The following is a 576,716-nucleotide window of genomic DNA, read 5'->3' on the forward strand; positions in this document are numbered from 1 at the left end:
GTGGGCACTCTAGTAAGAGGAGAAGAGACATTCTCTGACATGAACTTGGTTGCCTGATCCTTGATCACTTCTCCTGGTAGGGAAACCAAGATAGCCTACAGAGGAAGAGGATCCAGGCAGACCTGACAGGACTTGATAGACAAGCTTCAGACATGAGTGGAGGAGAACATCTCGTATCAGTGAACTAGGGAAGAGGGATGGGGAGGAAGAGAGAGGTAGGGTTAAACTGGGAAGAGATGAGGGAGGGGACTACAACTGAGCTACAAAGCAAATAAATTGTAAATAATAATAATAAGAAGAAGAAGAAGAAAAAGAGTTCAGTTCCCATAATATAGAGACCTACAGCCAAACACCATGGAAAATAAAGAGAGGGAGAGGGGAAGGGAAATGGAGATAGAAAGAGAGAGACAGAGGGAGGGAGAGCAAGAGAGGGAGAGAGAGGCTGAGAGACAGAGACAGAGAGAGATTTGGAGACAGACAGAGACCCCTTGGAACACAGCTCTATATGAGATATTTCCACCTGTTTTCTTTTTTCAATGCCCAGGAAACATTGTTTGAAAGGAGACAGAAGGATTGTAAAGGCTAAAAGGGATAAAGACACCAGGAGAACAATATCTACGAAGTCAACTGGGCAAAACTCATATGGACTCGCAGAGACTGAGGCAGCAAGCCCATGGCCTGTGTGGGCTGCACAGGTCCTCTGTGTGTGTAGTGTGACTCTAAGTTTAGTTTTTTATATGACTCCTGGCTGTGTGAATGGATGAGTCTCTGATTCTTGTGTCTTTTCTTGGATCTTTTTCTTTCTGTTGGTTTGCTTTTTCCAACTTCGATGTTATTGTTATTATTTTTTTATCTTTCCTTTACATTTTACATTTTGTTTTTATCTTGTAGAAGCCTGATATTTTCTTTTTTTTCTCACTTTTATTTATGACAAATATTCCCGACCTCTTCTGATCAAAAGTTCTTTGAGACAATTCCACTAGCTTTAGAATCATCTGACTCGCCCACCCTGCGAATGGCCCGGCAGATAGCGTAGGTTTTATACTGGCCGTTAAGCCGGCCTGTGACTTTGTCAGCCTCGGCCATGTTCAACTGGATGAACGCGTGGTCCTGGGCACCAATGATGTGCTCGCGGAGCATTTCCGCTGCACATACAGGTCCAGGAACTCACTGGCGTTGTTCTGCCTGTCGGGCCACGCCTGCTAGCTGGTTCAGCGGCAGTGCAGAAAGAAACCCTGATATTTTCTAATGAGAACTAGAAAGGGAGTAGATCCAGATGAAAGAGAAGGTGGGAAGACACTGGGAACCCAGAGTAGAAGGAGAAGAATCAGAATATATTTTATGAGAAAAGAATCTATTTCCATAAGAGGGAAAAAAGAGTTCAGTTTCCTGCTGCAATTTCAGGTGCAGAAAACTGCCTTTAACTCTAGCTGTAGGGCATCTTTGTCCTCCACACCATCATCACTCACATAACAGCATCCTCACTCAGACACTCCTCAGGCTCACTCATGGATACACACACACACACACACACACACACACACAAACACACACACCACTTAAAATCATTAAACACAAACATTTTAAAAGGAAAATATGAACGTACAAATCCAGTATTACCTTATTTTCAGACAGTAATAAAAACTCAAATCAGTGTATTTTTTGTGAAAAATTTGAAAAAACCTAACCCCCAAAAAATGTACAGAAACATGATATATTAATACATACACGAAGACATACACACATTTATACAAGATGATTTTTGAATCATGAGAGGAATAAAGAGTCCATTTCCAACCTGAAAAAAAAATGAGGAAAGTTTTTTTTGTCCATCAATAACTGAAAACTGAAATGGAAAACTCATATGTCAGCATTGACAGCTGACTGGGCTTCCATGAAGGATTGAGTTCTGCTAGGCCCCATGATGGGACAGCCGCAGAGAAGGGATATAAATTGTACCAGCCCAGGAAAAATTGTCCTTGAATTGTGGCTGACTCTATCACAGTGTAGATTGTTCCCGTCTATGTTCATGCAGGTTTTCTAGCTCTTTTACTATTCACATGTTAAATAAAAACTCACCCCTTCCAAGTTTCCCGACAACTAAGTTCAAATTTCTTTCAAGATCTTTTTCTTAACTTACTTCATCCTCCTTAAAGTATTCTATATTTTAAAACATTAATGGTGCTTTATAAATGTGTGCTTGCTTATTTTTAATTAGAATGTACTATAACTCATTAAATGTTCACTGTGTCAGGATCATTTGAGGGATATTAACCTACATGATCTTCCCATAAATTCTGTAAGTTTAATGAATGAAGACACCTTAACAAAATAATGTTATGTAACTTGATTAGTGTATTCTGTTAGTAAGTTCCCATGATAATAATTTACTGACGGTCCACTCTCTGACGCATAATATACTCAATGATATACAGTATCTCAGAATCTTGAGACCCAACACTTTACCCTGCATCAGTAAATATCAATTTCTACTTCAAAAAATTTTATATGTTTACATTAATACTCAAGAATCCAGATGTAAGTACAATGACCTTTAGCCACCTGATTTTTGACAAAAATACAAAAAATAACCATTGCAAAAAAGTCAATTTTTTAATAAATGATGTTGGGGAAACTGGAATCTGGATGCAGAAAAATGAAATTTGACCTTTCACTCTCATCTCACCATGAGTGCAAGGAGAACAAAGATCTGAACGTAAGACCTGGAAATCTGAAATGTTTAGAATAGGAAGTACCTTACGAATAGAGGTTTATATATGTGTGGCTTCAGGCTTCCCCAGAGAGTCTCCTTTGTGCAGTACACAGTGGTGAACCAAAACCTCACCACTCCTCAATGTACAGATGGGAAGTGTGAGAGTTTTGTGAGTGTGCAGACATCCACGTCAGATCCTCCCCACACGCAGAGGGAAGCTGAGAACATCTGGAGCAAAGCATTCGCTTCTGGACATGATAAGAGTTTTGCACTCATGACCTCACAGCAGTTGTGGTTGACTGCATGAGACCTACGAACGATCAAGCCAATCAGTTCTCTAGCATGAAGAGGGGAGGAGGTCTTGGTATGCTGACCATAACCAAGAAACTTTGCCCAGTTGGTGGTTCCCAGGACAGGTAGATTCCCAGAGTGTGGATCCTGGTAGGGTGGACACGCTCCATTGTGACCCCACATCCAGGAGTACACACACAATACAAAGTGGTCCTGATGGGCTAGTGATGTGGAAAGGGACAAGAACGTAAAGTGGATTTGGATGGAGTGAAGGTGAGAAATAAAGGGTAAATATAAAAATTATTTGTATGAAATACACAACTAATGAAAATATAATTTTTACTTTTGTGTTTTAAATAAGAATTTTTGGAAAAAAAGATCCTTTATACAGTGAAAAATAACCCCAGCCAACCCCAGCGTGCCACGTGGGCAATGCAGATAGGTCCACATACACGGAAGCAAGACAGATCCTCATTTTAATGTTATTTGTTCTAAGTGAAGTAGTGAGTTATAGTTATAATTTCATTTAACATAATGTCATACTATAGCTAAACTTCAGTTCCATGAAACTTGAGAAGATAAATGAACCTGGAGTACATCATGCTAAGTGAAAGAAGCTTGGCATAAGAAGATAAACATTGGATACCCATGTGCTGATGTACACTTCCTTTTCCAGCTACGCAGGAGTCTAAGGCAGGACTATCAAAAGTTTAATGTCATACTAGGATATTTTGAGGAAACTGCTCAAAAAAAAAGAGTTGGGGGAACTTGAGATATCTGTCAGAATTCTTGGATTTACCTTTATTTGTTTATTTTTCCATTGGAGAAGGGAGGAGGGAGAGGAAGGAGAAGGATGAAAAGAGAGGAGGAAGGAAGGAACAAAGGAACACAGGAAAAGAGGATGTAATTAAAATGCTGTATGGTCCAGGCTCTTCCCTATCGTTTCTTCTAACATATTTAGTGTGCCTGGTATTATATTAGGGTCTTCAATCCACTTGGACTTTACTTTTGTGCAGGGTGGAAAATATAGGTCTATTCTCATTTTTCTACGTGTAGACATCCAGTTAAACCAGCTCCATTTGTTGAATATGATATCTTTTGTTCACTTTATGGTTTTGGCTTCTTTGTCCCTTAACTGAAGAATGGATACAGAAGTTGTGGTACATTTCCACAATGGAATAGTAACCAACAATTAAAAACAAGGAAATCATGAAATTTACAGGCAAATGGATGGAATTAGAAAAGGTCATTCTGAATGAGGTAATCCAGAAGCAGAAAGACACATATGGTATATGCTCACTTATAAGCAGATATTAGCCATACAGTATAGGATAAACATACTAAAATCTTTATAGTCCTAAAGAAGCTAAAGAATAGGATGACCCTAGGGAAGAAGCTGAAACCTCACTCAGAAGAGCAAACAGGATAGACATCAGAAGTAGGTGAAGATAAGGAAGAGGACAGAAGCCTTCCACAGGGGGGCTCTGAAAGACTCTACCCATACTGCGACTCATAGTCAAACTTTGGGAAGAATGCAGACTTTATGGAAGAAGGGGGAGAGAGAAATCGGGAGGTAACAGGAACTCCGCAAGGAAACCAGAGCCAAAAAACCTGGGCCCTGGGTGCCTGCAGAGACTGATACTCCAACCAAGGACCATGCCTAGAGAGGACCTAGATTCCCTGCTCAGAGGAAGCCCATAGGCTGCTCAGTTTCCAAACAGTTTCCCTAGTAAGGAGGGCAGAGGCTGTCTCTGACTTGAACTCAGCACCCAGCTCTTTGATCACCTCCCACTGCGGGGGTTGGGGGGGGTTTCCCTGGTAAGGAGGGCAGAGGCTGTCTCTGACTTGAACTCAGCAGCCAGCTCTTTGATCACCTCCCACTGCGGGGGGGGGGGGGTCAGCCTTGCCAGGCTACAGAGGAAGACAATGCAGACAGCCCTGATGAGACTTGAAGGCTAGGGTTAGATAGAAAGGGAGGAGGACCTCCCCTATCAGTGGACTAGGGAAAGGACATAGGGGGAGAAGAGAGAAGGTGGGTGGGACTGGGAAGAGATGAGGGAAGGGACTACAGCTGGGATATAAAGTGAATAAATTGTAATAAATAAATTAATGAATGAGTGAATAAATAAATAAAATATTATATAGTTTTACCTATCACAAATCACAAAGCATGGAACAAAATATTGTTTACTGGTCCTGATAATGAAAAATGGAAAAGTGTTAGAAAACAGCCTAAAATTTTATTTACAGGATGAATAAATTTTGGATATCTATATATTGTTTGACTACTAAAATTGATTATTTGCACCTTATGCTTTTTTTTAAGCAGATAGTACTGTGTTTTCACACAATGGTACACAAAGATGAAGATAGTAGCTATAGACAGTGCTATGTGTTAAATAGCTTGATTGTGGTGATCTTTCATTAAAGTGTCAATCTCAAGTTTTATGCTTTAACTACACACAATTTCAGTTCATACAGCTGAATAAATAGACAATGTGAGTAGAACAGTATAATATCCTCAGAAGACATGTTTAAGAGGAATTGAATTACAAAAATTCAGTCTAAAATATAAGTAATAATATATAGATTTTTTTCTGAAATATTTGGGAATATTTATGCATTTACATGAGTTTTCAACTCCAATCCCTTAGATACCTCATCTTGTGAAAGTAGGAGATTGTTCACAAATGGTTAAGAACTGGTAATGAGGACACAGAGAGCTTGTGGCTGAAATAGCTACTTTCTTATTTCCAGCTTTCTGACCTTAGACCAATCACTGGAATTCTCTTGGTACTTTTTCCCATTTTAGAAATGTGTTAATAACAGCTATTCTTCCTGACTTGCTGAGAAAGTTTGAAAATGAGGCAACTCAACTAAGCACAGAGCAAGACTAAAGGATTAACAACTAATCTTATTATACATAAAAGAATGCTATTGTTAATTAAAAGGTTAAATTTACAGTTATTAAATATGAATGGATTAAGATATTACTTAATCTAAAGACATAATTATAACTTTTTAAATTTCTCTATCCAAACTGGGATATAAATATATATATAGATATATATATATACACTCATATATGTATACATTACATATTCCTATATTGTATATATAATATCAATCTTTGTCTTAGTAATTCTATTTAGATTGATATATTTTGGTATATGCAGTAAGTGCTTGTATGCATATTGAGTTTAAAACTCTGCATAAGGTATAAGTTCTATGATGCTGTTAAGGATCACACACCTTGCTAGTGTGTGATACTTATACATATTATTAACTGAAGTCTTCCAGGTGAATTCTGATGGAAAATGCAACTAATGACTTGAGTAAATAAAGAAAGCTAGCCAATGGTTTTACAGGTGTTGAAAGATAAAAAACAAAAACAAAAACAGAACATGGCTTAAATTCATATAGAATATAGGTCTGCACCGGAGAGCATATTTCCCAGTTTATTCTGTACTTTCTCTTTTAAGTATTTTTTATTTATAGTTTATTCACTTTGTATCCTCCCTGTAGCTCCCTCTCTCTTCCTCTTCCAATCCCACCCTCCTTCCCTCTTCTCTACCCATGCCTCTTCCCCAATCCACTGATAGGGGAGGTCCTCCTCCCCTTCCATCCTAGTCTATCAGGTCTCAACAGGAGTGGCTGCTTTGATTCCTCTGCAGCCTGATAAGGCTGCTCCCCCTTGAGGGAGAGGTGATGAAAGAGCAAGCCAATCAGTTATTGTCAGAGACAGCCCCTGTTCCCCTTACTAGGTTATCCACTTGGACACTGAGCTGCCATGGACTATATCTGTGCAGGGGTTCTAGGTTATTTCCGTGAATGGTCCTTGATTGGAGTATCAGTCTTAGAAAAGACCTCTATGTCCAGATTTTTTGGTTCTATTGCTCTCCTTGTGGAGCTCCTGTCCCCTCCACATATTTCTATCTCCCCTTCTTTCATAGGATTCCTTGCACTCTGTACAAAGTTTGGCTATGAGTCTCAGCATCTGTTTTGATATCCTGCAAGGTAGTCTTTCAGAGGCCCTCTGTGGTAGGCCGTTGTCCTGTTCCTTATGTTCTCCCTCTTCTGATGTCTATCTTCTTTGCCTTTCTAAATGAGGATTGAACGTCTTGCCCAAAGTCCTCCTTCTTGATTAGCTTCTTTAGGTGTACAGATTTTAGTATGTTTATCCTATATTATATGTCAAATATCCACTTATAGCTGAGTATATACCATGTGTGTCTTTCTGTATCTTGGATGCCTCACTCAGGATAATATTTTCTAGTTCTCGCTATTTTCCTGCAAAATTTCATGATTTCCTTGTTTTTAATTGTTGAGTAGTATTCCATTGTATAAATGTACTATAATTTCTGTATCCATTCCTCAACTGAGGGGCATCTGAGTTGTTTCCAGCTTCTGGCTATTACAAATAAAGCTGCTATGAACATGGTTGAGCAAATGTCCTTGTTGTGTACTTGAGCCTCTTTTGGATATATGCCTAGGAGTGGCATGGCTGGATCTTGAGGAAGCACTATTCCTAGTTGTCTGAGAAAGCACCAGAATGATTTCCAAAGTGGTTGTACAAGTTTACATTCCCACCAGCAATGGAGGAGGGTTCCCCTTTCTCCACATCCTTACCAGCATATATTGTCACTTGAATTTTTGATCCTAGCCATTCTGATGGGTGTAAGGTGAAATCTCGGGGTAGTTTTGATTTGTAGTATATTTTTTTAATTTACTTTTATTTTTCCAATTATTTATTAATTTAATCTCTTTACAACCTGATTCCAGGCCCCTTCCTTCTCTCTTCCCAGTCCTTCCCATCCCCAACCCCCACCATATTTGCCTCTTTCCTTTTTTTTAGAGAAGGGGAAGTGCACACACACACACACACACACACACACACAAACCACACCATGACACCTCAAGTCTCAGCAGTACTAAGTACATCCTCTTCCCCTGGAGCCTGAAAAGACATCCCAGCTAGTAGTCTGGGATCCAGTGGGGGGCAACAGAGTCAGAGAAGGCTCTACGCCCATTGTTAGGGGACCCACATATATAGGGGATCTATCTCCAGCACCCCTTTGGTTGGTGGTTCAGTCTCTGTGAATGTGAACCCCCATAGGTCCTCATTAGCTGACTCCATATGTCTTCTTGTGATGTCCTTGAACTCTCTGAAACCTTCTCTCCTTCCTGTCACACGTTTATAGAAATTCCCAAGCTTGGCCTATTGTTTGGTTGTGGTTCTCAGCATCTGTTTCCATACACTGCAACATGACGCCTCTCAGAAGCAGTCAGCAATCAGCAGAGTATAATAAATAGTGACAGAGGTCAGCTTTCTCCTATCGTCTCAATTTAGGCCAGCTCTCCATTTGTTGTTCCCTCAATCTTTGCTCCATCTATATGCCTACACTTGTAAGCTAGAAAAATTTTGGCTCTAAGATTTTACAGGTGGTGACCATTCGCTCTGCTTGAAGACCAACCTGACTACAGTAGGTGGCCAGCTTAGTTTTCTTATTCCCCACTGCTAGAAGTCTCAGCTAAAGTCATTCCCATAAACCCATGGGAGCTTCCCCTGTCCCAGAGAGGCCCCCTCAGTGAACTCCATTCTCTCTCCATCCTCCCCCAACCCCCAGCCCTGCTCTCTGCACACATGGTCCCTACCACTCTTATCCTTCCCACTCCCTCCCTGTCCCAGTTCCCTCCCTCTACCCACTTCAGGTATTTTCCTTCCTGTTCTGAGTGAGATTCATCATCTTCCCTTGTTCTCTCCTTGAATTCTTTGGGTCTGTGAATTATAGCACGGTTATCCAGTACTTTTTGGCTAACATGTACTTATAAATTAGTACACACCATTTGTGTCCTCCTGGGTCTGAATTGTATGATGTCTTTGTTTTAATAGGTGAGTAGTATTCCATTGTGCAAACGTATGAAATTTTCTTTATTCATTCAGTCGAGGGGCATCTAGGTTGTTTCTAGTTTCTGACTATTACAAATAAAACTGCTATAAATATAGCTGAGCAAGTGTACTTGTGGTATGGTGGAGCATCTTTTGGGTATATGCTCAGAAATAGTATAGTCAGATCTATTCCCAATATTCTGAGATACTGCCAAATTGATTTCCGAAGTGGTTGCACAAGTTTGCACTCCTACCAGCAATAGAGGAGTGTTCTCCTTGCTCTGCATCCCCTCCAGCATGTACTGACACTTGAGTTTTTATTCACTTTTAAATTTGTTTACAATTTATTCCCTTTAAATCCTGATCGTAGGTCCCTCCCTCATCTCATCCCGGTTCCACCCTCACCTGCTCTTCCTTCTTATTCCCCACTCCTAGAGCATTGAGAGAGGGAGCCGTCCTCCCCTACCTTCTGACTCTAGCCTGTCAAGATCCAAGCAGACCTGATGAGACACTTGAGGTTTTGGTCTCAGCCATTCTGATGGGTGTAAAACGAAATCTCTCAGTCTTTTTGATTTTCGTTTACTTGATGACTAAGGATGCTGAGCATTTCTTGAAGTGCTTCTTGGCCATTTGAGAGTCCTCTGTTGAGAATTCTTTGTAGCTCTGCATCCCAATTTTAATCAGTTCATTTGTTTTGTTGGTTGTTAACTTCTTGAGTTCTTTGCATATTTTGGATATTAGCCCTCTGTCAGATGGAAGGTTGGTGCAGATCTTTCCCTATTCTGTAGGCTTCCATTTTGTCCTATAGATAGTGTACTTTGCCTTGCAGAAGCTTTTCAGTTTCCTGAGGACAACATTATTTTATTTATTTAATTTTGAGTTTTTCAAGACTTATCCTTGGCTGGCCTGGGCACACCTTTGTTGGTATAATGTTCTTTTAAAATGTATATGCCTTACCCTTGTTAATTCAAATGCTGATTTCCCCACCCCCAACTCTCTGGTTTCAATTTGGATATTGCATTGTGATACACACTGTGGGCATCCTGTCCCAACTCTTGTGTAAACAGGACACAAATAAAGCAACTGGATACAATGTTGTACAATGGGAGGAGCCAGAGGACAGGAAAGAGGGGAGGAGCTAGAGAACGAGGAGGAGCTGGAGGAGAGGAGGAGCACGAGGTGAGCAGAGCGGGAGGAGAGAGCTTGGAGGACTTGGAGCATGAACCAGACCTAAGATTTCACAAAAAGCAAGTATAATGTGGGAAATCTAAATGTTAGGAAACTGAGGGCTTGGAGGTTTAGGAGGGAGTAAATATTGCTCAGCATTGTGTTCTAGATTAACTAAAAACCCAGTCTCTGTGTGGTGATTTGGTTATACAGCAGCTGAGGATTAACAGCAGTGTTACCAGAAGTTAAACCCATAGTAAATATTAATAACTTCCTACAACACACCTTGTAGTCCAGGCTGGCCTCAAGCTCACAGAGATCCTCCTGCCTGTGTCTCCCCAAGTCCTGGGATTACAGGCCTGCACTACCACACCCACTGAGGTCCCATTTATTAACTGTTGGTTTTAGAGCCTGTGCTGTTGGTGTTCCTTCAGGAAGTTGTCTCCTGTGACAGTGAGCTCACGGATTTCCCCTACATTCTCTTCTATTAGACTTAGTATATTTTGTATTATGTTGAGGTTTTTGATCCACTTGGACTTCAGTTTTGTGCAAATATACATAAATATGAATATGAATCTATTTGCCTTCTTCTACATGTAAACATCCAGTAAGACATCACCATTGTTTAAAAATGCTTTCTTTGTCCACTGTGTAATTTTGGCTTCTTGTTAAAAATCAGGTGTAAATGTATGGTTTTATTTCTGCGGTTTTAATTTGATTCTATTGATAAACCTGTCTGTTTTTAGGCCTCTGCCATGTTTTTTATTTTTTCTTCTTATTTGTATTTCTATTGCGCTTTACTAAAGTTTTGTACCTCCAGAAGTTCTCTTATTGTACAGAAATGTTATAATTATTATTTTTTATTTTTTGAAATGAAGATGGTGACTGTTATTTAATGCCTGTAAATAATTGTGTTGGAATTTTGAACAGGATTGTGTTGAACCTGTAAGTTGCAATAATCTCTTATCAATGATTTTATTTAATTCCTTAATCATCCCATGAGTTGGTGATTTATTATTTGGCATGCATAAATAAATGTACTTCATTCTTCATAGAGCAGGTGTCATTTTTTTTTTCTAAGAAATCACCATAAAGTATGTCTATTTGAACACAGTTCAGGATTCCATAAGTCTAAGGGCTCAAGGTTTGAACTCTTCTTGTTGCTTTCAGTGTTTTATGGCTTCAGGTAATTTATAGGTGATGGCTTACAGTGCAGAGCAGAATGTAACATGAGTTAGGTTTTTTTTACATTAAATTTTTATTTTTTATATTAATTAGAGTTTATTCACTTTGTATCCCACCTGTAGCCCCCTCTCTCCTCCGCTCCCAATTCCACCCTCCCTCCATCATCTCTTCCTATGTTTCTCTCCAAGTCCACTGATAGAGGAGGTCCTCCTCTTCCCTCAAACCCTAGCCTATCAGACCTCATCAGGATTGTCTGCATTGTCTTCCTCTGTGGCTTGGTAAGGCTGCTCCCCTATCAGGAGTCGTTAATCAAAGAGCCAGCCACTGAGTTCATGTCAGAGCCAGCTCCTGCTCTCCTTACTAGGGAGCCCACTCGGAAACTGAGCTACCATGGGCTACACCTGAGCAGGGGTTCTAGGTTATCCCCATGTATTGTCCTTGATTGGAGTATCAGTCTCATAAAGGCCCCTGTCCCCAGATTTTTTGGTTCTGTTGCTCTCCTTGTGGAGCCCCTGTCCTCTCCAGGTCTTACTCCCTCCCCCTTCTTTCCTAAGACTCCCTTCACTCTGCCTAAAGTTTGTTTATGAGTCTCGTAAGTTAGGTTTTTAAAACTAAAGAAAGATCATGAAAGAAGCAATGTTTAAAGAGTTAGCAGAAATGAATACAGGAAAGCATTAAGGAAGGAGAACTTAAGCACATCCCAAACTGATTCCAAAGAATACAGACCTCTAGTCTTCATTTCTGTGGACACCCAAAATGACTGGATGACAATGTTATGAGATACTCTTCAGAGGCTACTACATTCTTGTTTTATAGATACTTTCACTTCATATAGTCTTTATTTAAAATTAGATTATTTTATTTTATGACTGGTGTGACAGAAAGTGTTCATGTCCCCCGTACGTATACCGGGTGCCTGCATAGGTGGGAAGAGATGATAAGATCCCCTAGAACTGGAGTTGAGTGTAGATATGAAATATGGTGTAGGTGCATGAAACAAAGCCAAGGTTTGGCAAGAGCAACAAATGCTCTTAAACCCTGAGCCATTATTCCAGTCCCTTCAAATATACATGTCTGTTTCTTCTTTGGTGTAATATACATTGCAAACTACATATTAAATTATATATGCACTTATATTATTTGGTATGTAATAACATATATTTTGTCAATCATATAACCTCTGTTGTAGAGACCTTATTAATCCTCACTTAGAAAGACAAATGGGATGGACATTGGAGGTAGGAGGAAACAAGTAACAGGACAGGAGCCTACCACAGAGGGCCTCTGAAAGACTCTACCTAGCAACGTATCAAAGCAAATGCTGAGACTCATGACTAAACCTTTGGCAGAGTGCAGGGAATCATGAAAAAAGGGGAAGTTAGTATGACATGGAAAGGACAGGAGCTCCACAAGGACCAAACATATCAGGGCCCAGGGGGCTTTTATGAGTCTGTTTCTCCAACCAAGGACCATGTATGGATATAACCTAGAACCCCTGCTTGGATGTAGCCCATGGTAGCTCAGTATCCAAATGAGTGTCCTAGTAAGGAGAACAGGAACTATTTCTGACATGAACTCAATGGCTGGCTCTTTGACCTTTGCTCCTCCTCCCCAAAGGAGGAGCAGCCTTGCTAGGCCACAGAGGAGGACATAGCACCCAGTCCTGAAGATACTGGATAAGCTAGGGTCAGATGGAAAGGGAGGAGAACCTCCCCTATCAGTGGAGTTATAAAGAGGCAGGGAGAAGATGAGGGAGGGAGGATGAGATTGGGAAGGAATGATGGAGGGCCTATGGCTGGGATACAAAGTAAATAACCTGTGATTAATATAAAAAATAAAAATTATAAAAAATAAAAAATAATTATTTAATAAAGCTTTTGTAGAAAAGTTTCTTCTTTGTTGTAAATATACATTGCTTGCCTACAGACTATCTTACTTTTAATTCTGCTTTGCATCATGAATTACAATAGTTCCTGCTATAAATAAAGTCTACTTATATTTATAGTCTATGGTTCATATATTTTGGATACGAAATTATTATTTGGTATGTAATTTGCAAATATTGTTTCCCACTGTGTAGACTGTCTCAGCTAGCTATTACCTCAGATCTGTACATTTTAACTTTGATGTAATCCATTCAACTGTATTTTCTCTGCATTAGAGATATGCACAGACACAGGAGATTGTCTTCATGTTTTTGCAGGTATTAAACTATAAAAATTGCTTTCTCTGATCTGGCTTTAAAAATATGAACGTTATCTTTAAGGCTAAGGTTGATCTCGATCTATTATGAAAAGTTTAATCTTATCCCTGCCAGAGTTTCTCACCAGTCTCCTTGCTTGAGCATACATCTCTGCAACTTATTTTCACCTACCTTGTCAGCATGACTGCCCCCCCCCTCTCTCTCTTTTTCTCTCACTCCCCTTTCTTGGATGACCTTCCTGGACATGACTTCTGGACCTGCTGACATCCAGAATTTGCCAGTTTTCTCACTTTCACTCCCCTTTCTAGGCTGGCTTGTTATATTTAGATGAGTCTGTAACTTTCAGAGCGCCTGAAGGATATCTGACTGAAAAGCTTTGGGTTTAAAACAATCCAGTGAATTTATCTGCCAAAAACTAAAAGAGAAATCAGGAATTTCATATCAAGTGCTAATTTAAAAAAAACAATATTCATCTTATGGTATTTGAATAAGAAAAATCAGGAACATATGCATAATTTAGAAAGGAGGAAATACTTGAATTTTATCTCAAAGGTAATAATCACGTTTTATAACCTGTGCTTAGATTTCCATGAATTCACCTAATCAATTTATGGAAGATTTTTTTTTTGTTCAAATTCAAGGAATTTATAGAGTGTCTCTCAAGAAGTTCAGAATGGATAGAAGTTGACAATAAAGAACTATGAGTTCTGACTTCCTATTAAGTTTTACACAATTAGGTGCACATATTTTAGTATATTTAGCCTATCATATAGTACTATATAAGTGAATATATACCATGAGTGTCTTTCTGCTCCTGGGATACCTCACTCAGGATGATTTTTTTTTCTAGATCCCACCATTTGCCTGAAAATTTCATGATTTTCTTGTTTTTAATTGCTGAGTAGTATTCCATTGTGTAAAAGTACCACAATTTCTGTATCATTTCTCTGTTGATGGACATCTGGGGTGTTTCCAGTTTCTAGCTATTTACGAATAAAGCTGCTATAAACATGATTGAGCAAATGTCCTTGTTGTGTACTTGAGCTTCTTTTGGATATATGCCTAGGAGTGGTATAGCTGGATCTTGAGGAAGCACTATTCCTAATTGTCTGAGAAAGTGCCAGATTGATTTCCAAAGTGGTTGCACAAGTTTACATTTCCACCAGCAGTGGAGGAGGGTTCCCAATTCTCCACAACCTCTCCAGCATGTGTTGTCACTTGAGTTTTTAATCTTTGACATTCTGAGGGGTGTAAGGTGAAATGTCAGAGTCCTTTTGATTTGCATATAGTAGATAAACAAGAAAGAAGACCAGGGGTAAATGATCAATCCTCACTTAGAAAGACAAATAGAATGGACATGGGAAGTAGAAGAAAACAAGGAACAGGACAGGAGCCTACCACAGAGGGCCTCTGAAAGACTCTACCTAGCAGAGCATCAAAGCAGATGCTGAGACTCATAACCAAACCTTCAGTCGATTTCAGGGAATCATATGATAAAAGGGGGAGTTAATATGGCCAGGAAAGGATGGAGCTCCACAAGGACAAAATATATCTGGGCACAGGGGTCCTCTATGAGACTGTTTCTCCAACCAAGGACCATAGATGTATATAACCTAGAATCCCTGCTCGGATGTAGCCCATGGTAGCTCAGTATCCAAGTTGGTACCTTAGTAAGGGGAACAGGAACTATTTCTGACATGAACTCAATGACTGGCTCCTTTACCTCCCTTGTTCCCTCCCTCCCGAAGGGAGGAACAGCTTTGCTAGGCCACAAAGGAGGACATTTCAGCCAGTCCTGAAGATATCTGATAAGCTAGTGTCACATGGAAGGGGAGGAGGACCTCCCCTATCAGTGGAGTTGTAAAGGGACAGGGAGATGAGGGAGCTATGGTGGGACTGAGAGGGAATGAGGGAGGCAGCTAAGGCTGGGATGCAAAGTAAATCACCTGTGATTAATATAAAAAAATAAAAATTAAAAAAAAGTTTTACACAATTAGAAAGTATGCAGAGGTATAAACTGGAAGGAAAGAAACAGAGTCATGGTAAATTGAAGCAAGGGAAATTAATGTAAAGAATAAAAGTGTCAAATGCCTTGAACTCATAAATTAATCTCACCAGTCTCCCACAATTGGTTCCTAAATTCTTGCAATGTTTTCTCAACACTATTTTTATAAAATTTTATTTTTAAAAGCAATATACTGATATCAATAACAACGGTTAATTTTACATTAAATGAAAAATTATCTGATTATCTTAAGTGTGACCAATTTAATCTGAATTTATTCTCAACCAATATAAATGTCTCCCTCTTAGGAAAACTTGAGAGTTAAAACATGTACCAAGCCCTGGCTGTCATTCCACAGAGTAAAAGCTTCATACAGAAGACTGCAATTCGTATCCACACTCACTGTGAGATTGGCTCTTGATTTAATAATAATAATAATAATAATGCATGAGGAACAGCTAATGGATATTAATCACTTGATCTAATTTTCAGGGTTGGTTGTTTTTCAGATTGTTTCAATGACTCCTATAGATACAGTTTACTCTCTTTCTCCAGCACTGGCTGGAATCTTTATAAATATAAGGTAATAAAATAAATCAGAAGAGTTACACACAAATATTAATGCAATGTGCTCTTGAGTGCATTATTGTATGTGGGAAGATTTAGATGATGATACGGGAATTATGGGCAGCGCCAGCCAGAGGGAAATACTGCCTCACTTGTGTCTTCTTCAGTGAGCTCCCAACTGCTGTGCATCCTCATTCTCCAGCTGCTGTCTTGTATTTCTATCTTCTCTTTCAAATGTGGACGTATTTTGCTCCCGTGTCTTAGAGTCCCTAAGCATAGTGCACTCTCAGTGCTATGTCACCTCAAACCCACCCATGATTTTGCTTTTAGTTTTGTGCTCAGATATTAGAAGAAGAATCTTTCTATTTAAGGGGAGAAAAAAAAAATCAGCCTGACTCAGTATCTTCAAGTGACAGGGATCTCAACCCTGTCTGGTAATTTATATCTTTTTATCCAGCTGTTGGTGTGTGGCGACGGATGAAAGGATGAACGCGTCTGCTTCCATCATCTGTCTAAGTTTGTGGGAGGCAGAGGAGCTGACTTGCATCCTGTCACCTCTCCTTGACACAGGGCATTGTTGTCCCGCTGCCCTTTCGAAGAGCAGACCCAGCAGCGAGTGAACATTGTGGAGGGTCACGACAATGACAGATTAGTGCTTTTCAAGATAAATTATACTTTTAATTTTGAAAATGCATCTGGAACTATAAAGTTGTACACATCTAAAAACAAAATTAAAAGCAAAGCCTGAGATTAAGTACCTCCCTGATTTGCATTCTGCTGAGCAGGACCAATGGATACAAAATGGGCTGAGTCTCCCATTTTCTGCTATTTAACATTCTGAGTCCCAGTGACTATGCTGCTCTGCTTATTTCCCAAGCCACAATGAAAACACATTTATTTATTTTTAATTAAAAAAGTATCCCAATCAGTAATATGTGAGGACATAGATCAAAAGATTTTTGCTCTACAAATATCCCCCAAGGCTAGAAAATATCATTTTGAGAATATCTAAAAAGCAGTAGGATTCTTTTAAATCTTGTATTTTATTTTCTAGGAAGTTCATAAACAGCAGGAGATATAACATCAACCTCAAAATCTGTTTGTTTATTTTCTGGTTGCTACAAAAATATGTTAAAACAAGAATAAACCATAATGGCAAATAACTGCGTTGGTAGAAATAGAAATATTATTTTCTTCCTATTTTATTTTCTTAATTTTTTCTTGTTTGAATTAAAATTGAGGTGAAAAGAATCAAATCATAGGCACATTTGGCAATACACATTCATACATTCATGTATTAATTTACCATATTTATGTATATCACATACTCCAAACATCTATGCTCATAAAAATTTAACACCTGATTCATGTGTTTTACATATCCCCAGATCACACATAGAAATTCTGAGACATGAAGGTATGTAAACATGTTCACAGACTTCAGACAGAAATATTCCTCTCGATTTAGATACTCAATCCCAATTCAGAAAATCTACTGATGAAAAGTCTAAGTCAGACACTGATTATCAGAACACTAATTACAAATCCTCTCTCTTCCCATTTGTTTTCAGTGTATGTCATCCAATGTGGAAATAACCTCTTTCATTGAGTATTCAAATTCAACTTTTCATACTACTATTGATGATCCATTTCTTACTAATATGAGTGAATCATCTTTTTATTTTATATATTGTTATACAGGACCATACTATATGGCACTGGCTGGCTTCAAACTCAAGGATTTACCTGTCTTTGCTTCTTTAGTTCTAGAATTAAGGGCATTTGCTATCACTCATGCCTGTGAGCCATGTTATGACATGAATCTTGCAACATTATATGAGAGGTGATTAAATACTTTCTTGTAAGTCATTTATCACTATTGTGCTAAAAGATTCCTCAGTACTACAAGAGGCAAATTTCTGTCTGTGATCTCTAATTATATAACACAAATAATGATAAAATTCTCACTAGATGTGTGTAACCCTATGTTGCTACAATCCAGATCTGGTCTAACACTCATTGGTTTGACCTTGTTTCTGTGTTGTACTGAAATTTGCAAACATTTGTGAACATGGAATTTGATGTGTTTTAAAATAATAATAGTAGTAGTAGTAATAGTAATTTCTGTGGGTCTGGGGGGCTGCGCGACCCTGGGAGCCAGCCTGGAGCAAAAGTAAAGTTGAGTACAGGAATGTTCCAACCCCAACCATGCCTTGTTGAGATCTGCAGGAATAGGACCGTTCGTTCCCTCCCTCTACGGAGTCTGCATATCCTTGTGCATCCATCCCTATAGCCCCTACTGCTGCACCTTTGAGGTGTTCACTAGTCTGGTGCCAGGTTAAGGTTAAACTTTCTTTCCTCTTAGAAGGCAGTGTCTAGGAACTTATACAAGTGAAACATCTTCAGTCCTTGGCCCCAGCCAAAGGGCTAATAATGGACACTCACCCCAAAAAGGGTTAGATAGATTTAAAACGGTTCTTCCTCCCCCCCCCCCAGTTAAATGAGCTGCCTCTCTGAAGCTGTCTCTCCAGATGTCTGTTTCTGGTGCTATCACTGTCACTGCCTGAGGTCTCTGTCCCTGGCTGTTCCTGCCTTGCTTCCCCTCCCAAGATCCACTGGGTGTGATCATAAACAGTCACATCATTAAGGGTGAGAAAGTGGGACCAGAAACAGCTCATTTCTAGAAAAAAATTGAAATATTTTTTCTCTATAGTAAACATAATCCTTTTCGCCAATACCTATTAAGTTCATTACTTGATGAATGTCTATTCTTTGTTATGCACTGCACTGTTAAGCCAAAAGTTGCAACTGATATTAGAAACAGTCATGCTGTTTTTTGTTATTAAGTTTTACAGAGAAAGATTAGAAGGTACAAAATCAATAATTATAAAAGCAAATGTAATATTGCTGTAAGAAAATGTACGCTAGAGTTGTCTGTTTGTACTTTGTATTCCTTTTTTTTTTTTTTTTTTTTTTTTGAGACATGGTCACACTGTGTAGCCAAGGCTGGTTTAGAATATGTGTCCATTTTCAGATTCTGGGGAGATTAAGAGTGTAGGTCACCACACCCATCCAGAAACAGTATTTTGAAGGAAAACTAACTTGGAAGAGATTAGCTTCAGATTTTAGGATGACCTTTGGAGAAGTGACAATTGAAGCGTTTAATGAAAGAATAAGTTAGGAGTTGGTCCAAATGTGGCAAACACAGAACTTTTTCATACAGTTCTATATATTCTATGATGTGCAACAAAATGCAAACCTCATGTTATCAGGAACGTCACTGAATTCCCACGTACTTCCATGAAGTTGCAACATAAGGCACTTAGCATATACTAAATGTTTGTAATATTTGTTTGAGGCATGTCTTCTTGTTTAATGCATAAGCAACTAAAAAGTTTGATAGTATTATAAAATCTAGCTTTGAAAACCATTATGTCCTAATATGGATAAGTAGTATACCAGAAAATTCAGGATTCAACACATGTGTCTCGGCCTTTTAGTTATTCTGTTTTCCAGTCCTTGCATCTACATCACTAAATTCTTTGTATAGCAGTACAGTAAGAACTGATCCTCGCAAAAGTAGGAGGTGAGCCAAGCGTAATACACAGCAATGATTCTCATATACAACGTGCTAAGTAATCCTGGGTCAATATAATATTATCAGAATTGGTGAGTAAAATCTCCAGTGATTATTGCAGACCCAAATATGTCTTATAAGGTGTACGAAAACAATTCTACTAAAATTCATGGGTATGCATGATGCTAAATATGCAGACTACAACAGGATGTGTGGAACTGATACTATAATTTTGATGTGGATCCTATTTTTACTCACTATTCATTTTTGATAGTTTCATCTATGTATATGGCATATTTTTCTCACATACAGAGCTTATCCTCTCTTCTGCCTTCTTCCTCTAAGTGAGTTCTTTCTTCTTCCCAATAAATTCAAGTTCTCATACTTTTTCATATTTTCTCAATCTGTCCCTCTCCTTCTCACTATTGTTTTCTACGTCTATATGTCTGTCCCTGTGAGATATTAATTTAGTTAGGATTGCTTAGATGAGTAGGTGTGAGGAATCCGTAATGAAACACAGGCAACTAACCGTTGGCTATAACAGTGCAAACAATTCTCCCGCCACTGGTAGCCATTAACTGTCAGTGAGTCCACAGGATGGCGGGGAGGCCATAATCACAATTTAGACTGTGAAACTCAATTATCTTTCATTATTTAATAGTGATAGAACTTCAACAAGGCTCTGTTGTGATTTAGATTTTATCTTCATTAAATACATATTAGACAAAGCTCTCCTCTAGAGTTGTGTGATCCCTGGAAGTAACAATTATAAAACTAATGTTGGTTGATCAATTAATCCCCTCAAAGATCATGAGAGCAGTGACAATGATAGTTTCATTATGATGACAATCCTTGAACTGATAATGATTATAGATATCCATATCTGTTATACATTAATTTAAAACAGGATGCTGTGTACATCTTTATAAAGTATACACATTGTACATGATAAGCTTGAAAGAAATAGATATGTTTTATACATATTGTAAATGGAAAGAACTTATCATAACCAATAAAATAGGAACATAAAATAACAAATGTATGCATCAATTGAAAATATGTAAATCACATAAATATGAAATAGTCCATATGAAGGCACTGAGGTGATTTATATATTTTCATAATTATTAGAGTCTATAGTAAAACACATAAAAGTGTGGATGCACGTACTTGTGTGCTCACACTCTCACATAGCACACTTTTTTTTAATGTCGTGACTGTTCTGTTCACACTAACTGTGGCCTTGAGAGTACAGACCTCATTATTGGTGAAGGTTCCCTTGAGAGTTATGACAAACGATTCCTTGGCTTTGGTCCAGTTTCTAATGGACACCTTTCACAGTCCCAGTGACAAATACCCACTTATTAGATTACTATGAAAGCACAGCGAATCAGTAAAACGTCATCTGCTTTTAGGAAGCTGAGGAAATCTTTGTTCCTTATCAGGAAGCCCTGGAAAACATATACACATTAAGTATGAATGGAAATCTATACATGGATGCTCAAACAGTCCCATATTGCACAAACTACAAATACCAACAAGATGCACATTTAGATTTTCAGTCAACTTCTTCCTCCCCCTTTGGATATAAACTGTGATCATGACTTATTTTGAAATGTATGAGGTCACAAACAGGAAAGTGTAAAAGAGGATCATGTATGAATTCTACAAGTCAGAAGAAAATAAAGAGCAGCAGTTTAGAGTTTACAGCTATCAAATAATTAAGTATATACGTCTTGGACCTTCAGACTGAGTAGAACTGAATGATTATATCACAGGGAAAACCATCTTGAACAAGCACATGAACTGAGAGAACTAACAGATCAAAGCTGTTTTAAATCACTGGTTTAAAACAGTGGTTTCATATCACACAGTAATGGATGACTAATGCATTTGGTGACTGGGATTCTTTAAATATCTTACCGATTTCTATCCTAAAGGAGATATTATTAAGAAGATTGGGAGTGATTACCTTTGACAAACATGATGTCATAAGGTGGACTTCCCAGTAGCTATGGATTGCACAACTAAAATAGCTATACTTTTTGAAGAGCTGTGGGGAAAATCTTTAGCACCTTTGTCTTTTAGGGCTCTTTGTCTTTTAGCTCAGCACATTATGTTTTCCTTCTTGATCACCACATGTCTTCTCACTTTTCCTATCCCACGCCAATTATGGAAATACAGAAATTTTCCCTCATATTCTTTTACTCTATATGACTTCATCTCTTTGCACAGTTATTTCCCTGTCACTATCAAATTTATTGTTTATTCCCCATGAGGTTATACGCTTGAAATATAGTAGTAAGGTACAATAAAAAATACACTTATGAAACACTTAAAAGTTGTAAACTTCTTTGGGCAGAATGCAGGGAATCTTATGAAAGATCTGGAGAGGACAGGAGGTCCAGAAGGAGAGCAACAGAACCAGAAAATTTGAGCACATGGGTCTTTCCTGAGACACATAGTCCAACCAAGTACCACACATGGAGATAACCTAGTACCCCTGCACAGATGTAGCCTATGGCAGTTCAGAGTCCAAGTGGGTTCCATAGTAATGGGAACAAGGACTGCTTCTGACATGAACTGATTGGCCTGCTCTTTGATCACCTCCCCCTGAGGGGGAAGCAGCCTTACCAGGCCACAGAGGAAGACAATGCAGCCACTCCTGATGAGACCTAACAGACTAGGATCAGAAGGAAGAAAAAGAAACCCTCCCCTACCAGTGGACTTGGGGAGGGGAGTATGTAAAGAAGGGAGAGGAAGGGAGGGATTGGGAGGGGAGGAGGGGGGGAACTAGAGGGGGGACAAAGTGAGTAAACGTAAGTTGTGTACTACAAAACCATCAGTGTGCCAATCAGGAGCGATGGACGTTTCTTCCATTTGAAAGCACTCACAGCACTGGAGAGACAGCTCCAGTTATGAAGTTTGAATTTTCTTTCCGTGCACATACATGTATCTATGTGTAAGTGCGGACATTTTAAATTCATTGTGTAGAAGATGTTACTCAGATGTGTTTTTCATGAGTCTCCAGTAGTTATTTGTGCCAGTTTGTAAGTGTGGATGTCAAAAATCTCTGATTCTTTATGCCAGTGGGTGTATAATATTTGTTTCAGATGTTCTGATGTTTTCATGTGTGCTTGTATATACACTTGTGCTTAGAAATAGACATATATGTATGTATACATAAAATATACATACAGAGAATATGCTTACAATATTGTCGAATTTATGGTTTGAGCATACATATGTATGGACGTTTTAAATATATGAACATACATATTATGAACATACATATGTACATATATGTATATGCATGTATGTATGTATACATACATACATATATATGTATGGACATTATAAATATACATATTTGATAAAGAAGTTGTTTAAAATAGGTATGATGCTAGTGAGCTGGCTCAGTAAAGACACTTGATACCAAGTCTGATAACCTGAACTAGATCTCAGGACCTATAAGGTAAAATGAAATAACCAGTTCCCTCAAGTTTCCTTTGACTACTACAAGGGGTTCCCTATACTAAATAAATAAATGTAATAAAATTACAAAAGTAGAACAAAATAAAGATGGTTATATTGAGCAAGTTAAAGTACCACAGGTTGAAGTGTGGTCTTCAGAAGCCACAGTAGAAGGAGACATTCTGAAGTTGTCTGATTTCTGCTTTTATACATGGCACATGCAGCACCTTATACAGACACACTTACTTTTAATAGTTTATAAAATAAAAAATAATGCTATATTTTCACCAAGTACAGACTCCTTTTCTCAACATGAGCATTCTTGCTTGGGTTCAATGTTCTATGTATTCACGTACAAGCTTATTTCTGGTCTGTGATATTACTACAAGAAGACAGCAACAATCATTTAAATAAATGGATCAGGCCCATCAGTATCATTATGAAGCCCTTAACAAGGAAATACTGGCAAGGGAGATGTAAATAAGTTAGTATTTAACAAAACTGAGCTTTGATATTTTGGTTTGCCTTTACAGAGACAATGAAATCACCAATCAAAGGCTTGACTAAAACCATTTGACCTCTGAAAGGTGCCACATGAGGTCCACTAATTAAATACGAGGGGATTTCTATAAAGCCATTGATGACATAGTTTGCTGACAGAATACCCTTTCTAGACTGCTAAATGAGCAAGCTCTGGGCTAACAGTCATCATCTGTTTGCAGTCAATTACTTGCTTCCTTTCCACACTGCACCCTTAGGATGTCATAATGGGTGATGCGCTTTATTTTTCTAGGTTTAACAATCACACAAGATAATGATGCTGCAAAGTTTCCATTGTCATACCTTGGAGACTCCTGCTTGCTCAATATGTTCCAACAGTTATGTTTGGGAGGTCCCAAGCTCATCAAGAAATTCCAACTTCAAACAAACCAGCAACACTTTTCTGTAATTTGTTGTTTAATCCTCAATGCAAACTTGTAAAGCATCTGAAACACACTCAGAAATCTCCCAGTTTACTAATCAGCCTTGTTACAAATACCACATAATGCATCATTAAGAGAGCTGTAAAAACAGAGCATCTTCTTGTTGCCAGTTCCACATATTTTAGATCATTTTCTCTTTTCAAGATGGATGGTGGGTCATTGTTAGCATTCATATTTCAAAGATAATAAAATGAGGGCTTAGGGTAGATTAAAATTTTCACAATGGGGAATATCTGGACTCGACTCTGATTCTGCCTTACATGAATATTCTTTAAAGATTTATTTGATGTTTTTCTTATGTCTGCCTTTGTTTGTCTGTGTGAGTATACACCACATGTGTGTCAGTATCTGAGAAGGTGGAAGAAAGTGCCAGATCCTTGGGAGCTACAGTTACAGAGGTTTGGGAGTCATCCAACTTGGGAGCTTGGAACCAAATTTGGGTCTTCCTGAAAGCAATCGCTGTAGCCCTATTTTGCATACATTTTTTCACTCAAGTTTTTGCAACCTATATGTTAGGACATACACTAGTTGCTTGGACTCTAGAATTGCACAAAATCATCCAAAGACAGATGATACTTTAATTTCATACTTTGAATGTCATTGATGACCTTCATGAAATAAATTTAATGATCAGGAGGAATTGAGGTACTTCAGGAGAGAACAGCAGTGATGGATTAGAGAAAAGAAATTAAGTAACTTTTTTTCAAATAAACATTGTAGAAATGGGTAATAGCAGAGAAAAAGGACCAAAATTAAAATAACATAAAATACCAGAATTTTTTTTTCTCTAACTATCTTAACTAGATGAAACTTCTGTAAAAGTGGAAGTGTTGAGAGCAGACAAGGAAAGGAACAATGACAAAAATCTCAGTTATTTTTTTTCCCTCAGCTTAGATGGTAGAGGTCAAACACTACACAAGTATACAAATATAACAATAGAGAAGTTGTAGCTTAAGGGAACTCATTTCTATTATTGTGATATTTTTCCTTTTTTTAGAGGTATTTTATTTTATTTTAATTAAATTTTTATTGTTTATATTAGTAACAGCTTATTAACTTTGTATCCCAGCTGTAGCCCCTTCCTTCAAATCCTCCCATTCCCACCCTCCCCCCCTCATCTCCTCCTTGCCCTTCTCTAAGTCCACTGATAGGGGAGGTCCTCCTCTCTTTCCATTTGACCCTAGCTTATCAGGTTTCATCAGGACTGGCTGCAATGTCCTCCTCTGTGGCCTAGCAAGGCTGCTCCTCTGGGGGTAGGGGGGAGATCAAAGAGCCAGCCATTGAGTTCATGTCAGAAAAAGTCCCTGTTCCCCTTACTAGGGAAAACCCACTTGGATACTGAGCTGCCATAGGCTACATCCGAGCAGGGGTTCTAGGTTATCTCCATGCATGGTCCTTGGCGGGAGAAACAGTCTCAGAAAAGACCCCTGTGCCCAGATATATTTGGTCCTTGTGTAGCTCCTGTCCTCTCCAGTTCATACTAACTCTCCCTTCTTTCATATGATTCCCTACACTCTACCCAAAGTATGGTTATGAGTCTCATTATCATCTTTGATACACTTCTAGGTAGAATCTTTTCAGAGGCTCTCTGTGGTAGCCTCCTGTCCTGTTTTATGTTTTCTCCTACTTCCAATATCCATCCCATTTGTCTTTCTAAGTGAGGATTGATCATCTTTCTCCGGATCCTCTTTTTTGTTTATCTTCTTTAGGTGTAAAGATTTTAGTACATTTATCCTATCTTTTAGGTCTAGTACCCACTTATAAATGAGTATATACTGTGTATGTCTTTCTCTTTCTGGTATACCTCACTCAGGATGATCTTTTCTAGATCTCATCATTTGTTATTGTGATTTTTTTTTCTATGCAATAAAATAGCACATAAAATAAATGCATGAATCTAATAATGGTTATGAAGGATGTGGAGGCTTGTGTAAAACTATAAAAAAGACAGGAAAAAATAAAAATAATTTAATACACATTTTTAACAACAGTCTTTTTCCAAACATTTAGATATTAGTTTTAATATACTTCATTAAATGCATTCTGACTCTAGCTTTGGTAAAGTTAGGCTTTTGTTTTCTAATTTTAAAAATGTACTAATTTTTTTTTCATGACACAGCTTTAAAGTGCAAAAATTATTTTCAGTTCACACGCATCATTTATTTAACATGTCACGTTCATAGTTGTCTCTAACGTGTTTATCTCAAGTGTATTTGATGAGGTATCCTGACTATTTTATTAGTTATGTATATTAACAAACTGTTTATTCTGTTTTTTTTGTGTGTGTCTACCACATCATTGCATACAGTATTATTACAATTCAACCTTTTTCTGGCTTTGCAGAGAAGCAAAGTTTTAATAAATAATTTAAATTTGCCAAGACTACTTTCTCTCCCACAGAAGAGCAGGGCAGTTGAGTTATCAAGGAAAAATATATTGAAATGGAAAGAAAGCAAATAGACATTCAGAAACAACATTATTCTCTAGTGTTTCTATGAGAATTTAAGTCTAATGACTTTGGTGGATGTTAGATCTCAGGGTCCTCTGCATGAAGAACTGCCAGCCATAAGAACTAAAAGAACTAAAGACGAAAATTTTTAGGGCACACAGAGGTCCCAAATCAAATAGCAAAGAGAAATAAAGAATGTTACAACTACAGGTAATATGCATGTTTTTCTAAACCACCTAAGAAATTGCAGGCAGGCAGATGAAGATACACAGTCTTTCTTTAAGACAAAAAAAAAAAAAAAAAGCTGAGATAATAGGCACTTGTTCAAACCTTGAATCTCACATTTAAGTATGCACAACACATTTTAATTATCATCACTGTTGTAGCATCCATCACCAGGCTACATTGTAATAAGAGGTAATAGGATGCATTGTCCCTTTCTTACATTAAAAGTGTCAAGTACCATAAATAGGACAATTGGCATAATTGCTATAAATCCCGGGATGTGTGTGTGAGTGGGTGGTAGTGGGAAAAACGTTCACCCAACCCTCACTCACAATATTGCAGGATGAATTTACATAATTGGGTCTAAAAATGGTATGTCACCATTAAATGTTCTCACGGTTCTTGCTCTGCCTCTATCATTCGCGCCTCCTTTTGGAGGGAGGGGGGCTGCTGCCATTTTCATTAAGTTCATTTAAGCCTTTTTTTTTTTTTTAAACTCTGGGAGCTCCTTGGACACTAAATAGGGCTGACATTATTGGAAGCAGAGTGATTAAAATTGTTAAAATAAACCTTCTTTAATTACCTTGAAGTGAGAAAGGAGGTCAGGAGATACCACATTTCTTCCTGACAAATGAATGAAGAAGTGAAATAAAAATATCAACTTAATATTGATATTTCAGAAAATGCCTCAACATGTTGGAAGAAGGAGGCCAGAAAAACCTATTTGACAGAGATTTCAACCACTGTTCTCTTCGGAAAGGTATGGTAAATTTAAAGCACCCTAAACCTAACATAGAGGGAAGTATACAAAGTACAATAATCTCTAATTCCTGAGCAAAAAATAAAATAAAAAGGTAGAGTCAGTGGAAATTTAGGATTTTTTTCTAAACAGAGGAAAGTTATGGAACCAATGAAGACCTGTCCACTGTGGTACAGTCCTGTAGTTAATCTCTCACCCCATAAAGTTTCTCTAAGCAGAGCATTCTCATCTCCAAAACATGTGAGAACATTCATGGACAAGCCTATCTCATGGTGCAACGCCGAATCATTTATCCTTTAAGTGCATTGCTACACAAACTTCTTTTCTTGAAAATCGTGTTAATACCCAGCCAAGCTATGGCCTGTCCTCCATTAGGTTTCTGAAATGGCCAGCTTGTCGCAAGTGTTTCATTTTGAACACAAATATTATTGAAGTCCTCGTGCTCATTTGCATTAATTTTTTCATAATTTATTTATTTATTTATTCACTTTACATCCCAATAGTAGCATCTTCCCTCCTCTCCTTCCAGTCCCACCCTCATTTCCTCCTTCAGGTGTCCCCCCTCCCCCTCAGAAAGAGGAGCTCCACCCACCCACCCATCCCAGTACATAAGGTTTTATCAGGACTGAGCACATCCTCTACCATTGTGGCCTGACCAGGTAGCTCAGCCAGAGGGAAGTGATCCAAAAGCATGCAAAAGAGTCCTATTCAGAGACAGGCCCCACCCCCTTCCTAGGGAATCCACATGAAGACCAAGCTGTCCATTATGTACATGATATGTACATATGTGTTGGGGGCCTAGGTCCGGTGCACCCATGTTTCTTGGTTGGTCTTTCAGTCTCCAGAAGTCCCTCTGGGTCCAGGTTAGTTGGCTTTGTTAGTCTTCTTGTGGAGCTCCTGTTCCCTGAGAGTCTTTCTATCCTTCTTCCTATCTTGTACTGGGCTCCCTGAGCTCCGCTGAATGTTTGGCTGTGAATCTCAAAATCTGTTTCCATCCACTGCTGGGTGGAGCCTCTCAGACAACAGCTATGCTAGGCTTCTGTCTGCAGACATAGCAGAGTGCCATCATTGTTGGCTGTCTCCCATGGTGTGGCCAGGCATTGGTTGGAAATTCCCTCAATCTCTGCTCTGTCTTTATCCCTGCCCATCTTGCAGGCAAGGTAAATTTTGGGTAGAAATTTTTGTAGGTTAGTAGGTGTTCCTTTTCCTCTACTTGGAGTCCTGGTTGGTTAGATGGTGACCTCTTCAATCTCTACGTCCCCCACTAATAGGGGTCTCTGCTAGAGTCATCTGCAAATCTCTCCAGAAGCTTACCCTGTCATAAGTCTCCAGCCTTTCTCAGAGATGTCCCAGGCCAAGGATCTCTTCTCTCTGCAGGCCCTCTGTTCTCCTTCCCCTCTCTCCAACTCTGTCCATATCAGATCCCCACCCTCATTTCCCTCAGCACTCCCTCTCCTATCCTGTTCACTCCTCCATGATCGGTGGGAGTACAAATTAGTACAACCACTTTGGAAGTCAATCTGAAGGTTTCTCAGAAAATTGGGAATAGTTCTACCTCAAGACCCAGCTATAGCACTCCTGGGCATATTCCCAAAAGATACTGAACTGTACCACAAGGACACTTGCTCAACTATGTTCATATCAGCTTTATTTATAATAGACAGAAACTGGAAACAACCCAAATGTCTCTCAACCAAAGGATGGGTGAAGAAACCGCTACATTTACACAATAGAATACTACTCAGCCATTAAAAACAAGGAAATCAAGCAATATGTAGGCAAATGGATGAAGCTGGACAAGATCATCCTGAGTGAGGTAGCCAGACCCAGAAAGACACACATGGTGTATACTCAACGTATAAGCAGGCGTTAACCATGCAGAATGGGGTAACCATGCTACAGTTCACAGACACAAAGACACTAAGTAACATGAATCTCACTGAGAAGGGTAAATACAACAGACAGTGGAAGTGCAGTAATCTTCTTTTATTAATTACACTTTATTCATTTTGTATCCCCCCATAAGCCTCTCCCTCCTCCCCTCCCGATCCCACCCTCCCTTCCATTTCTGCATGCATGCCCCTCCCCAAGTCCACTGATAGGGGAGGTTCTCCTCTCCTTTCTGATCTTAGTCTATCAGTTCTCGTCAAAAGTGGCTGCATCCTCTTCTGTGGCCTGGTAGGGCTGCTCCCCCCTCAGGGGGAGGTGATCAAAGAAGAAGTGCATTAATTTTCAATAAAATTTCTAGAATATTTTTTCTAAAAGCTTTAACAGTACTCTCTAGTTAATTGCTAAACCAGCTTTATGATTTTCTTAGTGCTGATAAGATAGAATCAAAACATTACAGCAGATTTTAAAGGCTCATTTTAATCTTGGTATTGTCTAAGGTACCCACTTTCCTGCTCATCTCTCCTCATATCCTACTTTACACCTAAGCATCTTTTATCTAATCTCTCTACTCTACGGGCTTTACCAAGCCTCTATCTTCTGTTCCCATTAAAAATCTTGTCAGGACATCCGGTGAAAAAATGGGAAGGATTGTAGGAGCCAGAGAGATAGAAGCCACAACCCACAGAATTAACTAAGCAAGGCTCATAGGAGCTGACAGAGAATGAGGCAACAACCATGGAGACTGTATGGCTCTGAACTAGATTGTTTGCCGTAATGTTATGGTTGTGTATCTTGCAGTTTTCGTAGGACTGCCAACCGCGGGAGTGAGGGGTTGCACTGACTCTTTTTCCTGCTCTTGGTACTCCTTTTCTCATGCTGGGTTGCCTAGCCCAGCCTTGATATGAGGGTTGGTGTTTAGGTTTCTTACAACTTTTTATGCTCTGTCTTGTTGATTTCCCTGGGAGGCCTACTCGTTTCTGAGGGGAAATGGAGAAGTGTGTATCTGAGAAAGAAGGGGCGTGGGGCAGGAGAGTGGAAGGAGTAGAAGCTGCAGTTGGGACATAGTATATGAAAGAAGAATAAAATAAAGAAAGACAGAAAGGAAGGAAGAAAAGAAGGAAGGAAAAGAAAAGAAATAACTCTTCCATGAGGCCATGTAGAAGAGCTAATTTACTTAGGAAAACCTTTCACATTATTGCATGACTAATTATTATCACAAAATATCTGAAAACAACTTAAGGAAAGCTTATTTTGGTTCAACATTTGAACATGCAGTCGATTGTGATGAGCACAGCATGACACTAGATACCCGAGAAAGGTGTCATATGGCATCCACAGACCAGAAGCAGAGGGAGAAATGAATGACATGGTCAGTCCACTTCCTTTTCATATGTAGTCTTAGGGCCATAACCTAGGGAAGAGTGATACTTACATTGCGACTTCAATTAACCTAATCTAGTAATCCCTCACAATCATGACCTAGTCTGTTCTCCAAGGAGATTCTAGATACTGTCATGATGATAATCAGCACTAATAACATATATACATGTATGCATACATATATATTATATACTTTAGATAGTATCCACTTCCTGGCTTCCTGAAGTAGAATAAGTTTCAGTGTTGTGGTAGCTAAACCTCATCAAGAAATCAATTTTTCATATACTTATCAAGTAGACTTTTGTGTCTAACTCACTCTATTTTTTTCTTTTACACACCAATTTTCCTGTTTCAATTATAGAATTAATGAACATTACCTATTTTATGTAACGGCAATTGCTTGTTGATTGCATTTCTTCACAAATAAACTCATTCTGTTGGCAGAATCAGAGAAAAGTCAACATTGTCTTAGAGCATAGATTTTTATTATTTATTAGCTTATTAGTTAATATTTATGAGATGAACTTTGTCTTAATCATCTACCCCAATATTTATTTAATTGTAGTTCAATAAGCCTTTAACACAAATAAATAAACACTTAAAGTAATCAGCTTTCAATCTCTATGAGTGATTTCAAAGTAGATAAGAAGATATCGTTGAGGAACACGTGAGAAGGGTGTGTGGTCTACAGTCCTAGCATTGAAATTCTTGTTTCGAATAACCTTAATGAAGGTTTTGAGATTTTAAATCGTCCTTAAAGATTTCTCTAGTCAACAATAATTTTTCTTGTTCATTTAATTTTGACACAATGCTTTGGAAATAATATTGAGGGAAAAAGAACAAGGGGCGTGAGGAAGAAACATGGTTACTTAATAATTGCATATTTTCTGGCTATCATTTGAAAGGGTTTAACATAGTTAATTTCACTGCAACTTACTTTCTTGTCTTTTCAGTAGGCACATAGCTGCTTTTCTGTTAGAATTATTGAGGTGATATTGTAGATCTTGGAATACAAGAGGCATTAGAGGAGGCTGTTTCCTATGTAATTATTTACCACCCAACATTCTCTCACCCGGTATGTGAGAGTGGTATCATTTTGTTGTGACAATTGTTATTTTCTTTCATTACCACAGTAGAGAGGATTTGGCTCTGACTCAGAGTTGCCTTGCTGTGGCAGCTGTCAGCACTCTATGGAGTCAGGGATCATATAGTAGTTGATTTTGACCATACATATATTAGCAGCCGTGAAGACACACTTCTTCAATCTTGCCTGGAACTGCAGATGGCCATGTATCCATCTGTGCCTTGGAGATTGGGTCAATCTTGGGGAAAATGAAGAAGGCAATAACTGTTAGCTAACTAACATAAAAGTTTTATGCTCATGAAAGATAATGAATCTTTTCCAATATACCTTTGGGACTTTTGAAGTTTATTCTGTTTCTGATCTTCATGTATGAAGGCCATATTAGTGAGGATATTCACTTACATTCATATAGAGCTGGGTAACATTTCCAGTAGTCAGGTACTTCCTAGCAGTCCAAATGGCATTTGTGAATCTCCAGTTATGTATCTGGCTGTGCAGATGGTAGAGAACTTTTGATAAGAAATCTACTCTTTAGAGCTCATATAAAGGTCTGTGTTTGCAAAGATAACAAATGCAGAACAGAGACCATTCATTGGCAGTAAGGTTAGATTCATATATGGTGGCCATTCACAGATTAGTAACCTGATCTACAGAGATGCTGCATAATCTTTTCAGTACTTCATAACCTGGGCTCTGTCATGACTTCCCAGACTTTATTATTTGTAAAAACAAACAAACAAACAAAACAACAACACAACAACAACAAAAATAAAACTTGCTTTGAAGAGATAAAGCACCGAGAATGGTGTTTTTAAATAAACACATTTGTATTATTCTATAGAAGACAAAACGTGATCATTTCTATAAATGCTAGAGAAATGTGAAGAAACTCAATAGACTAGATACATCATTACCACAACTCATGTGATTTAAAGTCATTCTAATGGAGTTATTTAAGCATTTTAAATGTTACGACTTTGAAGGGAAAAAAAGTTTACCTTTTTAGTGTGCTCAGAAATTAATATATTTATGGTAGGAATGATGTCTTTGTGTCTTTCTTTATCTTGACCATACTAGGTTGTTTTATTTTCTATGACATGAGGTTTGCGATTATATCTTTATGCTATAGCAGGAATTCCATTGTCTTCTTGAACACAAGGAAAATGTCACTCTGTTTGTAACATAGTCTTGTAGTAACAGCTGTCTTTGGTATTTTAGACAGAATTAATTGAAAATCCATTCATGTTCCCACCATACTATGCAAATATTTCCACCACTGAACTCTAGTCTATAGTATTGTAACTATGTAAGTGATTTTTTTCTGTGCAAAATGTGTATGTTTATATTCCATGATTTGTCCATCACCATTATTGATAAGAAAAATGAGCAGATAATCTATAGACTGGTAAGTTCACTTTTCTTACAATTTTGATATCAAAGCTTAAAAATTCAACTCGTAGCAACTCAGTTATTATTTCTCTTTTAATAATTGAAAAGTACTGAGGATTAGGCAAGTTCATCCACAAATGAGCATGGCATTCACAGGATTTCAATCAAGGTAAACATGACTTTTGAAATTCTAGTCTTTTTAATTATCACAACAGAGCCTATTATCATCATTTGTTTGATACACAGGCTTTTAACAAATATTTTTTGAACAGTATTAAAAATTAAACCTGGAGATCACATGGCAGAGTGCTTTGGTCTAGTTATAGTCAAATAACTACACACTGCAAATTACTGGGGTCCAGATTAATAAGGCTCATGCAGGGTTTTGTTGGTGCTGCTTGCAGATGCTATTATGATCTATTATTATAGCTAATAATAATCATAATTATAATCTGAACTATGTGTCTTGGTTACATAATTTTCTCTGCTTCAGCTCTGAGCAGAAAGATATGATATTACTTGCTACTGCTACTCACATTTACTTTAGACAAATTGAATAGTTGAAGGAAAATAAAAAGCTTTGCACCAGACTCTATTTTGGGGTGATATGAAATGAAATTATAGAAGCTAAAAAGTGATTTCAATATCATACCTCAGATCCATATCTTTTAGAAAAAGACAAGCTTATTTGGCACCTACTATGTGTTAAGTGACTGATATTTCATTCTCCAGGACATCAACAGGGCTGGCAATCATTGTGACCTATGTACAAACTAAATACTCCAAGGTCTATGAGTAAGAAAAATATAAAATCATTTAGGAGAGAGAGAGAGAGAGAGCATAGTTCAAGGAAACCTGGCAGAAAGTGCTGCTATTGTGTGGTCCAGAGAGAATGCTCTTGCAACTGTATGGTAGGGGAACACAATACTAAGATTGGGACCTATCTTTATTCCCTGAGAAACACTCTTGAATGCTAGTAAACAGGGTCACCTTAGGTTCATGTAGTATCTGCTCTATCTTTTTTCACTGCCACTTAATCAAAAATCTTGGTGTTCAATATTTACTTACTGCTCCATTTCCTATTTACTCCTGAATTATGATATGTTCTTTTATTTGTGTAAATATTACAAGTACGTGGTGGAAAAATTAGACACTGGGAGAGGCAGAGTATTATTGTCAATAATGTATGGACAGAAGCTTCTGTTCATACACACATATACATGCACAAACACACACACACACACAAACACACCCACACAGAGAGAGAAGGGGGAGAGAGGGAGAGAAAGATAATATCACACTGACATTGGATGGATTTGAGGAATTCTTTTGGAAAGGAAGTACTAGCTCCAAAGAGTGAATATACTTTTTTTTTTCCTCCTACAAAAAAAAAAAAAAAAAAAAAAAGCATACAATAGCATAGCAAATCCAATTCCCATCCCATAATCTTATCAAATTTTACAACTAGAGCTACCACATCATGGTGAGGCCATACCACTCCCTTTCTCCCAATTATTATAAAAAACTTATTTGTTTCTCACACTTTTACTCAGTCTTCAGATCCCACTCAAATGAGTGATTGGCATTTTACTTTTAGTTGTTAAAAATTTGATTTATAAATGTGTTAACTGGGACTTGTGATTTCAAGGCACTGAAGAGCAATTTGTGAACACCAACAAATATTAGGCGTATTGGGAAACTCTAACAAGCTCAAATAAGTGTGATGGGGTTTGTATCAATTGGATAGGGTTTGTTCTCTGTGTTTTCAAATGAGGAAGGGGAACTTTTAAGAGTTAGTACACAATGGAATAATTCTCAGCAATTAAAAACAAGGAAATAATGACATTTTCAGGCAAATGGTGGGAGCTAGAGATCATACTGACTGAGGTATCCTAGAAGCAAAAAGACACACATGGTATGTACTCACTTATAAGTGGATATTAGACATAAAATATAGGATAATCATACTAAAATCTATATACCTAAAGAAGCTAAGGAAGAAGGAGGACCCTGTGTAAGATGATCATTACTCACTCAGAAAGGCAAATGGGATGGACATCAGAAGAGGGAGAAAACAGAAAACAGGACAGGAGCCTACCACAGGGGGCTTCTGAAAGACTCTACCCAACATGGTATCAAAGCAGAAGCTGAGACTAATAGCCAAACTTTGGGCAGAGTGCAGGGAATCTTAAGAAAAAAGGGGGGTATAGAAAGATCTGGAAGAGACAGGAGCTCCATAAGGAGAAAAACAGAACCAAAAATTCTGGGCAAAGGTTATTTTCTGAGATTGATACTCCAACCAAGGACCATGCATGGAGATAACCTAGAACCCCTGCACAGATGTAGCCCATGGAAGCTCAGTCTCCAAGTGGGTTCCCTAGCAATGGAAACAGGGACTGTATCTGACAAGAACTCAATGGCTGGCTCTTTGATCACCTCCACCTGAATGTGGAGCAACATTACCAGGCCACAGAGGAAGACAGTGTAGCCAGTTCTGATGAGACCTGATTGGCTAGGGTCAGAGGGAAGGGGAAGAGGGCCGCCCCTATCTGAGGATTTGGGGAGGGACATAAGGAGAGAAGACAGAGGGAAGGTAGAATTGGGAGGGGTCAAGGAGGGGGTTACAGCTGGGATAAAAAGTGAATTAATTGTAATTAATGAAAAAATTAATAATTTAAAAAATAAATAACAAAACAAAACAGGAAAAAAGTGTTAGGATCTATTGAAAAGTAACTAGATTAGAAGAGTTCCATATCCTGGGATGGGTTAATAGCTCTCAAACTAATAGTAGAGAGGTTTACTGTGCCTGAGTAAGTTATTGTAATTATATGAAATTATAAATCAATGTTACCTACTTACTAGGTTGGCTTCTTCTACACAAGGCTTATTTCTATTCTGATTTTGCGTTATACTAATGCAGGTACAAAGGCCTTGTATCATCTCAGAGAATTGCTATCTAGATGTCTTTGCCACCACAATTATGAGATAGCTTCATTTCTATGTAAATTCCTAGCATCCAGTATTTTGTTGCAGCAATGCCAAGTAGACAGACAAGTATGAAGATACAGAAACATCTAAGTTTCTTTATGAGCAAACCTGGAGTTTCTTTCCAATAAGACATTTCTCTTTATATATCTTTTTTCTTCCTTTAGATTTATATATTTTATTTGTTATATAGCACTGGAGAATACTATTGTATTGCATCCCTTCCCCTCAAATAGCAAGAATTTCATTGATTTCATGTACTTCTAAATGTAAAAACAAAGCACAATGAAGGTTAGAGCCTGGCACTTCTCTAGTTGTAAAGGAGTTCATTATCAAAGAAAGATGAACTTGTTTCCTAAAGTAAGTCCATATATTTTATTTCAAAACTACTTAGTTTATTAAAACATGACTTTGATGGACATTCTGAATTAACACAACATGGGTAACATGAAGTAAATAACCAAATGTATGGCAATTTCTGTGCAAACACAGAATTTGAGTGGAAGGAAAAAAGAACTATAAGAACTTAGATCACAGCTATCTATTTTGGGAGGTTTAGCTAAGTTATTTTCAAGGCATATCATCAGTACTTAATAAAGAGTTTAAAGCCAAGGCTTTTTCTTCCAAATAACTCTACTCTCATTGTTTCATGCAATTCCTTTTCATTCTGAGAGACACCTCATCATTTGACAGGCTGAAGGTGATAACGTATTGTTCAGATGAGAGCCTCAGCTTTTTCCTCAAGCCATCACCACTGTGGTCCCCTGGACTTTTAATTAGTAGCAGCACTTCTTTACTTATCTTGATCATGGGTCACCATAGATTTTCAGGTTGCTTTATTTTTTTAGTTTAACCCATTAGCCACGGTTCTTTTTCTTATATTTTATAGTAAGTGTAACTAACTACTATGTCTTTTTGCATTTTTGATAGGAATTTGCAATCCCAAATTTTGGTTGTTTGTGGCTACATATTGTCTTCTTTTTTTTTTTAAACTGTCATAAACTTTTGAAGTCAGGAAACACACCTTAAATGTTCATGTCTGTAACAAGATTTTTAGGTGAGACTAAAGTTCTTATAAAGAAACAGGTGACACAACCACCTTTTAAGAGTGACACATCGGTTTATACCCAAAATTTTAGAACTTGGTAGTGTAGATCTTAATCTTCAACTGGAATAAGAATGGAGACAGTTAAATCAGAGATCAAACATCAACAAATATTCCTAGAGCTCTCGATGTGAGCAAGCCTCTCTTCTAAGGAGTGTGATAATTGTTTGGTTTTGTTTGTTTCCTCTAACATGTATCAATCATATGCAGAAGTGAAAATAATCAAACGAGATTTTGCTCTCTGTTTTATCCCTAATCTATTCTTACTCCCTAGCTTTCACACCTCACCCTAGTCAAGCCAATTTCCTTCTTCGTTTAAGAACTGGTAGTTCTGCTTGAAGATTTCAAAGAATAAACATTCTATTCCCTCATTTGAAATAGATTCACATTCTTTTAAAGTGAGACCTGATTGGTCTGGGTCAGAGAAAAGGGCAGGAGGACCTCCCCTATCAGTAGACTTGGAGAGGGGCATGGGAGGAGAACAGGGAGGTAGGGTGGGATTGGGATGAGATGGGGGAGGGGTCTACAGCTGGGATAAAACGTAAATAAACTGTAATTAATAATAATAAATACATTTTTATAAAGATAAATTTAGCATTGGCTTAATAAACTCTCCGAAATCAAGTCACTGATGCTTTCTATAGCAGTTTAAGTAACTACTCTTTTAGTGCACAGCAGACAACCTCATGTTATATCTATGCATAGAGAGCCTATATGCTTATAATTTGAAACAGTGGCTAGAGAAAGGAAGGTTCATTTTCTAGTATGTGTGAAAAAAAAGTTAGTGAGGAAGTAGCACTAGCTACCAGCTCATAAATAAAAGAAAAACGCCATTCTCAGGGGATCAGCCTTTCAAGAGAGACAAAGAAGAGCAGTGTTTGACCAACTACATCTTACTGCTTGCTAGACTAGTACCTGCTGAACTTTCCCCTTTTCTTTATGAGTTTCTCTGCTGCTCACAAGCACCTTGGGGAATAAATATGAATACCTTATTACTGAAATATAGTGACTGGGCTTTCTTCTTTCTCTATACTTTTGTTTTTGGGAGGAAAATGATCATGACAGAGAAACTACAGACTTCGATATGATCAAAATACTCTCAAGATGGCCACAATGTCTTTTTAAGTACTGTGTCACAGGCATTTTAATTCTACCAGCAACCTGACAGATAAATCTTTCTTTTTCTAATTTGTTTCTTTTATATCCAGTAGATAGAGATCATTATAGAGATCTGATGGAAATGGGCAAGATAGGCAGGGATAAGAAGATAAGAACAAAGGAAGAACTTGGTGACTTTAGTACCTCAAAGCCTAAGCATGCCATATAGAGCTGCCTCCATGCTTTTCAATCAGTAGACATTCTCTACATTTCTTTGAAACATTTTGAGGTTGTTTTCCTCATATTGTACCTCTAAATATAATATGAATCTTTTGAGTCCCCCTAATAGAAGTCAGAAGACATGGAATCCGGCTCCATTCCATTGCCTTGTAGAACTGGAACTTCTTTACTGCACCATTGGCTTTCTCTTCTCTTATTTTGAAAGTGATAATTAGCTTATAGAATAAACAGCAGTGTATACATCAGAAGCCTGTGGAAAACTTCAAGTGAAAGACTGTTTGTGCTGAGTGAAATCAAGAATAAATAAGGAGTTTTGAACTATTTTCTTCACTATGGTGACTAATTTTTCTCACTATAGATATTAATTACAAGGTATATGTCTGTTTAGAACCATCAAAGGAACTTTCAATCATTCTCTCTACTCTAAATTCTCATACTTTATAGTTTCTCATTGTTGTCTAAAATTGTAGACTTGTAATAGATGTCAAGGCATGGGTGTGGACACTTGGATATAAACGAAAATCAATTGTGACAGCATTTACAACTGTGCAAGCCCATACAGACCAATCATAGCACGAAGGTCAGACTTGTGCATAAAACTGTATTACTAGATACAAAACTGCTGGCAGCTCTTAGCTTCTTGGAGGGATTTTTATGGTCTTTTCTGTATCTTCCTTCCTTCCTTCCTTCCTTCCTTCCTTCCTTCCTTCCCTCTTTCCTTCCTTCCTTCCCTCCTTTCTTTTTTTAAAATGTAGGCTCCAGGAAGTCAACCACACTATTCCAGTGAAAGACCACACATCAAAGAATTTTTGTGCAGTAAAAACTTGTCATAAATGACTAAATAATTAATCAGGCAGCAATAACAACAAAATATACAGCATTGTAGGTGGAGGGAAGAGAATAGATCTGGGAATAGTTTTGCCTAAATATTCTCAACACACTCTTAAATACTGAAAAAAATTAATAAAAAATTATATAATAAAAACATAGACAAGTGATGCATTTTCTCATTAATTTTTTAGTATGACTGGAATCAGGAATGATGAGGGATCGGGACACGGCTGGGATACAGAGTTAATAAAATGTAACTGATAAAAAAAATAAAAAAAAATTCCAGGATAAAAAAAAAATTTATGATGAATTTCAAAAATACAACACTGAATTTGCTGATGTTCAACATTAGCTAGACAAATATGAATTTGTAGGGATTAAAATGAATGGTAGGATTCACAGGCACTTTAAACATCTAAATAAAGTAAATATTCAGTCAGTTTTTCCAAATCACTATTTCCAAAAATTTTAAAGCAACATTTTTAAATTTTTGAAGTAAAACCATGCTCTTCTTTTAAGGTGTTATGAAAGATACAAAGCAAATATTATGGGAACCAAATTATTCTTCATCCATTGATTTCCGGCCATGATTCTGTCAACATATAGTCTCACCATGATGCATGGCCTCACCATAGCTCAATGCAGCAGAACCACCTCTTGTCAACTAGGAAGCTAATGAGATTAGACAATAAGTTATTTTGTAGAAATATCAAATCTAACTACCATCTCCCTAATAAACAGTATATGGAACTAAATAGGTGCTCAGTAATCATTTGGTGAATGAACAAATTGATGTAACAGCAAAGCAACATTTAAAGAAAGACTATTGCCAGTAGGGTTAAACTGTTCTAAGTTGAAGAACACAGATTAGATGTCAGTGATTCTGAATGAGTGGAAAAGGGAGAAATATTGTGCACTCACTGAATAAGGAGACATGGACCCTATGTATCAGTTTACTTTAAAAGTACATCACAAGTAATTTGCGGGTCAGAAGAGTTGGCTCCATAGCGGAGAACAACTGTTGCTCTAGCAAAAGACTGAAATTTAATTTCTAAAACTCAGGTTGTGGCTCACATCCTTCTATAACTCTAATCCAAAGATTCCTACCCTCTTCTGAACTCCTCAGATACCAAGTACCCATGTGGTATAGATATAAACATTCATGCCAGGCATTCATACAAATAAATAAAGTAACACTTTAAAAACTTATAAAGTAATTTTAAATTGCAAGGTTTTTTTTTTTTTTTTTTTTTTTTTTTTTTGGCAGTATTACCATTACCTTAACACAGTGCATATCTGAAGGATAATAGGTTGCCAGCTGGAAGGTCAGTTTGTGTCAGAGAGCAAAGACAGCAGCCTGAAGGATGGTTTTCTTCTCTGGGTTGAATGAGCTTATTGGAGTTTTTAAGAAAAGAAAAACCAAGGGCCACAGTCCAGAAAAAAAGAGATTCTTCATATAGAAATTTAAGCTGATTTTGTAAAGTAAAAGGTTTCAAGCTTCAGCAGTTTATGACAAAGAGACCTACACATTTTATAAAGGAAGATTGTCTAGAAATTATATATTTGTTTGTTTCTAACAAGGGCCATAAATCTTATTCCTGGCTGCTGTCTCTAGGTGTGCAATTTATTTTTATTTAACTTTATTTTCATCTTAAAAAATCATTTTTCTTATAACAGATGGGAAAAACAATGCCCTATCCTTCAAAGATCACTGTGAGCATTACATGACACAAATGCATAAAACCGTTTGGCACAGTTCCAACTACACCATAAGTACAGAATGCAAGAGGCTGCTATTATCAGTGCAAATACACTTGAATTTAAATTCTGTGGGGTGAAGCTGCATAAACTTGGGGTAAAAAGAAGCCATAAAATGTGGACTTTAGAATCAGCTTTGTTTTTGAATAAATGAACAGAGTGTAGATGTAAGAATCACATGGATGAGGGTACAGAACACAGCTCTAAGGATTCAATGCTTTAATGACCAAAGTGCAAAATAGAGATGTTTTCTTTTTCTGTTTTTTTTTTTTCTTTCTTGTCATTCAGAGGGGCTTATGTGGGTTTTTCAATCCCTGTAAACCAATTCATAGAGGTGACCTGGCCCAAATTCTCTATCTGAGAAAGAAATGTTGCTTGTGGCATGATTTATTCCCTAGCCAATCTTGCCCATTTCCCTGCCAAAATGAGGGCCTTTTTCATGGTGTGATGGAAAGAGAATGCCACATTTAATTAGAGAGAATGAGCAGAGAGGAAGAGAAAAGGCAGTGAGCATGCCACCGTGCTGGCAGAAGTCTCACAGGAACAGAAGGCGATGCGTTGTGACAGATGCCTTTGTTATGTTGTTTGTTAAACACGGTGTGGTTGCATTTCACAACAATTCTGAATCTGCCCCTGCATTCCTGGACATTTTGACAGTAGAGAATAGAAACTATTAGGGCTTGGGACAGAGAGTTAGGGCTAGACTCAAGGAAGGGACAATAATATTGATGCAGTGTGATTCGTGTTTGAAGTCACCACACTCATAGTCACTGATTGGATCTGTGAGTCACAACTTCTGAGGTATAAGCACTGTGTCCCTTTACATTCAAATCATATGAATATGTGAGTATCTGACATGTGCCTAACTCTGTTATGTAGTGTCTCTGGACAGAAATGCTATAAACCACTGTCCAAAGGCTCTAACAATTCACAATCTAGTGGAGGAAAGGAACATACATTAAATATGTACATATGCATACACATGTATTTGGCAAAGATATTAAGACTCAATGGAATCCAAAAGTTTGAAATAATAGATGGTATCAGGAAATGGTGAGAGAAATAAATTCAGTTACAAAAGAACAAAGAAATAAGTTTAAAATTTGTCACGTGACATTGATGAAGTCTGAGGTGAGGTAAAAGTAGAATGCCAAAATGAGGAAATGCTGTTTGGACCACAGCAAAAGACCTGATGTCACAGAGGATTTTACAGCATGAAAGACCATGAAAAGGTAAAATGCAGGTTTGATTAGGATTGTAGAAACTCTCAAATAGGAAAGAGAAGGCGAGAAGGGAGGAGGGATGACAGAAAGGAGGGAAAGACATTAGGTGAAGTGTCATGATACATTTCTGGAAGATTGTTACACCTCAGGATATGATTTGAGATATTACTGAAATTTTCCCAATAAAAATCTTAAGTAAGAAATATTATAAAATTCTGCTATCCTTGTCTGATTGCATGCGGGTTGATGCCCCAGGTCCCGCCTCTGAGAAAAAGGTATCAGACGGGTCTGATGCTCTTTGGGTGGATGACACCTAAATGAACATCGGTACAAAGTCCCAATTTATTTCTAATATCAGAGATCAGACCTCTATTCTTGCCTGATGCGTCTAAAACAAAAAGGGGGAACTGTAGAGAGCTGCGGAATGCTATGCCTTAAAGATGGAGCTGGTTTCCGCCTTCCACCTTCCCGATGATGAGTGCTCTCTGTCATGAACAATTCCACATTTGGCTAAGGCTGAGGATCTGGCTTGCTTCCATGTATGTGGACCTATCTGCATTGCCCCCGTGGCACGCCTGGGTTGGCTACCCAGAGGCTATTTAAGCTGTGGGCTGGCTTTCCCCAGGGTCCGAGGATTGTTCAAGGTTCCTGAATAAACTGCATTGAAAAAAAAATTCTGCTATCCTAACTTTTATCTCAGATGCCCTCTGTCAGCCTTAATCTAGGTGCTCGTACTGTGCCCAGCACTTACCAGGGATCATGGGAAGCTAAATGTAAGTACATTTTTTAACCAGAAAAGAAAATCCAAGGAGGTCTACTCTGCTGTGTGACAGAAAAAGTCTGGAGACCGATTCTGTAACTTATTATCCTTAAACTGAAAATTCCCTAACGGCTGACTTTCAGAGACCGTGAGCTTTGATGGAGGGGCTGGGGCTCCAGGGCCAGGAGGGTGAGCTTACTTTCCTGGCTGTGAGGCTGGAGCCAAGGGCTAAACAGACCTGAATACTACCACATCTGCTACATGCGCAGGACAGAGGGACACTAGTGGCCCCAGGAGTACAAATTCTTTTCCTCCTGAGACTTTAAATGCCACAAATGGACCACACTTTGTTTTCTGTGATGTGAAATTTCTATCATTTAAGTTGACTGAAATATACAAAAGAGAGATCCATGAGCTAAAGCAGGAAGATTGATAAAGGTCTTGAGCAACCCACAGATGGAAAAGGGCTTTTAAGTACAAAGTTCTAAAGATCACTTTACAGAATTAACAGAAATAATAACAAACACAATAGAAAATATTCTTAATTTTTGGAGGTAAATTTATGAAATTAATATTAGATAGTACTTCATATATTAGTAAGTAATGTATTTATTAGCCATACATTAGGGAAGGCTAAAATATCGTGTCATGTATTTTTCAAGTGCCAGAAGAAAAGCAGCCATCAACGTTACCTGAGAACCCTGTGAATTATAATCAGAACACTTTGATAAATATATAACCCTTGGTTCAATAATAGTAGGAATATTAGAGGCTGACTGGATATTAAGTCTGTTCCTTGAGATAGAGCCCATACCTGGCACCATTACTGTGGTCAGAATCTGTCCCTACACAGGCCATATGCTCAAAGGGGGAATAGACCACTATTACTGCGGTATATGGACATAGAATTAAACCAACCCCTCATGACTTATGGCCACAGATTAGCACACTGGTCAGTGCTCATCAGAGGAAACCATCTGCAGTAGATGGTGATTGACACAGAGATCCACAACTGCTCAAAGTGATAGAATAAGAGTCTACAGAGTAGTCATCCCTAACTAAGACAGCTGTATCAAAGGTCCTCGTCAGGAATCATGTAGAAGAGTGCAGCAAAAAGCCGTAAGAGCCAGAGGCAGTCGACAGCTCTAAGCAAACCGTTTTCTGGACACAAAAGGGCAGTTACATAAATGACCTTACAATGTTTGTGGAAGCTTGCCTAAGAACTGTGCAAGTTCAAGCCAGAGAAAACCCAGCAGGAAGAGATGACATGCTTCTGGAATCTCACCACTAGCTGAGGAGCAATTAACTTTGACTGGAAGAAAGAAAGTCAGTTTTCATAATCATACCTACCCCACTGTTCCAGTGGGTAACCACACATTCAAGGTTATATAGGCAGGACGAAAGGACTGGATAGGTTAAAAGTAAAGGAAAACCGAGGACAGAGAATGATCAGTAGGGAACAGGTAGAAGAATATGGAAGAACGAGGTAGGAATGTGATCTAACTACATTTCCTGAAATCCTCAAAGATGTATTTCAAAGAGAGTCATAGAGTTCCAAATAAAATGTGCTCAAGAGCAAGTGCTTAAGTTTTACACTAAAATTTTGGATACCATAGAAAAAGATTATTTTCTAGAATTGTGTAAATTCTTATAATTAGCCCACAATAGAACAGATAAGTAAATCAAGTCTAATAAGTAACATACGGATTCGAGTCTAGACAGGTAGCTGTGGTGCACACCTTTCATCCTAGTACTGGGAGCCAGAGATAGGCGAATCTCCTAAGTGCGATGTCAGCCTGGCCAGCAGATCCACAGAGTGAGTCCCAGACACCCAACGCTGCACAGAAAAAATCTGGCCTCAAAATTCCAAATACCCACCTACCTAACCCACCTACTTACATACATACATACATATTCTAGAATGTTGTATTAAAGCAGTAACCCGGAAACAACAGGTTCACAGCAGAGTCTGTACCGTTCTAAGAAAAAGAATTCCAACACTGTAAACTAAGTCTCTCTCTTTGAAAGTAATTAATTAAGGTGTTTGGGTTATTTTGTTGTTTTGTTTTGTTTTATTTTGTTTTGTTTTGTTTTGTTAAGAAAGTGCTTTTTTGTGTAGCCTTGGCTGGACTCACTTTACACAGCAGTTTGGCCTGGAACTCACAGAGATCTCCTTCCTCTGCCAGGACAAGGGCAGGATTACAGGTGTGCTTCCTAAATTGATCCTAGAACCTAAATTGATTTCACGAGAGCAGTAGGATTTACAAGTTGAAGTCTATCAGAAAGCTAATAAGGAAAATGTGATAATGCATGTATTCACATATGAAATAGACATTTTACAGGAATCCTATCTTGAATTGTTCTGTAGAAATTTATGAGTGGGTTAACTCTTTTTTAATATAATATTACATCATGTAAAAAATATAGTACAGTTGTATCAATATTTGCAGAAAAGGCATTTGATAAAAACCAGCAGGCATATTACATAAAGTTAGCATAAAATAAAACAATTTACATTTCATAAGAATAGTTTACAAATTTTATATTACCTATTATCTTAAAGGGCCTAACACAAAATAGCTTAGTTTAAATAATGTACATTCCATATAAATAATGTTTTATCATGTCTTAAATTCTTTAGCAGATTAAATATGACAAATCAATATAACTGGTTAACAATGAAAATAGTGTAAGAAAAATATAATAATGGAATCAAGTGAAAACTGAGTAAGGTTGTAGGTTCCAACCTAAGCATCCACACAGAGAGCCTGCGTTTGTTATGGTTCTTTATGCTAGCAAAAAGCACTATTTAGGATAGACAAAGTTCTCATTAACAACAGGTACAAAAATAATATCTGCACTATTACAGATCCATTTGATTACGTTTAATTAAATGTAAAATTAAATTACAGCATTTAGTTAAAATAGAAAGTACTGTATTACAGTATCTGAGCATAAATTGTGTTTCAAACATTTAGTTTATGATGGAGAAGAAATGTCAAAGAAGACTCAAAACTTGCAGGAAAGCACAGCAGAGAAGACTGCATTACAGATCGCAGAACACATAACCAAGCAATGCAATCAAATGGATCAGAAATAGGGCAGAAAAAAGGGAAAGTCTTCAAATACAATAAGAGAAGATACCATTATATATATACCATTATATATATATTCCAACCATATAAATTTGCTGCCCCAAGAAATACTAGTGGAATTAACATATATTTACAGAACATTTTACCCAAATGCAAACACACAAAAAAATACCTTCTTCTGCACCCCTCAGGGAACTAACTTCAAAATTGACCACATACTCAGTTACAAAGCAATTCTCAATAGAAACAAGAAAATTGAAATAACCCCCTGTATCCTATCAGGCTACCATGGATTAAAGTTAGAAATCAACAAAAACCAGAAAGCTTACAAACTCATGGACACTGACCAACTGAAAAATGGACCAAGACAGAAATAAGAAAAAAAAAATTGAAGACTTTTTAGAATTGAATAAAAATGAATACAGGAAAGTGGACACGGGGTAAGATGATCAATCCTCACTTAGAAAGACAAATGAGATGTGCATTGGATGTATGACAGGAGTCTACCGCAGAAGGCATCTGAAAGACTCTACCTAACAGTGTTTCAAGAGATACTAAGACTCATAACCAAACCTTTGACAAAAGGGGAGTTAGTATGACATGGAAAGGTCAGGAGTTCCACGGGCCAAATATATCTGGGCACAGGGGTCTTTTCTGAGACTGACACTCCACCAAGGACCATGTATGGATATAACCTAGAACTTTTGCTCGGATGAAGCCTGCGGTAGCTCAGTAACCAATTGGTTCCCCATAGTTAGGGGAACAGGGACTATTTCTAACAGGAACTCAATGGCAGGCTCTTTGACCTCCCCACCCCCAAGGGAGGAGCAGTCCTGCTAGGCCACAGAGGAGGACTTTGCAGCCAGTCCCCTGAAGATACCTGATAAAACAGGGTCAGATGAAAGGGGAGGAGGTCCTCCCCAATCAGTGGACTTGGAAAGGGGCAGGGAGGAGATGAGAGAGGGAGGGTGGGATTGGGAGGGAATAAGGGAGCTGGATACACCTGGGATACAGAGTTAATAAAATGTAACTAATAATAAAAAAATAAATTGAATTTAAAAAGTGAATACAGAACACATGTAAACTTATTTAATGAAATAAAAGAGGTTCTATGAGGCAAGTTTATAGCTTTATGTGCCTACATTAAAAAAAAAAAAACTGGAGAGATTTCATACAAGCAACTCAACAGCACAACAAAAATTTATACCTCACAGGAGGAGATACCAAGGAAAAATCAAACTGAAGCTGAAATCAGTAAAAGAGAAGCAAAGAGAATAATAAGAGAATCAATGAAACAAAGAATTGGTTATTTGAGAAAATCAATAAGATCGACAAATCCTTATTCTAATTAACTAAAAAGCAGAGCTAGAATAACCAAGTTAACAACTTGAAATGAAAAGTGGGAATCATGAAGATATGGAAGAAAATGAGTAGGTCTGGGTTGGAGGGGAAGTGGGGAAGAACTGGGAAGAGTAGAGAAAGGGACTCTGTAATTAGGATATATTGTGTGTGAAAAGAATCTGTTTTCCATAAAAGGGGAAAAGAAAAAAGAAAAAGCAAACATAGGGAATTTTTACAAAGAAAGTAGTGACATCACAGATTCATAATTTGTGATCATTAAAAAGTGCATTTATGCTGCAACCCAGAGACCCAAAGGAGCTAAGTAACAAGGAAGGCCCAAGGGAGAAAATGTGACTATCACTGAGAAAGGGAGCTAGAATAGACAGTGGTTGGACAGAGGGAGGAAACTGAGTGAGGAAAGGGTTGGGAGCAGAAGGGAACAAGTGACAGGAGGACAGAGGAGATAAACCGGGAGAGAGAACTGGAATGGGGAGGGGAGGCATCTCTTGGACTAGCTAGAAACCTAGGACAATGGAGGCTCCCAGAAGTCTGTGAAGAAGACCTTAGCTAGGACTTCTAGTGGTAGGAGATATGGAACCATCTCCTGTAAACAAAAGACTTCCAGTGGAAGGATTCGGACACAAACCACGCCACAAAACCTTCAACCCACAATGTGTCCAGCCTACAAGTTGTGCAGGGGTAAAGATGCAGCAGAAATTGAGGAAGTGACCAACCAATTACTGGCCCGATGGAGACAACGACCACACAGTGAGAGAGAGAGCCCAGCTCTGACTCCATTAATGATACTCTGCTTCCTTGCACACAGGAGCCTAGAGTAGTTATCTAAGAGGCTTCAGCGAACAATTGAAAACAAATGCGAGACTAGCAGCCATACATCAGGCAGAGCTTGTGGATTCCCATGGAAGAGGGGGTAGGGAGAATTGAAGTAGCTAGAGAGGTCAAGGACACCACAAGAAAACCTACAGAATCAACTCAGCTGAGGTCATAGGGCTACAGAGACTGAACCACCAACCAGAAAACATGCCTGGGATGAACCCAGGCCCTCTGCACGTATGTAACAGTGGTGCAGCTTCATCTTTATGTGGGACACCTAACAGCAAGGGCAGAGGCTGTTTCCCTCTCTGCTGCTTGCCTTTGGTTCAATTCTCCCTAACTGAGCTGCCTTGTCTAGCCACAATAGACGAGGAGCTTAGTCCTTCTGCAACATTTTATGCCAAGTTGGTTTGATATCCACGGGAACTCTCCCCTTTTCGAAGGAAAAATGGGGGACGAGAGGATGGAAGGGACAGGAGGGAAAGGGACAGGGAGAGACTGGAAGGAGAGAAAGAAGGAAAAGGTGCAATCAAGCTGTAAGTTTATTTATTAATTAGTAAAAAGTGAATTTATACAGAATATAATATACAGAATAGGAGTGTGCAGTGTAACAAATTTCAGTATGGAAACTCATGTTAACTTTATATTATAGACACACACACATAAAATTACATAACCCAGAAGACTCAGATGGGCATGTTCCTTAATTCTATCTCCTAATCTGATCTGTTCTAGGAGTATAACTTATCTTGATCCTTACAATACAGATCGTTCTTCAACAGGAATTTCGGAATAGCCTTTTCTTCACCCTTATAGTTTTTTTAAAAAATATGTTTTTAGACCATCAGTTTAAATAAAGCTTAGATTAGCAACAAATCCACCTTCTCATAAAAAAACTACGCAGGGTATATGACTCAGCAATTAGTAGCACTTGCTCTTCTTGCAGAGGACCTGGTTTTTCTTTCCAGAACCAACTTTTTAGTTCACATCTATCAGTCCAGCTTCAGGGAATATGCTGATGCCTAATTTTGGTGCACATGCATCTATGAAGGCAAAACACTCATACATGTAAATTAAAAAAAATAATAAATAAATCTAAATCTCTTAAAAAAACTAAGTAGATTTTGAGTACTGTGTAACTCAACTACATGTTACTTCAATTTAGTTTACTTCAAATTTTCAAATTTCAGTCATATAGTACTAATTTGAGTAATTAATCTGTTTTCATTAAAAATAACAAATTTGCCAGTAGCAAAGTAGGTCCCTATGAAGGGGAACAGGGACTATCTCTGACATGAACTCAATGGTGAGCTCTTTGACCTCCTTTCTCCCCGAGGGAGGAGGAGCCCTGCTAGGCCACAGAGGAGGACATTGCAACCAGTCCTGAAGATACCTGATAAACTAAGGTCAGATGGAAGGGGAGGAAGACCTCCCCTATCATTGGACTTAGAGAGGGGCAGGGAGGAGATGAGGGAGGGAGGATGGGATTGGGAGGGAATGAGGAAGGGAGCTACAGCTGGGATACAAAGTAAATAAACTGTAATTCATATAAAAATAAAATTTAATTAAAAAATAACAAATTTGAGATGGAGAAAATAGTAAAATGTATACAGCTAGAAAAAAATAGAGATTCAAAATTCCAAATTATTTCCATGGAATTATTGCACAGCCTCATGCTCCCCACTATAAGTTAGTGATAGGACTAAATAAAATATTACCTACTAAGTGTTTAAAACTTTATATGCTCCCAAATGTATGTTTTATAAACTATTACTCCAATAGTAACATGAAAGCCATTCATGTACTGCTGCCAGGCAGAGCCAGTCTTTCTAATCATTTCGTAAACTAAGTTCATCTACATCAATGCTGACCTCAAATAATCTACCTAACCCCTCTCTGCTGTGGTTGAATAATCCGTACTTTAGAGATTCATACCTACTGCTCTATTTATTTCTGGGGATAGTGCATGAAAGATGAAAGGCTTTGAAGTGATAAAACCATAAATAGATTATTGCTTATTTCTCCCTTAGCAACGCAAGGCAGCACACAGAACAGTCAGGTCATTATTACCTTCAACAAATAGTCATTTCAGAATAAGAAAAGACCACTAGGCTTTGACATAACCTCCCATTATGATTTCATAAAATGTTTAATTTTTCTGGAAATGGGCTATTATCTGCTTGGTGAATGGTTTTTGTTTCCTTATTTCATACATTATTGATACACTTTCAGTCATTTTGGAGGATAGGGATTGTGTAGCCAGCTGAGACATAGAGAGAGATAGTAGACATCTTCACAAGTCCATTGTGAAGTAAAGTCAGCAAGCTGTTGACCCCAAAGGCAAACGTCTCCCTGACAGGGAGGGGAAATCACTCCAGAGGATACTGAAGATATAACTGGGCTGTCATCTGCTCACGGGCCTTGTGAACATTGCTGAAACTTTAGTCAGCTCACCTCAAAAGGGATTCCCAGAAAGAGGTGGTGAGAAAGTTTCCTCAGCTTTCCTGCTCAGAGGGTGTCCTTCCTTTCTACGACTCTCCACCAGGATGCAGTCCTCTGCCTTGACCATTACTGACAGAGGAAGACAAGCATAACTCTTGCGCAGTATCATGTCATGCTTCCTCATAGTATCTCACATGTCACATGCCCCTGAAGTCTCCACGTAGGGTGCATATTTTACTGTTAATAAGATAAAAATCAAGAATGCTTCTGAGTATAGATTTTTTTCCTATGATGTGTGGGTGTGCCTGAGTGTATAACTTTCATTTATTTTACTTTATAATTTTCCAGTATTATATATATATATATTTAAATGTTCCAGTTTGTCTTCATGCGCTTTAAAATGAAAACTATTACTCGGGCCATAGATAGACTGTTAGATGGTAACAGCAGCTATAAAAAAATCGAAGTCAGGAGGTAGTGTTGTTAATAACAGAATCCACCTGGAGAGGTAACTGATAGCCACGTAATGGAAGCAGCAGCATTGCTGGGAGTAAGTTACAGTTCAGAATAAAATGCATTGTGAATCTTTGGGAAGCAGGACTGCTTTAGAGTGGCAGTCAGCCATGCCTCTTGGCACTGTGGAGGCTTTCAATTTGACTTGAGGTGCTCAGGAAGCACAGGCAGAAGTTCTAAGGGGCAAACTGGGAGGAGAGCCATGATTTTCCACCTTTCTTATGTCATCCCCTGCCAAGTCATCACCACTCTGCCTCAGTGGTACTTCTCTGGATTTACTTCATCACAGCTTACAGAAGTACATTCAACACATAGTAAACACCTGTTGAATATACAATCAGATGTTATTCATTTTATTTGTTATTCATTATATATATATATATATACACCTAATTACAAACACATACATTTATCTGAGTCTATATGTATTTTACAGAAGTATATTTTCCGTCACTGATATTTTCTAAACTCTGAATATTCCCTACTATTAAAAGGTCCCTCATTATTTTTGAGAAAGTTACTCCAGTGCTTCTCAAGGACGCCCAGATTTGCGATGGTTTGAGTAACATATACATTAGTGTATGCTTTACATGCTGAGCCTTTGTACATCACATACTGACATTATCTTTAGGTTTTGTAGAATACGTAACACAGTGTGTACAACATTTAGAATTATTAAACAGTGTCATTTAGGGAAATATTGTAAGAAAATATGTTTTTTCATGTCCAGTACATGCATAGTTCCACATAGTTTAGAATGTCTTTAAGTTCAATATCAGGTGCAGAACTATGTCAGAAGCCCCAATTCTGGTCATGTATTAAACCTTCCAGGTTTGTCCTGGGATACATTTTTTTTCATGTTAATGTGTCTTTGTCTTATAATGTAACTTTGTAAGTAATTCAACCCAATATACCTCTTATCCAATGGAGAGAAGCAGAAAGTCAGACACAGCCTAGTGTGACCTACGGGCTCCGAAAGGAAGAATCCAAGTGCTCTTAGATCTTGCTGCATGGACAAATTTGGTTGCTCTCAAGTTACATCTCCAAAGTTTGCTGAGGAACATTTTCCCTCCTTTTCTTTGACATGTGAGATTAAAGGGAGTTTCTGCGGGGAACGGGTAAAATTCTAATCTGGAGAGGTATATCCAGGAGCTATCAGAGTTATGCAGTGGGTTATTACATATCTGTCCTTTCCCTAAGAATATTGTTTGTAGAAATAGAAATGTAAAAGTTTATAACCAGGAAGGAATAGAAACCGTAAGAAGTTCTTGATTGTGCTGAAGTTCTTACTTTTCTGGTGGTAAGATGCTACAAACAAATTTTGGGATTAGGGGCTCATTTTTTTCTTATTTCCCCATTATTTCCTCTTTCTTCAATACTGCCTCATTTCTACACCGAATACCACTAGAGTAAAGAAAAAAAGAACATTTCAGCCAGTCCTGAAAATACCTGATAAGCTAGGGTCTGATGGAAGGGGAGGAGGACCTCCCCTAGCAGTAGACTTGGAAAGGGACAGGGAGGAAATGAGGGAGGGAGGGTGGGATTGGAAGGAAATAAGGGAGGCGACTACAACTGGGATACAAAGTAAATAACCTGTGATTAATATAAAAAAATAAAAAAATATTATAAAAATAGCAAAACATCACAAAAAAGAAAAAAAGAAAAAATAAGTTGTTAGAATCTTTAATGTTAAAATCTGTTTCCACTTAAGGCATACCCATTAATCAGAGAAAACTTAGTACTTTGCTATGCTCTGTTTTCTTTCTGATATGCTATTATTAGTAAAATTCACACTTCCACATTCTGATCTGCAGCTAATTTTCATCACAATTTCACTGTAGTTACATTTTACTTGGAATTTGTGTTCATGGCTCTTCCTGTTCTCATGACTTCCTCTTTCAATAAATCTGATATCATTGATGATTTCTTTGCATAAATCTATCCAATACTTTTAAGTTCTACAATTTTAATATTATACTTCATTTAACTCTAATGGATCAAAACATCATCATTTCAATATATAGGCTCTTTTTCTTTGAATAAAAAAGATATATATATATATAATATTTGTGTATGTAAATATAGAAGTATATACAAACATATTAATACAATCTGTTCAGTCTAATGTTATTGTTTGTGTGAATGTGGTTTTGTGGCTGATATTATTTTATTATAATCAGGGTTATCCCTGGTAAAACCATTTCTAAGAAAAGCAGTCACATAGCAAATTCTAGTATTCTGGTACTTGTACTCTTTCAAACATCACTCCTTTTTTTTGTGATGTTCCTGAGTCAAATCTATACTTTGCACTCTGTCCAATTGTGGTTTTCTGTGATGGTCTTTTGTTAGGTCTAAAACCTCAAACAAATATGGCTAACTCAAGTGCCTATTTAACAAATCAAAGTAATCTTGTAGCCAGTTTCTCCCAGTATCCCTCAGTCAGACTTGTTACAGGGTATGGCTGACATATCCTAAGCCCTCCCTTAAACTTCTACAGCCTGGGAGCTGTGTATTGCAACATTTTAGTTGCTTAGCCACTTTTATTAATCTTGTACTTACCATGACAGTTAGTTTCCTGGTCTCCTGGCTCTTCCCTCTTCCTTCCCCATTGTCCTCTCATGGTCTGGCTCAAGGCCGTGTTTGATTTGAACTCTCCCAGATGTTTCCACATCTGAATATGCTCGCCCTTTGATATACAATAAACTTTCTCCTCCATTATACCTAGGAAGACTCAACTCCTTTCTTTTTTTACTTCTGTTTTTCGTTTACCTTTGCTATAGAAGTATAATTGCTTGATGAGGGGTGATAGCTACACTTGTCTGTGAGTATAAGCAAATATTTAGAATACAATTAAGGAGTTGGGCTGCTCTAGTCAAATGGTTGTAGTGGATTCTCTTTTAAGCACCATGACCTTGTTGCCTAGATTTCTAGTTAATACCAGGAACAATTTTCTTCCTGTCGATTAATATTTGAGTATGCTTAGAGGGACCTTAGTTACCATCAACATACAAGTACTACTTTTGCATCTCATGGATCTTTCCCTTCTAGTTATGGTTGTGGTTCACAGGTGTCACATGTAGTGAGGCAAGTAATTGTTTCCATCATTTACACCCAGCAGGGCATTTTACGGAAGGAGGAGAGCCAAACCACAGGAAGAAGGAATTTAGATTAGATTCAACTTGAATGGCTGGAGTCCTGTGTCCTGCATCCTAAATGTGTGCAGTCTTCAGCAATAGGAGCTTATTTCATCCTGAGGGACACGCAAGTTAACATCATCTGTCTCTGTTTGTTGGAGTAATTGAGATGCCTCAACTAACCACTCAAAAGATATTTCTCAACACTGATACTGATGCACCCAACTCTAAATCCGTGACTCCTTCCTCTAGTTAGAATTATCTCTATAACTTCTTTCAAAATTTGGTCCGAACTTCAGCTCACTGAGCCCTTCTTACATCACTCTATTTAAAATGACATCTTCATCTGCTGAGCATTCACAAAACCTGCCATATAATCATGTTAATTTCCTTTATTTCAAAACATTTAAAATTTTCCCTATGTCATGTAGCTTAATATATATATGTATGTATGTATATCTTGTATTTGTTTAGTTTGACAGTCAGAATGAAGTTCTGTCAATAACTTACTTGTAACCATAGAAGTTGGTTTTCTCCATAGTAAATTTTGCTAAGTTTTTCACATAGTAAAATTTAAAAAAGAATAATTATTCTAATTTATTGAGTGGCTACTGTGTTAAATGAGCTGTGATATTGTCTTGATATCTAATTTGTTTTATATACACTATAACCACTTTCAGGAAAGAAAAGACTGGTTGCCTTGAGCAAAGGTTTCAGTTAACAATGAAACAGAGTAGACTGTATTGCACAGCTGAGGAACCTTCTCCTTTAAAATTCCCAAAGGAATGCTTACCTAAGTATTTTTACTTTTATATTAAACCCCTTTTAATATCACTTCTACTGACTCCCATTTTCCAGATGAAAAAATTAAGTCAACCTAAGGTTAATAGATTTGTTGATAAGATGTCTGATTATGGCAGCTGGACTTGAAATCTGGTTATTCTTGCTACAAGGCTTATTGTTTTTACTTCTGAAGAGTGATCAAAATTTCCTGAGTTAAAGAGCACATGAAAGTCAGAATTATCTTTTGCTTATTTCTTGTTGCATTTGGTATACCCTTGTTCTTGAATACCTTTTTTCCTTTTTAAAATTTATTTATAATTTATTACAATTTATTCACTTTGTATCCCTGTTGTAGCCCCCTTCCTTGGCTCCTCCCAGTCACACACCCTCTCCCCCTTCTCCTCTTATTCCCCTCCCCTATTCCACTCATAAAGGAGGTCCTCCTCCCTTTCTATCTGGTCTCACCAGGATTGTCTGCATTGTGTCCTCTGTGGCCTGGCAAGGCTGCTCCCATGGGGATTTGATCAAAGAGCCAGCACTGAGTTCCTGGAGGAGGCCACTCCTGCACTCCGCACTGGGACACCCAGACTGAGCCGCTTATGTGGGAGGACTGCTAGGTATTCCTTATGCATGGTCCTTGGTTAGAGTATCCGTCTTTTCAGATTCCTCTTAGCCCAGATTCTGGGCTCTGTTGGGCTCCCTGTAGAGTGTAGAGCTCCTGTCCCCTCCAGCACTTAAACACACATAATTTGGTTGGGTCTGGATATAATTTTAACAAATTTAGGCAGTGGTGAATCAGCATCATTTTAATAAACCTGACACTTATTTTAGGAAATGCTGTCTATGCTATTCCCATTTACAGGGTAATCGGCCCTGTGTCTTATAATGCTTGCGGTCTCCCACCACCGTCAATCATCCTTCCTCCACACAATCTACTACAGGGCCTCAGCTCTGACATAAATGGTCGCTTAATGGCCCTTTACTCTTTTGAGCACCATCCAAGGCTCCTCTTCAATCAGCTTCCCAGGGAGAGATTCAGGTGGGGCCAATAAGGTAGGTCATTTCAACTCTGTTTCCATGGTGACCCATACATGAATGTGATCTTAGCCCAGGACTTTGGACCTAATGACCCCTAATCACATCCTCTATACGGTTGAGGACCTAGTCAGTGTGATGGCAATTTCCTGTGACTTGCTGTAATGGAATGGCTTTCAGAATGGTAGACTTCCTGCCTCAAGAAGGCAGGACAACCAGCAATTACTTTAGGGCAGAAACTTAGAACAGACACTCTTTGTAGGAATGCTGTGACCAAAGTTGGTAAAGCATTAGTAGGATCAGAGTTGCCAAACAGACCACTCCTGTTGGAATATCTTAGCTCCTAGTTAACCTGATTCAGTTCAATTCTAACCTACTCCATTCCTAAAATCCACATAAAAATAGTGTGGAAAAAGAAAACTATCTACAAAAGAAATCTTTGAAGGAACAAAGTCGGCAGGGATAGGAAGGAAGAGGAAATACTATAACATTAAAGATTAAATAAGTCACATGTTGACATGTTGAAACATAAGTCAGGGTAATATCTGTGAGTACAGATAGGAAGTAAGACTTGGCAGGTGTCCTTCCTTCAGTGGATCATGTAGTCAGGTTAAAATTTGAATCACAACTTTTGTTTGAATTAAGTCTTCACCCTTTTAAAAATCTGGGCTTTATATGTGTGTGTGTGTGTGTGTGTGTGTGTGTATGTGTATATATATGTATTTTATTATATAAAATTAAAATGATGGTAATACTTTTTACTCAGTATTTAGATGATGTTTTATAGTATCACAGATATGCTGCTGTAATTGGTAGAGTAATTTACAGAAAGCAATTATATTAGTGTTAGGCATATGCAGATTATCAATTTAGATGTTACTGTCAGTTTTACTATTCAATCAATTATTAAAAGGAAATTTCTGAAGATCAGAAATGCTGTACAGGACAATATTCAACATTATTAATCAAACTTTTGTCCCTGGCAAAATTCTGTATGGACATGTAGGAAAAGAGAACTTGAGATTAGTCTAGAGCAAAGGACTAAGCATTAGAAGGTTAACTAAAATACGTATTTCGGATTTATATATTTCCAATTGGAAGTTACCCTATATGCTGTTATGTTTTAGTCTGTGTTAAATGCCGGTTATCCTAATCTGTTGTGTTATTTTGAAAGCTGTTGAGCCTTTAAACGGTATAATCTTTAAAAATAGGAGCCTGCAAAATATGCTTGGCAGTGGTGGCACAAAGAATGCAGAAGTAAACAATCCACGTCTATTTGACTTAAGACCAGCTCCATGAGATGAGACCCGTACTGTATGTTGCTTCTGTAACCTAGAACTAGAGACTAGCTAGCCCATAGGACTCAAATGACAACACATGCTGGAGAGGGTATGGGGAAAGCAGAACCCTCCTCCATTGCTGGTGGAAATGTAAACTTGTACAACCAGTTTGGAAATCAGTCTGGCACTTTCTCAGATGATTAGAATAGTGCTTCCTCAAGATCCAGCTATAGCACTCATAGGCATACATTCAAAAGATGCTCACGTATACAGCAAGGATATTTGCTCAACCATGTTCGTAGCAACTTTATTCATTATAGCTAGAATCTGGAAACAACCCAGATATCCCTCAACGGAGGAATGGATACAGAAATTGTGATACATTTACACGTTGGAAAACTACTCAGCATTAAAAACAAGGAAATCATGAAATTTGCAGGAAAATGATGGGAACTAGAAAAGATCATCGTGAGTGAGGTATCCCAAAAGCAAAAAGACACACATGGTATATACTCACTTATAAGTGGGTATTAGACATATAATAATAGGATCATCATACTAAAATCTATAAATCTAAAAAAGCTGAGCAAGAAGGATGACACTGGGTAAGATGATCGAGCCTCATTCAGAAAAGCAAACCTGATAGACATTGGAAGAGAGTGAAAACAATGAAAAAGACAGGAGCCTACCACAGAGGGCTTCTGAAAGATTCTACACAAAAGGTTATTAAAGCAGATAGTAAGAATCTTAACCAAACTTTGGGCAGAGTTCAGGGAATCTTATGAAAGAAGGGGGAGATAAAAAGACATGGAGGGAACAGGATCTCCACAAGAACAACAGAATCAAAATATCTGGGCCCAGGGGTCTTTTCTGAGACTGATACTCCAACCAAGGAGCATGTATGGATATAACCTAGAACCCCTGCACAGATGTAGCCCATGGTAGCTCAGTCTCCAAGTGGGTGCCGGAGTAATGGGAACACAGGCTGTCTCTGACATGAAGTCAGTGGCTGCTCTTTGATCACCCCCCCCCGAGGGGAGGGAGAGCCTTACCAGGCCACAGAGGAGGACAGTGCAGCCAGACCTGATCTGCTAGGTTCAGTTGGATGAGGAGGAGGACCTCTCCTGTCATTCATTGGACTAGGGAAGGGACATTAATGAAAGGGAGGGCAGGCAGGATTGGGAGGGGATGAGGAGGGGGCCACAGCTAGGATACAAAGTGAAAAAACTGTAATTAATATAAAAAATACAAATTAAAATAAAGGAAAAACAAAACAAAAACAAAATACTACTTGTCTAAAATCATAAAGTAAGAATAAAATGACTCCTAAGGATATCCTGTTATGGTCATAAGTTAGTGTCTTTTTCAGTTGTCATCAGAGAGGCTTCTTTCTATAGCAGAAGGGAACAAAATCAAAGATCCACATCCAGACATTGCACATGCATACAAAAACGTGCACACACACACAAGGAGTCAGGGCACCCTGCTCTAATCAGAATGCCTCCATCACATTTTTTCTTCAAAGTTCAAGAAACCTAAGAATGAGGAGGCAGAAAGAGTGTGGTAACCACAGGAAATGGAGGACACCTCCATATCAACTGAGCAAACATTATATGAAATCAGAAAGATGAAAGCAGTAAGCACAGGGATAAAATGGGTCTCTACCAGGTCTTCTGGGTCTGTATTATCACTTTGTGATTAGCATTTTTATGGGACTGTGTGAAGGTGTGGGTCTTTTGCCTTCTCTTGAGTTTTTTTTAAATTTTATCTCATTATTATTAATTATATTTATACACTTTGTATGGCAGCTATAGCCCCCTCCCCCATCCCCTCTCAATCCCACCCACCCTCCATCTTCTTATCCTATGCCCTTCCACCAGTCCAGTGAAAGGGGAGGTTCTCCTCCCCTTCCATCTGACCCTAGCCTATCAGGTTTCATCAGGACTGGCTTCACTGTTTTCCTCTGTGGACTGGTAAGGCTGTTCCCTCCTCGTGTGGAAGTGATAAATGAGCCAGCTCCTGAGTTCATGTCAGAAACAGTCCCTGTTCCCATCATTTGGGAACCCTCTTGGACACTGAGCTGCCATGAGCTACATCTGTGTAGGGTTCTAGATTATCTCCATGCATGCTTCTTGGTTGGAGTATCAGTCTCACAAAAGAATCCTGTGCCCAGATATTTTGGTTCTGTTGCTTTCCTTGTGGAGCTCCTTTCCCCTTCAGGTCTTTCTATCTCCTGCTTCTTTCAGGAGATTCTCTGTCAGATATAGGGTTGGTGAAGATGTTTTCCCCTTGTATAGGCTGTCCTTTTGTTCTTTTGACAGTGTCCTTTGCTTTACAGAAAATTTTCCGTTTCATGAGGTCCCATTTATTGATTTTTAATCTTAGAGCCTGTGCTGTGGGTGTTCTGTTCAGGAAATAGTCTCCTATGCTAATGAGTTCAATGCTCTTCCTCAATATTTCTTTTAACAGGTTTTTACTGTGTCTGGTGTTATGTTGAGTTCTTTGATACACTTGGACTTTAGTTTTGTGCAGGGTGATAAATATGGATCTATTTGCAATTTTCTCCATGTAGACATCTAGTTAGATCATCACCATTTGTTGAAGATGCTGTCTTTTTTTCCATGGTTTTGGCTTCTTTGTCAAAAATCAAGTACCGTAGGTATGTCGGTTTATTTCTGGATCTTCAATTTGATTCTATTGATCCACCGGTGGGGTTCAGAGCTAAACAGAGACTTCTCAACAGAGGAATATGAAATGGCAAAGAAACAGTAAAGTCTTCTGGGAAATGCAAATCAAAGGGACCCTGAGATTCGACCTCACACCCATTAGAATGGCTGAGATCAAAACCTCAAGGGATGACACATGTTAGTGAGGTTATGGAGAAAGGGGAACCATCCTACATTGCTGGTGTACAACCACTTTGGAAGTGAATCTGGACCTTTCTCAGAAAATTAGGAATAGTTCTACCTCAAGAACTGTACTACTCTTGGGCATATATCTATAAGATGCTCAACCACAAAACTAGGACATTTGTTCAACTACATTCATAGCAGCTTTGTTTGTAATAGCCAGAATCTGGAAACAACCTAGATATTCCTCAAATGAAGATGGATACATAGGGGGAGGGGCAAGATGGCGGCGCCGGGAGGACTCTTATTTTTAGCAGCAGCAGCAGGATCAGCACAGTGTCAAGTAATCAGAACTCGAGGCCATAAAACACAGTCATTGTGTTTCCCAGGTGAGAAGATACCCCATGGTGGGGGATTCAATTAGCTTTTAACTCACCCAGCTAAACCACGGAAGAGATCCCGGTTCCGCCAGATGCTTGGCTGCCAGCCAACATCCCCAGCCCCAGCCCAGAGCCACAAGCCAGTGTCTCTGGTCACGGTTCTAGACAGAACCATGTGCACCACACTATCAGAGACTGGAATTTTCAGTCAAGAGATAACCCCAGGGTACAGGAAACGATTGGGACCGATCTTAGGTCACCCAGACATCCCCTGGAAAAGACTCGGGTTCCACGGGCACCCAAGGAGCCAGCCCAGAGCCAGAGCCGGGGACCGAGGCTCCGGCACCACAGAGCTCTGCCTGCCTGCGCGCCTGATTCGCCGCCTGAGATAGAACTGTGGGCACCAGGGCACCAGCAAATGAGTTTCACTGTCCGGTGCAAACACACAGGGAGGGAAACGGCTGGTCTGATCTCAGAGCATTCAGCCGACACCCCTAGCCTGAAAAGGTCCCCAGAAAATTACCTAGCTTAGGGAGGCACCCAGGGTCCCAAAGGCCACAAAGGCAGACACAGGCAGGTTCTGCACACCAGAGAGCTGGCAGAGACTGAGCCGCCATCACTCAGCTGTGCTCCAGACACAGGCAGTTTCTGTGGCCAGCCAGCTGCTGGACAATGAGCACTGTGCACCAGGGCAAAAAAAGACACTGGGAGTCCGTGTCTCCAGAGAATCCACAGGGAAGGAAGGAAACTGTACTGACTTAAATCACCCAATCCTTCCCTAGAAAAAGTCTAGCAGACCAGTGGGGCCAAGGCACCATCACACAGCTGTGCTCCAGTCACAGGCACAAACAGTTGCTGCTCGCCTGATGTCCAACTGGGTCACAGCAGCTGATCATTAAATTTAAAACAAGAAACCCAGAAACAGGACAGCTACCCTCAGGACTTCCCTGGGCGAGAGGAGAACCATCTCAACTAACAAAGACCACAGTTACCACTCAGGTCTATATCCCTGAGGTGAGCAACTCCTGAAAAAACACCAGCCATCCAGGGACTATACCCAAAAAGCCGAGAAGACATCCCTAAGGAAAAACCAGCTTTCTGCAAAGAGGATTTTCTCCACCACAGGATCCCCAGGAACCACTAGAAAATAACCCCAAACACCTAAGATAACACAAAGGGTAGAGGCCAGCGTAAAAGCTCAAGCAACAAAAGACAGAGCAATATGGCATCTCCAGAACCCAGTTACCCAGGGGCAAGTAGCACTGGACACCCCAGCATAACTGAAATCCAAGAAGATGACCTAACAACTATGCTCATGAGGATGATAACAGAGGAAACAAATAAGATACGTAAAGACGTAGAGGAAGATAAACTCAAACAGAATATTGCCATCCCTAAAGAAATAGAGGAAGCTGCAGCCAAACAGTTTATGGCCTTTAGAAAGGAAATGCTTAAAGCACTGAATGAAATAAAAGAAACAGAGTTGAAGGAACTAAAAGAAAAACAGGAAAGTACAATCAGACAGGTGAAGGAAGTAAACAAAACAACTCAAGACCTGAAGATAGAATTAGAAAAATTAAAGAAAACACAAATGGAAGAAATAATGGAAAGGAAGAATCTAGAGAAGAAAGCAGGAACTACAGAGGTAAGCATAACCAACAGACTACAAGAGATGGAAGAAAGAATCTCAGGTGTAGAAGATACAATGGAAGAAATCGATGTATCTGTCAAAGAAAATGTTAAATCCGAAAAATTCCTGACACAGACGGTCCAAAAAATCCAAGACAATATGAAAAGACAAAACCTAAGAATAATAGGTATAGAGGAAAAAGAAGACTCCGTTCTCCAAGGCCCAGAAAATATTTTCAACAAAATCATTGAAGAAAATTTCCCCAAGCTAAAGGAGAGGCCAATTAGAATACATGAGGACTACAGAACACCCAACAAATTTGACCAGAAAAGAAAATCCTCCTGCCACATAATAATCAAAACAGTAAGTATACAGAACAAAGAAAAAATACTAAAAGCTGCAAGGGAAAGAGGCCAAGTAACATATAATGGCAAACCCATTAGAATCACACCTGACTTTTCAACAAAGACTATGAAAGCCAGAAGGGCCTGGACAGATATCATGCAGACCCTAAGAGAACACAGATATCAGCAAAGGCTAATATACCCCGCAAAACTCTCAGTCCTCAAAGATGGAGAAAACAAGATATTCAATGACCAAAACAAATTTCAACAATACCTACAAACAAATCCAGCATTACAGAAGACACTAGAAGGGAAAATACAACCCAGGAAAACTAGCTACATTCAAGAAAACACAGGAAATAAATAACCTCACTTCAGTAAAACAAAAAGCAACCAAGCACACAACCTGATGACCACAGCCAACATCAAAATCAAGGGATCTAACAGCCACTGGTCATTAATCTCTCTCAACATCAATAAACTCAACTCTCCAATAAAAAGACACAGATTAACAGAATGGATACGTAAACTAAACCCAGCAATCTGTTGTATACAAGAAACACACCTAAGACACAAAGATAGACATTACCTGAGGGTAAAGGGTTGGAAGACGACTTTCCAAGCAAACGGACCCAAGAAGCAAGCAGGAGTAGCCATTCTTATAGCTGATAAAATAGACTTTCAACCAGAATTAATAAAAAGAGATGGGGAAGGACACTTCCCAAGGGAAGTGTCATCAAGGGAAAATTACACCAGGAATACATCACAATCCTGAACATCTATGCCCCAAATACCAGGGCACCCACATTTGTGAAAGAAACATTGATAAAATTTAAAGCACATATAGATCCCCACACATTAATAGTGGGAGACTTCAACACCCCACTCTCAACAAAGGACAGGTCAACAAAACAGAAATTAAACAAAGAAACAATGTCTCTGACAGAGGTCATGAATCAAATGGACCTAACAGACATTTATAGAACTTTACACCCAAACACAAAAGAATTTACCTTCTCCTCAGCACCTCATGGAACCTTCTCCAAAATAGACCATATAGTGGGTCACAAAGCAAGCCTCAACAGATACAAGAAGATTGAAATAATCCCTTGTATCTTGTCTGATCACCATGGAATAAAGCTGGACCTCAACAATAACAGAAATAGCAAAAGCCTATACACACATGGAAACTGAACAACTTGTTACTAAATGACAGCAGGGTCAGGGAAGAAATAAGGAAAGAAATTAAAGTCTTTCTAGAAATCAATGAAAATGAAGACACAACATACCCAAACTTGTGGGACACAATGAAAGCAGTGCTAAGAGGAAAGTTCATAGCACTAAGTGCCTTCAAGAAGAAATTCGAGACAGCTCATTCAAGCAACTTAATGGCTCACTTAAAAACCCTAGAAAAACAAGAAGCAGACACACCAAGAAGGAGTAGACGGCTGGAAATAATCAAACTCAGGGCTGAAATCAATCAATTGGAAACAAAACAATTCAAAGAATCAATGAAACCAAGAGCTGGTTCTTTGAGAAAATCAACAAGATTGACAAACCCTTAGCCAAGCTAACTAAAAGGCAGAGAGACACCACCCAAGTCAACAAAATCAAAAATGAAAATGGGGATATAACTACAGACACTGAGGAAATCCAAACAATCATTAGGACTTACTTCAAAAGTCTATGTGCCACAAAATTTGACAATCTAAATGAAATGGACAATTTTCTTGATCGATTTGACTTACCAAAGCTGAATCAGGACAAGGTAAATCAACTAAATAGTCCTATATCCCCCAAAGAAATAGAAGCGGTCATCAAAAGTCTCCCATCCAAAAAAAGCCCAGGACCAGATGGCTTCAGTGCAGAATTCTACCAGACCTTCAAAGGAGAGCTAACACCAATTCTCTTCAAACTATTCCACAAAATAGAAACAGAAGGAACATTACCAAACTCATTCTATGAAGCCACAGTCAACTTGGTACCTAAACCTCACAAAGACTCAACAAAGAAAGAGAATTTCCGGCCAATCTCCCTTATGAACATTGATGCAAAAATACCTAATAAAATACTTGCAAACCGAATCCAAGAACACATCAAAGATATTATCCACTATGACCAAGTAGGCTTCATCCCAGGTATGCAGCGGTGGTTCAATATATAGAAATCCATCAATGTGATCCACCATATTAACAAACTGAAAGAAAGAAACCATATGATAATCTCCCTAGATGCTGAACAAGCATTTGACAAAATCCAACATCCATTCATGTTTAAAGTATTGGAGAGATCAGGGATACAAGGCACATATCTAAACATAGTAAAGGCGATATACAGCAAGCCTATAGCCAACATCAAACTGAATGAAGAGAAACTTAAAGCAATCCCACTGAAATCAGGGACAAGACAAGGCTGCCCACTCTCTCCATCTCTTCAACATAGTTCTGGAAGTCCTTGCTAGAGCACTAAGACAGTTGAAGGAGATGAAGGGGATACAAATTGGAAAGGAAGAAGACAAATTATCACTATTTGCAAATGATATGATACTATACGTGAGTGACCCCAAAAACTATACCAGGGAACTCCTACATCTGATAAACACCTTCAGCAATGTGGCAGGATACAAAATTAACTCAAAAAAATCAGTAGCCCTCCTGTATACAAAAGACAAAAGGGCTGAGAAAGAAATTAGGGAAACAACACCCTTCACAATAGCCACAAATGACATAAGGTACCTTAGAGTAACCCTAACCAAGGAAGTCAAAGACTTGTATGAAAAAAATTTCAAATCTCTGAAGAAAGAATTAGAAGAAGATATGAGAAGATGGAAAGACCTCCCATGCTCATGGCTTGGCAAGATTAACATAGTAAAAATGGCCATCTTACCAAAAGCAATCTACAGATTTAATGCAATTCCCATCAAATTACCAACACAATTCTTTACAGACCTGGAAAGAAAAATTCTCAACTTCACATGGAATAACAAGAAACCCAGAATTGCTAAAACAATCCTCTACAATAAAAGATCTTCTGGAGGTATCTCCATCCCTGATCTGAAGTTGTACTGTAGAGCAACAGTTTTAAAAACTACATGGTACTGGCATAGAAACAGAATGGTGGATCAATGGAACCAAACAGAAGACCCAGAAATAAACCCACACACTTATGGACACCTGATCTTTGACAAAGACACCAAAACCATTCAATGGAAAAAAGATGGCATCTTCAACAAATGGTCCAACTGGATGTCTACATGTAGAAAAATGAAAATAGATCCATACTTATCACCCTGCACAAAACTGAAGTCCAAGTGGATCAAAGACCTCAACATAAAACCAGACACATTAAATCGGCTTGAAAAAAAAGTGGAAAATACCCTAGAACTCATTGGTACAGGAGGAAACTTCCTGAACAGAACACCAACAGCACAGGCTCTAAGAGTAACAATCAATAAATGGGACCTCATGAAACTGAAAAGCTTCTGCAAAGCAAAAGACACCGTCATCAAAACAAAGCGACTGCCTACAGATTGGGAAAGAATCTTCACCAACCCTTTATGTGACAGAGGACTCATATCTAGTATATATAAAGAACTAAAGAAGCTGAAAAGCAGCAAACCAAGTAATCCACTTAAAAAATGGGGAACAGAGCTAAACAGAGAATTCTCTGTAGAGGAATACCGAATGGCAGAGAAGCACTTAAAGAAATGCACAACCTTACTAGCCATTAGGGAAATGCAAATCAAAGCAACCCTGAGATTTCACCTTACACCCATGAGAACACATGCTGGAGATGCTGTGGAGAAGGGGGAACCCTTCTCTACTGCTGGTGGGAATGTAAACTTTTAAAACCACTCTGGAAATCAATCTGGCACTTTCTCAGACAACTAGGAATAGTGCTTCCTCAAGATCCAGCCATACCACTCCTGGGCATATATCCAAGTACACAAAAGGACATTTGCTCAACCATGTTTGTAGCAGCTTTATTTGTAATAGCCAGAAGCTGGAAATAACCCAGATGCCCCCTACTGAAGAATGGATGCAGAAATTGTGGTACATCTACACAATGGAATATTACACATCAATGAAAAATAAGGAAATCATGAAATTTACAGGTAAATGGTGGGATCTGGAAAGGATCATCCTGAGTGAGTTGTCCCAGAAGCAAAAAGACACACATGGTATATACTCACTCAGACATACAACATAGGACAAACCCACTAAAACCTGTGCATCTAAAGAAACTAAGCAAGAGAGAGGACCCTAACTAAAATGTCCAATCCCCATCCAGAAAGGCAAAGAGGATGGACATCAGAAGAAGAAAACAGGAAACAACCTAGGAACCTACCACAGAGGGCCTCTGAAAGCCTCTGCCCTACAGACTATCAAAGCAGATGCTGAGCCTGATGGGCAACTGTTGGGCAGAGTGAATGGAATTTTAGGTAAGAACTGGGAAATAGTAAGAGCTGGAGAGGACAGGGTCTCCACAAGGAGACCAATAGAACAAGAAAATTTGAACACAGGGAATTTCCCAGAGACTCATACTCCAACCAAGGACTATTCATAGAGATAACCCAGAATCCCTGCACAGATGTAGCCCAGGGCAGTTCAGAGTCCAATTGGGTTACATAGTAATGTGAAGAGGGACTGCCTCTGACATAATCTGATTGGCCTGCTCTTTGATCACCTCCCCCCTGGGGGGGGAGCAGCCTTACCAGGCCATAGTAGAGGACAATGCAGCCACTTTTGATGTGAACTGATAGACTAAGATCAGAAAGGAGAGGAGAACCTCCCCTATCAGTGGACTTGTGGAGTGGCATGCATGCAGAGAGAGGAGGGAGGGTGGGATTGGGAGAGGTGGAGGGAGGGGCTTATGGGGGGATGCCGAATGAATAAAGTGTAATTGATGAAAAATTAAAAAAAAAAAGAAATAAAAGATGGATACAGAAATTGTGGTACATTTACACAGTGGAATATTAGTCAACAATTAAAAAGAAGGAAATCATGAAATTTGCAGGCAAAAGATTTATACAATCTAAAGGGGAGGATTTCCTCCCCAGTCAGTGGACTAAGGGAAGGGCATAGGGGGAGAAGAGGAAAGGACAGTGGGACTGGGAGGAGACCAGGGAATCCTACAGTTTGGATACAAAGTGAATATATTGTTATAAGTAAGTAATAAATAAATTAATTTAAAAAAGAAAAAAATGCAGACAAATAGATGGAGCTAAAATATCATCCTGAGTGAAGTAACTCAGACACAGAAAGACACATATGGTCTATATTCACTTATAAGTGGATATTAGACATATAATATAGGTTAATCGTACTAAAATCTATAATCCTAAAGATGGTAAACAACAAGGATGACCCTAGGGAAGAGGCTTAATTCCCATCCAGAAGAGCAAAGAGGATAGACATCTAAAGTTGGAGGAGACAGGGAACAGGAAAAGAGCCTATCACAGGGGCTTCTGAAAGACTCTACCCAGCAGGATATCAAAGCAGTTGCTGAGACTCATAGCCAAACTTTGGGCAGAGTGCAGGGAATCCAATGGAAGAAGAGGGAGATAGAAAGACCTGGAAGAGACAGGAGCTCCACAAGGAGGGCAACATAGTCAAAAAATCTGGGCCCAGGGGATTCTACAGAAATTGTTGAATCAACTAAGGACCAAGCATAGAGAATACCTAGACATCATGCTCAGATACATCCCATGGGCAACTCAGTCTCCATGGGGATTCACAAGTAAAGGGTGCAAGAGGTGTCTCTGACATGGATTCAGTGTGTCCTGCTCTTTGATCACCTCCTCCTGACAAAGTGGCCTAATTAGGCCACAAAGAAAGAGGATCCACATAGCTCTGATGAGACCTGATAGGCTAAGCTCAGATAGTAGGGAAGGAGGACTTCCCCTATCAGTGGCCTAGGGGAGGGATAGAGGGGAGCAAAGAGAGAGGAAGGGTGTGAAGGGGATACAAAGTGAACAAATTTTAATTAATAATAATAAAGAAAAAAGTAAAAAAAATTTAAAAGATTGAAAAAATTATGGAGAGTATAATTAATTTTAAAGTTTCATTGTCAACTGTCAGATGTATCTTCATAATCTTCATATCACATTATATTACATATTATATTATATTACATTACATTATATTATATTGTATATGCTAGATTAATTTCTATCCATATTTAGACATATATTTAATATTTGTGCTCGCAAGTATGATAGGACATGGTTGGAATATACATACATAATTTTTGCAATATGACTTTAAAATGTATCTTCAGTTAATCATCTTTTGTTATACATGATTATGTATAATGTTCCATTTATAAAGCCATTTATTAAGCTTAATTTGAAAAATAACATAGAAATAGGAGCCAGTCTTTTAGAATTAGATCGACAGTTACAAGTCTTTGAAAGTTTTACCCTACTCCTGCTTTCCACTCCACATGCATCGCTTCTTTGTTCACTAGTCTGTGTAAGCAGGCTTTGTTACAACAGTCTACAATCTTGAGCTAACATGCCTTCCAAGGCAAAAGAGACTTACGTAACTCTGAGACTGAGAGCAAAATAAGTAAATAAATAAAGACCCCTCTTGTGTTTGCTGGGTAGTGATCAAGGTTGCGTACAGCAGCTAATATGTCTGTGACGTCTGGGCTTCTCTAATTACTGAGGAGTAGTAGGGACATAACTTTTTTCTCTGAGCACCACGATGTATGGAGATGTATAAAGTGAGAACAGCCAATGTAACAAAAGGAAACTGATTGGTAAATCAACGTCTTCATTTTTCTGCTGTTCATTTTAAAGCTTCTCCCAACCCCACCCCACCAGTTCTCTAAAGTGACTCCAGTGCTATATTATGACCTATGTATAGGTCATTTTCCAGCCATTGTTCTCCATCTAGGCTTCCAGTTTACTGTCTTCATGGCTTTTATTTATTCTATATCTATAGCTTCGAAGGATGAAAATTCTCATAAGTAGTGAACTATAAATGAACCCTCTTCTTGAAATTCCTACATGGAATATATTTCTTCTTTTGTAGACAAACCGCAAGTTGCTGAAGCTCCTATCATTTTCTGAGTGTTATACTTTGCGCTGTGAATGCAGAGGCAGGACAACCTACAGGGGCTCTGATTTCAGTGCATGGCGCACATACCTCTAAATTTCAGAGAAAACCAACCTTGCTCACACAAGGATAGCAAAAATGAAAGGGCTAATGTTATATTTGCCATTACATTAAAAACATCCATTAGGATGTGTTGTTTAAGTATATTCTATTAGTGTCTTACATTCAATTCATACCTATAGATAGAATAATAGTAATAAAATTTACCTAATGCTAACTTCAGCCTGGAACAGTGATTAATGGAATCTAATAGTCAAATAGGAGAGATTTAGATTTAATCATTCTGGTAAATTGGCTTTCTTTTTTGAAGGGAAATATCTAAAAATAATGTTTATGGAATAAGTCATAACATATTCCAACTAAAAGATATTGCAGTCTGTAAAAATGTGATTTAAATGGGACTGAGATATTAAATCAAGGTGGGAGTCTTTGATTTACAAGGAGCTTGTGACAGGAATACCTTGTCTTTGTACCTGTGTAAATAGCCTAAATCAAAAGTAGCCAAGAAAGTGGGAGATGAGAGTAAAATAGGATCAAAGCTCAATTTACCTTTTTCTCTGACTTCGTTTTTATTTTACATATAAAATTCCAAAATAAAAGCAGTTCATCTCAATTAAACCACAAACTCTTGGGGCCCCGAGTCTTATGCATTTTCACTAAAATAACGTGCATATTTTTGATATATGAAATATAAGTGAAGGTCTTGGACCTCCCATAACTTGATAATCAGAAATATGCTAAATGTTGAAACATTTGTAGTTTTATCTGTGACTCAGTATCAACTAGCTAATATGGCATTCAAAGGGAACATATTTTAGATTGTTTATCTACTTATCACCTATATTGTCATGTGCATTTCAAAAAAAAGATGAAGATAATTCTTGAACCATGCTCATGATATTTCTTCCGTCACTTTCCCCATCATCTTTCACTTATCAGATTAAATCTCTTTCTCCCTCCCTCTCATATCTGTGTATATGTACGTGTGTATATGTGCAGATGGACTTGTACCTCTGTGTATTGTGGAAACTCAGAAGCTGACCTTTAATATCTTTCTCTGTTTCCACTAACCTTAATTTTGAGGATGATTTTCTCATTAAACATTGTGCTCACTGGTTCAGCTAAACTCACTGACCAGTTAGTTCCTAGGCTCTGTCTGTCTCTGTTTCCTTATTCCAGGATTAAATAGCCTCATTGTTATTCCTGGCATTTTGCATGTGTGCTGAATAACCTACCTCAGATGCACATTTATCCACTAACACATCACCCCAACTCCTCAATACGGTGTTCTTTAAGTTTATGCTTTTTGTCTTAATGGGAATCTTTACAACAAATTCAGTATAAAGACTTAACTCCTTCCCATAAAGTTTTTTTTTTTTTAATTTTGTGACACCCCTTGCCATTAGACTGCTAGATAAGCATGAACATTGTACATATTCCTTATCAGAAAAAGAAGAAAGAAACAGGTGCAATGCTCTTCAGTTTAACCAAACTGCGTCTGACTTCACAGAATAATGCATTCCTATTACTAGGGAGGAAACAGTTGCTCACATATGAAAAGTTACAATGAATAGATAAATCTTTGAGCTAACTATCATAAATAATTGTATTTGTCTATCCAATTGGAGATCTCAGTCTTGTAAATATCTACCTTAAGCCCCAAGGGGTAGAATTATATTTATTATTTGTGTAGGATAGTGCTTTGACAAATGAATAGAAGTCTGAGCTGGCTTCATTAAGAAGGATGGTTATAAAGCAACAACATGTCTGTGCTGAGCCATTGAAAGTGAAATGGGATAATTGCCGTGGTTACAATGAAGCTGATCAAGCTGAGAGAAACAAGTTTCAAATTGTTACAATCAGTCCTAATCCAGCAGAGTTATTAACAGTGCTCTATCCTGGTGCGGCTGCATCTGCTAACTGGAGATAATGATTTATATCACAGTTTATGAAAGTCCCAATTTGTCCTAATTCAATAAGTGAAATCTAGCAGGGCAGGCAGGAGACATACATCTTGCTATGCCTGGAATCCCCATTTCTTTTTCTTCTCCCTACCACCCCCACCATCATGGCTGGAAGTACAGCTGTTTGCCAAGCATTTTGCCTTGTTGTCCTAGGCAGAGGGAGGTGCATCAGTGAATTGGAATAGGATTTCTCAACATACCACCCTCAGGATCTAAAAGACTCAGTAGGAAAAAAATATTTTAAGCAAAATCAACATAGTAGAATCATAAAATTAACTACAATTAGATAGAAAGTATATAAAACATTTTATTAAGGATATGAAAATATGTAAAGAGAAAATATGGATAAAATGATTAAATTTGTCCCTGGAGTTCAGTTGAGAGCTCTGTGGCTGAGTAAGAATTGTGTATAAGGTGGGGAAAACAAAACAAAACAGGAGATGACCCTGAGGGACTAAGTAATTTATTTATTTTTATTTGATGAAAATTCTAATGTTCTAAAGCCAATTGTGAAGATTCCACAACTCTTTGAATGTGCCCATTGGATTTTACTCCTAAATTAGTAATTATATATGAATTGTTATCTCCGTAAAGTGGCTTTAAAATAAGTAACTATATAAATATAAAATCAAAACAATAAACCAGTTTCTAAGAGCTTTGAGTCTATTAGCTCATATTTTTTAAATTTTTTGAACAAGTTAATGAACATATAATTTTTTTTATCATTTGCATCCCAGTTACTGCAACTTTTGACATATTGTTATGTACCTCTTCCTAGCTACACCCACTCTTCCTCGTTCCTTTATACTTTCATGCCCTTTTTGTGGGGAGAGAGTATAGGTCCTGTTAGGTAGCTACTGCCTCTGTGTGCTTAAGACTGCCATACCCATGCTGTATCCAGAAGACAGCATTTTCTATCATTCCTGCCCATCTTTTACTCTTTAGAAACATTCTTCTCCCTTTTCATGATGTTCTCTGTGCCACAGAGGGGTGATACAGGTATCCTATTTACATCAGAGCAATTATAAAGTACATATTTTCAGTTATTTGACCAGTTATGAGTCTGTGCACTAATCATTCATTGTCCACTGCAGAAAGAAACTCTCTGGACTCAGGTGGCTATCAACATTAGTTCTGGTGAATAAACACAAACATTTAGAAGACAGTTACCTGGTCATTGAGCAAAATGACAGTAGTAAATTTCTCTTTGGCTTACAACCTCCCCAAACATAGGAATTTGACCAGGCTTACAGTGTTGTCAATCTGCAGATCATGGTCTCTCAATAAGAAATACTGACTCCATGTATGCAACAATACTGTCTATTTGCATACTAAGCTTGAGTGGGTGAAATTGTCCCTCATGGGGAGGAAATTAAGAGATCTCATTAGATCTTAAATTGTTTTTGTGACAAATTTATGAACTATTGCCAGGTCTATTCCACTCAACTATAAAAATGAGAAAGCAGAAAATGGGTCATTAAGACAATTTCTTTAAATTATGCTTAGAAAGAATTCTCACTGTAAGTTACAGACATCTTAAAGGCAGTCAGAAAGTAATGTTCTTGTTTGGCGACAAAAGAAAATTTGGATTTAGCTAAATCTTTGTCTATAGATGCCATTATTCCTTTCCATTGCAATGAAATTTCTACTGGGTCAGCAAGAACTGTAACTTGTGAATAGAACAAAATACACAAAGGCAAGTAAGCATTTGCACATGGGCATGTATATGACAGAATTCATAGGAAGGACACTTAACTAGGTTCACTTTCTCCTTGAAAGCCAGGCACGGCATAATTGCATATTGTTGAATGGATGAGTGACCTCAAAGATCCAAGATTGTCCCTGTGGCTATTAACATTCATTTTGATACTCCAGAAAAAATAATTGGTTAATAAAATGCTGTCATTATCTTTGATTTAATTTTGACACAATATGGCAACTGACTTGAGACATAATATTTCATCCATCTTCTTTCTCCCTGTGTAGGAGCGTCCCGTCTGGATTTAAGCTGAAGCCTGAAGAATGCCATGTTACCCTGAATTGAGTTGCAAAGTGACCATGCTGTATCATATCCAGCATTCTATATCCTATTTCCTTTTATAATATACCCTTTGCTTTTAGTTAATAATTAAGTACGTGGATTTTAAAGTCATTCTGCAGTCAAAGACTCACTCAGAGTCTGGCTATGTGGCATTAGAAGAACATCTCTCTTCCTTTCTGAACCTCAGAAAGCCAATCTACAAACATAAGAACCAGAGCAAAGCTGAGCATTTTGGCTGCCAAACAGAAGAACGCAGCCCATCAAAAGTCTGGGATTGAGAGAAAGCTTAGTAAAGATGTGCAACCACCCAAACATGGTTAAGAATTATGATTAGACACAAGGATAAGGTCTTTAGTAAGTTATTGCCAAATATCAGAATCAATGTGAAATGATTTTGATATATACATGAGTCCCTATATTACCTTTATAATAGCAGAGCCTTGAATCTGAGCTAAGTGAAAGGACATTGTCTATTTTCAGGTATATACTTTAATAACTAGATGCTGTCATTCTTGGTGGGTAGAATTTGCTTGTTCTGTACAGAGGTTCACTGAAGTGATTAGACTGAATCTCAAAAGAGAGTACCAGTGCTGTAGGAACTGTGTGTTATACTACAGAGCATTTAGAATTTATGTAGTGTAGATAACCAATTGTGATATAACTGTATAAAGTATTTTATCTTAGGCATAGCCGAAGATAATACTCTATCAAATAGACTCTTGTGTCACAGGCTATACCATCTAAGTTTATGTAAACATCACCTAGATGATCCTGTAGTGGTTAAATCATCTGACAACATGTAACTGAGAATGCATACCATCACTAAGGAACTGTGAGTGAGTGTAGGTTCCTATCAACATTTCTTCATCTTCCTTAGTCTTACATGTGGTAGCTCACTTTTTTCTTTTTAAACTTAAGATAATGTTTTATTCAACATTAGAGGTTATAGTCCATTCCTGAGGGAAGTGAAGGCAGAAACATCTTCACAGCTAACAAATTCCAGCAGAAACCATGAAGGAATGCTCCTTGTTGGCTGACTCACAGACCTGTGCTTATTCATTTTTTTCATATGAAAAGTTTGTTATGTATTTTGAGGTAAATGCCTTACAATTTCTTTTTTTAATTTTATTTTTTTCTTATCAGTTACATTTTTTTCTTTTTTTTAATTTTTTATTTAACTTTTATTAATTACACTTTATTCATTTTGTATCCCCCCATAAGCCCCTCCCTCCTCCCCTCCGGGTCCCACTCTCCCTCCCCTTTCTGCATGCATGCCCCTCCCCAAGTCCACTGATAGGGGAGGTCTTCCTCTCCTTCTTTCTGATCTTAGTCTATCAGTTCTCATCAGAAGTGGCTGCATTGTCAGGGTTCTAGGTTATCTCCATGAATAGTCCTTGGATTTCAAGAAAACAATGAGTCCAAAATTTACTCTTTGAAAGGTACATATCTTCATAGTTTACTTACCAGTTTTTAAGTTAGGGTTTTTTGTTTTTTTGTTTTTTGATTGCAGAGTCCAGGCTAGTCTCTAACTTATTTTTCTACTGTAGGGATGTCCTACATGTTAATACAAATACACGAAAACATACAAAATTTGATGCAGATGGGACAATAGAGTACACTATCCAATACATGTATGCATTGTGTGAGTTGTAAACTGGATTAAATTTATCTCTCAAATAACTATTTCTTCTTCTTTTTTTAATTTTCAAAATTTTTCCTTCCAGCTCTGAAAACATAGTGTGTTATTAACTTTACTCATTATGTTATGCAAAACTGGCACCTGCTCTTACCTAAACATAACCCTTTACCCACTAACCCCTGACCTCTTTCCAATCCACACTTGCCCAAGACTCCAGGAACCATTCTACTCCCAATTTTTCTTTAAGTGTTTGCTCCAACTTTTTTTTTTTTATCAGTTACATTTTATTAACTCTGTATCCCAGCCGTGTCCCGATCCCTCATTCCCTCCCAGTCCCTCCCTCCCTCCCTCATCTCCACCGTGCCCCTTTCCAAGTCCACTGATGGGGGGACCTCCTCTATCCCTCATTTTCTCCCAATCCCACCCTCCCTCCCTCATCTCCACCGTGCCCCTTTCCAAGGGACTATCTGTTCATGGAACAGTGTCACTCACAATGGACTGTGGCCTTCTCTATCAATTAGCAAGCAAGGCAATCTAATACAACCAAGAGTTACCTTGTGAGAGGAAACAGCAACTGAAAATTTTACAAATTATATTGGCCAATTTCCATCTCTCCAAGAGGTTCTCTGCATGACTGATGTTGAAAGAGCCAGCCCAGTGTGGGCGGCACCATCCCTAGGCTAGTGGAAGTGGAGTATATAAGAACTCTCCTGTCAGAGCCAGCTACGGAGTTCCTGTCAGAGCCAGCCCCTGTTCCTCTTTCTAGGGACCCACCTGAAGACCGCAGCCTTACCAGGCCACAGAAGAACACAGTGCAGCCAGTCCTGAAGAGACCTGATAGGCTAGGGTCAGAGGGAAGGGGAGGAGGCCCTCCCCTAGTGCACTGGGTGGGAGGCATGGAGGGAGAAGAGGGAGGGAGGGTGAGATTGGGAGGAGATGAGGGAGGGGCTACAGCGGGGGTGCATAAAGCAAGGAGATAATAATCTCTGTTCTTTTCTGGTACATATTTGAGCTCCTGTCCTGACGTCTGTCAGTGCTGTGCTGTGACTTGAAAAGTAAGATAAATTAAACTTCCTCCTCCCTGGTTGCTTTTAGTCAGTCTTTTGTTACAATATCTGGGAAGTGAACTAGAACAAAATTGCAGACAAAATTAATTTTAAAAAGTTATAAAAATAGAAAATAAACTGGGCAGTTGTTGTGTATGCCTTTAATCCCAGCACTCCGGAGGCAGAGGCAAAGAGTTCTCTATGAGTTCGAGGCCAGCCTCGTCTATAGAGGGACAGCCAGGGCTACACAGAAAAAGCCTACCTAGAAAGAAAGGAAGGAAGGAAGGAAGGAAGGAAGGAAGGAAGGAAGGAAGGAAGGAAGGAAGGAAGGAAATAAAATCTGAATATGTGCCTATTTTATAATTTCTACAATTTTCATATTATAGTCAACTTCTATCACAGCAACCTATTTGCTTTGCAACAAATTCCATTTCATACATTATATCATAGGTGCTTAAATATTTTGCTTAGATTTATAAAGAAAAAGATTCCTTAACTATCCCCACCACTGCTGGGTGCTTTTGTCAGTTAACACAACCTGGATGTATTTGGGAGAAGGGTATCTAACGTGAGAAAAAGCCTCCATGAAAGTTGGTCTGTATGAAAGCATGTCTGTGGGCACATTTCCTTGATTTGGTGATTGATGTGGAGGGCCCAGGCTGAAGTATGTGCTACCACCCCTGGGCAGGTGGTCCCTACCAGTGTGAGAAAGCAGGCTGAGCAAGCCACAGAGAACAAGCCAGTACGCAGCATTTGTCCATGGCCTCTGCTTCAGTTTCTACCTCCAGGTTCCTTCCTGACTCTCACACTGGTGACCTCTGACCTGAGAACTGTTAGATGAAATAGACCCTTTCATTCCCAAGTTGCTTTTGTTCATGGTACTTTATTTTTAACAGCAACACACATTAATAATAACTAAGACACCGCACAATTTGGATTCTTAAAATTAGGAGTTTTTTATTATTACAGTTATTTTATGTAGTGTGTGTGTGTGCGTGTGCACATGCGTGTGTGCTTGTGCTGCCATGACTCAAGTCATAATCTCTTTTCTTACACATGGCATTCAAAACATCACACTTGGCTGTAATTGTCTTTACCCATTGAATCACCTCAGTGGTCCCAAATTAGAATTGCTTAAACCACAGCCTGGTCCTACCCAATTTGATTATGCTTTTAGATATAGAAGTAGAACATTTGTATAATTTGACAAAAATATTTCAAAAGAATATTTCATGAAAACTGGAAATTATATAAGGTTCAAATGCCTTTGCCCATTAGTACAGTTTTATAACAGCTTATTATTTCCTGTGTTTCACAGGCAGGATTTTATACTATAGTGTCTAAACTGTGTAGTGTTGGAAAACTATAAAACATATTAGTACCTGTGCAAAAACTTCAATTTTACTTCTAGCCTGTAGAGATTGAAAATTTTTAATACTGATGATAATTACCTGACATTCTTCTGAAAACACATTTCTGAAACCCAGCTTAAAGACACTGGTTTATAAAGTTGTGTGGGTCTGTGAGTTCTAATGACTCATAAATTCTTAAGTAGAGTGGATATTATTGGTTGGAGTTCTCTAGCTTAGTAAGAAAGTCAGCATGAATTACAGGCAATTGGAATGATGAGATTCTAGGTTTCTTCCCTGAGTTATTATCTAAGTACTGCTTCTGAGGCCTGAGCCTTGGCTAAGCCCAGGACCACAATCCAGCCTGACCTATACTAAACCTGTCATTACGTTTTGTAGGACATGAGGGATTCTGACACAGGAAGCTCTCATTAGCTGGGCGTATTTAAAACATTTATTATAAGTTTGGATCTCAAACTTGAGATACTGAAATTGTCCAGTCATGACAAGCACTACTTTGAACTGGGTCTTTGTACAAGACCACGGAGGACACGTTGATGACAGTATATAAAATAAATAAATAAATAATAAATAGAAAGAAAAGGAATTGTTAAAAGTTAATAGTGACGGTGCCCTTTTAGAACACTTGAATGCTGATTTTCCAAAATGAAGCATTCCACCGCTTTGCTTTCATCTCTGGACAAACTGCAATGTGCTCCTGGTACTGCCGTGCCTTGGTGTGTCCTGCCACTGGCGCTGCTGTCTAATGGGGTAGCCCTGGGTGTAGCTGAAGGAATCCTAGTCCGTGGCTGCAGATGGCTCCCAAGCAGCAGATGCTTACAACCACGTCTGACACCTGAGCGCAGTCTCCCAAATCCACATAGTGGAAGAACAGACTGCCCTGACACCAGTGCCTTATGATCTCCACATAGACCTCGGCACGTTGTATGGAGGGAAGGATGAATCCTGGCTCTTCTCCTCCCAGCAGTGTGAATTCGGCCAAGTTGGCCCTGTAAGCTCATGTGCTAGAGTAATTCACTAGTTCCTTTTGCGTTGCTTTGGCATCAGAAGTACTGTCTCAAGAACTTCGTAATTCTGTTCAAACAAGTTATGGATCATCCTGACTGCCGCCCCATAATAAGTAAAACCCAAAACAAAAAGGAAAGGACCATACTAAACAGATAAATGTGTTATTTTGTGGGCTGAACTCTGCAGCATAAGCACAGCACACTTGATTGTTATTAATCCTTCTGTCCCCTGGACTCACACTATGTATTCCAGGATCTGATATAAATTTCTTCAGGAACAATCCGCACTCTGCTCACTGGAGTCTTCAGAAAACATCTTCCACCTTGCTTACCATCTTTACTTTCATACTGCACAGATTCATGTGTATGTGAGAAACAGTTCGTTTCATCAAAAGGAACTCTTGAATTGTTGAAATGAAGCCAAGCAGTTTATTCTGTGACTTTGCAATGACAGATATTACCCCGGAAGTGCAGACACATCATCAGAGAGCAGTGAGCACATTCTTTTCAATATAATATTTCTGTTGATTCTTTGGGAATTTTACATCATGCACCCAAATCACATTCATTCCCCAGTTCCTCCATGTCCAGAGCCCTCCACCCAAAATGAAATAAAACAAAAACAAAAGGAAAGTATCAATAATAGTAACTAACAAAAACAAAGTCGAATTTGTGATATATGCCCCTTACCTAGAACTGTGTCCTTCCTCCCTGCAACCTCACTGGAAACCATCAACTGTGGAGAGCTGCACTCCAGTGTCCTTGTCACACTTTTTAAGATCACCCCCCCCACACACACACACACACACTGGCTTTCTGTTTACGCTGTTACTTGTTTTGGAGGGAGGAATTGGGAGTAGGGATGGTCACAGAAGCTTGTCATGCCCCTCTTTCTCAACTATGCCTCTGCAGTCATCACTGCCACCGCAAAAGCAGCTTCCTTGCTCTTTACTATAGAAGGAATGGAGCACAGATCATGGGCTTCTATATGGATTTTGATTGTAGCAGAGACCACAGATATGGCCCCAGGCTGCAATAGGCCCACAGAAAAGGTGCTTGGGGTCAGCCCAGACTGTGGACATTATCATGACCTCAGATGTCAGTACTTACATCAATGTGACCCCTGGTTGCAGGATGTCCCACAGACATTAACAAAGCTACAAGCTGCGGCACAGACCACAGACATCTGTATGGGTTTCCACAGGTCACAAAGACCATAGAGGACCATGGGCCCAGGCAAGGCCTTAAGCAGCAGCATAGACATTTAAATCACCATGACTTCAGAGGGCAGCAAGGGCCACTCAAATCAGTATGGCCTCTGTATGCATGATGCCCCACAGACATCACCATACCCCCAGGTTACAGCACAGAACACGGAAATGTGCATGGGGTTTGATGGTAGCACAGGCCAAGAACAGCAGCAAGGACCCAGACGTGATCACGGCCTTGGGTGGCCATACAAGCCACACACATCAGACTGGACCACATGGTCTTTGCATCCTGTGTAGTCTCCAGTTCCTCTTCTCTTCACAGTATAGGTACCTCTACTTTTTAAAATCTTTTACATCTCGCTGTTACGTTGTTCATCATGTAGTGGCCATGATGGGGATAGACTCATGTCTTCTGCTGTCTGTGCCATGAGGGCAGGAATGGCCTCCACAGAATACATTTTAAGCCACAAAAGCAAGTCCCTTCCTACTATACCTCATTGGCTGAGTTATCAGGAAGGTACATTCTTACATATTGCCTAGCTCTTAGCTTTTTCTGTGGTGCTTATATTTCTCTTCTCTCCACAACATTTTATGCGTGAGTTTAACTCTACAATTTTACATTCTCTTTATCTTTAAGCTTATCAGATGGATCACCTTGCAGACAAGCTTGTTGCCTGCTAGTACTTTTCTACTATGAACTTCTAGTTTGTATTGGTACATAGCTCAGCAGAGTTGTGGGTAGTGGCTACCAGGCATTTGGAGGAGCCCACTGATTCCCTGGCTACAAACTATGCCTACTATGACAAAAGACGCATTTGAAAAAGAAACATCTGATTTTACTTCTGATACGTGTGACCATTTCTAAGCTCTCACCTGATCTCTTAGCTGGACTTCCATTCTATATTCAGGATGGGACACATCTCACAGAAGTCCACCTGAAACTATCAAACAAACCATGTGATTTGAAAAGATAGCTGTTTCAGGGACTCATTTGCCTAGCCAAAGCTGAAGCCTTAGCTGCCCTCCAGGTAACTAAGATACCTGAAAAGTAGTGATCAGCTACCTGAAACACCCTTGCTTGATGTCTTCATTCCGGTGTTGTTTTGCTGTTTTGAATGAGATTCAGATCTTTGCTTCTTTTATCAGAAGCATCCTACCCTACATCCCCGATCCAAAGCATATATTCTTACCTGTATCAAATACAATAATTTATGCCTGGATAATTATTTTCTGTGGGGTGTTGATAACTAATAGAAAGTATTTACCAGAATCACTGTCTTCTATCTCCAACTCACCAGAAATTCATATCAACCTTATCTTCTGTTATTATGACAACTGGAAATCTCAGTCCACAGGGTACAAAACTGTCTGGTTTTGAGAGTTGTTGATGCCCAACTCTGTTTACCATCCCAAACCCAGTGCTTGGCATTTATCATATCATCCAAACATTTCTTAAATCTCACATCAATTGTTTATGAATGCATTGTCCTCCCTAGTGGTACTGAGATGTCTTTTACAGAAAGATCTATTTTTCACTCTTTTCATCTTCCTGGATAAATGCTTTATTAGCAAGTTTCTAGTAAGTATTGTTCAACGGACAATAGTGTCACCTAGCTGATTCTTTTGCTAATGTTATGCATTTCTTAATGCAAGTGAACCCAGGATTCCATAGCATTTTGAAATCAGATAATGTTATCTCCTGCTTTTAAGTAAATATATATGTACATGTAAGTAAGCTCTCATTGTTAAGTTTCTAAAGACTGCTTTTATAAGAATTCTCTTAAGTCATAAAATCGGTGCAAAGAAAAAGGGTTGCTAGCCTTCTCCTAGCTACATTATGTCTTCATTTGTGTTTTCCCTGACCTTGCTTTCTTGAATCCTGCTCCCATTTTATTGAGCTTCACAACCTTTGCTTAGCTTGCAAAGCTGTGCTGCTGAATTAGCCAGTTACATTGTCACATTTGCTTCTTTTTCTCTCCTGTCTCTTCTAATCAGCTGCCCTGCTAACTGGCAAGCTAGCATAAAGAAGTCATGCTATGAGTACATCTGTTCACATCTGGTACATAAAGGGTGGTAGGTCACATCTGTAGAGGCAACTCTCCTGATTTCATAGCAGTTTGGTAAGAGAAAAAGATGAAAGTCCAACCTGAAAGTTTCTGGAACTTGACTGACCACAATAATTGGGGCATTTCCAGCTGGCATTCAGCCTGGCACAGAGACCAAAGAATGAGGCAGGTTGGGATTAGGGGGCTGGCAATTGCCAAGTCCTTTTCCCCTTTCGTTCTTTCTGGACTGTGACATTAGATTGTGAGAGGGATGCTTTATCTTCATTCTCTTTTGTATTGTGCCTATCTGAGTTTATGAAGCCAATCAGTGTTACCCCATTGTTTCTAAGCAACAACCTTAACTGTCCTTAGCTGGCAAGCAGTAACAAAAGTGAGTGTTTCTACAAATAACAGCCCTGTGTGATTATCTCTTCTTAGTCTTGTCCTTACTGGAGAATGGCAGCCAAGATTCTTAGTTGCTTTCTGAGTTATTGGATGACTTCCTGCCTGAAATCAGAGGCAAGAGGGCACATTGGGAAATAACCAAGAAATTACAGGCTGGTATAGATGGAGTAAAGACTGAAGTGCTAAGCAAATTATGAATACACTAATAGAATGAATTATCTGAGGTTCAAAATAGGCATCTATGTAACTTCCACCAGATATTTAACAAGGAAAATTTAAATACTGACAAAGTTAGAGACATCTCTACATATGTATATCTCCCTCCAAATACTACTGTTCTTTAGTTGGCATCAAGTAGACCTTTCTATCTATTCTTTTCTCTCCCATTATTACAACAGGTGTAAGGTAGCTAAATTCCTGAGATTATGAGTCCAACAATCCCAGGTAAAAAATCAAATATCTCTCTTAGATGTAGAACGATTTGTTCTTGAGTGTCTATTGTACCTCGTAAGATACTTTTATTATCAAACATTTTCTTTGGAAATATACATTCAAGTGTTTTATTGACAGTTTGCTAGAGTTTCATGCATGTTGAGAGACACGCTATTCCTGGGGGATGTGAACAAATGTTGACTCACCACAGATAACACAACTGATGATCGACAGATGGTATTAAAGATATCCTCAAGGTCCACCTTGGTGAAACAATTAGTGTTATTGGAGTTGCTTACAGGACTATGGGTGAGGGATCACTTACAGAAGCACAAATAACGGAAAAACAGCTGCATCACCAAAGCCTGCCCCAGCATGTGCAACAACTCACAAAGCTAGAGACCTAGAACATACTGCAGAGCCTGCAGGGAGCTCAACAAATTAGAGAATTTTTTTTAATTTTATTCAGGTGGTTCAGTTGCCTTGATCCTCTTCCAGGCAAGTCATCTAACTCTGCTTATTTCATACAAAGCCTGCTTCATCCAGGTGGCTTGGAATGTCTGAGAGTCCTCTTTGCAGCCTTACTATTTATTTGCTCTTGGGGAGGGAGAAAACTAGTAGATCTAGTTGCTTCTTCTCCTCACTTATTTATTTTATTCACTTTACACCCTTGTAGCACCTTCCCTCCTCCCCTCCCAGTTCCACCTTCTCTATTCCCCCCTCCCCCCTCTTTTCCTGAGAAAAGGGGAGCTGCTTTTCCCACCCATCTCAGCTGATCAAGTTGCATAGGGATTGAGTTTGACCTCTTCCCCTGTGCCCTGTGTAGGCAGTCCCACCTGGGGGAAGTGATCTATCTAAAAGCTAGCAGGTGAGGCCCTGTCTATGTAGTCCTCACTTCCCTTGCTGGAGGACCCACGTGAAGCCTCAGCAGCCCATCTGCTACATCCAGCTTCGGCATTGTCCTTGGTTGATGGTTCAATCTCAGCAAACCCATCGGGGCCCTGGCTAGTCGGCTCTGTTGTCTTCCTTTTAGAGGTCCTGTCACTTCCTAGTCCTCCTCTCTTTACTCCCACTATTCCCCAAGGCTCCCTATGCATCACCCAATCTTTGCCTGTGTTTTGAGGCACTGCTGGGACAGCCTCTCAGAGGACAACTCTGACAGCCTCCTGTCTGCAGGCTTAGCAGGATCTAGTTGCTTCTAAGGGACTGGTAAATTTCAGGGACTTCCTGAAGCTATTGTGAGTTGAGAGACTTCCTGTCAAAATAAGCTTCCCTGCAGTAAAAGGGATAAAAGAAACAAAGAGCTTGCTAAGTAAACATGTACTCTATTGAGCTGCTCCTAACCAAACTTACACTTATTATGTGGGGATAGACATCCATACAGAAGAGGGAAGAGACGGTTTCTGGGACAAAATCTATTACCTTGCTGAATCTGAAAACCTTTCTCTTTGTTTGTTTGTTTGTTTGTTTGTTTGTTTTAAGAAACTTTTGTTTATACTATTTGCCAAATACTTGGGGAAGACAGTTTTGGAGTAAAATAAAATGAGAGCAAAATGCTTTTCAAATGTGAAGTTAATAAATAGCTAAATATATAATATTGTGTAGATTGCTAAGGAATTTTATTATGTTGCTATATACCTCACTTGAAAATACGAAATATAAAACAGATGAGTATGATTAGCCTTTGTATCAGGATATACATATGAGATCATTAAATACATAAAGCAACAAAAGAACTAATGTGACATGATCCAGAAGAATATGCTCTACCTCACTAGTCATCAGGAAAACACATATCAAAAGCGTAAAGCAGTACCATTACATCGACACTTAGACATGTAAAAGGTAAAAATAGCATATATGCTAAATATTAGCAACAATAAAGACAAATTCAAGCTTAGGCTCCTTGCTTCTGAGAGTGTACAGTGTTTTGACTGCTTTGACAAACATTTAACCTTGCTTGATGAAGCACGTGCACACATGCACATATGTAATTATACATATTCTAGGACCCGGTATTTCACTGCTAGGAACTAAACATAACTAAAATGTGAACATTTGTAAACTCTCAAAAGACATGCAAATACTATTCATAGCTGAGAAATGTTTAAATCTCAGTGTAATAAAAAATGTAGAGGATACAATGGGTAAAATACTACATATTGGCACAGTGGGATACTAAGATATGCCAAAAATAAACTTTTGGTAAAAACAATAGCACAAATGTCCAAACAAGGAGCCAGAGAGTTGAGGGTTCAGCAGCTCACAGCACTTTCTGCTTGTGCAGAAGACCCGGGCTCAGTTGACAGCACTTACATATACAGCACAGAAACATCTGAAACTCCCATTTCAAAGAACCCATTCTGTTAGCCATCATCATTGGCATACACATGGTGCATATACAGAAAGACAGTCAGACCACACACATTTGAGAAAAAGTTGCCAGAGAGAGATATTTTTAAAAGGATCTAAGCAACAATAATTAATATGGAGTAATAAACTATTGCTTCCTGTATAAAAAATTAAAAACCCATTTATCATAACTTAGAAGCAGACAAAATAAATGCATAGAGGAATTTCAATCTAGCACACATTTAGTCCCTCTGACTGGAATACAGACCCTTAGCCCACACCTTTAACCCCAAACAATGTTGGTAAGATTGGTTTCTGGAAGGAATCCTCCATGTTTGAAAGAGACGTCTAATTGAAAGGCGGTGACAAATGCCTGAAAATTTTGACAGAATAAGATATGCCCAACTCAAATGGGAACATAGAGGAAAGATAAGCATTGCCAGGGAGGGCAGCTCAGAGAGAGGGAGACAAGAGGCAGTATTACTGCACGGTTTTGCAGAGACAGGTTGCAGAGAACACGCAAGATAAACACTGTTGAAGACAAAATGAGCCAGAGAATGAGAAGAATCCAGGAGATTAGAACATATTGCCAAAGTTAGCATGAGGCTAAGCAGAGTAATTTATTCAGAAGCTGAGAGGAATCAGTTTGAATCAGTCATCTTCACGAATATTTTGAGACAGAATAGCTGAGTTAAAACAGCCATCCAGAGCTCAGAAAGAGCTAGAAAGGTTGATCTTACTCAGGAGTAAGTCTCAGAGGCTGAAAACATTCTAGGCCTAGAGTAGATTGTATAGAGAATAGAAGCTTCCAGGACAAAGCACAGGTTAGCAGCCACCCTCTGAGAAGACAATTATATCTGGGGAATAAAAGTTACTTTTGCATAAATGCATGATGATAGCTGTTAATATCAATGGTTTTGGAGTAAATAAAGGAAGGAATGGGCAAAGGACATGAGGGCTGTTCCTGGAATATGGTTTATGTCCATCTTCCTCAACTGATGATGGGTAAATGTTAGAGATGAGGGTTTTCTGTCTAAAATTTTAAATCATATTTTCAATTCAATATGTTCTACTTAGACAGCCTTCAAATTGTGGAGATAAATCTCAGTTTTTTAAGCAGTTCAATCATATGGATTCTATGTACATGATTATAAGTATCAGCTAATATTTGAGAAGCAAGCCTTATATTCAATATTATTACCCAAATGGGAAATGGATAACTCTGAAATAGCCAAAGTAGAACATAATTACTTACTCATGAAAATTTAAGTATAAATCTTATGTCTATTATTAATAAAACCTGGGTTTCATAAGTCCTAAGGGTTTCACTGAAAGAGTGTTTTTTCACTGAAAGCCAGTGTTAAGCCTGGACAGTTTTGTGAAACACATACAAAATGAAGTCTGGTTGTAACAATAGGGAAACATCCTGTTTGGGGTTGCGGTTCCCAGCGTTGACTGTCTTGTTCTTGGCTCCTCTCTTTCCTTCTGCTCTTAGGATATACTCACTGTCCACCTGCTTATGCAGTGTGGCCCAGGTGTGAAACATTCAACTTCAAGACATCAAGCTATGAAAACAGAAGGTATTAAATATTTACCAAGATCATCTCTCTCTCTTTTTTTTCCTGCAGTTTGTTTGCAGGCCAGGACTGGAGCTCAGGGTGACTGGACCACACAGCCTGCTCACCAGCACACTGCCTTTGCAATCAGAACCAACTGCTTTTATTTCTGCTCAGCTGTTTACCAACTGGCTCTGGAGAAGTCAGTCTAGCTCTCTGCCTCACGCTCTTTTCATATGCTGAGGGTAGTGACAGTAGTGCCCTCTGTCTGCAGTAATCTCGAGAATTTATTGAGAGCCTTCTTGGTTCGGGCCTTAAGAAAACGATCATTTTTATTCCCATTTCTTCCACTATTTACTATATAATTTTGAAAATTGAGATAATTTCTATGCAATGAATCCTGTCATTTAAAAATGTGTGATTTAGTGATTATATAGTCATATAATCTGGAGTACTATGTAACTCCAGATTGTTATTTTACATTTGTAAGAAACATCACACATGTTACATCTTACTAACAACTCCCTTTCCACTCAACTACAAAAGCTGCTCCGTGAGTATATGTACCTGCTTTTTTATAAATTCTGATTAGTTTGAATATGTAAGTATGGTATTTCCTTTCGGTCTCATGCTTCTCGTCTGTTTAATAGGGATAACACTTCTTTAATAGGGATAACAGTCTTATGGTACAGATAAAATTAAATCTTTTCTGGTACACAATCTCATGTTTCTGTTTGTGAGAAATAGCTATTTTTTCCTTTGCTATGTGTTATTACTTCCACTATTAGTAAAAATGAATGATTCTGTTAACCCCTGGCATACACCTACCAATTTAGCAAATATCAGCATTAAACAGTATTTAGTACGCTACCATCACACCCCATGAGATATAATTAAACAATGGTCTACCCAGGACCATGATAACTAACTCAAAAAAAATAGCAACTAGGCTTTAAATTTTATTACTAATATAATTGTATGGTCTAATTTTGGAATAATACAATGTAAAGAATATTTATTTCAAAGTGTTCTGGGAGAAAATACATTGATGATATGGATAATGCTATCTATTTATATGCATAAATTAAACTTGTATATATACATGGAGATGTAAAGCTATCTAATTTACACACACACACACACACACACACACACACACACACACATTGTCCCATACCTTCAATGGAAACCACTCATCAAATCTTCTGAAATCAATTGAAAAAGCCATTGAGCAACAGTATAGGAGCTGTGTAGAGTCCTTGTGCATGATGAATCTGAGAATGGGCCTCATCTATTCCCTTTCTTTCCAGCAGCTTGTTTCATTGGTCTAGATCACCAGCTTGAGACTAGGTATCCTGAAGATCCATTTTCTGCATTCATCCATGGAGGAAGCAGTCACCTGTTAAATTTAGATTTCTTGAATGTGCCAAGAGTGTGACACAATGATAAACAGCTGCCGCTTCTAGGAAAGGTTGAGAGAGCTCACTCCTTTATTGTTAATTGCTTTGTGGCACTGAACCATAAAAATGGCAGCAACTGGATCCATAACAACACGCAATCAGATAGGGGTTGTCACCCATCTTGGTGACAGTAAAGCCATTTCATTCATCTCCAGTCTGCGGGCTTACTGGTTACCACTGGTGTTAGTATGTGACTCTCCAAGTGAAAACAGGTCTGTGGAAATTTTTGGGGGAAATTCTGTTTTTATGAAATTTTTATTTCTTATATTAGTTACAGTTTATTCACTCTGAATCCAGCTGTAGCCCCCTCCCTCATTCCCTCTCAATCCCACCCACCCACCTTCATCTCCTCCCATGCTCCTCTCCAAGTTCCTCACCCCCTTCTATCTGACCCTAGCTTATCAGGTCTCATCAGGACTGACTGCATTCCTTAAATTACTTTTGTGCTGTTTATTCATACCCTTTAAGTTCATAAAAGAAGAAGACATGCCAATATAATTGATGGGTAGCCACTTGTTTGGTAGTCTTCACTGAGCAGTGTTTGAAGACTCAGTGCTACTAAGATATATAGAGAGGCTTACTCTTTTTCACTTTCATGGCCTGGATCATATTGGTAAGGTCAAAGACCTTATTTAACAGCATCAGCAGAAGAGTCTTGGTCCTAAAAAAGCTCAAGTCTTAGTTTTAGTGGTCAGAGTTTTCATTTAGAGTAAGGTTCTGCATTGTTAACTATTTGAAGATGGTTGTTCTTGCTGCCTTTTTATGAATCTCATTATGAAGAATTTCTATGGCATTGAAAAGTATTAAGTTGTTTCTACATCCTTTGGCTTTGTTCCATAATTCAGCAGTCCTTCATACCATTTTACTTTGATTTCCAAAACTAGTTTCTTGGGAAGTGTCATTAGACTATTTCACAGTGAGCAGTTTTGTAATTTTATTTGATATGGATTGAAAACACTTGTAACAAAATAGAATATGAATACATTAAATGAATTGGTTTTGTAACAGAAAAAAAATGGTCAAGTTACAATGTCTATACATCTGTGGGAAATTACTCACTCAGCACCTGTTTTGTGTGCACCCTTGTTCTAGGAACACTAGCAGGCAGTAATACTGAAGAAAATAAATGGTCTCTGGCCATTTATCTGAAACTTCGGTGGTGTAGAAAGATAAGCAAGTTTGTAGCATATTTAGCATGTGGGATGCTAAGAACCATGGGAAAAAATAAATTGGAAAATGAGGTTAGAATAATTTTGGTTCAGGAAGTGGTTGTATATCTTAAAATGGGTTTCCAAGGTTGAGTGCTCAGTCAGAAGTAACATTTGGAAGAAGTTCTAGAAGGGATATGAAAAAGAACCAGATCATCTCTCTGGCAAAAGTAATGGCAGATAAAAATGCTACAAGGCACATTTTTCTGGCGTGTTGGAAAGCAGCATCTGAGAGGACAGAATAAAATGGGTTGTGAAAGGGACAGGAGACTGGCTGGGACTGGGGAAACGGTGTACTGTGTTGGATAGAACAGTATTTATTAACATTAGGTAAGATTAATTTATATATCAGAGAATGCTCTTTTTAATTTATTAATTTATATATCAGAGAATGCTCTTTTTAATTTATTAATTTATATATCAGAGAATGCTCTTTTTAATTACAGAAGTCTCAGGGTTTTGACGGATGTTAGTCATGTGCTGGATGACACAATCATGACAAAATATTTCCATTATCTATGTATGTCTTCTATGTTACTTTCCTTGTTCACTGTTCCTGGCAGTGTCTAATATACTTTCAGACAAAAGAGATTATGTTCATTGACATGTGGATCAGAATTCTTTCAGTTAGCAATGAAACAAGTGATCATGTGGCAACATGTACGCGACACTGATGTGTCCTGCAGAACTGATGTTCACCAGAAGACTGCACACAAAAAGGTGCATATCCAAATTCAGCTCGATGGATGTTTAGTGTATCTCTATACATCTACTTTTTATCTTGTAAACATGTGGATGTTTAGTGTATCTCTATACATCTACTTTTTATCTTGTAAACATGTGGATGTAATCATATTTTAATTTTTCCCAAGTAAATGCCTAACAGTGAAATGGCTAGGTAGTATGCTACATATGTGCTAACCACGTAAGAAAATGCATGGCTGTTTTTAGGAAAAAGATGTGTAATTTTGCATTCTCAATAGCAGTCTATGATATTTCCAGTTACTTCACAGACTTGAGAATGTTCAATAGTGTAAGTTTTTATTTTTACAATATGACTTTTCTGCAGTGTTTTTTTCTCATTGCCTTTAAAAGGCACTATTCAGTGCTGATAGATGAGCTTGCCTCTACCCTTTATTTACTTGTTAATGATTTGTGTTTTCGTTTCTGTGAAAACAGCATTCAAATCATTTTATAAGACCACAATACATTAAAGTCCTGTATAAGACCTCTACCCCAGGAAAATGCAGGAGGTTGCCATTGTTCGTGGTTGGCATTCAGAAGCTGACGGTTCATTTCTATTGCTGAATACACCACACATTTCACATAGAGCTTGGAGGAATTTTAGTTTGAACTGATCTGGAAGCCTCCTCCATGAGGTGTGGTGCTAACTGCATCAGATGGAGCTGTATAAGCAGCAAAGAAAACAACAACAATAGCAAAACAACAACCAATAGTCTTCTTCAGCTTAAAACAAACCTATGAACCAGAATGACTACCTGGCCAGGTATCCCCCATTGTGCAATAGTGTTGATTAATAGGAGCTAATCAACAGTTACTTAAATATAAATAATACCTGTTCAGTAGGAAGGAATCATGCTTGATACTGTAACTAGGAACCTACCTGTAGCAGCTAATGTATCAGACCCTTGAGGAAAATGTACTACTGTTACTTCAAAAGCATAATAATTTTAACTATTTTAAAGTATTTATTCCTATATTCAAAGATAATATAGCTCCTCCCAATCATCAAAGCAACCTTCAATTGTATCTGATACGTTTATAATACAACCCTATTCCTAAGGCTCCGGTTACTTATAGGAAGAGTAGGCTTAAATATTTAAAGAGCTAGGATGCCTGCTACAAGATAGTGTCTTCCAGACATGACAAGGCAACTTCACAAATGAAATCTCAGCAGTGTGGTTGCCTTCAAAAGCCCTTCATAATAACAACACCAGCCAACATGCCAACACAGATGGGAGGAAATTTCACAAGTCCTGCCACTAAACGAAGACAGGAAGGCTCACTCACAGAGTTAGAAGCTGCTGAAATAGAGAACAGTTGTTTTTTCTGGGGATGCAGCCTCTGATAGGTTATCTGATTCCAATTGGTCAGCCCAAAATATACGTATATATAAGCAACACTAAATAGGATTCAGTAGTTTGCATGTGAATTTGTGTGTGTGACAACATACATGTAACAATAACATTATGTAACTATCTATATATGTAGGATTCATCAGTAAAGAGGAGGATGTTCTGGATTTGAGAGAAAAAGGGATGGAACAAAGCAAGAATTAGAGGAGGAAGGGTGGCAATGTTGTAAGTGTAGTTCTCATGCCTGAATTCTCTAAATATTAAAAGACCCTTCTCACTTTTTTAAAAATCACATATAGGTGTGTGTGTATTTTCACATGGGTGCAAATGTGTGTGTGTATTTGCAGACGAGTGCAAGTATCAGCATTAAACTTCCTGTAGCAGAAGACACGGCAGCAGGGATAGTTCTGATGTGTTCTGGGAACATAGCTCTGACCTTCTTTAAGAGTCACAAGGGATCTTCACTAACCCTTTATCTGACAGAGGACTAATATCCAGTATATACAAAGAACTAAAGAAGCTGAAAAGCAACAATCCAAATAATCCAATTAAAAAATGGGGAACAGAGCTAAACAGAGAATTCTCGACAGAGGAATATCGAATGGCAGAAAAACACTTAAAGAAATGCTCATCCTCATTAGCCATCAGGGAAATGCAAATCAAAACGACCCTGAGATATCACCTTACACCCATCAGAATGGCCAAGATGAAAAACTCATGCTGGAGAGGTTGCGGAGAAAGGGGAACCCTCCTCCACTGCTGGTGGGAATGTAAACTGGTACAGCCACTCTGGAAAGCTATCTGGCGCTTTCTAAGACAATTAGGAATAGTGCTTCCTCCAGACCCAGCTATGCCACTGCTAGGTATATACCCAAAATTTGTTCAAGTACACAAAAAGGACACTTGCTCAACCATCTTTATAGCAGCTCTATTTGTAATAGCCAGAACCTGGAAACAATCCAGATGTCCATCAACGGAGGAATGGGTACAGAAATTGTGGTACATTTACACAATGGAATACTACTCAGCAATCAAAGGAGGAAATCATGAAATTTGCAGGCAAATGGTGGGACCTAGAAAAGATCATTCTGAGTGAAATATCCCAGAAGGAGAAAGACAAACACGGGATATACTCACTTATATAGACCTATAAGATATGATAAACATAATGAAATCTATACACCTAAAAAAGATAATCAATTGAGCGGACATGGGGTAAGATGATCAATCCTCATTTAGAAAGACAGATGGGATGTGCATTGAATGTATGACAAGAGTCTACTGAGCGCATCTGAAAGACTCTAACTAGCAGTGTTTTCAAAGCAAAGACTCATGACTAAACCTTTGGCAGAGTACAGGGAATCATAAGAAAGAAGGGGAGTTAGTCTGATGGGGAAAGGATAGGAGCTCCACAAGGACCAAATATATCTGGGCACAGGGTCTTTTCTGAGACTGACATTCAACCAAGGACCATGTATGGATATAACCTAGAACCTCCACTCAGATGTAGCCTGTGGTAGCTCAGTAACCAATTGGTTTCCCAAAGTGAGGGGAACAGGGACTATTTCTAACAGGAACTCGATGACTGGCTCTTTGGTCTCCCCACCCCCGAAGGGAGGAGCAGTCCTGTCAGGCCACAGAGGAGGGCTTTGCAGCCAGTCCTGAAGATACCTGATAAAACAGGATCAGATGAATGGGGAGGAGGTCCCCCCTATCAGTGGACTTGGAAAGGGGCACGGTGGAGATGAGGGAGGGAGGGAGGGACTGGGAGGGAATGAGGGATCGGGACACGGCTGGGATACAGAGTTAATAAAATGTAACTGATAAAATAATAATAATAATAATAATAATAATAATAATAAAATTAAAAATAAAAGAGTCACAAGGGCTCTTCCCTGTTGATTCATGTCTTCCATCCTCACCAGTTGTTTTGTAACATCTATCCTTTGTCATCTCATCTACTGTCATTTAGTAATATTTGAGAAATGGGTTTTCATGCTGCTGAATTTTGACTTTTTAAGTTTCTAAAAAAGAAAAAGAAGGAAAAGAAAATTCTAAATTTGTTAAATTACTGAGAATTCCTCGTTGAAATTTCATAGTTTTAATTTTATGTAAAAATCTGTAACCTTTTTAAGTTTATTAACTTTAATGTTGTATTGACAAATTATGTTTTCTCTATTCTATAACAATTATAGCCAGACATGGTGGTGCATGCCTGTGATTCCAGCACACGGGAGGCAAAGCTGTGTGAATTTTGATTGAAGGATGAGCTACAAAGTAAGTCTAAGACAGCCAAGGCTACACAGAGAAACCTTATCTTGAAAAATCAAAACCAAAACAACAAAAAAATGTTTTTATAAGGAATAACAAAATTTCATCATTTAAGTAGTCCAGCAAATTTAGAAAATTTAATTGACTATATACTTCATGTCTCTGTTTTATTATTATTTTTCTGTTCTTATGTGAATTACACATGATTTTATTTATTGTAAATTTGAAATTGGATACTGCAAATTTGATTTCGATTTTGGATGTTTGTGCTATTTTCATGCTTTATTCAACTGTAAATTTCATTGTCAATATGTCAGTGCCTACTGTAGAGTTTGTTGGGAATTTTTATTGGAATTAAGTATTATATGTGAAATTTAGAATGAATAATGCTGTAAGAGCAGTTCCTCCTAATCTGTTAGAACCATGCTTCTATTTCTGGATGTACCTTGCACTGTTTTAGTAATGTTTTATGGTTTTACTCTTAGTTTTTTCTTTTCTTTCCTTGTTTAACTTTTCATCCTGATCACAGCTTCCCCTCCCTACTTTCCTCCCAGTGCCTCCCTATCACTTCTCCTCCCCTCCCCCAACTCATCCCTTTCTTCTCAGGGCGCTCACTGGGAGAAGTTTTGGATTCACTCATGTTTACTGTGTTCCATCTGCAAACAGTGGTACTTTACCTCTTCTACCTCTCTGCTATGTATCAATGACGGTCTCACAAACCACGGGGTTACTTCAGTTTTCTTGTGTCTGTTGAGGCTTGGGGAATGTTAAGTGTTGAAGTCTTCCACTATCGATGTCTGTGGTTCGATGTGTGTTTTAAGCTCTAACAATGTTTAACTAATTTGAGTGGTCTTGATTTGGTGCATAGATATTCAGATTTGAGACAGCATGTTGATGGATTTGTCCTTTTATTATTATTTTCTTCCACATATCCTTTGATTGATTTTGGATGAAAGTCTTTTTTATTAGCTATTTGAATGAGTACTCCTCCTTGTTTCTTGGATCTATTTGGTTGGAAAATATATTTCCAACCTCCTTACTCAGAGGTAATGTCTACCTTTGTTGATGAGGTGTGTTTCTTATATGCAAAAAGATGGTGGATTGTATTTTTATAACCCTTCTGTTATCTGTGTCATCTTATTGGGAAATTTGGTTCATTGATTTTTGAGAGATTTTAATGACCAATGATTGTTAATTCTTGTTATTTTGATGTTTGTGGTGGTAGAGTGTGTTTATGTGTGTGTGTGTGTGTGAGAGAGAGAGAGAGAGAGAGAGAGAGAGAGACAGACAGAGAGAGAGAGAGAGAGAGAGAGAGAGAGAGAGAGAGAGAGGCTCCCTTCTTTTGTTTTTGATGAAAAGGTTGTGGAGAAAGGGGAATCCTCCTTCACTGCTGGTGGTAATGTAACCTTGCACAACCACTTTGGAAATCAGACTGGCACTTATTCAGAAAATTAAAAATAGTACTACCTCAAGATCCAGCTGTACTACTCCTGGGTATATATCTGAAAGTTGCTCAACCTTACAGCAAGGACATTTGCTTAACTATGTTTCCAGTAAGTTTATTCATAATAGCCAGAATCTGGAAACAACTTAGATATCCCTCAACTGAAGAATGGATACAGTAATTGTGGTACATTTACACAATGGAATACTACTCAGCAATTAAAGACAAAGAAATCATGAAATTTTCAGACAGATTGATAGAAGTAGAAAAGATCATCCCAAGTGAAGTAACTCAAAAGCCCAGAAAGACACATAGGGTATATACTCAGTTGTAAATGGCTATTAGCCATATAATATAGGATGAACGTACTAAAATATATAGTCCTAAAGAAGCTAAGCAACAAGGATAACCCTCGAGAAGAGGTTGAAACCTCATTCAATAGGGCAAACAAGATACACATTGGAAATAGGAGGAGAGAAGGAACAGGAAAGGAGCCTTCCACAGGGGGCCTATAAAAGACTCTACCCATCAGCATATTGAAGGAGATGATGAGACTCATAGCCAAACAGTGGGAAGAGTGCAGGGAAACTTATGGAAGAAGGAGGAGATAGAAAGACCCATAGGCAACCGGAATGCTGAGTAGAATTTTTGGGAAAACACTATTTACATATGTTATAATCTCTTTTTTATATAAAAATAACTTTTTAGTTTACTATTTTTGTTCTCTTCACTGTTTTCTAGATTTCTAGTTTTCCTTCTCTGTTCTCTTGATTCTGAGAAAAGAAATTATGTTTAATCAATCTTTCTTTTTTTTTTTTTTCTGCAAATACAACAACCCTTTATTCAAGAACCTCTAATTCAGGTATACATGTTACTTCTATCATGTATGAGACCAAGCGTTAATCAATCTTTCTAACCATGACTGCTGGCATATATTAAGGGAGGGAGCAGGGCCAGAGGTATTTGCTAGTCTCAAAGACCTCTTTATTTTCCTAGAACCCAGAATTTACATTTGTTTAGTTTTTGTTTTCTCAATTTTGTTTTTGAAACAGGGTTTCTCTATGTAGCTCTAGCACTCCAGGAACTCCCTCTGTAGGTCAGGCTGGCCTTGAACTCTCTGAAATCTGACTGCCTCTCTCTCCTGGGTGCTGAGATTAAAGGTGCACATCACCACCACCATCCTACTGAGACTGGAGATTCTTAATTATCTTATGTTTTCTTTCTGTGTTTCATTTTATTTTACTTTAGAGATTATAATATAATTACATTATTTATCTCCCCGTCATTCCTCCCTTAAAACACTCCTATATACCCATCTTTATGAACCTTTAAACTCATGGGCTCTTTTTTTCACTACTTGTTAATGTATGCATATATGTATACACATATATGTATATACACATCTAATATATATATATATATATATATATATATATATATATTCCAAAAACTATAGTCTATATGGTTCATATAAAGTTACTTTTATATATGTTTTTACAAATGGCCATCTGTTACTGTACAGTTAATTGTTATGTTTGGCCCTGAAAAAGATCACCTTTCCTATTCATAGTTTTCCTCTGTTGTTCATAGTTCTTTGTGTAGGATTTAGGTCCCAGGGTTTTCCTGTTCACTTTGGCATATGCATTGGTCTTATTCTAGTTCAGTTCATATTTGGACAGTTACATTGGTGACACTTTATAGATGGTGCTTCTGATATTGCTAGGAGACTTTATTTTACAGTAACCTCATTGTTATCTGGCTCTTACAATCTTTCTGCCAAATCTTCTACAATATTTCCTGAGCCTTAGTGGTAAGGGCTAGTTTGTAGACAAATCCGCTGGGACTGGACTTCCCAATGCCACATTTACTTGGTTGTGGTTTTCTATAGTCATCTGTGTTGGGAACAAAAAAAGAAAAGAAAAAAAAATTTTCTTGATGAAGGATGAGGACTACCCTTCTCTGTAAATGTAAGGACAAACACCTTTAGATTGTTTTTATGGGTTGTGTTGGTTTAGCAAGTTGTACGTGGTAACTCTCCTTATAACTGCGACTACATTAGCACTGAGTAGTGAGCAGTGTTTCCAGTAACAAGCATGATTGTGAGTGGGCGTTATGTCCAATTAAAGAGATCTTGGTTCCCACAAATGTGTGCCTCTGCTGTTGCACTCTTCAGGTCATCATACCATGCTGGTCCTTGATGTGGTGCATCAAAGAGGAGGTGACTCAGTGAGTCAAGATGCTTGCTGTGTATATGCATGACTGACATCCTGAACCCCACACATGCACTCTGGTAATCATTTACACACACACTCACACACAGCCAATATATCAGTAATGCATTTAAAGATAAATAAAATATCATTGTCTGGTCCCCTGTCTAATCCCCTTGCAGTCATTTGTCTTTAAATTTTAATGTCTCTGTGGATAACTCAGTCCAATGGCTTGTGTAAATGGTTAGAAATTTTTCCCAAACATAAATTCTTAGTGGTCATAGATCTGAGCTTATTGGTTTATTTCTCAAGTGTCATGACTTGTTTTGTTTCTTTGTCCAGGATCTGAAAAAAGTTCAGTTTTCAGGTTTCTTAGAGTAGGAGGGGAAATCTGCAGTATTTATTCTCTCATGCGTAAAAAATTCAAACCCTTAATGTAGTTCACATTTTAAAGTTATTTGAACCCATGAGGACTGCCCACAGATATTTGTAGGGTGTAAATGGTCATCTTTGTCATCCCATCATGGATTGCCTTGTTTCTTGGTAACTGTAGTTCAGCACATATAGGATGAAAATGTGATAAGAAGTGTAACTTGAATTTTTGGCTAAGATATTTTACACTCTGAGGGGAAAAGCCTGCTAAAGAAACCAACAGACCCACAGGCAGATTGTCCACGGGTGGGAATAAATAAGGCAGTCAGGACATTTTTGACATTTCACAGAGAAATCCATTACGATTCATAGGTACAAACTTAATGACCTTCAAATGTCTCATATTTTCTCCAAACACGTTACTCTGAGACGTCCCAAAGGGTAATGGGAAGTCTCACAGATTACGTTTTTGCTATGTTCTATCCACAAATGGATAGCCAGTGTCAGTTCATATTACACATCAGTGATGCCTTGGCATATGCAACACTGATCGAAGTAAGGGCTATAAAAAAATAGTGCTGAACTTATGCTGCATTAAGCACAGATCTAGAGCTTACCACAGGAGAACTAGTTTATCTTCTAAGTCTCAGTTTCTCCAACTACATAAGAAACAGAAAGATGTCCTTAACTAACCTCAAAATTACTACATTAAAGAAAAACAAATGAGTCACTGAGCACATAGCTCAGTGGCAATGTGTTGCAAGCACTACAAAAAGAAAATATAAGATAAATGTGTACCTTTTTCTAAACTGTAAGGATGTGTATAATGTACAACCTTACATGTCTGTAAAGTATGATGTGTATAACACATAGGATCTGTTATGTCTGCTTTGCTAAAAGATATGCTTCTGAGTGTGTCTCCTGTTTTTGCAGGAAAAAAGAAACTACAACAGGTCTTCATTGTGTTGTAGAGATATCTCAAGCCTTTGCACTCTGCAAATGTCACCAGTGCACAAGCACCTGAAAGTCGTTGTATGTGTGATGTGAGTGCCTGTGTATGCCCAAGTGCTTATCTCATAGCTCACATTGGCTAAACCTCTACTAGAAGAAAAATCTTTGACAAAAGACAGCTACCTAAATATGCTAGTATTATTAGGTGAAAAAGAAAGTAAAAATGTATTTGCAGCTAATCTAAAATTAGACCTAATTGTTTAAAAAGAGATTTGTTCCAACAGAGAAATGGCCTGGGGCGATGATTGCTAATGCTTTGGTTCTGCTGTGTGTTATATACAGTAAAAAAAAAAACAAACCAAACTTGGAATAGGACTATTGTTAAGAAAAGTTGGCTGGGGGAGGGGCATAGGAGAGGAAAAGGGAGGGAGAGTGGGACTGGGAGAGGATGGAGACAGGGCTACAGCTGGGATTCAAAGTGAATAACTGTAGTTAATAAAAATAAAATAAAAAATTAAGAAAAGAACTGTTTGTGTAATTGAAATTTTATTCTGCATATGACAATCAATATATTACAATTAAGACTAGGAGAAATCCTTTCTTTGTGGCCAGTGCCTAAGATTGATGGTCAACAGAGTGTGACAGTAAAAGCAAAATTCAAAGGTCAGTAGTATTGCAACAACCCTGACAATTTACCTGTTACACTTTTGAGGATGTCCAGGGTCTCATGTGCCCAATAATTCATCTTCTTTTTTTTTTTTTTTTTTTTAGAGTGGAAGAGTGAACTAGGTGACGCAGAACTTACCTTACTCAGGATGGCCTTAACCCCTGAGCCAAACTCACAGAAAGGGTTCTTTGGAAGCACAGACCTAGATAATCAACATCACAGCAATTTCTATCTGAGATTTGGAATTGCTGTTGTTTACAATGCTGAGGATATAACATGTAGATAGACACCTTCCAGTTTTAAATACAGCAGGCATGGCTAGCTGCTACCCAGGCATTAGCATGCTTTGTAGACACTTGCTTGTAACAGAGAATACACAGTGTCACACCTCAGTTCACCGGAGACCTGAGACGGGGTTATCACTGCTTATATGTTGCTGCACAGTGTTCCTGCCACCCGGGTTCGCAATTCACTAGTTCACCTCACAGACTTGGTTTCAGTTCATCCATGAAACTCCTAATCATGCTCATTAAATAAGATAATATTATGAATGTTATGAATGAATATTGTAATATAAGGAATGTTGGGAAGAAAGATATCACTGAGATAAGATAACATTAGGCATCACATCAATTGGGACTAAAAACTGGTTATAGAAGGAATAAATCTGACAATTTTCTGCTTTTCTAAATGGTTAAGAAAACCCAGCAAAAAACATGGCTATTTAGCAGTTGTATTTACAGATGGGCTACGTGTAGTATGTCATTAATATAATTTGTTTGTAGGGTGTTTGGCATTAGACTCACTAATGGGAATTTCTACATGATCAGAAGTTATTGAAACAGGTAACTGCAAAATATAAGAAAATCTCACAGCCTCGGTGTAAGGATGACGGCAAAGTAATCAACGACAATATATGGCATTTCCTGTTAAATGTCATAAGTATAGTCCATACTGGCTTATAACATCGTATACAAGTGACTTTATTAAGTATATGTAAATATATATATATATATATGAATTATATCTTAAAAGAATCTATGCCTCTTTATCTGACAGTGTTCCACATAAGAACCATAGATTAACAACAACAACAAACAAAGAGTTTCAGGCACTAGAAACCTCTTTCCAATGGTCAGGGTAATCTAAGTGTACCCCAAACAACATAGATGAGTGATATGGCTCTTCATTGCCTTTGAGAAGTTTAAGTTAAGATCCTATTGCTTAAGAGACTTTATATGTAGGACATAGGGCTTGGATGATTCAAGCTAAATCTAACCTGAAAACCTTCTTCCTGTGATCTACCTTCCATAGTACCAGAAATTACCATGAAAGGTGCTAAGGTTCAGGCATAAATTAATGGTCTTTTATAGCTTTGCCATTTAAGTACTATAACAGTGACCACATGGGAAGATGTCTATAAAGATTCAGTAAGTAGTGCTCAGATGTGGGTGGTTACCTATAACTGTTCAATTGTACATAAGGCCACACAACACGAGAGAAATCAGGCCTGATACTAGAACCCTAGCCTAATATTGGGGCTTGTGAGTTCATAGACCCCGAGGAAGGATAAACTACCACCTTTTACTAGATCTTTCTACAATCTAAAGCATATACTTTTACCCTCATATAAGTGTACCTACCACTCCTTTTCAAAGAAGCTCCTCTTTACAGCAAATGGAGACCATTGCAGTAAACTACAGCTGGATAAATCTCAGAGGTCAACACATTATAGGGATCCCAGTCCCACTAAATATATTTCTACATATCAGTTCCTACATCTATGGCTAAGGTAAAATTGCAAATGAGGCTGCAGAAATATTTTAAGTGTCAGAACACCAGAAAGCCTGCTATGAAACAGATCTTCTAGACATAGTTGAATAATGAATACCGGAACAATCCTAATGTCAATAGTCATGCTAATGTTGAAGGAGAAACTTTTATAAGGCTCCACCACTAGACAAAGAAATACAGGCAACCAATTAGATGACTGAAAGGAAAATTAGCCTCTCCAAAGGATGAGACCCATAGTTGATTATCCACTACAAACTGGTCAGCCCTGAAATCATTTACACAAACAACAAAAATGGGCTAAGCTGGTTGTATATGTGTGTGTGTGTGCAATGCATATATCTAAGTGTATATATGTACATTCAATATTCAAATATGTACATATATTTAATAATAATTGAGTATATATAATATTAATGATCAAATAAAGAAGGTAATAATCTAAACTGGAAGACTTGGGAGGCGTAGGAAAAAGGGTATCTAGTAGATGCTGAAAGGAAGAATGAGAAGAAAGAAAGTGATGTAGTTTTATTTTAATTATAGTGTATTGATTTTTAAAATCCAAACTGAACAAAAAAGAATTGAGGTCTATAATTAGCATGATGGAAATACACTCAAAGTGTGTTCACAAACTACCATCATTCAGCTGTGACCACTGTGATCTACTTCACCATCTTCTGTATTCTAATTCATTGCAAATGCTCCAAAACACTTTCTCTGCTTCCTAGCAGCATGGGTGCTCCTGTTGGGGTGATAATCCCATCAAGGGCTTTCCTTCCTGCTGTGTGGAAGTGCCCACAGTCTAAGACTTGCACTAAATGGCTGTTGATGGACTTGTCTGACATTGTCTGCAAATCCTTTTAGAATGCCTACACTTGTGCAAGCAATGAGTCTTTTTAAAAATTAATTTGTTTATTCACTTTACATCCCAATTGTAGCCCCCTTCCTCCTCTCCTCTTGTTCCCATCCTCTGTCATCTTTCCCTTATTCCTGTCCTCTATCCCTTATGAAAGGGATGTCTCCCCCATCAACCCACTCTGTCTAATCAAGTCGCATCAGGACTGAGCACATCTTCCTCCATGGTAGCCTGGCATGGCAGCCCCATCAGAGGGAAGTGACAGAAAAGCATCATAGCCAAATATTGGGCAAAGCAAGGGGTCTACTGGGAAAGATGGGGGAAGGTAAATGGACCTAGAGGTGACAAAAACTCCACCGTCAGAGCCAATCCAGTAGGGCCCAGAGAGGCCTGAGGACTCTGAGGCCCCAACCAAGAACAACACATGGTCTGGACCTAGGTCCTCTACTTCTAAGAAGCTGATGGGCATCTCAGGTTTCATGTGGGCCCAGTAATTAGGGGAGTGGGGAATATCTCTAACGTGGACTGTGATGCCTTCTTTATGATCACTTTCCCCTAATGTTACTACCTTACAAAGCCATAGGGGAAGAAGACAAACTTAGTTCATGTGAGTAGATGACATGGGGTGTCTGGGAAGGGGAGCTCCCCTATTCTAAGGAATGGGGGGTATGTGGGAGGGAGGGTGGCACTGCTAAGGGAGGAGAGAGACCTATGACCGAGATGTGACTTCAATTAATTAAAAAATAGAAAGAAAAAAAAAGAAAGAAAACATGCAACAGAGTACTTGTTAGAGATAGCCCATGCTCCCCTTACTGGTTTTCACCTACCTGAAGAGAAAGCTGCCCATTGGGTACATTTGTGGGCAGAGATTGAGGGACTATCCAACCAAACCCTGGCCCAACCTGAGACACCAAAGGAGAGAGCCAAACCTTGACACTATTAAAAGAACTGTAGTCAGCCCCCTGCAGACATGTAGCTGATGGGCGGCTTGGTCTTCATTTGGGGCGTCTTGCAAAAGGAGGGGCTGTGCTGCTTCTAACAGGGACTCTCTTGCCTGCTTTTGGATCACTATTGCCTGGCAGTGGCTGCCTTGCCTGGCCTCGGGGGATGAAGATATGCTCAGTAGTCCTGAGGTGACTTGATGAACTGGGAAAGGTTGATCCAATGTGGGGGGGCTCCCCTTTTCTGGGGGGAAAGGTAGAGGGGAACAGGGATGGGGGAAGGAGGAAGGGGAAAGGAGGGACTATAGGAAAGGACAGAGAGGTCACCCTTGGATAAACAAAATGAAGTGAAATAAAAAAGAAACAAAAAGAACAATAGAAAGACTCAAAATTAAAAATAAAAGTTAGAACACTAAGGTATGCTTGCAGATGGGAGCCTAGGATACTTGTCCTCTTAGAGGCTCCATCCAAACAATGGATCCAAACAGATGCTGAGACTCATAGCAGTGTCTTTTGTCCTGTTGCCAAAGATACTAATGCATGTATGATGTATGTATATGTGTACATATGTATGTACTTACTCATCTGCAAGGACATATGCAGAGGTTAGAAGCTGACATCCGGATTCTTCCTCATCATTTCTTATATTTTGAGAGTCTCTACTTGAGTCCAGTGATAACCAGCTTGGCTAAACGAGCTGGCCAACAAACTTCCTGGCCACTGGAGTTATAGGTCTGTCCTACCATGCCCAGTGTGACGGGTAGTCGTCCTTGTCAACTTAATGAAGATTTAGAATCACCTGTAAGATGGTTTTCTGTGCTTGCCTATGGGTTAGGGGTATTGATTAAGCTAATTGGGGTGGGAAAAGTGTACCATTATCTCCTCTGGGATGATGAACTGTATAAAACAAACAAGATCACCTTGGTGCTAGCATTCACTCCTGAGAGTGAATGCCATGTAACCAGCTGCCTCAAGTTTTTGTTGGTATGAATTTGCCCAGATGATAACACTACAACTTCAAATTATGTGCCAAAATATACCTCCCTTCACCATACTCTTCATTCTTAGCTTGCTTTATCACAGTAGTGAAAAGAGTAAGTATAGCAGTGAGATTTTATTTAATTATTATTTTATTTATTTTGCTTGGCATCAGAACCAACTTCCTCATGCTTGAACCGCATGTCATTTTCATACTGAGGCTCCTCCCTAGACCACACTAACTGCTCCTTAAAAACGTAGAGATGTTCTACTTAGAATGTTGTTGTCCAGATTTGCTTATGTCATGCTGTTCTCCTTGGGAGTCTATTTATTCTATCAACCTTTCACTCCCTATGAGCTTAACATGTCCTTCATTTTCCACAGTCCTCATAGCCCTTGCTGTTTGCAAATTTCCTATCTCCCTCAAAGCATTCTGAAATATATTTTAGTCCTGTGTTTTTCTTTTTAGTTATGTTCTTGTAAATAATAGAATATTTAGAGTCCATTGAAAAAGATAAGAACTTAGAGTTCTGTTCTTTTATTTTTAGTGGCCCTAGTGTTTAGAGAAATTACTAACTGGGGAAAGATACATTTTGAACAATCGGGTGAGTGGAAAGGAAAAATGGAAAGAGCAGGAACAAGGCAAGATAAGTGACAGTTTCTGGAACTAGCACTTCAAATAACTCCAAGAAGAGAAAGCTTTAACCTGGGAACATAAAGTAATATAGTTATTGGGCCAGTGCCCTACTAGAACAGGGCCATATCATTGCAGTCAGAAGTTAAGTGACTTGTTTGATGTCACTGAGTGATTTGGAGGCAGAACCTGGCTCATAACCAGCTGTTATTGGTCAGCATCACTGCCCACTGAATCACAGAGACACAAAGACACATACCATGAACAATCAGCTACTATCTTCTATAGACTTCTAGAATGTATGCCCTTCTCAATATGCATTTAGAAGTAAAATGTAAACAGATATTCAGTATGTAGAAATTTATGAATATGAAATACCAATTAAGCAAAACCTATGGCATTTTTCAGGCTTTGCTTTGGGTGACATAAGGGACATTTTATATCTTTTCCTTTTAGTAATAGTATCACATGCCGAGTTTCTGTAGGCACCCAGCTGATCCTAATATGGAGCTTATAACCCTAAAGCATGTTGGGGATAACAACGGAACTTAGTGGCTTGTTTCTTGTCCTTTTAAAGTTATAGATGAGCAAAAATAGTGTCAGGGGTAAGACTGACTCCTCACATTCTACAAGTACATAGCAAGGGTGGGGACAATGAATGTGAAATATTTTAGAAGTATTGATTGTTAATAATTGGAAGTATTGGGTCCATCCTGACCCTCCAGTCCAGCACTTCATTTCACAAATCAGTCATGAAAGCAAAGGACAGTGGCACCACCAGTTGCCACACACCTTCAGAGAAAAGTCATGCTTTTCAGTTTGAGACCGTTCCCCAATTTCCATCTGCATTTAATTTTTAAAAAGTACTATTGGTCACATGTAGTGAGAATTTCATTTTCTTTAAAAATCCAGGAATACTATGTGAATATGTATTTGTTTTAATCTCAGGTGTGGGATATGGGGCTGCTTCAAATTGTTTACAGCAGCTGACTATGATTTGCCTCATGCTCTGGCAGCAGCATGATTTTGCCAGCTGAGACTAGTTTTGGTTTGAAATTCTGGGAATTCTTGATAGAGTATAATGCTAGAGTTCCAAGAGGGCCTGTTGTGGCTGCTCCTGCTGCTGCCACCCTCTGCTGCTTCTGTCCCTACTACTGCTGCTCCTGCTGTTGTTGCTGATCCCTGTTAGGTCCTGTTGCTGCTTTCTCTCTCTCTCTCTCTCTCTCTCTCTCTCTCTCTAGTCTGCTGGATTGCTGGATGAAAGATATAATGAAAATAGACATCAAATTCACCCAAAGAAGGAATTTGACCTTAATCAGCAGCAGGTTGCATAACAATATCAATGTCCTCTTTCCCTCTAACCTTTTTTTGCTCCTACCTAGTTTTGAGGGGTTGGAAGGGATAAGGGTGGAAAACAGTGATAGATAAAAGAAACACATAAATAGCTGATTTTCTGGCTACAGATACATCCAAAGAAGTGTGAAGATGCTGCAGAAAATAACCAAGCATGTTATTTCAGTAATACAACTGAATATTAAAGAAGAAAGAAAGGATAGGAATTGAGCATTTTAGCAAGAGTCCTCCCTCTTGATTAGTTGCTTTAGGTGTACAGGTTTTAGTAGCTTTATCCTATATTATATGTCTATATGAGTGAGTATATACCATGCATCTTTCTGCTTCTGGGATAGCTCACTCAGGATGATCTTTTCCAGATCCCACCATTTACCTGCAAATTTCAAATTTCATGATTTCCTTGTTTTTTTATTGCTGAGTAATATTCCATTGTGTTGATATACCACAATTTGTGCATTCATTCCTCCACTGAGGGGCATCTGAGCTGTTTCTAGCTTCTAGCTATTACAAATAAGGCTGCTACAAACACCGTAATCCTATCCAGAAAGGCAAAGTGGCTGGACATCAGAAGAAGGAGAAAAGAGGAAACAAGTCAGGAGCCTGACACAGAGGACCTCTGAAAAGCTCTGCCCTGCAGACTACCAATGTTGATGCTGAGACTTATGGGTGACGTTTGGGCAGAGTGCAGGGAATCTTAGGAAAGAAGTGGAAAACAGTAAGATCTGGAGAGGACAGAAACTCCACAAGGAGAGCAACAGAACCAAAAAACCTGAGCACAGGGGTCTTTCCTGAGACTGATACTCCAACCAAGGACCATGCATGGAGATAACCTAGAACCCCTGCACAGATGTAGCCCATGGCAGTTCAGTATCCAAGTGGGTTCCATTGTAATAGGAACAGGGACTGTCTCTGACATGAACTGATTGGCCTGCTCTTTAATTACCTCCCCCTGAGGGGGAAGCAACATTACCAAGCCACAGAAGAAGACACTGCAGCCACTCCTGATGAGACCTAATTGACTAGGGTCAGAAGGAAGGAAAAGAAGTCCTTCCCTATCAGTGGACTTGGGGAGGGTGAAGGAAGGGAGGGATTGGGGCGGGAGGAGGGAGAGAACCACAGGGGGGATACAGAGTGAATAAAGTCTAATTAATAAAGAAAAAAATACCCTTAAAAAGAGATAAAATAAACAACAACAACAAAAAAAAGATGAAAGAAAGGGTGTTACATGAAGGTAATATGGGAGTGCATCATGGTAAAGCACATATATTGGCCATGTGCTTCTAGAAACTGTTCTTGATTCAAAATACAAAGTCTTTAATCACCATTACCATTTTTAATCATTTTTTAAACTATATTGCTATTTCATTGGTGTTAGCTTAACCAGAAACTCTTGGAGAAGGCAATTGAGAGGCTGCAAAAGAGTTTGGGGAATTTGATCTTTCCAAAGTGTTGTGTTACTGTAGAACTGTTTTTCAGAGAAGGAAATTTAGGTTCCTGGTGTTATATGAAGAACAAAGGAGTGGGTCTGAATTTACATCTGTACCCTTCAATGCCCAAGTCTCTACAAAAATAACATAGACTGCCCTTAACAAGAAACACCATGAGTGAAAGAACTATTCAAATTATTCCAATCTGGAATAGCCAAAGCTCACTCAACTATGTGCTTGGGATCATAGTTTGTATGAACTTTTCATGAATGTAATGCCTTCCTCTGGCAGATAACTAGAATGTTCAGTGTGCACTGTGAGCTGAGATAACATTTATTAAAATGAAGTAGAAAATATTATGATTAAGTAAAAGTTATATTAATACATGAAGTAGATTAATATTGACAATTATATTATTAAATAACTTTCACACAGTCTCAGAGCACTATCTTTAGAACCTTAAATTATTCTAGTTATGTAATTTATTTGCATATTATATTCCTAAACTTGAAATCTCTTGAGGGCAAAGAGAATGATATATTTCTGTCTAAATAGGGTGTTAAAGTATATGCTCTTGTAGTAAATAGTTAAGAGACAAATGAGTTCATGCTCCATGATATAGTCAGAAAATATTATTTTTAGAAAACAGGTTCTGAGTGATGAGTTTTATGCTACGCCAGCAAGTGGTAAAGTTAATATTTGAATTACTTTTTATTAGTTAATTTAATTTTACACAATTTTTATTCTATATACCACAACATCCTTTATTACATTCCCAATAAAATGAGAGTATTTTTCTCTCCTTCATACCTGGCTATTTAAACTTCTAGTCAACTGGGTAATTTTTGAAAATATGCCTGGACACTGTATGGCATTTAATTCCCTTCTGTCCCCTTTCCAAGTCTCTCAGGTCAAAGATTTTTGCAAAGCCCCTATAATTGTCAGATAAATAAAATCACATTGCTCATAATTAGCAGGGACAATTCTGTGTAATTAGATGTTAACTCTAGTGTCCCCTCTCCTTTATGACTCGGAATAAACACCCCTTCTTCTCTCAGTCTGGGAAAAAGCTCCCTTGCAAATGTAGCTGCTTTGTTGCTCTCTGTGTAATTAACTACCATTAAAAGTCACTAATTAGATCGTAAGTTTTAAATAAGTTGCCCTAATTACCTTTGGTACACAGTGGATTGAGTCAGGAGGGCAAGTCCTTCAGAGCCAGGAAAACTTGGTTGTGTCACTAAGAGGATTAATAGGGCTATTGGGCTTTTTTTTTTTTCCATTCATAAATGGGAGAATGAGAACATGGGGAATGGGCTAGTTGGAAGCAATGGAAGGGATTATGGGTGAACATGGACTCGTAATCCAGGAAAACCAGAGCTCATCACAGACTGCATCTCAGGGAAACTATTCGACTATGGGCAAATATGGAGTGCTCCTAAACATTGATTCAGGAAGCCCTCCTGAAGACCGAGAACTCAAAATCTCTGGATAAGTGAATAAAAAGAACAGGCAACTAGAAGCAACATAATGTAGTGTTAAAATGGAAATTTTGTAGCACAACAAATTGATCTTTTTTTCAATTCTAAAAAATAATGTTAAGTTAGAAAACCTCTATAAAAGTGCATGTTCTTATTTTTAATGGAAGGACAATGAGTCTTAACACCCCACTTAGGATAACATGAGACTAATAGTTTTAATCTCTGAGTTAATGTTAGCAGTAGTGTTAATGGCAGAGAAAATGATAATGCAAAGGGTGCTGTTCACTGTTTAGATGTTCCTGAATCCTGCTACTGAACATATCATTAGAAAATTTATTTTCACTTTTCTTCTCTCTGTCTCTCTCCTCATCTCTCCTTCTTTCACCTATCTCTCTCTGTGAGTGTGTGTGTATGTGTTATCTATTATACCAAAAGAACACGCCTATGAAACTAATATGAGGAGAACTTCTAGTGTCTTACTTATTTTCATGGTGCTTAAAAATGAAAATACATTCCTTTCCTTGTGTAGCATACCTTCTGCTGAGTCTACTGACATGTGAAGAATGTACTGTTTTTATTATAATATCATTTACAAAATATCATTTAGAAACTGACTCAGGAAAACCACATGGAACCTGTACTGTCAGTGATCCATTTGTTGAATCAACGTATCTGATCAAATATTTACAAATAGCCATTGTCATAAGTAATTATAAGAATAATAATGATAGTATTAAAGAGCAGTATCTCTCAGTAATTGATATTCTAGACTGTGGCAGAATCTTTTTTTCAGTACTTTATGCTTAGTAAGAATTACCATAGTAAACCTACAGGTAAAGAATAGCAAGTGGAGATACAGAGAGATCCATCACTTGTTTGGAAACATAAAAGCTTGAAAATGATGGAGTCAATTTTCAAATATAAAACTTAGGCTGCAGAACTGGGGTTCCCAGATCCTACACAATAGCTTCATGGTTGCCAAGGGAAATAATTGCAGTGTCTTATATCTCAACCCACAAATCTAAGCAACTCGGTGTCTTTTGAGTATTTCCCGCTCTCCCGTTCTTTCTTCCTGCATCAAGACTCTTCAATTATGTTTTTATTTTCCTTATAGTAGTGAAGAGCTATAGGCAACCAGGGACTGGCGAGACAAGGACGATCCGTCCTCTCTGGGGACAAGAACTATAGGCAACCAGGGACTGGCGAGACAAGGACGATCCGTCCTCTCTGGGGACAAGAACTATAGGCAACCAGGGACTGGCGAGACAAGGACGATCCGTCCTCTCTGGGGACAAGCCCTAATGAGCTATCCAGTCCCATACAGTTAACAGTAACGCATATGCCTATGAGCAACGTGAATGAATTCAGCAGATATTTATTATTTATGTATACCTATATATGCAAGTAAATATAATATGTACAGAATAAAAACCAATAAATTTGATCAGGAGTGGGAGAACTCAGGGAAGGCTGGAGGGAGGAGAGGAAAATGTATAAACAATATATATATATATATATATATATATACACTTTAAATTATATATATACACTTTTAAATTTGGCAGTTTTTTTATTTTTTTTTTGAGGTACATTTTATTAACTTTGTATACCAGCTGTATTCTGCTTCTTCATTCCCTCCCAATCCCACCCTCTGTACCTCATCTCCTCCCAGCCTCTTTACAAGTCCACTGATAGGGGAGTGGACTTCTTCCCCTTTCATCTGACTCTGGTTTATCAGGTATATTCAGGACTGGCTGCAAAGTCCTCCTCTGTGTCCTAGCAAAGCTGCTCCTCCCTTGGGGGGTGGGGAGGTCAAAGAGCCAGCCATTGAGTTCATGTCAGAAATAGCCCCTGTTCCCCTTACTAGGGAACCCACTTGGATACTGAGCTACCATGGGCTACATCTGAACAGAGGTTCTAGGTTATATCCATACATGGTCCTTGGTTGGAGAAACAGTCTCATATAAGATCCCTGTGCCCAGATATACTTGGTCCTTGTAGAGCTCCTGTCTCCTCCATGTCATACTAACTCCCCCTTCTTTCATATGATTCCCTGCATTCTGCCGAAGGTTTGGGTATGAGTCTTAGTATCTGCTTTGATATACTGCTAGGTAAAGTCTTTCAGAGGCCTTCTGTGGTAGGCGCCTGTCCTGTTACTTTTTTTTCTCCTACATCCAATGCCCATCCCATTTGTCTTTCTAAGTGAGGATTGATCAACTTACCCCAGGACCTCTTTCTTGTTTATCTTCTTTATGTGCATAGATTTCATTATGTTTATCCTATCTTATAAAATCTTAATAAAGAAAAATAATCCATTTAAGATAAAATTATCAAACATATTAAAATTTCTAAAACAATTGGATGGGACAAAATGCAAAATTGAGAGGTTATCTTCAATTCCTGTCTCTGCTTTTTCTTGGTCATTCCCTCCTACAGACCACATATGTGTGTGATATGAGGTAAATAAGTACTAAGTACTTATATCTTCATTTATGCATACATTTCCATGGATAAGAACATGTATAATTAACATTCAAACATACATACAAATGTATTCACATATGAAAATATATTTGTATGTTTTATATAAAATGTATATACATTATGTATACACAGTTGTATTTTTTAAATTTTAATATTCTATCATCAATATGAAAACTGCTGAGAGAACACAGGAAATAAGATCTTCCCTAAAATTCCAACTTAATGCCATCCTCCTATGACAAGCATGTTTTTGCACTATCCTAATAGTGTTTTAATTTTGCTTATGCCTTCCTTTGCAGCCTCTACCTCAGAGCCTGTACCATTGCAATGTTGATGCCTAAAAAAAACTGTATTGCCATCTATGTATCCTTTTTAAAGAAGGAATGATGGTTGTCAAGAAAGATGTCCATATGCCGCAAAACCCCAAGCTGGCAGACAGGAACGCACCCAACCATGCAGTCTCTCAAGACTCAAGGCTGTGTAAATTAACAGCTTTTCTGGAGACCTTTCTGTTGGTGCCTTACAGAGGATGACATCTAGTATCTTTGAGAGTACCTCCATCACCCTACGTGGCATCCCTTCTGAAAATGGCCTGCCTTGGCCCAAGGTTCCGGTGGGTGAGCAACTGGAAAGAATCCTAAGAGGAGAGGCAGACAAAGACACCTACAGAAGGAGTGCTGTGTCCCTTGGTGCTGACAAGAAAGCTAGGCTGGGGCTGGCTCACAACAGAATTCTAGTTTAGAGTCTTTGGTGTGGAAGTGTCCAGCCACCTCAGTGAAGCTGCAGATTGTGTTGTACTGAATAAACTTTAAAGAAAAAAAAACATGAAAAATTGTTTACTTCCACATTTGACAACAGAATTTATATTTTATCCCAGTTCTTTTCAAAGATGAGTGTCCTTAAAATTGCTCTATACAAAAGTGGGGAATAACCTTGAACTAATTGGCAGAGAGATGACTTTTGAATAGAGTACTGTTAACACACATATTATGATCAGCAATGAATAAGTGGGACCTCATGAGACTGAAAAACTTCTCCACTGCACTGAAAAGTAAACTGTCATTTGGACAATGCAGCAGCCTATATTATAGGAAGAGATTTTTACCCTTTCCAAATCCAATAGAAGGCTAATACTTAAAATATACAAAGAACTCCAGAAACTGGATATCAAAGAAACAAATAATCCAATTTAAAATTGATTCTCAATAGAGGAAACTCCAGTGGATGAGAAACACTTAAAAAAACCAATAACATCCTTAGCTATCGGGAAAAGGCAAGTCAGAAATACTTTGAGATCCTATCCTACACCTATCAGAATGGCTGAGATCATTAATACAAGTGACTGTTCATGCTGGCCAGGATATGGAGAAGGGGAAATACTCCTCCATTGCTGGTGGGAATGCAAACTTGTCCAGCTACTATAATAATTAGTGCGGTGGTTGCTCATAAAAATGGGAATTGAACTACGTCAAGATTCAGCTATGCCACTCCTGGGAACATACTAAAGGGGCACTTCACTCTCTCACAGGGACACTTGTTCAGTCATTGCTACTCTAGTCATAAAAACAAATGCAAAATCCTCCTAGGTGCTGCTTAACAGAATGGGTAAAGGTATTTTGCACATTTACCAAATTGTTAAAGAATGTAATTATGAAATGTGAAGGAAAATGCATGGAACTAGGAAAATATCATCCTGATCTTTTTCTGTGGTAACCCAGTCCCAGAAATAAAATTATAGCATGAATTCACTTGTATATGGACGTTAGTCATTAAATAAGTGATAACAAAACTACAATTAATAGATCCAGAGAAGTTAGACACAGAGGAAGGGACTAGAAGATACACATAGATTTTGCTGGGAGTGGGACATAGAATATATTTTATGGTTGTACTGGAGCCAGGGAACAGAAGGGACAAGAACAGGAAGATTGAGTGGGAAAAAGGAGGGGAGATGAGTTTGAAGAAGAGAATGAGGGAAGTGACAGCTAGAAATAAAGGGCATTTGAGAAGGGGTACGCGAGCCTAGCACTGTGGAAACATCCTATAATATACAAAGACAAGTTTAATGAAGTCTCCACATAATGATGGAGACAGAACCCCAACTGGGTCATCATCTCTTTTCACAGAACAAGGCTTCTGATGTTGAGACTTGATTTCAAACAATTGAGTTGTTGGCTGAAAAGTCCCATGGAAATCTCCAAACCAACCAGGCTGTTGTCAAGGCAATAGGTTGCTTTTCAGAAACTGATATTAAGGCAGCATTGCTGAAGATAACACCCACACAACTCATTGGAGATAGAAAGGTTGGGTTGGTGCCTACGTGTAACCTCTGTGACAGTGTCTTTGGCATGGGAAGTTACTCTGAAGGTTACAAAAAGAGACACATAAACAGCAGTCCAACCACAAACCCGTTGATCTACAACCTGTCTCGCCTGCAAAATATGCTAGGGCAATGGTGGCACTAAGCTAGCGAGAATAACTAACCAATGTCTGATTTCACTTATTCCACTCTGTGAGAGGGAACCCATTAACTGAGTTAATGGTTGCTTGGCTGACCAAGAACCAAAGACTAGATATCGAAAATACCGAATAAAACCACATATTTATGGTTTAAAAAATGGTAAAATTACTTCTAATGTTATTCTGCTACACCCATAGTTCAGTGCTTTATCCAGCTATCATTATCAAGGCTTCTTCCTGCAGCAGATGAAAACAAATGCAAAGACTCACAGTCAGATATTACGAAGAGAGAGGGAGACCTGGCAACACTTGTTTTAATCACATCCCTCCCCTGTGGAAGAGGACATAGAGGTAGTGATAAAGAACAAAGAGTAATAAAAACAAAGAGGACCAGGAAGAGCAGGAGAACAAGACTCTCTAAGACAACCAGGAAAGGTTCCTATTAATTTACAGATTGAAGCAATAGGAATGACAGAGCCTACAAAGGTCTTCACCAAGTCCTCTGCATATATACTATAGTTTTAAGTTGAGTACATTTGTGGGACTCCGATTCTATGCCTTCTCTTGGGGCTCACTTATTTTATATTGGCTTGGCTTGTTCAACTTCAGTATAATGCCTTTTTTATTTCTTTTTTTGCTTTATCTTATTACATTTTTCTTTTCAAAATAAAGCATGAATGTATAATACAATACAATGAAGGTAACTTTGGTAGACAGTGAAGAGCCACGGCTATTCTTAAGAGCAAAGTTCACTGATTGTAAAGATGCTTCTAGCAGATGGATTTCAGACCTACTGGAAACTTAGAAATCAAGTATGACCCATTGGATTAGTAGAATATGCCACTCATGCATTTGATCTTTATAAAAGTTTTCATGACAATGTTGCTTCTTTGAAGATAGTGTACATGCTGTCTTTCAATTTGTCTAATGTTATTATTTAGTGTTTTTCATAAACTCTAGCCATTTGTTCAAAATAAGCCCTTCAACTCAACAGCTCTCTACACTTCAAATGGAGAGTCACATGGCCCCTGCCACTCTGCTGAGTGTAGTACTAGGTCACGATGACAAGGGTTTTCTTGCAACATTCTATGGCCCACTGTCTTCCAGCGTTGTAACACTCTTCCCTAGAGCCGTTTTAGAGAGACTGTGGGTAACTGTTGACAAACTTCAAATTCGAGGTTTCGGGGTTTCTAATCACACTAATTAAGTGGACACGTTAAAAAATCTGCATTGCCCACGTGGCACGCCTGGGTTGGCTACCCAGAGGCTATTTAAGCTGTGGGCTGGCTTTCCCCAGGGTCCGAGGATTGTTCAAGGTTCCTGAATAAACTGCATTGAAAAAAAAAATGTTCTTTGTCTTCCTTTGTTTCAGAGTTAACATATTTCTAACAGCTTAGGCTATGCTCATGAGAAAACAAATTGGAATATAGTTTGACTTCCTGGAGATGAAGGGTTGCCTCCTCTGATCTCCAGGAAGTACTAATTCTAAATGGAGTTAAAATACTGAACACTAGGATCAGAGGGAAGGGGAGGAGGGCCTCCCTTATCAGTGGACTGAGAGAGGGACACTGGTGGGAAAGAGGGAGGATGGGATTGGGAGGGGAGGAGGGAGAGAGGTACAAGAGGTATACAAAGTGAATAAACTGTAATTAATAAAAATAAAAATAATTAAATAAAAAATACTGAACAACACAGTCTCACAAATTGTCTGTGTGAGAACTTTCTACTTTAATGAAGTCTCCACATAATGATGGAGATGTTTCAGTCCTGTTCTCTGAAAAGGGAGGACCACCGCATCACACTGGGAGACGGTGTGACAAAGGCTGCCCTTTCTTGATTTCTACATGAATGCTCACCTCAGATAGTATATAGAAGTTAGGTAGGATGTCTGACATTACATTTGCAGGTCCTACGGGAAATTATTAAATTGTCTGTGGTATTGTCTTGTCTCCATTCCCAGAACAGTGATAGTTATAACTTTGCATTTTCTCCTCTCTATGAGAACAAACTTTCTCTAATCATTTTCTTCTAATAAACATACTCACTGGCTTGATTTTAGAATCCACCTGTCCAATATCACTTTATCAGGTCCTGTAGGGGCACATTTATTTTGGAGAAGGCACATACACACATACACACACCATAGTTATAAATGTACTTTCATTATTCAACAATTATTTAATAAGTAAAAAAGTAAGCCAGTAAGCTAAGTGAGAACAATTTATAGATTCTATTTTTAGTGCACAAATAGAACGTAATGTGATAAGGTTTTCTTAGTCATGTCTAAGTTCTTAATTTAGAATATAAAAGAAACTCAATTTGACCAAGATTTGACCAGAACAAGAAAAAAATTATGCAAGACATGATTACTAGCTAATTCTAAAAATAAAAAAATAAGAAGAAAATAGATTGAGACAGGAAGAAATTTAAGAGAAACAAAGAAGTATTTATAGATGATATTAATGGATTTTTGTATTGGAAAATATATGCATAAGTTGGAAATAATAAAACCTTTATTGAAAGTGTCTTTGTAACACTACCACATATTAAAGTTTCAGCATTCATCTTAAAGCTATGAGTGGACAGCTTGTTGTCTCTGCCTATTTTATATAAGCTATCCAGAAGTGGGGGATAAATTATTACTTGACAATGCGAGCTTTGGATTCATCTATTTCTTTTAATTTTATTAAGACATACAACATTTATTAAGACATTAAGTGTGAAATAGTGTAGATGTTTGTTTAGGGTATACAACTTAAAGGGTAAATATTCAAACATAATTTAGTGGGAAACTCCCAACTAAATCCAGAGATACTTCTTCATTTATGACCAGAGTTGGGGTTCAGAGTGTGTTTGTTTTTCCAATTCTTCCCTTCTTTTCAGGACTTGCAACAAAACTTTGAGAATATTTTTGATGGTCTATCTGTCTCTCTATTCTTTTCGAGGTCTGAATGACAAGTCAAGCAGAGAAATTGAATTTTTCACTTCTCTAAACACTTTTGGCCCCTAGGAACACTGGAAAAGGTCAAGATTTTTGCAGCACGTTCTTCCCCAGGCTACAGGATCAAAACTTCTTTTTAAAAAGGTTGTTCCAGGCCCAATGAGACAGTCAGGCATGATATAGAATATAAACAGTAAGGTGTATTCTCTGCAGCTGCACATTCACTGCTTGGGAAATTAATTTTGATGCCAATTACTCCCAAGCCTTTTCTCACTGGGGTGACTTTGGGAATAAAACTTAGTTTGACATAAAGCAGAAAGAGTGTGTGTTCAGAGATATGAAGCTCATACCTGTATTTGTTTTCTGGTTTTACTTTGCTTTCAGGCTACCATTTATTTTCTGGTTTTATTTTGTTCTTGTCTTTCTGTTGTTCTTTTCTTATGTTTGCTTCTTTTTATCAGCCACTTTTGGCATCTTTTTCTTAAGTTTTATGAGCATTCTTGTTAGAGTTTTTGCGTTAACAGATTGCAAATACTGTTCTCTCAATTTATTTCAGTGTCTCGAACTCCCAATAAATATGTCCTAGTTTCTCTTATGGATTGTACATTGAACTTCCCAACTTGCTTCTCAGAGGCAGACTGTGATGGCATCCTACAATGTCTGTCATGATGGAGGTTCATTTTGCTCAGAAACCTTTCATCTATTGAAGGAGAGTCATGCTTGATGAAGAAATGACATCTCAGGATACTGCCCATCAAATATATTACCTTTAAATACCCAGTTAGTGAGCTTGGAAGGCTCTTCTCCATTTCAGTCTCGGAAAGGAAGATATCAGGTTCTCAGACTTTCTAGAGGATTCTACTAAGTTTGCCTAGATACTTAACCCATAGAACCATGACATGTTGACATGTTTTGTTTTTTTTTTTTTAAATTCAGACCACCAAAAACTCAATGACATGTTATACAACCATAAGTAATTAAGGTAACTTACAAGCTTATATGTCTCTTCTTTTTTATTGACATCTTGTTTAAAATTCCCTAGTTCTTAGGCAGAATTATTCTAATTTTTATGTGATACTGTAAGCTATGGATATCTGTCTGTAACCTCCAAACCATATATGCATCGGAAAACAAATAATAGTAATTCATAATAGTAATTCCAGTATCCATGGTTTTCACTTAATAATTTTTTGAAAAATATGCATTTACTGATCATTTTGTTAAAGTCGGTTAATTGATAATAACTGTCTTTAATGTATTATTTCTGGGACCATGTAGATAAGACAATCTCTTCATCACTACAAATACTGATTAAAAGATGTTACTCAAATCAGTCAAAACTCATTCCAGGTTTCAATATTAAGTAAGAAAATCTTTTCAATAGTTGAAGCTTTCAACAGCAATTATGTTAATGAGAGTGATTTACATCCCTGGACTCTGCCAGAATAAGTCAGAATAGAGCAGTGTGTTGAAAACTGGCATCAAAGGTACATGGAGTAAATACAAAAAGTAGGAAATTACACAGCGCTCAAAAGGGGAGACTTCATTTGTTGCAAAAGAGGGAGAGATGGCTTTCAGGCAACACTTTCTACATGAAGGACTTTTGGCTACATCTTGAAGGCTCCAATATATTTTTGCCTGTCCATTGAATGTCCTCTGCACTTCCCTTAATTTAAGAACCCAGTTTTATATTTGTTCCTATAATCAATACCTTCTCTACATGCAAGGCCTAGCCAAAATTCCACTACTCCCGTCACCATATATCATCCTTCTAGAGAGACAACTGCTGTCTTCCTTCAGTCATCATTAAATTCACTCTCTTTATGTAACTAACGTGCTTCTTAGATCACCTATTTGGCTTGTCCGTCAATCAAGGAGATAAATACAAGTCAAGAGAAAAGAGCAATGCACTGTGTTTTGTTGTGAGTGCTCTACTAATTTAGATGGTGAAGGTAAGAGGGGGAGATAGAACAATGAGAAGTAAAAGTACAGTTTTTTTGTTGTAACAAAGAAGTATTGCTGGGAAAAGTAGCTTCTGTCCAATGTTACTTCATTATTCATTTCCAAAAAGAGTGCTGAGATGATTTCCAATTCTCTATTTTTTTTCTGCTTCCTTCCATTTTTTTTGAACTTGAAACTATATTGTTGGGGTGTTTTAAACTACTCACAAACTATTACAGCCAGTTCTGATTACTTTTTGAACTTGTAATCTATGTTTTTATGGAAAATTAGTAACATGGGGAAAGTGATTGAAGGATAGCTTTTCTTTTGTTTGATAAACATAATTTTAGATTTCTACAGAGATGATAATACAAGGTTTTGGTTTATTCTTTAAGATTGTGTTGACTATGAAACACATGAGGAAAGTATCTTCATAGAAATCATGCCATTGTAATAATTAAAAACATAATGTTGGCCAAATCTCTGATAATATACAAAATCTATTATGAAAAATATTTGTTTATATCCCCCATTTTTATTCATTATTAGCCAGATAGAGCCAAGTAATTGTGGTAATGATACTTGCTTTTTTGCCCAACTCTGGAATGCTAGTAAATTTACTAGCTGGTTACTCACATGCCTCACTGGGTGCCTGTGCCCGTTGATGCCCCTCACGCTATGACTCTCTTCAGACAGAAAAGGGATCTTGGAATTACAACCGCCATTGTGACTGCCATCTCATTGGTGGCTGTTGGAGCTACCACCGCAGCATTAGCCAGGAGTCATACTATGCAGACTGCTCAGACCCTGAATAATCTTTTAGCCGATGTAGCTCATGCCTTAGATGTACAAAAAGGAATTAATGCTCAACTAAAAGGAGGCCTGATGGTGTTCAATCAGAGGATTGACCTCGTGCAGGAGCAAATTGATACCCTATGGCAAATCACTCAACCTGGCTGTCAATGAAAGTATGCTGGACTTTGAGTCACTAGCATACAACATGAGAATTTTCCCTGTGCTGCAAATCTGTCTAAACAATTGTCTAGCTATATTTTAGGTAATTGGACTGGAGAATTCGATACTACGATGGAGCAGTTGAGAGTGGCCATTGTCACGGTAAATTCTACCAGAGTGGACACAGGACTAGCCACAGGATTATCATCATGGATTGCTGCAGCCATGAATCATCTGAAGGAATGGGCAGGCATGGGAGCGTTAGCAGGCCTTCTGGTGTTGGTCTCCTTGGTTTGCCTGTGGTATATATGCAAGATTAGAGTCTCACAACAGCATAATGCAGCCATGACCATTCAGGCCTTTACAGCCATTGAAGCAGGACAGTCTCCCCAAGCATGGTTGGCTACCATAAAAAGCTAAAATGTTATGCTCAGGATGCGAGGCTAAGCACTGCACTCAGGGTCAGCCGCTTTGGACCCAGAGAAGAGCATGTCTGATTGCATGCGGGTTGATGCCCCAGATCCTGCCTCTGAGAAAAAGGTATCAGATGGGTCTGATGCTCTTTGGGTGGATGACACCTAAATGAACATCGGTACAAAGTCCCAATTTATTTCTAATATCAGAGATCAGACCTCTACTCTTGCCTGATGCATCTAAAACAAAAAGGGGGAACTGTAGAGAGCTGCGTAATGCCGCGCCTTAAAGATGGAGCTGGTTTCCGCCTTCCACCTTCCCAATGGTGAGTGCTCTCTGTCACAAACAACTCCATATTTGGCTAAGGCTGAGGATCTGGCTTGCTTCCATGTATGTGGACCTATCTGCATTGCCCACGTGGCATGCTGGGGTTGGCTACCCAGAGGCTATTTAAGCTGTGGGCTGGCTTTCCCCAGGGTCAGATGATTGTTCAAGGTTCCTGAATAAACTGCATTGAAAAAAAAAAAAAAGAAAAATATTTGGAAGACCAAAGCTCTCTATTTCAATCATAAGCATGCCATGGCTCCCTTAAAAAATCAGCCCTATTAATTTGTTGAAAGTGACAAAAAATTTTGAAAAAAGCTTTAATGTTTTTAATTAATTTTAATTTTTATAATAATTACAGTTTATTCACTTTGTATCCCAGCTGTAGCCCCCTCTCTCATTCCCTCCTAATTCTGCCCACCCTCCCTCATCTCCTTCCTGTCCTTCTCTAAGGCCACTGATAGGGGAGGTCCTCTTTCCCTTCCATCTGACCCTAGTTTATAAGGTCTCATCCGGATTGGCTGCATAGTCTTCCTCTGTGGCCTAGTAAGGCTGCTCCTCCCTCAGGGGCTGGAGGAGGTCAAAGAGCCAGCCACTGAGTTCATGTCAGAGACAGTTCCTATTCCCCTTCCCAGGGACCCACTTCGATACTGAGCTACCATGGACTACATCCAAACAGGGGTTCTGGGTTATATCAACGCATAGTCCTTGGTTGGAGAATCAGTCTCAGAAAATACTCCTGTGACCAAATATATTTAGTCCTTGTGGAGCTCCTATCTTTTCCTCTCCAGGTCTTACTAACTCTCCCTTCTTTTATATGATTCCTTGCAATTTTCCCCAGGTTTGGTTATGAGTCTCAGCATCTGCTTCAATACACTGCTAAGCAGAGTCTCTATACCACTTTGATACACTCGAGGCAGAGATCCTCTACCACTCCTAGGCACATATCCAAAATATGCTCAAGCATACAACAAGAACAGTTGTCCAACCATGTTCATAGCAGCTTTATTCGTAACAGGCAGAACGTGGAAACAACCCAGATGTTCTTCAACAGAGAAATGGATAGAGAAATTGTGGTACATTTACACAATGGAATAGTACTCATCAATTAAAAACAAGGAAATCATGAAATTTGCAGGCAAATGGTGGGATCTAGAAAAGATCATCCTGAGTGATGTATCCTAGAAGCAGAAAGACACATACAGTATATACTCACATATAAGTGGATTTTAGACCTGTAAGATAAAATAAAAATACTAAAATCTGTACACCTAAAGAAGCTAAGCAAGAAGGAGGACCTGGGGTAAGATGATCAATCCTCACTTAAAAAGATAAATGGGATGGACATTGGAAGTAGGCGAAAACAAGAAACAGGACAGGAGCCTACCATACAGGGCCTCTGAAAGACTCTACTTAGTAGTGTATCAAAGCTTTAATGTTTAACAGCAATCACATTGCATTGAGTATTTAAGCAGGACAGCCCACTGCCCACATCATTAAAATCATAAATAGAAATACAGTAACATAATGGAAGAATTTAGAATGTGTTGCCAATAAAAGTAATGGAGTCAGAAAATATAGGTAAATTTTCATTTTACTTATATAAGTCATAACATTCATAGTTGCTAGAAAAGAAGACAAGAGTAACAAGAAAGTTAAATCAGATGCTATGCATTTGGTTTGCATATGCATGTAAACATATGTGTGTGTATGTGTTTGTTTTGAGGATTTTGTTCAATTACTAGTTTAGGCTCTGGTTACTCCTTTGGTGGAGTGAGATTTTCTTCAAGCTCATGATACAATTCTTAGTCATGTGTCTAATCTTCACTTTTCCAAGTAAAATATCTCAGTGTTGACAATATTTACCCATGCACTGTCAAATCCCAGAGGCTAAAGTCACCCCCAAATGTTTATATCTATTTTAATGAAGTGTGTTTAAAGTTTTTCAAATATTAACTTTTAGAGAAAAAAACCTCCATGGATAAAAATGAAAATATATAGGCTTTTTTTTTATCCTTGACCTGGTATTCATTCAGTAACTTACACAAAGAACAGTTGAAATCAGCAATGTTCTGCTTACATCAGACAAAGGCGTAAAGCATTAATGCGTGTTGACCTGTTTGAGGATGTCAGCAAACCCTATCATTCTGAGTAGTTGCAAAATAGGGGAGAGAAATCAGCGTGTGTTATATAAGAATATCTTTTCCTGACACTGCAGAGTATTTTTATCCTGGTGGAAGTTGCCTCTGGGCTCCGAAAACCTCTGACAGGGTGCAAAGAGAACTAATTGCAGTGAGATATCTTTTTAGGCAATCTGCCCATCATCAAATTCTATACGTAGGGGGAATGCACACATACTTTAGAAGATGTTTCAGTGGAAGGCAAGTCCCAGAGGAATTATTTTTAAGGTCAAGGAAACTTCTACAGAGCATAGGACTCAAGTTCAATGCAGAAAGTGGTAGGTTTTGAGGAGTCATTAAAAATCTTCACCAAAAAAAATTCAAGGAGCCATATCCTCAATAACCTGGCTTGACTGCTTATTTTATATTCAGGGAAATGATATCAGCAGAGTTATGCTACCCATCCTTCCAGTACAATTAATTAAATGCACATGATACCATGAAGTCAGATCATCCTGAAGTTTCTTACCTTTAGGCAAACATATTTATAAAGAAGTATTTCCACCTTAGACTTGTGACTCATGTTGACATCTGGTGTCCTGCAGATATGGAAAATACCACTGGAGATCTCATCAATAAGTCTGAGCAAAAACAGGAAGGACAGAAGTGAGTAGATACCTATCCTCTGTTTAGGAGGAAAGAAGGGCAGATGCAAAGAATAAGATCAGAGATTCAGGAGTGGGTGCACTAGCAAGAAGGCTTCCTCTAGCAGCTTAGGGGTAGGCTATAATTTATTCCTAATTTCAGTAGGTTCATGAACAGGTTCATTTAGCATCCCAAGATGAATCACTCCTTTTTGGCTGTTTTTATGGCAAGTGTATCAACAAACCCCTCGACCTCCAGTTTGTCCACAGTGCCATACACACTAATTGTACCCAAAGGAGAAGCTCTCAATGACTAGAAACGCTTACATTGTGAGGGGAGGCCTCTCTGTTAGTTTCGCTGTAGTAAGATACACTGCGATTTGTCTGCCTTGAGTTGTCAGTTTTTTCCTTAAATGTTATGTAACCTGTTTGTGTCTTTGTGTGGTTAGTTGTTCTGGGACAAGTCGGAAGGCAAGAGCCAATAGCAATAGCATTTGCTGAGAAAGAGAAATGATATTGTGGACATAACTTGTATAATGACTAGATACAAGTCACCCATCCTGAAGTGTTCGTGGTCAAACTGAAGGCTTGGAACTATCAACCAAGGGGCAGCACCTAGGAACCCATATTTAGAACTGAGAGTGGTGAGATTATGTATCAGGCATTTAACAGCAAAGCCTTTTGCTTGGATATCTGTCAAATTTCTTCTCCAGTAAAGTACTCAAACTTTAAATCTCTTATTCTACCCATTGTCTCTTGATTTTTTCCTCAAAAAGGCTAATTCCTTCTGCCACCAAAAAGACCTCGACAGAGCACCCCAAACATGTCTGCTGTTGTTACAAGGCACTATGATCATATCCAGATCTACTGGAAGCCAAAGACCTACTTCCCTATCTGTGACTTCTGATATGGGCAGACATTCATGATATGGGCCCTAAGAGAACGTATAGGTCACTGAAAAGATACACACTCAATAACAATGGACACACAGCCTCATAAAAATTCTAAGTGTCATCTTTCATGAACTTCAGTGGCTGGGAATGATGGGAAGCACAGAAAGAATGAATCTTCTAGTAATACCGGCTGGAAAGTGGGTTTTTTATATCTGACTTAAATAATTAAAATATAGAAAACAGCTCAGGGTAAAGTGAAAGTGTTTATTGATAAGCATTAGGGACTCCAGTGATAGAAAAAGAGACCACCAAGATGGAGAAATCACTGTCCACAAAGAGCCTGTGTTTTCACGTTTTTGCTCAGCTAGAGTATTCCATTCCTGATGTTTTTCATTCTCTCTTCTACTGTTTGAAGATATTCATGAGTCTGTTCTAGTATATGAATTTGTTCCCCTGTTTTCTTTGGGAAGTACAGAAATAGCTGCTGAATACTTGGGTTCTTTCTTTCCATCCCTCATACCACAAACCTAATTAGAGTTACCAAGGCTTGGCAAGAATGGCAGCATGCACACAAAAGAGGCACAAAAAATAGCAGTGAGAATTCTAAAGCACAAAAATTTCTGATTGGAAAAAAATAATAGAACCTTATCCATTTCTCCAATTGTATATCAGTGGAGAGTAATTCACTTATTGCTCATTTATTTATTTTGTGATCACTATATGTTACACTGTTTAACAATAGATTTGTTTTCACATACAAGGAAAAAAATTTAGCATTCAGTTAAGAAGCATTTGTTGGATATTACGTCCCTCTCTTGTGCCACAGTGGGGATTGTGAAATCAGAATGAACTTTCTTATCCTTCACTTGTCAAAGTCCATTATTCTGGTAGATAAACAAAGAACATTCAACTCACACTGACTGGGAACCTAGACAGGAATTAGCATGCCTCTGAATTCTTAAGGCACCCACCCATACTTCTTGGAAAAATTCCCTTACTGTCCTTTATCTAATATTACTAGGTTCTCAAATAATCACAGGCAGCATGTATTCTGATGCATATGCAGTAAAAAGGTACAAAACACTTGTTTAATTAAGAACAAACATATATACTCACTTATAAGTGGATATTAGATGTATAACATAGGATAAGCATATTAAAATATGTACACCAAACAAAGCTAAGCAAGAAGAAGAACCCTGGGTAAGATGACCAATCCTCACTCAGAAAGGCAAATGGGACAGACATTGGAAGAGGGAGAAAACAGGGAACAGGATAGGAGCCTACCACAGAGGGCCTCTGAAAGACTTCACCAGCAAGGTATCAAAGCAGACGCTGAGAATCATAGCCAAACTTTGGGCAGAATGCAAGGAATCTTATGAAAGAAGGGAGAGATATTAAGATCTGGAGAGGACAGAAGCTCCACAAGGAGAGCAACAGAACCAAGAAAGCTGGGCCCAAGGATCTTTTTTGAGACTGGTACTCTAACCATGGGCCATGCATGGAGATAACCTAAAACTCCTGCACAGATATAGACCATGGCAGCTCGGTGTCCATGTGTGTCCCTTAGTAAGGGGAACACGGACTGTCTCTGATATGAACTCTGGCTGGCTCATGATCACCTCCCCCTAATGAGGGAGCAACCTTATCAGGACACAGAGAAAGGCAATGCAGCCAGTTTTGATGAGACCTGATAGGCTAGGGTCAGATAGAAGGGAAGGAGAACTTTTATCAGTGTACTTAGCAGGGACCTGGGAAGAGATGAGGGAGGGAGGATGGGATTGGGAGGGAGTGAGAAAGGGGGCTACAGCTTGGATCCACACTGAATAAACTGTAATTAATATAAAAAATTAAAAATAGAACAAACATAATCCAAAGAGCCACCAAGTAAAAATTAAAAAAAATATTCTGCACACAGTAAAGTGGACAGTAAAACTAAATCACAGTCATTGTCTAATATCTGCTAACGTTACCTATTGGATGCCAGTTTTTGCAATGGATTCTCATGAAATAATTTTCTCTTTCTTCCTCTTTCTTCCTCTATCTCTCTCTATTTCTCTTTCTTGCCATTTTAAGTGTAATAGATGTCCATTGAAATCAGATTTTTAAATGTGTCTCCAAATTAGGTTCTTTCCTGTTGCATCTAGGGAGCAGAAAACAAGACTAACTGCTTGTTTGGGATGCCATATATTTTTTTTAGAAACAAATAGTACTGTAATGCTGTGTGACAATGTTCCTGGATGGTATGAACAAATATTTACTCACCTCATATGGGTAACTGATGACACACCAATGTACAGATACCAACAAAGTTCAACTTTTTGAACCAATGATTTTTTATTGAGATTTCTTATAGTAATATGAGTAAGAGATTTCTTATAATAGGAAAAATGACCCAAAGATAGTTACATCACCATAGCCCACTCAAGCATGACTCACAATTACAAAAGCTGCAAGGGTGAAACTCCCTGCACAGCACAGACTATACACTGATCAATAGGTTGTATAGGCTCTTTTCCAGGCAGCTCTGATGGCCTTTAATTTTTCTGGGCAATTTGTCTTGCCTATCCTTCTGTCAAGCTGGTTGGCTGGTCTCCTCTTCTTCATAGACTCTTGTCTAGGAGTCTTATTTGCAGGTGGCATGTCCAAGAGTGAGCTCATTTGTCATTCTTCCTTATATCTTTTTGGGAAGAGAAGGACCTAGTGAGTCTCGTCAGTTCAGGGGATTTGTGGAGATATATTGAGTTGTTTAGTTCCTATTTTAATGATTTCCCTGCAGGATAGAATACTTCAATCTCAGAGGAAATGGTTAGACCACATAGGTGAATTTGTATTTGAACAGAATATAATATCTCTTAACATATACCAAAATACAGGCAGGGACAAGCATGAGGGGCATGGTATGTTCAGCAATATGGAATTAACATTCTACCTTTCTGGGGCTAAGATAACAGCAGTAGCTAATAATGCCTTGAGGGCTTCTTTGACAACAATGACCAACAAGTCAAAACATGTACTTGTGTTGGAATTTTGGTTAATTAGTTTATTGCCCTTAGATTGAGCGCTTCAGCCCAGATGGAAATGAGATGCAATTCAATCATTAAAAAACGAAAATTTAAAAAAAAAATGAAAATTTCAGGTGAAGGATAATAACAGAGAAGATAGCATTGAATGAGGTAATTCAGACCCAGAAATCCATAACTTTCATCTTCTTTTGCATCTGAGGTTCTGAGTTCCAAGCAGTAGTAAGCACAAAACCCAGGAAAATAAAAAGAGATCATTACACGAGTGTGGATAGAGGGAGATTGAGAGAAGGCAAGAGGAGGGTACAAGAGACAAAAAGGGTCTATAAAAAGGAGGCTGTAATTAGGGACAGAAAAGGAGATAAATACAGATGAAGGAATGTGGAAAATAAGAAAGATGTCTGAAAAAGTCTCAAGGACTCATACTATTATCTATCTATCTGAAGAAAAAAAAACCTTTAATTAATAAAAGTCACAATGCTTTCTCAAATAACGCAGGCTCATCTGCTCAGGGAACGCACCACACACAGTTGAATGGGCCAAACCACATCAATCATTAATGAAGAAAATGCCCATTGACCTGTCTGAAAACAACAACAACAACAACAACAACAACAAAAAACCAACTACTAAATGAGGTCACTTTTTCCCAAAGACTCTAACTCAAGTCAAGTTGACAAAAACCAAGCCTTCCAAGCTCAGATACCTAAAATAGATGCTCCTCCCCTTGAATACCATTGTACAAGTTCATTGTTTCATACAAGGTGCATGTAAGGGAACTTGGAATATAGCTTTCAATGAGTGTTAATTTTACTTTCTGCTAAAAAGAAAACAGGAAGATTTTAATACAGTAAAATACTCTCAGAACGCTGGGTAAGATGCCGATCTTCATTCAGTAAGGCAAACAGGATAGACATCAGAAGAAGGTAAAAACAAGAAACAAGACAGGAAACCTACCACAGAGGGCCTCTGAAAGACTACCCAGCAAGATATCAGAGTAGATGCTGAGAATCATAGCCAAACTTTGGGCAGAGTGCAGGGAATGTTATGAAAGAAGTGGAAGATAGAAAGACCTGGAAGGGTCTGGGGCTCCACAAGGAGAACAACAGAACCAAAAAAATGGGCCCAGTTGTCTTTTCTGAGATGGATACTCCAACAACGAAGAACCATCCATGGAGTTAACCTTGAGCCCCTACAGAGAGGTAAAAAAAAAAAAAAAAAAAAAAAAAAAAAGTTTACATTCCCACCAGCAATGGAGGAGGGTTCCTCTTTCTCCACAACCTATCCAGCATGTGTTGTCACTTGAGTTTTTCATCTTGGCCATTCTGATTCTCAGGGTCATTTTGATTTGCATTTCCCTAATGGCTAATGACATTGAGCATTTCTTTAAGTGTTTTCCTGCCATTCGATATTCCTGTACAGAGAATTCTCTGTTCCCCGTTTTTTAATTGGATTACTTGGTTTGTTGCTTTTCAGCTTCCTTAGTTCTTTATATATACTAGATATTAGCCCTCTGTCAGATAAAGGGTTGGTGAAGATTCTTTCCCAATCAGTAGGCATTCCTTTTGTTTTGATGACTGTGTCCTTTGCTTTACAGAAGCTGTTCAGTTTCATGAGGTCCCATTTATTGATCGTTGCTCTTAGAGCCTGTGCTGTTGGTGTTCTGTTCATGAAATTGTCTACTGTACCAATGAGTACTAGGGTCTTCCCCACTTTTTCTTCTAACAGATATAATGTGTCTGATTTTATATTGAGGTCTTTGATCCACTTGGACTTTAGTTTTGTGCAGGGTGATAAGTATGGATCTATTTTTATTTTTCTACATGTAGATATCCAGTTAGACCAGCACCGTTTGCTGAAGATGCTATCTTTTTTCCATTGTATGGTTTTGGCATCTTTGTCAAAGATCAGGTGTCCATAAGTGTGTGGGTTTATTTCTGGGTCTTCTGTTTGGTTCCATTGATCCACCATTCTGTTTCTATGCCAGTACCATGCAGTTTTTATTACTGTTGCTCTATAGTACAGCTGAAGAAATCTCAGGAATGGAGATACCTCCAGAAGATCTTTTATTGTAGAGGATTGTTTTAGCAATTCTGGGTTTCTTGTTATTCCATGTGAAGTTGAGAATTTTTCTTTCCAGATCTGTAAAGAATTATATTGGTAATTTGATGGGAATTTCATTGAACCTGTAGATTGCTTTTGGTAAGATGACCATTTTTACTATGTTAATCCTGCCAAGCCATGAGCATGGGAGATCTTTCCATCTTTTGATATCTTCTTCTACTTCTTTCTTCAGAGACTTGAAATATTTTTCATACAAGTCTTTGACTTCCTTGGTTAGGGTTACTCAGAGGTACCTTATGTCATTTGTGGCTATTGTGAAGGGTGTTGTTTCCCTAATTTCTTTCTCAGCCCTGTTTGTCTTTTGTATACAGGAGGGTTACTGATTTTTTTGAGTTAATTTTGTATCCAGCCACTTTGCTGAAGGTGTTAATCAGCTGTAGGAATTCCCTGGTAGAATTTTTGGAGTCACTCAGGTATACTATCATATCATCTGCAAATAGTGATAATTTGACTTCTTCCTTTCCAATTTGTATCCCCTTGATCTCCTTCAACTGTCTTATTGCTCTAGCAAGGACTTCCAGAACTGTGTTGAAAAGATATGGAGAGAGTGGGCAGTCTTGCCTAGTCCCTGATTTCAATGGATTTGCTTTAAGTTTCTCTCCATTTAGTTTGATGTTGGCTATAGGCTTGCTGTATATTGCCTTTACTATGTTTAGATATGTGCCTTGTATCCCTGATCTCTCCAATACTTGAATTAGGATTTTTAATGACTAGTAATTATTTATTATAATAATCACAATTTTCTTGAATTTAGTCATAGTCTTTCCATCTTTCAGGTAAGAAAACTACTCTTTTATTTAGAATTGAAAAATGTCAGGATAGCCAGGGTTCAAAGTCATCAAGACAGTCATCTTCTCACTGAGCTTGCTGTCTCCAGGGTCTGCACTTCTTAGTGCCTGCCTGAAACAACTAATATGGGAGGGACTTCAAGGACAGGGTTTTAAACTGCTGAAAAATCAGCTCTTTTTGCATGTTGTTTTCCCACACTGAGTCATAATAGTTTCCTCTCTTAGGAGTCCTCTTGTACAAGTCACCTAGAGACCATCAATAATTATCTAGAAGTCACACATAGCTTTATTTTCTCTCTTTGCAGTGTCTGCTTGTTAACTGGGGCACCATTTGGAAAATCTAAATTTGAGGGTACATAGGGACACAGAGGTTGTGCTAAGTCCTGGCTTGAGCGTGCTCCTTGGAGCAATCATTGAACAATGTTTTTGGCTTTAGTTCAACCTGCCTATGTGACAGTCTATTTTCCCTGACTCAGCTTGCTCTGTCCAGACAAATAATTCACTCCCAACCCATTTTTCTGGTCTTACTAAATAGGCCCTCTCACCATTACTGTATCTTTCAATTCCAGCTAGAAGTTTGGACAGCAAGTTTCTCTTTCTTTCTTTCTTTCTTTCTTTCTTTCTTTCTTTCTTTCTTTCTTTCTTTCTTTGTTTCTTTCTTTGTTTCTTTCTTTGTTTCTTTCTTTGTTTCTTTCTCTGTTTCTTTCTTTCTTTCTTTCTTTCTTTCTTTCTTTCTTTCTTTCTTTCTTTCTTTCTTTCTTTCTTTCTTTTTGTTGTTTGTTTGTTTTTTGTTACTAACCTAGCATGCTTGGCCAGAGAAATTGTGCAGACCCTTCTGTGAATGCTTGTTCATATCCTCTGGGCTTCAGGAGATTGCTGCTGTCGCTAAACTCAGGACAAAATCCATCTCATGCATTCTATTCCTAGATACATTGTTTATCAGCATTGCCATTTCTTGATTTTTTTGCCCAAGCTTATTACACTTTAAATGTAGGCCAAATATTAGAATAAGTAGATTCTACATGTCTTTTCATTTAATTTCATCCATGCCTCTTTGAGATGAGAATTCAGAGCAATTATTTACAAAAGAGGAAAATAAAGCTACAAATACCTAGTTTGTTTGTCCAAAATCATATCAGTAGTGAATGAAAGAAAATTATTGACACCAGACAATGAACCACTTGCTGAAGCAACTGTCTTAACATACATTTAATAATGCACATTATTGATTGATATCTGCCTTTAATTTATTTTATTCCCTCTGCCATTTTACCTCAAGTCTTTAGTAGAATTTTTTTTTAACATTAAAAAGAAATTGCATAAGATTCTTTGGTGCATGTAATACAATCAGTTGCAAGTAACAATTCAATGCTTTAGATAAAATTAAATGCGGTGGATAGAAAGATGAGAGAGTGGAATGGAGAAAAATCTTGCCTCCAGTTAGAGATGGGCATCAATGAAAGGGCAATCTGGCGACATCAAGAAAAAAGTAATTTTTTGATATCTTCAATAGTGAATTCAAGAAATTACCCAGAAAAGTCATTATCATCCATATTTAGGTTACCAAATTCTTAGTAATGACCTTTACCACAGTCTGTAGAACAAAACATATCATAAACTTTGAAATGAAATAAGCTCATTAAAAAAAAAAAGTTTTAAAAGAGCTGCAGAAAAATATAATGTGTAAAGAAAGATGTATATAAATAGAGACTTATAACTCGTGCCCCCACTGATTTATATGTTACCTGTGTATCCTGAATTGATGGTGACTCATTTCTCCAATGGTGGATTATAGCTTTGTTCTAGTTGCTAACTCCAATGGCAAAACATTTCCAAAACCATACATAAATAATGTTTTATCAAATTTCTGGGCCTCTGTAAACCTTGTCAAGTGGAGATACAAAATGAAACACGTCAAAGACTATTAGAAGATAAACACTAGATAAGATGTGAAAAGATACAAAGAGAAAATTAAATAATAATAAAATAAATGATGAGAAGCAAACAGCACAACAGTTCCCAGTATTTTCTGTGAGTATGCAGCATATACATGTGTATGTGAATACACACATGAACACATGTGCAGAGGCATATGTGGAGTAGAGGTTGGCCTTTTTCATATCACCTGCCACCTTATTTTCACAAGACAAGGTTTTTCATTGAACCAAGAGCTCACACATTTGACTAATCTGGCTAGTCGGAAAGTTACAAAGATCTGTGTTTCCCTGCACTGAAATCTCTGATATTCCAAAGTTTAATGACAGTTCAACAGTTAATGTGTGTTCTTTATTTCTGGAAGTTTTCAGGTCCTATATCTACATGCTGAGTCACATGAAAAATTCGTTGTTAGGGTTAGAAGTTTTTGTACTTCTAAAATTTCTCTTAAACCTAAGTATTTGATTTGACCTATTGCCCAATTCGATTGTCGTGGGAAGCTGGACGCTTGGGAAGGGCTGTGTCTTAGCGGTACCTGATTATTCTGAGGCCAGTCAGACCACAGTCTTTCTGCCCTCATTTGACAACTTCCATTAACTAGTCTTTAAACTTGAAATCTTGTTCTTTGGTGGAAAATGAATGCAATGGATACACAATTAGAAGATAATTCAGAAAGAAAGTATGCCAACAGGCTTCATGAATCACTGATTTTGATTTTCTTCCTATATGCCCTATATGCCAAGTCTGAGTAATTTTTCAGAAACGAATGCAATAGGATACACACACACACACATATATATGTATGTATATATATATATATATATATATATATATATATATTTCTCCTAACATAAATATATATATATATATATATGAGACCAGAATTCTAGAAACAGAGCTTCCGGAACAATTATTGGCTATCTGGATTATATTCTGTATTTCAGATGTTCAGATATTTTACCTAAACAGGGAAGATTTGAGTTTTCTAAACTTACCTTTAATATTTGAAAAATTTCATAAATGTATGTAATGTATCTTGATTGCCTTTGCCACTGGATATGCTCCAGGACCCTTCATCATAGTTCCTTCCCAACTTCATGCCCTCCTTTTATATTTTGATTAGCTTTTAAATGTTTTTATTAAAGAATGTCACATGACACAGCAAGATTTCCATTTTCTGTCCTTCCTCGCGATCATCAGAAGTCTCCAATTTCTATTTCGTGTACTTGTGACCTTTTTTTCTGTTACAGGTTAAGAAAATTTCAAGTCAATGCACACTCCCCCTGATCACATCAGTGTCCTAACAGAAGGGAGGTCAGCCTTGCCAGTTTTCCCAGACATTGACTCTTCAAAAGGAAAAGGAGTTTCCTTTAAGAAAGTAAAGATGGATGAGATCTCGGAGAAGGAACTCAAGTTTAAATTCAAGTTACTGCTTATTACTTAATAACTAGATAATCTTTGTCACATTATTGCATAGCTAGAAGCTCCAGTTCCTGAACTCGAGAAATAATGAAATAAATAATACAAACTGTGCTATGTATCATAAGCCTTTTTGTAAGGGAAAGTAAGATAGTATCTGTAATATGTTCAGAAAGAGTTTGCAGAGAAGAATTTGATAAATTATAGTTAGTTCATTTTAAACAATGCTCACATTCTTGAGCAAGTTGGTCAAACAAAAACTTTCCCCAGTTAAATAATAGCTTCTTCAAATATAAGTATATATAGTTCAAAAGTTAGATCTCTGTTACTCTAGGTATATCTAACTCCATATCACTTGAATGTGGACAAAGAGATCTATCATTGAATATTTCCTGACTTTGAGGAAGATGGTATTCAGTTGGGAAAAAACAATATTTCTTGGCTGTTTGGGCAGTCTTATTCAAAGATACAGTGTTTGCATTTGTATTTACTTTTTGAAGTTCATTTAATAAAAAATAAAGTAGAAGCAGAAGAAATAACCTATCCATCTAAAAATATCACCTTCTTACCTCTGGAGTGAACTTGAGGGTAAGATAGCATTCTGTAGTTACTTTAAAACAAGCATTGTTTGATTTTCAATAACTTAGAAAAAATTGTACATTGCAGCTTCTTGCTCAACAAATATGTTCACTATATATATCCGTTGAAGTAAAGGTGATTTCTACTAATAATTCTGTAAGGAATTTTTTTATAAATTTGGGATATCATCGAAAATAATTTACATATAATAACCAAGGAATTGACATTTCTCTATTAATTTCAATTGCACTGTGTTGCCCCAAACACATGTCAATAAGTGAGACTATAAAACATAATTTCATCAGTGCTGAATATAAGCCAGGGGAAAAACTAGTAAGGAGACAGCATCTATCATTAGCAGGAAAAAAGTGGGAATGGGTTGAGAGGGATATATTTTCATTGCTAGAGCCCATTTTACCTGCCTTCCAGGTGTCCAGGTATAATCCACACAATCCCATTGACCCATGGGAGAATTCTTCAGCTAAAAATTATTTTACTATAGGATCACTTTCTTTTATTTCTGTGTAGCTTCTGAAAGTCTAAGGACTTATTAATTAATGTATAAACATCTCCTGTAGCCAGCGAGACTTCTGGTGAAGGGAAGGGGCATGAACCCACCCAAAACTTTTAAACAAAACTTTATCCTGCCCACAAGAAGTGTAGGGATAATGATGGAGCAGATATTGGAAAAAATGGCTAGCCAACGAGTTGCCCAAATTGAGACCCAACCCATGAAAATAACAAAAACAAAACAAAACAAACCAACCCCTGACAATATTAATGATACTCTGCTATGCTTGCAGACAGGAGTTTATCATAACTGTCCTCTGATAGGCTTCATCAAGAAGCTGATGGAATCAGATGCAGAAACCCACAGCCAAAAAATAAGCAAAGCTCTGGAAGTCTTGTTGAGGAAGTGAAGGAAGGATTGAGGGAGCTGTAGGGGTCAAGGACACCAGACCTATGGAGTCAACTAGCCAAGGCCCATGGGACTCACAGAGACTGAACCACCAACCGAAGAGCATGTATGGGCTGGACCTAGATGCCCTTACACATATACGGCAGATGTCTGCCTTGGTCTTCATGTGAGTCCCCTAACAATTGGGGTGGGAGCTGTCTCTGACTCTCTTGCCTGACTTTGGATCCTTTCCCTTTGACAGGCTGCCTTTTCTGACCTCAGTAGGAGAGGATGCCATTAGTTCTTCTGTGACTTGATGTGCCAGGGTGGGTTGGTACCTCTCCCTGAGGAGAAAGTAAAGTAGATTGGGGAAAGGGAATGTGAGGGTGGGAATCGAGGAGAGAAGGGAGGGAATCTGCGATCAGATGGTAAAGTGATTGAAAAAAATGAAATAATGAAGAAAATATGGTACAGCCTCTATAAATCTGGTGCTTTCTCAGAAAACTAATAGTGCTTACTCAAGATCCAGCTATATCCTAGACATATATCTAAAATATGCTCAAGTATACAAGGACACTTGCTCTGCCATATTCATAGAAACTTTATTCCTCAAATGAGGAATGGATACAGAAATTGTGGTACATTTACACAATGGAATACTACTCAGCAATTAAAAACAAAGAAATCATGAAATTTGAAGGCAAATGGTTGGAACTAGAAAAGATCATCCTGAGTGATGTATCCCAGAAACAGAAAGCAATATATGAATATTAGACATATATGGATATTAGACATATAATATAGGATGAACATACTGAAATCTGCACACCTAAAGAAGCTAAGCAAGAAGGTGGATGCTGGGTAAGATGATCGATCCTCATTCAGAAAGACAAATGGCGTGGACATCAGAAGAGAGAGAAAACAGGGAACAGAACAGGAGCCTACCGCAGAGGGGTTACCCAGAAAGGTAATACCCAGCAAGGTATCAAAGCAGAAGCTGAGATTCATAGCCAAACTTTGGGCAGAGCGCAGGGAATCTTATGAAAGAAGGGGGAACTAGAAAGATGTGGAGGGGACAGGAGAGCAACAGAACCAAAAAATCTGGGCACAGTTGTCTTTTCTGAGATTGATACTCCAACCAATGACCATGTATGGAGATAACCTAGAACCCCTGCACAGATATAGGCCATGGCAACTCAGTCTCCAAATGGGTTTTGTAGTAATGGGAACAGGGACAGTCTCTGACATGAACTCACTGACTGGCTCTTTGATTACCATCTCCTATTGGGGGAGCAGCCTACCAGGCCACAGAGGAAGACAATGCAGCCAGTCCTGATGAGACCTGATAGATTAGGATCAGAGGGAAAGAGAGGAAGACCTCCTCTATCAGTGGACTTGGGGAGGGCCATGGGAGAAGATGGGGGGGATTGGGAGGGGATAAGGGAGGAGGCTACAGCTGGAATTCAAAGGGAATATACTGTAATTAATAAAAAATTAAAAAAGGAAAAACATTGATTTCATACAAACTGCAGACAAATGGATGGAACTAGAAAATACCATCCTGAGTGAGGTAACCCAGACCCAGAAAGACTCACATGGCATGTACTCACTTATAAGTTCATATTAGCCATAAAGTATAGGATAGCCATGCTACAATCCACAGACTCAAAAAAGCTAAGTAACTTACCCCATGTCCGCTCAATTGATTATCTTTTTTAGGTGTATAGATTTCATTATGTTTATCATATCTTATAGGTCTATATAAGTGAGTATATCCCATGTTTGTCTTTCTCCTTCTGGGATATTTCACTCAGAATGATCTTTTCATTCAACCAAGGACCATGTATGGATATAACCTAGAACCTCCACTCAGATGTAGCCTGTGGTAGCTCAGTAACCAATTGGTTTCCCAAAGTGAGGAGAACAAGGACTATTTCTAACAGGAACTCAATGACTGGCTCTTTGGTCTCCCCACCCCCGAAGGGAGGAGCAATCCTGTTAAGCCACAGAGGAGGGCTTTGCAGCCAGTCCTGAAGATACCTGATAAAACAGGATCAGATGAATGGGGAGGAGGTCCCCCCTATCAGTGGACTTGGAAAGGGGCATGGTGGAGATGAGGGAGGGAGGGAGGGAGGGACTGGGAGGGAATGAGGGATCGGGACACGGCTGGGATACCGAGTTAATAAAATGTAACTGATAAAAAAAAAAAAAAATAAAAAAATAAATAAATAAATAAATAAAAGCTAAGTAACAAGGAGGGTCCACAGAAGCATGCTTGAATCTTACTCAGAAAGGGAAATAAAATAGAAATCAGAGGTGGATGGATGGAGGAAACTGGGTGGGAAATAAGGTGGGGAGGGGATCAGGAGTGGGGATCAGTCCTGGGGAGAACTGGATGGGGTTTGGGGGCTTTTCAGAGAGAAGGAAAATCAGTAGGGGGTGGCATCTCTCAGGGAGCTAGAAATCCCTAGGGGAAGGTACTGGGAATCTATGGGGGGGGGAGCTTGGCTGAGACTCCTAGCACTAAGGTGAAATAGAGGCTAAACTATCTCGGCAGGATTTCCAGTGAAGGGAGGGAAACACCAAAGCTTTTACAGAACCTTTGACCCAAAATCTGTCCTGCTTACAAAATATGCAGGGATAAAGATGCACAGAGATAGAGATGATGGCCAACCAATGAGTTGCATAATTTGAGATCCTTCCCGTGGGAGAAAGCCAACCCCTGACACTATTAATGATACTCTGCTATACTTAGAGACAGAAGTCTAGCATCACTGTCTTCTGAGAGGCCCTACCCATCAACTGGAAGCAGAGACCCAGTCAAACAATAGGCAGAGCTAGGGAATCTTGTGTAGGAGTAAGAGGAAGGATTGAGTTGGAGAGGTCAAGGACACCATAAGAAGCCCTACACAGTGAATTACCCTGGGCCCTTGGGGGGCATAAATAGACTGAAACACGAAGCAAAGAAAATGAGATTGACTGAGGTGCCCTAAACATATGTAACAGCTATGCAGCCTGTTCTTCATGCGGGTCTCCTAATAATTGAAGCAGGGGCTCTCTCTGACTCTGTTGCCTGCATTTGGATCACTTTTCCCTAGCTAGGCTGCCTTTCTGGCCTCAGTAGGATAACATGCCCTTAGTCCTGCTGTTACTTGATATGCCAGAGTGATTTGGTACACATATGGGACCTCTATTCTCTGAGGAGAAAAACGGGGGTTTGGCAGAGGAGGCTATGAGTGTGAGAGGGAGGAGAGGAGAGGATGGACAACTGTGATCAAGCTATAAAGTGATTAAATAAATAAATAAATGAAAAATATTTACTTTACCATGAAATGCCATAGTAAGATCTCGATAACCAAATATAACCCAAATGGAAAGGTAGAAAGCATGGCAGTTACCCTCAAGCAGTAATGAAATCATGTCAGAAATGGCAAATATGCCCTTCTCTGGTAGCAAAGTAGTATTTTGTTTTGGATCTTGCCTTTGCTTTCTGACTGTTCATTTGCTCAATGTATTCTACAGGGAATTACACTCTATCTTATGAATGAACTTCCTTCTTTTAAATGTTCTCTATGTTCATGTATGAAAGGAAAGTTGAAGAGCAAGTCTCTGTTTTGGTTTTTTTTGTTTTTGTTTTTTGTAGTTTTAACCACTTCCTTCATCCCTGTACATGCTTATAGCTTAAGTGGTTGAGAAAATGCAGTGGGTCTCTCTCACAACAAAATACAGGAATACAAAAAGAACAGCTCTAAGGTAGATGAAGAGTCTATGCTTTATATTTAGACATGTGTTTACACCCTCAACCATACAATCTTTATATTTGTATATTTATGCAGTACATATTGTTTTTTAACTTGTTGATTCTGTGATTATATTATGTTCTTTCACTTGATTCTGTGCACCTTGAAAGAATGAGCACAGCTGAGTGTATGAAAGCATTTAAGCATCACTTATAATCTGATTTTTGCTCATGGAAATTACTTGGTGACAAATATATGTGCCTTAGGATATAGATACAATTGACTTTTCAGCTCGAGATCTCTGAGTTCTTTTGGTTCTCAACTTAAATCACATCTTGTAGATAATAATGTGTGTAGGCATTAGTCAGCAGAAATGTTTTCTGGCAAAGCTAAGGCTTTTCTGAAGAAGATCTTTTTTTTTTCTTGTGGACAGGAGTTTCATATACTGCTTAAGGGTTTCATCCTGTAAATAGTGATGGTTTCAACTACCTGCCTGATGTATTTTGAAGTTTATTAGCAAATAACTACAATCATATAAATAGATTCAATAAAGTTAACATTGTTTTACATTTAGTAATTTTATACTTTTTACATTTTTGTGCTAGATATGGGCCAAATCACAGTTACTGGCAATGAATTCCTTATTATGATTATATTAAAGTCATTTATATCTATTTCTATATGTGTAACACATTCCTATAAGCTTTATTCATCATTTTGAGCTATAGTCAGAACTCAGAAGGGATGTTTTCTATTCTATTACTCTGGCTGACCAGCCTGTCCACTTGATTCCAGTTGGTTAAACGCTGATTAAACTCTGCCTAACTGTCTTCCTAAATGTTATACAAAGCACCAATTAGAAAAGAAGAAAAAGAAAACAGAGGACTGAAGGATTAGAAGAGGACTTATAATTTTTTTCTAAATTGGAATTTAGGTTTACTGTTATCAAGTATAAAGCTAAAGAAAACTCCTAATGGAAAGTAATGAGCTGACTTAAGAATGTGTTTGACAGTCACACGATTGAACAGCAGGAGTTGCTTCCTCTGAAACAAGGCAGTTGGAGGAATTTCCACATATGATCAACTATTTATCGAAGTTTAAAACTCAAATTTCTGCAATATATTATTTCTGGGGAGCAGAAACAGAAAGATGAGAATGTCATACAGATGTTGCAAAATCAAAAGTGAATATACACATCTGAGTTCAATTATTTTCAAGAAATGCTCAAAGACCATTTAATAGAAAAAACAGAATATAGCACAATTTTTTAAACATTTACTCACATTAAAACAAAATTAACTGTAACATGATCTTAAACTTTAATTAAATGTTTAAAATAATGTGAAATTTGATAATGTCCCTCACTAACTAATATTTGCTATTGAACATGTAATTTAACGCTATAATCTTTAGGAGAAATCTAAAAGGCAAAATTTTCATTACGTCAGAAAAGCCTCTGGAAAAGCCTCATTGGTGAGGTTTTCTTTATTTTTTTTTTAATTTATTTTTATTTTATTTTATTTTTATCAGTTACATTTTATTAACTCTGTATCCCAGCCGTGTCCCGATCCCTCATTCCCTTCCAGTCCCTCCCTCCTTCCCTCCCTCCCTCCCTCATCTCCACCGTGCCCCTTTCCAAGTCCACTGATAGGGGGGACCTCCTCCCCATTCATCTGATCCTGTTTTATCAGGTATCTTCAGGACTGGCTGCAAAGCCCTCCTCTGTGGCCTAACAGGACTGCTCCTCCCTTCACCCCGTGTATGAATACCATGCCAACACAAAGCTTGTGGGAATAACGAACTAATTTAATTTTGTTTAGGTCTGCTGCATGAGATACAGCACATACCCAGCACTGCTTAGGTGACTAAGAATCTAAATCCCAGATAGCTCAGGAGCCTAGAGAAAAACAAAATATTATCTCTGACATGAACTCAGTGGTTGGCTCTTTGACTACCTCCCCCACCCCACACACACACACATCCAAGGGAGGAGCAACCTTGCTAGGCCACAGAGGAGGACATTGCAGCCAGTCCTGATGAGACTGGATAAGCTAGGGTCAGATAGAAGGGGAGGTGACCTCCCCTATCAGTGGACTTGGAGAGGGGCATAAGGGGAGAAGAGGGAGGGAGGATGGAATTAGGAGGGAACGAGGGAGGGGGCTAAAGCTGGGATACAAAGTAAATAAACTGTAATTAATGTAAAAAATAAAAATTGAATTAAAAAAATCCACCATTAGAATAGGTCTTAATGACATTCTTATATTCCCAAACCAGTGCTTTGCTCAGCCATCAACAGAGAAGCTTTCTCCTGCAGTGGATTGGAACAAATGCAAATACTCACAGGTAGAATGAAAGATTTGGCAGATCAGCCCTTAAGGACATGTCTCCATCAAGCCCTAACCCTAGTGTTCAGTGAACCCTGCAAGAGGAGGAGGGGAGAGTGTATGAAGCGGTGGGAGTGGAGGGCACCTAGGAAGCAAGGCCTCTAAACACAGCGGAGCCTATGGACATAGGAACTCAGGAGACTGATAGCAAGCACAGGACCTATAGGGGTTCTAGAGCTGAATGGAGAAGTAGACTCATGCTCCCATCCCCCACTCAAGAGTTCTGTCCAGGTGATAACCACTTGCTATTAAAAGTTTAGTTTCCTCCAAGGGAGTTTCTCTGGGGAAATGAAATACTCTTAAGGAGAGGCTGCATGTTCCACAGTAGATAACAACAGAAAACAAACTCAATGGCGTCTTTGGAGATTTGTCTCATAACTTTGTTATTATTCATTATTATTATTATTATTAATTATTATTTTACTATCCTAAAGGTTTTGTGTATATACAATGGCTTCTGGTTTTGTGGTTTTGAATTCCTGAATGTACAAACAAGTGTGTTTCTGTGTCTATCTGTTTCTCGTGCCTTTTCTTGGGCTCTTTTTCTTATGCTTGTTTTTTTTCCCCTATTAAAAATAAAAAAATAAGGATGTTGAGAATTTCTTTAAGTGTTTCTCTGCCATTCGATATTCCTCTTTTGATAATTCTCTTTTTAGCTCTGTACCCCATTTTCTAATTGGATAGCTTGGTTTGTTGGTGTTTAACTTCTTGAGTTTTTTATATATTCTGAAGATTAGCTGTCTGTCAGATGTAGGGTTGGTGAAGATCCTTTCCCAGTCTGTAGGCTGTCATTTTGTTCTGACGACAGTGTTCTTTGCTTTACAGAAGCTTTTCAGTTTCATGAGGTCCCATTTATTAATTGTTGACCTTAGAGCCTGTGCTGTTGGTGTTCTGTTCAGGAAATTGTCTCCTGTGCCAGTGAGGTCAATGCTCTTCCCCACTTTTTCTTCTGACAGTCTTGTTGAGGTCTTTGATCCACTTGGACTTTTTCTTTGTGCAGGATGATAAATGTGGTTCTATTTTCATTTTTCTACATGCAGACATCCAGTTAGACAAGCACAATTTGTTGAAGATGCTGTCTTTTTTCCATTGAATGGCTTTGGCTTCTTTGTCAAAAATTAAGTTTCCTTAGGTATGTGTGTTCATTTCTGGGTCTTCGATTCAATTCCATTGGTCCACCAGTCTGTTTCTTTGCCAGTACCATGCTGTTTATTATTATTATTATTATTATTATTATTATTATTATTACTGCTGTTGTTGTTGTTGTCGTTGATCTATAGTAAAGCTTGAGATCTGGGATAAAGATACATCCAGAAGATCTTTTATTGTATAGAATTGTATTAGCTATTCTGCTCTTTGTTTTGTCTTTCTGTATGAAATTGACAATTGTTCTTTTACAGTCTGTAAAAAGTTGTGTTGGTAAGACCTAGACCCCCTGTTCAAAGGAAGCCCATTGGCTGCTCAGTTTCCAAGTGGGTTCTCTAGTAAGGGATACAGGGACTGTCTCTGACATGAACTCAGTGGCTGGCTCTTTCATCACCTCCCCCTGGTGAATGCAGCCTTGCCATGCCACTAAGAAAGATGAGGTAGCCAGCCTTGGTGAGACCTGATACACTAGGGTCAGATAGAAGTGGAGGTGGTCCTCCCCTTTCAGGAGTCTAGGGAAAGGGCATAGGGAGAAAAGAGGGAGGATGGGTGGGGCTGAGAGGAGACAAGGGATGGGGCTACAAAGATGATACAAAGTGAATAAATTGTAGTAAGTAATCATATAAATAAGTTTTTTAAAAAGTTAAAAAAAATAAAAAATAAAGAGAGGAGGTTAATTTATCCTAATAGAAAGCTCCTAAAATCTCAAAAATTAAACAGCTTAATACCTTCAGGAAATCCCTGAAACTATATAGATTCACTAGGCTCCTCCCTCTCCTACCAAGAATAAGCATGAGAATGGCTGATACTTTCACATCAGCTTGAAAGGCTCAGACACAGAGAGGTATCTGGAGGAGATATTCTCCAATGTATTGAGTTACCTCAGTTAGTGCAATATGATCCAGGTTAGCAGCTTCCATAAGCCACCACCTTTCCTGGAGTGAGCTTCTGGCAATGCAGCTATGTTTGAGTGATTTCTGCTCTTTAATAAGCCCTTATCTCTACTTCTGGTAAGCAACCCTAATAAACTCCTTGGTTCACAACAAACAAGTAAACAAGCAAATGACAATAGAGACGGTTATAAAAGGAAATGTTACACTTTAGAATTTATAAAAACAAACAAACAAACAAACAAAAAAAGCAAACACTGAGACTCTTTCAAAGGTACCAGTAAGGAAATAAAAACCCACATCTGTGGTTTTCTGACTGACATAATCGGTAGTTATCCAAAGCAGAGTGGTCAACCTTGAAATCACACATACACAAACCAGAAAAAGCAAACTCAGGAATATATATATATATATATATATATATATATATATATATGTATGTATGTATATCATGTGTGTATAGTGTGTGTACACATATTCATAATACATATATCTTTGTAGGTAACAGTAATAATCTACAAAATGAGGCAATCAACTTGAAAGTGGGGTTCATGAAAAAATTTGGAAGAACAGTACCTGGCAGAGGCTGGGTGAAGGAAAGGGAGGGGAAAGTAATGTATTTATGACTCAAATAAAATGTATTTTAAAATTTTTGAATAAAAATATCTAATAGTGAAACATTTTTGTAATACACAAAGATTTTTTTTCAGCTCAATGATAACTTAATAAGAAATCCAACTAGGGAAAAGTCAAAAAGTAATTTGAACAGTTATTTTGTTAAAGAAGCACATGGAAATAGGCAAATTATCATCAATTGTTATTGAGATCATTTTAGAGCACAAAGTACTAGTATTGTATGATTATTAAAATGGATGAAATGGGGACTGGGGAGATAATTCAGAAGATAAAAATATTTCTCTTACAAGCTTGACTACCTAAGACTGATATCTGGAAACCCACGTAAAGAGCCAGATCCAGGAGAACATATTTGTGATCCCAGCATGCCTATGACAAAATAGAAGACTGGGGACAGGAAAATATCCAGAAAACTGAAGCCAGCTAGTCTGGGATACATGTCACAACAGCACATCACATTGGGCTAACAATGTGGAAGGAGACAACCAAGTTCCTTATCTGTACCACGGCATGGGTGTGCCACGGCATGGGTGTACCACGGCATGGGTGTGCCACGGCATGGGTGTTCTCATAACTGTTCACACTTGCACTTGTTATTTTAATTTTTAATCACTAGTATTTATATGTACCTAACTTTGAAAAGGTTGGCCAGAGATAAATAAAATCTCTAGTCAGGAAAGTAAAAGGAAAAACTCTGAATCTGTTAGAAAAATATTATGAATATTTCAATGATTTTAAACAAGACCCAGTTAACAAGACTGATCATTTAGCTACATTAAAATTGAGATTCCTATTTGTCAAAACAGATCAAAATGTCAAGTGGCAAACTACCAACTGGAAGATGTATGCTGAAGGACTGCATGAAGCATTTCATAAATCATTAGAAAATGAGACAAAAATGTACTATTATTATTGACAAAAATTCAAGAACGCATTTTACAGAGGATAAAAAATGATGTAAAACAATTATGTAAAGATGTTCACCCCTCACAATGATGAATTGCTAAGTCTGAGATAATTTTACATATATTATTACATATTGGTGAGAACCGGCACAATTCCTATAATCCTGTCATTCAGTCCCCATATGAACTCTTGTTAGTATGGCTAGTCATTACATAAAAGAATTTTAGATACACCATTTTGAATGGGAACAACACACTATAAGTTTTTTAAAGGATGAGTCTGTGTTCATGATGTGTGTACATAGGGAAAATGTAGAAATGGAGAAAGTGTTTATGTACCAGTAACACAGAACAAAATTTACTGCTTGATAGTAAGGACAGAGAAGAAACAGCTCGATGAATTTAGACATGTTTTAAGTGACATGTTTTAAGCCATGGATTGTTCCTGAAGGTAACATTATCATGCATTAATGTGTGATTATATTTGTGTGTGCTTGTATGTTTGCAAAAACATGCATTTTTAATTTATTTGTGACTGGGTACAGGCTTGTTGGTGGTACCACATACATGTGGATGTCAGAGAAAATCTAGTGGGTTCTCTTTTGCCTGCATGTAAGTTTTGGGGATTAAACTTAGGTTGACAGAATAAAAACAAGTGTCTTTATTCAATGAGCCTTACTGCCAACCCTATACATACAATCTTTCATGACTATGAAATTCTACATGATTGAAAAGTGGTGCCATGACTAGACTAGGGATATTGAGATCTAAATATTGCTAGGAGTAAGTAGAGCTGGAATGGTGAGAGCTAGGAATTGGATCTCTTAATTTCTACATCTCCAATAAGGATATATGGAATGATTAATCTGGATGGTAAAGCATCAGGTAAATTCTTATTTGATGTTAACTTAGGGTGATATGAAGTTTTAATGATGTAAGAAAGCACCAAGTAGTCAAGAATTGTGGCTAGTTCTCTGTAAATTCTGAAAGTTCTAAAATATCATGTAATAACAATCAGTACCTATAACGCCATGAGTTGGATAATTTAATGGCAGTAGATGACAACATCAAACTGACCATTCCCAGCATTTGTGGAATTTAATTCAAAGGAAGAATTATTTTGCATAATGAGCACTAAAAATAATCAAGAGGCTCTTAAACAAAATGATAAAAACAACAACAACAACACATGGACCCCCTAGCCATAAGGCTCCTTGCACAATTGATAAACACATGAATCAGACCTTGAATGAAATGTCTAATAGAGGGTTTCTAATTTTTTTCTTGTATGTGTGTATGTTTCTGTATATATTTGGGGATTTATAGATACATGTTTTCTGCTGTGTATAAATATGAATGAATATGTATGTTTTAAGCAGAGGTCAATGTAAGAATTATTCTTCAGCGAATCTCTACCTCATTTTTGAGACAGGCTCTCTGACTGAATCTGGAAGTCACCTGATTTATCATAATGTCCAACCTGCGAACACAAAGATCTTATGGTCCTCGTTTTTTGATAACAGTTCAGCTACCATGCAGCCATGCCCAATTTTCAGGTGAGTGTGAGAAACTAAATTCAGACCCTCAGAACTGTTTTACCACAGAACCCTCAGCAAATATTTTACCACAGAACCATCTCCACAGTTACTTGTGATTTGTTTAAAAAAATCCATTTTGGAAATAGCAAAAATATGGTTGAAGTAGACAGAAAATTATCCAGACCCAACCATATCTAAAATACTTGTGGAGGAATAACAAAGTATTCTTAAAGAAAGACTGTTGCACCAAATATCATTTAGAAATGAAAATGAAAATAACATTCAAGCAGAGACCAGAGTGGAAAGGGAATCTGGCTATAAGCACACAAAGAAGTTGAATATGGGTAAGGTTAGTGAACAACAAAACCAAGTCTAATTGATAACAGGTACAGGTTTGTACTCCTGATGATATATGCATAAAACAAATGTTACAGCCTACACATTCCTCAATAAAAGTGTATGTTATGGCCTCTAATGTAAATGCACCCCCAACATGTGAACATTAACACCATAACTATCACATTGGCTATCTCAGAAGAAATGTGGTAAAGCTAAATAAAGTCAGAAGATTAAGGATCCTATATGAGATGATTAATATCCTCATAAAACACCTCTGTTTTCTTCTTCCTCCTCTTCCCATCCCTCTACCCAAGCACCAAAGCAAATCTTGCTGAAACAAAGACAGCTATGTACAAGGCAGGAACAAGTCTATCACCAGAAACTGAATCAGCAATCAACTTAATTTCACAATTTCAATCCACAAAACTGTTAGAAAAATACATGTATGTTGCTTAAGCCTACTTTCTTGTAATATTTGTCACAGAAGCTTCAGGGGAATAACTGAAAACTACCATGTAATTATTAAATTTTCTATCTTTTAGCCAATATCCTACTAATAACATCAGTCTTGAAACTACAGAAAATGTGAAGGCATGCCTAACGATTAAGATGAGTCTTTAAGGCTGTCCTTCTTTAACCAAGTGAAGGAGTGGGTTGGCTTTATTAAGAAGATGTGTGTCTGCTGTCTCCCAATCCTGGAGTGATGGTCATCTTGGACATACACAGGGGACAATGGGTGCTTATCTTTATTTTTTATTGGCTGAATGAGTTTTTTTTTCTTAACTACCAATTCCAAAACTCAGTGTTTCTGTTAGTATATGTAGTCAGGTATACTCTTGAAATCCTATTGAAAAGAGGTGATTTCTGTTTGTTTGTTTGTTTGTTTTTTCAACTACATCTAACAATGAAAAGAAAAAAAATGCAGTTGCAAAGTTTACAGTCAGATATGGCCAACAGAAATCCATTACTTTGCTGAACAAAAATATTTTCTATTGACTCAGTTGGTCTCCTTCTATCTCCCCCTTCTTTCATAAGATTACCTGCACTCCCTTCAAAGTTTGGCTGAGTCTCAGCCTCTTCTTCAAAACCTCAATCAGTAGAGTCCTTCAGAGGCCGACTGTTGTAGGCTCCTGTCTATTCCCTGTCTTCTCCTGCTGCCAATCAGATGTAACCCATAGACTCAGTCTCCAAGTGGATTCCCTAATAAGGAGAGCAGGGGCTTTCTCTGGCATGAACTCAGTGTCAAGCTTTCTGACCACCTCCCCCTGAGGGTTGCAGCCTTGCCAGGCCACAGAGGAAGACAACACAACCAGTTCTGAAGAGACCTGATGGGCTAGGGTCAAATAAAATTATTGTGATAGCACAGGCAAACCAAGGAGACCAACACCAGAAGGCCTGCTTACGCTCCCATGCCCGCCCATTCCTTCAGATGATTCATGGCTGCAGCAATCCATGATGATAATCCTGTGGCTAGTCCTGCGTCCACTCTGGTAGAATTTACCATGACAATGGCCACTCTCAGCTGCTCCATCATAGTATCGAATTCTCCAGTCCAATTACCTAAAATATAGCTAGACAATTGTTTAGACAGATTTGCAGCACAGGAAAAATTCTCATGTTGTATGCTAGTGACTCAAAGTCCAGCATACTTTCGTTGACAGCCAAGTTGAACGATTTGCCTTAGGGTATCAATTTGCTCCTGCACGAGGTCAATCCTCTGATTGAACACCATCAAACCTCCTTTCAGTTGAGCATTAATTCCTTTTTGTACATCTAAGGCACGAGCTACATTGGCTAAAAGAGTATTCAGGGTCTGAGCAGTCTGCACAGTATGACTCATGGCTAATGCAGCAGTGGTAGCTCCAACAGCTGCCAATGAGATGGCAGTAACAATGGTGGCTGTAGTTCCAAGATCCCTTTCTGTCTGAAGAGAGTCATAGCGTGAGGGGCATCAATGGGCACAGGCACCCAGTGAGGCATGCGAGTAACCAGGGCATACCTAATTTCACTAGCATTCCAGCGTTGGCAAAAAAGCAAGTATCATTACCACAATTACTTGGCTCTATCAGGCTAATAATGAATAAAAATGGGGGATATAAACAAATACGTGTGGGCTTATAGAAAATATTATGAGAAGCCTTAACCCCCTCGTTGGAACATCCTGCATCAGTTCTAGAACTAGCAGTGGTGGTGTCTGAGGTCTGAGTAGGTTCAGGAGATTAGATTAGAGTCTCACAACAGCGTAATGCAGCCATGACCATTCAGGCCTTTACAGCCATTGAAGCAGGACAGTCTCCCCAAGCATGGTTGGCTACCATAAAAAGCTAAAATGTTATGCTCAGGATGCGAGGCTAAGCACTGCACTCAGGGTCAGCCGCTTTCGACCCAGAGAAGAGCATGTCTGATTGCATGCGGGTTGATGCCCCAGGTCCTGCCTCTGAGAAAAAGGTATCAGACGGGTCTGATGCTCTTTGGGTGGATGACACCTAAATGAACATCGGTACAAAGTCCCAATCTATTTCTAATATCAGAGATCAGACCTCTACTCTTGCCTGATGCGTCTAAAACAAAAAGGGGGAACTGTAGAGAGCTGTGTAATGCCGTGCCTTAAAGATGGAGCTGTTTTCCGCCTTCCACCTTCCCGATGGTGAGTGCTCTCTGTCATGAACAACTTCACATTTGGCTAAGGCCAAGGATCTGGCTTGCTTCCATGTATGTGGACCTATCTGCATTGCTCACGTGGCACGTTGGGGTTGGCTACCCAGAGGCTATTTAAGCTGTGGGCTGGCTTTCCCCAGGGTCAGATGATTGTTCAAGGTTCCTGAATAAACTGCATTGGAAAAAAAATCAAGGGAGAAAAAAAAATTATTGTGATAGACTAATGAAAAAAATAAGCCATGGCCTTTAAATCCTATCACATACATGTGGATCGGTATGATGGTAGTAGTATCTAGGGCTGAAATACTATGAATTTTTATGGATATTCGATTTTCTGTACACTTTACACCTGGGAGAAGGATCATGAATGCCTTATTATAGATTGCTCTTTGGTTTCTTAATATTTTTACTTTTTGAAAGCTTCTTATATTTATATAATAAATCTCAGTTCTTTTACCAATAATACCTCTCACTCTTCCTCCTCCCACTGCTATTAGATTCTGTCTTTTCAATTAGTCCGCTCTATTTTTGTGTGTGGTGCATTATATTTAATTAGAGTTTCTTGCTCCTGTATAGGTAAGAGGTTATTAATGGAATCAGGGAACTTTTTAGTGGCCACACCACTGAAGAAAATGATCCTCACTCCTCCCAACCATTAACTGTCCATAGTCCCTCAGGGATGGGTAAAGACTCATTTATTTATGATAAAGTGTTGATGGGCTTAAACTTACACATCTATTAAGCATATTTAGTGAACAGATTTAATAACAATTGATGTCTACAATGACTGTGCCATCCCTTTGTTGTGGCATCTCCTTCCACGCACTAACATTCTTTCATTCCTCTCTTCTGTGGTGTCCCTTGAAACTTGGAGGAATGAAAAAGCTTTCCTATCTAAGTTTGAGCCCTACACCTTCACTTTTCTTTGTACTTTGGCTAATTATAAGTTGATGGATTTTAGTTTTTATTTCTTGTTTTCAGTTTATGAATCTGATTAAGTGGGCCAGCTCAATCTCTTTAAGGGACATTTTTAGGTAGGAGAAATAATGTGATTGCTGTAATGTAGATGACATAAAATGAATGATTTGCATATTTCATTATGTTAATGGAGTCTTATGGAGAAGGGAAGGACTTGTTTTACAATATTTTAATCCACTAAATTCATTATTGTTTGGAACAATGCAGCTGAAATCTGAAGGGGGAGAACATAAGGGATAACCATGAGCTGAATTCACAGTTGTGCTCCGCTCCCAAAAGGAACCGTAGCCATGAGAGGGGACACGATCAGCTGGCTTGACCCTGCTGAACTCCTTTCCCTAACCTCTCTAGAAGACTGTATATAAACATGACATGTGTATATCAAAAGGAACACCCTTCACTGTTGGGGAGGTCATTAAAAGAAAGGTGAGGCACTCTTCACATTGAGATTTCCCTTCATTAGTCATTCTACAGCCAGGAAATATTGCAACATTTAAGTTATTGAAACTGTTCACTATTATGAAACTATGACAGAAAACAACATGAAATAGTTCAAGTTTTTTATTTTTAGTTTTTTATTTCTATTGTTTTTACAATTTCTGTTCTCATCATTTAGTACTCTATTTAAATAAAACATTTGACTTTAATTTCTTCTCTGACTCTCCTTGGATCTGAGTTTGTGCTGTCTATCCTTCTGTTGTGGATTTTGAAACAAGGCCTCACTGAGTTGTCCTTGGTGGACCGACATTGCTGTCTTCCTGCCTCTGACTCCAAGTGCTGGGGTTCGAAGCATGTACTTTCACCCTTAGCTCCTATGCTTTCTGTTCTAGCAACCTTTAATGGAGATGCGATTTATAGGCGTTAGATTATGAGGTAAATATATGCTATTGGCATCTTAAACTTTAGAGTGTTATTAAGATAACAGTTAACCTTCTATTGGTGAAAGGTCAATTTCTACAATAAAGTTTAATAAATGAGACAAATGAAATAAAACAATTAAGTTTTTAAAGATGCTGACAAAAAAATAATTCCAGATGTCCTACTGCGTGTGCGTTGTTTTATGCTGTTTACGTGTACCTAATAGTGGAGGAATGTATCATGAGCTTTTGTCACAGAAACATATTCTTGTGACTCACATATGGCAAACACATAGTTGCTGCTATTAATTAGTCCCTGTACTACTAATGCACCATGTTCACCGTGAGAAAACGGAGGTGCTAGGACAGCGAATTTGCATAGCCTTCTGCGAATCAAAGGTGAAGTGTGAACTTGTGACATTTGCCTCAAAGGCTTACATTCTTTGCCGTAACTCTGTACGTCTTCATGGAAGACTTCCTATTGTAGTCTAGGGTTAGTCCACTCTAGAGGAGCCTTTTAAAACAAATATATTGACACCCAAACTCAGATTTTCAAACTCCATTGCTCATTCTAACACAGAAGACAACATTCTTTTTGTTTTAAATAATGTGGTGCTTTCTACCTGTTGGATAAGAAAGAAGATGTGCGTCACTGAAGCTGAGTGATTTGTGTATAAGCTTGGTCTGTTCCCAGATAGAGAGCCTTAATTAAGCATCAGGGTTGATTCTGGCCACCAAGGAACTGTTAAATCATCTGTCTTTTTCTACAACTGGTTGAATGCTATGATGATCCAGTTTTCTCTGAAATAAATTAATGTTAGGAAATGGGAACCCAGTGTCTAAACAAAAGTGTTAGCTTACAACAGTGGTCCCAGGCTTGCCCTAGATCTTGGCCTGCATGTCACATCCAGTATCATATGGCATATATACTTGACATCATAACTGCTCAAAAGAAGGATATGCCATTTTTTGGAAAGCCAGATAAAGCTTCACTCACAATCATACTCCTTTCCAAATGGTTTCAGGTACGACAAGGAGAGACTAGCAGCTTTTACAACCAGAGTATAATATAGAGCCAGAATACTGACTCATCTCATACTTGTGGAGCAGCCCTTCCCCCGCCCAGTTCACCAAGGCTGCTGCAGCACTGGAGTGAGATGAAGGCATCCCGTCTGTCAGATTTTGGAGGTCACAATCCATCTTAGAGCGATGATAAATTGCAGTTAATTTACAGAAGACTATTTGAGAGCAAGTTGACACAGAACTGATCAAATTAAGATTTTTGCCCACAAACAGGCGTCTCTTCCATCCAAATGTGCAGGCATTTTTCAGACCTTAATGTCACTTTTGCAAAGTTGCTTGAGACCGCCCTGGTTTCGTTGTCAAATGACTTAGTTCCAGTTGAAATCCTCTGCTTAAGCCCTTAAACAAATGAAAAGCAAAATTGTCACTTTTAAATAGAGTCCACACATAATCACATTCTGAAACGGTGCTCTTCTGGCTGAGGAGAAGTTGTGTGCATGATAATATTGAATTTTAAATAATATATTACACAAAATAGTTTCCAATTTGATTTGGGGGGATATATTTTCATGAATTATTGAGTATCTGATTATTGTAGAAAGCTTCAGCCATTATGCACTGAAACTGTCTTTCTCTCAGCTCTGTGATATATGAGCCTACTTATCAATATTTAAAAGAACAGTTAGCTCACTGTGTGGCAGCAGAAAGCCTAGACCAGACAGGAATTCTTCAGCAGTGACTCAGACAGGACTTCTGCCAGATGCAAAGGTGCTTAGGGATTCTTTCCTACCCAGTCTTTCTAGCTGATGTTATGACACCTGCTAGGCAGCAAACAGTTCTTAGCAGTAGGTGGAGGTAGGAATCTTACATTAAAACAAACTTTCATCTATATTTAGGCTTTAGTATTCCTCTGGATAACATTTACTGGTAGCACAACTGAATGATGGTGAACAAATGAGCTTCCGTTGGTCTCATTCCTGTAGCTATGGAGTAAGCTCCCTGAAGAGAGTGCTGCTGCCTGTCTTGTTGAGGATTTGGCGCAGTATTTATTGAAGTGTTATCATATGAAACAGAAGCTCACTCACCGGTTTGTTTTTTAAATTGGCTCTGTATTAAGAAATGGATCAATGAATGAATTAATAATAGGTTTTTTAGTCAGTAATCATTCTTTCCTTCCTCCTTCCTTCCACCCACCCTTTCTCTCTTCCCTTCTTTTCTTCCTCTCTTTGTTCTGACTGAGAGAGTCTTACTCACTAGCCCACGTTATCTTAGAAAGTAGTATGTAGCTCAGCTTGCCATCAAAATCATGGCAAACTTCCCACCTCAGTTTCTTAAGTACTGGGATTGATTACATGTGTGAGTTGCCCTAGTTAATTATTGGTTGGCTAACTTTACTTAAGATAGAACAATTTAATAATATATAACTGTACGATCCTAATGTACTATGATTGTGTTTTTGCCAAAGTTTAACATGGTACATAGATATAAGCATTCTTGAAATATAGACTTGAACTTGATAGGCATTTTTCTTGTCCTTGGGGATTTTTCACACATATAGAAATTTGAAAAAAAATATTAGTATGTTAAAATGATAACTAAATCTCCCTTTCAGTGGACTAGGGGAGAGGGATGGGGGGAATGAGAGAGGGAGGGTGAGAGCAGGGGGAGATGTGGGAGGGAACTACAATCAGGATATAAAGTGAATAAACTGTAAAAAATTACAATAAAATAAATAATTTTATAAATATAACAATAAAAAATACAGGACATGCTAGAACACAATGGTGGAAAAGTGATATCCCTTGTAAAGAAATTATGCTTTTAAACTAAATCAAAGACAAGGTACCAACAAAGATAGCAGTGACCCTGTTGGTAAGGGAAAGCTGAGAGTGTTCCCTTGGGACAGGGGCAGAACACACAGTTGCCCAACCTCAGTACAGCACGTAATCATGTATTACACAAAAAGTTAATGCTAGTTGACAGTAAACCTCCTGCTCCAGTGTTTTAACCAAAAAATAAATAAAACTTAACAAGTACTAAAAATAAAGCATAGTGAGAGACTTGATATTCCAGGAGGACCCTGAACTTCTCTCCTAGGTAAGGAAAAGATGAACCTCTTTCCTTCCCTAGGTTGGCCAAGGTGTGTGCCTTACTTTCAGTGAACTTCCTCTGTCAAAAACAGGTATGAAAGAAAGCAAAGGGTCTCATATCCAGAATTGCATGAGGGTCCTAGAACATCGCAGTCTCCTTAGTCTGTCTTATCTGTTGTTCCTTCTCTCTTTCTTTCTGTTTTTTCTTCCCTTTCCCCTCTTCCTTCTCTTCTCTGTCAATACCTGCCATTTTCTCACATAATAGGGCAAAGACACTAAACATACATAATTTTGTCTATTATTTCAGGGGATATGAATCACTGTAAAATAAATCTCATGCTGATTTCACTCTTCATGCTCACAGATCTGAGTGCCAGAGCACATCACCACCCATAGATAATTACCATAACACTCTATTTGAAAGACATCAGTATATTTCAAGGCATATTTGAATAGTTTATCTTTGAAGCAGAATTTGCTATGCTAACTAATATGTTTCTCATTTATATAAAATAATTGAAAATGATTTTTTAACAGACACATATTGCTGTTCTGTGTGCAAAATTCTAGAATTCCTTTACTCACTTGGCCTTTTGACCCGTATGTGTCTTGATCTCAGGAAAGCTTGCCTCTGTATCTAATTCTCAGTGGTTCTGTAATATCTCTTTCCATATACAGTCTGTTCCCATGGTACACTTTTACTTTCTCTTTTATTTTTATGTATGTTCAAGGCTTTCAGTGTTTCAAATCCAGAAGACTCCAGCCATAGCTACCTTCATGGTTCTAGTCCACTTGCCAACACATTTCAATTCTTTCATATTTCAGACATCAGACAACATATGCCATTTTTTTACCATGTGCAATTTACATTTCTGATGACTTCCATCTGAAAACAACATGAGAATTAAGCCCTGTTGCCCATACTCACAAGATTTACATGCTTATACTCTGCTCTAGAAGTAAATTACCTTTATAGACATCAGTATATACGCACACTGGGCTAATATAAATATGAAAGTATTTTTTCAAAGACAAACAGCAAAATATATCATAAGGTATCATCTTCTATTTGTAAAGAGTGTTCTTTAAAATATTAACCAACCTCATTTCACTTTGTTACTTTGCTTTCTTTAGTCATTTGAGGATTGTTGCTGCTGATGCAGGACTCTGGATTTGTTTACCCTTGAATCCCTTTTCCTTCCTTAGAGCATTCTTCCTCTTAAGTCTCCACCTGCTGTTACTGGATTATGTTTCCTCACAATGCAGAAAATTCCATTTTTGCCTTTTCTTGATTGCAGTCTTTATTTTCTGGGTCCCATATCTCCTTTTTAAATCTTTGTTTTATTTTTTTCTCTGTGTAAAGTGTTCCATAGTAACTTTTCAATCAAAGAATATTCAAAAAATTTTTAAGCACATCTTAAAGGATTTTTGTTTAAAATTAATTTATAGTTTGACAGTCTAGCTTGAAAATCATTTTTCTTCAGTGATTTCAAGCCATTTATTCAGTGTCTCCTCCTGAACCTGTTATTCTGGCATTTGATTATTTTATGTAATTTCCTGTATTTTTTTTAACCAACAAGGACTATTTTAAACTTTAAATATAAGTAATATAAGTAATTAAATATAAGTAATAAAAAACATAACCAAGCTGCTTGATTAATTATTCATTACCTTGATACCAAAGTCAGATAAAAACACTTAAAAGGCTAAATTATGTCAATATTAATGATAAAAGAGATGCAAATGCTTATTGTTTTGTATAGTTCAGTCATCTTTGTACTCTAGGATCCCATTCTCACGTATGTGAGTCTTTCACTGATATAGTTACTGGTGATAATCATCTCATCTGTCTGCACACCAACCCGGAAGATGCGTTGGCCACACCAACCCAGAAGATGCGTTGGCGTACACTGTGTGCCTCAAGTGTTTACAGTTATTTCAGCTGTATTTCCACACAAGAGGAAAACACAGATTTGAATGAAAGAGAACTACACTACACTTGGACTTTTGAAGCTCAATGCTTATTTTTAAGAAACAGAAGAGAAAGAGCACAACAAGGACATTTGCTCCACCATGTCTTAGCAGCTTTATCCAGAATAGCCAGAATCTGGAAACAACCCAGATATCCCTCAGTGGAGGAATGGATACAGAAATTGTGATAGATTTACACAATGGAAAACTACTCAGCGATTAAAAGCAAGGAAACCATGAAACTTGCAGGCAAATGGTGGGAACTAGAAAAGATTATCCTGAGTGAGGTATCCCAGAAGCAGAAAGACACACAGGGTATATACTCACTTATAAGTGGATATTAGACAGATAATATAAGATAAACATACTAAAATCTGTATACCTAAAGAAGCTACGCAAGAAGGAGAACCCTGGCTAAGATGATCAATCCTCACTTAGAAAGACAAAAAGGATGGATATCAGAAGAGGGAGAAAACAGGGAACAGGACAGGAGCCTATCACAGAGGGCCTCTGAAAGACTCTACCCAACAGTGTATCAAAGGAGATGCTGAGAATCATAGCCAAAGTTTGGACAGAGTTCAGGGAATCTTAAAAGAAGGGGGAGATAGAAAGACGTGGAGAGCACAGGAGCTCCACAAAAAGAGCAACAGAACTAAAACATCTGAGCACAGTGGTCTTTTCTCAGACTGATACTCTAACAAATGACTATGCATGGTGATACCTAGAACACTTGCACAGATGTAGCCCACGGCAGCTCAGTGTCCAAGTGGGTACCCTGGACAGGGGAACAGGGACTGTTTCTGACATGAACTCAGTGGCTGGCTCTTTGATCACCTCCTCCCCGCTGGGAGGTGAGCAGCCAGGAAGACAATGAGGCCAGTCCTGATGAGACCTGATAGGCTAGGTTCAGATAGAAGGGGAGGAGGACCTCCCTTATCAGTGGACTGGGAGAGGGGCATGGAAGGAGATAACAGAAGGAGGGTGGGATTGGGAGAGAATAAGGGAGTGGGTTATACCTGGGATACAAATTGAATATACTGTAATTAATATAAAAAATTAAAAGAGGAAATAAAAAAGAGAAGAAAGAACAAGGAGAGACAAACATGAATTTCCTGTTTCTTTTCTGATGTTCATAAGTGAGAGTATAAGATTTGATGACAAATCCATACTAAGAGAAAGCATACAGATGATGTTTTTGTTTTTCTAGGTGTGAGTAATTGGTTATTTACTCTATAGCAGCATATCCCTTCCTGCTGAAAAAAAAAAAAAAGTTGTCCGTATAGTTCTGTACTTCATATCCTTTATTTTCTTTCTCAAATCCTGTGGATAGATTCTGATTATTCTATAGTGTAGCTCGGGATTTTCTTCTATCATATCTTTATTCTTATTTCATCACTATAGTTATGATAAATGTTCATGGTCAATGAATAATTTAAAATGATCAAGAAGCTAATGTTTGAGCCTGTCAAGGTGTTTCCAGAGAATATTAACTGAGTGGAAAAGTCCTGTACTGAAGGCAGTAGACACCCTCCTACAGGTTGCTGGTCTGAAGTGAATAAAGCAAGAGGAAGAAGAAAGCCAGCGAGTTAAACATTCTCCTGGTTCTGCTCCCTGGACCGACACGTCATGGAATGGCATGTTCCAGCACATCTTCATTGCTACAATGGATGAACGCCCTAAAACCAGTTTCTTTATTTAAAAAATGTGTGAATTTAGCTCTTAAGAGTTCTTATTTCTTCATGTATTAACTGCATTATTTTCCTTCAGATAAATCTCTAATCTCCAATTTGGAAACATTCCTGTTTATCACATGTCAAAAGACTCTTGGAGGAAAGTAGCTGCATGGCTGGCTTATTCATTATGAGCATTTCCACATGTACAGCACTTTCTTTCATGTTTTTGTTTCCTGCTGTGCCAGTTAATGTCTACTTCCCCTCATCCCTATTCCTTTCATTTTTATGAAGAAATGAAATTTCCAGTTGCATAAGCTGTGTGTTGCTTTTTTTTTTTAATTTTATTTATTCACTTTACATAGGGATCATATCTACCTCTTTCCTCTCCGACTAGTCGGTCCTCCTCTCTCTCCCTCTTTCCCCTGTCCCCTACCAACACTCTTCAGAGAAGGGGAGTCCCCTACCAAGCCACACCAGTACATCAAGTTCCATCAGATTGAGTGCGTCCACTTCCATTAGGGCAGACAAGGCAGCCCCACCATTGGGTCATGACTGGAAAGCAGGCAAAAGAGCCTATGTAAAAGATAGCCCCTGCTACCATTATGAGAGGAGCCACATGAAGATTAAACTGTCCATTGGCCACATATGTGTAGAAACCCTAAGTCCAGTCTATCCTTGTAGAGTCCTTTGTTGGTGCTTCAGTCTTGGTGAACCCCCCTGGGCCCAGGTTATTTGACTTGGTTGGTTTTCTTATGAACTTGTAAAGTTCTTGTCTCCTCTAGGTCTTTCTACCCCCTACCTCCATCCACTACCCCATATAGCTCTGCGTTTCAGTGTCAGTAGGTATCCTAGGCCCAGAAAGACATGGCATGTACTCATTTATAAGCAGATATTAAACATATAGTACAGGAGAACCATATGACAATTCACAGACCCAACACAGCTAAGAGACAAGGTTTCCAGTATGTAAAGTGGGGGAGTTTAGGATTAATGATGCTTCATTCATAGTTCAATCTAATCTTATTCATTTCAGTTTTCTGGGAATTAAATGTTTAAGACAAGGTTTTCCCTAGACTTGTAGTTTGGGTTCATCTGTTGCCTGTTTTTTTCTGTTGTCGCCACCTTTTATGAAATTGAGTTTTTATGATATTTTAAACCAAGTCCTGGTTATTCAGCATTATAAAATATAAATAAATATATTACGTAAATTATAAATATAAATTATACATAGGTATATATGAAATAAAATTATTTGTTAAAATTGATCTCATTTTTGATAAAATTATGAACATTTAAGAAACAAACACTTTGAAAATTCTTGTATTTCAAGTTTCTTATTCTTTGTTTTCCTCAATTCATCTTTTGCCTGTTAGTTTGGTGTTGAAGTTACAAAATTGCTTTCAAATGTTCTTCCCTGTTTGTCCTTGTTATTAATTTCTAAGTCATAACTGCTCTTAGAATTTGAAGTACATAGAAATCTGCAATTTAACTAGTACAGGTTCTATTTTTTTATATAAGCTCTATTTATAGAAAAGAGTTCATGCGTAGCTTATGGAAGAACAGTTATTTAACTAGTACAGGTTTTTTTTTCACATTTTCAAAACAAGCAAACTTCTATAAGTTTTATCATTTCCCCACAATGAGAGGAGCTGACAAAGATATTGGGAGGAGAGTCTGTTTTTACCTAAACACAGAGTCTAGTCCACACAACAGTAGAATTATGAAAATGTCACCTCTTGAAATCTTTCAGTGATTTTACATGTGAGTATGGTATGTGGCAATGAATCTGACAACTTTAATTATGTTTTGGTATGGTGATCAGGTGTTTGTTTATGTACCAAGAGTTTTACTTCATGTTTCTAAGATCAATATCACACATATCTGCTCAGGCATCTCTGCCAGCATAGTACAACAGGCGTCTTTATAGGACATTAAGTCAAGAGATCGATGCACTGTGTTCAGTGTGAAAGTTGAGAAGACTCACTTCAGATACACATAAAAATGAGATAGGGAGGTGGCCAGTTTGATATCTGAACTATGTCCCTGAAGGGAGATTACACATTTTTGGGGGGAGGAGGTTAATTTTTATTTTATTTTATTTAGGTTGTGTTACATGTATGAGGACTTGCTTGCATTTGTGTCTGTGCACCTTGTGTGTACCTGGTTCCTGAAGAGGTTGGAAGAAGGCATTGTCTTCCATGGAACTAGAGTTAACTGTAGTTGTGAGTCACTGTTTGGGTGCTGGGAATTGAACCCATGTCCAGTATAAGAACAAGTGATTTCATGACAGAGACAACTCCTGCTCCTTTTTACTCACTTGCCCCTAGTGATGTGGCCTTGCCAGGCAACAGAGGAAGAGGATCCAGGAAGTCCTGATGAGTCTTGATAAGCTATGGGCAGATGGTAGAAGAGGAGAACTGCCCTTTTCAGTGGGCTATGGGTAGGTGATGGGGGAAGTGAGAGGGAGGTGGGACTGGGAGAAGTTGAGGGAGGGGGCTACAGTCAGGATATGTAATGAATAAATTGTGAAATAAATAACTAAAAATAGAATGTTAAATTTTTTTTATTTTATTTTATTTTATTTTATTTTTTTCTTATCAGTTACATTTTATTAACTCTGTATCCCAGCCGTGTCCCGATCCCTCATTCCCTCCCAGTCCCTCCCTCCCTCCCTCCCTCATCTTTAAAAAGAAAAAGAAAAATATATAAAAAGAATAAGTGAGTTTTAATTTTTTTTTTAATTTTATTTTTGTGACAGGATTTCTCTGTAGCCTTGTCTCTACTTTGCTTATTTTGTAGACCGGGCTGGCCTGGAACTCACAGAGATCCAATTGTTCCTGCTTTCCTGAAAGGATGTTAACACCATGCAAAGGAGAGTCAGGTAGATATTGCATTGACCAACCATATTTTGACCCAAGGGGTTGAGCCAGGACATAGATGGGTGACTGGGCCTTATCCAGATCACTGTGTTTCAGAACCCTTGGCATCAGCTTTTTGCAGTCAAGCCTCTTTTCGACTTTAGCCAAGAATTTAGAATGATAAAGTAACAAAGGAGTAGGCAAGCTGTAAGTCAAGACAGCAACACATTTATGACTTGTGTGCCTCACTTTAGTTAACGGGATTCCCTCCTTACATCCTTTACCAGTCAACAGACAAACATGAAACATCTGAAGCAGCAGAGCAAAAGCCAGTTCTGGAGCCTTGTCTTTGTCGTAGGTAGAGGTTGGTCCTCAGATGGCTGGACTCAGGCAGCTGACTCCTAACATTTGTAGCCCATATTAGCTAGGGAGACAGTATATTTCATTTTATGAGAGAAGCACAACCAAACTACCTCTATTTCTGCTCAGTCTCGATGGGATGCTGTAGCCAACACCTCTTGTTTTACTGCAGTCCAGGATTCGCTCTCCTCTGTTACATTTCTCTCCCCTAAATGTCCTAGCACATAAACATAAATCATCAGGATCCAAACCATGAAAATACCAGTTTTACTGTGATGAGCTCTGAGGCAGACACTGGCCCTAGGAGGTGTGGCTGACAAGAATGTTTAGGATGGGCATAGATATTGCTGCCAATAATTTTGTTTTCAGTTTGTGAGAGTTTCTGTTTACAACTACCATTATAGTAACATTTTTATTTAGAAATATGTCTCCTCAGGAATGATTTATTGAGTCTTTTACTCAAAGCAGTTGTGGTCATTACATCATTGATGAGTGAACTCAGACTTTGTAGATCATTGTAACAATATATTACTAAACATCATTATTATTGGAATAAAACCACATTGATTTTAAACTTATTGTTTCAGTACCTCCGAATGCATAGATTTTTGCATGTTTTATAGTTTGTAATAATTTAGGAAAATAAATATCCCATTTTATAATTATTCATAATTACTAAGATCAGTGACAACCATTCTTAATATCACATAAACTCATTCTATCTATTTAATGCCTAAAATTTAGTAATTTTATCTTTTACACTTTCCCACTTCTATAATTAGTATAATTCACGGTAACTGAACTTTTTATTTTAAAACAATTACTGTTTCTATCAGAAGTAAAGCAATCCCTTCTCTTTATGTTTTCTTAAAAAATTGTTCAATATTTTCTAATTACTTCAGTATAATTGTAATATTCTTATTGTTTAAAATCCACATATTTTTGAACAGGATTACACTAATGATTTGAATTAAGAATCATACTGACATATAAACTATGAAAATAAAAAAAAAAACAGTAAAGACAAATGCTTACACAGATGCATGCCTGAGGCCAGAAATAAAATCAAACAGAATTTCTTTTTAAAAACTGCCTTGAACACCAAGAATATAAAACATTCCATATTTATTTAAAACTATATGTTATACACTATTATGTATGCATGCAATTTGATATACTTTTTAAAAGTTTATTATTTCTAAGTGTAATGAAGTTTTATTCTTTTTAAAATTATCTCTTTCATTTTTTCCCCTTCTCCCTTCAAAACCTCTCTCATCTGCTCTTTTCTCTCTTGCAAATTCATGGTCTCATTTTTATTATCAATTGTTATTACATACATATACGTATAAGTCACTAACAAAACAGAATTCTTAGCTACCATAATAAATATTTATTCTTCAACTGACATAGATGAGTGTAGTCTTCACCCTTCAGTAAGGAAACTTGTCTTTTTTTTTATATATTTTTTCATTTATTGCATTTTATTCACTTTGTATCCCAGCTGTAGCCCCACCTTCGTCCCCTCCCAATCCCTACCTCCCTCCATCCCTTATCTATTTCCATGCCTCTTCTGCAGTCCACTGATAGTGGAAGACATTCTACCCTTTCCTCTGATGCTAGCCTATCAGGTCTCATCAGGACTGGCTTCATTGCCTCACTTTGAGGCCTGGTAAGGCTGCTCCCCCACTCAGGGGAGGTGATCAAAGATCAGGACAGTCATTTCATGTCAGAGACAGTCCCTGTTCCCATTACTATGGACCCCATTGGGAGACTGAGCTGCCTTGGATTACCTCTGTGTTCTGGGTTATTTCCATGAGTGGTCCTTGGTTGGAGTTTCAGTCTCAGATAAGACCCCTGGGCCCAGAACTTTTTGTTGTTCTGCTTGCGGAGCTCCAGACCCTTCCCGGTCTATCTCCCCATCAGGGGAGGAAACATTCTTAGCAGCAGATCATTGCCAATAGTTCAACCGACTGAAATGCGTAACTGTGGAGCCCAGTCTGAGTGGATATATCAGCAATACAAGTCCAGCACCTAAGGTCCGCATGCGTAGTATGCACGCACATGTGTGTATGTACGTGTTTGAGTGTGTGTAGTGTCTTGTAGAGTCATGTGAGTGCAGATGCTCACAGAGGCCAGTGCCCTTGGAGCCCCTGGAACTAAGTTACAAGTGATTGTGAGCCACCCACCTGCTTGCTGGGACTGAATTCCCACTTACAGAGTAGGATGTGCTCTTAAATGACGAGCTATCGCTCCAATCCTCAATTGAAACATGTTTTTAAAATATTATGAATTTTTAGAATATTTTAAAAGTAAACATATAATAATTTTTCAAATAAAATTGAAGTGCATATTTTTTCATGTATTTCATAATTGCATTTTCTTCCACATAATTTATTTATTTCAGATAATAACGAGAAGTGTGTAAAGGAGTACTCCTTTTACCAATATACAGGGAAAATGTGTTATTAAATAAAATACAGTGCAGTGTTTTAGACTACGTGCAGTTACTATGGAGTATTATACATATAGCAATTTTAAAGAATACATAAATTAATGTGTCTATAAATGGATAATTAGAACAACAACCAAACTTTCTAAATTTTATTAGCATACATACACATAAATGAATAAACATTCTACTAAGTACCTAGAACAATATGTGCTGGTTTATCAGGGAAATTCAGGTGAAGGAATAAATGATGAAATGAATGTTGAAGATTTCCAACTTTCATCACTTGTCTCTTTTGCACACACACACACAAAATATCACCTGAGTTGGAAGTTAAAAAAAAAAAAGATGATGATTAAAAAAAAAAAAAACAAAAAAGAAGAAGTAAAGAGGAATCTATTCCTAATAGACGAGAAACCAACTCTAAAATCAATTGTCATGAATTTGGGTTCAATGAAGAAATTTCATAGAATTTTTCTTTAAGTATATAAGTTAAACTTGATGCCCGTTAAGCTTACAATTGATGCTTTAATTTTATGAACATATACAAATGCACTGAAATAAGATACTTTATGGAGCAGAGAGAAAAAGAGACAGAGATGCATACATAGAGAGTATCTACAATAGCAGATAGTGCTAACATCAATTCAGTTCTGCCCCTAGAGAAAAAGGTAATTGATTGATCACAGTGGTGAGTGAAATAGACAACAAAATCAACTATTTTTTTAGAATGTTCACTGTGTGTCTGTTACTACCCTGCTCTCGTTGTAGTACTTCATAGACTATTGGTGACACCGCTCTGGGGCATCTCCCATTTAACAGATGTAATGTCCGAGGCATGAAATGTTGGGTACATTGTAGGACATAATGTTAGCATAATGAAAATACCATTGGAAAACATATTTTCAAATCCTTTCATAAGAGCAATAGGATGTGAAATATTGAAACACAAATTAAAGTTGCAATATGAAAGCATAAATAAAAATGTAAAGTCATATTACAGAGAACTTAAAAGAAGATTTGATTAAATGCTTGGAGAGAGTACATTTCTAAATGACAGAAAAATATTGAGAAATTTTCTATTAACCTTGTGGATTTTAAGTATTTAATTCAAGTTAAAATCTTAACAGTTTTACTTTTAAAACACAACTAAATAATTTAATATTCTTTTAGAAATGTAAGCAGGTGAAAGGTTCAATATTTAATGAAAGGAAAAAAAATCAATGAAAATAGTTCCAGTCTTATCAGAAAAAAAATAATGTTTTTGGCAATAGAAGACATAAAGCAATAAACTTAGAAAGAACCATTATCACAGAGGTAGTGATAACAGATCCTCAAACGCAGTTTTGTTTGGCTGTTGCTATACTCACTTGTTGAGTCAGTCATAGTGAGTGTAATTACAACACACAAAGCATTCAGAGCATTGGGTTCAGGTGGTTGCCTCAAGGCTCTCCATTCATGTCCATGCAGTTTTTCTGGTATCTTAGACTGGTCTCTGCTGTTTCTATGGTATTTAATTTGGTCTTTGTAGCACCGTGGCAAACCAGGTGGATCACACCAGGATCAAAGAAGCCTGTATTATGACAAAGGGAGGCCACCAACCTTACACAGCATTAGCATGTACGTCAGTATTTCTCCTCTGTGGCTAAGCAGTAGGACAGCTTAACTTCCCAAAGAAAATGCTGTGGCACAAAGAAATCAAAAGACTTTGTGATGATCAACGAGAAAACAAGTCTCAGATCCAACTGAACAGTATGTGCACATAAATAGTCACACACACCTGAAATGTTGGAATTCATCAATTCTGTGCTGACTTCCTGGAATTCATCAATTCTGTGCTGACTTCCTGGAAATTACTGTGGTACTTGTACTGTTTAGACAGCAGGATAAGTAAAATGACTGTGAGAGAATGATGGGATGAACAGGTCTCACTTTTTTCATCTGGTAGCAATTGGGACCTAAACAATTGGGACCTAACACACGGTAATCAGACACTATAGAATCCTAGCAGTGACTAAGAATTACCTTTGTTAGCTCTCATGGCATATGGATACTTGCTTAACTTCAGTGTTACGGTCTTTAACTCTCCTGGATTTTGAATACGACTGGGTACCATCAGCCTGAGTGGCATTCCGAGATCTTATTGCTTTCTTAGAGGATGCAATGCGTATTTTCAGTAAGATATTGTATTTTGCAAGTGCTCCCATTTTAAACTAATCTCTCTTATCATAAAAGTAAAGTATAAGACAATTTGAAAAACCGAATCACATGAACTCAGTGGCTGGCTTTTTGACTCCCCCCACCCGAGTGAAGCCTTTCTGGGCCAAAGAGGAGAACAACAAAGCCAGTCCTGATAAGACCTGATAAACTAGGCTCAGATGGAAGGGGAGGAGTTAGGAGAGTGATGTAATTCCTTATCCACATGTGTGTTTTTACCATTTCCTCTGTCAGGTTTTCCTCTTGAATTTTGGAGGTACAGTTTGTGTCTATATCATGAATCACTTTTGTCAAATTAGCACCACACACACACACACACACACACACACTTTTTCTTTTTTCATAGTCTGCTTTCCTACCAAGGATATAAGTTCAGTATTGAAATCACTAGAATAACTCTGTACTTAGCAAAGAGAAAGCGCCGAATTAGGAACACGTCATCTGAGAACATGGAAAAATCACTGATCTTGCTAAACTTCAGTTTACTTAAACTTAAGATCAAGTTATTAACCCCCACCATAATGGGCTGTCATGAGTGTTAAGTGAGAAAATATATGTAAAATGTCTAGCACATTTCCCAGCCCATATGGACACTCACCAGATGATGGGTTTGTGATCCCATGAATATAGATATGAAGATTATGAATTCAGATTTATGCCTGAGCTCAGCTCTAGAAAGCCTTATAGTGTGCTGTTTTACACAGGCTAAAAGTGAAGGAAGGGTGTAGGAATTGAATTCTTAGTAGCAGAAGTATTAACTCAACTTGTAGCTGATTCTGGCTGCTTTTGGATGGAAGTATTCCAGCTAAAGGATTAAAAATACATGATTCTCTGTGTTTCAAAATACCCTGAGACTGATTAATTGTTGGTTACTGATAGGCAAAAGGGTGTGTATACTACTTAACACTCTGACCCTATACTCAAAACAAAATAACACACCACTTGATTTTTTCTCCCTCTCATTAGCAGTTTTGTAGACATTGTAATTATATTAATGAGCATTTTATAACACTTTAGAATATAGACAGTACCTTCTCACGAATTATCTCATCCAAATTATTTCACAATCCTTCAAATGTTGAAATGAGATTCATGTAGGCAAATAATTGTAGTTGCATAGTAATTAAAAACATTCTGGAATAACAGAATAATCACATTTTCCCATGAGCATCTTCTTCACCATGTATATGGACTAGCTAGCTATGCTAAAACAGGGGTCAGTTGACTAATGGCTCTCAGAAAGTACGGGTTAAAGGCAGTGCCACATCAAAGAGCTGAGCTTCTAGAGCCACTTGCTATTATTCGGGTTGCTTTCAAAGTATACCTCAAGCCAAGGACAAATAAGACTTTTCCTGCTCATATATCTGGTTACCAGACTGTCTACGTACAGGGAGTAAATAAATCAACATATCTAGTGAGAACAGACAGCAGTCTCCTTCTGATGGCATCCTTTTGTGGCAGAGAACAACTAATCTACAAAGGCATTAAACCCCATTCATGAGATTACTTAATGACCTAGTTACCTCCAGAACTCACATGGGAAAATAGGCTTCAGTGTATGAATTTTGGAAGAAACATGAAGTCCACAGCACCATTCATCACCTACTTAATTGTATGGTTTAGGATGTTGAAGTAGGTTGCTTTATATCTAGGTTTTTATTAAGGAGGATGTGTGAGTTTTCCAGGGTTGCTATGGTACAATAGCACAGAATGGGTGGTTTAACAATAGAAACTGGATTCTACACGTGGTGGTATCTCTTTGAACTCTCTCTTAGTGTTCAACTTATTGTCCTTTATGTGACCATTCTGCAAATACACTGGACTTTTCTGTTTTCTGTTTAAATTTCTCATATAAGGAGATATTTAAGGAATATCTTAACAGCTATATTTTAACTTAATGATTACTTTATATGTCATGTATCCGAATATCAGTACATGTGAGAAACTATGGTTTATAGCCCAAGATCTTTTTTTTAAGTTTGTTGTTAAAATACATTTGTTTAAATTAACTAAAAAAAAATCAGTAGACCTCCTGTATACAAAAGACAAAAGGACTGAGAAAGAAATTAGGGAAACAACACCCTTCACAATAGCCACAAATGACATAAAGTACCTTGGTGTAACCCTAACCAAGCAAGTCAAAGTCTTCTTTGAAAAAAAACTCAAGTCTCTGAAGAAAGAATTAGAAGAAGATATCAGAAGATAGAAATATCTCCTATGCTCATGGCTTGGCAGGATTAACATAGTAAAAATGGCCATTTTACCAAAGGCAATCTACAGATTCAATGCAATTCCCATCAAATTACCTACACAATTCTTTACAGACTAGGAAAGAAAAATTCTCAACTTCATATGGAATAACAAGAAACCCAGAATTGCTAAAACAATACTCTACAATAAAAAATCTTCTGGGGTATCTCCATCCCTGATCTTAAACTATACTATAGAGCAACAGTAATAAAAACTGCATTGTACTGGCATAGAAACAGAATGGTGGATCAATGGAACCGAACAGAAGACCCAGAAGTAAACCCACACACTTATGGACACCTGATTTTGACAAAGATACCAAAACCATACAGTGGAGAAAAGATAGCATCTTCAACAAATGGTGCTGGTCTAACTGGATGTCTACATGTAGAAAAATGCAAATAGATCCATACTTATCACCCTGCACAAAACTGAAGTCCAAGTGGATCAAAGACCTCAACATAAAACCAGACACATTAAATCGGTTAAAAAAAAAGTGGGAAATACCCTAGAACTCATTGGTACAGGACACAACTTCCTAAACAGAACACCAACAACACAGGCTCTAAGAGCAACAATCAATAAATGGGACCTCATGAAACTGAAAAGCTTCTGTTAAGCAAAGGACACCATCATCAAAACAAAACGACTGCCTACAGATTGGGAAAGAATCTTCACCAACCCTTTATCTGACAGAGGGCTAATATCCAGTATATATAAAGAACTAAAGAAGCTGAAAAGCAGCAAACCAAGTAATCCAATTAAAAAATGGGGAACAGAGCTAAACAGAGAACTCTCTGTAGAGGAATATCGAATGGCAGAGAAAGACTTAAAGAAATGCTCAACCTCATTAGCCATTAGAGAAATGCAAATCAAAGCAACCCTGAGATTTCACCTTACACCCATCAGAATGGCCAAGATGAAAAACTCAAGTGACAACACATGCTGGAGAGGTTGTAGAGAAAGGGGAACCGTCCTCCAATGCTGGTGGGAATGCAAACCGTACAACCACTCTGGAAATCAATCTGGTGCTTTCTCAGACAATTAGGAATAGTGCTTCCTCAAGATCCAGCCATACCACTCCTAGGCATGTATCTAAAATTTGCTCAAGTACACAGTAAGGACATTTTCTCAACCATGTTTGTAGCAGCTTTATTTGTAATAGTCAGAAGCTGGAAACAGCCCAGATGCCCCTCAGCTGAAGAATGGATACAGAAATTGTGGTACATCTACACAATGGAGGATTACTCTGCAATGAAAAATAAGGAAATCATGAAATTTGCAGGTAAATGGTGGGACCTGGATAGGATCATCCTGAGTGAGCTGTCCCAGAAGCAGAAAGACACACAAGGTATAAACTCACTCATATAGACCTATAACATAGGATAAACCTACTAAAACCTGTACACCTAAAGAAACTAAGCAAGAGAGAGGACCCTGACTAAAATGCTCAATCCCTATTCCGAAAGGCAAAGAGGATGGACATCAGAAGAAGAAAACAGGAAACAGCCTAGGAACCTGCTACAGAGGGCCTCTTAAAGCCAGAAGAGGAAAACAGGAAACAACCTAGGAACCTGCCACAGAGGGCCTCTGAAAGCCTCTGTCCTGCGGACTATCAAAGGAGACACTGAGACTTATGGCCAACTGTTGGGCAGTGTGCAGGGAATCTTATGTAAGAAGTGGGAAATAGTAAGATCTTGAGAGGACAGGAACCCCACAAGAAGAGCAACAGAACCAGAAAATTTGAACACAGGGGTCTTTCCAGAGACTCATACTCCAACCAAGTACCAGGCATGGTGATAACCTAGAACGCTGGCACAGATGTAGTCCATGGAAACTTAGTGTCCTAGTGGGTTACACAGTAATGGGAAGAGGGACTGCCTCTGACATAATCTGATTGGCCTGTTCTTTGATCACTTCCCCCTGAGGGGGGAGCAGCCTTACCAGGCCACAGAAGATGACAGTGCAGCCACTCCTGATGTGATCTGATAGACTAAGATCAGAAGGAAGGAGACGAGGACCTCCCCTATCAGTGGGACTTGGGAGGAGCATACATGAAGAAGGGGGAGGGAGGATGGGACCCAAAGGGGAGGAGGGAGGGCCTTATGGGAGGATACAAAGTGAATAAACTGTAATTAATAAAAATAAATAAATTTAATTATAAAAAAGATAAATTTGTTTATATTTCATGAATAAGCATTTTGCCTTCATGTATGCATATATATGTGTATATGTTTATACATATATACATATGTATATAAATATGTGTGTGTGTGTGTGTGTACTCTGTGCATATCTGGTACATGTGGAAGCCATAATATGGCATCAGATTTCCTAAAACTGGAATTACATTTAGTTATGTCATACGATATGACTTTGGGAACAAAACACAGGTCCTCTTAGCACCATGAGGCTCTAATACTTTCTCACTTTTGAAAAAGATGTGGATGAGAAAAGCCTGTTGCACTCAGTTTCCAGAGAGAGTAGGATATTTGGGTTTACACACATAAATTAATGTGTGTCAGTTCTTCTTGACAGACCCTGAGCAAGGGTCCTATATCCTCTACGTGCACTGTCCTTGGTTGGTGCATCAATCCCCCATGCTCATGGATCGGCTGGATTCACTTTGCAAATATTGCTACTTCTAAAAAGCAATAAACAGATTCAGTTCAATTCCCATCAAAATGCTAACACAGTTCTTTACAGACCCTGAAAGAACAATTCTCAAATTCATATGGAAAAAACAAAAAACCCAGAATAGCTCAAACATTCTTGTATAATAAAATACCTTTGGAATCATTTGTTGGAGTATCAGGCTGAGAAAAGACCCTTGTGCCCAGACATTTTAGATCTGTTGCTGTCCTTGTGGAACTCCTCTCCTCTCCAGGTCCTTCTAGCTCCCATTTCTTTCATAAATTTCCCTGTCCTCTGCCCAAAGTTTGGCTATGAGTCTCAGCATCTGCCTCGATACTTTGCAGGGTAGAGCCTTTCAGAGGCCCTCTGTGGTAGGCTCCTGTCCTGTTCCCTGTTTCCTCCCTCCTCCAATGTCCATCCTCTTTGCCTTTCTGAATGGGGATTGAGCATCTTAGCCAAAGTCCTCCTTCCTGATTAGGTTTCTTAGGTGTACAGATTTTAGTATGTTTATCCTATATTATATGTCTAATATCCACTTATGAGTGAGTATATACCCTGTGTGTCTTTCTGCTCCCAGGATACATCACTCAATATGATATTTTCCAGTTCCCACCATTTACCTTTCTGAAACCAGTATCAAGAGATTTTTTCCTATTTTAGCTATTATCAAACATGTTTCTGTGAACAACAGTAGGGCATGCTTATCGCCCAAATGGGCTAACTTCTCTCTCATGAACCAGAAGGGAATGACCTAGTTAAATATGAAGTTGGTAATAATTTTGTGGCCTTTCATAGAAAGAATGTTAGCTGGAAAAAGGTTTCAGAGTTAAGATCCCTGAAAATTTAAAGGATGTTCCTCACTTTTATCTATCTGCTGGTATCCCAGGTTATACTTTTCACTCATTTAAATAATCTGTCCCTCAAAAAACAGACCCAGGCTGAAGTAACGTGGTTAACATGGTTCTTTTACAACTTAAGTCTGCTTCTTCCTTTACTATAGGCACCATACATGACCGAGGCAATCAATAATGTCCTACTTTACCTTTTTACTTCATGCATCCTGTATGCTTATGAAGAAAATATAATTATTCTAACAGGTGGTAGCCAAGTGTGTATAATACACAATAACAGTATCAATTCTAATTATTTTAATAATAATACTTACAGATGGCCAAATTATGCGGTTCCCCACTATGTAAAATGCAGTAACAGTTATAGAATAGCTATGTTTGTGTCTGTTGTAGTGTTAAGAAAGATTTGTAGAAAATAATTAATTTGGTGGCAAAATGAAAAGTAGCTTAGGCTGAGAGATTTCTCCTTGCCATGCCTGTGCTGCCTTCCTGTCATATTGTGGTTTAAGCCTCCTACAATCCTCAGCAGTTTCATTTTGACCTTTGGGAGATTGCAGAAGAGAGGCTCTCAAGTTCAAACAGCTACTGTATTAGTTCTGCATAGTTCATGCCCACACACCCATGTGAAAATCAAGCTAGGCTTTTCTAGGGTATGTCAGTTATCCCAAGATAACCATGTGGTAATAGAAGGCTAAAGCCTTGGGATATCTTTCTCTCTTAACCTGGTAAACCTTTCTAAATTGGTGTTTTACAGGTTAAAGGTCAAAGCACTGTTACCAGATACTTGATTTAATATAGGGTTTTTAAAATAATGTGTAGAATATTACTCTATATTGTTACATGCATGCAGAAGAATAACAGTTCATATGTGGCAGCCTATTTGGAGTTAATGGCAAATTTGGAGTTTGCATCTGAGCAGTGGAATTCAGCCTCTTGGCTATTTTCCAAAGTCCAGTTTCTCATAAACTGACCTTGGTGGTCCTACAGCAGACTGCTCTGACCCTGAGAAACTCTGTGCAACCATAGTAACCAGACAGCAGGCTCTGTGTAACCTTGAGTGAGCTCTCCTATGTTTTGACCAAGTAAAGCTCCTACGTGAGAAACTGCTTGTACTTTTTTGCCTATTTAAGTGTTAACCTGACGTCCATTAAATTGACACTTTGATCAGCATGTAGACTTGGTGTCCTTCTCTGTGTCGCCCTGTCTCTCTCTCTCCCCAGCCCTCTCTCAGGTGGTATTCAGGTGTCACTGCTGGTCGGCGACATTCATATATCTAAACTATCGCTTCTTTCCCTTTATAAACAGGGGTTAGTAATCATCAAACCCACTCTTTTCCAGTCCTATTTTTATTTGCTGAATGTAATGAGTTTTGTGTTGACTGCTCTTTCTTGAATACAGTTGAATTATTCTGAAAATATTCTATTCAAACCCCAGGAAGGTTTAAGTCCTCTAAGAACACAAAGCATCTGCACTCCTCTTCACCCCCTTCTTCCTCTACCCTCCCTTTTGTGTTTTGTTACAAGGGAGAAATGGATCTTTCCAAGCATCTGGTGTGTTTTCCCTGGACCCTGAATTTTCCTATTTATAAATGGCAGCCAGCAAGTGGAATGCCTTCCTTCCTAATCAAAGTACCATCCTCAGCATCCTATCCATAATAGCTACCACTCTCCAACTTCCACAGTACATTTCTCTGAATGTTCAGGGCCATTACAATAGGTTACTACTGGAGAGACTGAATGGGGAGCTCATATGTCCAAAGAGAGTTTGTGTGCAAGCCCTACAATTTTCGTTTGTTTGTTCTTTATTTTGTACTCTCTTTGGCTGAAGTTGATTACACTGGAATCACTGACTCAAACAAAATGGAAGATGTCCTCAGGGAAGAATCATCCCATCTCAGGCCCCAGAGAGGAAAAGCATAACAGCTCCTATTTGTCTCCAATGAATACTTATAATTAATGAGTGGTGATAAGGTTTTAAGTCTCTTCCTACTTCACTACACCATCAGTGCCTTAAATACGGAATAAAGATGCTTAAAACCCACCTTATAGATAAAAACTCTTTCTCTCTTTTTGTAACCTTCTATTGAACTGGATTATCCCATGCTTTCTTAGTTACCAAGAGATACCCTAAGGGCATTTGGAGATATCCCAAGGATAGGACCTAAAAACAATTTCAGAACCAAAGACGCTCTTAGACCTTCAGTCTCGCTGCCACTCATTTTTTTTCTCTAGAAGTAAGCCATAGAGACTAGAATTATTCTTTTCAATGTGAATCACAGAAATTGTTGTTTCTTTACCATCAAACCAGGTATAACGTGCAATTGAAAAATTGAATTTCCTCCTCTTTCTTGTTTTAGTGCTAAACATGATGAAATGATCTGATGGATTTTGCTTGGTTATAGGTCAAAAGACTCCTAATCTATAAAGAAATGTTCACTGTACAGAGGTGGAAATGAACATTGTACATGAAAAGACAAAAAGAGCCAGAGCAGAATTTCCTTTGTGTTTTGTTACCTGGTCTATCACTGTTTGACCCTTCCCACTCAGTCATATTAAATAGTTGTCCATGACTTTTCAAACAAGATGGAGCTGGTTTCCACCTTCCACCTTCCCGATGGTGAGTGCTCTCTGTCACGAACAACTCCACATTTGGCTAAGGCCGAGGATCTGGCTTGCTTCCATGTATGTGGACCTATCTGCATTGCCCACGTGGCACGCCTGGGTTGGCTACCCAGAGGCTATTTAAGCTGTGGGCTGGCTTTCCCCGGGGTCCGAGGATTGTTCAATGTTCCTGAATAAACTGCATTGAAAAAAAAATGCTAGGGGAAGGAATACTTTTGAATGCTTTCACCTTGCAGTTTAGATAATCTCAGAAGACAGAGGGCTTAAACTTGATTTAAATGTTGTACAATGTACAAATGTAATAAAATATCATAATAATCCACAAAAAAAATGGATAATGTACCCAGAGTCTTTTGTTAAGTCTGAGAATTGCAATAGAAATTCCAAATCCACATTTTTTGAGACAAATATGAAGCAAGCATTGATTAAATACTACCTGGAAGAATGGGCTCTGGCCAGGAACATCCCACAATTCCTAGAAAATGGTGAAGAGTCACATTTTGCACAGGCTTAAAAAGGCAAAGCCTTAAGGCAACCATAGTTCCCATCAAGGCCAATCAAGAGCAAGCAAACATCCTGATTTAACATCCTGTGTACCTCCTTCCTACATCTAATTAAGTACATCCAGGGTAGTTGAATCAAACACACTTGTTTAAGAGAACAAAAACATTTAGCTTGTTATTTCCAAAGAACCACTGCCCCCTACATTCCAAAAAATTATTTGTGATAGGGATAGTAAGGCTTACATTTTAAGTTTCTTCTAGAAAAGTGTTTCTCAACCTTTCTAATTTTGTGACACTTCAACACAGTTGCTCGTATTGCATTGAATCCAAACTCTAAAATTCTTTTTGTTACTACTTCATAACTGTATTTTTGCTACTGCTATGAATGATAATATAAATAATTTTGGAGACAGAGGTTTGCCAAAAGTGTTTATACGCACAGGTTGGGAACCATTCTGGACACATATAACTGTTTTGCCTTTTCCACTTGCTCACCAGCCTTTGTTGTTTGTTTTCTTGGAACATTCTGTCTAAGGTGATAGGGAATCTTATAAATGTGTTGACTAGTACTTCATTGATGAATAATAATGTTCAACATTGTTTTAAATATGCATAGGATATATATGTTTCTTCTTTCGATAGCTTTATTTTTTCTTCCTTGGCTTACTTATTTAATGAAAAGATTGTCCTTTGCTGTTTATCTGTGTAGTTCTTTATATCCTAGTTATGAATCACCTAAAGGATGTATACTGGATGAGGACTGTCTTCTTCCATGATGCAAGCTGTCTATTCACTTTGGCATAGAGATTCTTTGCTCAGAGGAAGCTGGCAAGTTTCACAGGATCCTGTTCACCAATTCTCAGACGTCATTTTTATACACTTGGAGTTCTTTTCAAAATATTCTTGCCTTTATCTTTATATTTAGTGTCCCATGTTTTCCCCTGATAACTTCAAAGTTTTGAAGTTTTATATTAAGGTTCTTGATACACTTGGATTTTTAGACAGGATGAAAGAGAGACAGATTGAATTTCATTCCTCTACATATGGGTATCTTGTTTCCCCAGAACCCTTTATTGAAAATGTTGGCTCTTTTTCCACCAGTGCATTCTTTCATGATGTTTGTCAAAACACACATACTGAGAGCTGATGCATATATATCTGCATCCACCTCTTTTACGTTACTTTATATATTTTCTGAATCCCTGTCACTAGGACGCTCTAGTGAAGTTTAAAAGCAGCTATTTTGATTCCTTCATTTCTATTTTTGGTAACCAACATTGCATTTGCAATTTGGGGTCCTTTGGTGTTTCCATATAAAATGAATTTTGAGATTGAGTTCTTCTAGTCCTATGATGGATGTCATTGGACTTTTCCTGGGAATTAGATTTACTCTGTACATAAGTTTTGTTTTTTTTTTTTTTTGTGGGGGGGAGGAAGGGTTAAGAAATAACCATTTTTCAAAACATTAATTCTACAAATGAATGTGCAGTGGTCTTTCTGTCTTGCAGTATCTTGAATTGTTTTTCTTGCTGTGTTAAAATGTAAAGATTAGCTCAGTTGCACATGTGCACGCACATGGGTACGCAGACATGTGAGAGTACTTGGGTTGTGGAGGTTATCAGAAGGCGTCAGAATCCATGGAACTGAGAATAAAGGTGTTTGTGAAACTGCTGATATAGGTACTAGGGACCAAGTTCTGGTTCTCTGAAAATATCAGCACTTTAACGTGCAGTGACAGCTCTCCACACGCTTAAAGTTGTTGTTTAGATGTTTTACACTTATCAAGTAGTGTTAAGAATCAAAATTTTAAATTAAAGTGTACTCATTTAAGACACAGAAAGTGCCTGGCATGTACTTGGTGCTTCGAGGCCCCTCCTTTATTGAACTTTAAAACATCACATTATCATATTTGAATTATTTTATTAAAAAACAAAACAAAGATACTCAATCCTCATTCAGAAAAGCAAAAAAGATGGACATCAGAAGAGGGAGAAAACAGGGAACAGGACAGGAGTCTACCACAGAGGGCCTCTGAAAGGCTCTACCCTGCAGGGTAGACTGAGACTCGTAGCCAAACTTTGGGCAGAGTGCAGGGAACCTTATGAAAGAAGTGGGAGATAGAAGGACATGGAGGGGACAGGAGCTCCACAAGGAGAGCAACACAACCAAATATTCTGGGCACAGGGGTCTTTTCTAAGACTGATACTCCAACCAGGGACCATGCATGGAGATAACCTAGAACCCCTGCACAGATGTAGCCCATGGCAGTTCAGTGTCCAAGTGGGTTCCATAGTAATGGGAACAGGGACTGTCTCTGACATGAACTGATTGGCCTGCTCTTTTATCACCTCTCCCTGAAGGGGGAGCAGCCTTACCAGGCGACAGAGGACGACAGTGCAGCCACTCCTAATGAGACCTGATAGACTAGGATCAGAAGGAAGGGGAGGAGAACCTCCCCTATCAGTGGACTTGGGGATGGATGTGGGTGGAGGAGGGAGAGAAAGGGTGAGATTGGGAGGGGAGAAGGGAGGGAGCTACAGGGGGGATACAAAGTGAATAAACTGTAATTAATAAAAATTAAAAAATTAAAAAGAAAACTAAGCAAAACACTGTAGATATTCAAATGGCTCAAATACAATGAAAAGATCCAACACAATACAACAGCACAACACAGATAAAGGAGAAAGATTTTACAGCCCAGTAGAACAGCAAAATTTGCATATATGCTGTCAACTCAAGCCTGATATTAATGAAAATGTTCCTATTAGTCTATAGGAACTAGACTATAGTTTAGTTCTGCTTCTGTGATGACAATTAATGACAATGACGAATGCTTTCCATGAGCTGTATACATGGCCAAAACTTAATATTTGCTTATCCAACAATCCTTATTAACTTCTTTTATAAAATGAAGAGAAATAGACTTTTAAAGTAAATTGACCTAGATGATGAGTTGAAATTTAAGGAAGTCAAGATATTAAAGAAGATGAACAAACCCAAGGCTCATGGATGCAATTGTTCTACTGCTTTCTAACCAACTGCTTCTCACTGTTTCCTTTTCTTTATGATCTTGCTCTTTCTTTAAATACCACTATTCAGGCTTTAAATCTAAGTAGATGGGAATAAATGTTTGGTGGTTTTTTGACTAGACTATAGATGAAGGGCTAAGGAATTATTTAATATGCTTGAGCTGAGATCCTAGGGACATAGCTGCCAGTCAAAGTGACACTCTCTCTAAGTCTCTGACCCTTCATCTGTAAAATGAGCTTAATAAACATGAAATAATATTGTGTGACTATTTAAAAGATGAAGCCATTTGTGAGTTAACTCATCAGTTTCATAGCACAGTGTCCAAGAATTAGTAAGAATTCAATTTTTGTTAGTTGCTGCTACTACTACTATTAATAAGTCAAAGTACACTGACATTTCCTGACCTCCACCTGCATTTCTGGCTTTTATCAGACAAACATCCAATTAAGGCTAGGCAGGTTGATTTAAAAACTAATGTATGGGAGTAAGATATATGATAGCCACCTCAGAAAATTAAGTTCTATTGCAAAAACATCCTTGATTACTTCTTTACTTTTGTTGTTTTATTTTTGGATGTTTTTTATTGTCGTTGTTTGTTTTATTTTGATTATTTAAAATTTATTTTGTTTCTCATTTGTCCCTTTGAGCAAAGGTTCAAAGCCTTTTTTATCTAATGCAGAATTATTTTTAAAATAATTTATTTAGTTTTATTTTATGTGCATTGGTGTAGAGATGTCAGCTCACGTAGAACTGGATTTACAGAGAATTATGAGCTGCCGTATGGGTGCTGGGAATTGAACTTGAGTTCTTTGAAAGAACAGCCAGTGCTCTTAACACTGAGCCATCTCTCCAGCCCCAGAATTATTTATATAAGAACAAGATGAATAAGTACAGAACCTGAGCCATTGGCTCAGACCTTTATGGGAGTTAATTTTGTGCATTAAATATTATTGCGCTCATAGTAGTATTTGATACATAGTAGATACTTTATTGATGTTCAAGGTACAGATTCTATAAAGCTCTAATAAAAGCATATTAAACAGCAAATACATATGTCATGCAGTTAATGAATAATATTTTTCTGGAATTCCCATTTTCAGTACAATGGTGAATAAGAATATAGATTTGGTTCTAAAAATTGTAATTGATGGTGGCATTTCAAATATTTTCATATCAGTATAGAGGAAGCAAAATCTTAATTAGCAAAAGCCATCTCTACTGCTACCTTTTCTGCTCCTATCATTTACCCTAGAATACTTAAATACAGTAAAGAAAACAGTAATTTTTATATTGACTTTTTAGTTGTTCCTTTGTTTTGTGCTATTTCTTTATATAGAGAAACTAATTATATAATTCATAATATAGAATTCATGTCAGAAAACTATTTTTTATAACTCATGGGATCGCTTTGAATCCATGGGAGGCTTTTGATATCAACTTCTTTTCTGATGATATATATAGCACACTTAATAGCCAGAAGAGAGAACAGCAGTTGAACAAAGTTTTGTCCAAAGTGACAACCTGATGGAAATTCAAAATCATTATCTCATGTCATACTCATCTCCTCCCTGAGGCTAAACATAACTCAAACAGAGCCAAGATATACTAAGCTTTTAGGATAACAGGAACATATGCACATGTATGTATATGTATAATAGTTTGTGTCTTCCATGTCTAACAGCTGAGGAAATTTGACATTAATCACCTTTTTATTTGCTAATATCATTTGGCTTTCTCTCCAAATGAGGTTTAAAATTCAACATTTGGTTGCCCCCATTAGCCCCATCGAGCTCCAATCTCATGTTGGTTCTACTGCAGTTTCATAATTTACAGACTCAATGGGCTGACTGTGTCTTGGCATGGTTATTAAATTCGATGCTTCTCAGGCCTGGCTGAATATCAGCATCTAATGGAGATCTATGAAAACACAGATTCCTGGGCACAAAGTTTTGGTGATACATAGGTTAGGGTGCAGACAAGTGGTACCTAGAAGATTTAATCTTAACAAAGCCTCCCAAAGTTCTCCTAGGATTGGCTAAGGTTGGAAATCTAATTTGTGTCCTGTAGTCTGCCAAAATACTGAAAGCAGTCTGTTTACAGGTGTCCTGCTGCATAATAAACTGTCACCAAATACTGCAGTGAAACACTGTAACCATTTCATTTGTATGTTTATTTTGTTCATTTGTCCATTCATTTATTTCAGTGAAGAATCTCAGACAGTCCAACACTGCAATTACCAACTTTAATTCTCAGACTATGTGACCAGGATGTGCTGTGATTAATTCTAAACACAAGTGCTTAGAAAGGCTCTTTAAAGAATAGATGCTTTGAGAAGTTTGCCACCAAAAATGTATCTTCTTTGGTAAATTCATTATACCAAAACCACACGCTTTTCCTTGTTAGCGTGTTTGATCTATTTCTAAACTCTTGATGTCTCCAGGATTTGAATGCTTCCTCTAAAGCAAGGGATTGGTTAAATTTTGTTAATGTCCATATTTCTTAATATGATCATTTTATTCTTAATTTAAAAATCATAGTCAAAGAGAAAAGGATGTCTGATATTGAAACATTTCCCCCATTTAAAATTCAATGGTTTAAGGACTATGCAAAGATTGTATTTAGGCCCCCTACACAGACTTAGCAGATGGGCAGCTCAGGCTTCATGTTGGTTCCTTAGGAAGGGAGCAGGGGCTGTCTCTGACTTGGTGGACTCAGTTGCCTGCTTTCTGATCTCTCCCCGCTGGTGGGACTGCCTCACCAGACCACAGGGGGAAAGACTCACTCTGTTCTGATTTGACTTCATGAACAGGTTTGGGAGAGATACCCTTATCTGAGAAATAGGAGAGGGGGGAGGGAGGAAGGCTAAGGGAATTTAGGACTTGGAGTAGAGGAGGGTGGAGGCTACTGTTAGGATGTAAAGTAAATAAATGAATAAATTACTTAAAAAATAAAACTCAGTGGTATTTTGTGTCCTTTGCTTTGGAATTATCTTGTCCTTCTTTTTTTTTTTTTTCCCCTTTTTACAACATTATATTTATTCCATTATTCCATCTTGTTTTCTACTCTGAAATCCTCCATCTCTTTCTAGGTTCATGTACTTGAACCTTTCTGCCTCTGGACCTTTTTTTCCTGTCTTGTATATTCTTCTAAGGGAACTTAGCTAAGCTTCAGTTTTAGCTTGCTATCTCATCGTCTAAGCAATACTTTTTGACTACCTTGGTTTCTAATATCCTTCATAATTTTTGTCATTTAAATTTATTATCTACTATGTTTTCTTTGCAGCACTAGTTGGAAGCAGTTTTTGTAGAGGAATTTTAATCTACCAATATGGCTACTCTGACAAGGGGTCACATCCAAAGACTTAGGCCTGTGTGATCTAACTGGAATACAGACATAACCTTAGTACACACCTTCTATTGCTCTGCCTAAAATACTTACACATCTGTAATACACACATTTAATCCAAACAATGACTTCTAATTGAAGGGCAGACAAACTGCCAATCAGAGAAAGATTTGACAGAATGACTCAGAGATAGGATTCCTCCAACTCTCAGTGGAACAGGAAAGGAAAGACCTGTAGCTCAATTCAGTTTTGCTAAGTTTGTGCAGTCAGAATTTTGAATGATGGAGAAATGTGGAGAGCTGCTTGTTTGTCAGGATGCTTTATTATTGAGCTCTCAGTGAAAAACATTTTTCACCCTGGCCTTCACTTGGAGTCAGGGATAGAGAGGATGTGTTGCCAAGTTTACTTCCTTTTGTTTGTGTGAGGATCACAGACAGATGGTGCAGGTAAACAAGTTTGACTTCTTGATGAACTTTATTGTATCAAAGTGCTTTGCTCTGACTATAAAAAGGGACTGTGTAACAAACCAGGTGCCTAGTTTTTACTAGAAGCCCTCTTGAACAGATTCCATGTGTAGTGTCTTGTTTGTTTGTTTGTTTGTTTTTCTTTCTTTCAATCCTCACTCCCCACTCAAGAACTGTTTGACAATGCTGGCGAGCTCCAGCAAGAAACCTTTAAAGAAATGCTTAACATCCTTAGTATTCAGAGAAGGGCAAATAAAAAACGGCTATGAGGCTCTATCTTACACCCATCAGAATGGCTAAGATCAAAAAACTCAAGTGACAACACATGTTGGCAAATATATTGAGAAAGGAGACCCTCCTCCATTGCTGGTGGGAGTGCAAACTTGTACAAACACTTTGGAAGTCAATTCGGCACCTTCTCAGAAAAGCTACCACAAGACCCAGCTATTCCATTTCTGGGCATATATCTGAGAGATGCTCTACCATACAAGAAGGGCACTTGTTCAACTATGTTCAGAGCAGCTTTATTCATAATAGTCAGAAACTGGAAACAACCCAGATATCCCTCAACCAAAGAATGAATGTAGAAATTGTAGGCTATTTACACAGTGGGATACTACTCAGCTATTAAAAACAAAGACATCTGAAATTCGAAAAGATCATTCTGAATGAGGTAACCCAAAACCAGAAAGACACATGGTATATACTCACTTATAAGCCATATAATACAAGATAAACATACTAAAATCCACAGACATTTTAGTATGGACTCTAGGAAGGATGCTTAATTTTCATTTAGAAGGACAAATAGAATAGACACCAGAAGCATTTGAAGCATCGAACAGGATGAAAAACTACCATACATGTCCTTTGAAAGACTCCACCCAACACAGGATCAAAGCATATGCTGACTCAGCCAAACCCTGGGAAGAGAACAGGGAAGCTTATGGAAGAATGGGAGAATAGAAAGACCCGGAAGGGACAGAGCTCCATAAGAAGATCAGCAGAGCCAACAAATCTGGGCCCAATTTCTACAATCAGTGTAGTCAATGCAGTTCAGTTTGTGGAGTTCAGAAGCAGTTTTCCCAAAAGGAGCAATTGAGACACAGAGAAACCCATATGAATCAATCAGCTTGGAGAGGAGTTTTGAAACAGAACAGCTTAGTTGAACCATCCAGCCAGAGTTCATGAAGAAATAGAAAGGGTCTGTCTATTCATCAGTAAGTCTCAGAGGCTGAAAACATTCTGGGCCTTGTTTAGTAGAGGGAGCCTGGAAGCTGAAGTCTTTTTTTGTTGTTGTTGTTTTGTTTTGTTTTGGGTTTTTTTGTTTTTGTTTTTGTTTTTTTTTTTTTGAATTTTATTTTTTTCTTATCAGTTACATTTTATTAACTCTGTATCCCAGCCGTGTCCCGATCCCTCATTCCCTCCCAGTCCCTCCCTCCCTCCCTCATCTCCACCATGCCCCTTTCCAAGTCCACTGATAGGGGGGACCTCCTCCCCATTCATCTGATCCTGTTTTATCAGGTATCTTCAGGACTGGCTGTAAAGTCCTCCTCTGTGGCCTAACAGGACTTCTCCTCCCTTGGGGGGTGGGGAGGCCAAAGAGCCAGTCATTGAGTTCCTGTTAGAAATAGACTTTGTTCCCCTCACTTTGGGAAACCAATTGGTTACTGAAGGACCATAAAAACATTTACAAGTTTTGATCTTGTTTGCTGTGATCCATTGTCTTTGTTGTGCAGCCAAACTCAACATGTCTTTTCTGAGGATAGGCAGTTGTACTTCCTGCCCGTGGTAAAGTCCTAGCCGTTAGCATAGAGCCTGGCGCTTGCATACTGTCTACTCATACATATACTTACGTGTATATGCATGTATACACGTGTTTATATACAGAATTGTATATGCATATGTAAATGATGTATATGCATGTATACACACACATGCATACACACACATATACATCTTTGTTAAATTAGTAACTTAGCCATGAAATGATCAGTTTCAGTCTGAACTGGAAGCAGATAGTTGGGCACTCTATAATGAATAAGAAACCTGCTTTATTTTGACATCACAGTGAGAATTTGCTTTATGGAAAGCCACCACTTTGTAAATTATTAGATAGATTAAAAAATTAAAAAAAGAGAAATGATTACTGAAGATGGTACCCTGAATGGATGGGTGGATACAGTCCTTAAAACCCTGAGATAACAGACAAAAGGCAATGGATGTCTGTAGCAAGAGTATTTTCCAGACATGACTGGTTCTTTTTACACAGGACTCACATAGGCTACATGTAAAAGACCTGCATATGATCAAGACAAACAAGATTATCATGGATGGAGAAATGGCCCAAGGTTTACCTGTCATAGCTAAGGAGTTATTTGTAATTGATGGCTTTGTAGAAAGGGGACTCAGCTTATTCAGAGTGGGGGCCCCCAAAAAATACCTTAGGTCCAACAGGTTGTCATATAGCCATTCACATACTGGCAGCATTCAGTGAACTTAGGGAATAATAAAACAAAACAAAATAAAGCAAAAACAATGCAATTAGGGCCAAAAAAGTGATGGTGTAAGGAAGGAAAAATGGAGATGTGGGAATGTGGACTGGATTTGATTAAAATCTAGTATAAGATTTCCCAAAAATACTAGAAAATTAAAGGTTACAGCTAAATATCATAACAAACTCCTAGTGGTCAGTGTGGAATTTTTCTCTAGTTTGTTATCTGTGAGGACACACAAACCCCTCAAACAGTACAGAATGTTGCTGTTGTTCTTCATCTCTTCTCAAAACTAGAAAGACCCTATGACTAGAAAAACCAAACACGTTAGTTGCACCAATAAAGAAGTAAGTCAGAACAGGCCTGGAAGCTGCCTCCCTGAGACTAGCTTTCACGATGCTAGCTGGTGCTAGAAAACTTCTGGAAAGCCAGAGTCACAGAGGTTAACTCATGGTGGGCTCTGCATTTCACAAGAGCCATATGTTAGGCAAGGAGTAGCTCGTGGTTCAAGAGCAGCATGAATGCGCTGAGGGATACTAGCCACATTTCTAGTGGGCTTACAGGCCTTGTACTGTGAACCTTAGAAAAATGCCATGACTGAATAAAATCACAGGGCCTAGGAAGGAAACAACCATGGTCATTTTGCTAAATGGACATATTCCGAAACTGATTTTTTCAATATTCATATTCATAGCCATATATTAATGCTGGATACTCACTTTGCCAGAGGTTTTACTTTCTGCTCTGGGGCAGTGTTAAGTATAGATTTATAAGTGGTCAAATCACTTAGGAAAAGTGACTGTTTTGAGTTCATCCCTAACCAGGGCAAGTATCTCTCAGGCACACATAAACACACACACACACACACACACACACACACACATACACACACACACGCACACACATAAACACACACACACACACAAAGAGGCTCAAGAAATAATTTAGAAGAAAAGAGGAGTCAAAAGCAAAATTAAAAGGTTACAGCTAAAACGGGGGATGAAATGGAGTGTGGAGAACAGTGCCTGGTTATGAGAGGCTATAGCACTCATGATTGGACAAACGCTGTTGGTAGAGATACAAAATCTGTGAAAGATTTCCATCAGCAGAGTAGCATGGATTCAGGAACATGAAGCCTCAGCCCCAGCTAAAGGTCTATTTCCAGTGATTGCTGAGCTAGGAGAGATTTTCCTCAGTGTTTTATGCACTGGTTATCCAAGATTTAGTAAATAACATATCCTTGAAAATATAAGCAAATTTAATTAAACTCAGTTGGCAATTTTTTAAACAGACACGAAACTATGATGAGAACATATGGGAAAGAAGAATTCAAGAGACAGTGAGGTAGAAGTAAAATAAAAATGTTATACATATGTATAAAATTGGGAAAGAATAAAAAAAATTCTAAAAAGGAGTTAAATCTTCTTTTAGTCACAGTGTTGTTTAAGAGTCCATCATCAAGGGCTACATCTGAGCAGGGGCTCTAGGTTGCATCCATACATGGTCTTTGTTTGGAGAAACAGTCTCATAAAAGACCCCTGTGCCCAGATATATTTGGTCCTTGTGGAACTCCTGTCCTCTTTAGGTCATATTAACTCCCCCCCCCATTTTTTTTTTATTCCCTGCATTCTGCCGGAGGTTTGATTATGAGTCTTAATCTCTCCCAACTCCCCCAGGGAGGAGCAGCCTTGCTAGGCCACAGAGGAGGACATTGCAGCTAGTCCTGAAGACACCTGTTAAACCAGTATCAGATGTAAGGGGAGGAGGTTCTCCCTTATCAGTGGACTTGGAAAGGGAGGAGATGAGGGTGGGAGGGTGGGATTGGGAGGGAAAGAGAGAGTGAGATATAGCAGGGATACAAAGTTAACAAACTATAACTAATAAAAATTAAAAAAAAGAGTCCATCATCATCTTCATTATTAATCAGAATCATTCCTCATCCAATATCAAGCTCATATATATATATATATATATATATATATATATATAGCCAGTTGTTTGGAGAGAAATCCATAATACTTTGGACTCTGAACAAAAAAGTCACCACAGAAATTGAAATAGACCATCCTGTAAAAATGTATCATTGCTTTAATATTTGTTTACAGCTTTCTTACAGTCTTATGAACTACCAAGCCCGGAAGCATTTAAAAAGTTTTTAACCTTTTCATACTGATGTTTATAGGACTCTAAACTTGAAGAATGACATTATGGAAACAGCACCAAGGAAAACTGTGGGCTGTAGTAATTATTTCATTCTCTTCAATGGTCTTGGAAATGTCACATCACAGATTTGAGCTCAAGTTTTCTCCCCAATAAAATAAAGATAAAATTTAATATACAGAGTTAACATGACATTCAACATCCAAACAAAATATTGCGTGAGATATTTCATAATTACTAAAATTTATTCATTCATGAAGTGGTAATATATGAAGGGGATTGGCAGTCCCTTCAAGAGGGCTTACTCAAGCACCTACTATGCAAAATATTTTTGCTAAGAAAGATGCAATGACACACCTTAGCCATGAGTCTGGTCTATGGTTTAATGTTAGGGTCCTTGCTCAGCATGTAGAACGGCCGAGTTTGGGGAAAAGTAAAAAGCAATTTTTGTAAAGAGAAGAATCATGCACAAATTCCTAGTTCCATAGCTCTGTTAGCCTTGGGATGTTATCCTTAATAATTTCTAGGTACACTCTGCTTTTCCTAAACAATGCCTTGTTTGTTTGTTTTTATTAAATCATATACATATAATTCCTTCTCATAGAATTTCCTTCTCATTTATCTTCTTTTCAAATCACCTTGTTCACTTATTAAAGTCCCCATAATCCTCAGATTATATTTTTTTCTATACTTTTCTTTGCTCATTCTGCTATTTGCACTTAAGGATTATTTTGTTGGCGATAATTGTACATACATTAATGTTTGTTAAAGATAATTGGAATTTTTTCACATGTCAATTAACTAAAAAAACAAAAATTCCTAAATTAATCAAATATTAGTAATAATTGGAGAAATTATCCATAGTGCATAATACAGAGAAATCCCAAATACTTGATTAATACAAAAAAGCTTTTAAATATCAATAATGGAAAAGACAAATGACCCAATATAAGAATGAGAAAAAAATTGAACAATTACTCTGCTAAAAGAATCATGCAAATGCCCAATAAACAGGAAAGCAGCACCTTCTAACACACAGTAAAGAAAATGCAAACTAGGCTTAATAAATTGTTGTTTGCCACTTGAGAATACTAGATTTGGGAGCTGTTAAGAGAACGATGTCTGTCTTAATTATTTATGAAATAGTAAATTTGTGAAAGACATCCTAAGAGTTACTTTAATTCCATCATTGCTAGCTAGAATGCACCCCCTTTAAATGAGCACTATGCTTTTTATATAAACGCTACACACACACTACATAAATACATTACATATATACTCACATTTTCTGGCTGTACTCTCAACTTTTTGTGTGATAGATCATAACTATATGTGTACATATACATACATTTATATGCATATATGTATATTAAACCAACAATATTTGCCATCTCAGTATGCAGACTTATTGAGAAAACACTTAAAACAATATTCCATCTCCCTTTCTAAGTTCAGCAAATTTCTAAGTTGAAGAAAGGGAAAAAGCATACATAGGAAGCAAATGCACTTCCAAATTTCAATGAGAACTCTCAAAGATAGTAAAGCTGGCATCTAAAGAGAAATTGGATTCCTTCAGTAGCCACTGCATAGCTTTGGCCCATTACAAGGCAAATTTTGCTCTTTCTGGGACTGTGTACCATGTGTAACCCTTGGGATAACATTATTTAAAGAGCCAAAACAAGTAAGATTATATATACAAGCATGGGGAACTTATGCTGAACCTTTTTAGTCTTTAAGGTCAGCCCATTTAAAGTCCTATGCAAGAAAGTAAAGAAAGGAAGGCTACTTTTGTCTTCTATTGCCTATCGCTGTGAAAGGTAGAAAATCCAGAACATGATTCATATGTGTTCCTCTCCTACAACACACACATCACTCCATATACGTACAAAACAGAATTCCAAGAATTATTATTTTTTTAATTTTACTTTTTTATATTAATTACAGCTTATTCACTTTGTATCCCAACTGAAGCCACCTCTTTCATTCCTTCCCAATCCCCCCTCCCTTGGTCAACTCCTCTCATGCCCTTCTCCAAGTCCACTGATAGGGGAGGTCCTCCTCCCCTTCCATCTGACCATAGCCTATCAGGTCTCACCAGGATTGGTTGCATTGTCTCCTTCTGTGGCCTGGTAATGCTGCCTCCCCATCACAGAAGAGGTGATCAAAGAACCAGCCACTGAGTTCATGTCAGAGACAGTCCCTGTTCCACAAACTAAGGAACACACTTGAAGACTGAGCTACTGAGACTGGGCTGAGAGCCTGAGAGTGGGCTACATCAGTGCAGGGGTTCTAGGTTATCTTCGTGCATGGTCCTTGGTTGGAGTATCAGTCTCAGAAAAGATCCAGGGGCCCAGATTTCTTGATTCTGTTGTCTTTTTATCCCCCCCCCTTTCAAAAGATTCCGTGCACTCTGTCCAAAGTTTGGATCTGAGTCTCAGCATCTGCTTTGGTACCTTGCTAAGTAAAGTCTTTCAGAAGCAGTCTCTGGTAGGCTCCTGTCCTGTTCCCTGTTTTCTCCCTCTTCCAATGTGCATCTCATTTGCCTTTCTGAGTGAGGATTGATCATCTTAGCCAGGGTCCTCCTTCTTGCTTAGCTTCTTTAGGTGTAGAGATTTTAGCATGTTTATCTTATATTATCTATCTAAAATCCACTTATAAGTGAGTATATACAGTGTATGTCTTTCTGCTTCTGGGATACCTCACTAAAGATGATCTTTTCTAGATCCCACCATTGTCCTCAAATTTCATGATTTCCTTGTTTTTAATAGATGAATAGTATTACATTGTGTAAATGTACCACAATTTCTGTATCCATTCCTCAGTTGAGGGACATCTGTTTTGTTCCAGGTTCTGGCTATTATGAAAAATGTAGCTACAAACATGGTTGAACAGATGTGCTTGTTGTGTACTTGAGCATATATTGGACATATGCCTAGGAGTGGTATAGCTGGATCTTGAGGAAGTGTTATTCCTAATTATCTGCGAAAGTGCCAGATTGATTTCCAAAGTGGTTGTACAAGTTAACATTCCCACCAGCAGTGGAGGAGGGTTCCCCTTTCTCCACAACCTCTCCAGCATGTGTTGTCTCTTGAGTTTTTCATCTTGGCCATTCTGATGGGTGAAAGGTGAAACCACAGGGTTGTTTTGACTTGCATTTCCCTGATGGCTAAAGATGCTGAACATTTATTGAAATGTTTCTCTGCCATTCGATATTCCTCTACAGAGAATTCTCCTTTTAGCTCTGTACCCCATTTTTAATAGGATTACTTGATTTTTTTTTTTACTTCTTGAGTTCTTTATATATTCTAGATATTAGCTCTCTGTCAGATATAGGGTTGCTGAAGATCCTTTCCCAGCCTGTATGCTGTCGTTTTGTTCTGATGACTGTGTCATTTGCTTTACAGTTTTCAGCTTCATGAGATCCCATTTATTGATGGTTGACCTTACAGACTGTGCTGTTGATGTTCTGTTCAGGAAGTAGTCTCTTGTGCCAATGAGTTCTAGGGTCTTCCCCACTTTTTCTTCTAAACTGATTTAGTATGTCTGGTTTTATGTTGAGTTCTTTGATCCACTTAGACTTTAGTTTGTGCAGCATGATAAATATGGATCTATTTGCATATTCTACATGTAAGCATCCAGTTTGACCAGCACCATTCATTGAAGATGTCTTTTTTTTTTCTGTTGTAAGGTTTTTGCTTCTTTGTTGAAAATCAACTATCTGTAGGTGTGTGGGTTTATTTCTGAGTCTTCTGTTTGATTCTATTGATCCACCATTCTGTTTCTATGCCAATACCATGTAGTTTTTTTTTTCATTATTATTTTTTTATCAGTTACATTTTATTAACTCTGTATCCCAGCAGTGTCCCAATCCCTCATTCCCTCCCAGTCTCTCCCTTCCTCATCTCCACCATGCCCCTTTACAAGTCCACTGATAGAGGGGACCTCCTCGACATTCATCTGATCCTGTTTTATTAGGTATCTTCAGGACTGGCTGCAAAGCCCTCCTCTGTGGCCTAACAGGACTGCTCCTCCCTTCGGGGGTGGGGAAACCAAAGAGCCAGTCATTGAGTTCCTGTTAGAAATAGTCCTTGTTCCCCTCACTTTGGGAAACCAATTGGTTACTGAGCTACCACAGGCTACATCTGAGTGGAGGTTCTAGGTTATATCCATACATGGTCCTTGGTTGAATGTCAGTCTCAGAAAAGACCCTGTGTCCAGATATATTTGGTCCTTGTGGAGCTCCTGTCCTTTCCCCATCAGACTAACTCCCCTTCTTTCTTATGATTCCCTGTACTCTGTCAAAGGTTTGGTCATGAGTCTTTGCTTTGAAAACACTGCTAGTTAGAGTCTTTCAGATGCGCTCAGTAGACTCCTGTCATACGTTCAATGAACATCCCATCGGTCTTTCTAAACTAGGATTGATCATCTTACCCCATGTCTGCTCAATTGATTATCTTTTTTACGTGTATAGTTTTCATTATGTTTATCATATCTTATAGGTCTATATAAGTGAGTATATCCCATATTTGTCTTTCTCCTTCTGGGATATTTCACTCAGAATGATCTTTTCTAGACCCCACCATTTGCCTGCAAATTTCATGATTTCCTCTTTTTTGATTGCTGAGTAGTATTTCATTGTGTAAAAATACCACAATTTCTGTACCCATTCCTCCATTGATGGACATCTGGGTTGTTTGCAGGTTCTGGCTATTACAAATAAAGCTGCTATAAACATGGTTGAGCAAGTGTCCTTTTTGTGTACTTGAACAAACTTTGGGTATATACCTAGCAGTGGTATAGCTGGGTCTTGAGGAAGCACTATTCCTAATTGTCTTAGAAAGTGCCAGATAGCTTTCCAGAATGGTTGTACCAGTTTACATTCCCACCATCAGTGGAGGAGGGTTCCCCTTTCTCCACAACCTCTCCAGCATGTGTTATCACTTGAGTTTTTCATCTTGGCCATTCTGATGGGTGTAAGGTGATATCTCAGGGTCACTTTGATTTGCATTTCCCTGATGGCTAATGAGGATGAGCATTTCTTTAAGTGTTTTTCTGCCATTCGATATTCCTCTGTTGAGAATTCTCTTTTTAGCTCTGTTCCCCATTTTTTAATTGGATTACTTGGTTTGCTGCTTTTCAGCTTCTTTAGTTCTTTGTATATACTGGATATTAGTCCTCTGTCAGAAAAAGGGTTAGTGAAGATTGTTTCCCAATCTGTAGGCACTCGTTTCGTTTTGATGACGGTATCCTTTGTTTTACAGAAACTTTTCAGTTTCATGAGGTCCCATTTATTGATTGTTGCTCTTATAGCCTGTGCTGTTGGTGTTCTGTTCAGGAAGTTGTCTCCTGTGCCAATGAGTTCTAGGCAGTTCCCCACTTTTTTTTCCAATTGATTTAGGGTATCTGGTTTTATGTTGAGGTCCTTGATCCACTTTGACTTTAGTTTTGTTCAGGGTGATAAATATGGATCTATTTTCATTTTTCTGCATGTAGACATCCAGTTGCTCCAGCACCATTTGTTGAAGATGCTGTCTTTTTTCCATTGAATGGATTTGGCTTCTTTGTCAAATATCGAGTATTCATAGGTGTGTGGATTTATTTCTGGGTCTTCTATGTGGTTCCATTGATCCTCCTTTCTGTTTCTATGCCAATACCATGCAGTTTTTATTACTGTTGCCCTGTAGTACAGCTTGAGATCAGGGATAGAGATATTTCCAGATGATCTGTTGTTGTACAGGATCGTTTTGGAGATTCTGGGTTTTTGTTTCTCCATATGAAGCTGAGAATCTTTTTTTTCAAAGTCTGTAAAGAATTGAGTTGGTATTTTGATGGGAATTGCATTGAATCTGTAGATTGCTTTTGGCAGTATGGCCATTTTCACAATGTTAATCTTACCAATCCATGAGCACAGGAGATCTTTCCATCTTCTGAGATCTTCTTTGATTTCTTTCTTCAGAGACTTAAAGTTTTTCTCAAACAGGTCTTTCACTTGCTTGGTTAGAGTCACACCAAGGTACTTTAGGTTATTAGTGGCTATTGGGAAGGGTGTTGTTTCCCTAATTTCTTTCTCAGCCTTTTTGTCTTTGGTATATAGGAGGGCTTCTGATTTTTTTTGAGTTGATTTTGTATCCTGCCACTTTGCTGAAGGTGTTTATCAGCTGAAGGAGTTCTCTGGTTGAATTTTTGGGGTCGCTCATGTATACTAACATATCATCTGCAAATAGTGACACTTTCACCTCTTCCTTTCCGATTTGTATCCCCTTGATCTCCTTTAGTTGTCTTATTGCTCTGGCTAGGACTTCAAGTACTATGTTGAAGAGATATGGGGACAATGGACAGCCTTGTCTTGTCCCTGATTTCAGTGGGATTGAATTAAGTTTCTCTCCATTGAGTTTGATGTTACCTATAGGCTTGCTGTATATTGCCTTTACTATCTTCAGGTATGTGCCTTGTATCCCTGATCTTTCCAAGACTTTAAACATGAATGGGTGTTGGACTTTGTCAAATGCTTTTTTGGCATCTAAGGAGATGATCATGTGGTTTTTCTCCTTCAGTTTGTTTATGTAGTGGTTTACATTGATGGATTTCCGTATGTTGAACCACCCTTGCAAGCCTGGGATAAAGCCTACTTGGTCATGGTGGATGATATCTTTGATATGTTCTTGGATTCAGTTTGCAAGTATTTTATTGAGTATTTTTGTGTCAATGTTCATAAGAGAGATAGGCCTGAAGTTCTCTTTTTTTGTTGGGTCTTTGTGTGGTTTAGGTATTAAGGTGACTGTGGCTTCATAGAATGAGTTTGGTACTGTTCCTTCTGTTTCTATTTTGTGCAATAGCTTGAGGAGAATTGGAGTTAGTACTTCTTTGAAGGTCTTGTAGAATTCTGCGCTGAAGCTATCTGGTCCAGGGCTTTTTTTGGAGGGGAGACTGTTAATGACTGCTTCGATTTCCTTGGGAGATATAGGGCTATTCAGTCTTTCTACCTGATCTTGACTTAGTTTTGGTAGATGGAATCTTTCAAGAAAATTATCCATTTCATTTAGATTTTCAAATTTTGTGGCCTATAGGCTTTTGTAGTATGACCTAATAATTGTTTGGATTTCCTCAGTGTCTGTGGTTATGTCCCCATTTTCATTTCTGATTTTGCTAATCTGGATAGTTTCTGTCTGCTTTTTAGTTAGTTTGGCTAAGGGTTTGTCTATCTTGTTGATTTTCTCAAAGAACCAGCTTTTTGTTTCATTGATTCTTTGGATAGTTTTATTTGTTTCTAATTGATTGATTTCAACCCTTAGTTTGATTATTTCCAGCCCTCTGCTCCTCTTGGGTGTATCTGCTTCTTTTTTTTTTTCTAGGGTTTTCAGTTGGGCCATTAAGTTGTTTGTATGTGATGTTACGAATTTCTTCTTGCAGGCACTTAGTGCTATAAATTTTCCTCTGAGCACTGCTTTCAATGTGTCCCATAAATTTGGGTATGTTATGCCTTCCCTTTCATTGAATTATAGGAAGTCTTTGATTTCTTTCTTTATTTCTTCCTTAACCCAGCTGTCATTGAGTAGTAAGTTGTTCAGTTTCCATGTGTGTGTCGGCTTTTTGTTGTTTCTGTTGTTGTTGAGGTCGAGCTTTAGTCCATGGTGGTCAGATAGTATACAAGGGATTATTTCAATCCTTTTGTATCTGTTGAGGCTTGCTTTGTGACCCACTATATGGTCTATTTTGGAAAAGGTTCCATGTTGTGCTGAAAAGAAGGTGTACTCTTTTGAATTTGGGTGAAACGATCTGTAGACGTCTATTAGTTCCATTTGATTTAGGGATTCTGTGAGTGCTTTTATTTCCCTATTTGGTGTCTGTCTAGTTGATCTGTCCCTTGGTGAGAGTGGAGTGTTGAAGTCTCCCACTATTAAGGTATTAGGATCAATGTATGATTTAAGCTTTAATAATGTTTCATTTACGAATGTCGGTGCTCTTGTATTTGGGGCATAGATATTCAAGATTGTGATGTCCTCTTGGTGGATTTTTCCTTTGATGAGAATATAGTGGCCCACCTTATCTTTTCTGATTAACTTGGGTTGAAAGTCTATTTTATTAGATATTAGGATGGCTTCTCCAGCTTGTTTTCTGGAACCATTTGCTTGAAAACAGTTTTCCAGCCCTTTACTCTGAGGTAGTGTTTACCTTTGTTGCATAGGTGTGTTTCTTGGATTCAACAGAATGTTGGATCCTGTTTCCTTAACCATTCTGTTAGACTGTGTCTTTTTATTGGTGAGTTGAGTCCATTGATATTGATAGATAATAGTGACCAATACATGTTAGTTCCTTTTGTAAAGGAGTCGATGATCTAACCCTGTTTCATTGCTTGTTTTCTTTTCATTTTTGTTGGGATATTATCTGTATGCCCTGTTTTCTTGGGTGAATTTGTTTTCATTGGATTGGAGTTTTCCTTCCAGTATCTTCTGTAGGGATGGTTTGCTGTGTAGATATTGTGTAAATTTAGTTTTGTCATGGAATATTTTGTTTTCTCCATCTATGTTGATTGAAAGTTTTGCAGGGTATAGTAGTCTGGGTTGACATTTGTGATCTCTTAGAGTCTCCATGATACTTTCCCAGGCCCTTCTGGCTTTCACAGTTTCTGATGAGAAGTCCGGTGTGATTCTGATAGGTCTACCTTCATATGTTTCTTGGCCTTTTTCCCTTGCTGCTTTTAATATCTTTTCTTTGTTCTGTAGATTTAGTGTTTTGACTATGATGTGACGTGATGTGTTTCTTTTCTGGTCTAGTCTATTTGGAGTTCTGTAGGCCTCTTGTATATTTATGGACATCTCTTTCTTTAAGTTGGGAAAATTTTCTTCTATGATTTTCTTGAAAATATTTTCTGGACCTTGGAGTCTGGAGTCTTCTTTTTCATGAATTCCTATTATTCTTAGATTTTGTCTTTTCATAGCATCCTTGATTTCTTGGATATTTTGTGATTGGAACTTTTCTGATTTTACTTTTTCTTTGAGAGAAGTATCCATTTCTGCAAGTGTGTCTTCAGCTCCAGAGATTCTCTCTTCCATCTCTTGTATTCGGCTTGTGATGCTTACTTTTGTGGTTCCTGATCTTTTCTCCAAGTTCTCCAGCTCAAGGGTTTTCTCATTTTGTGTTTTCTTTATTGATTCTAATTCTGTTTTCATGCCTTGCACCATTTCTTTCATGTGTTTGAATTTGGATTCCTGTCTCTCTACGATGGCCTCTATTTCTTTTTTTCATTTCCTTTTTATATGCCACTAATTTTTCCTCTACTTGTGTATCTATTTGTTTGGCTATGTTTGCCTGTGTTTCTTTAAGGATATTGTCTATTTCTTCTTTCTTTGCCTCCAATTGACTGGCCATCTCTTTGAAAGACTTGTTCATTTCCTCCTTATGAGCCTCAAATAATTGGGCAAGCATGGCTTTAAAATCATTTTCCTGTGCTTCTGCTGAATTGGAGTATCCATCGATTTTGGGGTTTGCTGGTGAAGTCATGATGTCCTGATTTATGTTGGAAGTGTTCTTTCACCTACCTCTGGCCATTGGCTTATCTGAAACCTTCCCTGTTTGTTTTTGGATTCTGCAGATCAGACTGGTACTGTTTCTCTCTGGGATCTGGAGAGTTCTTCAGGAAGCTGAGAACTCTCAGCCTCTCCCATGTAGTTTTTATTACTATTGTTCTGTAGGACAGCTTGAGATCAGGAATGGAGATACCCCCAGATGATCTGTTTTTGTACAGGATCATTTTGGCAATTCTAGGTTTTTTTGTTTTTTCATATGAAGCTGAGAATTGTTCCTTCAAGGTCTGTGAAGAATTGTGTTGGTATTTTGATAGGATTTGCACTGAACCTGTATATTGCTTTTTGCAGAATGGTCATTTTCACTATGTTAATCCTACCGATCCATGAGCATGGGAGATCTTTTCATCATCTGATATCTTCTTAGGTTTCTTTCTTTGAAGACTTGAATTTTTTTTTTCTAACAGGTCTTTCACTTGTTTAGTTAAAGTCACAGCGAGGGACTTTATGTTATTAGTAGGTATTTTGAAGGGTGTAATTTCCCTAATTTCTTTCTCAGCCCTTTTGTCTTTCATATACAAGAGAGCTGCTGATTTTTTTTTTTGAGTTAATTTTGTATCCATCATCTTTGCTAAAGGTGTTTATTAGCTGAAGGAGTTCTCTTGGTGAATTTTTTGCTTCTCTCATGAATACTATCATATCATCTGCAAATAGTGACACTTTGACCTCTTCCTTTCCAATTTGTATCCCCTTGATCTCCTTTAGTTTTCTTATTGCTCTAGCTAGGACTTCAAGTACTATGTTGAAGAGATACAGAGAGAGTGGGTAGCCTTGCCTTATCCCTGATTTCAGGGGTATTGATTTAAGTTTCTCTCTGATTAGTTTGATATTGTCTACAGACTTGCTGTATATTGTCTTTACTATGTTTAGGTAAGTGCCTTGTAGCCCTTATCTCTCCAAGAGTTTAAACATGAACTGGTGTTGGACTTTGTCAAATGCTTTTTCAGCATCTAAGGAAATGATCATGTGGTTTTTCTCCTTTAGTATGTTTATATGGTGATTCCATTGATGTATTTCCTTTTATTGAACCACCCCTGCATGCCTGGGATGAAGCCTCCTTGGTCTTAGTGGATGATATTTTTTATGTGTTTTTGGATTCGTTTTGCAAGTATTTTATTGATTATTTTTGCGTCAATGTTCATAAAAGAGATAAAAATTATTATTTAATACAAATTTTAAATAGAATCTTCATTTTTCTCTGTTTTGTTATATGACAGCAGTTTATAGGAAAGATGAGTCACCTTGATTGATGAATTGATTACATCTGTGGATGTAATCGGCAAAACTGCTTTTCCTGAATGATCTTGTACATTCATATTTATTTTGTGACATACATAGAGTATTTCAGTAATAATAAAGCAATAAAAATTTAAATTTGTAATTGGTGTTAATATTTTTAAAGAAGCTTTTGATTTTTTTCTCATTTGCACCAACTCATATTTTTCGTTTTCTCTCTAGCCAATAGCCAGATATGAAGCATGAATGTCTCCAAATATTTACATTACAACTAAGGATAACTAGTCCTTGAATAGCCATGCCTCATTAATGTTGCTTGTCAATAAACTGTCTATAAATCATACCGCTATGCTACGCCACTGCTAGGCAGACAGACTGAAGGATCATTTCTCATACACAACAGTGAGATATCTCTCCACATTAAAAAACAAACAAACAAACAAACAAAAAACAAAACCCAAGAACTCTTAAATTGATTACTCCAGTTTTAGGAATTTATTCTAAAGCAATCATCATGCCCGTGAGGAGATAGTAACTTTTTAGAGTGTTCATTAGAATAAGTTCATACTGAAAAGGCCATTAATCATGCTGCGTCAGTTTTAGAAAATTGGCAATATAAAACATGAAATATTTCTTCAATGAAAATGTTTTAGTCATTAAAGAAATAATGTATAATGATAATAAAATGAGGTTCCTGACATATCTCTAGGTGAAAATCTGATATAAAATAATATAAAAATTATATGTGTAAAATTAAAATAAAAATAGAAGAAGATCTACAACAGAAACAGTAACATTAGTAACAGTTATCATTGTGTCAGATAATGGCTTGGTTTTCATATTTTTTAATTTACAGCACAGCTTTTTAAAAATGTCCCCAGTAAGTACCTTGCTTTGGTCCCAGGAGAAATTCAGCATCTTAATGTAAAAATAAAAAAAGAAGAATCTTAGTAATATCTACAATTAGGTAAGGAGTTGTCTATCCAATTGTGTTGCATTTCATGGTTGCCAATATTTCTTATCTCCATGGAGTGTCCAATTGTGTGTGTTTAGACTATCATACTGTATTATATTTGTTGTATTACATTTATTGATTGTATTGTGTTTTGACTCCTGTGTAAAGCATAATTCTTTCATGGTAGGGTTCATGGTTCATCAACTGAGAGAGACCATCCTCACTCTAAAAAACAAAAACAAAAAAAAAGGAATTTTGAGACTTGTTACTTGTTGATGTGAGTGGAACTCTACCTATTGATGTTGCCTATAGAGGGGGTTCTAGGGCCATTGAGATTAGCAATAAGTAAAGGTGGCTGCTACCAAATCTAATAACCTGAATTCAGTTTTTGAAACATACATGGTGGAAGCAGAAAACTGACTCTTCAAGATGGTCTCTGATGTCTGAGCCCACATAATAGCAAATTCAGTTACCACCCCTGAGACAAAAATGCATAATTAAATAAGTAAAAATGTAATAAAATAAACAAATAGGGATATTTTAATTTGTTTTATAAAACAATCATAAGCTCCCATCCTCTCCAGGTCTTACTAACTCTCCCTTCTTTCATATGATTCCCTGTACTCTGCCCAAAGTTTGTTTATAAGTCTCAGCATCTGTTCTGATACACTGCTAGGTAGAGTCTTTCAGAGGCCCTCTGTGGTAGTCTCATGTCCTGTTTATTGTTTTCTCCTACTGCCAATGTCCATCCCATTTGTCTTTCTAAGTGAAGATTGATCATCTTGCCCTGGAACCTTTTTTCTGTTTAGCTTCTTTAGGTATACAGATTTCAGTATGTTTGTCTTATATTATAGGTTTAGTATCCACTTATAAGTGAGTATATACCTTGTGTGTCTTTTTGCTTCTGGATACCTCACTCAGGGTGATCTTTGTAGATCCTACCATTTGCCTGTAAATTTCATGATTTCCTTGTTTTTAATTGCTGAGTAATATTCCATTGTGTATATGTACCACAATGTGTCCAATCCTCAGTTGAGGGACATCTGGGTTATTGCCGGGTTCTGGCTATTATGAATAAAGCTGCTAAAAACATGATTGCACAAAAGTCCTTGTTGTATACTTGAGCATATTTTGGAAGAATGCTTAAGAGTGGTATAGCTGGATTTTGAGGAAGGAAAGGACAGGAGTGCCACAAGGACCAAATATATCTGTGCATAAAGGTCTTTTCTGAGCCTGATTCTCCAACCAAGGACCATGCATAAATATAACATAGAACCCCTGATTAGACATATCCCATGGCAGCTCAGCATCCAAGTTGGTTTCCCTAATAAGGGGAACAGGGACTGTTTCTGACATGAACTCAGTGGCAGGTTCTTTGCCTCCCCCCAACCCCCCGGCAAGGAAGGAGCAGGCTAGCTAGGCCACAGAGGAAGACATTGCAACCAACAACCGATGAGACCTGATAAACTAGAGTCAAATGGAAGGGGAGGAGGACCTCCCTATCTGTGGACTTAGTGAGTGGCAGGGAGGAGATGAGGGAGGGAGGGTGGGATTGGTAAGGAATGAGGGAGGGGGCTACAACTGGGATACAAAGTAAATAACCTTTAATTAATGTAAAAATAAAAATTATGTATTAAAAAGCAATTATAAGCAATGCCAAACACTGAGTATACCATTTAAGAATTATTTAGTGGCTGCAGCAATCCATGATGATAATCCTGTGGCTAGTCCTGTGTCCACTCTGGTAGAATTTACTGTAACAATGGCCACTCACAGCTGCTCCATCATAGTATCGAATTCTTCAGTCCAATTACCTAAAATATAGCTAAACAATTGTTTAGACAGATTTGCAGCACAGGGAAAATTCTCATGTTGTATGCTGGTGACACAAGGTCCAGCATACTTCCATTGACAGCCAAGTTGAGCGATTTGCCATAAGGTATCAATTTGCTCCTGCACGAGGTCAATCCTCTGATTGAACACCATCAAGCCTCCTTTTAGTTGAGCATTAATTCCTTTTTGTACATTTAAGGCATGAGCTACATTGGCTAAAAGATTATTCAGGGTCTGAGCAGTCTGCACAATATGACTCATGGCTAGTGCCGCGGTGGTAGCTCCAACCAATGAGATGGCAGTAACAATGGTGGCTGTAATTCCAAGATCCCTTTTCTGTCTGAAGAGAGTCATAGCGTGAGGGGCATCAACGGGCACAGGCATGGGAGCGTTAGCAGGCCTTCTGGTGTTGGTCTCCTTGGTTTGCCTGTGGTGTATATGCAAGATTAGAGTCTCACAACAGCATAATGCGGCCATGATCATTCAGGCCTTTACAGCCATTGAAGCAGGATAGTCTCCCCAAGCATGGTTGGCTACCATAAAAAGCTAAAATGTTACACTCAGGATGCGAGGCTAAGCACTGCACTCAGGGTCAGCCGCTTTCGACCCAGAGAAGAGCATGTCTGATTGCATGCGGGTTGATGCCCCAGGTCCCGCCTCTGAGAAAAAGGTATCCGATGGGTCTGATGCTCTTTGGGTGGATGACACCTAAATGAACATCGGTACAAAGTCCCAATTTATTTCTAATATCAGAGATCAGACCTCTACTCTTGCCTGCTGCGTCTAAAACAAAAAGTGGGAACTGTAGAGAGCTGCGTAATGCCATGCCTTAAAGATGGAGCTGGTTTCTGCCTGCCACCTTCCCGATGGTGAGTGCTCTCTGTCACAAACAACTCCATATTTGGCTAAGGCTGAGGATCTGGCTTGCTTCCATGTATGTGGACCTATCTGCATTGCTCATGTGGCATGCTGGGGTTGGCTACCCAGAGGCTATTTAAGCTGTGGGCTGGCTTTCCCCAGGGTCAGAAGATTGTTCAAGGTTCCTGAATAAACTGCATTGAGAGGAAAAAAAAAATAAAGAATTATTTAGTTCAATAACTGATTCTACTTGTGTGGAAACATGGGTAGGTAATTTAGGGTAGTCAATTTTCAAGATAAGACAGTACATCCCAAGATGATCAGATCATGTTGAACAGAGGCATTGATATGCATAGTAAAATTCTGAGGTTGGAAGATGGGAATGAAGGTGCACAGGAAGTCTCAGTGCCTACAAGCTGGAAACCACAAGGTTACACATTACAGTGCACCTGCATCTACCCAGGAGGTTCCAGGTCAGCCCTGGATGAACATTAAAGCACTGTATCAAATATATACATATTAAACTCATAGACCCGTGAAATGTGCTCAACCTGGAGAACGTTCTGAGGGCTCCATCAATCCAACACTTACACAAGTCTGGAATTATGAATAAAGAGTCTGTAATACAGCAGCAGCTCTCATTCTTGCCTGTTGAAGGAGCAATATCTGTAAGATAAGTCTTGGCAGTTTTGTATCTCTCCAGGACTTGTGAAAGTTTTCTCTCCCTCTTCTCTTATCTCCTGAAATCTTAAGCGCTGATGCTTTATGTTCTGGCTTGTAAATGAAGCCTGTTATTATCATTGAGATAGTGTTTTTATGGCATAAATAATGAGCTCAAACAGGGAAAGCGGCATTGGGTGGAATTACTGCCTGAGCTGAGATGGAAATAATCAATATGTCCTCACTTACAAATCTCATCTGCATGTCAACTCCATCCTGCTGGCTGTCTCCCTACAGATTCATTTCACTGGAGGCCCAATAAAACATGCGGGTGGCATTGATCTGTTTTATTCATAGCCAGAGATAGAAATGCATCATTTGAAATTAATAGGAGGACTTGTGTTTATAGCTCAACCCAAAATGAGTAGCTTGCAATGCAGACCATTAAGAGAAGTCTCGTCCACTCAGAGCATGAAGTGACCCCGGGGATGAGGGCTCAGGGAATTGTGTTTGAACTCCTCTGTGATATCATGCCTGCAAGCACTCAGCCTGCTGCATGGTTTTGTAACTAGAACATACACTTACTCATTAGAACAACTCTTAAATCAGAAAAATACACTATCTTTGGTTTCCAAATGTCATCTCCAAACTGCCTTTTCCCCCAGTCCTGTCAAAATGAATACTATGATCTTTCACCCTATAATGGTAAAAAACTTAGAATCTTTCCTAATATCAACTTGTTCATACTCACTGTATATGTCTTTCCATACGGGGGCCAACTGAACTGAACATAATAGATATGAGAATTTAACACATCCCTGTATGAAAAAGAACTTAGAAAGCCTCCTCTTCCTTGTGCCATGTTTTCAGTACAGAAGTCCATTAAAATTAATCTCCTTCATTTATCTTGGGACATAGTTTGAATTCTTGCCATAATCTGTGATGTTACCTGTTGAATAGTATGATAGAATAAAGAATTCTTCCTGAAAATGTCTTGTAATAACATCTCAAAGAAGATGTCCATTGCTTTTTTCCACAGCCCCTTCTGTGATCACTCAGTTTTGTGAAAAGGGAGTATTATGGGAGACAGATATTTGATTTAGAGCCGGCAGTCTCCCTTCTTTTCTGCAGGTCGGCAGTAAATGGTCCTACACCCATATAAATAGAGGAACAACCATGGATTTACTAGAAAAGTAGACATGACATGTAGGAATTGAAAAAGCAAGGGGTGAATGAGGGTGAATTTACTCATCACTGCCTAGTATGAACATATACATGTATATAATTCTCTATATTTTTTCTATAATTTGTTCAATACAAGGCACCCCAAATACATATTTTGTTTACTATGTATTATTTTATATTGATCTGTAGTAAACTTCTCTCATTTGTTGGGATCATTATGTCTCCTTCTATTAAAATCTTTTCATTATTTGGCTAATAATATACACTCTTTCTTCGGTCCTTAGAGGAAATGTCATATGTGCAGGAAAGATATTTCTGCATGTGAACTATTAAATCAAATCTGTGAAATAGACCTTGATTCTATCAAGTACACTTCCTTATAGAGCACATTATGTTTTTTTTTATTTTTAAATTTGAAATAATTATATATATATATCAACACATAGTTATAAGAAACAGTACCATTCTTCCACTGAGGGGCATCTGGGGTGTTTCCAGTTTCTGGCTATTACAAATAAGGCTGCTACAAACATGGTTGAGCAAATGTCCTTATTGTGTACTTGAGCCTGTTTTGGATATAACCCTAGGAGTGGTATAGCTGGATCTTGAGGAAGCACTATTTTTAGTTGTCTGAGAAAGTGCCAGATTGATTTCCAGAGTGATTGTACAAGTTTACATTCCCACCAGCAATGGAGGAGGGTTCCCTTTTTTCCATAACTTCTCCAGCATGTGTTGTCACTTGAGTTTTTTTTTCTTTATTAATTATACTTTATTCACTTTGTATCCCCCGTGTGATTCCCTCCCTCTTCCTATCCAAATCCCTCCCTTCCTCCACCCTCTGCATGCATGCCCCTTCCCAAGTCCACTGATAGGGGAGGTCTTCCTTTCTTTTTTTCTCATTCTAGTGAATTAGGTCTCATCAGGAGTGCCTGCATTGTCTTCTTCTGTGGCCTGGTAATGCTGCTTTCGTGTGAGAGGCAGTCCCTGTTCCTATTACAATGGAACCCATTTGGATACTGAACTGCCATGGGCTACATCTGTTCAGGAGTCCTAGGTTATCTCCATGCATAGCCCTTGGTTGGAGTATCAGTCTCAGGACAGACCCCTGTGCTCAGATTTTTTGGTTCTGATGCTCTCCTTGTGGAGTTCCTGTCCTCTCCAGATGTCACCTGAGTTTTTTATCTTAGCCATTCTGATGGGTGTAAGGTGAAACCTTAGGGTCGTTTTGATTTGCATTTCCCTATGACTAAGGATGTTGAACATTAAGTGTTTCTCTGCCATTCTATATTCCTCTATTGAGAATTCTTTATTTAGCTCTGTACCCCATTTTTTTTCATCAATTACACTTTATTCATTCTGCATCCCCCCATAAGCCCCTCCCTTCTCCCCTCCCAATCCCACCCTCCCTCCTCCATCTGCTTGCATGCCACTCCCCAAGTCCACTAATAGGGGAGGTTCTCCTCTCCTTTCTGATCTTAGTCTGTCAGTTCACATCAAAAGTGGCTGCATTGTCCTCTACTATGGCCTGTTTTTTAATTGGATTACTTGATTTGTTGCTGTTTAACTTCTTGAGTTCTTTATATATACTGGATATTAGTTCTCTGTCAGATATAGGGTTGGTGAAGATCCTTTCCCAATCTGTAGGCTGTCCTTTTTTTCTTAGGGCACTGTCCTTTGCTTTGCAGAAGCTGTTCAGTTTCATGAGGTCCCATTTATTGACTGTTGCTCTTAGAGCCTGTGCTGTTGGTGTTCTGTTCAGGAAGTTGTCTCCTGTTCCAATGAGTTCTTTTTCTTCTAAGCAGTTTAGTGTGTCTGGTTTTATATTGCGGTCTTTGGTCCACTTGGACTTTAGTTTTGTGCAGGGTGATAAGTATGGATCTATTTTCATTTTCTACATGTAGACATCCAGTTAGACCAGCACCATTTATTGAAGATGCTATCTTTTTTCCATTGAATGTTTTTGGCATCTTTGTCAAAAATCAGGTGTCCATAAGTGTGTGGATTTATGTCAGGGTCTTTTATTCAATTCCATTGATCCACCAATCTGTTTCTAGCCAGTACCATGCAGTTTTTAGTATTGTTGCTCTATAGTACAGCTTGAGATCAGGGATGGAGATACCTCCTGAAGATCTTTTACTGTAAAGAAGTGATTTAGCAATTCTGGGTTTCTTGTTTTTCCATATGAAAGTGAGAATTATTTGTAATAGCAAGAAGCTGGAAACAGCCAAGATGCCCCTCAGTGGAGGAATGGTTATAGAAATTGTGGTACATCTACACAATGGAATATTACTCAGCAATAAAAAACAAGGAAATCCTGAAATTTACAGGTAAATGGTGGGATCTGGAAAAGATCATCCTGAGTGAGCTGTCCCAGAAGCAGAAAGATGCACACAGGTATATACTCACTCATATAGACATACAATGTAGGATAAACATACTAAAATCTGTATGCCTTATGAAACTAATCAAGAGGGAGGACTCTTGCTAAAATGATCAATTCCTATCCACGAAAGCAACGAGAATGGACATCAGAAGGAGAAAAGAGGGAGTAAGTCAGAAGCCTGACACAGAGGACCTCTGAAAGGATCTGCTCTGAAAACTACCAATGCAGATGCTGAGAATTATAGGCAACCTTTTGCCAGAGTGCAGAGAATCGTGGGAAAGATTAAGATCTGGAGAGGACAGGAACTCCACAAGGAGAGCAACAGAACCAAAAAATCTGAGCACAGGGGTCTTTCCTGAGACTGATACTCCAACCAAGGACTATGCATGAAGATAACCTAGAACCCCTGCACAGATGTAGCCCATGGCAGTTCAGTATTCAAATGGGTTCCATTGTAATAGGAACAGGGACTGTTTCTGACATGAACTGATTGGCCTGCTCTTTAAGTACCTCCCCCTGAGGGGGAAGCAGCATTACCAGGCCACAGAAGAAGACAATGCAGGCACTCCCGATGAGACCCAATTCAATAGGATCAGAAGGAAGGAAAAGATGTCCTCCCCTATCAGTGGACTTAGGAAGGGGCATGCATGCAGAGGGTGGAGGAAGGGAGGGATTGGTATGGGAAGAGGGAGGGAAACACACGGAGGATACAAAGTGAATAAAGTGTAATTAATAAAGAATTAAAAAAAAACAATACAGTTAGCTCAGCTCTTAAAGGCTAAGCTCACAACCAAAAACCTAAGAAAGAGTGCAATGAACTCACATGAATCTTTTACTCAGTAACCTAGTGGTAGTTATGCAGTATAAATTTAGTCACAGCACCACACTAAATCAGCCGTACTAGAATTATATTTGGGGCTTGTTAGTAAATACATGTATATAAATATAGTTATTGGGATATGTACCATCAGTGTTGTCCAATAGCCCAAGTGTTTAAAAAGCAGAGTCCATTGGCAGGTCTTTCATCAAAAGGCAAATGTTCACAAAGAATGCTTACTTATTCTCTTCCATCCTCTTTTATATTCTGACTATGAGGTCAGCAGCTTTGCATTCACTTTGACCTGTTTCCAAAATAGACTAGAACAAAAACAGTGACACTCCTTCTTGGAAAGGAGCCTCCTGTTGTGTGAACAGAGGTAAACATTTTTTTTCTTAAAAATTGATTACTCATATAATTATTAGACTGACACATGTGAATGCCTGAGTGTGTGTAAACATTTTTCTCAGTGGTACAGATGTTTCATAATATCATAAGTTCTTTGCCCTGAAAGCCTCACTGAGCATTATGAGTCATGCCTTCCGTTTCTAAAGTTTGTATGTTTCCAGAGATCATATAACTGAAAGTTCAGAAGGATCAGTACTTGTTAGGATGGCACCCCGAAGCCTTTCTTTTAGATCATTTTTCACCCCAGGATCTAGTGCTGACATAGATTCCCAAATGACCCCTTGATTCTAGGAAGTTCACAATGAAGAACTTATGAAAAGCAGGAAAATAATAATTAGATGCAGCCAGTATATTGATCTTTTCTTTTTTTTTTTCCTCACTTTTTTTTTATTTTATTTTTTTTATCAGTTACATTTTATTAACTCTGTATCCCAGCCGTGTCCCGATCCCTCATTCCCTCCCAGTCCCTCCCTCCCTCCCTCCCTCATCTCCACCGTGCCCCTTTCCAAGTCCACTGATGGGGGGGACCTCCTCCCCATTCATCTGATCCTGTTTTATCAGGTATCTTCAGGACTGGCTGCAAAGCCCTCCTCTGTGGACTAACAGGACTGCTCCTCCCTTCGGGGGTGGGGAGACCAAAGAGCCAGTCATCGAGTTCCTGTTAGAAATAGTCCCTGTTCCCCTCACTTTGGGAAACCAATTGGTTACTGAGCTACCACAGGCTACATCTGAGTGGAGGTTCTAGGTTATATCCATACATGGTCCTTGGTTGAATGTCAGTCTCAGAAAAGACCCTGTGCCCAGATATATTTGGTCCTTGTGGAGCTCCTATCCTTTCCCCATCAGACTAACTCCCCTTCTTTCTTATGATTCCCTGTACTCTGCCAAAGGTTTGGTCATGAGTCTTTGCTTTGAAAACACTGCTAGTTAGAGTCTTTCAGATGCGCTCAGTAGACTCCTGTCATACGTTCAATGCACATCCCATCTGTCTTTCTAAACGAGGATTGATCATCTTACCCTATGTCCGCTCAATTGATTATCTTTTTTAGGTGTATAGATTTCATTATGTTTATCATATCTTATAGGTCTATATAAGTGAGTATATCCCATGTTTGTCTTTCTCCTTCTGGGATATTTCACTCAGAATGATCTTTTCTAGATCCCACCATTTGCCTGCAAATTTCATGATTTCCTCCTTTTTGATTGCTGAGTAGTATTCCATTGTATAAAAATACCACAATTTCTGTACCCATTCCACCGTTGATGGACATCTGGGTTGTTTCCAGGTTCTGGCTATTACAAATAGAGCTGCTATAAACATGGTTGAGCAAGTGTCCTTTTTGTGTACTTGAACAAACTTTGGGTATATACCTAGCAGTGGTATAGCTGGGTTTGGAGGAAGCACTATTCCTATTTGTCTTAGAAAGCGCCAGATAGCTTTCCAGAGTGGTTGTACCAGTTTACATTCCCACCAGCAGTGGAGCAGGGTTCCCCTTTCTCCACAACCTCTCCAGCATGTGTTATCGCTTGAGTTTTTCATCTTGGCCATTCTGATGGGTGTAAGGTGATATCTCAGGGTCGTTTTGATTTGCATTTCCCTGATGGCTAATGAGGATGAGCATTTCTTTAAGTGTTTTTCTGCCATTCGATATTCCTCTGTCGAGAATTCTCTGTTTAGCTCTGTTCCCCATTTTTTAATTGGATTACTTGGATTGCTGCTTTTCAGCTTCTTTAGTTCTTTGTATATACTGGATATTAGTCCTCTGTCAGATAAAGGGTTAGTGAAGATTCTTTCCCAATCTGTAGGCAGTCGTTTTGTTTTGATGACGGTATCCTTTGCTTTACAGAAACTTTTCAGTTTCATGAGGTCCCATTTATTGATTGTTGCTCTTAGAGCCTGTGCTGTTGGTGTTCTGTTCAGGAAGTTGTCTCCTGTGCCAATGAGTTCTAGGCTGTTCCCCACTTTTTTTTCCAATTGATTTAGGGTATCTGGTTTTATGTTGAGGTCCTTGATCCACTTTGACTTTAGTTTTGTGCAGGGTGATAAATATGGATCTATTTTCATTTTTCTGCATGTAGACATCCAGTTGGTCCAGCACCATTTGTTGAAGATGCTGTCTTTTTTCCATTGAATGGAATTGGCTTCTTTGTCGAATATCGAGTATTCATAGGTGTGTGGATTTATTTCTGGGTCTTCTATGCGGTTCCATTGATCCTCCTTTCTGTTTCTATGCCAGTACCATGCAGTTTTTATTACTGTTGCCCTGTAATACAGCTTGAGATCAGGAATGGAGATACCTCCAGATGATCTGTTGTTGTACAGGATCGTTTTGGAGATTCTGGGTTTTTTGTTTCTCCATATGAAGCTGAGAATCTTTTTTTCAAGGTCTGTAAAGAATTGAGTTGGTATTTTGATGGGAATTGCATTGAATCTGTAGATTGCTTTTGGCAGTATTGCCATTTTCACAATGTTAATCCTACCAATCCATGAGCACGGGAGATCTTTCCATCTTCTGATATCTTCTTCGATTTCTTTCTTCAGAGACTTGAAGTTTTTCTCAAACAGGTCTTTCACTTGCTTGGTTAGGGTCACACCAAGGTACTTTATGTTATTAGTGGCTATTGTGAAGGGTGTTGTTTCCCTAATTTCTTTCTCAGCCTTTTTGTCTTTGGTATATAGGAGGGCTTCTGATTTTTTTGAGTTGATTTTGTATCCTGCCACTTTGCTGAAGGTGTTTATCAGCTGAAGGAGTTCTCTGGTTGAATTTTTGGGGTCGCTCATGTATACTATCATATCATCTGCGAATAGTGACACTTTGACCTCTTCCTTTCCGATTTGTATCCCCTTGATCTCCTTTAGTTGTCTTATTGCTCTGGCTAGGACTTCAAGTACTATGTTGAAGAGATATGGGGACAATGGACAGCCTTGTCTTGTCCCTGATTTCAGTGGGATTGATTTAAGTTTCTCTCCATTGAGTTTGATGTTAGCTATAGGCTTGCTATATATTGCCTTTACTATGTTTAGGTATGTGCCTTGTATCCCTGATCTCTCCAAGACTTTAAACATGAATGGGTGTTGGACTTTGTCAAATGCTTTTTCGGCGTCTAAGGAGATGATCATGTGGTTTTTCTCCTTCACTTTGTTTATGTAGTGGTTTACATTGATGGATTTCCGTATGTTGAACCACCCTTGCATGCCTGGGATGAAGCCTACTTGGTCATGGTGGATGATATCTTTGATGTGTTCTTGGATTCGGTTTGCAAGTATTTTATTGAGTATTTTTGGGTCAATGTTCATAAGAGAGATAGGCCTAAAGTTCTCTTTTTTTGTTGGGTCTTTGTGTGGTTTAGGTATTAAGGTGACTGTGGCTTCATAGAATGAGTTTGGTAGTGTTCCTTCTGTTTCTATTTTGTGGAATAGCTTGAGGAGAATTGGAGTTAGCACTTCTTTGAAGGTCTTGTAGAATTCTGCGCTGAAGCCATCTGGTCCAGGGCTTTTTTTGGAGGGGAGACTGTTAATGACTGCTTCGATTTCCTTGGGAGATATAGGGCTATTCAGTATTTCTACCTGATCTTGACTTAGTTTTGGTAGATGGAATCTTTCAAGAAAATTATCCATTTCATTTAGATTCTCAAATTTTGTGGCATATAGGCTTTTGTAGTATGACCTAATAATTGTTTGGATTTCCTCAATGTCTGTGGTTATGTCCCCATTTTCATTTCTGATTTTGCTGATCTGGATAGTTTCTCTCTGCTTTTTAGTTAGTTTGGCTAAGGGTTTGTCTATCTTGTTGATTTTCTCAAAGAACCAGCTTTTTGTTTCATTGATTCTTTGGATAGTTTTATTTGTTTCTAGTTGATTGATTTCAGCCCTTAGTTTGATTATTTCCAGCCGTCTGCTCCTTTTGGGTGTATCTGCTTCTTTTTGTTCTAGGGTTTTCAGTTGGGCCATTAAGTTGTTTGTATGTGATGTTACGAATTTCTTCTTGCAGGCACTTAGTGCTATAAATTTTCCTCTGAGCACTGCTTTCAGTGTGTCCCATAAATTTGGGTATGTTGTGCCTTCCTTTTCATTGAATTCTAGGAAGTCTTTAATTTCTTTCTTTATTTCTTCCTTAACCCAGCTGTCATTGAGTAGTAAGTTGTTTAGTTTCCATGTGCGTGTCGGCTTTTTGTTGTTTCTGTTGTTGTTGAGGTCGAGCTTTAGTCCATGGTGGTCAGATAGTATACAAGGGATTATTTCAATCCTTGTGTATCTGTTGAGGCTTGCTTTGTGGCCCACTATATGGTCTATTTTGGAAAAGGTTCCATGCGGTGCTGAAAAGAAGGTGTACTCTTTTGAGTTTGGGTGAAGTGATCTGTAGACGTCTATTAGGTCCATTTGATTTAGGGATTCTGTGAGTGCTTTTATTTCCCTATTTGGTGTCTGTCTAGTTGATCTGTCCCTTGGTGAGAGTGGAGTGTTGAAGTCTCCCACTATTAAGGTATTAGGATCAATGTATGATTTAAGCTTTAATAATGTTTCATTTACGAATGTCGGTGCTCTTGTATTTGGGGCATAGATATTCAAGATTGTGATGTCCTCTTGGTGGATTTTTCCTTTGATGAGAATATAGTGGCCCTCCTTATCTTTTTTCATTAACTTGGGTTGAAAGTCTATTTTATTAGATATTAGGATGGCTACTCCAGCTTGTTTTCTGGAACCGTTTGCTTGAAAAACAGTTTTCCAGCCCTTTACTCTGAGGTAGTGTTTGTCTTTGTTGCATAGGTGTGTTTCTTGGATGCAACAGAATGTTGGATCCTGTTTCCTTAACCATTCTGTTAGCCTGTGTCTTTTTATTGGTGAGTTGAGTCCATTGATATTGATAGATAATAGTGACCAATGTTCCTTTTGTAATGGAGTCGATGATATAACCCTGTTTCATTGCTTGTTTTCTTTTCATTTTTGTTGGGATATTATCTGTATGCCCTGTTTTCTTGGGTGAATTTGTTTTCATTGGATTGGAGTTTTCCTTCTAGTATCTTCTGTAGGGATGGTTTGCTGTGTAGATATTGTATAAATTTAGTTTTGTCATGGAATATTTTGTTTTCTCCATCTATGTTGATTGAAAGCTTTGCAGGGTATAGTAGTCTGGGTTGACATTTGTGATCTCTTAGAGTCTCCATGATACTTGCCCAGGCCCTTCTGGCTTTCATAGTTTCTGATGAGAAGTCCGGCGTGATTCTGATAGGTCTACCTTCATGTGTTACTTGGCCTTTTTCCCTTGTTGCTTTTAATATCTTTTCTTTGTTCTGTAGATTTAGTGTTTTGACTATGATGTGACGTGATGTGTTTCTTTTCTGGTCTAGTCTATTTGGAGTTCTGTAGGCCTCTTGTATATTTATGGACATCTCTTTCTTTAAGTTGGGAAAATTTTCTTCTATGATTTTCTTGAAAATATTTTCTGGACCTTGGAGTCTGGAGTCTTCTTTTTCGTGAATTCCTATTATTCTTAGATTTTGTCTTTTCATAGCATCCTTGATTTCTTGGATATTTTGTGATTGGAACTTTTCTGATTTTACTTTTTCTTTGAGAGAAGTATGCATTTCTGCAAGTGTGTCTTCAGCTCCAGAGATTCTCTCTTCCATCTCTTGTATTCTGTTGGTGATGCTTACTTTTGTGGTTCCTGATCTTTTCTCCAAGTTCTCCAGCTCAAGGGTTTTCTCATTTTGTGTTTTCTTTATTGATTCTAATTCTGTTTTCATGCCTTGCACCATTTCTTTCATGTGTTTGAATTTGGATTCCTGTCTCTCTACGATGGCCTCTATTTCTTTTTTTCATTTCCTTTTTATATGCCACTAATTTTTCCTCTACTTGTGTATCTATTTGTTTGGCTATGTTTGCCTGTGTTTCTTTAAGGATATTGTCTATTTCTTCTTTCTTTGCCTCCAATTGACTGGCCATCTCTTTGAAAGACTTGTTCATTTCCTCCTTATGAGCCTCAAATAATTGGGCAAGCATGGCTTTAAAATCATTTTCCTGTGCTTCTGCTGAATTGGTGTATCCATCGATTTTGGGGTTTGCTGGTGAGGTCATGATGTCCTGATTTATGTTGGAAGTGTTCTTTCGCCTACCTCTGGCCATTGGCTTATCTGAAACCTTCCCTGTTTGTTTTTGGATTCTGCAGATCAGACTGGTGCTGTCTCTCTCTGGTGTCTGGAGAGTTCTTCAGGAAGCTGAGCACTCTCAGCGTGTGCTGAGGACTAGCTGTACCTGTGGGAGGAAAGTACGCAGGCGCAAACGGGGCAAATGCAAGCGTGTGTGTGCGCGCGCGCGCGTGTGTGTCTGTGTGTGTAAGTGTGCGTGGATGAGTTTCTCGAGGGACAGAGTGATGGCTAATGTTGAACCCTTGAGTGTGTGGGAGGGGCTCTGTATTGTATATGTCGCAGGCGCTAATGATGATCGCAGCGCAATTTCTGGTATTAACTGTCTTAGCTCCTCAATCAGGCCCACAGGGCAGGAACTTCAATGTCCCTAGTGCCCCTCTGTTTCCCAAAGTGGGTATGTGGGTGGGAGGGGGGTTCGATGCCTGGCTTCTGATTTAGAAGGACCCAGGATCTGGGGAACTGCAGATTCTCAAGGGTGCACTCACTTACAGGCAGGTCTCTTGGCCGAGATCATGGTATCCGGGGCTCTCTGCTCTCTGGTTTGGCCCTGCTTCTTTGATGTGTTCCGCCAGTTCTGTGCTGCTGCCACTGCCAGGTTCTGAGGTCTTGCTGCAGCTGGAGATTTCAGGGTGGTCACTTCAGCAGGGATGGGGTACTCAGGCTCTCTGTTCTCTGGTTTGGCCCTGGTTAGTCTTAAGCTGGAGGGCTGTGGTGCCCCGCCAGTTCAGAACTGCTCCGCTGCCACGTCCTGCTGTAACTGGAGACTGGCTTGCTAGTCCCAATGCTTTCTGGGAAGTCCTGGGATCTCTTCGTTGTGCTCTCCAAGCTTGGGAGGCCCAGCGCCTGGTGTGTCCAGGTTGTATGACGTTTCTGCCTGGTTTCAGTGAGTATATAGCGTATTCTCTGTCACTGTGGGATTGGGCGGGTCGTACGTCAGTGATGGCGATCCTGCGGAGCTAGTATGGTGTCTAGCAGATTCGCGCCCTGGGAGGATGGTGCAGCCGCTGCGCGAATCTGGGACTCCGGGGTACGTACTGCTGGCTTTTGTCTGCCGCTTTAGTGGTTGGGGCTCCGTCTCAGCGGTTGTATACCCCAGGCAGTTAGGTCTGCGCTGAGAAAGATGAGTCCGCTGTGCCGCTGTGCCGAGGAGGAAGGAGGTCTGGGGGAAGGGAGTGCAGCAAGAACAAAGGATCGTTTCTCTCCCTCCCCAAGCAAGTCTCCGGGTGACCGGAGGCCAAAGTTTTCACCTCCTGCGATGTTCTCTGGTGTTCAGAAAGCCTCGCTGTGGTTTTCCTGGGTTGGGGGTCCTTCCATTCTCCAACTCAGAAGATCAGGTATCCCACTGCTCAGAAACTGTGTGTGCTAGTCGCCATCTTGGCTCCGCCACCTATTGATCTTTTCTACATGTAAATAGATTATTATCTAAAAGGACTGACAGTAAATATTGAAACCTTTATTAAAAAGTGGATCTTCTGAGTTTCTTTAGTGTGTACTTACATACAGTGACATTATTAAATGCAAGTACACTACACCTGGAGATATGAAATTTTTCCATTACTTTGATTGGACAAATCTATATCTTAACCACGGTTGAACAATATAAATAGTGGTAGTATTTCCCAAGATCATAAATACAATGTATGAGAAGCTAATTATGAACCAGTTGAGGTTGGTATAAATGCATATGTCCATTTTTGCCCATTAGATGCTCTTCTAGCACCTCCTCTTCAGTTCAGCAGGGTGGAAACATGGAATTTTATGTTTTATGTACCAAGAATAATTATGTTGGTGTAAATGAAAATGAATGCAGTTTGTACAAAAATGAAGTATCTCTGTTATTTTCTCATGACACAAAGAAATAATTATTATATTGTCTGATAGATAGCAACATATAAACATATATATGTATATGTACAAATATATGCATATTTATATGTATATGACTCATATATAATTGAAGAAAAGCAAGAAGAGGGATACTTAATCCAGCCTAAAAAGATGGTGGCAAGCATCTAGCCTTAACAAAGACTCTGAATAAAGCAAAAATCCATCATATTTTATTTGCTTATATTCAATTTTATTGAATTGTTATGGCTCTGTGCCCAAGAAAAACCACAGCAAGCAAAGCGTGGAAGAGCAGAGAGGCTCATCACAGTTGTTAGAAGGCAGAGTGAAAGGTCTAACAAAATGTAGCCTGTCAAAGACTCACTTCTCCAGTGACTTATTTTGTTCAACTAGGGTCTACCTTTGAGTTTTGATCAATGCCCAGTAATGCATAATTTTGATTCTACAAGCAGATGAATTCATTGACTATGTCAAAGCCCTAATGGTCTTAACATTTTTCAGTATCAACACTAATTGGAACAAACCTATAAATCATAAGATCTGTGGGAAATTTTAAGTAAAAACTGTATTACATTCATGTTTCTGTGGGTCCGTCAGGTTTATGCCTCAAGGTCAAGGCCTAATGCAGTTAAATATCAGATTGCCCCCTGTAACCTCTTATCAAAAAAGGGCAACTAGAGATTATTGAGGGGTCTTTGTAAGACATTGTTTTAGAGGTAAGGGGCAGTAGAAATAGGCTCAGAAAAGTAGACATGGCATTGTTTTAGAGGTAAGGGGCAGTAGAAGTAGGCTCAGAAAAGGAGACATGGCATTGTTTTAGAGGTAAGGGGCAGTAGAAGTAGGCTCAGAAAAGGAGACATGGCATTGTTTTAGAGGTAAGGGGCAGTAGAAGTAGGCTCAGAAAAGGAGACATGGCATTGTTTTGGAGGTAAGGGGCAGTAGAAATAGGCTCAGAAAAGGAGACATGGCATTGTTTTAGAGGTAAGGGGCAGTAGAAGTAGGCTCAGAAAAGGAGACATGGCCATGGAGTTAGAACACAAGTGGACAGAACTAACAAACAGGAGCATCTGAGACATGCCATCATGACAGTTAGGGGAGAATAGAGAAAGTACAGAAGTTTTAGTACAAGGAAAGGTTGAGGCAGGAAACTTGAGACCACCAAAACGTATTTCCAGGGCTTGCTGTGATAGGAACACTGGTTCCTGGTGATGTCAAATGGTCCGGGGATTTGTCTTGTCTTCTTTTTTTATTAATTTTTATTTTTTATATTAATCACAGGTTATTTACTTTGTACCTCAGCCATAGCCCCCTCCTTCGTTCCCTCCCAATCCCATCTTCCCTTCTTCATGCCCTCCCTGCCCCTTTCCAAGTCCACTGCTAGGGGATGTCCTCCTCCTCTTCCATCTGACCCTAGCCTATCAGGTATCTTTAGGACTGTTGTTTGTCTTCTTACGCTGACATCTAGCCACCTGAAATCTACCCTGCCTACAAGATGTGCAGGTATAAAGATAGAGCAGAGACTGAGGCAATGTCCAACCAACACCTAGCCCAACCAAAGACCCACCCTATGGGAGAGTGTTAACCTCTGTCACAATGAACGATACTCTACTAAGCTTGTATACAGGAGCCTGTCATAGTTGTCCTCTGAGAGAATCTACTGAGCAGTGTCTCAAAACAGATGCTGAGACTCACAGTCAAACATTGGGTAATATGTAGGTAGTCTTGTGGAAAAGAGGAAGGAAATAGAAAAGGACCTGGAGGTGACAGGAGCTCCACAAGAAGACCATCAGAGCCAACTAACCAGGACCTAGAAGGGGATTGTTGAGACTGAAGCATCAAACAAGGACCATACATGAACTAGACCTAGGTCCCTTACAAAGATGTAGTAAATGGGCAGCTTAGGCTTCATATGGGTCCTCTAGTAAGGGAAATGGGACTACACTGGACATGGACTCATTAACTAGCTTTTTGATAAGTTTCCCCTAGTGGAACTATCTTCCCAGGCCACAGGTTAATAAAATATTTGATTTTTACCATAATTCCATGCTATATTGTTCTTCTGATATGTTTGTTTAATGTTTTCTCTCAATCTCCTCCTGTGATTTTCTTTACATCTTTATTTTTTTCTCTAATATTAACAATAATAATAACTTGTGGATTTTTCTCCCTAACATAGGAAATGGGAATATTAAAGTACAAATTTAGTGTAAATTTTAATGGCTCTACATCCCCAGCAATAGTGAACACATTTCATTTTTTCTGTGGATTTCATCCATAGCAGTAAGCATGTCTCTGCATTGTAGCCCATTTCTCCTGGAGGAAGGTATCTCTGCGTTTGTTATACAACAAAGGGTAGAGGAATTGGGATGACTATTCAGTTATTTCCATGCCAAGAGAACCAACTCCTAGTACAGAAAGTGTATATATAAATCTTTACACCAACAAAAAAGAGGATGGGTGGTCACCTGTGGGACACCCTGAACCCCAATAAAAACACGGCCTTAAAAGCTGGGGGTCTTCTCAGTTCTGGGCCCATTCTCTATGAGGCAGGTCTATATTTCCTGCAAATTAGCTTCATTTTCTTCTTGACGGAAGTGTTTTCATGTCTTTTAATTTTTTAACTGATGGAGATAAACTGATAGATACTGCCCGCCAGTCTCAAATTCATCCAGAGTTTAATTTTAATATAGAAGCTGAACAATATTTTTGTTTTTGTGTGAAGACATCTAATGAATCCTTTAGTCCCAATTAACAGGATCACATTTCCCATGACACTGTCAATTCATTCAAACAGTGAACTAAGTAGTTCATTTTTTTTTTCAGAAATTATATTGCCTTCTGTTTGTCAGAGTATGCGAAAATTAACACTACGTTGCATGTTTGAGGAAACCGAATCTTTCGGAAAGAGCTGTACTTGATTTCTCTATTAATATCTATAGTTTGCGACAGGCCTAAAGTTTAGCAATTACTGATACTGAAACTTCTGTTACTGTTACATTATTGTAATGTGATCTAATTGAAAGCTCTATGCAAATGGTTACAATACCTTGTTCCAAATTTGAAGGAAAAAAAATCTCTTTCACCTTTTCTGGGAAGATGTAACTGTTTTTCTCATGTAGCATTCTTATAAACTGTTCTCATGGTTCTGGAAAACAACAGTTGCATGAAGTCACAAAGATAATGGCTGTGCTGATTTGATTTTTGTCAATACAAGTGTGGACTGGCTGCTCTCCTGGGAGGGCTCTCAGTTGAGAAAAACCTCCATCAAATTGACCTGTTGGCAAGTCTGTGGGGCATATACTTAATGAGTGATTGATAGGGGAGCGTCTAGGCCATCTAGGCCACTGTGCACAGAACTAGCCTTGATGAGTGGTCTTGGTGTGTATAAAGGAGCTGTTATAGGCAGTAAGCAAGCAAGCTACATGGACATTTTCAGGGCTCTCTCTCTCAGTTCCTGCCCTGACTTCCCTTTGTTGTGGACAGAAAGCTGTGTGATGAAATAGGATGTTTCTCCCAAGCTGCTTTTGACCATAGTGTTTATCACAGTAAAGGAAACCTAACCTAAGACAATGGTCCAGGTTGATTTCTTGCAGAGGTCAGAATTGTCTCAGCGTACATGTGATCTTTTAAAAATATCATTTATTTATTTATTTATTTATTTATTTATTTATTTATTTATTATTGTTATTTATTACAAGTTATCCACTTTGTATCCTGGCTGTAGCCCCCTCATTCGTTCCCATCCTGTCCCCTCCCTTCCACCTCTTCTGGTGTCCATCCTGTTTGCCATTCTGAATGAGATTTAAGCATCCTCTTTAGGGTCCACCTTGTTGGTTAGCTTCTTTAGGTCTGTAGATTTTAGTATGGCTATCATATGATACGGCTAATGTTGCTTATAAGTGAGTGTATACCATGCGTGTCTTTCTGTTTCAAGAGGTCTTTTATTTATTAATTAACTTATTTATTTATTTATAAATTACTTATACATTATTTATTCACTTTGTATCCCAGCTGTAGCCCCCTCCTTCGTCCCCTTCTAATCCCATTCTCCCTCCCTGGTCTCCTCCCTGCCCCTTCCCAAGTCCACTGGTAGGGGAGGTCCTCCTCTCCTTCCATCTGACACTAGCTTTATAAGGGCTGATGTAAGGACAGTCATTTCATCACCTCCTGCTTCAATTTCCTCTGAGTAAAATGGAGTTAATAAAGAACCACTTTATTAATACACATATTGAAGATAATTAAGGAACCTGACAGTAATTCCCTTAAATAATTATTGCAATCACATAAATAAGTGAAAAAACATGTGGCTGTTAGAAACTCCTCTGCTTAAATATGTTATACTTGTGTGCTGTGCTCTCTGCCTTGGGTTATATGTTGCCCTGGATCTGGAAAATGTAACTAAAGTTGACGTGCTATTAAAGCAGAGTAAAGATTCCTCCTTTATTGTCAGAAGAACCCACCCTCTGCTTTCCAAAGACAGCCTGCCCATATCAAGCCTTATGGAGTCCCCTGACTTTTGGCCATTCTCACACAGTGGATGTCGTAAACTTGAACACATGTTGAAAATACTGTTTTTATTTGAATGTTTTATGTGCCTGGGATACATTTGCTTTTCTTTCCTCAAAGTCAAAGTTTTGAGTTAGAAAAATGGATGATTGCTAATGTACTAGTAGAAGAAAGAGTTTCTACAGAAAGACTTTGCTGCTGGCCTTTCTTTATGTCAACTAATCCTGCTACCAAGGTCAGAACATCTTCAGGCAGAGCAGGGGCAGTAATCTTTCTCTCTCCCTTTCTGTCTCTCTCTACCTCTCTCTCTTCTATGAAATAAATATTGAAAGAGTAGGGTGACACACACTGATCTGCAGGATTGTTCTAACTTCTTGCTGATGATGGTGACATGCTGTGAAACTCCCCTGCTGTCACAAACACAACACCGACATTGGAATATCAATGCGAGGTAGTCTGCGAAACATGTCTGAGTTCATGTTTGTGTGTGAGTTTGTGTGTGTGGGATTATGTGTGTGGCTGTAGGAGTGTGTATATATGTGTATTTTTATGTGTTTAAATTCTTTGTATAGATTCATGTATCCTCCATTTTTATAAAGAAAACTCTACTACTGCTCAGGCATTACAAAAGAACTGTTCTGCACAGTTCCTTTATTTTGGCTGTCACACTAAAACCTCACATTTCTCTTCAAGACAAAGTTCAAACTTCTAAGCCTATGGTCGAGGACCTTCAAAATGGGTTTAATTTGAAAAGGCAATGCAGAGCTCTTTATTTGGTCCAGACTTAGCTGTAGGAAGAATTGCTGTTAGTTTGAAGATCGTGTGTAAATGTAAGCACCTGCTAACCCTGTTCTTAAAACTTAGGAACATTTTGTTAGAATATTTGTGGCTGTCTTTAATCTTCCCAATACTTTTTGTTTCTATGAAAGTGGCATTGCAAAATACCATGCAAAGACATGGAACATGACAACTCCTCCACTATTTTCAGACCCATTTATTTCAATTTTACTGCCTACATTGGATAGGTAAAAAAGTTTTCCAATAGAGGCAACCTTACATAGAGAAGTAGAATTTGAATTCTTCCAAATAATTATTTCAGAGCATTATATTGGGTATAATATACTTTCTCAAATACTAATAAAAATCCACCCAGTGAATCAAAATCCACCCAGGGAGAGATCAGCAATATCTTCTTACTATATGACTCATTCAGATGGGATTATAAGTAAATACTTATACTATCTCTGCTGAAGGATAAGTGAGAGATGGAATACCAAATCCCATCTCAATTTCTAACTCCCAATAAGTTCTAGGTTTTATTCTATACTGTAGTCTCTTAATTGTGACAAAACTCTCTGTAGAGCTTACTTTCAGAGAAAGTACAACAGTAATGCAAGATCATGTCTCAACAGTGGTCAGTTCAATGTGTTTCAAACAAGAATTATAAATAAATTCTGAATGGATGGATGTATCAGAGCTGAGTAGTTATAGGAACATAATGTATTTGACACGTTTTTATTTGTATTTGTCCCCCTAAATTTCATTTTTAAAGATTCATTAATTAGCTAGAGAGTCATAAAACCCATTTTGGTTTGTAAGAAAATCTTGAAGTCAAAGGCTAAGTTTTCTAAGGAGCTTCAGAGAATGTTACTTTTTGAGTGAGTATTGTATCAATTGCAAATATTTAGCAGTATCCATATCCTCATTTTAACTTATACTGACTCTAATTTAAGTGGCATAAAAAAGAAAACATTGCTTTTTTTACTTTTTAATTATTATCCTTTATTACAATTTATTCAATTTTTATGCCAGCTGTGAGCCACTCCCTTGTCTCCTCCCAATTCCACCCTCCCTCCTTCTTCTCCCCTTATCTCTCTTCCTGAGCCCACCAATAAGTCCTCTTCTCCTTCTTTTTGACCCTTGCCATTAATTATCACACAGAAGGAGAAGATGGGTTGCTCTTCTGGATAAGAGGCCCTTATACAACATATAGGCAGAAACAATGCTAAGGCAGCACATTTACAACCCTAGTGGAAGAACTTGAGCAGAGAAATCAGCTTCCTATTAATGGTTTTAGAACAAGCGAGTTTTATTTCCCTGTAAACTAAGCTGAACAACAGCACAGTTTCAGGGAGGAGCCATTATATAGGCGTCGTTGATGATTTTGATGCATCACAAACTCTATATGTTGATGGATAGAGCAATGACAAAGTATTGTTAAAAGTTCATACTTAATTCTCAGTCTTTTTCCAGTGTGATTTCATTTTCCTAAGACAAATGTTTTTGTAACTCGGGCTCGGCTCATTTGAGTGGGCTTTATCCAAAGAGACCAAGCAAACAAGAGAAGTACTCTTGTTCTTTTCACACCAGCACAAGTTCTGAATGCTCCCTCCTTGTATCACCCCAGCAGATTGCTCTCATTAGTGGCTACCTTTGGACTGGTAGAAGCCTCTGTGCCAGCGTGCCAGTGTCTATGGAGTGAGCTTCATTTTTTTCCTTGTGTCACATGTTGTTTTCTATTTTCTTTTTCTTTCTTTTTTTTTTTTTGTTTTGGAAAACTTTTTATTTTATTTTATTTTATTTTATTTTTTTTTATCAGTTACATTTTATTAACTCTGTATCCCAGTCATGTCCCGATCCCTCCAATTCAGAAGAATTATCTTTTCCTAAACACATCTGCTGAGCCTTCCGGGCTGTCTTTGTTCTTGCTCTGCTCCATTGCCTCGGACTCACTCCTTTGCCATATCAAGTCCGTCTCTTCTATTTTTCCAGGAACAAAAGCTATAGGGATTAAGGAGATGGTTCAGTGTGTAAAACACCTGGAATGAATGAGGAGCTAAGTCTGAATCTTCAGAAGCTTTGCAGACACAGGAGAATAGCGCACAACTCTTATCTAAAAACACCTGCAGGGACATGAGAGGTGGACCCAGAAGAATCCTCAGATGCTTGCAGGCCAGCTACCTTGATTCACACAGTGGCAGAAAATAGATCCTGACTCCAACTTGAGAAAGGATGAAGACATCCGAGTTTTTCCTCTGATCTGAACACACATGATATAATACAGGTCCTAATTCACAAACAATGTGCTCATATATCCATGTACACACCCAGACAACACATATACATATAAAAATTTAAAAATAATCCACTATAAAATTCACTTTCCTTTATGTTTCATCTAGACATTAGACATTGTCTGATTATTAGACTCCTTGTTTTATGGATATATTTCATTGTTGCAATTTGATTCTTTCTGGTATTTGTTTTACTGAGATACCCTCAGTATCTATTTCAATGTATGGCTAACAACAAACATTGCTAAATATCTTCAGAATAAAAGAACTGAGGATAGCTGAGGCAGATAGCTGTTAGAAATGTGTTAGATTTATATTGAGCTAGTAACAAAACTATGATAAACCTCAGTTCTCTCATGTCAGTGGCTAAAGAAGAAAGGGAATATTAAGATATGAATACATTGGCATATGCAGGCTTTCAGTACATGCTAGTTTCTTTAGCCTTGCCTTAATTATAGAAGCTATATAACATAAGACTAAGGGTCATTAGTGACCAAAAAGAAACAGAAACAAGAGAGTAGTATAAGAATCATATGTGTGTGTCTATCTCTGTATGTTTGTGTGTGCATGTGTAGAAATCCCTATATGGATAAAAGTGGAGGAGAAGAATGCTATCTGCTTTCAGAAGAAATTGTTTTGGTTTAGGCATGCCATGACATAAGCAGCAAAAGTTCATCAATATTGAACATTTGGGTCCACTCAGTATTGGAACCAACACCAGCAAAAATCTCACCAGAATCCTCACCCTATTATTAGGCGTGGGCTATGACACTCTCCCCACCATTTTTCAGGAGCTTGAAAGAAAAAGAAAAAAAAAAATTCTGAAGTATTAGACTGGAGTTTTTTTTTTTTTTTTTCCAAGTATGCTTAGGGGAGCAGAGAAATCCAATCTGGATTTCACAGACCATTACAACAATGAGATGCAAGTGGGTGTTAGAAGAAAAGGTTCTGCAGTATATGTGTGGTAAATTCTAGTTTAACTAAAATTGCATTTAACAAGTTTCCCTACTGCAGGATTTCTCAAAGCCTATAAAGTGATAATGTGTTTTGTGACTTTCTGAGATACTTATAGTAAACATACTTATTTTCACCTTTAGAAACATGGAAACCCATGGAGCTTATAGTATATGTAATATACTTGGTATTATATATCATATACACAAATGCAAAAGATGAATTTACCTTTCAAGTGATAGATTTTATGTGATCTTGAGTAAAATAATTACCCACTTAAGCCTCTATATGGATATATAAGCTAAAATATATGTACACATTGAATCTGTGCCTTCACTGGAAATTACTAACTGCATTTACCTTTCACTGTCCAAAGACAAAGTACCACACTCAAAATAAGTTAAGAAAATCTTAATGTGATGAGTTTTAATAATATGGTTCATAAAAACCAAAATATATTGAAAAGGTACTCTAGCCCTGACAGGAACGTAATGCTACTGATATCTGTGGTCTCAAGACATGCTGAGAATAAAATGAATAAACAGTTCTAGAAAGGTGAATTCTTAAATCATAATTACCACTGATAAAAGGCCACTTAATAGTTTCAGTGGCTTCTATAATCCTATGAAGTTGAACCACAGTAACATAAGAGGAGACCTGAGATGGCATTACTATATCATACTGCCTTGTCAAAGTCACTTATTCCCTAAACCTTCCATAAACCACATTATCTACATGATAAAAAAAAAAGCTAGTGTTCTGGGGCACAGAACAAGTATGGGAGGCACTGTCAATAATGTCCCTTAATCTAACAGCCAGTCATGATAAACAGTTGGTTACTTCATAGAAAAATCAAAGAAAAGTGTGTCTCCGCAAGTCTTGAGAGAAACTGAGGGACTAAATACAAGATGACATTAAAGCCAGCCTCTCTGGGTCTTCCAAAGTCTTCTTAATGCTACACATTAAAGAGGGATTTTCCTAATGTGGAGAAATCACCTATTTAAAAATAGCCCCACTTTGAAGTCTCCCAGCAAGCAGTGAATCTGGGACTTGATAGATCCAGTTATTAAAAGTTCGTCTGTCTGAGCAATCTGTTTGCCTGCCTTTCTTGCTGTGCTGGTAATTTTGCAAAAACTGCTGAATCTGCTCTTGCCCTCACAGCAGATTGTAGACAGAGTAAAGGATGTCTGTGGGTTGTCTATCATCCTTTAGGAAAATCAACGAGATCCCTCCCCCTTTCAATGACTCCCTACCTCCTCATAGAAGACATTCAGAAAAGGAATATGGGAAGAATTATCATTAAGCAGTAATTGTTCCTGTTTGTATTTTGTGTTGATGATGGCAGAAAATGGCTGCATGCTCCCAACTCCTTGTTATCTCGCCTTGACATAAGCTCTGGCTGCAATCTTCGGGCTGCCATTCTAGAGGGGGAAACTTCAGTCGTAGACAGCTCCCTGGGCCGTGAGATGAAGTGAGAGAGCATGTAACTGAGAAAGGATCAGAGACTGATTAAAAGGGGGGATGGGAGGGGAGAGCAAAATGCACTGAAAGTTAAGGATTGAGAAACAGAGCAAAAAACTGAAAGACAAATTTAAAATAAATGAACAAATGCACACTTCCCCAAAATGAATCCTAGTTTCTGGCAATTGAATGATAGATAACGGACAGATAAATCAGATTTTTCTTCACATGTATTTCTTCTTAATTTTGTGTTTCTATTTCTATCTGAGTTACTGTTAAAGTGCTGAGTGCTATTAATAGAGAATTACCCCAACAAGTGTCTCCCATCATCAGCACTGAGGAGAATGTTCACCATATGGCAGATCATAAATTTCTCCTTTCCTCGGCAGAGACGCACCTCCTCAGCAAGTATCTATTAATTCCATTCTTAATGAGACTTGCTCTCTATTTTTTTTAAATAAGGAATTATTTAACACAGACAATGCAGAAAACTTCTGTAGTCTTGGAAAGACATATTAGAACTGCCAATAGTTCTTGACCAATCTGAAAGTCAAATTTGTCGTGAATTAAAACAAAACAAAACATTTAATGACAGTAAAGATATCAGAGTACTCTATGTTAGTTAACCTATAGATCTTCACAAATTCTATACTATGTGAACACAGTTTTTACATAAAATATCAGCAAAGGAAAAAAATGAGTTTAAAGTAACTACCACAGTCCCTCACAATAAAAAGAAACAAGGTTGAATTCTGCATGTAAACAGGCTACTTACAAATATGTTGAAAAAGAAAAGAGGGAATGCTAATATTCTTCAAGTTAAATATGTGTTTAACATTTTAAAGTATCTGCCAAGTTGTTGAGCCCAATGTCATACTTTTGATTAAGCATGATACATGATAGCAAGTTTCTTTAGAAAGATCCAGACTCTAAATAAACATCAAGTAAATTGTTTTCACCCAGGAAGCACAATGCCTAATCCTGTTTCTTATTCTGTCTCACTGACTCTCTGACCTCCACCATATGGACATGGCCTCATCTGCTAACTGAAATGACTTTTCTGTCATAATTCTGACTTCAATTTGTGGTCTCTGTCAGCCATATCCTGTTGAATCACCCTTATCTCAACTCTGTCAGCATCTACAAGCATAAATGGCAATCAGTCTCTACAAATGCATATAGATGAGAAAGATGGGATTGTAACACCTGCCTTAATTCATCACAGTTAAGTTTGGCAACTATACAGTTATGACTTAAAGTAGTCAAACAGGCCAATATTATGAAAGACAGGATTGGTGAACATTGATACACTCCTCCCAAATGCCAAAGGACACAACATAAAAAAAGAATAGGTATAACAGTTATAGAAGATATTGAGGGTAATGATCTATTGCACATTGATGACTTGTTTTCATTACTCTTCCTTCATAACCTTTATCTCAATTCCTTTTCAAATTCAAAATTTTACATTCAAAACTTTAAATCACATCTGCATCTAGCGTTGTAATATATGTATAATATATATATACACTAAATTTATCTGTCACATATGCTTAAGAAATACTTGATAATTCAAATAATATCTTTCACCAACTGCAAACAGTTCAATATAGATCATTATAAGGCAGTTTTATTTTTTTCCTTCAAATGAAAACATAAATTATTTTACAGATTTTCTATAATGGCTTAAATGTTGTGCATAAAATCACTTATAAAAATGACTATAGGTTTAGGTAATTTTATACTATAAATTCACTTATTTTTAATTTTTTTATTCATTACAATTTATTCATTTTGTGTCCCAGATGTAGCCTCCTCCCTTGTCCCCTTCATATTCTGCCCTCACTCCTTTTTTTACTCCCATGCTCCTCTTCAAGTCCACTGATAGGGGAGGTCCTCCTCCCCTTCCATCTGAACCTAGCCTATCAGGTCTTATCAGGACTGGCTGCAATTTCTTCCTCTGTGGTCTGGGAAGTCTCCCCCCACTCCCTACAGGGATGTGATAAAAGAGCCAGCCACTGAGTTCATGTCAGATATAGTCCCTGTTATCATTACTAGATGACCCACTTGGAGACTGAGCTGCCATGGGCTGCATCTGTGCAGGGGTTCTAGGTTATCTCCATGAATAGTCTTTGGTTGAAGTATCAGTCTCAGAAAAGACCCCTGTGCCCAGATATTTTGGTTCTGTTGCTCTTCTTGAGGGGCTCCTGTCCCCTCCAGGTCTTTCTATCTTCCCCCCCCCTTTTTTTTTCATAAGATTCCCTGCACTCTTCCCAAAAGTTGGCTGAGTCTCAGCATCTGTTTCAATACCGTGCTGTGTAGAGTCTTTCAGAAGCCCTCTGTGGTAGGCTCCTGTCCTGTTCCCTGTCTTTTCCTCCTTCTGATGTCTATCCTGCTTGTCTTTCTGAATGAAGATTGAACATCTTACCCAGGGTCCTCCTAGCTTCTTTAGTGTACAGATTATATATATATATATATATATATATATATATATATATATATATATATAATATGTATTAGTATTCAATATTATATATAGTATATTATATTAGTATTTAGTATCATATAGTATATATATAGCATATTATATATATATTAGCATTTAGTATTATATATAGTATTTAGTATTATATATATAATTATTCTATATTATACGTCTAATATCCACTTAGTAAGTCTATACCATGTTTGTTTTTCTGCTTCTGGGATATCTCACTCAGGATAACCTTTTCTAGTTCCCACCATTTGCCAGCAAATTTCATGATTTCTTTGTTTTTTAACTGGTGAGTAGTATTCCATCATGTAAATGTACCACGATAAATTCACTTCTTATTCATCAATCTTGAGACCACTTTAACTGAGATCACTACTTCTTTGATGTGGCTTGGCATCAGCATTGTTCTTTGTCTGGGGTCAAAGAGGACACATTTTCTTAAAGATGAGGCCTTTGCATTCAGTGAGATATTTCTTGACAAGGAAAGAGTGATAACAACACCATATAAAATTGTCTTTTTATCCTGTGAGTGAATCATGGCTTCCCCCAAGAACACTGCATGTCAAAGTCTTAACATCAATCACCTCAGATTGCAGCTTTATTTGGAGACAGGTACAGCCTTTAAAGAGACAGTAAAGTTTGCAGTCATTAGGATGAGTCCCCATTCTACATGGCAGTGATTGCTAGAAGAGCGATATGGGCACAATATATAGGTAGTCCTTAGAAGAAGGTTATTGTGGTTATTTGAATGAGACGTTCTCTATAAATTGAGGGCATTTGAATATTTAATTCCTACTTGGATGTTTGGAAAAGCTAAGGAGTTGTGACCCTACTGGAGGAAATATTCATTGAGGGCAAGCTGTGTGTTTTCAAAGCATTCATGGCATTTTGTGTTACTTTTTCTGCTTTCTGTATTTCGTTGAGGTAGAAGTTCTAAGCTTTTTTTTTTTTTTTTTTTTTTTTTTTGCTATGCTTCTGCTTGAACATTAAGGAGCCCAAATATCTAAAACCATAAACTTATCACAAATCCATTTTTTTCTGTAAGTTGTCCTACTTATATTGTTTTATCACACAAATAGAAAAGTAACTAAATAGGCAAAAGCAAACAACCTTCTAAGTAGGATCTTTATAGCTTAATCTATTCTGCCATGTTCATCTTACACTGGAAGACTCCAAAACCATGAGAGAACATACTTCCTTCACTTCATAATCCAGTCTGCAGTGTTTTATTAAAGCAACTCGACCACATTAGTGTATGCAAAGCCTCCTGTGATGTCTTAACAAAAGGAGCTCAGAAACAAAAACTTAAAATACAGACTTGTCACTGAGTTCCTGGGTCATGTGGTAATGTCATACTTGTAAAAACCCTGGCGGGGAAGCAGGGGGGAGACGGGAAACAAGCTCCATTGGATAGAATATACTATTTTTTTTCTAAACGGTCAAATTACCTTCTAAAAATTTGTTTCTATCCTTACACTTTGGTGCACTCATATTTGGTCAGAGAAGGTTTTTTATTTTATCTATCATCTATCTATCTATCTATCTATCTATCTATCTATCTATCTATCTATCTATCTATCTACTTTTCTATCTTCTCTATTGCAGGATATTTGATCCTATTGTAAACCATGAGATCATGAACTGTAAAGACCTGTTTCTTGTCTGGTGTGTCTCAGCCCTAACACATATCTTTTACCCAAGACCTTTTTGTAAACAGGATTGAATAAAGTTAACCCTAGGTCAAGAGGCCTAGCAAGCAACTGGCTGACAAAGATTAAACAGAAAGGAGGGACATTTAGACAAGGGTATTTAAGACAGTGTTGAGAAGGAGGGGATTTTGGCTTTTTACTTCTGGGATGTGAGCTGACTGGAAAGGAGTTTTTCTTCTAGTACTTACACTGAGTAGGAAGATCAGATGGGTGTTTTCTGAGCTAGGAGGTTTTCAATCCAATATCTGGCTCCCAAGTCTTTATTTCATTAAAATCCAACAATTGGGATTTTTTTTACTTTAGTAACAACACATCTATTTGTTTCGCAGTGCGTAGCATTCAATGCTCTGACATATAACTGCGCACAATGATGGGAATGATAGACCGATGCTTTACCTTCTCGTGTAATGTGACCATCCCCACCAACCCTCAGAAATGTCGCAGGAGAAGAGGAGGAAAGATTGTAAGAGCTGGAGGATGAGGAGTAATGTAAAATGTAAAATCTCGACTTGACATAACTGATATAATTGTTTTTATAATTAAATTTTTATTTTTATATTAGTTAGAGTTTATTTACTTTGTATCCCAGCTGTAGCCCCCTCCTTCATTCCCTACCAATCCCACCTTCCCTCTTTCATCTCCTCCCTTCCCATCTCTAAGTCCACTGATGGGGAGGTCCTATTCCCCTTTCATCTGACCCTAGCTTATCAGGTCTCATCAGGACTGGATGCAATCTCCTCTCTGGCCTAACAAGGCTGCTCCTCCCTCAGGGAGGTGGAAAGTCAAAGAGCCAGCCACTGAGTTCATGTCAGAAGCAGTCCCTGTTCCACTTAATAGGGTACCCACTTGGATACTGAGCTACCATGGGCTACATCTGAGCTAGGGTTCCAGATTATATCCATACATGGTCCTTGATTGGAGAATTAGTCTCAGAAAAGACCCCTGTGCTCAGATATATTTGGTCTTTGTGGAGATCCTGTCCTCCAGGTCTTACTAACTCCTCCTTCGTTCATATGATTCCCTGCACTATGCTGAAGGTTTGGTTATGAGTCTCAGCATTTGGTTTGATACACTGCTAAGTAGAGTCTTTCAGAGTCCCTCTATGGTAGGCTCCTGTCCTGAAAAGATCATCCTGAGTGAGGTATCCCAGAAGCAGAAAGACACACATGGTATATACCCACTTAAAACTATATACTAGACCTATAAAATAGGATAAAAATACTAAAATCTGTACACCTAAAGAAGCAAAACAAGAAGGAGGACCCAGGGTTAGATGATCAGTCCTCACTTAGAAAGACAAATGGGATAGACATTGGAAGTAGGAGAAAACTGATATACTTCTTAGCTAATATGAGCTAGAGTTACTTATGTAAGATCAGCACAAAAACATTCTAGCCTAAATTCTGAGGTATATGGTAGGGGGCGCCCTCTGGGTTCCTCCTGACTGAGCAGCTAATGAAAGTTGATAGCTGATAAACAGGATTTTTTTCTTTTGCTTTTCTCTCTCTCTCTTTAATATATGGACATTCATATAATTTCTGTGGTCCAGTTGTTAACCTGCACACACAAACACATATAACAGTACTAATTAAACTCAGTGAGTTATAAAAATTAAGACATGAAGTTTTTAGAAGACGTTATGTCAGGGAATATTCGAAAGAATTGGAAGGGTGAAGAAGGGATGTGTGTGCTCACGTTTTGTTAAATAGTTGTATGAAAGCTTCAATAATAAAGAAGTATTAATGTGAAGTTGGAAAATACCCTTTACAGGTAGAATAAACTGTCCAAGGTCACAAATGCATTAGAAATCATGAATATAAAGCCAAGTCATCTGACCACACAGCCAATCTAGTGGTCTAAGAGATTAGAGACGAAATATCTTATTCTTACCTCAGACAAATTACAAGCCAAGAGGAAGCACCTTAGACACTTCGCATGAGCCCTATATGTCGTCTAAAATCTCAACCTGGTCTTGGTGGCTGCCATTCGTAGTAAGTCCTGTTGACTCTTGCCACCACCAAATCCATCTCATTTGCTGATTTATGGACTATTTCAGTGTAATGTAGTGTCCTAATGATTCTAGTCAAGGACCATCAAATGTCTTTCTAAAGCTTAAGATGTCCTTCAAAGAGCAAGTCATGGAATATGTTCTATCAACTTTTGTAATCTTAGATACAAGAAAAGAAACATATTAGGCAATGATTTAACAGGCCTGCACTCCATCCACTTCTACAGTTTGTTATCTGGGGGACTGTAATAGCCAGCTCCCCATTCTGACTTCTATCCAACATTCAAATTTTATCCAAATTTTAACATTGTTAAAATTTGACCATTGTTTGCTTACAGATCTGCCTCTTTCTCTTGATTGTGAGCCTCTATAGTAATAAAATACAATTTTACATGAATAATTGTCCCTGTATATTTTAATTCCTTGCAAGTGAAATGTGAGAAAATAAATTATATAGTAAGTAGGTATTTGGTTAAAAATACATTAATTTTAATACAGACTCATAAAGGGGGAGACAGGAGTCTAAAATTGCATAGAAATTTAAATGCTTATGTCCACAGTTCTTGAAAACATGCTCATAATTTCAACTTATTTAAGAACAACTGACTAAAAGTATAAATGAGTTTATTACTGTTAGTTTGATACATAAAGAATGACATCATGAAGAAAAGGCAGAGGCAAAGGATAAAATAAATCTTAATTCAAAGGGGTGCTTAGTGAGTAAACATGTAAAACCAAAATTTCTTCTTAAAAATATGTATATATTTTACAAAAAAGTCAGTTTATCATTGAATTCATTTATTTAATCTTTAAGAATATATATATACATATATATATATATTCATGAATTTGAAATTAACCCTATTGTTTATCTGAGTTGGCTTCATAGTGTTCAGGCCAGGTGATAGTTTCTCAGAGAGTAAAAGGTACTTTATTAAACATCGAGCAACTAATTATACTTAAGTCTCACAGTTCCTTTCTCACCAGACCAATTCTACACATTTTCCCCAATAAGAGAAACATTTATTTAATTAAATTTATTAGTTTATCTCTTTTTTAATTTTTTATTTTTTAATATTAGTTACAGTTTATTAACTGTGTATCCCAGCTATAATCCCCTCCTTCATTCTCTCCCAATCCTGCCCTCCCTCCCTCATCTACTCCTTGCCCCTTTCCAAGTCCACTGATAACAGAGGTCCTCCTCCCCTTCCATCTGACCTTATCTTATCAGGTTTCTTCAGGAATGGCTGCAATGTCCTCCTCTGTGGCCTAGCAAGGTTACTCCTCCCTTGGGGAGGGGAGAGGTCAAAGAGCCAGTCATTGAGTCCATGTCAAAAATATTCTCTGTTCCCCTTACTAGGGAACCCACTTGGATACTGAACTGCCATGGACTATATTTGAGCAGGGGTTCTAGGTTATATCCATACATGGTCCTTGGTTGGAGAATCAATCTAAGAAAAGACCCCTGTGCCCAGATATATTTGGTCCTTGTGAAGCTCCTGTCCTCTCCAGGTCATATTAACTTCCCCTTCTTTCATATGATTCCCTGTGATCTGCTGAAGGTTTGGTTATGAGTCTCAGCATCTGCTTTGATACACTGCTAGGTAGAGTCTTTCAGAGGCCCTCTGTGGTAGGCTCCTGGCCTGTTACTTGTTTTCTCCTACTTCCAATGTCCATACCATTTGTCTTTCTAAGTGAGGATTGTTCATCTTACTCCAGGTCTTCTTTCTTGTTTACCTTCTTTAGGTGCACAGATTTTAGTATGTTTATCCTATCTTATAGGTCTAGTACCCACTTATAAGTGAGTATATACTGGGTGTGTCTTTCTACTTCTGGGATACATCACTCAGGACGATATTTTCTACATCTCACCATTTGTCTGCAAATTTCATGATTTCCTTGTTTTTAATTGCTGAGTAGTATTCCACTGTGTAAAAACTCAATAAATTAGCTGAATAATTGAGCTGTTCTGATTAAAGCAGGTGGTAAGCATCTGGCACTTAATCACACTCCTTGAGTCATAAGAACTGAACATGTAATTTTGAAATCTGCGGAGTTATCTCATGGTTGCCATCATACATGTTTTCCACATAACTTAAAATTTTTAATCAGTTAGAAAAAAAAATCCCCGATGATTATTAGAAGAATGTATTTTAATATATGTGAAATTGATTAATAATCTCAATCTAAACCTATAAAAGCATAGAATATAGAATCCTCCCTTGCAGCCACAGGCTTCCCAGTAATATGTCCTTGGTCCCTCTGTAAACTGTCAAAGCAGACAACTGCCAAGACAGATGATGGATGGCATGTTTTAGATTTTTACTTACCCTCAGCAGTCCTTGGAAAGATACATAAAATGTCTGATTTTCAGTTACTGTCTGAGTCGTTGCTTGCTTGCTTCCTTATATAAGAGATGGCAGGCCTCACTTGGGCATTATTATTGTTCTGTGATGCCACTTACCTGGCCTTCCAAGTCTTATCACCAGAATGGTGAAGTAAAAGTTCTACTGGCACATGTTCATTGTCCATTAATGTACCCAAAGAGGTAGCCAACATTGCCAGCCTCCATAATTGAACATCTCAATCTACAGAGATTTGGTCAGAATCACTTCAGAATTGTCAATTTCAGGCTGAGAAAAGAGGGCAGGTCTTTTTCTCTCATGCTGCAGGAATAATGTTTCCCAATGATTTTTCTCATCACCTTACCTGGGCCTTATATGCCATTAATGAGCCTACTAGAAACAGATTCTTAGTTTCTTATCATAGATATCAGCCTCTGTAGCTGCCTTCTGAGTGGAAGTAAAGGCTCTAGCTGAATGGCTTACTCTGCAGCACTCCCTTTCTTTCTCCACCTTGACCCCCTCACCTTTAAGAACATTTTTGTACTGTTTTCTCTACTTAAACACCAATTCTGCTGTCTCTGTTTCCATCTTTGTTCTTATCTTATATTAACTGCCACCTCTATCAGAATCTCTTCTGTGACTCCAGTGTAATTTGTTGTGTCATTCTTCCTACAAGATTGTTTAATACACTGATGGGATGCATTGTTTTATCATCTGTGTTTTCTTTAAAACTTTCAGTTTCAAGGGGACTAAAAATATGTTAATCTTGCTGACGTAGTATCTCCGGAGTCAATAAATACACATATTTTGCAGAATGAATTAATCTATTGAAAATGAAGACTAAAGTTAAGGCAGCCCCATGGAAGGTTGAGAGCAAAAAGAAACTATTAGATGGTAGCTATAGATCACTGATGTAAAACCCAGGTGTACAGCCAGGTGATGCTGTGAGCTTTAGAGGAAGAGAAGCCATCAACAATTCCAACAAGAAATAACAAAAGTAAAGAGAACCATACATTAAAGAGCCAGGTTGACATGGTAGCTGTGGGGACATTAAACAGACATTAAACAGTTTCATGGAGTATGCAGACAAGTCTACCACATGGTACTTATCAAGAGATGTGAGAAGATCATAAAGAGATGTAATGAAGATTAATCACTGTTTACTAGGTTGTCTCAAGTGCCCCTCCAAATATTTGATAATACACAGAAATTTCTGTGGTTAAAGAGTGTGTAATGGATATAATTAATGGATTTATTGATATAATTCAATTATTATCTCCAATTGACACAATCTTGTTCTTTTGTGGTTCACCTTAGGTATCAATTTAGTGGTTTGAGAATAACTAAACTCTAAATAACAGTACTGTGTCTGTGTTATAATAAGTTTTAGGGATCCCTTTCCTTTCTAATAGGCCATTTTTTATGTGTTAATATACTGGTTATTGTATGAGTCAGGATTTTCTAGAGTGGTGTTTGCCAACCTCTGTGTTGTGACCTTTTGGGGAGTCAAAAGACCTTTTCACAGTGGTCATCTAATACCACCAAAAAATAAAACCTGCAGATATTCTGCTATTCTTGCAGACAGGAGCCTAACATAGTTGTCCTCCACTCTCACCAAGGGACAGATGATCCAGACAGAAGCTAAACAAGGAAATAAGGGCACTTACAGAGTCCCTAAATCAAATAGACTTAATAGATGTCTGTAGAATTTTTCACCCAAATACAAAAGAACATAACTTCTTTTCAGCACCTCATGGAACCTTCTCCAAGAGAGACCATAAAGCTGGTCACAAAGCAAGCTAGAGCAGATGCCAGAAGATTGAAATAATCCCTTGTACCCTATCTGACCACCATGGACTAAAGCTGGACCTCAACAACAATAGAAATAACATAAAGCCTAAACACAACATGGAAACTGAACAACTTGCTGCTCAATGATAGCTGGGTTAGGGAAGAAATAAAGAAAGAAATTAAAGACTTCCTAGAATTCAATGAAAATGAAGGCACAACATACCCAAACATATGGGACACAATGAAAGCAGTGCTTAAAGGAAAGTTCATAGCACTAAGTGCCTTCAAGAAGAAATTTGAAACATCACATACAAGCAACTTAAAAGCTCACCTGAAAGCCCTAGAGAAAAAAAGAAGCAGACACACCCAAGATGAATAATCAGCTGGAAATACTCAAGCTCAGGGAATAAATCAATAAATCAGAAACAAATAAAACAATTCAAAGAATCAATGAAACCAAGAGCTGGTTCTTTGAGAAAATCAACAAGATAGACAAACCTTTAGCCAAACTAACTAAAAGGCAGAGAGAAACTGTCCAAATCAGCAAAATCAGAAACAAAAAGGAGACATAACAATAGAGACTGAGGAAATCCAAACAATCATTAGGTCTTACTTCAAAAGCCTATAAGCCACAAAATTTGAAAATCTAAATGAAATGGACAATTTTCTTGCTAGATTCCACTTACCAAACCTAAATCAAGATCAGGTAGAAAGATTGAATAGTCCTATATCCCCCAAGGAAATAGAAGCAGTTATCGAAAGTCTCCCTTCCAAAAAAAGCCCTGGACCAGATGGTTTCAGTGCAGAATTCTACCAGACCTTCAGCAAGACCATAGTTAACTACAAACAGGAAACAGATAAATTAAACTGGAAGTAAGAAGAATCTCTGAACCCACAAAGTAAACTCCCAATGATTTACCTCTTCCAAAAAGGTTCCACCTTCTAAAGGTTTCATAACCTACTCAAACAGCACCATTGATTGCAGACCAAATGTTAAAATACATAAAATTATGACAGACAATTCTCATTCAGACTATACTTAGAATAGACATGCCATTTTAAATGGTATTTATAAATATACAGAGATAAAACTTCTGTAATACATACAAAGTACTCTCTGCATTTATCCACAGGCATTGTTTTGTATCTTAATGTCTTTTCTGAATATCCCTTTGAAAACCCTTTATATAAAACCTGAATTCTGAATTGTAGGAAAACAAATTGAATAATGGTCGTCTTCCATGTATTCTGGCTATACTGACAGTTTAGTTTCATAATAATATTTCCTCACAGAGTTCCTTTTAAACTTGTTTGTACTCCATATTTCCATGATATTGAGCTCTGTGTTTACACTTCTAAAAGTCAGTTTATCGAATGCCTGATTTCTTAAGAAATGTGTCTGAAAAAGCTTTAGTAGCAATTAATCCAAAACTCTTTAAAAAATTTTTAAAAACCCACTTTTCTCCAAGTAAAATCCAATCCATTTAATCCTCATTGATTGGCATTTAGTGCTACTAGATGATGTTTTGTGAGAACTCTGAGTGTCTAACCAGAGTTTGATCAATTTGTTATGCTTCTTGTCATGTTAATCTTATTTTGCACCTGGAAGCCATGTTTCCCCTAAAGCCTTCTAACTTCATTTGAAACAAGAGCTCTCCTTAATTTGACAGCGAAGAAACTGAGGCATCAGCTGTACTGATTTTCTTATATGATTATCTGTTATTCAAACTCTATAATAAACAAAATTCTGTGCAAAAAAACTATCATAATTTAAATTTCCTATTTTAAGAAAGAATGCCTTCCTTTACCTTTATAATGTTTATCCATTTGTGACCTTGAAACACTCAATTTTGTCTCAAAATTTTTAATTTTTTTGGAAATAAGGAAAACAATACTTAGCTTAAAAACTTTTCATAACAACATGTTTTGTATGATTTATGAGACAGGCAGGCAAGACCTAATAAGACTAAAAATGAAAATAAAAATAGAATATAATAATGATACCATTTGAAAATTTTCTGAGATATAATTTTTAAAGTTTTAAATGGACTCCATCTTATCAGTTTTTTTGTTTTGTTTTGTTTTGTTTTGTTTTTAATTACTTTAAACCTGATACAGGCTTTTCTTTCCCTTTTTTCTCCCAGGGCCACCTTCAGCCCCTCCCCCACCTTCTTCTCCCCTCTCCTTCTCAGAAAAGAGATGTGGGTCTATTTCTCTAGAAAATGATGAAGCATGAGGACAAAGGTCGCAGGAACCTTGGTATCTTGGCTAAGAAGGGTGGAGCAGGAAACCAAGATCCAGGATAGAATATTCCCAGTCCAGCTAGAGGTTTGGGTGAAAATATTTCTCTTAGATAAGTGTTAGAACTCTTTTAGCTGGGCTGCCAGCACCGTGTATGTCAGAGGAAAGCTCAGGGCTCCAAAACAGAAGTCTGGGCTGACTTGGGCAAGTCCATGGCTGCTTCCAAAACAGCCAGTAAAGGAGGCTCAGGCTCTGAAACCAACAGCAAGTGGTGGAAGCCTGATTTAGTTCAGGTGGACTAACGGTGCTCAGAAATTCTGCTTCAAGAACAGTTGACCTCGCCTTTGCAGATGGACACTGCAGTGGGCGGAGCAGAACAAGAAAGGTGACAGCAGAAATCCTCAGTGACATGCTGGTGAATGCAGACACTCGAGGAGGCCATCAACTTGTGGCTGCCAGAGTAGCAGTCAAGCCCCGGGCTTTCAGGAAATAATTCTTTGAATTGAAGGGGCTCCCTTCTTTCCCCAGAATAAATGATGAGTTTCAGATGGTCATGGTGGAGGAATGGAGAGAGAGAGAGAGAGAGAGAGAGAGAGAGAGAGAGAGAGAGAGCTCATTTATGTTGAATCAGGAACATTATAAACGTGGGACAGGAAGAAAAGTTTTGGGGGTGAATGTGTTTGATTCCCTGGGGCTAGGACTGCCATAAATAGATGATTTTCATGCAGCAGCACAGTCCTCTCATAAGAAGAGAAACACAGTACTTAATTATCCTATGGGCAGCTGGGGTGGGGGTGCGGAAGAACTCGAGGTACAGTTTTAGGTATGGAAAAAGGACATTGGCTGAAAACTAAGGTACCAGGACATCTCATTAGCATGGGGTGGGGTGGGTATTACCAACAATCTTCAGATCCACACTGGTTGGATTCTTACTGAGAGAAGGTTGGTCCTGCAATCCCGTGAGGGCTATGTGACACTCCTTACAGGATCTGGGATTTCCTCAGAACAGGAAAAGAGGAGGGAACCCAGCTGAGGAAGGGAGTCCATCGTTTTTGGACCAAGCTGTAATGGCAGAGTTTAACCTTAACATCAGCTTCCAACAGCAGAAGGGGGACTCCTAAGGGGAACCAGTCTACCCTGGCACCTCGCAGTAGAACTAAACACATCCTCCCTCACTGAGGCCAGAAGAGGCAGCGTGGCTAGGGATCCAAAGACAGGAAACAGAGTCAGAGATAACCCCTAATCCAATAATTAGAGGACCCACATTATGCCCATATTGCACATCTGTTATTTATTTGTAGAGGGCATGGGTACGGCACATGCAAGTTCTTGGTCGGTCTCTTCTTCCGTAAGACTCCCTGCACTCTGCACAAAGTTTGACTGTGAGTCTCAGCATCTGCATAGATCCATCGTTGGGTGGAGCTTTTTAGAGTCTCTCTCATATCCATTGGCCCAGATTACTTTACTCTGTAGGTTTTCTGGTGGTATCTTTGACCCATCTGAATCCCTTAATCCTTCATCCCGCTCTTCTAAATTTTGGGTATACACCAAGGAGATGTATAGCTGGGTCTTAAGGTAGAGCTATTCTCAGTTTCTGAGAATCCTCCAGATTGGTTTCCAAAGTTGTACAAGTTTGCGCTACCACCAGCAATGGAGGAGGGTTCCTCTTGTTCCGCATCCTCTCCAGCATGTGCTGTCAATTGAGTTTTTGATTTTAGCCATTCTGATGGGTATAAGATGGAATCTCAGAGTCATGTTGATTTGTATTTCCCTGATAACTCAGGATGCTGAACATTTCTTTATTTTTGTTTAATTTATTTATTCACTTTACATCTCCATTGCAGTCCCCTCCCTTCTCTCTTCCTGGTCCTCTTCCCCCTACCCCCTCCTTCTTCAGGAAAAGGGAACCCCCACACACAACACACCCCAGCACATTCAGCTGAATCAGGACTGAGCACTGCTCTTCCACTGTGTCCTGGCAAGGTAGCCCCTCTAGGGGGAAGTGATTAAAAAGCAGGCAATAGACCACAAGTCAGTGATAGTTCGCTGTTTTGTAAAAAAAATCTTTGATCACCTCCCTCTGGGGGGGAGCAGCCTTACCAGGCCATAGTAGAGGACAATGCAGCCACTTTTGATGTGAACTGACAGACTAAGATCAGAAAGGAGAGGAGAACCTCCCCTATTAGTGGACTTGGGGAGTGGCATGCAAGCAGAGGGAGGAGGGAGGGGCTTATGGGGGGGATGCAGAATTAATAAAGTGTAATTGATGAAAAATTAAAAAAAAATAAATAAAAGATTGTACCCCCCCCCAAAAAAAAATCTAAAGTATCCCAAATCGTGCTATTTTATTAATGGACACTAAAGAGCCAGATGCTGGGGTAAAAAACTACTAGCTCAAAGAGGCAGAGAAAGCACCTAGCTCATCTTCATACTCACCTTACATCTCAAAAGGAAAAGGCCAAAAGCCAAAAGCTAAAAGCTTGCTGCTAGCTTAGCTGACAGCCCAGGAGGAAAAGGACTTCTAGTTTACCCAAGAGCTCAGGAGAAAAAAAGCCAGCAGCTAAAAGTCCAAGAGCTAGAGAGCTAAAGCACCTTCTTCTTTTTTTAAAATTTTAAAATTTTATTTTTTATATTAATTACATCTTATTCACTTTGTATCCCAGCTATAGCTCCCTCCCTCAATTCCCTCTCAACCTTACCCTCCCTCCCTCATCTCCTCCCATGCCCCTCTCCAAGTCCACTGATAGGGGAGGTTTTCCTCTCTTTCCATCTGAGCCTAGCTTATCAGGTCTCATCAGGACTGGCTGCATTGTTGTCCTCTGTGACCTGGCAAGGCTGATCCCTCCTTGGGGGGGAGGTTAAGAGCCAGCCACTGAGTTCATGTCAGAGGCAGTCCCTATTCCCGTTACTAGGAAACCCACTTGAATACTGAGCTGCCATGGACTACATCTGAGCAGGGGTTGTAGTTTATATCCATGAATGGTCTTTGGTTGGAGTATCAGTCTCAGAATAGACCCCTGTGCCCAGATATGGGGAAAATAGTGGGACCTGGAAAAGCACCTTCTTTTTATCCATGTTGTCTTAAATACTCTTCTCTCAAAGTCCCTCTTTTCTATTAATCTGTTAGCTTGTTACTTACTCTGCCTCTTGACCAAGGATTAACTATTAAATTTTGTATACAGAAGGCTCTTGGATTAAAGGTATGTGTTGGGGCTGAGCCACATCATAAATACCTGTTTGAAATAAACAGGAAGATCTTGGATCAAAGGTATGTGTTAGGGCTAACCCACAACAAACAAAGGACAGGTTTTTATAGTTCATAATCTCAGAAACACAGTTGGATCAAATATCCTGCAACAGTCCCAGCTCCCTTTACCAGGGAACCCACATGAAGACTGAGCTACCCATCAAACACATCTGTGTAAAGGGCTTAGTCCTTTTTGGACATTAGAGTCCTCTGTTAAAAATGTTCTGTTTAGCTCTGTAGCCATATTTTGATTGGGTTATTTGATTTGTTGGTGTTTAATTTCTTGCGTTCTTTTTATATTTTGGATAATAGCCCTCTGTTGAATGTAGGGTTGGTGAAGATCTTTTTTGTTGGTTGCAATTCTGTCCTATTAAAGGTGCCCCTTGCCTCACATATTTTCAGTTTCATGAGGTCCCGTTTATTAGTTCTTGATCTTAGTGTAGGAGCTTTTGCTGCTTTTGTTCTTGATGTTGTTCTCTCTACCAATATGTTCAAGACTTTTCTCTACTTTATCTTCTATTATACTTAGCATATCTGGTTTTATGTTGAAGTCTTTGATCCACTTGGACTTGAGTTTTGTGCAGGGTGATAAATACGGATCTATTTGCATTTGTCCATATTCATAAATTCAGTTAGACCAACACCATTTGTTTAAGATGTGTTCTTTTTTTTTTTTTTTTCCATTGTATGGGTTTGGCTTGTTTGTCAAAAATCAAGTATTTATAGGTATGTGTTAGTTTAATTCTGGGCCTTTGATTCTATTCCATTTCATCAACCTATTTTTTTTAACCAGTAGCATGCAGTTTTTATTACTATTGCTTTGTAGTACAGCTTGAAAACAGGAATGCTGAAACCTGTAGTTCTTTTACTGTACAGAACTGTTTTAGCTATCCTGGGTCTTTTATCTTTCCATATGAAGTTGATGGTTGCTTTTTCAAGGCCTTTAAAGAATTGTGTTAGAACGTTGACGGGAATTGTATTAAGTCTGTGGATTGCTTTTGGTAAGATGGACAGTTTTACTATGCTAATCCTAATTAATATCCTGATCCATAAACATGGGAGATCTTTTTATCTGCAGATACTTCCTTCAATTTCTTTCTTGAGCTTCTTGTCATACAGGTCTTTCACACGCTTGGTTAGAGTTACACCAAGATATTATATATTATTTGTGGGTATTTTAAAGGTGTTGTTTCCTTAATAATTTTTTTCTCAGCCCATTTATCAATTGCATGAAGGAGGGCTACTGATTTTTTGTTTTTAATTAATGTCTTCTTGGTGAATTTTTCTATGTTAGTTTTTGTCTCACAGACCTGGCTCTGTGTGAGAGAAGGGTGTTGAAGTCTCCTACTATTAATGTGTGGGGTTCAATGTCTGATTTAAGCATTAGTAATGCTTCTTTGACAAATGTGGTTGACCTTACATTTGGGGCATAGCTCTTCATATATGACATGTCTTCTTGCTATATTTTTCTTTTGATGAGTATGACATGCCCTTCCACATCTCTTTTGATTAAATTTAATTGAAACTCTATTTTATTAGATATTAGAATGGCTATTACAGCTTGCTTCATTGGTTTGTTTGTTCGAGAAAATATTTTTTCTAGCCATTTAATCTGAGGTAATGTCTATCTTTGTTGCTGATATGTATTTCTTGTATACAGCAGGATAATTAATACTATTTTTGTATATATCCCATTAGCCTGTGTCTTTTTATTGGTAAACTGAGAACTTTGATGTTGAGACATATTAATGACCAATGAATGTAAATTCTTGTTATTTTGCTATTTCTGGTGTTTGGTGTGTTTGGTGTGTGTGTGTGTGTGTGTGTGTGTGTGTGTGTGTGTGTGTGCACATACCTGCTTCCCTTCTTTTGGATTTGCTTGTGTGGAATTATTTATTTTCAATGTTTTTGGATGTAGTTACTGTCCTTGGAATGGGGTTTTTCTTCCAGTATTTTCTGTAGGGCTGGATTTCTGGATAGGTAGAGTTTCAATTTGGTTTTGTCTTGGAATAGCTTGTTTTCTCGATCTATTGTAATTGGGCAACATTTGTGATCTCTTAGAATCTGTAAGACATTTCCTCAGGCCTTTCTGGCCTTTAAAGTCTCTGTGGAGAACTATGGTGTAATTATTTTTTATTTTTATTTTTATATTAATTACAGTTTATTCAATTTGTATCCCAGCTGCTGTCCTCTCTTCTCTCCCCTCCCAATCCTACCATCCCTCCCTCCCTCATCTCCTCCTATGACTCTCTTCAAGTCCACTGATAAGGGAGTTCCTCCTTCCATCAATCTGACCCTATCTTATCTGGTCTCATTCAAACTGGATGCATTGTCCTACTCTGTGGCCTGGCAAGGCTGTTTCTTTTAAGTCTAACTTTATATGGTACTTGGGTTTTTTTCCTTGCAGCTTTTAATATTCATTTTTTGTTCTTTAGTATCAGGATTGTTATGTGTTGTGAGAATTTTCTTTTCTGGCACACTCTAATTGATGTTTAAAGGTATTCTTCTTGTATTTGTTAGAGAATTTTTTTCTTATGATTTTGTTGAAAATATTTTCTGGTCCTTGGAGCTGGGACAGTTCACCTTCAATTTCTGTTATTCGTAGGTTAGGTATTTTCATAGTATCCCAGATTTTCTGGATGTTTTGTGTTAGGATTTTTTTAATTAAATTTTTATTTTTTAATATTAATTACAGTTTATAAGCTTTGTATCCCACCTGTAGCCCACTCCCTCATTCCCTCCCAATGCCACACTCCCTCCCTCATCTCCTCCCTGCCCCTTTCCAAATCCAATGATAGGGGAGGTCCTTCTCCCCTTCCATCTTACCCTAGCTTATCAGGTTTCTTCAGGACTGGCTGCAATGTCCTCCTCTGTGGCCTAGCAAGGCTGCTCCTCCCTCGGGGAGCAAGAGCCAGTCAAAGAGCCAGCCACTGAGTTCATGTCAGAGACAGTCCCTGTTCCCCTGACAAGGTTCCCCACTTGGATACTACACCTCCATGGGCTACATCCGAACAGGGGTTCTAGGTTTTATCTATGCATGGTCCTTGTTTGGAGAATCAGTCCCAGAAAAGACTCCTTTGCCCAGATATATTTGGTCCTTGTGGAAGTCCTGTCCTCTCCAGGTCATACTATCTCCTCCTTCTTTCATATGGTTCCCTGCACTCTGCTGAATATTTGGTTATGAGTCTCAGCATCTGCTTTGATACACTGCTAGGTAGTCTTTCAGAGGCCCTCTGTGGTAGGCTCCTATCCTGCTGCCTGTTTTCTCCGTCTTCTGACTTCCAACTTACTTGCTTTTCTGAGAGATGATGGATCATCTTACCCAGGGTCCTCCTTGCTTAGCTCCTTTAAGTGTACAGATTTTAGTATGCTTATCCTAATATCCACTTATAAGTGAGTATATACCGTGTGTGTCTTTCTGTTTCTGGGATATCTCACTCAGGATGACCTTTGCTAGATCCCACCATTTGCCTCAAATTTCATGATTTCCTTGTTTTTAATTGCTGAGTAGTAGCCCATTGTGTAAAAGTACCACCATTTCTGTATCTATTCCTCTGCTGAGGGGCATCTGTGACAGGAAGTTTTAGATTTAACATATTCTTTGACTGATACATCAAGTCTTCTGTCCTACTGTTAGGCCTGCGATTCTCTCACCCATCTCATAGAGTGTGCTGGTGATACTTGCATCTTCTCTTCCTGTTTCTTTGCTAGGTGTTCCATCTCCACGGTTCCCTCAGGTCATGCTTTCTTTATTGCTTCCACTTCCATTTCCAGGTTTTGAACTACTTTATTCATGTACCTCACCTGTTCAATGGTGTTTTTCTGTATTTCTTCAAGGGAGTTATTCACTTGTTGCTGTGCATTTTTAAATATATTTTAATTTGTTGGGGTTTCTTTTATCTCTTTCTCCCTTCTGTGCTCCAATTGCTTCCACCACACCAAAAACAGGCAAAAGAGAAAGAAGACTAGTGGGGAAAAGGGACATAGTTCTATGTATCTACTTTCTGCTGTTAGGGTTGTTGGGTTCCTTGGGGCAAGCCTAATCTTCATTTCAGGAGATCTCCAACTTCTCCTCAAACAGTAACATCAGCAACCATCCTCCTGAGTTCTGGGACTAAAGGTGTGCACCCAGGAGACAAGTTCCTGAACAAAACTCCAACAGCACAGGCTCTAAGAGCAACAATTAATAAATGGGACCTCATGAAACTGAAAAGCTCCTGTAAAGCAAAGGACACCGTCATCAAAACAAAACGACTGCCTACAGATTGGGAAAGAATCTTCACCAACCCTATATCTGAGAGAGGAGGGCTAATATCCAGTATATATAAAGAACTAAAGAAGCTGAAAAGCAACAAACCAAGTAATCCAATTAAAAAATGGGGAACAGAGCTAAACAGAGAATTCTTGATAGAGGAATATCAAATGGCAGAGAAACACTTAAAGAAATGCTCAACCTCATTAGCCATTAGGGAAATGAAATCAAAACAACCCTGAGATTTCACCTTACACCCATCAGAATGGCCAAGATAAAAACTCAAGTGACAACACATGCTGGAGAGGTTGTGGAGAAAGGGGAACCCTCCTCCACTGCTGGTGGGAATGTAAACTGGTACAACCACTTTGGAAGTCAATCTGGCGCTTTCTCAGACAACTAGGAATAGTGCTTCCTCAAGACCCAGCTATACCACTCCTAGGCATATACCCAAAATTTGCTCAAGTACACAATAAGGACATTTGCTCAACCATCTTTGTAGCAGCTTTATTTGTAATAGCCAGAACTTGGAAACAACCCAGATGTCCATCAACGGAGGAATGGGTACAGAAATTGTGGTATTTTTACACAATGGAATACTACTCAGCAATCAAAAAAGAGGAAATCATGAAATTTGCAGGCAAATGGTGGGATCTAGAAAAGATCATTCTGAGTGAAGTATCTCAGGAGAAAGACAAACATGGAATATACTCGCTTATATAGACCTAAAAGATATGATAAACATAATGAAATCTATACACCTAAAAAAGATAATCAATTGAGCGGACATGGGGTAAGATGATCAATCCTCGTTTAGAAAGACAGATGGGATGTGCATTGAACGTATGACAGGAGTCTACTGAGCGCATCTGAAAGACTCTTAACTAGCAGTGTTTTCAAAGCAAAGACTCATGACCAAACCTTTGGCAGAGTACAGGGAATCATAAGAAAGAAGGGGAGTTAGTCTGATGGGGAAAGGACAGGAGCTCCACAAGGACCAAATATATCTGGGCACAGGGTCTTTTCTGAGACTGACATTCAACCAAGGACCATGTATGGATATAACCTAGAACCTCTGCTCGGATGTAGCCTGTGGTAGCTCAGTAATCAGTCGGTTTCCCATAGTAAGGGGAACAAGGACTATTTCTAGCAGGAACTCAGTGACTGGCTATTTGACCTCCCCATCCCACAAGGGAGGAGCAGTACTGTTAGGGCACAGAGGAGGACTTTGTAGCCAGTCCTGAAAATACCTGACAAAGCAGAGTCATGTGAAATGGGAGGAGGTCCTCCCCTATCAGTGGACTTGGAAAGGGCAGGGAGGAGATGAGGGAGGGAGGGTGGGATTGGTGAGGGAATGGGGGAGTGGGATACAGCTGAGATACAGAATTAACAAAATGTAACTAATAAGAAAGAAAACATGAATAGAACAAAAAAAAAAAAAAAAAAAAAAAAGAAGGTGTGCACCACCAACCCAGCATATTGGGATTAATTTGAGCTGCCTATATGCATATTTGTGGGGCTATGCATTAGAGCATGGTCTTCTTACCAGGATCCACAATCTTTTTTTTTTTTTCAATGCAGTTTATTCAGGAACCTTGAACAATCATCTGACCCTGGGGAAAGCCAGCCCACAGCTTAAATAGCCTCTGGGTAGCCAATCTCTGCATGCCACGTGGGCAATGCAGATAGGTCCACATACATGGAAGCAAGCCAGATCCTCAGCCTTCGCCAAATGTGGAGTTGTTTGTGACAGAGAGCACTCACCATCGGGAAGGTGGAAGGCGGAAAACAGCTCCATCTTTAAGGCATATAGCATTCTGCATCTCTCTACAGTTCCCCCTTTTGGTTTTAGACGCATCAGGCAAGAGTAGAGGTCTGATCTCTGATATTAGAAATAAATTGGGACTTTGTACCGATGTTCATTTAGGTGTCATCCACCCAAAGAGCATCAGACCCGTCTGATACTTTTTTCTCAGAGGTGGGACCTGGGGCATCAACCCGCATGCAATCAGACATGCTCTTCTCTGGGTCCAAAGCGGCTGACCCTGAGTGCAGTGCTTAGCCTCGCATCCTGAGCATAACATTTTGGCTTTTTATGGTAGCCAACCATTCTTGGGGAGAATGTCCTGCTTCAATGGCTGTAAAGGCCTGAATGGTCATGGCTGCATTACGCTGTTGTGAGACTCTAATCTTGCATATATACCACAGGCAAACCAAGGTTTTTTTTTTTTTTTTTTTTTTTGCACATTTTTTGAAAACTCTATTGGTAATATCCATCCACTTCTTCCCACAGCATCATACTTCATATCTCCCTCCTAAATTCATGTGTTTCTCTTTTAACCTGTTTAAAAACTCATTTGCTTTTAAACTATTGATTCCAATTAGCACAACACAAAAGCACAGGTGTAAACTCACCTACCAGGGCAGAATGCCTTCTTTCCTCAAAATGCAAACCTTGGGGAAATTATAAAGATGGAAGATAGTTTCTGTGAAAATACAATCATGATCTGGTGGGGCTCTGGTAGAACTGCTGCTGTTGGGCTCTCCAGGTTCCCATAGAACCAGGATACAGAGATGAACTTCAGAAATGAGGTACAGTGGAAGGAATTTATGTGAACAGGAAGACCCAGTCCAGAAAAGGTAAAATGGAAGGTGAAGAAGCAGTAATTTATGTATGTAAAGTCAACAGCAGAAACTAAAATGGGAAGAAGCCTCTGGAAGCCTCTTCGATAGTCACATCAAGCAGTCAAATATCAGGTCATCAAGGCCATCACCAGGGCAATGCTGAGTCCACTTAGGAAGTCCACGTGAGGGTTTTGTGCCCTTTCTCATTCTGGCATCCATTAGTCCGTAACAGGGCGTCATTGGTAAGTTTTCATTCCTGGTATTATTGATAGGATTTTAATATATTCTAGCACTCCCTTAATCCCAATTTATTTTGGTAAATTTGTAGGACGGGAACCTTTATTATTCTGGGAGTAAGCTTCAGTTGTATAGATTGTATTGAGCAGATGGTGTCATGTGTCCTCTAATGGGAAGAGTCACCCTACTTCCGCATTTGTACTCAAAATAAAGGTTCCTTATATAATGTAGTCTCTCAGAGCATGGCACAGATCATACAAAACACTGTTTATAGAATATGAAGTAACTCAGGGCTGGACATACACTGAGTAATTTTAATGACCTCTAAATGGTAAAAAGGGAAATATTCCTAAAGCCTTGCAGTTGATTCTACTCCAGTAATTTCTAAATCGGTTCAATCAGGATGTTTTAAAATTTCTAAAGCCTAAACTACTCCTCAGACCTACAAAATCGCAATGTCTGTGTAGGATTCTGGTACCAGAATTTTATAGCTCTATAAGTTATTTCAAAGTATAGAAAAATTTGAAACCATTTTTCCTTTTAGTCTGTAATAGGATTTTCAATATTTACACAAGCCACACATGCATTATTATAATAATTAAACTTTACATTTTCAGCTTAATATTTTTTCTCCACACAGACATGTTTGTAATTAATCTGCCAAGATCTTGAAAGTATTGCCAAACTCAGCTCTCAGCCTTACATACTGTGGGATCTATTACAAAGTAATATTACAAAGTAATATTCAGGCTAGACCTCATTCCACAAGCCAGTGACAAATGTTGGGATTATTGCATCATAGATCTGTTGTCTGGTAGACAAGTGAATATTGGGATTGTGAGAAGTTAATCACAGAACCTTGAATATTAGTTGTTTATTCTCATGGATTGGAGGCAAAACGTTTAGTTTCCAAGAATGTTTTGAACACATGTTGTATGCATGTGTGTGTGCCTTCATGAATCTATGTGTACCACATGTATGCAAATACCAGTGGAGACCAGAAGTAAGAATGGAATTTCCTGGAACTGAGTTACAGAGGTTGTGAGTTGTTTGAGGGTGCTGAGAGCTGAACCCAGGTCCTCTGTAATAACAGTAAACACTCTTTACTGCTGAGCCACCTCTCTCCCTCAGTACTTATATTTTTACAGAAAGAAGAAATGAAGATTTTATGAGAGCAAGTCTTTGAGCCATAATCATAGAGAGTTTGAATGAATGTTTTATGGTTAAAATCCTTAATTTCCCCAATATGAGTTAGTGTCATAAAAGAAGATACAATATGTTGAAAACTTTATACACCCGCACACCATATTATTTATGATTTATTGTTCACATATGTTTTTAAACATGAGAAATTCAATATTGCATAAAGTACTTCTAGTTGACAAATTACCTCAACCTGAGTTTTTACGCTAACTTCAAAAACAGAAAAGTATTCACTTAAAGATTAACGCAGTGCCTTCCTCCGAGTTAAGTGTGGCAACCGTATGGAAGCACCCAAATGTGGCTCTGTGCCTCCTTAGGAGGGCTGACTCTCAGGCCCGTAGACTTCGTCTCTGCGCACTTGTTAGCAGCCTCACTATGTTGCTCTGCCTCTCGCATCGTCTAGTAATTAAATGCTTCTTCATTTACTTCAGAGCTGTTTTCTTATAAATATTTTCATTGCATTCGTTAATAATTAAAATTTACCAAGCAGTTTCCAAAAATACTCCTTCCCTGGAAATAAATAAGAAATAACAAGTAACTCTTAGCCCTGTGGGGTGCATAGTTGCTGTCAGCTGCCGGTGTTTACTCCACTGAATCGCTGACGTTTATTGGGAAGGCACATCTGCCTCAGAGCAGCCCCATATTTCTGCTTGTTTCAAAGTTGGCTACGTAGAAGGTCTTGTGAGGTGCTTTTGGCTATTCGGTTGTCTACACAAGGGCTATGCTTGGCTTTCCGATAAGGAAGTGTTAGTGCCTCTTAGCACTTCTTAGTGAGGGACCCTCAATGGTACATAGCTGACCTATTCTTCATCTTTCTCCCTGTAATATGTCATGTGAGTAACCACTCTGTCAGTAACCTATGTCATCAGGTGCCATGCTGCTTCAAGACGAAAAACAAACCAACAAATAATAAGCTTTTGTACTGTAGATAACTGGAGTAATTTTCCGAGGTTTCTATTCAAAGCAGTGTGACGTCACCTTATTTGATGGAAGCGTATTCTACAGCTGCACTTGCACTCAGGATCTTACAGCAGTTCAATGATACCCACCATTAGCATATACAAATAACCCTAGCATCTCTCAGAGCTAATTAACCTCATTATGCTTATTGAACTGCTCTGATAACGGTCTTCTACATCATTTTGCCTACACAAAAACTATTTATCAGATGTACTCTGAGTGCTCATGCCTTAATAATTACTGATGCTTTGAAATTACTCATTTTCATCAAGATTCATTAACTCTTTATTTACAGTGATGGAGTTTTAGTTGATTCCTGGCAATTCCTGACATTAAATTCTCTTTCTCAGGACATCATAAATGAGTATGAACATGAATACTAATTCATTTTCACTGAGTAATGGCAGAAATTTTGCATATGCCTTTAGTTTCACATTTCTTATATAAAAACAGTGAACCTTGATTATACATTTTATTTCCCTGCTCTCAGAAACATGGCTAAACCTGAGAACCAAATCAAAAGGACAGGACAGAAGGAACAAGAAAGAATAACCCATATTCTTATATGATTTTGTGGAATAGATGCCAAACACAAGAAATATTTGCTAGATAATCATTTGTGTAAGAGAATAAACCTTCATCTTTATTGGGACTGTTTATTTTGGAGTATCTTTCTTAACAGCCAAACATTTATTTTACTCATCCACTTTATATGTGATAAATTATGTTTTCCCCTTTCAACTAAGTTGATTCTTATGCACTGAGTGGAAGATGCTTCTTTATCATTTTTAAATTAAAATTCTAATTAAAATACCATCACATTCTTCTATCCCTTTCTGTCATGACTCCAATAATTGCAATGTCCTATACTCATGATACTTCAAAATTATTGCTGCCGAACCAAGGCCAGAAAAGAAAAATTTGCATGCTTTTTATAAATATTGAGAAACTTAAGCACATACATATCAGCTGGTTGTACACTTTTACATAATAGAAAGATTTACAGTGTCTGTTGTACCTATCCCATAGGCTTTGTTTGTAGACTTAACAGTTTGCTACTTCATATAAATTCCAGTATATAGTGAAGTTAGCAGAGAAAAAAAAAGTTATCAATCTCAAAAGAAAGCCTGGAATTATGATAATTGTAGAATAATTACATAGATTGTTGTGGTATTGAGTTGCAAGTAAGACAAGGTAAGAAATACAGATGCAAAATATCATAAAGTTTCAAGGGCAATAAACACTATTTCTATACCGAGCAAGGTAATTCGTACATTTAATTCCAGAACTTGGCAGAGGGAGGCAGAAGCAGGTGAATCTTTGTGAGTTGGAGGCCACCCTGATGTGTCTAGTGAGTTCCAGGCCCATTAAGGTTACATATAGGAATGCCTCAAAAACCATAAATAAATCAATCAATATATAAATACATAAAGAAAAGAAATTATAATTAACAAGAAAAGAAAAAGGAAGAAAAGAAAGGAGGAAGAAAGCAAGGGAGGAAATAGTGTTTTACTTTGTATAGAATCAGGTAAAGTTCTATAAGTAAACAGACATATAAGCAAGTGTTAAATGTTGGGAGATATTTATGAATTTACAGTAGATTTTTGGATAAGGAAAAATACTTGATGCACAATGAAAAACATAAACAATGACAGAAGATATTTTAAGAAGCTTAGATGTTTAATGTTGAAAATATCCATATGTGAATAATTGAATATTGGTTTTTGTAGACAAATTCAGTTCAGTTCCAAGAAGGCCATATGCTGGACAGGTGTCTTAGGTTGTTTAGCATTCCCTTTTTTTTTTTTTAATTTTTCCTCAATTATACTTTATTCATTCTGCATCCCCCCATAAGCCCCTCCCTCCTCCCCTCCCAATCCCACCCTCCCTCCTCCCTCTGCTTGCATGCCACTCCCCAAGTCCACTGATAGGGGAGGTTCTCCTGTCCTTTCTGATCTTAGTCTATCAGTTCACACTAGGAACCTACCACAGAGGGCCTCTGAAAGCCTCTGCCCTTCAGACTATCATAGCATTTCCTTTTTGTTCCTATAAAATGGGAGAAAGGGAGCTGAAGAGCTGCCTCATTAGCCATAGATATGATGTTCTTATTTAGCAACTGACTTTTGTTCCCATCACAACCATCAGCAACTCACAATGCCCTCTAACATAAATGTGCATGCCCACACATAGACATACACACTTAAATAAATGTGAATCTTTTTTGAAAAAATGGATAATTCTTCTATGTGCTGACATAAAATTATATAAGCACCATTTACTTATGGTCTTAAGTTTGATTGTGTTGTAGTTTTAATTGGATTTGCATTGAATATGTAGATTGCTTTTGGTGAGGTGGTTATTTTTACTGTGTTAATCTAAGAGCATGAGAGATCCTTCCACCTTCTCAAACCTTCCTCAAGTTCTGTCTTCAGAGACGTGAAGGTCTTGCCATACAGGCCTTACGCTTGCTTGGCGAGAGTGGTACCGAGACCTTTTATATTATTTCTGGCTGTTTTGAAGTGTGTTTTTTTTCCTAATTTCTTTATCATCCCATTTTTTTTTGTTTGTATAAAAGAGGGCTACTGACTATTCTGAGTTACTTTTGGATTCTGCCACTTTGCTTAAGGTGCATATCAGCTGTTAGAATGTTGGGAGTCACATGTTTAGTGTTGTATCACCTGTGCATGTTGAAATTTTATTTCTTCTTTTCTTTTGATCTATTTAAGTTATCTTATTGCTCTTGCTAGAACTTCAAGTACTATACTGAATAGATATGCAAAGAGTGGACAGCTTTGTCTTTTCCCTGATTAAAGTGAAATTTAAAGTGAAATTGCTTTAAATTTCTCTCCATTTAATTTGATGCCTATCAGCTTTTTGTACATTGCCTTTATTTTGCTTAGTTATGCCCCTTGTATCCTTAATCTCTTGAGACTTTTCTAATGATGGTGTTTTGAATTTTGTCAAAGAATTGTTAAGAATCTAGAAAAATTATTTTATTTTTACTCAGTTTACTTTTATGGTAGATTGCTTTAATGGATTTTAATTCCAGTGCTTCAGAAACCTCAAAATAAAAACAGATACACTAAACCTAATGAAGAAAAGTTGGGAATAGCCTTGAAAATATCGGTATAGGAGACAACTTCCTGAACAGAACACCTAAAGCTCAGGCAGTAAGTTCAACAATTAATAAATGTGACCACCTGAAAGTGGAAATCTTCTGTAACACATCAACAGGACAAAACTTCAGCCTATAAAATGGAAAAATATCTTCAATAACCCTACATCCAACAAAGTGTTAACATATAAAACTTATAAAGATTCAAGAAATTAAACACCAACAAACCAAATAACCCAATAAAAAATGGGGTACCCCGCTAAACAGAGAATTCTCAAGAGAGGAATCTCTAATGGGCAAAAAGCACTTAAAGCACTGTCCAATGCCCCTAGTCATCATGGAAATACAAATAAAAAAAACTTTGATATTTCATTTTATAATTGTCAGATTGACTATAATACAAAAACTCAAGTGACAGCACATGCTGGCAAGGACGTGGAGAAAGGGGAACACTGCTATATTACTGGTAGTGGAATCTTTTACAACTTCTGTGGAAATCAATCTAGTGGCCTTTCAGGAAACTTGGAAGAGTTCTACCTCAGGACCCAGCTATGCTACTCCCTGGCATATACCCAAAACAATCTCCAGTTTACCAAAAGGACGTTTGCTGAACAATGTTCACAGCAGCTTTATTTACACAGCCAGAAAATGGAAACTACCTACATGTCCCTCAAGCAATGAATGGATTAAGAAAATGTGGTGCATTTACATAAGAGAATACTACTCAGCTATTAAAAACAAGGAAATTAGGAAATTTGTAGGCAAGAGGATGGAACTAGAACATGGTGTGTACTCACTTGCAAGTAGATATAAGCCATAAAGTGCAGGATAATCAGGTCACCATTCACAGACCTAAAGATGGCAGAAGACAAGAAGAGCCCAAGGGAGAATGCTTGAATATCACCCAGAAGTGAAAACAAAACAGAATTCTGAAGTAAAATGAGGGACAAAACTGGATAAGAGATGGATGTGGAGGGGAATAGGAGTGAGGATCAGGAGTGGGGAGTGGGGAAGGCAGGGAGAGGGAACAGAAATCGGTGCAGGGAGTGCATTTCTGGGAATAGGAAGGCTTTAGGGATTCTATGGGGGTGACCCTAGATGAGACTTCTACCAGCATGGGATATTGAGCCCGAGGAGGCCATCTCCTGTACCTAGGAGGTATTCCAGTGGAGGAAGAAGGATACCAACTCATTCACAAAACCTTTACCCCAAATTTGTTCTCCCTACAAGTAGTTCAGGGATAAAAATGGAGCAGAGATAGAGGAAATGACCAACCAATGACTGGCCTTACTTGAGACCCTCATGAGGGAGATAGGGAAACCCTGACATTATTAATGACACTCTGCAATATTTGCAGACAGAAGCCTATCATTACTGTCTTCTGAGAGGCTTTACCCAGCAGCTGATGGAAACAGGTGCTGAGACTCACAATGAAACAAAAGTCGAAGCTTAGAGAGTCTTGTGGAAGAGTTGGGGGAAGGATTGAGGATACCAGAGAATCAAGGACAGAACAACTAACAACTATACAGTCAACTAACCTGGGCCCATGGGAGCTCACATTGAACCAGCAGACATGCATGGGCTAGATCTAGGACTCCCTATAGAGATACAGCAGATGTGCAGCTTGTTCTTCATGTATGTCCTCTAACAATTAGAACATGTCTGTCTCTGACTCTATTGTCTGCTCTTGGATCACTTTCACATAGCTGGGCAACCTTGTCTGGCTTCAGTGGGAGAAGATTCACCTAGTCCTGTTTTGACATGATATATGGGGTGGGTTGACATCCATGTGAGGCCTCCTCTTCTCTGAGGATAAGGGAATACAGGATACTGGGATCCGGAGAGGTTGTGAAAGTGAAACTGGGAGGAGAGAAGGGAGGGGAGCTTCAATCAATCTGTAAAGTGAATAAACAAATGAAAAAATAGAAGCAAGAAAACCTACCCAGAGCAAAACCCATAGTGTTCTTTTTGATAATGTTTATCTACAGTAAAAGATATATATTTTAATTTTTTATTATTTTTAATTAAAGGTAGGCTTATGTGTCTCCATGTGGGTATAAGCATGTGTATGCAGGGAGAATTGAATCCCTAGTTGCTGGCATTGTGGAGCTGGCATTATAGGTAGTTGGGAGTCTACTGACATAGGTGCTAGAACTTGAGTCTTAGCAAGTTCTCTTAATTACAGACCAATCTCGCCAGCCCTATGATAACTTTGTTTGAAGTCATTCCTTTGTATAAACTCTGGAATAAGTTAATGCTTCTACATCATTTATTTACCATTGCTCACAGGAGAAAAAAAGAACAGAATTCCTTTGATATGAGGTCAAGAGTCTAGATTTCATTTCTGGAGTGACTAAATTTATACAAACAAGAAAAGACAGAGGTGAAACTAAAGCTTGATTTCCTTTATCATGGGTTTTTATTTTTTAACATAAATTCACAGTTTGATGCTATACTTTAACATCTTTCAGCATATTTATTTGCATGTATGTAACTTGATTATTATATATTAACTCCTGCTAAACCCATAAATTTTTTCTTCCACATGCTCTATATGTGCAAAGGGACATGGTGTTTGTGTGTTTGTGTGTGTGTGTGTGTGTGTATGTGTGAGTGTGACAGATAGTGGCAGAGATACAGAGAGGGACAGAGAGACAGAGAGAGAGAGGAGCAGTTGAAGAGAGAAAAAGACAGAGAAGCAGAGAGATAAATGCAGAGAGACAGTTAAAGAAAGAAATAGCAACACAGAGAGTTAGAGGAACAGGAAGAACATTTCGTCCTCATATGAACAGCTATTATCATTTTAATCCTGCTTCCTCTTTGCTTTGTATTTTATGGTAGTATATAATTATCTGTAGAAAGAAGATGCAAGTCAGGTAGGAGTAGTGTCACATAATGGTGAGTTTATGTTGGTTCTGGTACCAGATAGCAGAGGTGCTTAATCAAGAGAATAAAATAAGAGAATCATCTGCAGTGAACTGCAATATTTGCAATAGTCTTTGTCCTCATTGCTTTTCCCCCAGCTACTCTTGCCCCTTTCCCAACTCTTTCTCGTTTTCCCCTCCTTTCCTCCCTTCTTTCTCTTTTTTTTCTCTCCCTCCCTTCCTCCCTCCCTCTCTCTGCCCCATGAGTTTTCTTGTCCTGGACTCACTTTGTAGACCACGCTGGCCTCATAATCACAGTGATCTGCTGGCCTCTGCCTCTCACAGTTCTGAGATTACAAGAGTGTACCACGATGCTCAGCTTTCTAGTCTCTCTATTTTTTTTTTCCGTGTGTTTTCTGTACTGTTTATTTCTAAGATGGTGATGTTCCTTCTTAGTCACTGGAATAAATAAATTTAGAAGGGATTATTTATTTTATATTAGTCTTTGCTTTCTAGATTTCTTCTCTCATTAGGGCTTTTTAATGAGTTAATGTAAATAATGATGTCTAAATTCAATTTATTTGCACCTTTTGAATGCATCTTGGAAAAAATCCTTTAATAGTGTACATTTAAAATTTTTGACTAATGATTTAATTAAGAAAGTTAAAGCACTTTTCTAAAATGCAGTGAACTCAATTTCAGTATGCTTCTTAATTCCCTTTCTTAAAAGGTCTTAACCCTAATTCTATTCCATATCCGTCACTGGAGAGCTGTGTGACATTGTTAAACTTCTTCATTATCCATCTTTAAAACAAATTGTGTTTAGTGGTAAAACAAAGAAACTGAACAAGATTATTCCCAAACTCATTTTATCAGATAAACTAAACATACAGAACTTGGCAGGTGTTAGGCAAAACAGTCTGTCTTGCAGAAATTTAGAGATTTTTGATGATGTGAAGGTGAAATTTGGACTGGAACCTGGGTATAACAATCGAGTGCCACCTATAACCCCATGTTCTGTGCTAAATATAACCTGACTCCCTAAATTTGGATTACACGTTGGATTACATGCCAACGGCATGCTTACTGCACAAAAATTTCTTTGGCTTGCCAGCTCCTGACTAATGACATGGGGACTTTTTTAAATTAAACTTTTATTTTTTATATATTAATTACAGTTTATTCTCTTTTATCCCAGCTGTAGCCCCCTCCCACATTCCCAACTTTGAGAGAATATTTTTTTTTAATTATAAAAGCTTGGCTGATAATGCTGGTCCCTCACAAACTCTATTTTGTACATCCTCTCTTACTTCCTTCTGACGTTCCTGGTGTTGATTCCCTGCCAGAGCATTACCATCATGTCTTAGTTCTGTCTGACACTGCCTGGTCCCCAACTCTGTCACTACTCCCTCCTAACATATTGGCTACCAAGCAAGAAGATCATTTCATCTGTTTCCTATTTCCTTTTAAATATTTTTCAGTATTCTTAATGTTGTAGTTTTTAATTTCATAATTGATAAGTAGACAAAGAGTAGCTTTCTAGTGTATTATAGTCCAGGCTTGCCTTGAACTTGTCATGTAACTGAGGCTGACATTTAACTTACAGTCCTCCTTCCTTTAGCCTCGTAAGTAGTGGAATTATGAGACAGGGTCAGCACACTTGCATGTCTCTTTTTAATATTAATTTTATTATCTAAATTTATGTTTAAAACATAAACTCTCAGATATCAGACAACTCAATGGATTTAAAATCATGTCTCAGCATATGTAAATATTGTGTAAGAGGAAAGTGGAGTATTAAGTTTATGCTAATATTTTCCTGCAGTTTTCTCAGGAAATCAAAGGCAAAGAGAGAAGGCTGCATCAAGGCATACCAAAAGAAAATATTTCAAAACAATGTCCACTTTTCCCCTACCCCCAACCCTCTGTGGCTTTGCTTCCTGAAGTGAACCCATGTGATTCAAGTCTCTCTAGGATTTCAGTCTGAGCCTAGGTTCTGAACTCAGAAGCTTGGAACCAATGCTTCCACTTAGTACTGAGGCTCTTTTCTTGCTAATCAATTCTGACCTTCTGTTTTGAAGTTTAAAAGCTTCCAAAGCCTCTCTGGACATCAAATAGCTTCTACCAAATGCCATTTGGACAATTTAAATGCAAATGAATTGGCAATATTTGGTCTGCTTCCAGTTAACTCACATGCACTTTCCCAAAAGAAAAGGGAACTATACTGCAGCAACCTTTTGTCCTAAACTGTTTGGTATCAAAATAAAATTGCATAGAACACTTGGTAAAAAAGCAATATGTATTTTTTCTCTTTTTTATTTTTATTAATTACAGTTTATTCACTTTGTATCCCTCTGTACTTCCCTTCTTCTTTCCCTCTCAATCCCACCCTCTCTCTTCCCCACCTGTGTCCCTCTCCCAGTCCACTGAAAAGGGAGGTCCTCCCCCTCCCTCTGATCCCAGTCTATCAGGTCTCATCAGGAGTGGCTGCATTGTCATCTTCTGTGGCCTGGTAAGGCTGCTCCCCCCTCAGGGGGAGGTGATCAAAGAGCAGGGCAAACAGTTCATGTCAGAGACAGTCTCTGTCACATGTTTTTGTTGTTATTTTTCAGGCTTCTGTGACAGAAGAAAGAGATCTTCCAAAAATTGAGTTCAACTTTACTGAAGAAAACAAACAAACAAAAAAACCCACAACAACAACAAAAACAAGCTGGATCTATTTTTAGCATTGTAAAAAGATAGTGGAAAATTACTGCACAAATTTATTGGTGAGGCAGGTCAAAGTGAGGCCATCTGCATTCGCTAATCTTCCCTTAAGGAGCCTTGACTCCTATCCTCTCATTAAGGAGAGATGGGGTTGTGATATACCTTGATAAGGTCCTCCAATAAAACATTTTTGGTTGGGAAGGGGCAACAGGCTACACACTGTTTATATTTCAAAGGGGCAGAGAAACAAATATATTTGGCTGTTTTCTTATTGTTTTATTAATTACAGTTTATTCACTTTGTATCCCAGCTGTAAACACCTCAATCATTCCCTCACAGCCCTATTCTCCTTCCTCTTTTCTCCCATGCCCCTCCCCCAGTCCAGTGATGGGGGAGGTCTTCCTCCCCTTCCATCTTATCCTAGTCTATCAGTTCTCATCAGGACTGGCTGCATTGTCTTCCTCTGTGTCCTGGTAAGCCTGCATCCTCCCACCCGCAGTGAGAGGTGATCAAAGAATAGGCTACTGAGTTCATGTTAGGACAGTCCCTGTTCCCATTACTAGGACACACATTTGGGGACTGAGCTGCCATGTGCTACATCTGTACAGGGGTTCTAGGTTATCTCTATACATGGTCCTTGAATGGAGTATCAGTCTCAGAAAAGATACTTGTGCCCATTTTTTTTCTCTCTCTCCTTGTGGAACTCCTGTCCCCTGCAGATATTTCTATTTCAGAGAAACAATTTAATTTTATCTAAATTTTTATTTTTTATATTAATTACAGTTTATTCATTTTGTATCCCAGCTGTAGCCCCCTCCCTCCCTCTTCTCCTCCTCCCATGCACCTGTCCAAGTCCACTGACAAGGGAGATCCTCCTCCCCTTCCATCTGACCCTAGACTAGCAGGTCTCATCAGGACTGGCTTCATTGTCTTCCTCTATGGCCTCATAAGGCTGCTCCCCCCCCACCACAGGGGGAGGTTATCAAAGAGCCAGCCACTGAGTTCATGTCAGAGACAGTCCCTGTTCCTATTATTGCAGAACCCTCTTGGATATTGAGCTCCCATTGGCTACATCTGAGCAAAACAGTTTAAACTCACAACTCCTCCAACTTAAATGTTCTAAGAAAAGTAAAATCAGGACCTTATAGTCATTGTGTAAATTTAACCAAGTTTAGGAAAAGGTTAAGGCAAATTTGAGAGGTAGTCTTCAAAATTCTTTAAAACCATAATGCGTTTGGATTGATCATACTCCAAAATACCTACTTTGTTTTCAAATTGAGCAGTTGTATTTTTATTCAAGAAAAAAATAAAACTTTGGTGGGGATACATTTCATACTCGTGTGTGTGTGTGTGTGTGTGTGTGTGTAGGCAGAAAGAGGGTGAGAGAGATGGAAGAAATCAGAGCTTCAATTTAGTCTGATATTAATTATACAACTGTTCTTTGGAAATTGCATTCATGTTTTGAGTATCAGTTTCATGTGAAAAATGAGGCAGCTGTCCTCTATGGATCCCTAAGGACCATTTCAGATATCTGGTTTATCAATAATTATATGATTCCACACAACTGTGGTAAGGGAAAATACACTTAAAGAAGATAGCTGTATTTATTTTTAGGGATAAAATATCTTTCCTTTGAAGGCTCTTAATGGACTTTACAAAAGGCTGTGAAATAGTGGGGCTAGCATCACATAACTGGAGAGGGTAACATTCATGGCACAAAATTCTTGTGAGTCTTAAAATAACATATTTTGTGTTATAAACTATACACAAACAGACATATACACAAAACTCCTCATTTGAAAGGAGGAGTTATTATAATGTTCATAGCTCTTGAAACTGCCTAGGCTCTGGGTGTTTTATATGAACTTGTTCAGTCTCTTGGATAACTACTATGGTGAGTACTGTTATTTCTGTCTTACATGAGAAGGAACTGTTCATATTCTCACAACACTACTGTGAAGGCACTGAGATACAGCATGTCATAAAAAGACTCCTGTGGAAGGGGTAGGAAGTAAGAGATGCTTATTGTCTTAGGTTGTAATGTTTTCTGACACTGTTTTCTTTTATTCACTCACTTGCATATTTATGTTAACAAAACATCAAACAATTCCACATTTGGCTAAGGCTGAGGATCTGGCTTGCTTCCATGTATGTGGACCTATCTGCATTGCCCACGTGGCATGCCTGGGTTTGCTACCCAGAGGCTATTTAAGCTGTGGGCTGGCTTTCCCCAGGGTCCGAGGATTGTTCAAGGTTTCTGAATAAACTGCATTGAAAAAAAAAAAAACATTTTTTGTATCAGTTTGTAAGAAATTTGTTTGTATTATAATTGTAAAAATATTTTCCTTTATTTTATTGGAAAAGTTATTAATGTATAAAATGTACCCCAACCCCTTCCCTTTGTCTGACCCCAGCAAACACATCTTCCTCCTCCTCAACTTCATGTTCTTTCTCTCATCCCCTCACTGCCCCTCTCCCAGTTCCTCCTTTCCCTCTCCATGTCCCTCTATCCTCCCCCTCTCTTAACCCACTGAATCTAATCTGAGCTTTCCATATGTGCATACCCATGCACTTATCTGCTAGGTTATGAGCATCTTAGTAACGGCTGATTCTTCCCTCCTCATCTTCAGCCAGCCATCAACATTTACTCAGCCAGAGAAGCAGTCCTAGGAGGCATTCCTGTCCCATATCATGCTACAAGTATTTTTTTTTTACTATATTCATTTATTTTAGTGATTATGTGTACATGGTTTGATTAGTTGTTATTGTCAACTTCAAACCACCTAGAGTTACCTGGGAAGAAGGAATCAGTGGAAGAATTGCCTAGATCAACTTGGCCTGTGGCCATGTCTGTGATTGTCTTGTTTGATGCTTGATATAGGAGAGCTCAGCCATTGTGAGAAATGCTGCTCTTTATCAGGTAGGACTTAGCTATATAAGAAAGACAGCAATGAGTAATCTTGAATTTAACCAATAAAACACATTCTTTCATGGCTTCTGCTTTAAGTACATGCCCTGAATTACCTGAGTGACGTTTTCTTATCTGGAAGTAGAAACAAACAAACAACAACAACAACAAAAAAAAATCTTCCCTGCTCCAAACTGCCCTTGGTTATGAAATTTTAACACAGCAACTGTAAGGAAACTGTAACAGAAATTAGGGTCCCAAGAAGTAGAGTATTACTGAGATGAACCAGAACACATGTTTGGAAAAGGGTTGTGAATTTTAGATGAGAAGAAAACATGGCACCTACAAAACCATTGATATGACAACACTCTTTAAGACACTCTTAGAAACAGGAGACAGTTTGCATTATGTTGAATCTACCTCTGTCTTTCATGGAGGAGAATGGCTGTCTTGTGGTTGGTCTCAGATTTAAGATTGTTTTCATTTCAGACAACATCTCTATTCTTGGAATTGTATTGCAAAAGCCCCTCGAATCTTTTGTAATCTTCAAAGATCAGTTCAAATCTGTAGATAATCATAAAGGTCTTCTCTCATGTTCAGCTGACATTGATCTCTGTTGTCTTTGAACTTCAAGAAGCACTTAACTAAGACGCCCACTCTATCCTTTGCTCTAGTTTTTGAAACTGTAAATTACTTGCATTTTGAAAAGCAGTTATTTCTTAGAGCTTAAGATACACAACTCCTCTTAATCTCATTTTATGTCTTTAAAATACCTAATACGTAGGCACACGGTGTTTATATAAAAATTTACTTGCTCGTGAATGCATCTATATGCATTTTGTGCATATTGGTGGTATATTTGTGTAAATATGTGCTTGTGTAGATGTGTGTGTGCATAGTTAGTATTCACATATGGGCATACCTGTATAATATACATGCAAGAGGTGTCTTTCTCAATCACATTCAGTCATTTTTTTTTTAATAAGATCTCTCGTTGAACACTAACCTAGTCATTTAATTTAGACTGGCTGATCCATACTCTCCAGGGATCTACCTGGTTGCACTCTCCCAGAAGTGGTATTATAGCCATGACATTGTATCTGGTTTTGTATGTGAATGTGTTCCAAACTCAGGTCCTCACGCTTGCTTTGTAAGCAATTTATTGATGGAGTCGTCTCCCCAGGCATAAACTTAGCTTTCAGACACTCAGAGTTTTCATAGAACTTCACAAACAGTCTTTATAAACAGCACTGTTAGGTTAGATACTGTCTACAGCTCTATCCCTTCCTCTATTACAGATTTGTAGATACACTCCTTTGCCCATGGGTACTAAGTAAAAACATGTCTCCATCTGTCTGTCTCTGTCTTGTTCTTTCTCCTTATGAGTGTGTTGGTATTTATATTTACATTGCATATAAAAATCTTAAATATATGTGCCACTTAGGAAGATTTCAGCATCACGAGCACGAGTAAAGGCACAGTCCTGATGGCAGTCCTGCTGCTATTTTGAAGGTGAACACTAGGGAGACGTTGAAACACAATCCTTTCTTTGTGCAAAGTGTACTTTGCTTTTGCATAATGCATCGTGCTTCAAGTGCCAAGTTCCAGATACAAGGAGAATTAATGGAAAAGCATCAACAAAGGATTTTGCACTTCTCAGAGGAAGTTCCCCAGCCTCATTTATGGGGATATTATTCAAGTTACTGAGTTTAATTAAAAACAACAGTAAAATAATATCCTATTGTCTTTATTGCTAATTTCTCTAGATTTGGCAAAATAAAATAACTACACTGTGCATTCATTCCTGCATTGCGTGCCTGTGTGCCACAGAGCTGCATTTTAAAATGGCCAGTTCCAAGTAGCTATGACCATGAGTGATAGCAGATACACACAAGTGTTTTCTGAATATTTTTGTGCATATAACTTTTTTCACCTGAACCGGTTTTTTTTATGATAATACTTGTATTTCCTCATGAATTCAGTGCCTCAAAACATCAGATTTTCTCGTCTAGATCATTGATTTCTTGGATGACTGGAATATGGTGGTAACCTTCTAAATAACAGTTAATTCAGCTGTTGAACATGTCTATTCCAGTGAGTGAGACATAAAGGCACCATCACTACTCTGATGACTTGAGTTCAATCCCCAATATCCACATTGAACAAAACAACCAACTCTGGAAAGTTGTGCTCTCAAAGGCCAAGGCGCGCACACACACACTCACACACACACACACACACACACACACACACACACACACACTTACTCAATATATATTTTACTGCGAGATTGAAATAATTAATATAAATTAACCAACCTCTGCATTGTGGTGGAAAGATTCTTTTAGCTTGTTAGCAAAAGCTTTCAGAATGTTAGGCCAGACACCCTCACACTCTAATCAGGCCTCTCTTGATGCTGTGTGCAAGTATCAGTAGGGGATGTAACAAGCATCCAGGTGAGCTGTGGATGCTTCTGAAATCTCTCTCTTTCTCTCTCACTTTCTTTCCGTTCCAGCTCCTATGCCCCCTAACTCACTCTACTGCAGTTACTGTGATCTCCACACATTTCTCACATATCTCTGGTAACTCAGGACCTGTGCATGAGCTGTTTCTTATGTTCAGTGTTTTTTCCAGCACACCCTCTCTTCCTTGAGAAAGTTGCTTAGTTGTCATCAACACTCTGGCAAGCCTCTGAGGAGATGTTCCACAAAGTGACAACACTCTCATCAGTCTTTATTTCAGAGAGGTATTTGACAGCTCTCTTGGTCCCCTATATATTAAATGATTCATTTTAATATTTTCTCATAAAGGCTACAGTAACTTTTGCCTTTCCTTCTTCTCAGAGCCTATATTAGGTGTCCTCTATGTACCTCCAGGTGTATATTATTAAATAATAAGCTTTAGCACAGAATATGGACATACCTTGGGTCATAAATAAAAATCACTTCTATTTGTAGTCAGTATTTTGTCATTTTTGACCTAGAGTTTAGTTACTCCATTTCAGTTTTTTCAGCTGAAGGTCTATCACTCAGGAAACACAGTTAAATGTCTCAGACTTGGGTGCAGAAGCATGCTGATAGTAAAAAAAAAATTAAACAATAACTATAGTAATAGCTAAACTTTATTGATACTTATTATGTACTTGACATTTTATGTAATGGCTTGCATGAAAGTTTCAAACATTTTTTTTAAAACTTCAATTATTCTTGTAAATTCTTCTTGTTTGTTTCTAAAATATAATTATATCCATTTTACAAAAGACAAAATATAAACAAAAGAGCAATATAAAATTACTTATGATCAATAAGTATTTTGATCAATCAATCTCTTCACATGAATTTTTTTCTATTAATTAGTGCTTAGAATTTTGAAATTGGTGCTTTATACTATAGTAAGAATAAAAATAGATTTTGACATCAAGTAATATTTAGGTAAAAGTTTACCAACCATCATTTTGAGGCTGGAAGAATCTGTAGTATCATCCAATTTCAGTGCTGTAAATACTTTAAACACACCAATTTCAATCGACAAGATGAGGTCACTGAATTCAGATTGGATGTAAATAGTGAGAACCATCTCTGTAAGCCAGGACTGTGGGTCTATTGTACCATAATTTCATGAGAACATGTCTGTAGCATGCATGGATGACACATAAACATTGCCCATGTAGTCAAGAAACAAGGACGATTATTCCTTTACTATTTTATTTCATACATCCTGGCTGGTAACTCTTCCTACATTGTAGTTCAGGTTTATTATGTATTATCTGTCTGTTTGATACAATGGTTTCATATAGTACAGGCAAGTCTAAAATGATCATGAACTTCTAAGATTTCTTCCCTCTAAAGGGCAGGAATTAAAGTGTGCTCCCCGGAATATCTAGCTTCTGCAGTGCTGGGGATTAAATCCAGGGCTGTGTGCATGCTACAGTCACTGTACCACTGAGCCTCATGCTGTGGCCCTGGAGTCTTCTTTCTCAGATGTAAATTACTCTATTTGTTTGGAAACTATTCAACTCTTGCCACTCTTTTCACTGCAAGGTAAAAATTAAACTTCTTAATGTATCTCATCTGACAAGTATCTATGCATTCACGTTTCCCCTGTTAGCTTCATCTGCTGTTTCCAAACCTAGTACTTGATTTGCTCCTCATAGCACTGGAAAGACCAAGTGTGGATGGACTGTGCTGTGTTCACACTCGTTCCCTCAAATCTGAATTTCATGCCTGAGTCTAGTTTTTAGACTAATTAATTACGTAGCTTTGCATTTGTCTATCTGTGCACATGTTTTCAACCAGGAAAAAAGTGTCTAAAGTGAATTATTCAGTTGTCTTTTCCCTGGTGAAAGCTGGCAGACTGCTCCTCTGTGACAGATGTAACTGCTTTGGTTAAGTTACTACCACAAGGCATATTATCAGTTTTACTAATGCTTGCTCTTCTATGCTCTGACAGGTAGGATGATTCATCCAGTCCATTCAAGTCAGGAGTCTGGTTCACACATAAATCTGCACTGTATGATTTGATTTTCACAGCATTTCATTCACGCATGACAGTTTCATGCATGGCTAAGCATGGATAAATAAACAAAGATAAAATGAGCCATATTCAAGAACATACATGCATATTTATTCTTCATTAAGTTCACAAAGTCACAAATACAAGTGTTCATGGTTGGTCATTTGAGATATATGTACATATACATATATATATATATATATATATATATATATATATATATATATATACATATATATGTACACATGTAGTTTTCATGAACAGAATCCAGGAGTAAGATATGTTAGTGGAACACAGATGATGTCTAGGAATCTGGAGATTGTACCATCATATTTAAAATGTGCAGAAGAACAATGCTGCCACTCCTCATGCCACCTCTGATCTACTACAAACAAATTCTTACCAACTCGTGTTCACTGTTTCTGCATGGGCATCGTGGAAAATGTTAAAAATGCTAAAAATGCCTTTAATGAGCAGGCAGAGAATGAAGTGACATATTTGGTGACTTCACTGTAATTTAACCATATGCTTTAAATATTTTTAACAATGAAGCTTCATCGTGACTCCTTGATGTTTAATAAGTTATTTCAAACAAAGAAAGTTGTGATGTGGTATAGACCATATTTCATTAGAGATTCCCATTTAACATGAAGTTCCAATTTTAAAGATTCCTCTCATAAAAAATGTTAATTAGCATTTTATTCTTAAAACTAAATAAATCAGCATGGTATTATATTGTGTGTTCATATTTTATCTGTCACTGTAAGGGTGTGACCAGATTACCCCAGCCCATGCCTCCTATACCTCATGTTAAAAACATTTTTCTTCATCATAGACACGACATTTCATTTCTCAATGGTAGCCTTTTTCTAAAGATATGCTTTAGTTGGATGAATTTTTATTATGAAATTGTTACCCTGGTTCAGTGTGCTTATCTAGATATGTAATAAAAATTATTATCTACGTAATAATGAGTATATAAATCCCACATGAGTGGAAATTATCTATATATATCTTCCTTTAAAATATGACTTATATGCTTATATGATTATAAGCTTATATGCTTATATATATGTTTATATATGTGCTTATATTCTTATAGTTGTTTCAGTTAATTAATCAATTACCTATTTTCTTCAATCTTGTGGAGAGATATACTTTACGAATGACACTGATTTATTTATTCTTCTTCTGACATAATTATTTCTTTCAAGTATGATTCTCTCTTAGTTTTTTTGTTTATCATAAGAATTATATCTATAAATACTACATTATTTGTGTTTGCATTTAATATTTTAAATCATCTCACTGTATTCTGCTCAAAAATGTTCCTACTATTAATAAAACTATTAATTTGAAATTATGATGTGGATGCTTTGTGGCCACAGAATTCAGAGAAAGCACTGGCTTACTTACAACTAGAGTTACAAACAGTTATGAACTATCATTTGGGCAGTAAGAACTGAACTTGAGACTCTGCAAGAGGAGCAAGTGCTTCCCTGAGCCACTAAACCTGAGTCTGGGCTTATCTTCAAGGAGATAGATTATTACATAAATAAAGTTCCTTGAAACCATCAACTTGTAAATTTTGTTTCAGTTGTAAGACATATAAATAAATAAAAGTTTCCCTCTAGGATTATTGGTATACAGAATTCTCAACTGGTAGCCCAAGATTATGTATGGGTTGAAAAGAAGAGATTATTTTTGCTTTTCTGCTCATCTGATTAACTTACTGATTCTGCGACCATGCTTCTCAAAAAAGGTCTTAATTATGTTTTCAGTAATTTATTTGGATGAGGCGAATTCATTAGCATTCTATTTTATGTCATATACATGTGATATACTCATGAATGAGATAAACCTTACATGAGCATGAAAATGGCGACGCAGAGTAAGAAAGTGATGAGCTAAATCGTGGAAAGCATGGTGCTAATAAAAACAACAACACATATCTGGCTTTATGGAGACATAAATTTCCACATACAGTTCTTAAATCAAAATGTACCATCGGAGTCTAGAATATACCTCTTATGTTTGGCCTTAGAAAACCTCTAATTTTGGTCTTTATTTCCATGTTTACACACAGATGCTATGAATCACTTATGGACTTTATACATTATGAAACTCATAGAAATAGAATGTCTCCTCTAGCCTGCACTATATATCTTAGGTAAAGTATATCAAGCCATATGTTTCAAGATCCTGGAGGCATGAAAATAATGACTGATAGGCCTACAGGCTATACTGGAAGGACAGCATTCAGTAAGACAGAAGAAATTATCGGTCAGCTTCAACACTCTAGCCTGACCCATTCTGCTTTCTATCCGTTAGCTCTCCATAAACAATGATGATGAGGTGAGCAGCTGAGATGTAGCAGTTTATGCCTGATAATTTGGAAATCTTTTTTTTCCATTTTTTTTAATTGAAATAGACGAAAAGTATGAGCACTAGGGCTTGAGAGCTTATGACGCTTTACTTGGGCAGGGTTGATAGAAACCATTGCAAGTCTCTTGGAACATGACACCTTGGCAAGAACCCAAGGCATTAGACAGGAAGCACATAGAGACACTGTGCTGCTGACTGCGCTGCAGCGAGGGGCAGTGAAATCACTCTGCTTATGCTACACATAAGACTTAGAATATGTGCGTATATGTTCATGAACGCATGTATGTATGTATGTGTATGTATGTGTATGTGTGTGGGGGTGTATATGAGTGTGGCTGTGTTTTCCTGACTTCACCTGGACTACTCTGGAGATGGGATAGAAAACAGTGATTCAGGAGTGACGTGCTATAAACTAAGCAAGATGACTCACTGGTGCATTCATATTCAAACTCAAGGGTAAAGAATCTACTTCGCTCCTTTGTGTAAAAGACGATGAGGGAGTACTCAGGGCATAGTACTCAGGGCATGTGTCAACTTCTAACATCTCAAATGTTACCTACTCCGTGATATATGTAGGCCTGACAAATATGGATCTCAGCAGAGAAATGTTCTGACCTTGGGATGTTGAAAACTGTCAGAGGAAGAATAAACCAGTTCTACCGATCATCCATAAGACAATCTGTCTGCTGAGTGATGTATCTAGAGAGAGACATGGACAAAACATGTTACTTTATTGACAAATACAAGTCTGATTCTATGTCCACTAGAGGAAATCCCATATGTAAGCAGTGCAGAGGGAAGGGATCTCAGAGACTCAACATTCATAGAACTGACAACATAGTCATAGAGTCTCAGTGACAAATTAGCAGATAATAGGGCCCACAAAGACCTCTGGTTTTGGTCACAGGAGAGATAGGAACTGACAAAAAGCAGACAGGTTGCTAATTCATTGGAAAAACGCTGTGACAGTGCATTCACAAATCACTAGATTCTGCCTTTATGTACTCCTTTTTTCATTTAGTTGTTATTCTTTTAGAAATTTTAATTAATTCTTTAAAATAAAATAATACATGCAATATAAATGTGATGTTTTTGTACATGTATTATGCAATGGTAAAATAAAATTATGTAGATCTATCTCCTCAACCATGGACCACTTTATGGAAGAATATTAATAATTTCAGAATGTATTTTAACATATGTTGCAAAGTTTTGCTAACAATAAGCACCTTACAGTTCAGAGTTGTACTAGGACTCAATTAGTTTTTTGTTTTTCCTTTTTAACATAAACATACTATTCAGGGGAGGACATTGCAGCCAGTACTGAAGAGGCCTGATAAGCTAGGGTCAGATGGAAGGGGAGGAGGACCTCCTCCATTAGTAGACTTGGAGAGGGGTAGGGAGGAGATGAAGGAGGGAGAGTGGGATTGGGAGGGAATGAAGGAGGGGGCTAAAGCTGGGATACCAAGTGAATAAACTGTAACTAATATAAAAATTTAATTAAAAATAAAAAACCATAGTGTTCCCATAAATCCCAGAAGAGATTCATCATTAAAAACACATCTAGGCTACCTGTGCATGGTAGCACTGGCCTTTAATCCTAGCACCTGAGAGGCAGATGTAGATGGATCTCTGTAAATTCAAGGCCATTCTGTTGTAAATTGTGATTTCCAAACCAGCTAACACTATACAGCAAGACTCTTTCTCAAAAATAAAAATAAAAATAAATAAAGTGTTTCTAACTCTTGAAATAAAACACTATTTAAAATAAAGTGCACACTATTGGCATGATTAGGTACAATGAGGTTGATGATTAGTAATTTAGATTTTTCTCTTTTAATGTTTTTATTTTATAGTCCTTGATCCTATGGATGATATTATTTTTACATTAATTAATTAATTTACTTGGTATCCCTATTGAAGCTTCCTTTCTCTCCTCTTCTCCAAGTCCTCCCCTCTAAACTTCCCTGACCACAATTCCCCTCTCCCTTCTCCTAGAAAACTGAAGACATCCCAGGATATCTACCTGCCTTGGCATGTCAAGTTTCACTAGGATAAGGCACATATCCTACTGAGGCCAAACAAGGCAACCCAGTTATGAAAAAGGGATCCAGATGAAAGCACACAGAGTCACAGTCAGCCTCTGCTCATGCTGTTAAAGGATACAGATGAAGACCAGACTGAACATTTATTACATATGTGCAGACGGCTTAGATCTGGCCCATGCATGCTTTCTGGTTGGTGGTTCAGTCTCTGTGAGCACCTACAGGCCGGGGTGAATTGATGTTGTAGGTTTTCTTTTTTCTTTTCTTTTTTTATTAATTATGGTTTATTCACTTTATATCCCCCTGTACCTCCCTCCCTCCTTCCTCCCTCCTCCTACTCTCCCTCCCCCTTCTCCATCCATGGCCCTCCCCAAGTCCACTAATAGGGGAGGTCCTCCTCTCATTCCTCATTTTTTTAAAAAATTTTTTATATTAATCACAGGTTATTCACTTTATATCCAGCCTTAGCTCCCTCTCTCATTCCCTCCCAATCCCATCCTCCCTCCCTCATCTCTTCCCTTCCCCTTTCAAGTCCACTGATGGGAACTTTCCAAGTCCACAGATGAGGGATCTGACCCTAGCTTATCAGGTATCTTCAGGACTGGCTACAATGTCCTCCTCTGTAGCATAGAAAGGCTGCTCCTCCCTCAGAAGTGTGTGTGTGTCAATGAAGCCGCCACAGAGTTTATGTCAGAGACAGTCCCTATTCCCCTTACTCGGGGACCCACTTGGATACTGAGCTACCATGGGCTACATCCGAGCAAGAATTCTAGGTTATATCCATACATGGTCCTTGGTTAGAAAAACAGTCTCATAAAAGTCCCCTGTGCCCTGATATATTTGGTCCTTGTGGAACTCCTGTCCTCTCCAGGTCATACTAACTCTCCCTTCTTTCATATGATTCTCTGCAATCTACCCAATATTTGGTTATGAGTCTCAGCATGTGGGAAAAAACCCAGATGCCCCTCAATGGAGGAATGGATACAGAAATTGTGGTACTTTTACACAATGGAATACTACTCAGCAATTAAAAACAAGGAAATCATGAAATTTGTATGCAAATGGTGGTATCTAGAAAAGATCATCCTGAGTGAGGTATCCCAGAAGCAGAAAGACACATATGGTATATACTCACTTATAAGTGGGTACTAGACCTATAAGATAGGATCAACATACTAAAATCTGTACACCCAAAGAAGATAAACAAGAAAGAGGACCAGGGGTAAGATGATCAATCCTCACTTAGAAAGACAAATGGGATGGACATTGGATGTAGGAGAAAACAAGTAACAGGACAGGAGCCTACTGCAGAGGGCCTCTGAAAGACTCTACCTAGCAGTAATTTTGTAAGTTTTCTTGTGGTGCCCTTGACATCTTTGACCTTTCCAATGCTTCCCCAGAATTCTCTGAGCACTGCCTAATGTTTGGCTGTGGTCTCTGCATCTGTTTTCATCAGTTGCTGGGGGAAGCCTCTTAGATGACAGTTATGCTAGGCTCCTGTCTGAGAGAATAGCAGAACATCAGTAAATGAGTCAGGAAAGGGTGCTTTAATGTCTCGGGACTCATGTTGGGCCAGTCCTTTGTTGGCCACTCCCTCAACTCCTATTCCACCTTTACCTTTGCATACTGTGTAGGCAGGACAAAGTTGTGGGTCAAATTTGGGTTGGTGTCCTCACCTCTCCATTAGAAATCTTGCCTGGTCACAGGAGATGGCCATTTTATGTCCCATGTACCCACTGCTAGGAATCTTAGTCAAGGTCACCCTCATAGATTCCTGGGACTTTCCCCATGCCTAGGTGTTTAGCTTGTCCCAGAGATCCCCCTAACTCCCAGGCAATTCCAGTTGTTTCTCCCTCTGTCCTCTCCACAATTAACCCCTCCTGTTCTCTTCTTTACCCTGTTTGTACCCAGGCCTTTCCCTCTATCCACCTCTCCCCTTGGTCTATTCTATTTCCCCTTTTCAGTGAGCTTCAAGTATCCTCTCTTTGGTCCTTCCTTTTACTTAATTTCTTTGGTTTTATGGATTGTAGCAAGGTTATTCTGTACTTTGTTAATATCCACTTATAAGTAAATATATCCTATGTTTGTTTTTCAGAGTATGGGTCACCTCACTCAGGATAATCTTTTCTAGTTCTTTCCATTTGCCTGTGAATTACATAATGTCATTTTTAAAATAGGTGAGTTATACTCTATTGTTCAAATGTACCATGTTTTCTTTATCCATTCTTTGGTTCAGGAACACATAGGTTGTTTCCAGTTTCTGGAAAGTATGCATAAAAAAAAGTATGAAAAAAAAAAAAGTTGAGCAACTGTCCGTGTGGCAGAGTGGAACATCTTTTGGATATAAGCCCAGGAGTGTTATATCTGGGTCTTCAGGTAGAAGTATTACCAGTTTTTACATTCAGACCATTGAGTTTCTAAATAGAGAATTTAATAGTGCTTCTTTATTTTTTAAATAAAACTTTCTTTTAAAGATACCTTGGCTTATTCCAAGAAACAAAGCTGAAACTAATTGGAATGAAATCCTTAGTTCTTTATTTCTTCATGAAGTTGGGAAGTTCAGCTTTATATTTATTTAAGACGTTAGTTTCTATTTAATGTCTTTTTTTTATTTATTTTTATCAGTTACATTTTATTAACTCTGTATCCCAGCCATGTCCCGATCCCTCATTCCCTCCCAGTCCCTCCCTCCCTCCCTCATCTCCATCGTGCCCCTTTCCAAGTCCACTGATAGGGGGGACCTCCTCCCCATTCATCTGATCCTGTTTTATCAGGTATCTTCAGGACTGGCTGCAAAGCCCTCCTCCGTGGCCTAACAGGACTGCTCCTCCCTTCGGGGGTGGGGAGACCAAAGAGCCAGTCATTGAGTTCCTGTTAGAAATAGTCCCTGTTCCCCTCACTTTGGGAAACCAATTGGTTACTGAGCTACCACAGGCTACATCTGAGTGGAGGTTCTAGGTTATATCCATACATGGTCCTTGGTTGAATGTCAGTCTCAGAAAAGACCCTGTGCCCAGATATATTTGGTCCTTGTGGAGCTCCTATCCTTTCCCCATCAGACTAACTCCCCTTCTTTCTTATGATTCCCTGTACTCTGCCAAAGGTTTGGTCATGAGTCTTTGCTTTGAAAACACTGCTAGTTAGAGTCTTTCAGATGCGCTCAGTAGACTCCTGTCATACATTCAATGCACATCCCATCTGTCCTTCTAAACGAGGATTGAACATCTTACCCCATGTCCGCTCAGTTGATTATCTTTTTTAGGTGTATAGATTTCATTATGTTTATCATATCTTATAGATCTATATAAGTGAGTATATCCCATGTTTGTCTTTCTCCTTCTGGGATATTTCACTCAGAATGATCTTTTCTAGATCCCACCATTTGCCTGCAAATTTCATGATTTCCTCCTTTTTGATTGCTGAGTAGTATTCCATTGTATAAAAATACCACAATTTCTGTACCCATTCCAGCGTTGATGGACATCTGGGTTGTTTCCAGGTTCTGGCTATTACAAATAGAGCTGCTATAAACATGATTGAGCAAGTGTCCTTTTTGTGTACTTGAACAAACTTTGGGTATATACCTAGCAGTGGTATAGCTGGGTCTGGAGGAAGCACTATTCCTATTTGTCTTAGGAAGCGCCAGATATCTTTCCAGAGTGGTTGTACCAGTTTACATTCCCACCAGCAGTGGAGGAGGGTTCCCCTTTCTCCACATCCTCTCCAGCATGTGTTATCGCTTGAGTTTTTCATCTTGGCCATTCTGATGGGTGTAAGGTGATATCTCAGGGTCGTTTTGATTTGCATTTCCCTGATGGCTAATGAGGATGAGCATTTCTTTAAGTGTTTTTCTGCCATTCGATATTCCTCTGTCGAGAATTCTCTGTTTAGCTCTGTTCCCCATTTTTTAATTGGATTACTTGGTTTGCTGCTTTTCAGCTTCTTTAGTTCTTTGTATATACTGGATATTAGTCCTCTGTCAGATAAAGGGTTAGTGAAGATTCTTTCCCAATCTGTAGGCAGTCGTTTTGTTTTGATGATGGTATCCTTTGCTTTACAGAAACTTTTCAGTTTCATGAGGTCCCATTTATTGATTGTTGCTCTTAGAACCTGTGCTGTTGGTGTTCTGTTCAGGAAGTTGTCTCCTGTGCCAATGAGTTCTAGGCTGTTCCCCACTTTTTTTTCCAATTGATTTAGGGTATCTGGTTTTATGTTGAGGTCCTATCCCAGGCATGCAAGGGTGGTTCAACATACGGAAATCCATCAATGTAATCCACCACATAAACAAACTGAAGGAGAAAAACCACATGATCATCTCCTTAGACGCCGAAAAAGCATTTGACAAAGTCCAACACCCATTCATGTTTAAAGTCTTGGAGAGATCAGGGATACAAGGCACATACCTAAACATAGTAAAGGCAATATATAGCAAGCCTATAGCTAACATCAAACTCAATGGAGAGAAACTTAAATCAATCCCACTGAAATCAGGGACAAGACAAGGCTGTCCATTGTCCCCATATCTCTTCAACATAGTACTTGAAGTCCTAGCCAGAGCAATAAGACAACTAAAGGCGATCAAGGGGATACAAATCGGAAAGGAAGAGGTCAAAGTGCCACTATTTGCAGATGATATGATAGTATACATGAGCGACCCCAAAAATTCAACCAGAGAACTCCTTCAGCTGATAAACACCTTCAGCAAAGTGGCAGGATACAAAATCAACTCAAAAAAATCAGAAGTCCTCCTATATACCAAAGACAAAAAGGCTGAGAAAGAAATTAGGGAAACAACACCCTTCACAATAGCCACTAATAACATAAAGTACCTTGGTGTGACTCTAACCAAGCATGTGAAAGACCTGTTTGAGAAAAACTTCAAGTCTCTGAAGAAAGAAATCGAAGAAGATATCAGAAGATGGAAAGATCTCCCGTGCTCATGGATTGGTAGGATTAACATTGTGAAAATGGCCATACTGCCAAAAGCAATCTACAGATTCAATGCAATTCCCATCAAAATACCAACTCAATTCTTTACAGACCTTGAAAAAAAGATTCTCAGCTTCATATGGAGAAACAAAAAACCCAGAATCTCCAAAACGATCCTGTACAACAACAGATCATCTGGAGGTATCTCCATTCCTGATCTCAAGCTGTACTACAGGGCAACAGTAATAAAAACTGCATGGTATTGGCATAGAAACAGAAAGGAGGATCAATGGAACCGCATAGAAGACCCAGAACTAAATCCACACACCTATGAATACTCGATATTCGACAAAGAAGCCAATTCCATTCAATGGAAAAAAGACAGCATCTTCAACAAATGGTGCTGGACCAACTGGATGTCTACATGCAGAAAAATGAAAATAGATCCATATTTATCACCCTGCACAAAACTATTTAATGTCTTTTTAAAATTCATTTTTGTTGATTAGAATTTTGGAAGACATTAAATGGCAGCTTCAATGCATCCCTTCTCTAGCTCTATATAAAGTCTTCTTTTAAAATGATACACAGCTACACATTGCAATTATCAAGAATAATTTGAGTAGTCACTCACTGTGTCTTAGCACTAATAATGGAACAGATGAAAGAAAATTAAGATATAGACTTAAGATCATCTTGAGTGAGGTATCCCAGAAAGAGAAAGACAAACATGGTATATACTCATATATAAGTGGATACTAGACATGTAATATAGAATAAACATACTAAAATATGTACACCTAAAAAAGCTGAGCTAGAAGGAGGACCCTGGGTAAGATGATCAATCCTCACTCAGAAAGTCAAAGAGAATGGACATTGGAAGAAGGAGAAAACAGGAAAAGGGGCAGGAGGGCCTCTAAAAGCCTCTACCCAGCATTGTATCAAAGGAGATACTGAGACTCATAAACAAACTTTGGGCAGAGTGTAGGGAATTTAACCGAGGACCTGGAGAGGACAGGAGCTCCACAAGGAGAGCAACAGAACCAAAATATCAGGGCACAGGGGTCTTTTCTCGTACTGATACTTCAATCAAGGACCATACATGGATACTACCTAGAATACCTGTTCAGATGTAGCTCATGGCAGCTCAGTATCCAAGCGGATTCCCTAGTAAGGGGAACAGGGACTGTCTCTGACATGCACTCAGTGTCTAGCTCTTTGTCTTCTCCCCCTGATGGGGGAGCAACCTTTCCAGGCCACAGAGGGGGCCAATGCAGCCAGTTCTGATGAGACCTGGTAAGCTAGGGTCAGATGGAAGGGGAGGAGGATCTCCCCTACCTTTGGACTTGGAGAGGGGCATAGGAAATGAGGGAGGGAGGATGGGATTGGGAGTGTAGGAGGAAGGGGGTTACAGCTGGAATACAAAGTGAATAAACTGTAATTAATATAAAACATAAAAATTTAATAAAAAAGAAAAAGAGAAATAGACCTAAACTTATAAAGACATACTGTATTGCAATAATTGTGCATAAAAATTATCTAGGGTTTGGTAGTATCTTACTTGTAATCACTACAAGAATGATGCAGTTGTTAGTAACCTTCACCAGTCTACCAGTAAGAGAGCAGAAGCATAGCAAGGTTAAATAACCGGTCTATAGGTAGAGGGTTAATGTGCCTAAGAACTGGCGGTTTCTGCCCCTGCAGCCTTCCTGCATAAACAAAATGTCATTGGGGTAGCCCTCTACATTGTGTCAGAACACCTGCATAAACAAAATGTCACTGGGGTAGCCCTCTACATTGTGTCAGAACACCTGCATAAACAAAATGTCACTGGGGTAGCCCTCTACATTGTGTCAGAACACCTGCATAAACAAAATGTCACTGGGGTAGCCCTCTACATTGTGTCAGAACACCTGCCTTTTGAAGCACTACTATAAACCCTCACTTGTGCTCTTACCATGTGGTAAACGCACATTCAGTTATTCACCCATTCATGGGTCAACCACTTCCTGAAAGCTTGAGATGTGCTCTTTCTTCACTTATTTATTTAAATTTTATAAAAATGTCATCATTATTTTATTCCACTCAAACTCATTGTATCTTACAGTTATAATTCCCTACAAGATGTAAAAAGTGCCAAGTTGCCTTAATCATACGGACTCACATCTTCTATGGTTTATTTCCTGATGAACAAATGGGAATCAGCATTATGAAATTCAAATACCAGTGTAATTCAAAACTGCTTTTTAGAGTTTTCAACTCACAGATTTTAGTCTCCTCTACTATGGGTCGCCTTGGAAATCACAGGGGCTCACATGAATAGATAAAGCCCTTTGCTTTTGTTGAGTACAATAATATTTTTCATTTACATTGTAGAATGTTTGGAAAGTGGACAGTTCAAACACAATTATTCAAACAACCCGTATTCTTAACTTCACAAAGATAGTTTAAGTCCTCAGAGAAATCAATTAATCTACTTTCTTCAATATGGATGTCCTTCTGGTTTTCGTGTTGGGTGCAATTTCACTTTATTATTATATTAAACCAATAATAACATTCCAAGCATTTTCTCTGTAGGGAGCAATAAAAGAGGAAGCATCCTGTGTTAGATAAAAATCTGACATTATATACGACTAAAATGCCATGCATTCTGCAATGGTGAAATGTATTTGTGCATTTTACATGTGTGATGTGAATCACTTTAAAAGCCATAATCACAACACAACAGGTGCCAATAAATTTTCAATCTGTTAGGCTTTGTTTCCTGGCAAATGAATTTGATAAACAAATATTTTGCAAGTGATTGTGTTTAGTCATGAAAATTACTGGAAGTCTGGTGTGCTAACATTTGAGGTGTTTGTTTGTTTTTCGGGGGATATTTGTGGAGAATTTATTCCCTAGGATCCTGTGCTTTACCGCAATAGGCTCACTCCCGTCTTTCAAGCTCTCTGGAGACTCTCTTTCCTCCTTGTAAATTTGCTACAAATTGCTCATCAGAAATTTTAGTTCTCTAGAAGACACCACAAAAGCAAGATGTTGTTAGTAGCCTGAGCTCTCTACACCTTTCTTTCCTTGGTATCATTCTCAGCACTAGACTCTTGGCTACTCTCTACCTTTATGTCTGTATTAATTACTTTTTGTTGATAAATATTAAAACTAAAACCAAAAGCAACTTATGAGCAGAATAGAATTTTTGTTTGTTTGTTTTTGATTTCTGTTTGTTGGGTGGGGGTTGTTTTTTTTTGGTGTTTTTTTTTTTTTTTTTTTTGGTTTGGATTTTGTTTTCTCTTTTTGACTAAGTCATGTAGAGAAGAGGTTTGTATTGGCAGGGGTTGTTTTGCAAGAAGCTGAGAGATCACATTTTCAACCACACAGAGAATGAAGACATTGCAATGGATATACTTCCCCAAGCAAGGCTATAATTCCTAAATTTTCCATAACCACTAAAAGCAAACAAACAGACAGATAGACAAAACAGATGAACACCCCGTGGAGACCAACACCTGATCCCATGAGGGGCATTTCTAAAACAAACTACCTCACACCCCTCTTTACTTTGTAGTCTTGGTAGTAATTAGTTAATTCCTTCTCCTCACCTTTAGATCTGACGTCTAGAGCCTGGAACTGGTGCTTGCATCCTAGTAACAGTCTATAATTTGGTAAAATGAATAAACAAACAGAACAATTCTATTTATGTAGTCAGAATATAGCTTCACGTTGAAAAAGTTCAGTGGAGGGAATCTTTCAGTGCTTAAACCTACAATTAGAAGGTGGGGTAATTACTTCAAAAATAGATGCTAAAAGAGATTTATTATTTATTTAGATTTACTTTCTGAGGACCAATGAGAGATTTCTTATTCATGGAGACTAGAAGTTTTGGGAAAACCAATGAACAACAACAACAACAACAAAAATCTCTAGTTTTAATTTTTAACGTCTTATAAGTTAGTCAGTCCTATCAATTTATAATACAGTCATTCGAATGATATTTCTATTCCCTGTGTAATTATATATAATATATAACATATATAAAATTATACTTATGTAATATGATATATATAATGCACATGGTTTAGAAAGTACAGAGAATAAATACTTAACCCTTTTATTGAGCATGATATCAAAAAGATTTTTCTAGTAGTCTACTATAAAGGTTTTATATTTCAGAATTCACTATGAAAGTATTCCACGACAGAATATAAAATAATATAAATAACATAATTTTGAGTGTACTACTTACATTCTAGTATCTTTTATATACACATAGGTACACCCAAACAATTTAAATTTTAAAACAAACTTAGCGCTTGAATTTCCCTATTCTTAGCAAATTGAGGTGTTAGGACTGGAAAAGGTTATTAGAGATAAGTTAGCCCAATTTGCTTATTTTACAACTCAAGAAATTGAGTCCTAGGAGAAGCCAGTGATTTATTCAAGGTTATTTAAGTACATTCTGCTGAAGCAGATAATTGAGTATCAACCTTCGAACATGTTCAGTGTTTTATTACATCATTCCAGAGCCCCTTGAGCTGCATTTCCGTAGGCATGTGTTTGACTAAAATATCAATTCATATTTTATAAGTAGTATTTAAAATGTATGTCTTCATGTATACAGTTAAGTCAAGCATGTATCGTGCTTTTTGAAAATAAGCTGTCTGTATTGCCATGGTTATTCATTATTGTTTGTGATGTTAAAGGCATCTACCTATAATACCCCTCTGTGCTTTTGTATTATTTTTTCTTCATCATCATATTCACTTGTAGTCTATAATATTTTAGGCAGAAGTCTAATTGGATTATTGATGATATATAAAACTTACATGGTGGGGGGGTGCAGGTATAATTGAGGAACTAATACACTGACTTGAGATGGGAAGATTATGTACTTGGAATTATTTGAAGCATACCAGCCTTTCAAAAACTACAGTTTGAAAATATTTCAAAATACACATAATGTTAGCATTGTCAGTTCAACACACCCTACTGTTATCTGAAAATATTGAGGGATAATCCAAATCATATTGATATGTGGGCTTGTCTTGATTTTTAACTACTATAAGATGATAGAACCAAGTGGGCAGATGGTTTTGAAGAATGTAAGAAATCTAGCTAAGGATAGATTTGTAAGGAATGTAGAAAACAGCATTTCTTAATGATTTCTACTTCAAATTCCAGCTTGAAATCCACCTCTGACCTCCTTCATTAAATAATGGATTTTGACCTGAAAGCATAAGCTGAACAAACTCTTTCTTCCCCCAAGTTGCTTTGACATAATCTGATTGGCCTGCTCTTTGATCACCTCCCTCTGGGGGGGAGCAGCCTTACCAGGCCATAGTAGAGGACAATGCAGCCACTTTTGATGTGAACTGACAGACTAAGATCAGAAAGGAGAGGAGAACCTCCCCTATTAGTGGACTTGGGGAGTGGCATGCAAGCAGAGGGAGGAGGGAGGGTGGGAATGGGAGGGGAGGAGGGAGGGACTTATGGGGGGATGCCGAATGAATAAAGTGTAATTGATGAAAAATTTAAAAAAAAAGGAAAAAAATAATTTAAGAACCTTAAATGACTTTCAAAATTGGAGGAAAACATGGAGTTAGTCAATGGGCATGGAGCACGTCTCACCCAAAAAAAAAAAAAAAAGTTGTTTTTCATAGATAGCAACATGAAGTTATCATATTTCACATGGGTATAAACTTTCAGAAAAAGATGCTAAAAACTCAGAAAATAATTCCAGGTTTTGGCAAATCGTACTTCATGAAATTAGACAGATTCAGTACCATAAAGAAAATAATTGTCACTAAGAGAGAGCACAAAGCATAGAAAATCTTTAGCAGATAAAACAAAACATGGGTTTATATTTAAGAAACATTAAAAGAAAAATAAAACTTTTATAAAGAAAAAAAGCAACTGGGATGCAAAGAAACTTCTGAGAAGATGACTTACAAACATAGTACAGATACATGATAGCATGTTATCTCCAGCCTTCATAAAATAAAAGGTGAGAGTGCAGTAAGATTAAATTTTACCCTGTTAATAACAGTGGCTATGATTAAATGTGCACACACACATGCATGTGCGTGCGCGTACACACACACACACACACACACACACACACTTTCTCACACGTACACAATTTCACACACTCTCTCACACATACATGTTGATAAGGACATGTGGAAAAAATACTATGTTTATATTGATAGTAGGAATAAACAGAGGTATGTCAACCACAGAACTCAGAGGAGATTTCCTCAAATATATGAAAATAGACCCATCATAGGATTCAGTTATCTGACTCCTGAATATGTCTAATGGAATCAAAGCCATTATACTACAGGAACATGTACTCATACATGTTTACGGTGTCACTATTCCCCACAGCCAAGTTACAGAAACAGCCTGTAAGTTCATCACCATCTCAATGAAGAAAATGTGATATGTACAAACAATGAAACTGTATTCAACCACAAAAGAAAATTAAATAGGTCATCTTTAAGAAAATGGATATAATTTTGGGTTACCATAATAAGTCCCATAGTTTCTTTCATTTGTGGGGCCTTAGTATGACATAAAATACATTTAGGAAGAGCAATTGAATGAGTGAGAGGACAGAATGGAGGGGAAGAACAGCAAAATGTGAAACAAATGTGATGAAACTCAGGATGCATTTGAGCAAAAATGTCCTTATGAAACCCATACCTTTTACCTTGAACATAAACAAATTATTTTTTAAAGTGATGTCAATTGCTAGTAAAAAAAAAAAGAAAAAGTCACAGTCTGAATGAGAATGTGGCATTGAAAGGTTTTGCCTACAAAGAACAAAGCTAAAATGCAAGTACCTCAGATTCTCCAAGAGCAGAAAAAATAAAGTGAATCAAAGTCAGCTAAGACACAGTGAACTTTCCCGAGACTGATACTCCAACCAAGGACCATTTGTGGAGATAACCTAGAACCCCAGCACAGATGTAGCCCATGGCAGCACAGTATCCAAGGGGGCACCTTAGTAAAGGGAAAAGAGACTGTCTCTGATATGAACTCAGTGGCTGGCTCTTTGGTCACCTTCTCAAGAGGGATGAGCAGCCTTACCACGCCACAGAGGAAGACATGCAGCCAGTCTTGTGAGACCTGATAGGCTAGGGTCAGTTGGAAGGGGAAGAGGACCTTGCCTGTCAGTGGACTTGGAGAGGGGCATGGGAGGAGATGAGGGAGGGAGGGTGGGATTAGGAGGGAATGAGAGAGAGGGTTACAGCTGGGATACAAAGTGAATAAACTGTAATTAATTTTAAAAAAGTTAAAATTAAAATAAGAAGCAGTGAGCTCAGGTCTTTTAGTTCCAGGACAGGAAGTTTGTAAACCATCTGATGAAGATGGTTCATCCTCAGAGATTCCAAGGGTAGTTCACTGAAGGCAGACTTCCAGTAGAACACTGAAGTATGCTCCGTGAGACCTTACATAATTAGTGAGTATATTTTCTCGATGCTGGTCCTGAAATAACCGTTAGTTGTTCTATATAAATAAAGGACGACTTTGGAGGGTATTGTAGGGTGACCGTCTTTCCTCATAGGAACTAAAGTGGGCAGGTGCACATTCTCCCCAAAACCATTAGAGGAGCTGCCTTTTGTATTTGCATTTGAGATCCCAAATTCAGCATAGTAGGACATTTGGAATCTGTGGATTATTCACCAAACACTCTCACCATCTATTCCTGCTAGTAAAGCCTTCAGTCTGCTTAATTGCCAGCCATCTGCCACAGGTTATATCTCTGAATCCACATCCTGGGCCTCCAAAAATCATGGTATCTTGAAAAACTTCCTAACAATTCCATTTTGATTAGATTACAAATATTTATTTAGTCCTTATACTAAGAATAAACCAAACGATAGCATCAGTAAATAAAACATACAGCAATAATTTTCTAAATATTCAGTCATATTCAATAACCTAACCAGTTCCTTTCAAACTTCATTCACCGAATGGAATACGCTGTGTCCTCATAGTGTCAGAACAAATCCTTCTCAGCTCCATTCACTCTGCCTAAGTTCAAATTCTATTGCTATTTCTAACCATCCCACCAAGCCAAGTGAAATGCTATTGTGAAAATTAAGTACCTGTAGTCCACTATCATTATTTCAATCACTAGGCATCATCTAAAGCAAATTTGTTCTTTATTTTTAATTAACCATCTTCTCCACTACAAACATATTTATGCTTAACCATCATAGATCCAGAATCTTTATATCCTGTCCAATCCATATATACTTGACCAATCCTAAGATAATAATACAATTAAACTCTCTGGCCATAGATTATGATCCAGAAGTTAAAAAAGAATGAATGAATATGGACCCACACAACATGGGCCAGACAGAAATAGGAATCAGAATGTTTCCAGTGCTTAGAGGGATGGTACATGTGCTGATGAGGTAATAGGACATTAGATATACAAATAAACAAGTATTATTTGCTACTCTATATGCATTTTATTTTTCCACAAGGAAAACAGAACTATAATATTTGGAAGTAAATCTGATCGGAAAGAAACTAGAGACCAGTCCCCTTTTCCATTCAGGGTAGTTGAATCTGTAGCTATTACTTAGCTTGAGCATAGCAGTGGAACCTTCTTTAATTTGGTTAGCCAAGGTAGATTATCGTACCTTAACCCTTGTGAATACAGATCAGGTTATATACCACAAGCAAGTGGGGCCACTGACATTGGTTACAGTTTTCAAATATGGAAGTGTGGAATACTTCTCCAACTTATTCCCATTCTAAAACAAGAGTATATAAAGTTATTTTCTTTTCATTAGGTAATTCATTAGGTAATTAACTAATTTATTTATTTATTCACTTTACTTCCTGGTCTTAGCCTCCTCTCTCCTCTCCTGCCAGCCTCACCCTTCCTCCCCACCTCCCTTAAAATGATTTTTGATTGTTCTTTTTTCAGTTTTGAGAATTTCATTCAAATACACAAAGAAATGTGATCATGCACATCCCTGTTTCTCCCCCCACCTGGTTTAGCAATAGCTGTAAGAAAATGTATTTGCTCTTTATATAGTTCCATTAATTGCAATATTTTGCTCAATGATGGTACAGTATGAGTACAATAGTGAAAGGTATAATTTATTATTATGTTTTCCTCTCTAAAATATGGTGTATTTTGAGATATTAGGAAAGTTCAATAATCTTATGTAAGTTTTATAAGTCTTTCATTACCTAGCAGAATTTTAAAATGCCCCCCAATGTTTTTACATCTCCATAGATATTCCTTTTTATTGCAGACTAGTATTTCAGGGCCTAACTATAATTTTTTATAATTCACTTATTATTATTTTCAGGTTTTTATGCATTTGATTATAAGAACAATGCCAAATTACTTACACTATGATTGTTATATAAACATAGATTTTCTTATCTCTAGTATTGAAGTCCATGAATGCAACTGTTTAATGTCTAGCTTTGGAGTTTTTGAGAAACTAGCAACTTTTTAGAGGTTTGTGCTTTCTGTGGTGGGGAGGAGGACTTCATGATCTACCAGGAGCAGTGTATGAGTGACCCAGATTCTCCACATTCAAAGTTGATGTTGGCTCCAGTTTTATTGGTATATATGTTGGAGTCTTTAGGACTTGAAAAGAGGTAGCTTCTTGTAAATTAAATTTGAAATTTCATAAAACTAAATTACTAGTTCATTTTAAATTTGAGTTATGAGAATTTAAAATAGTGTTTATAGTTCTTCTTCATGTTTAGTTTTGTGAGTTTCAGATATTTTCATCCTTTCAAGAACTTTCTACATCTTTTTCAAGTGGGCTACCACAAAATAGAGGAATTTAAATTTGTTGAAGTCTGGTTTGATTAACTATGGGTTAATTTTCCTTCCACAGGACAAACTTTGTATATAAAAATAAAATCTCTTTTTTTCACCTTGGATCTTGAAAATTTGCACACTTTTTCCAATGTATTGTATTGATGTCAGTATTGATTTTGATTTAGTGTAGCTACTGAGGTTAATTTCTTTCTTTCTCTTCCCATTCCTCTCTCCTGTCTTCCTCTTTTCACATATTTTTCTCTTTTCCTTTCTTCTAATCTTCTTCACACGAACCCACAGTTATGCTGACATTATTTATTCAAATGGTTATGCTTATACTTTTCCAAATGGAACTGGTTGAACATATTTGAATAGGTCACTTCAGTTTAGTGTACACAGTTGTCTCAATCTTTGTATTTATCTTTTAAAACATTTCAATGCTACTGTGGTTATTGTGGCTATATGTTGATTCCTAAAACCAGAGGGGGACCTATTCTTTGATTAATGTAATTAATATTTAAATTTTACTTTATTTTCTTCAGTGTTTCCTAAAATACCTTTTTGAGATTCTGATAATGACTGCATTGAATTAGAAATAAGAAGTGGATTGTGAACTCAAGAAATAACATAGTTTTGTATTTCAAATTATAATATGTAGAGATAGTATGCACCAATATTTGTTTTACTTTCCTTATTCTCCTTTACTGATATTTTACAGTTTTTCCAGGAAGATTGTGAATAAAATTGAGGTTGAATCGTTGTATATTAATATAGACATGTTAAAGTCTGATAACTCTAAGTAAATAATACTGAGTTTTTAATTCTTTATGTCAGTTCATTGTTAATGTACAGAAATAATATTTATTGTGATTTAGTTGCAGTTTGCGGCTTTACTCAATGAATTTTAGTTCTAGGATGTTTACTTACTTCATGGACTCTGCAACACACTCAGTCCTCTGCAAATAAGAATTGTGTTCCTTTCAAATGTGCAAGCCTTTCATTTCTTCATCGAGCCTTACTGTAGTGTCCAGAGCTTTTAACGCTCTGTTGGCAGGAGTGAGGCTCATGAACAACCTCACCTGCCCTCAGTTTCAAAGAGAAGGTACTCAGGCTTTTGCCATTATTCATGAGGTTCACTTGAGGTATTTCTGTAGGTGCTTTTTCTTTATCAGAATGACGTGGTTCCTTTTTATTTTATCTTACAAGGAAGATTTATTTTTCCTTTCCAAAACCTTGAATAACTATTGATGTGAATGAATTTTAGTTTGAACAGGTTTTAGAATTATGTTTGCAGTAACTAGAAAGTTTTTCCTGAATTTTGGGACACTTAAGTGCATCCCATCCTTCTTCCTGTTTGTTTGTTTATTCGTTTTTTTTTTTCCGAATTAGGTACTAGACTATAATTCTAGTAACCATCACACCTTTTAACATAAAGTGTTTGACATCCATCAAGGCTTGCATATATGCTTTCTATACTAAAAACCCATCCTTATAGTTTAATGGGGTAGTTGTTATATATGTTAAAATTATATTGAATCGATGATGAAAATGCCTGCAGTAGTTGGAATAATATTACCACATACCTTTGAAGTACTTCATGCCACAGGCTTTTTGGTGACATTGATAATTACAATAAAATTTTAAAATTTTTAAAATGTGAGTGTCTATGGAAAATCTATGAGATAAAAATTATGCAGATGCTTGAATGTGTCTATACATCTATAGTCAAACATTAAACAAGATAAAATGACTGTAATAAAAATGAAAATTTCAATATCTGGTATGACAAGAGTAGGTTAAAACGTAGGCTAAAGAATAAATAAAAAGATCCTTAATCAGAAGGAAGGAAAAGAAGACCTCCTCTATCAGTGGACTTGGGGAAGGGTATGCATGCAAAGGGTAGAGGAAGGGAGGGATTGGAACAGGAGGAGGGAGGGAAGCACATGGGAGATACAAAGTGAATAAAGTGTAATTAATAAAGAATTAAAAAGAGATCCTTAATGACAAAGGAAATTCTAGGACAGAGTAGTAATTCAAGGAGCTTATTATTATTTGAGCTACAATAAAATTGATCTTGGGGACTTATAAAAAGAAAAGATGACTTTGGATATCTTCTCTCTAGATCTGGAGTTATGATGAAAGAATAGACAGATACATGTGAAAGATTTTAGTAATTTAAGGCACTCTTTTATTAAAATTCTTCATTAATTACACTTTATTCACTTTGTATCCCCCCTGTGGTTTCCTCCCTCCTCCATTTCCAATTCCTCCCTTCCTTAACCCTCTGCTTGCATGCCCTCCCCAAGTCCACTGATAGAGGAGGTCTTCTTTTCCTTCCTTCTGATCTAGTCAATTAGGTCTCATCAAGAGTGGATGCATTGTCTTCTTCTGGGGCCTGGTAAGGCTGCTCTCCCCTTAGGGGGAGGTGATTAAAGAACAGGCCAATCAGTTCATGTCAGAGACAGTCCCTGTTCCTAATTCTATAGAACCCACTTGGATATTGAACTGCCATGGGCTACATCTGTGCAGGAGTCCTAGGTTATTTCCATGTATAATCCTTGGTTGGAGTATCAGTCTCAGGAAAGACCCCTGTCCTCATTTTTTGGAGTTCTGTTGCTCTCCTTGTGGAGTTCCTGTCCTCTCCAGATCTTACTGTTTCCCACTTCTTTCATAAGATTCCCTGCATTCTGCCCAAAAGTTGGCCATAAGTTTTGGCATCTGCTTTGATAGTGTACAGGGCAGAGCTTTTCAGAGGTCCTCTGTGGTAGGCTCCTGACTTATTCCCTCTTTTCTCCTTCTTCTGATGTCCATCCTCTTTGCCTTTTTGATTAGGGATTGAGCATTTTAGCAAGAGTCCTCCCTCTCGATTAATTTCTTTAGGTGTACAGATTTTAGTAGGTTTAACCTGTATTATATATCTATATGAGTGAGTAGATACTGTGTATGTCTTTCTGCTTCTGGGATAGCTCACTCAGGATGATCCTTTCCAGTTCCCACTATTTACCTGCACATTTCATGATTTCCTTGTTTTTTATTGCTGAGTAATATTCCATTGTGCAGATGTACCACAATTTCTGTATCCATTCTTCTGTTGAGGGACATCTGGGTTGTTTCCAGGTTCTGGCTATTACAAATAAGGCTGCTACAAACATGGTTGAGCTAATGTCCTTACTGTGTACTTGAGCCTCTTTTGGGTATAGGCCTAGGAGTGTTAATTTTCAGCCTTTGAAGAAAGAATTAGAAGAAGATATCAGAAAATGGAAAGATCTCCTATGCTCATGGCTTGGCAGGATTAACATAGTAAAAATGGCCAAAATCAATCTACAGATTCAATGCAATTCCCATTAAATTACTGACAAAATTCTTTACAGACCTTGAAAGAAAAATTCTCAACTTCATATGGAACAACAAGTAACCCAGAATTGCTAAAAACAATCCTCTACAGTAAAAGATCTCCTGGAGGTATCTCCATCCCTGATCTCAACCTGTACTATAGAGCAACAATACTAAAAACTGCATGGTACTGGCATAGAAAGACTGGTGGATGAATGGATTCAAATAGAAGACCCTTAAATAAATTCACACACTAATGGACACCTGATTTTTTACAATGATGCCAAATTTAAGGCACTCTTAGCATTTTGTAAGCATTATTAGATTCCACGCTTTCAAAGGTACTAAGGTATATGTGGTCTTTATCCTTCTATTTTATACATTCTTATTAGTTTATTCACAAAAGCAGTAGAAGTTTCTTCTTGAAGAAAGTAGGCCCTTGAAATCTTGTGTTCAGACTAGATGTAAAAGATCACATTCACTTCAAAAATATGCAAAGCAATCCAATAGTTAAAGTTTGGCTATAAGTCCTGTGATTTTTTTTTTAATTCTTATGACAAGTATGATTTCTTGATTCAGTAAAAATAGTTGTATATAGAGAAAATACAAATAATGTCCATTTTTCCAGAGTTAATTTGTACAATTCTATTGATGAAAACCTTTCAAATAGTAAGTATATATGACGACATGAAAAGTCTTTATCTTTGTCTGATAGAACTTGATTATATATCATTGGCTATCTTGATGCATAGACCTAGTACAGAGCAGGACTGTGCAGAGGTCGACTCTGAGATCATTTTACTGGTGTGAGATGAGCGTTTTACGTGAGACGTGTATTTGTAAAATGTTAATGGAGAGACCTAGCTAGAGTTGAGCCGTTTGTTTCTTCAGAAATTGCAATGATGGAAGGTTGTTTAGTCTCAGAACAAAGATGCTGGTTAAATGAATTTATGAGCCCAAAGACAATTTGATTAAAACATTTAATCTGTCAATCAGATTATGGAACAGAAAAAAAGATCAGAAAGAAAGGATTTAGGTCTATTATGGAAATATACACATACTCCTATGCTATCTGTGTAGACATCCATGCAGAGTCTGGCCAGCATTGTCCTAGTGAGAACACTGTTTACTCATTGTGCTGCAGAAAACTGGGAGATACTGGCAGACTCAGTCATGTTTTCATCTCTTTTGTGAGACTTGAATAAGACATCCAAAGAAAGACTGAAGATAATAGGAGGAGGTCAAGTTGCTCAGAGATACACAGAAAGGAAGCTGCAGGCAGAAACAATTGGGCTACAGGTTAAGAAAATGCCTGAATAGAAGCAGAAAAAAAATGACTGTTAGTTTGCAAACAGCAGATGCCACAGTCATTGAGGGTGACACTGTCTGAGTTGGCCTTGGGTGGAACACAAAAGCAGAAAGAAAATATGGGATGCTTGCTGACGGCAGAGCTTGCCAGATGTCCTACTGACAAACCTCAAAATATCCAGATATTTCACATGATCTCATCCTGAGAAAACCAGGTTTCCAACTCCAAGCTTTGGGTTTGAGTATTGTAACTCAGTTTTCTATTGATATAGCACATTCTTAAGATCTACTGACAAAAAGAAAAAAAGCTATTTTTATTTCACACTTTAGAGATTTCAAGCTGTGTTTGGATAAAACAATTGCTCTTAAGTTCGTAGATTTTTAGATGGTTTGAGGTATAGTCTATCATGGCAGATTGACATGGGAGAGGAAAATCATCCACCTCCTCATGATTATAATGCCTCTTTAGCGTCTTCTTGGCTCTTTAGTTTCTTTAGGACGATAGATTTTAGTAGGTTTATCCTATAATATATAGCTAATATCCACTTCTGAACCCACAATAGCAGCCATGTTTCTTCTTTCCTTTTCATAGAGAATTCTCTAAATCTAATATTTTTATTTCTTACTGAAGTAATATAACAAAATGACAACAAAATGCAGCCAGTCCTGATGAGACCTGATAGGCTAGGATCAGAAGGAAACAGAGGAAGACCTCCCCTCTCCGTGGACTTGGGGAGGGGCATGCATGGAGAAGGGAAAGGAAAGGTGGGACTGTGAGGGGAGGAGGGAGGGGCTCATGGAGGGATACAAAGTGAATAAAGTGAAATTAATAAAAATTAAAATAAAAAGCTCTTAACGTCTATGCTGGACAGTATGATGAGGCTGATGCAGGAAGCTTGCCGTGAGCTGGAGCCCAGGCTGAGTGGTATGAAAGCTCAAAATCCTGGGTCATAGTTAGTGTGGAATAGAAAGTGAGACCTTTCTGACTATCTGTGCTCAGATGTAACAACTATAATGGAACACATGGGCCGTTAATTGTGAGACCATTTGAACTAGAAAACAACTGAGCTGACAACCAACCAAGGCTTATCAACCATGCTCACCTTGCTTGTTGCTGTAATTTACATCATCTGCTAGGGAGGCCTTTCTTTTCTACCTCCCACATGCCCTCCTCCTCCAAGAGTATCTCACAGTGATGCTGGACAAGTATAATCCTTAGTAAAACATGTTTGCAGCAAAGTACATGTAAAAGTAAATAATGTGTGTCTCCAAGTAAATATCAGAGATTCATAGAAATAAACTATTAATAGAAAAATAGATATATGCCAGTGGCAGGAGAGAGAACTCAGCAGTTAAAAACACTTGCTACTTACTCTCGAAGACCTGAGTTCAGATTCCAGCACCCACATCAGCTGGCTCACAATCATATTTAACTCCAAGGAATCTGATACCTTTTTCTGGCCTTCATGGGCACACACACACACTTAACAAAATAAAACATATCTTAAAATATATGCATATATTTATATGCCAACAATTAGAAAAGAAGCATTACTATTAAAATGAGGGAATTGCAAGTATCTGGGGTATATGGCCATTGCGTTCATACCTGGGGTGCATTGGGCCACTGGGTTCTAGCATTTGCCAAGTACTCCTATACCTCCTTTCTGTAATGTTCTTCTTGTATATAGCTAAGACTTAATTAATAACTCTAAGTCTGAAAAAAATAAACCACAGCCGTAGAAAAATACAGGTGTTCAGCTGGAAAGATGTCACAGTGGTTAGGTACACCGGCTGCCCTACTAGAGGATCTAGTTTTGATTTACAGCATAGATATGGCAGTTCACAATCATCTATAATTCTAGATTTAAGGGTCCAATATGCCCTCATTTGGGCAAAACATCCACAAACATCAAATAGAAATAACGATAAAGAAGTTTTAGATGCTGTGGAGTTTAAAATTAAATCATAGGGAGAGTTTATTGGGCAAAGGTCAATTACTCTCATCATGCTGGTCCTCACAAGTTTCAATAGCTTGGTTGATCTAAGGCCAGGGGGCCTATATTTTGACCGAATGTCTTGGATATTCATTGTTTAAAATGTTTAAGGCACTTAAAGTGTTTCCGAGTTTACCAAATTCAGTTTAACAAATTTCTACTAAAGAAGTTCATAAAAGCCTGGATAATGGGACCAGAACACTGTGATAATTTACACTGAGAAGTTTCATGTCAACGTTGATTGAGGTTTTTTTATTAATTTTTATTTTTTATATTAATCACAGGTTGTTTACTTTGTATCCCAGATGTAGCCCCTTCCCTCATCCCCTCCCGATCTCACCCTCCCTCCCTCATCTCCTCCCAATCTCACCCTCTCTCCCTCATCTCCTCCCTGCTCCTTTCCTTTATGTTAGCCTAGTCATCCTCCCTTTGCAGACCGGATAAGCAAAAAGATAAATTAGCAGAAAATGTGCCTGATCAAAACCATCTCCAGAGTAGGCATACTTCAGAAACCAGAGCCAGATAGCTGATGTGTTTAGGATTTAAATGTTCTTTACAGGGAAGCACAAATCTGATGATGGCTCAGAAACTTTCTTTTGAGGATGCTTCCAACCTACTTTTTAAACGTCCTTCCTGTAGTTAGATTTCTGTTTACCAGTGATGCACTGCACTGATTCAGAATAATTCTGTGTTTAAAGTGCCTGGACATTTTCTGGTTCAGATGTATTATCCAGTTAATGTCTAAGATATTAATGAATTATTTTACCTCTGTTTCAATATTTTTATTTCTTTAGGGTAGTCTCGAGTTTAGAATTTGATTTTAAGTAATTCATAGCACTTAGAACATCCAATAACTTCTCACTGAATGCAATTCATTAAAAGTTGCAACAATAGTGACTATAGCTATTTGAAACCTCTAAAAGTTTGAATATCTTTTATCTTTTAAATATCTTTTATCCATCCAAAGATAAATATCTTTTATCCATCAAAAAGGACTAGAGAATGCTTTATTGTCTATGTTTTCATCTTACAGACATAAAAATCGAATTCTAGAGATTTTACATAATTTTTCCACTGTTAGTTGACAGGGTAGAAGAAGCATCGACCTTGTGCTGGGCATTGTAGGAAATAAGTTGACAAATTGTAATCACTGAATTAAATTTAAATCTATGAAGCATTTGTGAAAACTAGGGACCTTGGTTCTATCTGAGGTTCATGAATGAATGAATGGATGGATGGATGAATAAATTAACTGATAGATGAATGACTATGCTCTAGTCTTAGTATCCAGCTTGGTTATGTCATAATAATGCATAGCATCACTGTTCCATTTGTGACTCATTTCATTAAATGAGGAATTAGTGAATGAAAATACACTATTTTTTGCACTAAATACTAAGCTAAAGTTAAAAAAGATATTCAAACTTTTAGAGGTTTCAAATAGCTATAGTCACTATTGTTGCAACTTTTAATGAATTGCATTTAAAATGTTTCAGGCATTGTGGAGAATACAGGGGAGACATGACCCAGGCTCACAGATACACCTTCAAAGTGGGACAAAGGGCATCATGATAACAGAAGGAGAAGGTGAATAACTTGCTCCAAGAGGAAACAGCTGGAGCTAGTTTCTGAATGCTAAACAGTTTCTGAATGTGGCTTTGATTCAACGAAGAGAAATCTTCACAACCTAAACTTTGAGGTGTGTTCTGAACATCCATAAGACCCTCAAACTGTGGTGGGAATCTCCTGTGGAGAGGTTTCCTTGGGTCATTTTCTTAACTTCTCTCTTCTGCCTTGCTCAGCACTGTAAGAGAAATGGTCTTTGTCTGATATTTTCTTCTGTGATCCAAGCACAATGCTGGAGGGGCAAAGGTCTGGCAACGTACAATGGGAAAATATAAGATAAACCAACTGCTAAGATGTCTCACTTTAAGGCAGATTCAATAGGCTCCAGTTATTTAGTTCTTAATATATGTAGGTAATGTGATAAGCACTTAATGCAGGCTTTATTCTTAATAGGACAGCTATAAAGACTTGTGCACTATGTGGACAAGGGAGGAAACCGAGGTCCAGAGAATGGTGGCTTTACTTAGACATACTGAGCACTGAGCAGGATTTCACAGCCAATCACAGAACATCTGGAAAGTGTGAAGTCTAAACCAGCTCCCCTCATTGTCTTTTTTCATGCAGGCATTACAGTCTGTCTCACACAGCCTGCTTTTCTGGTTCTGGCCTCACTCAAATGTCCCTACATTCTATATCTCCTAGAATAGCTGTTTTGGATGTTAGATATGTAAGACATTTTAAAGGTCCAAATGTTCTTTATGTCCTAGTGCTCCTTTTTTGTTAAATGCAAAATTATTTATGTTTATGAATATTTTGCCCACATGATATACACACCATATGCATGACTCGTCCCTGGGGAGGCCATAAGATGGTGTCAGAACTGGAGATGGAGTTACAGATTATGCAACATTATATGTGTGTTGGATATTGAATCCTGGTTCTCTGGAATAGTAAAAATTCTTAACTGAGAGCCACTACTCCTGCCCCAAAACTACCAGTTTTAAAGGGCAGAAAGGTTTAAATTTGTTCTTTTCTGCCTTCTGAACCATTTATTCCTGTTGGGCTTCTTCATCTAGCCTCAACAGCAGAGGATACACCCAGTCTTACAGCAACTTGGCATGTCATGGCTGGTTGATATACATGGGAAGTCTCCCCTTTTCTGAAGGGGAGGAGTGGGTAGGGGCTTGGGATGGAAGGATTGGGAGGAGGAGAGGGAGGGGAACCTGTGGTAGAGATGTAAAACTAGTTAATTAATTAATTAAAATGTTCCTTCCATCTACAGTTTAGAAAACATTATTGAAACGTAATCTAATTGAAATATTTATTGACTTCAAGAACATTTGAGTACTTGGAGACGATGAAGAAATGGATAAGGCCATTTAAAATGGAAAGGGCAATATGTTATAAATTTGCTAAGTTCATGGGTTAACATAGGGCCTCACAGAGACAGAATCACCAACCAGAGAGCATCCATGGAATGGATCTAACCCTGTGTAACAGATGTACAACTTTGTCCTTATATGGGACCTCTAACAGCAAGAGCAGGGCTACCTCTGACTCTGTTGCCTGCCATGAAACCCCTTTCCCCTAACTACAAAGCCTTGTCTGGCCTCAATAGAAGATGTTCCCAGTCTAACTTGACCTGCCAACGTAGGTTGATACCCACTGGAGTATCTTTTCTGAGAAGAAATGAGGTGGATAGGGGGAACAGGAAGTGGTGTAAAGTTAATTAATTAATTAATTTAAAAATCATGAATTAATCAGAGAGAAATCTTGTTTAACAAATTGAGAAAGGTTTCTTAGTATATAGTGTGAATAATGACCAGGAGCTATTTATCAAGCATTCATTATTATCATATTATTTCATCATATTATGGGAAAATTAATTTTTTCTCTCTAAAATATTTTATAACTAACAAAGAAGAGAACCACATCTCTTCAGGCATTGAAGTGCTTAGCTATATTTTTTTGGAGTCTATAAAATGATCCATTGCAGATATTTGTTCGTTAGACAAGTGTTGAATGAAATGAAAACTAAAAAAAGAACAAGTGACCTGTGTATCAGCTATCATCTAAGTTCCGTAGCTTCCAAGTTCTAGGCTTCATTAAACAAAATCTGAAAAAAAAAAGTATAGCTGATGTTGGAAAAGATAGAAAAACCAGGTCAATTTTTTGGTCATTATGTCAATTTCCAGCCTACCTTAATTACTGGATGTTTAAGTGTAATAGTTCATTTTCTTAGACTTGTAAGCCTTACATTCCAAGATTTGGTTTCTGTTTCAAAAGACGAGTGACTTTCCAAAAATTAACAACTGAAAAATAAGGCTCTAACAAGATTTTTTTATCCTATTTATTTTTCTTTAATTAAACATAGATTCCTATTCCATACACCATAATCTGAATACAGTTTTCCCTTTCTCTACTCCCAGTTCCTCTCCAGTTCATCTCCCATCTGAATCCACTCCCTTTCTATCTCTCATTAGAAAACAAAACAAAATAAAACAAACAAAAAAAAAAAAACAGGCTTCTAAAAGATAACAACAAAACATAAGGAAATAAAATATAATAAGATAAAACAAAGCCATCCTACCAGAGGATCTGGTTGCAGACCTGTGATAATTGTTTCAGTCTCTGAGTTCTTATAAGCTTTGCTCAGTTGTTTTAGAGAGCATTGCTCTTCTGGCTTCCACCATCTCCTCTGTATTCCCAACTCCCTTTGTCTCTCATATTCAGGTTTCTCTTAGCCCTAATGGGAGGATTTTGATGGAGACACTACAGCTAGAGCTGTATATTCTAAAGTCACTTTCTGCATAATGTCTGGCTGTGGGTCTCTGTATTTGCTTCCATCTGCTGCAGGAAGAAACTATTATGATGGCTGAGTGAGGCAACAATCTATGAGTATAACAAAATATCTTTAGGAATCAATTTATTGTTGCTTTTTTGTTTCTAGACCCATAATATTTGGTTTTACCCTAGGTCTGCATGCTGTCTAGTCTTTGTTTCTTTGTCACTCAAACAGTATCAGGTGTGTTAAGTAGCATGGATTGAGACTTAAGTCAAATCTGACATCAGTTCTTTTCTCCTGAAACATTTCTGTTACCATTACCTTAGTGTATTCTGCAGGCAGGACAGATAGTGACCAAAGTGAAAATAGCCATCCACAAAATGGGCTGAAAAAGGTCACAAATTCAGGTTTTGTTTGAATTTACTTTAGGCTAAAATGAAATTTGCTTTCTTGTGCCTATGAAGACATGGTTTAGCAAGAGTGCTGTGTTGTCAATGGAATCCACATTTTAACAAAATAAATAGCAATTGCTTTCAGTTATTAATCTAAATAACCATGGAACAACCGGCAAATGACTAATTATTTGAATTAAGCATGTCAAAATCATCAATAATCAAACCATTATCTAGCTTTTTATACATTTATACACTGCATGGCCATAAAATGAATTTAGAATCACAATAATTTTTAACATAATTCAGTGGAACGCTACATAACTATAAAATTCATTTCAAAGAATATATCTGTGTATATGTCTATTCATTATGAATAAAAACCACCTGGAATTGGCAGAAGAAATTTTATAAAGTGTATTTCTTAAGTCATGGCACAGAGTGTCATATATTCTTGATAACTTACGGAACACGACATACAGTTGGTAAGTAGAGAAGAGGCGTGTCTTAGCATTGTTCACAGTCAAGAACCATCTCCACTGAAGCACTTATCTCGAATAAAGATTGCAAATGCTAAAAACCAGCAAACCTCTGAGTCTCAACACAAGAACTGCATGAGCCACTATCTGCGGTAGATAGAATCCTCGATGAAAGAGGTGGACTTTTTACTGAAACCTGCAGTTGTTAAGGAAGAAATTAACTGCCCGAAGCAGAGAATAAGAATGATGAAACACTTGGCAGTAGATGAGAGAACTGCATCACTTCCTGCCAATAGAGTTGAAGAGGGCGTGGAAAAATGTAAAATCTAAAAAATGGTGAGATGTTCATCAAAAACGAATCTCCCATAAAATACAAAGCCAATGCACTCACCATCTCGCTGTAGCTATAGGTATCTTCACAACAATAGATGAAAGAGGAGACCCATGAAGATCCAACCCTTCCTGAGAGACTCTGGCAACCACAGCTTTTTGGGGAAGAGGTGTTACTTAATTGTGGTGTCTGTCTTGGCTCAGGGAGTTGCCGAGTCATAGATATGGGGCAGGCAAACCCCAGTTTGGGACTCTAGCCTGGAGTTTTTGACCTTAGAGTAACTCAATTTGTCTGTATTACTGCTGTTCATATTGCAGGTGCTTCCGTAAGTTGAACAACTAGAAATTCAAAGAACATCATGCATTTCTGGTTCTCCCATATCCATTTATACTGTGTATCACTTATACATTGAATCTACGCTCGTTCCCCTGTTCTATATAAACATATTTCAGCCTTCATGTTCAGCTTAAATAGCATCCCATAATCAAATCTTCTGTGACTCTCCTGATATCCCCCATGACTTCTCATCATGATCACAGTACATAATTTATTGCATCAATGATACATCATTAATAAAATTTAATTTATGTATATACAGTTGCCTGAGATCAGGCAATTTAGCATGGGAGAAGAAAGACTAAAGAAATTAATTACATCCATGTTCAAATACATAGGTTTAAATTTGATTTGCATTTTCCACCTGAGGAAAATAGCCATACAACCATGTAAAGAACTGAATGGCAATTTAGTAAAATCTTTCTTTGTAACTTTGACCCCATCTTCACAGGTCTTTTGTCATGTCATGTAATGTCTTTAAGTCATGGAGAGCATCTACATCAATACCTCCACAAACCTCATCCTTGAAAATTCTCCACTGTTCTCCTATCTGTTTCTTGGTTCCTGCATTACTACTTTCATTTAGGTCAGCAGAGCACTTTACATGTTGTCTCATGTATGAAAATATTTGTACTTGATACCTGTTTGTTTGCACTATTCTTACAACATTAGCTGGCAGTATACTTTCATTGATTCAGTTTACAATTTCTTCATTGGGTCATGATCGTGAACTCACTGTGTGGACATCTCAGAACTGTACCTGTAGGAATGACAGATCTTTAACTGTGCTTTCTCCTTAAGACTGAACATAACATGGATTAGAGTTTTTTGGTCCTGAGTATTGCCTTTCTCCTATAAGTAGCTGGTTTTGAAATTCAAGGATTCTTATTCTCTACAGCCTTAAAACTTAGAATAACAAATAAATAAAAGAACAAGGGAAAGAAAATAGAAGTAAAAGAGGGAGAGAGAGAGAGAGAGAGAGAGAGAGAGAGAGAGAGACAGATTTAAACTATTATTTTTCCTGAGACTGAAGCTAGTCTTATATTAATAGCACAAAATTCACTATAAAGCATATACCAACACGAATTGATTTTTTTAGGTTTGTAAGGCTGTTTTAGTTTAATTATCAATACTGAAGACACAAATAGTATTCTATAGCTCTTATTATTCCAATTCTTTATTTTGATATCATTCTTATTTTCAGATTATTGTAATTTGATACTTCCCTTGCCCTTCCCTACCTCTGAACTCTCCCATGTACCCTTTCTTGCATCCTTTCAATATTAGGACCTTTTTTTTTCCTTTAATTGTGCTTATGTATGTGTGTGAATGTGTTACTACTTACATATATAAACTTCTCATTCTGTAAAATATCATTTGTGTGTATATGTTCTCAGTGTGTTTTATGTTATAGGAATAAAATGAAGGCTAATATAGACATATGCCAGTAAATGGTGTTTATTTCTTCAGGTGGCGTAAAAAAATGCGTACTTAGCATTTTTGTTTGGCATTTCATAATTTGCACAAAAATGAAGCCGTATTAAAATTTAACAGTGAAATCTTGATATCACTGATATTTTTTCACAATGAAGTTTTTCCTTGTATATTCTTTATACCAAAATGCAATGTCAACAATGGTAATAAGTAGTGTTCAATTAAAAAAATCCAAAACACTCAAAAATTAAATGCACAATGATATTTGCTAGCATAGTACACTTGAAAAACAAAGCTTACTAGAACTGACATAGGGTTATTTAAATATCTAAGGCTTATATACTGTGAATATTCATAATCTTGCTGATTCTTAGAATCTGTTATGAGCGAAGTAGAAGAGAATAACTTGCAAAATATTTAAACTCAAAGCCAGTTTTGAACACATTCCACTTCAAGGTGTTTCTTATAAGACACCATGAACTTCTTGTCTATTATCATAATAAAATGATTGTCTTTGCTGGAAATGAGATTTGACTATCATTGCATCTCAGCAAGTTTTATGATAATTTTTGCATTGCTTGCATACATGTCTGTGCACCATATGAATGTGGTTTCCACAGAGGTAAGAAGAGGGTGTTACAGACCTCAGGACTAGAGCAAACATGGCGGTAAGCCACAATGTGGCTCCTGGGCACTGATCACCTGTCCATGGAGTTCTAACCTTCGAGCCATATCTCCCGTCCCTCAGCATTAACAATACAATAACAAAGTATAGCAAAACTTTATCTCAGATCTATAGTCATGGAAAGAGGAGTTCTGAAAGTGAGAGTTACAGTCTTAGCAATGCGTGAATCCTACCTTTCCATTTGAAACGAACCATCTTGGGGGAGGGCAGTACAGACTTGCCAGTCCACAGAGGAAGATAATGCAGCCAGTCCTGATGCAACTTGATAGGCTAGGTCAGATAGAAGGGAAGGAGGATATCCCCTATCAGTGGACTAAGGGGAGAACATAGTGGGGAGAAGAGGGTGGGAGGCTGAAATTGGGAAGAGATGAGGAAGGGGACTACAGCCAGGATACAAATTGAAAAAATTGTAATAAATAAATAAATAAATTAATTAATTAAAAAGAAACAATCACCACTAAAATTTTGTCAATTCTATGTCTCCAAGAGACAAAAAGAAAACTTTTAAAGGAGAGAAGAAAATGAGTAAATATGAACAAGAAAGGGACAGAAGTTCCTTCGCTGTGATGAGTATAAAACTGCAGAGATGACCCAGGCGCAAAGAGGGCTGAACTCACGTCATCTAGCATTAAACAGCTGCACTTCCCCATACATTTTTGGCAGGTTTCTGCCAAATTCAGTAGCAAATACTAGTGCTATTAATAGAAGAAGCGTGCTCTCCTCCTGTGCAGCTATTTAAAGACATGTTCAGCTGTAAGGTGCACTGGCTTAGAGCAGCTCATCTTCTTCTGCCCAGACAGAGCTCCCTGCTCTTCCCTCCCATTACAACCTCTCTTAATGGATCTATAACTGGCTTTAATTTTGTGACACAAAATTTACAAGAATAAGGGTATGTGGGGGAATGAGTTGCTATTGTTTGCAGGTGCAGCTGATCACACTTTTGGGGGTCTGAACATCCTTAATTGGGTTCCTGGCTGTAAATCAGCCTAAATAAATTTAGAAGAGTAACAGCAGTGCTAAGGGAGAGGTGGGAAATTATCGTCATCAACTAGGTGACCTTAAAGTGTAACACAAACAATATTCACTTGAATTAGAAAGGCACATGGCTCTGCAATGTGGCTAGGTATAATGCAGACTTAGGCTGCAGAATAGAATTCTGTATGTGGTTTGCACCTCAGAATTTCTGAAATTAACTTATTTCTGTCTCTTGACATTTGCACTGCCTTTGAGACCTCATGCAATTATTGTTTTCTACTCAAAGCCTTTCCAAATTTCCAAGAGTAGGGAGTGAAATGCTGCTCACTCAGTTACTTTTACTCATGTTCTGTACAGCTACCAGAGAGTCTGTATAAAGTATATAGTCTTTCCTATAGTCATTATATTATGTTATGTTATGTTATTATTATATGAGTTTTCCAAATTTTAGTCTTCTGTGCATTTGTTTAAAATAGTTTCTTAAATCTGCAAACTGCCCTTTATGTTAATTACATTAAAATTTCTTCTCAGCTTTCTTAGTTATTATGTTAAAATAAAATGTTAATATAATTGAAAAGGAATATCAGATACATAGATATATATACATACATATGTGCATATATGCAGATAGATTAAGGGACAAACACAGTTATCAATGTGCTCAAGTATTATGTTTATTAAATCTTAAAACCATTCAGAACACTACAAGTAATTTAAGGGATACCTATTAAATCATGACAGTTATTTACGAAAGTGTCCTGTTTTGCATTGTATGTATTCATGTACAGTAGCCACTTTTACACAAAGCAAAAGAAAGAAAATAAAACAATACAAAAATGTTTGCAGAACATTCATGTATTATCCAATATTATGCTAAGAAACAAAACCCTAAGAAATGGAGACAAAATCTTACTATTACAACATTTTATATTATTTACAAATATATAATAATTAATGTTAATCCAGAATGTTAAAGATGAAGAAAAAAACTGCCAAAGCTGTGTCATGAGGCACAAATATGAGACTTTATATAACATTACACTTAATGAATTTTAGGATCTTTTTGCATTTCTGTAAAGAATGTCACTGATGAAAAATATCATTGACTCTCTAGATCACTTTTTACATATTGCTGACTTCTAATATTTGAATAAGATTAACTTTGATTTTTTTATTTTCTCTATTTTGTTTTAATAGAGTTCTGTAAGTTTTTTATAGACATATTTCACTTTATTCACTAAATTGAATTCTAAATATTTTGTACTTAGATATACTCCAAACAGTATTTATATGTTAATTTCCTTTCCAGAAAGTTAACTTTTAGTGTAAAATTCAGCTACTATATTTTGTAAGTACTAATTTCGTGTCACATAATTTTCTGTGTTCGTTTATAACTTCTAAAAGCTTTGTGGTTGAATATTTTTGTTTCCCTATATGCATGTAACTTCTTGTTATCAGATGTCCTTATTTAGATGAGTGACCAAAGGAAATTTCATACATACATACCAGGAAATATTACTCAGAAAAAAAGGGGGTTCTATTATTGTTATGTATTTGTTACATGTGTGGAACTTGGTGTCATTAGATAAAGTTACATCAGACAGAGAGACAGACAGATGTTGCACATACACACAAACACACATACACAAATACCACATGTTCCCTTATTTTTGGAAACTAATGAGTCAACTTGTAGCAACATAAAAAGGATTGTACTTACTTGATGGCTACAAGAAGATTGGAAAGGTATTGAGTGAAGTGCATGAAAGTGCCGCAGAAGAACTATTTCCAGGGCCTGCAAACAGATCTCAGTATTTGGGAGCATGCGCTGTTGTTACAGAGTGCCAGAGTTCGGGTGCCAGCACCTATGTGGGCCTCTTCACAACTGACTGAAACTCAAGATCCATGAATTTGGACGACATTCTTCTCATCTCCAAGTGCATCTGTACTCAAGTGTACCCAACTCTCTTTCTCTCTCTCTCTCTCTCTCTCTCTCTCTCTCTCTCTCTCTCTCTCTCTCTCTCTGTGTGTGTGTGTGTGTCTATTTATCCATGTAATTGAAAATAAAAGACAAAGTCTCAAAATTTATCCCTATGTTTTTTTTTTTTCACTGCAGAGTAATTGTAGGTCAAAATAATCTATGATATATTACAAAATGACTAAAGAAAAAGACAACAAAATTTCTAGTATATAAAAATGATTAATGTTTGAGGAGGCTTCCAGTTTAATTAAAATATGACACTTTATATACATTTATGACAATGCTGTGATGTACTGCGCATCATGTTGTTATATTGTGTCTCAATAAAAAACTAAAATGTATCACCATTCATGATTTATTTATAGAATTATAAGAAACAGCTAAAGTGACTCATCATTTTCTTTAAGCTCATGAGTTTTGATGTTTGCTATGCAACAATGGCAACTTGTCACATTGCCATTTCCAAAGGAACCATTAGAGAGGAAAATTTTAGCTTCCTTTCTTCAGTTGGAACTCATATAAGAAGATGTCAGCCATGGATGAGCAAAAATAGTATAGTCTGTAGTAAAGGATCCTTAGAGTATCCTGTCTTTAGATTCTCTGTCTCACTCCCATCTTCCTATTGTTATAGAGGAAAGTATAAAATTAAATCTTGGCTCTCTCTGGTTAAATGATTTTTAAGAAAGAAATATAAGAAACAAAAATATAGCTTTAAATTCAGTAGATTAATTGTTTCTATTAGACTAATTTCTATATTTATCAGTTATTTCGGGTATTAAGAGAAGAAAAACTGGGTGATTTTCAGCTTCCTAAAACAATAGTAGAATGGTGCTTTCCTATTTCTTTTCTGCTTGCCAAACTCTAGTGAACTGGGAAACACTTACTGATTGTTGCCTTCTTAGCTATTTTGAACACACATTGACTGCATGTACACATATATGTGTGTGTTTGTATAGAAAAAGATTTACATATGTGAGTATACTTCTGTGCACACACACATATATACAGGATTTTCCCCTTGCATAATTTAGAGACCGCATTAATGACTACTTGACAGGGCTTTGGAAGAGTTAGTTAAGACCAACATTCAGAATTTTCACAGGATAGCAAATCATTATGTTCAGAGTAAGTAAAAAATAAATATTGGGTTTTTATTCCATATTTAAAATCATAAATGTGTACATCACTAATTTTATACCTATTTCTACACATTAAAACTCACCATTATTGTTTAATCCTAACAAAAAAAAATATTGTTATGTCTGCCTATACATTTGAAAAAAAGAAAATTAAATTAAATATTGCCCTATACTTCTTTTACCCTATGGTCCCAAATATCAACTCAATAATTACATTAGAAACAGTTTTTAAAACATATAACTATAAAGAACTCACCCATGTTTAAAAACCTTCAATGTTTTCCCAGAGTACTTTTTAAAACCATCAATATTTGATTTCCTAACACGCTAACCCTGCTTTTGGCCTCTAGTCGTGCTGAGTATTTATTTATTTGTCATTTACTTACTTACTTATGTTTTATAAACTTTGGGTGACAAGACTTTTTTAGACTATCAGCTCCCAGTAATGACATAAAGACATTTTATCATTTTTGAAATCTTGCCATTAGCATAGGCTTATTTCCAACTAGCTCTTATAACTAAAATTAACCTCTTGATACTAATCTAAGTCCTTCCCCATGGCTTGTTACCTTTTCCAGTCCTGAAACCATTTTCTTCCATTATATCTGGCTGACAAATTATGCCTCTGACTCCTTCCCAGAGCTCCTATTTCTGTAGGAAGTCCTGTCTCTCCTTTCCTGTCTTATCTACTGGCCATTATGGTCTTTATTAAATCAATCAGAAGGTGAAGATAGTGCATGTTTGTTTTTTCTTTATTAATTACACTTTATTCACTTTGTATCCCCCCACCCTGTGGTTCCCTCCCTTCTCCCTTCCCAATCCCTCCCTTCCTTCACCCTCTGCATGCATGCCCCTCCCCAAGTCCACAGATAGGGGAGGTCTTCTTTTCCTTCTTTCTGATCCTAGTCAATTAGGTCTCATCAGGAGTGGCTGCATTGTCTTCTTCTGTGGCCTGACAATGCTGCTTCCCCCTCAGAGGAAGATAATTAAAGAGCAGGCCAATTAGTTCATGCCAGAGACTGTCCCTGTTCCTATTACAATGGAACTCACTTGGATACTGAACTGCCATGGACTACATCTGTGCAGGGGTCTTAGGTTATCTCCATGCATAATCCTTGGTTAGAATAGCAGTCTCAGGAAAGACCCCTGTGCTCAGATTTTTTGGTTCTGTTGCTCTCCTTGTGGAGGTCCTGTCCTCTCCAGATCTTATTCTTTCCCACTTCTTTCCTAAGATTCCCTGCACTCTGCCCAAAGGTTGCCCATAAGTCTCAGCATCTACATTGATAGTCTGCAGGGCAGAGCTTTTCAGAGGTCCTCTGTGTCAGGCTCCTGACTTGTTCTCTTCTCCTTCTTCTGATATCAGCCTCTTTGCCTTTCTGGATAGGAATTGAGCATTTTATCAAGAGTCCTCCCTCTTTAATAGTTTCTTTAGGTATACAGATTTTAGGAGGTTTATCCTATATTATATGTCTATATGAGTGAGTATATACCGTGTGCCTATTTCTGCTTCTGGGATAGCTAACTCAAGATGATCTTTTCCAGATCCCACCATTTACCTGCAAATTTCATGATTTCCTTGTTTTTTTATTGTTGAGTAATATTCCATTGTGTAGATACACCACAATTTGTGCATCCATTCCTCCACTGAGAGGCATCTGGGCTGTTTCCAGCTTCTGGCTGTTACAAATAAGGCTGCTACAAACATGGTTGAGCAAATGTCCTTATTGTGTACTTGAGAAACTTTTGGATATATGCCTAGGAGGGGTATAGCTGGATCTTGAGGCAGCGCTATTCCTAGTTGTCTGAGAAAGCGCCAGATTGCTTTCTAGAGTGGTTGTAGAAGTTTACGTTCCCACCAGCAGTGGAGGAAGGTTCCACTTTCTCCACAACCTCTCCAGCATGTGTTGTCTCTTGAGTTTTTGATCTTAGCCATTCTGATAGGAGTAAGGTGAAATCTTAGGGTCTTTTGGTTTGCATTTCCCTGATGGCTAATGAGGTTGAGCATTTCTTTAAGTGTTTCTCTGCCATTCAATATTCCTCTGCAGAAAATTCTCTGTTTAACTCTCTACCCCATTTTTTTTTAATTGGATTACTTGGTTTTTTGCTGTTTAACTTCTTTAGTTATTTATATATACTGGATATTAGCCCTCTGTCAGATATAGGGTTGGTGAAGATCTTTTCCCAATCTGTAGGCTGTCGTTTTGTTCTGAGGACAGTGTCCTTTGCTTGACAGAAGCTTTTCAGTTTCATGAGGTCCCATTTATTGATTGTTGCTATAAGAGCCTGTACTGTTAGTGTTCTGTTCAGGAAGTTGTCTCCTGTGCCAATGAGTTCAAGGGTATTCCCCACTTTTTCTTCTAAGCAGTTTAGTGTGTCTGGTTTTATGTTGAGGTCTTTGATCCACTTGGACTTTAGTTTTGTGCAGGGTGATAAGTATGGATCTATTTGCATTTTTCTACATGTAGATTTCCAGTTAGTCCAGCATCCTTTGTTGAAGATGCTGTCTTTTTTCCATTTAATGGATTTGGCATCTTTGTCAAAAATCAGGTGTCCATAAGTGTGTGGATTTATGTCAGAGTCTTCTATTCGGTTTCATTGATCCACCAGTCTGTTTCTATGTCAGTACCATGCAGTTTTTAGTATTGTTGCTCTATCATACAGCTTGAGATCAGGGATGGAGATACCTCCTGAAGATCTTTTATTATAGAGAATTGTTTTTAGCAATTTTGTGTTACTTGTTCCATATGAAGTTGAAAATTTTTCTTTCAAGGTCTGTAAAGAATTGTGTTGGTATTTTGATGGGAATTGCATTGAATCTGTAGATTGCTTTTGGTAAGATGGCCATTTTTACTATGTTAATCCTGCCAAGACATGAGCGTGGGAGATCTTTCCATCTTCTGATATCTTCTTCTAATTCTTTCTTCTTATTCTTTCAGAGCCTGGAAGATGTTTTTCATACAAGTCTTTGACTTGCTTGGTTAGGTTCACACCAAGGTACTTTATGTCCTTTGTGGCTATTGTGAAGAGTGTTGTTTCCCTAATTTCTTTCTCGGTCCTTTTGTCCTTTGTATACAGGAAGACTACTGATTTTTTTTTTTTGCGTTAATTTTGTATCCAGCCACTTTGCTGAAGGTGTTAATCAGCTGTAGGAGGTCTCTGGTAGAGTTTTTGGGGTCACTCAGGTATACTATCATATCAACTGCAAACAGTGATACTTTGACTTCTCCACACATAGACCCCCACACATTAATAGTGGGAGACTTCAACACCCCACTCTCAACAAAGGACAGGTCAACAAAACAGAAATTAAACAAAAAAAATCAACTCTGACAGAGGTCATTAATCAAATGGACCTAATAGATATCTACAGAACCTTTCACACAAACTCAAAAGAATTTACCTTCTTCTCAGCACCTCATGGAACCTTCTCCAAAATAGACCATATAGTTGGTCACAAAGCAAGCCTAAACAGATACAAGGAGATTGAAACAATCCCTTGTATCCTATGTGATCACCATGGACTAAAACTGGACCTCAATGACAAAAATAGCAAAAGGCCTACACACACATGGAAACTGAACAACTTGCTTCTAAATGACAGCTGGGTCAGAGAAGAAATAAAGAAAGATATTAAAGACTTCCTTGAATTCAATGAAAATTAAGACACAATACCCAAACTTATGGGACACAATGAAAGCAGTGCTAATGGGAAAGTTCACAGCACTAAGTGCCTTCAAAAAGAAATTCAAAACATCTCATGCAAGCAACTTAATGGCTCACTTAAAAGTCCTAGAAAAAAAAAAGGAGCAGAAATACCAAAGAGGAATAGACAGCTGGAAATAATCAAACTCAGGACTGAAATCAATCAATTAGAAACAAATAAAACAATTCAAAGAATCAATGAAACCAAGAGCTGGTTCTTTGAGAAATTCAACAAGATAGACAAACCCTTAGCCAAACTAAATAAAAGGCGAGAGAAACTATCTAAATCAACAAAAATCAGAATCGAAAAGGGGGACATAACCACAGATACTGAGGAAATCCAAACAATAATTAGGTCTTACTTTCAAAGTCTATATGCCACAAAATTTGAAAATCTAAATGAAATGGACAATTTTCTTGATCGATTCTACATTCCAAAGCTGAATCAAGACCAGGTAAACCAATTAAATAGTCCTACATCCCTTAAGGAAACTGAAGCTGTCATCAAAAGTCTACCATGCAAAAAAAGCCCAGGGCCAGATGGTTTCAGTGCCGAATTCTACCAGACCTTCAAAGAAGAGCTAACGCCAAAACTCTTCAAACTTTTCCACAAGATAGAAACAGAAGGAACACTACCAAACTCATTCTATGAAGCCACAGTCACCTTGGTACCTAAACTGCACAAAGATCCAAAAAAAGAAAGAGAATTTCAGGCCAATCTCCCTTATGAACATCAATGCAAAAATATTCAACAAAGTACTTGCAAACCGAATACAAGAACATATCAAAGACATCATCTACTATGACCAAGTAGGCTTCAACCCAGGCATGTAGAGGTGGTTTAATATATGGAAATCCATCAATGTGATCCACCACATAAACAAACTGAAGGAGAAAAATCACATGATCATCTCCTTAGATGCTGAAAAGGCATTTGACAAAATCCAACATCCATTCATGTTCAAAGTCTTGGAGAGATCAGGGATACAAGGCACATACCTAAACATAGTAAAGGCAATATACAGCAAGCCTATAGCTAACATCAAACTCAATGGAGAGAAACTTAAATCAATCCCACTGAAATCAGGGACAAGGCAAGGCTGCCCACTCTCTCCATATCTCTTCAACATAGTTCTTGAAGTCCTTGCCAGAGCAATAAGACAGTTGAAGGGGATCAAGGGGATACAGATTGGAAAGGAAGTGCATGTTTACAAAATACGGTGCAGGTGTTGAGTAATTAGAGTAATAGAACTAAAGTCTCAGCAGTATTCAGCTACTGCCATTATATAATTAATGATTGAATATACACAGTCAACCTTCTCACATTTTACAAAAATGTCATGACAATTTTTTTGTGTGTGTACGAGTATCTTGCCTGCATGTATGTCTGCACCACATGCAAGCTCGGTGCCAATGGAAGGTAGAAGAGAGTCGGCATAGTCATCAGAAAGTGGTGCTACACAGAAGGATTAGTATTCATGCCCTTTTTTGAGTAGTTGTGGTCTTGTTGAAGGACGTGTGTCACTGGGATTTTGAAAGCTCAAGACATGCTCAATGTCCTTCTCCTCCTGACGCCTATGGATCCAGATGTAGAACTCTCAAGTTACTTCTCCAGCACATAATCTGCCCCCTGAGCCACCGTGCTGCCTCCCATGTTAATGGACTAAACCTCTGAAACTATAAGCAAGACCGAATTAAATGTTTTCTTTTATAACAAAAATAATATGAAAACACTATGTTAGATGCATTTAAATATTTTGCAGTCTAAGACTAAGACTGATAAAATGACTAACCCAGATAATCCAGAATCAAGTATTGGTGCATAAAAGTTAGTGATTTCTAAAGGTTTGAGATGAGCACTGCGCATGCCAGCTCCAGAGCTGAAGAAGGTGAAGGACTGGCATAGATCTCTGTGCTCCTCTGTTTCTTTTGGTGAAACCACCCACCACATTCATTTCAACCAGTAAGCACAGGTTAGCCTCTGTGTCACTCAACACAACTCTTACTTTTTTTCAAATATTTTTAATATTATGAGAATTTCACATAAATTTGCTGATTATATTCATCTCCTCTCCCTCCCCCTTTATTACTGCAGGGGGTTCACTTTGTCTGGCCACATTTTACTCCTCCTGGGGCTATCCAATGGGGTTTGGTCATCAGGAGCCACCCACTTATGGAAAACTGACTTTCTTCCTCCAGAAACCAGCAACTGTAGTAAGTCCTTTTATTTTATTCGAGAATCTTGATTGACGATCTCACGCAGGCAACCCATAGCTTCTGTGACTTCATGAGTGCAACATGAAGTTGCACTAAACATGTCCCTGCAAGATACTGTTTCACTTCATCTGTGACTTTTATATTATTTCTGATCCTACTTTTATGATGATCCATGAATTTGGGGTGGAAGGCTGATATGAATGTCCTTTGTGTAGCTTTCTGCCTGCAGACACTTATTTGTGCTTTGAGCAGTTATGGGCTTCAAGTTAACTGTTGTGCACTCACAAACTTTGATGAGGTCTGAGAGATAGGAATTTAGAGGGCAGTTTGAAGCTACATTATTTTAGCATAGAGACAGTAGCAGGTTCATACCTGGGTTCTAATAGTCTCTGCCTGTGGGCTTTTTGCCATACATATGGCACTAAGCATGTTTTTTTTCCTGCTTAAATGTCTTTAAATAGAATCATAAAGTGGATGGTTGCCCACAAAACACTTATGCCACTATTGTATGCTTGAGCATAATTGCCATTCCAGTCATTAATTATCACACAAAGTCATATGTGAGGTACAACTGTTGAGTCCCTTTTCTCTGAGGAACCTTCATTGCACATTCTAGTATTATGCAAGCTAGTAACCAGAGGAAGCCCTTACTGTTCAGCACAAACTTGGTGTCTAGATGTTTTGTGAGTAATGTTTATATTATTTCTAGCAACAGGATGTTACTATCAAGTTCTGGTAAGCAATCAAGACCAATGTTGTCATCATATAGTATTTCCATCAATATGACTCTTAAATAACCTCCTATTTCATTCTGTACATCTATAAATATACAATCATACTGGCCTATAAATATACAATCATACTTAATTGGATTAATAGACATACACCAATACTGCCCTTTATTTTCTCATATAGTCCCAACAGTAGCATAACTGAAACAGTGTTCCCACCTATCTGTAAGCAAAAGAGACTTTAAACATACATTGAAAGCCTGTTATAATAGCAGGGGAAAATAGATTGTTGCAGGTTTGGCCTTGCCAATTTGAACCTCTCTTCTAGGATTCTGCCCAGGTCAGATTCTCTGGGCATTTGAAATGCCCTGTTGTAATTCTGAGCATGAAGGAAATCAAGTCTACTACCCTGTGGATATTGCCCAGGTGGCCTGTGCTGGCCAGACCACTCAGACTGAGCAGACCAATCCTCTTCTATTACACTTTTTCCTATTCAATTAGGATTTGCGTCCTCTCATCAAACAGAAATAGCACTCTCCACACTGAACCCCAGCAACATTTCTGACAGCCTTATTCACTAGTAGAGTTTAATCGGCCCCAGGTAGATCAAAAAGAATTGATATGAATTTTTTGATTGGGTGCCTGTCTTTTCACTCTCCATCTCTTTACCTTTCCTTGGTGAAGGGGATCTATCATGATAATTTTCCATTACGAGGTTTGAAGTGTTTTGAATGTGAAATGCCTTTTCACTTAGAAAGAATTGATGCCTGTAACTTGTAATGTGTTAGCAGTTTGGTAGAGTGCTTGACAGCCCAAACTGCATTACAGGTAGCTAATCCCCATGGCTGAGCTCCATTAAAGAATAGATCGTATCTGTTAATACAGCCATAGGCTGTGGGTCATTGTGCTCAAAGTAGTCTAGCTTCTGGGAAAAAGATTATTATGTGGCTTCATTCTATTTTAAACTTGGAGAATGTATGGTAGATATACCAGTCATGATTGATTAAAGATAGCACAGGGGATTTTATGACTCTCCTGATGTGTGCCAGGTTTATAATTCCCACCAGGAAGAAAAATGTCCCCAACAGTTTAAAGAGACCAATAGCAAATATCAAACTATGAATAACTACCTAGATCCTGCTTGTTCGTGCTCTAGTGTGTCACCTTTTTCCTCGCAGGAGATAAGGGGATAACGCCTTTTGATTCCTATCATTCATTAGAAGTGCCTGTTGAAACAAAGAGACTTCCATTCCACGATTGTGGTTTTGCTCATTTTTTAAAAGTATAACAGTTATATTAGACCTAGGTGCCATCTCCAGTCAACTATAGGTAGTGAAGTTCTAGAAGAAATTTATTACCAATAAATTTGATAATGTCCATATGTCATGATATTTTAACAATGGATAATACAGAATGGATGGGAAACTGGAGGCCAGGGCACAATACATTCCTCATTTTGACACAGATTCAAACTCATTTAGCTAACTACTTTGGAGTAATTAATAGAAGAGCAAAGATGACAACTGACTAATTTGTACAATCTATCCCACTATAACCTCAAATCTGGACTGTGAAGCAGAAGCTGTTTGTTGTGTTATGTGGTGCTTTGAGCACAACAGTGGATATTACTAGAACTTCATAAAGTAACGCATTTCACAATTAAGACATAATTTCATAGACATTTGCTTCTTAAATTTGAAATTCTGTCAAATAGAAGTCATTTGCTGACAATACTCAGATCATTAAATCATTTATGTGCATTTCAGAGGGATATTGAATGCTAATTTATGAAAGGAATGATGAGTTCAGAAAATATTTAAGTACCAGACCTCAAGGAATCCATGGTTTGTTTGGTAAGTTTGACTCAATAAAACATGTTTCAAGGGGGAATATCTTCAAGGTACAAAATATTTCTCTAAATTCATAGGACTCATTTCTTTATAAACAGAAGACATATTTTAATGTTTTCATGGACACCCATTTTCTCACTTACAAAAAAATAAAAATTTATACTACACTTTTTGATTGTGCTTGATTGAAGATAACAGCATCTATCTTCTAAAGTAGGTTTGGTATTGAAAACCGTACCCAGTGTTCTTATTAAATATGTGAGTTAAACAAAATTCATCTAATCTAGGTTTTGTTTTATTACACCAAATTACTTGATGATTTATTGCTTCAGAGAATATTGTATACTCAACCAAAATCAAAGGACTGGTATTAACACTAATTTGGCCATTTCATTCTCTAACTAAGTAGCTTAAAATAACTCTCAGTGCCTCTATTTGCCAGTCTGGAAAATGGAGAAAATAGTAACCTTTATGTAAAGAAGTAGTGGTGATTAAAAGGAAAATATGTTTAAAATATATGAAACACATGCTAAATGCCTAGGTTCTATTTCTTAAATCTATCTCATGATTGATGAACAATGTAACAGATTCATTGTTTTTCTCCTCGATGGAGTTTAATTTGAGTGGCATTTGAAAACTGCAAATAAAATACAGATTTACATAGTAACTATGTAATTAAACCAGAAGACATTGATCACTTTCCATTCATAGTTCATTATTACTTATTGAGTGTGTGGGTTCTAAAAACAGCTTAGATATATTACTGTGATGGTTAATATTAAATGGACTCTGAGAATGTTTGTGAAGCATTATCTTTAGTACATTAACTCAAAAAGGAGACATGAATTTGAAAGGGAGCAAGGAAGGGTATACAAGAGGGATTGGGGGGAGGCAAAGGAAGATGTAAATGATGTAATCATAATTTTGAAACTATAAACTAAATGTTTTTTAAATAAGAAAGAAATTTATCTAGCAATGTGAGGCTCACATGTATTCATTGCTCTCTTTTTACTCTGTAGAAAATGCGACTAGATGATTCTAGTTCCTGATATTTTGATTTCCTAGCCATGATGGAATATATCCTGAGATTGTGAGCCAAAATAAACCTTTGTCCTTAAAATGCTCTCATCAGTGTGTTTTATCACAGTTCAGAAAGGAAACCAAGACAATTAGTTATGAGATTTGTTCTCAAGACTCTGATGGGTTTACAGTTTCACAACTAAACTTAGTATGTTTAGAATTGAAGAGTCTGTTTTTAGATTTAGATTGATAATCAAGTAAAGATAGAATGTGACTTAGGTACAGAACTTTGAACACACCATGTTAGGATGGATAATAGAATAGTTTTCCTAAGTTGTCAAATACATATCGATGGGACAGTGTGAATGTGATTACATTTTCCTTTTCATAATTGTTTCAAAATTGTTATTATTATATGAAGTTTATTATTGAAAGAAAATTAACCTTTTATTAGATTAAAAGGGGGAATTGTAGAGAGAATATTATGTGTTATGCATGGATGCAACACTTGTCAAAATGTTTATCACCAAAAAACAAAAAGATTTTTCTCTTTTTGTCTGTTATAACTGCAAGTATAGTTGTGAAGTAAGTTAATTTTAAACATAACCATCATTATTTCTAAATAAATCTTTTTTTTAACTTCTTATTTTATTTTATTAATTACAGTTTATTCACTTTGTATCCTAGCTGTAGGCCCCTCCTCCCTCCCCTCACAATCCCACACTCCCTCCCTCTTCTTCTCCTATGCTCCTCCCCCAGTCCAATGATAGGGGAAGTCTTCCTCCCCTTCCATTTGACCATAGTTCATCAGGTCTCACCAGGACTGGCTTCTTCGTCTTCCTCTGTGGCCTGGCAGGGCTGCTCACCCCTCAGGTGGAGGTGATCCAAGAGACAGCACATGAGTTCATGTCAGAGATGGTCCCTGGTCCTATCATTTGCCTTGGGGTACTTCTGTTTAAGGGTTCTAAGTTATCTCCATGCATGGTCCTTGTTTGGAGTATCTGTCTCAGAAAAAAACCCTGTGCCCAGATTTTTTGGTTCTGTTGCTCCCCTTGTGGAGCTCCTGTCCCCTCCAGGTCTTTCTGTCTCCCCTTTCTTTCATAAGATTCCCTGCACTCTCCCAAAGTTTGGCTGAGTCTCAGCATCTGCTTTGATACCCTACTGGGTAGAGTCTTTCAGGGGCCTGCTGTGGTAGGCTCCTGTCCTGTTCCCTGTTTTCTTCCTCTTCTGATATCCATCTCGTTCGCCTTTCTGAATGAAAATTAAGCATCTTACCCAGGGTCCTCCTTCTTGCTTAGCTTCCTTAGGTGTATAGATTTTAGCATAATTACCCTATATATGTCTGATACCCACTTATAAGTGAGTATATATCATGTGTGTATTTATGCTTCTGGGATACCTCACTCAGGATGATCTTTTCTAGATCCCACCTTTCTAGGCAGACATTTGCAGAGGTTTTGTTATGGTTGAGTTGTCATCTGTTCTGCTGGGTTTTAATAGTTTATTGTTTCGTTTTGCCTTTATTGTTTGTTTTATTTGTTTATTTTTAAGACATTGTCTCACTTTGTAGCCCTGGCCGTCCTGGAACTTACTATGTAGATTAGGCTAACCTCAAACTCATAGAGATCCTCCTGCTTCAGCCTTCTGAGTGCTGGTATTTTTTTTATCAGTTATATTTTATTAACTTTGTATCCCAGCCATGTCCCATCCCTCATTCCCTCCCAGTCCCTCCCTCCCTCCCTCATCTCCACCCTGCCCCTTTCCAAGTCCACTGATAGGGGGGACCTCCTCCCCATTCATCTGATCCTGTTTTATCAGGTATCTTCAGGACTGGCTGCAAAGCCCTCCTCTGTGGCCTAACAGGACTGCTCCTCCCTTGGGGGGTGGGGAGACCAAAGAGCCAGTCATTGAGTTCCTGTTAGAAATAGTCCCTGTTCCCCTCACTTTGGGAAAACAATTGGTTACTGAGCTACCACAGGCTACATCTGAGTGAAGGTTCTAGGTTATATCCATACATGGTCCTTGGTTGAATGTCAGTCTCAGAAAAGACCCTGTGCCCAGATATATTTGGTCCTTGTGGAGCTCCTATCCTTTCCCCTTCAGACTAACTCCCCTTCTTTCTTATGATTCCCTGTACTCTGCCAAAGGTTTGGTCATGAGTCTTTGCTTTGAAACCACTGCTAGTTAGAGTCTTTCAGATGCGCTCAGTAGACTCCTGTCATAGGTTCAATGCACATCCCATCTGTCTTTCTAAAGGAGGATTGATCATCTTACCCCATGTCCGCTCAATTGATTATCTTTTTTAGGTGTATAGATTTCATTATGTTTATCATATCTTATAGGTCTATATAAGTGAGTATATCCCATGTTTGTCTTTCTCCTTCTGGGATATTTCACTCAGAATGATCTTTTCTAGATCCCACCATTTGCCTGCAAATTTCATGATTTCCTCCTTTTTGATTGCTGAGTAGTATTCCATTGTATAAAAATACCACAATTTCTGTACCCATTCCACTGTTGATGGACGTCTGGGTTGTTTCCAGGTTCTGGCTATTACAAATATTGCTGCTATAAACATGGTTGAGCAAGTGTCCTTTTTGTGTACTTGAACAAACTTTGGGTATATACCTAGCAGTGGTATAGCTGGGTCTGGAGGAAGCACTATTCCTATTTGTCTTAGAAAGCACCAGATAGCTTTCCAGAGTGGTTGTACCAGTTTACATTCCCACCAGCAGTGGAGGAGGGTTCCCGTTTCTCCACAACCTCTCCAGCATGTGTTATCGCTTGAGTTTTTCATCTTGGCCATTCTGATGGGTGTAAGGTGATATCTCAGGGTCGTTTTGATTTGCATTTCCCTGATGGCTAATGAGGATGAGCATTTCTTTAAGTGTTTTTCTGCCATTCGATATTCCTCTACAGAGAATTCTCTGTTTAGCTCTGTTCCCCATTTTTTAATTGGATTACTTGGATTGCTGCTTTTCAGCTTCTTTAGTTCTTTGTATATACTGGATTTTAGTCCTCTGTCAGATAAAGGGTTAGTGAAGATTCTTTCCCAATCTGTAGGCAGTAGTTTTGTTTTGAAGACGGTGTCCTTTGCTTTACAGAAGCTTTTCAGTTTCATGAGGTCCCATTTATTGATTGTTGCTCTTATAGCCTGTGCTGTTGGTGTTCTGTTCAGGAAGTTGTCTCCTGTGCCAATGAGTTCTAGGCTGTTCCCCACTTTTTTTTCCAATTGATTTAGGGTATCTGGTTTTATGTTGAGGTCCTTGATCCACTTTGACTTTAGTTTTGTGCAGGGTGATAAATATGGATCTATTTTCATTTTTCTGCATGTAGACATCCAGTTGGTCCAGCACCATTTGTTGAAGATGCTGTCTTTTTTCCATTGAATGGAATTGGCTTCTTTGTCGAATATCGAGTATTCATAGGTGTGTGGGGTTATTTCTGGGTCTTCTATGCGGTTCCATTGATCCTCCTTTCTGTTTCTATGCCAATACCATGCAGTTTTTATTACTGTTGCCCTGTAGTACAGCTTGAGATCAGGAATGGAGATACCTACAGATGATCTGTTGTCGTACAGGATCGTTTTGGAGATTCTGGGTTTTTTGTTTCTCCATATGAAGCTGAGAATCTTTTTTTCAAGGTCTGTAAAGAATTGAGTTGGTATTTTGATGGGAATTGCATTGAATCTGTAGATTGCTTTTGGCAGTATGGCCATTTTCACAATGTTAATCCTACCAATCCATGAGCACGGGAGATCTTTCCATCTTCTGATATCTTCTTCGATTTCTTTCTTCAGAGACTTGAAGTTTTTCTCAAACAGGTCTTTCACTTGCTTGGTTAGAGTCACACCAAGGTAGTTTATGTTATTAGTGGCTATTGTGAAGGGTGTTGTTTCCCTAATTTCTTTCTCAGCCTTTTTGTCTTTGGTATATAGGAGGGGTTCTGATTTTTTTGAGTTGATTTTGTATCCTGCCACTTTGCTGAAGGTGTTTATCAGCTGAAGGAGTTCTCTGGTTGAATTTTTGGGGTCGCTCATGTATACTATCATATCATCTGCAAATAGTGACACTTTGACCTCTTCCTTTCCGATTTGTATCCCCTTGATCTCCTTTAATTGTCTTATTGCTCTGGCTAGGACTTCAAGTACTATGTTGAAGAGATATGGGGACAATGGGCAGCCTTGTCTTGTCCCTGATTTCAGTGGGATTGATTTAAGTTTCTCTCCATTGAGTTTGATGTTAGCTATAGGCTTGCTATATATTGCCTTTACTATGTTTAGGTATGTGCCTTGTATCCCTGATCTCTCCAAGACTTTAAACATGAATGGGTGTTGGACTTTGTCAAATGCTTTTTCGGTGTCTAAGGAGATGATCATGTGGTTTTTCTCCTTCACTTTGTTTATGTAGTGGATTACATTGATGGATTTCCCTATGTTGAACCACCCTTGCATGCCTGGGATGAAGCCTACTTGGTCATGGTGGATGATATCTTTGATGTGTTCTTGGATTCGGTTTGCAAGTATTTTATTGAGTATTTTTGCGTCAATGTTCATAAGAGAGATAGGCCTAAAGTTCTCTTTTTTTGTTGGGTCTTTGTGTGGTTTAGGTATTAAGGTGACTGTGGCTTCATAGAATGAGTTTGGTAGTGTTCCTTCTGTTTCTATTTTGTGGAATAGCTTGAGGAGAATTGGAGTTAGCACTTCTTTGAAGGTCTTGTAGAATTCTGCGCTGAAGCCATCTGGTCCAGGGCATTTTTGGAGGGGAGACTGTTAATGACTGCTTCGATTTCCTTGGGAGATATAGGGCTATTCAGTCTTTCTACCTGATCTTGACTTAGTTTTGGTAGATGGAATCTTTCAAGAAAATTATCCATTTCATTTAGATTCTCAAATTTTGTGGCATATAGGCTTTTGTAGTATGACCTAATAATTGTTTGGATTTCCTCAATGTCTGTGGTTATGTCCCCATTTTCATTTCTGATTTTGCTGATCTGGATAGTTTCTCTCTGCTTTTTAGTTAGTTTGGCTAAGGGTTTGTCTATCTTGTTGATTTTCTCAAAGAACCAGCTTTTTGTTTCATTGATTCTTTGGATAGTTTTATTTGTTTCTAGTTGATTGATTTCAGCCCTTAGTTTGATTATTTCCAGCCGTCTGCTCCTCTTGGGTGTATCTGCTTCTTTTTTTTCTAGGGTTTTCAGTTGGGCCATTAAGTTGTTTGTATGTGATGTTACGAATTTCTTCTTGCAGGCATTTAGTGCTATAAATTTTCCTCTGAGCACTGCTTTCAATGTGTCCCATAAATTTGGGTATTTTGTGCCTTCCTTTTCATTGAATTCTAGGAAGTCTTTAATTTCTTTCTTTATTTCTTCCTTAACCCAGCTATCATTGAGTAGTAAGTTGTTCAGTTTCCATGTATGTGTCGGCTTTTTGTTGTTCCTGTTGTTGTTGAGGTCGAGCTTTAGTCCATGGTGGTCAGATAGTATACAAGGGATTATTTCAATCCTTTTGTATCTGTTGAGGCTTGCTTTGTGGCCCACTATATGGTCTATTTTGGAAAAGGTTCCATGCGGTGCTGAAAAGAAGGTGTACTCTTTTGAGTTTGGGTGAAGTGATCTGTAGACGTCTATTAGGTCCATTTGATTTAGGGATTCTGTGAGTGCTTTTATTTCCCTATTTGGTGTCTGTCTAGTTGATCTGTCCCTTGGTGAGAGTGGAGTGTTGAAGTCTCCCACTATTAAGGTATTAGGATCAATGTATGATTTAAGCTTTAATAATGTTTCATTTACGAATGTCGGTGCTCTTGTATTTGGGGCATAGATATTCAAGATTGTGATGTCCTCTTGGTGGATTTTTCCTTTGATGAGAATATAGTGGCCCTCCTTATCTTTTTTGATTAACTTGGGTTGAAAGTCTATTTTATTAGGTATTAGGATGGCTACTCCAGCTTGTTTTCTGGAACCATTTGCTTGAAAGACAGTTTTCCAGCCCTTTACTCTGAGGTAGTGTTTGTCTTTGTTGCATAGGTGTGTTTCTTGGATGCAACAGAATGTTGGATCCTGTTTCCTTAACCATTCTGTTAGCCTGTGTCTTTTTATTGGTGAGTTGAGTCCATTGATATTGATAGATAATAGTGACCAATGCATGTTAGTTCCTTTTGTAATGGAGTCGATGATCTAACCCTGTTTCATTGCTTGTTTTCTTTTCATTTTTGTTGGGACATTATCTGTATGCCCTGTTTTCTTGGGTGAATTTGTTTTCATTGAATTGGAGTTTTCCTTCTAGTATCTTCTGTAGGGATGGTTTGCTGTGTAGATATTGTGTAAATTTAGTTTTGTCATGGAATATTTTGTTTTCTCCATCTATGTTGATTGAAAGCTTTGCAGGGTATAGTAGTCTGGGTTGACATTTGTGATCTCTTAGAGTCTCCATGATACTTGCCCAGGCCCTTCTGGCTTTCATAGTTTCTGATGAGAAGTCCGGTGTGATTCTGATAGGTCTACCTTCATATGTTACTTGGCCTTTTTCCCTTGCTTCTTTTAATATCTTTTCTTTGTTCTGTAGATTTAGTGTTTTGACTATGATGTGACGTGATGTGTTTCTTTTCTGGTCTAGTCTATTTGGAGTTCTGTAGGCCTCTTGTATATTTATGGACATCTCTTTCTTTAAGTTGGGAAAATTTTCTTCTATGATTTTCTTGAAAATATTTTCTGGACCTTGGAGTCTGGAGTCTTCTTTTTCATGAATTCCTATTATTCTTAGAATTTGTCTTTTCATAGCATCCTTGATTTCTTGGATATTTTGTGATTGGAACTTTTCTGATTTTACTTTTTCTTTGAGAGAAGTATCCATTTCTGCAAGTGTGTCTTCAGCTCCAGAGATTCTCTCTTCCATCTCTTGTATTCTGTTGGTGATGCTTACTTTTGTGGTTCCTGATCTTTTCTCCAAGTTCTCCAGCTCAAGGGTTTTCTCATTTTGTGTTTTCTTTATTGATTCTAATTCTGTTTTCATGCCTTACACCATTTCTTTCATGTGTTTGAATCTGGATTCCTGTCTCTCTACGATGGCCTCTATTTCTTTTTTCATTTCCTTCTTATATGCCACTAATTTTTCCTCTACTTGTGTATCTATTTGTTTGGCTATGTTTGCCTGTGTTTCTTTAAGGATATTGTCTATTTCTTCTTTCTTTGCCTCCAATTGACTGGCCATCTCTTTGAAAGACTTGTTCATTTCCTCCTTATGAGCCTCAAATAATTGGGCAAGCATGGCTTTAAAATCATTTTCCTGTGCTTCTGCTGAATTGGTGTATCCATCGATTTTGGGGTTTGCTGGTGAAGTCATGATGTCCTGATTTATGTTGGAAGTGTTCTTTCGCCTACCTCTGGCCATTGGCTTATCTGAAACCTTCCCTGTTTGTTTTTGGATTCTGCAGATCAGACTGGTGCTGTCTCTCTCTGGTGTCTGGAGAGTTCTTCAGGAAGCTGAGCACTCTCAGCATGTGCTGAGGACTAGCTGTACCTGTGGGAGGAAAGTACGCAGGCGCAAACGGGGCAAATGAGCGCATGTGTGTCTGTGTGTGTAAGTGTGCGTGGATGAGTTTCTCGAGGGACAGAGTGATGGCTAATGTTGAACCCTTGAGTGTGTGGGAGGGGCTCTGCAGTGTATATGTCGCAGGCGCTAATGATGATCGCAGCGCAATTTCTGGCATTAACTGTCTTAGCTCCTCAATCAGGCCCCCAGGGCAGGAACTTCAATGTCCCTAGTGCCCCTCTGTTTCCCAAAGTGCGTATGTGGGTGGGAAGGGGGTTCGATGCCTGGCTTCTGATTTAGAAGGACCCAGGATCTGGGGAACTGCAGATTCTCAAGGGTGCACTCACTTACAGGCAGGTCTCTTGGCAGAGATCTTGGTATCCGGGGCTCTCTGCTCTCTGGTTTGGCCCTGCTTCTTTGATGTGTTCCGCCAGTTCTGTGCTGCTGTCACTGCCAGGTTCTGAGGTCTTGCTGCAGCTGGAGATTTCAGGGTGGTCACTTCAGCAGGGATGGGGTAACCAGGCTCTCTGTTCTCTGGTTTGGCCCTGGTTAGTCTTAAACTGGAGGGCTGTGGTGCCCCGCCAGTTCAGTGCTGCTCCGCTGCCACGTCCCGCTGTAACTGGAGACTGGGTTGCTAGTCCCGATGCTTTCTGGGAAGTCCTGGGATCTCTTCGTTGTGCTCTCCAAGCTTGGGAGGCCCAGCGCCTGGTGTGTCCAGGTTGTATGACGTTTCTGCCTGGTTTTGGTGAGTATATAGCATATTCTCTGTCACTGTGGGATTGGGCGGGCCGTACCGTCAGTGATGGAGATCCTGTGGAGCTAGTATGGTGTCTAGCAGATTTGTGCCCTGGGAGGATGGTACAGCCGCTGCGCGAATCTGGGACTCCGGGGCACGTACTGCTGGCTTTTGTCTGCCGCTAAAGTGCTTGGGGCTCCGTCTCAGCGGCTGTATACCCCAGGCAGTTAGGTCTGAGCTGAGAAAGATGAGTCAGCTGTGTCGCTGTGCAGAGGAGGAAGGAGGTCTGGGGGAAGGGAGTGCTGCAAGAACAAAGGATCTTTTCTCTCCTTCCCCAAGCAAGTCTCCGGGTGACCGGAGGCCAAAGTTTTCACCTCCTGCGATGTTCTCTGGTGTTCAGAAAGCCTCGCTGTGGTTTTCCTGGGTTGGGGGTCCTTCCATTCTTCAACTCAGAAGATCAGGTATCCCACCGCTCAGAAACTGTGTGTGCTAGTCGCCATCTTGGCTCCGCCCCCTCTAAATAAATCTTATTACATACAGGAGATAGCTTTTAATATTTTATATAACATACATCTCTTACAGGTTTTTTAAAAACCACTCTTCAACAGATTTTCCTGGGTCTCAGAGTAGATGATGTTAATGTTCCACTTGCAGCTAAATTTTAAACACCAAACACCAAATCAAGCTTCTCTGATTAATGTTGAGAGTTTCTCAGTCTATGGGTATAACTGTAATATTTAACAAAAGCCACGCTCATCTGCATAAACACACACACACACACACACACACACACTAGCCACACTAAGAATAGTGCTACTTGAAAAATAGAGGGAAAACATAAATGAAATGAAGATTAATAAAAGATAATGAAGTAGGAAAATGTGATCATAATATATTACATACAAATAAGAAACAGTCAAAATAAAATTTTAAAAGTTATGCTTTCTAATGATGTCCAGTTTATTTTGTAATTCCTTATATTGAGATTTTTGCTTTGATACATCACCAGACCCAACACTCCCTACTTTGCTAGTTAAAAATCTTTCTAGAAAGATATAGCTGAAGTTCTTTCTGTTTCTCTATTTCTGTTTTCTCTGAAAATTCCAAACAGATACCAATAAGTCAGTAAGTAATATCTTCTCTTGGACTCTGCGCAGTTTTATAGAAATAAACAGTACATGAAGAAAACACAGAACAAAATATCTCACACTGAAAAACAAGCTAGCCACTGATAATCCAAACATAAGATTATACAAGCAGGAACCAAAATTATAGTGATCACTGTGTAGTTCCATAGATAAAATTTGCACTTTAATTAAAAACAAAGGCACTGGATGTGGAGTAGAGAAGAAGAGGAAAAAGAAGAGAAGGATGAAGGATACAGGTTGTGGGAAAAAGATATAGAGAGATACAGAAAGAGAAGATGAGGGAGTGGAAGAAATAGAAGTAGAGACAAAGAAAAAGACATGAACGTGTGTATGTTTGCGTATATATGTGTATGTATATACATATGTATAGATATATAGAGAGAGACAGACAGAGATGAAGACAGAGACAGAGACAGGGGCAGTAATACAGAAAAACAGAGATATACAGAGACAGAGAAGAAATCTTTAATCTTGCAATTACATTTGTTTAGACTCAAAATTGTCTCTTAGGAAGTGATATAAAAAACAGCTACTTTCCCCATTTGTCTCTCTGTGGTCCAAGGATAGTATAATGTTACTTTCAACTCTTCCTGATTTGAATATTGTGTATGTGTTCTAGAATAATTTTGGGGTCATTTATTTTTTTGTTATTTTAAATTATGGGTGGTATATATGCTTGTATGTGGGCATTTGACAGCAGTGAAGCTTCCCACATAGGATATGAAGTAACTCATCACAAAAAAAAGTATCAGTCTAGACAGAAAGTCATCAAGCAAAACTTTTTTTTTTTAGACGGTGTTTCTCTGCATAGCTCTGGCTGTCCTGAACTCTCTTTGTAGACCAGGCTGGCCTTGAACTCACAGAAATGTGTGTGCCACCACCTCCCTGAGGTTTGGGGTTAAAGTGGTGTGCCACTACACCCAGCTCAAAGGGAATTCTTTTAAAAATGTGAAAAGGATGTTGAAGTGCTACTCTTTACAATCAATAGTTTCTATTGCGGTGCCAGTGGGGGATGATTCAGTTTTTCTTAAGAGGCTGGCCCCCAGGAATTTGACTGTGCTCCAGTGACTATATCATTTGGGCAACACAAATTGTATTTTTTTTCTTCTCTTCCTTTTCTGGGAGGGGGAAGTCACAAGGGCTGGGGAGAAGACATGAAAGGACTAGACAGTGAGTATGAGCACGGTTCATGATATGAAATTTCCAAACAATAAAAATATGCAAAAAGTCTTAACAGCTGAGCCGTCTCTACAGCTCCCTGTGTCCTCCCCTTGTTTGAGAGTGTGTTCCTACCGAGTACCCCTGCACAGAGGCAGCCCAGGGCAGCTCAGCTTCCAAGTGGGCTCCACAGGAAAGGGAACATGAACTGTCTCTCACATGAACTGATTGGCCTCTCTTTGATCACCTCCCCCTCAGGGGGAAGCAGCCTTGCCAGGCCACAGAGGAAGACAATACAGGTACTCATGATGAGACCTGATAGCTAGGGTGAGAGGAAAGGACAGAAGGACCTTCCCCATCAGTGGACTGGGGAAGGGGCATGGTTGGAGAAGAGGGAGTGAAGGTGGGATTGGGAGGGGAAGAGGGAGTGAGCTACAGGTGGGATACAAAGTGAATAAGCTGTAATTAATAAAAAATAAGTGAACAAAAAAAGTATGTTCCAACACTGTTTGAACTCTAATCTGTATCCTGCTTTAAGCTGCTTGCATTGTCTAATGCTCTCAGTCTTGACATGTATCTCCTGGGCCAAAGAATCTTCTCCTCGAGGAGAAAACTTTGGCTGAGAGATGTTCGTTTCTTTTTTGGTGGATCAAAGTTCTAGTCTCAGCAGCCAAGTTGGATGGGTATTTCAGAATCTCTTTTACCTCCTTCTTTTTCTACTGCCTCTTATTATCTTTCTCCATCCCTCTGAGTTTGTCTATTTCTGTTGCTCTCTCTCTCTCTCTCTGTGTGTGTGTGTGTGTGTGTGTGTGTGTGTGTGTATGGTGTGTATTCATGTATATGTATTCTTGTGTGTGTGTGTGTATTGCTGGTAATTGAACTCAGTTCCTTCTACATCCTAGAAAAGACTTCTACCATTGAGATACATGCTCAGACCTTGTTGCTTCAAGGTTTTAAAGTACAGGAACATTGGTTTTAGATGCCATAGAAAGAATTGATAGACTTCGTTAGAAGTTTAGTTTGTAGCCATGATTGGGGTGAGAAAAGAAACTGAAAAGAAATTGCTCTCCATAAACGAGTTTTATTCGGTCAACTTGGCTCATGACCAGGCGATTAATGATCAGGCACTGAAGTGGGAAAAGTTTAATAGTAGACAGTGTATAAATCAGAGACAACAGGATGCGATCTTGATGGGGAAGTGATGCTTTTCTTCAAAACCTGAAGAGGAGTTTCACTAAGACAGACATCTTAAGGAAAAAGAGAGTCAGGACACATGGATGGGATGACTGGGGGACATAAAGGAAGGGGCTTTAAAGAAATAGTTAAACAAAGGAAAATGAATGACTTTTCTATCCTTGGGGACTGATGCTCCCTATCATATGACTTAATTTTCTAAAGCATATTAAGTAGGAACATGCAAATGCCAGGTATTTGGTCAAACCATAAATTATAAGCTATAACTTATAACAAGGAATGGCTTGTTAACTCTGTCCCAGGAAAGAAGTTTTAGTCAGTTGTGTCCTTGTTTCTTCAGTCTGTATCATCTGGCCAGATGAGAGCTATCAACAAATTATGAGTCCAACAACTTTGGAAATCAATCTGGCACTTTCTCAGACAATTAAGAATAGTGTTTCCTCATGATCCAGCTATACCACTCCTAGGCATATATCCACAATATACTCAAGTACACAGGAAGGACATTTGCTCAACCATGTTCATACCAGCTTTATTCATAATAGCCAGAATCTGGAAACAACCAAGATGTCCTCAACTGACGAATGGATACAGAAATTTTGGTATATTTAAACAATGGAATACTACTCAGCAATTAAAAAAAAAACAAGGAAATTTTTAAATTTGCAGGCAAATGGTTGGGTCTAGAAAAGATGATGTGGAGTGAAGAATCTCAGAAGCATAAAGACACACATGGTCTATACTTACTTACAGGTGGATAGTAGACACATAACATAAGATAAACACACTAAAATCTGTACACCTAAGGAAGCTAAGCCAGAAGGAGGACCCTGGGTAAGATGATCAATCCTCACTCACAAAGGCAAATGGTTAGGATATTGGAAAAGGGAGAAAACAGGAAACAGGACAGGAGCCTACAACAGATGGCCCCTGAAGGACTCTACCCTTTAGGGTATCAAAGGAGACTACCACAGATGGCCCCTGAAAGAGTCTACCCTTTAGGGTATCAAAACAGATGCTGAGACTCATAGCCAAACTTTGAGCAGAGTACAGGGAATCTTTTGAAAAAAGGGAAGATAGAAAGACCTGGAGGGGACAGGAGCTCCACAAGGAGAGAACCAGAACCAAAAAATTTGGGCCCAGTGGTCCTTTCTGAGACTGATACTCCAACCAAGGACCACGCATGGGGATAACCTAAAACCCCTGCACTGGTGTAGCCCATGGCAGTTCAGTGTCCAAGTGGGTGTCCTAGTAATGGGAACAGGGACTGTCTCTGACATGAACTCAGTGGCTGGCTCTTTGATCACCTCCCCCTAATTGGAAAGCACCTTTAACAGGCCACAGAGGAAGACATTGCAGCCAATCTTGATGAGACCTGATAGGCTAGGGTCAGATGGTGGGGGAGGAGGACCTTCCCTCTCAGTGGACTTGCAGAGAGGCATGGGAGGAGATGAGGAAGGGAGGGTGGGATTGGGAAGGAATGAAGGAGGAAGCTACAGCTGGGATAGAAAGTGAATAAAAAGAAATTAATATAAAAATTAAAAATTAAAAAGAGTGTAACCAAAGACATAATAGGTCTGTTATTTTTCTCTTAAGATTTATTCTATTAAATATTATTTTATATTTAATATATATATTATTTGCCCTTGGGACTCAGATACCCTACACCCAACTTTGCAGTCAGTTGTAAACCATCAGGCTTGAGTGTTGAGAATAGAACTGATCCTTGCTGTAATTTTATAGCTTCTAATTTATGGCTATACACAATAATTGGATCCTTCCTATTCCTGCTTAATACACTATCATTCCATTGGATATCTTAGGTATTAAAAAGCTTATTCTAATATATTGGATATTGATAATCTTTGAAAGAAATTGTGATATTGATATAAACATTATGTTTTAGTATCATACCCATTTTATATAAGTGAGTTTCCAATAAAATTCAAGCATAGAAGTTGAAATGTAAACATTTAAAATATAGCATTGCAAAAATAACTCTTTGGTATTTCTTTCTCTTACATAATCCACTGAGAACTCCAAAATAGGCATGATACTGCAGCGTTTATGTAACATCTAAGTCTCCAGTAGTCTAGGTGCTAGGTAACAATGTCAAGCCAGACTCTGGAAGAACACACCTGACTTCATGCCTCTTGAACAGCATCTTCCTCATATTAATATAGAGCTGTTTCTTGTATATTAAAATGCTAAATATTAGCCAGACAATTTTGGCTTCAAAGTAACTGAGCCCTAGCATTTATCTTTTACTAACCTAATACTGAGTCAAAAAATTGTACTCATCATTACCGAGAATTCAGATATACCTGTTTGTATTACATGAAGACTCCCTAACCAAATAGCATCATAGTTACAGCCACATGTCTGTGTTTTTGCTGCCTGTTTTATAGGGATGTAACAGTAGAATTGCAGTTTTCATTTAATTGTTTGCAAACCTAATCAACCATGTTTTCAACACTGCTGCAACAGTTGAACTATTAAGTTCCTAGTTTATCTCATTTTAGAATTTTATGATTTGTGGACTTCCTTTTGTACTTATGTTTGAGTGCAGGCCTATTTCTCAATTGTAGGCATGGACCAAAACCTTTGGTCACAATTTCTTTTTATATAATTGAATATAAAAAGAATTGAATGTGTTGCAGAATTTGACTATAGATAGAAAGCCTAGAGGTCAAGATTGTCCTCCTTTTTAAAATTTGAAAATTTTTAGACTTTTCAGGTTTGTTCCCTGTCTGTTTTCTGCTCTGTGTATCCCCCTATTACTGGTTTTGCGTCTCCTCTAGATTATCCACGTTACTAGTCACTGTCTTGCCCAGAGATTATCTTTTAATTCCAGAAAGTTATTCTTTCCATCATCCTTGACCAGCATTTCTGCCATGCCTTACAGAGATGAAATTAAGTCTAATTATGGTTAAATGTAAAAATAAATCAATTTTCACCCATTTTCCATTTTTGTCTCTTTCACATCAATCATTATGAGATTTTTTATTTTATTGAGAAATGATAGAAACTAAACACCTGACACTTTAGAGATTATATAAGTTACTTCATTATAGCCATACAAACCAAAATGAATTGAGTGCTTAGTTGATGACAAGTGTTAAATATTTTTGGCCTGTATCTTATTTAATGTAATAATCAAATAAGATGGGCACATTAAACAACAACACATTGTTTTGGATTAAAACAGAGTCACCAGTCAAAATTCAAGGCTTGAAGTAATAGGTCAAAGACTCAGAATCTGTCCTGTGAATAAACAGCATATCTGAATTGGGATCAAGTTTATTTTGACATTTCAACTTGACTCCTTTGTCCTGTGTCTTGGTCAACTTAGCTACAGCACACACCAAATGCACTGAGTCATAGAGTCATAATAGTTTTCAGAACAGGAAAATAAGCAAGAACTGGAAAGGAGAAAAATGTTTCATATTTCCCAAAGGCAATAAATATACAGTGGCAATGCTTTAATGGTAGTAACATTGTTTCCACCACTCTAGAGCCTTGCCTGGCATTTTTCATTTGGTCCATGTGCTATCCTTGTCAGATCCATGTATGTGTGATACACAATACTCTGTCTGGCTGCTTCAACTGTGGAGGAATAGCAGTCTCAGAGACAACCTTTATTGTCCGTGCTCCCATGAGAATACATGCTGACTTCTTTGATGATTCTGTTCTTCCTGTTTCCTCTGCTGTCTTCACATCTCTCACCTTTGCCCACTCCTCGGAACTCCCAGAGTTCCTGAACTCTACAGTTTGCAAACTTGCAATTTCATGCCACATTTGTCACCATAGCAACAAAAAATATCCTACAAAGTGGAAAAACTGTTGAATCCGCCAACAAATTTCTGTCTTGCTTGTATCTAGTCAAATATCATTGTTTTTTTGTAAGCTGCACAATGAATTTAGAAGTTAGACTTTCCCTGAGGCTTTGAGAGTTGGCCTTCAATTTCTACCCATCTCAAGTCCTTTTCCTTTTTATCCTAATTTCCTATTTTCATTGGTCCAAACTCAGAGATATTTTTTGGCTCCACATGTCAAATCTGTTTTCTTTTCTCTATCTTACTATGATGAGGCCAATAAATTTTGAATTAACCAAATTTTAAGAAGTTATATTTAGATATACAAAACAAGCAAGCTTGTTTTGTATATCTAAAAACCAAGTTTTATTGCTTTAAAAGTGGGTACTTTAATCTTACTAAATAAACTATGACAGATTTCTTAAAAAAAAAAAAAGAATTTTATGAAGTAGTGTATTGGCTCTGGCTTATCTGAAATGGTAGATGGAAAAAGAGAATGTGTTGGAAAATGCTTTCTGCTCCGTGCAATGTGAGGCCATAAGTTGCTGAGCTTTTGACCAAACTTTTTTTCAAACAAATTACCTAGAATTAATATGAGAGCCTTTGTTGGGGTTGTGTTGTGTGTGGCACACACCATATGCAAAGATCCACACTTTTTAGATGTTTTGCAATCATCAGTCAATGTTCCTGAACCCTAATTGTCATCCTGAGGAGTAACTCTAAAACATGCCTTCTTTTCACAATATGCTTTTAAAGAAGAACCATAGCTATTACCTTGACAAAAGTAAATATTCTACTTTAATAAGAGGATTTTTGTTTTGTTTTCATATTTTTTTTCTGGTCTGGGTTGTAGCTTGCTGGTAGAGCATGTGTAAGATTATGGGTCCAACCCCCCATACTTAAAATAAATGACTTCTAAAATCCCTAAAAAAAAAAAAAAGAAGTTATATTTAGCACAGCCTATTTTTCTACTCAAATAATTTTCATCCAAATTTCATTGCTGCTATTGTAGACAGACATAAGTATGAAATATAATCAGGCAATATCTGAAAAAGGATGTTATGAGTCAGCTAATGAGGCTGCATTTAAAGATCAACTTCTGTTGTAGAGCGAGCGTGGAGAACGAGGTCCAGATTGTAAGAGAAGGAGACAAATGCACAGGTTTAAAATGTCCAGAGGACACATCACTACACTGTGCTGAACTCAAAGGATAAGACTTCAAGCCTTGGTGAATAAACCACTCCCTGTGTGGTAGACAATTTTCTCTTCTTTGCATGCCCATGGCAGGCCAGAGAATACAGGGCCAGAGGAAGTAGAAACTTCTCTCTTCAAACATCACAAACATCTATAAATTACCTGTAGATTTTTTTTCTTTTCCCTTTGTCCTGCTTTTGAGTTGATTGTTCTTCATCTAGATATGTAGATAAACTTTACTTTAACAATTAACAACAAAACAACACATGAGACATCAACACATCAACCCTTTCTTTTATAAATCCCTCAAAATTAAACTTGACATCTCTGCCCCTGACTTCCTGTAAAGGTTGATCTCTAAATCTCTGATCATTTTGTTGCTATTAATTATATTTAGCTGTAATTTCAATTTTTCTTTATCTCTTTGTGAAGACAAGCTAGATACTAAACTCTCTTAGAACAGTATATTAGCTTGTTTATTCTAAATACCTGATCTAAAAGAGTACAAGCCAATTTATGTAGATCAACAAGCTTATATTAATATTGAGTGTCCTCTGGTGCCTTAAACTCTAGTGGGCAAGATCTACATGAAATTTGACATTCTCTGCTGCCTGATGTGATGCTTTACTCACAGTGATATTCCCCTTAGGGGTATCCGTTATAGCATCTCTAGTGTGTACCGAGGCCACAGAGTGCATGTGTACATTGCTAATGGTAATGCCAATATACCCAAAATATCAGGGACAATTGGGGCACTTATTTGGTAGAAATAACGCACACATATCATTTTAACCACACTGCTGCTGTCTCCCAGCATCCTTCAGCCAGTGCATGACGAATAGAAACCTCACTGCTTTTTACAGGAACAAATATTATAGAATGGTTTGCCATTTCAGGACTGTTAAAACTCTTTTTTCCTGGCTCTCCTATAGTGACCATGACTGGGCCACACCTAAATGAGAACTTCACAGCAAGCACTCTAGACATTACTTCATCACAAGGATGCATGTGGTAGCTGCTAGCTAATGAATGCCAGTGTTCAGAAGGATAAACTCAGCTTCTCCTTGATACAATTTAACATCGTATTCCCTAATTTGAGCCTGATTTAGTCGCTGGGGTATTTGGATGCCTCTTCTATGGTGTCGATAGTTAATTAAACAGATGTTGCAGAGGGAATCATTAATTTTAGTGCTGCAGATGGAAGCAGAATGACTTTGTGAAGTTAATGTTTCAGCAAAACAATGGGATTCTGTCATCAGTTAGTGTAAACCGAGTAAATTAAGAGAACAAGTAGAATAGGGTAAGCTGCTCTATAAAAATACCAATTATTCATTTCAAGAATTATGTTTCCCTTTGTCTTTGCCTTATGAACAAGAGGAGGGAAGGAGTGATGTCTGCAGGCGTGAGTGGTGGGAACACAAGGCAGGCAGAATGAGAAGATTCTGAATTTTTAGCTATGGTGCTTTATGGTTTTCAAGTTCTACTTTGTAAATGGGGCTTGACGGCTTGGGAAATTGCACCGACCCATGTGAACCAAGTAAGATACATACTTTACAGGTATATTCAAATGGAAGACAGAAACAAATTTTCGTTGATATCATAGAGAATGTTTATTTCATTAACTGTATGTTGTCAAAGAACATATTGGGACTGGAAGTTTGGTAAAACATATGAATGAGAAGGTCCTGACATACTTGGAGAAAATACTTAAATCTGGAAAAACATACAAGTGTGGACTGCCTGGCCTGCAGAAGCACCTTACATCAACATGTGCTCACTTATCACATACCAGTTCAGAAAATCACTCCTGAGCCTATTGCTTATTATGAATAAATTTGAAAATAATGAACTATGATTCCCAAAACATTGAAGGAATTATGAAAATTTGTATCTTATTGATGATTGTTATCTGAAACCTGAAATTCAAAAGAAGGTCAACATTGTTTGAGCCTAAGTATTCTTTATACGGTATTTATAGTGATGTCCTATAACTAAACTATTGAATGAAAACTCAAGAAAAAGGAGACAGATGGCCTATGAAATCACAGCAAGCATCACAGAGAAGATGTCACTCACTGTCATGCTTACCAAAGAAAATCATCATCAGTATAACAGAGAGAAAGAGAGATCATAAAAGACAAAAGTTTCATACAATTTTTTCTCATGGTCAGTTTGACATCTGTGGCTATCAACAGAATAGCTGTGATCAACAGAATAACAATCTCACAAACATCATGGCTTTTGCAACTGTTTTAACATAAGACTTAAGATAGATTAGATGGTACTGGAGACAAATTTTGAAGAAGAAATGAGTTTTATTCCTAGAATTAACATGAGATGATACATAGCCACCTGTAACTCCAGCTTGAAGGGATTCCAATGTCTCTGATATACTAGAGTCTTTGAATTCATGAAGATACATCCCTACACAGATATACACACATACTTGAAAAAAACTAATCAATGAAATATACCCTTCAAACAAGATAGTTTAGAGTCATCCTAATATCACTAATTAGATCAGTTGACCTTAAGAAATTATTATCCATAATGACTGTTTTGGATCCATCCAGTGTAGGATAGAAAGATTGAACCTCAAAACTTGAAGATGAGGACAAGAAAATTTTGTTTTGTTTTGTTTTCTCATGAATTGAGAAGTAAGCACCAGTATTGAAATTGGAAAAGAAAATCATGAGCCAAAGAATGTATCTGCTTTCAGAGCTAACAAGCAAGAAAACTGTGCTTTTGAGTTTCCAGTAAGAAAGACAACTATTACAACAGGTTTGTAGTGAAACGTTTCATGTTTTTGTCCTTTCAAACTTTAATATCAACTTTCTACAGGCAACTAGGCCTATTGCGAGTTGTCATTCCAACAAGATGTTATTGCTTCTTTGATTTCCATATTTGATTTAATTAGATCAGCCTTAAATGTTTATCTTTTCAACTTTACTTTTTTAACTCCATGAAATCATGTGTAATAGATTATTACAGGTATATTTATAGATATATGTCTCATTCATTCATCTCAAAACTATTTTTCCAGATTTCTTACAATGATAGTAAATTGAGAATGTGTTTATTTCTGAAATTTATACAATGAAGGGAATTGTTGTAATTCATCTTATATGAAAGATAGTCTTTTTTATGCAAGAGGACACAGGAGCAAATATCAAATAGAACAAAATATTACTAATTAAATTTAATTTGTTTTTAATGTTAAGCTCAAGAAGGTTGTTACAGATGCAGGCTTGCTGGTCGACAATAGGACAGGGGCTCAAAGGCAACTCTTCTTAAGCATCTTATTAGTCACACAAGCCTTCTTTTATTACAGGGCAGGTTTCAACACCGACGCTTCATGCTACCTGAAAACACCTTCAATGATTTATTGAAGGAACCTGACAAGTCCCTATGAGTCTTACAGATGGTTCCTGGCTCTTCGAACTCTAGGGATCTACATGGACATAATGGGAAACTGTGCTAGAAGAACCAAATGAGATACAGAATGATTATTTTTCTTCCTCTCAGCATGGTGCTAAACAGACCAGCTGTGCAGGGCCATTCATGTGCCATGTCTCTAAATGTGCTGATTAAACCATAGGCTCATTGATCTCCAGGCGTTCTGTTCTGCTGTGGCATTGACTCAGTTGCATAAACAGGTTTTATTGTTGCTTAGAGCTTCTTGATAGCCCACAACATATCACTCTTAAACTACTCTCAATAATGTTTGGTTTTAAAGATAAGTGTTACCCTAGCTTAATTTACAATTTCTCCTGTCTCAGATCTGTGTGAAACCACCATTGTTAATATCCAACTAAAGGAAAACATAGGTAAAATTGTCTAGCATTTTGTAGTTGTTAAAGAATGAGATCAGACACCTTTATGAACATCTGAAATTTCCTCCTTAAATGATTCAAATGTTCAGAAACAAAGTACAAAATCAGCTGTATCGATGTGTGAATGTATTCAGGTTCTGAATAATAATAAAAAATAGACTAATAATTATTGAGTAAAATTGAGCCACATACACTATTATAATCATAGCTGTTTATTTTTTCATTGTATATGGTAATTATAGGATTAATTCACAAATAAACTGCTGATGAAAACTTAAATTGAGATGAGAGCTTAGATGAGTCAAATTGTGTGCAACAAAATACAGAGAAATCCTTCAATTAGAAAAAAAAACACATAAAATTTAAGAATAAGCAAAGAGGGTCTTCTAATTATGGAGATAACTTCTAAACTATCAATATTTAGTTTCTTACACAATTACCAGTCTACTTTTAGTTATTGCTCCCTTCATTGTTATTGCTATTGAAACTGCTTCATAAATATACAATGCAAATTAAATGCCATCATTTTGTTCTAGAGATTACGAAGAATCCTAAGAAGACAAGTATTTTGCTTAGGGTGATCTGTTAGTAATACTAAAACTAAATGGACCAAGTCATCATGCTAGAATTTGTTTTCCCCCAGTCTGCTGCACTAAGTGCCCTGACTATTTTGTTTCAGGAACAAAACAGATCATAAGTTTTAGAATTATTGGGTACATTGCAGTTTCTTTAAAGGTAAGAACATTTTCATACATTCCAGATGATTATATCCACATATATATGAGTAAAGGAAAATGAGGGTTTGTAACAAATAACAAGTGCCCAAGTCAAGATTCTCAGAGTACTCACTCCTTTTTGTAGGATTGGTAAGCATTTTCCAGAGAACTGCACAAAGGTGGCCTGTGAATTGTATACAAGCTACTGTTGTCAGTGAGAACATAAAGCTTCTCTGGTTTGGGCCATGTACAAAAATACAGAGAGGCTGAAGAAAATCTGGAGCTCATAATATTCTGAAAACATTCCCAGGGTGATAATGTAACACTCTGTCAGTAGGCATGGCTGTATAAGTCACCTGTGTCTGTGAATCCTCTAGAGTTACTTTACCTCACAATACCAACCACAAAAGACATTTCTAGGTCAGGATGAACTTTTGCCGAAAGGAAAGTGACATGAGAGAAAGTCTCTTGGACTGTGTACCAAGGAATGACATTTCTATGAAGAGGAAGACAGAGCTGATGATTACAATTATTTTATAATTATAGAAAAGTTAAGCAGCTTAGCTTCTGAAAACTTCTGATATGTGTTAATGAGGACAAGGTGACAAGTTTGATAGACATAGGGGTAAGTAAATTTCAATCTTGCTGCTAACACTGCCCATGGGTAGTGCTGATCATGTCTCTTAGAGGTGCTGCTGACTCATCTTAGCCGATCACTCTTAGTCAAATTAAAGCATAGTTATGCTTCATTTGTGAGAATGGGTGACCTTAACACCAATGGGCCCATTCATAACTACTTTGTTTTGTCATCCTGCCAGTTGCTAGTCACGAAGTTCCATGAACAAATACGTTGACTCTTTTCCAGTCCTGTACTCACTACTAAGTTGCAAGCCCTTTGATTTCAAGAAGATAATAGATAGTAAAGATATAAAACACATGTTGTAAGCTTACTGAAATGTTATGGAGGAAGCTTGGCTACAAGAACCCATTTTGTCAGCATACTTTTCTGATAAATTCTCAGGTTTGTGAAAGGCATTTAACCTTTTGGGATTTCATCACCTTTTCAAAGGGTAAAACAGAGTTTGAATGTGTGTTTTCTATGATGGTTGTAATAGTGTCTGCACTGAGACCAGCTCTCTATATATTAGGCATTATTTTAAATTTACCACATCCAGGACTCTGAATATAATAATACAGTGCAGAAATATGTGAAGAGGAAACAAAAAAAAAGAAAAACAACATTGAGAATCAATCAATAGTAAGGAATATATATTTTTCTATGCTTTGCAAAGTAAGAGTAGACCTGAGTTATACAAAATAAACGTTACAATCTTAGTTTTCGATGAAATGGTTTGGAAGGAGATTGAGTTACCTGATTGATTATGACCAAAATGTTTTTTTTTTTCACCAATATATCCTCTTATTTTCTGGTGTATGTGAAATGTAAAACAAACAAATAAACAAACAAACAAAAGCCCCACTAATTTGTAAGATTGAAAAGTTAGTTAACATAATTAAAGATTTTGAAAAGCAGGAGAAAAATGACGTATGGAAATGCTTCATAGTCCAGGTCAGAGTTTAATAACAGTACTGAATGATAGGTAAGATTTTTCCTTCTAAGTAAAAAGAGAAGACTGACATACATTGCCATAAAAGAAACCATCAGCACTCGAGGTAGCACATAGACAGACATAAGTACTCAGCAAAATACAGCCCAGACGTGGTAAAGAGACAGTAAATGATAAATAAAAGGGAAATAAATTTGGTTCTTTCCTTTCTTTAGATTACAAGCTAAGATGAGCCCTTTCTTCAGGGAAACAAAGGTTCCCAGCACAGAAGATGGGAATGAAAAGAAATGCCAAGGCCTTTCACTGAAGACACCAGCAGTGGCTTACTTCAGCATGACCATCTTACACCATCAGCAAACCATGTTAAAGACTCATAAATCTTTTGGGGAATGAGGAAAATGACACTGAGTTTTAGAGGAAGTTTAATCCAGAAACATGACTACTCGAGAAAGTGATCATATTTAAAGATCTAGGGTGTGTGTGATACAGCTGAATTATAGACATATCCTTTGTATATACCTTCAGTTCCTCCTGCTGGAATACACACCTTTAATCTCTCTGGCTGAAATAAAGACATACTGTTAGTTCACACCTTTAATGTCAAACAGTTACTTCTAATTGAGGAGCAGACAAAGTGATGAATCAGAGAAAGATTAAGAAATAGAATATGTCTGACTCTCATGAGGAGAGGAAAGAGACGCTACTTCAAAGCAGTGCAACGAGAGTTCAGAGAGTGTGTGCAGACAGTACAATAGTACTGCAAAGTACTTCAGCAGTACTGCAGAGTACAGGAGCATAGTTCACTTCGGTGTAGCTCAGGTAAGTGTACTTCAGTTCAGTTCATGGAGTTCAGTGGCTGTTTTTTTATGTTGTTTGTTTTGATTTGTTTTTGTATTAATTTTTTTATTTTTTTAATGTTAGTTACAGTTCATTAACTTTGTATCCCACCTGTAACCTGCTCCCTCATTCCCTCCCAATCCCACATTCCCAATCACTCCCTCATCTCCATCCCTCCCCTTTCTAAGTCAACTGCTAGGGGAGGTTCTCCTCCCCTTCCATTTGACCCTAGCTTACCAGGTCTCATCAGGACTGGCTGCAATGTCCTCCTCTGTGGCCTGGCAAGGCTGCTCTTCCCTTGGTGTGTGTGTGTGTGTGTGTGTGTGTGTGTGTGTGTGGAGTGATTAAAGAGCTGCCACTGAGTTCATGTCAGAGACAGTCCTTATTCCCCTTACTAGGCTACCAACTTGGAGACAGAGCTGCCATTGGCAGGGGTTTTAGGTTATATCCATGAATGGACCTTGGTCCTTGATTGGCATATCAGTCTCACAAAAGATCCATGGGCCCAGATATTTTGTTTCTGTTGCTATCCTTGTGAAGCTTCTGTCCTCTCCAGGTCTTTCTATCTCCCCTATCTTTCATAAGATTCCCTGCATTCTGCCCAAAGTTTGTTTATGAGTCTCAGCATCTGCTTTGATACACTGCTGGATAGAGTCTTTCAGAGGCCCTCTGTGCTAGGCTCCTGTCCTGTTACTTGTTTTCTCCTACTTCCAATGTCCATCCCATTTGTCTTTCTAAGTGAGGATTGATCATCTTACCCTGGGTTCTCCTCCTTGTTTATCTTCTTTATGTGTACAGATTTTAGTATGTTAATCCTATATTATAGGTCTAGTATCCACTTATAAGTGAGTATATACCATATGTCCTTCTGCTTCTGGGATACCTCACTCAGGATGATCTGTTCTAGGTCCCACAATTTGCCTGCAAATTTCATAATTTCCTTGCTTTTAATTGCTGAGTAGTATTCCTTTTTTTTTTTTTTTCAAGCAGAGAGATTCAGTGAAAATCAGAGAGAAGTCAGATTGAATCAGTCAGCTTGGAAAGTAGTTTTGAGCAAGAACAGCTGAGTTTAATTAGCAAGCCAGATTTCAGAAAGAACTAAAAAATGTGAGCTTATTCAGCATTAAGTTTTAGAAGCTGAAAACACTCTAGGTCTAGGTTAACCAGAAATTAAAACCTTCAAGGTTCCTCTGGGCTTGCTGAAGATTCAATTGTTGTTTACTTTTAAAGGTTTTTTCATTAATTTTTATTTTTTAATATTAATCGCAGGTTATTTACTTTGTATCCCAGCCATAGCTCCCTCCCTCACTCCTTCACAATCCCACACTTCCTCCCTCATCTCCTCCCTGCCCTTTTACAAGTCCACTGCTAGGGGAGGTCCTCCTCCCCTTCCATCTGACCCTAGCTTATCAGGTATCTTCAGGACTGGCTGCAATATCCTACTCTGTGGCCTAGCAAGGCTGTTCCTCCCTTGGGGGTGGGAGGTAGGTAAAGGAGCCAGTCATTGAGTTCATGTGAGAAAAAGTTCCTGTTTCCCCTTATTAGGGAAATTCACTTGGATACTGAGCTGCCATGGACTACATTCGAGCAGGGGTTCTAGGTTATATCCATACATGGTCCTTGGTTGGAGAAACAGTCTCATAGAAGACCCCTGTGCCCAAATATATTTTGTCCTTGAAAGGATTCAATTGTATTGAGTCTAGAAGCTTCCAGGCCTAGGTCTAGGGGTAGTTAGATAGAAATGCTCTGTGCTCTGCCCAAACCACATATTCAGGAAACTTGGACATGGCTCTCATCTCATCTTCTCTTCTGAGGAAATAAAAACAACAATTACAGGGAGTCTCCAGTAATGTGTATATTGAATATCAGCATTGCAGGAGACAGAAATATGAATTTCCTTTATTTAATATTAGTATTTTTTACTGAGGGCCTTAAAACAATGAATGGTTAATATGATTACAGTAGTTGACTTCTGGAATGCTCCTTTTACTCTTTATTTAAAATTTTGTTTGAGTATTTTCATACTTTCACCATCATCATTCATATGTCTTTTAAAATCTATATAGACCAGAGTTTCACAATCTGAGATTCTACTTTCCTCAGTCACAAAGGCAAGGATATTTTGAAAATTCTCTCATATTTCTAAAAAAAGCTGACATCACTGTCTTCAATTATATAAGCTACAGATTTTTATCGAATTGGTTCATGATTTAATGATACTTTGGGGGTTAAGATTTTATTACATAAGTCTCATCTTTTCCTATATGTTATAATTATATACATTTTCTAAAGATAAGTTTTTAGAGTTCAGGCTCATTTTGATATAATATCATGAATAATACAGCTTTAAATAAATTTAATGTAGCAAAAATTTATACTATCAAAATATTATTTATGATTTCCCCTTTTCTTTTTACCCCAAATGTCTCAAATATTACTCTCATATAACCATATTTCATAAAACTAAGAAACTGAACTTCATTTTTAAGGTGCGATATAGAAAACCTTGAATTCTACATCTTCTTGTTTTGCTTACATAAGAACTGGGCTTATAGGCATGTGCCATTAAATTTAGACTGGAACTTTTCCATTAAATATATAATTGGCTTTGTTGATATATTACTAATATATAACCCAATGGTAGTCTTCTGCTTCAAGATTTATTGGAATATAAGACTACAGAATTCATTTTACATTTTAAAAACAATTTTCAAGATGCTTTTTATATAGTTAATTTAGAGAAAATTAATTTTAATTTTCTGGGATTATTTTTTTTCTTTTTTTTTCTTTTTTTCAATGCACTTTATTCAGGAACCTTGAACAATCATCTGACCCTGGGGAAAGCCAGCCCACAGCTTAAATAGCCTCTGGGTAGCCAACCCCAGCATGCCACGTGGGCAATGCAGATAAGTCCACATACATGGAAGCAAGCCAGATCCTCAGCCGTAGACAAATGTGGAGTTGTTCGTGACAGAGAGCACTCACCATCGGGAAGGTGGAAGGTGGAAACCAGCTCCATCTTTAAGGTGCAGCATTACGCAGCTCTCTACAGTTCCACCTTTATGTTTTAGACGCATCAGGCAAGAGTAGTGGTCTGATCTCTGATATTAGAAATAAATTGGGATTTTGTACCGATGTTCATTTAGGTGTCATCCACCCAAAGAGCATCAGACCCGTCCAATACCTTTTTCTCAGAGGCGGGACCTGGAGCATCAACCCGCATGCAATCAGACTTGCTCTTCTCTGGGTCAAAAGCAGCTGTAGTGCAGTGCTTAGCCTCGCATCCTGAGCATAACATTTTAGCTTTTTATGGTAGCCAACCATGCTTGGGGAGACTGTCTTGCTTCAATGGCTGTAAAGGCCTGAATGGTCATGGCTGCATTACGCTCTTGTGAGACTCTAATATTGCATATATACCACAGGCAAACCAAAGTGACCAACACCAGAAGGCCTGCTAACGCTCCCATGCCCGCCCATTTCTTCAGATGATTCATGGCTGCAGCAATCCATGATGATAATCCTGTGGCTAGTCCTGCGTCCACTCTGGTAGAATTTACTGTGACAATGGCCACTCTCAGCTGCTTCATCGTAGTATCGAATTCTCCAGTCCAATTACCTAAAATATAGCTCGACAATTGTTTAGACAGATTTGCAGCACAGGGAAAATTCTCATGTTGTATGCTAGTGACACAAAGTCCAGCATACTTCCATTGACAGCCAAGTTGAGCGATTTGCCATAGGGTATCAATTTGCTCCTGCACGAGGTCAATCCTCTGATTGAACACCATCAAGCCTCCTTTTAGTTGAGCATTAATTCCTTTTTGTACATCTAAGGCATGAGCTATGTTGGCTAAAAGATTATTCAGGGTCTGAGCAGTCTGCACAGTATGACTCATGGCTAATGCCCCGGTGGTAGCTCCAACAGCCGCCAATGAGATGGCAGTAACAATGGTGGCTGTAGTTCCAAGATCCCTTTTCTGTCTGAAGAAAGTCATAGTGTGAGGGGCATCAACGGGCACAGGCACCCAGCAAGGCATGCGAGTAACCAGTGCATACCTAAATTCACTAGCATTCCTGCATTGCGCAAAAAAGCAAGTATCATCACCACAATTACTTGGCTCTATCTGGCTAATAATGAATAAAAATGGGGGATATAAACAAACAGGTGTGGGCTTATAGGAAATATTATGAGAAGCCTTAACCCCCTCATTGGAACATCCTGCATCAGTTCTAGAACTAGCAGTGGTGGTGTCTGAGGTCTGAGTAGGTTCAGGAGACCATTGCCCCCAGGGGCGAGATGTGCTCCATGTAAATTGACTAACTCCATGTTTTCCTCCACTTTTGAAAGTCATTTAAGGTTCTTAAATTATTTTTTCACTTTTTTTCTAATTTTTCATCAATTACACTTTATTCATTCTGCATCCTCCCATAAGCCCCTCCCACCTCCCCTCCCAATGCCACTCTCCCTCCTCCCTCTGCATGCATGCCCCTCCCCAAGTCCACTAATAGGGGAAATAGTAAGAGCTGGATAGGACAGGGTCTCCACAAGGAGAGCAACAGAAGAAGAAAATTTGAACACAGGGAATTTCCCAGAGACTCATACTCCAACCAAGGACTATTCATAGAGATAACCCAGAACCCCTGCACAGATGTAGCCCAGGGCAGTTCAGAGTCCAAGTGGGTTACATAGTAATGTGAAGAGGGACTGCCTCTGACATAATCTGATTGGCCTGCTCTTTGATCACCTCCCCCTGGGGGGGCGGGGGAGCAGCCTTACCAGGCCATAGTAGAGGACAAGACAGCCACTTTTGATGTGAACTGATGGACTAAGCTCAGAAAGGAGAGGAGAACCTACCTCCCCTATCAGTGGGATTATTTTTATTAATTCATTCAATTTACCTCTCAGTCATAGGCCTCTCCACTTTCTCCTCCCAGTCCCATCCTCTCTCTAAAATTTCCCTATTCAGTCATCCTATGAATAGATGTGTTTGTGTGTCTGGGTAGGGGAGTTTTGATCTTCTGAGGAATAAAGGAACATTATTTGTAATTATTATCACTATTCAAAGTACAAGATTTTTATATAACAAAAACAATCAGAAGAGGCTTATTCTCATCTCAGTTAACCCAGATAGATATTAAAAATGATAAGGATTATGATGCTTGCCCATCATGCTACACAGTCTTGAATATTCTGCATCTGATTTCAAGGGAACTCATGAAAATATAAAAAGCAAAATACCTACTAATTAAATTCAATAACAATTTTTAAAATTTATGTGTCATGGTCCATTTTGGTTTAATTTTAGACATGCTAGGATGGTTCAATATATGCAAATCAGAAAGTGTAATGCAGCATAGAAGAAGAATCAAGAAATAAAAAAAATAAAAACAGCATAATCATCCCAATGTACTTAGAAAAAGCCTTTGGGAAAATTTCTCATTCTTCATGAAAATAAACTTTGAAGAAAGCAGAAGTCAAAGGATCACACTTCAGGATCATGATGGCAACTGTGAGTTGTCTATAGCTAAAGTTTTGCTAAATGCAGAAGACTGACATTATCTCCTGCAAATTCAAGAAAAAGACAAAGTGGCAATTCTTTCCATTGTGACTCAACAGAGTGTTTAAATCATTAGTCATAACAAAGAGGTTAAAATGTAATATAGGAAATGAATGCCTCAAATTATCCCTCCTTTTCAATATGATGTTACACCTACAAGTGATAAAATATTATTAGATAGAAATATTTCTAGAACTCAGAAACACTTTATAAAAACTACTATGATATAAAGTCAGCATAACAACAAAACCAGTAGCTTTTCTACAAATCAATAATGGACACTCTGAAAGATTGGAAAAACATTCCATGCATAATGTCCTTAAAATATCAGGGAATAAAACTAAGAAAGAGATAAAAGATCTCTACTATAAAAACTATGAACCTTTCCATGCATTGTCCTTGTTTGGTGTATCAGTCTCTGGAGTGCATGAAGAGGACCTAAAACCCCAGCTCAGATGTAGCCCATAGACTTAGTCTCCAAGTGGGGTCCCTAATAAGGGGAGCAGGGGCTGTCTCTGTCATAAACTCAGTGGCAGGATCTCTGATCGCCTCCCCCTGGGGTGTGCAGCCTTGCCAGGCCACCGAAGTAGACAATGCAGCCAGTCCTGATGAGACCTGATAGGCTAGGGTCAAATAGACAGAGAGGAGGTCCTCCCCTATCAATGGACTAGAGAAGGGGCATAGGGGGAGAAGAGGGAGTGAGGGAGGGATTGAGAGGAGACGAGGGAGGGAGTCACAGCCAGGATACAAACTGAGCATATTGTTATAGATGATGATAATAATAAAGGAAGAAAAAAAATATGAGCCATTGAATAAAGCAACTGAGAAAGACAGCAAGCAAAGAAAATGTGTCCCAAGCTTGAAAACCTGTATAATTAATATTATGAACAAGACTGTATTACAAAGGAATAAAACATATTATGTGCAATGGCATAAAATGCCATATTATTCTATTATTATTCTACTCTTGGCTGTGCACAGAAAGTAAACTATGAAAGTCAACACACAGTAGCTGTGACTGCATACCTATTTACTGATATTGGTTGAATTTTTCGTAACTGTGACCTTATAACCAACAGAACTTGCGGAAGAATTTTGTTTTGCTTACTGTTTTTGAAGGTTTAATCAACATATACTTGACTGCACACATTTATGCACAGGCATGTTAACAGGGGCTTATGGTGGAGGAGAAATTTCTTTATGTGTATGAGAGACAGAATCTCTCAAGATAATGTATCATCTGGAGATGACTACTTCAAAATTTGAACCTGGGGTCATAATTCAAGATCAAACAGTAATAGCACAGTCCTGGTCCCTTAAGCTTTATGGATACTTCATAAATTAAAATTGTGTGTGCGTGCGTGTGTGTGTCTGTGTGTGTGTGTGTGTGCCCAAAATGCAATTCCTCAGAGTAAAACTTTTCATTCCAAGGAGAATAAACAGAAAAATAGCTAAAAATTATCGGACCAAAATAAAATAAAAATAAAACCTAGTATGAATTCTAACTCTGGTACCTTCATGTGCTGAACTATGAGCACATAGTTTTTTGTTCTGATCACTGATAAACTTTAACACTTCAACAGATCATTGTACTTTGCCTGCAGGGATTCCAACCCTGAAACACATTCCCTGCCATCCCCGGTTTTCCTTTTAAAACAAAACAAGAGTTTTCTTAAGCCTGTAACTTTTTCATTCTGCATTAGAGCAAATATGGAATCATAATGATAATGTCAAAGTCTGCTACCATCTCACTTTTTATGTGTTCCCTTGAGCTCAGACTTCAGTGGACTTGGTGCCCGAGAGCCTAATTCAGGAAGTACTTCCTTGGATTCTTTGTGCCAGAAAGAGTTTATAGTGGCTTTCCCTCAAGACAAATCCATTCAAATGTGTTTTCTACAATAGAGAATCTATTGTAAGCAGGGGCAGCAATTCACTAGATGTTCTCACATGTTTTCTTCTGTCCAAGTGCAAACTGTGTATCTCCTTAAATCAGACATTGATTATATATAATAATTGGATTCTTTTACTTTCAGGTGTTTATTGTGTCAATACTTTGGTTTTAAGAAAAACTTCTACAAATATTCAATGCCTTTACCATGGAAGAAACTGACTTTTCCTACCCCAGTAGCCTCTTAATGCTTAAAGATCCCTGGAAGTAATGGGACATCATGACCTCCTCCTCTTAGTAACCGTTAGCTATCTCCAATTCCTCAAGCAGGCATGGCTGCCTGTTTTGCTTACTCCCTTCTGTTTCAGCATGTCTAAGAGGCCACAAAATAACTGACTGAAAGAATCCCTTCCGTATAATAGGCAGATAAAATAAAAGCCATGCATGCACAATGGAAGTCATAAACACTTTGGTAATAGATTTGAGAAGAGGTTATTTTCACTTTAGTTTTACTACTTTTTATCTTTGTTGTCAATGTGTGAATAAATAAAGTAGGAGTGCATTATGTTTAAAGACTTTAACAAATCTCTCTCTTAGCAAATGGAGAAAGGTATGCCCTTTGCTCTAGTGAGTTCTAGCTCCACAGTTAGCTGGGCATTCCCAATCTTCTACACAGGTACCTTGCTCATGTACCTGAAAGCCAGCAGTCATAAATCCAAACAAACTTACCAAAAGAGGTCTCTACAGGAGCAAAACACTATACAATACTGAATAATGAACGCATACATGCATGATCACAAGCCACATGCACATGGGAATGAATGCTTTTCACTTGAGTCATCTGAAGCACGATCTTCACGATGCCTCCTTCGGGTACCTTGACTCACTTCTGAACTCTTCCTAGAAAAACTTAACATATTTTAAGTAGAATATTTAAGTAGGATATTTTATGTAGAACTTAATGGTCTAAATTCCAGCCTTGAGGGAAATTTGTTCTATTTTCTTCTTTCTAAATGTGCAAATTTAATAATCAAATGTTTTGCATTATAATCACTAATTAAAGATATTTTCAGCTATTGAATTTCATTCATTATGAAAAAAGAGTAACACAATAAGGAAAGGAAAATAAAGGCAATGACAGTCATAGAGGAAAATGTGTAATCCTATGACAGCCAAATTATAGTTATGTAGCATTTTATTGTTTTTTTCTTTGTTTTTTGTTCGTGGTTCTTTACACATGTGCTTAGACTTTATTTTTTATTATTTTTTATTATTATTAGTTACATTTTATTAACTCTGTATCCCAGCTGTATCCCACTCCCTTATTCCCTCCCAATCCCACCCTCCCTCCCTCAGCTCCTCCCTGCCCCTTTCCAAGTTCATGGATTAGGGAGGACCTCCTCCCCTTTCGTCTGGCCCTTATCAGGTCTCTTCAGGACTGGCTGCAAAGTCCTCCTCTGTGGCCTAGCAGGGCTGCTCCTCCCTTGAGGGGTGGGGAGTCAAAGGCCCTGCCATTGAGTTCCTGTCAGAAATAGTCCCTGTTCTCCTTACTATGGGAATCTGAAAGACTCTACCTAGCAGTGTTTCAAAACAGATACTAAGACTCATAACCAAACCTTCGGCAGAAGGGGAGTTAGTATGAAGTGGAAACGATAGGAGCTCCACAGGGACCAAATATATCTGGGCACAGGGTTTTTTTTCTGAAACTGTTTCTCCGACCAAGGACCATGTATGGATGTAACCTAGAACTTTTGCTCGGACGAAGCTCGTGGTAGCTCAGTAACCAATTTGTTCAGCGTTTTATTGTTTAAGAAATGCAATTTCTGTCTTTAAATTGTAGGACAAACCAAGGAGTTCCTACAGAGACTTTTATTTCCTATTGTCATTTCCTTATATTATAGATATCACATAGGTCACTAGAGGAGTGAAATTAACAACAATAACAAAAATGTAAGGCAACATTTAAAAATGCCCAAGGACTACTTACTTGTAAATGCAAAGACTTCCTGTAATAAGATGATTTTCTTAATTATCTGAGACCTGTATGTAATAATTATAAAATTATTAGAGACATTTTTGTCATAAAAAATAGTGATTAGAAGTTTTCTTGATTGACATCATTGACTGTCACATTGCTTCTTGATTTCTAGATAAAAATTTTTAATGCATGCAAACAAGACCTCAGGTGTGGGCCACAGTTACAAGACTCAGGGTGATTGCAATGCCTGAAACCACAATTCTTTCCCCAGAATGCTTATTAACGTTAAGCCAAAGCCAGATATAATGTTAAGTAGTCAACCTCATTGTCAATATGTTATGATTTGTCACACGTAAAATATCTTCACTGTTTCATTCCTTGCTGAACTTCTATTCACTTTAGCTTTGCAAAAGTATGTATTACCTTGATATTGAACAATAGGTAGTTAATATGCTGAGGGCTGTAGTATAGATTAAAGACCATATAACTTAGCTCATTGATTTTATAAATGGGAAAATTGAGACCCAGATAAAAGATATGCCTTATCCAAGATTACTGAAATTTTTGGTTATGTATCCAAACTACAACAGAGTTTTCTTCCTTTTAGCTTCTGGACAGTTTTTTGTTTGTTTGTTTGTTTGGTTGGTTTTTTTTTTTTTTTTTTTTTTGCTACATAGCAATGTTTTACTTATTTCTGATTCATGGCTCTTCTGTGCTAACAGTTGTAAATGAACCCATAAATTTGCAAGGTTCAGTTCTGTGTTTCAACAGATAATTTGTAGTCTATTAAGTTATTCCAAGTGATGTTAATTCACCTGCTGGCACTGGGCTACAACTGTAGAAAATACCAACCTCACTATTTGCTCTTTTATGTTAGAAGGATACTGTTTAGGATTTATTTATTTATTTATTTTTCTTTAATTTATTGAACATCTCATCGTGTGATGGAATTTAAGAATAATGGCCACTCAGATGTACCAGTATTAGGATTTAGATATTATAAGGTATTTGTGTTTAAATGTTCAGCATACCCTAAAGACTGTACACAGAGAAAAAGCATGTGGATGACCTTGAGATACAATATCATGGAAACTAAATCAACAAGACATAAATTCTATAACTCAATCATTTCCTCGTCCCGTGGCTCAGAAGAAGTTAAAGGCTCAGGTTCACATAGGGATGTTGTCATAGCATGCTCTCATCTGCAGGAGCTGTGACAACAAAGTCTCATAGACAAAATGGACTGAACAGACATTCATGTTCTCATAGCCCTAGAGCATTGAAGTCAGTGCTGAAAATATTAGCTAATGCTGTTCCTGACAAAGGCTCATCATCTTGTTTGAAGAAGTCACCTTTCTCTGTGCCCTCTGTGGCTTGTGCACAGCTGGAAAGTGAGTATGGCTAGGAGAGAATATGAACACTCTGATGTCTTTTCTTATATGGTCATTAATCTTATCCCTTATAAGCTCATTTAACATTAATTCATACAGTAAAAGTGCTGTCTCAAAATGTAATCACAATGTGAGGGAAATATCCAGTGCAATAACTTTGAAGATTCACAAACATTCCATCCACAGCAAAGGTAGACACTACTGTTTATATTAATTTTGAAAGGAGAGTTTTAAGTGATGGGGAACTTGTACTATAATTATGGTTGTGAAATACTTTGTGGTATATTTACCAGTTCTGTTTCTTTATCTTACTGTGGGCCTGAGAAATTATCTAGGCCTACCCTACAGCATATAATTTATCTACTTTGTAAATACAGTATATGGTGCTAAAGAATACAAAGATGGAGGACAAGCAGAACACAATTTCTACCAACTTCCACAAACCTATTAGTGTTAAATCTCAACCCTGTGTTCAGATTTGGTTATACCATTAACCTTATAGAAACATTAATGCAATGCATGCTGAAAGAAGCAACATACCATTTACCTCATCTTTTTTTTAATTTTTTTTCTTTATTAATTACACTTTATTCACTTTGTATCCCCCCTGTGGTTCTCTCCCTCCTCCCATTCCAATCGCACCCTTCCGCCACCCTCTGCATGCATGCCCCTCCCCAAGTCCACTGATAGGGGAGGACTTCCTTCTGATCCTAGTCAATTAGCAATGCAGCCATTCCTGATGAGACATTTATCTCATCTCTATCTTGAACAATCGTTTATGAAACATTTACTAACATGACAGTGAACATTTTCTATTAGTGGCTGTGATATGTTTCTATGTATATGTGGATTGTGGATTGTGCTCGGATTTTAATTTCAGGAAGGCTTCCTTGCTATATTTTAGGAATATATTAGAATATATCATAACATAAACAATGGTATTGATGAATACTGGAAAACTCTCCAGATAATTTTCATGTTACCCTTCTGTAAGAAAAAATGACTTATCTACCCTTCAAATTTTTTCTGCCTTTTTATATGAAGAAAGTTCAAAAAATATTGCATAGCTATTAAATATCTTCATTATGTGTCACAATTTAATATACAAATTGTTCATTTATTTAATTTCAAAGTGATTCTTGAGAGATCATATATTAGTCTTAATTTCCATGCACCTATCTTTAAAATGTTTTGTAAGAGTGAGAAACAATGGCACAACATGATTAGAATATTTTCTGGCAGCTGTATGGTCAGCCATTATTATGGTTAGTTTTACCTCCACTGCTGCTGATAATGCTCCTACTCCCAAAAAGACTTCTCATGCCATCACCAGTGCTGATTCTCCTCCATTTCTATTTATGAGTTTCTCCACTTCACCAGGCACAAGGTGGGAGGTGTAAGGTCGAAGGGTACAGTAATTCTTGCGTGAGAGCAACCTAACTGAGAGACACTGACACTAGGTTGGCACCTTTCCTAGGCCAAGAACGTTGAGGCTTCAAAATCCAAGCTAATGAGAGAGAAAAATTAACAACAATTAAACAGCTTTCATTTTGAGCACCTTAGTGGAAATCTATCTCCACAATTTATTTCTTTTGACCTCTCGCTGTGGTCTGGAGATTAATTTGAGTTCTGTAGGGGAAGAAGGCAGTGCTGATTTCTGAGCTTACAGCGGTAGTTGAATATAAAAGATAATGCAGCTGCTTTGTTAAAGTATGCTTGGAAAGGAGAAGTAGAAGATGCCTGTAGGCCAAGGTCTACGCGATCCACCTTTAAATCTTTGTCATACATGGAAGGTGAAAGTTACACAAACCTTGCATAAAGCTTTGAATTTACATTATGAATGGGTCATCTTTATAATAATTTGGTTTAAAAATAAGAGTTATGTAATCATATGTTGTATGTGATAATGTGGATTATTGTAATGATTATATTACATAGAATATGCTTTCAACAGTTCTAGTGGCCTGGAATATAGGATTGGGTTTATTTCGTTGTTCATATTGAGTTTATTGTTTTTATTGTTATCTTTTTTCCATTTTGTCCTATTTTGTTTTTTTTTCCTTTTCATTTTGTTTGTCTTTTTACTTCTTAACTATCTTCTAACATATATGTAGCACGTAAGCATTTAACATTTTTCCTCTATGATCCTAACAGTAATTCTCTCTTGTTGACAACCCATTAACATTTTACAGTGTAATAAATAAAATCCTAGATATGTGAAGAAAGTAATAAAAGTTCATTAAGCTAAGTATAGTTAGAACTGAATTTTCTAGTCATTAAATATAGGCATCTTGACTTTAAAGCTTGCATGCACTCAAACATCTATGCATCTTTATATTTTCTAATTGATGCAAAAACAAATCCCCTAAAGTCCTTATTTTAGAATCGTTGCCTTTAAGTGTCTGCTTTTAATTTTATCATCTGGATGTTTAAATGGAGAATTGAATATGATCATCATTAAAATTCTATTAATCTACTAAAGTCATACATGAAGACCTAGGAAAAAATGCTGACAGTCCAAAAGCTGGGTTAATTCATGCACAAATATTTAGAGATTGCAAGCCATATGCTGAGTGCTAATATTGATGAGAAAGATAAAGTAATAAAAACGCAGACAAGACTCAGGTTACCATGGACATGTACTCTAGTGGGAGAAAACAAGTAATGAAGTAACAGGAGGCTGAACAATATTTTTTTTCTCTGTAAATGGCCAGACAGTAAATATTTTATGCTTTGAGAGCCATATGGTCTCTCTTGCAATTACTCAACTCTACCATTATGATGCAAAAGTAATCACAGATAATATTTAAATAAATAGCAATTCTACAGTGAGACTTTATTTATAAGAACAGGTGGCTGGCCAGATTTGGCTTAGGGATTACAGGTTGCTTACTTGAAGTTAACACATAAATGAATGCAAACTAAGACAATATTAGTTAGTGAAAATAGTTAATTAAATAATTAATACATGTAATCTAACACTGAATTAGTAATGCTTCTTTGCTTTATAATGATGGGGTGGACATCTGAGAAAAAAGGACAACTGTTGAAACTTTAATGAGATTAAGGAGACAGACATGAAAATGGGAAGAAAGAACACAAAGGGAGAATGCAAAGAATTTACAAAAGACAGTCTTAGGACATATCAAGGGAAAAGATTTAAACAAACATTGGTTGGACATATGTTGAAAGATTTTATGACCTGGGTTAATAAATATTAATTTAATTATAAGTAAAAATGGGAATCACTGGAAGATGTTAGACAAACTGTGATATAATGTGCTTTGCCTCAAGAAAATCACTGTAGGGGGTTCTAGGAAGACAGTTATGTTGAAATATTTACATTCTGTCTTAATATCCACCTAAACAGAGAAACTAGATATGAAACAAATAGTGACAACAAAAATAATTAATCTTGCTTTGATATACAATAAAACAAAGTATTCAGAGATGTTATGCAATAAGAAAATTACCAGCTTCCATAAGAAGATGCATAACATCAACATTTCTGTGACAAAAAAAAACAAGGGGAACAACAAAATAATCTCAAAACCAATAAAAGTCAACAGATATTCATTAGAAACACAGCAGGTTAGTTTGAGAAATGCAGAAGAAAGGATTTGAGTCTGAGGAACGCAAGTCTAGGATAAGGGCTAGAAACTTAAGCGAGTAATCCACAGCAAACCAGGACCTCCAGCTGGGAACCGTGTGACAACTGTGCAGAACAATGGCAACAGAGACAGAGGAAGGATAATTTAAGATTAACATCAGAGCTGTGAATAAAATAAAGTAAAAATCCTTGACCACTGTGTAGTTATAACTCTGAGGGAGCTCAGCAAAGGGAAAAAGGTTATTCTTAATCAAATATGATGAAGTGAATAAAACAAGAAACCATACCATTGTCCATTTAGACAATGAAAGCACATCAGAAAAACACACATTCACAGAAATGTGTAAAAACTCTAAACTATTTTGTAAACAAGAAAATCAAAGAGACATAAATAATGTAAGGACAAATAAAAGAAAATCAGATTTAGAAAAAATCACAAACATGAGTACATATAATGGAAATTATTCTAAAATTTAAAAAAATAAATTTAATAATTGTAGTCTCAATCAAAATAAATAGAAAACTGGTGAAAGACTGGCAATGTTTTGAAAGATGATAAAGGATAGAAAAAATTAACAAAAATAAAAATATTTTGTGACAGATGAAACCAAGTATTTCATAAATATTACAGTGACTAAGAAGAAAATATCTTTGAGTCTTTGAAGCATCATGAGTAATGAAAGTGGTAACTCAACAGAACACACACACACACACACATATATATATATATATATATATATATATATATATATATATATGTACACACACACACACACACATATCCTCTGAACAACTATTAAGCCAGATTAAATAACAAGCAAAAAAAAATATCATGGAAATTTTCATTAGCTGTTCCTTATGACAGAATGAAAGCATAACTTACTTGATTTTCAGAGACAGATAATCTCTGAGGGGAATCTTAGGAAATAAGGGGGAGATAGTAAGACCTGGAGAGGACAGGAGCTCCACAAGATAAGCAACAGAACCAAAATATCTGGGCACCTGGGTCTTTTCTGAGACTGAAACTCCAACCAAGGACCATTCATGGAGATAACCTAGACCTCTATTTCAAATGTTGTTCATGGCAGGTTAGTCTCCAAGTGTGTGCCCTAGTAACAGGAACAGGGCCTGTCTCTGATACGAACTCAGTGGCTGGCTCTTTAATCACCTCCCCCGGTATTGGGGCAGCCTTAACAGGCCACAAAGGAAGACATTGCAGCTAGTCCTGATGAGACCTGATAGGCTAGGGGCAGATAGACCTGGAGTAGGTCCTCCCCTATCAGTGGACTAGGGGAGAGGATAAAGAAATTGCATTACCAAATCAAAACAACCCTGAGATTTCACCTTACACCCATGAGAATGGCCAAGATCAAAAACTCAAGTGACAACACATGCTGGAAAGGTTGTGGAGAAAAGGGAACCCTTCTCCACTGCTGGTGGGAATGTAAACTTGTACAACCACTCTGGAAATCAATCTGGCGCTTTCTCAGACAACTAGGAATAGCGCTTCCTCAAGATCCAGCCATATCACTCCTGGGCATATATCCAAAAGAGGCTCAAGTACACAAAAAGGACATTTGCTCAACCATGTTTGTAGCAGCTTTATTTGTAATAGCCAGAAGCGGAAACAACCCAGATGCCCCTCAACTGAAGAATGGATGCAGAAATTGTGGTACATCTACACAATGGAATATTACTCAGCAATGAAAAATAAGGAAATCATGAAATTTGCAGGTAAATGGTGGGATCTGGAAAGGATCATCTTGAGTGAGTTGTCCCAGAAGCAAAAAGACACACATGGTATATACTCACTCATATAGACATACAGCATAGGACAAACCCACTAAAACCTGTGCATCTAAATAAACTAAGAAATAGAGAAGACCCTAACTAAAATGTCCAATCCCCATCCAGAAAGGCAAAGAGCATGGACATCAGAAGAAGAAGAAAACAGGAAACAACCTAGGAACCTGCCACAGAGGGCCTCTGAAAGCCTCTGCCCTTCAGACTATCAAAGCAGATGCTGAGCCTGATGGGCAACTGTTGGGCAGAGTGAATGGAATTTTAGGTAAGAACTGGGAAATAGTAAGAGCTGGAGAGGACAGGGTCTCCACAAGGAGAGCAACAGAACAAGAAAATTTGAACACAGGGAACTTCCCAGAGACTCATACTCTAACCAAGGACTATTCACAGAGTTAAACCAGAACCCCTGCACAGATGTAGCCCAGGGCAGTTCAGAGTCCAATTGGGTTACATAGTAATGGGAAGAGGGACTGCCTCTGACATAATCTGATTGGCCTGCTCTTTGATCACCTTCCTCTGGGGGGGGGGGGGAGCAGCCTTACCAGGCCATAGTAGAGTACAATGCAGCCACTTTTGATGTGAACTGATAGACTAAGATCAGAAAGGAGAGGAGAACCTCCCCTATCAGTGGACTTGGGGAGTGGCATGCAAGCAGAGGGAGGAGGGAGGGTGAGTTTGGGAGGGGAGGAGGGAGGGGCTGATGGGGGGATGTAGAATGAATAAAGTGTAATTGATGAAAAATTTAAAAAAATTAAAAAAAAAAGAAATTGCATTACATTTACACAATGGAATATTATGCAGCTATTAGAAACAGTGATAGCCCAAAGTTTGACTATTAGTCTCAACATCTGCCTTGATACCCTGATAGATAGACTCTTTCTGAGGCCCTCTGTGGTAGGCTCCTCACCTCTTCCCTGTTTCCTCCCACTTCTGATGTGTATCCCATTTGCCCTTCTGAGAGAGGATTGAGCAAATTCTGCAGGGTCCTACTCTTGCTTACTTTCTTTAGGTATAGAAACTGTAGTGTTTAAATGATCATGAGATTTTACCTTACACCCATTAGAATAGCTAGGATAAAAACTTCAACTGACAACACATGATAGAGAGGATGCAGAGAAGGGGTAACCTTCCTCCATTGTTAGTTGGGAATGTGACCTTGTACAACCACTTTGGATATCCATGTGGCACTTTCTCAGAAAATTAGGAATAGTGCTACCTCAAAATCCAGCTATACCACTCATAGGCATATATACAAAATATGCTCAACTATACAACAAGGACATTTGCTCAACCATGTTCTTAGCAACTTTATTCACAATAGTCCCAATCCGGAAACAACTCAGAAGTCCATCAATGGAGGAATGGATACAGAAGGTGGGGTACATTTATACAATGGAATACTACAATTAAAAACAAGGAAATCATGAGATTTGTAGGTGAGTGGTTGGAACTAGAAAAGATCATCCTAAGTGAGGTAACCCAGAGCAGAAAGACACTTATGGTATACACTCACTCATAAGTAGATATTAGACATATAATATAGGATAAACATATTTACCAAGTCAATCTTACTGTTTCAAGAGCATGAGTGATCTTTTCATCTTCTGGAATGTTCTTCAGTTTCTTTCTTCAGAGAATTGAAGTTCTTTTCATACATGTCTTTCACTTACTTGGATAGAGTTATACCAAGATACATTAAAATATTTTTGACCATTGTTTAGGGTGTTGCTTTCCTAATTCTTTCTCAGTCCATTTGTCGTTTGTATACAGGAGTACTACTAATTCATTTGAGTTAATTTTGTATCCATCCACTTTGCTGAAGTTGTTTCCAAACTGTAGGGGGTCTCTGGATTCATTGTGTTTACTATCATATCATTTGTCAATGGGATTATTTGACTTCTTCATTTCAAAATTGTATCTTAAGTAAGAAGTGGGAAATAGTAAGATCTGGAGAGGACAGGAACCCCACAAGGAGAGCAACAGAACTAGAAAATTTGAACACAGGGGTCTCCCCAGGGACTCATATTCTAACCAAGGAACATGCATGGAGATAACCTAGAACCCCTGCACAGATGTAGTCCATAACAGCGTAGTATCCAAGTGGGTTCCATAGTAATGGGAAGAGGGACTGCCTCTGACATAATCTGATAGGCCTGTTCTTTGATCAACTCCCCCTGAGGGGAGAACAGCCCTACCAGGCCACAGAAGATGACAATGTAGCCATTCCTGATGGGATCTGATAGACTAAGATCAGAAGCAAGGAGAGGAGGACCTCCCCTATCAGTGGACTTGGGAGGGGCAAGTGAAAAGAAGGGGGAGGGACAGTGGGACTGAGAGAGGAGGAGGGAGAAGCTTATGGGGGGATACAAAGTGAATAAACTGTAATTAATAAAAAATAAAAATAAAAAATTGTATTCCCTTGATCTCCTTTAGTTGTCTTATTTTTATAACTAGAATGTCAAGTAGTATATTGAAGAGATACAAAGAGAGTCTGCAATCTTTTCTCTGAATTTAGTGGAGTTGCCTTGAACCTCAACAGATGCAATTGGACAGATATAACCCCTTGTGTCCTATCAGACCACTGTGGACTAAAGCTGGACCTCAACAACAATAGAAATAGCAAAAAAGCCTATTCATACATGGAAACTGAACAACTTTCTACTCATGGAGAGCTTGGTCAGGGCAGAAAGAAAGAAAGAAAGAAAGTAAAGACTTTCTAGATTTCAATTAAGAAAAGGCAGAAAAAAAAAAACAAATAGATGGGACACAATGAAAGAAGTACTAAAAGGAAAGTTCATAGAGCTAAGTGCCTTGGTAAATAAATTGGAGACATTGCATACAAGCTACTTAGCAGTACACCTGAAAGCCCTAGGGAAAATAAGCAGCTACACACAAGAAGAGTAGATAGCTGGAAATAAATGAGCTCAGGGATGAAATCAATAAATTAGAAAAAAAGAGGAACAATTCAAAGAATCAATGAAAACAAGATCTGGTTCTTCGAGAAAATCAACAAGACAGACAAACCCTTACCACACTAGTTAAAAGGCAGAGGCACCATCCAAATCAACAAAATTGGAAGTGCCTATTCTTATTGTAATTTAATATGCAAGTTTGGTTGATATTCTTGGGAGACCCAACTTTTTCTGAAGGAAAATGGAGGAGGAGCAGATGTGGTTGTGGGGGAGGTAGTGGGAGTGACTAAGAGGAGAGAAGAATAAATATAAAAGATTACTTGTTTTACCTTCCAACATAATATTTTTATTAATTGTTTGGAAAATTCATACAATACACATCTATCACACTCACCCATTTCTCCAAGATCTATCCTCCCACCCTTTGTTCCTCACAACCCCAAATATTCCAAGTCCAATTTGCATTGACCATATACTCAAAGCAGTATAGTCAGATGGCAATCTCTTCAAGAAAACTCATCCAAGTGGTTGTGGCACATGCCTTTAATTTCAGCACGCCAGAAGCAGAAGCAAGTAGATAGATCTCTGTGAGTTCCATGCCAACCTGGTCTAAGAGCAACTTCCTAGATAGCTGGGGCTTCATAGAAAAACTCTGTCTTGAAAAGCCAAAACTAAAACAAACAAACAAAAAAGAAAGACAGAAAAGAAAAGACACAAAAGGAAAATGAAAGATAAGCAACAAACAAACAAACCTTAGTTCTTCCCCACTACTCCCTCTTTCAGAAAGCTAAGAGCTCTCTTAGCAAAGGAGTATCTAAACTGTGTAAACATGCTGGCAGACTGACCAGAATTCAGAACAAAACAGTAGAATTCTTCTGACAGAAATATAGACACATTAAAATTTAAACAGTGGCAGATATAGTGTACAAGAATTATATTTTCTTTTTGTAAACATATAACTATAAAAATTAGAAGAGGAAATGGAGATATGAGTAGAAATCTTTTCTGTGAGAATGTATTTATACTTATCTTAAAAATATTTAACAATATCTCAATGATGGACTGCTTGCCAAACACTTGTATTTGAGTGTAGATATATGTAGGAGGAGAAAGGGGCGATAACATATAATATATATGAATATATGCCCATGTATACATATTCTAAACAAAATAAGTTATTAAATCATACTGCTTGAGGTCCTCCCCAATCAGTGGACTTGGAAAGGGGCAGGGAGAAGCTGAGGGAGGGAGGGTGGGATTGGGAGGGAATAAGGGAGCGGGATACAGCTGGGATACAGAGTTAATAAAATGTAACTAATAATAATAAAGAAAAATCATACTGCCTATTTTTATTAAGAACAACATTGTACAACTGTTCAGATGTAGTGCAGAAATTTAATGGGAATCGTCAGAGCAATGTCTTTCTCTCCAGAGATATTTACATATACATTTAAATACATTTTCCTTTATTTATATCTCTTAGTTCTGTATAAACAACTGTCATTATCAACTATTAGACAAATAATGATGAGCATGGGCAGTACATGAATATTAGACTTGAAATTTCCTTGCCAAAAAAAAGGAAAAATAAGAGAATGAGGAGGTAGGGAGAAGGTTTGAGGAGGAGAGAGGAATGAGGGAAGGAAATCTTATTGTATGAATTCTGAAACTTAGAGGTTTGGGAATGTTTGAAACAACCCTTGTTGTCACAGGAAAGACTGAATGTCAGATGGATAATTTACTTGTAAAAGATCACACAACTGAATTTCATGATAGTTATTAAGTGAAATCTACCAATATGTTTAAGCCCATGAGTTCTTTATGCTACTTAATGCAAAACAAAAAGAGAAATAAAAATATATTTGATCATATGTAGAAAATATAAAATGGACTCAAATCTTCATCTTGTAGTCTGGCACTTTTAGAGATAAAAATAATTTAATGTTTATTTTGAATTTCCAACTTGGAAAATACCACTAGCTAACAAACAACAAATGAAAGATGAATCTCTTTTGAGGAACCGATCAATCTAGAGGAAAACAGAAATAACTTGAGTCTCAGTGTGTATCACAAGAATGGGTAGGTATACATAAGTACTGAACTTCAAGATGTGAGAACATCTCAACATCTCAAACAAAAAACACATTAACATGAAAGGACTTATAGTGAAAAAAAAACAACAAAAAAACAGCAACTGGGAAATAGTAAGAGCTGGAGAGGACAGGGTCTCCACAAGGAGAGCAACAGAACAAGAAAATTTGAACACAGGGAAATTCCCAGAGACTCATACTCCAACCAAGGACTATTCATGGAGATAACCCAGAACCCCTGCACAGATGTAGCCCAGGGCAGTTCAGAGTCTAATTGGGTTACATAGTAATGTGAAGAGGGACTGCCTCTGACATAATCTGATTGGCCTGCTCTTTGATCACCTCCCTCTGGGGGGGAGCAGCCTTACCAGGCCATAGTAGAGGACAATGCAGCCACTTTTGATGTGAACTGACAGACTAAGATCAGAAAGGAGAGGAGAACATCCCCTATTAGTGGACTTGGGGAGTGGCATGCAAGCAGAGGGAGGAAGAAGGGTGGGATTGGGAGGGGAGGAGGGAGGGGCTTATGGGGGGATGCAGAATGAATAAAGTGTAATTGATGAAAAATTAAAAAAAAGGGAAAAAATAATTTAAGAACCTTAAATGACTTTCAAAATTGGAGGAAAACATGGAGTTAGTCAATTGGCATGGAGCACTTCTCGCCCCTGGGGGCAATGGTCTCCTGAAACTACTCAGACCTCGGACACCACCACTGCTAGTTCTAGAACTGATGCAAGATGTTCCAACGAGGGGGTTAAGGCTTCTCATAATATTTCCTATAAGCCCACACCTGTTTGTCTATATCCCCCATTTTTATTCATTATTAGCCAGATAGAGCCAAGTAATTGTGGTAATGATACTTGCTGTTTTGCCCAATGCTGGAATGCTAGTAAATTTAGGTATGCCCTGGTTACTCGCATGCCTCGCTGGGTGCCTGTGCCCATTGATGCCCCTCACGCTATGACTCTCTTCAGACAGAAAAGGGATCTTGGAACTACAGCCACCATTGTTACTGCCATTTCATTGGCGGCTGTTGGAGTTACCACCGGGGCATTAGCCATGAGTCATACTGGGCAGACTGCTTAGACCCTGAATAATCTTTTAGCCAATGTAGCTCATGCCTTAGTTGTACAAAAAGGAATTAATGCTCAACTAAAAGGAAGCTTGATGGTGTTCAATCAGAGGATTGACCTCGTGCAAGAGCAAATTGATACCCTATGGCAAATTGCTCAACTTGGCTGTAAATGAAAATATGCTGGACTTTGAGTCACTAGCATATAACATGAGAATTTTTCCTGTGCTGCAAATCTGTCTAAACAATTGTCGAGCTATATTTTAGGTAATTGGACTGGAGAATTCGATACTACGATGGAGCAGCTGAGAGTGGCCATTGTTACAGCAAATTCTACCAGAGTGGACGCAGGACTAGCAGGATTATCATCATGGATTGCTGCAGCCATGAATCATAATCATCTGAAGGAATGGGCGGGCATGGGAGCGTTAGCAGGCCTTCTGGTGTTGGTCTCCTTGGTTTGCCTGTGGTATATATGCAAGATTAGAGTCTCACAACAGCCTAATGCAGCCACGATCATTCAGGCCTATACAGCCATTGAAGCAGGACAGTCTCCCCCAGCATGGTTGGATACCATAAAAAGCTAAAATGTTACGCTCAGGATGCGAGGCTAAGCACTGCACTCAGGGTCAGCCGCTTTGGACCCAGAGAAGAGCATGTCTGATTGCATGCGGGTTGATGCCCCAGGTCCTGCCTCTGAGAAAAAGGTATCGGACGGGTCTGATACTCTTTGGGTGGATGACACCTAAATGAACATCAGTACAAAGTCCCAATTTATCTCTTTTTTTGATATTTTATTTTATTTTTTTTCCATCAATTACACTTTATTCATTCCCCCCATAAGCCCCTCCCTCCTCCCCTCCCAATCCCACCCTTCTTCCTCCCTCTGCTTGCATGCCACTCCCCAAGTCCACTAATAGGGGATGTTCTCCTCTCCTTTCTGATCTTAGTCTGTCAGTTCACATCAAAAGTGGCTGCATTGTCCTCTACTATGGCCTGGTAAGGCTGCTCCCCCCCAGAGGGAGGTGATCAAAGAGCAGGCCAATCAGATTATGTCAGAGGCAGTCCCTCTTCACATTACTATGTAACCCAATTGGACTCTGAACTGCCCTGGGCTACATCTGTGCAGGGGTTCTGGGTTATCTCCATGGATAGTCCTTGGTTGGAGTATGAGTCTCTGGGAATTTCCCTGTGTTCAAATTTTCTTGTTCTGTTGCTCTCCTTGTGGAGACCCTGTCCTCTCCAGCTCTTACTATTTCCCAGTTCTTACCTAAAATTCCATTCACTCTGCCCAACAGTTGCCCATCAGGCTCAGCATCTGCTTTGATAGTCTGAAGGGCAGAGGCTTTCAGAGGCCCTCTGTGGTAGATTCCTAGGTTGTTTCCTGTTTTCTTCTTCTTCTGATGTCCATCCTCTTTGCCTTTCTGGATGGGGATTGGACATTTTAGTTACGGTCCTCTCTCTTGCTTAGTTTCTTTAGATGCACAGGTTTTAGTGGGTTTGTCCTATGCTGTATGTCTATATGAGTGAGTATATACCATGTGTGTCTTTTTGCTTCTGGGACAACTCACTCAAGATGATCCTTTCCAGATCCCACCATTTACCTGCAAATTTCATGACTTCCTTATTTTTCATTGCTGAGTAATATTCCATTGTGTAGATGTACCACAATTTCTGCATCCATTCTTCAGTTGAGGGGCATCTGGGTTGTTTCCAGCTTCTGGCAATTGCAAATAAAGCTGCTACAAACATGGTTGAGCAAATGTCCTTTTTGTGTACTTGAGCCTCTTTTGGATATATGCCCAGTAGTGGTATGGCTGGATCTTGAGGAAGCACTATTCCTAGTTGTCTGAGAAAGCGCCAGATTGATTTCCATAGTAGTTGTACAAGTTTACATTCCCACCAGCAGTGGAGAAGGGTTCCCCTTTCTCCACAACCTCTCCAGCATGTGTTGTCACTTGAGTTTTTGATCTTGGCCATTCTCATGGGTGTAAGGTGAAATCTCAGGGTTGTTTTGATTTGCATTTCCCTAATGGCTAGTGAGGTTGAGCATTTCTTTAAGTGCTTCTCTGCCATTCGGTATTCCTCTACAGAGAATTCTCTGTTTAGCTCTGTTCCCCATTTTTTAAGTGGATTACTTGGTTTGCTGCTTTTCAGCTTCTTTAGTTCTTTATATATACTGGATATGAGTCCTCTGTCAGATAAAGGGTTGGTGAAGATTCTTTCCCAATCTGTAGATGGACGCTTTGTTTTGATGACGGTGTCCTTTGCTTTACAGAAGCTTTTCAGTTTCATGAGGTCCCATTTATTGACTGTTGCTCTTAAAGCCTGTGCTGTTGGTGTTCTGTTCAGGAAGTTTTCCCCTGTACCAATGAGTTCTAGGGTATTTCCCACTTTTTTTTCTTCAAGCCGATTTATTGTGTCTGGTTTTATGTTGAGGTCTTTGATCCACTTGAACTTCAGTTTTGTGCAGGGTGACAAGTATGGATCTATTTTCATTTTTTTACATGTAGACATCTAGTTAGACCAGCACCATTTGTTGAAGATGCTATCTTTTTTCCATTGTATGGTTTTGGCATCTTTGTCAAAGATCAGGTGTCCATAAGTGTGTGGGTTTATTTCTGGGTCCTCTGTTCGGTTCCATTGATCCACCATTCTGTTTCTATGCCAGTACCATGCAGTTTTTAAAACTGTTGCTCTATAGTACAACTTAAGATCAGGGATGGAGATACCTCCGGAAGATCTTTTATTGTAGAGGATTGTTTTAGCAATTCTGGGTTTCTTGTTATTCCATATGAAGTTGAGAATTTTTCTTTCCAGGTCTGTAAAGAATTGTGTTGGTAATTTGATGGGTATTGCATTGAATCTGTAGATTGCTTTTGGTAAGATGGCCATTTTTACTATGTTAATCTTGCCAAGCCATGAGCATGGGAGAACTTTCCATCTTCTCATATCTTCTTCTAATTCTTTCTTCAGAGATTTAAAATGTTTCTCATACAAGTCTTTGACTTCCTTGGTTAGGGTTACTCCGAGGTACCTTATGTCATTTGTGGCTATTGTGAAGGGTGTTGTTTCCCTAATTTCTTTCTCAGCCCTTTTGTCTTTTGTATACAGGAGGGCCACTGATTTTTTTGAGTTAATTTTGTATCCGGCCACTTTGCTGAAGGTGTTTATCAGCTGTAGGAGTTCCCTGGTAGAGTTTTTGGGGTCACTCATGTATACTATCATATCATCTGCAAATAGTGATAATTTGACTTCTTCCTTTCCAATTTGTATCCCCTTGATCTCCTTCAACTCTCTTATTGCTCTAGCAAGGACTTCTAGCACTATGTTGAAGAGATATGGAGAGAGTGGGCAGCCTTGTCTTGTCCCTGATTTCAGTGGGATTGCTTTAAGTTTCTCTCCGTTCAGTTTGATGTTGGCTATAGGCTTGCTGTATATCACCTTTACTATGTTTAGATATGTGCCTTGTATCCCTGATCTCTCCAATACTTTGAACATGAATGGAAGTTGGATTTTGTCAAAGGTTTTTTCAGCATCTAGGGAGATTATCATGTGGTTTTTTTTCTTTCAGTTTGTTAATATGGTGGATCACATTGATGGATTTCCGTATATTGAACCACCCCTGCATACCTGGGATGAAGCCTACTTGGTCATAGTGGATAATATCTTTGATGTGTTCTTGGATTCGGTTTGCAAGTATTTTATTAAGTATTTTTGCATCAGTGTTCATAAGGGAGATTGGCCGGAAATTCTCTTTCTTTGTTGAGTCTTTGTGAGGTTTAGGTACCAAGTTGACTGTGGCTTCATAGAATGAGTTTGGTAATGTTCCTTCTGTTTCTATTTTGTGGAATAGTTTGAAGAGAATTGGTGTTAGCTCTCCTTTGAAGGTCTGGTAGAATTCTGCGCTGAAGCCATCTGGTCCTGGACTTTTTTTGGATGGTAGACTTTTGATGACCGCTTCTATTTCTTTGGGGGTTATAGGACTATTTAGTTGATTTACCTTGTCCTGATTCAGCTTTGGTAAGTCAAATCGATCAAGAAAATTGTCCATTTCATTTAGATTTTCAAATTTTGTGGCATATAGACTTTTTTTTAATTTTTCATCAATTACACTTTATTCATTCTGCAGCCCCCCATAAGCCCCTCCCTCCTCCCCTCCCAATCTCACGCTCCCTCCTCCCTCTGCTTGCATGCCACTCCCCAAGTCCACTAATAGGGGAGGTTCTCCTCTCCTTTCTGATCTTAGTCTGTCAGTTCACATCAAAAGTGGCTGCATTGTCCTCTACTATGGCCTGGTAAGGCTGCTCCCCCCCCCCCCCCAGAGGGAGGTGATCAAAGAGCAGGCCAATCAGATTATGTCAGAGGCAGCATGTAGACTTTTGAAGTAAGTCCTAATGATTGTTTGGATTTCCTCAGTGTCTGTAGTTATATCCCCCTTTTCATTTCTGATTTTGTTGATTTGGGTGGTGTCTCTCTGCCTTTTAGTTAGCCTGGCTAAGAGTTTGTCGATCTTGTTGATTTTCTCAAAGAACCAGCTCTTGGTTTCATTGATTCTTTGAATTGTTTTATTTGTTTCCAATTGATTGATTTCAGCCCTGAGTTTGATTATTTCCAGCCATCTACTCCTTCTTGGTGTGTCTGCTTCTTCTTTTTCTAGGGTTTTTAAGTGAGCCATTAGGGTGCTTGAATGAGCTGTCTCGAATTTCTTCTTGAAGGCACTTAGTGCTATGAACTTTCCTCTTAGCACTGCTTTCATTGTGTCCCACAAGTTCGGGTATGTTGTGTCTTCATTTTCATTGATTTCTAGAAAGACTTTAATTTCTTTCTTTATTTCTTCCCTGACCCAGCTGTCATTTAGTAACAAGTTGTTCAGTTTCCATGTGTGTGTAGGCTTTTTGCTATTTCTGTTATTGTTGAGTTCCAGCTTTATTCCATGGTGATCAGACAAGATACATGGGATTATTTCAATCTTCTTGTATCTGTTGAGGCTTGCTTTGTGACCCACTATATGGTCTATTTTGGAGAAGGTTCCATGAGGTGCTGAGAAGAAGGTTAATTCTTTTTTGTTTGGATGTAAAGTTCTGTAAACGTCTGTTAGGTCCATTTGATTCATGACCTCTGTCAGAGACATTGTTTCTTTGTTTAATTTCTGTTTTGTTGACCTGTCCTTTGTTGAGAGTGGGGTGTTGAAGTCTCCCACTATTAATGTGTGGGGATCTATATGTGCTTTAAATTTTATCAATGTTTCTTTCACAAATGTGGGTGCCCTTGTATTTGGGGCATAGATGTTCAGGATTGTGATGTCTTCCTGGTGGAATTTTCCCTTGATGAGTATGAAGTGTCCTTCCCCATGTCTTTTGACTAATTTTGGTTGAAAGTCTATTTTATCAGATATTATAATGGCTACTCCTGCTTGCTTCTTGGGTCCGTTTGCTTGGAAAGTCATCTTCCAACCCTTTACCCTCAGGTAATTTCTATCTTTGTGTCTTAGGTGTGTTTCTTGTATGCAACAGATTGCTGGGTTTAGTTTACATATCCATTCTGTTAATCTGTGTCTTTTTATTGGAGAGTTGAGTCCATTGATGTTGAGAGAGATTAATGACCAGTGGCTGTTAGATCTCTTGATTTTGATGTTGGCTGTGGTCATCAGGTTGTGTGCTTGGTTGCTTTTTGTTTTACTGAAGTGAGGTTATTTATTTCCTGCGTTTTCTTGAATGTAGCTAGCTTTCTTGGGTTGTATTTTCCCTTCCAGTGTCTTCTGTAATGCTGGATTTGTTTGTAGGTATTGTTGAAATTTGTTTTTGTCATTGAATATCTTGTTTTCTCCATCTATGAGGACTGAGAGTTTTGCTGGGTATTGTAGCCTGGGCTGACATCTGTGTTCTCTTAGGGTCTGCATGATATCCGTCCAGGCCCTCCTGGCTTTCATAGTCTCTGTTGAAAAGTCAGGTGTAATTCTAATGGGTTTGCCATTATATGTTACTTGGCCTTTTTCCCTTGCAGCTTTTAGTATTTTTTCTTTGTTCTGTATACTTACTGTTTTGATTATTATGTGGCAGGAGTATTTTCTTTTCTGGTCAAATTTATTGGGTGTTCTGTAGGCCTCATGTATTCTAATTGGCCTCTCCTTTAGCTTGGGGAAATTTTCTTCAATGATTTTGTTGAAAATATTTTCTGGGCCTTGGAGAACGGAGTCTTCTTTTTCCTCTATACCTATTATTCTTAGGTTTTGTCTTTTCATATTGTCTTGCATTTCTTGGACGGTCTGTGTCAGGAACTTTTCGGATTTAACATTTTCTTTGACAGATACATCGATTTCTTCCATTGTATCTTCTACACCTGAGATTCTTTCTTCCATCTCTTGTAGTCTGTTGGTTATGCTTACCTCTCTAGTTCCTGTTTTCTTCCCTAGATTCTTCCTTTCCATTATTTCTTCCATTTGTGTTTCTTTAATTTTTCCAATTCTATCTTCAGGTCTTGAGTTGTTTTGTTTACTTCCTTCACCTGTCTGATTGTACTTTCCTGTTTTTCTTTTAGTTCCTTCAACTCTGTGTCTATCATTTCATTCAGTGTTTTAAGCATTTCCTTTCTAAAGGCCATAAACTGTTTGGCTGCAGCTTCCTCTATTTCTTTACGGATGCCAATATTCTGTTTGAGTTTATCTTCCTCTATGTCTTTACGAATCTTATTTGTTTCCCCTGTTATCATCTTTATGAGCATACTTGTTAGGTCATCTTCTTGGATTTCAGTTATGCTGGGGTGTCCAGGGCTACTTGCCCCTGGGTAACTGGGTTCTGGAGATGCCATATTGCTCTGGCTTTTGTTGCTTGAGCTTTTACGCTGGCCTCTACCCATTGTGTTATCTTAGGTGTTTGGGGTTATTTTCTGGTGGTTCCTGGGGATCCTGTGGTGGAGAGAATCCCCTTTGCAGAAAGCTGGTTTTTCCTGAAGGATGTCTTCTCAGCTTTTTGGGTATAGTCCCTGGATGGCTGGTGTTTTTTCAGGAGTTACTCACCTCAGGGATATAGACCTGAGTGGTAACTGTGGTCTTTGTTAGTCGAGAGGGTTCTCCTCTCACCCAGGGAAGTCCTGAGGGCAGCTGCCCTGTTTCTGGGTTTCTTGTTGTAAATTTAATGATCAGCTGCTGTGCCCCAGTTGGACATCAGACGCGCCTCAACTGTTTGTGCCTGTGTCTGGAGCACAGCTGAGTGCTGGCGCCTCGGCCCCACTAGTCTGCTAGACTTTTTCTAGGGAAGGATTGGGTGATTTAGGTCAGTACAGTTTCCTTCCTTCCCCATGGATTCTCTGGAGACACAGACTCCCAGTGTCTTTTTTTGGCCCTGGTGCACACTGCTCAGTGTCTGCCAGCTGGCTGGCCGCAGAAACTGCCTGTGCCTGGAGCACAGCTCTGTGATGGCGGCTCAGTCTCTGCCAGCTGTCTGGTGCGCAGAAACTGCCTGTGTCTGCCTTTGCGGCTTTTGGGAGCCTGAGTGCCTCCCTAAGCTGAGTAATTTTCCGGGGACCTTTTCAGGTTGGGGGTGAGCTGAGTGCTCTGAGATCAGACCTGCCGTTTCTATCTCCAGTGGTGAATCAGGCGCGCAGGCAGGCAGGGCTCTGTGCCGGAACCTGGGTCCCGGGCTCTGGCTCCGGGCTGGCTCCTGGGGTGCCCGTGGAACCCGCCCAAGTCTTTTCCAGGGAATGTCTGGGTGACCTAAGGCCGGTCCCAATCATTTCCTGTACCCTGGGGTTATCTCTCGATTGAAAATTCCAGTCTCTGATAGTGTGGTGCACATGGTTCAGTCTGGGACCGTGACCAGAGACACTGGCTTGTGGCTCTGGGCTGGGGCTGGGCTGGCGGCTGGCAGCCAAGCGTCTGGTGGAACCGGGATCTCTTCCGTGGTTTAGCCGGGTGAGTTAAAAGCTGATTGAATCCCCCACCGTGGGGTATCCTCTCACCTGGGAAACACAATGACTGTGTTTTATGGCCGAGAGTTCTGATTGCTGTTCACTGTGCTGATCCTGCTGTGCTGCTGCTCAGAATGAGAGTCCTCCAGGCGCCGCCATCTTGCCCCTCCTGACCCAATTTATTTCTAATATCAGAGATCAGACCTCTACTCTTGCCTGATGCGTCTAAAACAAAAAGGAGGAACTGTAGAGATCTGCGGAATGCTATGCCTTAAAGATGGAGCTGGTTTCTGCCTTCCACCTTCCTGATGGTGAGTGCTCTCTGTCACAAACAACTCCACATTTGGCTAAGGCTGAGGATCCGGCTTGCTTCCATGTATGTGGACCTATCTGCATTGCCCACGTGGCACACTGGGGTTGGCTACCCAGAGGCTTTTTAAGCTGTGGGCTGGCTTTCCCCAGGGTCCAATGATTGTTCAAGGTTCCTGAATAAACTGCATTGAAAAACAAACAAACAAACAAACAAACAAACAAAAAACCAGCAACTCCTAGAATCTTCTGAAGAACTAAATATAAGGGTGATTATGGTTCTTAGCCAGGCTAGCTGCCAATTTGAAGGGCCAAGGCAACCTTGAAATCACATGCTGTAGAACAGCTGGGGTATAAGGAGAACAAGGTCCAATCTAGTGGTGGTCGTAAATTAAAAAAATATTTAATAAAAATACATTAAAATTCAACCAAGATTGTCAAGAAAACTAGTGGTAAAATATTTTAAACCTTTATAAAGGGATTACTTTAAGAGCATTGGTGCTGGTTAGCTTAGGTTAAAGGAAGAAATTAGAAATTAGAAAGACTCATATAAACAGAGAAGCCTATCAACAGGTAGGAAAATTCTATATTGGACCCTGCTAGTGGATTCAAAGATGTTTTCCTAGTCATGGTTCATTAAATTTTATATAGTATGTTTTTTATCCAGTAAAAAACTTAAAAATATTATCCAGTTCTTAGAATGAAATGATTTTAAAGGCAAGTGACGACAAAGACTAGGAAACAGTTTAGGGAAATACTATGATCACTGCTTTCTGGTGGCAAAGGTCAGCCAGATTTCTCTTCCTCTTCTAAGAAATGTGAGGCTTTGTTTGCAGAGAAATTAGTTGGGCTGCAATCTTTTTACTTGTTGAAAAACACTCAAGTGATTGAAAAAGATGTGCAGACTGTTGGACCATTAAAAGTTTAATACCCTCCCACTGGATTGGACAGCACATCAAATCACTGCTTTGGGTTTTGCATGTAAAGTGTCTTTTATTTGAATAAGCACAGTCAAGTAAAAAGTTCTTCAACAGCTACCTAATTTCCTCTCTTGCATTGTCTCCTGGGAATATGTGAGAAGTTTTAGTTACCAATCTGTTTTTAATACTTAACATTACTTAGCTTGATTTTGTTAGAAACATTCAGATTTGGATGAAAGATACCAATAAGTTCAACAAGTTGCTGTATTCTTTGAATTCCATAGACGTATCAACATAGTCCATGTCAAAGGTTCTTCTTCCCTGCAGCATGCCTTTGTCTTGTGTAGCAAGATTCCTCTTGCTACAGCCTCTGGATAACTTTAATAAGAAATATGCTATCAGAGTCCTCAGTAAGTTGATTTTTAACTAAATGCAATAAGTACATTTAATTATAACTCAGGCAATATCTACAGATAAATTACACTAATAATTTACATGTAAAATCTGTATTATTTTTCTCTGTAATTGAATATATATAATTTTTAACTTTTAAAACTGATATTTTCTTTTGAGTATTTCATATATTTAGTAAAATTTACTCATTCTTTTCTCTCATCCCCCTCACTACAACTGGAATACTTCTGGACAAGTTTTCTTCTTTCATCCATGCTTTCTATGTGTGTGTGTCCCACTGGGTTTAATTAAATTTTCTAGCCAAAGTTCTGGTTGGGAACAATTTACTGGAGCAAGGGCAACTTGCCAATACCTACAACACTGAAGAAAATGACACCCTTCCCTCAACAACCATTAACTGCTTGCTATAGGAGGAATAAAAATAGACACCCATAGAGACTGTGGCAGGGAGCTGGGATAACTTTGGCGGTGAAACATCACTTTCACCTTGGGACTATATCAATTTTCGTTTTCATGTTGGCCAGCTTTGTAATTTGGGAAGTACCTCATTACTAATCACTTGTAGTTTCCAGTTTTACAAATGGATGGGAAGCAAGAGAGTTAACTGGAGTGAGTGGCAGAAATCACAGATCTTGTAGTCTATGGTTCAGATCACATAAAATATCTCCAGTAATTTCCAGCACCTCTCATTCTTAGTGATAATGTTACTTGTGTTGTTTTTTAATCCAGTTGCCTTTTCTCTGCGATCTGTGCTCAGATTCATCACATCTTGTTAAGTGCCTTAATCTGAATGATCACTTTTTGCCCCAGGATTGGCATTTATCAGTATTATGTGTGTGAGTATTGCAATGATGCCAATGTGGCCTTAGTGGTTTCCATAAGAATCCCTTTCTCTGACACAGTCACCTGCTGTCAGGTGCTGCCCAAGCAGAAGCTGATACTCTGTCTCCTAAGAGCCTCATTAAAAGTTCGTCAAATTAAACTTGAATGCACAGAAAACAATTAGCTCTCTCTTTTGTCTCTCCATTCAAATCTAAAATGCAGATCTGCCAGGTATCATGTTCAACAAATCTCCATCACTTGATGTCAAGTGGGAGGAACAAATTTGGAAAGGCTGCAGGCATTTCCCTAAGAGGACTGTTCTCTTTTTCATTCTTTGCAGCTATTTAGTCATGAAGTTTCTGTTTGAATACATCTTTCTCATCATCTTCTACCATCTTTCTTTTTCAAAGTTAATAAACATTGTCATCCATCTCTGTCAAAACTGTATTGCTCCTGGAGACGGTAGATAAGTTTACAATGAAATGCCAAACTTTTTATTAATTATTTTTATCAGTGTTTGAGATTATAGTATTATTGTATCATTTATCGTTTCCCTTTCCTCCCACAAACACATTCATATACCCTTCCTTTCTCTCTTTCAAATTTGTGTTCTCTTTTTACCAGATGGTCAGCCCCCAAAATATACTTTTAAGTAACATTACAAAGACAGAGCAGGCTGTATTTATGAAATGTTACACCATTTAGTCTCATGAAATTCACAGGACATCAGGATCAAACTCAGACACCAGTTTATCATGCTAATGTCATTAGACATATGAATTATTAGGAAGCAATGCTTCTAAGATACTGTTTGTCCAAACACACAGATACCAACTGTTCTATCTAAAATTATCTACTGCAACTAATATTATGGTGGCAACTGTTGATTGTCAATACACTGTATTTAAAAAGCACATGGGAAATAAACCTCTGAATATGTCTCTGTGGGAGTTTCTAGATTGGCTTAATTGAGGTGGGAAAATCCACAGAATATGTACACAGTAGGATTCGTGTATCCTAGCACTAGGGAGGCAGAGGCAGGTAAATCTCTGTAAGTTCTCAGCCAGCCTTCTCTACAGAGTGAGTTACAGGAAAGCTAAGGCTATACAGAGAAACCCTGCTGTGAAAAACTAAAATTAGAAATAAAAAAAGCAGCAAATAAAGTTGTCCTTCATATTCACCACTCTTTGCTTCCTAACTAGACCAAACAAGATAGCAAGCCTCAGGTTCCTACTATTATTCTTCTTCCTTATTCATTTAAACTATAAACCAGAGTATGACCTTCCACACTTAAGTTTCTTCTAGGCAGGAAATTGGTCACAGGGTAAAAAAAAAAAAAAAAAAAAAAAAAAAAAAAAACAAACTAAAAAATACATACCTTTAACCTTATAGTAATATCTATAATGAAGCATCTGTTTTATACCTTAAAATGGCACTCAGTATCCAAATAGATTCCCTAGTAATGGGAACAGGGACTGTCTCTGACATGAACTGATTGGCCTGCAATTTGATCACCTCTCCCTGAGGGGGGAGCAGCATTTTCAGGCCATAGAGGAATACAGTGCAGACAGTTCTGATGAGACCTGATAGACTAGGGTCAGGTGGAAGGGGAGGAGGACCTGCCCTATCTGTGGATGTGGGGAGGGGCATGGGAGACGAGGGAAGGAGGGTAGGACTGGAAGGGGATTAGTAAGGGGTTTACAGCTGGGACACAAAATGAATAAATACAGCCAACATCAAACTCAATGGAGAGAAACTTAAAGCAATCCCACTGAAATCAGGGACAGGGCAAGGCTGTCCACTCTCTCCATATCTCTTCAACATTGTTCTTGAAATCCTAGCTAGAACAATAAGACAATTGAAGGAGATCAAGGGGCTACAAATTGGAAAGGAAAGAAGTCAAAGTATCACTGTTTGCAGATGATATGATAGTATATAATATGTTTGTAGATAGATATGATAGTGACCCCAAAAATTCTACCAGGGAATGCCTACAGCTGATTAACACCTTCAGCAAAGTGGCTGGATACAAAATTTACTCAAAAAAAATCAGTAGCCTTCTTGTATACAAAAGACAAAAGGGCTGAGAAAGAAATTAGGGGAACAACACCCTTCACAATAGCCACAAATGACATAAAGTAACTTGGTGTGAACCTAACCAAGCAAGTCAAAGACTTGTATAAAAAAAATTTCCAGTCTCAGGAGAAAGAATTACAAGAAGATATCAGAAGATAGAAAGCTCTCCCATGCCCATGGCTTGGCAGAATTAATATAGTAAAAATGACCATCTTACCAAAAGCAATCTACAGATTCAATGCAATTCCCATCAAATTACCAACACAATTCTTTACAGACCTTGGAAGAAAAATTCTCACCTTCATATGGAACAACAAGAAACCCAGAATTGCTAACACAATTCTCTACAGTAAAATATCTTCAGGAGGTATCTCCATCCCTGATCTCAAGCTGTACTATAAAGCAACAATACTAAAAAACTTCATGGTACTAGCATAGAAACAGACTGGTGGATCAATGGAATCAAATAGAAGACCCTGACATATATCCACACACTTATAGACACCTGATTTTTGACAAAGATGCCAAATCCATTAAACGGAAAAAAGACAGCATCTTCAACAAATGATGCTGGTCTAATTGGAAGTCTACGTGTAGAAAAATGCAAATAGATCCATACTCATCAAAACTAAAGTCCAAGTGGATCAAAGACCTCAACATAAAACCAGACACACTAAACTGCTTAGAAGAAAAAGTGGGGAATACCCTTGAACTCATTGGCACAGGAGACAACTTCCTGAACAGAACACCAACAGCACAGGCTCTAAGAGCAACAATCAATAAATGGGACCTCATGAAACAGAGAAGATTCTGTAAAGCAAAGGACACTGTCCTCAGAACAAAACCACAGCCTACAGATTGGGAAAGGATCTTCACCAACCCTACCTGTGACAGAGGGCTAATATCCAGTATATATAATGAACTAAAGAAGTTAAGCAGCAAAACATCAAGTAATCCAATTAAAAAATGGGGTACAGACCTAAACAGAGACTTCTCTGCAGAGGAATATCAAATGGCAGAGAAACATTTAAAGAAATTCTCAACCTCATTAGCCATCAAGGAAATGCAAATCAAAACAACCCTGAGATTTCACCTTATATCCATCAGAATGGCCAAGATGAAAAACTCAAGAGACAACACATGCTGGAGAAGTTGTGGAGAAAGGGGAACCCTCCTCCACTGCTGGTGGGAATGTGAACTTGTACAACCACTCTGGAAATCAATCTGACGCTTTCTCAGACAACTAGGAATAGCACTTCCTCAAGATCCAGCTATACCACTCCTAGGCATGTATCCAAAAGAGGCTCAAGTACACAATAAGGACATTTGCTCAACCATGTTTGTAGCAGCCCTCTTTGTAATAGCCAGAAGCTGAAAACAGCCCAGATGCACTTCAGTGGAGGAATGGATGCACAAATTGTGGTATATCTACACAATGGAATATTACTCAGCAATAAAAAACAAGGAAATCATGAAATTTGCAGGTAAATGGTGGGATCTGGAAAAGATCATCCTGAGTGAGCTATCCCAGAAGCAGAAATATGCACACTGTATATACTCACTCATATAGACATACAATATAGGATAAACCTACTAAAATCTGTACACCTAAAGAAACTAATCAAGAAGGAGGGCTGTTGCTAAAATGCTCAATTCCTATCCAGAAAGGCAAAGAGGCTGGACATCAGAAGAAGGAGAAAAGAGGGAACAAGTCAGGATCTGACAGAGAGGACCTCTAAAAGCTCTGCCCTGCAGACTATCAATGTACATGCTGATACTTATGGGCAACCTTTGGGCAGAGTGCAGGGAATCTTAGGATAGAAGTGGGAAACAGTAAGATCTGGGGAGGAAAAGAACTCCACAAAGAGAGCAACAGAACCAAAAAAATCTGAGCACAGGGGTCTTTCCTGAGACTGCTATTCCAACCAAGGACTATGCATGGAGATAACCTAAGACCCCTGCACAGATGTAGCCCATGGCAGTCCAGGATCCAAGTGGGTTCCATTGTAATAGGAACAGGGATTGCCCCTGACATGAACTGATTGGCCTGCTCTTTAATTACCTCCCCCTGAGGGGGAAGCAGCATTACCAAGCTACAGAAGAAGACAAAGCAGCCACTCCTGATGAGACCTAATTGACTAGGATCAGAAGGAAGGAAAAGAAGACCTCCCCTATCAGTGGATTTGGGGAGGGTCATGCATGCAGAGGGTAGAGGAAGGGAAGGATTCGGAGGGGAGGAGGGAGAGAACCACAGGGGGGATTAAAGGCAATAAAGTGTAATTAATAAAAAAAATTAATGGAGAATAAAAATGTAACTAATAAAAAAATAAAATAAAATAAAAGTTATATAAAAAAATAAAAATAAATTAATGTAAAAATGTACAAGGAAAGGAATATCTGTTCTTGGGTCTTCTAAAGCAGATCAGGCTTTTCTGTACACCATACCTAAATTACAGTTGTGTACCCTAGAATTCATGAAACAATGGTTAGTAATCAAAAATTAAATCAAGATATAAACAAACCCAATACATTTTTGGAAATGAGATTTAATGGATAATAGATTTAAGAAATAATAAATAAGAAACAAAACAGAAATGGATGTGAAAGCTTCAGAATGCAATGTGTGGACTTCAAATCCAGCTTCTGCTTCTTCGACACTACGTAAAATATGACATGGTATCTATTTCCTCTGAGTCCCTCTTTACCTAGCTCTACATAGAATTATGATAATATAGTACCTATATGATGTGAGTGTTGAGAGGTTTGAAATGAGCTATATACTATCTTAGCGTGATGCCTGAGTTGGATGGGCAACATTACTGCTAATGGAAGGGTGTAAACTGGTCAGAACCAGTTCACGCTTAGCTGCTGTTTGTAAGCTGTACTTAGCAGGGGAGTGACAGAAAAGGGAAAAAGGTAAAAATCCTACTTTGTGTGATGATAATGTAACTACATAAGTTTAATTAAATTACTATGTACTTACATAATTTTGTGATAGATTCACAAAAGTATTAGGACAAATGAAAATTCTCTTAGAAATATACCATATATGTCCTCATTTCTTTATCACATTTCTGTCACAAGTCTTTATGTGTCTTTCTGCTGATTTGAGACATTTTCAGAACTCTTTTCAAGATGTACTTTAGGTAAATGATTTATTACAGTCTATTTTACAAAGCCTCCACTCTACAGTAAATAACACTCACTAACTTAGTTTTAATTTTTCAAGTTTTTCTGGTCAGACAATACCGTTTATAGCACTCATCCATGTACACCCACTTTGGCTTGGATGAATGACAGTCATGACAGACACACAGCCATGGCAAAATCTAAATCCAGAGAGTTAGGAGAAATCTTTTTGTTTTACAGTGCACATTCAAATACTAAGGCTTCTGGTGTCCCATTTGAAGGCTCAAAAAGCCTCAAAATAACACTAAACAAGTCTGTAGCAACTACAACATAATCACTCCCATGGCAAATCGATGCCTCACAGATCTATAAAAACAGTAGTTATCACTCCATTTTCTTGGCTACCCATCGGCACGGCTATGCTATTTGTAGAGAAGTGCTTACTGCCCTGTAGAACTTTCTTACAATCTCCTGAGCCTAAGTACTCAAGTGTTTCAGTAACAGCCCAGTCTTTTTTTGCTAGTCTGATAATTCCTACATCTCTTTTTTCTCACTGGCAACAAGAGATCAGTGTTGCATAAGCCTCACAGTTCATATTCCATTAGCCCAGCGAACTTTCCTGAGGAATTGTTGTAATTATAGCCAAAGGAATTAAGCGTCATTATCAGGTGAGTTTACAGGTATGCATGCTCAAAGATCAATGTGTTATTGAGTGTGGTTACTATAGCATACAAAGTTCCTGTCATAAACCACAAATGGAATTTTGCTTGTTCAGATTTTTTTCAGAGACCAATAGTTTGAACATACAACTTGTAGGTATATAAAATTAAGCGTTTTTCTTTTTTTTTTTCTTCTTCTTCTTCTTCTCCTTCTCCTTCTCCTTCTCCTTCTCCTTCTTCTTCTTCTTTTCCTTCTTCTTCTTCTTCTTCTTCTTCTTCTTCTTCTTCTTCTTCTTCTTCTTCTTCTTCTTCTTCTTCTCCTTTCTTCAGTGTTTCTATCAGAAACAACCAAGCAAACTTCTAGATTGGTGGCACATAACAGATCAGAAGACTTGAGTGACTTGTGATAGTGTAGGGTTGGCATTTGAGAGGCTGAAGAAGAATTTCAAATTCTTACCATTTGGTTTATATAACAGACAGTTAAAACAAACCAACAAACCCCACCCCCCAAAAACAAAACAAAACAAAACAAAACAAAACAAAACAAAACAAAACAAAAAAAAACAAAAGGAAGAAAGAAGGGCAAAGAAGAGGAAGAGAAAGAAGAGTAGACATAGGAGTACAAAGAAGAGAACAAAAAGGAAGAAAATTGATGATGAACAGAGGAAGAAAGAGTAGGAGTGTAGGACAAGAGGAGAAGGAGAAAGGGGAAGTAGGAGGGAAAGTGAAGAGGAGGAGGAAGGACTTCCTGGAACAATGATAGCCATCAGGAAGAGGAGTAAATAATACAAGTAAAAAATCTCACTGGAAACCACAACGTGGGTGGAAGACAATTCTAGCCTCTGGTTTTCATCTTAATTTCTGTTTTGTTTTTTGAAATATTTTAATGTATCATCTTCACTTCCTCTGTATGAATAGTCTTCTTTCTTATTCAGGCAATATGTTTATGTATGACTCCAACTTCCCACTTTCAAGACTGGGTTTAACCGGGCAAAGTGTTCTAGAATCCGAAAGCCTCTATATTATGGAGAATAGTCTGGCATTGGATTTGAGGTCTTCTTGCCCCTTTTCCCCCAGTAAAGAGATGATCAGCATGAATCTATTACATACTCTTCTTCAGCTTAAATGGAAGCATTTACCTTCCACATCTAGTCTGTGAATCCTACAGACTAGAGTCTGGTGTATAACAAAGTTACAGGTTTTAGAACTTCAACTGTTTCACCCATTCTTTAGTTAGTTAATTTGCTGATCTTATGAGGCATTAACTGAGGTAGAAACTTAGTATCTCATACTGGGGAGGATAATGCTAATGATGATACCAGGAGGTCTACTTCTGGGAAAAACAAAACAAAACAAACAAAAAACAAAACAAAACAAATATTTTGTTTTAGATTTTTGTAAGACAGGAGAAAATTATTATGCTTTGCTCATTTCATTCAGGCCTCCCTGACCAGTAGAACTCTGGGCTGTGAGTGACATTCATGATAGGACATGATCTATGTCCTTTAATTGTTGACTTGTTGTCTTATCCATCACTTGGAATTCCAAAGTCATATATATATATATATATATATATATATATATATATATTCCAGAGTCTCAACCATATATATATATATATATATATATATATATATATATATATATATGGTTCTCAGTTACTTGTTACATGATAATTACAATTTATACATGGTGTTTCTATCTCTCTCCTCCCTCTCTTGATATATTATCTCTCAACTATTCATTAATTAATATTTTCCAATTTTCTTTTCCAACAACTATACTCATAATCACATGGCCTTCTTGGATGGTAACTGTAAACATTGGTTCTGTATGGTACGTTACCTACTAGAGTGTTCAGCAAAATTAAGAAGATGAGAGCATCAGTCTTGAAAATAACACACACACACACACACACACACACAAACACAGTATCTTAAAACATGATCCCTACTTTGATTTCTCATCTAGTATTTTTGTTGAGTTTCTTAACTGAACTTTGAATTTGATTATCTGCAAAATATTCTCAACATAGTACCCACAGAAATCTTTAAATTTCTGATGTATTTCAATTATTTTCTCTTTTTTTTTTTTTTTTTTGAGAAATGGAAAACTGCTTTCATATTGTCCTCTCACTTGTAGGTATAGAAACTTAACATTACCTAGCTTATACTTATAGTCCCTTAAAAGTAATCCATAAAAGATAAAATTTGGTTGAATTTTTGGGGTCACTCATGTATACTATCATATTATCTACAAATAGTGATATTTTGACTTCTTCCTTTCCCATTTGTATCCCCTTGATCTCCCTTAGTTGTTTTATTGTTCTAGCTAGGACTTCAAGTACTATGTTGAAGAAATATGGAGACAGTGGGCAGCTTTGCCTTGTCCTTGATTTGAGTGGGATTGATTTAAGTCTCTCTCCATTGAGTTTGATGTTGGCTATAGGCGTGTTATATATTGCCTTTACCAAGTTTAGGTATGTGCCTTGTATCCCTGATCTCCCTCCCACCCCCATGGGAGGAGCAGCCTAGCTAGGCCACAGAGGAGGACATTGCAGCCAGTCCTGGTGAGACCTGATAACCTGTGGTCAGATGGAAGGGGAGGAGGACCTCCCTTATTAGCGGACTTAGAGAGGGGCAGGGAGGAGATGAGGGAGGGTGGGTGACATTGGGAGGGAATGAGGGAAGGGGCCAAAGCTGAGATACAAAGTAAATAAACTGTAATTAATATTAAAAAAGTAAAATATATAACGTATTTAAAAAGATAAAATTTTCTGTGTGTCACAATATTAAGACATTTTTGCCATACCTGTATGAAGTAAGACTCTTCGCACAATGCTGTTGTTCTTTTGGTTTCAGACACCTCACTATGGTATAATAATCTTGCCTTCTAATTCTAATGGCTTTCAAGACTTGGACATGTTTATTAGATGTCTTTTAGGACTTTCCAAGTATTGAACATAAATGTGTCTGCCTATCTGCCTATAGTTATATTACCTGAAGTCAATCTTTAGCTTTGTTTTTTTAGGTGCAGTCTTTTTAAAAATTATTTGTTTTTATTTATGTTTTATTTTTTACAATCTATTCACTCTATATTCCATTTGTATCACCTTCACTCATCTCCTTCTGATCCTACCCTCCTTCCCTCTTCTCTCCCATCCAGCCCCCTTAGTCCACTGAAAGAGGGTGCCTTCCTCCATTACCATCTGACCCTAGATTATCAAGTCTTATTAAGACTGCCTGGGTCATCTTCATATGTGGCCTAGCAAGGCTGCCCAACTGAGGGGGCAGTGATCAAAGAGTGGGCAACAAAGTCCATGTCAGAGACAGCCCCTGCTCCCCTCACTAGGGACCTCATATGGAGACTAAGCTGCCTTTGGACAACACCTAAGCAAGGGGTCTGGGTCTTCTCCATGCATGGTCTTTGGTTGATGCATCAGTTTCTGGAGGTGCCCCTGGGCCCAGATCTGTTGGCTTTGTTGGTCTCCTTGTGGAGCTTCAGTCCTCTCTGACTCCTTTTCCTCCCCTTCTTCCATCAGACTCATTGCACCTTGCCCAAAGTTTGGCTGTGAGTGTGTGTCAGCATCTGCTTAGATCCCCTGCTGGGTGGACTCTTTCCTTGGACCTCTATAACAAGGAATCTTTAGCTCCTTTAATGATCATTTACTGCCCTCCTCTTTATGTATCCTAACATTCTTGTGAGCATCAGATAAGTCATTGGAGTGTAAGAACAAACTCTTTCAACACCTGCCACTCCCAAAACCAAGAATGCTGTCAAACAGCATCTGAAGTCTATAATAAGGACTCCCCCACTTTGTTGTAACCCAGATACCTGATTTCAACGTATTTGAAGAACATGTTGATTCATAAAGTTCTTGGTTCTATCACTATAAAATCTTCATGAAACTACAAATAATAAAAATCAATATGTCAAATGAGAGAATGAGTAAAGGAGATTGACAACTTTAAGGAATTTACATCTTTTAAAAGTAGGTAATGAGAAGGCTATAACTATAAAAATATGTAGAATCTTCTACTGCAGATTAATATAAAATTTTATTTAATGTTCAGGAGTCTAATCAACGTATTCTGATCAGTAGCTTTAGTTACTTTAATTAGTACTTTAATTAAAATCTTATAAAATCCATTATCTGAAGACTACATCATCACTAAATTCTGACTTCTACACTTTGTTGTGGGCCTAAGACCTTTGCCATTATACAAACTATGAGCTATTTGTTCTAGATTTTACATTTTTGTCTTGGCTGCAGAGTCATTCTCATTCTTTTAATACCTCCAATTTTATTCATCTAAATCATGTTACTGTTCATTTGTGCATATTACACTTCTCCCAAGGCAGGCTCCCTACTGAGCAACTTCTGCTCACAGTTATGTTCATGTGCCTCCTTTAAGGAACTAAGAATAGATTTTATATATATATATATATATATGAAAATGTGTTTGGTATTGGAAGCAGAAGATCGAAGCTGAAGACTCTAACACTGATCTACAACTTGTGTATGGAGAGGGAAGGATGGAAGGAAGACTGGAATAGGAGTGTCAGACTACTGAAACTCTGGGACAGAGTCATGCAGCCAATGGAGAGACTTTGAGGAAAAGACAGCCACTCTTTGAGTTCTTTATTTCACTAGAGAGGTCTCTCATTGTGCATTGTACTAATGTGTTGCCTGTAACTGACCCATGGGAAGCATGGTCTGATGGACATGTAGAACCTGCATTTGCAGACATCAGTTTTCTGATTCCCAAGGCAATAGAAAGAAAACTCTCCTATAGTTAGAAAATTTCCCTAACTCCAGTGCAGGTCAGTGAACAATAACATGACATTGTACATTGTTGTGAGAGATATCTTTGAACCAATTTTTTTTGCATCACTTTTCCCATGTGGCATTTAAACTTATACATACTTCTTTAAAATTAATTTAAATGTCAAATCTCTGGATGGTCTTCTGTGAGCATACTCAGTTCAATATCATATTAACCCGATTTGCTTTTTCCCAGAGTCTGAATTTCTATCTGGCATTATCTCACACATTGAAGGACTTGTCTTTCTCACTGCATTGAACTAGATGTCACATCTGTTCTCAACTTTGATAACAGCACTGGCAGAGTATTCAAAAGCAGTGTCTCTGAGGAGTATGAAACACAGATAGTTTAGCTGTTATCCAAGCTATGTTCCCTATTTAATTTCATTGCTAACTGTACTTCTTTGGATCATTCAAAACAGAACATTTGTTTATCCTATTATTACTGAACCCCACGAAGCACTGGAATCAGATAAATATTACATCAATTTCTCTCCTCAGAAGTCAAAGTTACATATATCACTGCTCACAGAAGTACATCACATTCCATTTATGACTATTGGTAAATAGAGAAAATGACAGAAAGATCTCTAGAATACACAGTTCCTTCCGTATTTTTTTCTCTTGAATGTGTAATGACTTATGGGCTTGGGCAAGATAGCGTGTGCATTTGAATGTTGACACACCATGAAGAAACTCTGCAGGAGTATGTGGGAGATGGGCTTGAGCACGGGCCAGAATAAGAACTACTGCGAGCAAAGTCTATGCGTTGCCTTTTCTCTTTGCAGGAGGTATATCCATTTGGTGATCAAATAGGAACAACAGGGCCAGGCTTGGAGAGAAAACCCGGTGTTCACTTTGTACTGCAGACAGGCCCTGCGGCTACTGCCTGATCCTGGGGCCAGGGCAGGGGCTCATTGTTCCAACGCCCTTTCTTGTGAGAGTGACACCTTTGTTCAATGATCAAAAGCACTTTTTCATGGCCTGTGCTGCAGTGATACTTTCTCCACAGCCCCCTGGAAGAAGTGTCCTCCCTCCTCTTTAGCCTGATGCTGTTTCCTGGCATGGAAAGAACAGTTGAGATTCATTGTTGAGAATAAATCTTGTCTTAGGGTAAGTTTTTTTTTAATAATTTCCAATGTTAGCTTTAACAAATATTGGAATTTATTTCTACAGAAAGAAAAAAAATGTTGTGTTGATTTTATGCTGGCAGATAGAGACATGATAAGAACATGAAAGTGGGTGCTCGAGAAGGATGAGTAAACATTTTAGTGTCACATTTTCTAACTGAGTGTCTTTGGACATCTCGGTACATCAATTTTTGGAACGCTGGATTCTATTTAATGAGGTCTTCCTGGGTGTTGTTGACTAACAATTTCTGACCCGTGTTTGAATACATCATATCCTATACTACTGGATTTGCCAAACTGTTTTACTTATTGTTTTACTTATGTGATACTAAGTCTTGAGCAATGATATTCGGTCTCCCAAGTTAATGCTGAAACTTAAGGGCTGGTGCAATAGTGTGGTTGGATAGGCCTTTGGAAGGTGACTAAATGAGAGAGATACATCCTAAGGTGTCAGCTTATATTTGAAAAGAACACTCTCTTGCCTTTCCCTTAACCTACCATGTGAAGACAATGTCTGTGAACCCCAGAGGATAGAGCATCTTCAGGTAGAGACTGGATGCTTAACAGAAACCAAATCTTCCAGTACGTTCTTGGACTCAGGGCCTTCAAGACTATAAGAAATGAACATTTGTTCACTAAAAATTATGCTGTCTCAGATACAGATACAGCGGCACAAGTGGCTAAAATGTCTGATAAAAGGGATGTAGCAATCATGATGCATGATGATCCTATTCCTTCTGACCCCTCTGAAAGATGTTAATACTGGACAAGATTTGGGCTCTCCAACCTATTTGGGCGATTTCTTATGGAGGCAGTTATGAAGTAAAGAAACTAGGAAATCTGTCTTTCAAAGGACAGGCAAACTTCTACTCCCAGTTAGGAGAATCAATTACGGAATATTGAACAAGGAAAGTTAATCTGCATCTAAAGCGTTTTACTACACAAACAAGTTAAATAAAAATCAAGTTTAGGGCAATTGACTTCAACCCACTGTGGCTGGGAGAGGGACCGCTGCCAGTCGATCTTGGGTAATCCTTTGCCTCACCGCCTTGAGGAAAGAGCAGAAATCATGTTGGAGAGCAGCTGGATGTTCTGGCAGGTGACAGCCAACCAGTGTGAACGGTAATCGTTAGCTTGAAGAATTAAGGGCATGAGGTCTATTGCTCTTTTGGTGAAACAGAAAGACATTTATAAAGAGGAGAGTTGAAGCCACTGGATTTGCAGGAAAGCTCATGTTTCCATTCAGTACATTGTTTTCTCTCATTATAGACTCTTTTCCCTAGAACTGAATATTGATGTCATTGCATACTACTGTGTAATCTGTATCCATTGATAACCTAATCTTTAAAGGTCTCTTTGCATTTCAGTCACTATTTTCCCACTTCAATTGTTACTCTTTTGTGTACATGTTTATTAGCACTTGTCAAGAAAATACTGTAGAGCCATTCAATTGTACATCCATTTCATAGTCCTCCTCTGGTCTCCATTTCAGTCTATAGACAAAATGAAAGAGTCAAATAAATGCATCTCTAATTTTCTATTTACTTGCTCTAGAAAAAAATTATTTAGTCTATGCATATGTAAAGTTTGTGAAAAGGATAATAGAGTCATCTACAAAGTATTTATAATAAAAACATTTGGTTGACCAAGAAAGTAGTTAATATAACTTTTGATCCTTAACAGACATTCACAACATATAAGGTGATGAGAAGATGTCATAAGAGTTTGTTGAAAACTAAATTTATCCCTAAATTTTAACTATCCTTCTGAGACTCAATTTATTTGCCAAGCAGAAAGTATTTCCAAATAATAAAGGCATCAACACAAGCCTAGTTATTGCTGTGGATAAGGAAGCAATCCTCTCTGTCATCATTAGTGAAATATCCATGATGAATAATGTGTCTTATTAAACATCATGGATGAAAGGTTGTTTGCAGGCAGTCCAAGATATAGAGACAAATATCAGTTAGTAAATGCATACTCTATGAAAAAACTGAAGAATACACAGAATAATTTAAACAGGGAAACAATGATATACACAGTTGAAAGGGGTCTCTGAAAAAGTCCCTTACTGGATCATTTTGTGAGCACTGGGGAGCTACTGAGTCTTAGATCAGGAAGGGTGTGGGATCTGGGCAAAAGAAACAATGTCCACTCGTCTAGGTCAGGGAGAACAGCACACGATGGCTTAGGAGTTCAGAACAAATCACCCAATTCTCTTTTCTGAATTGTTCATCTTCTGAGGGGCATGATGAATGCTGACTTTAGACTCCTTCCTTTGGTTCTGCCAGCAATTCAGTAGCTTAATCTTTTTCCAATCTCAGCTGTTGCCTAATAATCGGTTCCAGGCACCGAAATTTCATTAACTCCTCAACGATGTCCACAGGCTTTGACCAGGGATTTCATCTGTTAAGCTGCTTTTATTTCAGCTATACAAATTGCCCTCAGTCTGAAAAAGGAACAAAGAAAGAGAGGGAGAGAAGGACAGGTAGAGATAGGAGAAAATTCTGTGAAGCCCTTCCATATTTCTCAAACAACTTTTATTTCCTCAGTGAAAATAAATTTTCAGAGGAGAAATTGAATTCTTAAAGCAATGACTCAGTATTTGAGTAACCTCCAATTGTCTCACTGGTAACTTAAATGAATGTCCTTGTACCACATGTGAGAAATATGGTTTGTGAACATTGGCATCTTTAAAGTCTGAGACGTGGTAAGGTTCAGAAAAGGTTGCACTAAACATCTGCTGCTTAAAAACATTTGTGTTGCTATGTGTCAGCCAGGACAGGATGTTGAAAACATATCTTCTTGCATAGAGGTCGCGTCTTACAATTTTAAGTCTGGTAAGTTTCTTTTAACTAGAAGAGTGAACTTCAACTTCTCTTGTGTCCCCATGGCATATAGAGACATCTTCTCTTATATCATTTATGAAAATACATCATATATCCCATTTAAAATATGTTTATTATATCCTTTCAAGTTCTGTGATGATGAAACTTGAGTTATATAAGACTCACATCAGTGCCTAAGGACCAAAATCTCAATAAGCATCATAGTTAAAGGCAGAATTTCCTAGTTTTAGTCAAGGAAACAAGTAAAATTAAAGGCAGAGCCAACTTTATAAAAAGAAGAATGCACATGAAATGGCTACTCGTGTGCTTGGTAACTGTTAATGTTCAGTGCCACTCAATAAGCACACTTACATATAATGATTTCCACATCTTAGAATTTTAGCTAAGCATTAGGAAGCTTCTGGAAGAAGAGTAACTTGCTTTGATTAAAGTAAGAGCCCATCTTATTGTTTTCATTTTTTTGATTGCTGCTTATTTTTTTTAGAGAATCCAGATTTCAGTTCATTCTCATTTTCATTTTTTCTGTCTCTCTGTCTCAGTTTCTACCTACTTATATACCTATCTGTCTACCCATCCATCCATCCATCCATCCATCCATCCACCCATCCATCCATTTACCCATCCATCCTCTAATCCTTCCACCCACCCACCCATCCATCCATCCATTCATCCATCCACCCATCCATCCATCCATCCATCCATCCATCCATCCATCCATCTATTATCTATCTATCTATCTATCTATCTATCTATCTATCTATCTATCTATCATCTATCATCTATCTATCTATCTATCTATCTATCATCTATCTATCTATCTATCTATCATCTATCTATCTATCTATCTATCTATCTATCTACCTACCTATCTAATCTACAAGCTGGTTAATGCCATCTCAGAGATATGGAAGTTCCATGCGTAGAATGAAACAAGAACAAGCATGTCCGCCCACTGTAATAGTGCCATTGGTCCATCATAAAGCCGAAGGTAACACATGTATGCCTGTTATCGCCATCTCTCTGTTTGTCTATCTTCCGATACCATCTTCTTATATTCCTCTCATCCCCAGGACCACGACATTTTTAATTCATAAGAAAAGATGCAAGGTTAACAGTACTGAAGGTCACATGGGATCTACTCTCAATCTGGCTGATGTTTCCACAAAGATATTTAGGATGGGTAGATTAGGCATCAGGGTGATGCCTGATAATTGTCATCTCAGAATGCATCTCGTAAATGACAGGGGATTGTTGTTTTCTGTTAAAATGAAATGCAGGCTCTGAGCACTTCCAGATGTATGGATTTTAATAAATGTCTAGGAATTTACTTTTATAGACAAGATTTGGATATAATTTAGTGTACAAAAGTGATGCTGACCCTCTGATTATATTTAATGAAAGCCATTTTCAAGCACTAAAATACAACTTTTATTAACAAATAGCTATAATTAAAGTGATGATTAAATTAAATCACTATTTTGATGAAATTAAAAAATGCTTTTCCAGAGATAATCAATTTTCAACCAGAAATATCTAAAGAAAGGTCCCTGACTACATGCAACCCATCATGAAAAACAAAAACAAAAACATAAAGTTACTTATATGACTAGTAGACTATTTATTTATTTATTTATTTCAAATTTGAAGTCCTGATTCATGGTTTTGTTTTGTTTTAGGTTTTTGTTTTGTTTTTGTTTTTTGTTTTTTTTTCCCAAATGCCATCATGCTGCAATGTCAGAAGCCACAGGAGTGAGAGACACCTAGTGTGTATCTTAGAAATAAATTTGAGAGAAATTATCTGAGGAGATTATCCACCTTAAATTTGCATGACACCAGCCCAAGCCTAGAATCAAAATAAAAAGTGGAAAAAAAAAATCCAAATGCGTTCCAGTTTTCCTTTCTCCTTGCTTCCTGCCACTGTACTTTCCCTACCCACCTGGATGGAATGTACCCTTAAATCATGAACCAAAATGTTCCCTTCTTCCATGAAGATATTTCTGGTAATGTTCCAGGTTGTATCAGTGAGAAAAGTAATATGTTATAGTTTTCATATACTTACCTAATTTGGCGATCCTCAAGTCCAGTAGAATTATTACTACACTCAATGGCTTTTAATAATTTAATGTGTGTTTATGTCTAGTATCAAGCAGCTTTGATCAAGCTATTCTACTGCCTCAGTTTCCCATGTACCTGGAACTACAGGCACACACGTCCCCAGACTTTTAATCAATTTTTCTCTGAAGCATGTCCTGCTCATTTCCTCTTTTTTCACCGTTTCCTCTTTGAGGCACATTGACTTGCACCTTTAGTTTAGAAGGAGAAAATTTGAGACTGTGAACATCACTGTACCTAACTCATGATTTCTCCATGATGGAATCATAATTCAAGATCCATGATACATCTTTTCTTTGAGAATTGCTATATTCTACCCCAACTCCAATGTTTTTTTTAAAATTTTTTATTTAACTTTTATTAATTACACTTTATTCCTTTTGTATCTCCCCATAAGCCCCTCCCTCCACCCCTCCCGATCCCGCCCTCCTCCCCTTTCTGCATGCATGCCTCTCCCCAAGTCCACTGATAGGGGAGGTCCTCCTCTCCTTCTTTCTGATCTTTTTGTTTGTTTATTTGTTTGTTTTGTTTTGTTTTGTTTTGTTCTTCTCAATGCAGTTTGTTTAGGAACCTTGAACAATCTTCTGACCCTGGGGAAAGCCAGCCCACAGCTTAAAATAGCCTCTGGGCAGCGTGCCTCGTGGGCAATGCAGATAGGTCCACATACATGGAAGCAAGCCAGATCCTCAGCCTTAGCCAAATATGGAGTTGTCTGTGACAGAGAGCACTCACCATCGGGAAGGTGGAAGGTGGAAACCAGCTCCATCTTTAAGGCCTGGCATTATGCAGCTCTCTACAGTTCCCCCTTTTTGTTTTAGACGCATCAGGCAAGAGTAGAGGTCTGATCTCTGGTATTAGAAATAAATTGGGACGTTGTACCAATGTTCATTTAGGTGTCATCCACCCAAAGAGCATCAGACCCATCTGATACCTTTTTCTCAGAGGCGGGACCTGGGGCATCAACCCACATGCAATCAGACGTGCTCTTCTCTGGGTCGAAAGCAGCTGACCCTGAGTGCAGTGCTTAGCCTCGCATCCTGAGCATAACATTTTAGCTTTTTATGGTAGCCAACCATGCTTGGGGTGACTGTCCTGCTTCAATGGCTGTAAAGGCCTGAATGATCATGGCTGCATTACGCTGTTGTGAGACTCTAATCTTGCATATATACCACAGGCAAACAAAGGAGACCAACACCAGAAGGCCTGCTAATGCTCCCATGCCTGCCCATTCCTTCAGATGATTCATGGCTGCAGCAATCCATGATGATAATCCTGTGGCTAGTCCTGCGTCCACTCTGGTAGAATTTACCGTGACAATGGCCACTCTCAGCTGCTCCATCAGCGTATCGAATTCTTCAGTCCAATTACCTAAAATATAGCTAGACAATTGTTTAGACAGATTTGCAGCACAGGGAAAATTCTCATGTTGTATGCTAGTGACACAAAGTCCAGCATACTTCCATTGACAGCCAAGTTGAGCGATTTGCCATAGGGTATCAATTTGCTCCTGCATGAGGTCAATCCCCTGATTGAACACCATCAAGTCTCCTTTTAGTTGAGCATTAATTCCTTTTTGTACATCTAAAGCATGAGCTACATTGGCTAAAAGATTATTTAGGGTCTGAGCAGTCTGCATAGTATGACTCATGGCTAATGCCGCGGTGGTAGCTCCAACATCCGCCAATGAGATGGCAGTAACATTCATAATCTTTGAACAACTGTCTGTGTTTCTTTGGTTCCTTATCGAGAAAGTTCCTCCACCTGTGTTGGAAACTGCATAACCTGCTTATCGTAATCAATCCGTGGTGTCTCCATGTCTGTAGGCAATGCCTTAATGATGCTGTTGATCTGTTCTGGTAGAAGAAATAAAGACAGAGGAAGAAAATCACTTTGAAAAACTTCTTCTTGTTTAATTTACTGGAAAGTGTGCTATACTTTTGTTCATGGTTCACACACTTTCTCTCAGGTTCAGTTTCACTGGTCATCTTAATTAAACCAGTTGTTCAAAGTTGGTTCTATTTATTACGTTTTCATTTTCAGTGTGGTTATATCATTTCTTTTTTAATATGAATTTTCATTTATTACAATTTATTCACTTTGTATCCCAGCTGTAGCCACACCCTCATTCCCTCACAATCCCACCCTCCCTCTCTCCCTCATCTTCTCCCATGCCCCTTCTCCAGTCCACTAATAGTGGAGGATGTCCTCCCCTTCCATTTGTTCCTAGCCAATTAGGTCTCATCAGGAGCGTCTTTCATAGTCTTCCTCTGTGGCCTGGTCAGGTTGCTCCCCCCTCAGGGGGAGGTAATCAAAGAGCCAGCAACTGAGTTCATGTCAGAGACAGCCCCTGCTCCCTTTATTAGGAAGCCCTTTTGGAGACTGAGCTGCCACAGGCTGCCTCTGGGCAGGGGGTCCAGGTTATCTCCATGAATGGTCCTTGGTTGGAGTATCAGTCTCAGAAAAGACACCCAGGCCCAGATTTTTTGGTTCTGTGGCTCTCCTTGTGGAGCTCTTGTCAACTGCAGGTCTTTCATCTCCCCCTTCTTTCATAAGATTCCTCATGTTTTAATTGGAGTATTTGGTTTGTTGGTGTTTAATTTCTTTAGTTCTTTATACATTCTGGATATTAGCCCTCTGTCAGGTGTAAGATTGTTGAAGATCTTTTCCCAATCTGTAGGCTGTCAAGTTTTCTTCTGTTGACTGTGTTCTTTGCTTTACAGAAGCTTTTCAGTTTCATGAGGTCCCATTTATTAATTGTTGATTTTAGAGCCTGGGCTGTTCCTGTTCTGTTCAGGAAATTGTCTTCTGTGCCAATGAGTTCAAGGCTCTTCCCCACTTTTTCTTCTAGCCAATTTAGACTGTCTGGTGTTATGTTGAGGTCTTTGATCCACTTGGACTTTAACTTTGTGCAGGAAAGAAGGGGGAGGGAAGGTGGGGCTGGGAGGGGAGGAGGGAGAGGCTTATGGGGGGGATACAAAGTGAATAAACTGTAATTAATAAAAAATAAAAAATAATTTAAAAAGCCCAGGGGGTCTTGCAGAGACTGGTGCATCAAAGGAGGACCATGCATGAAGAGGACTTATACCCCTGTTCAGATGTGGCCAATTGGCATCTCAGTCTCCATGTGCATCTCTGAGTGAGGAGAGGAAGGAGGGCCTCTATTATCATGAACTCAGTTTACTACTCTCTGATCATTTGTCCCTGGTGATGCAGCCTTGCCAGACCACAGAGGAAGAGGATCCAAGCAGTCCTGATGAGACTTAACAAGCTATGGGCAGATGGCAGAGGAGAAGAACTCCCCCTTTCAGTGGACTAGCGGGAAGGCATGGGGGGGGGAAGGAGAGGGAGAGAGGGTGGGACTGGGAGAATTGAGGGAGAAGGCTTCAATCAGGATATATAATGAATAAATTGTGAAGAAAAAAATAAAATGAAAAAAAAATTGTCACCAAGTAACCAACTGGACACTTCTTGACACTAAATGAAATTTTCAGTTCTAGAAGTACGTTACATCTAATAGAGTTTTGGGCCAAAGAGTTCTCATGGAAACTCCCAAACAACCCAGGGAAATGCCAAGGCTATTGGTTACTCTCTACAAACTGATGGTAAGGCTTGATTGCTGAAGAGAACACCTACACAACTCATTGAACATGGAGAAATCTGTCTAACTAGTAAGATAGCACCTGCAACAAATGGTTCTAGTTAACTGGATGTCTACATGTAAAAAATGCTAATAGATCCATATTTATCACCCTGCACAAAATCTCATTTCTTTAAAATACAATAAAGGTCATTTATATCACTAGTACTATAGTTTGTTTTCTATGTTTGGAAAACATTTTAATTTTTTTATTTATTACAATTTATTCACTTTGTATTTCAGCTGTAGCCCCCTCAATCATTCCCTTCCTATTCTACCCTCCTGTCCTCTTCTTCCATGCCCCTTTTCCAGTTCAGTGATATGAGAGGTCCTCCTCCCATTCATTCTGATCTGACCCTAGCCTATCATATCTCATCAGGACTGGCTGCATTGTCTTCCTCTGTGGCCTGGTAAAGCTGCTCCCCATCAGGGGAAGGTGATCAAAGACCCAGCCACTGAGTTCATGACAGAGACAGTCCCTGCTCACATTACTAAGGAATCCATTTGGAGACTGAGCTGCCATGTGCTATATCTATGAAGAGGTTCTAGGTTATCTTCATGCATGGTCCTTGGTTGGAGCATCAGTCTCAGAAAAAAACCCTGAGATGTTTTGGTTCTGTTGCTCTCCTTGTGGAGCTCCTGTCCCCTCCAGATCTTTCTATCTCCCCCTTCTTTCATAAGATTCCCTGCACATTTATTTGTTTAAAAACACATTAATGTGGATCTAAAATGGAACTGCACACACAGCTATCTATAACGAATATGTCTACTAAATAAGTAAGTACTAAGTTCTGGGTCACACTTCTTTTTTCTGCCTGCAGGGTGTACATTCCTATTGGTATCCAGGCCTATCAACCTCTGCACTTTGATTTCTTTGATATGCAGTGGAGATGAACTCTGTATGTTTTTTATGCATATTTTCATGAAGTTTCTATAGATTGGGGATTTTTTGTTTTACCCTTTTATTTTTTTATTAACAATATGCACTCAGAACCATATTAGTACACTGACATCTCTGTCATCTTCTTTTGGCTGGGTCTAAGCACTCTGTATGCATTTGTAGCACAGATTATTCATCCACTCTACTGTCTACATGGAGTTTAATTTGTTATTTGCAACAATTAATTTTTTTAGTGTTTTGTTGGGTATATATACACACACATATACACACATTACTTCTAGAAAATGAGGAAGATTGGGTTTTTATGTGAAATTACTGGAAAAAGTACATCAAAATTGTATTCCAAATCATTATATGTAAGTGAATTGCCTTTAAAAATGCATGAGACTAGCCAGGTATGCTGATGCGCACCTGTAATCTTAGCACTTGGGAGGCAGCACAGGTGGATCTCTGTGAGTTCACGGCCATCCCAGTCAACAAAATGAGTCCATCCAGGGCTACGTGAAAAAACTCTGCCCAGAAAAACCAGAAAAGAGTATCAGAGTATCACTATCAGCCATGCCAAAAGAATCTATCTCATTATATGTTAAACTAATAATGAAGATAAATGCTTTCACACACACACACTATATGTATATATGACATTTTTTTATTATTACACATATTATATATGTTATATATATTATATGTGATTTATTATATAACACACACACATATATAGCTATTACTTCACAGAATTCTGTCATTCTGCAACTGTCATTTCTTCTGCTCTGTGAGCCCTTTGCAGGTTGAAAGCATTTTTCTTACTGATTGCACAATAAGGGAAGGAAAGTCTGTCTTCTTTGGTATGGGTTTAGGGACAATTGAAGAACAAGTGTTAATATCTTTCTAGGAGAATTATTATTTTTGAAAGGAAACATATGAACAGATCAGTGGGCATGTTGAAATGTATAATATGTTGGATCATGACCTGAATGGTAAAAATGAGTCATTTGTTAGAAATATAGAGATTCTATAAAAACATGACAGCTGGAGGGTTTTGGTAAATTTTGGTCAGTATCCTATCTGTGGTACTCTAAGAAAGAAAACTCAGAGAAACTATACTCGGTGTTCAGAATTTAATCACAGTTTAAGCTGATGTATTTGTAAACTCCCTGACCTAGTTCAAAACTTACAGGAAAATGTCCAATATGGTGCTGGTGATTTGGAGAAAAAAAGTCAAACACAGCATACATAAATCAGTGTGGAACAATGGTAGGGGCTATGTCCATTAACAGAAGCAGTGAAGTATCTGATGACTTTAATAAAACCAGGTCAGATTTGAACTCAGTCATCTGGAAGGTGACCTCCACTCCCCTAAACCTATGAGTGACACTGAAAGCTCTAGACATACAGGAGCATACATGTTTTAATCGGTTTTATTGAGTTATAATTTACATGCAGTAAAAGGTCCCAATGTTATGTGTGTATTAGGATGACTCTTAAAAACTGATAAATCCGTGTAATTCTTATCAAAATATAGGCAAGAAATAATGTTCTCACTTCAGAACCTTCTATTTCACCCTTTCCTGTCAAACATCCATTCTTCCATCCCTCATGGCACCTTGAAGCTAGTGGTTTACTTTGTATCACTGTCGATTATTTGTCTTCTTCATTTGAAATTCTAAGCACCTGTCAAACAGTTTTCTAAAGAGTTTGTGCCATTTTGCATTCTCATCAGCATGGATGAAAATTCTAATTGCTCCACAAATTCATCAATGCTTGTTACTGTCATTCTTTTTTTTTTTTAATTTTAACCCTGCTAGTGTGTCCATGTCACTGTGTATTCTATAAGTTGAATAAAATATTCAGTTTATTAAAACAATTGTTCAATTCTTTGAAGATGCTTGAGCCATCCTTCCCTTCTTTTCAAGGTGGCCACAATGTTTCCGTTTTCCTCATCTATTTTTAAATCCAGGGTTATTGCTGGATTGGATTCTGCTCATAAAATTATAGCAGAAGTATCCCAGGACCTTTGAAGCTAAAGATTAAGATTACTGCATTCCCACACTTCCTTCCTCTAGAGGTGCTACATTGTATCATTTGAAGCACAGCTCACTAGGTAACCGTATCCTGCAGAACTGAGACAATTTGGTTGACAGACTTAGTTCAGCTCTCCCTGACTTAGCTTAGTTCAGCTCTCACTGACTTAGCAGCCGGCATCACGTGTACGCGTTATCTCAGATAGTTCAGGGTAGGCAAGCAACCAAATGATTATTTTCTGTTAAGAAGAGAACAACGTAGTGAATCCATTTAGCCTACAAATTAGGGAGATAATAAGGTAGGTAAAACATGAGTTCAAGGAGGATTTGCTAAGAAATTTTAGTGAATTGAGATGTGCAGATGCAAAATTCCTAGTAAATATTTATTAAGCACATTAACCTATTCAACAAATATGTTCCGTGCACTTAGCACTGCCTTAAGTATTCTATCATTATCATTTGCCTTAACAATACTAAAAAAAGCAAACATTTCTTCAGCTTTAGATGCCAGCATTTAGTAATACTGTATCAGAGTCATTTGACTGCGAATCAATGGCATTAAAGTGCCATATATCCAATCTGTATATCAATCAAGCCCAATGGGAAGAGTTAAATTATTTCCCTAGTTCCAAGTACCATGGCTTAATCATACCCTATCCTTTGTTACAGCCATTGAAAGGACTAGGAACCCAACAACACTTGCTTCTTGAGTAACAGTGGAAGCATGACCTACTTCAGTCGTGTCAGCAGAGATTTTGTCCTCCAACAGCTCATTCTTTGAGCCGATGCGGTACAGTCGTGAACAGCTAGAGGATCGTAACTGATGGCTGACGGAGCTCATTCAAGCAGCCCCCATCACCCACCACTCAGCTGCAGGCCACAGGCAGCTGTGACAGATTAAGTCCAAAAAAGAGCAAAGAATTTGCAGCTGTCTTAGTGCCCAGAGCACAAGATGCACTTTTTACCTCTTCTGAGAATGAAAGAGACTGAGTGGATCACCACAGTGCACTCTGCCCTGACTGTCTTCCTTTCCTTCCTGTCCCCACAACAAGAGACTTTGGAGAGTTATTGATGGTTTGAACTGAATGAAACCGAGTGTAGTCCAAACTCATCATTTAGCTGATGAGGAAAGGAGGTCTTGAGGGGTTAAGTAATGCTTTGCTAATCATACAGGAAGTAAGAACAGTTAGTTCCAGATGCAGAAAATCTTAATCATATCTTTTTACATTTTAATATATCATCTTTTCTCTCAGCTACTTTGGAACTTGTGTTTATAATAGAGTTTTTATTTCAGAAAAATCTGAAGTTTTATCAGAAGTTAGATCATGGCTTGGGGACAGGTGTCGTACCATCCGTAAATTTCAATACATTTATCACCAGCAAATACCTTACACATCTACCCTAATATTTTTGTTCATTCAACAAAACTATTCAGGTGACACACACACACACACACACACACACACACACACTCTTCATAAGGTATTTTGAGTAATGTAAAATTATACAGTATTATCCCTGGATTAATAAGCTTGCATTTAGGAGAAAAGGTAATCAATTGTGGGTTATATATAATACATAATTCATATAAGATAGCTTTTATATGTATAGTCATTCAGTTCATTTTTTAACAATTTCAGTTAAGTCAATCTTTAGCCCACAAAACAGTTGAAATCAGTATGTATCTGTGGACACCACACAAATGAACTTGTTCAGAGCCTTCTGCTGGAAGTGGGGTCTCTGTCCCAGCATCAGAGACCTTCATGGCATATTTTTAAAACTGAGTTGACTCCATTCCTAGTGGATCAGCCAGCATCAGTAATTTCACAAGATCATTGGTAGGCTTGCACCTACAGCTACATTTGAGAAAATTGGAATATTGTGAAAAGAGTAAATGGAGACCACGGTATTTTTTTCTGGCTTACTTAAGGAATTTTCCACGTCAGAAAGAAGCAGACTGAAATGTTCATCAAGGATCTTGGGCTTAGCCAGAAGAACAGGTGACGTTAATTTAAATGTCACTATTTGTATGTCTGTCATAAAGACCTGCCTTTTAGGGTATAAGAAACTATTCAAAATGTGGGATTAATATGGTTCTAGGAATCAAATTTTGACATATGAAGGAAGGATAATAGAAGATAATTCACCATGCTGAGACAAGTGGAATTACAGAGGAGAGAGTTTTGTGTTTAATATTGTCCAGGATGTTAATTAGGCTAACAGTGTCCTTAGCAAAGGCAAGAACACTGAGGAACATGTGGGTTCGCAGAGTTGAAGAAGGAGAAGGTGAGACGAGGATTTCTGAGCCCATCCTTGGGCCTTAACCCACCTTTCCTGCCTTTTGACCCAAGAATTTCAAAACAAAGCAAGGTGACATAGGAATGTATTTTTCTCTCTCAACCCCAACCTTCCACTGTTATTCTCTGGGTCTTTTGAATTATTCCTTGAAATAGATACATAACAGCTCTCTAACTTTACTATAAAAAGATTCTCTGAATGCAGCTTGATTTTCCATTTCACATAGAAGTTTGGTTTATTCACATAGTCGTGAAATGGAAAGGGTAATTAAGAGTTGATAAATTAGCAACGAGTAGGCAGACCTACAGGGAGCTTCAGTAAGCTATTTAGTTTTCGGTGTTCTCTAGAGCTTGGCTCTCTTCCCACACACAAAAGAGGTAAATATCCGTCCCCTGATGACACTGGCCATGAATGTCCCTGTCTTCTCATATTGGGAATTCATTATTGCAAACAAGCAAACAAACAAACAATCATTCCATGCTCCAGATTGAACTTAAAATTCACACCCAACTGAAAGGCACTTCTCTTTCAGTGGAGGGACTAATTTTAGAAGGAATTATCATTTCTCAGACCCATTTTTCCCCAGTAGTTATGTAGAGTTAGCTCTAGTCAGGTGTTGGATTAATGCTACTTTTTCAATTAAATCTCCCTTCCTTTTCATTCCTGTTTCTGTCTTTCGCCTTTCATGTCTTTAATGCTGGGAAAGGCTTACTGGTTCTGGATAAATGGAACTATAACAGCAAATTATGTCAGTGTGTCAATAGAAGACACTCATTGGAAGATCTCACTCTCTGCAATTGACAAGTAGTAATCTAATTGCGGCCCTGCATAACACCTCCTTGGGCTCATGGTCTAATAATTTTTTTTGTGTCACAGTAACTACATTTTAATCTGAACTATAACATATGTTTTTAAAGTAGATATACAAAATACATCCAAGTAGAGGATCTTCTCAAACAAAGACAGTGCTGATGCAGGTGAGAGAGGCTGGCTATCACACTTTTTCAAGTTTCTTCTGGCCCACAGAGTTCAGTTCTTTGAGAAAGTTTTCTCACTAAATTTAGCAGCTCCAAGCTGTTAAGTTGAAGAGAAACGGAAGATAAGGTGAGCTTTTTTTAAACTTGGAAATTACATGTGTGAGCTCTGAGTTCAGCATCTCCGCTTCTGTTCCCTCATAATTGGCTCCTCCATCAAAGCTTGCTGTGGGCCAGAGCAGTGCAAAAGGGAACAGTTGCACGAGAGGCTGTGAGAGATTATTTACAAAGTAGAACTACTTTGTGTTCAGGGCCTAATCTAATGGATGCTTTATTGAACTTATTATCTTGATAACACACAATCACATTGCTCCCAGTTTCCTCTTGTTCTAAGCCTGCATGTTCTGATCTTATGGGAAAATATACTGAACCAAAGAGGATAGTAGAATAGAAAGTAACCTTCTTGTTGTGGTTTTCCTCACTAACAAAATATGGACCACTTTTACTAGCCAAATAGAATGTTTTGCAAACCTGACACCTGATGGAACTATAGTTTAAATCACTTTCATTTCCTTTTCATTTTCACTAGACACAGAATTATTCCTTGAGGATGATACAATGATACAGGTATAGATCTTCTTCACCATTTTGTTGAAGAAAAAGATGTTAAGTGATTATTAAGGTTTTGGTAAAATAAAACATAAAATATGCTTTGAACTCTAATGTTTTGACTTTTAAAAGCCATGTGTCATAGAAATATAAAACATATATGGTATACATATTTCTTTGGCTTATTCGTAAGGTAACTAGAACTCAGTTAAAGGAATTGGAGGACATCTGTTAATTGAGAACAAGTAAAAATGCTTGCCATTTCATAGAACATACATATTTTCTGTAGAAGTTTATAGTTAGACCAACTCCTGAAACAAAAGATAAATTAGCAAGCAAAATAACCATAAGCACAGTAACATGCTTATTCATGTACCTCTAGAAGACATTTATGGAATGAGTAGTTTCCAAAGAAGTGGCAGAGATCTAGCTTCTTTAACATGATTAACAACAAGAAGTGGATGGGTTTTCCCTTTTTTAATTTTAATTTTATTTTTATCAATTACATTTTATTCCCTTTGTATCCCAGCTGTAACCCCTTCCCCATCCCATCCCAATCTCACCCTTAGTCCCTCTTCTTCTTCTATGCTCCTCCCCCAGTCCATGATAGGTCCTCCTCCCTTTCCCTATGACCCTAGTCTATCAGGTCTCATCAAGACAGGCTTCATTGTCTTCCTCCGTGGACTGATAAGGATGCTTCCTGCTGGGGTGATCAAAGAGCTAGCACATGAGTTATGTCAGAGATGGCCCCTGTTCCTATTATTGGGAACCCTCTTGGACACTGAGCTGCCATGGGCTACTTCTGTGCAGGGGTTCTAAGATATCTTCAGGCATGGTCCTTGTTTGGTTTCAGTCTCAGAAAAGACCCATGTGCCCAGAATTTTTGGTTCTGTTGCTCTCCTTGGGGAGCTCCTGTTCCCTCCAGGTCTTTCTATCTCCTGCTTCTTTCATAAGATTTCCCAGTACTCTGCCCAAAGTGTGGCTATGAATCTCAGCATATCTTTTGATTCCCTGCTGCCTAGAGTCTTTCAGAGGCCCTCTGTGACAGGCACCTGTATTAGTCCCTGTTATCTCCCTCTTCTGATGTCCATCTCATTTGCCTTTCTAAGCGAAGATTGAGCATCTTACCCACGGTCCTCCTTCTTGATTAGCTTTCTTAGGTGTACAGATTTTAGTATGATTATTCTATATTATATGTCTAATATCCACTTATAAGTGAATATATACCCTGTGTGTCTTTCTGTATCTGGGATACCTCACTCAGGAGATCTTTTCTAGTTCCCACCATTTGCCTGCAAATTTCATGATTTCTTTGTTTTTAATGGTTGAGTAGTATTCCATTGTGTAAATGTGTCACTATTTCAGTATCTATTCTTCAACTGAAGGACATATGGGTTCTTTCCAACTCCTGGCTAATACAAATAAAGCTGCTGTGAATGAAGAAGTGACAATACAAAGCAGAACTTTGATTCTGCAGCGGCAACAAAGTGGAGAAAGGTGGATTGTAGATAATGTGTGGTTAATGAAACTTGATTGCAAAAATAAAAGCTATTTAGTAAAGTTGTACATGAACAAAACTGCTATTTAGTAAAATTCAATCATGTAAAGCCTAATTAGTAGAAATTGTGCTTGGGGAGAAAGACTAGTTAGTAAAGCTTGTTTATGAAGGTAAAGCTAATTACTAAAGTTGATCAGGGGGATAAAATTCGGTTAGTAAAACTTGTTCAGGAAGATAGTCTAATTAATATAAATTCTTCCACGAAGAGAAAAGTTACTAAACATTGTTCATCTTGATTAGTTGTAAGTTAAAGCTTATGAGCATCTAAGGTTGCCTTCAGTGATTAAACTTTATTCTAGCCTTCAGAACTGAGGAGTACAGGACTTCTAAATATATTGTTTTTCTTTTATAGACCTATTGGGAGGACAGAACACTCTTTTTTTTTCTCTAGTCATCCTTCTTAGTTACCTTCAGCTCAACAATTCTTTCATATAAAACAGTATTTTGAAGCCTCCCACACTGAGAATAAAAGGTATCGTCTTATCATCAGTTTTCTCCATCTTTCAAAGCTATGAATTATTTCAAGATGATATAAGGCAAGCAAACTAATTCTGATGACTGAGCGCTTAAAAAGTCTCACATTATATTTTCATGAAGTCAAAGTCTAATGGTTTCTTTATGTAACATTCTGCCTCTATATTTTTCTTCTTTTTGCATTAATTAATTTATTTATTTTATATCTAGATTGAAAATTCTTCTTCCTCCTCTTCTTCCTTCCCTGCTCCTTCCTCTCACCTCTCCTCCTCTTATGCACTCTCCTTTTCTCCTCCGATAAGGGGAGACCTCTCATGGGTACCAACACATTTTGGCAGATCAATAATGGTGTAGTAGGACTGGGCACATCATCTGTTGAGGCTAGACAAGGCCATCTGGTCAGAGAAAAGGCATCCAAAGACAGGCAACAGTTTTACAGACATCTCCTGCTCCTGTTGATAGAGGTCCCACAAGAGGACCAAGCTGCATATCTCTTACCTGTGTGCAGGAGGCCTTGGTCTGTCCCATGCACGATCTCTGGTTGGTGGTTCATTCTCTATGAGCACCTTGGGGCCAGGTTAATCCATTCTGTATGTTTCCTTGTGGTATCCTTGACCTCTCAGGTTCTTTCAGTTCTTCCCTCCCCATGTCTACAAAATTCCACAATGTCTGCCTTATGTTTGGCTGTGGGTCTCTGTATCTGTTTTCCTCATCTGCTGGATGAAACCACTCAGATGACAATTATGCCAGCCACTTGTCTGCAAGTAGTGTCAGAGGTAGGCTCTCTGTTGTGACACTGGATTCAAGTTGGGCCAGTCATTGCTTGACCATTTCCTCACATTATGCTCCCTTTTTTTTCCGTGACCCTCTGGCAGACAGGAAAAATTATGGATCAAAGGTTTTGTAGCTGGGTTGGTACCCCGATCCCACCATTGGAAATATTGCCTGATTATAAGAGATGACTGCTTCATCTTCCATATCCCCCATTGCTAAGAGTCTTAACGACAGTCAGCCTAGTAGATTTTTGGGACTTTCTCTTTTCCTAGGTTTCTAGATTCTCCCAGAGATCCCCCAAGCCAATTCCAGTTCTCTCTCCCCATCCTCTCCACCAGTGATCCCTTCTATTCCCTTCTAGACTCAGTCCCTTACCTATTCGTCTCCCTCTATCCACCCCCATATGTCTATTTAATTTCCACTTCTCAGTGAGATTCAAGCATTTCCCTTGTGGGCCCTCATTTTCTTAGCTTCTTTGATCTGTGGACTCTAGCAAGACTGTAGCATTGTTATCTTGTACTTTATGCCTATAAATTTCTAAAAAACTTAAAAAGGTTTTCATACTTCCCCTGACCTGATAAATCATATAAAATTATTAGAGTTAGAGTTTGTGAATAGAGATAAGTAATAAGATAAGATAAATAATAAAACATTGTTCTTATACATGCTGGTGCATGCCTGTAATCCCAGAACTCAGGAAGCAGAGACAAGAACCCCTCTGTGGTTTCCTTGTCAGACAATCTAGCTGAATCAGAAGGTTTCCAGTTCAGTTGAAGAATCTGTCTCAAAATTTCGAGTGCAGAGTGGCTAATGAAGACATCTGACTTTGCTATATATGCACAAAAACTACATACATACATGCATATATACAAACACACGAAGAAACACACACATTTTTGGAAATAAAAATAATAGTTAAATCTATAGCATTTGTGTATCAAATTCCCATGCCTCTGTTAAGGCAATTTTTATAATATCTCCTTTAATCATCAAAAAAGTATGAATTAGTGGACATTACTCTGCCTCATTTACAAATAAGTAAGTAAGGGTAAATATACTAACTTGCCCCAAATCACCCATCTAATATATACTGGATCAAACTGCTAGATTTTAATTTTTAATTGCACAGAAATGAATGAGATCACTGATAAGAAATTTAACTTCCTTATATTTGCTGAGATAAAATAGATAATAAGATAAAAATATAATAATTTTAAAATTTCAGGGGTTTGAGGACTTCAGGGAGAAAATATAACATTAACCTATAGATATGTCACTGAGTTGTCTGTGAAGTCTCCAAGTGATATGAATGGTTTTCTTCAATGTCTGTCATTACAGTCTCATAGAGATATCGTTCTGGCAGAAAGAGAGAATGTAGGTCATTGTTTATAGGAGACAGAACGTTCTTTTAATTAAACCGTGCTTCTGGAATTGATGTAGACCTTCTGAATGACTTACAAGAAAGAGTTTTTCATTATACATAGTTACTTAAAGTCTTTGAGTCTGAGTTTCTTTATTTAAATTGAATATAGTACCATCATCTACTTTGAAAATCATTGTGACTAAACTGATAGGAGTTAATACCCTGCCATGTTTATTACAAGGTTAGCAAATAATAAAGATAAATAGACACTAGTATTCTCATCATTATTATCATATGCTATGCATTTAAGTTCAACATCCCCATAAAATAGTAGCCCATGTGCTACAATTCTGATGGTGATAACATCTGAACAAAACATGAAGTAATCAACATTGAGAGTGAAGTTTAAGTATCATCTAGATGAAGAAGATCCAAGATGGTGGTTCCTAGAGCACACTACCTCTAATCAGCAGGACAGCAGTGACTGCACAGTGACCAACAGACTGAAATGTACACCCTCCTACCACAAAAGCAATTGTGTTCCCCAGGTGAGAGGAAACCTTACCGTGTGGGAAGCAATGGGGTCCAATTTCAGGACACCCAACCAAACCCTGGAAGATTTCCCATGTTCCCAACAGGAGCTCAGTTACCAGCTCAGAGCCACATGCCTGCATGTATTACTCACCATTCCAGATAGAACTGTGGGGCCCCAAACACCAGAGACTGTGTTTCCCACTTAAGAGGAAATCCCATGGTGAAGGAAGCAATTGAGTCCAACCTCAGGTCACCCAGTCAGCTCCCCTCCACCCCTAGGAAATGTTCCTAGGTTCCTGTAGGCACTTGGTGGCCAGCAGAGAGCCATACACCTGAAGGCTCTAATCACAATCTCAGACTGAACTGTGGACCCCAAAATACCGCAGACTGAGTCTCCCAGTCATAAGAAAACCCCTCAATAAGGGAAAGATCTAGTCTGGCATCGGGGCACCCAGCTAATCCCCAGAAAAGTTTCTGGGTTTCTATAGGCTCAGGTGCTCGGACCTCCATCCACATGCCTGTGTGCTGAGCACACCAGCCACTAATTATCTCTTGGGTACTGGGGCACAGAGCTCCAACTCCAAACATACAGATGCCTGGGACCCCCAGGATCAGTCCCAAATGTTACTCCAAACCTCAACCTGTCTCCCATAGGGAAACCAACCAAACTTGGGGGCTCCCTTGTTTTTCAAGAGGGCTACACCCAGCAAAAACAGTGCATGGGCAGCAGCAGCTCATTAATGTCAGAGCAAAAAAGTCAATGGCAGGGTAGTTGTCTCTGGGACTTATTCTGGTGAGAGGAGAGCCACCAGGCTCCCAATAAGTCCAGTTACCCCACAGGACCATACACTTTAGGAGAGCTATGGCAATTCCCTAAGAAGCACCGGCCATATGGTGACCACACCAAAAAAGCTGAGGAGGGCTACTTCAGGTACAACCATCTTCCTGCCGAGGAAATTTCCTCCACCACTGCAGGATGCCAACATGTACCAGAAACTAACAGTCAACTCTTGAGACAGCCAGATGGGTAAAGTACAGCATAAATGCACAAACCAACAAAAGCTAAAGCAATATGGCATTTCTGGAACCCAACTATACAAGGGCAAACAGGCCTGGATACCCTAACATAAGTGAAATTCAAGAAAATTAACTTAAATCTGTGCTTATGAAGCTGGTAATGGAGAAAAATGAATAAAATACTGAAAGAAATACAGGAAGATAAAGCCAAACTGTTTGTGGCATTTAGAGAGGAAATAAATCACTGAAATAAATGAAAGAAATAAAAGTTCAAACAAACAGGTGAAGGAAATCAACAAAATGGTTCAAAATCTGAAGATGGAAATAGAAACATTAAGGAAAATATAAACTGAGGAAATGATGGCATTGGAGAACTTAGGGAAGAAAACAGGAACTACAGAGGTAAGCATATCCAGCAGATTACAAAAGACAGAAGAAAGAATCTCAGATGTTGAAGAAACAATGGAAAAATAGATGCATTTGTCAAATAAAATTTTAAATCTAAATAATTCCTGACACAAAACATCCAAGAAATCAAGGAGATGAAAAGACTAAACCTAAGATAACAGAAATAGAGTAAAAAGAAGATACCTGTTTGCAAGCCCCAGATAATATTCAACAAAATCATAGAAGAAAATATCCTTAATTTAAAGGAGAGATATACAAGCATACAAGAAGCCTACAGAACACCTAATAGATTAGACCAGATAAGAAAATCCTTCTGACACATAATAATCAAATCACTAAATATTTGGACCAAGAAAAATACTAAAAGCTCCAAGGGAAAAGGGCCAAGTAACATATAATGGCAAACCCATCAGAATCACACCTGACTTTACACCTGGGCCAGAAGGGCCTGGACGGTTATCAGATCCTTACACAACACAGATGTCAGCCCAAACTAGTATACCCAGTAAAACTCTCAATTATCATATGTGATGAAAACAAGATATTAAAAAACAAAAACAAGTTTAAACAGTACCTACCCACAAATTCAGCCATACAGAAGATACTAGAAGGAAAAAGTATACAATCTAAGAACACTAACTGCGCCCAGGTTCTTCAGCCATGCAGAAGATACTGGAAGAAAAAAAAATACAACTCAAGAAGGCTAACTACACACAGGAAAACACAGGAAATACATAACCTCATTACAGCAAAACTAAAGGTAGTGAGACACATAAAACACACCAACACAACAAACATCATAATCAAAGTATCTTAACAGTTACTGGTCATAAATTTCTCTGTTAGTCAGTGGATTCAACTCTCCAACAAAAAGACACAGAATAACAGAATGGATGTGTAAACATGACATAAAATTCTGCTGTATATAAGAAACACACCTCAGTCACAAATATAGAATTACCTGGGAATAAAGGGCTGGAAGAATGTTTTCCAAGTAAACAGACCCAATAAGCAAGCAGGAGTACCTATTCTAGTCTCTAAAAAATATACTTTCAACCAAAATTAATCAAAAGATATAGGGAAGGTCACTACATACTCATCAGAGCAAAACTCCATCAAGAAGACATCTCAATTCTGAATATGTATGCTCAAAGTACAAAGGCATCTACATTTGTAAAGGAAACATTAATAAAATGTAAGCCATACATAGATCCCAGCATATTAATAGTGAGAGACTTCAACATCCCACTCTCATCAAAGGAAAGGTAAACAAAACACAAACTAAACAAAGAAATTATGACGCTAACAGATATCATGAATCAAATGGACCTAACACATAGCTACAGAACTTTTCACATAAACAAAAGAATTTACCTTCTTCTCAGCATCTCATGGAACCTTCTCCAAAATAGAGCATCTAATTGGTCACACAGCAAGCCTCAAGAGATACAAGAAGATTGAAATAATCCGTTGTATCCTACAGGCCACCATGGACAAAAAAAACTGAACCTCAACAACAACAGAAATAGCAAAAAGCCTACACACTAATGGAAATTGAACAACTCTCTAGTCAATGACAGCTGGATAAGAAAAAAGATAAAGAAAGGAACTAAAGGCTTCTTAGAATTCATTGAAATGAAGGCAAAAGATACCCAAACTTATGAGACACTATGAAAACAAGCTAAAACAAAGTTCATAGCACTAAGTGCCTTCAAAAAGAAATTCAAAACATCTCATACAAACAGCTTGATGCCTCACCTGAAAGCCCTTGGGGGGGCAGAGGAGCAAAGAAACAGACACACCAATAGGAGTAGACTTCTCAAAATAATCAAGGCTGAAATCAATAAACTAGAAAAAAAGGAGAACAATTCAAAGAAGCAGTGAAACCAAGAGCTGGTTCTTTGAGAAAATAAAAAAGATAGACAAATGCTTAACCAAACTAACTAAAAGGCAGAGAGACACTATACATATCAATAAAATCAGAAATGAAAAGGGGGGAGGATCCAAGATGGCAGCAACCAACATGCACCATATATGAGCGCAGAGGATATGAAACTCTGAAATTGGTGAGTAGAGGGGCAGCTGAAGCCAAAAAATTGACATTGCTGCTTTCTGAATGAGAGGGGACATCACATGACCTGAGACCATTTAGATTCAGCTCACCAGCATACCTCTCTGGGGAGGTAGAGTGGCAAACATTCAAACTCCTTGCACTTACCCATTTCGGGCTTCCCTCCTCCTCTGCACAGCTGGCTCACAGAACTCACTGCCTAGGGACTGAGACAGCAGAGGGGGGGGCTCCTAGCTACTCAGTGGCAGCTGCCAGCTGTACCTGCCTTCCTGATCCTGGGTCCATGGTACCAGCCTTCCAAGTCCAGGGTCCGTGGTTCCAACCATCTGAGTCTCAGATTTGCAGGGCCTCCCAGTGACTGTATGGGCTGCCCAACCCCTTAGTGGTGGTCACTGGGCAGTGGTACAGCCACCAAAGTCCTACAGACCCTCCAAACAACCCAAGTACACCAGACCCACCAGACCACCTAGGTCTGAGGACCACGGTTGTGGCTCCCTAGGACTTCCCAGAAGATACATGTTTCAGCCTCCCAGTTCAGCTCTTGCAACTGGATTCCCAAGTTTGGTGGCAGCTGTAGCACCACTGAACTGACAGAGCTCCTACAGCAGGCCCAAAACCGAGAGTAGAAAATAGGGGAAATCCCTGTGCTTTCCGATTTGACGTACTAGAGAGTGAGTGCGCCTTCAAGTGCCTGCAGAGCCCCAGATCCAGGGTCCTTCTAAGCTAGCAGCCAGACAGCAGACCCCTCCCACCCACGCACTCAATGTGGAAAACAGAGGGACAACATTCTCAACATTGAAGCCCCTGTTTTGAGGGTCTACCAGCGGAGTTCAGGCAAATAACTCCTGGAAATCAGACAGAGCTGAATACCAGTGGCCTGTAGACTACTGTGGTATTCAGGGAATCTGCATAAGCGAATTGCGCCTGTGAAGACCTCAAGCGCGTGCAGTCACTTTGGTGCCTGCACAGTGCCCCTGCCCCACACTTCAGGCATCTACATCCTCTAACACCCTGTCCTTCAAGGCACACCTTCACACTCACACACACACTCACCCTCATTTGTCCTTCTGCACCTGCAAATCGTTTTTTTCCCTTAGGTACAGTTGAATCAGCAATGCACACTCTCAAACCACTGGACCTCTGTCACCTTCCTGAAAAATTCTCCAGACACCAGAGAAAGATGGTACCAGTCTGAACTGCAAAATACAGGAACAGTAAAGGCTACAGATAAGCAAATGGCCAGAGGTTGGCATAACACATCCAACAAAAATCAAGACATCATTTGGGAGTTCATCAACAACCTCGAAAATCAATGGATACTCCAATTCATAGGAAACAAAAAAAAGAAAGGTATGTTTATCCAGTTATTAGATGCATATAAAGAGGAAACAAACAATTCTCTCAAAAAAATAGCCACACAAATGGAAGCAAATAAAACATATAAATGGAAGGAAATGAACGAAGCTTTCAAAGAAATATAGGCAAATACAGCCAAACAAATAGAGAGACAATTGTTTAGACAGATTTGCAGCACAGGGAAAATTCTCATATTGTATGCTAGTGACACAAAGTCCAGCATACTTCCATTGACAGCCAAGTTGAGCGATTTGCCATAGGGTATCAATTTGCTCCTGCACGAGGTCAATCCTCTGATTGAACACCATCAAGCCTCCTTTTAGTTGAGCATTAATTCCTTTTTGTACATCTAAGGCATGAGCTAACTTGGCTAAAAGGTTATTCAGGGTCTGAGCAGTCTGCCCAGTATGACTCATGGCTAATGCCATGGTGGTAGCTCCAACAGCCGCCAATGAGATGGCAGTAACAATGGCAGCTGTAATTCCAGGATCCCTTTTCTGTCTGAAGAGAGTCATAGCATGAGGGCATCAACAGGCACAGGCACCCAGTGAGGCATGCGAGTAACCAGCTAGTAAATTTACTAGCATTCCGGCATTGGGCAAAAAAGAAAGTATCATTACCACAATTACTTGGCTCTATCTGGCTAATAATGAATAAAAATGGGGGATATAAACAAACAGGTGTGGGCTTATAGGAAATATTATGAGAAGCCTTAACCCCCTCGTTGGAACATCCTGCATCAGTTCTAGAACTAGCAGTGGTGGTGTCCGAGGTCTGAGTAGGTTCAGGAGACCATGACTGGAGAATTCGATACTACGATGGAGCAGCTGACAGTGGCCATTGTCATGGTAAATTCTACCAGAGTGGACGCAGGACTAGCCACAGGATTATCATCATGGATTGCTGCAGCCATGAATCATCTGAAGGAATGGGCGGGCATGGGAGCATTAGCAGGCCTTCTGGTGTTGGTCTCCTTGGTTTGCCTGTGGTATATATGCAAGATTAGAGTCTCACAACAGCGTAATGCAGCCATGACCATTCAGGCCTTTACAGCCATTGAAGCAGGACAGTCTCCCCAAGCATGGTTGGCTACCATAAAAAGCCAAAATGTTATGCTCAGGATGCGAGGCTAAGCACTGTACTCAGGGTCAGCCGCTTTGGACCCAGAGAAGAGCAAGTCTGATTGCATGCGGGTTGATGCCCCAGGTCCCGCCTCTGAGAAAAAGGTATCAGATGGGTCTGATGCTCTTTGGGTGGATGACACCTAAATGAACATCAGTACAAAGTCCCAATTTATTTCTAATATCAGAGATCAGACCTGTACTCTTGCCTGATGCGTCCAAAACAAAAAGGGGGAACTGTAGAGAGCTGTGTAATGCCGCGCCTGAAAGATGGAGCTGGTTTCCACCTTCCACCTTCCCAATGGTGAGTGCTCTCTGTCACAAACAACTCCACATTTGGCTAAGGCTGAGGATCTGGCTTGCTTCCATGTATGTGGACCTATCTGCATTGCCCACATGGCATGCTGAGGTTGGCTACCCAGAGGCTATTTAAAGTGGGCTGGCTTTACCCAGGGTCAGATGATTGTTCAATGTTCCTGAATAAACTGCATTGCAAAAAAAAAAAAAAAAAAAAAAAAAAAAAAGAGAGAGAGAGAGAGAGAGAGACAAGTAGAGGCAAAATCAGTGGCATATAGAGAGGAAACAAACAAACAAACAAAAATGGAGACCATCATAGAGAGACAGGAATCCACATTCAAACAGGTGAAGGAAATGGTGCCAGGCATGAAAACTGAATTAGAATCAATAAAGAAAACACAAATAGAGAAAACCCTGGAGCTAGAGAACTTAGAGAAAAGATCAGGAACCACAAAGGTAAGCACCACCAATAGAATACAAGAGATGGAAGAGACAGTTTCTGGTGCTGATGATACATTTGCACTAACTGATAATTCTCTGAAAGAAAAAAATAAAATTGGAAAAGTCCCAAACACAAAACATCCAAGCAATCAAGGATGCCATGAAAAGGCAAAATCTAAGCATATTAAGAATTTATGGGAAAAAAAATTCCAGGCTCCAAGGTCCAGGATATATTTCCAAGAAAATCATAGAAGAAAAATTTCCCAACTTAAAGAAAGAAATGTCCTTAAACATACAAGAGCCCTACAGAACACTAAATAGACTAGAACAGAAAAGAAACTCCTCACATCACATAATAGTCAAAACACTGAATCTACAGATCAAAGAAAGGATATTAAAAGCCACAAGGGAAAAAGGCCAAATAACATATGAAGGTAGACCTATCAGAATCACTAGAATTCTCATCAGAAACAATAAAATCCAGAAGGGACTTGGCAGATGTCACACAGACTTTCAGGGACCACAAACCTAGACTTCTATACCCAGAAAAGCTTTCAATCTACATAGACAGAGAAGGCAAAAACTACTTTTTAAGCAATATCTACACAGCAAGCCAACCCTACAGAACATAGTAGAAGGAAAAATTCCAATCCAATGAAAACAACTACACCCAAGAAAACACAAGATACAAATAATCTCTCAACAAAAATTAAAAGAAAACAACAAATAAACCACAGTAACACCACCAAATCCACAATAAAAGGAAGTGACAGTCATTGGTCACTATTATCTATTAACATCAATGGACTCAACTCTCCAATAAAAAGACACAGACTAACAGAATTGTTGCAGAAATAGGATCCAACATTCTGCTGCATCCAAGAAACACACCTCTGCAACAAAGATAAACACTACCTCAGAGTAGTGGAAAATGTCTTTCAAGCAAATGGACCCAGAAAACAAGCTGGATAGAGATCCTAATATCTAATAAAATAGACTTTCAACCAAAATTAATCAAAAAAGATGAGGATGGGCACTTCATTCTCATCAAAGGAAAAATCCACCAGGGGGACATCACAATTCTGAACATCTATGCCCCAAATACAAGGCCAGCTACATTTGTAAATGAAACATTATTAAAGCAGAAATCACACATCAATCCCAACATCTTAATAGTCGAGAATTCAATGCTTCACTCACACCAAGGGACATATCATCAGACAGAAGCTAAACAGGGAATTAAGAGCACTTAAATAGGCCCTAAATCAAATGGACCTGATAGATGTCTACAGAACTTTTCATCCAAATTCAAAAGAGATTACTTCTTTTCATCACCTCATGGAACCTTCTTCAAAATAGACCATATAGTTGGACACAAAGCAAACCTCAGCAGGTATAAGAAGAATGAAATAATCTCTGACCAAAGTAGACTAAACCTGGACCTTAACAACAACGGAAATAGCAAACAGCCTAAAACACATGGAAATTGAAAAACTTGCTATTTAGTTTGGGTTAGGGAATAAATAAAGAAATAAATTAAAGAATTCCTAGAGTTCAGTGAAATGAAGGCACAACATATCCAAACTTATGGGGGGCAATGAAAGCAGTGCTAAGGGGAAAGTTCATAGCTCAAAGCAGAAATTAATAAATTAGAAACAAATAAAACAATTCAAAGAATCAATGAAACCAAGAGCTGGTTCTTTGAGAAAATCAACAAGATAGACAAACCCTTAGCCAAACTAACTAAAAGGCAGAGAAAAAATGTCCAAATCAGCAAAATCAAAAACAAAAAGGGGGACATAACAACAGAGACAGAGGAAATCCAAATAATCATTAGGTCTTACTACAAAAGTGTATATTTGAAAATCTAAATGAAATGGACAATTTTTATGATAGATTCCATTTATCAAAATTAAATAAAAAACAGGTTAGATAGTCCTATATTAATTAATTAATTAGTCTTATATCCACCAAGGAAACAGAAGCAGCCATGAAAAGTTTCCCTTCAAAAAAATTCCCAGTTCTAGATGACTTCAGCACAGAATTCTACCAGACTTTCAGAAAAGGTCTTCAAACTATTCCACAAAATAGAAACTGAAGGCACATTACCAAACTCGTTCTATGTAGCCACAGTCACCTTGATACCTAAACCACACAAAGGCCAAGCCAAAAAAGAGAACTTCAGACCTATATCTCTTATGAACATCGATGCAAAAATACTCAATAAAATAATTGTAAACTGAGTTCAAGAACACATGAAAGATATCATCCACCATGACCAAGTAGGCTTCATTCCAGGTATGAAAGTGTGGTACAATATATGGAAGCCCATCAATGTAATCCACCATATAAACAAACTGAAAGAGAAAAACCACATGATAATCTCCTTCGATGCTGAAAAAGCATTTGACAAAATCCAACATCCATTCATGTTTAAAGGCTTGGAGAGATCAGGGATACAAGGTACATATGTAAACATAGTGAAAACAATATTCAGCAAGCCTATAGCCAACATCAAACTAAACGGAGAGAAGCTTAAATCAATCCCACTGAAATCAGGGACAAGACAAGTCTGCCCACTCTCTCCATAGCTCTTCAACATAGTACTTGAAGTCCTAGCTAGAGCAATAAGACAACTAAAGGAGATCAAGGGGATACAAATAGGAAAGGAAGAAGTGAAAGTATCACTGTTCGCAGAGGATATGATAGTATACATAAGCGACCCCAAAAGTTCAACCAGAGAACTCCTTCAGCGGATAAACACCTTCAGCAAAGTGGCTAGATACAAAATTAACTCCAAAGAAATAAGAAGCCATCCTGTATACTAAAAACAAAAGGGCTGAGAAAGAAATCAGGGAAACAACAGCCTCCACAATAGCTACTAATAACATAATGTACCTTGGTGTGACACTAACTAATCAAGTGGTGAAAAACCTATTTGAAAAAAAATACAAGTATCTGAAGAAAGAAATTGAAGAAGATATCAGAAGATGGAAAGATCTCCTGTGTTCATCGATTAGTAGGATTAACATAAAGAAAATGGCCATCCTGCCAAAAGCAATCTACAGATTCAATCAAATTCCCATCAAAATACCAGGACAGTTCTTTACAGAACCTGAAAGAAAAATTCTCAACTTCATATGGAAAAACGAAAAACCCAGAATTTCCAAAAAGATCATGTACAACAACTAATAGTCTGAAGGTATCGCTATCCCTGATCTCAAGCTGTACTACAGAGCAACAGAAAAATACATGGCGTTGGCATAGAAATAGAATAGTGGATCAATGGAACCGAGTAGAGGACCCAAAAATAAACATGCACACCTATGGATATTTGATTTTTTGATAAGGAAGCCAAAAACATTCAGTGGAAAAAGACAGCATCTTCAACAAATTGTGCTGGTCTAACTGGATGTCTACATGGAGAAAAATGAAAATAGATCCATATTTATCACCCTGCAAAAAACTAAAGTCCAAGTGGATCAAAGACCTCAACATAAAACCAGACACACTAAATTTTTAGAAGAAAAAGTGTTAAGAGCCTAGAACTCATTGTCACAGGAGACAATTTCCTGAACAGAACACCAACAGCACAGGCTCTAAGAGCAACAATCAATAAATGGGACCTCATGAAACTGAAAAGCTTCTGTAAACCAAAGGACACTGTCATCAGAACAAAATGACAGCCTACAGACTTGGAAAGGATCTTCACCAACCCCATATCTGACAGAGGGCTAATATTCAGAATATATAAAAGTATAAAGAATTTAAAATGCAATAAATAAGCAATCCAACTAAAAAATGGGGTATGGAGCTAAACAGAGAATTCTCTGTAGAGGAATATTGAATAGCAGAGAAACACTTAAAGAAATGCTTAGTCATCAGGGAGATGCAAATCAAAATGACCCTGAGATTTCACCTCAGACCTGTCAGAGTGACTAAGATAAAAAGCTCAAGTGACAACACATGCTGGAGAGGTTGTGAAGAAAGAGGAACCCTCCTCCATTGATGGTGGAAATGTAAACTAATACAAGCACTTTGGAAGTCAATCTGGTGCTTTCTCTGACAATTAGGAATAGTGCTTCCTCCAGGTACAGCTATAAAACTCCTAGGCATGTATCCAAAATATGCTCAAGTACACAACAAGGACATTTATTCAACTATGTCCAAAGCAACTTTATTTGTAATAGCCAGAACCTGGAAACAACCCAGATGTCCATCAATGGAGGAATGGATACAGAAATTATGGTACATTTACACAATGGAATACTACTCAGCAATTAAAAACAAGGAAATCATGAAATTTGCAGGCAAATGGTGGGATCTACAAAAGATCATCCTGAGTGAGTTATCCCAGAAGCAGAAAGACACTCATGGTATATACTCACTTATAAGTGGATACTAGACCTATAAGATAGGATAAACATACTAAAGTCTGTACAACTAAAGAAGCTAAACATGAAGGAGGACCCTAGAAAGACAAAGGGGAAGGACACTGGAAGAAGGAGAAAACAAACAGGACAGGAGCCTACCACTGAAGGGCCTCTACCTAGCAGTGTATCTAAGCAGATGCAAAGACTCATAACTAAACTTTGGGCAGAGTGTAGGGAATCATATGAAAGAAGAGGTAGTTGTTAAGACCTGAAGAAGACAGGAGCTCCACAAGGAGAGCAACAGAACCAAAATATCTTGGTTCAGGTGTCTTTTCTGAGACTGATAATCCAACCAAGGACCATTCATGGAGATAACCTAGAACCCCTGCACAGATGTAGCCCATGTCAGCTCAGTATCCAAGTGGGTTCCCTAGTAAAGAGAAGAGGGACTGTCTCTGACATGAACTCAGTGGCTGGCTTTTTGATCACCCCCATTCCCTGAGGGAGGAGCAGCCTTTCCAGGATGCAGAGGAGGACATTGCAATCAGTCTTGTTGAGACCTGATAAGCTAGGATCAGATGGAAGGGGAAGTGGACGTCCCCTATTGGTGGACTTGGAGAGGGACAGGGAGGAGATTAGGAAGGGAGGGTGGGGCTGGGACAGAATGAGGGAGTGGACTACACCTGGGATGCAAAGCGAATAAAATATAATTAATATAAATTAATTAAAAAAAGAAATGAAAAGGGGGATATGACAACAGACATTGAGAATATCCAAAGAATCATTATTTCTTACTTCAAAAGCCTATACACCAAAATATTTGAAATCTAAATGAAATTTATCAATTCCACTTGCCAAACCTGAATCAATATCAGTTAAATAAATTAAATCGGCCTATAATCCCGAAGGAAATAGAAGAACTCATCAAAAGTCTCACATGCAAAGAAAGCCCAGGGCCAGATGGGTTCAACACAGAATTCTACCATATCTTCAAAGAAGAGATAACTCCAACTCTACAAACTATTCAACAAAATAGAATCAGAAGAAACTTTGCCAAACTCATTCTATGAAGGCACAGTCACCTTGAAACCCAAATCTCATAAAGACCTAACAAAGAAAGAGAATTTTAAAATAATTGCTTTTATGAATATTGACACAAAAAATCCAATAATATACTTGCAAACTAAATCCAAGCACACATCAAAGATATCATCCACTATGACCAAGTAGACTTTATCTCAGGTATGCAGTTGTGGTTCATTATATGGAAATTTATCAGTGTAATCCACCATATAAACAAACTGAAAGAAGAAAAAAGTTATCATCCCCATAAATGCTAAGAAAGCATTTGATAAAATTCAACACATCTTCATGTTTAACGTTGTGGAGAGATCAGGGATAAAAGGCACAGTTCTAAGCATAGCAAAGGCAAAATATAGCAACTAACATATAGTAACAACATCAAACTAAACCAAGAGAAACTTAAGTCAATTCCACTGAAATCAGGGACAAGGCAAGGCTGCCCACTGTCTCCATATCTCTTAAACATAGTCCTTGAAGTCCTTGCTAGAACAATACATATATTAAAGGACTTCAAGGGAATAGAAATCAGAAAAGAAGTAGTCAAAGTATCACTATTTGCAGATAATATGATAATATACGTAAGTGTCCCCAAAATTTTTACCAGGGAACTCCTACAACTGGATACAAAATTAAAACCAAAAAAAATCTCAGAAAAGACCCTGTGCCCAGATATATTTGGTCCTTGTGGAGCACCTATCCTTTCCCCATCAGACTAACTCCCCTTCTTTCTTATGATTCCCTGTACTCTGCCTAAGGTTTGGTCATGAGTCTTTGCTTTGAAAACACTGCTAGTTAGAGTCTTTCAGATGCGCTCAGTAGACTCCTGTCATATGTTCAATGCACATCCCATCTGTCTTTCTAAACGAGGATTGATCATCTTACCCCATGTCGGCTCAATTGATTATCTTTTTTAGGTGTATAGATTTCATTATGTTTATCATATCTTATAGGTCTATATAAGTGAGCATATCCCATGTTTGTCTTTCTCCTTCTGGGATATTTCACTCAGAATGATCTTTTCTAGATCCCACAGTTTGCCTGCAAATTTCATGATTTCCTCCTTTTTGATTGCTGAGTAGTATTCCATTGTGTAAAAATACCACAATTTATGTACCCATTCCTCCGTTGATGGACATCTGGGTTGTTTCCAGGTTCTGGCTATTACAAATAAAGCTGCTATAAACATGGTTGAGCAAGTATCCCTTTTGTGTACTTGAACGAACTTTGGGTATATACCTAGCAGTGGTATAGCTGGGTCTTGAGGTTCTAAGACTATTCCTAATTGTCTTAGAAAGTGCCAGATAGCTTTCCAGAGTGGTTGTACCAGTTTACATTCCCACCAATAGTGGAGGAGGGTTCCCCTTTCTCCACAACCTCTCCAGCATGTGTTATCACTTGAGTTTTTCATCTTGGCCATTCTGATGGGTGTAAGGTGATATCTCAGGGTCGTTTTGATTTGCATTTCCCTGATGGCTAATGAGGATGAGCATTGCTTTAAGTGTTTTTCTGCCATTCGATATTCCTCTGTCAAGAATTCTCTGTATGGATATAACCTAGAACCTCCACTCAGATGTAGCCTGTGGTAGCTCAGTAACCAATTGGTTTACCAAAGTGAGGGGAACAAGGACTATTTCTAACAGGAATTCAATGACTGGCTCTTTGGTCTCCCCACCCCCGAAGGGAGGAGCAGTCCTGTTAGGCCACAGAGGAGGGCTTTGCAGCCAGTCCTGAAGATACCTGATAAAACAGGATCAGATGAATGGGGAGGAGGTTCCCCCTATCAGTGGACTTGGAAAGGAGCAGGGTGGAGATGAGGGAGGGAGGGAGGGACTGGGAAGGAATGAGGGATTGGGACACAGCTGGGATACAGAGTTAATAAAATGTAACTGATAAAAAAAAATAATAATAATAATAAAAAAAAGAAAAAAAATGAAACCAAAAAATCAGTATCTCTCCTGTATAAAAAAAAAAAAAAATCTGAGAAAGAAATCAGGAAAACAAAACCCTTCACAATAGCCATGGAAAGCGAACATAAACTATCTTGGTGTAATACTAACTAAGCAGTGAAAGACTTGCATGAAAACAACTTCCAGAGCTTCCATGGTACTGGCCAAATACAATAAAACAGAACAAAACAAAACAGACCAAAGACCCAGAAATAAACCCACACATCTAGTGACACCTGACTTTTGACAAAGATGCCAAACTATACAAAGAAAAATGATAGCATCTTTAAGAAATGGTGCTGGTCTAACTGGATGTCCACATGCAGAAAAATGCAAATAGACCCATATCTATCACCCTACAAAAATTACAGTCCAAGTGGATCAATGACCACAACAAAAATCCAGGCAAACTAAATCTTTTGAAAAAAAAAAAAAAAGTGAGGAAGAGCCTGGAGCTCATTTGCAAAAGAGAACACTTCTTGTTTTAATTAACTAATTTTTTATTAATTATACTTTATATCCCTTGTATTCCCTGATGTAGCCCCCCTCCCTTATCCCCTCCCAATCCATTCTTCCTCCCTCATCTCCTCCCATGCCCTCCCCAAGTCCACTGACAGGTGTGTCCTCCTCCCCCTCCCTCTGACCCTAACCTATCAGGTCTCATCAGGACTGGATGCACTGTCTTCCTCTGTGGCCTGGTAAGACTGCTTCCCCTTAGAAGGAGGTGATCAAAGAGCCTTAAGCAAAACAGCAACAGTGTATGCTCTAAGATCAACAATTAATAAAATGGGACCTCCTGAAACTTATAAGCTTCTGTAAAGCAAAGGACACTGTCAACAGAACAAAAAGACAGCCAACAGACTGGGAAAAGCTCTTCACCAACCCTTTATCCAGGAGATTGCTAATATCCAGAATAAATAAAGAACTCAAAAAATTAGACACAAATGGATGAAATAATGTAATTTTAAAATTGGGTACAGAGCTAAGCAAAGAGTCTTAGTAGATTATTGAATGGACAAGAAAAACTTAAAGAAATGCTCAATATCCTTAATCATCAGGGAAATGCAAATCAAAATGACTCTGAGATTCCATCTTACACCAATCAGAATGTCTAAGATCAAAATTTCAAGTGACAACCCATGCTGGAGAGTATGTGGAGAAAGGGGAACCCTCCTGTATTGCTGGTGGGAATGCAAACTTGTACAACCACTTTGGAATTCAATCTGTTTCTTACTCAGAAAATTGGGAGTAGCAATACCTCAAGACCAAGCTATACCACTCCTGGGCTTCTACTCAAAAGATATACTACCATTCAACAAGGACATTTGCTTAAGAATGTTCATAGCAGCTTTATGTTTAATAGCCAGAATCTGGAAACAACATTGATGTCCCTCAAGGGAGGAATGTATACAGAAATTCTGGAACATTTACATAATAAAATACTAGTCAAATATTAAAAACAAGGAAATCATGAAATTTGTAGGCAAAAGGATGGCACTAGAAAAGATCATCCTCAGTGAAATAACCCAGAAACAGAAAGACATGCATTGTGTACACATGCATGATATGTACATAAGTGGATACATATTAGCCATATAAATAGGATAACCATACTAAAATCTACACACCTAAAGAAGCTAAACTACTAGGATGACCCTAAGGAGGAGGCTTAAATCTCATTCAGAATAACAAACATGACAGATGCTAGAATCTGTGGAAGAGAGGGAACTAGATGGGAGCCTCTGAAAGGTCCTCTGAAAGGCCCCACACAACAGGTGATTGTAGCAGATGCTGAGACATACAACCAAACTTTGCATAGAGTGCAGGGAGTCTTATGGCGGAAGCCAGAGGCAGAAGGACACAGAGGGCACACAGCCCCACAAGGAGACCAACAAAGCTGAAAAAAACTGAGCCCACGCTGTCCTGCAGAGATTGATGCACCAACCAAGGTCTAAGCATGCGGAGGACCTAGACCCCTACTCAGATGTAGCAGACTGACCACTCAGTCTCCATGTGGGATCCCCAGTAATGGGAGCAGAGGCTGCATCTGTTATGAACTAGACTACCTGCTCTTTGATCACTTGCTCCTGGCTATGCGTCCTTGCTAGGCCACAGAGGAAGAGAGACTAGACCCTGCTGATGAGACTTGATAAGCTATGGGCAGATGGCATCGGAGAACTTCCCCTTTCCTCAGACTAGGGGAATGTGATAGCCGGGAAGAGAGAGGGATGGAGGGTGGTACTGGGAAGAATTGAAGGAGGTGTCTTCAATCAGGATATATAACAAAGAAAGTGTAAAAAAAATTAATTGTTAAAAAAAGAAGAATGTAGAAAAATAATAGAACCATCTAGACCTGATTCCTCACCCCCAAATGAATGCTGAGAATGTGTTTATTGATAACCTGATCTAGATCCTCAATTTTGGTTTGATTGTATGTTTTATTTTAACTCATTTCACTTATTCAACATTCAGTGTTAATGATATTGAAAAGAAAACAGACAGTTTAGTTGAAACCACAGATAAGGTGATTCTTTGCTGTCTCACAGTAATGGGAGTAAAGAGCATGAGGAAAACTTTGTTTTGAAATGATCACTGATGCAGGGATGGCTCAGCCTGTAGCAGTACTGCCACGCAGGCTTGACATTCTGAGTTGGGATCTCTCTCACTCATGGAAAAAGCCAAGTGCAACAGTGTGCAGCTGTAATGCCAGTGCTTGAGAAACAGGCAAACAGATCCACTGTTTGATGACCAATTTGTTTTATTCCATTAGGGAGCTGCAGGTCCAGCCAAAGACCTTGTCTCAAAAAAGTAGATTGGAGAGCAATTCATGAAGATAACCCCCACTGCCAACATCTGGCCTCCCAATACATGCCCACTCATGTGCATGAAGAAATTCCTGAATCCCCTACAGAGGGGAAAAAAGGGAAGAAAATGGTTTAAATCAAACTTCTCACTTCCTAAAGCCTGACACTTATAAAGCATTTCTGATTCAGTACAGCTGGGTTTCTCATTATGCTTGTTTCTTAGGAACAACATGGAAGAGAGAAATGAAAAAGATGAGCCCCATTTCCTCCAGTGGACATATATATGAAGAATATTTATAAAACCATAGGAAATTGGGGTTTGTATCCAGGGGGATATACTCATGACATCATTGGCATATGGATATACAGATACTTTGATCTCTATTGTCACACAAACACATCTTTAAGAATTTATAATAAGTTTTAAAATGAAGTGTATTTTATGTATTTATATAAGTAATATAAATAATATTATACTCATAAAAGTAAATGTATTTAACATACTTATAAAAATTATATTTCATATTTCTCAAGAGAACAGTGAGTTTTGCTATTTTCTTCCCAAGCTCTTTAAACCCCAGCTTTTAGTCACTGGAAACACATGAACAATGACTGTTCTTCCACCATACTTCTGACCACTGTCTGCACACCCAGCCTAAGACTCTGTTTACACCTGAACCCATGAGTCTGAAATTGTGACTACCGACAAAGGATGATGTACACAATGAAGAAATGATTAATTTAAACAGAAAAGGAAAACTGAGGAAATAACAAAATTAAGCCTGAATGCCTACTATGCTTTGTGATGTTGAGCATATGTTTTCCAAGTTAATTCTAGCAGCTGCTAAAACATGTAAGGGTCATTAATTAGCTCTTTCACATTTGAAGAAAAATGCGAGGTTCAGAAATATTTTGAACTACTCTACTGGGTAAAGCAAAGAGGTGTTTCATATATATATGAAAGGAACAAGAACAGCCAGTTGAAACAAATGAAACGTACTCTGTGATAATAATTAAATTCTCATATACCAACAATCCCGCCAAAAACAATAAAAAACCAAGTTATCTCAAGAACAATTTCCTCATAAGATGTATTCCGTCATTTTAGCTAAATTTCAAGGTTTTATCATTGCTGCTGCAAGGAAGCCTCTATTGTCACTGTTGGAAAGGGGAGAGAAAGCATGAAGCTCTGGGTGGAATTTCAGTCTCTTACCATCATTGTCTTTTCTGTTCACATCTTACCCTTCTAAACCATGGTTGCAAATGCAACCATGGGACATTGACCATAAACATGCTCTGAGAAGGTACAAGAGTATTATAAGCAATGCAGAAATTTTCAGTGAAAAGTTGGCTGCAATCAGTTACTCTAAAAACCTGGATTTTAGTTTAGGCTCTAACACTAACGTGACATATAACATCAAATACCTCCTTTCTCCCTCTGCTCCTTTAAAATATTTATTCTATTTTTAAAATTATTCTTTATTTATATAAAATAAATAATTACTAAGATGTTTTATGCTTAACTACAAATCTTTAAAGTGAAAATCAAAGGAAAAAAAAAAAGAAAAAAACTATGGTGGTCACATTAGTGGGGTTAGGACTGTAGGAGAGCATCAAGAACATAGAGGATTATTGATCAGAGATAATCTTCATAGGCATCTGATTGAAGTGACTAAAATGATATATACAGAAGTAATGGATTCAGTGTTTGGATGATTATGCTCTAAGGAAGCTTCTAAGTAAAATTGCTCTAGGCATCCCTTAGGCTGAGAATAGGAGAAAACAGTTGTTATTTGGCCTGTTTCCAAATCAAGGCATTGAAGCAACCCAGAACATACTAATGAGGTACTGAGAACAAAGAGGAAACCTTTGATGGCTGTGTGGGAGACAGTGTTAAAGTTATGGTCCTTGAGTAGTCTGAAGTGTGAGTTAGCCCAAAGAATACGGCAGAAGCCAAACTCGGCAAAGTGGGCAAGATGAAGTGCTTGCCCATCCTGCTCTGCTGCTTATCTGTGTTGTAGTGCTAGCTACCAGGTGAGCATTATCAGGGGGATAGCCTGAAGGTAAAATGACAAGGCAAGGGTAATTTTTAGCAAAGGTGCGCTTGTACCACATGGAGAGAGAACTATGGCTTTTCATCTGCTTTTATATTGTTCCCCTCACCATCTTGAACTTCCTGACCTGAACCAGCAAATTCACCCTGAGCATCTACAGTAAATTACAGTTGTCTTACTGAACTATGTGGGCTGATACAGTGCACCTGGCTATTTTTGTTCAACACCCTGCCATTGTTTAGTTCTACCTCTTGGAGGAAGGGTTTTTAGGTGGACAATTAAGTCATCAGCTCCTATTAGCAGAGTCTAAAGACTGCCAGATTTTTTTCTGGGAAATTGAAAACCTCTCATTGCCCTTCCCAGAAAGGCCTCCTGCAGGAAGCTATTTAATCATAACCATGAGCAATCGTGTATAAGAGAAAGGTCATCATATTAAGCAATATCTCTTCTGTAGGGAACCCACTGATTTCAGAGGAAACACAGAGCACAGAGCTTGTTTGCAGCTTCCTGGGAAGTTGTGGAAACAACTCTCCTGCTACCCAGTGTGAGAACAAGATGCTCTTCCTGTGACCTCTCTCCATGATGCTAATCTTGGTTCTTATTGTGCATCCTCTGTCTTGAATAGCCAGACTGCATTATATAATTATACTTAGGTACATTTATTTAGAATACAGTCGGCATTTGTTCCATAAATGTGTATGCAATTATTCCTCTCCTCTGAGTCTGCTGTCTCCAAGGCTACTTCAGTAACTGTCAGATAGATTTATCTTTATCCACTGTGTCAAAACATGGAACACAAAAACGTTGCCATCAGTTTGAACAATAACGGCAAGAGCAGCAGCAGCTTCACATTAGCCAAGTCTTTTAGAAGTTTTCAATAGGTTTTCAGTATATTTGGAATAACTCTGAATTTCTTAACATGATGTCCAGTGTACCATGTAGCCAGCCCTGTGCACTTTCTTTAAATGCATTCCATAATTCTCTTCCCCTACTCTAATTTATTCCAATTTTATTTGAAATCCTAAGAAATATAAAATATCCCCTGCTTCATTCATTTGCACAACCTCATTATTTTACTCCAAATGGTTCATTTGCCACTTTTTATTTAACTTAATCCTCTTTATTGTCTATCCTTCAGTCATGTTTTTCCTTCATCATAAAGAGAACACTTCCTTCATTCCTTGTGTTCCTTGTGATGTGTCCTGCTTATGTGACCATTTATTTTTCGTTCACATAACAACTTATATGTACTTATGGATTCACTGTAAATTCCATTAAGATGATGCTCCTGTCCCTCTTTGTGTAGGATGTTTTTCCACACAGAGGAAGGTGCTTTGCACACAGCATTTACTCTAGCATTTGTGTATTTAATGACAGAGTAATCTGATTCCTGGGTTAGTAAACAGAGGCGAGACATGATTCTCAACCAGTCGCCGTATCTACTCTTTTCTTATAGACCAGTTTGCTAACAGTATTTCTTGAATTCTATGTGTTAAGCAGAGTAGAATATAGACACACACAAATCATTTTCATCACTGAATGTTTAGTAGTTTTTCACTATTCAACACAGATTAACTATAAAAGGAGTAGAGATTACACAGCTGATGTAATGGTAACAAAAGAGATGTTGACAGTTTACCTCCAATATTAAAAAGAAACATAAAGAATTAAAATTTGGAACTGAAAAGGAATAGTTTTATATATCTGTAACACTCCTTTGTTTATGAGAAGAGACAACAGGTCTGGGAAAATCAGTGCTGTAATGTAAGTCTGAGGCCCAGAGAATAGATTTCTAGAATCTATTCTGGCTGTCTGTAATCACCACACTCTAGAGATAGAAACAGGGGAGCAACAGTGCAAGGCAGCCAGCCAGAATAGTCTGAATCTGAGTGCTGGACTTAGTTCAAGACCTTCCCTCAGCAGGAAAAATGAAAAGCAAATTAGGAAGAATCGTGCTTCAACTGCGGGCAGTATCTATTCTGTAGGGAACTCACTTGTTGCGGAGGAAACATGCGGCAGAAAGTCTGCTTGCAGATCCTTGTACTCCAGTGCACCCCTCCACACACCTGCGTCTGCACCTTCATACAAGCAAGCAGGCAGAGACACATACACCGGCCGGAAACAGCCTGTGCTGTCAGTGCAAATGTTCCTAAGTATGGCTATGAGACAGAAATACATAATTTAAATTTGAAATTTAGATGATTAAAAAACTTCTTTAGGATCTGGGCATGGTCACACACACCTTTGATCCCAGCACTTGGGGAAGCAGAGGCAGGTGGATCTCTGTGAGTTTGAGGCCAGCCTGATCTATAAAGCAAGTCCAAGAGAGCCAAGAGTACACAGAAAAGCATTGTCTCAATAAACCACACCAAACAAACAAAATACCAAGACAAAACAACAACAACAAAATTTTAGAGAGAGAATTACAGTCAGATTTTTTTAATTTATTTTTTCTTTATTAATTACACTTTATTTACTTTGTAACCCCCATGTGGTTCCCTCCCTCCTCTCTTCCCAATCCCTCCCTTCCTCCACCCTCTGCATGCATGCCCCTACCCAAGTCCACTGATAGGAGAGGACTTCTTTTTCTTCCTTCTGATCCTAGTCAATTAGGTCTCATCAGGAGTGGCTGCAGTGTCTTCTTCTGTGGCCTGGTAATGCTGCTTCCCCTTCAGGGGGAGATAATAGGAACAGGGACTGTCTCTGACATGAACTGATTGGCCTGCTCTTTAATTACAGTCAGATTTTTATAATCATGTCAATATATATGATTAATAAACATAATGGTTATATAATATATAAGATGTTATAACATAGGATATAAATAGCTAAATTTACAATGTTTAGCATAAAAAGAATATCATGTATTTCAATGGATCAAGATATTAAATTAAAACAAAATTTTAAAAGTTCTTTCTACTCAGCTAACTTCATCATGTAAGTTCTTTCTCTTAAGTTTAAGTTTGTTCTCTGAACTGGAGACATGGCTCCATGGTTAAGCTCCTTTGATCCTCTTCCCAGAATGCACATGCAGTCTTACCACCATGTACAACTCCAGTTCCAAAGGATCAGATGCCATTTCTGCAGACACTGCATGTACACTGTGTACGGATATACATGCAAGCATAATAGTCATACACACATAAAATAAAAGCCTTCCAAAGATTCCCCAATAAACTTGGCATACTGATACCAGTTTGCTATCCCTATACTATGTTTCATGAAAAAATAAAATAGAATCATAATTTTAAGGCCATACCAGGATGTATAATGAGATCCTATATTAAAAATAATAATGTTTTTATATAGGCAGTTTTGTCTACAATTGTTTTGAAGTAGACATGACTCAAAACACCTAAAAGCAAGGAGACATGTTAACTAATTAATTCACTTATTTGTTTTTGTGAGTTTTGAATTGTTTTGTGTTGTTGGTGTTTGTTTAGTTGTCTTTTTATTCAAGGTGTTGTCATGTAGCCCGTGATGGCCTTCAATTCTCAATCTTGCCGTTTTAATCACCATAGCATTGGAATTGTAGCTGTGCATCTGAGACCAAGTTTAATGTGTTTCTTTCATTAGGAAGCAATGGCTTGTCTTCTCAACATATCTCTCCAACAGTTCCTTTCCAATGGATTGAAGCCAGAGAGAAAAGTATCAAAGGATTAAGACTACCATCGCAGACAAATTTCATCCTGATGTCTTTCTGATAATGGGAATGAGAACAGCATTTTCCAGAGCAGAAACTAATGTATTTTCAGTGTTCCTCAGGACAGTGGGAACCAGTCCCTCAGGATCCAGCCATTCACTCTCAGAGACATTTACAAATGATACTTCATTCTAATAGAGGAACACTTGCGCAGCCATGTTTTTGGCTGCTCTTTCCATCATAGCCAGAAACTGGAAACAATCTAGATGTCCATCGATGGATGACATATTTTTTTAAAGTGGTACATTTATATGATGGAATATTACTCAGCAATAAAAAAAATAAAATGGCTAAGGTCACAAGTAAGTGCATGGAATGACAAAAAGTATATCATCTGAGTGAGGTTACCCAGACACAAAAAGACAAATACAACATGCGTTTGATTATGCACAGATGCTAGATGTTAAGTCTTTTGTAATCATGCTACAGTCCATATAATCACAACAGTTAGGTAGCGAGTAAAGGAATACAGGCAGGCACAGTTCTCCCTAGGAAGGGGAAATATCATAGATGTTGATGAACTGGCTGGTGTTACTGGAATGAGAGGATCAAATAAAGAAGAGTAGGAAAGAAAGGTATAAGTGAGGGGACATGGGGAAAAAGAACTAAAACTAAGGACCATTTGAGAGGCTGTAAAATAACCTAATACTTTTCTAAAATATACACTTACAAGAATGGAATCTAACTAAAAATCACCAAATAATGGAGTAAACAGAGTCTCAACTGGACAACTCACATCACCAAATAAATTTATTCATATTGGTAGTGAGTTACATTTAATCCAGTTATTGTCCAAAGAGGTTTCCTGGAAATTGCCAAGCAACCCAGGCTAATGCCAAAGGTATTGGTTGATCTCAACAAACTAAAACTTAAGGCAAGTTATTGAAGATGACAGCTACACAAATTATTCTTGAACATAGGTGTTTGTATAGTAGATTATGAGCATCATACACTGTTCATCATAGCAACAGGGTCTGGCCATGTACATGTACACTGACCACATTAATTAAGAATATGTCCTTAATTCTAACATCCAGCCCCTTCCTCATGTCCTTGACTCTTCTACAGCTATGTGTGTATTTTTGAATCTCAAGATAGCTATTATAGAAAAATTAATGTTAGGGAGGATGCAGAGAAAATGGAACATTTGCATTGTTTAAGTAGAAATTTAAAGTGATTAAACAGTTATAGAAAACAGTAAGGTAATAGCTAAACATTTAGAATCTAATTAGAACATGAACGTAAACACCGACACCTTTGTATGCATTCCAATGAAAAGATATTTCACATATCCAAGCTCACTGCAACATTATTGATAGTAGCCAGTAGGGAAGAACAAACGAGTACCAACTAACACTTGGATGGAGATGGAAAATCTGGCATATACATACAGGACACTGGTATGTAGTCTTCAGAGGAACAATACCATCAGGTGGCAAAGCATAGCTGAACCGTGAAAACCTGATTCTAATTAGGTAAGCTGGTCATAACAATGGCAAATGCTTTATGATTTTATTCATAAGAAGTATCTAAAGTAATCAGCACAGAAATGAAAAGTTAAAGATGTTTTGCAGGGAATGCAAAATTGGAGTCGAGAGCAGAGTGTTTAATGTGTATAGGGTTTATACTTATAAGATAATAAAAGTATTAGAGTTTTGTTCCAAAACAATGTGACTATACTTACTATTAAGTGACATAAGTTTAATGTTATAATTAAGTTTAATGTTAGGGTGTTTTGCATAATAAATATTACAAGGGAGCATAATTATAGTCTTAATTTATAAAATCTTGAGTCCAAACGAATATAAAAGGTTTTCTAAGCATTTAACTAGGGTTGTGAGCATTAAATAAATCATAAACATTCATTTTTGTTCTCCTCCAAAACACTTTCTAAAATTTAGTACTTGCCTTATATTTTCTGGTAGGTTATGAAAAAACTAAATAGTGACCCTTCATGCATAAGACACAAAGGTAGTGTTATCTGGAAATGGAGTCTTTGAAAACATAATTAAGTGAACAAATAGGGAGTGAGATTATGTTGGCCTGAGTCCAGTGACCAAGGACAGGGAGAAACTTATTTGAAACATGAAGATTTATCAAGGTGGTCCATGCTGTGATGAACACAGAAATTTGGAATTTACCTTCAAGAAAAGGGAAGCCTACTGATTTTTTTTTAGTTAATTATGTATCCAGCTACTTTGCTGAAGCTGTAGGAATTCCCTGGTAGAGTTTTTGGGGTCACTCAGGCATGCTAACATATCATCTGCAAATAGTGATATTTTGACTTTTTCCTTTCCAATTTGAATCCCCTTGATCTCCTTCAATTGTCTTATTACTCTAGCTAGGACTTCAAGAAAAATGTTGAAAAGATATGGAGAGAGTGGACAACCTTGCCTTGTCCCTGATTTCAGTGGGAATGACTTAAGTTTCTCTCCATTGACTTTGATGTGGGCTATAGGATTGCTGTATATTGCGTTTACTATGTTCAGGTATGTGCCTTGTATCCTTGATCTCTCCAATACTTTAAACATGAATGGATGTTGGATTTTGTCAAATGCCTTTTCAGCATCTAAGGAGATGATCATGTGGTTTTTCTCCTTCAGTTTGTTTATGTGGTGGATAACATTGATGGATTTCTGTATATTGAACCACCCCTGCATGCCTGGGATGAAGCCTACTTGGTCATAGTGGATGATGTCTTTGATGTGTTCTTGGATTCGGTTTGCAAGTATTTTGTTGAGTATTTTTGCATCAATGTTCATGAGGAAGATTGGCGTGAAATTCTCTTTATTGTTGGGTCTTTGTGAGGTTTAGTTACCAAGGTGACTGTGGCTTCATAGAATGAGTTTGGTAGTGTTCCTTCTGTTTCTATCTTGTGGAATAGTTTGAAGAGAATTGGAGTGAACTCTTCTTTGAAGGTCTGGTAGAATTCGACGCTGAAACCATCTAGCCCTGGGCTTTTTTTACATGGTAGACTTTTGATGACAGCTTCTATTTCCTTAGGGGATATAGGACTATTTATTTAGTTACCTGGTCTTGATTCAGCTTTGGCATGTAGAATCGGTCAAGAAAATTGTCTATTTCTTTTAGATTGCACCTTACACCCATCAGAATGGTTAAGATCAAAAACTGAAGAGACAACACATGCTGGAGAGGTTGTGGAGAAAGGGGAACCCTCCTCTACTGCTGGTGGGAATGTAAACTTCTACAACCACTCTGGAAAGCAATCTGGTGCTTTCTCAGACAACTAGGAAGAGTGCTTCCTCAAGATCCAGCTATACCACTCCTAGGCATATATCCAAAAGATTCCCAAGTACACAATAAGGACATTTGTTCAGCCATGTTTGTAGCAACTTTATTTGTAATAGCCAGAAGTTGGAAACAGCCCAGATGCCCCTCAGTGGAGGAATGGCTGCACAAATTGTGGTATATCTACACAATAGAATATTACTCAGAAAACAACAACAAGGAAATCATGAGATTTGCAGGTAAATGGTGGGATCTGGAAAAGATCATCCTGAGTGAGCTATCCCAGAAGCAGAAAGATGCACATGGTATATACTCACTCATATAGACATATAATATAGGATAAAACTACTAAAATCTGTACACCTTAAGAAACTAATCAAGAGGGAGGACTCTTGCTAAAATGCTCAATTCCTATCCAGAAAGGCAAAGAGGCTGGACATCAGAAGAAGGAGAAAAGAGGAAACAAGTCAGGAGCCTAACACAGAGGACCTCTGAAAAGCTTTGAAAACACTGAAGAGAAACACTTAAAGAAATGCTCATCCTCATTAGCCATCAGGGAAATGCAAATCAAAACGACCCTGAGATATCACCTTACACCCATCAGAATGGCCAAGATGAAAAACTCAAGCGTCAACACTTATGATTCCCTGTACTCTGCCAAAGGTTTGATCATGAGTCTTTGCTGGAGAGGTTGTGGAGAAAGGGGAACCCTCCTCCACTGCTGGTGGCAATGTAAACTGGCACAACCACTCTGGAAAGCTATCTGGCGCTTTCTAAGACAAATAGGAATAGTGCTTCCTCCAGACCCAGCTATACCACTGCTAGGTATATACCCAAAGTTTGTTCAAGTACACAAAAAGAACACTTGCTCAACCATGTTTATAGCAGCTCTATTTGTAATAGCCAGAACCTGGAAACAACCCAGATGTCCATCAACGGTAGAATGGGTACAGAAATTGTGGTATTTTTATACAATGGAATATTACTCAGCAATCAAAAAGGAGGAAATCATGAAATTTGCAGGCAAATGGTGGGATCTAGAAAAGATCATTCTGAGTGAAATATCCCAGAAGGAGAAAGACAAACATGGGATATACTCACTTAAATAGACCTATAAGATATGATAAACATAGTGAAATCTATACACCTAAAAAAGATAATCAATTGAGCGGACATGGGGTAAGATGATCAATCCTCGTTTAGAAAGACAGATGGGATGTGCATTGAACGTATGACAGGAGTCTACTGAGCGCATCTGAAAGACTCTAACTAGCAGTGTTTTCAAAGCAAAGACTCATGATCAAACCTTTGGCAGAGTACAGGGAATCATAAGAAAGAAGGGGAGTTAGTCTGATGGGGAAAGGATAGGAGCTCCACAAGGACCAAATATATCTGGGCACAGGGTCTTTTCTGAGACTGACATTCAACCAAGGACCATGTATGGATATAACCTAGAACCTCCACTCAGATGTAGCCTGTGTTAGCTCAGTAACCAATTGGTTTCCCAAAGTGAGGGGAACAAGGACTATTTCTAACAGGAACTCAATGACTGGCTCTTTGGCCTCCCCAACCCCCAAGGGAAGAGCAGTCCTGTTAGGCCACAGAGGAGGGCTTTGCAGCCAGTCCTGAAGATACCTGATAAAATAGGATCAGATGAATGGAGAGGAGGTCCCCCTTATCAGTGGACTTGGAAAGGGGCACAGTGGAGATGAGGGAGGGAGGGAGGGACTGGGAGGGAATGAGGGATTGGGACACGGCTGGGATACAGAGTTAATAAAATGTAACTGATAAAAAAAATAAAAAATTACAAAAAAACCAAATAAAGATGTTATGAAAAAAAAGAAAATATAGTCTGTCTAGATGCGCATCAGCTAATAAATGGATCATGAAAGTGTTCTACATATACTGTATGAAATTTTATACAGCAGTAAAGAAAAATAAAATGTGAAGTTAAAAGAATTAAACTGGAAAGGCCAGGTTTTGAAAAATAAAAATCACACGTTATCTCTAATGTTCCTATACAAGCTTTGAGTCTTAGGGTTTATATGTTAATTTGGAGTTCCTGTGGACGTCAGAAATGTAAAAAGGCCGTGGAGAGGACATTTAAAGGAGGACTGAGAGCAGAACACAGGCAAAATAAAGGTAGAGTTGTGTTGTACTAGGAATGCAAAGCTTTAAAAGTAGTGGTGAGAGTGGGGAAATGAGGAGGTAGAGGGTTAAGTAAAATAAAGAAACTATGAAAGTCATATGTAAATGTGCAACTTTGAAACCTAATTTAAAAATGTAATATTAATAAAAGGTTACAATGGAGATATCCTGCATGGCTAGACAACATTATTCTTAGAAGCTGTGGGTAACTAAACAAAAACATCAGATATGAAATACCTCCATATCAGTTGTTGGTCCTGGAGACCCAGTGATCTTCAAAACAATACATGCTGATATACTTACTGTGGTTTGATCACCCTAATATTTGATAAAACCCAATTGCTTTAGAAATCACATATCTTGATTATAAGACACAGAGAAATGAAGATTGATTTTAGCTTAAAATTTTCCCCTTTTGGCTAATTTTTATAGGAGTAGCAAGTTACTATGTAAGATGCTTAAGAAAATAAAATGAAAATGTTACTTATCTGTGAACTCTATATATCTTAACAAAAATAGAACAAAGCTATATCTGGTCTTGTAAACCCAATGAAAAACACATGGCTATGAAAGTCAGAACTTGCTACTGTTATTTAGTTAAACTGACATATTATTAAGCTGCCTTTTATTTATTTTTATTTTTCCTATTATTTATTTACTTATTACAATTTATTCACTTTGTATTCTGTCTGTAGTCCCCTCCCTCTTCTCTCCCTATGCCCCTTCCCTAGTCCACTGATGGGAAGAACCTCCTCCCCTTCTATCTGACCCTAGCCTATCAAGGCTCATCAAGACTGGCTGTATCATCTTCCTCTGTGGCCTGGCAATGCTGCACCACAAAGGGGGAGGTGATCAAAGAGCTGGCCACTGAGTTCATGTCAGATACAGCCCCTGATATCCTTACCAGGAAACCCACTTGGAAACTGAGCAGCATATGGGCCTTCTCTGAGCAGGGGTCTAGGTCTTCTCCATGGTCTTTGGTTGGAGGATCAGTTTCTGCAGGCCATCCTGGGCCCAGGGTTTTTGGCTCAGTGGATCTCCTGTAACCTCTAGGTCTTTCTGTTTTCCCCTTCTTCTATAAGGTTCCCTGCACTCTGCCCAAAGTTTGGATAAGCATCTCAGCATCTCCTTTGCCATCCTGATAGGTAGAATCTTTCAGTGTCTCCTGGTGGAAGGCTCCTGTCCTATGCTTGTTCCTATTGCCTACTTCCAATGTGTGTCCGGTTTGCCATTCTGAGTGAAGTTTCAGCCTCTTCCCTAAGGTCCTCCTTGTTGTTTAGCTTCTTTAGAACTAAAGATTGCTGCTTTTAAATATATCTACACATAGACAGTTACTACCGTCAGCCTTAAAAAGAAATGCTTCTTTTTTACATTAAGCATGTATATGCAAAGCTCACATCTATTCATATTCTGAGAATGAGTATTAGCTGAGTATCCAGCTATGAATTAGCCATTTAGACAACTCCATGTAAGGCTGAAAAATCATTGTTCAAAAAAACATGTAAAGAGATGCAAAAGCCTGAGGATAGGAAGAAGAGCTGTGGAGTCCCTTCTCTGGATATAACACAACCCTTGCAATCATAAATTCAGTGATGAGCACTGGGTTGGCCAAAACAAGTCTTGGCAACAATCAGTCACAGACAAGGGGAGGCATTTGGGGTTCTACCATCAATGAAGATCTTTTATCCATTAGTAGATTCTAGGAGAGGGACATCATTGTCTCCAGTCGTGCACACACTGGTCAGTATGCTAGGATCAAATGGGTAGTTTCAAACTCATGACCACAAAAGCAACCCTGTTTAAACTCAGTGGGTCACAAATATGATTAAAATACATAAATATGAGAGAGTTCTAGAGAAAGAATAGTTTGGCTAATGAGGGAAGGGTGAGAAGAAACAATGAGAGTGACAGTAATCAAAGTGCATTATACACATGGATAAAATCAATAAAAAAATAATAAAAATGAAAATTAGGAACTTTAGGAGATGAGGGTGGGGGTGGGATTGGGAGGGAGAGAGGGAGTGGGATACAGCAGGGATACAAAGTTAACAAACTGTAACTAATATTTAAAAAATTATATAAAAAAAGAAAATGTATGGAACTGGAGAAATAGCAATAAATAAATAAATAAATAGACAAAACTACAAAACTTTCAATTATTATAGGTAAATAATATATCCAAGCATAAGAACAGCAATTAAATTACAGGAAGTTCAACTGGAAAGGGGCAAAATTTAGATTATCTTTCACAGGAAAATATAGATATATAAGCTACATGATCCAAACTGTGACATATTGCAACACGATTTCAGTCCTGATGATGTCCGGAGGGGCGTACATGGAGACAGATGGAACACTGTGGATGACAGTCTTCCTGTGATGCTCAAAAATATGCTAACATATAGTTCCAATTGTTTCTTGCTTAGTAGAGCTGTTTTTCCCACATGTGTCTCAGTGCGTGGTCACAACAACCTACACAACAGGCCCATCTTTCAAAGCATTAGATGTTAAACATAATAGAAGTGGGGTAAGCACTATGAACTAGCTCTTTCACACTCTCTTCTTTCTCTCTCCCATATATAACATATATGCATGTGTGTAAGATTAATTTTTATATGTATGTGGAATAAATAATTATTAAATATTTATATAAGAATATGAAAGAGAGAGAGAGAGAGACATCCTTTCCCAAGTCTTTTTCTCCTCTTAACCAGAATAAAGAATGGAATAACCAAGGATTCCTAGGGGAGAGAATCAACACAACAGAGAAACATATGTTAACTCTAAGAAAGTATATCATAGAGACATTTCAAGATGTCCTTACTAAAAAGGACATAGACTTTTGGAGAAAGAATCTAGTGGCTAATTACTGTATCTTTTTGCAAAGTTTTTTAAAGTATCTGAACACTACTTGAAATTTAAAATGAAGAAGGCACCCATTTTCCCTAAGTGGTGATTAGATATGTAACAGATAACTCTTGCTAATAATCATTGCTCAGAATGTATTAAGTCCTTTTCATTTATGTAAAACAATTCTATTAAACAAGGAACACAATGTCTGTGTGTATGGAGTGTCCTTACACAGAATCACTTATTCCTGTACTCAAGAAGCATCTCATTATTTAAGTCTTAAGACTTCTAAAGTCAACACTAGTCTCCTGTATTCATGCAGCCACTAGTTACAATAAAGTGCCATGCTAAACAAATAATTTTCTATATCGAAGGTTAATTATCCTTTCCTAAATAGAAGTAAAATAGTTCCCTGAAGGCTGAAAATTTCCCAAATATATGCAACCTAATAAAATCCTTAATAGACTCCATTTAAGATTCCAGCGTTTATAGTGTACAGTAATTCATAAAATTTTAAATAAATTTCCTTATCTGGTCAGTAATAACGGATCAGTTACTACTCTAGTAGTAAAACTATTAGAGCATATTTAGTATATTAGAGTATATTATCTATTATACTATATACATGTTATATAATATACTAATATATAAATATTAGTATATTCGAGTATATATATATATATTAGTATATTATTAGAGTATATTTAGCATATTTATTTTATTGAACCAGGCAAATTATTGAACACTTTTGAGAACCTGGAGAAGGAAGTAAAATTATTGTCACAACCTACAGACAAAGAAATGAGATCAAACTTTGACTTTAATTTGACATGGCACCTTAGGATATAGAATCTGTGTCTCACTGCTTTAGTAGGTCAAAACACATTTTTACAGTACAAAAGGTAGAACAAACAGATGGTAATAAAATGCCTTTTCATCATATGGAATACTGAAAATGGTTGTAAGAAAATCTAAGGACTTGTGTTTGAATTCTAGCTGGGACATCTACCAAGTTACTCCTCTACCCAGTATGATGTATATCATTTTATCACATAGACAATTACTCCAGCTGTTTGTAGAGACAGGGCAAAGCCTTGTAGCCATGTCCTGAAGATCATCCGAGATTGTAGATATGAAAGCACCGGTAGTGATCTGTGGTAAGAGTACTCCAATAAATAACATAATGTTATCAACGTTAGTCATTCTGAAACTTTGAGTCGGGATGTTATCTTGTATAAGCCTTTTGATGCACTTGAAAGCAACTGGTTAAAAATCCTGATGTCCAGAAACATACAGAAGGAGTAGAAAACTATGTATCCTAACCTCAATTATACCGTATAGCAAGAAACATGCACTATTTTAGTATGTTTATTCTATATAATGCATCTAGTATCCACTTACAAGAGAGTATGCACCCTGAGTGTCTTTCTGCTCCTGGGATAACTCACTCAGGAAGATCTTTTCTGGATCCCACCGTTTGCCTGCAAATTTGATGATTTTCTTGTTTTTAATTGCTGAGTAGCATTCCATTGTGTAAATGTACCAACATTTCTGTATCCATTCCTCCGTTGAAGGACGTCTGGGTTATTTCCAGGTTCTGGCTATTACCAAGAAAGCTGCTGCAATCATGGTTGAACACAACTAAGCAAATAAGGAAGTCCTTGGGTAAGATGATCAATCCTCATTCAGAAAGACAAATAGGATGGAGATTGGAAGATGGAGAAAACAGGAAACAGGACAGGAGCCTTCCACAAAGGGCCTCTGAAAGACTCTACCCAGCAGTGTATCAAAGCAGATGCTGAGACACTTAACCAAATTTTGGGCAGAGTGTAGGGAATCCTATGAAGAAAGGGGGTGCTAGTGGGACTTGGAAAGGATAGGAGCTCCACAAAGAGAGGAACAGAACCAAAAATTCTGGGCATAGGGGTCTTTTCAACTGATACTCCAACCAAGGACTATTCATGGATATAACCTAGAATCCCTGCTCAGATGTAGCCCATGGCAGCTCAGTCTCCAAGTGGGCATCCCTAGTAAGGGAAACAGAGACTGTCTCTGACATGAACTCAGTGACTGGCTCTTTGACCACCTCCCTCCCTGAGTCAGGAGAAGCCTTGCCAGGCCACAGAGGAAGACAATGCAGCTTGTTCTGATGAGACCTGATAAGCTAGGGTCTGATGGAAGGACAGGGGGATCTCCCCTATCAGTGGACCAGAAGAGGAGAATCGGAGCAGATGAGGGAGGGAAGGGGGGTGGGTAGGGAACGAATGAGGGGGCTATAGCAGGGATACAAAGTGAATAAACTGTAATTAATATAAAAATAAAATTTGATTTAAAAAATCTGAACTACATCAGTGACATGTTTTGAGACACATGGGGAAGTATGTGTTCTCTAGTGATACTGGTCAAAGATGATTTTATGGTAGATGAAAATAAATCATGTCAAGAGAAGCCTCTTGCATAAATTTTTTTCTGGTGCTGTTTAATATTGGGAAAGTCACATTAGAGCTTTTAGCTTTGCTTTTATTTGATTAAAGTAAATTCATTAATAACAACTTTGCAAGATTACTGTAAGGTCAAGTATGAAGATACTTAATATAATGAGTTCACAATGATATAAGGAATGTATAGGGAAGTACATAGTCAGCTGTACTTAAGGAGGAAAACACTTTTCCAAATAAACTCTTATTTTAGTAAAATGACACAGAGCTACTCTGTGGGGTGGGAGGGAGGCAGAAAGCTTTCAGTTTAGCTGTCACTGGGATCACACACCCCAAACTCACACCATGCCTACTCACTAGTAGGAAATTGTCTGCGTTTTGTATCATATTCTCCAGAAACCAGCTTTGAATACTTAGGCTTATAGAACAACTCTGAAAATTCAAACAGTATAATCATAGAAAAGTAGAAGTTTCAGTTTGAGCGGTACATTCAAGATAACGTCATGTAAGTGTCCTCCACACCTTCATTTCTCCACATTTGATCATTTAATTATTTATACAAGTATCATTTTGTACAAAACATAAAAGAACAGGAAACAAAGAAGAGAACAGTTATGATTTCTCTGAATATATCTTTTTCAATTTCTTACCATAATAAGTTAACAGCAATCTATCACACTACAAAGCTGAATTTACAGCTTGACATAATTACTCTATTTTAAATTGCTGAGCTTTTTTTTCACATACATGTCATTTTAATTTTATTGTTGACTGTTTTCATACAGGGTCTCATGTAACCCAGGCTCCCTTAGTTCAACATATGTCTTTTAAAAATCTTGAACATTTTATGCCCTTGGGTTTGACTTTTTTGCTGTTTTGCATTTTTTTATCTTTATTTTTATTAATTACAATTTATTCACATTGTATCCCCCCTGTACATCTCTCCCTCTTCCCCTCACAGCCCCACCCTCCCTCTTCACCACCAGTGTCTCTCTCCCAGTCCACTGATAGGGGAGGTCCTCCCCTTCCCTCTGATTCTAGTCTATTAGGTCTCATCAGGAGTGGCTGAATTGTATTCCTCTGTGGCCTGGCAAGGCAGCTCCCCCCCTCAGGGGGAGGTGATCAAAGAGCAGGCCAATCAGTTCAAGTCAGAGGCAGTCCCTGTTCCATTACAATAGAACCCACTTGGACACTGACCTGCCATGGGCTACATCTGTGCAGGGGTTCTAGGTTATCTCCATGCATGGTACTTGGTTGGAGTATGCGTCTCAGGAAAACCCCTGTGCTCAGATTTTTTGGTTCTGTTGCTCTCCTTGTGGAGCTCCCATCCTCTCCAGATCTTACTATTTCCCATGTCTTTCATAAGATTCCATACATTCTGCCCAAAGTTTGGCTATGAGTCTCAGCATCTGCCTTGGTAGCCTGCAGGGTAGAGCCTTTCAGAGGCCCTCTGTGGCAGGCTCCTGTCCTATTCCCTGTTTTCTCTCTCTTCCAATGTCCATCCTCTTTGCCTGTCTGAATGGGGATTGATCATCTTACCCAGGGTCCTCCTTCCTGATTAGCTTCTTTAGGTGTACAGATTTTAATATGTTTATACTATATTATATGTCTATCATCCACTTTTGAGTGAGAATGTACCCTGTGTGTCTTTCTGACTCTGGGATACCTCACTCAAGATGGTCTTTTCCAGTCCCCACCATTTACCTACAAATGTCATGATTTCCTTGCTTTTAATCGCTGAGTAATATTCCATTGTGTAGATGTACCACAATTTCTGTATCTATTCCTCAGTTGAGGGGCATCTGGGCTGTTTCCAGGTTCTGGCTATAACAAATAAAGCTGCTAAAAACACGGTTGAGCTGATATCCTTGTTGTGTACTTGAGGGACTTTTGGATATGTGCCTTGGAGTGGTATAGGTGGATCTTGAGGAAGCACTATTCCTAGTTGTCTGAGAAAGTTCCAGATTGATTTCCAAAGTGGTTGTACAAGTTTACATTCCCACCAGCAGTGGAGGAGGGTTCCCCTTTCTCCACAACCTCTCCAGCATGTGTTGTCACTTGAGTTATTCATCTTAGCCAATCTGATGGGTGTAAGGTGAAATCTTAGGGTTCTTTAGATTTGCATATCCCTGATGACTAAGGATGTTGAACATTTCTTTAAGTGTTTCTCTGCCATTCGATATTCCTCTATTGAGAATTCTCTATTTAGCTATGCACTTCATTTTTAAATTGAATTACTAGAATATTTGCTGTTTAACTTCTTGAGTTCTTTATATATACTGGATACTAGCCCTCTGTCGGATATAGGGTTGGTGAAGAATCTTTTCCAATCTGTAGGCAGTTGTTTTGTTTTGATGATGGTGTCCTTTGCTTTACAGAAGCTTTTCAGTTTCATGAGGTCCCATTTATTGATTGTTGCTCTTAGAGCCTGTGCTGTTGGTGTTTTGTTCAGGAAATTTTCTTCTGTACCAATGAGTTCTAGGGTATTCCCCACTTTTTTTTCTAGCTGATTTAATGTGTCTAGTTTTATGTTGAGGTCTTTGATCCACTTGGATTTTAGTTTTGTTCAGGGTGATAAATATGGATCTATTTGCATTTTTCTACATGTAGACTTTGAGTTAGACCAGCACCATTTGTTGAAGATGCTGTCTTTTTTCCATTGTATGGTTTTGGCATCTTTGTAAAAAATCAGGTGTCCATAAGTGTGTGGTTTTATTTCTGGGTCTTCTATCCAATTCCATTGATCCACCATTCTGTTTCTATGCCATTGTGTTGGTAATTTGACAGGAATTTCATGTAATCTGTAGATTGCTTTTCTGAAATTAAATAAATCTTTCCTTTTCTAAGTTTTTTTTTAACTCAGAGTATTTGCTCACACAACAAGAAAAAGTAATGAAGAAGCAGTTTTAACATAATATTTTTTTTTCAATTTGGCTGCATGGTGGCAATTACATCATATTTTGATTATAACAGCTGAAATGATATATAAGAGCTATTACTAATATCCAGTAGGTATACAACAGTGATCTTATTAAAATATATATTATCAGAGATCATATCCTTAAAAGAAAAAATTATGAAACTCATCAAGGATGTTATTGGTTAACAATGCAGTACACAAAAATGTGAAATGTGATAGAGCCTCCTTCTCAAACAATTAGAATTTAGATGGCTCTATGATCTTATTTTTTTATTTCTTTATCTCTCATACATTACATTCAACCACAGTTTTCCCTCCCTCAGTTCATCTCAGTGTTTCCCTCCACCTTACTTCTCCCCAGGATGCACTGCTCCTCTATTTCCCCTCAGATAAGAGCAGGCCTCCCACGCATATCAACCAAAGGCAGAATGAAAAGTTCGGATAATTAAGTGTCCTCCCATGGGCACTCATTATTACTTAGCTTCTTTGGGTCTGTGGATTTTTATAACGTTATCCTGTACTCTATGGTTAATATCTGCTTAACAGTGAGTATACACCATGTGCGTCCTTCTGGGTATGGATTACCTCACTCAGGATGATCTTTTCTAGTTCTATGCATTTGCATGCAAATTTCATGATTTCATTCTTTTAAATAATAGCTGAATAGTATTCCACTGTGTAAATGTACCACAGGTTCAGAGTCAAGTAACCTGAACCCAGAGGGGCTTACAGAGACCTAAGCACCTACCATGGATCTTGCATGGACTGGAACTAGGTTCCCTACACTGATGTAGCTGAAGGGCAGCTTTATCCTCATGGAGTATCCTAGTAAGGGGAGCAGGGGCTGTCTCTAACATGGGCTCATTTGCCTTCTTTCTGACTGAGACCCCCTGGTGGAGCTGCGACCTCAGTGGAAGAGGATATGCTCAGTCCTGATGTAACTTACTGTACTAAAGTGGGTTGGTAGGGGGGCTCCACTTTTCAGAGGGGTAGGGGAGGCAGGATGGGTAAAAGTGGGAGAGGACGGGAACAGGGGGAGAGGAGGAAGTTGGATATGCTCGGTATATAATATAAATAAATAAAATAAATAATATTTTAAAAAGTTTATCCTATATTATATGGCTAATATCCACTTATTAGTGAGTATATACTCTGTGTATATTTGTGCTTCTGGGCTGCTTCACTCGGGATGATCATTTCTAGTTCCATCCATTTGCCTGTAAATTTTGTTTTCCATGTTTTTAATTACTGAGTAGTATTCCATTGTTAAAATGTACCATAATTTCAGTATCCATTCTTTGGCTGAGGGACATCTCGGTTGTTTCCAGATTCTGACTATTGTGAATAATGCTGCTGTGAACATAGTTGAGCAAATATTCTCTTTGTATGGTTGAGCATCTTTCAGATATATGCCCAGTAGTGGTATACATGGATCTTTTTTTTTTTTTTTTGAAAGTTAGCTTTTATTTTTTTTTAATTTATTTTTTATTTTTTTTTATCAGTTACATTTTATTTACTCTGTATCCCAGCCGTGTCCCAATCCCTCATTCCCTCCCAGTCCCTCCCTCCCTCTCTCCCTCATCTCCACCGTGCCCCTTTCCAAGTCCACTGATAGGGGGGACCTCCTCCCCATTCATCTGATCCTGTTTTATCAGGTATCTTCAGGACTGGCTGCAAAGGTAGTGCTATTCCTAATTTTCTGAGAAAGCTCCAGAAAGATTTCCAAAGTGGCTGTACAATTTTTTATTTCCACCAGCAGTGGAGGAGGGTTCCCCTTCCTCCACAACCTCTCCAGCATGTGTTGACCCTGGAGCTTTTGATATTAGCCATTCTGATGGGTGTAAGGTGAAATCTCAGGGTCTTTTTGATTTGCCTTTCCCTGATGGCTGAAAACTTTGAACATTTTTATAGGTATTTCTCTGCTGTTCAATATTCCTTTATTGAGTATTCTCCGTTTAGCTCTGCACACCATTTTAAAAATTGGATTACTTGGTTTATTGGTGTTTAAGTTCTTGAGTTCTTTATATACATTCTTCATATTAGCCCTCTGTCAGATATAGGGTTGGTGAAAATCTTTTCCCAGTCTTTAGGCTGTCGTTTGTTCTGAAGACAGTGACCTTTGCCTTACAGAAGTTTTTCAGTTTCATGAGGTCCCATTTATTGATTGTTGATCTTAGAGCCTGTGCTGTTGGTGTTCTGTTTAGGAAGTTGTCTCCTGTGCCAATGAGTTCAAGGCTCTTCCCCACTTTTTCTTCTACCATGTTTATTGTATCTGTTTATATGTTGAGGTCCTCAATCCACTTGGACTTTACTTCTGTGCAGGTGATAAGTATACTAAACTCTATAGTTCTAAAGAAACTAAACAACAAGAAGGACCTTAGGGAAGAGGCTTAAGCTCATTCAAAAGGCAACCAGGATGCACGTGGATAGTAGGAGAAGACAGGTAACAGAACAGGAGTCTTACACAGGGGTCACTGAAGGACTCTACCCATCAGGGCATCAAGCCAGACTCTGAGACACTTGACCAATTTTTGGGAAGTGTGTAGTGGAAGAAGAGGTGATAGAAAGCCCTGGAGGGGACAGGAGATCCAGAAGGAGACCAACAGAGACAAAATACTGAGCTCAGGGGGTCCTGCAGAGACTGATTAAACAACCAAGGACCATAGATGGAGAGGACCTAGATCCTTGATCAGATGTAGCAGCTCAGTCTCCATGTGGGTTCCCAAGTAAAGGAAGCAGGGACAGTCACTGACAGCAGCCTGGTTGCCTGCTTTTTGATCTCGTCCCCCTGGTGAGGTGACCTTACTCAGCCACAGAGAAAGTGGATCCAGGCAGTGTTGAAAAGAACTGATAGGCCGTGGTCAGGTAGTAGGAGAGGAGGGACTCCTCTATCAGTGGAGTAGGGGAGGAACATAGATGGGGGGAGGATAAAACCTGAGGAAATGAGGGAGGGGGATACAACCAGAACACAAAGTGAATAAATTGTAATAATTTATTATAATAAAGAAAAAAGTTAAAACGTTATGATAATACCGATAAGAATAGGCACAAATCTTCATTTATCTCAAACTTCCCTACAGGAGGAAAAGAATGAGAAGAGTCAGAGAAAGAGTCAGAGACTGTCCCACTCCCACTGCTAGGAATCCCACAAGAAGCTCTATAATCCTTTTTTTTAATTTTTATTTTTTTAATATTAGTTACAGTTTGTTAACTTTGTATCCCTGATGTATCCCCCCCTCCCTCCCATTCCAACCTTCCACACTCATCTCCTCCCTGCCCCTTTCCAAGTCCACTGATAGGGGAGAACCTCCTCCCCTTCTATCTGATACTGGTTTATCAGGTATGCATGATTTAACAAGGAGAAATCTTAACACTCACTTGGAACTTCTTAGAATTGCAAGCTCCCCCCCCCCATTGCTTAACTATTGAATCAGAAAATCTACAATTTGATGTAATAAGTCTTCTGTGTGATTCTGATATATGTTTAAGTCAAAAAGCCATTCTAATAAGGTTACATATGAAGCACTAACACACACACATATGCTTATCTAAAATTTCATGGTATAAGTACTATTTATAAAAAAAGTAGAGAGTTAAGTCATTATATTTCAAATGTAGAAAAACTGTCAAGCAGAGTTTTGGAGATGGATTCTGTGAGACCTGACTGAAATGGGATGGTGGAGAAAATTCATTTAATACAGACAGAATCATAAGCTAAACTGAGACTATATCATAGAATTTTGCATACTGGAGAGATGGTAAATGCTCCCAGTTCAGATACAAGAGGGAGAAACTATGGGAGATTTTGAAAGAATGGGGAAGATATGTCAAGAGGAGTAGCACCCCCTCCATAGAAAAAAGATAGAAAATTTTAAGTATGTCTTGGTAGGATGGACCATTACTGCAAAGCCAGCACTCAGGAAGATGAATCAGAAAGGTGGTTTCACAGACAAGGCCATCTAGGTCTACGTAGCATTTCCTAGGCCACACAGGAATACAAAGCAAGACTATGACTGAAACAATAAAAATTATACAAACAAAATTTTGTTGACGGAAAGATAATGATATGTGTTAGTTTGGGGATGATTCATGTAGCAGTATAGATGAAGTGAGTGTTAGCAACGTAAAGGCCTTGGCAATTGTTGGAGAAATATAATACTTATATCTGTGTCATCTATATCTATAACATCTACACCTATACATAAGTATAATTTATATCTATATCTACTATATCTATAACTGTACCTAATATATCTATGTCTATGTCTATCTATCTCTATTTCTATCTCTATCTATAGATAGGTAAACTCTTCATGGATTAATTAGAAATATTAACCATCATGGTACTCTCTTCTTTCTATTAACCACTGTGTGGAGATTTATATAATGTTTCTAAAGAACAGTAATGCTTACAGTCAATGATCAAATTCGTGCATGGCTGTAACAATTATCAGAAAAATCAAACAAACATTGAATTACATGTGAAGCATCATTATCTTAAGGAACAGAAGTCAGACCCCAAGTCACCATTCATAAGCAGAAAGCTAAGCCTTGGGAGGAAAAGCTCCAGGGGACAATATGAATACGAGGGCAGTAAATGTTTGAGATGGCATGTCTTCATCGCTGTGTGGAATACAAACATCAGGAAACTTATTATAACCTCAAATCGGACCTGTTTGAATTTAGTTCATAAAGCATTCCTGAGGTAGAATCCCTTCCTGGGTATTGCTTCTGTAGCATGACAATGATTTCCTCCAGAAAACTGTGAGCACCTCCCTCGATGGAAGTTATTTGCTTCTAGAATGAATTAAAACTTTTTTTTTTTTAACTTCACTGTGTATATTGTGTGTTTCACTTCTGGATGTATATAGGACAATACTTTTTTTTTTTTTAGGTGTTGTTTTCCATAAAAGAAGAATATTTGTTTTCTTTAATCCTGTAGCTTTTCGTTGCCATTTCAGTTGCTTTTAGTTAGCTACTTTGTAGTTTTGCTAGGTAGTCCAAAGCCAGGCTCCCAGAATCAAACCTTATATGCGATGTAGATTTTTTTCAAGTATGGAGGGTGGGCTTACATTATTCCAAAACTGTATTTCTATTAATGACTTCAGACCCAAGTATTTGGCTGATGACCAGAGTGAAATCTTTATTATTCAAAGCAGGGTAGTACTTCCTCAAAGGCAATTGAAACTCTTCAGAAATGTTGAAGACTTTTCCTGTGGCTGAATAATTATAGTTTTAAAATGCTTTCAATTTCCCATGACAGGTTTGGAGAACCTAAAGATGGCAAAGTGAAGGAGATTAATAGATTATTGATTGGACAGGCTTGTAATTCCTTACTGAATTGGATCTAGTTTCTTCATTGAGATCAGGTCAACACCATAAATCTTCTGGAAAATCAATGTAGCAAAAGATGCCGTGAGCTAGACACACAGACATTTCCCTGGCTATTGTGAGGTCTAGGTGCTTGTTACTGATTCCAGCCACAGAGAATGAAAAAGACTGGGCCATGACTAGAGAACGCACATTAACACTTGCCACACGAGTGGTCATATGCCCAGATGCTTTTTTAATTAAATTTTTATTTTTATATTAATTACAGTTTATTCACTTTTAAGACAGATAAGGAACTTGGGAAGAAACTGAGTGGTCTCTGTAAATGTGACATCATAGAAATTTCTTAGCTTTGCCTTCCAAACGCTGGAATATTAATGTTTACTAATACACAATGTAATGACTTTTCTGCTTCTCACACTCTCTTTCTATCTATGTAGTTCCCAGTGCTTGGTTCCTTGAACAGCCCAATTCACTTAGAGTTGTTCAGATTGTATAACACTATTTTTTAAAGCCAAAACCTTCAATAAGCTGACTAGTACTTACATTGTCTCCCTGATTAAATTGTTATGAAAATATGATCAAATTATACAACTATTTGAACTTTATCTTACTTTTCTGAAAAGCAGTGGAATTTAGTCCTTTTATATCCTATAGTAAAATAAAGTGTTAGTCATTGCTGTCATGATGATGGTTACTTATTTATTATTTCTGTAGCAGAACATGATTGACAATTAAGCCAAATCGTTTTCCCAAAAAGATTCTCAACAATGATACAGAGAAGGTAATTTTACTTATACTGTTGAAATGTTAATTTGTAATCCATTTTTTTTTAATTTTACGTTAGTGTTTGATTCCTTTTCTAATATTATAGTGAAAATCTTTCATTGACACATTTCTAACCAAAACCTCAATAATTATCCTCTTTTCATCTTAGAATTCATTCTGTGCCTTTTCAAATATTTTTTTTTTCTTTCCTGAAACAGGGTTTTCCTATATAGCCTTGTCTGTCCTGGACTAGCTTTGTAAACCAGGCTGGCCTCGAACTCACAGGTATCCACCTGCCTCAGCCTCTTCAAGTGCTGGGATTTAAGGCTTGACCCACCACACACAGCTCACAAAAAACAGAAAAAGAAAAGAAAAGAAGTGATTGGGTATACACATGAAGTCTTAGTTTCTTTCTAAGGCCATATTTTGTTTCTGTTATCTTACTCAATTTAATTCTAGTCTCTGTAATAAATTGTTCTCAATTAAACTAATTTTCCCCATGGACTTATCTGATACTTGCCTTATTGCCTCAATTAAACATTTTATCTCCTTCTCTATTTGCCTTCATCCCCTGAAATCCTCTGCCATGAGCTAGAATTGTGTTTCTAGTAAGTCAATGAAGACAATCTCCTAAAGATTTGGGCCCAGGTACCACACATTTTACAGTGGATTCAATGACCAACTGGTAACTTCTCAGACAGGAACTTGTATAGATCACTACTGTGACTTAATTTCTGGTCCAGGATGTACTTTAGTAGATCTGCACCAAAGGATGAAGGATGCATGATGTGTTAGTATTTCCCACATTCCCACACTTCAGTATTTCCCCCTTCTCCATCTACTCTATTTGAAAGACCACAATATCTCTCCTTATCTGTGTGTCACCCCCCATCCTCATGGGGAAGTCCAGAACAACTATCATAACAAATGACTCCAGAATTAGTTCATTTTAAAACCTTAAAATTTAGCTGTCATTCACCCAAATAGTACAAGGTGGGATTTGCATTTGTAATACTTCTTTGAGCAAGTCAGACTGAATGACAAGATTTTGTATTATGTAACTGTTGTGTTACATAGACCATTGTCACATATTGCTTTCAACCCTCCCTGACTGAAACAGATACCCTCAGAGGTTAGGGTTAAAAACAGGGCATGAAAAATGTGATAGATAACAATTATATATATAATGCATCCTAGAGTCTAGAAAAAGCTCATAATTTCCTCATATATAAAATCCAGGAACCTTAGAAGAGACTACATTCATGAATAAACCACCCACATTTTACTGCCTAAAACTACAAGTATGCGGGTGTGAAAGTTACACAAAAGCCTGTTAAAACTGGGGAAGTCAAAGTATAAAGAGAAGAATGGTAGAAAAGGAATCTGTAGAGATGCATTACAGATAATCTGTGCTTCTTTGGACTTTCTTGTTGAGCGGTCATGTTTCTGTATGTGTGTGTGTAACATGTTTATCTTCTGTATTTATTTGTTTCTATAAAATATATTACTGATTAAAAAATTTGTGCAAACTTATTTTTGTACCTGGCAAGAACACAAAAGACACTGTCAGAACAAAGAAATAAACTTATTGACATAGAAAAAGCATGAATGAAATGGAGCAATAGAGAAGAGAAAAGCACAATAAATTGGTTAACAGCTGATGGTGTTGACGAGTAGGTTCTCACAATATCATAAAATGTGCATGCAAAAGGCACAGCCCACTTGTGGATGGATGCACCCCCCAGGGGGAAGTGATCAAAGAGCTGGCCACTGCGTTCATGGAAGAGACAGTTCCCGTTCCCCTTACTAGTGAACCCACTTGGAGACTGTGTCTGTGGGATACATCAGATACATTGAGGTCCTCCACACATGGTCATTTGTTGAGGTATCCATCTCTGTAGATCTCCATGGGCCCAGATTTTTTAGCTATGTTGGTTTCCTTGTGGAGCTCCTGTCCCCTCCAGATTTTTCCATCTCCCCCTTCTTTCATAAGATTCCCTGCACTCTGCCCAAAGTTTGGCTATGAGTCTCAGCATCTTCTTTGATATCCTGCTGGGTAGAGTCTTTCAGTAGGCTCCTGTCCTACTCCCTGTCTTCTTCAGCTTCTGATTCTCTAGGATCTATCCCATTTGCCCTTTTGAATGAGGAATGAGCAACTTCCCTAGGGTCCTCCTTCTTGTTTGGCTTCTTTAGGAATATAGATTTTAGAATGTTTATCCTATATTATATGTCTAATATCCACTTATAAGTGAGTATATACTATGTTTGTCTTTCTGATTTTGGGTTACTTCATTCAGGATGATCTTTTCTAGTTCCATGCATTTGCCTGCACATTTCATGATTTCCTTGTTTTTAATTGCTGAGTAGTATTCCATTATATAAATGTACCACAATTTCTGTATCCAAAATGGGAACTCATGAAACTTAAAGCTTCTGGAAAGCAAAAGACACTGGCCTCAGAACAAAACAACAACATACAGACTGGAAATGGATCTTCACCAACCTTATATCTGGCAAAGGGCTAATTTCCAGAATATACAAAGAATTCAAGAATTTAACCACTAACAAACCAAGCAATCCAATTAAAAAAATGGGGTACAGAGCTAAACAGAGAATTCACAATAGAGGAATATTAAATGACAGAGAAACCTTAAAAAACGTTTAGCATCCTTAGTCATCTGGGGAATACAAATCAAAACGACCCTGAAATTTCACCTTACACCCATCAGAATGGCTAAGATCAAAAACACAATTGACAACACATGCTGAGTAGGATGTAGAGAAAGGGGAACCCTCCTCCATTGATGGTAGGAATATAAACAACTACCTTGGAAATCAACCTAACACTTTCTCAGACTATTAGGAATAGTGCTATCTCAAGATTCAGCTATACCACTTCTAGGCATATATCCAAAACATGCTCAACTATACAACAATGTAATTTGTTCAACCATGTTCGTAGCAGCCTTATTCATAATAGTCAGAATCTGGAAACAACCTAGTTGTCTCTCATCTGAGAAATATATATATATATATATTTATTTCGTTTTTTGAGATTATAAGTACACCATTCTCCCCTTTTCTTTTCTCCATCCAAACCCTCCCATATATTCCTTCTTGCTTGCTTTCAAATTCATTTTATCTTTTGCATTAATTGCCACATGTGCATATGCCTATTTAAATAGATATATTCCTAAACACTCAGTTTTATAAGATTCTTAAACTATAAAATATTTCTTGTATGTATGTTTTCAGGACAGACCATTTCATAATAAATAACCAATTTATGTGCTCTTCCCTGTAAAAGACTATTTCTTCCACCTTCAGCATCATTTAGTGGCCTTTAGTTCCCTGTGTAAGCTTGCGGCTCCCTGAACTTTCCCTGTCCACTTCAGCATGTTTACGGTTCTTGTCCTTGGTTAGCCCTTGTATAGAAAACGATACTGCTGAGTCTCTATGGGTGTAGCTTCTGATATTTCTAGAACACAGACACTCACAAATATTAAATTTTTTCCATCCCCTTTTCTTAAATAATCTCTGAGACTTCTGCATTAGAGTCATATTGTGGTTGTATCAGTTGGGACTGTGCTACAAAACTTTCTTTGATTGCTGTGGTCTTTTGTCAGCTCTCTATCTGTTGCAAAAATCTAGTCATCATTATTTCAGTGTATTTATAGTAAAAATAATAAAACAAATTTTAAAATTAAAAAAATTAAATTTTCACTTCACATCCTTGTTGTAGCCTCATCCCCCTGCCCTCCCTTTTTTTCTTTTTTTATTTTTTTTTACTTTTATTAATTACACTTTATTCACTTTGTATCCCCCCATAAACCACTCCTTCTTCCCCTCCTAATCTCACCTTTCCTCCCCCTTCTTCACGAATGCCCCTCCTCAAGTCCACTGATAGTGGAGGTCCCCCTCTCCTTCCCTCTGATCTTAGTCTATCAGATCACATCAGGAGTGATTGCATTGTCTTCTTCTGTGGCCTGGTAAGGCTGCTCCCCCATCAGGGGAGGTGATCAAAGAGCAGGCCAATCAGTTTATGTCAGAGGCAGTCCTTCTTTCCCATTACTTTGGAACCCACTTGGACACTGAACTGCCATGGGCTACATCTGTGCAGGGGTTCTAGGTTATCTCCATGCATAGTACTTGGTTGGAGTATGAGTCTCTGGAAAGACCCTTGTGTTCAAATATTCTGGTTCTGTTGCTCTCCTTGTGGAACTCCTGTCCTCTCCAGATCTTACTATTTCGACTTCTTTCATAAGATTCCATGCACTCTGCCCAACAGTTGGCCATTAAGTCTTACAAAATGGTGGATCAATGGACCGAACAGAGGACCCAGAAATAAACCCACACACTTATGGACACCTGATCTTTGATAAAGATGCCAAAACCATACAGTGGAAAAAAGATAGCATCTTCAACAAATGGTACTGGTCCAACTGGATATCTACATGTAGAAAAATGCAAATAGATCCATACTTATCACCCTGCACAAAACTAAAGTCCAAGTGGATCAAAGACCTCAACATAAAACCAGACACATTTAATCAGTTAGAAGAAAAATTGGGGAAGACCCTAGAACTCATTCGCACAGGAGACCACTTCCTAAACAGAACACCAACAGCACAGGCTCTAAGAGCAAGAATCAATAAATGGGACCTCATGAAACTGAAAAGCTTCTGAAAAGCAAAGGACACCGTCATCAAAACAAAACGACTGCCTACAGATTGGGAAAGGATCTTCACCAACCCTTTATCTGACAGAGAGCTGATATCCAGTATATACAAAGAACTAAAGAAGCTGAAAGGCAACAAACCAAGTAATCCAATTAAAAAATGGGGAACAGAGCTAAACAGAGAAATCTCTATAGAGGAGTATCGAATGGCAGAGAAACACTTAAAGAAATGCTCAACCTCATTAGCCATTAGGGAAATATAAGTCAAAATGACCCTGAGATTTTACCTTTTTTTTTTTTTTTCAGAAAAGGAGAGCCTCCATTCCCAGCCAGCCCAGCTCATCAAGATGCCCCAGGACTGAGCTTGTCCTCTTTCTCTGTGACCATACAAGGCAGACCCACCCGAGGAAAGTGCTCAAAAACCTTGTGTGTCCTTGTCCTAGGCAGTAGCCACTTCCCCTATTAGAGGACCCAGGCACTGGTTAGTCATTTCCTCAATCTCTGTCTTATGTGCTCTATCTTTATCCCTGCAAATCTTGTAAATTTTGGGTCTAAGTTTCTGTGGATGGGTAGGTGTTACACTCACTCGGCTAGGAGAATAGTCTAGTTAGTGGGTGTCCTCTTCAGTCTCTATGGCCTCTGCTACTAGAAGTGTCTGCTTGAGTAAGCTTCATTTCCTCACAGGAGCCTACTCTGACTTATGTTTCCAGCTTGTCACAGAGATACACCCACCCTTAGTTTCTCTTTCCTCCACAGGCCTTCTGTCCTCTCACTCTTCCTCTCCCCAGGTGTGTTCTCCACCCTTTTCACTCTCTGTGTCTCCCCTCCTACTTTGTTCCTTCTCTTCAGTCACTACCTCTGTCTATTCTATCTCCCCTCTGAGTGAGATTTATGCATCCTCCCTTGGATCCTCTATGTTCCTTATCTTCTTTGAGTCTGTGCCTTATATCATGCTTAGTCTGTACTATTTGGCTAAAATCCACTTATAATTGAGTACATACCATGTGTTTCTTTCGGGGTCTAAGTTGTCCCACTCAGGATGATCTTTTCTGGTTCCATCCATTTGCCTTCTAATTTAATGGTTTCTTTGTTTTTAATAGCTGAGTAGTATTCCATTGTGCACATGTGCAACAGTTTCTTCATCCATTCCTCAGCTCAGGGACATCTGGGTTGTTTCCAGATTATGGCTATTGTGAACAAAGCTGCTACAATGTTTAGCCAGTATCCTTCCTGTATGGTGGAGAATCTTTTGGGTGTATACCCAGGAGAGATATAAATGGGTCTTGAGGTAAAACTATTGCCAATTTTGTGAGAAAGTACCAGATTGGTTTCCAAAGTGATTGTGCAGATTTACACACCCACCAGCAGTGGAGGAGGGTTCCCCTTTCTCCACACCCTTGCCAGCATGTGGTGTCACTTGAGATTTTGATCTTAACCATTCTAATAGGAGTAACGTGGAATCTCAGTGTCATTTTGATTTGCACATCTCTGAAGACTAAGGAAGTTGAACATTTCTTTAAGCACTTCTGGGTCATTCCGGATTCCTCTGTTGATAACTCTTTATTTCTGTGTCCCATTTTTAAGTGGTTATTTTGTTTTTTTTAGTATCTGATTCCTTGTGGTCATTTTATATTTTGGATATTATCCCTTTGTCATATGTAGGCTTGGTGAAGATCTTTTCTCAATCTATAGATTTTCCTTTTTTTCTACTGACACTGTCCTTTGCTTACAGAAGCTTTTCAGTTTCAAGAGGCTCTATTTATTAATTGTTGATTTCAGAGCCTGAGCTGTTCTGTTAAGTAAGCTGTCTCCTGTGTCAATGATTTCGAGGCTCCTTCCCACTTTATCTTTTAATGAATTTACTGTATCTAGTGTTAGGTTGAAGCCTTTGATCTGCTTAGATTTGAGTGTTGTGAAGGGAGATAAATATGGATCTATTTGTACAGATGTTCATTTAGGTGTCATCCACCCAAAGAGCATCAGACCCGTCTGATACCTTTTTCTCAGAGGCAGGACCTGGGGCATCAACCTGCATGCAATCAGACATGCTCTTCTCTGGGTCCAAAGCGGCTGACCCTGAGTGCAGTGCTTAGCCTCGCATCCTGAGCGTATCATTTTAGGTTTTTATGGTATCCAACCATGCTTGGGGAGAATGTCCTGCTTCAATGGCTGTAAAGGCCTGAATGATCATGGCTGCATCACACTGTTGTGAGACTCTAATCTTGCATATATACCACAGGAAATTATTTCTAATATCAGAGATCAGACCTCTACTCTTGCCTGATGCGTCTAAAACAAAAAGGGGGAACTGTAGAGAGCTGCGGAATGCTATGCCTTAAAGATGGAGCTGGTTTCCGCCTTCCACCTTCCCGATGGTGAGTGCTCTCTGTCACGAACAACTCCACATTTGGCTAAGGCCGAGGATCTGGCTTGCTTCCATGTATGTAGACCTATCTGCATTGCCCCCGTGGCACGCCTGGGTTGGCTACCCAGAGGCTATTTAAGCTGTGGGCTGGCTTTCCCCGGGGTCCGAGGATTGTTCAATGTTCCTGAATAAACTGCATTGAAAAATAAAATAAAATAAAATAAAATAAATAAATCTTTAAAAAAATATATGGATCTATTTGCATTTTTTACATGTATATATCTGGTTCCACTAGCACTATTTGTTGAAGAGGCTATCTTTTTTTCCATTTTATTGTTTTGGTCAAAAAATCAAGTGTCCATAGATGTTTGGGTTTATTTCTGGGTCTTTGGTTTGATTTCATTGATCTACCAATCTGTTTCCATGCTGGTACCATGCAGTTTTTATTACTGTTGCTCTATAGTACAGCTTGAGATCAGGGATGGTGATACTACCATAAGGTATTTCATTGTATAGAATTGTTTTAGGAATTCTGCTTTCTGTTTGTTTATTTTGTTTTGTTTTTCCATATGAAGTTGAGAATTGTTCTTTCAAGGTATGGAAAGAATTGTGTTGGTATTTTGTTGGGAATTGCACTGAATCTGTGGATTGCTTTTGATAAACTGGCCATTTTTACTATAAATATCCTACCAAGCCATGAGCATGAGACATCTTTCCATCTTCTGATATCTTCTTTAATTTCTTTCTTCAGAGACTTGAAGTTCTTGCATTGGATGTCTTACACTTGCTTGGTTAGATTTACACAGGGGTCCTTTATATTATTTGTGGCTATTGTGAAGGGAGTACTTTTCCTAATTTCTTTCTCAGTTGGTTTGCCCTTTATGTATGGGAGGGCTGCTGATTTTTTTGGAATTAATCCTGTATCCAGCCATTTTGCTAAAGCTGATTATCAGCTCTTGGAGTTCTCTGGTAGAATTTTTTGGTCACTTATGTATACTATCATATCATCTGCAAATAGTGATATTTTGACTACTTTCTTTACAATTTGTATGCATTTGATCTCCTATAGTTGTGTTATTCTTATAGCTAGAACTGCAAGTACTATATTGAAGAGGAATGGAGAAAATGGTCAGCCTTGTCTTGTCCCTGATTTTAGTGAATTGTTTTCACTTTCTCTCCATTTATTTTGATGTTGACAATCGGCCTGCTGTATATATCATTATGATTAGGCATGACCCTTGTATCTCTGATCTCTCCAGGATCTTCTTCATCATGAAGTTGTGATAGTTTATGTCACAGACCTTTTCTGCATCTAATGAGATTATCAAGTGATCAAGTGACTTTTATATGGTAGATTATATTGCTGGATATTTTTATGTTGAACCATCCCTGCATCCTTGGGATTAAGCCTACTTGATCATGTTGGATGATATATTGGTATGTTTTTGGATTTAGTTTGCAAGTATTTTATTGAGTATTTTTGCATTAATGTTCCTGAGTGAAACTGGTCTGAAATTCTCTTTTTTTTGTTGAGTTGTTGTATGGTTTAGGTATCAGGGTGATGGTGGCTTTGTAGAATGAATCTGGCAATGCTACTTCAGTTTCTATTTTGTGGAATGGTTTGAGGAATATTGGTATTAACTCTTCTTTGAATCCTGTACTAAAACCATCTGGTTCTGGGATTTTTTTTTCTGTTGGGTGAATTTTGATGACTGCTTATATATATTGGGAGAAATAACCTGTTTGTCTGATATTGATTTAACTTTGGTAAGTGAAATCTATTCAGAAAATCATACATTTCCTTTAGATTTTCCAATTTTGTGGGATACAGAATTTTGAAGAAGATCTAATGTTTTTGTTTTATTTTTAATTTCCCCACTGTCTTTTGTTGTGTTCCCTTTTTGTTTCTGATTTTGGTAATTTGGTTACTCTCCTTCTGCCTTTTAGTTAGTTTGGGTAAGGGTTTGTCTATCTTGTTTATTTTATCTATTTATTTATTTATTTATTTATTTCAGAAAACCAGCTCTTGGTTTCATTGATTCTGTGTATTGTTCTCTTTGTTTCCAATTTGTTGATTTTAGCTCTGAGTTTGATTATTTCTTATCATCTACTCCTCTTTGGTGTGTCTGCTTCCTTCTGCTCTGTTTGGTCTTTTCATAGTGTCCCAGATTTCTTGGATGTTTTGTGTCAGGAACTTTTTAGATTTAACATTTTATTTGACTGATGCATTGATTTCTTCAATTGTATCTTCAATTCCTGAGACTCTTTCTTACATCTCTTGTATTCTGTTGGTGGTGCTTGCTTCTGTAGCTCCTGTCCTCTTTCCTAGGTTTTCCATCACCCAGGATTGACTGAGATTGTATAAAACATATAAACAAATATAAACAAATAAAACATCTGTGCTGTTCTGTGTCTGTGTCCCAGGTGGGCCAGGCAGATGGGAAGCAGGTGGAAAGATCTCCAAGCAGAAAGCTGGTCTGGCACCACATAGCCCTCCTCAGAGTGGCAGACAAGGAGCTTGAGTAATGTGCCCAGCTCACCTCCACTGAGTTAACTGCCTCTGCTATGTTTGGTGTCTGTGACCTAGGAGAGCCACGCAGATGGGGAGCAGGCAGAAAGATCTCCAAGCTGAAAGCTTGGATCTTTGAAGCCACACATTTTTTTATTTTTGGACATAATGTTTCAATCCAAGTATTTTTTGTTAATGGATCAATAATGGTATTTTCAGTCATTCTAAGATGGCATTACGTTTTCATTACATATGCAACAAAACCTCACAAACTTGAAATCCATAGAAATGATATTTATTATCTTAATGCTCTGATGTTTAGAAGTACAGATTAGCAGATACGTGTGCCTTTTGTGGGATAACCTAATCAATTGCCTCAGCAGTATCTAGAAGCTATCATACATACATATATATATATATGTATTAATATGTGTATGTATATATATGTATTGATATGTACATATCAAACAATTCAGAATTAAAGATAAGAACAACCAAGGTAAGCATGGGAAGTTGAAAGATGGCAATGTCAGCACTGCAAGTCAGAGCAAGAGGAGGTGTGTTGGGACTGAAGGTTTTCTTTCCCTGGGTTTGCAAGGGTGGTTGAAGTTTCCACTGCTTGTAGCCTTCTCAAAATAGATTGTGAGTAACCTAGAGCCCATCTGCAGTGAGAATTGGTTAGTGTCACATGATAACCATTCACTGAAATGCACTCAATGATTCACACAGCTTTCCAGTGGCTGTGTGATGGGAAAACGTGCCTTGAAAATGGCTTTTAACCCCTTTCAGAACCCCATCATCAGTTTGGAAATATACCATGGACATGTTTTAATACTCTCTTCTTAAGAAGCACAGTTTCTGCTCTATGACTAATGCTTACGGCCTGAATATGGAAGACTTGGGTCCTGTGAACTCACTGCAGAAGACAGAAGCTGAGGGGACTCTGATGGCTCCTGTACATTTAGTCTTCACATATGCTCTGCTATATGTGTTGAATCACTCTATTCCTCACTTCATTTTATTTTCCAGGTGTAGTATGTTACACCTTCTGTTATAATTTAGCTTCTGTATTTTGCTTGTAATGAAATGACTATATACAGACCATATATCTAATGACAGAGAGAGGGGCATTGTTGATGACATATATGTAGTGTTTATATATGAATTTATTAAAATAAGTCAGTATTTTAAAAGAAGGTAGTTTGACAATGTAAACGCTTTTCTGTGAAGCAGGTCACATGTTCAATCAGAAATTTACTCCTAGAAATTTCAAGCCTCCATTTCTGCAGGGGTTCAAACTGCTTGCAGGAGCTGTCACAGGTCTTTTTTTCGCCCAGTACTGTGAGATAGTACCTTCCAGTACTATGAAATCTACTCAGCAGGGAGAAGGTCTTTTGGAAGCATCGTTATCCACCACTTTCAAACTACCTTCTGTGTATTAGATATCTGTTTGATATACTAGGTTAAGTTTTTAGGCAGATATGGGGGCCAAGGAGAGGAGGGAACACAGACAGATTCCTTAATATCCCTGTATCTTCATTGATAAATATGTGATTTCAAAGTCAGTATTCCAGTTATGGCTTTTCTACATTGAAGAAAAAGTTGAAGAAAAAAAAAACGGTAACACATGATCCTCTGTACTGAATTTTATTCTACCAGGTGTGATTTGAAATTTTAAAAAGAGAAACTAAACAGATTTAGATTTATGAATTAGTCATAAATTTACATGACAGCAGAACTTGAAATTAAACTAGAAGATAAAACTGGATACAAAACCATCTGAAGTTAGGCAGAAAGTCACTCTTCAACTTAAATTTTATGATGGTTAAGTTATATAGACGTGGTGCACTAGTGTAAAACTAGTTTTACACTAGAGGTCTTAGAAGTGCTAGTGTTCCTTTGAACACAATAATAATTATATATAATCATTATCTAATATATTAGTCCTCCCTTTGAACATGACTTATTCATTTTATTACATCTCTACCACATGTATGCATACACATACACACTTATGTATTTATATTTTTATATATTGATTATGATTATTATATATATAAATTTCTATGACCAGAGAAACATAACCCTACTACTTTCTTTAACACCCATACTTACAATAAGTTTCAGTTTTTACCCACATTAAAGACAAACATTGATGTTGAAATTTAGGAATTCGTGTGTGCACATGTATTTGTGTGTGTGTCACTTAATGATTGTGACATTTATGTCATATAACATCATCTGCTTATATATATATATATATATACATACTTGTCACATATATTTCAAAATGTTCATACAATATCTGAATCAGTTTTTCAATATTCATGAAATCTTAGATATGTCATGTATTCGATCAACAATTATTAGAAATTAAATATTTTCTTGAACTTAAATGCCTTGGTCTTTAGGATTATATACAATTTTTGATCTTTTAAATTTTGTATTTCTAGCTCAGGAGGCATGTACATCTCATACAAAAGACAAAAAAATAAATCATCCCACAAAACATACCAGAAGATGCTGAAAATGAATAAAAGATAAAAACACTGAAAAAAATAAGCTAAAGGATGAAGACAAGGAGACAAAGAAGAAGGGAGAGAGCAGGTTATTTCTAAAATGAAAGTCAACTAAGAGTCCGAAAGATTCTCCTCACGTCAATACTCAAGTTGTTCAGGCTGAACTTTCTCTTTTTCCTGATCAAACTTTCTTGATTACAATTTGACAATAATGCGAGATAGGTAATTGCACTCCTAGCGAAGAAGGATAATGCAGGGATGAGAGGCTACAGAGAGCAAACAAAGAATAAAAAGGGGATGATCCGATTATCCTGGCAAAAATATGTTTCTATGAAAACTGTGAAAAGAAATTCAGAAAGGCAAATACATAAACAAAATGCCATCAAATCCTATTCTGACTCAAACCACAGCACTGATACACTGGTTAAATGGCAGCTTATTAAATAACTGTTTATGGGGTTAATATGGGGGATTTTGTAGAAAACAAAATGAACAGGTGCTCGGAGTTTAAAATGATACTGCAATAGCTTTGAGCAATTTTCATCAAACTACAAGAATGACCAATCTGTTTTCATCCAATACTGTTTTCTTTTTATTTTTAATGCCAGGTCTCAATAGACAGCCTAGGGTGGCCCAGGCACGCTCTGTGGCCCAGGCAGCCCTCTCTTGAACTTGGTATCTAGATTAGCTAGGAATATACAGTATCCAGCACCTTTTTATATTCTGTAACAACAACAATATTGTTAGTTTGATATAAATAAGAATGATTTTCATGTTGAATTTATTTTTGTTTTATTCATATTTGGAAAGCCAGGTGTAAAATAAAATAAAAACTTAATATTTGTTCTATTTTTCTTTTACTCAAAATATGTTTTTATATGACATGTCTTTTTATATGACATATGTTTTTATATGACATATTCTTCTTGTGGTTTCCTCTCCTCTAACTACAAAAACTGGATATCAAAGCAACAAATAATTCAACTAAAATAAGTTTACAGGCTTTTTTTTTTTTTTTTTTTGGTTTTCTGAGTTCCATGTGGTTATTTATTTCTATTTATTTTTATGTTACTGTTAAGAAAAAATACATATGCTTAATTTCTGGTGTGACATCTCAGTCTTTTTAAAATATTTCTCTTTCTTTTTTCTTTTTTAATATTATTTTTTATTTATTAGAGTTTACTCACTTTGTATCCCAGCTGTAACCCTACCCTAGACCCTTCCCAATCCCACTCTCTCCTTACCTCCCTCCCTTCCTTCCTCCATCCCTCCCTCATTCCATCACTCATTTTCTCCCATGTCTCTTACCCAGTCCACCGATAGGGGAGGTCTTTCTCCCCTTCCATCTGATCCTAGCCTATCAGGTCTCATCAGGACTGTCTTTTATAGTCTTCCTCTATGGTCTGGTAAGGTTGCTCTCCGCTCAGGGGGCGGTGATCAAAGAGCCAGCCACTGAGTTCATGTCAGAGACAGTCCCTGTTCCCCTTACTAGGAAGCCCATTTGGAGCCTGAACTGCCACCGGCTACCTCTGTGCAGGAGGTCTAGGTTATCTCCATGAATGGTCCTTGGTTGGAGTATCAGTCTCAGAAAAGACCCCTAAACCCAGGTTTTTTTTTTGTTTTTTGTTTTTTTTTTTTTTTTTTTTTTTTTTGTTGCTCTCCTTGTGGAGTTCCTCTACACTCCAGGTCTTTCTATCTCCCCCTTCTTTCATAAGATTCCATGCACTCTGCACAAAGTTTGACTATGAATCTCAGCATCTACTTTGATACCCTGCTGGGTAGAGTCTTTCAGAGGCCCTCTATGTTAGGCTCCTGTCTTGTTCCTCATTATCACTTTCTTCCGAAGTCTAAGGAATACGGGTTTAAACAGAATTCTCAAAAGACAAAACTCAAATGGTTTAGAATATGGTGGAAAATACTGTTGAGAAGCATTTAAGTGTTCAACATGCTTAGTAGTCATCAGGAAAATGCAAATCAAAACTGCTTTGAGATGTCATTTTACACCAGGCAGAAGAACCAAGATCAATAAAATTAATGATAGCACATGCTGGCAAGGATGTAGTGTAAGGGAAACTCATCCAGTGCTGTGGGAGCGCGGACCTGTGCAGCCTCTACAGAAACCAGAATGTTGGTTCATCAGACAATGGGAAACTATCTACCTCAGCATAGACGACACCATTCACGTATGCCCACAGAACGCCTCCTCCAACTAGAGAGACACTCACTATACCAAGGGGCATGTTTTCTTCATAACTGGTAGAAATTAGAAATAAACTAGATGTCTGTCAGTGGATGAATGAATAAAGAAAAATGCTTCTACATTTTCACGGTGAGATATTACTCAGCCTTTAAAAGAAAAGGAAAATAATGAAAATTGCAGGTATATGGATGTAATTAGAAAAAAAAATCATCTTTTGTGAGGTGACCCAGAACCATAGAGACAATTTGATATGTTTGGATTTTTATGTAAATAGTAACTGTTAAGTCTTCCCTAAACTGACTATAATCCATGTAATCACAGTTCTTAGGTAGAAAGTAAAGGACTAGGTGGGCTAATGGGAGATCAAATGGGAGGGGGAGGAAAGAATGACCAACAAAGGAAAAGAGAGTAAAACTGCCCGCCACACGCACTGCACACACCGCCACCATGACGCAGTGCTCCGACAGTATTTGAAGTAGATTTACATAAAATACATATTATACATGTTTATAGATGCTGTGATATAAATCAAATCACTAACACATTGAAGTATGTATGTGACTGGCTCATGCACATATGTCTGTGCATGTTTACCCTCACATGTACAAAGCTAGAGAAAGTTGTTTTGTATCCTGATCCATTATCTGCACCATATTTCCTTGAGATACTGTTCTTCACTGAACTTATACTTGAGCACATGCCTAAATAGTCGTGTATACCATAAAGATATCTGTAATGGCAAGTTTATTGTGACTCTATTCACTATAGTAAGAAGATGGAACTAAACCTTGGTTAACGGCAGAAAGATGGGTGATGAATATCTTGTACATATAAAAAATGGAAGAATAATATTCAGACATAAAAAATGAAATCATAAAAATTTTGAGAAAATAGATGGACTTATTCTTTCTCATAAAATGTTCCTACCCTGTCATGTATGAATGTATTTATGTAAATAAAATTTATGTGTGTATAGACTGATATATAGAAGAGAGAGCTAAAAAGGGTAATAAAAAGAAAAAAAGCTTCTTTAGGTGTAGAGATTTTAGTATTTTTATCCTATGTATTATTGTAGGTCTAATAAGCGCTTGTTATACCTTCTGGGATATGTCACTCAGGATGATCTTTTCAAGATCTCACCATTTGCCTGCAAATTTCATGATTTTCTTGTTTTTAATTGCTGAATAGTATTCCGTTGTGTAAATGTACCACAATTTTCTGTATTGATTCCACCGTTGAGGGGCATCTGGGTGCTTCCAGGTTCTGGCTATTAAAATAAAGCTACTACAAAGAAATTTGGGCCCAGGGGTCTTTTCTGAGACTGATACTCCAACCAAGGACCATGCATGGAGATAACCTAAGACCCCTGCACAGATGTAGCCCATGGCAGCTCAGTCTCCAGTGGGTTCCCTAGTAAGGGAAACATGGACTGTCTCTGACATGAACTCAGTGGTTGGTTCTTTGATCACCTCCACCTGAAGGGGGAGCTGCCTTACCAGGCCACAGAAGAAGACAAAGCAGCCAGTCCTGAAGAAACCCGATAAGCTAGGGTCAGATGAAAGGAGAAGACCTCCCTTATCAGTGGACTTGGAGAGGGGCATGGGAGGAGATGAGGGAGGGAGGGTGGCATTGGGAGGGAATGAGGGAGGGGCTACAGCTGGGATACAAAGTGAAGAAACTGTAATTACTATAAAAAAAGAAAAATTAAAAAAAAAGAGAAAAAAGGCAAAAAGCTTACTTATCTAATCTAATCTAATTCTTAAAATTTCTTTGAACTTTCAGGATATAAGGCATTTTCAGTGCAAAATAGTTTCTTAAATAATCAGTGTCTGAATGTGATTCTATGAAAGGCTTACCTTATAGGAGACCTGAATATTAAATTATGGTTTTGAACGAATCTTACTATTGAATATAGTTCTTTGTAAGTACCATTACCATTGTACCTTATTATTTAAATAAGAATTTTAAGTACTCAAATTATGGAGTGTGAAGTTTTAAAAGTATGTTTAAATATCGTAATTTTGAGAACACTCATACCTAAAGATAAACATTTTTCTTTAGGTCTGAACCTTCTAATACTGAGTTATTGTCACTGTATCTCAAATAATAATGTGCCTTAAATTCAATCTTGCTGGTTTCTTTTTAATATTACTATTATAGGATTCTAAATTGTTCCATTGTTGATGGATGAATGCACTTTGTTTAAAACTTAAAAAATAAAATAAAAAGGCTTAAATTTCTTCACTTTTGGGTACATTCTTTTCCTCTTTTTATTTTTCCCGTAATCCATTTTTCCACTCGTTTAGTTTCTTTCTTCCCTAAGGATTTCTCTCAGAATAAGCAAACATACCTATGACTGAAGGAGACAGACTACCTTTCTAGCTCTTGGGGAATTACAAGAGAAACTTATAATCAAGAAAAAGTTGTTTGGATTTTAAGATACACACCCCCCCTTCTTACTGTGCACTGCCTGCATCAGGGCCACAGAGGGATTTAGCTCCAGACTTGAGTTGTCCCGACAACTTGACAGTTTAATAATTCAAGCTGTTTACATTAACTCAAATACATGAACCAAGATTATTTTGCTTTTCTTTATTTTTATGCCCTTTTTCGTTAAGCTATTACATACTTTTAGCCTTGATGTCAGATCAATGTCGGATGATAACACAGACTGCTTTTTTTTTAATTTTTTATTTAACTTTTATAAATTATACTTTATTCCTTTTGTATCCCCCCATAAGCCCCTCCCTCCTCCCCTCCTGGTCCCACCCTCCCCCCCCTTTCTGCATGCATGCCTCTCCTCAAGTCCACTGATAGGGGAGGTCCTCCTCTCCTTCTTTCTGATCTTTTTTTTTTTTTTTTTCAATGCAGTTTATTCAGGAACCTTGAACAATCTTCTGACCCTGGGGAAAGCCAGCCCACAGCTTAAAATAGCCTCTGGGTAGCCAACCCCAGCGTGCCTTGTGGGCAATGCAGATAGGTCCACATACATGGAAGCAAGCCAGAACCTCAGCCTTAGCCAAATATAGAGTTGTTTGTGACAGAGAGCACTCACCACCGGGAAGGTGGAAGGCAGAAACCAGCTCCAGCTCCATCTTTAAGGCCTGGCATTACGCAGCTCTCTACAGTTCCCCCTTTTTGTTTTAGACACATCAGGAAAGAGTAGAGCTCTGATCTCTGATATTAGAAATAAATTGGGACTTTCACCTAAATGAACATTGGTACAGATTGCTTTTTATATCCTGGGCATTGTCATCTCTCAGAACAATGAGTGATCATGGCAGGTGCCTTTCTAATACACTGTATGTCTTCTAACTACAATGAATGCTAGCCAATTTTTTGGAAGGTGAGGACCTGGGAAAGGATGCATTCCAATCCTAAGAGTCCAGAGATGTTCTTGAACTCTGGAAAAGTGACTATTTCCATATACTCTTGTCCCATCTTCAGCGATGATACAGTTTGGAAACTCCTATGATATAACTGACCACAACACATTAACTCAAACAACTGATAAAAGCTTAAAAACAGGAGCAAGAGTCATCTTTAAATATACTATATATACTTAAATTGTATGAGCAAAAGTATTATTTCACTCAAATTATGCAAATGAAGAATAGATTTGTATGTTTTTTGATGTGACACAAACACACTCTCTATAACACTGAGAGCTACAGATCTAACCTAGCTGTACATGGAAACCTTTGCCTTCAAAAGGAAATAAATGGAAGAGCCAGAAATTTACACTGATTCTTTTGGCATAATCAAAATATGAGAAATGCAATGCCAAGAAGAATGGCCTGGAGTTAGGCTATATTAATTTTCTAATAAAAGAAAAAATCAATTTTTGAACCTCAAATCAGCACATAAACAAGAGTACATTAATGAGACTGATTACTGGTAATGGGGAGGATCTCCCTTCACACCCCTCAACTCTCCTTGACTTTTAAAACTTTTAGTATAATTTTTATTTATTATAATTTGTTCACTTTGTATCCCAGCTGTAGTTCTTCTTGATTTTAAATGCTGCACAGTCAGTGCTAAGCAGAGATGTCGCCACAGACTGTCTTCTCCTTCGTTTGCCAATACCAGATAAAAAATGAAGCATAATTAAATCATTTTCTATTACTTTATTTATTTATTCACTTTACATCCTGATGAAAGCTTCCTCTCTTCTCTCTTCCTCATAATGCATCTATTTCCCCTTCCTTTTCTCAGAGAAGGGGAGACCCCTCCCCTATGAGAACCAACCTGCCCTAGCCCATGAAGTCCCAGAAAGATTAAGAGCATCCTCTCCCACTGATATCAGATTAGGTAGCCTGGCTAATGGAAACATATCCAAAGTCAGGCGGCAGAGTCAGAGACGGACCCTGCTCAAATCGGCAGGAGAGCCACGGGATGGCCAAGCTGCACATCTGCTACGTGACTAGTTTCAACCCTCTAACACATATTCCACGACCTGTGCCTCTACCATACCCACATTGAAGATGTGCTGCTTGTGATGTCCATTTCAAATATTCTCGATTTTGTGATCTACTGTATTTTTGTTAAAATTTTCACCCAAAGGTTAGCTCATGGGAAAGAATCTATTCAAAAGAATTAAACTGTCTAGCAAAATCTTTAGTACTTCCTTATTTTTAGTAACAGTTTATCTTTCGCTTATTATTTATAGACTATTTACTTTTAATAAAAGGAATCCAGAGGAAACAGTGGCTATAGACCGCAATAAGGGACAAGGAACACTGAATAGCATCCAGATCCATTAGAGTGTAGCTCTTTAACAGCTCATTTGTCCACATGTAAGTGAGAGCAACTGATGCCACTTCAGGACTTTATGAGCTAAGATACTGCTGGACTGTCTTGAAGTTGATGTTCAATAGATATGAAGCAAAGCTGCGGGTACCCCCAATCACAGTTCACTTTTGGAGCCGATAATCCAAACATCAATTATTTGTATATATTGATCATTCTACGCATTTATACTTTTTGATTGCTAAATCATATTTTACCATGAGTAAAACCAGAATTCATGCAAATCTAACTAGATTCATACTTAAAATTTGATGTTTAGACTTTCTACTAAGTTAATTATCAGACTTTCCAATTTTAGCACAAATGGCTTCAGTCTTGAAACAAGTTGCTTTTAAAGAACTTCTCTCTCCAATCATTTTATATTTAAAGACTGTTCCTACCCTCATAGTTGTCTATCCCTGTCTTTTATTCATATAAGCCAACTTCAGTCATAGGAGGTAAACTATTTTTCAGGAAACACACTTCTCTTTTCATTCACATTTTCTAACTTTTCTCTAGACAACTTTATTCTTAGCTCCTAAACTCTGCTGTTATTTTTATGGTGATCCTTCATAAAGATCTACATCAGAGAATATCTCTGGGGATATATATGAATATTTTAGTAGATTCCCCTTGGCAGATGTAAAAAGTGAAACCCCGTAAAGACAAAGTTTTTCCCCCAAGTAACTTACCTTCCCATCAATAGTAGGACTTAGAACTTATGTCTCACAAATTTCAACTCAACAAACATTATTTACACTGTGCTCTCTTGAGCATTTCAGTTTATCTGATACATTATCATTTCACGTATTACCTATCTTATTCTGCTCTATAAATTCCATCTGTTTTGTTCATTTATGAAACATAAATACATTAATCTCACTTCTGCTGTTAGCCATTATCTACCTATGGTAAATTGACTACAAGATTCCTTAGAAGTATAAGTTGATGTCTCAAGTTTCTGGGATTGTGATTTCAGTACATCCAGGCAGGGATATTAGTCTGATACAGACATAAATACAAAGAAAGGTATATCTTTTCTTAACTTCAAAAGAATCTTGAATGAAACTTGTATCATCGTGACATTTTCAGTAGGTTAGCATCAGCAAGATTGATGACATGAAATAAAGAATAAAAGCTTATTGGCCCCTTCATTTTCTCACACACTAGCAATATTTTGACAAACATTTTGTCATTATCACTTAAAGGAGAAAATAAACCCTGGTTTTTATATGTGTTTTTTCTATATCAAAATTATTGCCTCTTCTCTTCTGAATAAAAAAAAAAAAAAAACAGATCAATACAGTCTCTTCTTGACTGAACTCTCCAGACAACATTCCCTCAAGACTTAATTAAGCATTCTAGGCAATCTAGCACTAGCCTGTCATTCAAGGCTTTCTAAACTTTGATGGCTTAGCATTTTCAACTGGAAATGTTATTATTTAAAAGGAAAAATAGCTTAAAATATGAGTTCTTGTGAAATTTAACCCATCAACCTCATTTCATCTGTAGATCAGATCTAAGCAAGAAAGGAGAGTAGTTATAAACATGCATGACCTGGGATAATCAAGATAGCTCTAATTGAAACTCCATACTGAAATAAGATTGAACTCATATTTTATTAATTTTATTTTTATATTAATCACAGGTTATTTACTTTGTATGCTAGCCATAGCCCCCTCCCTCAATCCCTCCCAGTTCCACCCTCCCTCCCTCATCTCCTCCCTGCCCCTTTTCAAGTCCACTCCTAAGGGAGGTCCCCCTCTTCTTCCATCTGACCCTATCTTATCAGGTATCTTCAGAACTAGCTACCATGTCCTCCTTTGTGGCCTAGCAAGGCTGCTCATCCCCTTGGGGGATGGGGTAAACGAGTCAGTAGTTGAGTTCATGAAAAAAATAGTTCCTGTTACCCTTGCTAGGGAAACCCACTTGTTTACTGAGTTACCATGGGCTACATCCAAGCAGGGTTCTAGGTTATATCCATACATGGTCCTTGGTTGGAGAAAAAGTCTCATAGAGGGCCCAGTACCCTGATATATTTTGTCCTTGTGGAGCTCATGTCCTCTCCCTGTTGTATTAACTCCCCCTTTTATAGTATGATTCCCTTCACACTGCTGAAGTTTTGGTTATGAGTCTTAATATCTACTTTGATACACTGCTAGATAGAGTATTTCAGAGGCCCTCTGTGGTAGGCTCCTGTCCTGTTGCTTGTCTTATCCTACATCCAATGTCCATCTCATTAGCTTTTCTAAGTAAGGATTGATCATCTTACCCTGGGTCTTCTTTCTTGTTTATATTATTTAGGTGTATAGATTTCAATATGTTTATCCTATCTTATAGGTCTATATAAGTGAGTACATACCATGTGTGTCTTTCTGCTTTTGGGATACCTCACTCAGGATGATCATTTCTAGGTCCCACCATTTGCCTGCAAATTTCATGATTTCCTTGTTTTTAATTGCTGAGTAGTATTCCATTGTGTAAAAACACCACAATTTCTGTATCCATTCCTCAACTGAGGGACATCTGGGTTGTTTCCAGGTTGTGGCTATTACCAATTAAGGTACTACAAACATGGTTGAGCAAATGTCCTTGTTGTGTACTTGAGCTTCTTTTGGATATATGCCTAGGAGTGGTATGGCTGGATCTTGAGGTAGCACTATTCCTAATTGTCTGAGAAAGCGTCAGATTGATTTGCAAAGTGGTTGTACAAGTTTACATTCCCACCAGCAGTGGAGGAGGGTTCCCAATTCTCCACAACCCCTCCAGCATGTGTTGTCACTTGAGTTTTAACCTTTGCCATTCTGATGGGTTTCAGGTGAAATCTCAGGGTCATTTTGATTTGCATCTCTCTGATAGCTAAGGTGGTTGAGCATCTCTTTATGTGTTTCTCTGCCATTCTATATTCCTCTACAGAGAATTCTCTGTTTAGCAAAGTACCCCATTTTTTAATTGGATTGCTTCATTTATTGCTTTTAATTACTTTAGCTCTTCACCAACCCTATATCTGACAGAAGACTGATATCCAGAATATATAATGAACTCATTTTTTAACTCTCAAATGTTAAGAGATATTTCTAGAACACAGCAAAAATTATGTTTAAGCTAGGGTTGTACACAAAGCAGGTAAGATGTTTGCAGGAATGATAGCAATAAAAATGCCTGAGTTCAGACCAAGAAGAGAAATGAGCAATTTTTAATAGTTTTATGAATTTATTTATTTGATTATTACAATTTATTCACTTTGTATCCCAGCTGTATCCATTGTCCCCTCCCACTCTCACCCTCCCTCCTTATTCTTCTCCCATTCCCTTCTCCCAGTATGCTGTTCAAGATCCAGCTATACCACTGCTAGGCATATATCCAAAATATGCTCAAGTACACAACAAAGACATTTGCTCAACCAAGTTCATAGCAGCTTTATTCATAATAGCCAGAATCTGGGAACAACACAGATGTCCCTCTACTGAGGAGTGGATACAGAATTGTGGTACATTTACTCAATGGAATACTACTCAGCAATTAGAAACTGGCAATTTTTAAGTTGGAAAAATAAAGAAGGACTTTTAACTATTAAAAATTTATTTTCTATAATTGATTCGCTTTACATCCTAAATTTTAGTCCCTCCCTCAGTACCCTCTGGCCCCTCCATCACTCCCTCTTCCTCCCTTTTCCCCTCCCCTAGTCCTCAGAAAGGTGGAGCCCCCCTCCCCTTACATCTAACCCCAGCCTATCAGTTCTCATCAGGACTAGCTACATCCTTACCCTCTGTGGCCTGGTAAGGCCACCTCTCCATGGGGAAATAATCAAACAGTAGGCAACAGAGTCCATGTCAGAGACAGCCCTTGCTCTCCTTACTAGGGAACATACATGGAGACTGAGCCTATGTTTGCATCTGAGTAGAGGGTCTAGGTAATCTCAATGCACAGTTTTTTGGTTGGTGCTCTGAAGGACCCCTTTGCCCAGATTTGTTGACTTTGCTGGTCTTCCTGTGGAGCTACTATTCTCCCAGTCCTTTTATCCTCTCACTCTTCCATAAGACTCCCTGTGCTCTGCCCAGAGTTTGGCTGAGAGTCTTAGGACCTGCTTCCATCCCCTGCTGGGTGGAATTTTACAGAGGACATATATGGTAGGCTCCTTTCCTGTTCCCATTCTTCAACCACTTCTGGAGTCCATTAAGTTTGTACTTCTGAATGAGAATTAAGATTCCTTCCTGTGGTCCTCCTTGTTATTTAGCTTTTTGGGGTCTGTTTATGGTGGTATGGTTATCCTATAATGTGTGGCTAATTTCCACACATATGTGAGTACATACCATGTGTGTCTTTCTGGTTCTGGGTTACCTCATTCAGGATGAACTTTACTAGTTCGATCCGTTTACCTGCAAATTTCATGATTTTCTCATTTTTAATAGCTAAGTAGTATTCCATTGAGTAAATGTACCACAGTTTATTTATCCATTCTTCAGTTGAGGGACATCTGGGCTGATTTTAAGTTCTGGATAATACGAATAAAGCTGCTATGAATATGGATGAGCAAATGTTCTTGTGGTATGGGGGAGAATCTTTCAGATATATGTCCAGGAGTGGTATGCTTGATCTTGAAGTAACACCATTCCCAATTTTCTGAGAAAATGCCAGCTTTATTTCCAAAGTGGATGTTCAAGTTTGCACTCCCACCAATGGAGGAGTGTTCCTTTTCCTCTACATTCTCTCCATCATTTGTTGTCACTTGAGTGTTTCATCTTAGCCATACTGATGGGAGTGAGATGGAATCCCTGGATTTGCATTCCCTGATACTAAAAACTTTGAACATTTCTTTAAGAGTTTCTATGCTATTTAATATTCCTCTGTTGAGAATTCTCTGTTTAGCTCTGTACCCAATTTTTAAATTGGATTATTTGGTTTGTTGGTGTTTAATTTCTTGAGTTCTTTATACATTTTGAATATTAGCCCTCTGTAGAATATAAGGTTGGTGAAATTCTTTTCTCCATCTGAAGACTGTCAATTTTCTCTGGTGACAATGTCCTTTGCTTTACAGATGCTTTTCAGTTTCATGAGGTCCCATTTGTTAATTGTTGATCATAGAGCATGAGATGTTGGTGTTCTGATCTTGTGCCAATAAGTTCAAAACTCTTCCCCACATTTTCTTCTGACAGATTTAGTGAGTCTGTATTATGTTGCAGTCTTTGACCCACTTGGACTTTACTTTGTGCAGTATGATAAATATGGATCTCTTTGCATTTTTCTACATGTAGACATAGCGAAAACTGGCCATTTTATCAAAAGCAAGCTATAGATTCAATGCAATTCCCATCAAAATACCAACAGAATTTTTTACAGACCTTGAGAGAACAACTCTCAACTTCATATGGAAAAGGAAAAACACCCAGGATAGCTAAAACAATCCTGTACAATAAAAGATCTTCTGGGGGTATCTCCAACCCTGATCTGAAGGATACTATGAAGCAACAGTAATAAAAACTTCATGGTACAGGCATAGAAACAGACTGTTGGCTCAATGGAATTGAATAAAAGACCCAGAAATAAACCCACACACCTATGGACACTTGATTTTTGACCAAGAAGCCAAAACCATACAATGGAAGAAGGGCAGTATCTTCAACAATGAGGAAGAACTTTTGATTTACTGGGTTAGTAAAATGCTTTCTACATAAGCATAAGGGCCTGATTTCCAATACAGAACCCTGGTAACAAAAAGTCAGACTTGATGATGCCACTTAAAATGCTGGGTCCAAAGAGGTATATATCTGAGAGTCACTTGACCCTGGAGCTGAGGTTATTCAGAGAGCTCCAGGCTAATATAAGACTCTGTCTCAGAAAACTTAGTTTGACAATGTCTGAAGAATGATGCCGTAAATTGACATCTGTCCTATACATGCATGAACACACATACACATCTTCATCCACATGCACAAACAAACACATATGCAAAATAAAAAAAAAACTGTTAAAAAAAAAACAGTTACTAAAACATTACCCTTTGTAAAAATTTTTGTTTAAACATCTTAACTTATGTACACTATTGTGTATAGAGGGGGGAACCAATCGTTCCCATTTGAAGTCCTACATTGGCTATTTATTTATTTATTTATTTATTATTACAATTTATTTACTTTTAATCCAGGCTGTGGCTCCCTCCTACATCTCCTCCCAATCTCTCCCTCCCTCCCTCCTCTTCTCCCATGCCTCTCCCTTAGTCTACTGATAGAGAGTTCATTTTTCTCTTCTATCCAACCTTAGCCTATCAGTTCTCATCAGAACTTGCTTCATTGTGTTCTTCTGTGGCCATCCACGGGGAGGTGATCAGAGAGCTGCCACTGAATTCATACCAGAGACAGCCCCTGCTCACCTTACTAGGGTACCCACTTGGAGGCTGAGTCTATGAGCTACATCTGAGCAGGGGTTTTAGGTTCTTTCCATAAATGGTCCTTGGGTAGGGTATCAGTCTCTAGGGCCTCCAGAGCCCAGGGTTGTTGGCTCTGTTGGTCTCCTTGTGGAGTTCTTGTCTCCTCCAGGTCTTTTATCTCCCTTTTCTTTCATAAAATTCCCTGCACTCTGCCCAAAGTTTGGCTATATATCTCAGCCTCTGCTTTGATGTGGAATCTTTCAGAGTCTCTCTGTGGTGGGCTCCTGCCCTGTTCTCTGTCTTGTCCTGCTACACTGGCTCTTAAACAATATCCGTTGTTCTTATTACAAATGCAATGTTAGCTTTTCTCACTATTACAAAAAAAGAAAGAAAGAAAACTTAAAAATAAGTCTTTTATTTATAAGTGTTCTATATCCCATGAACCATTATAAAATATACATACATTTTTATTTGTTTTGGAAGTTTCTTCATTTCCTAGATCCATACCAAACCTACAACAGTCTTTCCTATTATTTACATCCACCTTAACCCTGCTTATATCATGAATCTTTCCAGCTTCAAAGAAGGAAATATCATCATGAATTGTCATTTATTGTAATGGCACACTTTACAGTTAGGTGTATGGCTGTGCAATTATTTTATTAATGCATGAGTTTAATTGGGCTGTAAGGTCATGGGAACAAGCAAAATGTCTAATATATTCAATGTTCTCTCATAAAACTATCATTATTTAAAATATGAAATTATAAATACCCTACTTATTCCCTGTTAGGGTCTGGTTTTAACTTTCTGGGAACTTTCCATACTGATTTTACCTGATAGCTAAGGAAAGCTAAGTGTGCTTATCAAACTAGGAATTAGCCATTTACTTGTATTTAATATTCTGAGAACTTTCTATTCAGTTCCCTCGATAATTTTTAATGGTTTTATTTCTTGATACTTAAGGATTTGATATATATATATATATATATATATATATATATATATATATATGTTCAAGATACTATTTGTCGCTCAACACATGGCTAACAAATATTCTTTCCTATTTTGTAGACTACCTCAACACTCAGTTTGTAGTTTTCTTTGTTTAGAATCTTTTTAGTTGAATAACTCCACACACATAACCGTGGGTAGAAATAATTAGTCTCAGTGATCTACAGTGAAAAAGATGACAGGAAGAAATATGGAGATAGTTTAGGAGGAGTAGAGATAGTTAGAGCCAAAGAATGGAAGATATAATTGACTAAAATAAATTATAGGCCTGTATAAGATTTTCAAAATATAACTTTTTAAAAAGAAATTTATTTACAAATTTAGTTTGGGTAAATAGGGATGCAGTATTCTCTAACTTTATTGAGTATTTGTTGATTTAAAAATTAAAATAAAGATTTTTTTTCCTTTTATGTGTGGGCATTTTTCCAAACTATTAGTAAACAGCAAAGGAAATAAGTAATAACAGCAGGGGGAGGAAAGGTAGGATTAGGAGGGGAGGATGGAGGGGTTTATGGGGGGATACAAAATGAATGAAGTGTAATTAATAAAAGTTAAAAAAGATAAATAAATAAATAAGTAAGTGAATAAATAAATGACAGAAAAATGAACCTGTGATGCCTCCCTTTGAGGGGAGAGCAGCCTTACCAGGCCACAGAAGATGACAATGTAGCTGCTCCTGATGAGACCTGTTAGACTAGGATCAGAAAGATGGAAAGGGGGACCTCCCCTATCAGTAGACTTGGGGAGGGGCATTCATGAAGAAGGGGGAGGGAAAGTGAGTTGTGTACTTGAGCCTCTTTTGGATATATGTCTAGGAGTGGTATAGATCTTGAGGTAGCACTATTCCTAATTGTCTGAGAAAACACCAGATTGATTTTCATAGTGGTTATACCAGTTGACATTCCCACCAGCAATGGAGGAGGGTTCCCCTTTCTCCACAGCCTCTCCAGCATGCATCATCTCTTGAGTTTTGTTATCTTAGCCATTCTGATGGGTGTAAGGTGAAATCTCAGGGTCGTTTTGATTTGCATCTCTCTGGTGGCTAGGGATGTTGAACATCTCCTTACGTGTTTCTCTGCCATTCTATATTCATTTACAGAGAATTCTTTGTTTAGTTCCATACTCCATTTTTAATTGGGTTACTTGGATTATAGCCTTTTAACTTCTTTAATTCTTTATATATTCCAGATATCAGCCGTCTGTCAGATGTTGGGTTGGTGAAGATCCTTTCCCAAACTGTAGGCTGTCATTTTGTTCTAACAACAGTGTCTTTTGCTTTACAGAAGCTTTTCAGTTTCATGAGGTCTTATTTATTGATTGTTGCTCTTAGGGCCTATGCTGACAGTGTTATGTTCAGGAAGTTGTCTCCTGTGCCAATGAGTTCTAGGCTGTTCCCCACCTTTTCTCCTAACCGATTTAGAGTATCTGGTTTTATGCTTCGGTCTTTGATCCACTTGGACTTTAGTTTTGTGCAGTGTGCAGGGTGATAAATATGGATCTAGTTTAATTTTTTTGTGTGTAGACATCCAGTTAGACCAGCACCATTGGTTGAAGGTGCTGTCTTTTTTCCATTGAATGGATTTGGCTTCTTTGTCAAAAATCAAGTATTCATAGGTTTGTGGGTTTATTTCTTCTATTTGGTTCCATTGATCCACTTTTCTGTTTCTATGCTGCTACCAAGCATGTTTTATTATTATTGCTCTGTAGTACAACTTGAGATCAGGGATGAAGATACCTCCAGAGGATCTGTTGTTATACAGGGTTCTTTTGGAAATTCTGGATTGTGTTTTTTTTTTTTTTTTCTCTCCATATGAATTTGAGAATTTTTCTTTCAAGGTCTGTAAAGAATTGTGTTGGTATCTGGATGGGAATTGCATTGAATCTGTAGATTGCTTTTGGCAGAATGGCCATGTTCATTATGTTAATCTTACCAATCCATGAGCACTGGAGATCTTTCCATCTTCTGATGTCTTCTTCGATTTCTTTCTTCAGAGACTTGAAGTTTTATTCAAACAGGTCTTTCACCTGCTTGGTTAGAGTGACCCCAACATACTTTATGTTATTAGTGGCTATTGTGAAGGGTGTTGCTTCCCTGATTTCTTTCTCGGCCCTTTTGTCTTGGGCATACAGGAGGGCTTCTGATATTTTGAGTAAATTTTGTATCCAGCCACTTTGCTGAAGGTGTTTATCAGCTGAAGAAGTTCTCTGGTTGAGTTTTTGGGATCACTCAGGTATACTATCATATCCTCTGCAAATAGTGACACTTTGACCTCTTCCTTTCCAATTTGTATCCCCTTGATCTCCCTAACTTGTCTTACTGCTCTAGCTAAGAATTCAAGTACCAATTGAAGAGATATGGGGACAATGGACAGCCTTGTCTTGTCCCTGATTTCAGTGGGATTGATTTAAGTTTCTCTCCATTGAGTTTGATGTTAGCTATAGGCTTGCTATATATTACCTTTACTATGTTTAGATATGTGCCTTGTATCCCTGATCTTTCCAAGACTTCAAACATGAATGTGTGTTGGATTTTGTCAAATGTTTTTTCGGCATCTAGGGAGATGACCATGTGGTTTTTCTCCTTCAGTTTGTTTATGTAGTGGATTACATTGATAGATTTCCATATACTGAACTACCCTTACATTCCTGGGATGAAGCCTACTTGGTCATGGTGGATGATATCTTCGATGTGTTCTTGGATTTTGTTTGTAAGTATTTTATTGAGTATTTTGCATCAATGTTCATAGAGAGATAGGTCTGAAGTTCTCTTTTTTTGTTGGATCTTTGTGTGGTTTGGGTATTAAGGTGACTGGCTTCATAGAATGAGTTTGGTAATGTTCCTTCTGTTTGTTTCATGGAATTATTTGAAGAGAATTGGAATTATCACTTCTTTGAAGGTCTGGTAGAATTCTGCACTGAAACCATCTGGCATCTGGCCCTGGGCTTTTTTTTTTTTTTTTTTTTTTTTTTTTTTTTGAAGGAAGGCTGTTGATGGCTGCTTCAATTTCCTTGGGGGATATAGAGCTGTTCAATTTTTCTACCTGGTCTTGACTTAATTTTGGTAGATGGAATCTATCAAGAAAATTGTCCATTTCTTTTAGATTTTCGAGCTTTGGGGAATATAGGCTTTTGTGGTACAACCTAATGATTGTTTGGATTTCCTCCTTGTCTGTAGTTATGTCTCCCTTTTCATTTTTTATTTTGCTGATTTGGATAGTTTCTCTCTGCCTTTTAGTTAGTTTGGCTAACGTAAGGGTTTGTCTATCCTGTGAATTTTCTCAAAAGAACCAGCTCTTGGTTTCATTGATTCTTTGAATTGTTTTATTTGTTTCTAATTGGTTGATTTCAGCCCTGAGTTTGATTATTTCCAGCTGTCTACTTCTCTTGAGTGTTTCTGCTTCTTTTTTTCCTAAGGCTTTGAATTGTACCATTAAGTTGTTTGTATGAGATGTTACAAATTTCTTCTTAAAGGCACTTAGTGCTATGAGTTTTCCTCTGAGTACTGCTTTCATTGTGTTCCATAAATCTGGGTATGTTGTGCCTTCATTTTCACTGAATTCTAGGAAGTCTTTGATTTCTTTCTTTATTTCATCCTTAACCCAGTTGTCATTGAGAAGTAAGTTGTTAAGTTTTCATGTGTGTGTAGGCTTTTAGCTATATCCATTGTTGTTGAGGTTCAGCTTTAGTCCATGGTGGTCAGTTAGTATACAGTGGATTATTTCAATATTTTTGTATCTGTTGAGGCGTGCTTTGTGACCAACTATATGGTCTATTTTGCAGAATGTTCCATGAGGTGTTGAAAACAATGTATACTCATTTTTTTTTTAATTTTTCATCAATTACACTTTATTCATTCTGCATCCCCCCATAAGCCCCTCCTTCCTCCCCTCCCAATCCCACCCTCCCTCCTCACTCTGCATTCATGCCACTCCCCAATTCCACTGATATTTAAGGTTCTCCTCTCCTTTCTGATCTTAGTCCATCAGTTCACATCAAAAGTGGCTGCATTGTCCTCTACTATGGCCTGGTAAGGCTGCTCCCCCTCAGGAGGAGGTGACTAAAGAGCAGGCCAGTCAGTTCATGTCATAGGCAGTCCCTCTTCCCATTACTATGTAACCCAATTGGACTCTGAACTGCCCTGGGCTACATCTGTGCAGGGGTTCTGGGTTATCTCTATGAATAGTCCTTGGTTGGAGTATGAGTCTCTGGGAAGTTCCCTGTGTTCAAATTTTCTGGTTCTGTTGCTCTCCTTGTGGAGACCCTGTCCTCTCGAGCTCTTACTATTTCCCAGTTCTTACATAAAATTCCCTTCACTCTGCCCAACAGTTGCTCATCAGGCTCAGCATCTGCATTGATAGTCTGTAGGGCAGAGGCTTTCAGAGGCCCTCTGTGGTAGGTTCCTAGGTTGTTTCCTGTTTTCTTCTTCTGATGTCCCTCCTCTTTGCCTTTCTGGATGGGGATTGGACATGTTAGTTAGGGTCCTCTCTCTTGCTTAGTTTCTTTAGATGCACATGTTTTAGTGGGTTTGTCCTATGTTGTATGTCTATATGAGTGAGTATATACCATGTGTGTCTTTTTGCTTCTGGGACAACTCACTCAGGATGATCCTTTCCAGATCCCACCATTTACCTGCAAATTTCATGATGTCCTTATTTATCATTGCTGAGTAATATTCCATTGTGTAGATGTACCACAATTTCTGCATCCATTCTTCAGTTGAGGGGCATCTGGGTTGTTTCCAGCTTCTGGCTATTACAAATAAAGCAGCTACAAACATGGTTGAGCAAATGTCCCTTTTGTGTACTTGAGCCTCTTTTGGATATATGCCCAGGAGTGGTATGGCTGGATCTTGAGGAAGCACTATTCCTAGTTGTCTGAGAAAGCGCCAGATTGATTTCCAGAGTGGTTGTACAAGTTTACATTCCCACCAGCAGTGGAGAAAGGTTCCCCTTTCTCCACAACCTCTCCAGCATGTGTTGTCACTTGAATTTTTGATCTTGGCCATTCTCATGGGTGTAAGGTGAAATCTCAGGGTTGTTTTGATTTGCATTTCCCTAATGGCTAGTGAGGTTGAGCATTTCTTTAAGTGCTTCTCTGCCATTTGATATTCCTCTACAGAGAATTCTCTGTTTAGCTCTGTTCCCCTTTTTTTAAGTGGATTACTTGGTTTGCTGCTTTTCAGCTTCTTTAGTTCTTTGTATATACTGGATATGAGTCCTCTGTCAGATAAAGGGTTGGTGAAGATTCTTTCCCAATCTGTAGGCAGTCGCTTTGTTTTGATGACGGTGTCCTTTGCTTTGCAGAAGCTCTTCAGTTTCATGAGGTCCCATTTATTGATTGTTGCTCTTAGAGCCTGTGCTGTTGGTGTTCTGTTCAGGAAGTTTTCTCCTGTACCAATGAGTTCTAGGGTATTTCCCAATTTTTTTTTCAAGCCGATTTAATGTGTCTGGTTTTATGTTGAGGTCTTTGATCCACTTGGACTTCAGTTTTGTGCAGGCTGATAAGTATGGATCTATTTTCATTTTTCTACATGTAGACATCCAGTTGGACCAGCACCATTTGTTGAAGATGCTATCTTTTTTCCATTGAATGGTTTTGGCGTCTTTGTCAAAGATCAGGTGTGCGTAAGTGTGTGGGGTTATTTCTGGGTCCTCTTTTCGGTTCCATTGATCCACCATTCTGTTTCTATGCCAGTATCATGCAGTTTTTAAAACTGTTGCTCTATAGTACAGCTTAAGATCAGGGATGGAGATACCTCCAGAAGATCTTTTATTGTAGAGGATTGTTTTAGCAATTCTGGGTTTCTTGTTATTCCATATGAAGTTGAGAATTTTTCTTTCTAGGTCTGTAAAGAATTGTGTTGGTAATTTGATGGGCATTGCATTTAATCTGTAGATTGCTTTTGGTAAGATGGCCATTTTTACTATGTTAATCTTTCCAAGCCATGAGCATGGGAGATATTTCCATCTTCTCATAACTTCTTCTAATTCTTTCTTCAGAGATTTGAAATTTTTTTCATACAAGTCTTTGACTTCCTTGGTTAGGGTTACTCTGAGGTACCTTATGTCATTTGTGGCTATTGTGAAGGGTGTTGTTTCCCTAATTTCTTTCTCAGCCCTTTTGTCTTTTGTATGCAGGACGGCTACTGATTTTTTTGAGTTAATTTTGTATCCGGCCACTTTGCTGAAGGTGTTTATCAGCTGTAGGAGTTCCCTGGTAAAGTTTTTGGGGTCCCTCACGTATACTATCATATCATCTGCAAATAGTGATAATTTGACTTCTTCTTTTCCAATTTGTATCCCCTTGATCTCCTTCAACTCTCTTATTGCTCTAGCAAGGACTTCTAGCACTATGTTGAAGAGATATGGAGAGAGTGGGCAGCCTTGTCTTGTCCATGATTTTAGTGGGATTGCTCTAAGTTTCTCTCCATTCAGTTTGATGTTGGCAATAGGCTTGCTTTACATATTTACTATATTTAGATATGTGCCTTGTATCCCTGATCTCTCCAATACTTTAAACATGAATGGATGTTGGATTTTGTCAAATGCTTTTTCAGCATCTAGGGAGATTATCATGAGATTTTTTTTTTCTTTCAGTTTGTTAATATGGTGGATCACATTGATGAATTTCCATATATTGAACCACCCCTGCATACCTGGAATGAAGCCTACTTGGTCATAGTTGATAATATCTTTGATGTGTTCTTGGATTTGGTTTACACGTATTTTTTTAAGTATTTTTGCATCAATGTTCATAAGGGAGATTGGCCAGAAATTCTCTTTCTTTGTTGAGTCTTTGTGAGGTTTGGGTACCAAGGTGACTGTATCTTCATAGAATGAGTTTGGTAATGTTCCTTCTGTTTCTATTTTGTGGAATAGTTTGAAGAGAATTGGTGTTAGCTCTTTTTTGAAGGTCTGGTAGAATTCTGCGCTGAAGCCATCTGGTCCTGGGCTTTTTTTGGATGGGAGACTTTTGATGACCGCTTCTATTTCTTTGAGGGATATAGGTCTATTTAGTTGATTTACCTGGTCCTGATCCAGCTTTGGAGTGTCAAATTGATCAAGAAAATTGTCCATTTCATTTAGATTGTCAAATTTTGTGGCATATAGACTTTTGAAGTAAGTCCTAATGATTGTTTGGATTTCCTCAATGTCTGTAGTTATGTCCCCCTTTTCATTTCTGATTTCGTTGATTTGGGTGGTGTCTCTCTGCCTTTTAGTTAGCTTGGCTAAGGGTTTGTCGATCTTGTTGATTTTCTCAAAGAACCAGCTCTTGGTTTCATTGATTCTTTGAATTGTTTTATTTGTTTCCAATTGATTGATTTCAGCCCTGGGTTTTTTTCCAGCCGTCTACTCTTTCTTGGTGTGTCTGCTTCTTGTTTTTCTAGGGTTTTTAAGTGAGCTATTAAGGTGCTTGAATGAGCTGTCTTGAATTTCTTCTTGAAGGCACTTAGTGCTATGAACTTTCCTCTTAGCACTGCTTTCATTGTGTCCCACAAGTTCAGGTATGTTGTGTCTTCATTTTCATTGATTTCTAGAAAGACTTTAATTTCTTTCTTTATTTCTTCTCTGATTTAGCTGTCATTTAGTAACAAGTTGTTCAGTTTCCAAGTGTGTGTAGGCTTTTTGCTATTTCTCTTATTGTTGAGGTCCAGCTTTATTCCATGGTGATCAGACAAGATACAAGGGATTATTTCAATCTTCTTGTATCTGTTAAGGCTTGCTTTGTGACGTGCTATATGGTCTATTTTCGAGAAGGTTCCATGAGGTGCTGAGAAGATGGTAAATTCTTTTGTGTTTGGGTGTAAAGTTCTGTAAATGTCTGTTAGGTCCATTTGATTCATGACCTCTGTCAGAGAAAATGTTTCTTTGTTTAATTTCTGTTTTGTTGACCTGTCCTTTGTTGAGAGTGGGGTGTTGAAGTCTCCCACTATTAATGTGTGGGGATCTATATGTGCTTTAAATTTTATCAATGTTTCTTTCACAAATGTGGGTGCCCTTTTATTTGGGGCATAGATTTTCAGGACTGTGATGTCTTCTTGGTGGAATTTTCCCTTGATGAGTATGAAGTGTCCTTCCCCATCTCTTTTTATTAATTTTGGTTGAAAGTCTATTTTATCAGATATTAGAATGGCTACTCCTGCTTGCTTCTTGGGCCCGTTTGCTTGGAAAGTCGTCTTCCAACCCTTTACCCTCAGGTAATGTCTATCTTTGTGTCTTAGGTGTGTTTCTTGTATGCAACAGATTGCTGGGTTTAGTTTACGTATCCATTTTGTTAATCTGTGTCTTTTTATTGGAGAGTTGAGTCCATTGATGTTGAGAGAGATTAATGACCAGTGGCTGTTAGATCCCTTGATTTTGATATTGGCTGTGGTCATCAGGTTGTGTGCTTGGTTGCTTTTTGTTTTACTGAAGTGAGGTTATTTATTTCTTGTGTTTTCTTGAATGTAGCTAGTTTTCCTGGGTTGTATTTTCCCTTCTAGTGTCTTCTGTAATGCTGGATTTGTTTGTAGGTATTGTTGAAATTTGTTTTTGTCATTGAATATCTTGTTTTCTCCATCTATGAGGACTGAGAGTTTTGCGGGGTATAGTAGTCTGGGCTGACATCTGTGTTCTCTTAGGGTCTGCATGATATCCGTCCAGGCCCTTCTGGCTTTCATAGTCTCTGTTGAGAAGTCAGGTGTGATTCTAATGGGTTTGCCATTATATGTTACTTGGCTTTTTTCCCTTGCAGCTTTTAGTATTTTTTTCTTTGTTCTGTATACTTACTGTTTTGATTATTATGTGATGGGAGGATTTTCTTTTCTGGCCAAATTTGTTGGGTGTTCTGTAGGCCTCATGTATTCTAATTGGCCTCTCCTTTAGCTTGGGGAAATTTTCTTCAATGATTTTGTTGAAAATATTTTCTGGGCCTTGGAGAAGGGAGTCTTCTTTTTCCTCTATACCTATTATTCTTAGGTTTTGTCTTTTCATATTGTCTTGCATTTCTTGGACGGTCTGTGTCAGGAATTTTTCGGATTTAATATTTTCTTTGACAGATACATCGATTTCTTCCATTGTATCTTCTACACCTGAGATTCTTTCTTCCGTCTCTTGTAGTCTGTTGGTTATGCTTACCTCTGTAGTTCCTGTTTTCTTCCCTAGATTCTTCCTTTCCATTATTTCCTCCATTTGTGTTTTCTTTAATTTTTCCAATTCTATCTTCAGGTCTTGAGTTGTTTTGTTTACTTCCTTCACCTGTCTGATTGTACTTTCCTGTTTTTCTTTTAGTTCCTTCAACTCTGTTTCTTTCATTTCATTCAGTGCTTTAAGCATTTCCTTTCTAAATGCCATAAACTGTTTGGCTGCAGCTTCCTCTATTTCTTTACGGATGGCAATATTCTTTTTGAGTTTATCTTCCTCTATGTCTTTACATATCTTATTTGTTTCCTCTGTTATCATCTTCATGAGCATAGTTGTTAGGTCATCTCCTTGGATTTCATTTATGCTGGGGTGTCCAGGGCTACTTGCCCCTGGGTAACTGGGTTCTGGAGATGCCATATTGCTCTATCTTTTGTTGCTTGAGCTTTTACACTGGCCTCTACCCATTGTGCTATCTTAGGTGTTTGGGGTTATTTTCTGGTGGTTCCTGGGGATCCTTTGGTGGAGAGAGTCCCCTTTGCAGAAAGCTGGTTTTTCCTGAAGGATGTCTTCTCAGCTTTTTGGGTATAGTCCCTGGATGGCTGGTGTCTTTTCAGGAGTTGCTCACCTCAGGGATATAGAGCTGAGTGGTAACTGTGGTCTTTGTTAGCCAAGAGGGTTCTCCTCTCACTCAGGGAAGTCCTGAGGGCAGCTGCCCTGTTTCTGGGTTTCTTGTTGTAAATTTAATGATCAGCTGCTATGACCCAGTTGGACATCAGGCGTGCCTCAACTGTTTGTGCCTGTGTCTGGAGCACAGCTAAGTGATCGTGCCTCGGCCCCACTGGTCTGCTAGACTTTTTCTAGGGCAGGATTGGGTGTTTTAAGTCAGTACAGTTTCCTTCCTTCCCTGTGGATTCTCTGGAGACACGGACTCCCACTGTCTTTTTTTGCCCTGGTGCACACTGCTCAGTGTTCGCCAGCTGGCTGGCCACAGAAACTGCCTGTGCCTGGATCACAGCTGAATGATGGGGACTCAGTCTCCGCCAGCTGTCTAGTGTGTAGAAACTGCCTGTGTCTGCCTTTGCGGCCTTTGGGAGCTTGGGTGCCTCCCTAAGCTGGGTAATTTTCCGGGGACCTTTTCAGGCTGGGGGTGTCGGCTGAGTGCTCTGAGATCAGACCAGCCGTTTCCCTCCCTGTGTGTTTGCACCAGACAGTGAAACTCATTCGCTGGTGCCCTGGTGCCCACAGTTCTATCTCAGGTGGCGAATCAGGCGTGCAGGCAGGCAGAGCTCTGTGGTGCTGGAGCCTGGGTCCCCAGCTCTGGCTCCGGGCTGGCTCCTGGGGTGCCCGTGGAACCTGAGTCTTTTCCCGGGGATGTCTGGGTGACCTAAGGCCTGTCCCAATCATTTCCTGTACCCTGGGATTATCTCTCGACTGAAAATTCCAGTCTTTGATAGTGTGGCGTGCAAGGTTCAGTCTGGGACCGTGACCAGAGACACTGGCTTGTTGCTCTGGGCTGGGGCTGGGGCTGGCAGCCGGCAGCCAAGCGTCTGGTGGAACCGGGATCTCTTCGGCGGTTTAGCCGGGTGAGTTAAAAGCTGATTTTATCCCCCACCGTGGGGTATCCTCTCACCTGGGAAACACAATGACTGTGTTTTATGGCTGAGAGTTCTGATTGCTGGTCACTGCTGTGCTGATCCTGCTGTGCTGCTGCTCAGAATGAGAGTCCTCCTGGCACCGCCATCTTGCCCCTCCTATATATCACAAAGTATACTCTTTTGAGTTTGAGTGAAAAGTCCTGTAGACATCTATTAGGTCCATTTGAATTAGGACGTTTGCCTTTATTTCCCTCTTTGGTTTCTGTCTAGATGATCTGTCCCTTGGTGATAGTGGGGTGTTGAAGTCTCCCACTATTAAGGTGTTGGGGTCGATGTGTGATTTAAGTTTTAATAATGTTTCATTTACGAATGTAAGTGCTCTTGTATTTGGAGCATAGATGTTCAGAACTGTGATGTCTTCTTGGTGGATTTTTCCTTTGATGAGAATGTAGTGCCCCTCTACATCTTTTTTGATTAGTTTTGGTTGAAAATCTATTTTATTATATATTAGGATAACCACTTCTGCTTGTTTTTTGGATCCATTTGCTTGAAAAACTGTTTTCCCAATTTATTTCTAATATCAGAGATCAGACCTCTACTCTTGCCTGATGCGTCTTAAACAAAAAGGGGGAACTGTAGAGAGCTGCGGAATGCTATGCCTTAAAGATGGAGCTGGTTTCCGCCTTCCACCTTCCCGATGGTGAGTGCTCTCTGTCACGAACAACTCCACATTTGGCTAAGGCCGAGGATCTGGCTTGCTTCCATGTATGTGGACCTATCTGCATTGCCCCCATGGCACGCCTGGGTTGGCTACCCAGAGGCTATTTAAGCTGTGGGCTGGCTTTCCCCGGGGTCCGAGGATTGTTCAATGTTCCTGAATAAACTGCATTGAAAAAAAAAAAAAAAGAAAAACTGTTTTCCAGCTTTTTACTCTGAGGTAGTGTTTATCTTTGCTGTGTAGGTGTGTTTCTTGGATGCAGAGGAATGTTGGATCCTGTTTCCGAACCCATTCTGTTAGTCTGTGTCTTTTTATTTGAGAGTTGAGTCCATTGATGTTGATAGATAATAATCACCATTGAATGTTATTTCTTATTATTGTGGAATTGTTGGTGTTACTGTGATTCATTGCTTATTTTCTTTTGATTTTTGTTGGGAAATTATCTGTAACCTATGTTTTCTTGGGTGTAGCTGTTTTCATTGAATTGGAATTTTCCTTCTAGTATCTTTTGTAGGGCTGGTTTGCTGTTCAAATATTGCTTAAATTTAGTTTTCTCATGGAATATTTTGTTTTCTCCATCTATGTTGATTAAAAGCTTTACTGGGTATACTAATCTAGGTTGGCATCTGTGGTCCCTTAGAGTCAGCATGATATCTCCCTAGGCCCTTCTGGCTTTCATAGTTTCTGATGAGAAGTCCGATGTGATTCTGATAGGTCTACCTTTATATGTTACTTGGCATTTTTCCCTTGCTGCTTTTAGTATTTTTTTTTCTTTGTTCTGTAGTTTAAGTGTGTTGACTATGATATGGAGGAGTTTCTTTTCTGGTCTAGTCTATTTGGTGTTCTGTAGGTCTCTTGTATGTTTGTGAACATCTCTTTCTTTAGGTTGGGAAAAGTTTTTTCTATGATTTTCTTGAAAATATTTTCTGGACCTTGGAGCCTGGAGTCCTCTTCCTCGTCAATTTCTATTATTCTTAGAGTTTGCCTTTTCATGGTGTCATTGATTTCTTGGATGGTTTGTGTTTGGAATTTTTCCGATTTTACTTTTTCTTTGAAAGAAGTATCAATTTCTGCGAGTGTATTTTCAGCACCCGAGATTCTCTCTTCCATCTCTTTTTATTTATTTATTTATTTATTTATTTATTTATTTATTTATTTATTTATTTTTATCAGTTACATTTTATTAACTCTGTATCCCAGTCGTGTCCCGATCTCTCATTCCCTCCCAGTCCCTCCCTCCCTCCCTCATCTCCACTGTGCCCCTTTCCAAGTCCAATGATAGGGGGACCTCCTCCCCATTCATCTGATCCTGTTTTATCAGGTATCTTCAGGAATGGCTTCAAAGCCCTCCTCTGTGGCCTAACAGGACTGCTTCTCCCTTCGGGGGTGGGGAGACCAAAGAGCCAGTCATTGAGTTCCTGTTAGAAATAGTCCTTGTTCCCCTCACTTTGGGAAACCAATTGGTTACTGAGCTACCACAGGCTACATCTGAGTGGAGGTTCTAGGTTATATCCATACATGGTCCTTGGTTGAATGTCAGTCTCAGAAAAGACCCTGCGCCCAGATATATTTGGTCCTTGTGGAGCTCCTATCCTTTCCCCATCAGACTAACTCCCCTTCTTTCTTATAATTCCCTGTACTCTGCCAAAGGTTTGGTCATGAGTCTTTGCTTTGAAAACACTGCTAGTTAAGAGTCTTTCAGATGCGCTCAGTAGACTCCTGTCATACGTTCAATGCACATCCCATCTGTCTTTCTAAACGAGGATTGATCATCTTACCCCATGTCCGCTCAATTGATTATCTTTTTTAGGTGTATAGATTTCATTATGTTTATCGTATCTTATAGGTCTATATAAGTGAGTATATCCCATGTTTGTCTTTCTCCTTCTGGGATATTTGACTCATACCATACTAGCTCTCTTCCATCTCTTGTAGTCTATTAGTGATGCTTACCTTTTTGGTTCCTTCTCATTTCTCTAAGTTCTCCATTTCCAGGGTTTTCTCAATTTGTGTTTTCTTTATTGATTCTAATTGTGTTTTCATGCTTTGAACATTTCCTTCATCTATTTGAATGTGGATTCCTGTGTCTCCAAGATGGTCTCTATTTTTTTGTTTGTTTCCTCTCTTAATGCCACTACTTCTGCCTCCATTTGTTTGGCTATATTTGCCTGTATTTCTTTAAGAGCTTCGTTCACTTCATTTTTCTTTTTTCCATTTTGGAGGCCAAATCTTTGAGAGATTTATTTGTTTCCTCTTGAACTGTTTGAATCTGTATAGCTATTTCTCTGAGAGATTTGTTGGTTTCCTCTTTATGTGCCTCAAATAACTGGATAATCATAGCTTTAAAATAATTTTCTTGTGTTTCTGATGAGTAAGAGTATCCATTAATTTTGGGGGTTGCCAGTGAAGCTATGATATCTTGATTTACATTGTTTGTGTTCTTTTGCCAACCCGAGACCATTTGGTTATCTGTAGTGTTCAGTGTTTGTTCCTGGATTCTGCAGATCAGACTGGTCTTTCTCTGGTGTCTGGAGAATTCTTCAGGAAAATAGAGGAGGTCCAGTGGTTTCAGTGTGTTTGTTGGTGATTCAGCTATAGCTGTAGGAGGAAAGTTCACGGGCGCAGGAGGGTAAATTCAGGGTAGCATGTGTTTGAGGGTGTGTTTATGGGTGTGTACTAAGGGAAAGGGTGTTGGAGAATGAAGAGTCCTTCAGTGTGTGAGAGGGGTGCCTTGCAGGCACTGAAGGTATTGCGGGTCCTTAAGGGATCATAAGCACTGTTGAAGATTGCGGGCGCTTATTGTTTTTGCAGATCTGCAAGGCTTTGGTGGATACTCATCTGGTTATCTGCGACTGAGGGGTTGGATGGCGCATACAATCACTAGCTGGGCAATCCTGTGTAGTCAGTATTGACACTTGACGACTTGGGATGTGGGAAGGATTTTATTGCGGATCTGAGTCTCTCTGGTTGGCACTCTTTGGGTGTGCGCTCTGGTAAGGTGGAGTTTCCAGCAGTGCGTGCACTCCCGTGTGACCAGGTGATGGTGGTGGGTGCGTTCCAAGGGTCCAGAGCTCAGCAAGAGAGCAGTAGCCGGGATGTGGGCTCCTCAGACTTCTGCTCTGAGGGTTGGTGTTCAGCGGGTGGTTAGAGCTCTACCCTGCGGCTGAGGCGCCTGAAGCCTTGCCTCTGCCGTCTTGGGTCCCAGGCACTGAGCTTTGCAGATTTGGGATCCAGGAAGGATTGTATTGTGGAACTGAGTCTCTGTGGTTGGGCCTATACTCTGGCGCTGGCAGTGGGTGCGCTCCTCTGGTGTGGTAGGGTTTCCAGAGGTGTGTGCACTACCACTAGGAGGGATTTCCTACAGTGGGTGTGCTCAGGCAGGGTGGGTTTTCAGGAGGTGTGTGTGCTCTGGCCCCACGGGATTTCCAGAGGGACATGAGCTCCACTGTGCTTCTTGTGGCAGGATCATGTCTCCCGGGGAGGGTGAGGGAGGGGATGCTCAGCGAGTCTGTAGCTTGGCAAGTGGGTCCTGGGCAGGCCTGGGGTTTGGTCTCCTCGGATGTGTGTCCAAGGGGTTTTGTTCAGTGCATGGTTACAGCTGTCCATTGAGGCAAGGGGCCTGGAGCACCGTCTCTGCTGTCTTAGTCCCCAGGGTGTGAGCTTTGCGCTCAGCTATCTGGTGCTGTGTGCAGGTTTCCCCATGCAGGAGGCCCGGACAAGGGAAACACCCCACTTCGTTCCCAGAGAAGTCTGCGCCTGATCTAAATCTACAAGCACTCCATGCTTCTGTGGTGTGCCCTCTCCTTTAGAAAGCTCAAAAGTCCAAATTCTAGTTTCGATTGTCTCTCCACTTACCAGTTTTGGAGATTCATGTCCTCTGCCTCTCCAAAACTGTGTGCTCTGTTCCCTGACATCTTGGAACCCCCCAGAAAATACTTTCAAGAATATCATAAAATAAAATTTCCCCAACTTAAAGAAATACCCTTAAATGTGCAAGAGGCTTACAGAACACAAAATAGACTAGATAAGAAAATTAATTCTTCTCACCACATAATATTCAAAACACTAAATCTACAGAACAAAGAAAAAATATTAAAAGCAAGAAGGGAAAAAGGCCAAGTAACATGTAAAGGTAGACCTATCAGAATCACACCAGACTTCTCAACAGAGACTATGAAAGCCAAAAGGACCTGGGCAGATGTCATGCAGACAATAAGAGACCACAGATGCCAACACAGACTTCTATATCCAGCAAAACTTTCAGCTAACATAGTTAGAGAAAACAAACTATTCCATGACATAACCAAATTTAAACAAGATCTAAGTAGCAACCCAGTCCTACAGAAGATACTAGAAAGAAAATGCCAACTCAGTGAGATCAACTACACCTAAGAAAACACAGGATAACATCACAAGAAAAAACATGAAAAGAAAAGAAGCACACAGACATACTATCACCACCAACTTCACAATAAAAGGAAATTGGTTACTAATATGTATCAGCACCCCCAATGAAGTCAACTCAAAAAGACACAAACTAACAAAATGGTTGCAGAAACAGGACCCAACATTCTGCTTCATTCAAGAAACAAAACTCTGAAACAAAAAAAATCTTACACTATCTCAGTGTAAGGGGCTGGAAAATTTTCCAAGCAAATAGACACAGGAAGTATGCTGGAATAGCCATCCCAACATAGAATGAAATAAACTTTCAACCAAAACTAATCAAAAGAGATGGGGAAAACACTTCACTCTTTTAAAGAAAAAATACATCACAATGACATCACAACCCTGAACTTATGTCCCAAATAAAAGTGCACCTGCATTTGTGAAAGAAAGATTATTAAAGTTTAAATCACACTTCTATCCCAACACCTTAATAGTGGGAGACTTCAACACTCCACTGTCACCAATGGAGAGATCATCAAGACAGAAGCTAAATAGAGAAATAATGACATTTACAGACACCTCAAGTCAAATGGACCTAATAGATGTCTACAGAAATTTTCACCTAAACAGAAAAAGTATGTACCTTCTTCTCAGCATGTCATGGAATCTACTCCAAAATTGACCATATAGTCAGACAGAGCAAACCTGAAGATATACAAGAAGATTGAAATAATCCCTCATTTCCTTTCAGACCACTATGTTCTGAAACTGGACCTCAACAAAAACAGAAATAGTAAAAAGCTTGTACACACACGAAAACTGAACAACTCACAGCTAAATGACCACTGACCAGGGAAGAAGTAGAGAGAGAGAGACTTCCTAGAACTCACCAAAAACGAATGTACAACTTACCCTCACTTATGGGACACAATGAAAGAAGTGGTAAGAAAAAAGGTCATAGCATTAAGTGGCCTCATAGAAAAATCTTAAACGTCTCATAAAAGCAACTTAATGATACACCTGAAAGCCCATTGAGAAAAAAGATTAAAAAAGAAGCAAACACAATCAAGAAGAGTAGAGGGATTGAAATAATCAAACTCAGGGATGAAATAAAAAATTTAAATATCAAAGAAACAATTCATAGATTTAACAAAACCAAGAGCTGGTTCTCTGAGATAATCAACAAAACATACAAACCCTTAGGCAAACTAAAAGACAGAGAGGCACAATCCAAATCAACAAAATCAGAAATGAAAAGAGGGGCATAACAACAGACTGAGGAAATCCAAAGAATCTTTAGGTCCTACTTCAAAGGTGTATATGAGACAAAATTTGAAAATATAAACAAAATGGACAATTTTCTTTATAGATTCCACTTACCAATGTTGAATCAATATTAGGCAAATAAATTAAATAATTCTGCATCCCCTAAGGAAATAGAAGCACTCATCAAAATTCTCCCATGCAATAAAAGCCCATGGCCAGATGGTTTCAGAATTCCACCAGACCTTCAATGAAGTGCTATTTCCAGTACTCTTCAAATTATTTCACAAAATAGAAACAGAAGGAGGAACATTACAAAACTCATTCTCTGAGGTCATGATAACCTTGATACCAAATTGCACAAATAGCCAACAAAGAAAGGAAATTTCAAACCAATCTCTCTTATGAACATTGACACAGAAATACCCAAATACATTCGAAAATCAAATTCAAGAACACATCAAAGATATTATCCACCATGACCAAGTAGGCTTTATCCCAGGCATGCAGGGATGGTTTACTTATGGAAATCCATCCATGTAATCCACCATATAAACAAACTGAAAGAAAATGAAAAGGTGATCATCTCCTGAGATGCCAAAAACCATTTGATAAAATCCAACACATGTTTATGTTTAAAGTCATGGCGATATCAGGAGTACAAGGCACATACCCACACACAGTAAAGACAACATACAGCAAGCCTATAGCCAATATCAAAATAAATGGATAGAAACTTAAATTAATCCCGCTAAAATAAAGACAAGGCAAGGCTGCCCACTCTGTCCTTTACACTTCAACATAGGTCTTGAAGTCCTAGCTAGAACAATAAGACAACCAATGGAGGTTAAGGGAACACAAATAAGAAGGAAGAAATCAAATCATCACTATTCGCAGATGATATGATAGTATATGAGTGACCCCAAAAATCTACCAGAGAACTCCTACAGCTGATAAACACCTTCAGCAAAGTGCAAGGTACAACATTAACACTCACACACACACACACACACACACACACACACAAATTAGCCCTCCTGTATACAAAAGAAAAGTAAGCTGAGTAAAAAATTAGAAAAACGCCTTTCCCAATAGTCACAAATAACAAAGTACCTTACTATAACTCTTACAACACAAGTAAAAGACTTGTACGAAAAAAAAAGCAAAACAAAACAAAAAAAAACTTCAAGTCTCTGAAGAAAGAAATTGAAGAAGAAATCAGAAGACGAAAAGACTTCCCATGCTCATGTATCATTAGGATTAACATAGTACATATATGGATATCCTACCAAAAGCAATCTACAGATTCAGTGCAATTCCCATCAAAATACAACATAATTCTTTACAGACCTTGAAAGAAAATTTCTCAGCTTCATATGGAAAAACCAAGAATACCAAGAATAGCTAAAACAATTCTGTAAAGAAAACAAACAAACAAACTTCTAGTGTTATCTACATCCCTGATCTCAAGCTCTACTCTAAAGCAACTGTAATAAAAATGGCCTGGTTCTGGCATAGAAACAGACTGGTGGATCAGAGGAATCAAATTGCAGACCCAGAAATAAATGCAAATACCTACTGATATTTGACAAAGAATCTGAAAACAGACAACAGAAAAAGAAAGCATGTTTAACAAATGTTGCTCCTCTAACTGGATGTCTACATGTAGAAAAATGCAAATATATCCATACTTATCACCCTGCACAGAACTAAAGTCCAAGTGAATCAAAGACCTCAACATAAAACCAGACACACTAAACCTGTTAGAAGAAAAAGTGGGGAAGAGCCTTGATCTCATTGGCACAGGAAACAACTTCCTGAACTGATCATCAACAGCCTAGGCTCTAAAATCAACCATCAATAAATAAGACCTCATGAAACTGAAAAGTCTCTGTAAAGTAAAGAGCATTGTCAACATAACAAAACAACAGCCTATAGACTGGGAAAAGATCTTTACAAACCCTACATCTAACATAGGGCTACTATCCAGAATATATAAAGAACTCAAGAAATTAAATAAAACAAAACAAATAATCCAATTAAAAATGGTGGACAGTGCTTAACAGAGAATCCTCAACAGAGAAAATTCATATGGCACAGAAACACAAAGAAATGCTCATCATCCTTAGTAATCAGGGAAATGCAAATTAAAATGGCTCTGAGGTACCATCTCATTCCCATCAGAATGGCTGAGATTAAAAAAAAATACCCTCAAGTGACAGCACATGTTGGAGAGGATGTGGAGAAGGGGGAACCCTTCTCTATTGCTGGTGGGAATGTAAACTTGTACAACCACTTCAGAAATCAATTTGTTGCTTTTTCAGAAAACTAGAAAGAGAAATACCTCAAGACTCAGCTCTACCACTCCTGGACATAAAAGATGCTCAACTATACAACAAGAACATTTGCTCAACAATGTTCATAGCAGTTTTAGTCCTAATAGCCAGAATCTGGAAACAACCTAAATGTCCCTCAACTGAAGAACAGATACAGAAACTTTGGTTCCTTTACACAGTGGAATACTACTCAGCTGATAAAAACAAAGAAGCCATAAAATTTGCAGGCAAATGGATGGAACTAGAAAAGATCCTCAGTGGGTTAACCCAGAAGTAGAAATACTGGTATGGTATATATTCACTTATAAGTGGATATTACCCATGTAATATAGGATAAACCTACTAAAATCTACATTCTTAAAGAAGCTAAACAACAAGGAAGACAAAAGGGAAGATGTTTAATTCTCACTCAGAAGGGAAAACAGGATAAATACCAAAAGCAGAAAAGAGGAACAGGATGGGACCTTACCACGAAGACTCCACCCATCAGGTATTGAAGCAGATGCAGAGACTCACAGCCAACCTTTGGACAGAGCACAGGGAGTCTTATTGAAGATGGGGGATATAGAAAGACCCAGAGGAAACAGTGACCCACACAGAAACCAACAAAGCCAAAAAATAAAAAATAAAAATAAAAAACTGGGCCTAAGTGGGACTGTAGAGACTGAGGCATCGACCAAAGACCTTGTATGAAGAGGACATAGACCTCTGCTCAGAGGTAGCCCATAGACAGCTCAGTCTCCATGTGGGTCCACTATTAATGGGAGAAGAAACAATCTCTGACATGAAGTAGGTTGCCTGCTCCTTGATCACTTCTCTCTGGTGGGTCAACATAGCCAGTCCACAGAGGAAGAGGATCCAGGCAGTCCAGATGGGACCTTACAGGCTAGTATCAGACAGTGTGGGGGGGAGGCTTTCCCTATCAGTGGACTAGGGGAGAGAGATAGAAGAGGAAGAGGGATGGCTTTTTGGACAGGGAGAAGATGATGGAGGGACTACACTGAGATACAAAGTGAATAAATTGTAAATAATAAAAATAATAATAATAATAAAATGTAAATAACTTTTAAGAGTAAGAGAAAACACAATGCTTAAAAGGCTACTATAGCTCAGGCTGTTATGATAACCATAACATTAAGTTTATATAAATTGCAAAATAGAACAAGCTAGAAGACTGGATATTGGTTGAAAAGAAAGACAAGAAAAAGAAGAAATTTTCAAGATCTTTGTCTAAAAAAATATGACTTGAGTTATGACATTAGTGTTGAAATTATAATATTTTAAAGTTGTCTTGGAGGTAAAAAAAAAAGCAACTCATGAGTTCAGTTTTTATAATTTTTATAGTTGTGGTGATTACTATAAAATAAGGGAGAAAGCTTGGGTAAATATTATTGTACTTTAATGTGATGTCAAAGACTAACTCAGAAACTTTATTACTAATGAGGAGAAAAAATTATTCTAATTAAAGATTAAATTATCAAAAGAATAAAGAAATCACAAAAAATGATTCAGTGCTGTGTCTCTAAGTAAAACGATATGACTGAGTTGAAATAAAAAGAAAAATAAGTGGTTAGGACTTAGAAGTCTGTGATGAGGAAGGACGGAGCAGTTCATGAGTGAAGTAGAGAAGTGAAGTGGTGGCACTTTCCTCTGAACTGAAATGCCCCCTTAAGGAGAGAAGGGAAATCTCAGATTCTGGAGGAATCTGGGAAACTGGAACGTGGGGGATTCTCAACAGCCCCTCACAGCTTTAAAGAAAGAGTAAGCAGAGCAACAGAACCAAATCATCTGAGCACAGGGATCTTTCCTGAGACTGATACTCCAACCAAGTACCATGCATGGAGATAACCTAGAACCCCTGCACACATGTTGCCCATGGCAGTTCAGTCTCCAAGTGGGTTCCATTGTAATAGGAACAGGGACTGTCTCTGACATGAACTAATTGGCCTGCTCTTTAATTACCTGCCCCTGAGGGGGGAGCAGCCTTACCAGGTCACAGAGGAAGACAATGCAGCCACTCCTGATGAGACCTAATTGACCAGGATCAGAAGAAAGGAAAAGAAGACCTCCCCTATCAGTGGACTTGGGGAGGGGCATACATGCAGAGGGGGAAGGAAGGGAGGGAATGGGACAGGAGGAGGAAGGGAACCACAAGGGGGATACAAAGTGAATAAAGTGTAGTTAATAAAGAATTAAAAAAAAAAAGAAAGAGTAAGCAGCTACCAGAAGAGGAGATTCTACCTATCGGATCTGTAGAGAGAAGATTAGGAGCCCCCTGGAGCTGCCTGAAAGTTGGACAGAGAACTCCAAGAATATAGATTTTGTGAGTTGTCATGGCCTCTTCTGATGGCTTCTTTTCAGTTCTTTCTGCTGTTATAAGTAAAACTTCACCCATATTCCTGTTAGTGACCCTAATAAAACTCATTAGTTCACCAAGCTGCATGTTAATGCAATTGTTAGGTTGGTCAATTATGGATTCCCGTTCTTGGGTGAGTAGATGTTTGTGTGTAGTGTCTGTGTGTGTGTGTGGGTGTGGGGGGGTGATCTTCCCAGAAAAAAAAAGTCACACAGAAAATAGCATCATCAGCTCTGTCAGATATCAAAGATTGTCAAAACATTACAAAAGTAGCTGTTACTGCTAAATCATGTTCATTTGGGTTTTTAAATTAAAGCTCACACTGATGCTAAACAGCGGCTTATGGGTGTTGACAAGTCGTCAGATATTCTTTCATTACTTCTCTCCTTAGATGAATAAATACTCAACGACTTATATTTACGTCCAAGTATTGCTCAGTGTGATATGATGTATTTGAATAAATGAATACTGTTCACTGGTTATAACCTTAGCTCAATTAAAAGAATTACATTAGAATCCATAAGCAATTAATATTTATAAGAGAGGAGGCAGATCATTCTCAATTGTGTAATAACTTCATCCGATGCTCCAGGAACTATTGTCACTAAGGCATACAACTAAATGGCTTATAAAATAGCATGTTCACACACACACACACACACACATATTTCAAATGTTTTGAGGTTCTGTTAATATTTAATGGACTATTTTGTATGTTAAGTGTACTCTACATATTAAGTATTTTTATGACAGCATCCCTAATAGTAATTGAAAAAATAATAATATTCTTATAACCATAAAAAATGGCCTTACACTTTTTATTAACTTTAACATATTTCCTCTTGATCTTAAATTGTCTTCTCTCAGAGTATCTTATGAATTTTATGCATATCCCTTTAATGTATTTTCTAAGGATATATTCCAATCCCAATACTACCCCATAAAATTGCATCCTCTGCTTTGCCATCAATACACATTTCTCTTCCCTCATGAAGTCAATGTATTTAGAATGAATTTTTAAATTTCTTCATTACACTGTAAGCTTTCTAGAGGTTGAGTGATTCCTTCTCCCATTACTAATACTTGGCACACTATTACTTGTGAATCACTTTTTTTTTTAGAGATTTTATATGTGTGTGTGTGTGTGTAATGAATTAAAAGTAATTTCAATACCTTATTTTCATTTTACTTTCTTAAAATCATAATATATATTTTATGAGGCAACTTCTTTCTAGACTCACATGAATTAGATAATGGAATATGGTTTGGATGATGAATATCCAACATCAAGTCTAAGAATAGTAGGCAAATGCTGATGAAGAACTTATGTGAACATACCTGCACTAAAGTTGTTTGTACTCATTACTAATATTAAAATAAGCCAAACAGTATTGTAAGAAATATCTTAAACAGTTGTACTTAAAAAAATTGATTACAAATTTTTCTTTCTAGTTCTGAAATAAACTTATGCTTTGTATTTGTATGGTCGTATTTGGTATGTGCTTATAAAAAAGATTCCAGATTGAAATGTCTCAAGATCAGTAAAGTAGACATACTCAGTGATGTCAATAGATAGACTTTTCTCAAATGAAAGGAAGCTGAAGGCAAAACTCACAAAACTATAGAGAATGAATAGAGCATTACCAAGTAGGTTGTAAGAACTTGGAACAAGGGAGGTATAGAGTATGTAGTAAACAGGCACCCAAAGAAAACTTAGAATATGATAGTGGAGAAGAGCAACAGTAAATACAGGAATTAACAAATATCAAGTATGGAAGTGCTAGTATACTGCTTACATGAATAATTATAATTTTAAATATACATATCACATCATATAGTTCATAGGCAATACTATTTTGGTCTTCTATACAATAATTATAGTTAATAGAATCTGGGTAATTCACAACATTAACAATTACTAATATTGTAATTTAAGTATTTATTAAACATTTTCTCCTCACTAGTTCATGTGATAGCCAACCTGAGTCAGGTACATTACTGAAAATACAACCTGGGTCATTGAAACCAACATTTAAATTCCATGTACAATCACCAACAAAACAGAAGCTCCATTAATAAAATTGAAATATATTTGATCTAACCCCAGTAAAACTAAATACAGGCTCATTTTTTCAAACGACCAAAACTCACACACCCTTGTGCTCCATCCCGTGTATGTAGACAAACTAATGTTTGGAAGCTAAGTTAGTTACTCAGTGAAAGACAGAGTATGGTAGACGTGATTGGCCAGTCGAGCATGTAAAGATTACATCACTGCTTTCTTCATAACAATATTTAAAGTTATTTTTTAAGAAAGTCAAACAAGATGACTGCATCTAAATCATTCCTACTAAACAGATCTATGTGTGTACCTACACCTTATATCTCAAAACGTCACCCACTTAATCATAGCCTCCAAACACCTCTTCTCCTCTACAAACAAAACAAGAACTATTGGCTGATATTTGAAAGTATTTACTTAAATATTTTATCTAATTTACAATAAAATTAAATACACAAAAACATGGAGTTATTCAATGTAGACTATGTGACCATAAAGGTTGTGTGGAAGAAACTCTTGGTTTCCATACTGAGTTCATCCGTCATCCATGGCTTTGCCCTTTCTCATCACTCAGTTCTAGTGAGGAAATGGCACTGGTGATTGACAACCACTCCCAGTTATCTCAAAGAAAGTAAAAGATTTTGATGATTAATGGAGCTAGGCAACTTCGGAGTTGGCCAGAGGACTATTCTGTGATTGGTCTCCAGACGTCCTTCCCTTCATAGAGTTGCTACATGCCATCCCTGTAACTCCTCCATTGGCTCTTCCTCAATAGCCACTACCAATGTCCATCTCTCTGGTGTCCTATTAGGGTTAAGAAATATGGAGGAGGCAGCTCACTGACATGGTAGTCAACAACAACTTTGAAAGCAAACCAGCTGTGACAGCAGTAGTAAATTGAGAATAAAAAGAATAAGGTTGTTGTTATCTCATTATATAGCAACTGTGGATATTTTAATTTTTTTAAATTTCATCATTCCTTACTGCTGAATATGACTGTGTGAAATCAACTTTCCTTACCACCTCCCTGCATTTAAACTCAATGCACCATTCTACTCAGCTATACCACTGACATGACTCATGCATCAGAGACTGTTCAGTGATGTGTCCTGATGTTTATGGGTTAAATGAAAAAGGGTATTTTGATAGGCTATGTTAAATAAAGACGAACAAAATTTTAGAGTATTTTTTAAATTAGGTTTTATTTTAATGTTTATATTAATTACAATTTATTCACTTTATATCCCAGCTGTAGCCCCCTCTCTCACTCACTACCATTTCCATCTTCCCTCCCTCATCTCCTCCCATGTCCCTCTCCAAATCCACTGATAGAGGAGGTCCTCCTCTCCTTCCATCTGACCCCAGCCAATCGGATTTTATCAGGACTGGCTGCATTGTCTTCCTCTGTGGACTCTTAAGGCTGCTTCCCCCTCAGACGGAGGTGATCAAAGAACCAGTCCCTGAGTTCATGTCAGAGACAGTCCCTGTTCCCATTACTAGGGCCCCTTTGGACACTGAGCTGCCATGAGCTACATCTGTGCAGAGATTCTAGGTTATATCCATGAATAGTCCTTGGTTGGAGTATCAGTCTCAGAAAAGACCCCTGGACCCTGATTTCTTGGTTCTGGGAGTCTTTAATATGTGAATGGACATAAAGACTATAACCAAGGTTTTTGGTGTTTGTTTGTTTGTCATTTTCTGGATTTTTAATCTCTTCCTTAGAAGACTTCCCTAATATCTGTTACATTAGGCATATTAGACTATGAATTCTCTTGTTCCATATTGAGAAAAGATTCTGTCTCTTGCAAGTAAAAAAAAAAAAAGAAAAACAAAAAACAAAACAACAACAAAAAATTGGTATTGTTTAAACAGATTTGCAGCATGGGAAAAATTCTCATATTGTATGCTAGTGACACAAAGTCTAGCATACTTCCATTGACAGCCAAGTTGAGAGATTTGCCAAACAATTGTCTAGCTATATTTTAGGTAACTGGACTGGGGAATTCGATACTACGATGGAGCAGCTGTGAGTGGCCATTGTCACAGGTTGTAGGAATTCAGAGAAAAATACATTACCATAGCTGAAGTTAAAAAGAAAAAGAAGAAGAAGAAAAGAAGGAAGAAGACAAGAAGAGGAGGAGAAAAGAAAAAAAAATGAGAATTGTCTACTTTCTATTCCAATTACGTTACAACAAGATACCTTTTGGCAGACAGCGTTTTGGAATCCATCTCTTCTGTCTATGGAATTTTCTGCAGAGAGTGAAGGTTTTTAGAAGATCTGAATGTTATTACAAGGATGAAAGCAGTTCCAAACCATAAAAGACTCTAAAGTCAGTCTTGCTGATGGCATTCATCCTGCTACCCAGGGTCCTTTGCTGTGAGTCATAATGGATATTAAAAATTTGGCTTTGAAGTCACACATTAGACCAGGAAGAGTTGAGCTTGCGATCATCCTGCCTCAGTTTCTCCGATAGTTGGACCTGCAGGCCTGTGCAGGACACAGATCATCATCTGTGTTCTTGAGTATATGCCCTCCATTTTTGGTTTCTTGTGACCTTGCTCTGTAAACCATTTTCTCCATTTCACATCAGAATTCGTCTCCATTTTGACCTTTGTTTCTTACTTTCTAGTGTTTCCATTGTTTCCCTGTCACTCTTTGAATAAACTTTCCCTAATCTGAAAAATTTGGTATTGGATCTCCGAGCTACATCCTAGGTGGAAGCTGGCAGTGCCTGAGAACTGTAGGTATTTCTATGAAAATCCATCAGGATTTGGATCTGTGCCTGTTGGATGTATGGCAGTCCTATAGAATATCAGTCCTGTGAACATGTGCCCAGCTACAGAGGTGGCAAGGCTCCCCTGCCAGATCCCTGTAGCATCTAATTCTGGACGATGCTCAGTACCTCTTTTTAAATTTCAGTTCTTCACTAACTTTCCCATATTCTCTTTGGTCAGCATCAGCAGGTATCTACAGCTTTGTTTCTTATTTTTAATTTCAGGTCACACATAATTCAACTTTTTAGACTATAATTTAATTACATTTTCACCTTCCTATTCCTCTCTTTAAACTCTCCTATATACTCTTCTCAATCTTCTTCAGATTCATGGCATCTTTCTTTCTTTTTTTTCCTAATTACTATTGAATTTATACAAGTGTATGTATATTTTATGAAATATCAACAGGAGTTATGCTCTTAAGAACATAAATTTAGCAGAAATATCTTAAACATGTATCAAATTTGTGATGACACTTTTGCAAATAGAAACAGACATACATGACTAAAACTCCTCATGCCAAGAATATTGACTTGTTCTTTTTGTCTAGAATTTTATTCTAATAAATTTTTAAGTGGACCAGCATAAGTGTTAACCATTTGTCAGGAGCTGTTCCAGATCCTTATGACAATTATTTAATTTAAATTTAATGAGGACTATTCATTCCTATTATGATTTTAATGTGAGAAAGAAGTATTCAAAGAACTTGTGAGATTTCTGTGAAGCCTATAGTTACTGAGTAGAAGCAGATTCTCACTGTGGTTCACTTGATACTAAAAATCTGGCAGTTTTATCAAACTATATCTCATTAATTGGTAATAATATAGATTCATCCTTTTCTCTCTCTTCCTCTGTGGCTTATACATTTTCAAATACTTATATATTAATTTTTATATCTTTTGGCTCAATTTTCCTCACTCTATTCTCTTTGTATTTCTAGAACTGAGTACTTTACAAGCTGTTCCAGATACTACTCTTTTTTGCAATCTGTATCTTGTTTTTCTCTCCGTCTTTTCTTCTTTCTTCTTTCTCTATTCTGACTTGGCATTTCTTTTCAAGTCTGTCTAGCTGGTGAGAATGCCTTTAAAATGTACATTTGACCCAGCAATTTCTGAGGAAATGTATACTGCCATAAGGCCCCCATTTAATTTTTATCACCAGCACCAGTAAAATAACTGCTCTCAATACATTCATTCCTGGAATTTGCAGCCAGTGTTTCCTTGCTTTTTCAAACCTGTCAGAGGAAGGTGTTCAAAAAATATTTCATTTTGTTGCTACTCAGAGCAGTGAGATTTCATCCTCACTATTTTAGGAACTGTGAGTCAGTGTGGAGAACTGACTCGTGATTTCTTCAGATTTGCTCAGCCTGGGAAATGCACACAGTTCTGTGTCAGTCCCTGATCTCGAATAAGACATTCTCAGTATTTGATTCTGTTCCTGAAACTGTGTCTTCCTTCCAACCTTTCTCCTTCATATGAGTTGTTTGAAATATCTGTGGAACCTTCCTAACACTGGAGAAGAGTACACTATCAAAAGCTTACATTAAACATGACAAATGATTCTCATTGCCACAGCACTGAACTTGTGAACTTAGAAGCTGTTTGTCTTCTGTCTGGGTCTATGATTCTTTCCAGTTCTAAGATAGCTCCCATCAATAGTAACATAAAGCACTCAGAACATATGCCATTTTAACCCAGGTACTCTCAGAATACATGTGTGTCATAATTACTTGACTTTGGGAGAAGCATGAATTCTTTGTAAAATGGAAAGTCCCAAGAGGAAAAAGAAAAAAAAAGTTGATTAAAAAATATGAAATAGAAGCTGGAGAGATGATTTGATGGTTAAGAATGCATGCTGTATAAATTTACTATAATTTTAAAAATTCATTCTTCAGTGTAGGGACATATAGGTTGTTTACAGTTTCTGGCTATCATGAACAAAGCTGCTATGGACAAAGTTGAGCAAGTGTTATGTTGGAGCATCTTTTGGGTATATGTCCAGAAATAGTATACATGGATCTTGAGATAGCTCTATTTCCAACTTGCTGGAAAACTGCCAAATTGATTTCCAAAATGGTTGTACAAGTTTGCACTCCCATCAGCAATGCATTCTCCTTGCTTTACCTCCTTACCAGCATGAGCTGTCATTTGAGTCCATTGTTTATCTTTTTTTTTTGCCATTCTGACATGTATAAGATGAAATCTCAGAGTCCCTTTGATTTACATTTTCATTCTTTTGATGGCTAAGGCTGTTGAACATTTCTTTAATTGATTCTCAGTCATTAGAGATTACTCTGTAGAGAATTCTCTGTTTAGATCTGTACCATATTTTGTTAATTGGGTTATTTAGTTGGTTGATAATCTAGTTTCTTCTTTTCTTTATGCATTTTGGATATCAGCCCTCTCTCAGATGTGTTGTTGATTACTCAACTGTTAAAAACAATGACATCATAAAATTTGCAGGCACATGGATGGACCTAGAAAAGATCATCCTTAGTGAGTTAATACAGACTCAGAAGAACAAACATGGTATGACTCACTTATAAGTAGATATTAGTCATAAAGTACAAGATAACAATGCTACAAAACACAGACCCATAGAAGATAAGGAGCAAGGAAGGACAAAAGGGACAAGCTTGTTTCGCAGTGAGAAGGAGAAATAGGTTAGACATGAGTGGGGCGAAAGATAGGGACTAGGTGGGGAAGGGAGTGTGGATGAGAACAGGGGGTATGAGATTTTGGAGGACAAAGGGAGAGAGTACTGGGAGAGAAAACTGGACTAGGGGATAATCACTGAAACTAGGTAGAAACCAATAAAACTGAAACTCCTGGTTTCTATGAGCATGACCTGAGCTAAGAAATACTCCTCATAATGGAAGATATGGAGCCTGAACAGGCGAGAATTCCAATGGAAGGATTGGGACAACAATTTAATCACAAAATCTAGACCCACAATATGTCCTGCCTACAGGAAGTGTAGGGGTGGGGGTCAGATCAGAATTTGATGGAAGGTCCAATGAATGACTGGCCCCGCTGAAGACAGATGCCATGAGAGAGAACCCACCCCTGACACTATTAATGATATTCTGCTTTACTCACAAAGATGAACCTAATATAAATGTCATCAGAGAGGCTTCACCAAGTAACTGTTGGAAGATGATGCAGAGACCCATGGCCAAACATTGGGCTGAGCTCAGGGGATGTTGTGGAAGAGGTAGCAGGTGGGGGCAAATGGCAGAGGCTCGAGAGAGCCAGAATGGTCAAGGGTACCACAAGAAAACCTAAAGAATCAAAGAACCTGGGCCCATGAGGACTCATGAAAACTTACCTGCCAACCAGAGAACATGCACAGGATATAACTAGGCCCTCTGCACATATGTAGCAGTTGTGCAGTTGTGAGACTCCTAAAGCTGGAACAGGGGCTGTCTCTGACTACACTGTCTGATCTAGGATCCCTTTCACCTAACTGATCTGCCTTGCCTAGCCTTAGTGGAAGAGTATATGCCTAGTCTTGCCAGCAGCTTGATATGCAGGTGCTGGTTGATGTCCCTGGGAGGCCTCCCATTTTCTGGGGCTAAGAGAATGAAGGGAGAGTGGGAGGGGGGTAAGAAGGTGGGATGGGGAGGAGAGGAGGGAGAGAACACTGTGATGTGGACGTAAAGTGAATATATAACTTAGTCTATTAAAAAAAAAAGAAAACGTAAGGAAAAAATAGTGAGAATGTTTGCTGCGCTTTCATAGGACCATATTCTGTTGCCCATGCCAATCACATATAACTCCAGGTCTGAGGGATTTTATGACATGTTCTGGATTGTTCATGCATACACACACACACACACACACACACACACACACACACTCACACACATACACACACATATGCATGCGTGTATGCAGTTATGCACACATAAACAAAACCAAATACTAAAGATCTAGAAAAAAAAAGGTAAGAAGATTAGAAAGTAATATCCCAAGTCAAATGAATTTGGAAAACACTGAATTAAATAAAATTTACTATTTCTGTATTTTCTAATTTTTACGGGATGATAATATTTCATCATGGATTCTTTAATTTTTAAAAAGTTAAAAAAAATTCATGACTTTTTCATTCATCATCATTAAACTTCAGTTTCATGAAATTTACTTAAAAATTATAGTCAAGGTTAAATTCCCACCAGCAATGGAGGAGGGTTCCCCTTTCTCCACAACCTCTCCAGCATGCATCATTCCTTGAGTTTTTTATTTTAGCCATTCTGAGGGGTGTGAGGCAGAATTTCAGGGTCATTTTGACTTGCATTTCCCAGATGACTAAGGATGTTGAACATTTCTTTAGGTGTTTCTCTGCCATTCTATAGTCCTCGGTTGAAAATTCCTTTTTTTTCTTTTATTTTTTTAATTAATCACACTTTATTCACTTTGTATCTCCCCATAAGCCCCTCCCTCCTCCCCTCCCCATCCTACGTCACCTCCCTCTTCTTCACACATGCCCCTCCCCAAGTCCACTGATAGAGGAGGTCCTCTTCTTTTTTGGAGCTCTGTACACCACTTTTAATTGGATTACTTGGCTTGTTGATGTTCAACTTCTTGATTTCTTTATATATTCTGGATATTAGCCTTCTGCCAGATGTAGGATTGCTGAAGATCTTTTCCCAGTCTGTAGGCTGTCATTTTATTCTAGTGACAGTGTCCTTTGCATTACAGAAGATTTTCAGTTTCATGAGGACCCATTTATTAATTGTTGATCTTAGAGGCTGGTGCTTTCTCAGAAGCTTTCTCAGACCATAAGGAATAGTGCTACCTCAAGATCCAGCTGCACCACTTCTAGGCCTATACCCAAAAGATCCCCGACCATTCAATATGGACACTTGTGCAACTATATTCATAACAGCTTTATTTGTATAATACTCAGAATCTGGAAACAACATAGATGTCCCTCAGCAGAGGAATGGATACAGAAACTGTGGTACATTTACACAGTGGAATATTACTCAGCAATTAAAAACAAGGAAATCATGAATTTGCAGGCAAATGGTGGGAACTAGAGAAGATCATCCTCAGTGACGTAACCCAGAAGCAAAAAGACACATATGGTATAATATAAGATAAACCTACTAAAATCTATAGTCTTGAAGAAGATATACAACAGGGAGAATCCTAGGGAAGAGAAGGGTAAACAGGATAGACATCTGGAAGTAACAGAAGACAAGGAACAGGACAGGAGACTTCCACAGAGGGCCTCTGAAAGAGTCCACCCACCTGGGTACCAAAGGAGATACTGAGACTTATAGCCAAACTTTGGGCAGTGTGCAGGAAACCTTCCATATGGAAGAAGAGGGAGACAAAACGACATGGAGGGTCCAGGAACTCCACAAGTAGAGCAACAAAGCCAAAAATCTTGGGCCCAGAGGCCTCTGCAGACACCAATACTCCAACCAAGGGCCATGCATGGAGAGGATATAGAGCCTCTGTTCAGAGGAAGTCCATAGGCTGCTCAGTTTCCAAGTGGATGCCCTAGTAAGGGGAGCAGGGTCTGTCTCTGACATGACTCAGTGGCCAGCTCTGATGACTTCCTCCTGGGGGATGCAGCCTTGACTGGCCACAGAGGAAGATGATGCAGCCAGCCTTCATGAGACCTGATAGGGTAGGGTCAGATAGAAGGGAGGTCCTGCCCTATCAGGGTTAGGGTTTGGGTTATGGTTAGGGTAGGATTAGGATTAGGATTAGGATTAGGATTAGGATTAGGGTTAGGATTAGGGAAAGGGCATAGCTGAGAAAAGGGAGGGTGGGTATGACTAGGAAGAGATGAGGAAGGGGGCTACAGCAGGGATACAAAATGAATAAATTATAATAATTAAAAAATAAGTATAGTCTGCATTATTTATATCTTAATTAATTTATGCATATATTCATTCATGCATGCACCTATGTATTTATATTGTCATTTAAACAGTAACTCAAATTCTTCACTGTCATTCACTCTTGAGGACAGAAATGTGAAAGTGAATGTGATAAGATTCCAATAGATTATTTTTGTAGTCCTTTGTTCTCTATCAGGGATGAAGGTGAAAAATTAATTATGAATTGAAAATCAACCTCTTCCTTTGACACAATTAGATAGGACTCTCCAACTCTAACACCTATGAATCATGACGAAGACCAGCCAGCACAACAGTATATCCCACATGATGAAATAAATAGCAGTTGCATGTTGCTGACAACCAACAGCTGCCTGTCAGGACATGATCCCACTCAATAGGAGGGAAATAATGCCTGTTACTGGACTTAGGACGTGGCCCGGGGCTTAGTGTGATCATGGACTTTGGAAAAGGGTTTACTACTACTGCTTTGCTGGATGAGTAAATTCCTTACTGCTTTCTTGTACTCACAGACATTCGTAGCGCCCAGTCCCCATCAAAAACACCTCTTTACAGCAAATGGAAAGTATTGCAAAAAATCACAACTTGACAGAAGGCAACTATCAACAGATCATGACAAGGCCAGCCCCAACATATGCATGCACACCATGGTCACCAAATCTACGGCTCAGCTCAGGGAATGCCAAGAAAGAATATGGAAGAAGAGAAAAGCCAGAAATATCAGGCAGTCTTCTGTGGAACAGCCTGGAAATCATATACAGACCATCAACAAAAATGAACTTAGCAATTTGTATTTTATAAAGTATATATACCCATGCATACATTTACGTGTGTAACAGTAAATTCAATAATAATATAAAAGAGGCTATCACCTGGACAGTGGGGTATGCATAGGAAAGCCTTGAAGGAGGATAGCTGGGAGAGATAGGAAGCAGAAAGAAAAAAGAATATGATTATTTTTCAGTTAAAAATATATTTTAAGAAAATTTCAATCCTCAAGAAGTCACTCTTTTAGAAAATGAACATTTATATGTACATGTTATCTGAAGTAGAATGTGATGGAAATAAAACTATGAGACCACACAGTATGGAGAACAAATTTGCTCACTTACTTAAAGTTTGCTAATTGTTCTGTGTTAGCTAGTTTTCATCTCCGCAGATTATTGGATTGGATATTATACACTTCAGGAAAATGGCATGGTAAATCTAATCTTCTGATTTGTGTTTTGTGAACTCAGCAGCACAGAATACATTCAAACATACCCACGAAAAATTTCGGCATTACAAACTCCTGTGAGAAATGTCTTGACTAAGTGTTTGAGAGAACAGAAAGAGCCTAGCAAGCATTAAGACTAACTGGACTATTTTGTTCCAGTTAAAGTTGCTCCCAGTTAAAGACAAAAATATTCTACAAAGCAGATGATTTTGAATACCTAATAAATTCAAGCCCGTAAGTGTAGCTTAAGCTAGATCCACAGAAGCTTTCTCCAAGATGAGTCAGATTTACTCTGATACTTTTTGCATATTTTTTATTTCTCCATTACTATTCTTTTTGCTCTGGTTGATTCTTTGGCTCTTCCGTCATGCACTCCTTGTGTGAAGTTACTGCACACACGCACCCCACCCTTGTTTTAGCCTTTTCCACATCACAGTACCAGCTCTGTGCTCCTAGTAACAGAAGCTCAGCCGATCAGAGACCAGCAAAGAAGCCTTGCCTCCTTCTTAGAGGCCCCGGAATCCCGCTGTACACTCCACGAGCAAGCATCTAACTTGCTGCTATGTGATGTTCTGTTGAAAAATCAGAGAATGAAGTATACCATATAAAACCCAATTCCCCTTTCCTATAAAATTGCCTTCAAAAATCTTTATGTCTCAGAGGGAGGGTGAAGTTGAACTAAGCTCCAAAATTGCTCTACTAACTTTCATGACAAAGCCAGTACACGTTTGATCTATTTTAACATAATTCAGGTGAATTCATTATTTGTGCAGAACAATTTTTGTGTTTACTTCCTTTCTTTAGAATTATTTTTTATGTGACCTGAGAATAGAAACAAATGGAGAAAAAATGTTGGTTACTGCAGTTGAAGTATCTTTCAAGTATTTGTTCTGAATTATACTAGCTGCAACTAACTATCCAGTAGGCAGCTATCTAAGGAAATTACTAAGCTTATACTTGGCTCCGCAGAATTAGTGGAGGTTACTTTAAACACAATAAAAAAGGAAATCTTTTCCAGAGATCACAGTTAAACTGATTATGAAGCATTTTCCTATTTGAAAATGCCTATTATGTATTTTCATATATCCCAATAAGATTAATTTCACCTTTGAAGAAGTTGAGGATCAGAAATTATATAAACATATCATGTGATTATGGATACTATAGCTAAAGTTTTATCGCTGTAAGCTGTGCTAAGCAATTGGTGTCTACCTGTAATTGTCTAAGATGTTATAACAGAGCTTTAAACTCTTCATTTATTTTATTAACTTCCTCTTTCAATCATTCAAATATTGTATTCCTACTATGTTCTCAATACTATAAATGCATGTTTTGAATTAAAAAAAATAAATGATTAAAATGACCTTGCAGATTTTAGATTACATATAAGAAAAATAAGGTTTAGAAATATGGTTTAAAATAATTGATAGTTTTGTTGTTATTATTTTGTGTTTTACTACAGAAGTACAAGTCCAATTTATGATGGAGGTGGGACCCAACCTCAGGAGTTCTGATAATAAAAGAGAAAATAAAATTACTGCCTACAAATCAAAATTGCATAAACAGAGATGTATTTGCTGTTGATAGCCATTTAGATGTGAGAATATTTCTCTCTCTCTCTCTCTCTCTCTCTCTCTCTCTCTCTCTCTCTCTTTCTCTCTTTGTTTGATTTCCAAAGGCCAGCAGTCCTGTATATTTTTTAATGTTTCTTATTTGAGCACAGTCTTCTTTCAGCCGGATGCTCCTTTATAGTACATTATCTTCTTTCTTTCTTTCTTTCTTTCTTTCTTTCTTTCTTTCTTTCTTTCTTTCTTTCTTTCTTTCTTTCTGTTTATTCACTTTGTATCCCAGCTGTAGCTCCCTCCCTTGTCCCCTGACAATCCTACTGTCTTTAAACAAACTCACCTGCTAAAAAACCTCAGATTTTGAAACAAAAACATGATGGAATAGTATTTTTTCCTTCAGGAAGGATTTTGCATTATTTGTTTTCATGTTTAGATATCAGGAGTGGAATGCTTCATATTATACCTATTTATCTGTTTTCCTGAACTTTTACTTTTAAAAATATCTTAACTTGATTCATCCTCTCCTTCCCACCCACAAGCCCCTCCAAGCTACCCTTCCTCCACCCTCTTCCAGGTACACCCCCACCCTAAAATCAGTCTCATTTTCTTGGCTATCATTATTTCCTGCATATGAATACGTGTGTGCACTCAAACATATATAAATAAACTTCCTTAATGCTTCCTCGTTATTTTTGTGAATAAGGTTTCAAGGCTAGCTGGCCACTCTGCATTGTATAACCAATTATGAGGTTTATACATGTGAGGGTCTAGTTACACTTCTCCCAGCAGTCTTTAGTTCCTGGTAGTTGTGTGTCAGGGGTGGAAGATCACAGACATGTTCCTCCACCACCTTCACATATCCAATGATATTGCCTTGCCATTGTTCTAATCTTGTTTTGCAACCATTTCTGAGAGATGCTGTTCAGAGAAGACTTTGACTCTTTTTTCATTTTTAGACTTTGACTCTTACAATTTTTCCCTTTCTTGTTGTTCTTTGTTTAATTAAATAATTTCTGTTTTACAATTTATTCCTTTGTATTCTGGCTGTAGCTCTGTCCTCTCCTCCTAATCCCACCTGCTTTCCCTCTTCTCCTCCTATGCCCTTTCCCTAGTCCCTTGAAAAGTGAAAACTTCCTCTTCTTCAATCTGACAATGAATACATTGTCCTCCTCTGGCCTGGCAAGGCTTCACCTACCAGGGGTGGTGAACAAAGACCAGGCCACTGAGTGCATGTCAGAGACAGACCCTGCTCCCCTTACTAGGGCATCCACTTGGAAACTGAGCAGCCTATGGACTTCCTCTGAACAGAGGTTCCACCCACACCTTCTCCATGCATGGCCCTTGGTTGGAGTATTGGTGTCTGCAGGGGCCCCTGGGCCCAAGATTTTTGGCTTTGTTGCTCTACTTGTGGAGTTCCTGGACCCTTCATGTCTTTATGTCTCCCTCTTCTTCCATAAGGTTTCCTGCACACTGCCCAAAGTTTGGCTCCAAGTCTCAGTATCTCCTTTGGTACCCAGGTGGGTGGACTCTTTCAGAGGCCCTCTGTGGAAGTCTCCTGTCCTGTTTCTTGTCTTCTGTTACTTCCAGATGTCTATCCTGTTTACCCTTCTCTTCCCTAGGATTCTCCCTGTTGTATATCTTCTTCAAGACTATAGATTTTAGTAGGTTTATCTTATATTATACCATATGTGTCTTTTTGCTTCTGGGTTACGTCACTGAGGATGATCTTCCCTAGTTCCCAGCATTTGCCTGAAAATTCATGATTTCCTTGTTTTAATTGCTGAGTAATATTCCACTGTGTAAATGTACCACAGTTTCTGTATCCATTCCTCTGCTGAGGGACATCTATGTTGTTTCCAGATTCTGAGTATTATACAAATAAAGCTGCTATGAATATAGTTGCACAAGTGTCCTCATTGAATGGTCGGGGATCTTTTGGGTATAGGCCTAGAAGTGGTGCAGCTGGATCCTGAGGTATCACTATTCCCTATATTCTGAGAAAGTGCCAGGCTTTAAGATTAACAGTTAATAAATGGGACCTCATGAAACTGAAAAGCTCTGTAATGCAAAGGAAACTGTCACCAGAACAAAATGACAGCCTACAGACTGGGAAAAGATCTTCAGATACTTGAAGGGGTTTTTTTGTTGTTGTTTTTTGGTTTTTGTCTTTTTGTTTTATTTTGTTTTGTTTTCCATTCAGGTCTTTTACTTGCTTGGTTAGAGTCACATCAAGGTACTTCATGTTATCCGTGTTTATTGTGAAGGATGTTGTTCCTCTAATTTCTTTCTCAGCCTCTTTGTCTTTTGTATACAGGATGGCTTTGGATTTTTTCTTCTAGTTAATTTTGTATCCAGACAATTTTCTGAAAGTGTTTAAGAGGGGAAGGAGTTCTCTGGTTGAATTTTTGGGGTCACTCAAGTATACTATCATATCATCTGTCAATAGTGATACTTTGATTTCTTCTTTTCCAATTTATCTTCCCTTGATCTTCTTTAGTTGTCTTGTTGCTCTTGCAAAGACATCAAGAATTATGTTGAAGAGATAAGGAGAGATTGGCCAGCCTTGCCTTCTCCTTGAATTCAGTGGGATTGATTAAGTTTGATGTTGGCTAGAGGCTTGCTGTATATTGCTTTTACTATGATTAAAATTGCATCTTGTATTCCTGATGTCTTCAAAACTTTAAATATGACCCATCAGAATTGCTAATATCAAAAACTCAAGTGACAGCACATGCTGGAGAGGTTGTGGAGAAAGGGGAACTCTCCTCCACTGTTAGTGGGAATGTAAACTTGTACAACCACTTTGGAAATCAATCTGGCGAATTCACAGACAACTAGGAATAACACTTCCTCAAGATCCAGCCATACCACTACTGGGCATATATCCAAAAGAGGCTCAAGTACACAAAAAGGACATTTGCTCAACCATGTTTGTAGCAGCCTTATTTGTTATAGCCAGAAGCTGGAAACAACCCAGATGCCCCTCAACTGAAGAATGGATACAGAAATTGTGGTACATCTACACAGTGGAATATTACTCAGCAATGAAAAACAAGGAAATCATGAAATTTGCAGGTAAATGGTGGAATCTGGAAAGGATCATCCTGAGTGAGATGTCCCAGAAATAGAAAGACACACGGTATATACTCACTCATATAGACATATAATATGGGATAAACCTACTAAAATCTGTACATCTAAAGAAATTAATCAAGAGGGAGGACTCCAACTAAAATGCTCAATCCCCACCCTGAAAGGCAAAGAGGATGAACATCAGAAGAAGAAAACAGGAAACATGTTAGGAACCTGTCACAGAAGGCCTCTAAAAGGCTCTGCCCTGTGGACTATCAAAGCAGATGCTGAGACTTACAACTGTTGGGCAGAATGCATGGAATCTAATGAAAGATTTGGGAAATAGTAAGATCTGGAGAGGACAGGAACTCCACAATGAAAGAAACAGAACCAGAAAATTTGAACACGGGGTCTTTCCAGAGACTCATACTCCAACCAAGGACTATTCATGGAGATAACCTAGAACCCCTGCACAGATGTAGCCCATGGCAGTTCAGTGTCCAAGTGGGTTCCATAGTAATGGGGACAGGGACTGCCTCTGCCATAAACTGATTGGCTTACTCTTTGATCACCTCCTCCTGAGGGGAGAGCAGCCTTACCAGGCCACAGAAGATGACAATGCAGCCATGCCTGATGAGATTTGATAGAATAAGATCAGAAGGAGAGGGGGAACTACCCCTATCAGTGGACTTGGGGAGGGGCATGTATGAAGAAGGGAGAGGGAAGGTAGGATTAGGAGGGGAGGTGGGGGGGTTTATGGGGGGATACAACGCGAATAAAGTGTAACTAAAAAAAGTTTAAAAAAACTTTAAATACGAATGGGTGTTGAATTTTTTTCAAATGCATTTTCAGCATTTAAGCAGATGATCATGTGGATTTTTTTTCCTTCAGTTTATATATGTGGTGGATTACATTGATGGATTTTCATATGTTGAATCACCCATGCATGCCTAGGATGAAGCTGGTGGATGATAGCTTTAATGTGTTCTTGGATTCGGTTTGCAAGTATTTTACTGAGTATTTTTGCAAGATTTGTCAGAAGTTCTCTCTTTTTTGGTGGGGGGTTCTTTGTGAAGTTTAGGTATCAGGGTGACTATGGCCTCATTGAATGAGATTGGGAATATCCTTCTGTTTCTATTTCATGGAATAATTTGAGGAGTAATGGTGTTAGCTCTTCTTTTAAGGTCTGGTAGAACTCTGCACTGAAACCATCTGGCACTGGGATGTTTTGGATGGGAAAATTTGATGACAGCTTCTATTTTCTTAGTATATATTTGACTATATAATTTATTTACCTTTTCTTGGTTTACCTTTGGTAAATGCAATCTGTCAAGAAAATTGTCCACTTAATTTACATTTTCAAATTTTGTTGCACGTAGGCTTTTGTAGTAGAACCTAATGATTATTTGGATTTCCTCAGTGTATGTTTTTATTTCCCTTTTTCATTTCTGATTTTGTTGATTTGGATAGTGTTTCTCTGCCTTTTAGTTAGTTTAGCTAAGGGTTTCTCTATCTTGTTGATTTTTTCAAAGAACCAGCCATTGGTTTCGTTGATTCTTTGAATTTTTTTCTTTGTTTTCAATGTATTGATTTCAGCCCTGAGTTTGATTATTTCCAGCTGGCTACTCCTCTGGGGTACGTCTGCTTCTGTTTTTTCTAGTGTTTTCAGGTGTTCCATTAAGTTGCTTGTATGGGACGCCTCGAATTTCTTTATGAAGGCACTTAGTGCTATGAACTTTCCTCTTAGCACTGCTTTCATTGTGTACCATAAGTTAGTGTAAGTTGTACCTTGATTTTCAATAAATTCTAGGAAGTCTTTAATTTCTTTATGTATTTCTTCCCTGACCTAGTTGTCAATGAATAGAGAATTGTTAATTTCCATGTGTGTGTAGGTTATTTCTGTTATTTTTGAGGTCTAATTTGTTGACTGATATGATAAAAGACATTATTTCAAACTTCTTGTATCTGTTGAGGCTTGCTTGTGTCCTACTGTATGGTCAGTTTTAAAGAAGGTTCCATGAGTTGCTTAGAAGAATGTGTACTATTTTTGGTTTGGGTATAAGGTCCTGTAAACATCTATTGGGTCCATTTGATTTAAAACTTCTGTGAGTGTCATTATTTCTCTATTCTGCTTTTGTCTCAATGATCTGTTCCTTGTCGAGTGTTGTGTATTGAAGTCTGCCACTATTAAGGTGTTGGGATTGATGTGTAATTTAAGCTTCAATAATGTTTCTTTGACAAATGCAGGAGCCCTTATTTTGATGCATAGTTGTTCTGGACTGTGATGTCTTTATGGTAGATTTTTTCCTTTGATGACAATGAAGTGTCCCTTTCCATCTCTTTTGCTTAATTTTGGTTGAAAGTCTATTTTATTCGATATTAGCATGGCTATATCTTGTGTACATTGCTTCTTGTGTCCATTTGCTTGACAAATCTTTTTTCAGTCCTTTACTCTGAGATAGTATCTATCTTTGTTGCGGAGGTGTGTTTCATGAATGTAGGAGAATGTTGGATCCTATTTTCACAACCAATCTGTTGGTGTGTCTTGTTATTGGAGATTTCAGAACATTGATGTTAATAGATATTAATAACCAATGATTGTTAGTTCCCGTTGGTGATTGTGTGTTTGTGTGTCTGTTTCTTTTGCATTTTTAATGTGATGGTGTCTTTATCCTGTGTTTTCTTGGATATAGTTGATCTCTTTGGGTTGAAGTTTTCCTTCTAGTATTTTCTGTAGGGCTGGGTTGCTGCATATATGTTGTTTAAATTTAGATATGAAATGGAAAGCCAGACAGGTGGTGAGCAGGCAGAATGGAACTGTGCCTTCCCCTCAATATAAGAATGTATTCCCTCCACTGGACAGTAAGAGTGAGCGCCACTAGCCACTGAGACCATGAAGATATCCACAGGATGTTGAGTGTGGCCTCCTAGGTTTAGAACCAAGAGCCTCTATTACCCAGATGTCCAAAGGACTGTGAGAGTGGGTGCCCAGGTTGGGAGCCTCACCCTCAGTACAGGAAGGTATTCATTCCACAGGCAGTGAGAGTGAGCATCCAGCTCTAAGCCACCAGATGCTGGACCCATGAAGGTATGTACAAATGGTGGGTTTGGGCACATGGCCTATGGCTGAAAGGTAGGAGCTGAGAGAGCTGCTGCTGGTCCCAGGAAGATATCCACAGATGGTGGGATTGGGCGGGTGGCCTTGGGGTGTGGCAGTGCTGGGTGGGAGCCCAGATATTTTCCTCTGTATTATCTGGGTGGTCTGAAGATGGACCTTATAGTATCCCCGTGGATTCTCCTCACAGCTGAGAAACAGACATCGGAGTTTTGGTGTCCACAGAGCCTGCCAGTCACCATGCTCTCATTGTTGAGCTTCTGTTCAGATAACCTGTTTGACTGGTGCCACCGTCTTGGCCCTCCACCCTCTTACATCTTTCTGTGCTCTCTTCCATGATGTTTCCTGAGTCATAGATGTAGGAAATGTGATGTGTGGGTTGGGGCTGGCAGCTACATAATCTGTCAATATCTACATTTTTTTTCCAGTTGTGGTTTTCTATGATGGTCTTCATTTGCTATAAAAGGAAATTTCATTTACAAGAGACAAAGACTTTATTTATCTGAGGTTACAATAAAAAAAAAAGATTAGAATGTAGTTAGAAATTACATTGTTTTGGTAAAGTAGAAGTTTGCTTGCATAATCCATGAATTTAATAGCTCTGGGTACATGGCTAGGGCTCCAGTACCAGGAATAGTTATCCTCTTCTTGAGCTGCTCTTAATCCTAGAGGAGATCTTCTAGTTATCACAAAGTTATGTTTGCCTCTACTGCACATTTGTGTTTATTGTAGAATGGTTGATGGTAGTTGTTCTCATTCATAGGCATCATATCTGGGTAGAGTATTGGTTTCTTTGCCTCCTTTAGGAACCTGCCTGGCATTGTCTGCTACCATGGAAGACAGAGGAGACAATGTGCAGTGCCTCTGGATTCTATGCTAAACTGCCTGGTTTTTCAGCAATATTTGCTTTTGAGATCTTGTGGGGAGGAGGATTTAGGGCAATAACAGTAAGAAATAACAGCACTGTGAAGGAAGGCAGAGGAGCAATAGGAGGGAAATAAGTGAAAATGGGAAGTAAGTGGGACTCTAGTGAGAGGGAGGGAATAATATAGAAAGAGGGAAGAAAGTAAAATAAAAGTAAGGATGTCTGAAAAATTATAAGAATCATACTATTAAGTACATGTAAAAATACTGACCATACATATTAAGTCTGTATATAAACACATATATACACATTTTAATGAAAATTTCATATCTGGGATGAGGATGTTTCCACAGAAGCCAGAGATAATATATTAATAACCCCATTATCAAGTTGAGAAACTTTTTTTTTCTTTTGAATTGTTAGATACAGTTGTTCAAGAGACTCCAAATATTATCAGATACTGTTACTGCCCTTGGTGGCTCCTTGAAGGTGGTAAGTTAGCCCGCATTTTCCAGGCTTTTTTAATTATTTATATGAATTTAAAGTGAAACCACCTAATAGACTCAAATTGCCATAACAAAGTTGTTTAAATGTGCAAACAAAGAACTAGCTTATATTTTGTTAAGTGACATAAAGAAGGTCCATTGGTTGGTAGTTTTGCTATATAACCATAAACATATTCATGTTTTGTTTAAAAAATTGCAAATATCAATCTAAAATGTGTTCCATATAATCATGTTAGTCATAATGATTAATGCTTTAATCAATATGTAGTCAAGAAATGAAGTCAGTAGTTACAAAGGAAAATGATGGTATACAATGGTAGATGTTGTGATGTCACATTCCTAGTCTTTTACCAATCCTGTTGGCACCCTCCCTCCACTCCTACAATGAGATTATTCCCTGTACTTCCATGGAGGCTAGCTGACCCAATTTATCCAATGTCATCTCGATTATAGCATTGCCAACGAGCTTCTTTTCAACTTTCACCTTTATTTGCCTGGTACTTAAGTGTCAGGGCTGATTTTCAATGATTTGAAACTTGGTTTCCACTTTTTCTTTCAGAGGATCCTTCAAAATCTAACTAATCTCATTGTTAAGGCATATTTCCTGATAGATTCAATATTAATTTCTGAACTCTATCTTACAGGACCTATTTAAATCCTCTGGGGCAGTGTCATCAGGCTTCCTCCTCCTGTATACACTCCCTTCAAACATTTATGTGGTTAGTATTTCCTTCTTTAGCTGTGCTTCATGTATATAGACATTACCTAGTTCTTTTAATCTTTCTCCATAAATCAATCCCTCTAGTCCTTTAATCACCCTCCCTGATGTTCTTTGAATCTCTTCCAACTTCTTGACAGCTCTCTCATGTTGAGACGCCCAGAACTGTTTATACAGTTCTAGGTGCTGCCTCATCAGCCTCACACTGAGCAGTTTTCTCTCCTTGATGCACTTGACAGCCCACCTCACTGTCTGTGCTTCAAGGGATACTGTTTTGGAGGCCTCACTCCCCATTTAAACTTGGAATACATTCTCTCGCCAGTCATTTCAGGCACATGCTAGTATCTGTTACCATCCTGAGAAGCGATTGTAGGGTGACAACTTTTTAGAAACAGTAAGAAAGGAGTGTGAACATTGACACAGCAATGTGAGTGAGTACTAGTTTTAAAGGCTATAAACTTTTTTTAAATTTTTTTTGAATTTTATTTTTTCTTATCAGTTACATTTCATTAACTCTGTATCCCAGCCGTGTCCTGATCCCTCATTCCCTCCCAGTCCCTCCCTCCCTCCCTCATCTCCCCTTTCCAAGTCCACTGATAGGGGGGACCTCCTCCCCATTCATCTGATCCTGTTTTATCAGGTATCTTCAGGACTGGCTGCAAAGTCCTCATTGAGTTCCTGTTAGAAATAGTCCTTGTTCCCCTCACTTTGGGAAAGGTTTTAGGTTATATCCATACATGGTCCTTGGTTGAATGTCAGTCTCAGAAAAGACCCTGTGCCCAGATATATTTGGTCCTGTTTTTCTTATCAGTTATATTTTATTAACTCTGTATCCCAGCTGTATCCCGCTCCCTCATTCCCTCCTAATCCCACCCTCCCTCCCTCATCTCCACCCTGCCCCTTTCCAAGTCCACTGATGGGGGGGACCGACTTCCCATTCATCTGACCCTGTTTTATCAGGTATCTTCAGGACTGGCTGCAAAGTCCTCCTCTGTGGCCTAACAGGACTGCTCCTCCCTTGGGGGGTGGGGAGGTCAAAGAGCCAGCCATTGAGTTCCTGCTATAAACTTTTTAAAGTCTTAGTTATAACAGAGATGTGAACTGTCCCCCATCTGTTGTAAGACTAACTAGAACTTTCTCTTAGCTCTAAAGTGTTTTTGTTGTTTGACCTTGACTAAGTTTCTGGAGATACACTGTAAAATAAGAAAGAACAACCTCAAGATTGCTCTGAGAAGTAAACCACATGATTGATTTAAGCACTCAGAATGTTCGTTTGGCATATTAGAGGCATCCAATGAAATCAATGTTAACTACTTCACTTAGGTTATTGAACAGAGGTGAATTCACATAATATACACATATTTAAAATGCACATTAATGAGTACTAAGAATGTGTCTACTCATGTAACCAATGAACAAATCACACTGTGCATATATTTTTATGCATATTTTATGTTCTTCTTTGACTCCTCAATCTCCTGAAGGGTAATATGTAACTCATTTCTTTTAGCATGTCTTTATTTTGCAAAATAATTTGAATAGAACCCCATACTAGAGTTGTGTGTGTGAGAGTGTGTGTGTGTGTGTGTGTATGTGTGTGTGCCTATTTAAAGACTCTGTGGTAATAGTAGAAGAGTTTATTCTTTTGAACAACATCCCATTATGAGTATTTTACAGAAACTTTGTTCTTTTGTTCCTGGAGGCTGAGTTATTTTCAGTCCCCTCTATTGTAATACTAATATGCATATCCTGATGGCTGGACACACATTGGAACAGTTTAATTCCAAGACCAACTGGACAACACAAGTTTAATTGACGGGGAAGAAAAACATATATACAAGCAGCAAAAATTAAACAAACAAAAATCGAGTAAGTTAAACATTGACTGGTACTGGATGGGTGTGTTGCAGGAACAGTGAAGGGAGGAAATGAGGTGGTGAATACATTTAAACACATTGTACGGAATTCTCAAAAGATTATCAAAAATAGGTTAATATCATCATTCAAGTGTTTTTATAGCTACATATTTTTATTTTACTGATCTGTAGCTTATTGGTTATAGTAATTAGGTGAGGCCTTTACAATTTCACAGAGTTCAGCCTTCTTTCAAAAATAGCTCTTGTACTTTTAATCCTCACCGATGGTGCCTGTTTATTTCAGTTGTTCAGCATTCTCATTTAGAATTGGTGTTTTAAGACATTTTAGCTACTTTTAATCATCTTTTTCCTAGACATAAACACAATTGTAGATTTATTTTTTTAATTTTTAATTTTATTTTTTCACAATTTTTTCATTATATATCTTAATTAAAGCCCCATCCCTCAACTCTCCCAGTCCAGCCCTTTTTTCTCTCTTCCCCCTATCCCTTCCCCTAGTCCACTGAAAGAGGGAGTTCTCCTCCTCTGCCATCTGCCCATAGCTTATCAAGTCTCATCGGGACTGCCCGATTCTCTTCAAATGCTCACCATCCTTAATGGTAATTTTTGATGGCAAATTAAGGACCTTCATTATGATTTTTTTCATGCATCATCATGTTATGTTTGTTCAAATCATATGTCCATTAAAATTAGATTTGGCTTTACAATACGATGCAAGTATACTCTTTATATACAGTTCTTTAGAGTATATGTCTACAATATTTTGTTCAATCCTTTGTTTCTTTGTTGTATACCATTATCTATTAAAATGCAAATATTTATTTTTGATGAAACAAAATGTTATTAATTGTATTCATCTTATGGATAAGTTTTTATAACCTTAATAGTTTTCTTACATTTACATTTGAATATTTCATACTTTTGCTTTTACATTTAGCTTTATAAACAAATATCAAAATAAATGTTTACATTGTGCAAAGATTACTTATAGTTTATGTTACAAATGTTCCAAATACATTGGGATCCCTTTCTTTAAAAACCTATTGCTAAGAGAAATTAATTTCCACTAAATTTTCTTACTCTTTTCCACAAAAATAAATTAGCACCATGTGTATAAGTCAGCTTGCTAATTTCTACCAAGATCCTGCTGGGAATTTTGCAAGGAATACAAGGGAAAATACATCTATTTTGAGACACAGGGAAAGTTAACATTATTTATACGTTCCTTAAAATGTGTGTGCAGAGGTGCTCTTTCCGTCTCATTACTTGATTTCTCTCTGAACTGTTATAAGAGGTAGGGTGCACCATGAAGCTCATTTGCGTTTGCTTAAATGTTCACTTACGTACAATATTTGTTTTGGTGCTTCAAATGTTAGCTTCATTTTAGAACTCATCCTTGACTTTCATACTAATACAGGTGGTTTTTGTATATTAATCATGTTCCCTATAACAACCCACATTCAACACATTCACGTTTTTCTTAATTTGTATGTGTTTGTGATCATAAAATCCCTCCCCGTTTTCTGTGTCATTGTAGTTAATACAATTAACTGCTTTACCTTATTTTCTGACCTTTATTGTTAGCTTTCTCCTATCCTATTAAACTTGCAAAATAAAACGGGTAAGAGTGTGTGTGTGTTACTTTTCTTATCTTAAAATTAAAAAAATTAAATACCTACAATAAAAATTAAATTAAATACATACAATCTAGAGATGTTATCTATCAAATAAATATCTACTCAAGAGATTTCCTGTGTATACAATTTTTTCTTAAATATTATTGATTTTCTCATGTTATTTTTAATTTTTAATTTTTTTATTTATTACAATTTATTCACTTTTTATCTCAGCTATAGCCCCTTCCTTCATCCCCTCTTAATCCTGCCCTCCCTTCCTCTTCTCCTTCCACGCCCCTCTCCTAGTCCATTAAATGGGGGGTCCTCCTCCCCTTCCATCTGACCCTAGACTATCAGGTCTCATCAGGACTTTCTGAATTGTTCCATGTGTTCGTAATTCTGTTATTGATATGATTATGTTCTTTTATCTGCTGTACTAATAATGTTGAGCAGTGTATTGAGTTGTGTATTTTTGTAAATACAGAACAATACTAGGGTTGAGCCTAAGGTATCATGAATGCAGTCACTGAGTTATATCACCAACACTCTTTTACCTGCATTTTTTCCATCTAGAAATATCTGTGGAAATACCCTTCAAGACATAAGGTGATATTCATATCTGATACATTTTAGTGGATGGTAGTTTTTCAATTAATTAGTGAGAAGACAGTTAAAAATCTTTGAGATTAGGATTTAATTGAGACTTTTGTTGGCATGGTATTTGAAATCATGTTCTTAGTCACTTGTACATTAAAGATGGCCACATTTTTAAATGACATTTAATCATTGCAAAATAATGTCATTTCTGATGACACTCCTGGTCTTGGGGTCCATTTCATATAATTATATACATATATGATTTTTATGGCATATTGAGATTTTGTCTTTTACCTACAACCATGTCTGGGACTTTGAAAAATTTGCTTTTGGTAAATAGTTTATAATTGCTACTTTACTACTTCTGAAAGTCTCTAAATAGTTCCAAGTTTATAATAATTTGATTGGAGGTTGCAGCCCATTTTGGAATTAACATAAATTACTGACATTGTAGGCCAGGATTTCTCTACCTTACTACTTCTTTCCTTCTTATCTTTCCCCACTTTACTCAATTCCAATTCTGCTGTAATTTTTTATTGGCTGTGATTCTCTTTTAACTTTTATAGTATGTTGAGTTCTAGGTATTCAGAAATATTTCTTTATGGTTTTCTTCTGATGTCCTAGAGATTAAAATATTCACTTTAAACCATTTTTACGCTTTTAAACTAATGTCTAAGCATATGACAAGGATAACCTTTAAGATAAAATTGTTGACAGAAGATAACGCGTAGCATTTGTACTGTCACGCCATGCATGTATGTATGCATGATGTAAATCATACTCTATATCTGGATTTCTTTTCATTTTAAGCCTTCAACATACTTTTAGAAATTTTAAAAAATGAGGAATAAATACAGTCTATATTTACCACGTGTTTATCATTACCCATGTCCTCACTTCTTGGTGATTCAAACCTCCAGATGGCATTATTTTCCCATCAGCATGAGAACTGCCTTTAGTTTTCTTGTTTAAATTGGCTGGCAATAATTTATCTCAGATTTGGTTTACAAAAAGAATATGGATTTTATTTGATTCAAAAATATTTTCACTGGAGAGAAAATACTTGGATAAAAGTTGTAGGTTTTTTTTTTTAATTTTGTTTTGTTTTCCATGTTTTAGTTAAAAATATGTTTTCTGTGCCTTCATTATAACTGTCTTTTTTTGTTAATCAATATTTTTTGTTCAAAGAAAGTTTTAAGAAAAGAGTTGTCTTAAATTAAAATTTGAAAACAACAGAAAGAATTAGTTTTGTTGTGGGGAGGAGTAGATGCATAGATGTATTAATCTGAGATATGTACTAGACTTGTAAATTAAAATATAAGAGCAGTTTAAGGAACATGTATATATTTTAGAAATTTGTGTTGACTTGTATTAACTCAGTAACTGTCAGAATATAGATGTACCACATGCTTATGGCATTAACTAAAGTTAACATAAATTTAAACTGCATAGAGAAGACTAGAGAGTAAACACTCGTCCACGTGTGTTAGGAAGCAGAGAGACACGGAAAAGCAGGCAACACCCTGAGCTGAGTATCCACAAGTCAGTGGATTTGTAAAGGGCAAGGCTGGAAAGACAGATGAAGCGAGAGCTGTTAGACAGGTAGTATATATCAACATACACTTGATGCTGATTTATCAGGGGATACACAATCACTGACATTAACAAGAATAATTTTTGTAATGTGATTTGGAAAATATTAATTAAGGATGTTTAAGAAATATATAGATTTAAGCTGTGGGCTGGCTTTCCCCAGGGTCAGATGATTGTTCAAGGTTCCTGAATAAACTGCATTGAAAAAAAAAAAGATATATATATAGAAGAAAATAAAGATAATAAGAACAGGCAAGTTCTAAAAGAAAGATTTCTCTAAGTGGAAGAATTGGCTAGGTCCATCACAGGCTGTAACAGTCAGGAGAGCAGGCCCTGCACATCAGCGGGTCAGCAGGGTAGAGCTGACTCTGTAGTGGGGAATTGCTGGTGAGCTAGTCCCTGGGGCATGACAGAATTGCCGACTAGATGACTAGCTCAAATACCTCTTGGGCCCATATCCACTGCTGTGGATTGGACCACTGACACCAATCTCATCAATGAACTGCTCAAACACATGAAGGGGCTGGTCCTACAGATCCAAAACTACAGGATATCCACGACACAGGGCAACAACAAGGTATCCAAGAGGAGTGCAGTGAGGTTCCAATATCGATAGAGCCAGAGGCCTCACACCAACCCAGTGAGTCACAGCGGGGAACGTTTGCTAGCGCTGAAGTGTGACGAAAGGATATATACTGTGGAGCACACTGTGAGTCACTACAGCTTCCACAATGAGGTTTTTAAAAAATCTGCTTAGAGGGAAGTTGGAAAGGTGAAGGGGAGAGGTTACAGTGGAAGAGGAAATGAGTGGGACTGAGGTTCATGATGTGAAATTCACAAAAAAAATGATTAAACTCGAATTTTTGTTGTTATTCTGTCGTTATTGTTGTTTGGCTTTTGTTTTTCATGGCAGGGTGTCTCTGTTTAGACGTGCCTGCCTCAAATTCACAGAGAGCAGCCTACTTTGGCCTACCTGAGGGCTGGGATTACAGGCATGTGCCACAGTGCCCATCCTGGAATATCTTTCTCCGTGAGAATATTGGTGGTATAATAATTAGAAGTAACGTAGCTCAGGAAAGGCTATGTGATACATACATGTATATATCACATGAGTATATGTATGTACTTACCTATCCACATACACGTACATATTTACCTACACTTATGCACAGGTGGGATTTAAAGTGTGTATGCTGAAAAGAGGTGATATCATGCACACAAAGATTTGCCATGGCAGAAAGACAGGAGTGTTGTTTTCTACATGAAAAACAGGTAAGAAGATGAAGTCTATGATCTAGAAGAAGTTTGTATTTCTCTGTCTAATGTTTTGTATTGACAATAAAATGAGCTCCTAACATCTGTGTGTGGACTTGTTTTATCTATCTATCTTTTCTTAGCTGCGCTGGATACAAGGTCAGCAGCTGAATGTAAAGATGGCAATGGATGTTTTCGGGGTTTGTGCAGAATCTAAAAGGCATCGACCTAGACATATAGGTGTATAGGAAGCTGCTAAGGATCAGCAAATGCAGAGAGGTCACACAGCGTCATCAGGGATTCACCTGAAACCTATTACATGTGTTTATTTCCTATAACACTGAGCTGCTGCTCGTCCAAATAGAACTAGACTGAGGATTATATGTCACCATGTATTGTGCTTTGCCATATGAATGCAATGAAGGGATAAAAGCACAAGAAAGTTAATGTAATGGTAAGTAAGCCACAGAATGTAATTTGCTAGAGACTGAGAATAAAAAAGAATATGGAAACGTGGTTAGGTCATTAGGTCATAAGTTTGTTTTTTTATAATGTTTATTTTTTATGTTAATTATGGATTATCCCAGCTGTATCTCCCACCCTCATTCCCTCCCAATCCCACCTACCCTGCCCCTCTCTAAGTCCACTGATAGGGGAGGTCTTCCTCCCCTTCCATCTGACCCTAGTTTATCAGGTCTCCTAAGGACTGGCTGCAAGCTAACTCCAGTTCTCTAGGGTCATAAGTTTTATTTTGCATTAGTTTGGTAAAAAAATTGATGGTGTGAGTCTCATTACAAGAGACAATGTTAGGAAAGGAAGTAACAGGTTAGGGAAAGAAGTAACGAAGGTCCCAAATGGACAATGAGAAATAAAAAGTCTGCTTTTTCAACTCCTGAGATGACTGCATTATCTTGTGGGAGTAAATGAATTTACAATTTGGGAGGACTGCATGAATTCTAATGTTCTTTCAAAAAACATGCCTTTCTAAAGAACAAACACAAGGGCTGAGCTCTTTAACCAAATTGTCCGCCATCCTCACAGTATTTTCTTGGTAAATGTTACTGCATTATATAAATGATTTGGGGTATTTATATATGCTTTATTAGGTTATTAATTACTATCTGTAGTTTATCTCCAAGGAATAAACTTCTTTAAATACTAAGATGTCTCTCAATGGAGGAATGGTTACAGAAATTGTGGTGGTACATTTACACAATGGAATACGGCTCAGCTATTAAAAACAAGGAAATCATGAAATTTTCAGGCAGATGGTGGGATCTAGAAAAATAATTCTGAGTGAAGTATCCCAGAAGGAGAAAGACAAACATGGTATATACTCACTTATATAGAACTACAAGATATAAACATAATGAAATCTATACACCTAAAGAAGATAAACAAGAAAGCAGACACAGGGTAGGATGACCAATCCTCACTTAGAAAGACAAATGGGATGTGCATTGGATGTATGACAGGAGTCTACTGCAGAATGCATCTGAAAGACTCTACCTAGCAGTGTTTCAAAGCAGATACTAAGACTCATAACCAAACCTTCGGCAGAGTGCAGGGAATCATATGAAAGAAGGGGAGTTGGTATGATGTGGAAAAGATAGGAGCTCCACAAGGACCAAATATATCTGGGCACGGGGGTCTTTTCTGAGACTGACACTCCATCAAGGACCATGTATGGGTATAACCTAGAACCTCTGCTCAGATGCAGGCCATGGTAGCTCAGTATCCAAGTGGGTTCCCTAGTAAGGGGAACAGGGACTATTTCTGACAGGAGCTCAATGGCAGGCTCTTTGACCTCTCCACCCCTCTGGGGAGGAGCAGTCTGGCTAGGCCACAGAGGAGGACATTGCAACCAGTCCTGAGGATACCTGATAAAATAGGGTCAAATGAAAGGGGAGGAGGTCCTCCCCTGTCAGTGGACTTGGAAAGGGGCAGGGAGGAGATGAGGGTGGGAGTGGGAGGGAATAAGGGAGCAGGATATAGGTGGGATACAGAGTTAATAAAATGTAACTAATAATAAAAAAATTAAATTAAATTAAAAAAAGAAATTGGGTAAGACTGTTTATAGCTGAGGTGATACTTGGAAATGTAACTAATTGTCAGAATTTTTGTAAACCATGGTGCAAACCCAAGTTGTAGGACTAAACTATTGTCTCTGGCTTAGTTTATGGTAATATATCTATCTTTGTCAAGACTCATCAGGTCTTGCCTAGACCATCTCTGTGAGTTCAACAGGAGTGTGGTAATTTCACACTATATCCTATAGCTTTATCTTTTTACAAGCATAGATGATTAGAATTTCTGATGAATACAGAAATTTGAATCACCCTTTAAGACATTAAAATCATCTGTGGTAGATGATTTTCAGAGGTTTCGGCTTGATCTTTCATACCAGAAGTAGTATTATTCAGTAGCTGAGCTGATAACTATAACCATGTGACATAGTTAAAAATATAAGTTCAAAAAATTTTTTTTTCAATGCAGTTTATTCAGGAAACTTGAACAATCATCTGACCCTGGGTAAAGCCAGCCCACTTTAAATAGCCTCTGGGTAGCCAACCTCAGCATGCCTCGTGGGCAATGCAGATAGTTCTCAGTAAAACTGTGTTGAGAAGTTAAGATTGTTAAGAAGCTATTAATTCACAAGGGCTCTGCCTACCTGAAGGGGCTATTGACATTATTGTAGGAGTTAGGTGTCATCAGAATGCTGATAAAAATGATGAATTTGGGCTTTTCTTCTTGTTCTCCATTGAGTGTGCCCTCTTTTAATCCTATCTTCTGTCATTGGTTAATATAGCAAGAAATTCCTCACTTACCAATCTACTTCTATTTCTTAAAAAGAAATGCTGAGACTTGGTTTTGTCAACAGGTAGCATATTTGAGAGACAGTATAATGAAGTATTTTAATGAAGGGGGCAGAAGAAGGGGCCAGAAAGTGAGATAATACAAGAGGAATAAGGAATCTTTTAATTCATTAGTTATTCTGTAGAATGATCCTCAGAGTTTTCCCACTGACAGTCACGATAGGTGGGGCACTCAGAGAAAGCCCCTGTTCCCCTTACTATGGAGACCATTTGGAGAATGAACTACCACGGGCTACTTCTGTGCAGGGATTCTCATTTATCTCCATGAATGGTCCTTGGCTAGAGGATAAGTCTCAGGAAAGACAACTGTGCCAGGTTGTTTTTGATTGTTTGGTTTTTGGTTCTGTAGCTCCCCTTGTGGAGCTCCAGTCCCCTCCAGTTCTTTCATCTTGCCCTTTTTTCATAAGATTCCCCGCACTCTGCCCAAAGTTTGGCTATGAATCTCAGCATCTACTTTGATACCTTGCTGAGTAGAGTCTTTCAAGGGCCCTCTGTGGTAGGCTCCTGTCCTCTTCCCTGTTTTCTCCCTCTTCCGATGTCTCTCCCTTTTGCCTTTCTGAATGAAGATTGCGCATCTTACCCAGGGTCCTCCTTCTTGCTTAGCTTCTTTAGGTGTACAGATTTGAGTATGATTATCTTATATTTTATGTCTAATATCCACTTATAAGTGAATATATACCATGTGTGTCTTTCTGATTCTGGGATACATCACTCAGGCTGATTTTCTCTAGTTTCCACCATTTGCCTGCAAATTTCATGATTTCCTTGTTTTTAATTGCTGAGTAGTATTCCATTGTGTAAATGTACCAGAGTTTCTGTATCCATTCCTCTGTTGAGGGACATTTGGGTTGTATTCAGATTCTGGCTATTGCCAATAAAACTGCTACAAACATGGTTGAACAAATGATCTTGTTGTATACTTGAGTATATTTTGGATATATGCCTAGGAGTAGTATAGCTGGTTCTTGAGGTAGCACTATTCCTAATTATCTGAAAAAGCACCAGATTGATTTCCAAAATGGTTGTACAAGTTGACCTTCCCACTAGCAATGAAGGATCTTTCCCCTTTCTCCACATCTTCTCCAGCATGTGTTATCCAGTGACTTTTTTATCTTGGCCATTCTGATGGGTGTATGATGAAATCTCAGGGTCATTTTGATTTGCATTTTCTATATGAAATCAGTGGCTGGCTCTTTGATCATCTCCCCCTGAGGGGCTGGGGGGCTGGGAGCAGCCTTACCAGGCCACAGAGGAAGACAATGCAGCCAGTCCTGATAGGCTAGGGTCAGATTGAAGGGGAGGAGGAACCTTTCTTATCAGTGGACTGGGGAAGGGGCATGAGAGGAGAAGAGGAAGGGAAGGCAGGATTGGGAGAGAACAAGGGAGGTGGCTACAGCTGGGATAAAAGTTGAATATATTGTAATAAATTAAAAAAAATTAAAGAAAATGGGGCACTCATCCATCAATAGCATTCTTCATTTGTTAGTGGTTTCCCAAAGGTACTAGCTCTAGGATGGTCAAGTAATATAAAGGTGCCAGGGCTTAAAGAATAAGCTCTAACCTGGAAAATATTCATCAAATATTCAGATGAAATTAGTTGGGATGAATAGAAGGAGCGGCAAGGACACATGTGCATCGAGGATTAAATGAGATAATATATGCTGAATTTCAAAGGACACCCTGAAACCCTGTAAATGCTATTATCCTTATCATAATTTTCATCTCATTAGTTTCCCCCTTAACTCTGCTTTTAGACAACATCTTATTTATTGATTGATTTCACGGTAGTTTTTATATTGTTTTGGTCACTCAAACAATGCAAATCTATGGCCCATATTCTTGGTTTCCTGCTTAGCAAACATAACTTAAGGGACTGAGGGTGTCAACAGTCAGAATAATCCAATGACAACTGGTTTCTAAAACAGCAATAATTAAGCTTCTGATTTATATGTGTGTCTAATATTGTTGAAAAAAACAGCACTGAAACACTATACTATCAAATTACTTGCTTTGCTTTTTTAATATTTTTTTTATTTTTTATATTAATTACAGTTTTTTTTCACTTTGTATCCCAGCTGTAGCCCCTCCCTCATCTCCTCCTATGCCCTTCTCCTAGTCCACAGATAGGGGAGATCCTTCTCCCTTTCCATCTGACCCTAGCTTATCCAGTCTCATCAGAACTGGCTACATTGTCCTCCTCTGGGGCCTCAAAAGGCTGCTTTTGCATCATGGGGATGCTGTCAAAGAGCTAGCCACTGAGTCCATGTCAGAAAAAGTCCATGTTCCCCTTGTTAGGGAACAGGGACTTGCATTTTTAAGCATCATTTTTAACCATGTGAAGATGCACAGTGGCTTCAAGCTTCAACTTTCTCACCTGTTCTAGTTAGATTCCATTTACTTACAGGCTATATGGGCTACATTTATAAAAGTATGTTGGTAAAGTAACTAATATTTTTACCTAAACTTCTATCATTATTGACATATTTTGAAAGTTTTCCAAGGTAACATCCAGTTGTAGATTTTCTACTGTTTATCAGTGTCTTCGCAACCTGACTTATAGAGAAAAAGTCTTAGAGTCAGATAACCATGGATTTAGGTCAACACCTTGATACATACTTGATGTAGCCGTTCTAAAACTTTAATTTTTCACCTTTAAACAAATGATGATATTGTTTCCTTCATTGGAAGGTTGAATGAGATGTAGTGTAGAGTTTCCTGGGTGTTGTTATATTGTATGCACTTAGTAGATGTTTCATATCATCCTATGTCAGTTATCTCTTGAGGTTTCCAGGCATTCTAGAATCTTTTGCCTGACTAGGCATGGCTTTGCTCCTCCTTTTTTTCTGATGGCTTAAGAAATACTATGGTACCGTGCTTAGTTTGATTATTTAATATGAACGCGCTGTTGGCCTTTGATGGCATTTGAAAACAATAAGTGACAATTTCCAAAAGATTGAAACAAGTTGAGTAAAAAGAGGTGAGAGGATTATTATAAATCTTTAAGTACAGAAAATAATATACTTCCCTTTCCAACATCAAAATTCTATAAAGCTAATTACCTTTCTATTTACAGTGCTGTAATGGATTGTTTGGTTTGTTTGTTTTTGGTAGTAGATAAGTGCAAAAAAAAGATATCCATCAAATGAGGATTGATCATCTTACCCCATGTCCTCTCTCTTGATTATCTTTTTTAGGTGTATAGATTTCATTATGTTTATCATATCTTATAGGTCTATATAAGTGAGTATATACCGTGTTTGTCTTTCTCCTTCTGGGATCTTTCACTCAGAATGATCTTTTCTAGATCCCACCATTTGCCTGCAAATTTCATGATTTCCTCCTTTTTGATTGCTGAGTAGTATTCCATTGTGTAGAAATACCACAATTTCTGTACCCATTCTTCCGTTGATGGACATCTGGGTTGTTTCCAGGTTCTGGCTATTACAAATAAAGCTGCTATAAACATGGTTGAGCAAGTATCCCTTTTGTGTACTTGAACGAACTTTGGGTATATACCTAACAGTGGTATCACTGGGTCTTGAGGAAGCACTATTCCTAATTGTCTTAGAAAGCGCCAGATAGCTTTCCAGAGTGGTTGTACCAGTTTACATTCCCACCAGCAGTGGAGGAGGGTTCCCCTTTCTCCACAACCTCTCCAGCATGTGTTGACGCTTGAGTTTTTCATCTTGGCCATTCTGATGGGTGTAAGGTGATATCTCAGGGTCGTTTTGATTTGCATTTCCCTGATGGCTAATGAGGATGAGCATTTCTTTAAGTGTATCTCTGCAGTGTTTTCAAAGCAAAGACTCATGACCAAACCTTTGGCAGAGTACAGGGAATCATAAGAAAGAAGGGGAGTTAGTCTGATACGAAAAGGATAGGAGCTCCACAAGGATCAAATATATCTGGGCACAGGGTCTTTTCTGAGACTGACACTCAACCAAGAACCATGTATGGATATAACCTAGAACCTCCGCTCAGATGTAGCCTGTGGTAGCTCAGTAACCAATTGGTTTCCCAAAGTGAGGGGAACAAGGACTATTTCTAACAGGAACTCAATGACTGGCTCTTTGGCCTCCCCACCCCGCAAGGGAGGAGTAGTCCTGTTAGGCCACAGAGGAGAGCTTTGCAGCCAGTCCTGAAGATACCTGATAAAACAGGATCAGATGAATGGGGAGGAGGTCCCCCCCAATCAGTGGACTTGGAAAGGGGCACGGTGGAGATGAGGGAGGGAGGGAAGGAGGGAGGGACTGGGAGGGAATGAGGGATCAGGACAAGGCTGGGATACAGAGTTAATAAAATGTAACTGATAAGAAAAAAAATAAAATTCAAAAAAATAAAAAAAAAGATATCCATCAGTCACAGTGTAAAATAGAATGATGATAGCTTCAGAATGGTTATTAAAACTGTATAGAAGTTCACTGAGTATAAGATGCACAATACCAGCACTCAGGGAGGCAAAGGCAGGCTCTGAGAGTTTGAGTCCAGCCTGGTCTACAAAGTGAGTCCAGGGGAGCCACGGCTGCACAAAATAACCTGGTGTCAAAAAAAAAAAAAAAGTTCACTGAGATGTATAGAGTCGGTATCTGGTTAGTTGTGTCTGATATTTATTTTGTTCGTAAGAGTTTATATATAATAAATTTTATTTAAAATTGAGTAAAATTCTGACAGAGGACTGATATCCAGAATATATAAAGAACTGAAGAAGTTAAAAGGCAATAATTCAAGCAATCTAATTAAAAAATGGGGTATGGAGCTAAACAGAATTCTCTGTAGAAGAATACAGATTGGCAGAGAAACAATTATAGAGATGCTCAACATCCTTAGCCATAAGAGATATGCAAATCAAAATGACCCTAAGATTTCACCTTACACTCATCAGAATGGCTAAGATCAAAAACTCAAGTGACAACACATGCTGGAGAGGTTGTGGAGAAAGGGGAACCCTCCTCCACTGCTGGTGGGAATGTAAACTTGTACAACCACTTGGGAAATCAATCTGGCACTTTCTCAGACAATCAGAAATACTGCTTCCTCAAGATCCAGCTATATCACTCCTAGGCATATATTCAAAAATGCTCAAGTACACAACAAAGACATTTGCTCAACCATGCTTGTACCAGTTTTATTCTTAATAGCCAGAACCTGGAAACAACCCAGATGTCCCTCAGTTGAGGAATGGATACAGAAATTGTTGTACTTTTACACAATGGAATACTACTCAGCAATTTAAAAAAAAAAAAGAAAAGGAAATCATGAATTTTGTAGGCAAATGGTGGTATCTAGAAAAGATCATCCTGAGTGAGGTATCCTAGGAGCAGAAAGACACACACAGTATATACTCACTTATAAGACCTAGACCTATAAGACAGGATATTAGAACTATATAAGATAGGATAAACATACTAAAATCTGTACACCTAAAGAAGATAAAAAAGAAAGAGGACCAGAGGTAAGATGATCATTCCTCACCTAGAAAGACAAAAGGGATCAACATTGGAAGTAGGAGAAAACAAGTAACAGGACAGGAGCCTACCACAGAGGGCACCTGAAAGACTCTACGTAGCAGTGTATCAAAGCAGATGCTGAGACTCATAACCAAATTGTGGGCAGAGTGCAGGGAATCTTATGAAAGAAAAGGGAGTTAGTATGACCTAGAGGGGAAAGGAGCCCCACAAGTACCAAATATATCAGGCCACAGGGGTCTTATATGAGACTATTTCTCCAACAAAGGACTATGCATGGATATAACCTAAAACTCCTGCTTGGATGTAGCTCATAGTAGCTCAGTATCCAAGTGGGTTCCCTAGTAAGGGGGACAAGGATTATTTCTGACATGAACTCAATGGCTGGCTCATTGGGCTTCCCCTCCCCGCCGAGGGAGGAGCAGCCTTGCTAGACCACAGTTAAGGACATTGCAGCCAGTCCTGAAGATACCTGATAAGCTAGGGTCAGATGGAAGGAGAGGAGGACCTCCCCTATCAGTGGACTTGGTAGGGGGCAGGGAGGAGATGTGGGAGGGAGGGTGGTATTGGGAAGGAAAGAGGGAGGGGCTATGGCTGGGATACAAGTGAATGACCTGTGATTAAAATAAAAAAAAAAAAAAAACTCTTAAAAAAATAAATAAATAAAATAAAATTGAGTAAAATTAAATTTTGTTTGAGATATTTATCTGTGCGTCTAAATGCATCCAGTAAGATTTTATTTTTTCCAAGAAATTCATCTAAAACAAATTTATTATATTAAAAGTAGGACAACAAACACGTACTGTATTTAGCTAATAAATTTAGCTAATAGAGTTTCTGTTTAACATTTTACAGAAGTTTTCCCAATGATCCTAACACTGAAGAGTAACTAAAAGCGTAAAAACTTATTACCAAAAGGCTTCATGCAATCATGAGATTTTGTTTATGTCACAAATTTCTACTAGGAAAAAGTGATCTCTGTGTAAAGTCACCATATTGTCCCAGATGTCATTTCCCAATACGTCTGGAGCTCATTTGGGTCAGTATTTTTTAACACATTTTATATTTCTTTGCCTTTATTCAGTTAATGCCTTGCAACTATGACTGCACTTCAATGTAAAAATAGAGTTGACAAGTGTAAGAGCTCTTCCCTCATTTTTGCAGACTGTGACACCTTCAGTGACGTATTAAAATCCTGAGGCTAGAAAAGCCATGATCTTAGACATGGTTGCGCCTATCTATAATCTCAGTACTTCAGAGATGAAGGCAGGAGGTAATGAATTCAGTGTTATCCATAGCTTTATAACATGCTTAAGGGTTGTCTAGACCATATGAGAGCATGAGTTAAAAAAAATTAAAAAGGGGAAAAAAACAAAACAAAACTTGGGATCTACTTTATAAGACACTCACCTATCATACAAGCACTCCAGAGGGATATGCAAACCCATCACAAAGCTCTTGGTTATTTTATAATAATCTGGATGCAATTTTAAAAGATATACAGGCATTTGCTCTATTCCTGTAATTCATCATATATTAAAAAAATATATTTTCCAACTAAAAGTGTGTTAAGAGCTATAAAATATCCTGATGGACAACTTTGTAGCATACTTTCTTCAATGTGGGTAGAAAATAAGAAAGGATACACAGTTATAATAAATTAAAAAAAAATAATTCAGGTTTGTAAACCTTTCTCTATGTAAGACAAAACACAGCTTTGTATAACTTTGGAAGACTTGAGTAGCACAGTTCTGAGAAATATTATACTAGCTAGGTTAATGCCTGCTTTAACAAGCAAACTCAGTCAGTCAGTTTGCTCACTTTCTAGAAACAAGGGTTAAACAAGAAGACATGTTTTCATCACAAGAATCTTTTCAAATGCAAAGATTGTCTTTATCTGTTCAGCTTTAAAAAACAGCAGTGCCTGTCCTCAATACTTACTGAACTATTCGTTTATATCTGTGTTGTTATTTGGATGATTAAGATAAATAATTTCAACAATTCATTTAAAAATAGTACTTATTTGATCAAAACACAACATAAGTGGCTAGGAAGTTTAGGCTCAGTTGGTAAAATACTGTGCAAGCACAGGGACATGAATCTGGATTCCCAGCACCTACTTTAAACAGACAGAGATAGATAGATAGATAGATAGATAGATAGATAGATAGATAGATAGATAGACAGACAGACAGATGGACAGATAGATGATAGTTTTGTAAGTATGTAGATGACAGACAGACATTGAATGGGACATTGAGCCAGGTTTTCCAGAACTGGGGAGGAGAAAATACTAAGATCTCTGGCGTTTGCTCTCCAGGCTGCCTTGCCAAATTAGTGAATTTCAGGTTCAGTAAAAGGGAAGGATCTGTCTCAAAAATTAAGGTGGAAAGCAGTTCAAGAAGAAACCTAACATTAATCTTTGATCCCTGCATGTATGTACATGAACACGCATGCACACACACACTACAAACTCATGCATGCCTGCACACAGCACACACACAACCATGCTATAGTAAGGAAATGACACAGAAATTGTATCATAGTAAGAAACTTAAGTAAGCGTAACATAGTCATTCAGTGTGTGCTGGAAGTGCTGCTCCCCAAACCCTGATGCAAGACAATGAAGCAAAAGGAAAATGAAAGGATAAGATCTGATAGCATTTTAAAATACTTGAATGATTGTGATTAGAATGTGTAATACTATAAATGTATGCTGCATATCTATGTGCATATGTAATATTTGTTTTTAACACACCTACAGATACAGGTATACATATACACATATGATACCACATTTGTAGATAGATAGATGATAGTACAGTAATTAAAGGATCATCAGTCTTTGACATTAATACCTAAAGTGTTGTTTAATGGGCAAACACAAAGTAAAAATTAAACAGAAGGAAAAATATGAAATGCTTTCTTATATAGTTAGCAGCATAAAAGTCGAAAAGCCATAAATGTCTGCACTCATGCTGGAAACATGGGTTTCACCTCACCGCTTTGCTCTTTCTCCCACTAATATTCATTTAGCTCCTGATAAGCAGGAGAGCAGTGGAGGTAAAGACATGGATCAGCACTGTCAGCCTGTTCTTGGCTGCTGTTCTGCCACTGGATGGAACCTTTATCAAGTGTCAGCAAGGCAACCTGGCATTTATCAGGGTGGGTACCGCACTGTGCTCTGCTGACAGGGCAGATTCAATATATGTCATCCCCACTGTGCTAAGATGTTTTAATGACTTGCTCTTTGCTGCCATCACCCAGGCATTTTCTGTTTGTTTGTTTGTTTCCTTTTTCAGGGTTTCCCCAATCCTCATAGTTCTTCACAAACTGCATATGTGTATAACTGAAGAAATCAGGAACTGTTTTTCTATAACTAACCATGAAATGTGAAAATCCACTAAATTTCCTTTGATGTTTCATCTAGCTTTTTAGTGCTAACTTGTATAATTTTTGCTACTCTATATTACATTACATCTTGAAAATTAGTCTGATGGAATGATTACTTTATGGAAGTAGTTCATTTTCAATCTTTTGATATATCATGCAAGTGGTGGGTCTGAAAATTGGGGGAAGGAAGAAGGAGAAACCACAGGGTTGGCGGGTTCCCTCAGCTTGTGTAGGATCCAGAACAGGACAGATTCCTGCAGGGGATTAAATAATTACAGAAGGTTGCATTTAGGAGGTAAGGTAAAAGCTATGCAAGCAGATGAGATTAGGTTCTGTTCAGCTGCATGTGACTCTGGCTGATTGCTATAGCAAAGGTCAGATGCAACATTATGAGATCAGATAATATGAAATGAAAGTGAAAGTAGGTGCTCAACACAGAGTCAGAGAAGCCATTGCCTGCCTCCATGTTGTATGAAATCTGATACCAGATTTAGCTAGACATAATGATACACACTTTTTATTGCAGAATTCAGAAAACTGAGACAGTAGAATCATAAATTCAAGGACAGCCTGGCTTAGAAAGCAAGATCACATTTGAAACAAAACACAACAGACAACAAACAAAAGTAAACTATAATTTGTCAAATTGGTATTTCCAAAGCAGTAAAATCTATATCAAACATGTATGAGAAAACAGTGATCTGAACTGCCCTTCCCCCGATATCTCTATGGGAGCAGGATTGTCTGTTGTCCATCTCTGTCTCAGATCTTACTTGGTTTCATTATGGCACTGATAGTTACTCTTAAACACCTACACTATGCCCAATATTAGAAAGGAGATTTATGTGCATTGCCTCTTCCCTCTTCTGCAGAATTACACCAGGGTAATGCACACACTCTTACTTTACAAATTAGGAAGTTAAAGATTTGGAATGGGAAATGAATCATCTCAATTTATATCACTGATTAGAGCCTAAACGGGAATTAAAATTCATATATCAAAGCTTAGGCAACTCCAAGTGTGTGGAGGTTTCTCAGTGGGCACTCAAAGAGCTAGGGCTATCTCTCAACTCCCATCCTGAAATTCCTGCGAAAGCTTATGAATCACCTTGAATTTCTCTGAACATGGCTAGGAGCTTTGTTCTCCTGAATAGTTACTTACCTGCCTCTTCCAACCTCTTCCCTCTGCTGCTAGTGCACACACAGTAGCTCAGACAGGTATCTCAACCATGTATTTTTTTTATTATTATTCTAATTGTTCTTATTGAAGGAAATTCTACAACTAAATCAGTACCCCACAATAACCTTTTCTTATGTCATAAATTTCTGCTATGGGGAGGGCATGAAGGAGGGGCTACAGCTGGGATACAAAGTGAATAGATTGTAATAAATAAAAAATATATAAAATGAAAACATATTTAATAGATTTTACAATGTATAATATGTTATGTTTCTACATGTAGAATAGTTCTCGTTACAGTCAAATGGGAATAATATACTCACATGTAATTATGGAAGAATATCAAGAATGCATCTTTCTTTCTTTCTCTTCCTCTTTCTTTCTTTCTTTCTTTCTTTCTTTTCTTTCTTTCTTTGAGACAGCAGTTCTCTGTGTAACCATGGCTGTCCTGGTTGTCCTTGAACTCTGAAATCCTGGTGCTGTTGCCTCCTGACTGCTGAGATTAAAGGCATGTACTACTTCAGCCCAGTCAAAGATGCACATTTTTACATTTGATCTTATGGATGTGTGTATGGTAGATTTTACATTTCAATAAAAGTAAAAGAATGCAAAGAACACACAAAAAATTTCTGCTGTGTCTTTTCAATTTTTGTTTTATTGTTTTGCATTCTCCTTTACCATTATAGGTGCATAATCCAGTGAAAGATAAATTAACATCTAATGGTAAAGAATAACAGGAAAGCTTAAAACAGAGAAGATATCAAATGATGGGATTTAGCATCCAATAAAGAATCAGCAACTAGATGTTCAAAAATGAAAATACCCTGTGCTGTTGTCTTGGTTGGCCTTTTTGTGTTATTGCTACAAGAAGCCTTATATGAATAACTCTCAAGCAATACAAATTAATTTCTCCCAATATGCAGGGAAAATGTTTATGTCAAGGCATTAAGAGATTGTGTGTCTGTTAAGTTTGTTTTCCTTTGAGGTGGAACCTGTATGTGGCCTCATATACCAGAGGGGGAAAATGAAATCCTTCAGATCTGTAAGGACCCAGGTTACATTCACAAAGTTCAGTCCATAGTGACTTTACCATCTCCTCATTTTACCACCGCACTAAGTCTTAGACATCAGTGTCAACTTTGGAGAGACAATACCCACCTTTGGTGTAGCCATTTTCATCTCTAAAGGCCTTCTATTCCAATTTTTTTCACTCTAGATTAATGTTTGTCAGCTTTCCTATTGCTGCAACCCAGGATATTTCCTCAGGTTGTGGTGACTCCAATAATAAAATTTTTTCAGCACTACTTCATAACTGTAATTTTGCTACTGTTATGAGTGCTAATGTAAACATTTTTGAAGATAGAGATTTTTCCAGTAATGTCAGGACCCACAGGTTGAGAACCCCTGCTCTAGATCTTTCTGTGAGTTGGACTGTAAAAGTCTACCTGCAAAATGGCTCTCTGGAATGAGGCATCTTTAAAACATAACTCTCTCTCTGTTCATCACCTTTGGATGAACCAAGTAGCAGATCATTTGGCTAACTCAACCACCTCTGGGGAAGAAACACTGAAGGGATGGAAAATTTGTTAAAGTACGTATGGATGATTCGTGGAGCATTTGAAGAAAGCAGGTTCTTCTCACTAGTCCACCAGTTTTGCTCCCTCCACTAACTAGCCTCAGATTCACCTCTTTTAGACATATGCCACTTTTGGGAATGCTGCTGGGCATGCTGATCACTTCCCTCTAGTTATATTATAAATTATTAAATTGCTCTCCATGTAGATGTATCTATTGGGGCTTTTTGATCTCTTTATTGTGCCCAATTGTCATTATCTATGATGGTTTCTTTTTGCTATGGATTTATTATAGATATAAGATAAGATTTAGAGTGAAGTAAAAAAGTATCCTTACCTAGTAAAGTGGCAATAGTAGATTCTTTTATGATGTCCATGTTCTCATTAGCCTCAAGTGCATGCATGTGCACAGCGCGCACACACACACCAAAGAAAAAGAGACTATTAATTTGGCAGTAGGTGTCTAGGTATCATGGAAGGCATTTGAAGACGGTTATCTGAAATGGGCTGGAGAAGGAAAAGGGAGTAGAAAAGTGATGTAATTCTATTTTAAAAACTTAAAGAAATGCTCAGCATCCTTAGTCACCAGGGAAATGCAAGTCAAAATGACCCTGACATTTTATCTTACACCCATCAGAATGGCTAAGATCAAAAACTCAATAGCCAGAAGCTGGAAACAGCCCAGATGCCCCTCAACTGAAGAATGGATGCAGAAATTGTGGTACATCTATACAATGGAGTATTACTCAGCAATGAAAATTAAAGAAATCATGAAATTTGCAGGTAAATGGTAGGACCTGGAAAGGATCATCCTGAGTGAGTTGTCCCAGAAGCAGAAAGACACACATGGTATATACTCACTCATATAAACATACAACATAGGACAAACCCACTAAAATCTGTACATCTAAAGAAACTAAGCAAGAGAAAGGACCCTAACTAAAACAGTCAATCCCCATCCTGAAAGGCAAAGAGGATGGACATCAGAAGAAGAAGAAAACAGGAAACAACCTAGGAACCTGCCACAAAGGGCCTCTGAAAGCCGCTGCCTAGACTATCAAAGCAGATGCTGAGCCTGATGGCCAACTGATGGGCAGAGTGAATGGAATTTTATGAAAGAAGCTAGAAATAGCTAGAGCTGGAGAGGACAGGAACTCCACAAGGAGAGCAACAGAACAAGAAAGTTTGAACACAGGGAACTTCCCAGAGACTCATACTCCAACCAAGGACTATTCATGGAGATAACCTAGAACCCCTGCACAGATGTAGCCCATGGCAGTTCAGTGTCCAAGTGGGTTACATAGTAATGGGAAGAGGGACTGTCTCTGACATAAACTGATTGGCCTACTCTTTGATCACCTCCCCCTGAGGGGGGAGCAGCCTTACCAGGCCACAGAAGATGACAATGCAGCCATTCTTGATGTGATCTGATAGACTAAGATCAGAAGAAAGGAGAGGAGGACCTCCCCTATCAATGGACTTGGGGAGGAGCATGCATGCAGAAAGGGGAGGAAGGGTAAGATTGGGAGGGGAGGAGGGAGGGCCTTATGGGGGAATACAAAATGAACAAAGTGTAATTAATAATAATAATAAAAAGAAAAAAATGATTAAGTGATAAATTACTGTTATAAGGTTTGATTGAATTATGAGTTAAAATAAACACTTTCATCATGTGGAAAAAAAAACTCAAGTGACAACACATGCTGGAGAGGATGTGGAGAAAGGGGAACCCTTCTCCACTGCTGGTGGAAATGTAAACATGTACCACCACTTTGGAAATCAATCTGGCACTTTCTCAGAAAATTAGGAATAGTCCTACCTGAAGATCCAGTTATATCATTCTTACGCATACATCCAAAATATGCTAAAGTATACAACAAGGATATTTGCTCAAGCATGTTAGCAGAAGCTTTGTAATAACCAGAACCTGGAAACAACCCAGATGTCCCTCAATGGAGGAATGGATACAGAAATTGTGGTGCATTTACACAATGGAATATTGCTCAGCTATTAAAAACAAGGAAATCATGAAATTTGCAGGTAAATGGTAGGATGTAGAAAAGATGATCCTGAGTAAGGTATCCAAGAAGCAGAAAGACACACATGGTATATACTCACTTATAATTGGATATTAGACTTATAATGTAGGATAATAATACTAAAATCTGCACACCTAAAGAAGCTAATCAAGGAGGACCCTGGATAAGATGCTTGATCTTCATTCAGAAAAGCAAATGGGATGGACATCATAAGAGGGAGAAAACAGGGAACAGGACAGGAGTCTTCCACAGAGGGGCTCTGAAAGACTCTACCCAGCAGGGTATCAAAACTATGCTGAGACTTATAGCCAAACTTAGGGCAGAGTGCGGGCAATCTTATGAAAGAAGAGGGAGACAGAAAGACCTGGAGGGGACAGCAATTCCACAAGGAGAGCAACAGAACCAAAAAAACAATGGGCACAGGGGTCTTTCCTGAGACTGATACTCCAACCAAGGACCATGCCTGGAGATAATCTAGAACTCCTGCATAGATGTAGCCCATGGCAGCTCAGTCTCCAAGTTGTACCCTAGTCAAGAGAACAGGGGCAATCTCTGACATGAACTCAGTGAGTGGCTCTTTGACCACCTCCTCCTTAGGGGGGAGCAGCCTTACCAGGCCACAGCGGAAGATAGTGAAGCCAGTTCTGATGAAACATGATAGGCTAGGGTTAGATGGAAGGGGAGGAGGACCTCACCTAACCATGGACTTGGACAGGGGCATGGAAGGAGATGAGGGAGGGAGGGCAGGATTGGGAGGAGGTGGGGGAGGGTGGCTACAACTAGGATACAAAGTGAATAAATTGTAATAAATATATAAATTTTAATTTTTAAAACTTCTCCACTTTGCCTAGCTCAGAAGATTATCTCTTTCTCCTCATTATACCTTCTTTGTTTTTACCTAAATCTTGTTAATCCATACGCATGTGAACATGTGTGTGTGCATATGTGAATGTTCCACAGTGACAGACAATAAAATCTATCAAATCCAGACAGATGATATGAAGGAATTAGTCAGTTCCTTGTGATGCTAAATTCTAGGAATAGTGAAGCTACCCTTTGATGCTCTGTTAGACATTAGACATGAGCCAAGAACACAGAAAAGTATGCTTCAACAGTTAGATAATTATGTTAACACAAACTGGGATTTGTTATTGTGGTTTTCTCCTTTAGGACTGAATTTGACATGATTGCTGCTGTTGCTTCAGTGTAAGGTAATGGAGACTGAAATGCGTTTGCCAGAAGACCCACGGGGAGCAGTCACCTGGGATCTACATAGAGAGTCACTGGGTGTCACTGTTGAGTCACACAAAAGCAGCTATCTGCTTGCCTGTAAGGACTCTTTCTAAAGAATACAGGAGCAGGGTGTTGAGGGTGATTGGTTGTCTTCTGTGGGGTCAGTGTCTTCATTAGGGTCCGAGTGGGTCATCCTTCTCCCTGCTTCCTTGTGGAAAGTGTCCAGTCAGATGAGAGCAGTCAGTGTGGACCTCAGTTTCCTCTGACGTTGCTTAATGAGCTGATCTGTCCTCCTTCTGCCTGGTGGTGCTGTGACAGGGATGTGCTTTCACACTTCTGTGCAGGAAGTGGTCACACCCCTGCCCGCAGCCAAGCCCAGGACTTGCTGAGCCTAACCGCTCTTTTCCTAGTAGATGAATCAGTCCATTCCTCAGTGAGGGTTCAGAGTCGCAGTAATACCAATGATACTCGGAAATCAGTGCAACATTTCAGTTTTGTGTTGAATAAGATTACTGATTTTAATACACACAGGGAGACACACACACACAAGCAAGTGGTATTGAATTGCAGGCAATCGGTACTTTGAGGGGGAAAGAAAACAGATGAACAAAGAAAAGAAAAATTGAAACTAAAGGGTTGTTGATATAGAAATCTGTGTGTGGAACCTGAACTTGTAACCTCTTTGATCCTCTTGGGGAATAGTGTGGCTTTGCAGACAAGACTGTACTATGTGCTGTTCTCCAAATAAAATTCTCCTGCCTCACCTTATCTAGTGCTCACCATCTTTAGTTGCTTCTGAGGACTGAATGGTTTCTGAGTTTTCACCAGGGTCCTGAGCAAGCATTTTAAATATCAATGGGAGCTATGTCTAAGACTGAAGATGGTAAAGTTCCAGAACCCAAGACTTGAGGATCAGCATACATAGAATTAGAACACATTCCTGAAACCCTTGAGGCGAATCAACTTATTGACTCTGTTTTTTCCAAAGATTATGTTGACTACTTTATTTTTGCTTCCTCTGAAATTCAGTATTCAGTTGTTTGCAGAGATGTTCAAAAGCACAAGCATTACTACTCTTCTCTCTCCTGGAAGCACTTCAAGGACTGACTCCATATTCAAGATAAGAGCAAATTCATTGTTCAGCTACCGAAGTCTCTTCGGTGTCCCTGCTTATTTCAGAACATGGCTGTTCTCTATCCACATAGTACTTGTACTACCACATTTTATACCAAAGATTCCTCACCAGTGTTTACGCTGAAATCCTGGAGAGGCCTTAAGAACACATAGGTGTTGTCAGGGAATATAATAAGAAGATGAAGAGAGGGTATCATCTTGGGAAAAATGAGGGAAGGTAGAACAGATGGAAAAGAATGAAGGAGATATAAATAATAAATACTAAGGATGTTTGAAAACTCTGAAGGGGAAACATATTTTATGTTAACTCAAAAACACATATATAATGCATATTTGTATATATTTTTAAATAGAACTATTTGAACAGCGATACAGTACTCACTGTTGAAGCCATAGACTGACTAACACAGAATACAAAGAAACCCAAGGCCAAGCACGGAAAACCTCCCTTTTAGTGTTGAGGGTGGGACAGAGACTACTCAAACGATACAGGCTAAAATCACTTTCCTCGGTCACCTCTCAGAACTTGAAGGTAAGACCTTCTTTATGAAATTACCACATATTTTCTACAAAAGAGAAGGAACTGAGGAACAAGTGATCTGGAAGCCTCCTCCACGATGGGTAGCTCTCCTAGTACTGCACGGTGGTATGTAAGCTGCAAAGAGAGAAAAGCAGTACAAAGGCTACCCCAGCTGGAAAGCCCATGAACAGTGATGGTGTTTGGTTGCATGTTCTACGAAAGCTGCACCCATAAAATCCCAGCAATAAGATTCTTTAATGCCTATGTATGCCTAATCTGTATAATTGCAATACAAACGTTCATACCAACTTGGTTGGGGGAAATTTCTTTAGGTTGATAATGCAAGTGAAGTGCTATTGTCAATACTTGTTGAGAGAGAAAACAGTTTTCTTTAGGGATGAGCTCCGTGATAGGTTATGGAATCCCAAGCTACATATAAACCCATCTATGCATAAGCCATACTAAATAGATTATGCAAGGACCACATAACAGTATATGTAACACATATGTAACAGTCATATTTGCATCATAAATTTGAGAGAAAGTGGAGAACATAGATGAATTTAGAGGCAAAGATGAAAAAACTGAAAGAATATAAATGGAGTTCTCAATGAATGAAATTCTCAAAACTTTTCATAGCCAAGGGTAGCTCAGTACCCAAATGGGTTCCCTAGTAAGGGGAACAAGGAATATTTCTGACATGAACTCAGTGGCTGCTTCTTTGACCTCCCCCTGCCCTCCGAGGGAGGAACAGCCTTGCTAGGCCACAGAGGAGGACATTGTAGCTAGTCCTGATAAAACAGGGTCAGATGGAAGGGGAGGAGGACCTCCCTTATCCATGGATTTGGAAAGTGACAGGGAGGAGATGAGCAAGAGAGGGTGGGGTTGGGAGGGAATGAAGGAGGGGCTACAGCTGGAATACAAAGTAAATAACCCGTGATTAATATAAAAAATAAAAATTATTAAAAAAGGAAAACAAACAAACGAAAAACCTGAAACATCAATGTCTGGGTCCCTTGCCTAGGACTTGCATTCTAAATGACATGGGAAGGCACTTGGGACTGAGGTCATTTACAGCTCCATGGCTGACTCTAATAGAACACAAAACTATTTTGTCACATTCATTGTTCATAAAATCTTATACACTTGTCCACCTGTAGATACTATTCTATCTTGCTTAAAAATAGAAATCATCTCTTTGTCTGAACTCTAAGTTACTGGATTAGAAACCTCTATGTTAATTTTTATTACAGAGTAAATGCTTATGAGAAACCAAATAAAACAATAACCACTATGTGCTCTGCACTTATCACAGGACCTAGAACCTCATTAGCTCAGGAAATATTTTGTAGGATAGAATTACTGGTGAAAAAAATCTGTGAAAGAGTTAATGCATCAATCCGTGACAAGGCTAATAATACATTAATTTTTACCTTCCATATATTATGCAGCATCACCTTACTCCAGACTCACAGCTGTATGGGAGGAGGGATTTCCACGAAGCATCAGAGCTCAGGATTAGTGCTGTAAAACAGATGGGAAGCCATGTTTCTAATCTGACACTTGCAGTCACTCCATAGACCGACTCCAAAACACTAAAGAGGAAAAGGTTCAACCTGATTTGCTCCTTACGGTTTCTCAAGTTGTCCTGGGCAGTTTGGGCAGCGGTGTTCTATATCAAGTACTTTATACAATCTGTGCTACTTGACAAATATTCCTATTTAGTGGTTTTGAAGTAATAAGATAAAAGTTCTGGTGTTACCGGAACTTATATTTATGTTTAATTTTTCTTCTTGTTTTGACAGTTTTATACATATATAACAGTTTCATTCATATTTTGATTATATTCACTCCCTTTAACTTCTGTTGTCCCCTTCTTTCCCTCTGAACCCTTCTTTTCAATGAGTAGCTAAAGTATTCTTTTTTTTTTTTTTACTGAAAGTTCCTTTTCTAGCAACTCTTAGGACTTGATAGTTCCTCAGGAAGGGACAAGGCCTCAGGGCACCTCCTCTATCTGTGACTGAATGTTCCACTCAGTCTTGTGCAGGCATTCAGAGTTTCTGTGCATTCATGATCACAATAGTCAGGTTATATCTGAAAGACAGTATTTCAGGAAACTCCTCACTACCATCTATCTCTTTTCTTTTTCCTGATTTAGAGATCCTTCAGTGGTTAAGAGTTCTTGATGCTTTCCTAGAAGGTCACAGTTCAGTTCCCAGCACCCTGCACACATGTGCCATAGACATAAAAATAATCAATAAAAGTCTGTAATGTTGTTTTTCCATCTCTTCTGTGATATTCTCTGTGCAGAGCTAAGAGTGATATAGATCTCTCATTCAGTGCTGAGCAGTTAGCATTCACTTCTTTTGTGGTTTGAATAGATATTAGTGTTTGTATTAACTCTTCCCATATGGAGGCTCTTCCATGCCTTACACTGATAATGGCAACTGGTTTCATTTAACTGATACAGAAATTAAGGAGCAAAACAATTAGACTAGGGCTGTCTGGCAAGAATGTCAGAAATGAAGGACAAAGTCTTAAGTCTGAAGGGCTTTCTGGCCGTGGTACCTACCAGAGTTCATGTTACAGTCACCTGGCTTATAAGGAACAAAGGAGCAAAGAAAAGGGCTTGCTGTATTGGTTACATACACTTGTCAGAAACACATATGAAGCTTTGGACTTTAAAGAGAACACTTCAAAGACAGATTTATTTGTCTTTGTGTCATAGCATTTTCCTCACAGTGGGTCAGTAGAAAAAAAAAGGGTGGGGTGAACAATTTTTTCTTTGGGCACAGTGACCATTTACTCTAATCTTCAGAAGAAAATCTAAAATGTAATCACATCTTTGTGTTTCATGCCCTTTGAATTCTTTTAGCTAATTTAAGAAATGTTAAAACCTAGGAGCTTAGGTTCATTATTGTTACTTTTATTTCAATGACAGATACTAGAAGCTGATAATGAATGGCCTAACAAAAGTCACATTGCAGAACTGAACTCAGAACCCACCCAGTTCTTCTTACCCTAAGCCTAGTGCTCTGTACTTGTAAGTGAAGTAAATTATCAAATATGATTAATTATGATGTTATTTTTATTGATTTTTGTCCTTTAAAATTACAGATATATTTAGAATATGTTCTGATTATGTTCCTTGATGCCTTCTCACTTATCTCTCTACTATTCCTATGAAATTCATTGAATGTTCTTCTCATGGAGTACTCTTCCTGACTGCCGTATACTCGATGCATTGGTACTGCCTACCATTAGGCTCTAACAAGGCCATTAACTCGGTGGGGTTTTAGATGGAAGCAAGCAGGAAACAGAGGTAAGATAGAAATTCCTCCACTGACGTGAACACATAGTTCACACGGGGAAGTAGAAACTAGCAGCAAACGAATGCTCGCTGTTGTTGTCCTGCTGAGAAACAGTAGAAATGGAGTTGGAAACTTCAGTGAAGACACTTCAGTCAGGACACTTCAGAACCCTCACGCCTCAGATCACGGAAAGAGTATCAGGCTGTCAATCAGGTAACTTTTTTGGCTTCCAGGGAGCCCTAATTAAAACTCAATTTGTTCCCTGACCAAAATGAGATTTACATTCTTTGAAGATCTATAAGCATGTTGGAAAGTGGCATACATTTTCGTGACTTCTTGGATCTGTTTTATCTTGTTTTTCTGACTTTTACCATTTATCTCAAGCCCTAATGCTACATTTTGATAACCATTCATAAAATTCAGAGCAAGAAATAATTCTTTATCCTCGCTGCTAAGGTTTCGCACTGCATTTGCCACAACTGTTGCTCCATCAGGATCTTACGTGTGACTAGCACTCATTGCGTGTACCTTCTCTACTGAGAAGTTCTCAATGGCAAACTTCAGGGCAAGATCTCTGTTTAGATTGTTCCTGTCTCTTCCGACCTAATCGCGCAGTTTGTTTCACATAAAGTTCTCATTCAACATTTGCTGAATCAGTTTAAATTGTGAGGTAAACACCACACGCGATCTCTCAGGCGTGAAGTCTAAAGCCTGTTAGAGACTATCTGTACATTAGTTACTGACTTCAGAATCATTGCAAATGCAACACTTTTCCCCAAGGACATAGAAGCTGAAGTATCAAATGTGAGGTTCATTTCATGGAAATCAATTCATTTTTTTAGAAATTACTGATTTCAGCTGATAATCAACTAACTCTGATTTCAGAGATAGTTGTAGCTGTGCTACCTTCTCAGTAGTGCTTTAAATATTGGAAAAAAATTTAGAAGAGTTGTTTAAAATTATATTTTACTATGGGTAATAGAAGCTGAGTAATGGTTAATTAATTGTAATGACTTATAAGATAGTATTGCTATCCAAATTCTTACATGGATTAACTAAGAAAAATTTCTGAGTGAATGCTCTACAATGCAAATTGTAAGATCGAGTCACATAAAATCTTAACAACAGTCAGTAAACAATGCCAGCACAGTCACAATCTCACAATACAAGCCAATGTGGATACTGGAAATCTTGCAAGGCCCAACTCCAGGATAAAGAGCTACAGACACTTAATTGCTGTGGAGAGATGAAAATTTAGTCTTTCCCAGAGGTAAGTCCTTTGACAAGTTTTCTAATCTCAAGAAATCAGCCTTAAAACATATACATATGAGGAGCACTAAGTGGACTGAATAGATTTTACACACACACACACACACACACACACACACACACACACACATACACAGACGCACAGGTGAGAGTGGTGACAGAGATCTAAATATAGTACTATTGTACAAATGACTGAGACATGGGGAGATAGATCAAGTCAACAAAGCATGTTCAATGACACTATGAAAACCACAAATGCCATTATAAAACTTCTTAAAATGTCAGACATAGTAGCGTGTGCTTAAAAACTCAACATGGACTAAGTGCTTAAAGGCACATTCCGGGGGCTCACTACAAATCTATAGTGACAGATTTTGTCTTCACACTCAAGCTGAATGGTGCCTTCCTCAGGGACAACCAACAAGGCTGACCTTTGTATTCTTTACACACATGAACACACACAATTAAAAACAGTAGCCCCAGCTGAAAGAACTAGCAGTTATTGTTTGGTACTTCCCAATGCAACGAGAACTTAAATCTTAGATCATTAGCCTGCTACCATGGACAGGAATAATATGTGTGTGATAATCTAGCTGCCATATTGTCTGAAAGGAGACAGAGGCAGAGATACGGTGGGGCTTCCAGGTTACAGCATTTTCTCTTGAATTTGCATTAATCTTTAACTTCTTAGAACAATCTGAATGAAGAAATCTGTATCATTGTCCAGAATTTACAAAATTTGGACCCTGCTTCTATGGTTATGGCCTTTGACAAGTCAAGTTTGCTCTCAGTTTCTTTTCTTATCTGTAAAGTGTGTGTACATCCAATTAAATACAGAGGCTGCCATCACTCCAACACTCGGCAGATATTCCAGTTGCAAGAGCAGTAGTTTGTGCCTCTCCCAGCCACAGGTATTGATGCCTAGGCTGCTGAAGAAACCTGCATTCATGACTCCTTTCCTTAGGTTACAGTTGAATCGTATATTTTGAAATTGCATTGGCATAAATAAGAGATCCAGACTATAAATCACATGAGCAAGACTAGCACATAAAGGGAGAAAAAGGTTTAATAGAAACAAAGCCTTTAGTATATTTTAACTACAGAACATAACACAAACATCAGTTCTCACTGCTACTGCTTATACATTTAGATTAAATTAAGTAATAAAATAGAAAAGAACATTTGCTTGGTTTTGTGATTATTTTCAAAATGATTTCATGAACTTCTCCACATGGCTGTGTAGGAGACAGGGGAGAAAGAAGATCTCCTACCACATTATGAGGTTACAGAGACCAAGCAGGCAGAAGAACTTTGAAGCATAAGACACAGCCTCACCACGGCATCTTCTCTCTGCACAAGATCTTTTCCACTCTGGAACCTCTCTGCATACATTCTCTACATTTCTCATTTTTATTTTCTGTTGTCCACACAGCCCGTGAAACAAATGAAAACACAAGGAAAGAAGGTGGAATGTTGGAATGTTACCTTTTGTAGCTGTTAGGTACATTGCTTAGGTGAGTCCTTTTTCCTAAAAGACATTTACATGTACATTGTGGTCACACAGAAAAAAAAAAAAGGTGGGCAAGGTCCATACTAAATGCATTATCAAGCATTCAGTAAATTTTCTCATTTAAAAAACTGAAAATAAAAACATTTTTTGTAGGTCCCCAAAAGTGCTTTTGTACCTCCAGTGCCTAATGGAAACACTGACCCTGGGTGAAGAGCCTAGAAAACAAAATGTCACAGAATATGAATTTGCATTCAGAAATTTCAAATAGGTGACCTTGAGTAAATGAAAAGGACTCTCTGTTCCTAAATTTTTTTTCTTTGAAAAGTTGAGGATTATAGTGCTACACTTTGCGATATTATGAAGATTGCTGGTAATATAGAACAGACACTGAAATGCATTATAGGGTCACACTAATTCCTAGGTTCAGAGATATGGTTTGTCCTAATTTCTGCAATGCTTACTTTTATGCAGAGACAGACAAATAGGGATAAAAGAATTGACAATTACTGTCAGAATCAAATGAAATAAAAGGAAAAGTGTTTCCTCGTTGGAAATTTGTATGTGTTTGGGTAGGTAATCATTCCTAATCAAACAAAGGAAAGTGGAAAAATACTTATTAAAATAATGATATCCATTGTGAGGTTAAATTGCAAAGAGAAAGATGAATTACTCTCTCCCTTCTCCCAAGCCATAAAACTGGAAATTTCCCTCCACATTTATATAAAATCATTTGGACAAAATTATTCAACCAGTCACCAGTTCCCCTAATTATACTAGCCTTTTATACATGGATATAAGGGAAGACAATTTGATAAATGTCTTGCTCTGGTCCAGACACATCTTATCTACTAAGTTTTTCTGGTCTAGTAAACTTAATATAGGAGAAAATATGGTTGGCTTAATACAGAGGCATTTCTAAAAATTCTAGAAGGAAGTTAGTAATTAATTTTGAGGGCTGGGTCCAAGAGACTTCTTTCAAAACTGTTTTTTATAGAAAAGTCCTTAGTATTCCCATAAGTAACAGAGAGAAGTTTGTAATGGTTCCTTTCAATGGTCAACCGGCCAGACCTGGAGTCGACTGGAAGATGGCATCCAGGAACGACCGTCGGTCCCTGCACAGTAGGGAATCATCTTGATTATGTCAGTGAGGCAATACAGAACCACAGACTGCAGAGGCCCATTCCTTAATGGTACTATGACAGCATAGAAGGGAGAAAGTGCGGTGAGCACTCAGTCTCTGCTTCTTGACTGAATACGCAGCATGGCCAGCTGTCACATGCTCCCCTACCATCACTTTCCAATCATGAAGGGTGACATCCTTGAATCGTGAGCCAAAATAAACTTCCACTTACATTTTTCTACTTGTAGGACGTTTATTACAACAATAAGATGAGTAACTAATAAAAATTTGATAAAGAATGAGTCTGAGAAATACAAGCAGATATTGTAAATTTTGTCATCTAAAACACTCCTAGGATTTCTAGATAGTAAAACTATCATAAGGCCTTTATTTAAAATACAGCTTTTAAAAAGTTGAATAAGTCATTCTACCTCTCCCGTGAATTTGTAAATCTACTAACTTATTTTTTTTTAGCATTTGCTTAGGGTCAGTGTCTAAACTAGTAGCCTATATTTGCCTCTTATTTTTTCTGAGCTAAAATTAGACAGTATATTTGTTTGTCTCTGCAATTTCATCATCTTTATAGATCTTTTGATGTTATTCTTTAGTCACCAAAGATCACTGTAAATAATTCAGGTAACAATGGAAGCATATGAATAGATATAGATGTAGTTAGAGGAGATAGAGATAAAAAATATAGGTACAGTTATAGGCATAGATATAAATATGGACTCCTTCATTAAAGATTTGTGGTGATGTATGAAAGAAGAGTAAAAAAAAAAAGGAGATTGGATTTAAAAAGAAAATCAAGATCAGGCTATAAGGCTGAGGAATGTGAGACCAGCAGTAACTTTATAGAGTTTGCTTGCCTACATGACATAGGAAATTAGCAAAAGGTTTTGCTACTTATCAAGGTAAGTTCTAAATGGTCTTTGTTTATGGATATACTTCAGAATTAGTGAAGTGATATATATGATTGAAAGTAGGAAGCAATAATTAATGTTACTGCCATTGTATGCCTTGCAGCTCCACGGGACCAAACATCTGTCCGAATTCTACCGTTCCATGCTCTCCACAGGATTAACCCACATTTATATCTCTTAAAGAGGAGTTCCAGTGATTTCCTTTAGTAATATTTACCTCCATGAGGGAGGTACTTCGTGGGGTAAGAATTGAGAAATGAACTGCCTTTGTGTTGGTTTCACTCCTTCTTTACCCTCTTTCTTTCCCCTTTATTCTTACATACACCCCTTCCTTTTGTTTCCACCTCTTTTTAACCTGTGTATTATGGATGAGTCTTTTCAATCCAAGAATTGTCTTACTAAACATGTTCTACTACAGAAGTGCTGTCAGCATTCACTGCCAAATGTGCAATCTCAGAGATGGATGCATGGTTAACTGGAAGGTGGGAGGGGACTGAGAGAAGGAAAAATTAGACCAGGAAAGTCTCATTCTCTAACATTCTCTTCCATGAAAATTTCAGAGAAGAAGGCAAACTAAAGTTCTATGACACTGAGGGGACAGTAGCTTAATGAAGAAGTACTAAATTGAGCTTGTGTTGGACTTAATGAGAAGGAGGGGACATCGTCTCTCAAAGCCACAAAGGCATTTTTCTTTTTTTTAAATTTCTTTTAATTTTAATTTTTTTTTATTTTTTAATTATTTTTTTTTATTATTATTATTTTTATCAGTTACATTTTATTAACTCTGTATCCCAGCCATGTCCCGATCCCTCATTCCCTCCCAGTTCCTCCCTCCCTCCCTCATCTCCACCGTGCCCCTTTCCAAGTCCACTGATAGGGGGACCTCCTCCCCATTCATCTGATCCTGTTTTATCAGGTATCTTCAGGACTGGCTGCAAAGCCCTCCTCTGTGGCCTAACAGGACTGCTCCTCTCTTTGGGGTTGGGGAGACCAAAGAGCCAGTCATTGAGTTCCTGTTAGAAATAGTCCTTGTTCCCCTCGCTTTGGGAAACCAATTGGTTACTGAGCTACCACAGAAAACAATTCTACACATATCCTTTCCTTACCTTTACAATGAAAATATGACTTTAAAGTCAGTTTTTATATTTTTAGTTTTTTTAAGTTTATTACAATTTATTTACTTTATGTCCCAGCTGTAACCCCTTCCCTTGTCCCCTTCCAATCCCGCTCTCCCTCTCTCAACTCCTCCCATGCCCCTTACCAAGTCAACTGATAGGGGAGGTCCTCTTCCCCTTCCCTCTCTTCCTAGCATATCAGGTCTCATCAGGACTGGCTGCATTATCTTCCTCTGTGGCCTGACACGGCTGCTCCCCCATCAGGGGATGGTGATCAAAGAGCCACCCACTGAGTTCATGTCAGACAGTCCCTGTTCCTATTACTAGGACACCTGCTTGGAGACTGAGCTGTACAGGGGTTCTAGGTTAACTCCATGCATGGTCCTGGGTTGGAGTACCAGTCTCAGAAAAGGCCCCTGGTCCCAGATATTTTAGTTCTGTTGTTCTCCTTGTATAGCTCCTGTCCCCTATGGTCTTCCTATCTCCTCCTTCTTTCAAAAGACTCCCTGTCCTTTATCCAAAGTTTGGCTATTTGTCTCAGTCTTTACTTTGGTAACATAATGGATAGAGTCTTTCAAAGGCCCTCTGTGCTCCTGTCCTGTTGCCTGTTTCCTCCCTCTTCTGATATCAGTCCCTTTTGCTTTTCTGAGTGAGGATTGATCATCTTACCCAGGCTCCTCCTTCTTGATTATCTTCTTTAGATGTACAGATTTTAGTATGGTTATGTACCTCATTTTTAAATTGGATTACTTGATTTGTTGGAGTTTAATTCCTTCAGTTCTTTATATATTCCAGATTTTAGCCCTGTGTCAGATATATCCTTTCCCAGTCTATAGGCTGGTTTGTTTGTTTGTTTGTTTGTTTTTAATTATTTCCCCTGAGGACAGTGCCCTTTGCTATACAGAAGCTTCTCAGTTTCATGAGGTCCCAATTATTGATTGTTGATTTTTGAGCCTGTGCTGCTGGTGTTCTGTTCAGGAAGTTGTTTCTTCTACCAATGAGTTCTAGGTGCTTCCTCACTTTTTCTTAGAAAAGATTTACTGTGTCTGGTTTTATGTTGAGATCTTTGATCCACTTGGACTTGAGTTTTGTGCAGGGTGATAAATATGGTCTATTTGCATTTTTCTACATGTAGGCATCCAGTTAGACCACAATTCCTTGAAGATTATATCATTTTTCCATTGTATAGTTTTGGCTTCTTTGTCAAAAATTCAGTTTCTATAGGTGTGTGGGATTATTTCTGGTTCTTCAGTTCAATTCCATTGATCTAGTAGTTTGTTTCTATGCCAGTACCATGCTGATTTATTACTGTTGTCCTACATTACAGCTTGAGATCAAGGATGGAGATACCTCCAGGAGATCTTTTATCATAGAAGATAGTTTTAGCTATCCTGGGATTTTTGTTTGTTTGTTTGTTTGTTTTCTCCTTATGAAATTGAGAATTGTTCTTTCAAGTACTGTAAAGAATTGTGTTGTTATATTGATGGGAATTGCATTGAATTTGCAAATTGCTTTTGATTGAAAGGTCATTTTTACTATGTCAGTTTTTCAGATCCATGAGCATGACTGATCTTACTGTCTTCTGAGATCTTCATTTTTTTCCTTCCGAGATTTGAAGTTTTTTTTTTTTTTTTTTTTTTTTTTTTTTTTTTTTTTTTCATACAGTTCTTTTACTTTCTTGGTTAGAGTTACACCAAGGGACTTTATGTTATTAGTGGTTATTGTGAAGGGTGTTGTTTCTCTAATTTCTTTCTCATCCCATTTGTCTTTGGTATATGGGAGGTCTTCAGATTATTTTGAGTCAATTTTGTATTCAGACACTTTACTTATAGTGTTTATTGGGTGAAGGAGTTTGCTGGTAGAAATTTTGGGGTCACTCAGGTATAGTATCACATCATGTGAATATAGTCATACTTTGACTTTTTTTCCTTTCTGATTTTTATTCTACTGACCTCCTTTAGTTGTCTTATTGCTCTAGCTAGGACTTCAAGTACTAAGTTGAAAAGATACAGAGAGAGTGAGCAGCCTTGCCTTGTCCCTGATTTCAGTGGGATTGATTTAGTTTGATGCTGGCCATAGGCTTGCTGTGTATTGCCTTTATTATATTTAGTTATGTGCCTTGTATCCTTGATCTCTCCACAGCTTTAAACATCAATAGGTGTTGGATTTTTGTCAAATGCTTTTCAGCATCTAAGGAGATTATCATGTGTTTTTTTTTTTCCTTTTGTTTGTTTATGTGTTGGGTTACATTGATGGATTTCCATATATTGAACCACACTTGCATGCCTGGGATGAAACTTACTTGGTCATGGTGGATAATATCTTTTATGTGTTCTTGAATTCAGTTTATATTTTATTGAGTATATTTGTGTCAGTGTTCATAAGAGAGATAAGTCCGAAGTTTTCTTTTTTGGGTAGTCTTTAAAACAAGGAAATCATGAAATTTTCAGGCAAATGGATGGGACTAGAAAAGATCATCCTGAGTGAGTTAACCAAGAAAGAGAAAGACACAGACTGTATGTATTCACTTATAAGTGGATTTTATGCATATAATATGGGATAAACATAATAAAATCGGTATACCTAAAGAAGCTAAACAAGAAGAAGTACCCTAGTGATGATGCTCAATCCTCATTCAAAAGGGCAAAAAGGATAAACATTTGAAGTGGGAGAAGACAGGGAACAGGACAGGAGCCTACCACAGAGGGCCTCGAAAAGCTCTACTGAGATGAGTATTGAAGCAGATGCTGAGACTCATAGCCAAACGTTGGGCAGAGAACAGGGAATCTTATGAAAGAAGGGGGAGATAGAAAGACCTGAAGGGGACAGAAGCTCCACAAGGAGAGCATCAGAACCAAAAATTCTGGGTCCATGGGGCCCTTAGAGAGAGATACCACAACCAAAGGTCATGCATTGGTAGGACTTAAATCCTCTGCTCAGATGTAGCACATAAAGTCAGTCTCCAAGTGGGTACCCTAACAAGGGCTGTCTCTGGCATACTTGATCACCTCCCACTGTAGGTTGTAGCCTTGCCAGGCCACAGAGGAAGACAATGCAGCCAGTCCTGGTGAGACCTGATAGACTAGAGTCAGATAGAAGGGGAGGAGGTACTTCCCTATTAGTGGACTAGAAAAGTTACATGACGGAGAAGAGGTAGGAAAGGTGGGACTGTGAAGAAACAAGGGAGGAAGCTACAGCCAGGAGAGAAAGTGAATAAACTGTAAAAATAGATTAAATAAATAAATAAATAAATAAAGAGAAAAAATTGTTAGTCATAAGTGAAATGATTCAAATAAAACAATAATAGGAGCTCTAACCTTTCATACATGCAGAAGTATATCATTTCAGTATTGATCTGGGAAGCCTCCTATATGTGAAATAAGGAGCAAGTGTTAAGTACTGTTTATATAGAATAAATTTTAAGTAAGTAAATACTAAATTTCTTCTCCATTTCATGGTATGATAGCTTTTCTCAGATTTTATCTTTAAATAATATATTAGAGACATGGATTCTTTTTTTTTTTTTTTACTTTTTTCCCTTTTTTCTTAAATTTTTCATCAATTACACTTTATTCATTCTGCATCCCCCCATAAGCCCCTCCCTCCTCCCATCCCAATCCCACCCTCCCTCCTCCCTCTGCTTGCATGCCACTCCCCAAGTCCACTAATAGGGGAGGTTCTCCTCTCCTTTCTGATCTTAGTCTGTCAGTTCACATCAAAAGTGGCTGTATTGTCCTCTACTGTGGCCTGGTAAGGCTGCTCCCCCCCCCCGAGGGAGGTGATCAAAGAGCAGGCCAATCAGATTATGTCAGAGGCAGTCCCTCTTCACATTACTATGTAACCCAATTGGACTCTGAACTGCCCTGGGCTACATCTGTGCAGGGGTTCTAGGTTATCTCCATGAATAGTCCTTGGTTGGAGTATGAGTCTCTGGGAAGTTCCCTATGTTCAAATTTTCTTGTTCTTTTGCTCTCCTTGTGGAGACCCTGTCCTCTCCAGCTCTTACTATTTCCCAGTTCTTACCTAAAATTCCGTTCACTCTGCCCAACAGTTGCCCATCAGGCTCAGCATCTGCTTTGATAGTCTGAAGGGCAGAGGCTTTCAGAGGCCCTCTGTGGTAGGTTCCTAGGTTGTTTCCTGTTTTCTTCTTCTTCTGATGTCCATCCTCTTTGCCTTTCTGGATGGGGTTTGGACGTTTTAGTTAGGGTCCTCTCTCTTGCTTAGTTTCTTTAGATGCACAGATTTTAGTGGGTTTCTCCTATGTTGTATGTCTATATGAGTGAGTATATACCATGTGTGTCTTTTTGCTTCTGAGACAACTCACTCACGATGATCCTTTCCAGATCCCACCATTTACCTGCAAATTTCATGATTTCCTTATTTTTCATTGCTGAGTAATATTCCATTGTGTAGATGTACCACAATTTCTGCATCCATTCTTCAGTTGAGGGGCATCTGGGTTGTTTCCAGCTTCTGGCTATTACAAATACAGCTGCTACAAACATGGTTGAGCAAATGTCCTTTTTGTGTACTTGAGCCTCTTTTGGATATATGCCCAATAGTGGTATGGCTGGATCTTGAGGAAGCGCTATTCCTAGTTGTCTGAGAAAGAGCCAGATTGATTTCCAGAGTGGTTGTACAAGTTTACATTCCCACTAGCAGTGGAGAAGGGTTCCCCATTCTCCACAACCTCTCCAGCATGTGTTGTCACTTGAGTTTTTGATCTTAGCCATTCTCATGGGTGTAAGGTGAAATCTCAGGGTTGTTTTGATTTGCATTTCCCTAATGGCTAGTGAGGTTGAGCATTTCTTTAAGTGCTTCTCTACCATTCGGTATTCCTCTACAGAGAATTCTCTGTTTAGCTCTGTTCCCCATTTTTTAAGTGGATTACTTGGTTTGCTGCTTTTCAGCTTCTTTAGTTCTTTATATATACTGGATATGAGTCCTCTGTCAGATAAAGGGTTGGTGAAGATTCTTTCCCAATCTGTAGGTGGTCGCTTTGTTTTGATGACGGTGTCCTTTGCTTTACAGAAGCTTTTCAGTTTCATGAGGTCCCATTTATTGGTTGTTGCTCTTAGAGCCTGTGCTGTTGGTGTTCTGTTCAGGAAGTTTCCCCCTGTACCAATGAGTTCTAGGGTATTTCCCACTTTTTTTTCAAGCCGATTTAATGTGTCTGGTTTTATGTTGAGGTCTTTGATCCACTTGGACTTCAGTTTTGTGCAGGGTGACAAGTATGGATCTATTTTCATTTTTCTACATGTAGACATCCAGTTAGACCAGCACCATTTGTTGAAGATGCTATCTTTTTTCCATTGTATGGTTTTGGCGTCTTTGTCAAAGATCAGGTGTCCATAAGTGTGTGGGTTTATTTCTGGGTCCTCTGTTCGGTTCCATTGATCCACCATTCTGTTTCTATGCCAGTACCATGCAGTTTTTAAAACTGTTGCTCTATAGTACAACTTAAGATCAGGGATGGAGATACCTCCAGAAGATCTTTTATTGTAGAGGATTGTTTTAGCAATTCTGGGTTTCTTGTTATTCCATATGAAGTTGAGAATTTTCCTTTCCAGGTCTGTAAAGAATTGTGTTGGTAATTTGATGGGCATTGCATTGAATCTGTAGATTGCTTTTGGTAAGATGGCCATTTTTACTATGTTAATCCTACCAAGCCATGAGCATGGGAGATCTTTCCATCTTCTCATATCTTCTTCTAATTCTTTCTTCAGAGATTTGAAATTTTTTTCATACAAGTCTTTGACTTCCTTGGTTAGGGTTACTCCGAGGTACCTTATGTCATTTGTGGCTATTGTGAAGGGTGTTGTTTCCTTAATTTCTTTCTCAGCCCTTTTGTCTTTTGTATACAGGAGGGCTACTGATTTTTTTGAGTTAATTTTGTATCCTGCCACTTTGCTGAAGGTGTTTATCAGCTGTAGGAGTTCCCTGGTAGAGTTTTTGGGGTCACTCACGTATACTATGATATCATCTGCAAATAGTGATAATTTGACTTCTTCCTTTCCAATTTGTATCCCCTTGATCTCCTTCAACTGTCTTATTGCTCTAGCAAGGACTTCCAACACTATGTTGAAGAGATATGGAGAGAGTGGGCAGCCTTGTCTTGTCCCTGATTTCAGTGGGATTGCTTTAAGTTTCTCTCCATTCAGTTTGATGTTGGCTATAGGCTTGCTGTATATCGCCTTTACTATGTTTAGATATGTGCCTTGTATCCCTGATCTCTCCAATACTTTGAACATGAATGGATGTTGGATTTTGTCAAAGGCTTTTTCAGCATCTAGGGAGATTATCTTGTGGTTTTTTTCTTTCAGTTTGTTAATATGGTGGATCACATTGATGGATTTCCGTATATTGAACCACCCCTGCATACCTGGGATGAAGCCTACTTGGTCATAGTGGATAATATCTTTGATGTGTTCTTGGATTCGGTTTGCAAGTATTTTATTAAGTATTTTTGCATCAATGTTCATAAGGGAGATTGGCCGGAAATTCTCTTTCTTTGTTGAGTCTTTGTGAGGTTTAGGTACCAAGGTGACTGTGGCTTCATAGAATGAATTTGGTAATATTCCTTCTGTTTCTATTTTGTGGAATAGTTTGAAGAGAATTGGTGTTAGCTCTTCTTTGAAGGTCTGGTAGAATTCTGCGCTGAAGCCATCTCGTCCTGGGCTTTTTTTGGATGGGAGACTTTTGATGACCGCTTCTATTTCTTTGGGGGATATAGGTCTATTTAGTTGATTTACCTGGTCCTGGTTCAGCTTTGGTAAGTCAAATCGATCAAGAAAATTGTCCATTTCATTTAGATTTTCAAATTTTGTGGCATATAGACTTTTGAAGTAAGTCCTAATGATTGTTTGGATTTCCTCAGTGTCTGTAGTTATATCCCCCTTTTCATTTCTGATTTTGTTGCTTTGGGTGGTGTCTCTCTGCCTTTTAGTTAGCCTGGCTAAGGGTTTGTCGATCTTGTTGATTTTCTCAAAGAACCAGCTCTTGGTTTCATTGATTCTTTGAATTGTTTTATTTGTTTCTAATTGATTGATTTCAGCCCTGAGTTTGATTATTTCCAGCCGTCTACTCCTTCTTGGTGTGTCTGCTTCTTCTTTTTCTAGGGTTTTTAAGTGAGCCATTAGGGTGCTTGAATGAGCTGTCTCGAATTTCTTTTTGAAGGCACTTAGTGCTATGAACTTTCCTCTTAGCACTGCTTTCATTGTGTCCCACAAGTTCGGGTATGTTGTGTCTTCATTTTCATTGATTTCTAGAAAGACTTTAATTTCTTTCTTTATTTCTTCCCTGACCCAGCTGTCATTTAGTAACAGGTTGTTCAGTTTCCATGTGTGTGTAGGCTTTTTGTTATTTCTGTTATTGTTGAGGTCCAGCTTTATTCCATGGTGATCAGACAAGATACATGGGATTATTTCAATCTTCTTGTATTTGTTGAGGCTTGCTTTGTGACCCACTATGTGGTCTATTTTGGAGAAGGTTCCATGAGGTGCTGAGAAGAAGGTAAATTCTTTTGTGTTTGGGTGTAAAGTTCTGTAAATGTCTGTTAGGTCCATTTGATTCATGACCTCTGTCAGAGACATTGTTTCTTTGTTTAATTTCTTTTTGGTTGACCTGTCCTTTGTTGAGAGTGGGGTGTTGAAGTCTCCCACTATTAATGTGTGTGGATCTATATGTGCTTTAAATTTTATCAATGTTTCTTTCACAAATGTGGGTGCCCTTGTATTTGGGGCATATATGTTCAGGATTGTGATGTCTTCCTGGTGGAATTTTCCCTTGATGAGTATGAAGTGTCTTTCCCCATCTCTTTTGATTAATTTTGGTTGAAAGTCTATTTTATCAGATATTAGAATGGCTACTCCTGCTTGCTTCTTGGGTCAGTTTGCTTGGAAAGTCGTCTTCCAACCCTTTACCCTCAGGTAATGTCTATCTTTGTGTCTTAGGTGTGTTTCTTGTATGCAACAGATTGCTGGGTTTTGTTTACGTATCCATTCTGTTAATCTGTGTCTTTTTATTGGAGAGTTGAGTCCGTTGATGTTGAGAGAGATTAATGACCAGTGGCTGTTAGATCTCTTGATTTTGATGTTGGCTGTGGTCATCAGGTTGTGTGCTTGGTTGCTTTTTGTTTTACTGAAGTGAGGTTATTTATTTCCTGTGTTCTCTTGAATGTAGCTAGCTTTCTTGGGTTGTATTTTCCCTTCCAGTGTCTTCTGTAATGCTGGATTTGTTTGTAGGTATTGTTGAAATTTGTTTTTGTCATTGAATATCTTGTTTTCTCCATCTATGAGGACTGAGAGTTTTGCTGGGTATAGTAGCCTGGGCTGACATCTGTGTTCTCTTAGGGTCTGCATGATATCTGTCCAGGCCCTTCTGGCTTTCATAGTCTCTGTTGAAAAGTCAGGTGTGATTCTAATGGGTTTGCCCTTATATGTTACTTGGCCTTTTTCCCTTGCAGCTTTTAGTATTTTTTCTTTGTTCTGTATACTTACTGTTTTGATTATTATGTGGCGGGAGGATTTTCTTTTCTGGTCAAATTTGCTGGGTGTTCTGTAGGCCTCATGTATTCTAATTGGCCTCTCCTTTAGCTTGGGGAAATTTTCTTCAATGATTTTGTTGAAAATATTTTCTGGGCCTTGGAGAAGGGAGTCTTCTTTTTCCTCTATACCTATTATTCTTAGGTTTTGTCTTTTCATATTGTCTTGCATTTCTTGGACGGTCTGTGTCAGGAATTTTTCAGATTTAACATTTTCTTTGACAGATACCTCGATTTCTTCCATTGTATCTTCTACACCTGAGATTCTTTCTTCCATCTCTTGTAGTCTGTTGGTTATGCTTACCTCTGTAGTTCCTGTTTTCTTCCCTAGATTCTTCCTTTCCATTATTTCTTCCATTTGTGTTTTCTTTAATTTTTCCAATTCTATCTTCAGGTCTTGGGTTGTTTTGTTTACTTCCTTCACCTGTCTGATTGTACTTTCCTGTTTTTCTTTTAGTTCCTTCAACTCTGTTTCTTTCATTTCATTCAGTGTTTTAAGCATTTCCTTTCTAAAGGCCATAAACTGTTTGGCTGCAGCTTCCTCTATTTCTTTACGGATGGCAATATTCTGTTTGAGTTTATCTTCCTCTATGTCTTTACGAATCTTATTTGTTTCCTCTGTTATCATCTTCATGAGCATACTTGTTAGGTCATCTTCTTGGATTTCAGTTATGGTGGGGTGTCCAGGGCTACTTGTCCCTGGGTAACTGGGTTCTGGAGATGCCATATTGCTCTGTCTTTTGTTGCTTGAGCTTTTACGCTGGCCTCTACCCATTGTGTTATCTTAGGAGTTTGGGGTTAGGGGTTATTTTCTGGTGGTTCCTGGGGATCCTGTGGTGGAGAGAATCCCCTTTGTAGAAAGCTGGATTTTCCTGAAGGATGTCTTCTCAGCTTTTTGGGTATAGTCCCTGGATGGCTGGTGTTTTTTTTCAGGAGTTGCTCACCTCAGGGATATAGACCTGAGTGGTAACTGTGGTCTTTGTTATTCGAGAGGGTTCTCCTCTCACCCAGGGAAGTCCTGAGGGCAGCTGCCCTGTTTCTGGGTTTCTTGTTGCAAATTTAATGATCAGCTGCTGTGACCCAGTTGGACATCAGGCGCGCCTCAACTGTTTGTGCTTGTGTCTGGAGCACAGCTGAGTGCTGGCGCCTTGGCCCCACTAGACTACTAGACTTTTTCTAGGGAAGGATTGGGTGATTTAGATCAGTACAGTTTCCTTCCTTCCCCGTAGATTCTCTGGAGACAAGGACTCCTAGTGTCTTTTTTTGCCCTGGTGCACACTGCTCAGTGTCCGCCAGCTGGCTGGCCACAGAAATTTGCCTGTGCCTGGAGCACAGCTGTGTGATGGCAGCTCAGTCTCTGCCAGCTGTCTGGTGCGCAGAAACTGCCTGTGTCTGCCTTTGTGGCTTTTGGGAGTCTGAGTGGCTCCCTAAGCTGGGTAATTTTCCGGGGACCTTTTCAGGTTGGGGGTGAGCTGAGTGCTCTGAGATCAGACCCGCCGTTTCTATCTCTGGCGGCGAATCAGGCGCGCAGGCAGGCAGGGCTCTGTGCCGGAACCTGGGTCCCCGGCTCTGGCTCCGGGCTGGCTCCTGGGGTGCCCGTGGAACCCGCCCGAGTCTTTTCCAGGGGATGTCTGGGTGACCTAAGGCCGGTCCCAATCGTTTCCTGTACCCTGGGGTTATCTCTCGACTGAAAATTCCAGTCTCTGATAGTGTGGTGCAGATGGTTCAGTCTGGGACCGTGACCAGAGACACTGGCTTGTGGCTCTGGGCTGGGGCTGGGGCTGGCGGCCGGCAGCCAAGCGTCTGGCGGAAAAGGGATCTCTTCCGCGGTTTAGCTGGGTGAGTTAAAAGCTGATTGAATCCCCCACCGTGGGGTATCCTCTCACCTGGGAAACACAATGACTGTGTTTTATGGCCGAGAGTTCTGATTGCTGTTCACTGTGCTGATCCTGCTGTGCTGCTGCTCAGAATGAGAGTCCTCCCGGCGCCGCCATCTTGCCCCTCCGAGACATGGATTCTGTGCATTAAATTATTGCCAGATTGTTTTGTTAAAATATATTTTGCCTCAATATCCTAATGACTGAATGTATATTTTTGAGTTAGGCAACCTGTTGGAATGGATTTTAAACAGGGTTTTCTCATTTATGGTTATATAATTATGAATAAATGTTCTTAAAATTATTTTTCTTTCCTTTTTCTCCAATAATTTCACATTTGGGGATTGAAGAAGATAGTTTTACAGTTCTAGAGTCTAAATATGTGTCATGAAGAAGATACACAATAATGAAACATTTAGAGACATAAAGGTAACATGACTAAAGGAGGGAAATGGAGAGAAACAGTAAGAATGGAGCAGAGATGACAAGGAAGGGGAATGAGAATGGAAATATGAATATGGACTCTAATCCTGTACAGTGCATCCAGTCCTGATGAGGCCTGATACGCTAGGGTCAGATGAAAGGGGAGGAGGCCCTCCCTTATCAGTGGACTTAGAGAGGGGCATAGAAGAGAAAGGGAGGGAGGGAGAGATTGGGAGGGGATAAGGGTGGGGTTACAGCTGGGGTACAAAGTGAATAAACTGCAATTAATATTAAAAAGAATCTAATCTTGTGTGTGTGTGTGGATTCAAATATATGTGTGAGTGCTCTAAAGCAAACTATTATTTTGCATGCTAACATTTATTTTTCGGGAAACTATAGTACTCTGTTAAACAACAAAGAGAATAATAACAATCAAAATTGATCGACTTGCCTTCATATTCATATATGCAGAGAAAGTGTTGATGACTCTTGAGATGATCCATATATTTATTGCCTTAAGTGTAGCAATAGCTCCTCAGGTATGTGCAGAGTATAAAGCTCACCAGATTGTGTACGTTGGATATTTATTGCCTTAAGTGTGGCAATAGCGTCTCAGGTATGTGCAGAGTATAAAGCTCACCAGATTGTGTACGTTGGATATTTATTGCCTTAAGTGTGGCAATAGCGTCTCAGGTATGTGCAGAGTATAAAGCTCACCAGATTGTGTACGTTGGATATTTGCACTGCTTAGTGCATCAGTTGTACTACAATAAAGACATTAAATACAGAAATAAAGATTATTTCTAAGTGTGCAATTGCAGGATGGGAATTGCTGATAATTGTATTAACAAGCAATTACAATATTTTATTCAGTAGTTTAAATATTGAGAAATCACTACATAAAAATGAAATCCTTGTGTGATCCCATTAGAGAGTTTTAGAAATGTTACTGTATTGTATTGTTATATGAAATGATGAAAAAGCCAGCATTTTTTCCCCTTTTTTTAAATTTTTCATCAATTACATTTTATTCATTTTGTATCCCCCCATAAGCCCCTCCCTCCCCTCCCAATCCCACCCTCCCTCCTCCCTCTGCTTGCATGCCACTCCCCAAGTCCACTGACAGGGGAGGTTCTCCTCTCCTTTCTGACCTTAGTCCATCAGTTCACATCAAAAGTGGCTGCATTGTCCTCTACTATGGCCTGGTAAGGCTGCTCCCCCCCAGAGGGAGGTGATCAAAGAGCAGGCCAATCAGATTATGTCAGAGGCAGTCCCTCTTCACATTACTATGTAACCCACTTGGACTCTGAACTGCCCTGGGCTACATCTGTGCAGGGGTTCTGGTTTAACTCTGTGAATAGTCCTTGGTTGGAGTATGAGTCTCTGGGAAGTTCCCTGTGTTCAAATTTTCTTGTTCTGTTGCTCTCCTTGTGGAGACCCGGTCCTCTCCAGCTCTTACTATTTCCCAGTTCTTACATAAAATTCCATTCACTCTGCCCAACAGTTGCCCATCAGGCTTAGCATCTGCTTTGATAGTCTGTAGGGCAGAGGCTTTCAGAGGCCCGCTGTGGTAGGTTCCTAGGTTGTTTCCTGTTTTCTTCTTCTTCTGATGTCCATCCTCTTTGCCTTTCTGGATGAGGATTGGACATTTTAGTTAGGGTCCTCTCTCTTGCTTAGTTTCTTTAGATGCACAGGTTTTAGTGGGTTTGTCCTATCTTGTATGTCTATATGAGTGAGTATATACGATGTGTGTCTTTTTGCTTCTGGGACAACTCACTCAGGATGATCCTTTCCAGATCCCACCATTTGCCTGCAAATTTCATGATTTCCTTATTTTTCATTGCTGAGTAATATTCCATTGTGTAGATGTACCACACTTTCTGCATCCATTCTTCAGTTGAGGGGCATCTGGGTTGTTTCCAGCTTCTGGCTATTGCAAATAAAGCTGCTACAAACATGGTTGAGCAAATGTCCCTTTTGTGTACTTGAGCCTCTTTTGGATATATGCCCAGTAGTGGTATGGCTGGATCTTGGGGAAGCACTATTCCTTGTTGTCTGAGAAAACGCCAGATTGATTTCCAGAGTGGTTGTACCAGTTTACATTCCCATCAGCAGTGGAGAAGGGTTCCTCTTTCTGCACAACCTCTCCAGCATGTGTTGTCACTTGAGTTTTTGATCTTGGCCATTCTCATGGGTGTAAGGTGAAATCTCAGGGTTCTTTTGATTTGCATTTCCCTAATGGCTAGTGAGGTTGAGCATTTCTTTAAGTGCTTCTCTGCCATTCGGTATTCCTCTACAGAGAATTCTCTGTTTAGCTCTGTTCCCCATTTTTTAAGTGGATTACTTGGTTTGCTGCTTTTCAGCTTCTTTAGTTCTTTATATATACTTGATATGAGTCCTCTGTCAGATAAAGGGTTGGTCAAGATTCTTTCCCAATCTGTAGGCGGTTGCTGTGTTTTGATGACGGTGTCCTTTGCTTTGCAGAAGCTTCTCAGCTTCATGAGGTCCCATTTATTGATTGTTGCTCTTAGAGCCTGTGCTGTTGGAGTTCTGTTCAGAAAGTTTTCCCCTGTACCAATGAGTTCTTGGGTATTCCCCACTTTTTTTTCAAGCCGATTTAATGTGTCTGGTTTTATGTTGAGGTCTTTGATCCACTTGAACTTCAGTTTTGTGCAGGGTGACAAGTATGGATCTATGTTCATTTTTCTACATGTAGACATCCAGTTGGACCAGCACCATTTGTTGAAGATGCTATCTTTTTTCCATTGTATGGTTTTGGCGTCTTTGTCAAAGATCAGGTGTCCATAAGTGTGTGGGTTTATTTCTGGGTCCTCTGTTTGGTTCCATTGATCCACCATTCTGTTTCTATGCCAGTACCATGCAGTTTTTACAACTGTTGCTCTATCGTACAACTTAAGATCAGGGATGGAGATACCTCCATAAGATCTTTTATTGTAGAGGATTGTTTTAGCAATTCTGGGTTTCTTGTTATTCCATATGAAGTTGAGAATTTTTCTTTCCAGGTCTGTAAACAATTGTGTTGGTAATTTGATGGGCATTGCATTGAATCTGTAGGTTGCTTTTGGTAAGATGGCCATTTTTACTATGTTAACCCTATCAAGCCATGAGCATGGGAGATCTTTCCATCTTCTCATATCTTCTTCTAGTTCTTTCTTCAGAGATTTGAAATTTTTTTCATACAAGTCTTTGACTTCCTTGGTTAGGGTTACTCCGAGGTACCTTATGTCATTTGTGGCTATTGTGACGGGTGTTGTTTCCCTCATTTCTTTCTCAGCCCTTTTGTCTTTTGTATACAGGAGGGCTACTGATTTTTTTGAGTTAATTTTGTATCCGGCCACTTTGCTGAAGGTGTTTATCAGCTGTAGGAGTTCCCTGGTAGAGTTTTTGGGGTCACTCATGTATACTAACATATCATCTGCAAATAGTGATAATTTGACTTCTTCCTTTCCAATTTGTATCCCCTTGATCTCCTTCAACTGTCTTATTGCTCTAGCAAGGACTTCCAGAACTATGTTGAAGAGATATGGAGAGAGTGGGCAGCTTTGTCTTGTCTCTGATTTCAGTGGGATTGCTTTAAGTTTCTCTCCGTTCAGTTTGATGTTGGCTATAGGTTTGCTGTATATCGCCTTTACTATGTTTAGATATGTGCCTTTTATCCCTGATATCTCCAATACTTTAAACATGAATGGATGTTGGATTTTGTCAAAGGCTTTTTCAGCATCTAGGGAGATTATCATGTGGTTTTTTTTCTTTCAATTTGTTAATATGATGGATCACATTGATGGATTTCCATATATTGAACCATCCCTGCATACCTGGGAAGAAGCCTACTTGGTCATGGTGGATGATATCTTTGATGTGTTCCTGTATTCGGTTTGCAAGTATTTTGTTGAGTATTTTTGCATCAATGTTCATAAGGGAGATTGGCCGGAAATTCTCTTTCTTTGTTGAGTCTTTGCGAGGTTTAGGTACCAAGGTGACTGTGGCTTCATAGAATGAATTTGGTAATGTTCCTTCTGTTTCTAGTTTGTGGAATAGTTTGAAGAGAATTGGTGTTAGCTCTTCTTTGAATGTCTGGTAGAATTCTGTGCTGAAACCATCAGGTCCTGAGCTTTTTTTGGATGGGAGACTTTCGATGACTGCTTCTATTTCCTTGGGGGATATAGGACTATTTAATTGATTTACCTGGTCCTGATTTAGCTTTTGTAAGTGCAATCGATCAAGAAAATTGTCCATTTCATTTAAATTTTCAAATTTTGTTCCGTATAGACTTTTGAAATAAGTCCTAATGATTGCTTGGATTTCCTCAGTGTCTGTAGTTATGTCCCCCTTTTCATTTCTGATTTTGTTGATTTGGATGGTGTCTCGCTGCCTTTTAGTTAGCTTGGCTAAGGGTTTGTCTATCTTGTTGATTTTCTCAAAGAACCAGCTCTTGGTTTCATTGATTCTTTGAATTGTTTTATTTGTTTCTAATTGATTGATTTCAGCCCTGAGTTTGATTATTTCCAGCCGTCTGCTCCTTCTTGATGTGTCTGCTTCTTCTTTTTCTAGGGTTTTTAAGTGATCCATTAAGTTGCTTGAATGCGCTGTCTCAAATTTCTTCTTGCAGGCACTTAGTGCTATGAACTTTCCTCTTAGCACTGCTTTCATTGTGTCCCACAAGTTTGGGTATGTTGTGTCTTCATTTTCTTTGAGTTCTAGGAAGATTTTAATTTCTTCCTTTATTTCTTCCCTGACCCAGCTGTCTTTTAGTAGCAAGTTGTTCAGTTTTCATGTATGTGTAGGCTTTTTGCTATTTCTGTTGTTACTGAGGTCCATCTTTATTCCATGGTGATCCGATCCGACAGGATACAAGGGATTATTTCAATCTTCCTGTATTTGTTGAGGCTTGCTTTGTGACCAACTATGTGGTCTATTTTGGAGAAGGTTCTATGAGGTGCTGAGAAGAAGGTAAATTCTTTTGTGTTTGGGTGTAAGGTTCTGTAAATGTCTGTTAGGTCCATTTGATTCATGACCTCTGTTAGAGATATTGTTTCTTTGTTTAATTTCTGTTTTGTTGACCTGTCCTTTGTTGAGAGTGGGGTGTTGAAGTCTCCCACTATTAGTGTGTGGGGATCTATATGTGGTTTAAGTTTTATCAATGTTTCTTTCACAAATGTGGGTGCCCTTGTATTTGGGACATCTATGTTCAGGATTGTGATGTCTTCTTGGTGGAATTTTCCCTTGATGAGTATGAAGTGTCCTTCCCCATCTCTTTTTATTAATTTTGGTTGAAAGTCTAATTTATCAGATATTCGAATGGCTACTCCTGCTTGCTTCTTGGGTCCATTTGCTTGAAAAGCCGTCTTCCATCCCTTTACCCTCAGGTAATGTCTATCTTTGTGACTTAGGTGTGTTTCTTGTATACAACAGATTGCTGGGTTTTATTTACGCATCCATTCTGTTAGTCTGTGTCTTTTTATTGGAGAATTAAGTCCGTTGATATTGAGAGAGAGTAATGACCATTGGCTGTTAGATCCTTTGACTTTGATGTTGGCTGTGGTCATACGGTTGTGTGCTTGGTTGCTTTTTGTTTTACTGAAGTGAGGTTATTTATTTCCTGTGTTCTCTTGAATGTAGCTAGCTTTCTTGGGTTGTATTTTCCCTTCCAGTGTCTTCTGTAATGCTGGATTTGTTTGTAGGTATTGTTGAAATTTGTTTTTGTCATTGAATATCTTGTTTTCTCCGTCTATGAGGACTGAGAGTTTTGCAGGGTATAGTAGCCTGGGCTGACATCTGTGTTCTCTTAGGGTCTGCATGATATCTGTCCAGGCCCTTCTGGCTTTCATAGTCTCTGTTGAAAAGTCAGGTGTGATTCTAATGGGTTTGCCATTATAAGTTACTTGGCCTTTTTCCCATGCAGCTTTTAGTATTTTTTCTTTGTTCTGTATACTTACTGTTTTGATTATTATGTGGCAGGAGGATTTTCTTTTCTGGTCAAATTTGTTGGGTGTTCTGTAGGCCTCATGTATTCTTATTGGCCTCTCCTTTAAGTTGGGGAAATTTTCTTCAATGATTTTGTTGAAAATATTTTCTGGGCCTTGGTGCAGGGAATCTTCTTTTTCCTCTATTCCTATTATTCTTAGGTTTTGTCTTTTTATGTTGTCTTGAATTTCTTGGACGGTCTGTGTCAGGAATTTTTTGGATTTATCATTTTCTTTGACAGATACATCTATTTCTTCCATTGTATCTTCCACACCTGAGATTCTTTCTTCCATTTCTTGTAGCCTATTGGTTATGCTGACCTCTGTAGATCCTGCTTTCTTCCCTAAGTTCTTTCTCTCCACAATTTCTTCTATTTGTGTTTTTTTTTTTTTAATTTTTCCAATTCTATCTTCAGGTCTTGAGCTATTTTGTTGGTTTCCTTCCCCTGTTTGACTGTATTTTCATGTTTTTCTGTCAATTCCTTCAACTGTTAGTTTGAACAATCCACTGTTTCCTTTATTTCATTCAGTGATTTAAGCATTTCCTCTCTAAAGGCCTCATACTTTTTGGCTTCAGCTTCTTCTATTTCTTTTCGTATTTTATTTGTTTCCTCTGTTATCATCTTCTTGAGCATAGATGTTAGGTCGTCTCCTTGAATTTCATTTATGCTGGGGTCTCTAGGGCGATTTGCCCCTGGATACCTGGGTTCTGGAGATGCCATAATGCTCTGGCTTTTGTTGGTTGAACTTTTACGCTGTCCTCTACCCATTGGGCTATCTTAGTTTTTTGAATTTAGTTTCCGGTTGTTCCTGGACTCTTGTAGTGGAGAGAATCCCTTTGGCAAGAAGATGTTTTTTCCTGAAGGAAGCCTTCCCAGCTTTTTGGGTATAGTCCCTTGATGTCCGCTGTTTTTCAGGAGTTGCTACAGCTCACCTCAGGCCTAGAGACCTGGGTGGTAACTGTGGTCCTGATTAGTCAAGAGGGCTCTCCTCTCACGGGGAGAAGTCCTGGGGGCAGCTGCCCTCCTTCTGGGTTTCTTGCTGTAAATTTAGTGATCAGCTGCGGTAATCTGTGGTGGGTGAGTACTGCTATGGTGTCTTGGGGCACTCAGTTCTGTATGTTTGCAATCTGCAGTCTGCTAGACTTTCCCTAGGTGAACCCAGCAGCACGGTTTCTTCCTTCTCTGTGGGGTCCTCTCCAGACAGGGGTTCCCAGTCCCTGTTGTACTGGGGCGCACAGCTTTTCTGTACTGCTGAGCTGAGGGCAAAGCTCTCTGCGCGCAACAGGAGCTCAGCTGTGATGGCGGCAGAGACCTGCCTGGGAGAGACTGGGTGACCTGCGATCAGACCCGCAACCCTGCTTCCCTGTGGGGTTCCCCCGCGACTGGGACTCCCAGTCTCAGGTACCCTTGTGCCCATGGATCAGCCTGGGAAAGTGGCTGGGACCTGCCCGCTTGCGGCTCCAGACCGCATACCCGGGATTTCTTCCGGGTTCTGGCTGGATAGCCGTGAGTGGACCCGACCGATTCCCCCGCCGTGGGAGCCTCCCCTCACCTGGGAAACACAATTGATGTAGTTTCAGGGCCCCAAGTTTAGTCTCCTGCTCTCTGCACGAAAAGTGCTGTCCTGCTGCTCAGAGGCGCTGTTTTCCCAGCGCCGCCATCTTGGCTCCCCCCAAAAGCCAGCATTTTTAAATGATATTTCGTTTCTACTTTTTTGTATTGTATTTGCTTTCAAAATTTTCTTTTAGTTTTTCCATACTAAGAATTGGTACAGGTTTTGTTACATTTATTCTGTTTCTCCTGGGTGCACAGTGAGGGAGCAAGTGGTAACATCTTGAACATTGCACTATGATGGGTACAGTTCAGGGGTCAGTGTGTATTGTCTGTCCTTGCATTCCTAGTGGACTTTAGGCCTGTTAAGAGCAAGAGACTAAAATGTCCGTTGGATCTCTAAATAACAAAGGCTTATCATAGTATTTGTAACATGTTATAAATGAATAATTCTGATATTGAGTAATAATTAATCCTGAGACTCCACTAATTTGAGCCACCAATTCCCAAGAGAGAACTCATCATCATAAACATCAACATCACAATTACGAAAAGATTAAAAACACCCAGGAGAAAAAAAGAATGAAAAGAATGTGTAAACATAACACCATTTTAGATTTCCAGCCAAAATTTAGGTTCCCTTTTTTTTTTTTTTTTAAGGAGCAAAGGGACTCTGTTAGTATGAGGCATTGTTTTGCAATACTTATTGTGGGTATGAGTGGAGACAATAAAGAGAAAGAAGAATGAAATCATGTTGGAATTAGTAATTACATCGGGCTGCTAGTAGGAAGTACAGAATAGGTAGAACATAGAAGAAGAAACGGTAATATGACAGTGTGTGTGAAGACGTTGGGGTTTCAGATAAAGTAAATAAAAGGATAAATACAAGCACTCTGTTAACTGAAACTTGCTCATCTTTCAGAACACTGAGTTGGAGGCTGAGTAAACTAGGGCAGCCTGTGTTTCTTGGGAGAAGTCAAAGAAGGAGGTGAAGAAACAAAAGAGCAAATCTAAAGCAGACCTGGAAATGTGAGGGAGTTTGGTGAGCTGCTACATTGATATTAATCTTGGATTTAATGTAAACAAGAGATATTCATGGAGGGGTTCAAAGACCAAGTAGAGAATGGTTCTGAGCAATCTTCTCTGATTACTGACTAATCTCACAGTGGACTCAAGCTTTATAGCACTGGGACCTCAGTTAGAAAGAAGTTTGAAGCTAACATCTCAGGGTCTTACCCTACCTCAAATGACAACCAGCCTTAGGATCAAATTATGGACATTCTCTCCCTTTCTAATATTTCCCTATTTCTCTTTCATGAGATATAGTAGTTACAGAAAGTGGTGAGAATGCTTTTCCGAAGTTGCAGCCTATTTTAAGTAGTTCTTGCTCAAGTAAATAACATCATACTAATGCTTATATTGCGAACTCAATTTAAATGTAATGGGCCACAAATGTACAAATGAACAAACAAGAAATGATAGAGGAGAGGAACATAGGAAGAGCGGGTATATTGGGGGTGGATATGTCAGAATATAAAGGTGGGGAATATGGTAAGTGTTTATTATACATGTATGTAATAAAATGGTGAAACAAGAAAGTTGCAAGCTTTTCTTAAAGATTAAATTTTGACACAACTATTACTATAACTGGTATTAAAAGACAATGAGCTATTTACCTCCTGTTCTAGTTTACTAAAGTAACTAACAGTAAAAGCATACATATTTATATGCCTTTTGGATTCTACTGGCCTATGTAAATTTCTGCACACATTTAAAAGCTTTATTTATTAATAATTGTCTGTTTATTCTGTGGACCAAGAAAGCTAACATAAGACTACAAGTGTGCAAACAAAAACTCTTCATTGAGCTGCACCCTTGCCTCAGGATTAAAATCATTGTATTAAGATAATTAAGCCAGAGAGAAAAATATATGAAAGCCAAAAGTAGAGATGAGACTAGGGGACAAAAAGGGCTAACAGAAGGGGCAGGGGGTAGAAAGTGAGAGGGTAAATGACAGTAGGTATGCCAGGCGTGGTGGTGTATACCTTTACTCCCAGCACTGGGGAGGCAGAGAGTTGAATCTCTGAGGTTAAGACCAGCACAGTTTACAAAGTGATTTCCAGGAGAGGCAGGGCTTCACAGAAAAGCCCTGCTACAAAAACCTTCAAAAAACAAACCAACAAAATAAATACCAACAAAAACAACAAAAGGGCACTGGATACAGAATACAGTCAAAATGCATGATATCCTTGATCATCTTTATCACACTCATCAATATTTTCCCTTAAATGTATACAAGAATACCTCTTTGAAATTAAATAATTAGAGAATCACAAGAGCTTGTCAGAAGAATAACAAAAGATGTCTACATGCAGAAAAATGAAAATAGATCCATATTTATCACTCTGCACAAAACTAAAGTCCAAGTGGTTCAAAGAACTTAACATAAAACCAGATACACTAAATCAGTTAGAAGAAAAAATGGGGAAGAACCTTGAACTCATTGGCACAAGAGACAGCTTCCTGAACAGAACACCAACAACACAGACTCTAAGAGCAACAATCAATAAATGGGACCTCATGAAACTGAAAAGGTTCTGTAAAGCAAAGGACACCATCATCAAAACAAAATGACTGCCTACAGATTAGGAAAGAATCTTCACCAACTCTATATCTGACAGAGGCCTGATATCCAGCATATATAAAGAACTAAAAAACTTAAAAAGCAATAAATCAAGCGATCCAATTTAAAAATGGGGTACAGAGCTAAACAGAGAATTCTCTGCACAGAAATATAGAATGGCAGAGAAACACCAAAAGAGATGCTCAACGTCCTTAGCCATCAGGGAAATGTAAATCAAAACGACCCTGAGATTTCACCTTACACCCATCAGAATGGCAAAGTTTAAAAACTCAAGTGACAACACATGCTGGAGAGGTTGTGGAGAATTGGAAACCCTCCTTCATTGCTGGTGGGAATGTAAAATTGTACAACCACTTTGGAAATCAATCTGGCACTTTCTCAGACAATTGGGAATTGTGTTTCCTCAAAATCCAGCTATACCACTCCTAGGCATATATCCAAAAGAGGCTCAAGTACACAACAAGGACATTTGCTCAACCATGTTCCTTTTTTTTAATTTATTTTTTATTAATTACACTTTATTCATTTTGTATCTCCCCATAAGACCCTCCCTCCTCCCCTCCCGACCCCACTCTTCCTCCCCCTTCTTCAGACATGCCCCTCCCCAAGTCCACTGATAGGGGAGGTCCACCTTCCCTTCCTTCTGATATTAGTCTATCAGATCTCATCAGGAGTGACTGCATAGTTATCTTCTGTGGCCTGGTAAGGCTGCTCCCCCCTCAGGGGAGGTGATTAAAGAGCCAATCAGATTATGTCAGAGGCAGTCCCTCTTTCCATTACTATGTAACCCACTTGGACACTAAACTGCCATGGGCTACATCTGTGCAGGGGTTCTAGGTTATCTCCATGCCTGGTACTTGGTTGGAATATGAGTCTCTGGGAAGACCCCTGTGTTCAAATTTTCTGGTTTTGTTGCTCTCCTTGTGGGGTTCCTGTCCTCTCCAGATCTTACTATTTTCTACTTCTTACATAAGATTCCATGAGATAGACACGGTATATACTCACTCATACAGATATATAACATAGGCTAAACCTACTAAAATCTGTACATCTAAAGAAAAGAAACTAATCAAGAGAGAGGACCCTGACTAAAATGCTTAGTCCCCATCCTGAAAGGCAAAGATTGTTGACATCAGAAGAAGGAGAAAACAGGAAACAACCTAGGAACCTACCACAGAGGGCCTCTGAAAGCCTCTGCCCTGCAGATTATCAAAGCAGACGCTGAGACTTATGGTCAACCACGTTCTTAGCAGCTTTATTCGTAATAGCCAGAAACTGGAAACAACCCAGATCTTCCTCAACAGAGGAATGGATACAAAACTTGTGGTACTTTTACACAATAGAATACTACTCTGCAATTAAAACAAGGAAATCATGAAATTTGCAGGCAAATGGTGGGATCAAGAAAAGATCATCCTGAGTGAGGTATCCCAGGAGCAGAAAGACACACATGGTATATACTCGTTTATATAGTCCTATAAGATAGGATAAACATACTAAAATCTGTACAACTAAAGAAGGTAAACAAGAAAGAGAACCTGGGGTAAGATGATCAATCCTCACTTAGAAAGACAAATGGGATGGACATTGGATGTAGGAGACAACAAGTAACAGGACAGGATCCTACCACTGAGGGCCTCTGAAAGACTCTACCTAGCAGTGTATCAGAGCAGATGCTGATACTCATAACCAAACCTTTGGCAGAATGCAGGGAATCATAAGATAAAAGCGGGAGTTAATATGGCCTGGAGAGGACAGAAGCTCCACAAAGACAAAATATATCAGGGAACAGTCCTCTATGAGACTCTTTCTCCAACCAAGGACCATGTATAGATATAAGCTAGAACCCCTGCTCAGATGTAGCCCATGGTAGCTCAGTATCCAAGTGAATTTCCCTAGTAATGAAAACAGGAACTATTTCTGACATGAACTCAATGACTGGCTCCTTTACCTCCCCTCTGCCCCCTCAAGGAGTAACAGCCTTGCTAGGCCACAGAGGAGGACATTGCAGCCAGTCCTGAAGATACCTGATAAGCTAGGGTCACATGGAAGGGGAAGAGGACCTCCCCTGGCAGTGGACTTGGAAAGGGACAGGGAGGAAATAAGGGAGGGAGGGTGGGATTGGGAGGGAATGAGGGAAGGGGTTATGGCTGGGATACAAAGTAAATAATATGGGAGTAATATAAAAAATAAAAATTAATAAAAATGAAAGCTATGCTAGCTTATAAAGTTGATCATAACCATTCTGCTCCTGGGTTACTTGTCTCAAGGACTTTTGATAACAGCTTGAGTGTTGAAACAGTTTCGCTATGGAACAGAGCTTATTTTAATAGTTTCAAGATCCTTTGGTGTATTTTTAAGTATACTTCAGCAATAAAGATAATACTATATTTAAAAAAAAGGAATAACAAAAAGGACTCAGTGTACCCTTCAACTGGATTCAGTAATTTCATCTTATATAACAATCCTCCCAATTGGTCTGGTATGCACTTCCTCGATTTTGTTTGTTTATGTACATACTTCTATGCAACTTTATCCCATTCATGGATCATGTCATGATAATCTCAATTAGGATGTAAAGTTATCTGTCTCTTATTTCCTCATGTTCTGTGTACTTCTATTTCCCTTTGTACTTATACATACACCTCTTTTCTTCCCTTACCAGTTTATAATTTTGCCAATCATAAATTATCACCAACCTTTATAATTATGTTTTTAAAGAATATAACATAAATACACATTATAAAATAATTGTGTTATTTTTATTTTTAATAAAATATAATCATAGTACTGATACCATAATTTAAGTGACAATTCCTGAAGAAGAAAAAACAGCTGTGTTTACAAAAGCTGATGAAATCTTCAGTGACCATAGAGAATTTGGAATGTTAAAAGGTCTAGAACCTAATTAAATTAATCTTGAGTCATCATTAGCTTCCAAATGAGCTATTCTTGAACATGCCTGTGACAGACCTAACACTCTGTTAAACAAATAAAGACGTTTGAAATGTATGAACAACAAAACCCTCTTTTCAACTAATGTAAGGGCCAAAAATCCTTTTCTGAAAACATTTGAGGACTATAATTCAGATTCTCTTATCTAGCTGTAATCTTTCTCCCAAATATTACCACCACTGTAATTTTTAAATGCCTTGATTAACAACTTTCTTTGTTGTTACCATGAAAAAGTAGGCAACTGTTTTACTTGTTAAAAGTCAGAAATTTGGATATTTGGTGTTAATATAGCCAAAAGTAACACCAAATAATTAACTCCAGTAGATAATAGAAAGTTGGTACCCAACACTCATGACATAAGGCAAGTTTATCTGATTCATTATTCCCCATTACCACTTTGGCAAAAGACAGAGCATTTGTTAAACATTCCTAATGTCATTCTTCACAAAACACACAGGTTTTGATTTTAAGTGTTGAAAATCTTAGTATTATGTCTCATTGATGTTAATCCTGAAGAATTAATAATTAAGACAATAATATTTAATTTTAAAAATTTAAATTGTTCTAGTTATAGAGAAATTTCAAATTTGTCATCAATCAATATATATACATCTTCTATTTCTGCTCAACTGCCATATAGTTACTTTATATCTATAAAGTATTTTTATATGTGTGCATAGAAAAATAAAATACACTAATCCAATGTAGAAATGACACTACATCCATTCTAAATGACTTTTTTTTGCAAACAGATACATTCCTTTTTATTACTTCTTTTTTTCTCTTGATGATGAGTGTTACTCCTATACTTAGAATGTCTTGTGCTACATTTGTTTTATTTATTTAATCATTTATTTTTGTATTTAAGCTTCTAAACCATCTGGAATTTATTTTTTCTCTGATTGAGACAAGCTCCAAACTAATTTTCTTCCAGATGGGTAGCCAGTTGTTCCAGCTCCATTTAGTTTAACCATCCTTTTCTCCCACAATGAAATAATGACTTTCTTCCACTTTAAATTCTCATGTAAATATTTTGACTTATTTTACAATTTTGAATGTATAGTGTGTGCCATAAAATTTAAGTTCTGCAGTTCTAAAGCAGAACAAAACAATTAAAATCTCCATTTTCATAGATATTATAATCTTGAAAGAAAAAGAAAGAAAAGTAACATTGGCTAAGGAACTACATAAGTAAGCACACAGATACATTTTGGAAGATAATAAAGTAAAACAGAAATGGAATGGAGAGTGCTTACTGTCTATTTTATCTTCTTCTTAAAGTAACATTCAGACAGATACCTGAATGCATAAGGGCGATACATACATACACACAGCACAAAACAGCATTTGAATTCATGGAAATAAATATGAGAATATTGGCAAGAAGTATGCTGATGTGTCAACCACAGTAGGGACATTAATGTGGTCGAATAATGCAGGAGAATTACATACCCCCTGTCAGTTTAAATAAATAGATTTATTGTCAGTTTTTATCATAATACTACTTTAATTTGAATTCAAGATTTTAAAAATATTTTCTAATCTATTGTATATGCTTTCTATATGGGTTTTTTTCATAATGACTAATATTTATATTTTAGATTATTTGAAAATTGAACCATTTGGTACTTTATCTTCTTATCCAAGAGCATGAAATTAGATTTAGAAAATTTTGGTTTTGTTTTGTTTAAATAAATCAAAGCTTTTATGTGAGATTTTTAGCTATATATTTCATCCCTTTCGTGTTAAACTATGTCCTGTTTATGTATTTGTGATGCTTTTATTATCTCTACATTGTTTTCATCTTTATAGTAAGAATTGCAATATTATATGTACATGAATACATAATATATAACATTTATTTTATACCATGTTTTTTATTATTATTCTTTATACTTGAAACCTTATGCATGAAATTTTGTTGAAGATAAGAGAGTTTTAGATGATTTGTTTACAAATATTTAGTGAAATTTTCTGCTTTTTATATTATTTGGAATATCTGCAATGACTTGGAGCAAAAATGTTCATAAATGTCATTACTTCCATTTATTGACATGACATATTTTGCAGTTTCATTTATTTGTGATTGAACTGTACTATTTCAAGAATAGTTTAGGCAGGATAGACACCAGAAGCAGTGGAAGAGAGGAAACAGGAGGGGAGTCTACTATAGAGGGTCCTCTAAAAGGATTCACCCAACAGGGGTCTAAGCAGATGCTGAGACTCAGGGCCTAACTTTGGGCAGAACACAAGAAGTCTTAAAGACAAGAGGGGTGGGGTTAGAGGGACATAGAGGGGAAAGGAGCCCCACAAAGAGACCAACAAAATTAAAAGTTCTGAGTCCAGGGGCTCCTGAAGAGACTGATGCACCAATGGAGGACCATACATTGACAGGTCCTAGACCCTGCTCAGATATGGCCAATTAGCAGCTCAGTCTCTTGTGGATCTCTGAGTGAGGGGATCAGGAGCTGCATCTGTAATAAACTCAGTTGACTGCTCTCTGATCCCTGGCCCCTGATGATGCAGCCTTGCCAGGCTGTGGAGGAAGAGGATGCAAGCCATCCTGATGAGCCTTAACAAGCTATGGGCAGAAGGCAATAGTGGAGAACTCCCCAATTCAGTGGACTAGGGGGAGAAGATGAGGGGAAGAAGAAAGGAGGGTGGGACTGGGGGAGTTAATAGAGGGGGTTTCAATTGGGATATATAATAAATAAATTGTGAAGAAAAAATTAAAATTAAAAAAAATGGAAGGAAAAATATCATTTTGAAATGCTGGTTGGTTTCTCCTGTTCATGAAGATATATGAAATTATGTTGTCATATTTTAATGAGTCTGTATTAAAAAAAAACACATATTTCTTGCATATATACCACAGGCAAACCAAGGAGACCAACACCAGAAGGCCTGCTAATGCTCCCATGCCCGCCCATTCCTTCAGATGATTCATGGCTGCAGCAATCCATGATGATAAACCTGTGGCTAGTCCTGCGTCCATTCTGGTAGAATTTACTGTGACAATGGCCACTCTCAGCTGCTCCATCGTAGTATCGAATTCTTAGAGTCTCACAACAGTGTGATGCAGCCATGATCATTCAGGCCTTTACAGCCATTGAAGCAGGACATTCGCCCCAAGCATGGTTGGATACCATAAAAAGCTAAAATGTTACGCTCAGGATGCGAGGCTAAGCACTGCACTCAGGGTCAGCCGCTTTGGACCCAGAGAAGAGCATGTCTGATTGTATGCGGGTTGATGCCCCAGGTCCCGCCTCTGAGAAAAAGGTATCAGACGGGTCTTTGGGTGGATGACACCTAAATGAACATCGGTACAAAGTCCCAATTTATTTCTAATATCAGAGATCAGACCTCTACTCTTGCCTGATGCGTCTAAAACAAAAAGGGGGAACTGTAGAGAGCTGCGGAATGCTATGCCTTAAAGATGGAGCTGGTTTCCGCCTTCCACCTTCCCGATGGTGAGTGCTCTCTGTCACGAACAACTCCACATTTGGCTAAGGCTGAGGATCTGGCTTGCTTCCATGTATGTGGACCTATCTGCATTGCCCACGTGGCACGCCTGGGTTGGCTACCCAGAGGCTATTTAAGCTGTGGGCTGGCTTTCCCCAGGGTCAGATGATTGTTCAAGGTTCCTGAATAAACTGCATTAAAAAAAAAACAAACAAAC

At 38.2% G+C, this 576,716-nt stretch overlaps 1 pseudogene; it reads right to left on the reverse strand.

Annotated features, from left to right (window-relative positions):
* Positions 1–954: 954 nt before the first annotated feature.
* LOC110566888 (small ribosomal subunit protein eS21-like) lies at positions 955–2,145 on the reverse strand (annotated as a pseudogene).
* Between the last annotated feature and the right edge of the window lie 574,571 nt (positions 2,146–576,716).

The sequence above is a fragment of the Meriones unguiculatus genome, chromosome 3, assembly GCF_030254825.1.
Source record: "Meriones unguiculatus strain TT.TT164.6M chromosome 3, Bangor_MerUng_6.1, whole genome shotgun sequence".
NCBI lineage: Eukaryota > Metazoa > Chordata > Mammalia > Rodentia > Muridae > Meriones > Meriones unguiculatus.